At 49.0% G+C, this 541,981-nt stretch overlaps 7 protein-coding genes, 6 long non-coding RNA genes and 2 pseudogenes across 34 annotated transcripts; 4 read left to right on the top strand and 11 right to left on the bottom strand.

The window, feature by feature from the left end:
* Positions 1-7,721: 7,721 nt before the first annotated feature.
* LOC138417142 (coiled-coil domain-containing protein 167-like) lies at positions 7,722-8,217 on the bottom strand (annotated as a pseudogene).
* Positions 8,218-13,749: 5,532 nt separating this feature from the next.
* LOC138417143 (uncharacterized) lies at positions 13,750-15,628 on the bottom strand. The gene is made up of 3 exons (XR_011247999.1): positions 15,313-15,628; positions 15,049-15,103; positions 13,750-14,831 (listed from the first exon to the last, which is right to left on the bottom strand). It is a non-coding gene; the product is annotated as an uncharacterized lncRNA (long non-coding RNA).
* A 42,396-nt stretch (positions 15,629-58,024) lies between these two features.
* LOC138417140 (uncharacterized) lies at positions 58,025-69,320 on the top strand. Its single transcript, XR_011247998.1, has 4 exons — positions 58,025-58,351; positions 65,125-65,215; positions 66,272-66,508; positions 68,272-69,320. It is a non-coding gene; the product is annotated as an uncharacterized lncRNA (long non-coding RNA).
* A 12,166-nt stretch (positions 69,321-81,486) lies between these two features.
* Positions 81,487-82,893, bottom strand: LOC138417914 (uncharacterized). Its single transcript, XR_011248336.1, has 2 exons — positions 82,823-82,893; positions 81,487-82,290 (listed from the first exon to the last, which is right to left on the bottom strand). It is a non-coding gene; the product is annotated as an uncharacterized lncRNA (long non-coding RNA).
* Positions 82,894-94,308: 11,415 nt separating this feature from the next.
* Positions 94,309-223,326, top strand: NOL4L (nucleolar protein 4 like). Of its 5 annotated transcripts, none has more exons than XM_069548318.1 (11): positions 94,309-95,142; positions 146,624-146,779; positions 153,169-153,280; positions 162,434-162,543; positions 199,436-199,577; positions 215,311-215,588; positions 218,000-218,185; positions 218,260-218,451; positions 218,617-218,739; positions 219,173-219,371; positions 222,647-223,326. In XM_069548318.1, exons 1-11 carry the CDS (start codon positions 94,822-94,824, stop codon positions 222,865-222,867), a joined length of 2,040 nt encoding a protein of 679 aa, XP_069404419.1. In that variant the 5' UTR covers positions 94,309-94,821; the 3' UTR covers positions 222,868-223,326. The 5 variants fall into 5 exon arrangements, with proteins under 5 accessions (XP_069404419.1, XP_069404420.1, XP_069404422.1 ...); XM_069548319.1 differs by lacking the exon at positions 94,309-95,142 and adding an exon at positions 137,752-137,874; XM_069548321.1 differs by lacking the exons at positions 94,309-95,142; positions 146,624-146,779; positions 153,169-153,280; positions 162,434-162,543 and adding an exon at positions 190,919-191,141.
* LOC138417650 (uncharacterized) lies at positions 139,481-145,442 on the bottom strand. Its single transcript, XR_011248241.1, has 2 exons — positions 145,204-145,442; positions 139,481-143,084 (listed from the first exon to the last, which is right to left on the bottom strand). It is a non-coding gene; the product is annotated as an uncharacterized lncRNA (long non-coding RNA).
* LOC138417648 (uncharacterized) lies at positions 159,830-162,890 on the bottom strand. The gene is made up of 2 exons (XR_011248239.1): positions 162,502-162,890; positions 159,830-160,847 (listed from the first exon to the last, which is right to left on the bottom strand). It is a non-coding gene; the product is annotated as an uncharacterized lncRNA (long non-coding RNA).
* A 1,467-nt stretch (positions 223,327-224,793) lies between the features above and the next one.
* On the bottom strand, positions 224,794-229,646 carry LOC138417649 (uncharacterized). The gene is made up of 4 exons (XR_011248240.1): positions 228,630-229,646; positions 228,273-228,500; positions 227,618-227,840; positions 224,794-225,348 (listed from the first exon to the last, which is right to left on the bottom strand). It is a non-coding gene; the product is annotated as an uncharacterized lncRNA (long non-coding RNA).
* A 707-nt stretch (positions 229,647-230,353) lies between these two features.
* ASXL1 (ASXL transcriptional regulator 1) lies at positions 230,354-297,315 on the bottom strand. Of its 6 annotated transcripts, none has more exons than XM_069548315.1 (12): positions 296,665-297,213; positions 290,735-290,817; positions 288,309-288,417; positions 241,393-241,513; positions 241,217-241,314; positions 240,559-240,652; positions 239,943-240,095; positions 238,565-238,728; positions 238,351-238,447; positions 236,865-236,970; positions 235,949-236,579; positions 230,354-235,199 (listed from the first exon to the last, which is right to left on the bottom strand). In XM_069548315.1, exons 1-12 carry the CDS (start codon positions 296,719-296,721, stop codon positions 232,305-232,307), a joined length of 4,608 nt encoding a protein of 1,535 aa, XP_069404416.1. In that variant the 5' UTR covers positions 296,722-297,213; the 3' UTR covers positions 230,354-232,304. The 6 variants fall into 6 exon arrangements, 4 of the variants coding, with proteins under 4 accessions (XP_069404416.1, XP_069404415.1, XP_069404417.1 ...); XM_069548314.1 differs by having other exon boundaries at positions 240,559-240,655; positions 296,665-297,207; XM_069548316.1 differs by lacking the exon at positions 296,665-297,213 and adding an exon at positions 294,862-294,930 and having other exon boundaries at positions 240,559-240,655.
* Positions 242,551-242,889, top strand: LOC138929740 (transmembrane protein 256 pseudogene; annotated as a pseudogene).
* Positions 297,316-315,669: 18,354 nt separating the features above from the next.
* KIF3B (kinesin family member 3B) lies at positions 315,670-354,356 on the bottom strand. Of its 3 annotated transcripts, XR_011248236.1 has the most exons (11): positions 354,223-354,344; positions 352,864-352,987; positions 332,429-333,885; positions 328,118-328,219; positions 327,783-327,905; positions 327,559-327,677; positions 322,629-322,742; positions 321,868-321,973; positions 319,623-319,801; positions 318,734-319,059; positions 315,670-317,488 (listed from the first exon to the last, which is right to left on the bottom strand). XR_011248236.1 is itself a non-coding variant. In XM_069548312.1 (10 exons), exons 3-10 carry the CDS (start codon positions 333,818-333,820, stop codon positions 318,966-318,968), a joined length of 2,229 nt encoding a protein of 742 aa, XP_069404413.1. In that variant the 5' UTR covers positions 333,821-333,885; positions 352,864-352,987; positions 354,223-354,344; the 3' UTR covers positions 315,670-318,965. The 3 variants fall into 3 exon arrangements, 2 of the variants coding, with proteins under 2 accessions (XP_069404413.1, XP_069404414.1); XM_069548312.1 differs by having other exon boundaries at positions 315,670-319,059; XM_069548313.1 differs by lacking the exon at positions 352,864-352,987 and having other exon boundaries at positions 315,670-319,059; positions 354,223-354,356.
* Positions 354,357-365,349: 10,993 nt separating this feature from the next.
* Positions 365,350-405,301, bottom strand: POFUT1 (protein O-fucosyltransferase 1). 5 transcript variants are annotated; one of them, XM_069548307.1, is made up of 7 exons: positions 405,045-405,290; positions 403,134-403,255; positions 398,573-398,755; positions 397,315-397,427; positions 389,915-390,107; positions 388,275-388,517; positions 365,350-365,912 (listed from the first exon to the last, which is right to left on the bottom strand). In XM_069548307.1, the coding sequence occupies exons 1-7, from the start codon at positions 405,175-405,177 to the stop codon at positions 365,616-365,618; spliced, it is 1,284 nt and encodes a 427-aa protein (XP_069404408.1). In that variant the 5' UTR covers positions 405,178-405,290; the 3' UTR covers positions 365,350-365,615. The 5 variants fall into 5 exon arrangements, with proteins under 5 accessions (XP_069404408.1, XP_069404410.1, XP_069404409.1 ...); XM_069548308.1 differs by lacking the exon at positions 365,350-365,912 and adding an exon at positions 380,864-384,881 and having other exon boundaries at positions 405,045-405,301; XM_069548309.1 differs by lacking the exons at positions 403,134-403,255; positions 405,045-405,290 and adding an exon at positions 399,606-399,675.
* PLAGL2 (PLAG1 like zinc finger 2) lies at positions 405,172-419,591 on the top strand. Of its 4 annotated transcripts, XR_011248234.1 has the most exons (4): positions 405,172-405,478; positions 410,666-411,038; positions 414,379-416,525; positions 418,962-419,591. XR_011248234.1 is itself a non-coding variant. In XM_069548305.1 (3 exons), exons 2-3 carry the CDS (start codon positions 410,779-410,781, stop codon positions 415,607-415,609), a joined length of 1,491 nt encoding a protein of 496 aa, XP_069404406.1. In that variant the 5' UTR covers positions 405,187-405,478; positions 410,666-410,778; the 3' UTR covers positions 415,610-419,591. The 4 variants fall into 4 exon arrangements, 2 of the variants coding, with proteins under 2 accessions (XP_069404406.1, XP_069404407.1); XM_069548305.1 differs by having other exon boundaries at positions 405,187-405,478; positions 414,379-419,591; XR_011248235.1 differs by lacking the exon at positions 410,666-411,038 and having other exon boundaries at positions 405,378-405,478.
* Positions 419,592-424,178: 4,587 nt separating this feature from the next.
* On the bottom strand, positions 424,179-477,442 carry TM9SF4 (transmembrane 9 superfamily member 4). Of its 4 annotated transcripts, none has more exons than XM_069548300.1 (18): positions 477,182-477,442; positions 456,864-456,977; positions 451,780-451,879; positions 446,712-446,880; positions 446,483-446,612; positions 445,152-445,275; positions 443,752-443,870; positions 443,537-443,648; positions 442,242-442,312; positions 437,452-437,584; positions 436,773-436,854; positions 436,606-436,681; positions 433,751-433,834; positions 431,776-431,951; positions 431,241-431,304; positions 429,932-430,051; positions 429,092-429,181; positions 424,179-426,130 (listed from the first exon to the last, which is right to left on the bottom strand). In XM_069548300.1, exons 1-18 carry the CDS (start codon positions 477,194-477,196, stop codon positions 425,981-425,983), a joined length of 1,929 nt encoding a protein of 642 aa, XP_069404401.1. In that variant the 5' UTR covers positions 477,197-477,442; the 3' UTR covers positions 424,179-425,980. The 4 variants fall into 4 exon arrangements, with proteins under 4 accessions (XP_069404401.1, XP_069404403.1, XP_069404404.1 ...); XM_069548302.1 differs by having other exon boundaries at positions 446,712-446,836; positions 477,182-477,217; XM_069548303.1 differs by lacking the exon at positions 477,182-477,442 and adding an exon at positions 475,445-475,550 and having other exon boundaries at positions 446,712-446,836.
* A 14,863-nt stretch (positions 477,443-492,305) lies between these two features.
* HCK (HCK proto-oncogene, Src family tyrosine kinase) lies at positions 492,306-536,424 on the bottom strand. The gene is made up of 13 exons (XM_069548304.1): positions 535,958-536,424; positions 518,724-518,841; positions 515,742-515,784; positions 515,237-515,336; positions 514,382-514,480; positions 510,333-510,436; positions 506,674-506,823; positions 506,178-506,330; positions 504,487-504,666; positions 503,574-503,650; positions 498,126-498,279; positions 496,095-496,226; positions 492,306-492,799 (listed from the first exon to the last, which is right to left on the bottom strand). The coding sequence occupies exons 2-13, from the start codon at positions 518,838-518,840 to the stop codon at positions 492,597-492,599; spliced, it is 1,512 nt and encodes a 503-aa protein (XP_069404405.1). The 5' UTR covers position 518,841; positions 535,958-536,424; the 3' UTR covers positions 492,306-492,596.
* Between the last annotated feature and the right edge of the window lie 5,557 nt (positions 536,425-541,981).

The raw sequence follows: 541,981 nt of genomic DNA, 5'->3' as shown, positions 1-541,981 counted from the left end.
ATTCTGAATGGATAATATATGCCCATGATTGGAAAAATACAGTGTAAAGTAATTCCTTCTCCTGCCCACTCCCCACTTACCTAGTTCCGCTCCCTGTAGAGAAGCCCTGTCTTTAGTTTATTCTGTGATCATGCCTTTACAAATATATAGGCATAGAATTTGACTTTTCTTCCCACACAAATGGTAGCATCCTATACACACAGCATCCTGCATCTTGCTCTTTCCCACTTCATTTGGAAATCACATCAGAACAAAGAGAGCAGCCTCATTCTTTGTAACAAATGGATGATTTATTTAACCGCTTTCCTGCTGATGGGTATTTAGGTGCTTTCCATTCTTCTCTTATGAACGATGCTACAACTGAATTTTTCAAAAATATTTATTTTTGTTTTATTTGTTTGGCTGCGCTGGGTCTTAGTTGTGGCACTCAGGATCCTTTGCAGCATGTGAGATCTATTAATAGTTCCCTGAAACCAGGGGTCAAATCTGGGTCTCCTGCATTGGGATTGTGGATTCTCAGCCACTGGACCACCAAGGAAATCCCCTGGATGTTTTTTTCTAATATATATCATACCATGTTGCATGAGGAGAAGTGTATTTATAAGGTAAACATGAAAATGAAAGTGAAAGCCACTCAGTCTCCTCCAACTCTTTGCGACCCCATGGACTATATAGTGCATGGAATTCTCCAAGTCAATACCGGAGTGAGTAGTCTTTCCCTTCTCCAGGGAATCTTCCCAACCCAGTGATCGAACCCAGGTCTCCCACATTGCAGGCGGATTCTTTACCAACTGAGCCACCAACATATCAATGTAGAATTGCTGGGTCAAAGAATATGTTCATTTATCAAAGGATATAGAAAGAATAAAGCAAAAAGCCCCTCCGCCTGCTTTCCCATTTCTCGGTTACCCCACTGCCCTCCCCCAACAGGTAACCCTGCTGTTAGTTTCTTAGCTATCCTTCCAGAGTTCCCCACAACACACATGTAAGCAAGAGGAAGTTTAATATTTTTGTTGTTTGCACACTGTACACATTATTCTTCATATATCTTGGAGATCCTTCCATATCAGTACATAAATAGACTGCATCGTTTTCTGTGACTACAGCATATTCTGATATGTGGCTGGGTTATGACCGGCATTTGCAACTTTGATAAATAGTGCAGGTATTAGTCAGTGTTCTCCAGAGAGCAGAACCAGCTGTGTGTGTGTGTGAGAGAGAGAGAGAGAGAGAGGAAGAGAAGGAGAGGATTGATTTAAGAACTGGCTCACAGGATTATGGAGGTTTGGTAAGTCCAAAACCTGTAGGGTAGGCTGGCTGGCTCAAGACCCAGGGACAAGTTGCAGATCCAGTGCAGAGGCAGTCTGCTGACAGAATTCCTTCTTGCTGGGAGGAGGCATTGGAGTCAGTCTTTGGTCTAACAAGACCTTCAGCTGATTGGATGAGGCCCACCCACATTATGCAAGGGAATCTACTTTACTCTGATTTTAAGTCCACAAATTTAAATGTTAATCTCATCCCCAAAACACCTTAATAGAAACATCCAGAATAATGTTTGGCCAAGTACCTGGGCACAGAGGCTCAGCCAAGTTAACACACAAACCAAACCATCACAGTGCCAAACTCACCTCTTTAGTATGTGTGTGACTCGCTCAGTTGTGTCCAACTCTTTGCGACCCCATGGACTGTATGTATCCTGCCAGGCTCTTCTGTCCATGGAATTCTCCAGGCAAGAATGCTGGAGTGGCCTGCCATTCCCTTCTCCAGGGGATCTTCCTGACCCAGGGATTGAACCCAGGTCTCCTGTGATGTAGGCAGATTCTTTACAGCTGAATTACCAGGGAAACCCTGTTCCAGTTTATGGAAGATCACTGCCCACAGGTCCCAAAGAAGAGCAAGTCAGTGCCTTTGAACAGAACTTACAAATGTGTCCATGAGGTTTCATGTACCTGACACCATAGGAATCTAATGTAAAAAGAATTCACAGACTGTCAGAACAGGAAGTTACCTCAAGTGCAGTCTAATTAAATCCATTCATATTACTGAAGGGGAAACAGACTAGAGAGCGAAATTGGTTGCTGGCCAGTGGTCTAGGCTGCCCTGTGAACCATGGAGTCTGCCTGGTTCAGAAACAGCAGAATCCTGAGAGACCCAAGAGGATCAGCCCAGCGAACTACCCAGGGCTGGTTTGCATCAGATGCTCTGTGAGACCTGAACCTGGCTCCACTGGGTGGATTCTGACCAAGGAGATCCTGGCCCTGTCCAGTTCAGGCTCTCCTACCCACCTGCACCACCACAGTGGCTTCCTGTTGGCTCCACCCCAGTTCTCAGCTTTCCAGCTTCCATAGCCTGGCCTGTCCCTACGTGAGCATTCTCCTGGGCAAGACTCATGTCAACTGACAGATCCAAAGGCTCGTGGCTCTGCCGGGGTCCTGGATAAAGTGCGAAAGCCTGGCAGTCTGGCCCTGCTTGTGTCTCCCACAGCCCTACCTCCACTGCCTCTTGGCAAGGTCCTATACCGGAGGGTCTGGTCCTCCATGAGGCCATCAGCCTCTCCTGCCCTTGGGATCCAGTGCTTCCCCGCACCTCTAGATGTAGCATCCTTGGCAGGTCTGAGAGCCTCCTCTGACAGCTCCAGGCCTCGGCTCCCTATAGCTGGACTGCAGGGGCCAGGAGTGCGGTCCTGGAGCCACATCTCTCGGGTTCCTTTCCCAGCCCCTTTACTCACTGCCTGTGTGACCTCAGGCAAGCTCCTAACCTCTCAGAACCTTAGTTTCCTCTTTTTAAAATGGGCATATGGGACTTCCTTGGTGGTCAAGTGGCTAAGACTCTGAGCTCCTAATGCAGGGGGCCCAGGTTCGATCCCTGGTTGGGGAACTAGATCCCATATGCAGCAACGAAGACACAGTGCAGCCAAATAAAAAAAAAATAATAAAATGGGTACAGTTCTTGGACTTTCTGGGAGGTCCAGTGGTTAAGACTGTGCTTCCACAGCAAGGGGCATGGGTTCGATCCGTGGTCAGGGAGCTAAGACCTTGCAAGCCACCCAGCATGGCCAAAAATTTTTGAAAAATAAAATGGGTATGGTTCTTACCTCTCAGCGTTATTGGACAGGCCACTTAGCACAATGTCTGCTTGGCTAACGGTCAGCTCTAGATTATCAAATTAATATCATTGTTTCCAGAATTCTCTTCCCCACTAGTGTGTAAACTTCTTGATAAGAGGTTTGCTTTTCAGCTCAATCATGCCAACACCTGATATCAGTCAACTCTACTCCCTCCTACCCCTGTCTGATAATGGGGTAACAGGCCCTGTTGTCAGTTGTTTTTTTTTTACTTATATTAGAGTATCATTTTTATTTTTCTAATTTAGTTTTGGCTGCTCTGGGTCTTCATTGCTTTGCGCCAGCTTTCTCCAGTTGCACTGAGCAGGGCCAGTCTTTGTTGCCAGGTGCAGGCTTCTCATTGCTGTGGCCTCTCCTGCTGCAGAGCGCAGGCTCTAGGTTCTCGGGCTTCAGTAGTTGTGACACACAGGTTCAGCAGTCGTGGCTCAGAGGCCCCAGGGCTCGAGCTCAGTAGTGTGGTGTCTGGCCTTGGTGGCTCTTTGGTATGTGGAATCTTCCTGGACCAGGGATCAAACCTATGCCCCCTGCCTTGGCAGGTGGATTCCCATCCACTGTGCCACCAGGGAAGTCCCTGGAGTATAGTTGATTAACAATGGTGTCGTTAGCTTCAGGAGTACAGCAAAAATGATTCAGTTATACATATACATGTATCTATTCCTTTTTTCAAATTCTTTTCCCAGTTAGATTGTTACATAACAGTCTAACGGTTACATAGAATAGGAACTTATGTTATAAGGCACAGTTCCCTACCTTATACAGTAGGTCCTCCATTTTTTATCCATTTTAAATATAGCATTTTAAATATAGCAGTGTACATGTCAATCCCAAACTCCCTGTATCCCACCCCTCACCTGTTGTTAGTTCAAATGAGGCTGTGTAGACCCTCCACGGCAGACTGTTAACAAACCTGCATGGCTTTATTTTTTATTTTTTGGCTGTACTGCAGCATGTGGGACCTTGGTTCCCTGATCAGGGATCAAACCCACACCTGCTGCCGTGGGAGCATGGCATCTTAACCCCTGGACCACGCAGCAATTCCCTACATGGCTTTAGAATAAATCAGGGGAAACCGGTTTGATTGTCGATCATTTTTAACATGGATCGTAGATGAGTCTTTAGCGTGAAGCAGCTGGATTGAGCACCCTTCTTCCAGGGGCCATCTTCCGATGCCTTGTTCCCTGACTCCACAAACATTCTTGGAGCGCCTCCTATGGGCCAGAGTTCCGCTGGGCCCTGTGCATACAGAGAACTGACCCTTTGTTTTCAGCAACCTTATTTCTCTGAAAGAGATTATATCCTCACTTCCATTTGTAGTTCAGATTCCATCATGAACTCCAGGAACTACTTCAATCCCTTGGTTGTATTGGAATTTCATCACAAATACAAGCTATTGGATCAGGCTCATTGATCAGGGCCGCAGACTGCAGGGCAGGGGTTTCACCGAAGTACTGTGAGCAGATTCTTTTTTCACTGTCAGCACTTCATCTTTGCATTGATCCCCTCTTGTTCCTATTCTTACTAGAAATCTGCTACAGTGTTGTAAAGCAAAATAAAGTAAAAATAAAAACATAACACGAATTTTTTAAAAAAAGGAATCTGCTATCTGTTAGGGTGGTTTTTGGCTGCAGGTTATTCTTGTTTATATTTTATTTACTTTTGGAGCATGGTGTTCATTAAGATGGCAGTGGTCAGGCCAAGAGAAGATCAACCAGAAAGACCTGTATTCTCTCCCTGAAGGGGAAAGGCTGTCCTGGTTGGGGTGGAAGGAGGCGTTTCCTATTCTTTCAGTTCTGACACCCTTGTTTCTTTTTCCTCTAGTGATGTTAAAAAAAAAAAAAAAAAAAAAACAGGTGATGACAAGGAGAATCCCCAAATAGTCCAAATGGTCAGCTGTTCCCCAGTGAGACCAGCTGCCCAACCGTGAGCATTTGTTAGAATGTAGAAGCGAGCTTTCCAAAAGGCAACCCAGTAACACTTATTTTGCTGAGCATGTTTGGTCTTCTTGAGATTGTATTTCTTACATTTGCCATGTTTCACAAATATATTTCAGAGTTTTTATGAAAAGTACTATAGATAGTGCCTGATGGATAATACTTTATACTTGAGAAGCACTAGACTTTTTTTAAAATTTTTTTGGCCGCACTCCGTGACTTGTAGGATTTTAGTTACCTGACCAGGGATTGAACCCAGGCCCTCAGCAGTAAAGTGCAGACTCTTAACTGCTAGACTGCCAGGGAATTCCCTAAACAGTGTTTTTTGTTTTTTTGAGGGGAGTCAAAGTTACTAAGACATAATTTACATACAGTAAAATTCACCCTTTTTAAGGGTACAGTTCAATGAGTTTTGAAAACTGTAACCGCCACTGCAATCAACATGTAAAATACTTCCACCACCCCGGAAAGTCCCCTCATGGGCCTTTTCTTAAGATTTGTTTTTTCATTTTAATTTTGGCTGTGCTGGGTCTTCACTGCTGTGCAGGGGCTTTGTCTGATTGTGGCGCCTGGGCCTCTGATTGTTGTGGAGCACCAGCTCTAGGCACAGGGCCTCAGTAGTTGTGGCGCGTGGGCTTAGCTGCCCTGAAGCATGTGGGATCTTCCCCGAGCAGGGATCGCATGCATGTCCCCTGCATTGGCAGGTGGAAGCCCCCCTCAGGAGTTTTTACAGTCAGTCCCCTTCCCTCACTCCTAGCCCTGGTAACTACTGTCCCCTCAGTTTACCTTTTCCAGAATGTTGTATAAATGAAATAACTCAGTACATAGCCTTGTGTGACTCGCTTCTTCCACTTAGCATAATGTATTTCAGATTCCTCTATATTATTGACATGTCAGTAGTTTTTTCCTTTTTATCCCTGACTTAAGGCTACATCCCAGTTTTTAAAATCTGGAATAGCTTATTTCGTGCTTTAGTGATTATGAATAGAGAACAGCATTCATTCCTTCAGATACATCATCTTGTTTGAACCTCAGGACACTCTGAGAGTTGCATATTGTTACACCAGTGTCTGAGAAAAAGGACACACCAAGGGTTACACCACATGAGGTCACGTGGCAACAGTTGGAATTTTAGTCTTCTACCTCCCAACTAGAAAGGATTTTTTTTACCAAGATACAATTCACATTCTATAGAATTACTAGAAAGGTTTTAATTGAACTTAACGTAAATTAAGAAGTATTACAAAATCAAACCCACACTGAAACATCTCCATGAATATTTCATTTCTCACTCTGTTACCTCTTGATCCAATGGGGCTCTTTTAAACCATGGGTAACCCCAAAATGAATAAAGTGTACTAGTGCAAAATAAACTAAAATTGATATAACAAATAATGGAAACAATCTAATATCAGGCAATAGATTGGGTATATCCATTATGGTGTATGTATGTAATGGACGAGCATGCAGCCATTGAAATGGATATTGAAGAAGACAGTAAAAGGACCTTGGTCATGATATACAGCTAAAAAAAATCAGGTTACAAAACAGTAAGATCAAGGTGAACCTACTCTTGTAAAGTTTACATAGAAATAAATTAGTAAGTTGGTAAAGTGAATATAAAGGAAAATATTATCAGTGGTGATTTCTGGGCCATGGAATAACAGGTTTTGAATTTTTTCGTTTGGGTATCTGTAAAATCTAAATTTTTCAATATAAGCATCAATTTGTGATGTTTAGTCGCCAAGTCATGTCTGATTCTGTGAATCCACAGACTGTAGCCCACCAGGCTCCTCTGCCCATGAGATTTCCCAGGCAAGAATACTGGAGTGGGTTGTCATTTGCTTCTCCAGGGGATCTTCCTGACCCAGGGATTGAACCTGCATCTCCTGAGTTGGCAGGCAGATTCTTTACCATTGAGCCACCAGGGAAGCCCAGTTAGTGTGATCTATTTGTAGAGATAATACATGAAAGGTACACAGTGACAAATTCAAAGAGAACTTCCCTACCCCCTAGATTGCTAAAAAGAACATCTTTTTTTTTTTTTTTAAGTTTTTTCAACCAAAACAACTACACTTCCTCCACCCCACCTACCTGAATTATTTCTAGACGCCTCGCCTCTGATGAGGTCGGGTGACGCCCTGGGGCTGATCTGGGCCTTTAACCTGGGCCTTGTCTTCAGTCCTATGGCAGGTGATCCCACTTCTCCCCGATAGCCCTTCTGGGACCAGCTTCTCCCTACTGCTTTTCATTTCTGCTCCCCTGGGTCAGACCCTGAACCCTGACGGGAGACTCAGAGAAGCTTTAGTCAGATCACTACTTTCATAGAGAAAAGAAAGCCATAGAGAGAGGAAGAGGGGGGTGGGGGGGGCAGTGGAGGAAGGAGGGAGAGAAAAACTTCAGTCCTTCCCGCCCCAGACCTTCCATAACCTCCTTCAGCACTTCCTGCTAGTGTGGTGGAATGAGTCTGAGCTTTGGCATCAGACGTGGGTTCAAATAGCCATCTGTGTTCACAGATGCATTCACTCAGAGTATTTTGACTCTCTCGCCATGCACCCGCTCCTGGGTGAAGCAGTGTGCAACCTTGAGGAGGTTTGCTTCACCTCTCCTCTCTGGTTCATCGGTAAAATGGAGACAGTGTCAACCTCACAGGGTAATTGTGAGGGTCTTTTTATAATTAATTTTCCATTTTTATTTTTGGCTCTGCTCACGTGGGCTTTCCTCTAGTTTCAGTGAGCAGGGAAATAACGACTCTGGGACTCCGTTAAATATTGCTGCGCTGACTGGAGAAATCTCAGGCTCGCCAGGTCCAGGAGGCGTAGACGAGGGTCAGGAAGAGGAAGGTGGCCACAGACAGCAGCATGTTCTTGTGGTTTTTCTGCCGAACCAATTTCAGCTGCTTCTCATAGCTGGAGGCTTTGTTCATCAGGCTGCTTTTCTCCTTCTCCAGAGACCTCCTGGCCTCTGAGCTCAGCTCCGCCCCACAGAGCCTGGAGTTCACAGCCTCCAGGTCTCTCCAACATTCTTTCTAGCCCATGAATCTCTAGAGCGATGCCCCAGTTGTCTCGCGTCATTGTAGTCATGTTACTTGTCAGGTTCTTGGAGCCATCATTTCCCCGCTCTGGTTGCAGTGTGCAGGCTTCTCATTGCGGTGACTTCTCCTGTTGTGGGGCATAGCCTCCTGGGCATGCAGACTTCAGTAGCTGCAGCGTGTGGGCTCAGTGGTTGCAACTCCCAGGCTCTAGCACAGGCTCAATAGTTGTGGCATCCCGGCTCTTTTGTTCCACGGCATGTGGGATCTTCCTGGATCCAGGATCAAATCCATGTCTCCTGCATTGGTGCATTGGCGGTTTCTTTACCACCGAGCTACCAGGGAAGCCCAGTTGTGAGGATTGAATGAGGTGGTCTCCATGGGGCACGCAGCCTGCACCATCACTCCCTCACTTAGTACTGAGAAAACCAAAACAAAACACGTTCAGTGGCAGTAGGTGGCTGCTGCACCCCTGATAGTCTCACCCCAGGACTAAATGAGTGGCTAGACTAGTGGTTCTCAAAGTGTAGTCCCAGGACCCACAGTGTGAGCATCCCTTGGGAACTTTGGAGAAATACAAGTTCTTGGGCCCTGCTCTAGACCTACGGGTCAGAAACTCTAGGGCTGTGACCCAGTGCTCTGCGTGGTAACCAGCCCTCGGAGGTTAACTATGATGCACGCCTGCCTTTGAAGGCCACTGAGCTATACCACCCCCTGCATTTAAGAGACCACCAACTATGTCATTAATAAACACAGGGTATGACCAGCCCAGGGGAGACCTCCCTCTAAGATCAATACCATCTAACAGAGACACCTCTAGATTGGGCTGTGGAGCCTTGAAAGCACTCCAAAATTTAGGGACATCCCCTAAAACACCTAGGCTTCCCTTCAGGAGCATCTTGTGACTCAGCCTTGAGTTTAGTAAAGAGTTTTCATCCGTTCTCTTGAGTTAAGAGATTTCTAATTTTCATCCTGCTGAATGAAACAGAGAAGCTGTGAGACTTCGTGGGTGCTTTGGTCTGGGCGGCAGACAGAAGGGGAGACAGACTCTCCCTTCATATCCTGGGACTTTCAGTTCAATCAGCAGTTCTCTGAGCTGCTCATTAAATTCTTGGCAGCCCCAACTTCAAATATTCCGTCCCTTTGTGTCTTTGGGGACCCTTATACTCGTTAGATCTTTCCCATGGGTTTTTGATTTGGAAGTGACGGTCCCTGTAACTGTGCAAAGGGCACAGTGCTGGGGTGGTAGGGGCCATGTTGAATTAGGACACCTGCCACTCACCTTTGAGGAACTTGAAATTAAGAAATGCACAGGAAATTGTAAATCCATGTGGACAGGCAGTGGAGTGGAGGAGGACACTGGGTCAGAGCGCCCTGGGAGGAGAGGTGGCCAGGAGCTCCAGACTGGTCTGGAGTCAGGGCGTGGTCACTTTGTCCTGACAGGCCCGAAGAGAGGGATCTGAGGGCCACACTTCCAAGTCACGTGGCCTGTGCGTTGTGAGAGATGAAAAAGCTGCCTCTGGCCTCTTTGGAGAGCCCCGTTTACCTACTGTTGACTAAATAAAAGCTTAGAGAGGCTTATGGAATAAGGCTGCTTTCACATCAAAGGGCTCTTACAAAACAGCTTGGTGATGAGTTAAGTACAAATGAATCAGAAACAGATGGACTCAATTTCCTCGAAAATACCCCTGGGCTTCAACAAGAAGAGGGAAAGTGCTCAGCCAAAGGCATTGTGGGTTTTTGCTGATCCTAAAATATGCTCAGTGATTTGGCCTGGAACAGAGCCGAGATGTAGGGACTGTCAGACTCCAAGTCATTCCAGGGTCCAGCTGGCGTCTGGCCAACACATCAGCTGATCCCCAGCAGCCCCTCCCCACTCTCCTCGATGGCCCAGGAGGAGACCCCATTGGCTTGGTCCTGCTCTGGCTTTGCAAGCCTGGACAGAAAAGCCAGTGAGACCTTCCTTTTCCCTGGCTCTAAAATGCAAGAGTTAATTTAGATGATCTCTTAAGGCTTTTTCAGCATGGGTGTTCCATGAGCAATAATAACAGTAATAATTGCCAACATTTACTGAATGATTCCTTATGCCAGGCACTGCTGCATTAAAAGCTTTATATATATTGGCTTGTTTTACTTCTTTCAGCAGCCCTGGGCTAGCACTATAACTATCTCTGTTGTACAGATGAGGAAACCAAGACTCAAGAGAGTTAAATAGCTGGCCCAAAGGCCCACAGCTGGTACACGGCAGAGTCTGGATTCTGACCGAGTGATAAGGTATCTTGGTAATAGCTAGCCTGTCAAGTTCTGGATTTCCATTCTCATGGCAACTTTCTAGTCCTTGAGTTGGTATTGAGTAGTCTCCTGACTGCCCAGCTAGAGACTGTCCATTCTCTAAGAAGTCTTTAGAACTTTGGCCAAAGTAGACCAAAAACACAACTTGCCCTTGCTACCCTCCTCTCCCCCAGACCCTTAAGTGCCTGTGTTAGATGCTGGGGACACCCAGCCTTGCTTTCCGGGTGGTGGACAGCGACTTTGAGGCAGCATGACAGATGCCCACTAGAGGAAGTGTGCAGAACACGCCCTAGGGGCCCTGATGGAGCCTTCTGACCAACCGGGTGAAGCCCAGCAGGAGTGAGGAAGGCTGGCGAGGGGTGATTGAGGACCCAGCAGTGGGTAACGGCGGGAGCTCCCTTGGCAGGGAGGTGGGAAAAACTTGTGGTGCTTGTGGAAAAACTGGAGGTCATTTAAGATGAGGAAGGCCCTGGGGTATGTGTTGGGGAACCAGAACCGCAGGAGAGAAGGCCGGGAAGATAGTCAGGGACCAGATCCTGCCAGGTGAGCCTTAGAACTTGGTCTTAAAGGGAGTCACAGACAGGGGTTAAGCAGGAGAGGGGCAGGAGCATCACTGCCCGCCTGCCCCCGGCATGGTCCCCCTCCAGGCTGTCTCCCAGCCCCAGTGGGAGTGGAGGCTTTAAGGGCAAGGGCGTGTCCAGCACAGCTCACAGCAAGCACTCAATCAGTGTTCACCTAACATCCACCACCCGCAAGAAGAGCCAGGTCCCCTGACTTGGGTCAGCGAAAGCAGTCTAGAAATCAAGGACCTGGGCAGTGGTTCCTAACTGTGGCAGCACTGTAGAATCACCTGGGGAATGAAAACTCCCAGCCCCTGAGTCAGGATCGCTGTACAGAGGGGCTTGGTGTCAATGTTTTCCAGAGCTGCTCAGATCACTACAGTGTCCGGCCAGAGCTGGGCTCACTGACAGCCTTCAGTGTGCATCAGAACCTCCCTGGGTGCTCACCTTGCCCAAGCTCAGACAAACCTGTGCAATCATCATGGGCCCAAGCGGGCAGGGGTCAGGGCATCTGTGATCTTCTCAGGATCCCTGGGTGATTCCAATGGATGTATAATGTTGCGATCCCTTGATCCTCTGACTTGGGTATGTTTGCCTCAGCTTCTAAAGTAGGTCTGAGTCCTGGTGGGTCAGAGCTGATCAGCAGTTGATCAGAAGGGTGACCCAGATGTAGCTTGAAACCCTTCTCGTGAAGCAGTGAGTGTTTGATGACTGCCACTCCCGGGGCACAGAGAATAGAAATAAGGGCCGTTTCAGAGAACAGCCTCCTACAGCACCCACAAAACTGTCAGTGCACCTTCTTAGCTGGGCGGCGCCGAGGGGCTCTGTTCCTGGGCTCCCAGCTCCTGGCCTCACCCTCACCCTCCAGGGCTCTTCTGAGTCCCTCTGTCATGAACACCAAATAAGAATGATGAACGGGGAAGATGTGTTCTGATCATTTAACTGCTCAACTTAGTGGTGTGGTCAGAAGATAAAGGGACTTAAGTGCCAGCCTGAGGGGTTCTGATGGTACACAATGAGAAATCACTCATTTTTCATGCAACAAATATTTACCGAGGGCCTGTTTCATACCAAGCATTGTGCGAGGACATCATCGTGAGTAAAACCAACCTCACAGGCTTACTCTCCCCCAGGGAGACAGGCAGTTGACAGGTGAAGAAGTACAAGATTAACTTGTACTATGGATTAGAATGGAAGTAGTTTTCATGCGAAGCTAGGGAATAGTGTTGGGGGGTGTTTCTCGTGATGGTCAGGGAAAGTCTCTCCGAGGTGACGCGGAACCTAATCCTGCAGGATGCTAGGGAGCCAAACATGTAGTGAATGGAAGGGAGAAGGAGCAGGCATGTGCAAAGGCCCTGAGGCACCCTTGGTGTGCTTGAGAAACAAGTGGTTGCAGAAGGAGAGCCCATGGGAATGTGGTGAGGGTGGAGGGAAGCAGGGCCCAGGCACACAGGGCTGTGATAAAGAATCCAGTTCTTCAGCAGGAGAGTCACTTGCCTTTTATCTCCCCAGTGAGAGAGTGCATCGCGGTTTGAGTGGTGGGAAGTGAGAAGAACGTGGCATATCATTGGCAGCTCGAGGATGTGGGCTTCTACTGTGAACTCACATGTGACCTGGGGCAAGTTGCTGCCCCCCCTCAGGTCCCCCAGTTTTCCTCTGTTGGAGGACTGGCTGTGTGTGGTCCGTGTCTAGCTATGTCGAGTGAGGTGTCCTAGGAGCCTCCAGCTATTCATACAGAAACCAAAGATAAAGAAGTGCCCACGCCCCGAGTGGCCGTGACACGGAAAACCCTTCGGAAGCTGTGTCACCGACTTTTGCTCATAATTGAGTGAAGTAGTCGCTCTTCTTGACTCAGCTGTTGGGCTGTTGTCCCCAGGGCAGGCAACCCATACGTAAATACTGATTTATGGAGGCTGAACTGGCCTTATTTCTTGTAATCCCAGAAGAGTACAGAGTGGTTGTGGGGCTAGGGGCGGCGGGGACAGTGGCTGGGGTGAGGCTGGGCGCTGGCCGCTGGGAAGGTGTCATATTTTATGAATGATTTCCTGACAGGTAGAGCGGCTGACTCAGCTGGCAGCCTCCCATGGGTTGGTGTGTGGGGCCTGCTTTTCCGGAGTCGAATGCTAATCTACCAGGGGCAGCTGGCTCGGGGGAAGGAAGGGCCCCCAGCTCGGTGGGCTGGGGCGGGCAGCTGTGCATCTTTGGCGGTTGTTCTCCTCCCAGAGCTTTTCTTAGCTTGTCCGGGGTGGGCCATGGGGGGTGAGCAGGACCCCCTCCGTCTCTCCTCCTTCTCCTCCTCCTCGTGTCTTCCTTTACCGCCTCCCCCTCCTCCCCTCCACACTCCTCCTCAGAGGCCTGCTGTCAGCAGCTTTCAGCTCCGCTGCCGCCAGCAGACATGAGCCCGCATGGGAGGGGGTGAAGGCTGCTCCCCAGGAGCCCCTCCCTGCAGCAGGCCCCCCACCAAAGTCAGGAGACTCTTGAGGGATGGGGGAAGTGGGGGCTGAGCTCTCAGCAAACCAGGGTGGCAGAAGCGAGGCAGGATCCTCTGTCCGCTCCAGCCCCTGGGAGCACTCTCTTTCAGGAGACGTCCATCTCTCTCTGCATCCCCGCCCGGGTCAGAGAAGCCTTGCGGAGAGAAGCCCTGTGCTCGAGGCCAGCGGGGGAGGACGTTCAGGCCCGTGGGAAGGGCCGGGCAGAGAACGTGTGCTTCTGAGTTTGGGCGTATTTGCCATCACGGGGAGGCCAGCCAGGGGCCGGGGAGGCGCGGCCCATCCCATGGACACTTTATTCCACAAAATTCTCACCACAACATTAAGCAGCAGTTAGTCCTCTTTTTTTTTTTTTTTTTAAGATCACGGCATGTGGGATGCTACTACCCCCAACCAGGGATCGAACCTACACTTCCTACATTGGAAGCACAGAGTCTTAACCACTGAACCAACAGGAAAGTTCCTTTTTCCTTTAAGAAGTAGTTATTTTCCCCATTTTACAGATGAGGAAATCAACTCAGAGGAGGAAATGCATTTGCCCAAAGTCACACAGCAATTAAGTGGGGGAGTGAGGCTTCAAACCAGTCTGCGGAGGTCCAAAGCCATTCCTCACATGTCACTTCCTGCCTCTTGGAGAGAAAGCCCGTGAAGAAGGTGGATTGGGAGGAAGGGCCCCTCTTGTTGGGGAGAAGTAGGGGGTGGGGGAGTCAGGGACTTGCGTCTGAATTGCCGGGTGATCCTGGGTGGCCTGTGTCCTTTCTCTGCTCCTCTGTCACCCTATCTGGACCAGGGAAAATTTAAACTAGATGCTTCTAGATCCCTGCTCCTTGTCAGCATCCTCCTCCTCAAACCACCTCGCCAAGGCCCAGAGTTTTGGAAGAGCCTGGATGCTGGCTGGCCTGAGAGTCCTGGCCAGCTATGGCCATCAGGGGCGTCTCCCTGTGGGCCTCCTACTCTCCTTGTGAGGCTTGCTCAGCTCAGGGAAGGAGAGGTGCTGCTTGGCCTAGAAGGGTCCCGTGACCTTGGCCTGCCCAGGTCTCAGAGAACTAGGCCCAGGACCCCCGTTCTGCCTCCATCCTCAGGGCTCAGAAGGATGCCCAGTGAGAGAAGGATGCCCAGGGCTCTAGGACACCCACACCCACACCCAGGGCTCTAGGACACACACCACATCCTGCTTCCTCCCTCTCAGGTGTTGATTAGGTGATTGGGGGCCTCCAGTAATTATCAACATTTGGCAATTTGCAGGCGACTGACGCAGGCGGTGGGGGCAGAGGAGAGGAGGCAGCCTCTGGAGAGCAGAGGAAATCTAGTGACTGTGAAGCCCCTGGGTCACGGTCTCCTCCTTGCAGGCTCGTCTGTAGCCCGAGTCAGCCTTGCCCCCTGGTCCTGGTCTTTGTGTCACACCTGGGAAGAGACCCCACGCTGTTAGGCCGGGATGAGCAGAGTAGCAAGGGTGGCTAGTGATGCTGACAATAAGACGGGACCAGTTGGCAGGTTTAAACACACTGCCGCCCGGAAGCCCCGCCGCTATTACCTTGGGGGAGCATCTCTGGAGCAACGTGCCAGCTTCCTCCTTCCAGACCACCCTTACTGCCCGGGGGCCCGTGGGCAAGTCTCTCACCTCTTTGTGCCTCGGTTTCCTCATCTCTGATCTGGGAGCCATGGCTATTCTGGAACTGTGGGAGGAATTCATACGACAAGCCTGCATTCTTGGGGCGCACGGTGAGCCTGTCGGTGGCAGCCGTCACTGCTGGGGTGGCTGTCATTGTGGCAGGTGTGACACCTCGCCCAGCACCCCTCTTGCTGCTCCCGAGTGGAGAGAGCCATCTCCCTCATCCCCTCCACCTCACCACACAGTGTCTCGACGGGGCTTCCGTCCGATCACCTGAACTGTACTTGCTTCTTTCCACGTCTGGCTCCTAGACAGCACAGGCCTGGCATTCAAGGGCCCTGCACCCACAGCCGACACCCATTCTTGGTGGGTGGACACTTCGACCATCTCAGCAGGGGGAGGACAGGAGGCAGGGCACCTCCCCCGGGACTTCTCTGCGCTGCCCCTTCTCTGCCAGGGTTCCTCTAGGTGTGGCGGCCACTACAGAAACCCTGTCGCACCACCGGGAGAAGCCAAAGGTTGCCCAGACGACAGCCTTGGCCTCGGAAAGGAGCCCAGCTACAGCTCATGCACTTCCTCTTCCTTTCACACCTGCCACATCCTGAACCGAGGTTTCTGTTCCTCTATCAGAGCGGATAAACCCACCCCCGTCACACTTCCCCCAGCGGAGCTTTCTAGAAGGCCCCAAACCTCGGAGGTGCCCAGTATGGATTACTGGATACCTGCTCTCACGGGGTGGGGTTTTCTTCCCCAGGCACCAGCAAGGTAGAGGGGGGCTCCTAGACAGCCCCCTGCCTAAGCAAACAGCCCCCCAGTCACCGAAGACATCCTGAAGCGCGGCTTTGCTGGCTTCTGCCCTTGACTTGTGAACTAGTACTGGGTTTACTGGGATGCAGATTAGCGGTGAAGCCGGATGCAGTGCTGGCTTTGGAGCTCTTTGGGGACCCGCAATGCTCTCAGCCCCGCCAAGCCCCCACATCGTGATGACAGCTCTAATCAGCAGCAAGCAGTGAGGGCCAGGAGGGCCCCCCGGGCACAGATGCAGCCACTGCGTGGCTGACTGCCTATGGGCTGCAACTTGGACCAGGGCAGCCTCGGCGCAGCCTGCTCGCTCTCAGGGCCCCTGCTGTTTTGCAGGCATTGGGCGGCATCCTGGAGATGCAATGCCGAGATCCAACTCAACGAATGCTATGAGTGTCTACTACACACGGGGCACTGGGCCCCCGAGGCGGCCAATGCAGCCATGCCCTGGGAAGCCCCAAGTGGACACGTGACCCGCACCAGGCGACTCAGCTCTGTTTGAACAGAGAGTTCGTACCTCGAGTTGGGGGCAGTTAGGAAGGGAGCAGCTGCCTAGCCACAGGGCCGTGTGCAAGTCACCGGGACCTGCCTCGGTTTCCCCATCTGTCAGGCCATCCTGCACGATCCAGCCCCCGCTTCTCCTGTTTCGTCCCGTCCTGCCGGCCTCCCCATCACTGCCTCTGCAGTGCCAGCCTCCTGCGGCCTCCTGGGCTAACTCTTCCTCCTTAGTCAAGTCTCAGCTCGGGGGTCACCTCCTCCCGGGGGCCTGCCCTGACCACCCTGCCTCTGCCTCCTTCCCTCCCCCACTGTTCCTTATGGCACTTGCACCAAGTCCGACAGTCTGTTTACGTGCTGCCGCTTGTCTCTCTCTCCCAAGCCCAGAGCTTGGCACTGGATACATATTTGCTGAATGAATGAATGAATGAATGAATGTGCTAGATCCCATGGGGCCTTGCTCATCACACCACACGCTGCTCCTAGAGGGTGGGAAAAGCTTGAAGGATTTTAATGAAGCAGCAACAACAAGACCACAGTTACGTTGTTAAAAAGCCTTCCTGCTGCCCTGTGAGGGTGGGGGGGCGGCGGGAGACCAGCCTGGAGTCTGTCACTGCCTCTTTTCTGCCTCCTTCTCCTCCAGGCCCCACCTCTTCCAAAATGGATTTTTTTTTCAACTCAGAGCACAGTTCCTCATGAACTGTCATTGTAAATAAGCAGCCTGGAGGCCAGGAAAAAGATTCTTTTTTCATTCTTTTTTCCTCCTTGAAAGACTAGCTTCCTGAATGAGCCGGGAGCACCCCTGTGCCCCTCAGTGTGCCTGATGCATTGTGTGACTGAGAAGTGAGTGCTGGGTGTGTCCTGGCATCTGAGCAGCGACAGGAGTCGAGGCTGCAGGAGACACCCTGAGCCCTTGGGGCAGGGCCGGAGGAAGGCCCTTTGGACACCTGGGAACTCAGGAGCCGCTTGTGGGTGGCTGGGCTCCGTAAGGAGCCGTCCTCACTTCCTGTCATTGGGTGGCAGGGTGAGCAGTGGACGCTGTGGTTAGTTCATCTTAGACAAGCCTCTCCGCCTCTGAGCCCAGCATGCCAGCCACGCTGTAGAGGGGTCCCTAGGAGAGGGTGTCAGGTACGAAGAACCCTGGGATTGAAGTCTTTTTTTAAATATTTTTCTATTTGGCGGCATCAGGTCTCACTTGTGACGTGCAGCCTCTTCTAGCTGTGGCGTGCAAACCCATAGCTGTAGCTTGTGGGCTCCAGTACCCCAGCCAGGGAGCAAACCCAGGCCCCCTGCATTGGGAGTACAGAGTCTTAGCCACTGGACCACCAGGGAAACCTCTGATTATTTTAGCCACACAGACAAAGGGAGGAATCCTTGCCTGGATTCCCTGGGGTGTGGCAGGGGGAGGGGGGTGAACATGGCCCACAAGGAGGGCCCCAAACCTGTGGCAGAGATGATTGGCACACTCCCAGCAGATAGGAGAGATTGGGTCCAGGGACATGGAATCACGACAATGCAGAGAGAGGAGAGGTTAGCAGGCTGAGCAGGAGCTCAAAGCCTGGGCTCCCTGCTCGGGGTCAGGGCTGAGCTCATTGAGTTTGTCTGAGTTGATCTGGGTTCTCTCCTCTGGGCTGTTTTCTGTTTGCAGCATGGGCCTCGCCAGCCTCGGTTTCCCCACCTGTCCCCAGGAATAACAGGATCTGTAGCATCCATGTGTCATGAAGCCCGTGAAGGACATGGCACAGTCAAGTCCCAAATTCTAACCATCCGAATTCTGACTGAGGAGCTTTGAGAGAAGAGGGTGGCAGAGGATGAGATGGTTAGACAGCATCACTGACTCAATGGGCATGAATTTGAGCAAACTCTGGGAGACAGTGGAGGACAGAGGAGCCTGGCATGCTGCAGTCCATGGGGTTGCAAAGAGTCAGACACGACTTGGTAACTGAACCCCAACAGCAAGCTTTGAGAGATGAGATCTGGACAGAAATAAACCCAGCAGAACAATATAAGGATGAAAGAGTTAAAAATGCCTTCTTTTTTTTCTTTTGTTCTTTTTTTGGTGAGGGGCGTTTTTTGTGAGGAAGAGCAGACATAGATACCATCTGTAACAAAAGCTCTGAAGGTGGGATGGAGTAACCCTGGCACACCCTTTGAGGTGGGCTGGGTATTGTCGTTTTTGTCCTGTAAATTCAGGCACTTGGGACTTTCCCGGTGGTCCAGTGGCTAAGACTCTGCACTCCCAATGCAGGGGGACTGGGTCAGCTCCCTGGTCAGGGAACTAGATCCCACATGCTGCCACTAAGAACTGATGCCGCCAAATAAATATTTTTAAAACAAATAAATAAATCTAGGCATTCTGGGGACTTTCCTGGTGGTTCAGTGGTTAAAAGTCCACCCTCCCAATATAGGGATGCAGGGGGCTAGGGTTTGATCCCTGGTCAGGAAACTAAGATCCTACATCCTGCGGGGAGCAGCCAAAAAAATAAATAAATAAAAATCCAGGCGCACTCTAGGCTAACCTGATGGAACCCCTGACCCAAAGGCGCCCCCTGGTGGTCTATTCTAAAAACACTGAAGGTTCTCCCACTTGCTTTTTTTCTCCTTTATTAAGGATGCCCTCCTTTACTATTACGGGATTCCCTGGTGGCTCAGACGGTAAAGCATCTACCTGCAAGACAGGAGACCTGGCTTCAGTCGCTGGGTTGGGAAGATCCCCTGGAGAAGGAAATGGCAACCCACTCCAATACTCTTGCCTAGAAAATTCTGTGGATGGAGGAGTCTGATGGGCTACAGTCCATGGGGTTGCAAAGAGTCGGACAAGACTGATTGACCTCACTTTCACTTTTCCTTTACTATTGAGCTTCACTGGTGCCTCAGCTGGTAAAGAATCCACCTGCAATGCGGGAGAACTGAGTCCAGTCCCTGGGTTGGGAAGATCCCCTGGTGGAGGGCATAGCAACCCAAACCAGTATTCTTGCCTGGAGAATCCCCACGGAGAAAGGAGCCTGGTAGGCTACAGTCCATGGGATCCCAAAGAGTAGGACACGACTGAGCAGCTAAGCACAAAGCAAAGTATTGTCCTTTTTTTCTGAATACCAGACTAACACATCCAAAAACATATCTTCTGTAGGACAAGTTCCTAGAAGCACCAGGGCTGAGTTGGTAGATGCTAGCATTTTGCATGTAGGCAGGTGACAGATAAGTCTCTTTCCAAAACAGTTTGGTTCAGATTAACATAAACACCAAGATGAGGCCAGGTGAGTCACTTCCCCCGTGTGTCCTGGCCATAAAATGAAAGGGCTGGATTTTTTTTTTTTTTTAAAGAAACAAATTTAGGAAACTCGTCTTCTCTGAACAGCAGAGCCCCTGCTTTGTGCTCACAGGTGGGTGTGTTGAGACTCATCTACAGCTGAGCCAGCCAAGGCTGAAAGAGGCTGGCCAGGCAGCGCCCTGCCCAAGCTTGCACAGCTCACAGGTCTTCCCAAGCCTGCCTGATCACCAGACCCTCTGCTACTCCACGACCCCACGCTCCTCCCCAGCTTCTTCATTCATTCTATCAGCAAAACAGCGCTGCGTGGCCACCAGAGCCAGGCTCTCTGCACCACTGAGGGGACGCCACAGGAGCAAAAGCAGACATGTCCATGCACACTGGAAGAATCTCACAAATTAACACACATGTGCAAATGGAGCCAAATGGTGGGGCAAGAGGCACAGATGAGTGCAGGATCAGGGGAGCCTGGAGCTGGCCAGCCGGTCCTTATGCTGAGGGCACAGGGTCACTGTGAGGGATTTTAAGCAGGGGAGGGGGTGACCTAGTGAAAATAAAGCAGAAAGACCAGCGTGTGCTTCAAAAGCTGCCATCTGTCCATCACATGTCCCTTGGAGCCTCACCTGGGTCCCTGGGCCTGGGGGACCTGCGGTGGCTGCAATGTGAGGAGCCTGTGGCCGTTGAGCCCACCTCTGGCAGCCAGGTCTGAGGAGCCGGCCACTTCCACCCCCTGCTCTCCCTGTGGTTGGCTGCTGGGGCCGGGACACCTCGGCCAGCGCAGAGGGGAGGCAGCGGGACGGCCCCAGGAGGGGCCGGGGCCTCCTGCCTCCCAGCTGTCTGTGGTTCTCAGGGCCCGGCCAGCCTCTTCCTGCCATTTGTCCCAGCCCTGGGCCTTATCAGAAAGGACTCTTTCCACGGCTTGTCCCCACCCTGTCCCCTCTGCCTCTCCCTAGGGGACAGAGAGGTGCCTCCAAGCTGTGAGGGGGGCACAAAGAGGTGCTCAGCCCTCCTGACAGAGGGGTCTTGGTGCTAGGGGCAGGCTTCTTTTATGGACACTCCTTCCAAACGGTTTCCATTCTTCCCTTCCCAAGTCATTCTGGGTCTCCTGGCCCGATGCCAGCGTTGCCTCCCCAAGTCTAGTCAGACTCCCCTTTTCACCCAACAGTGTGCGATGGGCCCCACGTGATGCCAGGGCTAGTTAAACAGGTTGAGGGGAGACCAGGACAGAGGGTGGGCTGCACCCTGCCCTCCGGAGCTCACAGCCCAGTGGGAAGATACAGGGCCATCTCCAAGTAAGGGAGAGAAATATTCTTCTAGAACTGTGTGTGCAAAACACTGGGGGCTTGAAGGAAGAAGTGGAGGGTGGAGCGGTGATCAGAGAAGGCAGAGCCCATGACTTCCTCCCCTAGAGTTCCAGACATAAGGTCTGGTGTGATGAGAAATAGGGAGGGCATGGAAAGCAACACACGCACGCACACACGCACACACGCACACACGCACACAGACGCACATGCACACACACGCACACAGACGCGCGTGCACACACATATTCGTGCACGCACACACACGCATGTGCACGCGTGGCTCATTTCCCCCACAGAACTAGGCTACTTAATTTGCAGGACTATTCTTCAGTCTGAAATGATAGCCTTCCTAGTTTTTGGTGTTTTGATGTCCTTTCCAGGAGGTACTTGGTTGTTGTTTTTATTGTGGTTAAAGAGGACATAACATGAGTTCTGCTTGTGTAACAAAATGTTAAGTGTGTAGCCCAGAATTGCTAACTGGATGCCCAGTGCTATACAGCACATCCTTAGAACTTAGTCCTCTTGCTTGACTGAAAGTCCACCCTCGTTGACAGCAATTCCCCTCCCCTCAGCTCCTGCCAACCACCCTTCTCCTTTCTGTTTCTGAGTTTGACTGTTCTAGGTGCCTCATGTGCGTGGAATCTTACGATATTTGTCCTTCTGTAACTGGCTGATTTCATTTAGCATGTCCTCAAGTTTTCATCGGTGTTTAGCCTAAGATAGGATTTCCTTCTTTTCTGTGGCTGAATAGCATTTCATTGTACGTATCCACCACATTTTCTTCTCTTTTTTAATATGCAACTTTCAATTATTTATTTAACATTTTATTTATTTTATTTAAAATTTTTATTTCTTTATTTTTGGCTCAGTAGTTGTGGCACATGAGCCCAGTTACCCGGGTGGGATCCTCCTGGACCAGCTGAATTGGCTGGTGGACTCCCAGCCACTGGACCAGCAGGGAGGCCCCGCCACATTTTCTTCACTCTCACCCATCCATCAGTGAGCATGGAGGTTGTCTCCAATTCTGTTGCAGTGTTAGAGTCAACATGGGGATGCAAATGTGTTTTGGGGATCCTGATTTCACTTTTGGATATCGCTAGATGACATGGCATTTAATTTATTTTGAGGAACCGCTATACTGTCTTCCCTAACAGCTGCACCATGTTACATCCCCACCAACAGTGCACAAGGGTTCCCTTCTTTATATCCTCCAACATTTGTTTACTCTTGTCTTTTTGATAATAGCCATTCTAACACGTGTGAGCTGACATCTTCTTGTGGTTCTGATGTGCATTTACTTGATGATAAGGGGTGTTGTACACCTTTCACACGCTTGTTGGCCATCTGGGTCTCTTTGGAGAAAAGTCTGTTCCGGCCCTTTTAATTTTTTTTACCTGTGTTCATTGATTAATTTGTTTACTTCTTTATGGCTGCGCTGGGTCCTTGCTGCTGCCCGGGCTTTTCTCTGGCTGTGGCGAGCGGAGGCTACCCTCTAGCTGTGGTGCATGGGTTTCTCATTGCTGTGGCTTCTCTTGTTGCAGAACGTGGGCCTAGAGCGCCGTCATGTAGTTGTGACGCAAGGGTTTGGTTGTCCTGAGGCATGTGGGATCTGCACGGAGCAGGGATCGAACCCGTGTCCCCTGCAGTGGCAGGTGGATTCTTTACTACTGAGTCACCAGAGAAACCCCCCCCTTTGCCCATCTTTAAATTTGGTTCTTTGGGTTTTTGTTTTTGAGTTGTAGGCTTTTCTTATCTATTATAATATATGAGTGCCATGTGCTAAGTAGCTTCAGTCGTGTCTGACTCTTTGTGACCCCATGGACTGTAGCCCGCCAGGCTCCTCTGTCCATGGGATTCTCCAGGCAAGAATACTGGAGTGGGCTGCTGTGCCCTCCTCCAGGGGATCTTCCCGACCCAGGGGGCGAACCACATCTCTTACGTCTCCTTCGTTGGCAGGCGGGTTCTTTACCACTAGCTCCGCCTGGGAAGATAATCATATATATGGCTCACGAATTGTTTCCGTCAGATTGCCTTTTTGTTGATTGTTTCTTTTGCTGTGCGGCAGCTTTTTGGTCGGATATAGACCCACTTGTTCATTTTTGCTTTTGTTGACTGTGCTTTTGGTGTCATACCCAAGAAATCATTGCCAAGACCAGTGTTATGAAACTTTTCCCCTATGTTTTCTCCTAGCAGTCCTATAGTTTCAGCTCCTACGTTTAAGTCTTCAATCCATTTTGAGTTCACTGTATATGGTGGAAGATAAGGGTCTAGTTTTATCCTTTTGCCCATGGATATCCAGTTTTCCCAGCGCCGTTCGTTGTTTGGTTTTAAGGGCCTACTTTGGCAGAATAACAAATTTTCAGTCCTTTGAAGGTTCCCTAAGGTTTCCTTAGAAATGCTACTGGTCTGTGAAATCCTGAGAACCAGATTCTCATAACTTTATTATCGTGACTAATTATATTTTAAAAACTAGGATGTGTGGTCCAATATACACATGCCTGTTATGAAAAGAGTGGGTCAATCAGCAAGGTTCCAGAAAATCTGGGCTGTAGGTAGGGTCCAAGTCCTTGGCGGCCACATCCCAGTCTGACTGGCAGCTCATTCCTTCTCCCCAATCAGACTGTGAGCACTTTGGAGTTCACAGCTCTGCAGAGGAGGTGCTCATTAACATCTCTTCACTGCCTTGCAGCCAGGGGTGCCAAGATCAGAGAGGTGAAGCCCTCTGCCCACAGCACAGAGCGGCGCAGGCAGAGGCGGCCCGGCCTGGGGTCTCCAGTTCTTGGGTCAGCACTGTTCTGACTGCCCGGTTATCAGCAGGTGTCTCTGCCTGCACTGAACAAAACCTCCCTCCCCCTGTAGTCCAGGTTGGCTGACAAAGAGCTTTTTTCCTTCTGAACTGGAAAGCCTTGATATTGCAGCGATGGAGCTTGTGCCATCTCAGCGTGTCCCCCAGTGGCCGGCATGGCACCTGGCACATGAGGAGAGGCTGGTAACTGTCTGAACAAAGGGATGACCAGCATTTCCAACTGGGAGCCAAAATCAGAAAATTTAGATTCTATTTCCTGCCTGGCTGCAGGTTTGTTATGTGACACTGAGCAGGTCCCTTCCTGTCCCTTGGCCTTAGTCATCTCATCTGTTAGTAATAACAGCAACAGCCATAATCGAGCACGTGTAACGAGTGCCTCATATATGTCAGGCACTAAGCTAGCCACTTTTTTTCTTTTTCAAAAAAAAAATCACACACTTTACTTTTAAAAAATTTTATTTATTTTTTGGTTGCACTGGCTCTTCATTTCTGTGCTTGGGCTGTCTCTAATTGCAGCAAGCGAGGGGCTGCTCTTCGTGGTGGTATACAGACCTCTCTCTGCGGTAGCCTCTCTTGTGGAACACAGGCTCTAGGTTGTGTGGGCTTCAATAGTTGTGGGGCACGGGCTTAGTTGCCCTGCAGCATATGAAATCTCCCCAGACCAGGGATTGAACCTGTGTCCCCTGCACTGGCAGACAAATTCTCAGCCGCTGTGCCACCAGGGAAGTCAGCCAACTGGGTTTATAGGCATAAACCCATTTACTCCTCCCAGTCACCCCCAGAGGTAAGAGATTATGATACCTCTGGAATACAGATGAGGAAACACTAGCCCAAAAGGGTCAACTGTCTTGTCCAAGGTCGCACGGTTAGTTAGAAAGACAGCAGGGATTCAAGAGCAGGCAGGCTGATCCCAGAGATCACCTTATCACTAGATGATACTGAGCATTAGAAGATTTATCTTTTCTTGCTCAGAAATGCAGTGATTCTTTGAGATACAGAAAGTGGCAGCTGTTTCAATTCTGGGCCTTTGGCAAAATGTTTCTGGTTGAGTTCCTGTAGACTTTGTTAAATAGCAACTGTGCAGATCTCTTCCTGGGAGGAAGGCAACTGTTAAGACAGGGTTACATGTCTATCACAGGGTTATAACGATAATAATTTCTATATTGACTCTATGTTGAAATGATATTTGAGATATATTGGGTTAAATAAAATACATTATTAAAATGAAATTCACCTGTTTCTTTTTACTTTTTTTTTTCAACAACAATACTGGTATTTATTCTGAAAGGTAATTGTGTGTTCCAAGTAGCATAACAACTTCCAACATGATCTCTAAACCTCTAGGAATAATTAATGTTTCTGAACCGTGCTTTGGAAAAGCATTTCCAGCTGTCTGCGTGGGATTTATCTCTGTTCCACCATTGGTAATAGGTGCACTTGTTGCTGAAGGAACTTTAAATTCTTCTGCTGCAAACTTTAAGACTGTTGTGAAAGGTGTATTTTTGGGAACACTGAGTACTCTGTAAGGCAGCCTTGGGTCCAAGGTCAGTGTGATCTTAAAGGAAACTGTGGTGGAACCAGCCTGGACAAACACCCCATACCAACTCCCTCTTTTTCCTTTTCTTCCTGTGGCTACTAGAAAATTGTAAATTGCACGTGTGGCTGACATTCTGTTCCTTCTGGACTGTGCCTCTCTAGCCGCGCTGGCTTTCCTTCAGCTCCTGCAGGGCGCCAAGCTCTTCCCAGCCCCTGAGCCGTCTTCCCGAAGCTCTTCTCCACCCCGTCTCAGCTGCCCTGCCCCACCCCCACCCCCGCTGCCTGACCACATGCCTCCATTGCAGGACCACAGAGAACCCTTCTGTTTGCATGTTTTGTTTCAACATTTTTCTCTTTCTGGCTGTGCTGGGTCTTCATTGCTTTCTCTAGTTGCCACAAACAGTGGTGCATGGGATTCTCATTGCGGTGGCTTTTCTTGTTGCAGAGCATGGGCTCTGCCCTACCCGAGAGCAGGGCACTTGACTTTAATAGTTGTGGCGCACGGACTTAGTTGCCCCGGGGACATGTGGGATCTTCCCGGACCAGGGATCGAACCTGTGTCCCCTGCACTGGCAGACAGAGTCCTGACCACTGCACTACCAGGGAAGGCCTGTTGGCATGTGTCTTTCATCTTTCTCCCTCCAGATGGTGTGCAGGCTCCGGAGGCTCTTTTTTAGTCCAGGACCTGGGTCCTCGTTGGTTGGGGAAGGCCCATGGTCAGTCGGAGGCCTGAGTTCGGGGGAAGGATGAGAACTGGCCCAGACTCCTCCACCTGGAGGTGGGGGCGGGGTATTAGGTCAGAGGGCCCCTCCTGCTGTTGGCCAGGGTTTCCCTGAAGCAGGAGTAGGTAGTCAGTGGTTCTGACTCGGAACACACGGGCTGTAAAGGGGCTTTGGGCTTTTCATGGGGTGCTGGGAACCTGCTGCCTGGGTAGACCTCGGGCTGCAGAGCCTCCCAGGCTTCATGAGAACTCCTCTGGCAGCCGGCCCAGCTGCCACCGTCTGCGAGGCCCTCAGGAAACGCCAGGGCAGCCCCAGAGGACTTGGGCTTCGCTGGGGTTCCCCAGGGTCCGTCTCAGCTCTGCTGCTCACCAGCACGTGACCTCGACGGGTCACTCAGCTCCCCTCGAGATGAGTCTTGGCTTGCTGCCTGGGGCCGGTGAGGACACAGGGAGGGCTGTCCTCTCTCCAGCGCCGACGGGGCATCGTGTGGGAACAAACAGATGTGCAGGGCACCCCAGGGTCCTTGTGCCCAGCGCCCCCTCCCTGCCATCAGCCGCCCCTGCAGGGCGCTGGCCACCATGGGGGACAGAAGCAGTGCATGGCCTCCATTCCCGAGCAAGACCCCCACCTCCTGCTACGCGAGGACCACTAGGTCACCACCCCATTCTGAGCTCTCATCCCGGGGACGCCGACCACGGCAGGATCTGGAGGAGGAGGCGGCACCACCGTTTCTGTGAAGAGTCCTGTGGGTTTTAATTGGCCACAAGCTCAGAGGGAGCCCACGGGTGACCTGATTGCTAAAATAGCCGGGGAGGAGGACAGAAGCTTCCAGAACCGGGAGGCGGTGGCAGAAAGGAAGTGAGGGAGCTGTTCTTGGAACTGGTCCCCCTCTGGAGAGCAGGGAGACCCCCCGCCCCAGCCTCTGGAAACCTCTGTCAGCCCAGCCCCTGTGAGTGAGAACAGGGTGGGGCAAAAGCAGGTGCCTACCAGCTGCAGGGCTGGGCCACTGGGGACAGGGCGAATGGCCACTTTCTGAGTCTCCAGTCTTCTCCAAACACTGCTCTTGAATGAATCCGGATGGCTTTTCTAAGACAGGGCCAGTGCCCCTGGGCCTTTGCCACTCAGGTTAGAGGCAGCTGGGAGCGTTGGGGTTGGAAGGGCCCCAGTGGACCAGGTGGGCCAGGCGTTCCAGTCCCACACGGGGAAGCTGGGAGCCTGCCTGAAGACGACAAGGGCCAGCTCTCCTTCAGCCCTCCTGTTCTCTGAAAGAAACACAAGGAACAAAGAAGCCGGCTTCTCTCATAGTAGATAATGAACGTTCTGACTCTCAGCCCTGGGGAGGATCATCTCCCACAGTCCCCAGCCAGGAAATTTACAGACCCTTCCAGAGGACCTGCTGGGGGGAGCCTGGGCCCCAAGAGGACAGTGTCCCCTTGCTGGTTCCTCCATGGGCTGGGGTGGCTGGTGAATCCCCTGACCTCCAGCCAGGACAGAGCCCAGCAGCCCCCGGCTTGCTATGGGGGAAGGGGGCAGGTGGGGAGGGTGAGCTTGGACTAGAGTAAGCCCGACTCTGCTTTTTGTTTTATGTCTAATTATAAAAGCAATTCGTACTCATTATAAAATTTGGGAACTACAAGAAGGTAGAAAGGAGAAAATGAAAGTCATCCGTCATCCCCATGCTCAGAGATAACACTTGCAGTTTTCTTGTAGTTCTCTCCAGTCCTGTTTTTCTGCATGGGTCACACATATGTATATTAGCGTGTGTTTTAATTGTGGCCGTACTCTATAGCTGATTCCCCCGCCTCCCCCCGCCCCACGTTACATTATATTATGAACACTTTTTCAGAGCATTCAAATTTCCTTTAAAGTTATTTAATGACTGTATAATATTCTATTAATAATTTATTTAGCCATCCTCCTCCTTTTTAATTCTTCTCTTTTGACTCTCTCTTTTTTTTAACCAAGGGAATTGGGCGGTTTTAAAACTTCCACTTAAAAATATAAACCCAGTTTTTCAGTCACCAAGATGGAGCAACCCTGAGCCATGCTGTCTGCTAGTCACACGGAGAGAGACCCTTGGTTTCGAGCAACGGCAAAGGATGAGCATTTGGCTCCATGTCTCCCCTCCCTAGGCTGTAATGTGGAACTGACGCTGGCATGGCTGGAATCAAACCCCATGACGGCGCCTCTGACCCAGCACTGCCTCACGAGGGACCAAAGGAACCAGGGCTTGGTGGGGCTGGGTGGCCTCAGCAGGGAGCCTCTGCCCTGTAAGAGCCATGGACCCTTTCCCGGCTCTGATTCTCTGCTGTGTCCCGGCCCCAGGAACCTGTGGCTATCCTCCGAATGGCTGGCCCTTGGCGCTCCAGTTGTCCAGACCAGATGACTCCAGACCCCTTGGAGTACCTCAGGCCTCCTCAGGGCCCTGATGTAGTCCCTAGCAAGGCACTTATCAGGCTTCCCTGCCTTTTCCAGATCCCTGCTCGGCAGCCCAGAACCAGGCCTCGGTATGACCCACAGAGACCCCTGAGGTCTGCTGCCTCCCCCAGCCCTTCCCAAGAAATCTCCTGTTGTAGCTGGGGCTCAGGACTCACGCAAGCAGAGCTGTTTTTGGGATTCAAAGCCGGACATTCTAGACTGTATGCTTCAGGAGGGCAGGAGCCATGTGCCCTCAGAGCCCAGCACTGGGCCTGGCCTGCAGTATACCCTCAAAAACTACTAGTGGATCGAGGCCAGCAGGGGCCTCTGACTGCTTCACTTCCCCTTTCCATCCTGCCCTGCCAGGCCACGAGCTCTGGGAGGGCAGAGATCAGCCAGGTTTACCTGAGTCCTCAGTGCCCAGCAAAGACACTGGCACGTGAAGAGGGTCCACGGATATGCAGAGGAACCCAGACTGGATGGATGGATAAGTTATGTCCCAAGAGAGTCAGAGCTCACGATGCTGGCCCTGCCTTCTCCCTACCTCTTCCATATGGGTCCCTTCCTCTGTCCCTCCTTGGGTGAAACTGAAGCTTGCTGGCTGTGTGACTTTGGACAAGTCTCTCAACCTCTCTGAACCTCCATTGCCTTTTCTGTAAAATGGGGCTGATATTGAAAGCATGGGGAGGCTCCGGTGGCTGGCACAGTCAGTGCCCGGCTGGCGGCCGTCGCTCAGGGAGAAGCGGCTCCTCTCCTGGGTGGTGGTCTGGCCTCTCTAGTGATGTGAGTCCCATGACACCAGCTGGCTTGCTGCTGACCGATGAAGTGTACAAGATGCTCTCGGGCAGGGGTCGTGGAGGGTTCTGGATCCCATGAGACCTGGCAGCTGTCCCTGGCACTTCACCCTTGGGTGTCCTCTCTCCTGCTGGGAGCGTACGTGTTGGGGGGGCTCTTCCAGGAGGGGGCCCGCTCCTTTGGAGAGCAGCGGGACGCAGGCTGGCCGCACCCCTTCGCAGGACTTGGCACCGGTCACCCCCGGGACAGGCCAGGGACAGCAGCTGCGTGATGGAGGCTCCAGGTACTCTCGGCCCCCTCACTCAACTCTCTGGGCTTCCAGGCTTTAAAATGGGGGGAAATGCAGCCAGACTGAAGATTTATAAGCCTGTTGAAAGCAGCAAATGAGAGGGTGTCATGAAAGTGGCCGCTGTCGCGCATGCTCCCGAGATTATAATACAATCGCTAGCTCGACTAGGAGCTGGCCCACAGAGGCGGGCACATGCCCACCCCCTCAAGGCTGCAAGAGGCTGCCACCCTTCTCTCACAGGTGCTGTAGGGTGTGGGCAGCTGACTTCCTCCCTCAGCTTCTGCGTCCTCATCTGCAAAGTGAGGGCAGCCGCCCTCTAGGGATCCTGTGAGGAGTCACTGAAGCTATATACACAAGGGGCCTGGCTAAGTCCAGACTCAAGGATAGTGACTGCTCTGGGGGCCTCCCCGGCCACGCACTCGAAGGATCTTCCCCGACTGGGGATTGAACCCAGGCCACCACAGCAAAAACCCAGAATCCTAACCATTAGGACACAAGGGAAGTCCTCCCCAGCCTTCACTTTGGCCACCTGTAATATGAAGATGACGATCCCACCCACCCTTTAGGTCATCTGCTGATGGTGGTGGAGCTAAGTCGTTTTTGATTCTTGCAGCCCCATGGACTGTAGCCTCCCAGGCTCCTCTGTCCATGGGATTTCCAAGCAAGAATACTGGAGTGGGTTGCCGTTTCTTTCTCCAGGGGATCTTCCCAACCTAGGGATCAAACCCATGTCTCCTGCATTGTAGGCTGATTCTTTATCATCTGAGCCACGAGGGAAGCCCCAGGTCACTTGGAGTTCTCAGTAAAATGAACCGCAAGACCCCCTTCCCCCAGCTCCAACCAGCATGAGTGCCTAGCATGCAGAAAGTGCTCATTTATCTTTTTTCATGGGAATTTTGCTGGTGGTAGCAAAGCCAGGCAGGGTGAGAACCTGCCGCACACCTCCCCCGCCCCCGCCCTCTGCCTGCAGCTCTCCTCCTTGGCCCACGATAAGGAGACTTGGACAGATGGGAACGGTGTGACCTCCATCCAGCTCGCCAGGCCAAACTGCGTTCCCAGCATCTTTGGAGCAGGAGGCCAGCATGATGGCCCGGCAGCAGCTGCCACCTGCAACCCGAAGGTGGCTGAGTGTCCAGACTGGGCCCTGGGGTCGTGGCTAGGCCTGGTCTTCTCCTGCCCAGCCCCTGGGCCATCTCCCAGCAATCTCCCTTTCCACTCACACAGTGCCAGAGCTCCAGGGAAATATCCAAGACACAGCAAAAAGCTTTATTCTTTTTTTTTTTTTCCTGGCTGTAAAAGTAATTATGTTCATTGCAGGAAAAAAAAATAGAAAAAATATTTAAAAAGAGCACCCCAAATTCAAACTTCCGACTGTTTTTCTGCATATCCACATATAGTTTTAGAGGAATGGAATCCTATGATACTCAATTTTAAAAAATTGGAATGAGTATATTTTTAATTAAAAATAATTTGAACTGATACCCTTTTAGAAAGCATCTAATTATTTATTTAATTCTGGCTGTGCTGGGTCTTCACTGCCCCTTGGGCTTTTCTCTAGTTCCGGCGAGCGGGCGCTACGGTCTAGCTGCGATGCACACGCTTCTCATTATGGGGGCTTCTCTTGTTGCAGAGCATGAGCTGGAGGGCACACGGGCTTCAGTAGTTTTGACATACAAGCTCAGTAATCGTGGCGCACGGGCTTTGTTGCTCTGTGGCATGTGGGATCTTTCTGGACCAGGGATCAAAACTGTGTCTCCACTGAGACAGCAGAGAAGCCCTACTTTACTTTTTAAATCTTTTTTCAAAATTATTTATTTACTTGACCACATCAGATTTTAGTTACGGCATGCGGGATCTTTCCCTGTGGCTCTCCGACTTCTCTAGTTGTGGTGCTTGGGCTTGGTTGCCCTGCAGCCTGTGGGATCTGAGCTCTCCAATCAGGGATCAAACCCTCGTCCTCTGCACTGGAAGGCAGACCACCAGAAAAGTCCCTTTTTAAATCTTTTTATTGTAAAATATGACACATGTAGAAAGACTACATAAAATGCTTGCTCAGCTCGACATAGTAGAAGGCAAACACCCTTGGAACCTCTGCCTAGGTGAAGAACTCTGCCCTGCCCCGAGAGTCCTCAGGGTGCCCCATCTCAGTCATGCTCCCTGCCTCCCCCCCACAACAAAAAGTTTCCATTATCCAGATTTTTAAGATGATCACTTTCTTGCTTGTTATCACTCAAGTGTGCTTCCCTAGATGCTGTGCTGTGCTTAAGTCCCTCTTTGTGACCCCATGGACTGTAGCCCACCAGGCTCCTCTGTCTATTGAATTCTCCAGGCGAGAATATTAGAGTGGGTAGCGATTCCAGTGGGTAGCGGATCTTCCCGACCCAGGAATCGAACTGGGGTCTCCTGCAGTGCGGGTGGATTCTTTACCAGCTGAGCTACCAGGGAAACCCTAGATGCTATAATTTTACTTAAAAAAAAAAAATCTTGCATTTTAAATCCCTTTATTGTTTCTTATTCTCTGAAGCATCTGTTTATTCCTGGCAGCTCGAAGTCTCTGCCGCTGGGCCTGTGCGCTCTAGTTGTGGCAAGCAGGGGCTGCTCCCCAGTGGGCCGCGTGGGCTTCTCACCGCAGTGACTTCTCTAGTTGCAGAGCGCAGGCTCCAGGGCAGGTGGGCTTCAGTAGTTGTGGTACACGGGCTTAGTTGTTCTGAAGCATGTGGGATCTTCCTGGACCAGGGATCGAGCCCCCGTCCCCCACATTGGTAGGCGGATTCTTTATCACTGAGCTACCAGGAAGCCCCACGTCCCTTTAATCTACAGGTTTATTTTTGTAACTGGTTTTTTAAAAAATTGAAAAGTCTTGCAGTGTATCCTGGGCCTTGTCCTTGTGATTCTCATTTTTAATGAATCCATTGTTCCATCCCAGGGATGAACATAGCCGACTCATTTCCCTGCTGATGGACACAGGTTATTCTCACAATTTTGCCGTTACATGTAGTACTGTGATGGAAAGCTTTTTGCATGTTTTTGTGAATGAGTCCCTAGGAGTTTCTAGAAGTCTTACCTTGGGTCCAAAGCACAGGCTCTTTTTTCAGATATGAGGCTCATGCCATATGTGTGTGCGCGCGCTGTCGTGTCGGACCCTGTACAACCCCATGGACTGTAATCCACCAGGCTCCTCCATTCCTGGGATTCTCCAGGCCAGAACACTGTAGTGGGTTGCCATTTCCTTCTCCAACATACCATATAATTCACCCATTTAAGGCATCCGATTTAGTGTTTTCTAGCACATGCTGAGCTGTGAGACCATCACCACCATCAGCTTTAGAACATTTTCATCATCCCATGATGGACCCCCTCCCATTTCCCCCAGTCCTCTCCACTGGTCTTAGGCAGCCATTCCCATAAAACACAATCTTCTTGGGACTCCTCTGGCAGTCTAGTGTTTGAGACTCCATGCTTGCAATGCAGGAGGGCACAGATTTGATTGGGAAACTAGAATCCCACATGCCATGTGGCTCCCCTAAGAAGACAGTCTTCTTTGTACCTCTATGGATTTGCCTGTTCTGGACATTTCTTATAAATGAAATCATACGATGTGTGACCTTTATAACTGACTTTCAGTTAGCTTAATGTTTTCAAGGTTTATCCATGTCGTACATGCATCAGACTTAATTCCTTTTTATTGGTGAACAGTATTCCATTGCATGGTCATACCAGAGTTCATTTTATTCATTCATCAGTCTATGGACATTTGGGTTGTTTCTGCTTTTAGCTTTTATGGATGTAAACATTCATGTAAGTTTTTGTGTGAATGTATGTTTTCATTCCTCTTGGATGTATATCTCCTGGGTGTGGAATTGTTGGCTCATATGTTAATTCTTTGCGCCAGTACTTTGGCCACCTGATGCAAAGAACTGACTATTGGAAAAGACCCTGATGCTGGGAAAGATCGAAGGCAGGAGGAGAAAGGGACAACAGAGGGTGAGATGGTTGGATGGCATCACTGACTGGATGGACATGAGTTTTAGCAAGCTCCAGGAGTTGGTGATGGACAAGAAGGTCTGGCGTGCTGCAGCCCATGGGGTTGAAAAGAGCTGGACACAACTGAGCTACCGAACGGAACTGGTGCTAATTCTGTTTAACCTTTTGAAGAACTGCTAGATGATTTTCCAAAGTGGCTGCATCCTTTTAAATTCCTTCCAGTAGTATATGAGGGTTCTGATTTCTCCACATCCTTGCCAACACTTGTTATTATCTGTTTTTTTTAATAGGCAACCAAGTGGTCATGAAGTAGTGTCTTGTGGGTTTAATTTGCATTTCCCTGGTGGCTAATGATATTTAGCACCTTTCATGAACTTAAGGGGCATTTAAAATCTTCTTTGGATCAATGTCCAGTCATCATTTGTCCATTTTTAAATTAGCTTATTTGTCTTTTATTATTGAGCTGTAAGAGTTCTTTATATAGTCTGGTTGTGATTCCTTACCAAATACATGATTTGCAAATATTTTCTCCCATTCTATGGGTTGTCTTTTACTTTCTTAATGATATCCTTTGCAGCACAAAAGTTTTTTTAATTTGATGACGTCCAGTTTTTCTATTGTTTTTCCTTTTGTTGCTGTGCATTTGATGTCGTATTTAGGGAACTCTTGCCTAACACTAGGTCATGAAGATTTATGGCTATGTTTTCTTCAAAGAGTTTTACAGTTTTAAGTTTTCCATTTGGGTCTAGATTCATCTTGAGCAAATTTTTGTGTAGGGTGTGAGGAAGGGGGCTTCCCTGGTGGCTCAGTGGTAAAGAATCCGCCTATCAATGCAAGAGACACAAAAGATACAGGTTCAGTCCCTAGATCGGGAAGATCCCCTGGAGAAGGAAATGGCAATTCACCCCGGTATTATTGCCCAAGAAATCCCATGGGTAGAGGAGCCTGGGCGGCTACGTCCCTGGGGTTGCAGAAGAGTCTGACATGTCTTAGCAACCAAACAGCAACAAACAACCAGCTGCCCAGCACCATTTGCTGGAAAGACTGTGCTTTCCCCCATTGAATTGTCTTTGTGCTTCTGTTGAAAATCAATTAACTGAAAATGTGAGGCTTTATTTTTAAACTCTCAGTTCTATTCCATTCATCTTGCCTGTCTATCCTAATGCCAGTACCACTCTGTTTTGATTACTGTAGCTTTGTGGAAAGTTTTGAGATCAGAAGTGTGAGTCCTCCAACATTGTTCTTTCTTCAATATTGTTTTAGCTATTTGGGGGGGGTCACAAATTTTCATATGAGTTTTAAGATCAGCTTGTCAATTTCTGCAAAGGTGCAAATTGAAATTTTGATGGGGATTTGGGGAGTCTTGCCATCTTAATGATATTAGATCTTCAGATCCATGAACATGGGATGTTTTTCCATTTATTTAGGTCTTCTTTAACTTCTTTTAATAATATTCTATAGTTTTTATAGTATGAGTTTCATACTGCCTTTGTTTAGTCCTTTACATTTTATTCTCTTTGATGCTAGTGTAAATGGAATTATTTTCTTAATTACATTTTTGAAGTGTTCGTTGCAAATGTATAGAGATGTAATTGATTTTTGTATATTCCACTTCTATCCTTCAACCTTGCTGAAATTGTTTATTAATTCTAATCTTTTTGGGTGGATTCCTTAGGATTTTCTATATACATTAGTTACCTGAAAATAGAGATCGTCTTATTTCTTCCTTTGCAATCTTAATACCTTTCTTTTCTTTCCTGAGTGCCCTGGCTGAAACTTCCAGGACAGAAATGGTCCTGGACAGAAATGGTGAGAGTGGATATTCTTGTCTTGTTCTTGATCTCAGGGGGAAAGCACCCAGTCTTTCACGATTAAATGCAGTACTCGCTGTAGGAAGGGTCATTTTAAGACTTCCTGGGAAGTTGGCTGGATATAGTCTTACCACTAGTGTGTATGAGAAGGATCTCAGTCCCCTTGCCCCTTGACAACATGGTAGCCCCAGGTTTTATAGATGAGGACCTCAAGCCCAGGGAGGGGAAGTGTTGCATGCCCCATGACACAGCTGCTCAGCCGCCTTCCTTCCAGCTGTCCACAGTCACTGGAGAGTCAAGCCTGCTGGGCACTTAGCCTTCCTTCCCTGAGTAGTGATGCCTTGAGACCCACCAAGAGCAGCCACCAGTACAGAGGGAAGACTGGGTTCTGTTCTTGGCTTGACCACTAAATTTCTATATGATCTTGGGCAAGTCGCTGCATCCTCCCTTCCCTGGGTCTTGGTGTTTCCATCTGTGCAGTGGAAGAGGTGAGCCACTCAAGTCCTCCTGTTTCTGACTGCTGCAGCTGCTGCTAAGTCGCTTCAGTCGTGTCTGACTCTGTGCGACCCCATAGACGGCAGCCCACCAGGCCCCCCATCCCTGGGATTCTCCAGGTAAGAACACTCGAGTGGGTTGCCATTTCCTTCTCCAATGCATGGAAGTAAAAAGTGAAAGTGAAGTCACTCAGTCATGTCCGACTCCTAGCGACCCCATGGACTGCAGCCTACCAGGCTCCTCCATCCATGGTATTTTCCAGGCAAGAGTACTGGAGTGGGGTGCCATTGCCTTCTCCCCTGTTTCTGACTACACACCCCTAAACCCACTGCTGCTTCTGCCACTCCCCAGGAAGACCACCAGAGGGCGCCCCAGACCAGCATTTGGCCCAGCTTCGGTGCAGGTGGCCCCAGGGAGGCTAAGAGGCGGGACCTGTTTTCCTGGAGCCACTAGTGGTTATGCATCCCTCTGGCTTAGCACGGATCTCTGAGGAGGGAGGACGGAGACATTACCTCCAAAGCCAGCAACCTTGCCCTCATCTCTGTCTGCTTTGGGGGGCCCCGTAAGGCCACGTCCCAGTGTCAACGCCAACAGCCTTGAGTTTCTCAACCTCAAAAGGTTTCCACTGTCTCTAGGCCTCTTATGGGTAATGCACCCTTCCCCCACGGCATTACCCAGCAATAGGGAGCCCCTATTCTGGGGAGTGCCTGGCCAACTGGAAGGGACACCTCACAGACCGTTTTGCATATGGATGGATTCACAATGGGGGCCCTGGACAGTGTAATCTCAGAAACCACAATATCTGGCCCCCTGGATACCTCATATGGCAGACCCCAGAACTGCAGAAATCAGGACCATGGACCTTAGGGACCACCTGGCACTTCCCAGAGCAGAATGTCTGACCCTGTTTGTGAAGGATTCTCCTGAGAACACCAGAGGGGCTCCATCAGGCCCCTTCCAGACTCTCCTAATGCTGACCGGACCCTCAAACAGAAGCAGAACATTTGCTTTGCCACCAAGCTCCAGAGCAGCCTCTCTCAGCCCATGGCACGGAGGGACGCCGCAGCCCCTCGCCTGGATGCCGGCAGCTCGCCTTGGTTCCATTCCTTCTGTGTGTGCGTGTTTGTTTATTGCTGGGTCTTTGCTGCCACGCGTGGGTTTTCCTTTAGTTGCGGCCAGTGGGGGCGCTGCTCTCCGCTGCAGTGCATGGGCTTCTCATTGCAGTGGGTTCCCTTGCAGCAGAACACGGGCTGTAAGGCATGTGGGCTTCAGTAGTTGCGGCTTTGGGGCTCTAGGGCACAGACTCAGCAGCTGTGGCACCTGGGTTTAGTTCCCCGTGGTATGTGGGATCTTCCTGGACCAGGGATTGAACCCATGTCCCCTGCTTTGGCAGGCAGATTCTTTACCTCTGGACCGCCAGGGAAGCCCATTACTTGTGTTTTTCTCTCCCCTTGCAGACCTGCCCTCCGCTCCTCAGCCACAGGGCTCTGGGCCACTTGCTGAGGCTCCCTGAGCGTTCAGTTTTCTCCCAGAGCAGCGTCTTTGCTGCTCTGCTTCTCTCAGAAGGTTGTCGGCATTAGGGACGATGTGAGAGCCCCGGTGTGAAGAGCGACATGCTCTCCCCGTGTCGAGTGTGATGGTCCTCAGAGCACGGGGCTGCCCGCGGAGGTCACGGGGAGGCGAGGCAGGCGTCAGGCCACACCCGCCCGCCTGCCCCAGTTTCCCGATAACAATGGCCGGCACTTCCTGGGTCTGTTCCACGGACCGGACACCGTGCAGAGCGTCTCACCCAGACTCTCTCTCTCTCCCCTCTGGGAGCCTTCGTGTAGGCAGCATGACCTCCCCCAGCTGAGGACGGGGCCTCCGAGGCACATGGCTGTTAAGCTATGTTGCCTGAGGTCACACACTTGACCGATGGTGGGGCTGGAACCTGGACCCTGGCGTCTGGCCTCCAGAGCCCAGGCTCTTAGGTACTGAGCCTCCTGGTTAAGCCAACGCAGGGCAGAGAGAGGCAGCCCTGAGGTCCTCGTATCCACTCTCTAGGAACCTTCAGGGGTCAGAGAGCATTTGCTCTGATCAGCCTTTTTCGGCACTGAAGCACTGAGGCCCAAAGAAGAGCTTCCCTCGGTCTCTCTCACGCCCACCAGGCATCTGAGGCAAAGCAGGGGCCTGGCAACATCTGCCGGAAACCTGGGTGATGCCTAAGCCTGTGAGTCTCAGCGTCTACGACTCTGTCCTGGGGCCTCGTTTCCAGCAGCCGGCTGCTGTCAGGGTTGGATTCCTCTGCCCAGCTCTGGGGTCTTGGAGGGAGGGGGTGATAGGAGACTCAAGGGCTCAAACTGATGCCCACCCACCAGGCTCCTCCTCCCCAACGCCCAGGCCCTTATCAGGAAAGCAATTTGGGTTGGTGGGGAAGGGAAGTCCAAGGCCCCGGGCAAGGTGGGGAGGAGAGATAGGGAAGTGGGGAGGGGGTCACGGGGCTCCTGCTGGGAGGCCGAGAGCCAGCACCATCCTTGCTGGCCTGGCCCCACGACACGGTTCCACCCTTGCCAGGCAAGACGCCCGCACCTTTAATTAGCAAGCGGCAGCCTCTCCCCGATTCATCACAGTCACTGTTTAATTAGCCGCATGCAAGGCACCCCTGCCCCCGGCCCTGGGCTGACGGCCTGCCTGTCTCACGGTGCCCCTGTCAATCCCCCCACCCCGTCCTTATTCAGCCCCCAGAATGGGGGATGGGGTGGGCATGCCTGGCTGAAGCCTCAAGGGGATTCTGGGCATTGACACTTGTGTTGAAGGCATCCAGCAAACATTATTAGGGCCTCAGGTCTGTGCCGGGCTGGGCAGAACCCAGGCTGGACTGGGGCGACTGTCCTGGCTCTGTGTGACAGCTAGGGACAGCTTTTCCCTTTGTGTTGCTCCCACCCCACAGCCGGAAAGGGACGGTCACCGTTTTCCTGTTCTCGCTGCCCCAGAGCCCAGCAGGCTCCCCAGAGAAGGCTGACCCTCCAGGATGGAGGGGGTGTCCATCCTCCCACCTACCTCTCCTAGCCGCAGATCCCAGAGGCCCAGGGCAGAGGGGCGTGCTGGAGGGTCTCGCCCCACTCCACATCTGCAGGGCCCTGGGCGTTAGGGGCACAGGAGTGAGCCCACAGTGTGTGGCTGAAGCAGGCACTCTGTTGCCTGGGAGCGGGGCGGGGCTGGTGGCCCTGGCAGCGACACCCCACACCCTTCCTGAGGAGCCAGGGCAGCTGCCGCCAGGGGCACCAGCTGGAGCGAGAAGGCTCAGGTTCCAGCCCAGCCCTGCGCTCCGGTCCATCTGCAGCTTCAGGCAAATCAGCCATACTGGGGCCTCCGCATCCTGGGTGCCAACAGAAGGGTGCCAACCTCCAGCTCTGATGCGGATGGACTGAGGGCAGGGAGGATCCACGTTTATTCTGGTTCCGGGAGGAGGTGTCCGAGCCCGCCCGCCCTGGGCTGACCGTCTGTGCGGCCTCAGCCTCCACCGAGCTGTGGGGGCCTCAGTTTCCCCACAAGTAGCTGCTACCTTGTGCGTTGCCATGGGATGAAGGGATTTACAATGTTCAGTGCACTTGGAACAAGAGTGAGTCCTCAGGCATCGTGGCTGTGTTTCTTTTTTTTTTTTTTACCATTATTTCCCCTCCTTTTATCAATCAGTATTAATTGCCGGGTGAGGAGATGGCAAGCCACCCCATTATTCTTGCCTGGGGATCCTATGGACAGAGGAGCCTAGTGGGCTACGGTCCATGGGTCGCAGAGTCAGGACTGAGCGCCTGAGCACCGTGGTGAGGGTGTTGGTGGAGAGCGAGCGAGGCAGTCTCCCTGCTTTCAGTTTTCCTTCCAGTGGGGGAGGCAGCTGAAGGCAAGCAGTCAATAAAGGGAAAGTAGAATTTCATCTGAATTAAATCTGCAGTTTAGTTGATGGCAATACACTGGTGTTAATTTCTTCGTTTTGACAGAGGTACCACCATGAGGTAATGAGCTGACATTAGGAAAACTGGGTGAAGGATACTCAGGAACCCTGTGTCTTTACAACTCTTATGTGAATTTAAAACTTGTCCCTAAAAAGAACTTATTCAAAAATGCAATTTGGGGGCTTCCCTGGTGCCTCGGTGGTAAAGAATCCGCCTGCCAGTGCAGGAGACACGGGTTCAATGCCTGATCTGGGAAGATCCCACATGCCTTGGCGCAGCTAAGCCTGTATGCCGCAACTATTGAGCCTGTGTTCCAGAGCCCAGGAACTGCAGCTACTAGGCCTGTGTGCTTCAACCACTGAAGCCCACACCTCCAAGAGCCCAAGCTCCACCACGAGAGAAGCCGCTGCAACGAGAAGCCTGTGTACTGCAAGGAGAGAGCCGCCTCCTCTTGCAGCAACCAGGGGAAAGCCCAGGCAGCCACGAAGACCCAGCACGACCAAAATAGAAAAAAACACTTTGGGGCAATGGTAAGTACCATGAAGAAAATGAACAGGGCCAAGAGGTAGAGGGGCGGGGGGCCATTTCAGACATGGTGCTTCTCTCAGAGGAGGCCAGCAGGTGGGAGTAATTGCGTGATGAGAAGATCAGGGGAGGGCTGGCCAGGAGGGAAGAGCAGGGGCAAAGGCCTGGAGGCAGGAATTGGCCTGGGAGGCTTGAGGTCCGCCTGCAGGGTGGAAGGGGGCTTGGTGGCTAGAGATGAGCTCCAGGATCTTGGCGGCTTTCCTTCAGCATCATTTTTCCCTACCAGAGGACAAGAGGGAGGAGTGGGACTCTGGGCCGGGAACTGTATGTGACCCTTTTTCCACGAATTAGCACCTCATTAGAGCTTCCCTGGTGTCTCCGACGGTAAAGAATCTGCCTGCAGTGCAGGAGGCAGGGGTTCGATCCCTGGGCCAGGATGATCCCTTGGAGGAGGGCAGTGCAGTGGCACTCTGGCATTCTTGCCTGGAGAATGCTAGGGACAGAGGAGCCTGGCAGGCTACAGTCACGGGGCCGCAAAGAGTCCGACACGACTAAGCGATTAACACACACTGTGATAATTATTTAGGCTTTCCTGGTGGCTCAGATGGTAAAGAATCTGCCTGCGCTGCAGGAGACCCAGGTTCAATCCTTGGGTCAGGAAGATCCCCTGGAGGTGGGCATGGTAACCCACTCCAGTATCGTTGCCTAAAGAATCCCACGGTCAGAGGGCTACAGTCGTGGGGTCACACAGAGTCAGACACATCTGAGTGACTAACACTTTCACTTTCACGCTTTAGCTCTTACAGTTACCCCAGGAGATACCAGCATCTCTCTTACAGGTGAGATGGTAGAGAACAAAGGCTCAGCCTACATCCCATGGTAAAAGGGACAGGACTGTGCTTGGAAGGAGAGACCTTATGGTCCTTGAGGCTGTGCTGGGGACTTGCTGGGAGACTGCAGTGGGCTAAAAGGCGGGGCCTGGAAGAGGCCCGGGTGTGGCTACAGAGGGGGGCGCCAAGCAGGAAGGGGGCACCGGAAGGATGGGGTCTCTGGCCTGCCCAAGGCTGCGTGTCAGGGCGGGGAGCGTCTTTGTACAGTAGCTTTGTAATCAACTTTGGAAATAGTAATACTCCACAGTTGTACTGGCTTGGTCAAAAATTTTGTTCTGATTTTCTGTACCATCTTACAGAAAAACTGGAGCGAAGTTTAGGGCCAATCCAATAATACAAACTTCTAAAGGCACAAAACAACATATAGAGAAAGTTAAGATTCCTCCGCCCACTTTCCCTGCCCAGAGATGCCCTCTGAGATCTGTTTCTTGTGCTTCTTTGCAGAGCAGCACCTTGACCGCAACCCCAGCAAACAATCAGCAGGCCCCACGGATCTGCCTGGCACCACCTGCCAGAAAGCCGTAGATAGATGTACAGTTGCCACATTTAATCTTTATACCAACGACTGTTGTGTATCAATCGCTCTGTTTTAAATTGGAGGAAACCGAGGCACAGACAGGTAAAGTCACGCAGCTCACTCAGGCTTTGGACTCAGGCACTCTCTGACGGCATTGATGAAGAATCTGAGGTGCAGAGAGGTCGAGTAACCAGCCCCAGGTGACCCAGCAAGGAGGTGGAGGAGCCAGAACTCTAGCCCAGCAGTCTTGATCCCGAACCTGCATCCCTGAGCCCTGCACTATAGCAGGAGAAGGGACCCCCAACTCCAGAGTCAGCCACCCCTGGGAGAGATGCCTGGCACTGCCTGGCTGCATTGCCTGGCACAAGCCCCTGTCTTCTCCATGAACTGGCTCCCCACTCAGGACGGAGGTGAGGAAGCCTGCTGTCAGATGGCTTGAGGATGAGCTCGGGTGAAGGAGAGGCTTCTGGCACACAGTAGCACTTGGGAGGTTGCTCTCCCACAGTGTCCAGTGGGCATTTCCTGTAAAGGGCAGATGGAAAGGTGTGGCCAGGTGAGGGGGGGGGGGCGGGGAACTCCAGGTGGGATGCCCCTTCCCTGCAGCTGTGCAGACACAGCAGGTGAAGGCCCTCCTGGAGACGGATAGGTGGGAGCATCCACCCTCTCCCCAGCACACAGCCCCACTGCTGAAGGAATTCTGGGGAGTCAGGGAGGAGAGAGGGGTTTCCCAATGTCTGTGCAGAGGGCCTAACCCCCTAGGCTGTGTGCCAGGACCCTGAGAGGTGGGCGAGGCAGGAGGCAGGAAAGGAGGCTGCAGCCAAGAGCCGTAGGAATGGCAAAGAGAAAAGGGGCCCAGCCCTGGTGCCAGCTCTGGCTGGGTTCCCAGGGGGGTGGTCTTTGGGTTGGCAGGGTTACTTCAGGCTGGTGGGCTGGCCTTCAGCTTAGCAGATTCAGAAAGCTGATTTTTTTTTTCTACATCTTCCAGTCCGCGTACCAAGGATGATCAGGGAACTGGGGCCCAGACAGCCAGTTCTCCAGGACATGGGCTGTGAAGTGAAATGTTAATCTCACAGTTGTGTCCAACTCTTTGCTACCCCATGGACTATAGTCCGCCAGGCTCCTCTGTCCATGGGATTTTACAAGCAAGAATACTGGAGTGAATTGCCATTTCCTTCTCCAGGGCATCTTCCAGACCCAGGAATCGAACCCAGGTCTCCTGTATTGCACACAGATTCTTTACCATCTGAGCCACCAGGGAAGCCCAGGACAGGGATTAACAAACCCAAATGCCAGTTTCTTCATGGGCCAGAGCATTAGGGGCCAGACTGTTTTTCTCCCTGTGATTCCCATCCTCATGCCCCAGCCTGGGAAGCCTGGGTTAATAATGAGTGGGGCCTAGGGGGCGAGGTCAGAAACACATTACATAGCAGCTGTCAGTGGTCTCAGCCAGGCTGTCCAGTAACAGCACGAGGGAGTGCAGGGTTGGGGGTGGGCATGTGGGAATTGGGGAGTCTAAACCAGGTTTGGGTTTGAATCCAAGCTCCGCTTTGTCCCTGGTCATGTAAACTCACCACCGTGAGCCTCAGTTTCCCTGTCTGTAAAATGGGGCTATTATCAGAATTGAGATCTCATCATAATGGCAGAGCTTCTTACACAAAGCACCCAGAATGTGGTAGGTGCTCAATAAATGCTCTCCTCCACTGACTCACTGATTCAGCTGGAGATGAATTTTGGCACTTGTCCTGTGTTCACGCGGCTGGTGGGGAGATGTCTCTGGTTGCCAAATATTAGAACTGCTGAAACATTTACAGGGAGACAGGGGAGGCGACTGTATCAGGAAGTGGTGCTGACCCTCCCGATGGAGGCTGGCAGCCCCAGGGCCTCCTAAGGCATCTCCCCTGCCTGAGGCTGGGCTGGCTCAACCCACAGCAGCTCCTTTTTGGCAACTGCTTCTCTAGAAGGCTCCCAGAAGACACCGCCTACTGTCCTGACAGTGTTCTGGGTGTACAGTCTGGCCTGGAGCCGGAGGCGGCTGCAGGGGGTGGAAGGGAGCTGGGCCAGTCCTGGGGGCTTCCATGAGGGGGCCTTCTCCACCTGGTCCTCTCTGCCCCAAGGAGCAGGGCTGAGGGTGTATCGCAGGCGTGCAGTGCTTTTCTGTGGGCGAGTGTCAAAGTGCTGGAAAAACTGGCAGGGGCTTCTCCAATGCAGGGATGAAAAATCTTTAGAAAACCTTCTGTCTCTTCTGTGAGGCAGGAACTGCAAGCTAGAAATGACCTTGACCATCCGTGTTTTTCTAGGAGGATGTTAAAGTGGTATTGGGCAGAAAAGGGTGTTCGTGGTCTAATAAATTCGGGAAAACACTGACCTAACCATCCGACATGGTTTCTCCTCTGTGGGGTTTCTCAGAGCCTTTCATGTGCACTGGTGAAGTTCTAGAGGCAGCGGCTCTGTCTACACAGCAGCCAGGCCTCTCTGAGGGTCCTTTTCAATTATCCTGGACCATCTTGCAGGCTTAGCGGGCTCTGAAACCTACTTTGGGAGGTAACAGCATAGAAAAGGGGCTTCCCTTGTGGCTCAGCTGGTAAAGAATCTGCCTGCAATGCAGGAGGCCTGGCTTCCATCCCTGTGTTGGGAAGATCCTCTGGAGAAGGGAAAGGCTACCTACTCCAGTATTCTGGCCTGGAGAATCCCATGGACTACATAGTCCATGGGGTCAAAAAGAGTTGGACAAGACTGAGCCACTTTCACTTTCAACATAGTATAGAACTTTGCACCACTCCACGTTATCTTCTCTGGTGGCTCAGAGGTTAAAGCATCTGCCTCCAATGCGGGAGACCCGGGTTCGATTCCTGGATCGGGAAGATCCCCTGGAGAAGGAAATGGTAACCCACTCCAGTATTCTTGCCTGGAGAATCCCATGGACGGATAAGCCTGGTGGGCTACAATCCAAGGGGTCGCAAAGAGTCGGACACGACTGAGCAACTTCACTTACTTACTTATTTACATGTCAGAGCTGAAGGAATCTTAGGACTCTGGAAGAATCTTGAGGAGTGTGGGGTTCAGAGAAAAAAATTCAGAAGATGCTCTTCCCTTTAGTTATGTACTTATTTATTCATTTTATTTGGCCATGCTGGGTCTTTGCTACAGCACATGGGCTCTTCTTTGGGGCATGTGGACTTGCTCTAGCGTGGCCTGTGAGTCTGTTAGACGCCCAGCAGCACGTAGGGTCTTAGTTCCCTAAGCAGAGATCAGAGCTACAGACCCTGCGTTGGAAGGCAGATTCTCAACCGCTGAACTACCAGGGAAGTCCCACTCTAGCCTTTATTTTAAAGCTAAGACTTTATCCGTGTGTGTGTGTGTGCCCAGTCACTCAGTCGTGTCTGACTCTTTGCGACCCCATGGACTGCAGCCCTCCAAGCTCCTCCATCCACGGGAGTTCCCCGGCATGAATACTGCAGTGGGTTGCCATTTCCTTCCCCAGGGGATCTTCCCAACCCAGGGGCTGAACCGGCGTCTCCTGCATCCAGTGCACTGGCAGACAGATTCTTCACCACTGAGCCACCTGGGAAGACCTTATCCCTATCTTCCCTATTAACACACTTAATCTTCGTACCACTCTAGAAGGTAAGGACTGTTATCTTCAATGGCTTCCTCAAGGGTAAACCAAGGCACAGAGAGACAAGTCCTGGTCCAGGTTCACAGCTGGTAAGTGGCGGTGCTGGGATCTGAAGCCAGGCTGCCTGAGTGAGGGGCTGCACTCATAGCCACTGCATGGTCCACCTTCTGGGGTCCACAGGACCCCAAAAGCTGCCCAGCCCTTGCAGTCCTGCATTAAGCTCCTGTCTGAGGGAGCAGCTCCCTGCAAGTGGCTGGTCTCTAAAGTTCTCAGGAGAGTCTGTGGCTGCTGTTTCCCAGGGTGACCGTCTTCTGGCTCTGAGTGCAGGGGGTGGGGACACTGCACAGGTGAGCTGTGCCGTCCACAGCCTGGCTCCACCAGAGGCCGAGTTAAGGCCTCTCGATGCTCTCATTGCATTCTCACCCTGATGGGCTTCGTTCCAAGCTTCATTCCGCAGGAGAATCTCAGAGGGGATCCAGGGCTCACAGAGGGAAAGTATCGTGCCCAGTTACACAGCAAGGAGGCGGGGGGGTTGACGTTTGAACTCAGGCAGCTGGACTCCAGAGCTGGGTGTTCAAGATACGGGCGCCCTTGGTGACAAAGCAGTGGGTCCTTGCGGCCAGGGCAGAGGCACTGCTGTGGGGTCGTGCCCCCCTCAGGCTCTGCTCTCCCCTGTCTAGCTGCTGCCCCTGCACACCCACTACAGCCTGCTCTGGACAGATAGCATCTAGGGTTCCCTAATCTCCTGGGCCTCCCCTTGCCGGTCTCATGTGGGCCAACAGTCAGTAGCGTGAAAATTGGCAGAGAGGTCATCACCACCGAAGACACGAGGAGTTGTCATGGTGGCCTCTAGGCGCTCAGGGCTTTATCTCTGCCTCCTGGAGCAAGGCCTCAGGAGTGTCTTCCTTCTGGGGTGCAGACTTTTTGTCCTGAGTGATTTTTCTCTCCCTTCAGCTCACCAGTTCCTGGAGATAGAGTTGTTCTTCTCTTTGTCCACCCGTGGACCTGGGCATCTGCTGTGCACCGGGCCCCCTCCAGGTTGGGTGGCTGTGCTGGCCTTCACCTGTCCCAAGGGTGGGCAAGCCTCCAGCGTGCATCCAGAGCTCCTTGGAGGCAGAGGTGCACGCCTGCAAGTGCAGGAGCTATTGGTCCAGCGGTGTGTGTGCACAGTCGCTTCAGTCGTGTCCGACTCTTTGCGACCCCATGGGCTGTAGCCTCCCAGGCTCCTCTGTCCATGGGATTCTCCAGGCAAGATTATTGGAATGGGTTGCCATGCCCTCCTCCAGGGGACCTTCCCGACCCAGAGTTAGAACACACGTCTCTTACATCTCCTGCGTTGGCAGGCCAGTTCTTTACCACTAGCGCCACCTGGGAAGCCCTGGTACAGCAGGACCTGGCTCCAAATCCTACTTCCAATGTCTTAATAATAAAGATACAAATAACCCAATTTTTTAAATGAGTCAAGGATCCGAGTAGAGATTTCTCCAAGGAAGACATATAAAGAGCCCACAAATACATGAAAGACACTCAACACCATGAACCATCAGTTCAGTTCAGTTCAGTTCAGTTCAGTCACGTCCAACTCTTTGCAACCCCATGGACTACAGCACGCCAGGCTTCCCTGTCCTTCACCATCTCCTGGAGCTTGCTCAAACTCATGTCCATCGAACCGGTGAAGCCATCCAACCATCTCATCTGCTGTCGTCCCCTTCTCCTTCTGCCTTCAATCTTTCCCAGCATCAGTGTGTTTTCCAATGAGTCAGTTCTTCGCATCAGGTGGACAAAGATTGGAGCTCAGCTTTAGCATCAGTCCTTCCAATGAATATTTAGGACTGATTTCCTTTAGGATTGACTGGTTTGATCTTACTGTCCAAAGGACTCTTAAGAGTCTTCTCCAGCACCACAGTTCAAAAGCATCAATTCTTTGGTGCTCAGCCTTCTTAATGGTACAGTTCTCACATCCATACATGACTACTGGAAAACCATAGCTTTGACCAGACAGACCTTTGTTGGCAAAGTAATGTCTCTGTTTTTTAGTATGCTGTTTAGGTTGGTCATAACTTTTCTTCCAAGGAGCAAGCGTCTTTTAATTTCATGGCTGCAGTCACCATCTGCAGTGATTTTGGAGCCCAAAAGATAAAGTCTCTCACTGTTTCTACTGTTTCCCCATTTATTTGCCATGAAGTGATAGGACTGGATGCTATGATCTTAGTTTTCTGAATGTTGAGCTTTAAGCCAGCTTTTTCATTCTCCTCTTTCACTTTCATCAAGAGGCTCTTTAGTTCTTCTTCGCTTTCTGCATAAGGGTGGTGTCATCTGCGTATGTAAGATTATTGATATTTCTCCCAGCAATCTTGATTCCAACTTGTGCTTCATTCAGCCTGCCATTTTGCATGATGTACTCTGCTTATAAGTTAAATAAGCAGGGTGGCAATATACAGCCTTGACGTACTCCTTTCCCAATTTGGAACCAGTCCATTGTTCCATGTCCAGTTTTAACTGTTACTTCTTGACCTGCATACAGATTTCTCAGAAGGCAGGTCAGGTGTTCTGGTATTCCCATCTCTTGAAGAATCTTACACAGTTTGTTGTGATCCACACAGTGAAAGGCTTTGGACACAGTTTGTTGTGATCCACACAGCGAAAGGCTTTGGCGTAGTCAATAAAGCAGAAGTAGACGTTTTTCTGGAATTCTCTTGCTTTTTCTATGATCCAACGGATGTTGGCAATTCGATCTCTGGTTCCTCTGCCTTTTCTAAATCCAGCTTGAACATCAGAGACATGCAAATCCAAACCTCATGAGATACCACCTCACACCCGCTAGATGGCTAGAATCAGAAAGCTCGATAACAACATATGCTGGCAAGGATGTAGTGAAACGGTGCCCTTATCTGATGGGGATGTAAAATGGTGCAGTCTTATTGGAGAACAGTCTGAAAGTTCTTCAAAAGCTTGAACTTGGAGTTACCTATGACCCAGCAATTGTGCTCTGAGATATCTATCCAAGAGAATTAAAAACACCTGTCCACCCCCAAAAATGACACAAATGTTAATAGCAGCGTTATTCACAATAGCCAAAAGGTAGAAATAATTTAAATGCCTTTGCACTAATGAACTGATAAATATAATATGGAATAGTATTTGGCCATAAAAACAAATGACTTACTGATACACACTACAACATGGGTGAGACTTCAAGACGTTATACTGAGTGAAAGAAACCAGTCATGAAGACCACGTGCATTAATCCTTTTGTATGACTTGTCTAGAACGGGCAAATCTATAGGGGGCTTTGGGGAAGTGGGGAGTGGCTGCTAATGGGTAGGGGTTTTGAGGAGAGGGATGATGCTAATATTTGAAAACAGTATTGGGACTTCCCTGGTCCAGTGGCTAAGACTCTACGCTCAATACAGGGGGCCTGGGTTCAAACCCTGGTCAGGGAACCAGATCCCACAAGCTGCAACCGAGAGTTCACGTGGCGCAGCTAAACGTCCGGTGTACTGCAACCGAGATCACGAGTGCCCCGACTAAGACCCAGCACAGTCCAGTAAATGAACGAATGCGTAAAAAAGAGAAGCGTGGTGATGGTTGCACGACTCTGAATAAACCAAAAAGCCATTGAAATGGACACTGAATGGGTGAATTGTATGCTGTGTGAATTATAACTCCAGAAAGCTGCTATAAAAAATTAGGAAATACACATAAGCAGAAGAAAAAAGAAAAAAAATGGTAAGGTCAATAATCCTCTCACCTAGAGACAACCACTGTTAACATTTTAACGATGCTCTTTCAAATTATACTCTGTTGCCTTATATGCTGCTTTTTCATTTAATAATAGATTGTAAACATTTTTCCGTGTCAATAAATATACCTCTACATGAAAACAAATGCCACTTCCACCGCTCGCTGGCTGTGGGCTGTGGGAAGCAACCTCATGGCTCAGAGCCTTGGTCTTTCCACCTGTGAGGTGGGGTAAATGAAGGACACCCTGCGGAGGAAGCTGTGAGGAGGAAAGGAGACTCCTTTGGGGAGTCCCCCGCCCCTGGGACCTGGTGCAGCCCCCAGCCTGGGGAAGACACTGCGGAAGCAGAGGCCCTGTCGAGGTGATGGTTGTGGACTCATGGACACCGGCGGGGAGGAGAGGAGATGGTGAGACGGATGGAGAGAGTTGCATGGAAGCGTGGGAATTCACTGTATAACTCAGGGAGCTCAAACCTGGGTTCCGTAACGACCTAGAGGGGCAGGAAGGGGTGGGAGGTGGGAGGAAGGTTAAAGAGGGAAGGGACACGCGTATACCTGTGGCTGACTCATACGGATGTATGGCAGAGGCCATCACAATATTATGAAGCAATTTCCCTTCGATTAAAAATAAATAAGTTTGGGGGGAGGGGAAGACGAGAGTTGTGCCAGCCTGGAGTGCTCCAACCAGGGGCAGCTCATTTCTGTGTATTCTGTAAACTTCACATGTACCGTGACTCCAAACATCCATAGTCTGGGGACTTTCCTAGTGGTCCAGTGGCTAAGGCTCCAATACAAGGGGCCCAGATTCTATCCCTGGTCACGGAACTAGATCCCACGTGCCACAGCTAAAGATCCCACATGCTGTAACTTAAAAAAAAGAAAGATCCCCTGTGCCACAACTAAGACCTGGCGCAGCCAAATAAATGAATCTTTCTTTGATTAAAAAAAACAACAACTCAGTTTAAAAGTAGGCCCAGGGTCAGGTTCAGACCCTGGGAGAGCCCTGGGGGTTGTTGTGACCCTCAGTGGAAAACACCTCTTTTCGGAGCCCCTGCTGCACGCCCAGCCCTTTCTTGTGGTGTCTCCGTGAATCCTCACACTGACTGTTGTCCACCTCCTATGAGCGGAACAGGAAACCAAGGCTCGGGGAGGTGCAGTCATTGACCTTTTCAAACATGTGAGGGTGGACCTAGGGGTCATTTCCAGGTTTGCTGGTTGAAAGCCTGTGTTCTTGCTGCTTCTCTGCCCTCCAAAGAAGAAATTTTTAAAATTTTATTTATTTTTAATTGAAAGATAATTGCTTTACAATATTGCTTTCTGCCAATACAGCAGGCTTTCTGCTTTCTGCCAATACAGCAGGCTTTCCTGGTAGCCCAGCTGGTGAAGAATCCACTTGCAATGCAGGAGACCCCGGTTCGAGATTCCTGGGTCGGGAAGATCCCCTGGAGTTGGTACAATCTCCAGTATTCTTGCCTGGAGAATCCCATGGACAGAGGAGTCTGGCACGGCACAGTCTCTGGGATCGAAAAGAGTCGGACATGGCTGAGTAACCAAGCACAGCAGAGCATTGCCATACGTCAACATGAGTCAGCCATCGGCATACACATGTCCCCTCCCTCTTGAACCTCCCTCCTACCTCCCAGCCCTGATGGGATGATTTTGAAAAGGCCTGCATTCTGTCCGAATGAGGGAGTGTTACTTTTCCCCAGACCTGGAGCAGGGCATCCAAATGGGGAGGTGACTGCTGTATGATTTAATCACAGGCTGCGCTGGTGTGCGCCTTGTGCACTGAGTCCTCTGTGGGGTCACAATAGAGCCTTGAATGCAGTGTCTGCTGGGATGTGCATCCTGGCAGGGTGGGAGCCAGGGTGAGCTGGGGCCCCAAGTATGGGTACGTGTTAGGGACACAGACCCTGGAGCCAGACAGTTGAGGTTGGAAACCCCACTCTGCTGGTGTCTCGGGCAGTTTCTTCTCTGTGTAAACTGGGGTTCTCTGTCTGTATTAGGAGAGTGTAAGATATTAGATAGGGGTATCCCTGGTGGCTCCGTGGTAAAGAATCTGCCTGCAATGCAGGAGACATAGGAGATGCGGGTTTGATCCCTGGGTTGGGAAGAGCCCCTGGAGAAGGAAATGGCAATCCACTCCAGTATATTCTTGCCTGGAGAATCCCATGGATAGCAACCCTGGCGGGCTATAGTCCATGGGGTTGCAAAGTGTCGGACACGATTGAAGCGACTGAGCATGCACACACGCAAGAATTAGGTAACTTAGAGCGCCCTGAGGCACTCAGCCACCTCTGACAAGAATAAGCTTTGGTGCCACCAGGAATAAGTCTAGGTATGGTATCAACATGTGGGTCAGGTGGATGGATGCTGGGGGCCGAGGAGGAGTGGCAGGGAAAGGGGCCATTGCCCAACCCTGCCTTATCATACTGCTGTCCAGGCCCATGTGAGGGCTGGGAGACAGTCGCTCACGGCTTCCATACCCACTTCTGAGAGAGGAAGAGAGGGTACCTCCACTAAGAAGTCTGCCCCCGTCTCCCCAGCCAAGCCTGATCCCTCTAGTCCCCGCATCCTGGGCAGCTGCTCTGCACCTCGGGCACATGGGTCCCAGCCCTCCTGGCCCAGGGTCTCTGTCCTCCTCTCCTGCCTCCTCCCCTCCTCCCCTTGGTCACCCTTCACACCACCCCAGGCCGGCCACCTAGTGGGACTCTACCTCTCTGAGCCTCCTTCCTTCTCAAGGGCACCGGGGTCAGCAGTGGGCTCTAGAGTCTGATTCTGACTCCCCACTTACTTGCTGCGGCCCCCTGAGAAAGGTGCTCAGCTTCCCCAGCCTCAGTCTCCTCATCTGCAAATTAGGGGCAACAACACCTCTCGGAGATTTGAGAATCAAGTGAGAAAACAAAACACACATAAAGAGCCCAGAACTCTGCTTGAGCCATCACGAGTATTTAACATATGTCAGCCATGGTTTCTGTGATCCTGGCCTTTTAGGACTGTTGCAAAGTGCAGGGCGTCCTGCCCCAGAGACCCTATCGCCAAATTCTGGGTCTTCGGCTTCATGTACATCCGGGTGTGAGGGCTTTTGAGGCTCTTATCCTGGCCTCTGCCCCTCCTCCATCAGGCCATCAGATTGGGCACTCTCCTTCCGGCAACTCCCTCCCCACCCACTGACACCACACATGCTGATGTCTGTGGAGCAAGTTGCCCTAAAGAACAAATGTGTGAGAGGAAGGCCACGAGGCTCCACCTTTTGCAGGAAAATGCAGATTCATTCATTCATTCATTCCAGTAACACCTGCTGACCACCTACAGTTCTAGGCACTGGGGATATGATAGTAAACGAGGCTGACGAAACTCCTGTCCTGGTAGAGCTAACACTCTAGTGGGAGAGAGACCCCAGGGGAAATGAACAGTGACATATGGGGAATGTCGCCTGGTGGTCGACACCGAGGAAGCTGGAACAGCAGGAAGGGGGGTGGGGGTCCTGGGGAGAGGACTTGTCATGTGAGACAGTGTGACCAGGGAAGGCCCCACAGAGAAGGTGACATTTGAGCAAAGATTCCAAGGAGAGAATGTTATTGTTTGCTCATCCGTCCATCTATTCATTCATAGGCGTTCATTCATTGTTCCTTGAGGCAGTCAACCAGCATCGGCAAACCTTGCTTTGGGCCTGTTCGGTGGCTTTGGCGGGGCTTGGGGAAGTGGGTTCGCCCCGAGTGGCTCACAGACAGTTACCCCCGGCATCGGGGTCTGATCCACCCCGTAAGAGTCACTGAGGTCTGCCAGGGGCTAAGGGATTTTTAGGATGCATGACTTTCAGTGCTCAACAGTAAATTCCTGGGCAAACCAGCATGAGGGTTCCCCCTACAGAGGCCGAGGAAAGCCTCTGCTTCTCTGAGGATGTGGAAGGCGAGGCTGTGTGTCCACGCCAGGTGAGCTAGAAGGGCAGAGGCTCCAAGACCCAAATGCCACAGAGTGTGGGGAGCAGGCTGGTGTGGAGGCAAGGCTGCCTCCCAGGGTCAGTGATGAGGAGGCCAGAAGGGACAGAGGGGCCTTGGGTGTCCAAGAAGTGTCTGCATTGACTGTGGACAGCCGGCCTCCAGTCAGGTAAGTGACTCCACAGTGTCCGCCTTTTAGAAATAGCGGTGCCTTGCCGTGCAGGGCCCTTCGCTGGGGCAGAGGGCTGAGAGCGGAGCAACACTGTGTCCTTGTTCCTTCTTTACTTCCTTCCAGTGGGTGCCAAGCACCTTCCAAGCCCCAGCCCTGGCCTGAGATATCTGCCCTGGGTCAGCAAGACCAGGTGAGGGATGGAAGAAATGACTAGTGAAGAATCTAAGTGAAGGGCAAGTGGGTGTTTGTCTTACTGTGTCTCGGAGGCTTAGACATTTTCAAAATAAAGTGTTGGGCGGAATAAATACAATAAATCTGGTTCCCGATTGAAGTGTTTGGGGGAGAAAAGGCAGGTCCTTCTCTCCAGCAGCTTAGGGTCTGCTGCAGGAGGGGGGGTGGGTAAACCCAGCCTTCATGGCGTGGATGCTCACATATACCAGATCCTTGGAGGAAGGAGACAGAGGCAGTGGGAGGCCAGGGATGTTTCACCAGAGACGGAGGGAAAGGGAAGGGCTGGCAGAGAAACAGTAGAGGAAACGCACAGGGATGCTGGGGAATAGGTGGGTCTGTGTGGCTCAGTGGAGGGCTCTTTTGTAAAAATTGCTTTTTTATTTATTTGGGTGCTTTGGGTCTTAGTTGTAGCACCAGGGATCGTCCTTGCACTTTCTTTGTGGTTAATGAACTCTCTAGCGGCGGCCTGAGGGCTTAGTGGCTCCGTGGCATGTGGGATCTTAGTTCCCCAATCAGGGATGGAACCTGTTGTCCCCTGCATTGCCAGGGAAGTCCCAGTGGAGACTTCTTGGTGGGCCAGGAGGTAGGATTCAGAGGAGGCTGGAAAAGGAAGTTCTGGCCTCACAGAGCTTGTCTCCTAGAATCAGACTCCGAAAACAAAAGTGAGACTGGTTCACTGTTGCAAAATCAAAGAACACAGGAAATTATTTGTAAAAAGGAAATACAACCCCTAGGTTAGCCCATCACCAGAGATAACCACTGTGAAGCATTGGATACATTTCTTCCTGATACCCACGTGTATATAGATACATCCTGAGAATAATATAATAGTGTGTATCTTGCTATTTTTTTTCTTAAAATCACATCAGATGCATTTTCTGGTGGCACGAAATAATCTCTGAAAACCTGACTTCTAAGCCCTTCAGAGGACTCCAGCCGGCAGTGAACTCCTGGCTAGGAGAACATTTCTCAGTGCTCACCACTGAGGCTATTTCCATTTGTTTGCTTTAACAAAGAACACCGTGATAAACAGCCTCCACACATACATAATTCCATGTCCACATCGCTGATTATTGTGTTTTTTTCCTGATTAATTCTTAGACATGAGATTCTTGGAAGCCCTGCTGGGTGCCGAGCTGGCTGGGTAACCAGGAGAGGAGGTGGGTTTCCCAGAGCCACGTGTCCCCGCCCGAGGATAGCCTGGCCCCAGCTGGAAGGAACACCTTGCCCTTTCTGGATACTGCACACTCTCTGCTACGTCCCAGCTGCTTTGTCCGAGCTGTTCCAGGCCCCCGCCCCCAGCTCTCTCTCCCTGATTCCCTGTCTGGCTACCTCTTCCTCATCTTTGCAGTTGCCCGACAAAACCTTTAAAGGAAGCTTTCCCAGAGCCCCAGGGTTGGGAGCCCCCACGCCCACCCGCCTCTGCTGCTGGCCCAGGCTACCTCCTTCAGAGCTGCTATCTCACTGGGTTGCGAGCGCTGTGTCTTTGTCTGGTTTTCTTTGTCCCCTGAGGACAAGGCCCAGGCTAGCTTCATCTTTGAATTTCCAGCACCAGGGATTGAGCTGGCTCATTTCAGTTTCAGTAAATGTTTGTTGAGCAAAGGAATGAAGAGTCAGACGAATGAATGACCCAATGCAACCAAGTCCGTGGGGCAAGGCTGAAACTCAGACTCTGGGTTCCGGACGAGCCTCCAGTCCAGGGGCACAGAGGGCGGTGTGGACTGGGGAGCTGGAGGCAAGACTCCTGTGCAAAGGCTGGGACCAGGGGCCCGGGCAGTGCAGTGCCGTGAAAGGAAGGGGAAGTTAGTGGCAGTGATGGCCAGGGTGGGCGGACCAATCTGAGGAGTCGGGGGTGGGGGCACCAACAGGTAATGTGGGCAAGAACATTCCAGAAGAGGGCAAAGTTACATGGGTTCTGGAGCCTACTTGGGTTCAAATCCTGGCCCTGCTGCTTTGAGCTGTGTGACTTCAGGCCAGTGACTTAACTTCTCTGTGCCTCAGTTTTTCCACCTATAAAATGAGAATAATAAATGTTAGTGCTTCATTTATTCACTCGCCTTTTTTGTTCTGGGTCCAGGATTGGAGGCTGACAGGGAGCTGACCCTGCAGCTGGATGCAGACCTGGGTTTGCTGCCCACGGGTCCTGTGCAAAGTGCCCTGCTGTCTAGCTCTTGGGGCCGTTGTGAGGACCAGGTGACCGCTGGCACTGGGGAATCACTTACTCAGCAGGTGCTGCTATCATGGTCTTCCTGTGGTGTCATCGATGACAAGGGGACAGTTGCAATGTCAGGCCTGCACTGACCACTCACAAAATCCTTCCTCCCCTTCCCAGCCTCGCTTTCCTTTAGGGTGACTAACCACCCTAGTTTGCCTGGGAATGAGGGTTTTCCTGGGAGGCGGGACTCTCAGGACTAAAACCGGGACAGTCCCCAGGCAAACGAAGTGGTCACCCTTGTTTCTTCATCTCTAACACAGGGAACTCTATGCCTCCCAGGAGTGTTGTGCCGAACAGAAGTAGGTACAGGGCAGGCACAAAACCATGAGGCCAGAATTCCAGATCTGATTACAGGTGAAGGCTGGAGTGGTTGAGAATTCACCTTCCAGTGCAGGGGATGTGGGTTTGATCCTTAGTGGAGGAACTAAGATCCCACACACCATGGGACAACTAAGCCTGCTCGCCACAACCACTGAGCCTGGGCGCTCTGCAGGCCGTGTGCCACTAAAGAGGACCTCGCTCACCACAGCGAAAGATGCCACGTGCTGCAACTAAGCCAGACTAATGAATTAATTTTTTTTTATTCTGTATGTCATGGAAGTCCAGGCATGAAAAAGAACGAGTTGGCTCGAATGGACTGCTATGAAAAAGCTCTAAAACAATGCATATTTTTGGTGAAAAAGGAAAAGGACCAAACAGTTTTTGAGGTGTGCTGCTAGTGTGGGAAGGGCGGGTTCTGAACACACCCACCTGCTTCTGCATCCTCCTAGAAAGGAACTGGTGGGCTGGGAGCAAAGGTAGGGGCACGACTCGTCACTGTATAACCTTTTGCATTATTAGAATTATTTTAACCCTTTGTTTTCATTATCTGACCTAAAAAACTCCCCAACTCTGCCAAAAAACCCCGAAAACTTAAACCACCTCCCCTTGCTCCCAAACGAAATTACAAGGTCAAAGTTAGAGAGTAAGAAAAGTGCAGCCTTCTCCCCGTTCCCACCCAGGGACCGCATCCACCCTGGGGCCAGGTGCCTGGGGGCACAGGTGGGCCATTGGCTCCTCTGGTGCCGTGTTTGCCAGGTTCAGCTGCGAGCGCCATCTGGGAAGACACCCTCAGGGTCCACACAGCACCCTACATGCGTGTCTGGGGGCTGGTGGGGTCCCCCGTCCAGTGCTCTGCCCTCCTGTCTGAGGTCACCTCCTCTGCCAGGTTGTGGGGGCAGCCCAGCCTCACAGGGCAGAAGTAGGCCCATCTGGCAAAGAAAGTGGGCCGAGTTCCTCTACCTCCAGACCAGGGAGTCTGCCATGCTGCCGCTGCCAAATCCAGTTCTTTCTGCCTCTGGCCGGGGCGGTATGGGGAGAAGGAGCCACAGCTGGTTTAGGAAGAAGCTCCAGGTGCGGCCTTAGGAACCCAGCGGGCGGGCCTGACCCCTACAGACCTGCCCCCCACGAGCCCCCAGCCCAGCCCTCACTCAGGCTCCCAGTCACGTGGCCAGGCTCCTTCTAAAATTTAGCATCACACGCGTATTTTAGGAAAATATTCTCATTGTAATATCTCAAACATTAATAAAAATGTAGCCAATAAAAGCTCAAGTAAGAACTTCCCTGGCCATCCAGTGGCTAAGACTCTGTGCTCCCAATGCAGGGGGGCCGGGGTCAGGGGACTAGATCCCACGTGCTTAAGAATTCACACACCGCAGCTGAAAGATCCCTCATGTCGCAACTAAGAACCAGTGCAGCCAAGCCAATGAATATTCTTAAAAGGCCTGAATAATTTCCCTGCACTTCTCAAATTCCATTTCCCTGAAACATTTCTGTCAGTTGGCATCCTTTAGAAAGGTTTACTCTTTGTATATATCTATACCTCTATATCTATATCTCAATTTTTTTTAATTTTTATTTTTACTTTATTTTACTTTACAATGCTGTATTATATCTCAATTTTTATCTATACCTATATCTATGGGGCTTCCCTGGTGACTCAGTGGTAAAGAATCTGCCTGCCAATGCAGGAGACTTTCTGGAGACGGGGGTTCGATCCCTGGGTCGGGATGATCCCCTGGAGAAGGAAATGGTAACTCACTCCAGTATCCTTGTCCACGGGAAATCCCGTGGACCAGAGGAGCCTGGTGAGCTCCAGTCCATGGGGTTGCAAGAGCCAGACACGACTAAACGATTAAACAATAACGTGCCTGTGTCTATATCCATATCTGTGTCATCTGTAACTATGGATTTTGTTGTGTCTGTAGTGATGGTGTGCTTCTCACATAAATGGTAAATGGTAACAGTCTGTGCGTCGTCTTCTGAAGGATGCATTATTTTCACTGAACATGTGATGGACAGTTTCTGTGCCTGTACAGGTATAATCACCTCTGTCTTTTTAACAGGTACACACGCGGTATTCTGTGATGCGAGTTGGCCCATCAATTCTTTGCAGTCCCCTCTTGGTGGACATTGAAATTGTTTCTGTTGCTTTTCAAACAGCCCTGGCCTCATTGTGCACTCGAGCAATTTCTCAGGGAGCGGTACCTGGCTAGCCCCTGGCAGCGCTGAAGGGCTGGGGAGAACATGGACTAGCTACTCACGAACCTCGCTCCAGGAAGTCTTAGTCACGCTCCCGCCCAAGGGCGTAGACCACCCGCGTCTGTCCGTGCTCATCACCAGCACTGAGCTGTCTCGCGGGTCACACCTTTGCATCAGGCCTCCTTTCCTGGCATAATCCGTCCTCACTGAGCCTCCAATCACTCCCCTGGCTTGGCTTTGAAACCTGGGTCACGGGGAACTTCCCCACCATCATGGCTTGCCCTTCTGGTGAGTAGCCTGCTGCCTGTGGTGATTTCAGGGAGAAGGCTGAAATCCCACATCCCCAGATTTCTCCCCCTTCTAAAGGCCACCCCTCCTGAAATTCCTCCATGAAGGTGAGAAGTTTGGTGAAGGCCCTGCCCACTTCAGGAGCCCTTTTACCTGAGGCTTCCGGCTACATGGGCAGCGTGGGGCAAAGAAGGGTGGAAAGGTGGAACAGGCAGGGGCACCAAAGAAACAGAACCATCCTAAGGGCCTCTTCCTTATAAAGTGCCTCCTGCATGCCTGGTGCCACTCCAGCCGGAAGTGCTCACTCTGCAGTGGGTACTATAATCCTGCAAGTGAGGAGGCAGAGAACGGTGAAGGAGCCAGGGATTGAACTCAGGCCTCTGTAGCCGCGGAACCTGGGCCCTGCACGCATAAGAGCTCAGATGTGTGTAGGAGGTGGTGCTGGCTCTCCAGAGCACCTGAGACCAATGAACGATAGAAAAGTGTGTTTGTGCATGCGTGTATACGTGCATGTGTGTGTGTGTGTGTGTGCGCGTGCGCATGTGTTGTGAGGAGGGAGCATCGGGAGAGACGGGTAGGATTTGGGGAGAGAGGGAAGCGCCTTCCAGGTGAGTGGAAGGGCCTGAACAAAAGCCTGAGTTGGGAATGAACCTGGCGTGCTTTCTGTTTGTTTGCTTTTGTTTCTAGTTTCATTTTTTGATTTTTACTTTGACCACACCACGGGGCTTGCAGGATCTTAGTTCCCTAACCCGGGATCAAACCGGAGCCTCGGGCTGTGAGAGTGCTGAGTCCTAACCACTGAACCCCAAGAGAATCCCCTACCTGGCATGTTCATGGTGGACAAGCCTGGTCTGGGTCATGGTGCCAAGGGCAGAGCTGGAAGCTGTGGGAGACCAGGCCTGCCCTGTGGGCCATGGAGGCTAGGGATTGGCTGGCAGTTCATTACCACCCTCGTTTTCACCTGTAGCCAATGACACCTGCCTTACTAATACTGATGCCCATGCTCTGGCCTTCCATACTTGAGAACTCACTCTCCCAACAGCTCCAGGAGATGGACACCATAATGTCCATTTTACAGATTAGAAAATTGTCTAGACTGGAAGCCTCATGAGGGCAGGGTCAAAGCCGCTGACTCACCCCTGTGTGCCTGTACCCAGCGCTGGGTCTCTGCTACAGGAGGAACGGATTGGCCTGGATGGATGGACGGCTAATGGGTGGAGGGATGGAGGGATGGGTGCGTGGATGGATATCTTTGAGCCTCCATTTCGAGTCTCTAAAATGCAGATAACACTAGTGCCTCCCTTTACAGTCACACTGAGGATGAAGTGAGAAAAGCCAGGGCAGAGACCTGGTGAGGAGGGGCAGGGATAAGAATAACAATCGTGGCAAGCGCGTCCTGTAGCCTCATCGCTTGCCAGGTGCTCTTTCAAGGGCCCTACTTTCATTTTCTCACTCGTGGCATCAGAAGACATGCGCCATCACTGTCACTTGCGCTGTTGAGATTCCTGCAGATGGCTGGGGCTGGCCCCTCCTCAGCCTTCCTGCTCCAAGTCATTTTGACCCAGTGACCCATGAGTCCCCAGGGCTGACATGAGCTGCAGGGCTGGCCCGGACCCTCTTTCCTGAAGCCATATCTGGAGTTCTTTCTCCCATGTTCCAAGTGAAAACCCCACGTGTCACATGGACAGCTGGACCCAAGAGGACTCTGGGGATAATGGGCTACTCCAAGATCTGGAAAAGAGCAGGTTCTTTGGGTCTGGGCCTGGCAGAACCTCAGTTTCTCCATCTGTAAGATAGACATGGTCCTATGTGCTGTGCTTAGTCACTCAGTCACGTCCAACTCTTTGTGACCCCATGAACTGTAGCCCACCAGGCTCCTCAGTCCATGGGGATTCTCTAGGCAAGAATACTGGAGTGGGTTGCCATGCCCTTCTCCACGGGATCTTCCTAACCCAGGGGTCAAACCCAAGTCTCCCACATTGCAGGCAGATTCTTTACCATCTGAGCCACCGGGGAAGCCCAGACATGGCCATATTCAGATTGAACGATTTCTAAGGGCGTTTCTGTCTGTCTTGGACGCCTGCTTTTTGACTGCTAGTCTCAGGAAATGTGCTGCTGGAGCCTGGCCTGGCCTCTGGCTCCTGCCAGCCTGTCTCAGGAGGCGACTGAGGGGACCTCTGGACCAGGGCATCAGCTGTGAGTTCAGGTTCTGCTCCTAGCACCTTGTAGCTGCTGATTGACGTATGCTAGGTTCCCACCACCTAACAGGTGCCTGACGTCATGACCCCCTCTCCCTTTCCCTGGTATTTCTCTGAGTTTCAGTCTCCTTGTGTGTACGATGCTGTTCCTCATTGCAGCCAAGCACCAGGATTGTTAGAAGATTGTGTAAGAGGCTGGATGGGAAAGAACTTCCCATATGAAAAAGTTTGATCCATCGGGAAGATTTATTGACAATATTTATTGATGGCTCATGTGACAGTGTGAGGTCCAGAAGCCATCAGGACTGGATGGTCCTCACCCCAAAGGCTTTGAGGAAACCTGGGCTGCTCTCCTTCCATCAGCGATGGAAGAACAAACGGCCTTCTCCCCGGAGCTCTGATGTCTGGGGGCATGTCAGAGCTGGGATCTCTGTCAGCAAACATTTTCACTTTTATTTCTGCACATTCATCTCATGCAGAGCCCTGGTCAGCACCTAAATGACCAGGGTCTGGGGGGTGGGCCGAGGCGGCCGGAAGGGCAGGCCACGCCTTCCCTCCCTCTCAGCCCCGCATTCTATCGCTTCTTCCCTTTCCCCTCTAACCCATTATCCCAGGGAGCTTTGCCTCACCCATGGCCCTTGCCCCTGCCAGCTTCTCCTCCCTCCCTCCTGCCCCTGCCATTTCCACCTTGGCCCCCAGGGATCTTTGGAAAACAAGGACCTTAGCAGGGATCTTGGCTGAATGCCTTTCAGATGCCCTCAGTCAAGGCCTGTGCAGAGCCCCAAGGAGTGACAGGGGCCAAAGGAGGGGAAAGGGTGTCCCTGTGGCCTGTGGCCTGCTGACCCCTGGCCCGCAGCATCCCACTGCTCCTGGCCCCATGTCTGGCAGGGGGCAGGGGTGCAGCCCACACTCCTACCCACAGGAGGCTGTCCCGGGCCTGCTCCCTCTCCCCTCTGCTGGGCCCGCTTCTCCCCTCAGGCCCGCGATCTCCTCACCGACATCACCTACCCCTTCCCATGTCGCCCCATGGAGTGAGCGCCTTGTGTCACCGCTGTGCGTCTCTCGAAGGGGATCCTGAGCCCCAGAAGGTGGGGGTAGGCCTGCTTCATGGCTTCGGCTCTGGACCCTACGTGGTGCCCAGTGAAGGCCCCTGAGAATGCTTGTCAGATACCCGGACAAGTGGAAGCTACTTACCGGCCCCAGTGCGGCCACCCCAGCCAGTTGGGAGCATGTGTGACCTCGAGCTCAGCCAGGCTGAGCTATATTTAGACACTGGGGCCAGAATGAGCTCCTGGGGCTGAGGAGGTAGTGGGGCCCACAGAAGGGCCCCAGGGGGACCTCCTTGTCCCAGGCGACAGTCCCTGTGTGGCAGGCCCAAGCCCAGACCAGGCCCCTACTGTCCCACAGGGCTGAGGGAAGACTCTGAACAAAGGAGCTGCTCTGGCGGGGTGTTGTGTGTGTGTATGTATGTTGATAACTAGAAAAAATAAGTTCTGGCCTGGCTGGTCAGCTCCAAAAGTGAGCCGTGGTGGGGGGGAGGGTGGAAGTGGGGTTGGGGGGCCCGTAGGAGCCGCCTGCCCGCTGCCCGAGCTGCCTGAATGGTTCTCCTCCGCCCTGCACCTCGGGTGGGCACCGTGCCAGGCCAGGGTGCAGCCACCCGGCGGCAGGCGAGGAAGGGCTGCCCTGGCCCTGGCTGTTCGCTACCCTGCTCTCCAGGGCAGGCAGGAGGCAGGATGGATGTTCGCAATAATTACCCAGCTGCAGCTTCCCCAGAGCCGCCGCCATAGCAACGGTGCCGGGCGCCCCAGCCGAGAGGCCAAGTGGCAGGAGGGGGTGCGGGTGCTCTGGGCAGGTCGGGGAGGGGTGGCACGAGCCCCGGGCGCAGCCCCACCGGCTCCTTTTGTCAGCTCCCCAACTCGGCCGTCCCCTCCTGAGAGGCCAGAGGGAAAGGGGCTTTGTCTGGGCACCAGGAGGCTGGCATGGCCCAGGAGAGGCCCCAGCAGACACCCATTCCTGCTGCCTGGCCCGTGGGGTGAGGGGGAGCAGGTGGCAGGAGGGCTAGGGGTGCTCGGGGTCCCTGCGGCTCAGGGCTCAACTCGGGACTGGTGTCGCCACCTGGGTGCCCATGGCACACCCCAGGATCTCTAGGTCTCACCACCCACAATGGCATCTCTGGGCCTTCTCAGAAAGGGTGTTTATGACGCACTCACCCATCTGCCCTGCCCGGGTCCTGGTGAAGCCAGGGGGGGAGCAAGACTGGCTTTGTGGGGAATTGGCTGTGCGAGAGGCCCCGGGCCTGGAGCAGTGTTTGGGGACTCCCAGAATTCTGCCTTCTCAGCACCCATTCCCCTGGGGGCCTCCCTTCTGTGAACGGTCATCTTATGAAGGGGACTGTGCTTATTTCCATTTTACAGATGAGGAAACTGAGGCCAGAGAGGTTATGTGACCTTGCTAAGGTCACACAACTAAAAAGGTGTCGCCTCAACCCACTTCAGTCTTATCATTGCCCTGTCATTGCTGCGGTGGTCACTGTGGCTGTTCCCTGTCCCCTGTCATCTGGAAGTGTGGCCCAGGGGTTAGCTAAGAGTAAGTAGAGGCCCTGTGGCCAGAGTTGGGGATGTGAGTCCCCCTCTTTCAGCCTTGGTTTTCTCCTCTGTAAAATGGGGATATACTGGAAACGCCCCTGGTGGGCTGTTGTTCAGATTATAGGAAACAGTGAGTAGAAGAGAATAGAGCCTAGCACTGTGGGCAGTGTTAGCTGTTGTTATTGTTGGAAATATGATTATTTTTATTATTGTTGTTATAACATGAGGAGGCGGACTTACGTGCTACCAAGGCCCCCTTTGGCTCCAGCCTCCCCAGGCTCCCCAGGCAGCTCTCCAAAGGCACGGCCTTTCTGGAAGGCACCAGTCAGGATCATGAGCTGGGACGTGGGGTGTTCACAGCCTGACAAGGAGGCGGTGTTAATTGTTTAATCCCACAAGTGTGTCTGGGGTGTGGGCGGTGAGGGTGAGGAAGGAGACAGACCTGGGCTGAGAAGGAGCCGGTGCCAGACGGACTGAGCCTCCATTTACACAGAAGTGTTTGGGGAAGGCCTTTCCAGAGGGCTGGCCTGGAAAGGTCAGGAGAAGGACATTCTAGAATGTGGCTTTGCCTGAGGAACCAGAGGGAGCCAGTTATCTCAGGAGCACAGAGGGACAGGGAGACTGAGGTGGTCTGGGGTTGGATCTCAGGGCTTTGTGGGCCATGGAGGGGAGTTTGGGCTGTGCTTCTAAAGGCTGTGGAAAGTTAGCAAATGACTTTAGGTAGAAAAGGAGGGCAAAGACATTTGTTGGATGAATGAATGAATGATTGAAAGAACGGAAGTTTTGGCCAACAGAGCCCCGCCCCCCACCTTTCCCTCCTTCCTCTCTCGAAACCCCTCCCCCATCACTCTAGCCTTCCCTGGCTGGTTGGGTTCAGTCATTTGTCAGCTGCTGCCTTGGGAACCCACAGTCATATAGTGGAGGATCAAGTAAATAGAAAAATTCCATACCAGCCGTTTGTCCAGTACGGGGGAGTGTTCTGAGGAAAGAGAGCTGATACAGGTCAGGGCACTGCCTGAGAGGGGCATTGAAGGATCAATAGGAGTTCACCAGGCTGTCAAAGCTGAGGACGTAGCAAAGTCTCAGAGACAGGAAACAGCGCGCAATGGTGGGGAATTATCTTTTGTTTGTTTGTTTCTTAGGGCCAGTGGATAAATAAAGGTAGCTCCCTTTATTGAGCTCTGACTGTATGCCCAGCCCAGTGCTGCAGGCATGAGCTCACTGAAATCACACAACTTAAACTCTGCTCTCTTTGCAGCAAGGGCCTATTTCATTTTTATGAATGAGGAATTGAGATTCAGATAAAATAAGTCACTTGCCCAAGGTCACACAGCAACCACAGAGCTCATGCTCTCGAATACCCAGAGGTGGAACCAAACAGCAGTGCGACTTGGGCCACAAAAGCCCCTGAAGTCCAAGCTAAGGTGTCAGGACCTACTCCTGGGGTTTCTGGAAAACCGTAGTAGGGTTCTGAGTGGGAGAGGGGTGGGTCAGAGCTGCGTTTGAGACAGAAGTTTCCATGGCCTCTGTGGAGGGTAGACAGAGGGGCTGTGATCAGAGGCAAGGCTACTGCAACAGTCCGCGAGAGGGATGAGGAGGGACTGACTCCACGGGAGTGCCTGGGGAAGGAGAGGAAGTGGTGCCTTTGAGGGGGACCCAGAGAAGGATATGAGGCCGGAGGAGCAGAGAGAGGTCTCTGGTGTGAAGGCGTGGATCACAGTTTGAGTTCAAGTACGATGAGTCTAACAGAAATTCGCTGCTCTTTCCTCCTTGCAAGCTGGTTTTATTTTTAATTTTTCTTGACCACGCCGCACAACTTGTGGGATCTTCGTTCCCCAACCAGGGTTCGAATCTGGGCCCTTGGCAATGAAAGCACAGAATCTTAACCACTGGACCGTCACGGAATTCCCTATTTCACTGATTTGTTAAAGACTTATCATTGTCTCCCTCATGAGATTATAGGCACTTTCTTTCTTTCTTTCTTTTTAAGATATTTGATGTGGACCATTTTCTGCATTGGAGGGTGAAGTCTTAACCACTGGACCACCAGGAAAGTCCCTGTAGGCAAAAAATTTTTTAAGGTAAAAATTGGGAAAAAAAACAATTCTTAACCCAAAATGATGCTGGCTGATGGTGGATTTCAGGATGGCAGCACCTCTGTGAGTTTTCCCTGAAATCTCCAAAGCCCCTCACAAGCCAAGGGCAGAAAACATCATCCTTGGTGATAATGTGTGTGCATGTGGGAGCTGGCAGTTGTGAGAGGATCTGGGCCGGGGTCAGGCTGCCAGGGGTCCACTGGGGTCATTGGGTGTCCAACAAGAATTTGGGATCCGTTCCAGAAGTAGCTGCTGCTGCTGCTGCTGCTAAGTCGCCTCAGTCGTGTCCGACTCTGTGCGACCCCAGAGACGGCAGCCCACCAGGCTCCTCTGTCCCTAGGATTCTCCAGGCAAGAACACTGGAGTGGGTTGCCATTTCCTTCTCCAATGCATGAAAGGGAAAAGTGAAAGTGAAGTCGCTCAGTCGTGTTCCACTCTTAGCGACCCCATGGACTGCAGCCCACCAGGCTCCTCCGTCCATGGGATTTTCCAGGCAAGAGGGCTGCTGAAATTGGAGAAGCTTCTGGAAGCCTGGCAGCAGCATTCCTGACCTCCGTTTCTGGGTTTCCCCAGGCCAGGCCAGCAGACAGAGGCCTGCAGCCTGCCTGCCCACTGCCCTGGGGTATTGTAGCTGGCGGGCCAGGCAGGTGGTGACTCACATGCACCCGGGGCATGGCTGCCCCACAGGGAGGAGGGAGCTGTGTTCACACAGCCCACTGGCCAGCTCACCTCCTCACCGTTATGGAGGAACCATGGCCTTCCCTTGAACCTGGGAATGAAGATGTTGCACTGTCATCCCCGACCCCCACCCCACCCCACTTGCTGGCAGCAGGAACTGGGATTTGGTAGAAAGTGATGGTTTAAACCCTGGCTTGGTTTTTTAACACTTGGCTGCCATATTCTCTGAGCCTCAGTTTATTCAGCTGTATATGGTGGGGAGGTGGGGGGTGGGTCGTGGGTGGCGGTCAAGGCCCACAGGGCTCCTGCACGGAGGAGGAGACAGGCAGTGTGAGCTCTGTCTGCCCCTGCTTTCCCTATCAGCTCAACCAGGAGAGGAGGTGGGCCGAAAAACAAAACCGGATCCCTGGAAGCCTGATGAATCTGTGACTGATCGCTGGAGCCGGATGTGCTGTCAGCTTGGTGTCCAGATGGGCACCCCAGAGTCGCGCACGCCTGGCCAGCCGTGATGCACAGATGGTGGAAGCGCAGGAGGCCAGTCTCCAGAGCCAGAGCCCGGACTGCAATGGGACGGGCGATGGCGGGGGCCTCCAGGCCCAGGTCAGTCTCTATCAGGCACCGCTGAAATTCGCGCGTAGAGTGTGGCCAGCCTTGGGGAGCTCTCCTCCATCCGTGACCCTGTCCCCCTATGACAAAGCAGACAGCTGAGGCCTGGGAAAGGACATCAGCTTCTGTCTTACATGGCCAGACCCTCTTCAGCACACCCCAGGAGGCTCAAAGGATGGGGCAGTCCCTTCTGGCCTCCCCACTCTGGGGTTTTCTGCCTGGCTGCCTCCCCCTCCAGCACTCAGCTCCACCCTGTGTACTTACTGTTCCCTCTGCCTGCCATACTCTTCCCTCGGAGCCCTACAGGGCAAACTCCTGCACTTCCTCGAAGCCTCTGCTCTAATACCCCCTCCTCAGACCAGCCCTTGCTGATCATCTAAAGGCACGTCCCCTCTCGCTTGTTACCTCTCTGCTTTGCTTTTTCTTCCTGGTGCTGATATTAGACATATTTCAGGTCACATCCAATTGTCTGCAGCCCCACATCCTCCCCTGACCCCACCCTGGGAATGTGAGCTCCAGGAAGGTGGGAGCTTTGTCTGGTTCATGGTTGAATCCTGGGGCCTGGCCCAGAGAAGGCACCCAATACCACCACTGAATGAATGAATGGGTGAACAAATTCATCACTCAGCAAATATTTATGATCCCTTCCTGAGGGCAAGATCTGCTGTTGGTACAGGGCCTGGGAACCAAACCCCTCACACTGGGGCCTGGCGGAGGACACCTCCAGGATCCAAGGACACAGCAGAAAATGGAAAATGGAAGAACCTAACAGACCTGCCTTCCCCGCCAAGCCCATCCTCCACGTCCACGCTGTGTGGTTTGGAGTTCGGCACTTGCCCTCTCTGAGTCCCACAGTCCTCACCTGTAGAGTGGTGCTGAATATACCGACCAAGGGCCCCTAGCATTCCCCCCCATCTCCCTCCTTGCTGCCACCCTGGCACATCTATAATCCATTATCCACACGGTAGCCAGAGAGGCCTTTTTTCCCCCTTTCTTCCTTTTGCTTCCAAAAATGTATTTATTTATTTTTTGAATAGGTAACAAATTTGCATGACTCAACATTCAAAAGGTGCAAGAGAGAATAAAGAAAATATCCCTCCCACCCATTCCCAGCCCAGCAGAACTCCCCAGAGGCAAACACTGTTTCCTCCTATTTTCATCTATCATGCCAGAGATAATTTTATGCATATACAAATCAGTGCATACCTTTATCTTCTTTTTTTTTTTTTTAAAGCAGACAGTAGCATGCAAGCACGTGGTTCTGTCCCATGCTTTTTTCACTTGGCAATAAAGAATTTTGAGGGGCCGTTTTATTTTTTAATTTTTATTTATTGACTGATTTTTGGCTACATCGAGACATGAGAGATCTTAGATCTGAGATCCCTGATCAACGATCAACCCTGTGCCCCCTGCAGTGTAAGCTCAGAATCCTAACCACTGGACCACTGGAGAGAATTCCCCAGCGGCTCATTTTAAAACATACACTATAACTGGTCCTTCTCCTGCAAACCAGCCCTCTGGTGGGGCCCCAGAATTCTCAGAATGACACCCAAATTTCTGTGGGGTCCTCTGTGATCTGGGCCGACATCTCTGACCTCACCTCCCTCCTCTCTTCAACTGACTCCCTCCACTCCAGCTGCGAAGGCCCTCTCTCTGCTGCTCTAGTTCGGCCCCAAAGCCCCCACCCCAGGGCCTTTGCACTTGCTGTTCTCTCTGTCTTGTTCTTACAGAAATCCTCTCAATTCCCTCTTTTTCAGGTCTCTCTCCAACTATCATCTGATCTGAACTCAAGTATCCACCCTCCCACCCAGCCTGCCCCTTTACTCGCCTTTATTTTTCTTGAGAATATTGATTACCATTTGTAATGGGCTATATTTGTTCATCGCCTGACTCTTCCATCAGACTGAGCCTCATGGAAGCTAGCACTGGATCTGTCTTGCTCACACTCCATCCCAATACCTAGATTTTAACAACTACCCCATGAATACTTGTTGCTGAAGCAAATAAACAGATCTCCTGTTTACAGATGAGGAAACTAAAGCACAGAGGAGGGGAATCGATGGCTCAAAGTCAGGGTGAGGTTGTTGCAATTCAACCTCCGCAACCTGGTTTCTCATCCCAACCCGGACTCCGTTTCCTAGCTGTGTGGTCTGGAGCTGTGCTCCTGCCCTCCCTGAGTCCCACAGTCCTCACCTGCCATCCTGGGGACTGCGAGGAGAATGGCATGCGTGCCTGTGGTCCTTTTCTGGTCCTTCACTCACACACCACAGTGGGTCACTGTGTCGCTGCCCTTTGCCTTCCAGCAGAAGCCCACCCATGGCTGGCATTCCTGCCATCTGATGCAATGAGAAGGTGCCCCACCATTAACAGCACCCATGGCTGGCATTCCTGCCATCTGATGCTATGAGAAGGTGCCCCACCATTAACGTTATTTTTAAACAACAATCCCAAGGAAATATTTTTTAAATCCCACGTCGTGCTGGGGAATAGCTCTGAATTATTAACTATCCGGCAGCCCTGCTATATTTCTTGACAGAGTTTATTCCGACACATACAATTTTCCTCCCAGTAATTTATGAAAAGCGTATTCTCTTCTTCAGGAAATCATACCCCTTTCTCCTGAGCACCACCTCCCTTGACCCCAGCTGGAAGGTTTACTGGGTAAATTCACTGAACTTTTATCTTAAAGAGCGTCTGCTTGCTTGCCTGCTATCGAAGCACATTTCCTGGGGAGACACTGCAACCATGTTTTTGAAATGCCCAGCCCGAGTCTTTTAAAAATTCAATAAAACCTTGTTCATTAGGATGGGTTAATCATTGGGAGATTTTTGCTCACATCCCCCAGGGATACCCCCTCTCCCTCAGCCCCACACTGACCAGCACGTATCTGCTTCACATTCAGGTGCTCGTGGGTTTGAGCCCCAGTGGAATCCTGTTTCCTGGACTCTGGCTATTGTGCATTGCCCACCCCATCCCAGGCCTTGGCTGTTGAGGGCACAGATGGAGTTAACTGAACCCAGATGGATTGATTTATTTTTAAATATTTATTTTTATTTATTTATTTGGTCGCACTGGGTCCTAGTTGCGGCATGTGGAATCTTCGGTCTTGGTTGCGGCATGTGGGATCTTTCAGTAGGATCTAGTTCCTTGACCAGGGATGGAAGCCGGGCCCCCTGCATTGGGAGAGCAGAGTCTTAGCCACTGGACCACCAGGGAAGTCCCTATATGAACCCAGATTTAGAGTCAGAGGCCCTGGTTCTAGTCTTGCTGGTGTCATAGACTCAGCTGGGTGACCTTGGGTAAGTCACCAAACCTCTCTGATCTAGTTTTCTTCCTCTCCTGATCCAGTTTTCTCATCCATAAAACAGGGAGTGATGACCCAAAATCAGGCATCCACTCACCACACACACATCCCCTGTGCTGGGCACTGGGGATCCAAGCTGGCGCCCACCATCATGGAATTCATGGCAAGTGGGGAATCAGACCAGCTAAACACACAAAGAGATGTCAGATGCTGGTAAGATGTATGGTAGAAATTAAGCTGGGGCAGACTGGGCAGTGGCGGTGGGGGCTATTTTCAGCAGGAGGTCCAGGACAGAGGTGGGATGAGGGGACAGCACAAATCTGGTAGGGCAGTGGTTTTTATTCCCCCCAACCCCTCCCTGCCAGGGAAGATTTTGTCCCCAGAGACAGACATTTGGCAGTGTCCCCAGAGCTCTGTCTGTCACAGCTGAGGGGTGGGATGCTACTGGTATATAGCAGGTGGAGCCCAGGTTGGCTGCGGCCACCATCCTGCAGTGCTCGGGGCCGCCTGGGGAAGACCTGCTGAGGGGCCCGAAGACTAGCGCTTTTACTCCAAGTGATCTGGAAGCCACGAGAGGGTCCTCCTACTGGACGCACCAGAGAGAAGATGGCAGACGTCCCCTCGGATCCCTGTGCAAGGACCACTCAGATACCTCCCTGAAACCGTACTTACTACTGTGATTCAACGGGACAGAGCAGAGCCTGCCCTCGCTGAGTGAATATTCCACCCCCGGGGGCGAAAGGGACGCAGCTACTGCTCTTTTGTTCAGAGTCCTCAAAAGGTTCCCCGCGCCACCCCGCTCGCCACCACTGCCTCCCTTTGGACAAGCTCCAGGGTTCACAGGCCTGCCAGACGCCCTCTGGCTTCTCTGACTCCACTCTCTCCCGTGTCCTTGGGACATGCATGCTGGCCTCCTGGGGGCCTTTGCAGTGCTCTTTCCTCTGCCTAGATGCCCCCCACCTGCCCCCCACCATCTCCGTGACTCTTCCCAAAGGTCTCCTTTTACCGAGACTTCAGGTCCCCAACCACCCAGTCTAAACAGTCATCACCTTAACCTTTACCCTCTACTCTGCTTCCTTCTGTCTGCCCATTTCCTTTCCATCCATCCATCCTTCCATCTGTTCATTTGTTTAGTCATTCATTCAATAAATACTTGGTGAGTCCTGACTATGTGCCAGGCCCTGTCCTGGGTGCAGGGGACCCAGTGGGGAAGGACTCATGAAGGTCCACATTGCTAGGAAAATAGATGCTATTAGTCAGTGGCAAGAAGAGCTAGGAAAAAAAAGGTCTGGGAGTGGCTGGTACAAGCTGGGAGTCAAGGGGGCCTTCCTGGAGGAAGTGACCACTGAACTGAGATCTGAAGGGGAGGGAAGGTAAGTGGGTACAGGTGAGTGTACTGAGATGTGGGGGTGGTTGTTCCCAGCCTACGAGGCAGGCACAAGCAGGGCGCACCTGAGGAGACCAGTCAGTGTGAAGGAGCACAGAGAGATGGGATGGGGTGGGGCTGTGAGTGGCAGGAGATGAGGCCCAGTGGTAACTGGGGGTGCAGTTATGTGAGGGGCCTGTGGGCCAGGGTAAGGAGGGCGGGGGTGGGGCAGAGAGTCGAGGCAGGAGGAAGTCGGGGCTAATCTCCACTCTCACTCTTCCAGCTCTTAGAAAAGAGTCTGAAGCGGGGTGAGGGTGTCCAGTGAGAATGGTGCTACGGTGGTCCGGGCTTAAGAGGGCAGGGGCCTCAGCCAGAAGGTACCGGAATGGAGAGGAAACTGGAGGTTAAATCTTGGCCCTGACGGGGCTGTGGATGTGAGGCTAAGAGCTGGGAGGAATCCAGGACTCTTTCACCCACTGGTCGTCCCTTACCCAAGCAGAGCCAGGCAGTCCCCTCACTGGGCACTGAGGAGTCCACTGGCTCGAGGTCTTTCTCTCTCCAACCATCCATCCATCCATTCATCCACAGATCCATCCTCCCAACCAATCTCCTATCATCCAGCCAGCCAGCCATCTTTTTATTCTCTGTTCTCAGCACTGTGTATCAGGCTAAATGTTGCGACCTAGGGACACGAAGGCCAGGCAGGATTCAGCTGGTGTCACTGGAAATCTGGAAGTTTGGTTTCAGTTTGAGAATCTCAGGAAAACTGGATGGGGCCAGAGAGGTCACAGAGGTCAGATGCCATTGCTGAGGGATACTGAGGCCTGGGGAAGCTCAGGTGCCCACGCAAGTTTACACAGCCAGGAAGCAGGAGAGCCAGACTTGGTACCAGGGTCTCCCCCGCCTGGCCCCCGCGCCTCTCACTGCAGGCCCTCTTTGCAGGTCTCCTGGAAGCCCTGGCTGGGGCCTGTCAGACTCCAAGGAGGCCCTGCAGCTGGGAGGGGAGCAGCCTTCTGGGCCCACAAGCCCCTCCTAGCAGACCTCCTTGCCATCCCCTTCCCCGCCCCACCCCAATGGCTGCAAGAGGGGCCTGGCTGGGAAAGTGCTTCTGGTGTTGCCCAGAAGGCTGCTGATTCATGCCTCGCAGGAGTTGCCTGTTAAATAGGAGCTTGACTGTGGCCTGTGCCTGTCTCTTTAAGGCTGGCTTGGGCCTCCCTACTCAGCCTGTGTGCCCTGAGAAACAGGAACTAGGCAGGCCTGGTGTCTCCCAAGACAGAATTAGTGACTCTAACCTGTTAAAGTAGCCTGGGGCGGGGCCCACAGGTCAGAGCAGGGCAGGGAGGACCCCGCCCAAAAGGGCCCTCCCCTTTCCAGGATCACACCCTCAGGAAGAGAGGGAGCTTGGAGCTCAGACCAGGCAGCCTGACTCTGAATCTTGGGCCTGCTGCACCTGAGCTGGGGTCTGTGGAGGTCCCGAGCTAGGGTCACCGCCTGTCCAGGTTGCCTGGGTCTGGGGGATGCAAACCAGGACCTGCTGGTAGCTCTACTGTAAGCACTCCAAGACCAAGGCCACCCCACCCTGACAGCTCTCTGGGGTGCAACATTCTGGGTCCCAGGGGCTGCCTCACTTGGGACATAGCTGTGTTCCTTGGGCAGGGCACCTAGTCTCCGTGAACTTCTGTAACGGAGAAAGCCAGTGGCAGCATCCAGACTGCCAGAGTGACTCCGAGCCTTCATTTGAATCCACCTGTGTGCACTGGGGTCAGTTGTCTTCAGAGACCTCCAGATCCGCAGATCATTGCTCCATCCAGGCCAGGGCCTGGTGTGGTCCGCGCTTGATGAATTGAGCAGAAAGTTAACTGCGTGTCTGCTCCTCCTGTGTTCTCAGGACTGATGGCAAAGAGCTAGACCCTCCTCCTCTGACACCATAGAAGTCATCCTCAGAGGGAAGGGAGACAGAAGGGGAATCGGTGCCCAGAGTGGCCCCAGTTTTTTGTTTGTTTGGCCGAATCATGTGGCCTGTGGGATCTTAGTCCCCTCAACCAGGGATCAAACGTGCACCCCCTGCAACGGAAGGTGAAGACTTAACCATCGGACCACCAGGGAAGTCCCTGGGAGTGGGCTCTGCTCTAGCTTCGGGGTTATGCTACCTACCAGGGGAATTTAGGATGATCTCCTTACTGCTCTGTGCCTTGATATTCCTCATCTGAAAACAGCATTAGAAACATCTCAACCATAGGTTGTTGAGAGAAGTAAATAAGCTGATACTTAGGTACCTGCATGATATCAGTTATTATTATTGCAATTCTTATGTGAGGGAAGCAGATGGGGGGACAGAAGAGAAGTTGCCAGAGGAGGGGGTTGTGGTGTGGGGAGAACCAGGAACCTGTAAGGGTGGGCCTGGGCAGGGGGTGCCAGCCCTCATCTCCTGCCTTCTGCCCGCCATGCCAGAGGGAGCCTCAGGCCTTAAGGTCTGCCTGTGGGTCTGCTTGGGAGTCTGTACAGAGCTTTCTGGAAACTGAGGGGAGGGTGGGGTGGGGAATGACCCTCCCCAGTGCCCACAGCTCAGTGGGCAGTGGTTGGATCCAAAGACAAACCCTGTGATTGGCCGCAGCGCTGAGCCGCCTCCAGCCCTTCCAGGGGGCCTCACTTCACAGGTTAGAATTCATATCCATGGCCGCTTGAGTGAGGTTCACAAGTGGCCTGGTGAGCCAGAGTGGGGCAGCCACCTTTGCCCTGCCCCAGTCCTAGTCATTCAGCTCCGCCACCACCAGCAGATGAGGGCCCTGAGGCTCAGGGGGCTGGGGGGCCACCTGCGTTGCCCAGAGAGTGGGCAGAGCAGAGAGGCCTGGGCCGAGGCAGCCAGTCCCTGCCTGCCACCTCCTGGGCTCCATGGGACCTACAGAAAAGGGACAGATGACAGGCCATCTCCCCTGGGGGGAGGACACAGAGGCACTGGGACACGATCAGAGCCCACCCCCTGTTCCAGCCAGCCCACTGCCCTCAGGCTCCAGTGCCAAGGCTGCCAGTGTGTGTTCTGCTCCCGGCTTCCCAGGAGCCCTGTGGCCAGGCCCATTCATTGTGCAAAGGTCAAGATGGCTCTGGCTGACCCTCCTCCACCTGGCTTGGGAGCCAAAGGCTGCAGACAGGGCCTACAGTGAACAGGCCAGGCAAGGGGCTTGCGCCCTCCACTGCACTGGGCGGGCAGGGGTCCTGAGCTGCTTCTGGGCACCCGCTCACTTGCTCAGCAGCATTTGCCATAATTATCCAGCCATCCCCTTCAAGTGTACGGCAACCATAGCAACAGACAGATGTTCTGTCCCAGCCACGGTCCACAGCGAGCCAGGAGCCAAGCACAAAATTTAACCCCTTCCAGCTCAGAAAGCAAGGGCAAGACTGGATTGGGGCCCCGAAGCCCCAGGCCAGGTGCCCAATGTTGCTGGGCCCGGTCGGGTGGGACGAGGTGACTCCTGAAGACCCATCTGTCTGACACTCAGTCTCCCTTGTTCGCTATCTTCTGGGTTTTCTACCCACTGCTTCCTTCTTCCCAGAGCTAAGAGACAGTGGTGAGGGTAGAGGTCCTATAAGGGAGACTGGAGTGGGCCTGGCTGAGCCCTCAGCACCAGTTACGATGCAGGCGGAAGAGCACTGGAAACAGAGTCAGGAGAGCTGAGCTGGGCCCTTGTTTTGGATCTGCTTCTGGTTTGCTGTGTGACCTTGAGCAAGTGACTCACCTTCTCTGAGCCTCAATTACTGCCTCTGTACAACGAGGAGGGTAGGCTCTCATGCCCTCATTCCACAAATGTTTATCGCTCATCTAATGTGCGCCAGGCCCTGGGGTAGGCCCTAAGGAGACTCCTGAGAAAAGATCACATCCCAGGCTGGGAATGGGGACATTGACAGTAAACAACACATAGGATGACTGTCATTTTTTGTTGTGTCGTGAGAGACCTCGGGATGCCCTCTGATGGAGAGTAAGAGGGGGTGGGGGCTGACCTGCTTTGGACAGGTGGTCAGGGAAGGCCTCCGAGAAGGGGATGTTTGAACTGAGGCTGAGCAGGAACCAGCCAGGCAGCACTGGGTGAGAAGAGTCCCTGGCAGAGGGAAGGACCGGGGCAGAAGCATGGCCGCCACAGCTCGGGAGCAGCAGGGAAGCCCAGAGGCCATAGGGCAGGAGCCCAGGGGTGAGGAGAGGGAGTAGGTTCGAGTCCCAGGTGCAGGCAGTCCACGGCTCGTCTCAGATCCACCTGCGCCGGGAAGGTTCTGGGTGGGGGCCACCTGGCCTGACTTTCGTGCAGTCTCTGTGCGCTTGGCTGTGATGTCCCCTGCCCTAGCCAGTCAGCTTCAACTCCAGCAAATTGAGCCTCCCCTGAGCGGCGAAGGCTCGGCAGTGGGGCAGGGTGGGGCAGGGGATAACAGCTCCTCCCCAGCAGGCCCCTTGCTCACGCCCCGAGTTTTGCCCCAGAGGCCGCTGGGCGGAGCTAATACCTGGAGGCTGCTGAGCCAGTAGGGCCCCGGTTAGTTATTACTGAGCAGAGCCTGGGTGAGCCCCAGAGAGCCACGGGGAGGGGCCCCCACTGGGGAGGGGGGAGCCTGAGTCTCTGACCCCAGATCCCACCAGCAGGCCCACCTCTACCCCTTCCTTGTTTTGTGGCCTCGGACAAGTCACTTAGTTTCCTGGGCCTCACTGGACCCTCCTGGAAAAGAGCTTGGAAGCCTCCCCTGCCCCTCAGCCCCCCTGCCCCCCAGCTCCCCTCTGGTTCCCTCAACTCCAGCCTCCCTCGCTGCTCTGTAACACCTATCTCTGTGCTGTGCTTAGTCGCTCAGTCGGGTCTGACTTTGTGACCCCGTGATCCCAGGCTTCCCTGGTGTCCATGGGGATTCTTCAGGCAAGAATACTGGAGTGGATTGCCATGCCCTGCTCCAGAGGTTCTTCCCAATCCAAGGATCGAACCCAGGTCTCCCGCATTGCAGGCGGATTCTTTACCATCTGAGCCACCAGGAAAGCCTGTCTTGGGGCCCTGCAATTTACTGCTTCCTCAGGCTCAGGATTCAGGGCCTGGAATCTCTCTGCTCAGTGCCATCTCCTGGGAGAGGCCTCCTGGACCAATGTCAATCAGAACAGAGTCATCTCACGCCCCCATACCCCTGTCCTGGGCTTTACATGTTCGTGGACTTCCTAGACTGCGTTCCTTTACTCAGCACACGGCTCCCCTGTGCCTGGCACTGTCCTAGGTGCTGGGGATGAGCAGAGAACAGAGCAGACATCCCCTCCTGGCTTTTCCCGGGGGCACATTGTAGCCTTCGAGTCGCACTAAGACAAAGAACGCAGGAGAGGGCTGGGGGCTGCTCACCAGGATGGTCACAGTAGAGCAGGAGGCTCTGATGAAGCACAGGCAGAGCTCAGGGCTCTGCAGGGAAGGCGTCGCGGGCAGAGGCCCTGAGGGGGCACTTTTGCCCTCCTCTCTCAAATGTGTCTCTAGCAGGTGAGGACAAGGCGCATCTTCACTACTGCTACGTTCTCGGCACCCTGCATGTAGTAAGTGCTTAGTAAAAGCTGGCACAGCTGGCACGGTGGGTGTTTGGAGGGTTACGGGCTATGCGGGGCCTCTGGCCTAGGGCTGTGCACCGAGGCACTCAGGAAGCATGTCCACAGTCACCAGGGGCCCGTGGTGGGAGGCAGCCTGCTGGGGGATGCTTCGTGGAAGGAACCTTCCAAGGGCACAGCAGGGGAGGAGGGAGTGGCTCAGGGGGGCTGTGTTGACCCTTAGGGCCTTCCTATGTCATGTAGGGAATTGGGTCATTAGCTTTGGGGCCAAGGGCAGCCATCCAAGAGCTCGGGAAAGCAGATGACATGATTAGATCCAAGCTTTTAACAATCCTTCTGGTGTCCATTGTGGAGAAGGGAGTGGATCTCAGTGGGCCCGGGGATGGATGGGAGGCAGGGATGTAGTGGAAGATGGAAAGGCTCTGGGAGAGCAAGAACCTGATAGACCTGCGTGGCTGCGGGTGGGAGGGGCCGCATGCATTCCAGGCTCGGGGAGTACTCACCCAGCATCCCTACAGCGCCGCCCCCAGGAGTCCCCACCACCCACCAGACCCTGTTCTAGGCGGGGAGATGACAGGAACACAGGACGCAGGGCAGAAAATTCCCGCCCTCTTGGAAGAGCCCCATGCTAAACAAGATAAGTAAGTGAACCATATGGTGCGTGGTAAAGCTACCCCAGTAGCTCAGTGGTAAAAGAATCCGCCTGCAAGGCAGGAGCCACAGGAGGCATGGGTTCCATCCCTGGGTCAGGAAGATCCCCTGGAGGAGGGCATGGCAACTCACTCCAGTATTCTTGCCTGGAGAATCCCATGGTCAGAAGAGCCTGGCAGGCTACAGTTCATAGGGTCGCAAAGAGTGGGACACGACTGAAGCGACTCAGCACACATGATGTGTGAGATCCGTGCAAGCGCCACGGGGAAGGAAAGAAATGGGGAACAGGCCAAGGCGGTGGCAGTGGCAGGTTGATGTGGTGGAGAGGGCACCAGAAAGGCCATCCCAGGTGGAGCCTTCTGCCCACATGCTGCTGGTGGAACATTCCAGGCAGCCAGCACCCTGCGGCAGAAGCTGGGGTGGGGGTGGACCTGGGGAGGGGCGGGGGGGCCGAGGGAGCCGTGGGGTGTGGAGCAGGCAGGGCTCTGGGGGATTTCATAAGGACTGGGGCTTCTCCGAGTGAGGGGCCACTGGAGGGTGCAGCCCTGCAGGCTGCGTCTGACTCTGCCCGGAGTGGGGTCCCTCCGGCTGTCCTGTGGAGGACAAAGCAGAGGCTGCAGGGGTGCGGGAAGCAGGACAGGAGGCAGCTATGGCGAAGGTTCCAGAGCGAGATGATGGGGGCTGACCTGCGGAGGCTGAGGAGTGCTGGAAACCGAGATGGATTTAGAAGTTCGAGCAGTAGGACACACGGATGCATCTCATGTGGGATGTGAGAGACAGTCAGAGGGAGGAAGCTCAGGATGGCAGCTAGGGTGTTGGCCTGGACCATGGGGCGAATGGAGTTTCCCTCCACTGGAATGACAAAGGTTGTGGGTGAATCAGGTCGACGTGCAAGTATCAGGAGAGGAGACTGGAACAGGGTGAAGCGGGAAGGCAAGAGGTGGTGCAGAGGAGCAGGGTGGGTGCTGAGCTTGGAGCTCAGGGCAGAGTCCAGGTTGGCCACGTCTGGGTAGGGGACTCACAGAGAAACCGTCTTGAAAGTTGGCCAAGGAGGAAGGCAGATGGAGAGAACCAGAGAACAGGGACTGAGCCCGGGGTCCCCGACTTGGAGAGTTGGGGGTGAGATGGAGGAAGAAGCTGAAAAGGGGCTGAGAAGGGGCAGCCCGGAAGTTGGACGAAACCGGAGAATTCTGACAGCCAGCAAGGAAGGCATCAAAGAGGCAGGGAGGGAGGGTTGGTGTATCCATGCTGTGTGGGGCCAGAAGGACTAGGGCTAGTGAAGGTGCTGGTTTAGCTCCTCCATGGTCCTTGGTGTCCTGGGAGGAGGCGGATGGAAACCCGAGGGCAGAGGATTCCAGGCAGGAGTGGGGACAGTGACAACAGACTCCCCTTCAGGGAGCTCCCATGTGGGGCAGGGGAGAGGTGAGGCAGCAGGGGTGGGGTGTGGGCTCAGAGAAACGACGTTCCTCAGGTCGAGAGGAAAAGGCTGAGGACCTCTAAGCGAAGGGGATAGTTGCTGGAACAATGTCTCATGAGGATGGAGGGAAGGAGCCCCTGAATCATCCCTAAGACCCCAGGAGTAGGCCGTGTTATCATTTCCACTTCATGTATATGGAAGCTGAGGCTCAGAGAGGTTGGTCCTCCAGCCACAGGTCACCCGCTGGGCAGAGATGGCCCATCTCCACGACTCTGCCATGCCCTTCACAGGCCTGGACTGTTATCCTGCTTAACAGATAAGACCCAGAGAGCTTCAGCTCCTTGGCTCAGCTCCAGTGCCCAGCTAAGGAGGTTGGCTTGATGGGATGTTGCGGGGAGAGGCAGCGTGGGGATCAGCAGTGATGCCTGTTTTCAGCTCGGTTCCCTGGGGGCTTCAGGAGCCACTTCCTGGGCTGGGAACTGGGAGAGAACAGCTTTGCAGATGCTGAGTGCAGTCTGGGAGGTGCATGAGTTTTCCTCTGTGTAAAATGGGGTCAGTCGTGGAGTTGACCTCACCGAGTTCTTCTGAGACTCAAGCAAGTTATGCAGTAAAACCCTTAGAATGGGGCACCCAAAAAACGTCATGTGGGCCTCATTGCTCTGAGTCTGCCTGGTGGGATGCATAATGGTAACTCCCAAACGTGCACTGTACCTGACTCAGAGGTGAGCCTGGCAGGACAAGAGGGCTGATGGGAAACTCAGGGCCATACAGACCCTTTGAGGTCCTTCCTGATGGAGCCTCAGTTCTACATTCAGTCCCTGGGTTTCAAGATCCAGCCTTTAAGGGATCCCCAAGAGCTCTTTAGAAACTTTAAGAGTAGAGCCTCTGGGTGGTGATCCTGGGAAAGACCTTCCCCTCTCAAAGCCTGAGGTCTTCATCTGTAGAATGGGTGTCCTGAGCCTTACTCTGTGGAGAGGTGCCAAGTGAGCCCCAGGACTGAGTCTTAGGAGGGCTGGACACCCTACTTTCTCTGCCCTAATTTGCTGTTATCTTGAACAAGTAACCTGACCTCTTTGGGCTTTATCTGTAAAACCTGGGTGATGTAAGGGCCTCTACAGGCTGTTGACTCTATTGTTATTTAGAGCCTCCTGATTTCATTAGGTGGTGAGTCCTCAGTTATACCTGGGGTGTTGTTCAGCTTCAAAGTCCTGCTTCTCACGATAGTAGGGTGGAGGCAGGAGCAAGCAGAATGCAGGGTCCCCTGGGTCTGAACAGTCTTCCTTTCCCCGAGGGTAGCCCTGTCCCAGGCCCATCCTGAGGTGCCTGGGGTGGCATCTTGGGTGGCCCATGTTTCATTCTGATTCAGGACAAAGAAACCATGACTCCTCTTTTCCAACTGTCCCCATTTTACAAGATGAGCACACTGAGACTCAGAGGAATCCTAAATCACTTACTCACCTCCTGCCTCCACTCCAGGCCAGCCAGAGCTGGCTTTCAGGACGCAGACACCAGAGCCTTGAGGGCACACATCAGCATCTGCCCTTGGTTCCCCCATTCAGCCCCACTGTGTGGCATCTCCCATCGCTCCTATCCCGGGCACGGGAGACAATGAGAGGACTCAGATGAGGGCCTGGCCTCCTCTGGTGGAAAAGACACATGTGAACGGAAGCAAATAGAAGTTAGGAGGGGCTGGGACACCAGGGAGAAGAGATTCATTTATTGGTTTATTCCAGACCAAAGGACCTGGGGAGGCTTCCTGGAAGAGGCTGCACCAGAGACGGGTCTGGAATACCAGTAGTGACTGTTACCACCTCTTGAGCAACAGCCTCAGGTTTCAGGGCATGATCTCATCGCACTTTCCCAGTCCCCAGTGAGGTGGGTACTTTCCTTAGTCCCATTTTACAGATGAAAAAACTGAGGGTCAGAAAATGAGAATGACACTTCCAGGGTCACCTGGCTTGTGAGAGGGGCCTGAACCCATTCCCAAGACCCAACCCCCACAGGCAGAGGAGGGAGGGGAAGACCCCCGACCCCAGCCTGACAGCCTCAACCGAGGAGGCCTGGGTCTTCCTCTAGCCAAGTGTCCCCAGCACCGGTTTCACTTCCCAAAACACAGACCTATTTTGGATCCTGCTGACTTCCTTTCTCAGCCATGGCCGTTCAGGCTCTGAGGACTGGGCAACCGTAGAATGGACCGGGGCCTTTCCCAATGCCCCTCTTACACCACCGCCCTGGATCCTTCTCCCTGCTTGGCTGCTGGCTGCCTTGGCCCCCTTGGGGAGGGTGCTGACCGCAGGGGGCTGGCAGGAGCCACTGCCCTGTGGCCGCCTCCCCAAGAGCCAGCTCTGCGGCCCTGCTCCTGGCCCACACTCGGCCTGAACTGGCCCGGGTGGGGTGGAGGGAGGCTTGGCCAGGGTCCAGATCCCAGCCCCACTGTGTCCTGGCTTGGTGACCCCCAGCAAATGGTTTCCCTCCCTGGACCTCAGTTGCCTTGTCTGTGATCGGAGGCTAAGGTGGCCTCTCACCCTGAGTTGTTTGAACCATGCAAGAGTGAATCAAATGTAACAGCTGTGCACAGATGCCGTTCTTGGTACTGGTGAGCCAAATAGTCTTGCCCTCAGGAAGCAGAAATCCTACTATGGGGTGAGAGGGGTACCAAGGGAGCCAAGAAAAAACAATACAAACAGGTTGATTAAACAAGATGTTAGAAAATGATGGAGAAAATAAAGCTGACAAATGACGTATGTGTGTGTGTGACGGGATGAGGGGTCTGCCGTTTTAAGTTGGTGGTCACAGGAAGCCTCCTGGAAAAGTGACCTCTGATGACATGAAGGAGGTGAGAGAGCCCCAGTGCAGACATCGGGGAAAGACACTGCAGGCAGAGGGCACAGCAGGTGCAAATGCCTGGAGGTTAGGAGAGGAACACGGAGTTGCTGCCGCAGAGACTGGGGGTGAGGGACTGGGGAGAGAGGGCCAGACAGGGACAGGGAGGCTGGAGCCTGAGAGCTGAGAGGGCCAAGGTCAAGACTTCACTCTGAGAGAGGTGAGGCTCCACGGGAAGGTGAGACTCCACGGGACGCTTTGGAGCAGCGAAGGGACGTGATCCGACTTGTGTTGGAACCGAGGGATCTGGCAGCCTGATGGAAGGGGTACCGTGGGGCTGGGAGAGGCTGGCGCATTCATCCTGCTGATGAGCAGGGGCAGCAGCATGGTGGTGAGAAGTGGTCAGATTCTGGTCATATTGTGAAGGTGGAGCCAAAGGGATTTGCTGACAGATCAGGTGGAGGGGGTGAGAGAATGGCGGGGTGGGGCTGACTCCAGGGGTTTTGGCCTGAGCAACAGGAAGAACAGAGTTTGTGTTCACCGAGATGGGAAGGTGATAGAGCGGCTGATCTGGGATGGAACTCAGGAGCTCGGGCTTGGACAAGCGCTGCTAGGATGCCCTCAGTCCACTGAGTGTGAGGCCGAGTTGGCAGGCCCACGGGCAGGTCTAGAGGGGAAGGGAGAACAGCGGGCTGGGATCAGTGTCAGCTCGGTTCCGGGTCTCCTGTTCCCATCCCGCCCTCCTGCAGGCCCGTCAGTCCCCGGCCGCCAGCTGGGTCTCTTAAGCACCAAACCAGGTGGTGGACAGACCTTCCCAATTCAATGCCTTCCCACTGCTCTGCCCTGGAGTCCAGCTTCTTGCCTGGCCTGGTCCCAGCACACCTCAGCCTCACCTCTCTTCAGCCTGCCAGCCTTAGTTCTCACTTTGTGCCAACCTCAGGGCCTTTTGGAATTGCTCTGCTGGGTTCTGGGCAGTTCCTCAGCTGCTTGATGGCCCTGAATGTGGCTATTCCTTTTTTCTGGACCTTGGTTTCTCTATCTGTAAAAGGGGAAGTTAGGACTCCTTGAGCCCTAAAGACGGTCCTTACGTTTCCATGTTTTGGGGATTTGGGGAGGCATGGAAAAGCTGCCCTTCTCTATTCTCCAACCTCCTGAGACCTTGGAGAGATGCTTCATGCTCCCCACCCCTTCAGGATTACCTGCCTTCCAGGGTCTGTTGCAGGCTCTAACTGCTGGAGGCAGGGAGATGTGGTCCCTGGGCTCACGTCCCCTAGGAGAGTGAAGATTTTAGACAGACCTGTGTGACCCAGGGCATGTCCCTTCCCCACTCTGAGCTTGGTTTCCTCACCTGGATAATGGGGATGGTGATGGTCAAGAGGCTTGGCCTCAGTGGAGAGGGTGTCTGGTGCACCACTAACCTAACAAGCACTCATGATGTCTGGGCAGGGCTGGGCTGGGGGCCCTGATGGTGGGGATAAGAGGCTTAGCCCTGCCCTTACAGAGCTTGGCCAGGGTGGGGGCTCGACATGGTGTGATTCCTAAGCAGAGCTCACCCACAGTCCTGCCCCAGGGGAGACGGGGCTCTAGCTGCATCTTCTGTCAGTGCCACCACTGCCCAGGTGTCCTCAGCTTTCGAGGTCCAGTTCTCTGCTCCCCTGGCCAACACATCTCTCTTCCTCCTTTGTCCTCTGGACCCTTCATCCTTGGAACTGAGTCTTGTTTCTGCCCATCACCAACTGTGAGACTTGAGCAGGTGACGGGTCTGGGCCTTGGTTTTCACATCTGTAAAATGGGATAATGACAGATCCTGTTTCCCGGGGTGGCTTTGAGGATTCAGTGGATTGTAAAGTACCAGAGGGCTCAAGAAACTTTGCTGTGATCATTGAAGCCCTTCTTGTGTATTCTCTCCAGCGGACCTAGGGGCGAGAAGCAGGTGGCTGATACTTCTTGGCCCCAGTTCCCTGGTGCACAGAGAGTGAATCACTTCCTCTTGCTTCTGGCCAGGTCAGCTCTGCCGTTCACACGTGTTAGCAGTCGTCCCAGACCACTTCCTGCTCTCAGTGCTTCGTTTTGTTTACATGTTAAACCCAGGTCTCCTCCATTTTACAGATGAGGAAACTGAGGCACGGAGAGGTAGAGTGACCCAAACAAGGTCACATGGTTGTTGAGTGGCAGAGCTGGCATTCAAACCCAGGCAGCCTGGTTCTGTGCAGACACCCAAACCCTTAGGGTGCTTCTCCTCAGTGGTGTCCACTCCCAGAGGCCACAGCGTGGTGTTATCAGTTATCTAAAGCCTCCTGGTCATGCCGGGGTCAAGCCCATGGATCCTTCTCCTCAGCCCAGCAGGAGAAAGGTCTCTGAGTTCAAGAACCACAGATTCCTCTCCCCACCTTGCCATTGCCTGGCTAGGAAAACCTTGATGCCATCCCTTCCCCTTCTGTGCCTCAGTTTCCATCTCTGTCAAATGGAGGCTGGAAAACCCTTCCAGCTTCGTTACCCCTGGGATCCTACCCCAGCCCTGTCATGCGTTTGTTATGTGACCTTGCTCCAGCCAGCATGCCTTTGAGGCTGCTTTCCTTATCTGAGAAAATGGAGCCGATACTTCATATCTGCCTGTCCTGAGGTCTCAGGACCGCTGGGAGAGCTTCACAGGAAAGTCCAGGTGTGGGTGTGAGGGGCTTTCAATACACCCTCAGCCCATCTTCTGCAGGTAAGGCCTGTCAGCCGCTCAGCTTCCGACCAAGAATGGAGGAGGTCATCCATCCATTCATTCTTTGAGTATCTATTCTGTACCGATGCACCCAGACATGGTGGTGACTGAGACCCAGCCAGTTCCTGTCTTCATAGAATTCACAGTCTGGGGCGGGGGAACAAATAACAATAAAGAAACCACATAAACGTGAGATGTACAGGCGGTTAGGTGTTATAAAGAAGGGGTGCAGGGGAGTCCTCCAGGAGAGTGAGTCGTGGAGGAGGATGTTAGGGAGAGAGGGGTCGTCAGGAGGTGATGATTGAGCTGAGAGCTGTAAGGATGAGTTGGAGCAAATTAGGTGAATTTGTGGCAAGAGAGGAAGGGTTTGGGCAGAGACCCTTGGGTGACGCATCCAGGGTCACACAACTTTTGAGAGGGGCCTAAGGCCGTTCCCAAGGTCCTGACAAATTCAAGGAAGCAAAGGAAGGTCAGTGTATCTGAACCCCCAGTGATGGCTGGTGGGGGAGATGAGGGGGCAGGGGTCAGACCTCCCTGGGTCAGTCATGGGTTTCACGGTTTCAGGAGAGAAGGGGTCTTGGAAACCATCCGAAGTCCTCCTGGTACAGATGGGGAAATGGAGAGTCAGTTGGGTAAGGGACATGGCCAAGGTCAAAGCAACCAGGGTTAGAATTTGGGCTTCCTGACACCTCCCCAGGGCTCTTTCTGTATCTGGAGACTGGCCCAAGAGAAGTGAGAGAAAACCAAACGTTTACTTAGCACCTACTACATGATCAAGAGTCCTGTTCATGTGCGTGCGCACGTGCACACACACACACACACACACACACTTCACCACCTGGTCCCTGGGCCTAAGGCCAGGGCCGCAGCCTTGGGAATTCCTTCCCAAAAAGAGAGGGAAAGGAACCTATGGAGGTCATTTGATCCAACCCCTTGCCACTGCCCTCAAGGCCTCATTCCACTGTCTCATTTGAAGACAGGGAGGCAGGGTGAACAGAAATTCTAATCCCCATTCTATCGATGAGCAAACCAAGGGAAGGAGAAATTTAGGCACTGACACGGTAACAAAGCTGTCTTGCCTTCTAATTAAGTGCTCTTTCCAAGGTCGTGCATAGCTCAAGTTTGAGCCATCTGGCAGGGAGGAAGTCCTTCTTACTGTCTAACTGAAATCTCTCCTGCTTTACTGTGTCAATCACCCCTTGTTTGGTGGCTGAAGATATGCAGAAACACTGTGACTTGGAGAAACACTTGACTATCATCTCAGGAGAACTGATCTGGGGTAGGACACTTGGGGACAGCCCCTGGCTACCGTAAATCTGAATCCAGGCAGTACAGGCTGGCTGGAGGACACAGGGAGCCAGGTCCCTATGCCAGAGGAGCCTTTCCTCTAAGGGAAGTTTGTGGGAAACCTCTGGAAAGAATTCCCTGGGGAAGAAGTCCTTCTGGATCTCCCCCAAGGACACACACACCCTCCCCGGGATGCAGCTGCCCAGGGCCTGAGCTCGTGGCCAGCGAGCAGCCGAACTCAAGGCCTCGGATCCACCCCCGTGGCCAGAGGCGGCCTTGCATTTCCTCCGTTCACGTGCCTGGTCGACTTGCTTGTCAGAAACCACTCAACAAAATCCAATTTATAGAGCCAATATGAAATGGGTGGTGGTGGGGAGAGATTCCTCTAAATAAAAAACACCTCTTTTCAAATCAGGGAGGAGGAAGGCCTGACAGCTGGGCATCCAAATGGGCAGACCCCGTGCTGAGACCCAGATTCGAACCCTGTGGAGGTGAGCCCAGCCCAGAGCTAGCACTGTGCTGGCGTCTTTCTCTAGAGAGACCCACAGCTCCCCAAAGATGTCAGGGCTCAGTGTACCCAGCATTTCCTGAGGAAGCTGAAGCCACTGAGGTGCTGTCCACAATTTACAGAGGGCCTACTATGCGCTGTGCTGCGTTCCTGAGTGGACTTGAACCTTCACAGCAACCTCATGAGGTAGGCACTTTCTCACCTGATGGATGAGAAAACTGGAACTCAGAGAGGCTAAGTCATTTGGCCAAGGCCACCCGCCTGGCAAGAGGAGGCGCCCTTGCTCCTGACATTCTGCTACAGAGGCGACTTGTTTCTAGAAGGGGCCCAAGGTGTGGACGGGAGAACACTGGGTCAGGGTGGGGGCAGGGGCCGGGCCCCTGGGCTCGGTTCTGCTGTCAGCTGCCTGAATGAGTCCTTGTCCTTCTCTGGGTCTCAGTTTCCTCACTCCTGAAATGGAGCAAGCGGGTGCATAGGCTCACAGTGCCCAATAGCAAATAAAAGGGTCTGAGAAGTCTTGCATGCTCAGCTGCTCGATTGTGTCCAAATCTCTGCGATCCTATGGACTTGCCAGGATCCTCTGTTCATGGGATTCTCCATGCAAGAATACTGGAGTGGGTTGCCATTTCCGTCTTCAGGAGTCCTTTCCAACCCAGGGATTGAACCTGCATCTCCTGTGTCTCCTGCATTGCAGAAGGATTCTTTACCCACGGAGCCATCAGGGAAGCTCTGACAAGGATCTTTGGCTGGTTGCAATCCAGCCCAAAGAGACCTAAGTGAAAAATACAAAGGGCCTTCAGGCATGACTGAATCAAGCGGCTCAAATAAGATCAGAAACCTGGCCACCATCACAGTGGTCAAGGGAAGGGGATGTTTTTGATGGCCAGGGTCCAGGCCTGTCCTGCTCTAGCTACTGCTCTAAAGAAGGGGAAGAGGCAGTTTCTCAAAGGCATTTCAGATTACCAGGGGAAGAATGATGCTAGGCAGGTGAAGGCACCAGCCGACAACTATGGTTGGTGACTGCTTATGGCTTTTAGCAGAGGATGGGCCCTTGCCCAGCCCAAGTCTCTGAGGCTGAGGCATATCACCGAGGGCTGGTGTGGTCAGGGTAGGCTTCTTGGAGGAAGCAGACCTAGGTGTGAGGCCTGGGCAGTGGGTAGGATGTGGGAGTTGGGATCTGGGAGAACAGAGGTATGGAGGTGAGAGCCAATAAGATGTGTTCTGGAGTCGGTGAGTATGCCAGACCCAGAGGGCTGGTACAGGGAGGGAAGGCAGGTGAGGCTGAACCAGATGTTACAGGTCCTTGAATGCCAGGCCTCTTAGCACATACAGGTCAACAGGAAATGGTGGCTTTATCACTCTTCAACTCCCAGGTTCTACATGGCCTACCGCGGGAGGCCCAGAGGTGGCCAGGCATTCAAACCACTGAACATCCACTGCGCCTAATAGGCCCTCTGCTCTCATAGGTGGGCCTGCCCACCACACACACTCTAAACCCATCAGTCCCTTTTCCACCTTCAAACTTTTGCTCTGTCTCCCTACCCTAAGATATACACTCCTCTGGTATTTTCACTCATCTTCTAAAGGGCTTCCCTTGTGGCTCAGCTGGTAAAGAAACCACCTGCAGTGAGGGAGACCTGGGTTCAATCCCTGGTTTGGGAAGATCCCCTGGAGAAGGGAAAGGCTACCCACTCCAGCGTTCTGGCCTGGAGAATTCCATGGACTGTATGGTACATGAGGTTACAAAGAGTTGGGCTGGACTGAGTGACTTTCACTTTCACTTTTCACTTTCTGAAGGCCAGTTAAAAGAAGGGATCTCCAGGAAGCTTAGTGGGATGGACCTCTGCTCACCTTGACCTCCTAGAGCTCCTTATTTAGGGTTTTTGTTTATATGCCTCTTAGTCCAGCCAGCCCGAGGTGAGCAGGATGGTGGTAACATACGTGTGGGCTTTGAAGCCAATCATATCTGGGTTCAGACTGCCACTCATCATCCTACCCCCCCTTGGTGACATTTTCTGACCTATAGAATCTGATCAAGGTCTATTCATATGAAGCTTAAATGTGCTTATATGTATAAAGTTCCTGGCACATGGTAGGCCCTCATCATCTGTCACTATTTTTGTAGGTGTTCAAATTATGAATTGCGTCTCTCTTGCCCTCTATCAGGGTGAGGACCCTGATGCTGGGAAAGATTGAAGGGAAAAGAAGAGGGTGGCAGAGGATGGTATGGTTAGATAGCATCACCGACTCAACGGACATGAACTTGAGCAAACTCTGGGAGACAGTGGACAGGGAAGCCTGGCGTGCTGCCGTCCATGGGATCGCAAAGAGTCGGATACGACTTAGTCACTGAACAACAACACCACCCTCTATCAGCTCTGGTCAGGCAGGGAACACACTTGGGTTTTTTTCCTAGTCCCCCAGTGCCTAGCACATAGTAAGGGATTTATAAGGACTGAGCTATCAGTTTTCCTGGGCAGATGCACTCTTCCCACCCTGCCGTTCCTGGGTGAGGCTGAGTGTAGGTCCTGATGTCTCCACACCTGCTCCCTGAGGCTGACCCGGCAAGCTGCTAGGTGCCAGCATCCAGCATCAATAAATTACCGACGAGTTCAGGTGACGGGACAGATCCAGTGTCAGCTTCTTCTGCGTCCTATGGGAAGGCTCAGGCCTTGGGGATCCCCCTTCAGGAGCCTCCTCCACTAAGGGCTCCATCAGAATAACAGACGCCCTACAGGCACGTACTGTGTGCCTGGTCCCATCTGGGCACATGGCACCACATTGATTGACATCCCACAATGATGTTGTGTAATAGGTACTAGCTCCATTTCATGGATGAGGAGACTGAGGCTCAATGAAGGAAGGTAACTTGCAATAGACAAAATTAGCAACAGAAAGAAAAGCCTCCTTCCTTTTCAATCCAACATCACTCTTCCTGGTTCTCATTATGCATTTTATTTACGATACGTGTGCATGCAAACAGACGCACACACACATTTAGGGTTTCTTCATTCTCTCATTCATTCAGCAAACACGTGTTGAACACCTACTATGTGCCAGGCTGTTCTGAGAATTGGAGATACTACGGTCACAAGACAAAATTCCCACCTTTTTGATACATACATGGCAGTGTATGAGAAACAGGTAAACACAGGTTATAATAAATACACATTATAATAGAAGAAACAAATTAATACACATTATCATAGAAGATGGTGCCAAGGTTAGGAAGTTGAATAAAGCAGCGCAGGGGATAGAGAGACACTGGAAACTATTTTTGAAAGGGTGGTCAAGGAGGGCTCTACTGGGGCAGTGACATTTGAAAGAAATCCTTCTCTCTTTATGCTTTATTTTGCAGAATAGGAGATCCTGGGCTCAAGGGTTCCTTACCTCTGTGAGGTGGGTCAGGTGTGGTTCCACAGCCAAGGCCACTGTAGGTGTAGAGACATTTTTCTCCTTCCCCCTTCTTCACTCTGAGCGCCTCCATCCAAGGAACCCTTAGGCAGGGTTTCTCAGAAGATGCTCATCTGAGCCCCCTTCACGTGTTATGGCAGCTTTTTGTTCTCTAGTTCTCAACCCATTTGTCTTGATCTTTTCAAAGGCAGCTGGTCCCTGAACATCATGAGGGCTGGGGCCAGGTCCATCTTGTTTGTGGCTGTGATCCCTACGCCAGGCATGGCATCTGACACACAGAGGCCACTCAAACAAACATCTGAATGAATGACAGATGGACATGGTGATAAATGGAGCTAAACATTCACTGAGCGCGTTTTCTCACAACAGCCCCGTGAGTTAGGTATGATCATTATCCCCATTTTACTGGTTTTGCAAACCAAGGCTCAGAGAAATCATGGCACCTATGTCAGGTCACTCAACAGAAGAGCCTTCTAGGAGGAGCACACTAAATGCTAATAGGCTGATTGATTATGGGGGAGGCAGAGTAGAGTGGTGGGAAATGCTGTAGTTGTCCGTCTGAGACGCACATTTTGAGAACTAGCCCACTCATTCATTTCTTCAATCTCTCATTTATTTCATCATTATTAAACTTTGGCCCCCATTCTGGGCACTGGTGGGTCCAGGTACCCAGGCATTCATGCTCAAAGCCAGGATGGAGAAAGCCCTGGGGTCTATAAGCAGACATGGAAGCCCCTGAACAAAACTGAGGGGTCAGGATGCCTTTCTGGGTGGAGTGGACCTGAGGCAGCAGGTTACCGTGGCCAAGCAGACCACAGGGGGAGAAGCTTGGGAGTCGGGGTTTGAGTGGCGGCATAGTCCTTGATGCAAGTGGCATCAGAGCCTGACAGTGGAAGCCACCCACACCACATACCAAGGACCCAGGACCTCCTGCTCCTCCTAGCCTTTGGTGGTCAGGCCTCTGTGGGGGTCTGAGTCATTCTGCCCTACCCAGGCCTGGAACTCTGCCCTACCCCTGGCTGAGTGGGGGCCACCTCACCTCTGAGTTACAGGCATTCCCATTCATCTGGGCCCAGAGTCAGAGCTCAGTGAAAAGTAGGTGATCTGGGCCAAACCAGGCAAAGGCCAGATGCCCTGCTCTGCCGGTAGCCCTGAGCCTCTTCCCTTCTTCGGGACTCAGTTTACCCACCTGCAAAAGGCAGGGTTGAGACTGTATACTCTCTGCAGACTGTTTCTCACTTAACTTCCTGTGACCCAGTACATTGCTGTCAGTATTGGAAGTGGACATGAACCCTGGGGGTCTGGACTCCTTCAGTACTGCCATCCACTGGACATCTGGATTAAGGGTTAAAAAAAAAAAAATCCAGGGATCCAATAACCTACAAATAATGGGGCAGCCTACTTTGTCCTTTTGGCAGCTATCTAGAATGGGAAGAAAGGAGGAACAGTTTTCCCCCTAGGACCATGACTGCCTGTTCTTCCCCAAGAGAAACTTACTTTCTACCCAGCATGCTATGGGGCAGGATCCCTGCTAACAGATGCTACTGACATGAACAGGCCAGAGATCAGGGACCTGCTTCTGCACAAGTGGGGATGGGCTGCAGGAGGCCATTCTCATCCTTGGCTCAGCCATCTCCACTCTTTTCCCAGTACCCTTTGGGGCAAGAGGCTGAGAAGTGCTTGCTGTAAAGTGAGCTGACACATGGGAGGAGAAACCAAGGCCTGTGACCTCCAAGCTCCCAGACCACAGATCCCTGGGTGCCCAGAGTAGCCCTCTACTCCGCTCGAGTACTCCTCAGTCTCTCTCCTGTTTAAAACTCACCAATGACTTCCCATCACATCTAGCCTGCAATCCAATGTTTATTCCATGGTCTCCCGCCTTCCAGCCCCTCCTCACTCACTTCATGCTACCACACTGGCCTCCTCTCAACTTTTAGAAAATAGCAATCTCTGTCCCACCCCAGGCCCATCGCATATGCTGTTCCCTCTCCCTGGAGTGCTCTTCCCTCGGAACACAACATAGCTGGCTCCTTGCCATTTATGTCACTGCTCAAATCTACCTTCCTAGAGACTTTCCTGGCCCCCAAGAATAGCAGTCCCTCTTGTCTCTTATTTGCTATCACAACTTGCTATTTCAATCATAGCCCTTAGGCTACGTGTGTGCTAGGTTGCTTCAGCTGTGCCCGACTCTTTGCAACCCTATGGACTATAGCCCACCAGGGATTCTCCAGGGTAAGAATACTGGAGTGGGCCATGCCCTCCTCCAGGAGATCTTCCCAACCCAGGGATCAAACCTGCATCTCCTGTGACTCCTGCACTGTAGGCAGATTCTTTATCACTGAGCCACAGAGGAAGGCCCAGCCCTTACCCTAAGCTATAATAATTGATAGTTGTTCAGTGACCCTCTTTCCCACCCATCAGTAAGCTCTGAGAGGACAAGGACCTTGGGGATCCCTTGGCTCCATCCTCAGTACCTGGTTTATAGTGACTGCTCAAGAAAAGTTTGTTGACTGAATGAAACACAAAAAGTATTAACAAAGTTTGCCTTCCTTTTTGAATACTTCACAACCTCCATGGAGATGAAAATGGCATTTATTGGGCACCTGTTACATATGTCAGGCTCTCTCACATACTTTATTCTGCTGAACCTTTACAGTCTATTATACAGATGATGAACTTGGGGTTCAGTGACCTGCCAGAGGTCACCCAGCAAAGGGTCAACTGATGGGCTAATTCAGGTGGGAAGCAGTCAACTGGAATCTGTGGGCACGAAGAATGCCACAGCAAATGGCAGTCAGGATTCAAACTCAAGTCTGTTTGACTCTCCCTGAAACCTATATTCTTTACATCATACTACACTTTCTGCCATCCTAGAACTCAGCCCAAGATTAACAATCAGGTTTTCAGGTTCTGGAAGGCAGGCAGACCCAGGTTGCATAGAGAGGTGGTCTGGCTTACTGGTTATTGGTGTGCCTTGGAATAGACACAGACCAGGCACAAACAAGGAGCCCCACTACCTAGGCACCAGGGCACCATTGCTGAAAGTGAGCATTGGCATAGCTAGGCTAAAGCACCATTGTTCTCAGGAAGGGAGTCAACTGTGGGGGTATGTGCAAAAGAATGTATTGGAAAAGTCAGGGCATGGGCTTCCAAACCATGCAGAAGCCCCTCCTTGCTTCGGGGGAGGGAGCTGTGTGGCCTTTGCCTACTGTGTTGCCCTCTCTGAGCCCCAGTGGTCATCTCTGAAAAATGGGCATGCCAGTATGAAACCAAATAGAGTTCTTAGGAAGATAAAGAGGAAAAATGAGTGTGGAGTTGTTGGTATATATAAAGTAACACAGAAATGTAAATTATCTAAAAATACATCTATGTGAAATACTGACAGTGGTTGAGACTAGGAAGACCTCTTGGGTTCTTTCAGCAGTTATTGGCACCTACTGTGTGCCAGGGGCTGCGCTAAGGCCTGGGGTCTACCGATGAGACAGACATGAACCCTGAGCACCTGGAGCTCCCAGTCTACTGGGGAGCATGAGGCAGCCACATACAGTGTGGGGATCCCTCCCAGCGGGACGTCAGGAGGAGACTTCATGTGTGATGTGGCAGCAGGAGCCAGACAGACCTGAGTCAGAACCCTCCTCTCCTCCCTGCATGACCTTGACCAGGTCAGGCCACCTCTCCAAATCCCAGGCCTTCATCTGTGAAATGAGCCAGTTGCCTTTGCCTCTCAGAGTTGCCTGGACCTGGCAATCTGTAGATACTTGCGCAGGGAAACTTGGGATGAGGGTAGCCAGTAATTCCTAGGCAGAAAATGGTCCTGCACTGGGTAAAATTGGGGACTCAGGCTTGGAGGTGACTTGCCTGCAGGAGTGGCCTGGGGACACTGGGGGTGGACCCCAGGAAGAGCAAGGAAAGAAGCTCAGCAATTTCTCATACCTGTTAAGAAAGGAGGGCTGATAGCCCAGGGAGTTGACCTGTGCCTTTATTTATGTTATTATCTCGAGAAAGGGGAGGGGGCTGGCCCTACCCAAGGTCAGTCCTGCCCGGGGAGGAGGTGGCCGGCAGATCCACCTGAGTTTACTCAGCCAGTGATTCTAGGCCACTGTGCACCCAGGAAGGCCGGGTGCCTCGAGATGAATTTGTGGGTGTGTTGAGCGTTGCCCTGAGCCTTGGTGAGAGGCCAGCCTGAGTGAGGCCACTGGTCAATGTTGATGACTTCTCTGGGGCCTAAGGCAGTCCCAGAGCAGTGGGGTTAGCAGAAGCAAGGCCGGCCAAACTTCGGGGAATTCAGGTGAGGCGAGAGGGGAGGAAGTTTGGGGGCCCCCTGAAGGCCGGCGGTTTGGGGTTCCCCAGGGGAACACTGATCCTCTGGCGCCGAGCTCGCACCGGAGAGGTCAGGCCAGTTGCTGGGAGAAGGGGTAGGGGCCCTGCCCGGTCCCACCCGCGCCGGGCTAAAATCGGGCGGGGCCGACCGGAGAGGCAGGGACGCCGGTGGCCGGGCGGGGTCTGCGCCCTTCTCCCAGCCCAGCGGAGCGCGGCCTGCGAGGCTCGGGGCCAGGCCCGACAGGAGGGAACTCGGTCCCTGGGCTGGGCACTGTGCGCCTGCGGCTCCTGCCCTCCCGGCGGCTGCGGGCGCGCCGGCCCCCGCGCCCCCAGGGGCCCGGCCGGGGCGGGGGCTGGGCCCCGCGGGCGGGCGGGCGGGCGCGCGGGGGGTGGGGGGCGGCGGCGAAGGCTGCGCCGCTCTAACAGGTGGGATCCCGCGGCGTGGTGGAGGCGGGCGCGGGAGGAAGAGGAGGAGGAGGAAGAGCAGCGGCAGCGGGAGCCCGAGCAGGAGCAGGATGAGCCGCGCGAGCTGACAGCCGCCGCCGCCGCCGCCCGCGCCCGAGCTCGGTCTCGCTCCCCGCGCCCGGGGCCGCTCCCCGCCTCCCGCCTCCCCCGGCCGCCCGCGGGGCGGCCCGCCCCCTCTGCACCTCCGGGCCCGGAGCTGCCTCCATCGCTCCTGCATCCCGGCCGGGGGGGAGGAGGAGGCGGAGCAGGAGGCGAGCCGGAGCCGCCGCCGCCAACGCCGCCGCCGCCGCCGCCGCCCGAGCAGGACAGAGCGCGCCGCAGCCCCGCGCGTCCGGCCGCCGCCCGTGCCCATCAAGCCTCCGCGCCGGAGCCACACCGCGGGACAGCCGGGGCCGCGGCGCGCCCCGGCTCGGCTCGGCCCAGCCCAGCCCAGTCCCGGCACCGGGCGGCCCGGCGGCCGGCCCGCCCCCGAGGGCGCCGGGCGCGGCGGGAGGATGCCGAAGCCGACGCTGCTGCTGCGCGGGGGCTGGGAGCGCGAGCGCAGCCCCGGGGACTCGGAGCTGGGCCGCCAGTTCCGGGACTGGTGCCTGCGCACCTACGGCGACTCGGCCAAAACCAAGACGGTGACACGCAGTAAATACCAGCGGATCGCCGAGGTCCTGCAGGGCGGCGGCGGGACCGGCGCGGGTAGCGGCCCGGCAGCCGGCGAGAAAGGCAAGTTCCAGTTCTGGGTGCGCTCCAAGGGCTTCCGCCTGGGCAGCGGCCGGGAACCCAAGATGGGCCAAGTGGTGTATGTGCCGGTCAAGACGGGCTCGGTGAGTGCGCGCGAGGCGGCCGCGGGCCGGTCCCGCCGCGGGGCTCGGGGCAGGCGGGCGGGGGCGGGGTGGGGGTGTGGATGTGTGTCCGAACGTGTATTCCCGGGGTGGTCCGCGGGTCTGCCCCGCCCGGGGCGCCCGCGTCCCTGCTCGCCCGCTCGCCCCAGCCCGCCCGGGGCAGCGCTCCGGGTTCGGGGCGTCCCTGCCCCCTCTGCGCTGCTGCCCGGGCTGTGGCCGTGCCGAGCGGGCTGTCCCGGGCTGCTCACCCCAGCATGTTCCGTCCTCCCGTCCCCTCCCCCCGCCAGCAGGCGGCTGCTCCGAAGCCCGAGCCTCCCCCCGCCCGCCCCGGGGCTGCCTGTCCCGGGCGCCCCGCGCTCCCGCCCCCGGGCCGGCTGGGTGGTGTGGGGTGTGTGTGTCTGTGTGTGTGTGTGTGTGGAGGGTGGTGCCGCGGGAGAGGGGGGCAGGGGAGCCACGGGACGGGGAGTCCGCTCGGCTTCCCAGCGCCAGGGGAGGGGGCCCGCCCGGGCACCGTCTCCCCGACCCCACCCGGGGCTGGCCCGGGGAGGGGCAGCCCGAGCCGCAGCCTGGCGCAGCAGCCGCCTCCCGCGGGTGGGTGGGGCGCCCCCTCCGCCCCCCGGGCCCCTAGCTCCCCCCCTCCCTGGGACGGGGGCGGCCTGACCTATCCCTCCCCTCCCCTCCCCCGTCCCCGCGGCCGGCCCGGGTCCGGGCGGGGTGGCGTGGGGGAGGGGGCGGGGAACCGCAGCCGCCGAGAGGGAGGAGGCGGGCGGCCGGGCGGGGGCGTCCCCTCCGGCCCGGGGCGCCCTGGAGAGGGCGTGCGGCGCGGGCCCCGCGGCTCCCCCGCCGGGACCTCATTGTTCTGCAGCGGGTGGGGGCTGGGGGGGCCGGCTGCTGCCGGGGCGCTGCTGAGCTTTGAACTTTCCGTGGCGGAGACCCTCCGTTAGTGCGTTCAGCCCCCGGCCCGGCCGGGCCAGGCCGGCCTCCCTCCCTGCCCCCCTCGCTCCCTCCCCGGCCTCGCCCGGCCCGAGCGAGCGAGCGGGGCGGCCCCGCGCCGGCCTCCCTCCCTCCCTCCCTCGCTCCCCCGCTCCCCCGCTCCCCCCTCCGCGCTCCTCCCCCGTCCGGCCCGCCCGCCCCGCGCTCAGCCCCGTCCCCGGCCGGAGCGGGCTCTTCACACACAATTGATTCGGTCGTTACGAAAAGTGCACTTGTCCCCTCCCCCTCCCCCTCCGGCGGCCGCCCGGGCCGGGCCCGCGGGGTGAGGGGGCCGCGAGGGAGGGAGGCGGGGGCCGAGGAGCGGATCCAGAGGCGCCTCCCCGCCACCCGCCCCGCGCCCAGGGGACGGGGCTGCAGGCCGCGGGGAGTGGGGAGCCGCGAGCGCGGAGGGCGGGCGGCCCATCTGCGAGGAGCGCTGATAACCGCGCCGCCGCCACTGCGGCCGCCGGCCGCCCATCTGCGCCCGCTGCCGCCTCCGGCCGGACCCGAGCCGGGGGGCCGGGCCGAGGGGGGCGCGCCGGGGCCGGATTCCCGGAGGGGGAGGCTAGGTCAGGGTCCCACCCCGCCAGAGTCGGGACCTCCCCGCCTAAATCAGTGCTCTCTGCCAAACCCCGGGAGTCTGGGTCATTGTCTCCTCCCCGGTCGGGTCAGGGAGCCCAAACTGATGCCCACTTGTCCATACCAGGGAGTAGGGGTCCTTGCCTCTCCCCTGCCTAGGTCAGCTCTCCTCTCTGCCAGTTGCGTACCCCGCCTCGGTTCTCCTCCATCTTGGGCTAGTGTCCCCAGCCTAAGTGTGGTTTTTTCGAGGTCAGTGACCCACCAGATGGTTGGCTGGGTCTGCGCTCCCTACCCTGGGTCATTGCCCTGAGCCATCCAGGCTTCGCAGGTCAGTTGGTGCCCCTCACCCCCACCCCATCCCTGTTTTCCCTCCCCAGGGAGCTGGGCGTCTTGGCCCGACCTCCTTCTGTCTGAGGCAGGAGCCCCCACTCCACACACTCCTGGAGTTTGGGAGCAGGTGGCCCTCAGGCCTGGCAGCTAGCTCACTGGTTCTCTGAGCTGGTCGACCTCTCCCCTAGGGAATGAGCATACTGAAGCCGTCAGTCCCGCTGCCCCTATAGCCCCACAGCTGTCAAGGGGGAGCAAGTGGGACATACACCTACCCAGGCCACATTCAGAAATTGGGTGCTCAGCCTGGACCCCAGGTCCTGCCAGCCTTCGGATCCTTGGCAAGGCCTACCCTGACCTGCCTTGCCTGGCAGCAGGAGCCTGGAAAGACTCCACCCGGACTCCCAGACCAATAATAAGCCCTCCCGAGGGACCACCTGCCTGGGAGGCAGAGAAAGGGAACCCAGGCCTCCCTGCCCAGGCTACCAGGGGGACGACAAACACAACAGACGTGCCCTCAAGCTACCCACACCCACCTGCCTGGCCCACGGGTCCCCAGAGAGCCTGTTAGTTACCTGCCACTCACCCAGCCATCCAGAGCCAGCCACAGGAGATGCCCTTAGTCCTGCCACCCCCAGCTCCAAGCACCTTCCTGGGGCTCAGTTATTATTTTTACAGTTCCATTTTCCTTTTCATTGATCTAAGAGGGACAAGTCCTGCTGGGAATTCTGGGGCAGCCATGGCCTCTTCCTGGGAGGAACTGAATGGGCCCATCTTTGAAAGATGCAGAGGACATCCCCTACCTTCACTGGCTTACACACACCACACACACATATACACACATGCCCACACATGACACACACCGAGTTAAAGTTATCATTGCTTCTGATGTCAGTTGGAAGAGATCCTGTCATTTGTCCTGGGTGGGTTTTTGTGAAGGTCATTGGGCCACAAACCTTTGTGTGAGACGTTTGTTTAGCATCCACAGGCCTTGTGGGGGCCCTGGGGCATTGGAGCGGGTTGGACTCTGAGCCTGCTCCCTGGGCACCCAGCTGGTGGGGGAGGTGGGGATAGCCCAGGATCTGGTCAAGAAGCCCACAGAAGCACCAGGGGAGGGCTGGCAGGCAGGCAGAACAATTTTAGCAAAGAGAGGGTGTGGGAGTTGTGTCACTCAGCCGTGGAACAGGGTCCCCTGCGCTCCTGTGTGGGCTTGGATCCCCAGGGTGGCCGTGGTGTTTCATCTCGCGTCCTTGTTGCTCTCTGGCCGTACCCCGCGGGGGGCCCCCTTTCCTCTTCTCACAGCCATATGTGGTGCTGCGGTCAGGGCCCTTCCTAGTCCTGGCCGTGGAGGGTCGATGATCTGACACCGCTTGTCCCGTCCCATCTGGCCCTGAGCTTTTCTGGGTGTGTGTGACAAAGGCTTAATCTGTCCGGACGGGCCCAGGGTGGAGAGGCGGGTGCAGGGAATTACACTCGGCCGGGGCCTCTTGCAGCTGGGGCCTGCTTGCAGGGTGGGGTGGGGTGGGGTGGGGCGGGGCGGGGGTCGAGCAGAAGCCTGGGCGTGGAGGGTTGGGGGAGAGACAGACAAGTTGGACTTCAGTTTGCAGGTTGTCACAGGAAATAGGAGTGGAGGCGGAGGCTGAAGGCTGAGGGGAGGAGGGCGGAGTTCTCCACTGGGCAGCAGCACGGGGCGCTCCTGGGGACAAGATTTTTCTGTGACAAGAGCCAGCCGGGCCTCCTGACTGGGCAAAGCCTGGTTTGGATTTATGATTTCTTGCGTTTGGGCTGCTCTGGTCTCAGTGGGCTGCCAAGAGAGGGAAGCAAGCCTCTTGGAGCCGAGACCCCCGACTCCTCTCCAGCCTCAGCCTCAGAGTGAACCAACCCTTTTCCTCTGGTCTCTCGGAATGGGGCTGTTCCGGGGGCCTGCGAGGCCCACAGGTTATGTCTGGGGCGGGGCCCCAGGCCATCTGTCAGCTCCCAGGACTGGAGAACCCCCAGGTTCCTTACAGATAGAAGTTCTCTGCCCAGCTCTACCATCTTCCGGATGGGAAAACTGATACCCCGAACGAGGCAGTCTCCGTTGGTGGGGAGCCTGGAAGGCAGATCTCTGCATTGCCCTGAGGCTTCTCCGGGGGTCCATCACATGCCAGGAATCCCCCCATTAGAGCCCCCTCCCCCGAGGGAAACACCAGATTGCCAAACTCCACTCTCAGCACCCGGCTTCTGCGAGCCAGACCCCAGGTGTTCCGCGGGCCAAATTGACTAATGGTGGTCTTTTCCCAGTTTGCAGACAACGTTCATTTAGTGGAGAGCGTTTTCACAGTCTTCAGCCTTTCTCCCCAGAGCTTTCGTGTAAACCTTTGGCACCTGCGGCCACTGGTCTAGGCGGGAAATGGCCTCTGACTTAGCACAGCTTAACGTAGGCTGTGACCTTCTGTTGAACACCTCGGTATTTCCTACTTTTCTCTTAAGTGTCACCACAGTGACCCTTTCTGAGTCACCTACTGTGTGCCTGTCCCTGTGTCAGGCTCTCACAGCGGCCCAGAGGTAGATGCTGCTGCCACTGCCATCCCTCAGATGAGTAAACTGAGGTTTAGGGAGGTTCAGAACTTCCCTAAGGCCACACCACCGGCAGGGGAGGCAGAGTTAGGGTATCGCCGGTACACCCCTCCACTCTGAACCTCCGTGAGATGTCTTACAGCCTGATGTGCTTTGAAAGCATAGGACTTTTCGTGGCAAGCTTTCAGTCTGTTACACCTTAGTCTGAATTAGTGTAGAAGACTCATCAAGATGTCTGTAATAACAAGGCTGGCACTTCAGGCAGGGCTGGCTTGGTGTCTGCTGTCTGGGACTTTCCCTGGGGCACGACAGGATGGGTATAGGGTGAGGAGAAGAGGGGGAAGGCCTCTGTTGTCCTGGGTCCTGGGGGACTTTCAGGGAGAAGGTTGACAATGACACGGGCCCTATTTGGATTTCTCATGAATGGCAGAGTGGGCTATTTCGTTTATGAAGCCACGGTGATTCGGGCAAACGTGGTCTTGGGATCTCTGGGGGAGGGGCTTCAGTTTGGAGCCTGTTGGACCAGGCTCTGCCCTCCCTTGCCCTCTCTTCTGGAATTCTGGGTCACCTTCTGCTGGTGGGGGATGGGGCAGCACACCCCCACTCATGTCCTTGGGCGAGGCCTGGCATGAGCATCCTCTCTTTCATGGTCCCTACAGGCTGCCTTCCCGTCTCTGAGTGCCTGGGAGTCAGGAGGCCCAACTGGGACCCCAGAAATACTGCTGGGGAGGACTGGGAGGTGAGGGGGGAGCTGTGGCTGGGGCTGCCGAGGGACAAAGGTCAAGGGTCCAACCAAGCCTCAGGTAAACCTGGGCTTCTCCAAGCCAGCTCTTATCTGGGAGGTTGTGGACAGATTGAATACGGTGAGCACGCGTGAGCACTCCTGGGCTAGAGCATGTATGTACGTGTGGGTATGTGTGCAGGAGTGTGGCTGTGTGGATGTGAGTGTGCGTGTGCCTGTCCTGTGCAGGCTGGGGGTGCTTGTGTGCCTGGGGCAGTGTATGTGTGTGTGTGTGTGTGCACGCGCGCGTGCGTACAGGTGGAGGAAAGACTGCATGTGAGTGTGTGTGACTATGAGTGTCTGAGTCGGCAGATGTGCAAGCACCTGGGGTGTGGGCATTGGCAGACCACAAGTGTGACTGTGTGTGCATGCCACATGTTCAGGATCCTACTGAAAAACACCCTGTCCTTTGGCAGTGTGGAGCTGCCGGGGCGTCTTCATTATAACCAAGTCAGCCGGCGCTGCGTTCCTGGCCCCTGCTGCCCCCGGAGTGTCAGCAGTTGCTGAAGCCAAGTGTGAGGGATGGAGTGGACACAAGGGGTGGGGCCATGTCCCGGTCCCCACGACAGTGGCCAGAGCACTTCCTTGATTCCAGCGTCCTTCCTCCTCCTCCTCTTCCCCCACCTCCTGCCCCACAAGGGCGACAGGGAAAGCTTGTGACCTTGGCCATGGTGGCGCTTCCGGCACCCAAAGCCAAGCACCATGGGGGCAGGGTGGGAGAGAGAGGGTTCCGAACTTCAAGTGAGGGGGCCAGGACTGGTGGGAACCTAAAGCATCCACTTGCTTGGCATGTGATCTCAGGCAAATAGCCTGCTTGCCCTCTTTAAGACTCAGTTTACTTATCTGGAAAATGGGTTCCAAAGTCCCGCTTCCAGGAGACTTGGAAAACTGGAAATGGCTCTGTTTGTCATTTCAGGAGGTCACTCTGCTAACCTCAGTCAAAGCCAGGCCTGGGCCCTGAGTACCAAAGCCAGAGAGGGAGCTGAAGGAAGCTGGGAGAGAGCCCACCCAGGTGGGTGGCTTGTTAGAACAAGGGCTCCTGAGTCCACTTTCTGCCCCTGGCCCACCTTGACATAGAGGGGAAGTGAAGGGCTTTGGGTGTCAAGCCACAGGGTCCTGGATTCAAATCCTAGCTCTGCCCTTCCACCAATTTGGCCTTAGTTTTCTCATCTGTAAAATGGAGCTGATAATCCTATCTTCCTCATAGGACTGTTACAAAGATGAAGGCATTAATGTATACAGAGCTTAAAGAATATAGCAAGTCTTAGGAAATGTCAGCTGCTGTGTGATCTCCCTGAGCCTCAGTTTCCTCATCTGAAATATGGGAATGGTAATAAAATGTCACGGATATTGAACTAGATCGTGGAAATAACACACCCAGCCACATCCCTGGCATGTAGTTGGTGGGAAGCAGCTATTGGTTCCCTGGAGATTGTGTCTGGGTTATTTCTGTGTCTCCAGTGCCACTGGGGCCTGGTTAATGTTGTATTGAATTGCACAAAACACCAGCAATAGAGGGGTGGGATGGGGAGGGAGATGGGAGGGAGGTTCAAAAGGGAGGGGATATATGTATTCCTATGGCTGATTCATGTTGAGGTTTGACAGAAAAACAACAAAATTCTGTAAAGCAATTATCCTTCAATTAAAAATAAATAAATTTTAAAAAGTCAGCAAGGTCTTGGCAAGGGCCATAGGTGTGGCATGAGCCCCTAGGGCTGGGGATTTGAAGGCTTAGGGTCCTTCTCTGCCCTGACTGGCTCCTGCCCTGCTCTGAGCCTTGGTTTCCCTAGTTGTTGCACAGGGAAGCCTCCTGTGGTCCCTCCTGCGTTTGAATTCCTTCCTGGTGCTGCTGCTGCTGCTGCTGGGGGTGTCTAATCCCAGAGCTCATTTAGAGGTGCTAGAGAGGAGAGAGTGGGGGCTTTGCCCAGGCCTTGAGGAGCCTGCCAGGTAGAGAGGCAGAAGGATGTGCTTCCCATAGCCTTCTCGCTAACCGCCCCCAGCCACACACTCCCCCGAGCCCTGCTTAGTCCTTGGCTAGGAGCTTGAGCTCTGGGCTCTTACAGAGAAAACAGTGAGGCTGGTGTCGTGACTGTCCCCGTGGGGCAGTGGTCTGAGCACCTCTCTCGTGTTCTCAAGCCCCTGCCATGTGCTAGACACTCTATTTCATCTCCCCTGGATTCCATGAAGTGGACGAGACCTTGGCATCAGAGAGGCCCAGGAGCCTCCCTGAACCCTGCAGTGAGAAAGTGGCAGGGCCTGGGTTCTGTGGCTGTCTGACCCTCTCAGACCACAGGTGCCCTGGCTTTCCCCACCTCCTCACCCCAGGCTCACCATGGTCCCCATCTGAGGACACCCTGCAAAAGCTGCCCAGAGCTTGAGGCTGCCCTCCTCCCTATCTGGACCCTGGGAGACAGATGCCGCCCCGCCTTGTCACCCACACCTTCACCCTCTCACCTTTGGGTAGGGTGCCCTCAGATGAGGGGTCACTGTAGGGAGGGGAGAGCCAGGGCACCCGTGGGCTCAGAGGGTCAGACAGCTCTCCCCTGGCCCGTCCTGGGCAGGCTGCCGGGGGTGGAGAGAGAACAGTTGTCCTGTCCCCACAAGGTCAATGACTCCCTCAGCATCCAGACTCCGACTGGACTCAGGGCTCCTGAGCTGCTGGGAAGACTAAGGCGGAGGCGGGGAGCTCCAGTTCCCACAGAGAACCAGGCTGAGTGTGAGCCCATCGGGTTCCAAAGCAGGGGATCATTCATTCATTCACTCACTCATTCATTCACTCACTCAATCACTCGTTTGCTCCTTCCACCGCCCTCCCCATCACAGGGGCTCCACCCTTCCCAGGCTCAGGGCACACCCAGGCGTCATTTTTGACGCCTGAGTCTTTTCTCTTACCACCCCTCCCTCCCCATCCAAACTGCACATTCTGTTGGTTCTACCTTCAAAATACATCTCAAGTTTTACCCTCTCACCACCTCCATGGCTTCCAGCTTCGTCCAAGCCTGGCAATGCATCAGCCTTCCCACTGGGCTCCCTGAGTCCTCTTCAGCCCCCCTTGTATTCCCTCTGGCTCACCCAGCCAGCAAAATCAGTGAAAGCAAAATGCAAATCAGATGCTCTCCCTCCCCTGCTCTGAACCGTGTAAGATTCCCATCTTACTCAAAGCAAAAGCCAAAGTCTTTTCTGAAGCCTACGTGATCTGGCCCTGCTGCCTGACCCTTGCTCATTCAGTGTCAGCCACACTGACCTCCTTGCGATTCTAAAAACCACCAGCTGCAAACCTGCCCCAGGGCCCTTGCACTGGCTGTTTCCCCAGCCTGGAACACTCTTCCCCTAGTTCTCTGCATGGCTGCTCCCCCTCCTCTTTCAGATCTTTGCTCAAACGCCACCTCCTCAGAAAAGCCCTCCCTGATCACCCAGCCAGGGCCACCTTAGGTTCCTTGGACTCTCTTTCTACTTCGTTTTTCTCTCTAGCCCTTACTACCCTCTGACATTGCATATATATTTTACAAGTTTACATGTTGAATATCTTTCTTCCCATAAGGCTATGAGCTCTGACCAGTCAGCTTGGTTTACTGCCATATCCCCAGGGCCCCTGCCACTAAAGGGCTTCCCCACTGTGGGGGCAGCAGGTGCCTTAGAGCGGGCATCTGAGAACCACCCAGGCCTTCTGCACTCAGGGCCTCAGGAGCCCCAAGGCTTAGACCATTCGCCTTCTTGTGGGGGCATCCAAGGAGTCCTGGGGGAGGCGGCATTTAAGCTGGACCTCGAGGGCAAACTAAATTATTCAGCAAGAACAGAACATGGGAAGGCTCCCTCCAGGGGGTAAGAACACGAGCAAGGGCTGGAGTGGGACAGGTTTTGGGGGGTCAGCGCAGATTGGGTGTGAGGACCAGGGACACTCTCCCAGAGAAGCGTGGTGTTCTACAGAGCATTTCAGATGGGTGGAAGGAGGGCAGTGGAATGGTCAGATCCGCTGGAGAACCACTTGGGGATCCTGAGGGGGATTAGCTGGTGAAATCAATTAGGGTCACATGGAAGAGAAGGATCTGGAAAGCCACTCAGAGGAGCTAGTGTGTCACCATCAAGGAGACCTAGGGGTTTGCAGGATTTTCAAGCAGAGGGGAGATGAGGTCAGCTTCAGGTTTTAGAAGGAGCCTCAGGAAACTGTGGCAAGAGGGAGATGTGTTACAAAGAAGGTAAAACAGGAGGCTGGGATATAGTGAGACATGGAGAGAGAAGGCTGGCCTGGGGCAAAGAGGAGGGGCTGGTTCCCTTGGGACAAGAGGTTGAGTGTCTGGGACTGGGTGACATGGGGCTGTGGGGAGGGAAGCTTCATGGTTGATGGTCATGGTTGACACAATATTCTTGGGTAGAGAGAGAGGCGTTCAGGAAGCCAGGAATGTAGGCAGACCCACAGATCCAGGGTGATGACCCAGAGGCAGGGTCTAGTGGGCAGAACCCAAGAACTGTCCCAAAGGTTGGTAGCATATGGCAGTGGGAGGCTGCGGAGGAGACCTGGTGACTCAGGTCTCAGTGGGGACAGTTTGGGAGTAACCCTGTTCATGGGGCCCCTTCCCAGCTTGGAACCTTCCCCGCCCGGCTGGGACCCGAGGCCGGCTCCTGGGAGGCTGGTGCTTGGTGGATGACTCATCGTTTTCTCGGCATCCCCAGGCTCAGGAAATGTTCAAGGAGACACGCGGCCCTTCCTTTGGCAGGCCAGGCCCTCACTGGATGCTGGCTGGTCGAGAATAACACACTCCGGCCTCCAGCCTTGTCTAAGAGCATCCCGAGGGCATGTCTCCATGAGCCCCAGGCTTCCGCAATCTCACACATCCCCAGCTGTCTTAGGAAGCTGTCATGACCCCATTCTACAGGTCAGTGAACCAAGGCACAGCCTGTGCTGGGCACCCAGCTAAGTAACTGCCTGGTGGTGCTTCAGTTTCTTCATCTGAGAGGTGGGTCTGATGATTGTCCCTTCCCTATGGGTTGCTGGGAAAATGGAAGGAGGGAGTTATGAGAAATGCTTAGATAGTGGGATTGTCATTTGCATGAGGATGCGACGAGGGGTCCATCCAGGCAACAGGGGCTCTCCACTGGATAGAACTGCCCTCGGGAAGGCCAGAGGGTAAGGTGGCCAACAGACCTGCATTCAGGTCCCAGCTCTGCCACCAGCTTCTGGTTCAGGGCAAATGGCTTGCCTACTCTGATTCCTTCCCGCTTAGGCATCAGTGGGTGATGACCCACACCCTGGGGGGTGCTGGGAAGATGGCATAACCCCAGGCCTGACAAACAGACCAGTGAGTAGGGGCTGCAGCTCCTTCTCAGGGTCCCTTGGAGAACCACCCCCCTCCCCCAACTCCAGTGCAAAGATCTTCAAACCAGACAGCTGTTACCCTCCCAAGGGGAGGGGAGGCTGCTCAGAGAGTTCAGGCTGGGAAGCTCCCTGGGGTGCGGAGCCTCTTGGGGAGATCTAGGGGCTGGAATAGGAGCAGACTGAGGGGCAAAGGGTTTTGTGCTGAATGGGAGGCCCCTGCTGGTCAGCAGAGGAATGGAGAATGTGAAAGCAGAGGCTGGGTCCAGGCTCTGCCATACACTGCTGTGCAGGTTGGGCAGATCCCTTACCCTCTGTGAGCCTCAGTTTCCTCATCTGTAAAATGGGATGATGATAGCTGTGGCTTCACTTATATCCTTCTACACCGTGTTCTATACTATGTGTATACACTACATATACTGCATACTATATTCTATAATCTAGAAGCATCTGTACCAGGGGGTGGCCATAATCAAGCCCTCAATAAAAGGGAGCTATAATTAGGATTATGATTGTAAGCCAATCAATAACCCTCCAATCCGTGACAAGGCCACTCAAGCCATGCTGCTGAGCTGGGCTTGGAAGCTCAGGCTGGCCCCAGGTTTGCACTCACTAGCCAGATGACCTTGAAACAAGTCATTCTCTGAACCTCAGTTTCCTCCTCTCTGAGACTGACCCGTCTCACAGGGTCGCTGTGGGGAGGTGAAGAGAGACTCCATGTCAAGTGCTCAGCACAGGAAATGGGAGCGTTTGTGTGCTTGCACCTGTGGCGTGGCCAGGGGCTGGTGGAGTAGGGATTGGAGTCTGGGGTAGGGCCAGTGGCTGCTGGAAGCAGAGAGGAACAGAAGAGGCAGAGGACAGAGGCAGAAAGGAGTGTGTGTAGGGAAACCAGACGGGAGGACTTCTAGGACAAGGGCTGGTCTTCCGGGTTTGCCGTTGAGGGCTGGGGAACCCCCACCCCAGATCTGATGAGAGGGCAGAGGGAAAGCACTAGCCACAGCAGGTGGGAAGGAAAGGCCAGAAGTCTTGCTAGTCCAGTCAGCAGCTGGCTGTCAGGAAAGGTAGGTTAGAGGAGCAGTGGGCTTCCCTGAGTCCAGGTATGGTACTAAGAGTGCGCATGCTCCCCAGGGTCGAGAGCCCTGGGTTCAGATCCTGCCTCACCAACCAGCTGTGCAAACTTGGATGCATCTCAACTTCTCCGAGCCTCCATTTCCACATCTGTAAAATGGGGATAGTGATATCAACCACCTTTTAGGGTTGTTACAGGGATCACTTGAGATGCATAAAGTACTCAGTCAGCGCCTGCTGCTGAGCAGAGACAATGACAGTCAAGGCACAGCTAGTGCTTGTTTTGAAATACCAGGCGCTCTGCTGAATAGGTTATACCCGGCCTCCTGTGTGCTTGTTGGAACAGGGCTACTGTTAGGATCCCCATCTTCCTGATGCAGCTGTTGAAGCTCAGAGAGGTTGAGTCACATGCCTGAGGCCACACAGCTAGTGAAAGGCAGAGCAGGGGCTTGAGCCCACACAGTGCGGAAGTGTCATGGCCTCCGCTCCCTGAATCACCCATCCTGCTGACAGCAAAGCTCAAAGCCTAGGGTCCCCTTTGGTATTACCTGGGCTTGGATAATGGCTCTTCTCAGGTGGGGAGGCAGGGGGTGAGTCTGTGTGACAGAGTGCACCTGACTCTGGAACACACTCCCTGGGCGCAAATGGGATCTGGTCAGCTTGACCCTCAGGGAACACTGAAGGATGCTGTGATTCGGGGAGGGCCGGGTTGCAGCATGGAGCCCCACGGCCAGCCAGCCAGCCAGCGTGCTTCATCCAATTCAGGTCGGGGAGCCTTGTGCCCACCAGCATGAGACAAGGCATGGCTTTACCATCAGGCCACAGGCAGCTGCCAGTGGGCCCCAGAGGATATAGGTGGCCAGTGCGTGGTCTGGGCAGCACCCATGGAGGAGAGGGAGGAACTTGGGAGGGCTGTTAGAGGAGGTGTGAGTCATGAAATAGAAGAGGAAGGGACAGGGCCTCCCAGGACAAGGAAGGGGTGATATGGATGGAGGAGCACAAGAGATTCTTATTTTCAAGGTGATACAGACACTTGACAATGCAACCGCATCAATCAAACAGCGGCCCCCTAAGAGGGTGAGAAGTGCCCAGCACCCCACCTCCACCTCGTTCCCCTGCCCAGAGGAGGCCAGTCCCTTAGGTATCCTTCCTGATACGCTTGGCTCTGGAGCTGGGCTGCCTGGGTTTGAATCCCGAATCTGCTTTATACTTGCTGTGTGATTTGGGCAACTTACTCCACCTCTCTGTGCTTCTGTGTCTATATCTAAAAAGCAGAGGACAGTAACAGGACCTGCTTCTCTGGACTGTTACGAGGACCAGGGTTCCTAAAGCCTAGCAGAGGGTAGGGCTGGTGGCTGGGTGCCCCAGGAGCACTGGCTGCTGCTGCTGCTGCTGCTGCTGCTGCTGCCATGGTGATTGCTGTGCCTGTGCAGCTGTGCACACTGGGTGTGCAGTTTGAGTGCCCAGCTCTCCCAGCAGGTCCTGAAGCTCAGTTTTCATTGCTTCTGCCCACTGAGGAAGAAGCAGAGGTGAGAGGTCCACCCAGAGGTCATCCTGGTGTACCTGCATCTTGAGACAGGCCTGTGATGGGGAGGGGCCTAACATCACTGGCTGGGCCACCCACTCATTGGTTGGGCTTCCCTGGTGGCTCAGATGGTAAAGAATCTGCCCACAATGCAGGAGACCTGAGTTCGATCTCTGGGTCGGGAAGATCCCCTGGAGAAGGGAATGGCAACCCACTTCAGTATTCTTGTCTGGAGAATCCCATGGACAGAGGAGCCTGGCGGGCTATTGTCCATGAGATGTTGGAAAGAGTCGGACATGACTGAGCAACTAACACTACTTACTTCCTACCCATTCAGCGCTTGTGGTATGGGGACTCCATCTCCTGCCCCTGCGCTGGGGACATGAGGTGGGATGGGCACAGTAAGGATGAAGGGGCTGTGCAGAGAGCCCTTGGCCAGGCCCCAGAAAATGAGGTTTCTGCCACAATTCACCCCTGTGCTTCTTGAAAGAGTTCCCGGCTCTAGACCTTGGTTTCCTTATCAGGAAGGTGGTACCAGGCTGCAGTGAGTACCCGCAGTCCCTCAGATGTGATGGAGTCTTGAGCTGTTTATTAGGACCCCAGCTTCAGGTTTCTGCCCCCAGGGGATTTACAAGTGCGTTGATGGTGTTATTGATAAGATCCTAGTTTGGAAGGTATAAAAGTGCTGCTTAGAAGCTGAGTGACCTTGGGGAAATTTAAGAGGAAGGGGATTAATTAACTCTCTGGGTCTCAGTTTCCTCCTCTGTAAAATGGGCGTAGAAATAGAACCTACTCTGTGGGGTTGTTGGACACAGGTAAGAAAGAGAGCCAGGGGTCTGACTCAGAGTAAGGCTCTGTGATTGGCAGCAGCTGCAATTATTTTAAGGAATTGAAATGAATGAACTGGAGAAACCACCAGCAAACAATATAGGGCTGCAGGCAATCCATTCATTCCCGATTCATTCAGCAAATTTTGATTGGCACCTGCTGTGTACCAGTTCCTGTTCATTCATTCCACCAAGACTTACTGAGCACCTACTATGTGTCAGAAGTAGGACAGACTTGATCTCTGCCCTCCTAGATCTGAGAGTTCCAGGCACCTCCACTAGCTGGTGGTCAGGGGGCTCCTAGGGCCTGATGTGCCATCCAGCAGGTTGGCTCAGATGACTGGGCCCTTGTCCCCACTGAGATGGCCTTGCTGAGCTCAAGGGGCCACTTCTGCCTGGTGTCCCCAAGCTAGCCCTGCTGGTCCCTCTGACTCCCTCTTCCCAGAAGTAAAACTCAGGAGGGAATGGGGGGGTGCAATGCAAGACCTTTCTCATCAGCCCCTCCCGCTCCGGTCTAATCACCTCCTCCCCAGCAACAGCACTCATTGTCCTACCTATTTTCTCCTCTTCACACAGAGGCCAAAGTGTGGTGTTAAAATGTAAACCTGACCATGGTCGTTGTCTGCTCAAACCCTTCCATGGGTCCCCATCACCATCTGAGCAAAAGCCACCAGGCCCACATGGCCCAGCTCTGCCCCTCTTTCCACCTTCTGGGCTTCTGCTCACTGCCCTTCATCTCCCCTAGCCTCTAGCCTGTCCCCCAGCCCTCACTGGGCCCTGCTGACATATCACCTCCTCAGGGAGGCCCTCCCTGACTGCCTTTTCAAAACGCCCTATATTCCCCATCACTCTCAAGCCCTGTACTTCACTCCCAAGGCCTTATCGACATCAGACTAATGCTGCATTCTGTGTGCTCCCCTGGACTCCCAGAGGACAGGGATATTTTCTGTCTTCCTCACTGCTGTGTTCCCAGCACCGGGTGCATTCATTCACTGATTCACTCAGCAAACTTTGATTGGCACCTGCTGTGTACCAGGTCCTGTTCATTTCATTTCACAAAGATTTTCTGAGTCCCTACTATGTGCCTGGAGTGGAGAGTAGGATAGACTTGATCTCTGTCCACCCAGAGCTGTGAGCCCCAGAACCCCCTGCATGGTATGCCCTCAGGAAGTATTTGTTAAATGATGTCTCTAGCCTTTCCATTCTCCTCTTCATGCCTCAGTTTCCTCCTCTGCAGAATGATGGACCAGAGCTGTTACGGCCTACCTGAGGGTTGGTGTGCAGGCCAGGGTCCCATCAAAGGCCACCTGACCTGCCCAACAAGCAGATTCCTCCGGTCTCAGAGCTGAGAGAGCCAGAAGAGGGTGATAGGGTCAGCAGGTGATCAGGGAGGGCTCTAAGCCCCATGTGGAGGCATCTGGACTCATCCTGGTCACATTGGGAAGCCCAGGCAGGACAGGGACACAACTGTGGGAAGATGGGAGGGGAAACAGGCCTGAAGGGAGGTCTGGGACTGAGGACTGTAATGGGCCCCAGAAAGCCGGATCTCAGACAGTGGGAGATGCTGAGTATCACAGAGCAGGGGAACTTGGGGAGGGAGGGTTTTAGGGAGCTGAGTCTGGTCCAGTATGTGCGCAAAATTGGAGTCTGAGACCCAGGGAAGCTCTGGGTTCTTGGGCACAGCAGCCCAACTGGGAGCAGAAGCTACAGAAATGAAGTGGAGGAAGCTGGGGAGGGGCTAGAAGAATGGATCTAACAATGTCTTCCTTGTATTAGGTGCTTTTTTCTTCATAAAAGCCTCTTCATCATTCATTCATCCATTCACTCATGTACTCGTCAACAACTTGGAGAGAGCTCCCTGGGGTGCAGTGGTGAGCCTCACAGATGTGGCTCTTGCCCTGGCAGAGCTCAGGATGCATTGTGGGAAAGATGCCATGGGGCACGGTGATAGTAGTGGTGGTGGTGATGGTGATGGTGGTGGTGACGGCAATGATGGTGATCATGGTAGTGATGATGATGGTAATGATGATGGTGGTCATGGTGATGGTCATGGTAGTGGTGATGGTGATGGTGGTCATGGTAATAGTGATGATGGTAATGGTGATGGTGGTAATGGCAATGGTCATGGTAGTGGTGATGGTGATGGTCATGGTAGTGGTGATGGTGATGGTGGTCATGGTAATAGTGATGATGGTGATGGTGGTCATGGTAATAGTGATGATGGTAATGGTGATGGTGGTAATGGCAATGGTCATGGTAGTGGTGATGGTGATGGTGGTCATGGTGATGGTCATGGTAGTGGTGATGGTGATGGTGGTCATGGTGATGATCATGGTAGTGGTGATGGTGGTGGTGATGATCATGGTAGTAGTGATGGTGGTCATGGTGATGGTCATGGTAGTGGTGATGGTGATGTGGTCATGGTAATAGTGATGATGATGGTGATGGTAGTCATGGTAATAGTGATGATGACAGTAATGATGATGGTGGTAGTGGTGATGGTGATGGTGGTGATGGTGATGATCATGGTAGTGGTGATGGTGGTGGTGATCATGGTAGTGGTGATGGTGGTGGTGATGATCATGGTAGTAGTGATGGTGGTGATGGTGGTGATCATGGTAGTGGTAATGGTGATGGTGGTGGTGGTGATGATCATGGTAGTGATGGTGGTGATGTTGGTAATGGTGATGATCATGGTAGTGATGGTGGTGATGGTGGTCATGGTGATGATCATGGTAGTGATGGTGGTGATGGTGGTCATGGTGATGATCATGGTAGTGGTGATGGTGGTAATGGTATAGTGATGATGATGGTAATGATGATGGTGATAGTAGTGGTGGTGATGATCATGGTAGTGATGGTGGTGATGGTGGTCATGGTGATGATCATGGTAGTGATGGTGGTGATCATGGTAGTGGTGATGGTGATGGTGGTCATGGTGATGATCATGGTAGTGATGGTGGTGATGGTGGTCATGGTGATGATCATGGTAGTGGTGATGGTGGTAATGGTATAGTGATGATGACGGTAATGATGATGGTGATAGTAGTGGTGGTGATGATCATGGTAGTGATGGTGGTGATGGTGGTCATGGTGATGATCATGGTAGTGATGGTGGTGATCATGGTAGTGGTGATGGTGATGGTGGTCATGGTGATGATCATGGTAGTGATGGTGGTGATGGTGGTCATGGTGATGATCATGGTAGTGGTGATGGTGGTAATGGTATAGTGATGATGACGGTAATGATGATGGTGATAGTAGTGGTGGTGATGATCATGGTAGTGATGGTGGTGATGGTGGTCATGGTGATGATCATGGTAGTGATGGTGGTGATCATGGTAGTGGTGATGGTGATGGTGGTCATGGTGATGATCATGGTAGTGATGGTGGTGATGGTGGTCATGGTGATGATCATGGTAGTGGTGATGGTGGTAATGGTATAGTGATGATGACGGTAATGATGATGGTGATAGTAGTGGTGGTGATGATCATGGTAGTGATGGTGGTGATGGTGGTCATGGTGATGATCATGGTAGTGATGGTGGTGATCATGGTAGTGGTGATGGTGATGGTGGTCATGGTGATGATCATGGTAGTGATGGTGGTGATGGTGGTCATGGTGATGATCATGGTAGTGGTGATGGTGGTAATGGTATAGTGATGATGACGGTAATGATGATGGTGATAGTAGTGGTGGTGATGATCATGGTAGTGATGGTGGTGATGGTGGTCATGGTGATGATCATGGTAGTAGTGGTGGTGATGGTGGTGGTGATGGTGATGGTGGTAGTAGTGACGGTGATGGTGGTGATGGTGCTAGTGGTGGTGGCAGTGATGGTGATGGTGGTGATGGTCATGGTAGTGGTGACGGTGATGGTGTTAGCGCTGATGGTGGTAACGGTGATGACAATGGTGATGATAGTTAGAGTAATGGTGATAATGACGGTAATGGTGATGATGCTGATGCTGAGGTTGGTGGTGTGTTGGCTCCCACGTTACTGAGTGCTCACTGAATGCCGGCCTGCTCTAAGTGCTTCCTGTGTGTTTGCACTCTGGGCTCCTGCAACCACCCTGCAAGGCACTGAGATCTTACGCAACTTGCCTGAGGCCCCCTGTGAGTCAAGGGGTGGCACCCGGATGTAAACCCAGGCAAGGCGGGCTGACCAGCAAACTGCTCCTAGCCATGGCCACCTGCCACTTCCAGCAGGCAGCTCCCCCTCATTACCATGACTGTCAGGCCCCTTCCTTGCCTTCTGGACCCAGCACCTAGCACAGCGCCCAGTGCCGGGGAGAATGCACGAGTCTGACTTGCCTGAACAGGCTTTGAGGTCAGGCTTTGCCCCAGCAAGCATAAGCAAATGGCTCCTCTGCCCTTAGCACCTCATCTGTGAAAGAGGAGAACCATCCTCCAGGGAAGCCACCAGAAAGTCAAGGAAACACCACCCTCATGTAGCAATTGATGTTTTCAGGGAGAGAGCCCATTCCCTAATTAGGAGGCAACTGAGAAAGACTCAGTTCTGCCTGGGATGGAGAGGGGCACACAGGAACCAGGGGCTCCTGGATGGATGGACACACTGTGCACACCCCTGCTTGTTGCTTCCCCAACACAGGCCCCAGGGAAGGGACTGTTCTTCTTGTACTCACTGCTGACTGCTGTGCCTCTGGGACCCAGGCTCCAGCCATCCTCACCCAGTTCTAGCAAACCTAAGTGATCCCATGCCAATAAAAAGACAGGACCAGATTGGGGCTGGGAGCAGAAGGCCTGGACACAGATGCTGCCTCTGCTCTTCCTGTGTGGACAGGGTTCCCCCACTGTCCCTCTCTGGACCTCAGTTTTATCCTTTTGTTCAAATACATACAGAGCAGGTGCTCTGTGCCAGGCTCTGGAGACACAAATGAAGACTTCTGCCCTCAGAGAGCTGACGTTCTGGTGGAGACTGATACTATGTAGTAAACGAGGAAAGCTCCCAGCTTGTGACATGCTGGCAAAGCTGTGCAGAAAAACCAAGCAGAGCGAGGAGAATCCGAGGTGCTGGAGTGGGAGATATTGGAATTTTAACCAGAGTGTCACAGATGGCCTCTCTGAGAAGGTGACATTTTATGCAAAACCCTGAAGGAGGTGCAGGAGCAAGTTATGAGGGTGTCTGATGGAAAAGGGTTCCAGGTAGAGGGAACAGTAAGTGCAAAGGCCCCAAGGCAGGAGTGTGCATGGAGGATTTGAGAAACAATGAGGAGACCAGTGTCCCCAGCACCCCGCCCCCACCCCCAGCCTGTGTTTGGGAATCAAAACACCACATTTTACCTCTCAAGACCTCAGACCCCAGAACACAATGATTTCTGAGCCCACATAGCCCTGTCTGGGGGAGAGTGGGTGATGGTACCTCCTGGATGGGGCCAGGACAGAGGCCTTGCTGCCTGTTTCTTCAACCCAAAGGGTGAATTTTAAGACCTGTGCTGCGGCTTATAAAAGAGAACACCATGGTTCTCCTCGCTCCACATGACTGCTAGTCATGGCCCTGGGTTCAAACCCTGGGCCCACTGCTTTCTGAATATGTGGCCTTTGGTAAATCCTCCTCTGAGCCCCAGTGTCTTCATCTGCAGAATGAGGCTCCAATGCCTGTGTATCAGGGTTGATGGGATGGGATTTGGCGGGAAACACACCTGGAAACACGTGTCTAAGTGTCCAACCTTGGGTCTTCCTGGAGGAGGTGCTCAGTATATGTTAAAAGCCAGAACCTAACATTTATATGACCTCAAACTGTTTTCACAGCTGTTGGGAATTTGTCATATCTCTTGAGTCTTCTAAAAAGGAAGTGGGAGGGTGGGGAGGAAGTATCAGCCCCAACTCCCAGAGGGGTAAACTGAGGACCCAAAGTCACCTTGAGGCAGGGCCGATAGAGGGCAAAGAGGTGGGTCTCCTGGCTCAGGGAAGTAGGGGAGCGAGGGGAGTGGAGATTGTTCAGAGCCCGCCCCCACCCCCACCCCCTCACGAGTGTGTGTGCATGTCCATATGTGCACACATCGCCTGCACCAAGCAACAATAGCGACTTTCAGATTTGTGGTCCCTGAGCAGGTTTTGTAAGGCATGGCTTGGCTGGTCTGGAGGTCTGTTGTAAGGATGTTGAAAGGCCCAGAGCGTGGGGAAGCTCAGGCCGCAGGCAGGCAAAGGCGGGCAGGTCCCTGCGAAGAGGAAGAGGTCTGGGCTCATGTGATTGTCCACTGGGCCTGTCTGGCCATCCGGTGTCTGGCCTTTGTGGCCAGAGCCAGCTGGGTCTCCGGGTTGGTCTCTGAGCAGCCTGGCCCCCTGTGCCTTGTCGTCCAGATGCCCGACCTGATCAGCCCGTGAGCCTTGGCACAGCCTGGGGAAGGGGTGCATTACAAATGAGGAAGCCAAACTTCAGAGAAGGGTGTGCCCAGCTGGCCTGCGGGGAGCCAGGATTTGGACCCAGGACCACCTGGGCAAGCCCCAGCGCTGGCCCTTCCTGGTCATGGCTCAGCCAGGGGCCAGTAAGCAAGCTTTGTGCAGACGGCTCCCTTCCTCCCTTGGCCTGCCTTCTTGGCCACAGTCTGGCCTTGTCACCTTTGACAGAAGGCCCTGCAGACCAGTCTCTGCTCCTTAGTTGCCACACCTCGATCTTCACAGGATTCTAGCTCTACCCTGCATCAGATGCTTGTGGGCACTGGGCTCACCTTTGGCCCCTTTGAAGAAGACGTCAGGGACCTCATCCTTATTCAGTGCATTTAAGGCCCCAGACAGCTTTTGCCCCATCCCCACCCAATGCAGGGGTTTCTAGGCCCATTTTCTTTTTTTAACATCTATTTATTTGGCTGCGTTGGGTCTTAGTCACAGCATCCGGGGTCTTCCTTGCATCACGCGGGGTCTTTCGTTGCGCTGCGCAGCCCTAGTTGTGTCACACAGGCTTAGCTGCTCCGCACCACGTGGGATCTTAGTTTCCCAACCAGGGACTGAACTCGTGTCCCCTGCAGTGCAGGGAGGATTCTTAACCACTGGACCACCAAGGCGGTGTTCCCTTGGCCCATTTTCTAGATGAAGAAACTGAGGCTCAAAGAGAAAAGGTTACGTCCTAACATGAATGGGCCGTGAGAGCAGTGCTAGGACTCCAGAGCTTGTGCTTTTTCCATAATGTAGCCCTCCTGCCCTCAGCTTCTTTAGCAGCAAAATGGGAGACTGGAACTGGGTGATCTCACTTGAGAGCAGAAACTCTGGAGACAGACAAGCTGAATGTGAATCCCAGCCCCGTCATGTCCTAGCCGGGGAATGGGGCCTTAGGTAGTCACTTCCTCTCCCCATGCCTCAGTCTTCCTACCTGTAAATGGGGCTGAGAGGCATATCCCCCCTCGAGCTGCTGTGAGGTCCAGGGAGCAGCCACGCCGAGTGCCCTGGGAGTGAGGACGTGCACAGCGGTGGCAGGTTTTGAAACTTCTGAGCTTCCTGTCCAGCCCTCCCTGCGGTGCTTGAAAGGATGGCAGGGGCCATGTGAATGCTCACTTGTGCTCTTCCTGGGGCATGACCCGGTGACCCAGACTGGATCAGGACTGTGCATGGATGTGTCTGCTAACAGCAGATGTTCAGGGAGCCTGCTGTGAGGGTGACGAGCAGTGGGTAGTCCCAGACATAGCCATGAGGCCGGCTCAGGCTGCCCTGGGCAGCCAACGACACCATTGTCCCCATTTGTTCCCTTTGTCGCCTCTTGTGCAGATTACGAGTACCTTGCCTGCTCCTGCAAGCTCGACCTTTCCTGGGAGAATTGCTCTGAAGCAGCCACAGAGCACGCAGAAGCTATCTGGCTAATTAGCGGGTGGCTGCTGGGGACAAGCTTGGGACCTGGTGGCTGGAATTGGGACTCCGGGTGCCCGAGGCCAGTGCCAGCTCGGCTGGGAGGCCAGGCAGTGTCCTGGGCTCCAGGATGTCACGGCCTTTCCATCATGGGGTTCAGATCATGGCTCTGTGGCTTTTTGGCTGGGTGACCTGCGAAGGCGCTTTGCCTTTCTAGGTGGCAGTTTCCTCACCTTGGACTTTAGATTGTGTGGGTTGGGAGCCCAGCACCAAAATGGGGTCCATGATCAGCAAATAGTGTCACTGCTGCCATCCCCTTTGGCCTGTGCCAGCCCACGTGGAGAATATAAGAAGTGCAAGCCCAGTGACAACCCTTGGGGACCATGCAGCACCATCTCAGAGTCACAGGCAGCAGGGGAAGCCCAGCTAGGCCTCAGGCCCTTAGCAAGAGACAGGCTTAATCTCTCAGAGCCTGAGCCTCTTTTGTTCCCCCAAGCAATGGAATAATTGAGACACTGTGTGGTCAGGTGCCTAGAACAGGGCCTAACAAAGATGGAGCTCCTTCCCAGTCCCGCCTCCCTCCCCCTTCCACTCCTCCTCCCTCCCCCCTCCCACTTTCTCCCCCTCTCCCTTGTCCTCCCTCCCCAGGCCTCAGGAACACGCTGGAGGGAGGCAGCTGCAACTCCTGTGGGAAAATCAGGTCGAAGGACTGCCTGTGGCCTGGGGTGGTCAAAGGAGGGAGGGTCTCAACGGGACTCAGCAGGCAGCTCGGTGGGGGTTCTATGTGAGCAGAGAAGTGGAGCGCAAATGGGTAGATAGTCTGCTCAGGGGCCACGAGGCTCTCAGGCTAGTGGCCCAGGACTCAGGCTGCCGCCGGACCCTGGGGCAGGTCCAGGTTGGGGGTGTGCAGAGATTTGGAAGATAGATAGGGTCTGACTGTGCGGCCTTGGATGTCAGGCCAGGGGCCATTCTCCCCTCTGGCCTCAGATTCCAGGGAGGAGAGCTTCCAGGCCCACGGGGCAGAGGGGTGTTGGTGAACAGAGCATTGGCGCACGGGAAGAGGTGTCCCTGGCTTGGCCTGGGGAGTGCTGGGCTGGAAAGCCTTTCTGGGAGGGCCTGCCTTAGGGCCAGGACTCCTCAGCAAGGAGTCGAGTGGACAGTGGCCATCCCGGCAGAGGAGGCAGCCTCTCAGAGGCACGAAGCATGCTTCAAAGCCAGGGTGAGTAGGGCCACATCACAGAGCTCTCAACTGCCCAGCAGAGGAGCCTGGATTTTATCCGGGCTGGGAGCCATGGAAGGTTTGAGGCAGGCGGCCTTGAGATCTCATTTTCAAAGTCAAGGTGCAGCCCCATTCGTCAGGGAGGTTGAGACAGTGATTGTACGAACTACAAACCTGATGGGGTAGAAGTCAGCCTGGCCTCTTACCTTCCTGGGTGTCCAACCTGAGAAAATCCCATCCCTCCAGAAACTTCCCGGAACCTCAGCTTTTGCATGTGTCTAAGTACTGCCTGTGGCCTTTCTGCCTCGCTGAGTGCCTGGGGTGAGATTGAAATCGACCTTACGTTGTGCCTGCAGCCGGGCACCCTGACATTTCGGCGACAAGTTCCCTGGAATCTCTCATGGACTGCTCGCCATGTGTGAGGTTATTTTACAGAGGTTATCTCATTGCATTCTTGTGCTGTGCTCAATTGCTCAGTCGTGTCCCACTCTCTGCGACCCCATGGACTGCAGCCCGCCAGGCTCCTCTGTCCTTGGGAATTCTCCAGGCAAGAATACTGGAGTGGGTTGCCATGCCCTCCTCCACTGCCCTTTTAGGCAGCCCTTCCCCGATCACTGAGGAGGAAACTGAGGCACAGAGAAGAGAAATGATCTGTCCAACGAGCAGGGCTGGGATTGAGCCCAGGCTGGTCTGGCCCCAGAGTCCTTGCTTGCAGCTCCTCCACACCCCTGTCCCCAAGCGGGGCCCTGGCTGGGGCGTGGCCCGGTCCCCAGCCGGTTCCCCAGGGCGCAGTCAATCCCCTGTCAGGGCCCACCAGTACGGGAGCCAATTAGCAGCTGCCACACCTGTCCCCCTGCCCTGGGCCCCCCAGAGGCCCAGCCCTGCCTAGATCTTTCAGGCACCTCCCTCAGCTCTAGAAGCCAATGCTTCCAGCATTGCACCATTTAGAAGGACAGAGGCTCAATTTTGTCAGAGAAGCTGGGAGAAATCAAGCCAGTGAGAGAAGCGCCCCACCATCAGGATATTTCCACGCCTTGTCTGGGCCGCCGCAGAGCTCGGTTCCCCCCGCGCCGCACTCCACCCCCGCCGCCTGTGCCCCCCACCACAGGCTCCCCTGTCTCTCCTGCATCTGCCTCCTTCTCCCCAACCTGGGGCCGTTCCCCCGGCTCCGCTCCCCCCCACCCCCACCCCCGGGTCCCCTGTGACAGGGGCTGCTGGCGGCATCGGCTGCAGCTTCTCACCTGCGTGCCGGGTCTGGCTCCAGCGAGAAAGGAGGAGGAGGAAAAAAAGGTCCTTGAGATGGTGACAAAGGTCTGAGTGTGGGCCGCCAGAGCAGCCTGTTTCCAGGCAACTGCTCTACCCCAGGCTCCCCGCGGCGGCGGGCACATCCGTCAAGCCGCAGCTCTGCTCAGCGAGGGAGCTGGGGCGGCCCTAGCAGCCTGGGCACACGGCCACGGCCCCCAAGCTCCAGCCCTGCTGGGGACACGAAGCCCCTCTGGCAGGGGCTGCAGGGGAAAGTACAGTGTTGTCATGGCTACTGCTGGCCAAGCACCTACTGGGTGCCCAGCTGCAGGCTTGGTGCACACAGGGCAGAGCTCCTACTCATGAGTCAGTCCATCCCGTCATCTATCCACCCATCCTTCTGTCCCCATTCCGGATAGAACGCTGGTGTATTGTGCAGGCTCTGGATGGCTGGGTTGAAATCCTCCTTGCTGTTTGATCTTGGTCATGTTATTCTATTTTGCCGGGCCTCAGTTTTTTCATCTGTAAAATGGTCACAATAATAGTTCTTACTTCATAGCACTGCCATGAGGATTAAATGACTTAATACAGGCAATGCCTAAGCACAGAGCCTGGCACATATTAAATGCTCAGTAAGGACTAGTTGTTGTCTCTATGTTTATTAGTAATTAATTATGTGTAAAGAGACCATCAGGGCAGTGGGAAGCATGTGGCCTACAGCAATCAGATAGAATCTGGGTAGATAGGGTTCATATTTGTCCCACTTTCAACGGTACGACCTTAGGCAAGTCATTTTGCCTCTTGGAACCCCAGGTTCCTCTTGGCTGCATTGGAGAGATAATTAATAGCTGTCTCCATACCTGTTCTCTTCCGGGCAAGTTTGAAGCACTCTCTCTTGTTGGGAGGATCAGTGATGCGTGTGCCCAGGGCCCCACCCTGACAGCACTCAGTACGGAGAGTGGTCATTATTCAACAGACCTGGATTGGCGCCTGCTGGGTGCCAGTGTGGGGGCGGGGAGAGGAGTCAGACCTGCCTGGCTGTGCCCTCGCCATCCCCCCACCCACCTGATTTCTGGGCTGCTCTGCCCTGCAGGACGGCCCTGCTTCCTGCTCGACATTCTAATTGCTCCAGCTTCTGCCCTTGAGGTTGCTCAGCCCTGTTCCTTATCCTTCCTTCCACCTCCCTTTTTGAAAACAACCTCTGCCAGTGCCCCCAGCCCCAGCCCTGGAGGGAGAGGAGGAGGAGGCAGCCCAAGTGCCAGGGGAGCGGGCACGCTGCCGGCCTTTGTCTGAGCTGCCCGGCGGCCGAGGCTCCATCCCCTGGGGCAGGCCACGTTGCCCGCCTGCTGGCAGCTCAGGGAAGGCCGCGTGGGCGGCGGGGCCTAGGCAGGCCTGGGCTGGCCGCGGCCCCCTGGGATGGCCTGGCCTATTCAGGCGGGAGGGAGACCCAGGCTTGGGAGGAGAGTGGTATCAGGCTGATGCTCCTCACGGCAGCTGGGTTGGGGTGACTGTGTCCTTTGGGGGACCCATTGCAGACAGGTCTCAGCACCTCCTATGGATCAGGAACTGTGGTGGTAGCAGCTGGGCCCTCAGCACAAGGCCACACAGTCTGAGTTCAAATCCCTGTTTTGCTGTTTGACAGCTGGGTGGCCCGGGCAAACTCCCACACCTGTCTGGGCCTCCATTAACCGGTTTGCAAAATAAACATGACAGTAGTCTTACCTTAAGCTCTTAACATGGTCGAGAAGAGCACCCAGTGAGGGTTGCTGCAGTGGTGTTGGCTGTACTCGTGAGAAGTAGGGGCTGAACATTTGCCGAACTCGTACTGTGTGTTAGATCCACCGGAGAGATGGTCCATTGCAAGAAATAGCTCAGTTTTTCAATTCATTCGCTCAGTCGTGTCCGACTCCTTGCGACTCCACGCAGCACGCCAGGCTTCCCTGTCCATCACCAACTCACGGAGCTTGCTCAAACTCATGTCCATTGAGTCAGTGATGCCATCCAACCATCTCATCCTCTGTCGTCCCTTTCTCCTCCTGCCTTTGATCTTTCCCAGCTAAATTAGGGTCTTTTCCAATGAGTCAGTTTCTGTAATATGGCCAAACCTGAACAAACTATTTGGCCAGCCCAATATTTACTAAGCACCTACTCTGTACCAAAATCTGGGCTGGGCATTGGGAACACCCAGATGAAAGACCTAGGAGAAGCGGGTGTCGAGGAAAGAAGCATAAGGAAAGGAGGGGAAGTTATATATGAGGTCCTGCTGTGAGCCGGACTCTTTGCTGAGCACTAGGAGTCCAGGAGTCCAGATAAAGAATCTGCCTGCAATGCAGGAGAACCTTTGATCCCCAGGTCAGGAAGATCCCCTGGAGGAGGGAATGGCAACCCACTCCAGTATTCTTGCCTGGAGAATTCCATGGACAGAAGAGCCTGGCAGGCTGCAGTCTGTGGGGTTGCAAAGAGTCGGATATGACTGAGCAACCAATACTTTCACTTTCAGGAGTTCGGAGAGGAGCAAAGGGGCCCCTGCCCTTGTAATGGAAAAGGGCACAAAAATCTGGAAACTGATGATTATGATGCAGGGTAATCAGTGCTGTGATGTGAAGTGCCCTGGGGGGTGCCAACCCAGGCTTGGGAGTCAGGGAGGGCTTCCTGGAGGAGGTGACCTAGACACTTGGCCTTATGATCCACCTTATCAAGTCCTCTCAGTAACAGTTCTATCATGTTGTGGTCTAGGTTCGGTTTAAACATGTCCAGGGGTGGGGTACTCACTACCCAGGGAGGAATATACTTTTTCCATTTGCAGTCAGTTGGCCTTCCCTTGGACCCACTCACCGCTCTCCCGCCGCTCCCTCGTCAGTCTAGGCTGCAGCAGTTTCTGCGTCAGTCTCCGGCTTCCCCTCTCGGCCCTCCGGTCCATTCTCCACCCAGAGCTCCAGCCAGAGCAATCTTCTGAGACATAAATCAGACAACATCAGCTTCTGGCCTAAAACCCTTCAGTGGCTCCCCAGGGGCTCTTAGGACAAAGACCAGACTCCATACTGCAGCCTGAAAAAACGGTCCCAGCTGGACCGGTGCAGCTGACCCTCTGGCTTCCCCAGGCTGTGGATAGGGCCACGTCCAGGCCAAAGCCTCCACCTGCCCATGCAGCCTCTTAAGGGTGCAGGGGTGAAATTAATGCAAACGGAGCCCCCTGATTGTGGCAGTCAGGTGCAGGCCAGTGGGTAGTGATGTTATCCAGCCTGGTGATGCCAGCTTGGCACATAGTCCCTTTCCAGTTCCATACCTCAGTTTCCCCATGAGCAAAACACAGGGACTGTCTGGGTGGTGCCTGGAGAATCTCATGTGGAGTACAGGGCCCCTGGAGCTCTCACGAGCTCGCCCCCACCCCTCACCCAGTGGCTTCCATGATGGACTATTTCCTGCCCTCTCCATATCTAGTCCAAAGAGAAGACTAGCAAGTCAGGACTAGGTTAGGACGTAGATTTCAACAGCTCTCTTGATCCTGAGGAGACTCTGAGGCCCATAAGGTGAAATGATCTGCATTTAGCTGCCCCTGTAGTAGCCACGGGCTTCCCAGGTGGCTCAGTGGGTAAAGAACCCACCTGCCAATGCAGGAGATATAAGAGACGTGGGTTCCGATCCCTGGGTCAGGAAGATCCCCTGGAGGAGGGCATGGCAACCTACTCTAGTATTCTTGTCTGGAGAGTCCCCATGGACAGAGGAGCCTGGCAGGCTACAGTCCATAGTGTCACAAAGAGTCAGAGGTGACTGAAGCAACGTAGTACGCACGTAGTAGCCAAACCTCTCTGGCCAGTGTCAATTATCTGCCGTTATGGCAGAAGAGTCAGGCTAGCTCGGGAAACTGGGGGTTTTAATCTTTCCATCCAGAATCCTAGGTTCTGTTATCATTACTTTAATTTTGTTTAAAGACACAGTGCAGGGACTTCCGTGGCAGTCTAGTGGGTTAAGACCTCGCCTTCCAATGCCTGGGGTGTGAGTTCGATCCCTGCTTGGGGAGCTAAGATCCCATATGCCCCAGGCAAGGCAAAACAAAACAAAACAAAAAAATAAAGCAGAAACAACGATATTGTAACAAATTTAATAAACGACTTAAAAAAATAAATACACAGTGCATTTGCATGATTCAAAATTTGAAAGTTTAAAAAAGACATGGTAAATATCCTCCATTCTTTCCTCCTGCTGCTCAGCCCCCCTGCCCACCCCCTCCTTCGAAGGCACCACTTCGATCAGCATCTGTCTGTCCTTCCAGGGATACCTGAGGTACAGAACCTGTTTTCAGACCTCGAAGGAGCTGGTTAGTGTGAGTGTTTGCCCCCTGACCACTAAGGGATTAAAGGATTCCCAGAGGCTGCAGAGCTTGGTAGGAGATAAAGGCTCCAGGAGTCTCCCCCTGCCCAAGCACTGGGCATGTCCACGTGGGCAGATTTAGGAACCTGGCTCTGTTGTTCCTGACTCCCCTGCACAGAGGATCCTGCGTTCAGAGCATGACTCTGTACCCACAGTAAGTAGAGACCAAGGAAATGTTGAGAGCATCCCAAGTACCCTGTGCACCTTTGGCACCATCCACAATGCAAATGATGTGGGGGGAGGGTGCCGTGACTCAGCAGACAGGACCCCAGTGCAGTGTAGCGGCAAAGGGGCCCCTCCACGGGGGTGGGATGGGGAGGGTAGACCCCGATTTGTGGAATGGGCTGAGCAGATGGACCTGCTTTATGTTGTAGACAGCTCTGTGTTGATGGCTTCATCCCCTTAACATGAACATTAAAGAATAGACATTAACCTGTTTCACTGAACCTGCACCAATATCCCCACCAGGTGGACTCCATTACAGTGGAGGGAACAACCTTAGTCACTTGTCTGAGGTTACATGGTGATTTGACTTGAACTCAGGTCTGTCTGCTTTCATGCACTGGAGAAGGAAATGGCAACCCACTCCAGTGTTCTTGCCTGGAGAATCCCAGGGACAGAGGAGCCTGGCCGGCTACAGTCCATGGGGTCACAAAGAGTCAGACATGACTGAGCGACTGAGCACAGACACACGCGGGTCTGTCTGATTCCTGAGGTTCCCCACCCCGCAGTGCTCCATCAGTATCATATGACCCAGTTCCTGCAGCCCACATGTAAGGGCAGGGTGGTTGGGCTCCCGGACTTCCAGCTCTGGCTCCACTGTTTCCTGGCTGTGTGGCCTTGGGCAGGTCACACCCTCGCTGCGCCCCATGACCTCTGCTGCACTTGAGGTCAGAAAAGTATCGCATCCTCGGGGCTGATGGCATTATGTGGGCAGATGCCATAGCTGATGCCCCAAGGGATGGGATTGGGTCCAGAGCTGAGGTTCACAGATACACCAGCCTCTGCTTGGTTGTGTGACTTCCTTGCCCTTTCTGAGCCTCCATTCCATGTCTCTAGGGTCCCTCATCTCTGGGCTCCCTCATCTCTGGGATGAGCTTTTTGGGAGGGAGCCTTTTGGATGTAGCCCAGGGCAGTCGACAGGATTTGGGCAGAGCTGGAGCTGGGGAGCAGGGAGAACAGGGTTCAGGGAGGCAGGGCACAGGTAGTCAAGGAAGGGTGTGGCTCTTTTTTCTTTTGTTGACTCCAGGAATGGATTTTACATTTTTTAGCAAGGATCTGATTCAAAGTTGCTGGGCAAAACTGAGCCTAACTGACCTAAAGCCTACCCACACCCCTCGCCCCCACAATGAAATACTTGCTTCAGGAGAGGAATGAAGTTTAAGAGTTCCAGAAGCCTTAAAATTGCTGTTTTGTGGTCAGGGTCAGAGGTAGAAAGGGAGATAAGACCAAGTCCTTTACTCCATGGCATCATGTCGTGCCTGTTTATGGGGCACCTACTGTGCTAGGTCCTGGTGGAGACCATGGCAGACCCCTCTGTACCCTCACAATGCTCACCGTCTGCTGAGGGCAATAGCTATTAACCAAACGGACACACAAATAAACAGAATATCGTCGTTGTGAAAGGCCCTGTGAAGGAAGGGGGCTCCTAAGGTCATGCCCTGGGGATAGGGGTCAGGAAAGCGTCTCTGAGGCAGTCTATTCATTTGCTGGGGCCGCCAAAACCAAGTACCACAGACTGGGGGTCTTACGCAGCAGAAATCAATTTTCTCACGATTCCGGAGGCTTCAAGTCCGAGGTCAAGGCGCCGGGGCTTCGGCTCCTTCTGAGGCCGCTTCCTTGCCTTGCAGATGGCCGTCTTCCCCCGTGTCTCACACGGCCTCTCCTCTGTGTGTCTCGTGTCCTGATTTCCTCTTCTTCTAAGGACACCAGTCATATTGGATTAGGGCCCACCCTAATGACCTCATTTGACTTAATTACTTCTTTTAAGACCCTGTCTCCCAATACAGTCACAATCTGAGGTACAGAAGTTAAGACTTCAACACAGGAAACTGCAGTGAGAGGAGAGGGGATGGGGGGGGGGGGCGGTACACAGAACGGCCCATAACAGGCAGTAATACTGGAGCCGAGGCCTGAAGGTCAAGTAGAAGTTAGCTTAGTCACAGGGAAGAGGAGGTGTTTCAGGCAGAGGGTGCAGTGTGGGTGAAGGCCAGGTGGCAGATATGGTTCTGAGAGAAGCTGGTGTCGCTAGAAGGCAAGAAGGACATGGAGAGGAGATCAAGATGAAGCCCAAGAGAGCAAACCCCTCTGTGACTGCTTCATCGCCTCGTAGCTGCTTTCTTTTCCAGTCATCAGTTTCCTCATCAGTGAAACAGGAATGACCCGACCAGCCTTGTGGGTCTGGGAGCCTGGAATCAGGTCACATAGACCTAAAAGGCACACCTGGCTTCCCAGGTGGCATTAGTGGTAAAGAACCCACCTGCCAATGCAGGAGATATAAGAGATGTGGGTTCGATCCCTGGGTTAGGAAGATCCCTTGGAGGTGGTCACAGCAACACACTCCAATATTCTTGCCTGGAGAATCCCATGGACAGAGGAGTCTGGCGGGCTACAGCCCATAGGGTCTCAAAGAGTTGGACACGACAGAAGCGACTTAGCACGCACATACACCTAAAATGTCTTGGCCTGTATCAGCTCCTTGGAAGTGCTCAAGAAGACTTGTCCTTTCTCTCTTCCCTTCCTGGGCCACCCTTTGTCTCCCTCAGGCCCCCCACCTTGTCCCCTAACCTGATCTGTATGACCTGGCTTGAGATCTTGCGTTCCAGGGCCAAGAACTCTTGGCGAACAGTATTGTGACTGGAGAGGCCATTTGGGCTTCCTGGGAGCCAAGGAGAAAAGGACAGTCTCCCAGGCAGTTGCTGGGAGAGCGTGCCTGTCTTTGAGCTCCACAGGGCCAGACGTGGATTCTCACTAAAATGTCTCAGTCTCCTATGATGCTTGGAAAGAAAGCCTCCATCTCCCCCCAACACATTGCCTTTCACTGAAACATAAATGGGTCTCCAGTAACCGGGGCCTCCCTCTCTTGGGGAATGTTCACTGATCTCTGCCCACGAGCCACAGCTTCTCATTGGCTATGTAGCCTGTGGCAAATGCCTTCCCCTTAAAAAAATTTTTTTTAACTAATTTTGGCTGTGCTAGGTCTTCGTTGCAGCACTGTGCAGGGACTTTCTCTAGTTGTGACAAGTGGGGGCTATTCTCTTGTTGTAGAACATGGACTCTAGAGTGTGAGCTTCAGTAATTGTAGCACACGTGGGCTTAGTTGCCCTGAGGCATGTGGGATCTTCGTTCCCTGACCAGGGATCGAACCCGTGTCCCTTGCATTGGCAGGTGGATCCTTAACCACTGGACCAGCAGGGAAGTCCTTGCCTTCACCTTTAAGCCTCAGTTTGCACATGTATGCTTTCATTTAACACATTTTTAAAAATTTAAATAAATGGTTTGTTTTAGAACAATTTTAGACTTACAGAAAAGCGGCAAAGATAGTCCGGAAAAGTCCCACGTACCCTTCACCCAGGTTCCCCTATTGTCAACATTTGACACTATTATGGTATGTTTGTTACAGCTAAGGAGCCAACGTGGATACATCACTATTAACTAAGCGCACACTTTTTTTCTTTTTGGATTTCACTAGTTTTCCCCTAAGGTTTGTTTTCTGTTTCAGGATCCCAATCAAGAGACCACGTTACATTTAGTCTTCATATCTCCTTGGGCTCCTCTGGCCTGTGATGCTTTCTTAGGACCCAGTTTTATTTTGATAAATATTTTGGAACTCCTACAATGTGCGTGGTTCTTGGTGCTGGGGAAAGAAACAGAAGCCTGCCTTTCATGGAGCCTGCATTTGGAGGTGGGAGGGACAGATCACAGATAAGTAAATGTAAATATTAAATGTGTCAGCACTATACAGAAGAATAAAGCAGGGGAAGATGGAGAGGTCTGGGAAGGCTTCTTTATGAGGAAACACTGGACAGTGAACTGTTGGAGGTGAGGGAGCCTCCAGGTGGATATCTGGTGGGAAAGGACTCTAGGTAGCAAGCAGAGCAAGTGCAAAGGCCCTGAGGCAGGAAGTGCCTGTCAGTCTGAGGAACCATGGGGAGGCCAGCGGGCAGGAGCCCAGGCTGTAGAGGTGACTGGTGGGAGGAAAGGGAGCCCTGTGTGGAGTACAGACTGGAGAGAGTGGAAGCTGGGAGAAGGCTGGTGTCATGATCCAGGGCAGCCAGGTGGAAGGGGCTCGTGGCCTGAGCCACAGTGGTACCGGCGGAGGGTGAGAAGTGGGTGGATTCTAGCCCTTTTTTGAAGGAGGACCCACAGTATTTGCTGGTGGAAACAGAGCTTGTGCTGAAGCCCTCCGACAGGACTTGCATGAGGAAAAGAAGCAGTGATGGATGTTAGCAAGGCTTGGAAAACTGTGAAGGTGGGTTTCTCTGTCTTCTGTGTTTCAGAGCTGTCTTGCCTAACCCATCCTCTGGCTGAGGGCCAGTAATAAACCACTGGTTTGGTTTTTTTCAAGTATAACATTTTGAAATGGTAATAGAATCTCATTATTTTTTAAAAAAATTCATCAGGTACCAATGTGAAAAAAATTCTTCCTCCTAGCCACCCAGTTCCCCTCCCCAGGGGCAGCCACTATTATTTCTTGGGTTTCCTTCCAGAGATGTTTTATACATATGTATAAGCACATATGCACAGGCATTTCTGGGGTTTGTTTCTATTTTTACACAAAATATGTTGTACACTGTTCTGTAGGTTGCTTTTTGTTCTTATAATAGCTTTATTGAGATATAATTCACAAACCATAAAATTTACCCATTTAAAATACAACTTAATGGGGTTTTTTTTTTTTTGGTATATTCAGTATTGTGTGTTTCCACAATCAATTTTAGAAAATTTGTGGTGCCCGCGAAAGAAACCCCATATCCCAATGTCCTTCCCCAGCTCCAGGAAACTACTTCTTTCTCTGTAGATTTGCCTTCTTTCTCTGGACATTGTCTATGAATGGAATCATATGATATGTGGATTTTTGTGCCTGACTTCTTTCACTTACTACAGTTTTTTTCAAGGTTTGTCCATGCTGTAGCGTATACCTCTTTCCTTTTTTCTTCCTGAATAATATTCCACTGGATGGATGTGCCACATTTTATTTATCTGTTCAACAGTTGATGGGCATTTAGGCTGTCTCCAGATTTTAGCTATGATGAATAATGCTGCTGTGAACTGTCCTGCACAGTTTTTGTGTGGACATATGTTTTCAGTTTTTTTCTACCTAGGAGTGGAATTGCCGTGTCATAGGGTAATCCTACATTTAACCTTTTGAGTGACTGCTAGACTGTTTTCCAAAATCATTGCGGCATTTTACAGTCTTCTCCAGTGTAGGAGGCTTCCGGTTTTCCCATGTTCTCGTCAACACTTATTACTATCTGTCATTTTGATTAGAGCCGTCAGAGTGTGAGTGGAATTGTATCTGATTGTGGTTTTGATTTGCCTTTCCCTGATGGCTAATGATATTGAGCATCTTTTCATGTGCTTATTGGATATTTGGGTATCTTCTATGGAGAAATGTCTATTCAGATCTTTTGACTGTTTTTTAATTGCATTATTCATTTTATTATTGAGTTATGAGTTCTTTATATACTCTAGATACAAATTCCTTATCAGATATATGATTTGCAAATATTTGCTTCCAGCCTGTGGGCTGTCTTTTTACTTTCTTGGTGGTGTCCATTGAAAGACAAAAGTTTTTAGCTTTAATGAGGTCCAGTCTGTCTAACTTTTCTTCTGTTGCACTCACTCTCTCTTCCTTAGTGCCACTTGTGTCCCGCCAGGATGAAAGGGTAATGGGAGCCACATGGCCTACTGTACCCACACTTCCTTGGCCTCCCAGGTAGTGCTAGTAGTAAAGAACCTACCTGCCAGTGCAGGAGACATAAGAGATGTGGGTTCAAAACCTGGGTCGGGAAGAACTCCTGGTGGAGGGTATGGCAACTCACTCCAATATTCTTACCTGGAGAATCCCACAGACAGAGGAGCCTGAAGGGCTATAGTCCATGGGGTCCCCATAACTGAGGTGACTTAGCATGCACCCACTCTACAGATGAGGAGACTGAGACCCAGAGGACAGGGACCAAGAGCTTTCCAGTGCTAGCTCGTGCCTTTCCCCCAAACCCCACCAGTCCGAGGAGGGGAGGTCAGGGGCAGGGGAAATGGTGGAAAGCAGGTGGATTCTGGACTCAGTTTAAGGTGGAGTCAACAGGATTTGCTGATGGATGGGATGGGCATGGAGGGGGGGATGTAAGATAAAGAGGGAGGAATCAAGGATGACTCCCGGGTGCTTGGCTGAGAAAGTGAAGGTGGAGAAGGCTTCCTTCCGGTGGAGGAAGAGTTGGTGGTGGTGGCCAGGCAGTGTGGAGGGTGGCAGTGGTCCAGATGCTTATTGAATGAATAGATGGATGCCTTTTCCTGGCCCTCTACAGCAGCAGTCCACAACCTTTTTGATATCAGGGTGTCGTGGAAAACAATTTTTCCACGGGGGTCAGGGTGGGTGCAGGTGGTAGTGCGAGTGATGGGGAATAGCAGATGAAGTTTAGGAAACTTTGCTCTCTTGCCTGCTGCTCACATCCTGCCATGTAGCCCAGGGATTGGGGACTCCTGCTTTACAGGGGCCCTAAACACGCACTTGCTTTCAGATATGTCCAGTGGGCTGAATGGATGCAGAGGATAGGCCCAGGCTAGAGGTGTAAACCTGGGGCCACTAGATGGATGTGGTTCAAGGATTGGGTCTGGGAGCTGCCAACATCAGGAGGTTCTGTGCAAAGTTCAGGTTTTCTTCCTCCATGAAATTTCCCAGCCTTTAAGTGTATGTTAGTCACTCAGTCGTGTCTGACTCCTGGCGATCCCATGGACTGGAGCCTGCCAGGCTCCTCTGTCCGTGGGATTCTCCAGGCAAGAATACTGGAGTTGGGTATTCCCAACCCAGGGATCGAACCTGGGTCTCCTGCATTACAGATTGTTTACTAGAGGCACCAGGGATTAGCAATAAATTCAAAGGGCCTCCGCTGTGAAGGTCTGGAGTCAGACTGCCTGGGACTGACCCTGGATCTCTAGTCCCAGCTCTGTGTCCTTAGATGAGTGACTCAGCCTCTCGGGGCCTTGGTTTCCTCATCTGCAGAATGGGAATGATAATAATGCCCACCTCCCAGGTTTGTAGTAATGGTTCTACAGCTGACAGTTACCGTGAAACACTATTTATAATGGACTATATTAGCAATCACGGCAGATGACGCCGAAAGGGAACAGAGCACTGGCCATTGAGTTTGCTCTGGGGTCAGATCTCAACTCTGCCAGTGACCACTCTGTGACCCAGGACTGGATTTTAGATCTCACTGAAGAGGAAATTTGTTGCTCTTGGAGTTGGGGGATGGCTAGGATGCCTACTGAGGCCTCCGAGCCCCCAGCAGCCACTCTCCCTCCCCACCTCCTTCCCTCCAGCCTCGCCCACCTGCCACCTCCCACCCACCCACCCTACAGCAGAATGATCTTTCCAAGCACAAGTCCCAGCATGGTCTTTCTCTGCCTGGAGAAAAAAGGAAAAAACTGGATTGGTTCCCCTGCTGCCTTCAGGAAAAAGCCCCAGAGCCTTAGCCTGATGAGGGGAGGTGGGAGGCAGCCCTCATCTCTCTTCTCGTCTCTTCACCAACTGCGCTTTGTGCCAGCTGCACCCAGCCCCGCATCGTGCTCTACTTGCCCATCCTCCAGACAACAGTTACTGAGCGCCTGCTGTTTCTCGGATCCAACCACTTCCCTCCCCTCAGTGACCCAACCGCTTCTCCAGGGTCTCCCTCTTACCCCTTCCACTCTGTAGCCCATTGCCCACAAGCAGCCAGAGGGATCCTTTAAAAATATAGCGTGCATGGTGTCACTCACTTGCTTAAAATCCCTCTGAGGCCGCCTACTTCACTGTGAGTAAAAACCACGGCCCCTGTCCACTCCTTCTAGCCATGTTTTACAGTTTCCCCTGCTGTCCACTCACCAGGGCCCATGATCCCTTCCCACTGCAGGCCTTTGCACAGGCTGTTTCCTTTCCTAGATGCTCTCAGCCTCGCTTCTTCACGACAGCCTCCCTGAAGGCTTGCCCTCATCCCCCGTCCCACCTCTACTCTTCCCACAGGTAGGAAGCAGTTCAGGAGGGTCTGCATGTGACGCTATAGCCACAGTGCCTGGCACTGAGATCCGCCCTATGCTGGCAGAAGCCTGTCACTCATCCTTCAAGGCCCAGCCCAAATGTCACCTCCTCTGTGAAGCCTTACTTCCTTAACACAGCCCACAGCCCTGCCCTGATCCCAAGGCCCCTCCAGATCATTCCCTCCCCCTGAATCCCCTGCCAGGACCAACAGCTCTGTCCTGGCTTCCTGTGAGCTTTTCTCTTCTTCCCTTGCTGTCTCCCAACACTCAACTGTATAATTATCACTGAATGGCAAGCTCCTCAAGGCCAAAAAGCGTCCTGTAAGTGAGAGCTAGTGTTTACTGAGCCCAGCACTTTCTGCATCCTCTCCTTAAATCCCCACCACCCCGTGGGGTAGGCTCTCCTAAAAGCCCCACCTTAAAGAGAAACTTAGAATTCTCCAAGCATGAATACTGGAGTGGCTTGCCATTCCCTTCTCCAGGGATCTTCCCAACCCAGGTCTCCTGCATTACAAGTGGATTCTTTACCATCTGAACCACCAGGGTATCCCCAAAGAGAGGCCAGTGGAGGTTTAAAGAGGTTAAGTCACAAGCACAAGCACACGGTCACCGCTAGCAAGTCTGACACCAGAGCTGGGGTTTTAACAAACAATGGCAGTAACTTACCGACAGCACCACAGCACCGTCCGCATGCCAGGCCCTATGCTGAGCCCTAGTCAGGGGTTTCGTCCTCACAGTAACTTTGACTGCAGCTGTTTTGTGGCTGGCCAGCCAGAGGCACAAAGTTTAGTAACTTGCTGAAGCCCAGAAAGCTAGTAAGGAGCTTGGTAGAATCTGAACCCGGCCATCTGGCTCTGGGTCATGCTGTCTGTCCTTGCCACTGTTCCCTCCCACCTCTGACCTGCCTGGGAGGGTTCTCTGACTCTTGGCACCCCCAACAGCTGGAATAGCAGCCAGCCCACAGGCAGCACTGATTGGTGGTTTTATGGTGAATGATGGAGCAGGTAAGCCGGGGGACATGGGGCCCTGCCCTGGCCGCCCCAGAGCCCTTAGGTCTGGAATGGCCCCTCTCCTGGGCTCAGTGCCTCCCACCCCTCTGGTTGCCCAGACTGCCCAAGGGAAGGACCAGATCCATAAACATGAGGCTCCACTTGGGCCCAGGAGGGGCTCTGGGTACTGTACAAGTCCTCAATATTATTGCTTTATTGTCATTTAAATGGAGCCTGCCTCAAACAGGCCACCCAGTTCTAGCCACCAGCACTGGACAAAACCCCCATTGAAAAGCCAATTACAATCACTCCATCTAAATTGTCATGGATTTGTATAGAAAATTACATCTCCATTTAGTCCTGAAGCGACATCATGGGCCCGGACAGAGGGGAGGCTGGCCCATTTACCCCGCCGGCTCAGCGCGGGTGCCGCAGGCAGAGAGAAAGCCCAGGCTCCTGGGTCTTGGCTGGCCTGGGGAACAAAGGCCAGTTTGTGGGGGCCTGGAGAGAAGCTGGGCCTCTCAGGGCGGCTCAGATTCCAGGCCTGGGCCGATGGACCCTGTACCGCCAGCTGGTCTCCCCTGCTGGCGGCTGTGGCCAGACGAGCTCCTGACAGCCGGCTTCAGGCGGCCCGTCGGCCCCGCCACCATCCAAGGTGGCTGGAGCTTGGCTCCTGTCCACGCTGCCAGGAAGTGAAGGAGGTTTAGCCCAGAGAGCCCTGGACTGGGATCCCAAAATCCTGACTTCATTCATTCATTCATTCATTCACACGCAGTGCCTGTTGGAGGTGTGAGAAGCAGGCTAGCCTAGGAGTTGGGCTCCAGCTTAGGGGTGTCCTGGTGTGGTTCCAGACTCTGGCCTCAGTAGCTAGGTGTGAGGAGCAGGCTGTTTATTCATTTAGTTCCGAAGTTGTTGAACCCCTATTATGTGCCGGCGGACAGGACAGAATGATCCAGTGGGGGGTCTGGTGCTCCACGGGTGATGAGTGTCCTGAGGAAAGTGAACAGGGCTCTGGGGAGGAGCCAGGGCAGTGGACAGCTCAGAAGGAGCTGGTCACGCTAAGAGCAAGTGGCCGGGGCACTCCAGACAGAGGCCACCGTGTGTGTGTGTGTGTGTGTGTGTGTGTGTGTGTGTGTGTGTGTGTGTGTGTGTGTGTGTGTGTGTGTGTGTGTGTGTGTGTGTGTGTGTGTGTGTGTGTGTGTGTGTGTGTGTGTGTGTGTGTGTGTGTCTGTGGTGGGGTGGGTCGTGAGGCAGCCGGGGGCGGCAGAGTAGGAGGAGGGGAGAGAGGAGTCGTGGCGGTACCCTAAAGACCTGTGGGCCTCCTCCCTGAGCTTCGGTCTCCTCATCTGTGGAAATAGGAGTGTGGACCTGAGCTGCCAGGGGCTTGGGTCAGGACTCAGGGCGATAAGTATGTAAGGTCTCAGCGGAGCTGGGCATAGGATGCCCCTGGCTAACTAAGATAGCCTAACTTAGCACTGTCTACGGGCCAGCCGGGGACAGGGGCCTTGCATGCATTAGGTCATTAATCCTCCCAACAGCCCTGTGGGGCAGGGCTGTTATCCCCATTTCACAGATAAGGAAACTGAGGGTACAGCACAGGTCAGCTAGTTACTATTCCAATAGTTTTTACTATGGGTTAGACCAAGACCTGGCACAGAGCGGGCCCTTCAGAGAGTGTTGCATTAGTGAAACACCTGGAAGGGGGATGGACGCCGGGCAAGTGTGAGGGAGCCCTGTGGGCATGTGCGTGAGTGACTCTGAGATTGGGTGTCCCCATCACCGTGTGTGTGACTGTTGCCCGACGGGGTCTCACACGTGTCTCCCGGAGTCCTCGCCTGGTGGCTCTGGGGTCTGTCAGGCTGGCTGGTTGGTGTGCAGCCGTGACAGACTGTGTATCACTGCCTACACGCGTCTGTCTGGGCCCAAAGGGGACACTTGGCACCCTTCCTGGGCAGGCTGGCAGGCCCAGAGGCTTTGGTAGGGCAGGATGGGCAGGTTCAGAGGTGAAGAGAGCAGAGTCCCCATCCTCCCCCGCCCAGCCCCACCAGGCAGACCAGCAAATGGAAAAAAATGTTCACACCCGGGGCAGGCCGGTGGCCGCCCGGCGGCGGGACTTCTCTGTGCACAAAAAACAAGTTCTTCTGGTATCAGCTCGAGTTTGGCAGGAAGTGGCTTTTGGGTGGCAGGAAGTTGGATTCAGCACATATCAGCCCCGGCCGAGGGGCAGGAGAGCAGTTATCTGGGGTTAAACAGAGTTACCGAGAAGAGGGGCCCCAACACCCCATACCTGATAGAGCTGGAGGGCACAGCCCACCCCTCCTGATCATTTGGGATATAAATGGGCCTTGTAAAGGGCTGCCACCCATCAAATGCCTCCTGGGCCCTAGACTCCAGACGGCATCCATCTCCCATTACCCCCATGGAGCAGATAGACGTGCAGACTAAGGCTCAGAGAGGCAGTGACCTCCCTGAGATCACCATGACGAGTGGAGGGAACGAGAGGAGGGAGAAACCCAAGGGAGAGGGGAGATGGGACTGGGACAGAGAATGTAATTGGATGAAGGCAGACAGCAGTGAGACCACACTGGTGGGAAGAATTCTGGACTGTCCACTGAGTGCCAGGCCCCCACATGGACATCATAGTAGAACTTGAGATACTGAACCCATTTCCCAGAGGAGGGGCGTGAGACCCTCAGAGCCTCACTGGCTACGCCAGACCTGGAATCCACGTCTGATTCCAAAACCAGTGTTCTTTTGGGCCATGCCCCTGTGCCCACCTTCTAGGGAAGGGAAGTCCTAAAAGGGATGCCAATCACATGAGTTGTTTGCCCGGGTATACCGTTGAGGAATTCACCAAGTTGGCCAGTGGAGACCCAGGGTTCAAACCTGGACAGGATAACTACAACCTCATGTGCTTAATCATGGAGCGGTGTGCCAAGCACTATGCCAGAGAAGGCAGAGAAGGCCATGGCCCTGCCCTCAGGCTGGGAGGCAGAGAGTCCAGCCGCTGATTTAAAGCCCCCAAACTCCACCTGGCGAGAAACGGAGGCTCCCAACTCCCAGCCCTGGCCACCCTGCATCCACCCCCAGCTCCCACTGGAGCCCCGGGGAGTGGGCCACTGGTTCTTCTGTTCTTATCCCAAAAGCAGCACCCAAGCTGTTCCCTGGCTGAGATGCTGATTTGAAGCTTGGTTTGCATGTAGTTTGCACATTACTCAGTGCATGTCAGAAGGTACGAACATCTCCCTTTCCTGGAGAGGGCTGGTGGGCCCCCCTGCCCTCCTCCAGACAGCAAAAATGCCAGCCGGCTAGACAGGGAGCTGCGCCCTGGCCTCTGACAGCACCCGCCTGCTGCCACCTCCCCCATTCCCTCCTGGAGCCAAATTTAGGCAGCTCTGCTACTGAGAGATGGGGAGAGCGGAGGCAGGAAATGGTGAGGTTGGAGACAGCCCGGCCTTGGCCCAAGCTGGGTGGGGCAGCCCCAGGGGTGCCCCTGTCCCTAAAGCCCTTGGCCCAACTCCCCCCCACCACCCCACCGACCCCTCCTCCCACAGGAATGTGGGCCGGGTCGGGAACGCTGGGTTCTCAGCTGCAGTCCAGGGTGCTGGCTACCCTGGCCAGGAGGGAGGGAGAGATGGAGGGAGGGAGGGAGAGAGGAGGTCATGGCCGGGGCAGTGGGGAAGGGATCAGATAGCCTCCTCCTGCCCCAGACACCCGCCGCCACTGGGGACAGGAGCCCGCTCTGCTTCTCAGCACTTCCTGCCCCTCCTTGGTGTGCCCACCCACAGGTCCAACTGTGGGGTGGGGGGCAGGAGACATAGCTGGGCCTGCAGGGACTGGACTCCCTACGAAAAGCTCCATAACGCCATCTCCTCCTTGGTCTAGCCTTTCACCTTGAGGGTCTTGGTTCCTCTACCTGGGAAACAGGGAGTCTTCCAATGATTTCCAAGTGGCTATCCTCACTGAGGGAGGGCTTCCCCAGTAGCTCAGTGGTAAAGAATCCGCCTTCAGTGTGGGAACAGCAGTAGATGTGAGTTCGATCCCTGGGTCAGGAAGATCCCCTGGTGGAGGGCACAGCAACCCACGCCAGTATTCTTGCCTGGAGAATTGCATGGACAGAGGAGCCTGGTGGGCTACAGTCCATAGGGTCACACTGAAGCAACTGAGCACAGGACAGCATCCTCACTAAGAGCCAGGGTCGGGGAGATCTGCAGAAATCAGGGACGTGGCAGTGGCTCTAGGCCTAGGAACTTCTTCGATTTCTTAGGTATGGCTAAGAGAGGCAGCTCCTCACTGATGCTGGGACAGGATGTGGGTGGGCTGAATGGTGAAAGGAGAAGGCCTGGGCTGGATTACAGCCACCAGGAACCTGGGGGTGGAGTTAATAGTGCCGGTGGCTGAGAGCATGGATACTAGGGTCTAGCTGTCTGGGTTTGAATCCCAGTTCTTCCTCTATTCTCCATGCCTGTGGGCAAGTCCCTTCAGCTTTCTGTCCCTCAGTTTCCTCACCTGTAAGATGGGGGTAGCAATCCTCCCACGGCTGCTGGGAAACTGAAATGAGGCAGCAAATGCTTGGCACACAGTAAGAGCACCACGATGCCAGCCACCAGTGTTGATTGTCTCCCTGGGCGGTTGGGAGGCCCTTGGAGCTATAACGGATGTGGACGCGATAGGGAGGCGCTGTAGTTTGGTGGTTCAATGGGCATCGGGATGGGGGTTCAAGTCTGAGTGACCCTGGGCAAATGGCCACACCCCGCTGCGCCCTGGGCGGGGAACAGCAGAGGCGCCTACCGCAGAGGGTCTGGGAGGATTACACAGATCAGGCTTGGCACGGCGCCTGGCACATAGCGGGCGCTCCCTGAAGGAGAGCTGGCCAGATCGAATGGTACCGCCCCGCACAAAGGACAGGTGGGCAGCGTCCCAGGAGGGCGGGGAGCGGAGCAGGTGCGCGGAGCGGGGAGGCGGGGCCTGGAGAGGGGGAGCGCTCGGGCCGGCGGGCGGGCGCGCGCGCGCGCGCAGCAGGTGCGTGTCCAGGGGGCGGGGTCCCGCGCGGGCGGGGTCTCCAGGTGAGCGGGCGCGCGCCTAGAGGCCCGAGACGGAGCTGAGGCGCGCCGCCCCGGCCCACCCGCCGGAAAGCGTCCCTGTGTCTTTAATGCCCTTCTCCTCGCGTTCCCCCCCTGCCCCCTTTGTGCGCCCCCCCCCCCAGCCGGGCTGCAGCCGCGGAGCCGTCCCCCCTGCACTGACAGCTGGTATCTAATTACTGTGTGAGAATGGAAAGTCAGGCTGTCCCAGCTCCGGGGAGAGGGGATTAACGTCTCCTGCAGAATACACTTCCTCTGGTGGGTTGCCATGGTTACTCTCATTACCTGCCTGCCCGCGAGGAGCCCGCGCGAACCGCTCCAGCAGGCCCTCCGAACCCGTGCCCGGCGCGCGCGCGCCTCCCGGCCCCTCCCCGCCGAGGCGCACGCGCGTGCGCCGTGGGGGGAGCGCGAGCCGCCTCGCCCGCGTCCCCCGCCCCCCGCCCCAGCAGCTGTCAGTGGCGCGCGCGGCCCGGCCGGCCCCAGCGCGCGCTGTCAACAGTCATTAGCGCGGGCCTCTCCCCTCCCCCTCCAGCCCCTCCTCTTCCCCCGCCCCCCAGCCCGGGGTGGGGCCCGCACCTGGGGCCCGCTCGTTAGCGCGCCGGGGCGGCCCGCTGCAGCCCCGAAGGGACCCGCCCGCGGGGCCCGCTTGGCGCAGGACCGCCCCCTTCCGCCTAGAAACCCCCGCTCAGGGACCCCATTCCCTGCCCTTGGCCGCAATGCCCGAGGGAGGAGGGTCCCCAGAATCCTGGAGCTCGCCTCTTCATGGTAGTGGTGACCGGGTCATTTATGGATGTTCCGCCCAGGGCAGGGGCTGTTTGTGCATCCTTTGGGTTCCCATAAGCTTCCTGTGAGGTGGCGAAAGGCATTGTACATACCGTATCCCCTCTACACAGGAGGAAACTGAGGCCCAGGGTCCCGGCTGGATTGTCCTCAGACCTCTGACTTATAGAGCCTCTGCACCCTCCTGGCATCCCCCAGGCCAGAATCTCTGTCCCTCAGGCCCTACCCTATCTGGCCTGCAAGTGCCCCAGCCACCTCCTCCCTCCATCCCTTAAACCGGGGTCATTGCCCCTCTGTGGCCAAGAGGGGAGCACTTTGGACCACTGCTCCCCCCTTTCTCTCTCCCCCGCCCCTCACTTTCCAGACATCCCAAGAGTTAACAAAAGGAAAAAAAAGAAATATTCAGAGCTGAAGGATATGGCTGTTCTTTGGGGCCCCATCCTAGGCACCTTGCCCTGTGGCCTGGGGTGTGCCTTTTGGTCCCTGGCGTGATTTGATAGAAGATGGAGGTTCAGCGAAGCAGAAAGGAGGTCTTGGAATATATGAGGGCTGCTCCAGATGGCAGGTGCACCGCGGTGGCCACTCCGCACTAGCAGTTGGGGATTGTGCACGGGGTGGAGAAGAGGCAGGTGCTACAATGAGTCTTCCACGCCTTGTTTTTGTGTTTATTTATTTATGGGGGGGGGTGGTCTCATCCCTCAGTCTTGTCCAAGCCTAGTGCAACCATGGGTCCAATGCAACCATGGGTCCAGTGCAACCATAGGTCTAGAAATTCTGGCTACAGTATAACCATGGGTCCAGAAATTTCTGGCGTGAATCTTTATCTTGAGTTTTTTTGGTTTGGGTTTCCAATCTGAAGGTAGATAGTATTCATACAGGAGAGAAATTCAAATACTGTCCTTGTCCCATTAAAACATTAGCCCCCATTAGTCATCTGATCGTTTTTATAAACTATGACTGGCTTCTCTTGGAGGTTCTGAGGAGAGAATTTCTGGATATTGGGGTGAGGGCCTTCATTCTGCTTTCCTGTTGTTTTCATTCTTTTAGTTCAGTTTGCTTTTTAAATTTTGTCTCCCATCCATTTCTCTCTGAGGACCCTTTGCAGGAAGCTGACTCCTTCCCCTTGGTCTTCTTTCAGCCCTACCAGGAGTTGAAAGAACTCTTTTTTTGTAGAAAGGAGAACTTTTGTGGGAACTCCCCAAAACTGTTACCCCTGTCTCCAAAACCTTGGTCCTGCCTGAACTTATTAAAATGTGGTTTGGGGCACGAGAGGGACAGTTCCAGAAGTCGGGAGGTTGTTGCTATTCAGTCACTCAGTCGTGTCCGACTTTTTGCAACCCCATGGACAGCAGCACACCAGGCTTCCCTGTCCTTTACCATCTCCCGGAGCTTGCTCAAACTCCTGTCCATTGAATCAGTGATGGCATCCAACCATCTCATCCTCTGTTACCCACTTCTAAGTTGGGAGGAGCAGGAAGCTAATATTTGCTGTAGCTTTTGCCTGTCATCCTGGCTGGCCTACGTGGGATGGAGCAGTATCCTGACACTTGCCCATACAATCTACCCCTTGAAGTCCTGGGTTCCCAAACAATCGGTGGCCGAAGATGTGTTTCCCCAGGGGTGGATTCTCCTCGTGGACTTTTTCCTGTAACGGCAATCTCGTTGATTTTTGCTCTTTGTTGAGAGCTGCACAGAAAGGGCTCATCCTACGGACTTTCTGTGGTTTCTTCCTCTTGAAGAAGGAACCCAATTGAGAAATGTCCCCACTGTTTAGCCACATTCTCTTAATCGTAGACACTTGGTTGCTGGAAGGCACCTGCCTCTAATATGGTGGTGGTGGTGCGCTAGATGGCACCCTGGTGGCCTGAAAGGGTGCACCCACCTGGATAAGTGTGTAACTTATTACCAGCCAGTGACTTTGAAGTTCCAGTGGAGATGACAGAACTGCAATCCGTTTGCAACTGAACCTCCCCTGCCATCAAGGTCAGGAGTCCATTTAATTGGCTTAGTGAGGAGACAGGCAAGATTCAATCAGACTCAGGAGCTCACCTGAGGATGACTCCTCACAACAGCCCATAAGGCTGCCCGGGCAGGGGCCTGGGAGGATACACTCATCTTCCCTGTAGGTCTGCAGCCCTGGACGCAGCAGTCCTCCTTATATTGAGCATTTAGATTGTTTGAGGAAACTGAGGAAGCCAGAAAAGACTTGTCAAGGGATGACCTGCTTAAGAATTAATTTCACCAGGAAGGACTTTAAAACTCCAATGTCAGGATGCTGGGCACTCCTTCTCTTTCTACCCATAATCCCCAGCAAGTCTCTGGGTAGGTGTTTCAGATTCATACTCATGTTGCCCAATAAGAATCTTTTGTCCCCACCGTTAGGAAAATGGTCACTCACTAGAGAAGAAAGTATTAATATATTAGGCCCAGCAGCGCAGAAAATATTTATATTCATTATCCAGTGCCAGTTGCCTTACTAGCCACCTCCCTGTCTCAATCACAGAGACATTCTAATCAGCAGTTCTCAAACTCTGTCCTGCCTTAGAATCATCTGGGGGCCTATTAAAACCCTCAACGTGTCAAATTTGGTAGGTCTGAGGCAGGACCTGAGAATCACATTTCTAACAAGTTCTCAGGTGATGCCTAGGGACCACACTTTGCAAACCATTGTTGTGTGTGCATGCGTGCATGCATGCTAAGTTGTTGCAGTCTGTCCGACTCTTTGCAACCCCAAGGACTGTAACCCGCCGGGCTCCTCTGTCCATAGGGATTCTCCAGACAAGAATACTGGAGTGGGTTGCCATGTCCTCCTCTTCTGAGTCTCTTAAAGTCTCCAGACTTAAGAGGCTCAAACCCGAGTCTCTTAAGTCTCCTGTCCTGGCAGGTGGGTTCTTTACCACTAGCACCACCTGGGAAGCCCAACCATTGTTATAAATATTCTGAAATACCAGCCTTACTTAAGTAGACATTTGGTGATTTCTTCAGTGACTCGTAATCTGGCCTTTAGAACTCAAATAGGCTGGTTTTAAGGAAGATGGTAATATCCAAGAAAGTTTGCAGCTCTATGTATTTGGGGGGTGGGGCTGTGCTGTATGTCATGCAGGATCTTAGCTCCCCAGTCAGGGATCGAATCCTGGCCCCCTGCTTTGGGAGCACAGAGTCTTAGCCACTGGACCAACAGAGAAGCCCCTCCCTGAATTTTTAAGAGTTACTTATTTATGTATGGCTGTGCTGGGTCTTTGGTGCCTGCAGGCTTTTCCCCAGTTGTGGGGCGCGGGCTCCTCACTGCTGCGGCTTCGCTTGTTGTGTAGCACAGGCTCTAGGGCACATGGGCTTCAGTAGTTGCAGCCCCTAAGCTCTGGGCACTGGCTCCATGGTTGTGAGACCCGGGCTTCGTTGCTCTGAGGCATGTGGGATCTTCTTGGATCAGGGATTGAACCCTTGTCTCCTGCACTGACATGCAGATTCTTTACCACCGAGCTACCAGGCAACCCCCTTCCTTGAATTTTTGAAAGTTATTGCCATGTCTGGTTTTGTTGGCCCAAGTCTGATGGGCTGTTTTGGAATTAGCTGTTTCAAAAAGATGTAGTATGTTACCATGGCAATATTCTCCCCCACGCAGGAAGGCCCCAGAGGTTGGTCCTGCACAACTGACCGTGTGTGTTTCATGGCTTTTCCGGGGGGGTGCTGCAGGGCTCCATGCCATCACTCCTGGTTGGCATTCCCAGGAAGTGGGGAATAGTCAAGAAGCTCCATCCAGTCCCACTCTTTATCCAGCCTGTAAATGAAGTGAGCTTCCTTTGTCAACCCAGGGCCCAGGTTGCTTAGGGCTATGGATCAGACTAAGCTAACTCGAGTACTAAGCAGAGGTGGTTGGCAGGGGCATCCCAAGGCTAAGGAGAAGGTGCTGTCCGATCCCTTAATTAGCAGCTTTTGCCTTGTAGTACTGCGTCTGGATTCTCAGCTAGGAAAAGCATGCCTCTCCTGCAGCATTTAGCATGAAGGTTATTACCTCTGTGAACGCAGGGCATGGCAGAGTTGCCTGCAGCACGTGACTGCCGTGGGATCCCTTTGTTCTCTTCCCAGGGTTCTCCTTGAAGGCCACACAGATATCCTGATGTTCCTCCCTCAGGGTGCAGTACACATGGTGTCCAGGTGGCCGCAGCTCACCAGAGGACAGTTCAAGGTGTGGCTCTGCAGACCTTGTGTGGTTTGAATTCTGGTTGCTAAGGGCCTTCTTCTTTCCTGTGTACATCTCTGCAGTTAAGATAGACCGATTATAGGACTCAGGGTTGAACAGCAGGGAAGAGCAGAGTCCTTGTGTTGTTTTGTTTTTTATAAGCTATGCTGGGTCTTCGTTGCAGCCTGCTTACTTTCTCTCCTTGCTGCTTGAGGGCTTAGTTGCCTCACAGCAGGTAGGATCTTAGTTCCCTGACCAGGGATCGAACCCACATCCCCTGCATGGGAACTGCTGGGAAGTGGTCCTCATAATCCATTTTTAAAGAGGGAGCAACCCTGAAGAGTTTCTCCAAGATAATTTTGTGGTCACGTTGGGCCAGGTTGATTACCCACGTCTGTCTATGAATGGAGGTGGAGGATTGAGACAGAGGCAGACCAGGCTCTGGGCGTGTGTTTTGCTTTTAATCTGGGTTAGTTAATTATACTTGGACTTTAGGAAAGCTTATTCCAAGTTTGTGTGACATTCTTAGCAGGTTATTTTGCATAAGACTTTGTATCTCTTCTGCTGGTGTGTATTACCTTGGGGGACCCCTTCTGTAACCTGAATGGATTAGAGGGACAGGAGATGAGAATGGATCCCTAAATACAGAATGCCCACACTCGGCGGGTCTGAAGGGGAGAGATGAATGTTTACAAGCCTGTATGTGGCAGATGCCTAACATGTTCTTACTTAGCCTTGGAACCCCATCCAGCTAGGATTTTGTAGGCTCATTTTACAGGTGTGAGGAAAATGAGTTTTTAGAGGTCAAAAAGTGACCTGCCCAAGGTCACCAAGCTGGTTAGGGGACACTTTTCCATCCCACCTATCTAAAATATTATCTTTCATCAGATTGTTTTCTTCCTCCACTCCTTCTCATCTAATTTTGTAAACTTTTTCCATGAGTGTCTATGTTCTGGCCTTAAGCAGTTTAATGACCAGAGAGGTCTATTCACTTGTAGGCATCTCTAAACCCATCATTATGCCTCTGGATTCAAATTATCAAAATTTGGAACTACCTACCCCATTATACTTTTTTTTTAAAAAAATCACTTTTAAAATTAGCAGACACTTTTGGTGTTAAGAAAAAAAAAAAAAAAGCAAAATGCAAATTAACAGGCACACAGTGAAGTGAAAGTCGCTCAGTCATGTCTGAGTCTTTGTGACCCCATGGACTATACAGTCCATGGAATTCTCCAGGCCAGAAAACTGGAGTGGGTGGCCTTTCCCTTCTCCAGGGGATCTTCCCAACCCAGGAATCAAACACAGGTCTCCCGCACTGCAGGCGGATTCTTTACTAGCTGAGCCTCAAGGGAAGCCCAACAAGACACACAGAAAAGTATACAAATTGTAAGTGTTCGGATCAGCTTTTTATAAACTGAACCCATCCTGATCAAGAAATAGAAACCCAGTTATACCTTCATTCTTAGAGGTTCTTTTGTTTGTTTTTGCCAACATAAACCTCTGGTTAGAAGTGTATTATAACTGACCTGTCATAATATTTGTCCCATTCAGCTCCACCATAGCAGTATTTGAAGATCTTTAAAATGCTGGTAGTTACCCATCAGCTAATAAATGAGTTAGTCACTGATGAGCCCAGGAATTCAGAGGGGGACTTCAGATACCCTCAAGAAAGAGAGAACAGTAACTTCTGAGGGGTTTAAGAAGAGAAGACTATGGAGTTTTATACCTCATAAGTGAAGCTCAGGGAGATTGAAGAGTTTGCCTACAATCTCACAGCAGGTGAGCAGGACCAGCAGGCAACTCTTTCTACACAGGTGGGCATACATACACCCCCCCAGATACTTGCTGAGAAGTCCCCATCGCCATGGATGCTAACTTGGGAGAAAGCCATCGGCTCGAAGGCCTGTGCAAGGCCAGTGAGGGCACCAGCCAGCACCATCACTCATGGGCACTGCCCACTAGGCCCGAGGTTTGGTCCCTCCACCCCAGAGGCCTTTCCTCTCCCATCTGCTCTCAAGTGGGCTCCTGGCAAAGAGACAGCCCCGCTATCCTACCAGGGCAGGTTGAGAAAGTTGCAGGATAAAAGCAAACCCTGACTTTGGCTGAAATGTGCTGTGAGTGAGCATCGCATTCAGTGTGGCCTCGATTCCCCTCTGACGACAAAGACCGACGTCCTGGGCCAGCCCTTCCACTTACCAGCCACCGTCCCACAGGCAGGTCCTGACCCTCACAGTCTCCCAGGCTGGTTGCGATGTTCAGCCCCGTCCTGGCTAAGGGAAACTTGGCAGTCGGCAAAGCACTTCTTAATGACAATATTTATCCAGGAGTTCCTGTGTTCGAGCTTGATGCTAAGAGTTGGACGCATATTTCATTTACTCCTCTCCATAGCTTGTGGGAAGGGGCCTTCTGTTATCCCCATTTTCTCGATAAAGGACCTGAGGCTCAGAGAAGCAAGATACCTGCTCAGAGTCACACAGCCACTTAAACGATGGGGCCCACCTGACACTGAAGAAGCGTGTGGCCAAACTACCCCTCCTGGCGGCTACCTGTAACCAGGCCATCATTTGGCAGTTATTTATTGAGCCTACTATGTGTCGGGCATCGTTCTCGGTGCTAGGGAGACAGCTGCGAGCCAACAGAAGAACCCCCGCCCCACACACTTCCACTCCCTCCTCTAAAGAGCCGACATTCTTAAGCGAGGGTCCTTTGGGGAAGAATCCTCTGGGAGATTTGTGTTCCAAGCACTTTTACAGAAAAGCCCGCCTCCTTTTCCCTAAATCCCCACCCCCACCCCTCTGCTTGCTCTTCCTCTCTGACGCCCCCAGAGCCCTCCAGGTCTGCCTTTACAGAGAGGGTGGCAGAGAGCCCAGTGCCCCTGAGATCCTGGCACACCTTTCCGGGGCCAGCTGACAACACTCGTGCCAGCCCAGTAAGAGGCTCAGGGGGGCCCCACGGCCACCCCACTCACACGGCCTGCCACCTCCACATGGCCTTGTGTGTGTTATTTCTGTGTCTCCACACACAGAGAGCCCGGGTGCTGTTGCTGGCGCTCAGCTGCTGGAGTAGGGAGGTGGGCAGCGGTGAAAAGCTTTTCTGAAAGGCCAGGGCGAGGCAGGAGTCACCCAGGTGATGTGAGCCGTTCCCCTGGGCCCCCAGCCCGGGACCACAGTAAAAGGTTACTGCTAATTGGCGAGCTCCTGATGGGGACGCATCTATTTAGCACCCCCCTCCCCACCTCCCCAGAGACTTCCAGGATGGTCTTGGCACAGCGTGCAACTCGAAAGCTCCCCGCCTGAGTCTGGCACAATCTGTCTGAAATTGTGAACATGGAGGCTCTTGGGTTTTTAATTTGTATTTTTCCTTGTTGTTTCTCTCTGCCCATTGTTTCTGGTAGATTTCATAGCAGCAGCCACCCTTGACTCTGGTTGCCCCCTCCCTGTGGCCCTCTGAGCAGGCTCCTGTCCCCCCCAGGTCCCCCCAGACCTACCCTCAGGAGGCCTGGCGGGGGTCAGCGAGCAGCAGCGAGCCTGCCCCCGCCCCACTGCCCGGCCGCAGGGCCCAGCTCTCACCCCACCGTCATCCCTGACACTAACACAGCTTGTCCACCCTGTCGCAGGGGGCAGATGGCCTGTCGGAGCCGGAGGGCATCTCTCTGAAGCGGGTCGCTGTGGTGGAAGATTTCTTTGACATCATCTACTCGATGCATGTGGAGAGCTCAGCGGAGCCCGGCAAAGCCCCCAAGCACGCTGGGCAGAAGAAAACCTACCGAGCGGTGAGATTTCTGTCTCTTGGCCTCTGCTGGCAGCCCCAGGCCTTGGCAGGAGGCCATGGGCTCCGCACATGTTGGGCAGGGGGCGGGGCAGGGAGCTGAGGCGTGATGAAACGGCCTTTGGGGATCCAGGGGGGCACGGGGCAAGGGCATGGCAGCCAGAGATGGCTCACAGGGCGAGGGGGCGGGCTCTGTGGTCGGAGCACAAAGGAGAAGCAGGTTGAAGGGGGTGAGAGGGAGGGAAGGAGAGGGACAAGGAGGGCAGGAGGAAAGCTCTCCTCTTCCTGGTTTCTGCTTCGCTCCATTCCCCCCGCCACCCCCCAGGCTTGGGGCCCATGGTTGGGGGAGGGGGAGGCCAGATAATAGTAATCAGCAGAGCAAATGCTTCCATGGCCTTCGCTCTGTGCCAAACCTGTCCTAATACTCCCCGTGTGTGAGTGCGTTCAGTCCCCTACAATGTGAAGTCAGTGCCAGAAGTTCCCCAGGGGACTTCTGAGGACCTGGGCCCCGCCCTCAAGGACAGCACAGCTTGATTGGGGTTGGGGATGCTGAGAGAAACAGAAATGTCTCCAAGACTAGCTTCAGGGGAATAAGAACCCAGCCACCTGGGCGCTCAGCCGAGGTCCCTCCAGACACCAGCGTTCAGTGCTAAGGCAAGGGGCCTTCATGGAGAGGGTGGCGGGTCAGCTAGCAGTCTAAGCTTTGGGTAGGCAGAAGGGAGCAGAGGCGGCCACCTAGGATGGGAAACGTCACACGGAAGACTGTCGAGGGGACGGTGGCCACAGCCTGCCTGGGTTCTGGTCGCGTCCCCGCATGGGCCCCCATTGCCACGGCTCATGCCCGGCTCTGAACCACTTGTCCGGCACTCACCACTAAACCAGGAAGCCAAGCACTTCGTGTTCACTCAGGCCTCACAGCAGTCCTGTGATGGAGGCGTCGTGGCCCGTTTTACAGTTAAGGAAACTGCGGCCCAGGGAGTTCAGCTACCACTCTAAGGTCACACAGCGCTGAGGCAGCTCAGCCACGGTCTCACTCCCTGCTCTGGGTTGACTTTCTCTCTGGCTTCCTAGAGACCTGCCCCTCTGTGATGGGCCTTCCTTACCCAAAGTAGATGCCAACCCTTCCAGGTTATTTTCTAAATAGCCTTGGAGTATGGCAGAGGTGGCCTGTATAAGTCTATAATTTCCCCATATGACCTGATTAAAAAAAAAAAATCCAACCATCTGGTTTGTCCTTGATCTCAGAAGATGACCTTTGTTAAATGTGTCTTAAGGATGGACCCACATGCCAAACACCTCAGAGAGAGGAGGGGTCGGGCTGAGGGAAGCAGGAGATGACTGTACCACCTGCCCCGCCCTGCAGCTCAGTACTTGTGTGTTGGGGAGTGACTTGTGGGAAGGGAGTTCTGAGGGTATTTCCACTGGAGGATCATAAATGGAGGGAAGGATTCCTGAGCTGGGGCCCGTGTGGGCCCCTTGGTGCTGACGATACCCCTTGCACTTTCTCAGCAGTGAGGTTGCCATGCTGGGAGCCGGCTCATGCCTGGCTGTGCGCTCAGCACGTCCCCTGCGCCGGCTCTCAGAGCCATCACGCAGATGAAGGGTATAAGGATGAAGCAGGCGCTACCATTACAGAGGAGGAAAGCGAGGCTCAGAAAGATGATTAAGCCTGCCTTGAGGTCACCCAGCTGATGTTCAGAGTCAGGCATCTGGCTCAGAGCCTGTGCCCTGACCGCTAGACATGCTGCCTCTCTGCAAACATCTTGTGGCCAGTTCACAAGCCTCCTGACTTGCTTGTCAAAGTAGATAGGCTTAGGCCGACTGGACTGTGTGATTTCCCTGGTCCCATGGGTACCCAGCCCCAAACCTTACCCTCAGGCACTTCCTGGGTATTCATTAAGGCTGGGGTTGGCGACCTCCAGGCTGCAGAGAGGGCGAGGCTGGCTGCGCCCACCAGGCTCTGTGTCTCTGGGCCAAGCGGACGTCCAGCCCTTGGCTCTGCACTTCCTGGCTTCTCGTCCATATGCCCGCCGCGTGCCCCACTTCCCGCTGCCCAGCCTGGAGCTGGCACATGACTGGCAACGAGCCAGCTGGGCTGCTCTCAGAGCTGGGATTTCAGCAGCAGGGCCAAGGCAGAGGAGCAGGCCAGGCCCTCCTGCTGTGGGTGTGCAGCCAAGGGGACCACCGCACCCCCTCCTCCCCCGTGCACCTCCTCTCCCTTCTCCCACTTCCCCATCTGTCACCCTTTTCCTTTTGGGGGGGCAGGGTGATGGGGACGCTTTTGTCCTCCTCTTTTCACCTGCTCCCGTTTGCCTCAACCCAAGCCTAGCTCTTCAGCCCCATCCATGCCTGCTAGGAGACTCGGTGCTGATGGCTGCAGAGGGGTACAGCCTGGCACCTCAGTGTTTGCATTAGGCCTTTTGGAGGGGTTTTTGGATCTATCTGTGTATGTTTTGCCAAACCTGAATTCTGGGACTGCCTTGCTGTCTCTGGGGGCACCTGGGACTTTATGGAGTCTTACAGGCCTGGGGTGCCCAAGGGAGCAGGGGACTGCAGGGGAGATGGACAATCTTGTTCAAAGCATTAAAGGAGGCACACTCTTCAATAGGAAAAGAACTTTTTAGCACCTACCGCTGTCCAGCAGTGGATCGGGGAGGGCAGGTAAGGAGCTTTCTGAACCTGCTAGGTCTGTGAGCCGGGGTTGATGACCATTGACAACAGATACTACAGGGAGTCCCCGTCTTGGGCAGGAAGCCCTGCCTTAACTTTGCCTCTGATGCCACATGGCCTAAGGTCCAGAGGATCCCAGGGAGTCTTGCCAAGGCAGAGCTGTGTGTTCTACAAAGTTCTCTGAGCCCACATAGAGGACTGGTTCTTTTTCAAGGAGTGTTTCTGATGTCTGTGCTTAGTCGCTCAGCCGTATCTGACTCTTTGAGACCCCATGGATTGTAGCCCACCAGGCTCCTCTGTCCATGGGGATTCTCCAGGCAAGAATACTGGAGTGGGTTGCCATGCCCTCCTCCAGGGGATCTTCCCAACCCAGGGATCTATCCCAGGTCTCCCACATTGCGGGTGGATTCTTTTCCACCAGGAAAGCTGAAGAATACTGAAGTGGGTAGTCTATCCCGTCTCCAGGGGATCTTCTCGACCCAGGACTTGAACCGGGGTCTCCTGCATTGCAGGTGGATTCTTTACCAGGGAAGCTTGTTTCTGATGTCTCATGAAAGTGAAAGTCGCTCCGTTGTGTCCAACTGTTTGAACCCAGGCCAGAATTCTCCAAACCAGAATACTGGAGTGGGTAGCTGTTCTCTTCTCTAGGGGATCTTCCCAACCCAGAGGTTGACCCAGGTCTCCCACATTGCAGGTAGATTCCTTACCAGCTGAGCCCTGATGTCTGCACCCACCTGAATCAGAGAGAGCCTTGTTGCTTCCTTCCTCTCTCCCGGGGTGCTGGAAGGCGAGGTCAGGCTTTGGAGCCCTGATCTGACTGCCCAGACCACTTTGGAGTTGGGGCCAGATGTGGTCAGCAGCTGCTCCAGGCCCACCACGTGCTAATCCGCCCGCAGGGCAGAAGGAGGATCTTGTAAAGTGGTGCAAATCCCCCCAATTGGCCTCATCTGTCTTTGTCGGCCTCTGAGTTGGGGAGTGAAAATGGGGCCTTGCAAGTCAGCGACTCTGCAAATAGCTTCTGCACTCCCTCCCAGTGAAATCTCACTCAGCTTTTCCCAGTAAGAAAAATGTAAAAGGCAGATTCAGGTACTGGTCTCAGTGTTCAGGCTGGGGGCCTGAGAGCAAGGCAACAGTCCAGGGCCGCCGAGAGCTGCTGGGCGGGGATGGGCCCCTTCTTAAATGCAGCAGCTCCGTCTTTATCTGTGTCACGTTTTGGGCTTCAGGATAAGAGTCTATTTCCAGAACAGTGTCTGTAGCTCTAAAACTATCAGAAAACCACCATCCTGCTGACTAGGGCATCAGCTGGGATGATCCTCTGTGTCTCAGCTCACCCTGTGGTCCTGTGGCCTCGGGCATCTGTGCAGCCAAACAGAAACAGAGGTCCCATTTCTCACGTGGATGAAGCGGGAGCGTGAACCAAAAGATGCCCATAGCAGGTTGAAGGCCTTGGTGGGGGAAGGCATCCTCCTCCATTCAGGTCCCTACAGCAGCGCAGAGCTGGACATTTTACTGACGCCCCACGGGAGCTCTTAGCGAGGCTGCAGACCATCCAGCTGCATAGGGCCCTCTGACAGCTCCAAGGGCTTCTCACCCACCTGCCTTGGGTTCGCCCATCTGCCCTCCACGGGATCCAGAGCCAGAAGTTGTGCAGCCAGTGCATCAGCTCCCTGTGGCACTCCAGCCAGCCTTGGCGTCTGCTGGGTCTCTGCTAAGGCCCAGGCCCCTGGGCACTTTCTGGTAACTGCCCCTGTATCCTCAGTGGCCAGGCGGCAAGCAGGGCCTCTGGCCACGCCATGGGCAGCCCTAAGCAGAGCAGCTCGGCCAGGCAGGCCCTCCCTGAGCCTTGTAGAATCTGTTTCTGCCCAGCGGTCAAAGAGCTCCATGCGTTGAAGTCGGGCTTTCCCCATGGTATCAACCCTTCTTCCTCTCCCAGCAGACTGCAACCCTCCTCCTCCGCGTGCTCAGCTCAGCTCTTCTGAGGCCTGACCTGGGATGCCCCAGCTCAGTTCCTTAGGAGATCATCTGTTGGCCCAACTCAGCCTCAGCCCTCTGCCTGACCCAGAGGGCGTCCTTCCCTCTTCCCTTTACTCCCATAGCTGTCAGCCCCTCAAGAGGACCTGTCCCTCCCAACCCCGTGGGCCCGAGAGGGGACTGCTGCCCTGAGACTTCCAGGTGGCCCCAGGCTAGGGATAAAGATGTCCCCGTATGTGGCAGGAGAGCCCAGCCCCGTGTCTTCGCCCTCACACCTTCCCATCCACTGGCTCTAATCGGAGAGCAGGGGTTTACCCTTGTTCCTGACCTCCAGAGGAAGGCAATCAGACAAAGAATTTGGAAGGGAGATAACTCATCAAGGAGCCTGCCTGCTCCGCAGAGCATCAAATCAGCTGAGAAATAACAATTGTGTCACCAAAATTAACTCTGCATTTGCAGCCAGCCGCCAGGCAGGACTGGCCCATGGAGCTCCACAGGCAGCAGAGCCCAAGCCTGTCCTCTGAGGGCCAGGCCGCAGGGCGGGGGCCGCGGGGAAGGAGAGCCTGGCAACCCTCTTGAGTCCCCTCCTCTCTTCCCCACCCTGCCCCCCTTCCTGGCTACTACAGAGATGGAGCAGGGCACGTGTGCATCCCGAAGGAACAGACCAGGTGTGTCCTGGAGAGCAGCGCACCCCCCCCCCCCCCCCCCCCCCGCCAATCCCCTGCTGTGGGCTGACCAGCGCCCTTGGCCAACTTTCCCGGCCGGGCTGCGGCGAGGACGGAGGAACGCTGGGGTGATGCTGCCCCTTAGTGGAGAGGAGCGAGACGGCCCGGGCTCTGGGAAATGTGTGAAACCCGCAACCGGGCAGCGGCCGGCTTCAGCCAGAGAACCTGGGCCCAAGAGGTCCCTCCGGTCCCCTCAGGCCGCCAAACCAGGACCAACCTGGTTTTCCCCAAAACCCAGAGCAAGAGGAGAGGACTGAGCTGCTGGGACTACACCCCACCTCTTCCCCACTCCCCGATCCAGCTGTTTTCTTGTGCTCCCTGGCATCGCTTTCACCTTCCCTCCCACGCTGCTGACTCTTTCTCCATAGCTAGGGGAGGCCCTCTGGAGGTAGCTCTGGGGGCAACCTGGAGCTTCGGCTCTAGTCTGGCACTATTATAAAGAGCTGTGTAACCTTAAGTGAATTGGTTCACTTCTCTGGGCCTTGTGACCTTGCCTGGAACACGGGGCTTCCTGAGAGCCTGTCCAGTTTGAGGCATTTCACAGCTCTCTTGGGTCTGTGACTAGATCAAGGAACAGCCTGTAGAGTGTTGGGCTCTGTTTGTAGGCCCGCAGCCGGTAGATTTATAAGTGGGGCTCAGTTTATCCTTCTCTGAGAGTGGGAGTTGTTTCCTCCTACCCTAGAGCAGTGTTTCTCAACTCATTCTTCAGTAGCAGTGATGAAATGACCTGAGAGGAATATTCCCAATTTATGAGAACACAGGTTATAGACTAGACGATGTTTCAGTGTTTTGCTTTTATAATTTTTAAGCTTCTTTCATTTAAAATTTTAAAACTACTGGTATTCTGCGAAAGTACTGACTCATTTCTATGGCTGAGACTTTTAAGACATCTGCCTCTTGCTCCTCAAATCCCTGCCCTTCCTGGCAAGGGCCAAGTGCCTGCCACCAAAGCAGATCCCTTGGTGACCCAGTGAGCAAGCTGCCTCCGCACGGATCCACATAACAGCCAGCCTCCTCTCTCCCCCAGATCGCAGAGACCTACGCCTTCCTTCCACGGGAAGCCGTGACCCGGTTCCTGATGAGCTGCACGGAGTGTCAGAAGAGGATGCACTTTAATTCCAATGGCCTGGAGCCCAAAGGTAGGGGAGCAGGTGGACGTGCTGGAGACCTGGGGGGGCGCTGTGCAGGGCAGGGGCTCTCCCCCAGAAGGGCCTGCCCTTTGCTGGCAGGAACAGGAAAGTGCACGACCAGCAGCTGTCATAATGCCCAGGGGCCAGCATGGGTCCATGGAGCTGCCCAGAGAGCCTCATTTTAGGTTTGGTTTGTTGTTGTTGTTTTTAACTTTTTTTAAATGTCAAGTTTCACTTAAAAACCAACAGTACATTCCTACTGCCCTTCAACACTCTCTTTTCCCACCAAGGTTGCAGATGGAAATGGCCACCTCGCCCCATTTCCTAAACTCTGCAGTCCTCACCACCCAGGTCTCCCCCCGCACCCCTGGCAGTGTCCACGTGGATCTGGTCTCACTGTGCCCTCCCTAGGGAGAGGAGCACAGCCCTCATTGGATGTGGCTTTCTCCCCTACAGCCACCCTCCTGCCGTTAGTAGCAGGCCTCCCTAAGTGTTTGTCCCCTGCCCTCTACCCCCAGTGCACACCCAGGAGATCTGTGGGGATTGGTTAGAATTGAAAATGCCCAGAGGGACTTTCTTGGTGGTCCTGTGGTAAGACACGACACTTGTGCTGCACGGGGCGCAAGTTCGATCCCTAGTCAGGGAACTAAGATCCTGCATGGCACACAGTAAAGCCAAAAAATAGGGAAAACAGAGAAAATGCCCAGAGCATGTGTGATCAGTCCAAGCTGGTCCCTTAGACAGACATCCACGCTCTCCAGCTCTTCCCTGCAAGGACCCCCACCTCAGTCCCCCCAAAGTTTCAACCTGAACGTCCCAGAGGCCTCCTTCCAATAAGTCTGAGCCACCTGTTTGAAGGTGGCTTTGGCACAGCAAGAAGGGCCATTACGTTTGGCTGGTGTGACCATGACTCAAGCCTGAGGAATGGTGCCCTAATGGGCGATTTATAAGGGCTCCTAGGCATCAGGCCTGCAAAGGGTGCTGAGGTCGGTGGGTATTGGGGTGTTTGCCTGAGGATGAGATCAGAAGGGTGAGCCACTTCCTCAGGTGGTGCCCCAGTGGCGTCCATCAAATGTGGTGAAAACCAACAGCACCACCCAGCGACAGCAGGGCATTGGAACGTAGATGCCAGGGGGGTTTTCCTCCTGGCTGGTAGTTCAGCCGCTCAGTCATGTCTGAGTCTTTGGAACCCCATGGACTGCAGCACACCAGGCTTCCCTGTCCTTCACTGTCTCCTAGAATTTGCTCAAACTCATCCCATTGAGTCAATGATGCCATCCAACCATCTCATCCTCTGTCGTCCCTCTTCTCCTCTTGCCTTCGATCTTTCCCAGCATCAGAGTCTTTTTCCTGGCTGGTAGTTGGTCCCTGATGCGACTTTGGACAGCAGCCACTTCACAAACCCAGAGGCTTTCCTGTCCTTGGGGGCCATTAGGCCACGGCCACTTCACTGAGTTCATCGGATAGCCGCTGATGTATGAGGGACACGAGTTAATGTAGTTCATCCCTCATAAGTGCTGGGTTCCTGGATTAAGAGCCAGGCGCGCCAGGGCCGCACTGAGTGCATTTAAATCTGAGCTCTGCCGCGCAGTAACCGTGTGTCCTGAACAAGTGACTTCACCTCTCTGAGCCTAAGTTTCCTCATGTGTGAAGTGGAGTTAATAATGGCATCTACCTGGTAGCAGGAGAGAGGGGCAGGGTCCTGATGAAATTTGAGAGTTAAACCCTGTGCCTAGGGCAGGGCTGCCGCACAGGACGAGGGAACCGAGGCTGTGGCAGTTATTGTGATAACGCCTGAGGCCTGAGGGAGGCCCCCTGCCCCATATGGCCTGGCCCCGGCTCAGCAGCTGCAACCCCTGTGCTAAGACAGCCCCCTTAGCACCTGCCGCTGGGCTAGGAGGCTTTCCCTGCCGTCCTCCCCACCCTGCCCGGGTCCACGTCCCAGGGGCACAGGCCCTGGTAGTAGCTGCATCGTCTCTGCCCACCCATCCGCCTGTCCCCTCCTGTGCTGCCCTTATCGTTTCCATAGCAACTGGCGAAGTCAAACACAGAACCTGGGGGAACAGAGGCAGGCCAGGAGGGGCTGTGTGTGTGGACTGCTCTGGGGTGTCTGCAGGCTCCGTCTGTTCTGCTGCCTTCTCCCCGTTGGTGTGGAGGACGGCCTTCGTGTCCAGCTTCGTGGGTTCTGTGCTGGAGCCTCTGTGTCCAGGGGCTCCAGCAGGAAGAAGGCAGGCAGAGTAAGTCTGCGCCCTGCCCATCCTCGCCTGTCCTCAGGCTGAATGCCGCTTCCCTGTCCCCAGGAGTGGAGCTGCCCACAGGCAGGGAGAGGAGGAGATCTCAAGGGAGCCAGAGGCAGCATGGCCTCAGTATCTCAGAAGGTGGGCTTGGGGTCGGGCAGGCCTGGGTGTGCTGCCCTGCTCCCTGCTGTGTGTCCCTCGGCAGGTTAGAGAACCTCTCTGGACATCAGCTGCTCGTGACAGCTGCTGATCCTGGGAGGTGTCTGACCTGGTTCACAGCTGAGGAGAGGAGGCTGAGAGAGGTGATGCAGTGATGTCACTTGCCCAAGGTCCCCCAGAAAGCAGGAGAACTTACCTTCCCATCAGCAAATGGGAGCAACACTTCTCTCTTGGGGTTTTCAGGAGGATGAAGTTGAATTAAACGAGCCCGTTCTGTAGGGCACTTGGTGCAACGGGTGCCTGGGAAACACCAGCTTGTCCCCCACTCCACCCAGTATTGTTGTCCCAGCCAAACGCAAGGCTGCCAGCTTCCAGGTGTCCCACGAAGAGACACACAGTCACCCTCCCAAGCAAGCACCTACAGCCTGGCCGCTGGGCCAAAGGGTTTCTGGAGGCTGCTAGTGGAGAGCCTTAGAGGCTAAAAGGCTCTGCTGTCTGCTCAATGGTCAGAGGCATTCGTGCCTGGACCCCTGTCGTCAGCTGGCAGGTCCTCCCGTCTCCTGCCCCAGCTGAGAGCGTGGAGATGCTGTCTCCGCCCACCAGGCTGGCCTCTCTGGATGTGGTCAGCTGCACCGACTGCTCTTCCACAGGCACCCCTGTTCTGCTCTGCTCTGCCAGCCTTCCCTCCTCCTTCAGAGCCTGCGCCTGGCCCCAGAGGCAGGCCCCAGGTTCCTGTCCCAGGAAGGTGGGGCGGGAGGGGCCACAGAGCAGGATGGAGAGTTCTCGAGGGGCGGCTGGGAGGGCGCCTTGCTTCCTGGCCTCGTGTTAGAAAGAAAGAAAGGAAGCAGAGCAGCCTCCCCTGCTGCTCTGCTGGTTTGTCCCGGGCAGGGGAGAGAAGGCGGAGGTGGTGGTGGGAGGGTGTGCTGGACAGTCCCATGCCCTCCCCCAGCGCCAGGAGCACAAACAAAGGAGGCTGCGAGGATCAGGAAGTCCGAGGATGGGAAATTCCAGGGCCTCCCAGCTCCACCGGCCCCTGAGCGAGTCTGGGCGGAGAGGAGGCAAAGATGAGAGCCGGGTGTGCCCTGGTCCCAGCCCTAGGCCGCTGTGGAGAAGGACTTCGGGAGAGGGCACGTCTCACTTTTCTTTGACGTGACAAAATGCTGTTTGCGTGGCTGCAGACGAGGAGTTAGCAGCGGGCAGCGCCGGTTACCCCCCAAAGGGTCCCTCCTCAGCCAGAGCCGTCCACACAGGTGGTGGCGCCCCTGCAGTGGTTTTCAACCCCCTCCCTGCCTGGCCGCTCCAGAGCCCCCCACTTCCTGTCCTGCCCCACGTGACCCCATTCCGGTACGTTCCTCTGCTCCTGCAGCCTCTCCTGCGCTGGCCTGCCCTCTTTCGCTTCTCACGCTCACCCCTTGTGTAATCTGGGGAGGTTGCCTCATCTGTAAACTGGGGAGTTCTTGGGAGCCTCACGCAGGAGGGTCTGCATGAAGCCCTGGCAGGGCTCAGTAGCTGTCGTCCGAGTGACTGAACAGAAGTCCTGTTGAAATACCACCTCCACAAAGCTGCCTGGACCTACGCCAGCGGCCCTGGAGCTCTTCCTCCTTGGAGCGCTAATGGACTGGCCGTCAGTCCCACCCTGCTGGGCCCAGGGGCCGGCCCTGTGCCCTTCCCCCCACCATCCCCACCGTGAATGCACACCCTTCGGTGCTCCTTGAAGACTTGCTGACCTATTGATCGCTTCCCTGGAAGAGAGGGGATTTTTTTTCATCACCTTCTAAGCCAACCCCAGGTCGGGGATCTCTAGTTCCAAATCTGAACCCCATGGCCGGTTGGCCGGTTCCACATTTCCTCTGCGCCAGGCCCTTATTGCACACACATCCTTCACCCACCCAGCCCTGACCCTGGGAGCTCTTGACCTGGCACCCAGAAACTACAGTGTCTCTGGATTGAGGAGTTCTTCCATTCCTGTGGGTGGAAACTCAAGAGAATTTGCCACGCTGTGCTCCACCTGGAGGATCCGGGCCATCTCCTCAGCTGGAGTTTGCGTTGATTGGCCCGGTCACTGAGGCCCAGCTCTGGTCAGCGCTCGGCTTGGCCTGGGGAGAGCCTCTGCGTCATCGGCTCTTTTCAACAGCCTGTAAAGCTAGGTCTGGTGCTGGGGTTGGTTTCAGGTTTCTTGGCAAAAAGGTGTCGAAACATTTCTTCAGGTGATTCCTCTGCCTCTCACCAGCCACCTAAGGGTTATTTCGGCTCCATGACCCTTACTAGCTCTGAACTCACTGGTGGTCTCAGGTTCCTTGCGGTGGCTCAGGCGTGGCCCCTGTGTTTATTGACCACGGCAGGGACCTGGCCCGTCCGGCAGAACCCGGGGAAGCTGCTGCTTCCTCATTCGTGGGTTCACCTTCTCTCATCCCCTACCTCCCTACGTGAGCACGTGACTCCAGGGAGCCCCCACTGGCCCTGTTCCTTAGCTCCTTCCTATGAGTCTGTGTGTGTGGTGCTTATCTCTCCCAGAACCATGCGGCTCCCTTGCTGCCAAAAACCTGCCTGCCTGTCTCTTGGCTGCGGTGTGGCCCGAGCCCTGACCTCCCACAGCCAGCTCCCTGGCGCGTTCCCTCCCCAGGAATGTCTCCTGCCTGCCAAGGTCCTGCCTCCCCGACAGAGCCCTCACTTCTGGAACTGCGGACGCAAGCATTTCACGGCACACGGATCTCTGATGGATTCGTCTGTGTGCCCAGGGTGTCCTGCTCCACTCCACCCCCACCCCCCACCCGCCCCCCGCCGACGAGGGCATCCACCCTCCTCTTCCTGAGCTCTCCTGGCTCACCTCTGGGCACCAGAAGCAGTTTCTGAACTGTGGACATGATGCGGAGGGAACAGGCCAAGGAAGACCCCTTCTCCCACTTCCCAAGAGCACCTTCCCAGCCTTTGTGGGTTTTTCCCTGCCCTACACTAAGCTGAACCTTGGCTTTAAATTTTTTCTATTTATTTATTTTTATATTTTTGATATTACTTTTTTGTTGTTGACCGTGCCGCCAGGCGCAAAGGATCATAATTCCCAGACCAGGAATGGAACCCTCACCCGCTGCAGTGGAAGTGCCGAGTCGTAACCACTGGACTGCCAGGGAAGGCCCTGTTTGTTTTTTTTTTCCTTAAGTTACCTCTTTGTAAGGATTCACGGCATTTCAGGCAGGACACGGGTGACCATTGGTAAAGGAACACAGTGTCCGGCCTCCCAGGACTACGAAACACAGAGGACGTTGCTACGTCACTTAATGAAGTCTTCATCTGAGGCTCTGACCGGGGACCCTTAGGGTGGGAGGCCCTTCTCACGTACCACATTGTCCAGCAGCTTCTCAGCAGACAGCCTTGTCTCTGAGGAAACAAAATGCAAACGGCCGCATTCTCCATCTGAAGACGCTCACTCCAAAACAGGAACCACGGCTCTTTCGAATGACATGTCTCAGTGTGGCTGCGGGGTCTGCCTCACACAGCACGTCTGGCCTCGTGGAGTTGCGGGGCTTGGGAGGTGAGGGGGTGAGCAGATCCCAGCGTGCCCCCCCACCCCCCGCCGCCTCGGTTGAAGAGGTCAGGTCTGGGTAGATGGTGGGGCGGCAAGAAGAAGAGAACCCACAATCACAAAAACGAATTCTAGTTTCCCCACAGCACTGGGCGTCTGTGCTGGTGGGGCCAGAAAAGCCCTCTGCCACAGAACCAGGAGGGGCTCCCTTAATAGAAGGAAAGGTTTGGCCCATTTTTCAAGCCAGTTCTTGAGACTCCCTGTTAGTGAGTCCTGGAAGAATGAACATTTCTGCATATGACAACATGGCTTTCAAAAACTCAACAAGGGATTCCTTTGGTGGTCCATCGGTTAGGACTCAGCACTTCCACTTCAGGGGACTGGGTTCGATCCCTGGTCTGGGAACGAAACTCCTTCCACAAGCTGCACAGCGCGGGCACATTTTTTTTTTCCCTAAAAAAAAGGGGGGGCGGGGAACGAAGCTCTGCGTTTTTATGAAACTTAATAGAAAATGTTATTCAAGCAGTACAGTCACCAGAGGGGCACCACCTCAAGATGCATGGACCCTGTTCTCTGCGGGGCTATTCTATCCTCACCAAGTAGGAACTGCCCTGGTGCCCCCTGGCTAGTTTTGCTCTCTTGTTTGCAGGAGCCATTTTTCTTTATTGTGATAAAACATAATGCAAAACTTGCCATTTTAATACATTTTAAGTGTACAACTCAATGGCATTATAGTTATACTCACTGCCCAGCAGTCATCACTATCATCTATTTTCCAAAACTCTTCATCCTGCCAAACAGAACCTGCAGCCCCGTGAAGCAGTAACTTCCCGTCCCCAGATGCCCTGGCAGCCCCTCCTCTACTTTCTGTCTGTGTGAACATGCCTGTTCCAGCTGTCGCATCCACATGGAATCACCCAGTGTTTGTCCCGTGGCGTCTGGCTTCTTTCACTCAGCAGTGTTTTCAAGGTTGTGGGGGCCTGCTGTGGGCTCTGGCTCTGAGTGGCAGCTTCAGCAGATCCCTGCCTTCCTCCAACCCACCGGTCACCGGCTTCCCTCCAGCCTGTCCTCCTGGGCGTGGTGCCAGTGGCGGCAGGCAGGCTTCAGCTCATTGGAAAGTCGCCCCTACATCTCAGCCACTCCAACCCCAGCCCACAGATAGAACTAGGGGCCAAGGAGGTCTTAGGTCAAAGGCCCGGCACGCTTGGAGGCTGGGGGAGGAGGCAGCCAGAAAACAGGTAACCACGATGACTCCCCAGACAGAGGGTGAAGCCAGGTCAAGTGACTAAATGACGAAATGAGGCCCTGCTTTGTGTGACAGGTCCTAGCAGGTGGCTTCAGGCTTTCCAGCTTGGTCACAGCGGGAGACATCTGAAGGGGAGGCTGGACTGGAAAGAGTGGCAATGGGCTTCCCTTGAATCATGTTTCCCATCTTGTTGACTTTCTCCTGCGCCGTTGCTGTCGCTCCTAAACGGCACCCACAGTGGCACCTAAGATGCACAGCACAGTGGCAGGCTGGGCCCACTGCAGGGGCCTTTGCAGAAATGACCAGACGTTTTCAAGAGTCACTGAGTAGGGACTTGCCAGCGGTTAAGACTCCGCGATTCCAGTGCAGGAGACGTGGGTTTGATCCTTGTTCTAACTAAGATCCCAGATGCCTCTGGGGGAGGTCAAGGGAAAACAAAAAAAAGTTGTTAAATATTCCTACCCTTTGACCCATGCTATGCTATGCTATGCTAAGTCACTTCAGTCATGTCTGACTCTGTGCGACCCCATAGACAGCAGCCCACCAGGCTCCACCGTCCCTGGGATTCTCCAGGCAAGAACGCTGGAGTGGGTTGCCATTTCCTTCTCCAATGCATGAAAGTGAAAAGTGAAAGTGAAGTCGCTCTGTCGTATCCGACTCTTAGCGACCCCATGGACTGCAGCCTACCAGGCTCCTCTGTCCATAGGATTTTCCAGGCAAGAGTACTGGAGTGGGGTGCCATTGCCTTCTCCGTTTGACCCATGAATTCCATGTTTTAGAATCTGGTCTAAAAAGGAAACGATCCCAAATACAGACCAGTGTTCACATACAGAGATGTTCCCAGCAGTGTTTATAAGTACCCCCTGATAGCAAATAGCCTAAGTAGCCAACCGTAAGGGAGTAACTTACAGAACATATGATAAAACAATACAGGGATATAAAAATTATATTTGCAAAGCAAAACAAGATTTTTGATGGTAGGGGAAATGCCTATGACAAAATGTTAAGCAAAAAAAAAAAAAGGTTTCAAAGCAGACTGTTATTCTCAGTACGCATTATGATATCAAATATGTAAAAAAGAAATCACAGAGGAAAAAATAAACAGAAGCATATGCCAAGCTGCTTGGTGCAATTATGGACTTTTTTTTTTCTTTACATCTTTCCACACTTTGCAAATGCTCTACAAAAGGAAATGCGTTACTTTGATCTTCAGGACAAGAAAGTAATAAAAGGGAGGAACAATGCTCCTCTCCATGTGATTAAAGAGGAACTAGAATTTGGGTGGCGGAGAAGGCAATGGCAACCCACCCCAGTACTCTTTCCTGGAGAATCCCAGGGACGGGGGAGCCAGTGGGCTACCGTCTATGGGGTCGCACAGAGTCGGACACGACTGAAGTGACTTGGCGGCAGCAGCAGCAGCAGCAGCAGAATTTGGGTGGACTGGAGGCCTGGCCCAGACCCGTGAGCCAGGTGGTCCCTGGTGGCTTTAGGGAGGATGCTGTGGAGGGTGAGGGTCAGCGTGGGGCAGTGTGGCATGTGAGTGAGCTTAGACCAGTGTAGGAAACTTACACATTTGACTTCAAGGGCCTGGCAAGCATCATCGTTGAGTGCAAGTGTGCAGGGCAACAGGAACGGGTGGACACTGCGGCAGGACAGAGCCCTCGAGCCCTGTCTAAAAGGAGAGGCTCAGCTGCAGTGGGTGTTTGCCATGTGAGTGAGGGCCCTGTGTGGCTAGACCTTCCATTTTTCAAAGAAGCCAGAAATCCCCGATTTTCAGCTGTGACCTCTCTTACTAAACACGGTCACTTAGTTGAGAAACACTCTCAGCACCGTGCAGTCCACATCCACGGGCCAGATACGGTGGGCGCTCCATGAGTCAGAGACCACCTGCCCACCTGGCCTCCTGCCCGGGCCCCGTGGTGGGTTCCCCCCGTGGGTGCCAAGCTGCTGGCGGCACACTGCACAGGCTGAAAGGGGCTTCCTTTTCTTCTCTCCACCAGAAAACGAGCCTCCATCTCCTCTGGTCTCCGGGATCATCGATTACAACATGCCCCTCACCTCCACGTACCTGAAACAGATGAAGTTGCGCGTGATGAATTCCCAGGAGCAGGTAAGGCATCCGTCCCCCTCACCCCACCGGAGGCGTCCTAACTTGCCTGGATGTGGTTGAGCCTTTCCGAGATGTGGGGCCACAGCCTGTGTAAACACCCTGGAAACCAAAGAGGCCCTTATCTGGTTATCTGGGCCGGGCAGTCTGGGCTGAGAGGAGGGAAGGAACGCGTTCTTAGTGACAAGGTCTGCTGGGCAGACCGCCCTGCCAGGTCTTCGGGGAAGCCTTCCTGAAGGGCAGGGGCAAGGAGGTGGAAGTGGGGGCGGGGAGAGCTGCTGGCCTTGGCTCTCGGCTCGCCCTTGCCCTGCTCTGCCCTTTGCTGTGCCACTCGTCTCCTTGCCCTGGGGAGGTGAGAGGGAGGCCACGCCTGCCTGTAGCCTCTGTCACTCTTGGGGACCTGGCGGGCCTGGAGGGTGAGCCGGGGAGCGTGGCCCAGGGTGAGATAAGGGCCCCCCCGCCCCGCCCCGGGCTGTCCAGGACTCCCCAGCTGTGGATTGCCCAGGGCTGTCAGGCACCACAGAAACAGGCTGTGAAAAGAAAACCTCTCCTGCCCACCTCCCTCCACAGCCCACCTTCTAGCCCTTTGCAAGGCGAGTAGCCTGACTGTCTTTCAGAGAAGGACTGGGTGAGTGCCACCCCCCTCCCCGAGCACTGCTCCAACCCAGAGTCAGAGTGTCTCACCTCCTGCTTCAAGCTTTCTCGTCAGCTGTGACATTTGAACCTGCCGTATCTTTGAGGCCTGACTAGGGGAATGGGTTGTTTTCTCCTCCGTTGGAAGTCTGACTTCCAGCCCCGGGTGCATGCTATCCGGGATGTGGCTGGTCTCCTTGACAACCTGGGTGTGTGTGTGCCGAGGAGGGTGACAGCTCCGCTGTCAGCTCTGAGGGGATGTAGCTAGAGGTGCTCAAGTAGTATCTGGGCCTGGGGTCTGAGGATCTGAGCCGTTTGGCTTGAGCTCTGCATTGCCCTGAGGAGGAGGTGTGGTGGCTCTCCCATCCCCACAGCCTCAAAAGGGCGGATGAAGTAAGCTGGGCTCTGGGTGGTGGAGTTGTTTGCATCTCTCCCGTCTTTTCATCTGAGATGTTCTCTTTTCTATGACGGTCGCATCCCTAAGAAACTTCAAAAACAGTGGGGATAATGGTGTCAGGTTTTCCACTCGAAACCGCAAAGCTGTTTTGTGCAGAAAATGCCAGTTATAAGGGTGTTGCTCTAACAGAAGCAACAGTTATAAAATCTAAGCACCGCTACACGGGGTGAAGCACAAAGGCACTCAAACAGCCAAACAGCAGGAGTTCAGCCCCACGGCTTTTCTTTTCCCCACAAAATGGCGCTTGAGCCTAGTTCACTGCCAGAACTGGTAGTGGCCAGTGCACCACACTGGGATCCCTCGTTAACGGATCTTGGCATGTTTCATTCGGTTATACAAATTCCTGCTGTCTCTGGGGCTCTAAGGGGTTTCCCAGGTGGTGCTAGTGGTACTGAACCTGCCTACCAGTGCTGGAGAGGTAGGGGGCGCGGGTTCCATCCCTGGGCCGGGAAGATCCCCGGGAGGAGGGCATGGCAGCCCACTCCAGTATTCTTGCCTGGAGAATCCCATGGACAGAGGAGCCTGGCAGGTTACAGTCCACAGGGATGCAAAGAGCTGGACATGACTGAAGTGACTTAGCATGCACGAACCCAAGGGGCGTTAAGACTGTGTGTGTGTGTGTGTGTGTGTTAGTTGCTCAGTCGTGTCCAGCTCTTTGTGACCCCATGGACCCTAGGTTCCTCCGTCCATGGGATTCTCCAGGCAAGAATACTGGAGTGGGTTGACATTTCCTTCTCCAGGGGATCTTCCCAACCCAGGGATCGAACCTGGGTCTACTGTGTTGCAGGCAGATTCATTACTGTCTGAGCCACCAGGGAAGCTGGTTAGGTGCATTAACGAGGATTTAGTCATTTAACAAATATTTATGGAGCCCTACTCCAAGAGCCTGGCTCTAGGGATGACCAAAGATAGCACCATTCCCAGCTCTTCTTATGATCTGGGGGGAGAGAGACACTAATGAAAAAATCACACACAAGTGCTAAGCTCATAGCAGGCAGCAGAGTTGGGCGAGAGATTAACCAGCCATCATGGGTATAGCTGTGACAAGTGCCAGGCAGGAGACACGTGGTGCCATGGGTAGTTAGATGGGCATGATGGGGGGGACCAACACAGAGGTCAGGAAGGTTTGCCTTAGAAGAGGATGCTTGAGCTGAGTTAGATCTTCAGGGAAGAGAGCGCCAGTCTGAGGAAACAGCTTGTGCAAAGGCCCTGTGGCTTGAGAGGCTGGTATGGCTGGTGCAGAGAGTGTGAGCAGTTCTGAAGCTAAAGAAAAGTGGGAGAAGCACACCATTGGGCATGGCAGCGCTTTTAGCCCTTTTTGTCTCTCTATTTATGGCTGCTCTGGGTCTTCGGTGCTGCACATGGGCTTTCTCTAGTTGTGGCGTGTGGGCTTCCTATTGTGGTGGCTTCTCTTGTTGCAGAGCACGGGCTCAGTAGTTGGGGCACATGGGCTTGTGGAATCTTCCCCGACCAGGGGTGGAACCTGTGTCCCTTACATTGGCAGGCAGATCTTTTCTTTTTTTTTTTAATTATTATTTTTTAACACTAAGAACATTTTTGTATTGGGGTATAGCTATACCCTTGGGGTATAGCTGACAGTTTCAGGCGAACAGCAGAGGGGCTCAGCCATACGTATGTATCCATTCGCTCCCAAGCCCCACTCCCATCCAGGCTGGCACATAACACTGAGCAGGATTCCCTGTGCTCTGCTGTAGGTCTTTGTTGTTATCCATTTTAAATATAGCAAGCAGTGTGTACAGGACATTCCCAACATTCCCAACCATCCCTTCCCGCCCCCACCCCCAGCAGCCATGAGTTCGCTTCCTAAGTCTGTGAGTCTCTTTCTGTTTTGTAAGTAAGTTTATTCATATCATTTCTTTTTAGATTCCACGTATAAGGGACGTCACATGATACTTCTCCTTCGCCGTCTGGCTCACTTCACTCATTTTGACATTCTCTAGGTGCATTAATGCTGCTGCAGATGGCCTTGTCGCTTTCTTTTTAATGGCCGAGTAATATTCCACTGCGCACATGCGCCACACCTTTATCCGTTCCTCTGTTGGTGGGCATTCCGGTTGCTTCCCTGTCTTGGCTGTTGTAAGCGGCGCTGCAGTGAGCGCTGGGGTGCTTGGACCTTTTCGGGCCATGCTTTTCTCTGAATATATGACAGGTGGATTCTTCACCCCTGGACCACCAAGGAAGTCCAGCATGTAAGCCCATGATGGGAATGAACGGAAGTTCATGGATCAGTCACCCTGGTGAGGTTCAGGCTACTCTGATAGAGAGGGAGTGTGGGAGGTGTTTGTCCCCAGGGGGTTGGGGCTGAAGCTGAGATTGAGGTGGCCTGAGTTGACAGTGGAGTTGACTGTGTCTTCACCTCCATCCCTGGTTTCCCAAATTGGGGCCCTCTGAATGTCCCCGACCTTCTCCAGTGTGTGGTAGAAGACTGAAATGCAGACCCTCCTTGCACACCCCTGGCAGGAGATGCAGTGTGTGTGAGGAGGCCCTTCCACCTGGGGCCCTCCAGCTGTCAGCCTTCTGCCCTGCACATACCGCAGTGAGCGCTCAAGGCCTCAGCCTTTCAACCAGCACCATGATCCCGGTTCAATAGCCAGGCACGTGGTGAAACAAGAAGTCACACTGCTCACCAGGTTATATATCTGCAGCAGCAAGGAAGGGCCAAGGACCCAGGTGTCTTTGCTTTTTCAGCTTGAGTTGAAAACTAAAAATACACTTACTTGAATTGGTAGCTTCTTTCCTGTAGCGAAAATGTAGCTCCCCTAGTGGTTTAGACGACTCAGACCGTAAGGAATCTGCCTGCAATGCAGGAGACCCAGGTTTGATCCCTGAGTCGGGAAGATCCCCTGGAGAAGGGAATGGCAACCCACTCCAGTATTCTTGCATGGAGAATCCCATGGACAGAGGAGCCTAGCAGGCTACAGCCCGTGGGTTTGCAAAGAGTCAGACATGACTAGGCGGCTAACACTTCCTGTAGTGATGTCAGAGCAGGGCTCCCCTCTGAGTGGGCGAGTGGCTCCCTGTCCCAGTGCAGCACGGGTCTGGCTCTGCTGCTGTCAAACACCATGTCCCAAGACAAGGCTTTGGGAGTAGTTTCATTTGCTGCAGCATCCCTCTGACCCCGAATGGCCTGCCAACAGAAGACACCTGTAGTGTCTGCACATCATTCGTGAAGGCTGGAATGGAAGATAAACCCAGTTGTAAATAACAGCAGCTGGGATGAATGATATTTTGTGAATGCTGAACAAAGCTCTGCCTCTAAAATCTCTGAGTGAGAAGAACCTAAGAATTCAGTTTTTCCCAGCATTAGGTATCCAGGAGACACTACAACAGTAAGGCAAGTAGGGCGTTTTCCCCTCCCTCGGCTTTGAGCAGGCAATGAACAGGTGGTGGGGTTTGTTTGTGAACTGGACAGAATCATGTTACCTTTGTCCAGTTGTGTTGGATTAATGTGCTGAGAAATGGGTCTTTCTCTGCGGAGGATATTAGGTAATGTGAAAACCTAATAATAATGTCCATGCGTACGTGCTGAAGTCACTTCAGTCGTGTCCAGCTCTTTGCCACCCCATGGACTGTAGCCTGCTAGGCTCCTCTGTCCATAGGATTCTCCAAGCAAGAATAATAGAGCGGGTTGCCATTCCCTCCTCCAGGGGATCTTCCCAACCTAGAGATCGAACCCGTGTCTCTTACGTCTCCTGCACTGGCAGGGGGGTTCTTTACCACTAGTGTCACCTGGGAATTCCAATAATAATGTTCACAGGAACAAAACAGAATATTGACATCTGATCCAATGCAGTGAATATTTATTATGGTGTCTCAACATGCAAGACATTTAGGTCTACCCTCCCAGGACCTCCATCCTAAGACACAAGATCCCCCACAAGCTGTCATTTTGGTGGCCACATAGAGCTGAAAATAGGTGAGGGGCACCCGATAAAGTCAGGTTTTTTTTTTCCCCTTATTTGGGAAAGCATCATGAAGATATACAACTGAAATCACATTTAGTTTTACCGATGACGAATGTGTTTTCTTGTAGGGGGCTGGGTGTGAGGATCTCATGAGATGTGGACTGTCATGAAGAATGTTCCAAAGCATTCTTCTGATAAGATGGGGTCCCAGGGAGGGGTGCAGCCCACATTCATAAGGCCAGAGGTGGCCAGCAAGTGCACCCCCAGCTGCTGATCTTTCAAATTCCCTTTCAGCGCTGTGTGCAAGATGTACCAAGGGGAGTGTTAGGATCTCTTCATGCAGACACTGGTTTTGTTTTCTGTCTCATTTTATTCTATTTTTCATGCTGAAAAAAAATTACACAAATACATCTGGCCTCCGTCACCAAAAAACAAAAGCATGGTGATAAAACTCACCATCCTCCCACCACCTGGATCACTGAATATTTTGGTGCAACCTTCCAGACTACTGAATAGAAAACGGAATTATCCTGTACGTACCATTTTACAACCCGCTTTGCTTTCCTGTATTATTCAGTCTCTTTACTCTCCAAGCCTTGATGTTTCCACCTACCAGATAAGCTGATCTTATAATTCTCTTGTCACTCACTCATTCCTCACCCATATCCCCCATCCATCTATCCATCCATCCATCATGCACCTGAGCTGGCAGGTGCTAAGGAGACAGTGGTGAACAGTCTCTCTGCCCTGCTGCCTCTCACAGTCCAGTGAAAGAGACAAGGAAAATCAAAATCAACATTCTGGGGTCTGTAGGAAGCACTTAGAGGTGGAGCAGAGGAGGGACAGGGAAGCAGAGTGGATGCCGTTTCAGGCACCTGTTCTGTGTCCAGCCCTTTGCAAATATCACCCCTCGCCCTCCCAGCTCAACAGGGTCACATTATCATCCTCATCTTGCTGGTTTCGTAGCTGAGAATCAAGAAGTTTCCATATTTGCTCAAGGTCACACAACCGCTGACATGAACTGCAACTCAGATCTTTTCCATCCAAACCTGTGCCCCTGCTATAGCCACAGGCCCTATTTCTCCATGGACTTCCTGGGTGAGGGTGTTCTCCTTAGAATCCGAGGCGGTGGGTCACCTGGGTCCTGAGCAGCGGGTCGCTGGCAGGGCTAGAGGAGAGAAAAAACGTCCTTGGCAGAGACGCTGGCAGAGCAGGCAGAAAGCTTTGTTTGGCTTGGGAACTGGGAGCCGCCTGAAGTAGATGAAGCTTAAGGAAATGTGGGAAGGAGGGATTTGGTAGGGGGCCTGGGTGGGGTGGGGGTCTCCCCCTGCCTTGTGAATGCCCAGTTACCTGCTGGGGTACATGTAGAATTTGATATCCATGTTATAGAGGATATGAACCTGATTTTTCCTGAGATCACAGTGTTTGAACCAAGACCCCATTGTAGAAATCAGATCCAGATCCCAAGGAGAAAGACAAATCCTGTGTTCCTTCCCCGACACACACTTTCATTTTATAGAAGCAGCGACTGGGACCCCGGGAGGCTTAGCAACTTCCCCAGGGCAACCCCTGGCCACCCTCCCTCCCCAACTCCTTGCTCCTTTCAGAGTGGGAAGCCTGTCAGCACCTTCCTTCGCCTCCCGCCTCCCTCTCTTCAATTCTTGGAGCAGCACTAATGTCCCGCTAATGGTTTTAATGGTTCTCCCAGCAGCGTGTGAAGCGGTGCCGCGCTCCATTGTTTAAACCCGCGTGATGGAGGCTCTTATTTGTCTCCATTAACCTCTGCCTCCCTCTCCTCTGCAGCTCTCCCCTGGCCCAGAGTTTTCCCTGGGTCTTGGAGGTTGGGGGAGGAAGGGCAGACTGCCCTCCTCCTCCGCCCAGATGTGGGGCCTGCAGGGTAGTCCCTGCCCAGAGAGCCGGGGGTCCCCCAGAGTACTGGCCCTCCTGCTCCTTTCAGGAGGCGGTGTGGAGCAGCACTGCTCTCAGCCAAGATTCCAGCCCACCCACTAAAGACGCTGGAGTGACAGTTCCAGTTCTGCCTACCAGCTGGGTAACCTGGAGCTAATCATTTCACTTCTCCGGGCTCCTTTTTCCTCCTCCTGTTGTTTAGTTGCTCAAGGACTGTAGCCCGCTGGATCCTCTGTCCTTGGGATTTCCCAGGCAAGAATATTGGAGTAGGTTGCATTTCCTTCTCCAGGGGATCTTCCCGACCCAGGGATCGAACTCGAGTCTCCTGCTTGGCGGATTCTTTACCATCTGAGCAACCAGGGAAGCCCTTTTCTCCTGTTACTTGAGAGTAATAACAGTATAATATCAGTACACCTCATAGATTTAGCCCAAGAGTTAAATGACACAAAGCAGGCGCAGTGCTCAGCACAGCACTGGGGCACCTTAGAAGCACAGAGGAAGCCTCAGTGACCTCTGCTGCTGTTGATGGTAATCTTATTATGCAACCTTGGTTCAATAGACACAGTGAAGGACCTTGTCCAAGATCGTTCTTGGGCCACGAAGGTGAATAAGACAGCATAGCTGGTCTCCAGGAGCTCTTCTTAGTAGAGAGGACGAGACAGTGGCCGTGGAACTATAATCCAGAATAAGAAAATAGAAACAGGAAGGGACCAGGAACCTGCCAGGCGGTTCAGGGGACACTCGCTTATTTTAAAATGAGATTTGGACCAGCCCAGAAGGTCCAGGTGAGGGACCCTGAGGGATAACAGCTCTAGGAGGACCTGGGCTGGGAAAGGCCACAGCCAATTTGGGAAAAGGGGGAGAAGGAAGGAGAAAGAGGAGGCGAAGTGACTCAGCACATGTGCCTCTTGAAGGGAGGTCACGAGAGAGCCCTTTCCCCAGTCAGCACCGGGGAGCCAGGCGAGGATTGGGGGCAGGAAATGAGCACATTCCATGTGTGAAACTTTCTCAGGTTCCCATCTTCCTTAGTGGAGAGGGAAACAAGCCCACTCTGAAAAGCTCTCGACATTCACTTTCTTAATTGTAGCAAAATGTGAAATTTGCCACTTTAATCATTTTTAAGTGTATAGTTCAGTGGCATCAAGTACATTCATGATGTTATGCAATCATTACCCCTATTTCCAAAATTTTTCATCACCCCAAACAGAAACTCTGTAACTGTTAAGCAATAATTCCCCATTCCTCCCACCCCCAGCCCCTGGTAACCACTGTTTCACTTTCTAAATTTGACTGTCCAAGTACCTCTTTTAAGTGGAATCACGTTATTTGTCCTTCTGTGTCTGGCTTATTTCATTTAGCGGGTTGTTTCCAAGGCTCATCCATGTGGCAGCATGTGTCAAAACCTCATTCCTTTTTATGGCTGCATGCTATTCCATTGTATAAACAGACCACATTGTTGATTTCCATTCATCCATTGGTGGCCATTTGGGTGGTTTCCACTTAGGGGCTAGCCACATTTACTGTTTTAATCTTTTAGACCAGGCTGTGGGACAGGGAGGGATTAAAACAGTGATCTGCTCATTCTCTCTCTGCGTTCTCACCCGTCTTTATGGCTTGCTTTTCTCATGGACATACTCAGGCTTCTTCCTGCTCAGCAGGGGCCCCCCAAATGGGCAGACCCAAAGAAGAAGCACAGTTGATGGGTCACAGTGAGATCCTGTCACTTACTTAAACAGTGTTTGGCTCGTAGGACTTCCACCTGCAGAGAACCTGCAAATGCTGACGCTGCACCCAGATTTAATAGCTTGATGACAGCCTCCCCTAGTGGCTCAGTGGTAAAGGATGTGCCTGCCAGTGCAGGAGATGTGGGTTCAATCCCTGGTCCTCGAAAATCCCACATGTCGAGGAGCAACTAAGCCCGTGTGCCACAACTACTGAGCCTAGCCCATGCACCGAAACTAGAGTAGCCCCAACTCTCTACAGCTAGAGAAAAGCCTGTGCAGCGTGAAGACCCAGCACAGCCAAAAATAAATAAATAAAATTATATATAGACTTGATGGCAACAATGATCTCCTTCTTCCCCATCCTCAGGCTGCCCCAAAGCCCAGGCAAGGTGTGAGCTCAAGAGAGAAATAGCAGAATGGAAACTTTGCCATGTCCAAGGATTTAATAGTCTTTTTAGGAAGCAGCCAGAGAAGGCAATGGCACCCCACTCCAGCACTCTTGCCTGGAAAAATCCCATGGATGGAGGAGCCTGGTGGGCTGCAGTCCATGGGGTCACTAAGAGTCGGACACGACTGAGCGACTTCCCTTTCACTTTTCACTTTCATGCATTGGAGAAGGAAATGGCAACCCACTCTGGTGTTCTTGCCTGGAGAATCCCAGGGACGGGGGAGCCTGGCGGGCTGCCGTCTCTGGGGTTGCACAGAGTCGGACACGACTGAAGCGACTTAGCAGTAGCAGTAGGAAGCAGCGGTTCTAACGTCTTTCTTTTGTTCTTCTTTTTTAAATAGTAAAAACAGACTCAGTTTAGGTGATCCCCAGTTTGTTGGCAACATCCAAACCTTCATAGTCAGGGGCCAGCTGTACAGAAGCCTTCTTCCCTCCACTGGGCCTGATCAGGGTGTTGATCTTGGCCATGCCAGCGTCGTAGCGCTTCTTCACGGCCTGGTGCCCGTTTTTTGCCTTGGCATCCGCAGTGAAGCCAGTGTGTTGTTATCCTCTGTCTTATTCATGGCTGACTTAGTGTGAGGGGAAACTTGATGATGGCGTAGTGCTCAAGCTTGTTTCTCCTAGGGGTACTCTTCGGAGGGTATTTGGGCTGCCTTCCGAGCTGCAGTGTTTTGGGCTGTCAGAAGTTGGGTGATGTCCAGATCTGTGGACACCGTTCATTACTACTTTCTTGGCCTTTAAAGTCTTTCCTTTGGCTTCAGCTTCAGGAGGGGCAGGGGCTTCCTTTACCTTCGACACCATCTTCTTGATAAAGCTGATGTATTTCTTGAAAAGTAAGCAATAATCTTCACAAAATAAAAACAGAATGTAGAACTCCTAAATGGCTAGAAAAAAATAACAGAACCAAAGAAAGTAATTAAAGCAACCAAAGCAAGAGTAATTAAATGAAGGAATAAAAGAAGAAGCAATCAAAAAGTTATAATAAATGGAAAACATAGATAAACTAACAGGAACAAGATCAAACACTAGTAAATCACAATAAATGTAAATGGGTTAAGTTCCACTAGAAAGAGTCAAACATGCTCAAATGAGGTTTTTTAATGGTAGAATCCTCTTGGTGTTTATAAAAGACTTTTTTTAATGACAAAAAAAGATGAAAACATAGGAAAGAGAGGGAAGTACTATTAATGTCAAACAAGTTCAAGGCAAAAAAAAAAAAATTAAATAGGGCAAAGTGAGATATTTTATGCTGATTGAAAGCACAGTTTCCCAGTAAAATTTCAGAGCCTCTTAACTTTGGAGGTCTGCCCTTGGGGAGTTTGAGACCTCTTAACCTCAAAGGCCTGCCTTGTGCGGAGGTGAAGGAAGACAATAGGTCCGATGAGTAACTTGGGCTTCACTGTGAGAGGCTGCCTGTTTCTTTCCCAGCCATCAGCATCTTCTCATCATCAGGCTCTTCACTTCACCTTTGCATTTTTAATTTTTAAATCTATTTTTTATTTGAAGGATAATTGCCTTATAGCACCTTTGCATTTTTTTGCTGCTATCTTGCTATAGCCATTTCTCTAGACCAGTATTTTCATACTTTGAGCATCAGTGTCTACTCTCTAAACCTACATAGAGTAATATGAGGGGTGGACTCTGTGGGGCTTGAGAATGCTGAATCTGCTGCCTTCACTGCCTGAATTTAGTCCCTCTCCTCCTCTTCTTACTGAGCTCACCCGCTGAGATATGCTGGGGCCACTCTCTCAGTTCCCATCCTTTGTCTTCTTCCCAACTCCAGGCCTTCCTGGTCCACAGCTGACTTCCTTCTCAACTAGAGTTCCATTTCTTGCTTTTCTCCTCTCAGGCACTCCCCTCAGGCCTCCAAGACCAGCCCCCACTGTTACTTTTATGGAGCTGAGTCAAGGGGGCTGGGCTTGCCCCCATGAAAACCCAAGAAAGGCTTGGAATGCCACTGGCACCATTTTCAAAATCTGAGAAGCTGCAGCACAAACCTTTTCCCTTCTCCAAAAGTCCCTGGCACTGCAGAAGGTTTGTACTGCGGCGAGAAAAACAAAAAGCCACTGAAATACTGACCTTGACCAAGGCTGCTGTTTGGATTTCTGCGGGCAAAGAATGATCCTTGGCACATTGCTGCTGTGAGAAGATGTGCGAGGGTAGTTGCTGTCCTCAGGTTCTGCCCTGCGCCCCTTGGTCCCTCTTGTGTAACCCCAGGGCAGCTAACCCTCAGAAACAGCTTAGCAAGTGTTCATCTTTTTTATTTACTTGTAATCACTTTTATGTGTATCAATAAAATATATATCTTAAAAATCATATAGAGAAATGGCAGATCCTGTCCCAGCCTCCCCACTTCAATTTCTACCCATCAGAGACAGCTTCTTTTCTTCCTTGGTTTTTAGCTATCTCTTCTAGTATTCATCTCCTATTTCTAAAAAATTGTGTTCACACTGCTAGTTCTTGATTTTTCAGTTTGGACTATTTTGGTTACTGTTGTTTAATTTCTCGCTGGAGGAGATAAATATGTACACAATCACACCCTCTCATAAACACATGTATTATTTCTCCTTTTTCCATCCCTCAATATTATCCATACTTCCCTATTTAGATAAATTATTATATTTATATTATTATGACTGTGTAAGTTTTTCAAAAATGAGTTGATTAGCACACTGTGATTACATTTCCTTTCCTTTTCTATTTTTATTATTTTTAAAAATTATTTGGCCATGCTGGGTCTTAGTCGCAGCATGTGGGATCCAGCCCTCTGGTCAGGGATTGAACCCAGGCACTCTGCATTGGGAGCTCGGAGTCTCAGCCACTAGACCACCAGGGAAGTCCCTCTTTTTTAAAATAATTTAATTAACTAATTAATGTTTGGCTGTGCTGGGTCTTCATTGCTTGCCCAGGCTTTCTCTAGTTGCACTGAGCAGGGGCTACTCTTCATTGCGGTGTGCCTGCTTCTCATTGTGGTGGCTCCTTGGTGCCGAGGGTGGACTCCAGGCATGTGGGCTTCGGAGCACAGGCTCTGTAGTTGTGGTGCGTGGGCTAGGCTGACCCTTGGCATGTGGAATCCTCCTGAACCAGAGTTTGAACCTGTGTCCCCTGCATTGGCAGGCAGACTCTGAACCACTGGGTCATTAAGAAGGTCCACATTTTTCTTTGATTCCGCAGAGTTAGCCATTGCCTCTTTTTTCCCCAACCTCAGCCCTCTGTCTTTTGATCTTGCTTATGCTGTCTGTGCATGTTCTGACATGTTTGTTTTTATCTACTCAGACTTTTCAGTTTTTTCTCTAGTATCTTCTGCGTTTGAGTATTAAAAAGGCTAACTCCACTCTGCCTCTGTGTCCTCTTTTAGTATTTTTGTTTTTTAATTTTTTAGAACAGCTTTAGATTTAGAGAAAAACTGAGAGGATAGAGCAGAACTTCCACATTATCCCCACCAGTTTCCCCTTATTAATACCTTACATTAGTATGATACCTTTGTTACAATTAGTAAACCAATTGTTGCTGTTCAGTTGCTCAGTTGTGTCAGACCCTTTGCGACCCCATGGACTGCAGCATGCCAGGCTTTCCTGTCCTTCACCATCTCCTGAAGTTTGCTCAAACTCATGTCCATTGAGTCGATGATACCATCCAACCATCTTATCCTCTGTTGTCCCCTTCTCCTGCCTTCAATCTTTCCCAGCATCAGGGTCTTTTCCAATGATGTGGCTGTTTGAATCAGGTGGCCAAAGTATTGGAGCTCCAACTTTAGTGTCAGTCCTTCCAATGAATATTCAGGACTGATTTCCTTTAAGATTGACTAGTTTGATCTCCTTGCTGTCCAAGGGACCCTCAGAGTCTTCTCCAGCACCACAGTTGAAGGCATCAATTCTTTGGCGCCTTGTCAGCTAAAGTTTATAGTTTATTTCCTTAGTTTTTACCTCCTGTCCTCTTTTTGTTCCACAGTCCTTCTTGGGATACAGTATTACATTCACCTGTCACATCTCCTTAGGCTCCTCTCATCTGTAACAGTTTCTCAACCTTTCCTTGATTTTGGTGACCTTGACAGTTTTAAAGCATACCGGTCAAATATTTTGTAGAATTTTGGAATTTGTCTGATGTTTTTCTCAATGTAAAACTGTGGTTGTGGGTTACTAGGAGAAAGACCACAGACAGAGTGTCGTTTTTTAAAAGAAATTATTGAAGGATGGTTGATTCACAATGTTGTGTTTAATTTCAACAAAGTGACTCAGTTACACACACACACACACGTATTCTTCTTTTCATATCCTTTTCCACTATGGTTCATCACAGGATAATGACTATCGTTCCCTGTACTATACAGTAGGACCTTTTTGTTTATCCACTCTATATATAATAGTTTGTCTTTGCTAATCCCAAACTCAGAGTGCTGTTTTTACCACATGTTTCTTTTCTGTCTCATCAGATCTTAGTCAGGGCACCCAGACACTTTGTTGCCGAACTCAGGCTTCTCTCTAGTTGTGGGGCATGGGCTCCAGAAGGCTCAGGCTCAGGGGTTATGGAGTGCAGGCTTAGTCGTCCTGAGGCATGTGGGATCTTAGCTTCCCAGAGATCAAACTTGCGTCCCCTGCATTGGAAGGCGGGTTCTTAGCCACTGGACTACCAGGGAAGTCCCATACCACATCATATTAAGCGTACATACTGTCACTGTGATTCATGACTATTGGTGTTGCCTTGATCGCACCTGGCTGACCTAATGTTTGTCTGGTCTGATCAATGTAAGGTTATTCTTTTACCCCCTTCCAAACTGTACTCTTTGGAAGGAAGTCAACCATGTACAGCCCACACCTAAGGAATGGGCTTTATAATTTCCCTCCTTGAGAGTGAAGTATCTACATACATTATCTCAAATTCTTTGGCATGGGAGGTTTGTCTCTCCTTCCTCATTTATAAATATATTCAATCATTTATTTATATGGCTGTTTATTCTTGACTTTGTGTTATAATCCAGTACTACTGTATCTGTTTTGATGCTCAAACTGTTCCAGCTTTGCCACTGGGAACTCTTTCAGTTGGTTCTTGTGCTCTTTTGATACACCCCCATCAATGGTTTTTGTTGGTTTGTTTTTCGTAGGATTTTTTTTTTTTTAGTGTTTTTTTACCTTCCAGTACTACAAGATGCTCCAGGCTCCTCTTCTACCCCAATCCTAGCATCAGTTGTATCTTCCTTTTATTATAGAATCATATTTAAAAAACCAAGATCTGGGTGCCAAGTGTGCTTATTGCTACTGGGGCGTCCTGTCTTTTAGAGCTTCTCTGCTGACACAGCAAAAAAAATACACATGTTTTCATATTTGATCTTTGATCCATTTGGAGCTTATATGTATTGAGTACATATCCTCCTTTACCCTTTTGTGTCAACATCATTTATTAAAGAATCTATTTGCTTCCCACTGATTTGAAATGCCGCCTTTATAATTTACTGAATTTCCATCTGAAACAGAATCTACTTCTATCCAGTCCGTCGGTTTCTTTGTCTATTCATGTGCCAGCTCCACACTGCTTTAAATGTCGAGACTAATATGTCTTAATATCCGACACATCTCATGACTAATACGTCTTACTATGTAGCAGGAATGGTTCCCTTCCTTGTTGTCTTTCTTTTTAGACGTTTTCTTGGCTTGAAAAAGAGTTAGTTGAAAAAAAAAAAGTCTAATGCCTAAAAAACTTCATACACCATTCTTGATGAGGGAAAGATGCTGTAGAGGCACCGTTGATGCGGCCACATAAACGTGAAGCTGGGACGCTGACCACAGGCCTTTCTGTTCACCCAGCAAATAAGCTGGGTTGGGGGCCAGGAGGATCATGGTTCCTTGAAGGAAACTGGAAGCTAAAAACATCAGCAGCCCAGCGTTCCCAGCCGCCTGAAGATGGTGACAGGGAGAACAGGACACGTTTATTATTTATTTCTTTATTATTTTTGGTTGTACTGGGCTTCCTTGCTGCGAGAGGGCTTTCTCTGGTTGTGACAAGCGGGGGCTACTCTCTAGTTGCCGTGTGAGGGCGTCTCACTGGAGTGGCTTCTCTCGTTGTGGAGCATGGGCTCTAAGGCACGTGGGCCTAGTAGCTGCGGCACCCGGGCTAACTTGCTCTGTAGCACGTGGGGTCTTCCCAGACCAGGGGTCGAACCCATATCCTCTGCATTGCAAGGTGGATTCTCAACCACTGGGCCACCAAGAAAGCCCCCAGTGAGCATTGTTTTAGTGAACATTAAGTCACTGTTTCACTGACAGTCCTTGAGTGCTTTCAAGAAACTTGCTGCAGTTTCCACATACTCTAAGCAAATGAGCACTATGGCTGTTGTGCCAGGGCAGCCTGGGTTCAGAGACATTTGTGTCTGTCTTCTTTCCTCCTGCTTCCCTGAAGGACTGTGGGAAAGCAGCAGAAATGAGCCAGCACCCTGTCTCGAAAGCCAGTTAGTTGCCTGGTGCAGTTAGTACCCCAAACCCCAACAGCTCATTGTCCCCATCTGCTCCTAAAGTCTCAGTCCCCTTCCAGGCTACTGAATCCAGCCCCATGCACACGAGGATGCCGACGCAGCCTTTCAACCTCATTATCTGGGGGGAAAATGCATGCAGTGGCCATAATTTACTGGTGTAGGCAGGAGAGCTGCCTGGTGCCTGGAGCAGAGTCCTGCATGCCGGGCCGGCCCTGGGATGCTTTTATCTTTGTCAAGGGAAAAGGTGGGGGCAAGGTAGAGGCATCTCTCCCCGGCTGGGCCAGGAAGGAGTGAATCAAAACATCCATGTGGTCACTGAACCAGCTGCCCACCTTGACTACCCCCCTCCATTCTGGATCTGGCCTGCCTGAGACCCAGAGGGGCCTTGTCTCGTGACTGAGTCTCGTTATTGTCGTTGTTGTGTTTAACAACAGCACTCGTGACTGCAGTTCTTAGAGATCATCTAGGATAAGGGAGATATCTTGGGCAGGGCGCTTTCTCCAGTTCTATTTTTTAGTCACATGTTTTTGAGAGCGAGACCCCTGGTGGCTTTTGGAGCCTTCTGCTTAAGGCACTGCAATGCAGGCTGCTCGGGTCAGGTGGGTTGTGGCTTTTACCCAGCATCTTGACCTCCTTGACCCTGCCAGCCTGATGGCTTCTTCTCAGGTGGGGCCCAGACAGGTCCCAGCCCCTAGCAAAGAGCTGCTGCAGGAGACCTGACCCCCTCCACCCCTTGGTGGGTGCGTGGGTGGATGGTCTGGGCTTTGTAACCAGACCTAGAAAATGCAGGAGGGTTCCCGACGCTTCAGCAGCTGATGTCTGGAGATCAATTAGAGATAATGGCTCTGGGTAGACTCAAAGAAGCATGGGCAAGATTTTTCCAGGTTGTGATTATGTTTACCTCATTACCGGGTGGCACAGCAGTGTCGCTCTGTGAGTTTGTGCCGCTGCCTCGTTTTTGCTCATAGGGTGACCAGCCGCTGACCCCTGCTGGGCTGGGAGCTCCCCCTCCTCCACCTAGACAGAGAAGGCAAGGGCCCACAGCTTCTGCTCACGGCCCTCCAGACCCTTGCCCTCCCTGTAACCCTGTGTTTGTATAGTTTTTTTTTGTTGTTGTTGTTAGAAAAGCTTTTAAATGACATTTATTTTTATATATCAGTAATGTTAAAAAGTATATATGTGCTTATATACTAGTAATAAAAATTGGAGCTATAATTTTTAAAAATCTCTCTATAAAATGTATTTTAAAATTAAATAGTATATTCAACAAATTGCACTATGACACTATGATCAAATGTAGTCCTGAAACTATATGTCACTAAGTTTAACTTCTACATACTGTCTCTTTGAAATGAAGGAATTAGATAAGCAAATTAACTTTCTTTGGTATGTTTTTAAAAAATCTTCTCCTTCATTCATTCAGATATCGTTCAAATTCCTTCAACATCTCAGACACTGTCCTGAGCACCGAGGCTACAGCAGTGAATGAGGTAGACGAGGAGCCCACTCTCAGGGAGTTCACAGGCCGTAGAGATGATAAGTCAAGAAGAAAGAAAAAAAAGATATGCAAAAGTGAGAGATTTGAGGCAGAGAATTAAAACTGAGACCACTGATAGTCTGCCCCTCTGTGTGAGAAGACCTCTCTGAAAAGATGGCATCCAAGCCCGGACACAAATGGGAGGAGGTGGCCGGTCCCGTGGAGGAAAGGCTTTCCAGGTGGAGCAGACAGCGAGTACAAAGGCCCTGGGGAGGGAACAGCAAGGGGGCCAGGACAGGGGAGCAAGGGGCCTGTGTGCCTGGGAGAAGCCCCAGCAGCCTACAGAGGACAGCACCCTCTGGCCCACCTGTCACATGCGTGGAGAGCCTTAGTGTGAAGGGCAGAGAGAGGTGACAGCCAGCAGGGATGAGTAGCTAGGAGAGCCCCGCCACTCTGACCCTAGGTGTGGCTCTGCCCCACGCCAGCCGTCTGACTTTCACTTCTCCCTGCTGCAGCTTCCCTGTTTCTGGAACAGCAGGTTAGGCCAGACTTCAGTGGTTTTCAAAGTTTGCTCTGTGACAGAGGAACTCCTTTCTTCAAGGAAACTCTTCTAGGAAGGAAGTTAACATGTCAAGGGTCAGCAGCAAGCAGGCGTGCTGCTGGCAAAGATGGGAAAGGGCCCCCGGAGTGCTGCCCGACTTGCCCTCCTGCTCCCCGCCAGCCCGCCTTCAGCAGTCAGTCACAGGGCCTGAGCAGCCCTGAGCTGTGGGCTGGGGCGCTGCACACAGGCAGGAGAGAGGCCTGGCTCAGCACGACCACAGGCAGCCCAGCCCCAGGCTAGCCACTCCCATCTCTCCAGCAGCTTCCTTCTCAGTAGCCATGAGTGACGGAGCCCATGCCGTGCCAGCCCCATGGTCCTTTCAAGGCTTAGATGTTTGGAATGGCTCCAAGTGCCGCGAGAAAAAGCAGAAACAGAAGACCTGCTTTAACTGGAACACTGCTGCGGCTTGGGGAGTGCCCGGGCACACCTGTGCAAAGCCTGGCACCTTTCCCTCTGCTGAGTCCCCCCTGCCACACCGCAGTAGTCACAGCAGTTGCCTCAACACAGCCCTGGTCATCTGTCTCTTTGAGTTTACGCTAGAGGAAAGGCCACCTGGGAGCGAGGCCTTGCTGTCAAGTCCAGCTACAAACAGGAGCCCTATGAATCAGACAGTGATGCTTTTGACTACAGGTCCAAAAGCTCAGCTGGCTGTGAAGCAAAACATGAAGGTTTTTTTACACCTGAAACAGAAAGAGTGCGGGAGCAGCTGTTGGCAGTAACGTCAGTCTCGTTTGGTTGGTGTCTGTGATGCTGTTGACCTTCTTTCTCCTCGTGCTTGCAAGTTGGTGGCTATTGCTCCAGCCATCTTGTCCACATTCAGGGCGAGAGGAAGGTGTGAAGGGGTGGCATAAGCTTAGCCCAGCAAAGCAAAAGCACTGCCAGAGAGTTGCCAACAGACTTTGGTTAACATCTCATTGGCCAGGGTCACATGGCCACCTTCAGCTGCATGGGGTGCTGGGAAAGAAAGAATCTCACTTCCTCCCCGCTCTGTAGTTGAGACCAGAAGGGAGAAATGCTGAGTCTGGGTGTCAAGTAAGTTAGTCCCCAGAACCTGCCGTGGCCTTGGCGCCATCAGCTGAGCTTGACAGTGCCTTTGGGTGTTAAGTTCCCAAAGGTTCGGACAAGGAGAAGAACAGTAAGAGAAGGAAACAGAGGGGAAGCAGGGAGGAAGGAGAGGAGGAGCGGGTAGCGAGGAGGGGAGCAGGAACCGTTGTCTGAGGCCGTCTCTGTACCAGGGCCCACACAAACAACATGGGGGAACTGAGGCTCGGTGTCAGGGAGCTCAGGGAGCTCAGGAACCTCGTTGGAAGTCACAGAGTGAGTGGGAGGGAGAGCTTCGTTCCCTCCCAGGTTAACGCTCTTACTTCCCAAGGGATGGGCGGGGAGGTAGTGGGGAGAAGGGAAGGGAGAAAGGAAGCGATGGTGAGGGCAGGGCCAGGCTGAGGGCGCTGCAGCAGCAGCCTCACGAGTGCTCGCCCAGGTCTGCTTATCTCACTGCCACAGTCCTTCACCAGGGTTAGGCCCTGGCACACAGTAGGGTCTCAATAAATGTTTGCTGACCAATGTCTGTGTCATTAATTACTTACCTTTCATATCAACATCACTGTTAACAATAGCTAGGCTTTGGGCAGGTGTTCTACACCAGGCATCAGTCCACACCCTGCAGGCTTCCCTGCGGTTAAGCCGCACAGCAGGCAGCCTTCAGAAACAAGCTTCTGTTACTGTGCCCCCATTTCAGAGATGAAAAAACTGAGGCGTGGAGAAGTCGCCGGCCTGAAATCACACTGAGGAAGGGCCCAAATGCAAAAAGAGCCCATCCCCTACTCTCCTGCTCCACCCCTACCCTAGAAGCTGACTCAGCCACCAGAAAGGCCTCTGTGCACCAGCTCTGGCCCCAAAGCCTTGGCTGCCACATACCACCCCTGCCCCCCAACACACACACCCACAGCTCCATCATGGAGGGATTCAGGGCTGAAATGGGAAGTGCCACCTGTGCCAGTTTCAGAGGGACCCCACTGCCCCTCCGGTCACCTGCTGAGGAGCAGCCAGAGCTGCAACCCAGTAGGCCCCCAGGCTCAGCTGCCTTTGGGGGCTGCACGGAGAAGCCCACTGTGGAGCAGCCCCAGCCCATTCCCAGCTCCCAGCCCAGGGAAGCCTCCACTCACCCAGCCCCAGAGCCTCCTCTCTCTGCTCTGCTGGAGGTGGGTGAAGCACAGCATCCCGCAGTCCAGCTCAGGCGTCCCACCTGGGGTCTACCACGTGCTCTGGAGATCAGTGTACCCTGCTTCAAACCCCAGCAAGGCCACTAACTTTTGTTCTGTGACTGTGAGCATGTCCCCTGGTCTCTGAGCTGTTGGTGACTGGATGTGTCATTTAATCTTCCTCCCGGAGTCCCTACTCTTCATGTGCAGAGTGGCAATTAATATCACCCTTGTTGTCTGGGTGGTGAAATAAGGTCACATAGCCTAGCACCCAGCACAGTGCCCCGTGTTGTGTGGGTCGTGGTAATTCATTACATTGACCTCGGCCATAGTAACTGGCCTTAGCTTCTTTCCCCCTTTTTCAAATTTAATAGAAGTTTAACACACATACAGAAAAGAGCACATATCATTAAGTGGATGGCTTAGAAAATTTTTACAAACAGAATCCACCTGTTGTGACCAGTACTCACATCAAGAAACAGAACTTGGTCAGCACCCCAAAGGCTCTTTATGTCCCCCTCTGGTCACTAGCCCCCAGCAAGGGTGACCACTCTCCTGACCTCTAATAGCGCAGATTGCTTTTCTTTTCTTTTTTTATTTATTTGGCTGCTTCAAGTCTCAGCTGTGGCATGTGGGATTTTCATTATGTCATGCGGGATCTTTCATTGTGGTGCATGGACTCTCTAGCTGCAATGTGCAGGCTTAGTTGCTCTGCGGCATGTGGGATCTTAGTTCCCCAACCAGGGACTGGACCCAAGTCCCCTGCGTAGCAAGGTGGATTTTTAACTACTGGACCACCAATGTAGTCCCTAGCACAGATGGCTTTTACCTCTTCTAAAACTTGATATAAATAGAATCCTACGGTGTATGCTCTTTCCCCCACAGCATGAGTTTGAGAGGGTCCTCGTGTTGCCCTGTGCCGCTCGTTTGTTCCTTCCCATTGCTGAGCAGTACTCCACAGCACATGAACCGCCCTCATCCGTTCTCCACGGACGCTTGGGAGTTCCCGGGCCAGAGCTGCCGTGCATAGTGCTGCCATGACCGTTCCAGGGTGTGTTCTTTAAGGACCGTCTGAACTCGTTTTTGTCCCGTGCACATTTAGGAGCAGTGGTGCCGCTGGGGCTGGTCTTGGCTTTTTGACCAAGCCTCTCCAGAGGTGCTACGACAGAAAGGAGAGGAGGTAGGTTGCCCCTCTCTGGGGAGCTGTGAAGTGTGGTCTGTGTTAGGGGGGAGTGCGCTTAACTTGGAGCTCTGTTGCAGACCTCAGGGCTGTGCTGGACAGAAGATAGGACGGAGTCCTGAGCAATGCATTGGTGAGTCCCTACAGGGCCCGATGCTGCCTGGGACTCTGCCATCTAAAAGCCTGTCCCAACCCCTGAGAGCTCACGGTCCAGTTGGGGAAGATGTATAATGCAGGAAATGGGAAGGACCACAGTGCGTTGTGACATCAGACTGACAGAGACCTGCCACCAGAGCCAGCTGGGTTGTCTGTGAGACTGCCACTCTGAGTTCAGAGGGGCCTACATCGGCAGGGGTGGAGGATGTCTTTGTTGATGGCCCAAAGTATTTTTCTACCTAGTGAACACCCACACATCCTTCAGTGCCCAACTTAAACGTCACCTCCTCAGTGGAGCCCTCCAGGATCCACTATGTCCTTCACCTACTAGGTACTTCCTTCCTAGCGGGCCCTGCCCCTGTCATGTGCAAACTGAACACATATCCTGTGACTAGAAACTTTGCGGTCGTTTAATTTCTCTCTCCTCCTGGCCCGCAGGCTCCGAGCAGGCCGACCTGTCATGTCCATTGTTGTCTCACCCATACTTATCATATGGTGCCTGGCATGTGGAGGGGCACTATACATGTTTGTGGGGGGAAAAACATGTCTGGAAGCATGCTTGATCAAAGGCTTGGGGGGGATCACACATGGGTGATTGAGGGACAGAAGAGGTGAGTCTGTTGGACATGTAGAGTTCACAGTTTGAAACAAAAGGCTCTCAGGCCAGCTGGGCCGTGGAAGCCCTTAAAACACGAGGCCAGAGAGCTCTGACCTGAGTCTGCCAGCAACGGGCAGCCACTGAAGTGTGGCATAGGAGAGCGTCACGAACAGAGATTAACTGATGGCGTTTTAAAGCAACATGTTTCTGAAAACGCAGTTGATGAAACTGTCGTTTTTACCTTTGTCGTGGTTGTTAGGAAACTGCATTTTGACAAGTCAGGCTCTCAGTTCTGTGCATCATGGGAAATTTATCTGAATAGGGAAGGTGTGCGGGAACAGTGTGGGACAGCTTCTCCTGGATTTCCACAAAGGTGTCAAACCGACTGTGAGCTGGCAGCCAGCTGGGCAAAAATCAGCGCATGTGAGGAAAAAACGGACAAGCTGAGTTACTGCCCAGCCTGAAGACCAGGTATTCTGAATCCAGGCATGGGTAAAGCCTGGAGCTTCTAGCCGCGCTCCTCTTCTTGCTGGGAAGCCCTCTCCGTTGGCCATCTGTCATATTCCTCCAGCCTTCTTTGGTTCAGAGTAGATGTTACCTCTTCCAGGTGTTAGTCACTCAGTTGTATCCGATTCCTTTGCAACCCCCTGGACTAGAGCCCATCAGGTTCCTCTGTCTATGGGATTCTCCAGGCAAGAATACTGGAGTGGGTTGCCATGCTCTTCTCCAGGGGATCTTCCTGACCCAGGGATTGAATCCAGGTCTCCCACACTGCAGGCAGATTCTTTACTGCTTGAGCGACCCAGGAACCGCCCGCTAACAGCCCCTTAATCAGAAACACCTCCCCCATGGCAGAACTGTGCTGTATCTAGACCACTGTCTGCTGTGGGAAGGGATTGACTGTCTCTATTATGCCGAGGCAGGGACAGTTCATGGTGGGCATAGAGGTGAGTGCTGGTTCTACCAGACATTAAAATATATCCCAGAGCTATACTGTCGAGACAGGAATAGACAGATCAATAGAACAGGCAATTCCCCAAATAATGGAAAAGTAGTACTCTATAAACATGGTGCTTCCAGTCAGTGGGTGAAGATGAGTTATTTAAAAGATGATATTGGGACAATTTGGATAGCCATTAAAAAACAGAATAAGCTAGAGCTTCACCACACTTCTTTATTTTTAAATTGGAGTATAATTGCTCTACAAGGTTGTGTTAGTTTCTGCTGTACAACAACCAACACCAACATCAGCTATATGTATACTCATATTCCCTCCCCACTAAGCCTCCCCCCTCCCCCACCCACTCCTCTAGGTCAGCAGAGAGCCCTGAGCTGAGCTCCCTGTGCCGCGCAGCGGCTTCCCACTAGCTGTCCAGTTTATACACGGTAGTGCACGCATGTCAGTACTACTCTCTCAATCCACCTCGCCCTCCTCTTCCCCTGCTGTGTCCACAGGTCCATTCCCCACGCTTGGGTCTCTACTTCCGCCCCGCAAGCAGGCTCGCCTGCACCACTGTTCTAGACTGCATGCATATGCATGAATATATGATATTTTTCTCTTTCTGACTTGCTTCACTCTGTGTGACAGGCTCTAGGTTCGTCCACGTCATGACCTACTACTTAGCTTTGTTCCTTTCTATGGCTGAGTAATATTCTGTCGTGTATATGTACTATATCTTCTTTATCCACTCATCTGTCAGTGGACATCGAGGTTTCTTTCATGCCCTGGCTCCTGTAAATAGTGCTGCAGTGACCACTGGGGTAGATGTGCCTTTTCGAATTATGATTCTCTCAGTTTCCCTCACTTCTTATGTGGAGATAAATTACAGAATAAAGATTTAACTCTAATGAAGCTATAAATGCTCTAGAAGAAAATATGGGTGAATTACATTTATAATCTTAGAGTGGAAAAAAAAAAAAAACCCTTTGTTTTGACCTGAAATCCTAAAGCCCTAAGGGAAAAAAACTAACAAGATGATATAAAAATGTAAAATTTTCATATGGCAAACAATTGCATTGTAAACAAAATAACAAAAAGAAAACATATTTGCAAATTTTATAACAAAAGACTAATATCCTCCCTTTCTAAATAATTCTTACAAAAAATAAAAGACCACAAACCCAGTAGAGAAAATGGCAAAGAATATGAATAGGTTTTTTTTTTTTAAAAAGAATTACATGTGACCAGTAAACACATGATATGCATAAATATAGGCTCCCATTCCCAAATGAAGAGGGCAAAGAGAGACACCATTTTTCACTTCTCAGATTGGCGAAGATGAAAGAGGTTGCTGATACCAAGCGCTGACAAGCGTGTAGTGAAATGGGAACTGCCAGGCGCCACTGGCCGCTGAGCAAACTGGTGCAGCAGCATCTGTGGAGAGGCTGCTGACCAGCACTGTGAGAAGCAGCCTCCTGATGCTGCCAACAAAAGCTGCTGCGGAACCAGTACTCCCTCTGGGGGAAGGAGCAAGCTTGTGTTTTAACCTAACCTCAGAAGTCACAGACCCTCAATTCCACTGCCCTATCCATTGTGCCAGGGGACCCAGGGCATGATACTTGGAGGCAAGGCTCATCTGGGGACAGCTGGGAGGCTGGCAGTTTCTAATGTCAAAGGGGAAATTTTGGTGTCAAACACATTAAAGACACTATTTTATTATCCACTTTGTAGATGAGGAAACCGGTACCCCAGGACACTTGTTTGGTGTCACAGCCAGCACTGGAACCAGTCCCATTTGGCTAAACTCTTTCTAGTCCACCTCCTTCATGGTCACCCCCAAACCACTCCTGATATATAATAAGATATAATCTAATCTCCTCTGATCTCATAATTTAGACTGCATGACTTCCTCGATCTTAGAATAAAAGCCCCACACCTCGCGGTAGTGTCCAGGGCTCTGAGTGCTGGGCCCTACATGCCCTCTCCCCCCCTCCTCCCAACCTCCCCCTTGCTCTTTCCAAGTCTCTTCCCGCCTCAGGGCCTATGCACTAGCTGTTTTCCTCTACCTGCAAGACTGTGCCCCCAAGTCTTCACCCAGGGGTCAACTTCCACCATCCCAGGGGCAGGGCCCATGTGGGCTTTCTCACACTGAGGGGCTTCCTTGACTACTCAGCCCAGAGTCCACCTTGTCTCCCCTGTGTGCCCTCCACCCCTCACCCCCTCATCTCCGCTTCTCCTTCACCCCATCACCACTGCATCCCATGTCTCCAGGATCAGACCAGGAGTCAAACTTCGCATTCCGTTGTCATTTCTCTTTAGTCTCGTGATGGGGAACTCTCAGGCTGATGACAATGAATCTTTGAGGAACCCGAGACACTTGTGGAGAGTCTGTCTTTCAGTATTTCTTGTCTGGTTGTCTCTTCATGATCAGATTCAGGTTAAGCATTTTGCGCGGGAGGACTTGACATGGGGAGAACTCAACACAGGTGATGCTGTGAGTTCTCACTGCATCCCTTCAGGAGGTGAGCACATCGTTTCAGGTGGGCTCCACTTCAGGGTCTGCTGATTTGATCACTTAGTTGGGGAGTGTCTGCCAGCCTTGCCTTGGGGCAGGTACATGTGTCTTTTATAAGTAATTTGCAGGGAAAAGCATTTTTGAATGCATTGAGATGCTTGAATAGTATCTATTCTGGTCACGATAAGATCCTGTTATTCCTAATCACGAACTACTGGTTCCCATGGTCAGGTCCCTGCTCCTGGAGCATGCTCGTTTCATATGGGAATCTGCCTGGAGTGGTTTGCTGCTTAAGAAGCTCCACAGAGCAAATGCCGCCATTTACAAAGGCACCCACTGTATGTAGAGCCTGGAGGGGATATGAAGGCAGTACTGCACCCTTAAGCAGACAAGAGTAGCCTTTCTCTGTTGTGGTCTCTCACCAGACTGGGGCTGGAAGAAGAGACACATCACTGGGAGAATTAGTGGTCAAGAAACTAGGTCATGCCATTCCTTGTTGGGACCCATGCTGTGGCCACTTTAAGGAGATGCGCAAAGACGCTGAAAACAACCTACACAAGGTTACTCAAGGAGTAGGCAGCTCCTGCAGGAATTAAAGAGCCAGGAGGTTTCTGCAGGCTTCAGCACACAGGAAAACTCTCCTAATTCGCAGTGCTGCTAAACAGCCAGGCTTCTCCAGGGCCCCCAGCCACTTCCTGTGGGTCGAGTGGGGCTGGAGCTGTTTTATCTCAGCGATGGTAAATGAGTTCACATTTCATGCCTAGAGAAAATCACTGCTCTGCCCTTTTGGGCGGCACTAGCTCTCTTATTTGTCAGAGAAGAGGTGGGTTATCTGGGTTCAATTCCGCCTTTGAACACCAGTTGGATCTGGGTTTATATTTCAAGCCCAGATGTCCACCATTGCTGTGAAATCGTGACTCAGGCCAGGAGAAGTCAAAGGTCTCCAGAAATGTTGGGGGAAGAGATGGGAAATCCTGGGCTTGAATTATGTCATTTGCAGAGTGAGGAAGGGCAGTTCCCGTGTTGGAAACAGCCACATTTCCCTGTATGAATTCAAGAATCATGGCCACTAGTTAATTCTAAAAATCATTATGTGTGTGTGGACAGATAAGGCAGTGAAGTTTCCAAACTGTCTCCTACCACAGAGGAGGGGACGTAAAGATCTCATGGAGAGAAGAGGGAAGAGAACTGGTTTGAAAACACATTTGGTTTTAGGGATGAAAGGTGCTAATGAGTAACATGCTTAGAGCCTCTTTTAAAAATAAAGTGCGGGGCTTATATCGACAGTGAAATCTTTAGCGTGTGCAGAAGGAAGTCTGTGCGCTGTTAATTCGATATGTTGTCATCTTTTTTTTTTTCTAATGGGTGAATACTGAGCCCTGAACCTGTGATATTGTATTTCTAACTCGTACCTGTAGAGGGAGCCTTGTTTACCTCGGATTGTTCACAATGCAAAGCTTTCAGTGGAAGAAAGAAAAAGGCTTTTTACGGAAAAAAAAAAAAAAGTTGGAGGGTTAAAGGCAGTCTGTTTCAAAATTGCAAACAATCCCGCTGGCTGTCTCGTTTTCTCTTCTTCGCTGGTTTCCCTGTGAATGAATTGTAGCGTAAAGCCAGTAGAAATTGCCCTTCCTCTCTGGATGCTACCAGAGGAATCAGGAGATGGGATCGTTTCTGGTGGTTCTTTTTTTTTTGCTATTTCCTCACAGAATTCTACGAGGGCAGCTCTCCAACCCCGTTAAAACAGAGTTTTTCTGAAGGCTGACCTGTTGGAGGGTGTGGATTTGGGGAGGGGGAGTCTGCCCCTGACCCGTCTTCTCTGTAGGGATCTAATCCTGCTTTCGGGGAGGTCTAATTCTGCTGTTGGGATACTAGCGCGCTATGTTCCAGGCTGAGTCTGAGGCTGCTCAGAGGTCCGGGGTCCCACACCCCAGCGACGACCGGTGCGGTCTTCTCCTGCACCCAAGGTGCACGAGGACAGTCTGCGCGCGGCACCGCATCTCTGATCCGCGCGGGTCTTCCCCCTACTGCGATGCTGTGTCTGGACCGCGCGCTCCCGGGTCTGGGATGGAGCAGCATTCTTGATGTTATCCTGTTACTTTACAACTGTATCCTGCGCGTCTTCAGGAGCCCGCGCAGTGTGGTTTAGGGGAGCACAATGACCGGCGGGAGCGGGAGCGGGGACGGACCCGGGAGCAGGCTGGCGGCGGGCGCTGGAGATGGTGGAAATGTTTGGGTCGCACAGGTGAGCGCACCCGGACTCCGAGGCGCCCGTCAGTAGGGAACGGGAGCAGGGGAGGGTGGAAACTAAGTGGTGGGAAAGAGACAAAGGAAGAGTGAAGAAGCGAGATGGTGCGGAATAGAGGAGGGGGATGGGAGGGGGCAGCGAGTGGGCAGCAACGCCGAGGAGCCCGAGCTTGAACTTGATCGAGAAAAGGTGGGGGCCCAGAGGCTGGGGGGCGGGCAGCACAGAGCCGACCACGTGCCTGTCTTTCCCAGACCCGGGGCTCGCTCTGAACGCCGGGGGACCCAGGCCTCCGGCCCAGCAGCCCCGCCCAGCGAGGACCCGCGTCCCCTGGAAACCCGGGGACGCGTAGGGGTCGAGGGCTGCCGAAGGCCCAGGGTGCCGAGAGTTCCTAAAGGTGCCTGAGTCACTTTCTTTGGGTCAAGTCTCTCTTCTGGCCTGAACGCGGATAGCCGACCGCGCGCTGCCCGCCAACCCTCACCCCGGACTCGAAGACTGGGTCCTCCGGGAGCAAGGGGCGGGCACAGACCCCAGCGCCTTCTTTCCCGGGCTCCGTCCCCCGCAAGAATCTTCCTCCTAGCGCTTCCCCCTTAAGGGCGCTCACCCCCGGGAGCGCTCGGCGGCGCGTCCAGCGCGCCCTCATCCCTCCCCCTACCTGGCCCAGCACCCTCTCCTTCCTTCTCCCCACTCCCCCTCCCTCCTTTCTCCTCTCTCCCCCTCCCCCCGCCCGGGCCCACTCCTCCCGCCTGCCCGCCCGCCCCTCCACCTCCTCGGGCTGCTCCTCCTACTCCCCCAGCGTAAGCCCTCCCTGCGTTCCCCTCCCCCCGGCCCCCGCCCCGTGCCGGGTCCCGCCCCCCTCCCCCGCCTCCCCGTGCCCGGTGCCCCCCTCCCCCTTCCTCCCTCCCGGCCGCGGCGCCGCCGCCGCCGCCGCTGCTCGCCTGGGCCCTCCCCCCGGCCACCCCCGCCCCCGGGCCGGGCAGTGACGCGCCGCGGCGGTGCCAGCCCCTCTCCCCGGGCGGCCGCGGCGGCAGCAGCAGCAGCAGCAGCTGGAGCTGGAGGGCTGTCACCGCCGCCCGCCCCGCTCACTCGCCGAGCCCGACCGCCCGTCTCCGCCTCGCCTCCCGCCCAGGTACGGAGTCCGGCCCGGATCCCCGCGATCGGGCCGTTTCCGGGCCCCTGGGCCGCCGCCCCCCTTCTCCCGCCGCTGCCGCCGGCCGTTGAGCTGCGGTTAGGGGGGCGGGAGACTGGGGGGGTTCCGGGGAGGGGGACGCGGGGGAGCTTCCTGCGCCGCGGCTGAGGCGGGGGGCGCGCGGAAGCGGCTGCGCCCTGGGCGGAGTGGGCTGGGGCGCGGGGGGGGGGGGGGCGGGTAAGTGGGACCGAGCGTGGTGGGGGCGGTGAAGCCTGCACTCGGGGGCCGCGGGGCTCTCTAGAGGGGCGCCCGGCCCCGAGTGCGGGGGGCTGCCGGGCGCACCCCACTCCCGCGCCGTGCGCGCCGCCGGTCCTGGGGGGCGGTGATTGTGTGCGCCGCGCCGCGGTATTGTGCGGCGGCCGCACGGTTTGCGGCGGGCTCGGCACCGCGTCCCGGGGAGGCAGGCGTTCGCAGGCGGCGGGGTGGGGGCCGGGCTCGAGTGGCAGCCGCCGAGGCTGTAGCGAGAAGGGAAGTGGACTGTTTGGAGATGTGAGGACGGGAAGCGTTGAGTGGCAGGGAGGGGCTCCCTGCCTCGGCGCGGGGAGTTGAGACGGGGTTTGCAGAGTTGAGCCCACTTCAGCAGACCCCCGCCCCTCCCTGGACCAGACCTGGTGCCCCTGTCAAGTGAAGGATCGGAGCAGAAGCTTGGGGTTTCGGCGGCCCCTATCTTAGGGGCATTCCTTACGGACCGGGGCGCATGGGTCGGGGGCAGCTGGCCAGAGCCTGGGCGCGCGCCCGGGTTAAGTTGGATTTACGCCTCCGTCCGCCGCTCTCGCTTCTCCGAGGCTGGACACTTTTTCGGGCGGCGGGGGTTGGGGGAGTGCACTTCTCGTTTTTATTCCAGCCGCTCGGGTTCAGAAGTGACCCCCCCCCCCAACTCTAGTCCCACCTGGAGCCGCGTTTGCCCTAGTCCAGTCGCCCCTAGCGGGCCGCGCTTCCTGGGGGAAGTTCTCATTAAGCCTCGCTAATTAGCATTATTCCTGGAGAAAGGTTAAGGTTAGACCGTCCTTTTCCTTATCGGGAGGCCCACCCCCTTCCTCCCCATTCCCTTCTTCCTCCCTCCTCCCCAAGAGCACAAAAGCACAAAAAGAAAGTGTGAAGAGGCGCAGATCAATGGAGAAGCCACAAACCCATTAATTCAAATGGAACCTTTTTCCCCCCTCTAAAACATTGATTTTTCTTTCTGTCTGCTCTGAGGGGAGATTAATAACCTCCTGATTTCACCTGAAATGGTGTTTGGACTCTGTGATTTCCTCCGCTTTCTGAGAAGGATTGTGGCTTGAAATAGATTCTCCCTTGAGATAAAGCCCTACTTATCCCAGAATGAGCTGGAAACCCCAGCCTGGGCCCCTGTCCTACCAGGTTGGGGGTGTGGGGAGAGGGTTGTGGGGCTCTCATAATTGCTCCAGAGAGAGTCATGACCAGGGGCCCCTTCCTGCCTGCCCCTTGCTTCTGGGCTTCGGGTTGTTCTGAGGGAAGGACCCATAAAGGGTGATGGTTTAGCCAGGAGGTAGTGAATTACCCCTACATTGGAAACCCATTACAGCCTGAATTCTTAGGTGAATACTATCAAGCTTAATTTAATCCTATCTCAAGGTGGGCTTCTTTTGGAGAGTGGGGGTTGGAGACAGCACCACCCCTCTCCCGCATCCACTGCACCATGGCTGGGTGCCAACACCCCATTCAGCACAGTCCTGAGGAACAGCAGGAAACCAAGCACCCGGGGCCTTCCTCCCAGCTGGAAAGGCTGATTTGGGAGAACTTATGTGGCCTGAGTCACCCTGGGGCCATGTGGAGCCGCACTGGCCCTGAGTTGCTCAAGAACTTTTTTTTTTGTCTTGTCTGGGTCCTTTTCTTGGAAGGAAACTCCTGCAGGGGATTAGGGCAGAGTGGTTTCTCTCGAGCCCACTTTTCTGCTGGAAGAACCTTGTCTGCTGAAGCTCATCTCTCCAGCCTCCCTTTTTTAAAGAGACCCCTGTTCGTGGCAGGGTCTGGGGTATCAATGAGGCCCTCGTGGTGAGGAGTGCTGGGAAAACAGCCAGTTGCCTTTGCTTGGGAAACAAAAGCCCGTTTTACACTCAATACACTAGTAGGAAGGTGCTGAAAATGCTCACCCCAGCATCCAGGCACCCGTGACAGCCGAGACAACAGAGCATCCCTGTGTTGATGCAGACGTCTCTGACAGACCCTGTGCATGTGTGTGTGTGAGAGAGAGAACCTAAAATGTGGTAGGTGATTGGCTATGTCAGCTCTCCCCACTTCATATTTCCCAGAAGAGCTTGTATGGCTAGGAAACAGAGGAGGTATGCTGGCAGGAAGGAGTAGAATTGAGCGGAGTGTCCCAAGGAGCCTGGCATCTGCCCCTGGTGGCCAGGTGAGCTTGGGATGAGGGCATGAGCTGCAGCCTTGGGACTCCCTAGCCCCCAGGAGCTGTGGCTCAGACCACCCTAAGATGTCATTTGTGCTGTTCCTTCCCAACCAGGATTTTGAACCCTTGTTGCTTTGGATCCTGGGGGAGGAGGGGGGGTTCGTCTTCCATTAATAAGCCATCTGATGAGCTGAAGTGGTTAAGTTGGGGTCAAATGCGGTTCAGTACCTCCTTGGCATGCTCAGAAGGCTGTGTGTGTAATGCTCGCTGACATGGAGACAGGCAGGGGAATTGCCTCGTGCTGAAGAATTTCCAGGGCCTGGGAGGGGCCTACAGGTGTTCCAGAAGGAGGTGCTCACTTTGTCCACTCTGGTGTCCGCCGGTTTGGGGTAGAGCAGTGCCAGGGCAGCTGCCTTGAGCCTGGTGGTCTTCCTAGCAGGAGCTTCAGCCTCTCATCAAACCCACCCCAAGAGGCTGGACAGAGAAGGGGTCTGTTTCCCGCCTGGCCCATGCCTGCCTCCCACCCCTCCTCTGAAACACACACCCAAGGCTCCTGATCAGGGCTTACTGCTCACAACGGCACTAAATTTGCAGCAAATCCTTCTCCCTTTCTCTCTCAAAGCAAGCAGTAGAGATAGAGTTACAGCTCTGAGGAGAGGCCTGGAAAATGTTGTGTGAGGCACACCCCAGGATCCCTGTCCTGGAGGATGCAAATGGCTCAACTTCAGAGGCACCAGGAACCCAGTTCCCAAGAAATTGACCCCAGTTGTAAAATAATCAGGTTACTGATAGCACCTGCCCCTGGTTACACGCCATGGATACAGGCGCGTTTCCACCATTTCCCCTCTGGTCTCCCATTTTCTCCTCCTCCTGGGCTGGGCAGCGGTTGGTGCTAGTTTGCCTGCAGAGGAGGAAGGGCCTCAGAACCTGGGTGGAGAGAAACTGAACCTGCCCGTGAATTCTGGACTGCAGATAAGAGCAGGGAGGGTCTGGTCGGCTCCTCTCCTCCTGCCCAGAGTCAGGGCTCCCAGACTGGGGTGTGTCCCAGGAGCAGCCTTGGGTGCTGTCTTCCTGCCGCCCCCCCCACCCCCGCCCCGGCTCTTGAGTTCCCTTTCCAGAAGGGCAGTCGACCCAATCGCCCTGTGACCTCGCAAGTGGCTCAGGTCCTTTGGCGCCAAATAAATGATGACCTTTTGTCAACAGGTGGGCAAGGCTGCAGCCTGCAGGGTGTCTGAAGCCAGAGCCAGGAGTCACGTGGGGTCTAGGAAGAGGGGCCCCAGAAGTAATGGATTGTACACACTCTATTTTTTAATGAAAGTTTCAATGAAGTTTGTTTACAGAAAGAGAAATTAGTAGACCAGGTTTCCTTGAGATTCCAGAATGCCCGACTTATGACCTCTGGGCCTGCTCTCGGTAACCCTCACCATCACCTCCTGCAGGTCCCTCAGGCCCAGGTATGTCCCACTCTGCTCATCGCTGACAGGCTCTGAATTGTGTGCTGGTAATTGCCTGTGTCACTGGCCTGCTCCTGGAGCCTGGGCCCGGTGTGAGCCAGTGAGGTGACAGTCTGCAGGGGGCTCTGCTGTAGCAGATGGATGGCAAAGGGGGCTTGGGCAGCCTTCTCTTGGCAGGTCCGCCCGGAAGTGAGGATGTAGGAGTTGATTTTGATTAGAACTTATAGTTTGGTGTATTTTCTTTAGTTAGGCATCATAAATTTGATTTCTTGCTTAAAAATTTACTGTATCAGGGACTTCCCTGGTGGCCCAGTGGCTAAGACACTGCGTTCCCAGTGCAGGGGGCCAGGGTTTGATTCCTGGTGGAGGAACTACATCCCACATGGCACAGCTAAAGATCCAGCATGCCACAACTAAGACCACAGCTAAGGCCAAATAAAAATAAATTTTTAAAAATTTCTGCATCAGTGGTGTCAAAAGCTTAAATAGAACCATCACCCACAGAACAGGGATTCATGTGGCAAAACACTGGGGGCTGTGGGCACACTCACTGGGGAAAGCTTGGTAGTCAGTGAATAAGTGGAGAGGGGGTTCTCCAGCCCCCTTCTCCTTCAGTGCTTACACGTGGGTCAAAAGTTGTCTCTGTCCTTCCCTGAATAACAGAGCCCTGGAGGGAAGGAGTCCTGCTGTGGTCTCAGAGCTCCTAACACAGCACCAGCACATAGTAGGTGGTCCATCAGTGCGCATCTATTCATTGATAAGAGTGGTCCAGGTGTGGGTGTAAATATAGCTTCACCTCCCATGAATTTCCTTTGGGTCTCATCCTGAGACGCTTTGTTGTTAAGGCATCTGGTTCTTTGGACTGAAGGGAGGAAGTGTGGTGAGGCGGCCCCTCGGAGTGGTGGACTGTGATGTGGGCGCTGAGCAGACTGCTTGGGTTCAGATCTCACGAGCCCTGGGGCAGCTAAGGCAGGTCCAAGGCGGGGAGGGCGGGTACCAGATCTGGAGAGAGGCCTGACACGGGTGCCTGCTGTTCTATTGGACAAGGAAAGCTCAGACAACCCTCGTCTCAGAGCCCCTCATGGATGAGCACTGGGTGCTCTTCCTTATTGGGTGATCGCAATTCAGTGTAAAATGTAGCCCACCTCTGCCCAGTTTGGCCTGTCCAGGCAGGGAGATGTGAAGGAGGGCCATTTGGGGAACAGTTAAGTGATCTGAGCCAGAGAAACCCGAGGCTCTGCATGGGGGCGCCTGGCAGCTGCAGGCAGGGAATGCCGCACGGCAGCACGCTGCCACCCGCCTGCCAGCCAGGGTCCAGGTTTCATATGGTCTCCATTCAGGAACCGTGTGTAACAGGACCAAGCCCCTGCTTGTCAGACTGATGCCGCATCCTCGTTAAACCCCAGTGTCATGCCAGGCAACTCAGCCAATTTGACTGGTCTCACTGGCTTTGTCCAGAGAACATAGAGCCCACTCCCCACTCTTGGAAGGACTTAAGGCTGTCTGGGGGAGAGAGGGCAGAGAGCCACTGTGCTGGCCACTGCAGCTGAGTTCTCTGCTGCCCAACTGCCGGGCTGATGGTACAGACAGGCAGGCCGTGTGAGGAGAGGTGGGATGGAGCCTGAGCTGGACTTGATGGAGAAGGGGGACGTGCGTTTGGAGTTTGGGTTCTGAGGTGCACCATGGGCATTCCAGGTGAGGGGCTAGGAAGGAGGCTAGCGTCTGGGCCTTCAGGGCTGTACGCTTCTGGCTCTGCTCATGACCTTGGGTGAGTGCCTTCACCCCTTGGAGCTTCGCTTCCTCATCTGTAGAATGGGGCTGATAACTGCATGCACCCAGTGGGCCTGTGATGCACTTGGCAACTGATAAACCATGGCTTCCATCGTTGTTTTAAACTGTGGCTGAGTGGGGCTAGAGTGAGGTTTAGCACTGCACCCAGCAGTTCTGAATTTTCCTTGCTCCTTGATGAAGAAAACCTGTGTGTTTGGTGGAACTCCTTTCTCTGAGTGGAAGATGCCCACCGGGATTATGTGCCCCTTAGGAGGAGACACCCCCGAATGGCTTCACTGCCCACGTAGCTCACCCATCCGCTAGTCACAGTGGCCTCCTGACTGCCTGCTGGAACTTACCAGCGTGTGGCAGCATGTGTTCCAGCGTGTGCTGGAACCCACCAGCTCCCCACACGGACCGCCTGTCACAACTTCCCTCACTTCCGCAAGCCTCTGCTCTCATTGTCTGACTGGCAAGGCCCTTCTTGGCCACTCTGGGACACAGTCCTGCAGGTTCCTCGCCCCTCTTGGCCTGCTTTACTCTATTGTGTTGCCCTCACACTCCCGATGTTATGAGTTTTTCTGCTGATGGTCCCTCTCCCCCGCTGTCCCTCTCCACAGTGAGCACCAGGAAGGCCATGACTTGTCCACAGGTAAATTTTCCAGCGTCTAAATGCAGTAGACGTGGGTTCAATCCCTGAGTTGAGAAGATCCTTGGAGAAGGAAATGGCGTGGACTGTATAGTCCATGGGGTCACAAAGAGATGGACACAACTGAGCGAGTTTCACATAGATGTTCATTAAATAACTTGTTGAATGGATGGAGAATTTTGAGTGGGTGGTGCTTCCAGATGTTTGATAGACTACTTGTCCTTTAAGTCACAAGTGTTTCCACAAGAGCCAGGAGAAGGCCTTCCTGCTTCAGCTGGGACTTCAGGGTCCAGTGACCCCAGGACAGCCAGGAAGGAGCCAAAAGCCCACTCGAGGATGGCCCAGTTCCTGGCTCCCAGAACCCAGATACCCCTCTGAGGGTCCTTCTCCCCACCTGCTCACCGCCCCTCACCCACCTGTCCCTGCCCAGTTAGCGCAGGGACAGTCATGTTGCCCTTTTTGCAGAGAGAACCCTTTGAACGTGTGTGTGTCCCTCCAGGTGTGAGAATGCAGTCTGAGTGAGCGGGCTTTCACCCAGGGACAGCTGTGGAGGCGCATTCTTGTGTATGAGGAGCAGGGAGCCTGTGGGAGGGAGGCAGGGCTGTGTGTGTGTGTGGGGTGGGCCCCTAGGCACACGTGGTCCCTGTGTCCCAAGGCTCTGTGCGAGCAGCATGGGGACCCCTGAGCTGGGCAGAGCTGTCGTCCTCCTGATTCAGCCACAGAAGATGCCCACTCTTCTGTGCTGCCCAGAAGCTGTAAATCCCAGGAAACTCCCTGCCAGCCGGGCTGGTGGGGGAGGGCGTGGAGGAGCACCCGCTGGTTCCCTGGCACTTGCGGAGCAGATGTGTCTGCCTCGGACAGCAGCCGAAGAAGAAAGTTCGAACCGGAGTGTGTTTGCTTGCTGTAAAAGAGACCTCTGTGAGGGGCCCCTGGAGGGAGGCTTTGGGGGGGATGGTGCTCTGCCAGAGGTCCTTACTGGGGGCCCACAGAGGCCATTGTATCTTGCCGGATGGGGGAGGGGAGGGGGCAAAACCAGAGCTCCAGGGTGTGGGAGCTGCTGGGTCATCTTTCTTGTGTTTTACAGCCAGCTCCCAAACACAGTTGCTAGCTGCTGCTCCTGAAAGAGGCTGGGCCTGAAGGAGGTGGGGTCCCTTCCCACTGGAGAGCTGGGTGGAAGGGGCCCCGCCCTGGGGGTTCCCGGATGCCTGGCCCAGGGCTCGCTGAAGCCAGCAAGAGGAGAGGAGGCAGGCGTGGTCCTCGCCTGCAGGCCCTCCGGCTGTTTGGAAGGCCCTGGCGGCCCCCCAGGCCCTTGAGCCGAACCCCCTTTGCGGTCTGATCCAAACCCTCGCCTGCCCCACCCCCTTCCTTCGCTATACTTCTGGGGCTGGCCTTTTCAGCTCTGGAAGCCGCCCAAGAGCATATCTTTGAAGCACAGCAAAGGTTAGGAAGGAGGAAGACAGAAATGTCCTCTGGGCTGGGGGAGTGGGAGAAAGGAATTCCATGCATGCTCCACAGGAGTTGGGCGGCCGGCGTGGTGGGGGCCGTCAGCCTGGCCTCGGCAGTGCCCGACGTGTCCTGCTGCCCACGTCTGCCCGCCTGGCCCTATGTGGAGTGAATCCTTCTCCCAAGGCTGTTGGCAGGGAGTAGGGAGCAGTGGCCCTTGTTTACGGCGCCTGCTTCAACCTTGGCTCACAGGGGTAAGAGCCAGGCCCTGCCACCCGCTCCTACAGGATGCGAGACCTCGTAATTGTCTTCAATTACAGCCAGCGCCGGCCCTCAGCCCCAGCTTCCGACAGGAACCAGAGCCCCAGCCACTTCCATGGGTGGGAGGCCAGGGGGAGAAACCCGTCCCCACCTCAAGGTTTGGGGGTGCGCTATGGCCTATGGGGGCACTCTCAAACACCCTCGGGCCCTTGGGTTCACCCTGTATGCTGCCGAGGGGCTGCAGAGAGCCCGTCCCTGTTCAATGCCCACCTTCTTTGTCCCTGATCAGGATGAAACTTCTGTGAGCAGTGAAGATTTTGATATGAATGACTCCACATGGATGTCAGCTGACCCACACCTGGCCTCCAGCCTGAGTCCCAGCCAGGACGAGAGGATGCGGAGCCCACAAAACCTCCACAGTCAAGAGGATGGTGAGTGTTCCTTCGTGGCCAGCAGGGGAAGGATTGTGTCCATGCCAGGAGCCTAGGACTCTGGGCTGGAGCCTCCAGGGGTGGCCGAGGCTCAGGCTGACAGCGGCCCCCAGCGTTCTCAGTATCTCCATGGGCCCCGCTGCCCCAGCCCTTAGTTCCAGGAAGAGCAGTTGTTCCGCTCAAAGGTGAATGGCTCAGGGCCCTTTCGGGGATTGGCAGCCTAGCCACATCCTGCCAGTTTGTCTGCTCTGATGCTCACATGCTGGTAGGATGTGGATTTCAAAGTTATCATGATTCAGGTCTGGGAAGGTTAACAGTGTGCCTGACCCAGAACAGTCCAGCCTCCCAATCGTGAAAACAGGAGCTGGGCTTTGTGGCCCGGATGTGAGGCTCTGAGACAGGGTCCCTGCCTGTCCCTGGTGAGCGAGCAGACACTGTGCTTGTCTGTCGTGTGCCCCCGGCCCCTCAGGATAGGAGGTGGGCTGGCTGAGGAGCTGTCCAGATCTGCCCTGGCCCTGGCCACCCCCATACCCCCCCGCCCCCGCCTCCAAGGCAAGCCCGGCAGCCTCCTCCAGCCTCCGTCGGAACAGAAGCATCTTCTTGGGGTGGGAGAGTTGGGGTCAGGGTCAGACCCCAGAGGTCTACTCCGGCACTCTTGTGTTGAGCCCCCCAAACTGGGCCTACCTCAGTTAGACTTGGTTGTGGGTGTGCAGTGGCACCTGTGGACAGAATGTCCTGGGCTGGGCTCTGATTTTCCGGGCGGACACGAGGTGGGTGGGGGAAGAGCTGGAGAGAACGGGGGTGTAGAGCTGCAATTAGGAGAGGTCGAAGGTCTGGGCCTGGAATGTGGGAGGGAAGGTGCAGGGTTAAAAAGGGGTGTAATGTTAACTCTGCGAAATAGGTTAGCCTTACAGAGTAAATAAGGAGTAGGAGCCTTGCAGTTTGGGTCAAAGTTCGTCTCCATGGCGGAACCCGCGTGCCTGCCTCCCTACAGCCTTCAGAGGCCTGAAATCTGGCTTTGTCTGGGAGGAGGCCCAGCACAGAGACAGCCGGGGTGGCCGATCCACAGGCTGGGGAGCCCCGGGTGTGGTTCTGTGAGGAACGGGGTGCGAGGTTGCTGGGAAAGAAAAGGCTTTTGTCCCTTGACTCCTCAGGAGGTCAGCACGACCCCCTCGTGCTGCCTCCCAGACCAGCACCGCCTTCCAGCGTTCCCATGGGTAGGGGCCAGGTGGGGGCACCACGTGCTGGCGTGGGGGAGCCCTGGGGTGAGATGTGCCCAGCAGCTGGCCTCCCGCCTCATCTGAGCTGATTGAGGGCCACACCCAAGGGCCACACCAGCAAAGCTCAGCCCAAGGCTGTGGACAATACCTTCCCAAGAAGGATCCGGAGCATTTATTTATAACCCCGCCCTCCTCCCCCCCCCCCACCCCGAGAAGTAGGACTGAATGGGGGCCATGGTCCCCAGCTCATCCTCAACAATTCTTACGCTGTTATTGCTTACAGCCACCTTTTGGGGGCTCAGGTCTGGCAGAGACACTTTCCAGGGAGATCTGGTGATCTGGGGCCTCCAGTATCAGGTCCGGGGCAGGGGGGGAAGGGTCACGGGGCTTCCTCAGCTACAGGGCTAATGGGATCAGTGCATCCCCGCAGCTGGTCCCGGAGGAGCCAGGTGGGAGAGCCAAGCCAGGTGTCTTCACACATGTCTTCCCCTGACCCCCCCCAACCCAGCTGCCCAGGTCCCTCCTGGCTGTGGGTGCTGGGCCTAGGTCGGCTGACGGCACGAGGGTGTTCATCAGGGCGGGCAGCCAGAGCTGGAGACAGGGAGGATGGTGTTGACCATGATACCATCAATTTAATTATGCCATCACAGCCTGTGTCTGGAGGCTGTGGGTTGATGTGCCGGCCAGAGGCCGACCCATACCCAGTGCAGAGGATCGCAGGCCCAGAGAGACCAGTTGACCTGGTCATCTCTACTGCCCTTCTGGTCCTAGTTCTGGTGGTGACCACCATGTCTGTCCAGACCGATGGGCTCCCAAGGGGTTTGGGCTGGGCACAGACCCGGCCTGGAGTCCTTGGTCAGCCCCCCCAGCCCCCTCTTTGAAGGTGCCTGCAGTGCAGACATGAACTGGGAACCCGTTCTCATCAGTGAGAGTTGGAAGGGTCCTCAGGGTGTTCTCCTGTCCCCTGTTGTTAAGGAAGGACTGGGCAGGGGCAGGCCAGGCGGGGGCTCTGTCTGAATCCAGCCACAACCCTCCATGGTCTCCACGTCTCCACTCCCTGCTCCTGTGCCTTGATCCAGAGGCTTCTCCAGCACACACCAACCCCCAGGGCGGCTTGGTGCTCAGCCTCTGGCCCTTGGCCCTCCATGCCTGAGGCCCCCATTGTGAGCTCTGCAAGGGGTGGACCACGTGGATCCTGCTCTCTGCTCTGTCCCTGGTGACTCTGGTTGCACGCCTGGCACATTATAGGGGCTGCTGAATATCTGTTGCCCAGATGAGTAAAGGAACCAGCATTTATTGAGTCCCTCCCTCCCCACCCCCGCCCCCGAGCACACCAGCCAGAGGGGATAGAGGTCGGCTCCTTGCTGGGGCCAAGTTGGGTTCTTTGTTCCTGGGATTTCGGCCCTCCTCCCCAGCCTGAGCACCTGGGTCTTTTTCTTTTAGCCAGAAAATGTGGGGGCTCCCAGGGCTGTGTCAGGGAGCATCTCACCTCTGCTGGCCAGGAGTGCAGCCCAGAGCATTTCAAAAAACCAGGCAGTTTGCACAGGTTCACACCTGTTGGTGGATGTGTTGGGGCCCTTCTCTTCCACCACCTCCTCTACCTCTTCCTCTTTCAAATTTTAACTGAGGCAGATAGAGGCTGGGCCTTGGGGGGGCAGATCCTGTGGCCCGGGCCAGGAATGAATCAGGCCGGTTCTCACTCCCGGGAGCTTGTCTGCGGTTCACCAGGAGTGGGAGAGTGCTTGGTGGTGCTTTCATCCCCAAGCCTGCCACCACCCGCGAGGCCTCACATCAGAGAGCTCTTTTATGGACCCTATTCCCAGCTTTTTGACATCACAGCAGGGGTGCTTGGCTGGGGAGCCCCAAAGTGCTTCCTCATCAGGGCAGAGCTGCTGTGGGTGAGCACATGGCTCTCACCCCAGCTCAGGAGGGAACTGCTGATCAGTGAGAGAACTGGGGCCATCTGGCCAGAGTTGGGGGATGCCAAGGCTGCTCCCGTCCTCTTTCCTCTTTGGCAGGCATTGAGGCCATGTGTGAGGTTCCCCAGAAAAGATGGGCATGGGAGTCTGGGGACTAGAGGAGGCTGCCCCCTGGAAAATCAGAGCACTGCCTTCTTGGGCTGAGTGATCCAGGCTGTTCCCACCACTGCTTCCAGTCCACATATAGCCAGGTCCCCCCAGACCAGCACTAAGCACCAGCTGAGGGTTTGGACTTTCTTCGGAGTCCGAACAGAACCCTGGTCTCATCATAGGTGCCTGGGAAAACACTCTGGCCCAGGGGCTGCACTTTAGGAAGTAGAGAGGAGGACAGTTGGAAAAAGCCAACTGTTGAGACCGTGTCCAGAGACGCTGTGGTCGGGTGTTACTTAGGACTGAACAGCACACCTGTGTGTAGTTACGCCCCGTCAGTGGGATGATGTGTTTGATGGCCATCTCTTCCTCAGATCCTGAGTAAGCACTCTGAGAGCCAGTTCTCTGGTGCCCAGCACAAAGCAGGTGGAGGAGTGTCTGTTAAATGAGTAAGTGAACAGGGGCGCAGGCTGGGCAGGTGAGCCAGCGTCCTTGGACATCAGAGGCGTGGCTAGGCCAGGGCCCTCTCCTTCTTCCATTTCCCCTTGATGTGCTTCATCAGGCCTCTTGCTCTGCCCCTTCCTGAGCGGAAAATGTGAAGCCTGGCCCCCAGAAGGGATGCGGGGGGTGGGGAGCGGACATTACTCACCTCCGGGGCAGACAGGAAGTTAGCGCCAGGGCAGAACCCAGGGTCCTGCTTCTTTCTTCCTGCAGGGTCATGGTGGGGGTGGGGGTGAGGGGTGGTGGTGCTGGGTAGGATCTGGGGGGCCGCTGGGGGCCTCTTGTTAGTGCCTGTCAGATTAGAGGCCCCCTCCAGTCTCAGGCCTCCGGGACCCACTGAACCTCAGCTTGCCTCCTCCTGGGGACATGGTGCCAAAACTTCCTGCCTGGACGCCTGGAGCCTCCCCTCCAGGGCCCGTCAGGACTGAGGCACTGAGGGTCCTGGCTTAAGCCCTTGGTTCTTTCAGGACTCTCCACCGGGTCTGTCACGTGAATACTGAGCCCTGTCGCCCGGGAGGCTGATAACCCCTTCCTGGCTTTGTCCCTTCCAAGAGCCTGCAGGAGAGGGGCAGGCGCTCAGAACCAGGGACCCCTGCCAGGTTGTAAGCTGTCTGAGGGCAGGAGATGTGTCTCTGAAAAAACATGTCTTTTTACATCTATTACATTCATTGTAGATAATAGAAAAAAAGTGGAGTAAAAAAAGGCAATCAAAATTATCAGTGGTTGGGGCATGTTTTTCTTTGTCTTTTCTGTGTATGTAATCAGTCTTGTTTTCTTTATTTAAAAAAAAACAAAGGAGGAGGGATCACGTAGTGTTGGAGTCACCTTTTTTTCCTAGAAGTTGTCTCGCCTCTCCCCTGCACTGATACCGCATTTTTAAAGGTGGTCCAATTATCCCGATGATTGGAAGCCCCATTGCTGAGCCCACTTTTAGCTCAACTCTGTGCTGATGGCAGTTGGCTGTGAGCTCAGAGCTGTGACTAGGCCTTTCCTACAGAGGGGGAGGTGACTTGGCCAGACCCCATGTGACCACAAGGGTGTCTCTGACCCCAGAGCCTGAGTCTGGACCACTCATGGGGAAGGGTGTTCCAGCCCCTCTTTCTCGTTATCACAAACCGTGCAGCATGGAGTAGCCTCAGGGCCAAGCGTCCTCTTCTGGGCTTTATCCCCAGCCCTCGACTCAGAGCAGGTGCCCAGCGAACAGCTGTTAAGAAGCCCGTGGCAGAGCTGGGGGACCAGCAGAGGCGCCTTGGGGAAGGCCACAGTGTGATGTTCAGGCAAGTGTATAGCAGCCTAGGAAGCTTGGGCAGTATGTCAGGAGGAGGCTGGGAGGAGAGGAAGATGCTGAATGCCAGGATAGGGGGTTTCTTGGGTCACGTGTCTCCAGAAGCTCCTGGTAACCCCAAGCTTCAGCCAGGAGAGATGGCCCCAGCCAGCTGAGGGGCTGGCATTTGAGGGTTCCAGGAGGAACAAGAGAGATGAGGCTGCCTCTGGGGCCTGGGGTCTCAGCTGGACACGACTCCCTGCTGGTGGCCCCTGGCACCCTGCCAGGGCTCCCCTGAGCAGGTCCTGGCCTGCGCTGGTCCTGCAGTGCGGTCTGAAGCAAGTTGCTCACCTCTGATCCCTGGCTTCTGTCTGTAGTGTGCCCTGGGTGACTGCAGCCATTAATCCTGGTGTGTCTCAGGAGCCCTTTGTGAGAGGCCCAAGGCTTCCTGCCTCCTGCTCTTGCCACCCTTGGATGGGGCCCTCCGTTAGCCAGAAATGCAAACTGGACAGCAGGGGCAATCACTGGGAGGACAGGTGTGTGACTTGCTTGCCCAGGGCTCCATATTTACGGCAATGCTGCCTCTCCTGTCCTTGCCTCTCTCCCCGCCGTGGGCTCCTCCCTGGTGTCCACAGGGCAGGTCTGAGCGTGGAGTGTGCCCCAACCCCAGACACACTCCCATCTTGCTGTGTGGCCAGTCACTCCCCCTCACTGGATGGCTGGTGAGAACCGGACGATGTGTGGATGGGGAAGGCCAGGTTGGATGGGAATGGGATCATTTCTCTCAGGTGGCCAGGCTGGTGTAGGGGGTCCTGATGAAGAGCTGGAGGCGGGAGGCCATGGTTAGCTGGCACTCTCACAGGCTGAAGGGCTGGAGGTGGGTCAGGGGCCTCCTTTGAAAGACTGAGCGGTCCTCCTCACTTCCCCATTCTCTGGACCCTTCGCTGCCTCACCTGGTCCAATCCTGTCTCCTCATCCTTCCAGGTCTTTCTCGATCTCAACTGCCCACTGAGCCCTATGGGGTTCTGACCACAGCTCTCTTTACAAGCTCACTACCTGTGTGCTCACAGCTTGCTCTAGCATCTCCCGAATTCCCATCCCACTCCCCACCCACATGTGCCAGGAATTGTGGGGGCGCCTTATGTCTCCGAGGACCTTGCAGATCTCCCAGACCCATCCCAAGCTCCCACACTGGTGGCTGCAAGCTAGCACTGCTGTCCAAGGAGAAGGCACCTGGGCAGCAGCTCACCCACTGGATGCTGGCCCCTGTGGGCACTCAGGCTGCTCAGGAGTGTTCCCAGCCAGGGGTGGGAGCTGCTCGTTTGAGGGAACAGGCAAGAGGCCGTCCTGCCAGTGGGGTCGGGGCCAGGCCAGGCAGGCTCAGAGGCAGTCACCCACATTTGCCCCTGAGCTTCATCCACTTCACATGTCATCTGCCCATGGTGCCCACCCCAGTAGGGGCCCCAGGCTTCATGGCCTGCTGCAGCCTGCTGCCAGTGGTCCTGACAGTCGTGGTTGGGCATCCTCCCTGGTCACTGTTGACGTGTAGGGAAGACTGACTGCTTCGCTCCGGCCTCCCTGGGATGGCCTCCTGCGGTGGGCTTTTAAACTGAGCCTCCCCTCCCCCATGCCTGCTGGTCTTGGTCCTGACCCCGCCTGTCTCAGGTGAGGCTGGAAGCTATGTCTGGGCCTCATTCTCTGGCTACTGGTCACTTTTTCACTCCTTCCAGATTAGTAGCTCTTAGCTCCTATTCAAGGCTCCAAAAATCCACGCCGGATGGAGAGGTGGTGGCGGTGGCCTCCTGCCGTTTATCCTCCCCCACCAGGAGCAGAGAACTAGGACCTGAGTCCTTCTGGGGATTGGCTGTGGGCTGCCCCCCCAGTCCCAGGTCACAGGAAAGTGTCCATCATCATCTGGGCTGCAGGCAGCTCAGACAATGCTGAGCTGTTCTGGTCTCTGGCCGCCACGGGGTAAGGGAGGCTAGGAGACAGCACCAAGAGATCCCTTTATCCCTGGAGCAGGCCGGCCCCACACAGCCCTGGCCTTGTGCAGCCTGCCGGGGTCTTAGGCCCTCACAGGCCTCCAGATGCCTGGTGAGGGCAGGACACGGTCCAGGCCCATAGAGGTGAAGTTCACCTGCTAAGAAAGAGAAAAGGAGATCCCTTGCACACCCGGAAGTTTCGCCTAGGCCTGCTCAGCCATTGGGGTGTCAGAGCCCTGCCTCCCTCCCCAGCCCAGGACCCATGGAGACCCAGCTGCCCACTGACCCTCTATGGAGGCAGGCCGGCCGTACGGGAGAGGAGGCCAGGGAAGGGGTGTGCCCCAGAGGCATCACCATCTAAGCCTGTCCAAGGGTGACGTTCCCGGGAACCAGGAAGTAACCAGGGCCACCGGCGTCATCACTGTGACCTAAGGACTGGGATGCACCAAACCCAGACCAGCTTCTGGGCAGGCTGGCGGAAGGCCTGTACACAAGCATACAGGCTCCGGGGCCAGGGCCCTGCCCTGTGACTCCTTCACACACGGTTGTCCGAAGTCATTCTGTTTGCTCTGAACACATCATTTGTTGTGGGATTGGGGCAGGGGAATGCAGGGGAGCTGCTCTCTCAGCTGGAGCTTAGCACACTGAATCAGCATTGAGTTCTCACTGCGCGTGCTTGTCCTTGAGGGTGGTGCCAGGGAAGCTTGGCCCTGGGAAGACATAGACCTCGGTCCATACAGAGAGTGTTCCCCTCGGGGTGCATTTGGCCAGTATTACTGGGGAGGGGGCTGCAAAGAGTGGGACAGTGGCAGGGTGGAGGGCTGTCTTGTAGTACAGTTGGGCAAGCCAAGGCCAGAGAAGAAAGAGCACTGGGTTTCGGGGTGCTTCGGGACCTCAGGCCACACTGGGGCCTGTCTGTGTCCTGCTCACACTGTGTGATGATGAGCACCTCCCCCTGGGGGCCTTTGGTTCCTTCCTGCTGTCTGTTCTAGGGGAAGCGGGGTGTAAAGCAGGCACAGTGAGACTGCCTGGCACCTGCCACATACTTGGTGCCCACCCCCACTGAAGGCAGCCCCCAACCCCGTCCCCACTGCCAGCCCTGCTCAGGCCACCTGCCCCAAGACCCCAGCTCTCGTCTGCAACTTGGGACCGAGACTCCAGGGTCCCTGCACTGAGAGAAGTGATTTCAGGTTAGGGGGAACATCACAAAAATCTGGGTGTGCCCTAATGTGGGAGCCACAGACTGCTATTGAAAAGGGCTCATGAAACTCAGGCGTACCACGTGTGTAAAATACACGCAGTTTCAAAGACTTTCTTTGAAAAAGTATGTAAAACAGCTCAAGTTTAACATAGTATTACATGTTGAAAAGATAATATTTTGGCTATATTGGGTTAAATAAAATAGATTATTAAAATTTACTCCACCTGTTTTATTTTCTTTTTACATTTTTTTAATATGGCTGCTAGAAAATTAACAATTCCTTATGTGGCTCACATTAAGTGTCTGTTGGACAGCGCCACTCTGGACTCTGAGGGCCTCAGGTGTTGACACCAGCTCAAGGAATGAGTCAAAAAAGGTTGATCAGGAAGATGGATGCTGTGGAATAGAGGTGCTGGGGGTGGTTAGGGGGCAGGAATGGAGGCCAGATGGAGAGCAGGACTGGGCCAGGCCTTTGGAACCACAGGGATGGAGCAGGATGGCACTCATGAGGGGCAGCTAGGGGCAGTGGGGGTCTGAAGGCCAAGCTGTGGGGTAGGTGCCCAGTGTGTCCCCACCACCCAGGATGGGGGAGTCCTAGTGATACCACCTCACCCAGCTCCTCAGTGTCCCCCATTTGACCCCGGGGCCCTCCCCCTTCCTTCCGGGAGGAAGAGCAGGGTAGCCTGCCAGGAGCCTGGCGCTCCAGGGAACTATGCATCATGTAAACACAGCCCAGCCACTGGCCTTTGTCAGAGCAGGAGGATGCCTGGCCTGGCCTGGCCTGGCGCACCCCAAATTCAGAGCAGAGTCGGTGCCCCCAGCCTGTAGCCCGAAGCCACGTGGGTGGGGGTGCAGGGACTGGCTCTTCCAGATCCAGCCCCAGCCCCCGCCACTGCTGGCTGGCTCCAGCACTCTTGCTTCCCCACCTCCTCCCCAGCTCGTCTCTGGTGTGTGTGAATTATTGATGCTCTCTTCTCTCCCCTGCCTGGAAGCTGGCAGAGAAGGGAGGCTCTGCCTGCCTCGCCACACCTCTGGCCATAGCAGGCCGCCAGCACCCAGAACCCGTGGGGCCATATGGATGTACACCCTGGGACCATGGGCCAGCAGACCTTTGCGCCCTTGCCCAGCCCTCCTTGGGAGCCAGCGAGGGTCGCCCCTGGGAGAGGGTGCCACTGGCTGTGGCCCCAGGGCCCGGTGTGGCAATTGGCGGCTTGCACAGAGCCGGGCTTGTGCAGGCTGCGGGGCGCTGGCGCCCACATAAGGGCATTGTTTGCCGAGGTAAAAGGGGTTTTTGTCTCCTTCTGGAGACTGGACAGAAGGAGGAACAATTTCCCCCATTCATCACTAATTCCCCCATTTGAATAGCAGCACATTGCCCCACGTTACATAGATGGGCACGCAGTCCTTCCCTGCCCGGAGGCATTCCGGGCCCAGGTGGTGGGCCCTGTGTCCTGCCCAGAATGGGGAGCTGCCCTTCGCCGGCACCCGGGAGGCCTGGTTTTGTGGGAATGCTTAGAAGGGGTGCCTTCCCTCTGCTTCCCTGTGGTTCCACACTGCACTTGTCCCTGTCACTGAAGCCACAGGTTGGGGGCTATCTTGTCCTGCTGGCATGACTTTTGGGCTCCGGCAGGCTGGCTGTGGGTGGGGTGCCCACCCTGGAGGGGCTGCCTGCACAGCCATGCAGGTCAGGACCAGGGGAGACAAGAGGGTCACTTCCAGCTCCGCGTCACATGCCTGGAGGCTTGCACCCCAGAAGGCCCGACTCCAGCACTCCAAGTGCCCATGGGGCCAGCTGGGTTCTTTCACAGGGTCATAAAGTGTTGGAGCCCAAGAGGGCGTCAGCGGCAACTCCCTAGACTGCAGATAAGAGGAGCCAGGGAGGCAGGCTGTGCCCAAGGTCAGGAGGCAGCAAGGCCCTGCACCTGTTCCCCCGGCACTGCTCCTTTGGGCATGGGTTTGGGTCCATGACCGTGTCTCCCTTAAATCACATTGTCTTTGGAGAGGGCGGTGGGCAAGACAAGAGTTGTGAGTGGATTGCAACCCCGCCTGCCCTGGCCTGCGATGCTGATGTTTCTCCCTGTTCCTTCTTTCCCCAGACAGTGACAGACAGGTCTCTGGGCCGGCGCTGTGCTAGGGTGCTGGCGGTGGGCCCTGCCACTGGCTTCTCCTGGGGTTAGGGAGGGCCACGATGAGGAGAGAGCCCGGGGTGGGGTGGGGGAGCAGGGGGAGGCTCCATTCCCTTGGGCCCTCCCAGGGGCAGAACCGTGGATTACTCAGAGTCCAGACCAGGCCCACATGATGCCACCTGCCTCCAGCCAGCTTTCGCAGTTAAGGAAATCATTGGGTCCTGTAACGAGAAGTCTAGGGCTTTCTTTGGATTTAGGCACGGATGGATTTTGGGGGGATTGGTCTGTCCTGGCCTGTCAGCCCTGCTGGGGCTCCCTGATGAGTGAGCTCTACAACTCCTGGGCTGATGGGAGAGTATTTCTTCGTTTCTGCAGACGCCCCTGGACTGACTTCCGTGGGCCCGTCGTGGATTGCTATGATGGACTGTGCTGACCGGCTGGGCTTGGGGCATAGGCTCACCCTTGGGAGACATGGGGTGCCCTCACCAGAGGGAGAGGGCTGTGGTTTCTGGAGAGACAGGAACCACCTGGGGCAGCTGACAAGGGGGGCTGGGCACAGACCACAGACAGAACATGTGAGAAGGTGATAAACACTCTGGAAAACTGGGTAAAGGAGTCAGTGTGTCAGAGTGGGGGCAGGGAGGTCGTACTGAGAAGGTGACCTTTCAGCAAAGCCCTGGAGTGGGAGGGAACACGGAGTGTCCCGAGAAGAGGGGACAGTAAGTGCCAAGGCCAGGGCACAGCTGATGGGGCAACATCTGGGGATGGGGTGGGGGTGGGGCACTGCCAGGAGGGCCCAGCAGGAGGCCTTGGGAGGGTTTGGCTTCAGTTTGGGGGTTTGAACTCAGTCCAAGGGCTGCAGCTGGATCATAGCCACTGCTGGGGTTGGTAGGGGGGCATTGACAGATAACACTTCACCCCCAGCAGCTCCTGTGCCCTGCTGGCCTTGGAGGGCTTCTGCATTTGCCCCCTGACCTTCTCAGTGTTGTTCTTGGAGGCTTCTTCCATGGGCTACTTCCTCCAGAAACCCTACCCTGCCTCCCTCCTGCACAGTGCCCACTCTAGACTCCCCCTCCCCCGGGGGAGCTCCACTGAGGGTGGTCCAGAACTGGGGCCTTGAGCTTGTGCAGTCAGAGAGGACTTCCCAGAGGAGGAGGGGTTGCAGGGATAGGGATCAAGGATACAAGCACACAAGGCTCTCCCCAGAGCCCAGAGTCCTCTGGGCCTTCTGTTTGGTTTCTTGCTCCTTAGAGCATGAGCCCCCAGGACAGCAGCCGCCCCCGTCTTTCTGCTGCTGTGTCTCCAGTGCCTCACACAGGCCCGACACCCAGCAGGTGTTCGAGGAAGGGAGGGAAGAGGGCAGGGGCAGTGTCGTCGTGGCCCTGTCCCTCTCCCACCTCCCCTCACCTGCCCACCTCAGATTTGGCACCAAGCTGGTCTCTGAGGGGCCCCCGGAAACCCACAGTCCAGTCTGGGAGAGTATGTGTTACAAAGTGAGAAAGCCTGGGGTCAGGGAACCAGTTCTGTTTGTTTTTTTTTCTTCAACACCTATTTGCTGTGATGGATATTGTCTACACCTTATAAATCCTATTTTACTGACATGGCACCATTTTGAAAGGAGGCGAAGGGGCGTCTTCAGGGACACACAGCCCCTCTGCCTTCTGCCTAAAGCCCATGGCCTCCCTGGTCAGCAGAGTTGCAGGCAGTCTGTGAGCAGGTTGAGGGCGGCGTGATGGGTTGGGGGGGTTGGTGCTTGTGACTCACCTGTGCCCCCTGAGGTGGGCTCTGTGTGTGTGGCTGGCTTTCCCGGCCCCCAGGTGCAGAGTGAAGGTGGGAGAGGCTTGGCCTGTGGGTCTATGGGATGGCAGCAGATGGAGCTTGTAAACTGGGGCCCACTGGCCTCCTCCAGGATTTTTGTTTTTTGTTTTGCTTTGGGGAAATTTTTTGTGGTGGTAAATTTTGTAAAACAGAATTTGCCACTTTGTAACCATTTTTAAGTGTACAGTTCAGAAGCATTAAGTACACCGACCATGTTGTGTAACCAGCGCACATTATTTCCAAGATAGAGTTCTCATTACTGTAAACAGAAACTCTGTAACCATTAAGCAATAACTCTCAATTCCACCCAAACCCCGCCCCTGGAGACCCCTCAGATATTCTCATTTGTGGATGTGACGATTCTCGCTATTGATATTGCACGTGTGTCCTCTTTCAATATCTGTCCGGCTGTGTCTGACTCATTTCACTTACTGCTAACATTTCCAGAGTTCATCCATGTCGTAGCATGTAACAGAATTTCATTCCTTTTTATGACCGAATATCTCATTGCATAGATAGGCCACATTTGGTTTGTCTGTTTGTCCAGCAAGTTTCTTCAAAATGTAAACAATGTGAGTCAGTCACCAGTATTTAAAAACCTGGATATTTACACATGGGTGCCTATTTCCAGTTTTATTCTAAAAACTTGGAATACATAGCTACACAAGGTCCAGACTCCTGGCCTCGTGGGTCTCATCTGCCCAGCCATTTCCCTGCCAGACTGGGGTGGCATCTACCTCGGAGGAGGGGCTGTGCCGCCACTGGAGCCACTGCCTGTGACTCCCTGGGTGGGCAGGTGAGGCGCACAGCCCTGGGGGAAGGGAGTTGGGAGCTCAAGAGTCTAGGCCAACACCCGGGGCTCCTGAGCTGGAGGGCCGGGCAAACATACACTCACAGATACACATGCACACGCGTGCATCCTCGTAGCATCCCAGCCTCCTTCGTGCTCATGCCTGGAGAGGCACAGGGCAAGAGGGTCCTTCCTCCCTGGAGACAATCTGGTTGGGTGCCACCTCTTGGGCCCATGCCCACTGTGATGTGTCAGGAGGCCTTGGGCCTGATGCCCAAGCTGAGCATTGTGACATTGGCTCTCTTTGTGCCTGGTGTGGTACCTCCAAGCATCCCCTCCTTCCAGAGGAGGAAGACAAGGCCCTCTGAGGTCAAGCAAGTGGCTGGTTATGGAGTAGTGCAGGGTGTGAAGTCACGCCTGCCAGGTGGGCCAAGAATAGGCACTGGCCAGAGCTCAGGGGTGCTCAGACGGTCAGCCAGGATGGACATGATCCTTGCCCTCCATCTCCTGGGCCCTGGCAGAGACTCCCGAAATCCCAGGTGTTGGGGCTTCTCCGGCAGCTAGGCTGAGCCCTGATGGGGAGGTGGGCAACTCTCAGGCCTGCACCTGAGCTGGTTGAGGAGGCATGACATATCCCTCGGAGGGATGGGCACAGGCTGGGGTTGGGTCTGTGAGTACCTCCTTCCCAGGGACTGTGGAGGGAGGAGGCCTGCTCTGAGAAGGCAGCGTTGGGCCAGCCAGTAAGGGTGGACTCACATTTACTGAGCTGGACACAACAGGCAGGCAGATTAACGGAGGCCTGGAGCTGTGAGGTTCAGCAGTGGCCAGTACAGTGGGACCTGGGCTGGGGGAGGCTGCAGAGGTTAGGACTAAGAACATACCAGCAAGAGTGCAAACTCTCCTCGGGCAGGCTGTGGGCAACAGGAAGGTGGGGACTAGGGGAGTGATAATTGGGCTGGTGCTGGGAAAGGGAAGGGTGGAGACAGGTGCAAGGGTGTGACCAAGGGAAACTGGAGCGCTGAAGAGGGAACTCAGCCAAGAAGACTAGATGGAAGGTGGGGGTGGGTGTGGCTTGGCAGTTTGGCAGCCCATTCACTTCCCGTGTGTTTCAGCAGTGAGCATCTTGTGCCCTCAGGAGGACTGGCCTCTTGGTCATAGTCACTACTTTGCTTCTCAGCTTGGGACCGGGCCAGCATGCAGTAGGTGCTCAATAAATACTGCTGGCGAGTTTGTTTATCCCACAAATGTCTAGATTGGTCACTGGAGACACTGTCAGAAGAAAACCAGACCCATCTGTGATTGAGGAGGAGGGGATGGGCTGTGAGCTTCCAGAGGTAGCAGGGCGGCTGGCCTGGGGACTCGGGGATGTAGCTGAGCAAGGGGGGGTGTGTGGGGCGGCTCTGAGTAGAGCCTGGAGCGGCCTGCAGAAGCACTGACTGCCCAGAGGAAGAGGAGGAGAAGGAGGGGCAGCCTGGCCCAGGGGACCTGCGGCAGCTGAGGGGGAGGGGTGCCGCTACGCGGAGGCCTTCCCATCCCCCTCTGCCCTGGGCCTTGGCTGCTTGATGGGCAGCCTGGCCCCGCCCCTGGGCAACCGGCAGGCCAGTGATTGGTTGGCGCGCTAGAGCCGCTCGGTCGCCATGGGGACGCTCGGGAGGTGCGCGTGCCCAGTGCCCAGCACCAAGGACTAAATCTTCATAATCTGCTGGCTGGGAGGGGTGGGGGTGGGGTCGTGCGCGACCCTGGCGGAGGTGGGGGGGAAGGGGTGTCCTGGGATGCGGTCAGGGCTCCCTGCGGCCGCCCCTCCCCCTCCCACCCTGGTGGCAGGTGCAGAGCCGCTTGGGCACCTGGGCGCCACCAGGAACCACGCGGTACTCACCTGACAGTAACCCCGGGAGCTAGACTGTAGCTTGGGCCTCTGCCTTCTCAGCTGACCAAGCAGGAGGCAGGGGGCAGGGTCGGGGAAAGGAGCCTGAAATTCATCGGAAAGGTCTAGCCCCGGAGTTAAGTTTGTCGTCTTGGATTCCCCGGCAATGCTGTGCTCTCTGCAGCAGGGGGCGCCCTCCACAGGGCTTTGTAGGGCTGTCGCCGCAGGAAAGGCGGGATGGCCCACTGAGGTGCCGCGGACAGAGCCCCTGCAGCCCTGGCTCTGGGTGTCCAGTGTCGTGTGGCCATGCGGAGAGGCAGGTCTGTGTCTACACAGGCTGGCCAGGGTTGGGCCCAGGCCTGCTTCCTGGGAGCAGGGGTGTCACAGTGGAGCCATCCTTAAGTCAGGGGGTGGAGAAATTCCAGGGTCTGCGGTGGGGAGGGGTCCTGTGGGGAAGAGGGTGTGAAGGGGTGAGGCAGTGGTGAGCCAAAGGAAAAGCCCCGTGCAACCTCCAGGGGTGTCAGAGGAGCGCTGGGCCAGTGCCGGGTGGGTTAGACTGGAGGCTGCAGCCGCTCATCCCAGGCCCTGGAAGCTGAATGTGGCATTTGTACGGGTGGACGGCAGAAGGCCCCCACGCCCTGCACACTCCATAGCTGCTCTGCTCCTGGTGGCCCCGGTTTCTGGCAGCGGGACCCTGCCCCCGAGCTCGAGGCTGGGGTAAGGCTTGGAGCCTCTTGGAGCCTCCAGTAGGGACAGCAACGCTCTCCTGCCCAGGGATGCCTGTGAGGACTACACGGGGCAAGTATCACTTCCCTGAGCTGCCCTGCCACATACCTGGGGGTGTCTCGGGGCCGGTGAGTGCTGGGGTGGGGCCTCACACCCAGGCCTCTCGTTCCAGACGACTCCTCCTCTGAGAGCGGCAGCGGTAATGGCTCCTCCACCCTGAACCCGTCGACCTCCAGCAGCACGCAGGGAGACCCGGCCTTCCCCGAGATGAACGGCAACGGCGCCGTGGCCCCCATGGACTTCACCGCCAGCGCCGAGGATCAGCCCATCAACCTGTGTGACAAGCTCCCGCAGGGCTCTACTCTGGGCACGCCCTCCTACCCCTCCGATGGCTGCAGCGCCGATGGACTGCGGAGCCGCGTCAAGTACGGGGTGAAGACCACCCCCGAGGTGTGTGGGGCTGCGGGCTCCCCACAGTTGTGAGCTTCAGCCACTCCTGCATACACGGCAGGGTTGTGCGAGGCTGACGTGAAGTTGCGTGTGGCCATCACCAGCGGAGGCAGGGTGGTGGCCGTGGCCACTGTACCACCGTTTGCTTGGGGAGGTCGTGAAGCGGGAGCAGGCCCCTCACTTCTCCGCCTGTGTCCCCATCTGTGAAGTGAGGCTGGTGGCCTGGGCCCTAGTGGAGGTGGGGAGGGACGTGTGGCCTGGCCCCTCTGCCTCCATAACAGGGTCCGCTGTGAAGAGCAGCAGCAAGCGGGCTTCGCTCAGCAGAGGCCCCAGGCTTCCCATTTGCTGACTGGTCTGCACGCTTGTCCCCATTTTACAGATGGTGCAGATTGAGGCCTTGGTGGCCTCAGGGACATGGAGGTATAAAATCCACTAGAGCAGTCTGAGGTGGGCAGATAGATGCCCCCCATTTGGCCTCCCCGACCTTCTCCTGTTACTTCTGCTGGTCACCTCCAGACCACGAAGATCTGCAGCGTGGCCTTGGGTGCGGGAGCTACCCCGGGGAGAGGGCATTTTCTCCTGCCAGGGCTGGAGGGCCAGAGGTGCTTTCTCAGACCCCTACTCTCCTGGGCTCCAGCCGAGGCCCCTGTTCAGGTTCCTTCTCCTCCTGGGGCCTGTTTCCTCTTCTGCAGGGGGTGTAGGGTGGGTACCAGTACCCTGCAGTGGTATCTCTCGTGGGATGTTTCTGTACAAGAGTCTCTATACAGTCGTCATACGGTCAGCGTACCCGAGCCCAGGCCACGGAGCCAGGACTGGCGGTGCATCATCCTCCCCCTCCACTTTTATTTTTCCAATTTATTTTCTGGCCGAGCCCTGTGGCATGTAGGATCTTAGTTCCCCGGCCAGAGATTGAACCTGTGCCCCCTGCATTGGAAGCATGGAGTCCTAACCACTAGACCACCAGGGAAGTCCCCATCCTCCCCTTTGACTGAGTCCCAGTGGCAGGCACAGCCTCTGTACGGCAGGCAGAGAGCCGGCACGCATGAGGTGGCCGCTGTGGCCTCAGGCCACTCGTGTGGACCACGGAAGTGAGATGGGAGCGTGAGTGTCTCCTACAGTCTGTCTCCTCTCACCCTGGCTGAGGATCCGTCAAGGAGCGCCTGGGAATGTGACTGACCCATGGCCACTTTGACCCTCCTGTGCGAGTCTGACACAGCCTGGCAGGAGGCCAGAGGACCCGGCTGTCCCTAGCCCTTCAGAGACTAGGTGTGGTGGGCACTGGGTGTGATTGAGAGGTGGGCACAAGGCCAGGGACCCTGGGAGGGCTGACCTGCTGGGTGTGGTCACATGGAGGCTGGTGGTGGCAGCTACTGCCGGACAGGGCAGCAGTCAGTGTGTCTTTATCCTTTTGTTCATCAGCAAGAGCTGGGTACCACCTGGGCCACTGTATAGCCATGTGGCAGGGTCTGATCTGTTTCCTGGGGTTGACCACCTACTAGAAGCTATCCTCTGTGAGGGCAGAGGATCCCATTTCAGGACCTCCCCGTGTTTCCAGGACACTGCCGGTCAGGACTCGCCAAAGCCACAAACTTTCTAAAAGGCAAACGACAGTGGTCTCTGGCCTTACCAGAGCATGTGTGGCAGGGGGCAGGAGACAGGATGGGAACTGAGCTGTAAAGGATGAAAAAGAGGGAAAAAGCAGGGAGGAGAGTGGGGAAGTGTATTCCCGGGAGAGCTAGGGAAGGGCTCCTTATTCTGGAGGGCAGAGGAGGGGTCCCATCTCTGCTCCTGCTGCAGGACAGGGCGGTTGCCCCGTGGGCTGGGCCTGGTTCCCTCTCCTCTTTCTACACACGGGCTCTGCATCAGGTTGCCGGTGACTTCCGGGGGTGGCGGCAGACGGGAGAAGCCCAGCCCGGGAGCTGCGGGGATGCTCTGCCTGATGGCCGTCTCCTTGGCTGGTTCTCTCCCAGCCCATCTGTTCCCTATCCCCGACAGACAGCACAGTCGCTGCTTTTGTGACAGCTCGGTTGTCAGCTCGGGGTTGCAGCCCCTTGGGGACGAGGGAGGAAAACCCTGAAGCCAGAATGGATCTTGGCACAAGCAGAAGAGGCTGGCTGGTGGCAGGAACCCTTTCTGTGTCTGCCTTTCCCTCGCACGAGGAGGCAGGTCATGGTGTGGGTGCTGCGACCCCCTCCAGTGAGCTTCTCCAGGGCATCAGCTGTGGGGGTCCTTCCTGCAGCCACCCTGAGAGGTGCGGCCGTGTCGCTGTCCCCACTTAAGAGATAAAGGGAGCAGGAAGGAAAGTGACTTGCTCAGGACCTCAGAGCGTGGCTCACCGGGCAGCTGGGTGTGCCCAAACCCCCCAGTCCCCACGTTCATCGTGACCTGACCCCCTGCCCCGGCCTCTTCAGTCCCCCCCTTACAGCTCGGGGAGCTACGACTCCATCAAAACCGAGGTCAGTGGCTGTCCCGAGGACCTGACCGTGGGCCGGGCCCCCACGGCAGATGACGACGACGACGACCACGACGACCACGAGGACAATGACAAGATGAACGACTCGGAGGGCATGGACCCGGAGCGCCTCAAGGCCTTCAACGTGAGTGCCCGCCTGGGGCGGCCGGGGCGGGGGCGCAGCGGGCCAGTCCCGCCCACCGCCCGTGTCCTCCGCAGATGTTCGTGCGCCTCTTTGTGGACGAGAACCTGGACCGCATGGTGCCCATCTCCAAGCAGCCCAAGGAGAAGATCCAGGCCATCATCGAGTCGTGCAGCCGGCAGTTCCCCGAGTTCCAGGAACGGGCCCGCAAGCGCATCCGCACGTACCTCAAGTCCTGCCGGCGCATGAAGAAGAATGGCATGGAGATGGTGAGCCCCCAGCATCCCCCCGCCCAGCCCCCTCCAGTACCTCTGGAAGCAGACACTGTGGCCTCTGGTTCACAGAGGAGCTCAAACCCCAGCCCTGCCCCGCCCACCTCTTTGCCAGGGGTCTCTGCACCCCAACTCTGGCTCCATCCCCGCTTCTGTCTGCAGACCAGACCCACACCTCCCCACCTGACCTCGGCCATGGCAGAAAACATCCTGGCAGCTGCCTGCGAGAGCGAGACGAGAAAAGCAGCCAAAAGGATGCGCCTGGAGATGTACCAGACCTCTCAGGTGCCTGCTTGCTGCCAGCTGCCTGCTTGCTGCCAGCTGCTGGGGGGCGCCCTCGGCCGCCCCGCAGGTCCCAGGGCCCCGGTGCAGAGGGAGTAGGGAAGGCGTCCTCAGGCAGGGGAGGTGCTAGGGCGGGCGGGGAGCCGAGGAGCCGACACAAAGGCCTTGCAGACTTCGGAAAGGCCTCTGGACTTCGTCTCGAGACCCAAGATGGTCTTCAGCCAGGCAGGAATAGATCAAATCTGCATGGAACATAGACAAGAGATGGGGGTCTGGGGGAGGCCCTGGGCAAGGCAGCCAGGGAGAGAGGGAGAGCTCTGCAGGTCCCCACACTGAGTCCCAGCATATCTGGGGCCACCATCTACCCACCGTCCAGGAACCTTGGTCAGGGCTGGCTGCCTCTGAGGTTCCCCAGCACCTCCCTCCCGCCCCGCAGGACGAGCCCATAGCCCTGGACAAGCAGCACTCCCGGGACCCCACAGCCATCGCCCACTCCACCTACTCACTGCCAGCCTCCTACTCCCAGGACCCCGTGTACGCCAATGGTGGCCTCAACTACAGTTACCGTGGTTACGGGGCCTTGGGCAGCAACCTGCAGCCTCCTGCCTCCCTCCAAACGGGAAATCACAGTAATGGTGAGTGTGGGACACCAGCAGCCTGGTGGGGGTGGCGGGGAGGGTGGGGACAGAGGCTGCCGGGAAAGTGACTCCTGTGTTACAGGGACCCTCCCCATCTTGTCATTTTAGCCGTCCTCAGAAGGGAAGGCAAGGTTAAAATAAACCACTACCTACTACTCCTTTCTTGGCTCCCAGGAGGCTTGCTGGGCCTCTCCCTGGTTCCCTGCCCCCACCCGCCACTGCAAGCAGAGTCCCAGCGCTTTACCTGGCACTCGTCTTACTGAAAATGACCAGGTCTTGTGCCCAGGTCTCCCAACGTTGATGGCAGAGCCAGGATTCAGCCCCAGGCAGGTCACCTCCCCCGCCAGGCCACAGGTCATGACCTCAGGTGTGAGATGAAGGTTCAAGGGAGCACGGTGGGGCCCCACCTAGGTCACCTGGGGGCAGCGAGTGGGTCGCCATCTGTCCCCTCTCCACCCCCAGGTGCTCTCTGTAACTCTTCCCAGGTGACTGATGCAGACAGGACACAGATCAGTGTTGGAGAGAAACAGCCCCCCAAAGATACAAACCTCCCCATGGAGCCAGGTGCTACCCTGAGTGGGGGCCTTGGGCCCTTTCATACGGAGGCCTGGGGGGTGGGAGCAATTGGGGAAGAACAGTGCCCCCGTGGAGAGCAGGCTGGGGGCGATCCTGGGGCTTCCTGGGTCAGGCATTTGGGTTTTGTTCTGTGTGTGGTGGGAGCCACGGATAGGCTCTAAGCAAAGGAGGCTGTGAGTTGTGCTGTCCACCCTTGTGTGATTTTAACGTGGAGGCCAGGAGGCCGAAGCAGCGTGCTTTGGGGGCATTCAGAGGTGAGGAAGAGCCGATGGTGACAGCAAGCTGCTGCTTGAGGAGTAGGTTAGAGGAAGGTGCCACCTGCAGGCCAGGGAACTCTGGTTCTAGCTCTTGGCCGAATGTGCCTGAGATTTCCTCTCAAGCCCTTGTCCTTGGCCGCAGGAGGGAGACCCCTCGCGGGTCCCTTCCCATGGCAGAGAGCTCAGGCACCTGCCACTCCCCTTGCTCCCCACCACTGGGAAATATGTGAGGGTCCCTGAAGGATTCCTGCCTGGGCTTAACTTCTCATCCTTCCTAATGCCTCTTAACCTAAAATAAGAGGCTGCCTGGCCCTAATCCCTGAGGCTGAGGCCAGAGTGGCCGGCTGCAGGCAGGCTGGGGAGGGCTGTCCCAGGCGAGCTGCTTTCCTTCCAGGAAGAAGCACCATCGGACAGCCCTGCTGCTTGGGGACCTGGTTAGAGTGGGTCTGGAGAAGGAGCGGCGGCAGGGAGGTTAGAGTCCCCTGTCGTGCCTGGGGAGAGCCCTTCCCAGGCGGCGGGCGATGGTGGTAAGCCCCCGCCTGGGGCCACGCAGCAGGGCCCGTCTCACGGCACAGCCGCCAGGGCTCTCCACCTCTCTACCTGTTTGTTCACTCTTGCCGGAGAGGCTTCAAGGCAGGCCACTAGCTCAGTCTCCCCTGGTTCCTTAGGCGTGGGCAGTGAGGTCACAGAAGCCAAGTTCTGCTCGCTGACCTCCTGCCTGGGGCAGCCACATCCTGTTTGGGTCCAGCACTTGGAAGAAGACCGCACGCAGCCCCAGTTCCACTGCCCTCCCAGCGACAGCCCTTAATGTGGGGTCAGTCGGTCTGGTGTCTTGGCTGGGTCGTCCTGCCAGTGGGTTAGAGCCCCTCACTTAGCTCATGAGTGGGTCAGGGAACCCAGATCAGCCCAGATAAGCCTTAGGCTCGCCTGTCTTCCCTGGGGTGCTGGGCAAGTTGCCCTCTAGCAACACCCTGAGTAACCAGAGCCCCCGGGGAAAGACAGAAGGACTGCTCTGAGCCCAGCAGTAAACAGGACCCTGCTTGGGGGTGGAGGGAGGAAAGAGAGGAAGCCCAGGGCCAGCTCACACCGATGTGGCAGGCGCCTCTGGCCTTCCACTGCCATCCCCAGGCAGTGTCCTGAGGGCACCTAACCCTGCCACAGCCAGGACCCACTGCAGAGTCCCCGCCTGCTTCCAGCCTGTCCCGGCAGCCACCGCTGTAGGCGGCAGCCACCTGCTTGGCTGCTCTTCCCAGCAGTTCACGCCTCCAGTCCTTCTTCCTGCGCTTCAATAGACTTCCCTTGACCCTCAATCCCAAGGATGTTCCTTAGCAAGCCGGTTCCTAGGACCTCCTACTTGGCATGCTGTTCTCTGGTTAGAGAGGAAATAGCCCCATGTGACAAACCATCCCACCCTAGACTCCAGCTCCCTTCCCCATCTGGGGGCTGAAGCAGGTTCCCACTACCAACAGTCGTTTCCAGAATTGCTCCCAAGACGTTACTTCCAGTCTGTGTCTCCAGTGCCAAGCTTATCCATCTCTATAGCAACATAAAAACTGGCACTGTAGGGAGCTCCCTGGTGGTCTAGTGGTTAGGATTCCAGGCTCTCCTTGCCATGGCGTGGATTCAGCCTCTGGTCATGAACTGAGATCTCACAAGACTTGTGACACAGCAAAAACAAAACAAAACAAAACAAAACCTGCCACTGTAGATGCAATGATGAGTGAAACCAGCTGTCAGAACCAATGGGGTAGAGAGGAGCTGGCTTATCGGGGAGAACAGCCTTAAACACCCATGTGCACCTCAGCGCAGGACAGGGCACAGGGACCTAGCTGGGTGAGAAAAGGCCTCCCAGGGAAGCTCCAACTCCTACACTGAGCTCCAGACCCTCTTCTTTGGCTTTCTTCTTGCTGAATGCCTGGAAAGAATGCTCTTCAAATTTCAGGCATTTTTGTCTTTCTTGGAAGCCCTTTCCCAGTGGCCCTTCCATAGACTGAGAAGCCCCGGCCTCACTGAGGGGTTCACCAGCATGGCTCAGCCCCACAACAGCCTCTTGGTGCTGCAGCTGAGAGCCGGGGGCCCAGGGCAGTTAGGAGTTGCCTAGAGTGGCCAAACAGGCCGCCAGTCCGGGTTTCTGACTCCAAACCCACAGCCCACCCCGTAGAGGTATTTGGGAAAGATGGAGAGGAACTCCCACCCGCCCCCCACCCGCACACCTCCCCTGTGTTTCAGTTAGATTGCAGACTCCCTCTTGCCTGCCACTGTTCACAAGCAAAGGGGAGGTGATTTCTCTGGAGGGTACCTCTGGGTCCCATCTTACCTTTTGACCCTCACACGCCCACCCTTTCTAAGCACTAGGGGCACAACCATGGAGACAGATGAGGGTCTCGGGTCCCCCGAAGGAGGAAAGGATGCCCCTCACCCTGGCTCCCCTCTCTGCAGGGCCCACGGACCTCAGCATGAAAGGCGGGGCCTCTACCACCTCCACCACGCCCACGCCCACCCCCTCCAGCAACAGCACCAGCCGGACCATGCCCACCGCCCAGCTCAGCCCCACCGAGATCAGCGCCGTGCGGCAGCTCATCGCTGGCTACCGAGAGTCCGCCGCCTTCCTGCTGCGCTCGGCAGATGAACTGGAGAACCTCATTCTGCAGCAGAACTGACCCTGCGGCTGGTGGAGTGCACTACCCTAGGGAAGGAGGCTCTCCCGGCCCTGGACCGGCTTCCCGCCTCACCAGTTTGGTACCTTTTGTTTTTTGAAAGAGGTGGATCCAAAAGAGCTGTTTCTAAGCCACACTCCAAGCGCCTGAGACTCTGGGCACAAGGACACTTTTTTTTTTTTTTTGGAATCTCACCACACGGGTGCTCTGACCTGCTTGGAAGAGGCCAACGGGGCAGCTTCGGAAGGGCTGGGCTCCTCCTCCCCGACGAGGCGCTGGGGCCACAGCTCTGTGTAGAATCATCTTCGTGGGCCCTGATGTTAGACCCCCCACCCCCAGATAATTACCTTTCAAGTCTTAGGTGAGCAGAATCGCATATTTATTGAGAAAAACAAAGTGGACCCTTTCTTCCTCTCCCCTTAGTAATTTATTTTTCTGAAAATGGATTCTTTTGTGTTTGTACAGATTGCCAGTCTGTGTGTGTCTGATCAGAAGGCTGTGTCCCTGTGACCTAACGTTCCATATCACTACACTGGCACGGGCTGGGGGCCAGCAGGGCGGGGCGGCGGGGGCACCGGGCCGGTCGGCTCTCGAGTGCCCGGCACTGCCAAGCAGGAGGGCCTCACCCACACCCACTGCAGAGCAAAGACAGGAAAAAATGGCTCCCCACCCCCTACCCCCACAGACGCTCCAGGCACACGGTCACCCGTATTCTACCTCACACTCCAGCATGGGCTTTTCCAGGGTGTGCCCCGAGCCTGTTCCGAACGGCTGTCTCCCACCTGCCCCCCAAGGGTGTCTGCCCGGGAGCTAAGTCCAGAGGGGGAGGCCAGAAGCTGGAGCCCTGGGAGGACCTCGGCCCACGAAAGCCGCCACTGGCTGTCCCCTGGCCTCGGCGCTTGACGGGACAGAGAGCTGGGAGATGACAGCTGGTCAGCAGGGCCCTTGCCCTCAGCCTGCCCCAGGGGCCAGGTCTGCACACGTCTCTGCACAGGCTCTGGCCCCTTGGACACCTGCAGCCTTGAAGGGCCCCGTTTCTTCAGGGACCCTGGCTGTCAGAAAAGGCAGCTGTGAGCTACCAGGCGGACTGCAGCTCCCTCCCCCATGCCCCCGTGGTTGGACTAAAAGGGACCATCAGAGAAATGGAGAAGCCACTGGGGTTCTCCAAGGACCAGCCCTTCTGAAGGGGCCAGTCCTAGAAGAAACCCATAATCCCTGGAGTGTGAGAAAGGGCAAACAAAAGGCTGGCCTGGTTTCCTTCCTCCCCAGTAGGCACTTCCTCTTGCTCAGTGCAATACCTACCAGTGCTGCTAAAACCAGGGATTTGCCCAGACCTCACAAGGCCCGCAGGGCCTCTCCGTGCACCACTCCGTAGCCATGACAGCAGCTCTCTGCTGCCCGCCCCTGCCCAGATGGCAGAAGCCCTCTGTTGCCTTTCCTCCCTCAGAGCAAAGAGGTCCCAGGGGAGCCCGGGCCAAGGGGACCCTAGGATCGAGAGCCACTCGACCCCAAAGCAGGCACCCCCTCCCAAACCAGCTTTTCTGCAGCCAGCTGCCTGCCGGCACTGTGGCAGACCGCCCTCAGGAGGGGTAGGGAGAGGGTTCCAGCGAGGACGCCTCCCCCTCTTCAGATCCAGGACTTGAGCTGTGGGCCCCGGATTCCAGAAAGTCGGAAGGGCAGGGGGGTCTTGCCCCCCTCTGCTTGCTTCCAGCCCCTGGAGGTTGAGGGTGGCCTTTTCTCTCTCAAGTGGCCTCCAGCACCCCACCTGGCCACACCACCTCTGCCTTCCATCTGACCAGTCCCCAGGCTCCGGTCAGGACACCGAGACCTGCCGCCCTCAGCACAGCACAAGCTACGGTGCCCGAGGTCGCCCCCACGCCCCAGCGTCCACACGTCCAGCCCCCACCTGCTCAGTACTACTCCCGGACGTTTGAATTTATGTAAATATTTATTTTTGTGTGTGAACGATACTACAAATCAGTAGATCTTTTGCAAAATGTTACCCCAGGCAATTTGTGAAAATCTTAATGTTGAAAACTGGCAGAGACAATCGCCGCCTTACTTAGAATTCTTGATATCAACTGCTTAACATGTCGTTTCTCCTCCCGGAGGCAGTACCCGGGCCAGGCACGAATGGTTCGCTTCTCTTGAGAGATAGGAGTGAGAAAGATTGGGGAAGGGGCTCCCGCCACCCCCAACACAAGGGATTCGACGTGAAGATCAGTATAGGCTACAGTGTGAAGCCGTGGTTTTGAGTCAAGCTTGTCCTAATTGACCACCTTCAGCAGCCTGAGCACTGCTGTAAACAGTGGAGGTTCAGTGTGTGTCAGAGAGGAAACGAGTGCTCGTGGTCAGGGCCTACTGGGGCTTCCAGAGCCCCTGCAGGACAGTGGGTCCCGTCACGATGACCCCGCCTCTTGGTGGGCTCCTTCCTGGTGAAGCTCCACGTGAAGCTCTCGTGATGGCAGGATCAGGAGCAAGTTGCTGTGTGGAAATAGCATATTCCATTAGCTAGTCCAGTCAGGGAACTTGTTCGGTTTCGTTTTTGTTTTAAAAGACACAGCGTCAACCCCGTCCCTTTCCTCCTGAATTGGGAGAGCACCAAAGAGCTGGCTCTGCGGAACCTCGCTCGCTGCTGTTCCCCCGCCCCGGGGACTGCCTTCTCCCTGAGGGAGCGCCCACAGCCAGTTCTTACGGAGGGCCTCAGGGCACAGATTGATGAGTTGGGATCCTAAGTTTAAAAGGAAATGCTAGAGTAGTACACCAGTTCCAGAGTCTTCGCAGGGGGCTAATCCCACGAGGTTGGAATCAGAGGAGAAGTGGGGATTTGGTCTTGGTGGTGGATCATCTTAGTAGACCAGTAAGAGTATAACCCATCTACAGTTCATTTCATCGTCGCCACTCAGTTTATACCCGAGGACAGTGTTGAGGGGGAGGGGGACCAGCAGCGGGGTTAGAAAGGTTTTAGAGGATTTCACACAGGAGGAACCCAGCCATCCCAATCCCCAAGGGCCACTTTCCACTCCAGGGGTGGTTACAGGATTAACTACCAGTTCATTTTCAAAATGCTGCTTTGAACTCAGAGGGTTGATACTTTTAATTTGTAATTTTTTGTAAAACTTTTTACAAGATAGTAAAGTATTTCACCAGAATACCAGTTTCAATCCGTCCATGGTCTGATTTTTATATAATTTAGTGGTGCTTTAGAAACTTTGTTTTTGTTGTTTCTGAGCTAAACAGCTCAGCCCTTTTTCGCCTGTATCTACCTAAGACCAATGTGAACCTTTGTATTTTTGCTCCTAATTTTGGACTCAGTGAAAGTGTACTGTTTACATGTACAGATGCCCCGGTCCCTGTGTGTCCTGCAAGACTCGCTCCCGAGGAGGAAGGTGCACCTCACTAGGCTCATCTGCTTAGCAAAGCCACAAGACAAAAACCTCTCACGTTTGACCTACGTTTCCACCTAAAAACAAAAACAAAAAAACCCTACACCACACGGAACTCAGATTTGCTGAAAAATACTTTTCTAAGCTCAGAAAAATCTCTGTGCGGCAGATGGCCATGTGCCTGTCATGTGGTCCGCTTAAGAGCAGGCTAAGGAGGGAGGCTTCTTGGCGGCGGCGGGTGGGTAACCGCGTGCACTCATGAGATGGGGCGCAGGGCTTGGCCGCAGAGCTGCGGTGGAAAGAGCTCCTCTCCCGGCAGCCTGGGAATGGGGAGGCCATGCTAACTCATACGACCTTTAGGATCAAGCCACCCAAGGTTCAGGGACAACCCAAGAGGGTTGCCAATCCCTTCAGACATATTTGGGAAGAGGCCAAGTTCTCTACCTGAGATGAGTTTTAAGACTTTCCAATGCAGATGGTAGAAGCATTTCTTCAGGGTCCCCTAGAGGCAGCTGGTTCATGAGGCATGACCTCTGGGGAGGGGCAGGGGGCTCCAGACAGTAAGCATATGGCACTTAAGGCAAACAGCAGATGGCACCAACTTTTTAAAGGTGACTCTATTACTTCGTCAATGGCTTCACCTCTAAATTATATTTTTACAGATATGCACCTATGCAACTTAATGTGGCTCTTCTAAGCAGGTGAGGACTTCCTCCTCAAATGCTCTATAAAAATGATTTGTGTTCTCTATAGTGAGTTTTTCCAGTAAATGTGGCTTAATATTTTAATTCTTAGAATGTGTCTTCTCTATGTGATGCAACTCAATTCTGTTTTGTTTGTGGAATGACTAGCACAGGCCAACTCCCTCTCCCCTCACTTAACAAAAGACCAATGAGCTGTTAATCGAGCTGTTATCTCCATGGTATTACTTGCTAAATGCACTGATTTCATAAGTATGTGGAATCCTTTTCCTTTTGAATCTGTATATCATATATAAGACTGAATCTACTTAATAAACACTGAATAACAAACCGAATGCTTTATTTCCACGGTGTCCTGTCCACAAGAGCATGGCTGGCCAGTTCTGTTCCCTCCAGCTTGTTTGGCTCCGAAACAACCCTTCAACCAGTAGCCAATAAACTAGCACACAGAAGATCCTTGCTAGATTCTGAACAAATGAACTGGTCACTTTTTTTGGCGCCTCACCCATCAGAAAGGGAAAGAAATGGACCTTTCCTGGTCCTCATCACGTGCTCAGCACAGGCACACACCAAATTGAAATCTCATGTCTCGTGGCCACCTGCCCAGGGAGGTGCTCTAGCCCTAGTTGCAGGTGAGGAAGAGGGCACGCCAAGTGTACGCCTCACCTGAATGTGGCCAGTGCTCAAGCAATGTCTTAGATGCAGCCGTTTCCTGGCAAACCATCCTTTCCCCGCTCCCATTCCCCGTAAGGACGCAGTTCTTCAGTGGGCTGAAACCAGACTCAGGCGGCAGTCTCTAAGCGCAGGCTGGGGAAACCGAGGAAACACTGTCCCTGGTCCTGAACCATCAGGACTTCACACTCCATTTGACCAAAACCTGGGATCCCATCTTAAAGGAAGCAAAAAGAGCTGCTTTTTCTTTCAAAGACATTGATTTGTGTGCAGCCTTTGTTTTTCATCCCACATATAATTGAGGTTAAACTTTAAGGAAAACTTGCAGCAACTGACTGGGGCCAAACCTGACTGTCACAAGTTTAAAATCAATTCTCCAGGAGTTAAAAGCATAAATACAACTGTTACTATTCCATGTATGCACACACACTGTATGGCAGTTTTTCTGAAAACATTTTTTTGTTAATGACGAATCTTTCTTTAAAAAAGTGAAACTCTATGCAGTAGCCAAATGTATCAAATAGATACAAGGAGAGGGGTCCACAGTTTTTAGTCTAGACCCTGGGACCACAAATCCCACACCCCCTCCTGGGACAACACAGCAGGCCACACGCACGCAGTCTGCGCTGGCCCAGCGGGAAGCACTTACCTCCAGGTGCAGTCACAGCAGTACAGGCCCTGGGATCCAAGGAGACACTTGTGGACAGAAGAGGGCTGGCTCCAGTCTGGCTCCTTGAAATGCGGCCCCCGAGCACTGGCACAGCGTGGAGAGCGCAGCATCAAGCAGGTGCCCCTGTCGTCAGCAACGAGCTCGAGGCCACTCAGTGACTGAGCAGTCGAGGCTCAGCGGACTCGACCGGGGGGTGGGAGGCTGTGCCTGTAACGCAGTTTTAAGGTAATTGAAATCCATTGAGGAAGCTCAGTAGTTACAGGACACTGAAGGAGAATCCCTTGCAGAGGGATGCAAAGTCATCTCTCCCCTTTTCTGTATAAACCCAGCTCTTACTAGGTTTAGTATCAGTCAGCGGGATTCTTCCTTCTTCAGTGAGGAGCTCCAGCTGCCAGGGCAGGGTGCAGGGTGCTCGTAACCCACCTGGAATAATACAGACCACTTTGTGCGTGCGTGCGCACACGTGCACTCTGGGGGAAGAAGGTCCAGAGCTCCCACTCGGCTCTCAAAGGAGTCTGTGTTCCCAAGAAAGTGAAGAACCACTGCACCGACAGCTGTCACTGTTTTCCTCACAGAACTTCCATCTACATCTTCTGGTTCTCAAGAGATGTTCATTCCAGGCTTTCAAAATGATGCGCAAAGACTTGAGGATGCACAGATCACTGGCACTGTTTGGTTTCAAATATTAACCTCCAATTTAAATGGCACCCACCCACATATACAGCCTGGGCCACCTCCTCTCAGGGCCCAGGGCAGGCAGATGCTTCAGTCCCTGAGGCCCAAGGGACTGAGTGCGCACACACACACACACACATACGTACATGCAAGCACCCCTCTCAAGCAGGGTCTGACACACACACACATGTACATGCAAGCACCGCTCTCAAGCAGGGTCTGATTTTCACATGAGCAGACTGAACAGGAAACCAGCAGACAAGCCTGTGCCGGGCCAGTAAGACCATGAGTTAAGCAAGCCTCTCCTTCCAAGGACCCATTTCTAAACCCAGGACTACACACTCAACCATAGAGAGATGTCCGCTCTGCCTGCCCCAGCACTCAGCACGCCACATGGGTCCCCTCTCCATAGCTCCTCTCTGGGGTGAGGGTCAGACAGGCACCAGGAGCTATACTGTGCGCTCCCGTGCGTTCACAGAGATAGGGTCTTGGCCTTGGGCAAGTGAACAGGCTGGAGCACCCACTAGGCATCGCACACTAGTTTTATGAAGCGGCAACTAGCAACCCAAATCAGAGATGAGAGAGGTACCAGAGGCTGAGTGACTTGCCCCTACCACGGTACTGGCAGGCAGCCAGGCCCTCTCGAAACCATTCCACCCTCCTGTTGAGATGCAAGGCTTTGACTGTGTTTTAAGCAGCTGCAGAAGTGAGCAAATTCCGAGACGTGAAGGCACAAGCACGGCACCACCGCCAGTCACCTGTCACCACAAAGCCCCCAACCTTGACTTCTCCACCCACACCTTGATCAGACAGCAGCACCAAAGAATCACAGCTCGTTACTGCCCCACACGCGAGGTCTACTTTCTCCAATTCACAGGAAACAAATGGCTATGAACTTCAGTTAACCTTTAAAGTCAAAGGTCTTCTATCCACTCGGGCTCATCCACCAACACCAGACCCCGTATCTCAGGCCAGCCCCACCGTCACCGCTGCTTGTCACCCTCCCCGCTGCTTGTCACCCTCCCCACAGATACCCAGGAATTGCAGGCAACCTCAGGTTCAGCGAGGCAGTCAGGATGAAGAGCTGTGGAGGGATGTCATAGCTCACGACTGGATTCTCAAGAGGAAAGGAACCTCACTGCTGAAATGGGATTTCTGCTTTCCAGTCCACACAGTGGAGAATGGGTGTGTTCACCACCTCACGCACAGGGTGTGAAGATCCACAGCACTGACAAGTCACGCCTTCGGAACCCATGTCACAAAAGAACTCCGCACAAAAGACATCAGCTCCAACGCCGAGGTGAGGCGAGCCAGTTTCTTCCCCCTCAGCCTGACCTTCCTCCCAGCCCAGCGAGACGGCCGCAGAAGACGACAGAGACCACAAGTGCACGTTGTACAGGTTTATTTTTCCAAGACCACAGAGACATACAAGAGCAGTGCTTTCCCTGGCGGACCAGTCTCCAACTGTCCCCTCGAGTGGCCCCAAAGGTCACAGCAGAAGGAAGAAGAGGATCAAACACGCTTGGGCCTCTGCTCCCTGTCTTTGGTAAACCAGACTCTGGAAGCTGACAACCGGGACTTGGCCAATACTGCACTTAAATCACCATGTCTTTGCCAACTTCCCACTCGTGCTGCAGATGACACAAATGCCACACTGGAGGGAAAGTGGGGGAAAGACAAGACCTTCCAGATGAAACGAGGCTTGCTGAAGTCACACCAACTTCACAGCTCACACAGACGCACTCGCACAGTGAGACCTAAGTTCAACAAGGAGGAGGCTCGACTCACAACTCGAGGTACAAGATAAGGCAGGAAGCAGGAGGTGAGACAGCTCTGGACACATCTACTTGCTGGGAACATGTTGGGAGAGAGGCCGGAGGCTGGCACAGCTGCTTCTTCCTTAACCTGCTGTCACAGGTGTGTCCAGTGGAGCCCTGCGGCCCCAGGAGAGTGTGGTCCCCGGTTACTGCAGACAGGTGGTGAGCCTGGAGCTGGGAACGGAAGGCCCACCTGGGGGCTGCCCAGGGCGCTCACCCGAGAATCCAGAAGCACTTAACACTGGTGGTGGTGATCTGTCACACACGGCAGGGCGCTGCCAGTGGAGGCTGGGGAAGAGATGAGGAGCAAGACAAGTTTGCCCAGCAACGAGTGGCCAGGCTGCCAGTGGCTCTGCAGCTGCAGCAGGTCCAGCGGCTGACCGGTGACCAAACACCGGGACAACCGGCAGGTCGTTAAGTCAATCGCTCCACCCCTCGTGTTGGGCGGCACAGCACGCAGTGGCTCTGACACGGGTGGAGAGAAGTCAATTACACCACTTTAATGCAACGATGCTGAAGACGCGAAATAAGGGAGAGTCGTTCGTGTTCTCTGTACAATACATCCATTTACAGAATCGGCCAGTACTGTGTACAACATATAAATATATGGTAAAACATCAGAGGTGCATAGAGCATACTTACAGAAGCCAAAAGTTCACTTTATACATCCAAGGATAAAGAGTTAAAAATATAAAAATAAGAAAAACACACTGCTTTGAAATGTAAAATGAGTTTCACATACACAGGTGTGTTGGAGATGCCCACTCCCACAGAGTCCAAAGTGATGCCCAAGCTGTTGCGCAGATGAATTCACCTGCCAAACGTCTGGACACCTGACTTACAAGGAGGAAAGACAATCCTAGCCCTGACCTGTTGTCCAAGAAGGTCTGTTCGAGGTTCCGAAAGCTCCTGCAGGCAAGTGGGTTATTCGGAGACAGGGCAAACTGGCCTCAGCAACAGAACCGAAGATCACACTGGCTCCATCAACTGGCAAATGACTGGCTGTGACCCTGAGGTCAGCAGGTGCTTAAGCCCCCTGGTGGGCACTGCTGGGAGCTGCTTTAACCCTGTGCTGGCTTCTTCCCCATCAACTCCCCAGAGGAGCAGCCGCAGGAAAGATGGAGGGGGCAGTGGAAGACTGACATTTCTACTCAGTTCGGGTAGGTTAGTCCCCTGGGTGGAGAACACAACCTTCTCGCTTCAGTTTCAAGACCCTCCAAGTCTCAGGGAGGCTCCCCCACATCGCACCAGGCTCTGTCTCTGTGACGAGAGCTCGGGCTAGCTGGCCGGCCTTAGGCAGCCCAGCGAGCTGCCCTGCAGGAAACCCTTCCAGCAAGACCCAAAGGGCCGACAAGTGGCCAAGGGGCTTTAGCACTGTAGATTTCAGGGAGCAGCAAGAGAACTCTTGCCTAGAGAGACAGAGTCTGTTTTATCAATGATATTCTGTATACAGATTTAAGATCCATCATTATCAAAATACACACACTAAATATACAACTTTTCCCATGGCCATAATTTATTATCTCACCACAAGGCACAATACACAGAGCTTTGAGGGTCCAATACAGTCATCGTGACAGAACGCGCCGCAGCCCTGGCACATGATCATGGCTTTCAGGCTGCACGCACACTGGAGCGAGATGCTTTCCACTGTGCTGCTGTCGGTGAACATTTGCAAGGAGAGGGACGCACTGTGGCTTGCACCAAAGTTTGCTTTGTGGCTCAGCTGCACCACACTTCCGGCCAGGCCTTTGGGAAAGGGGGGGGAGCCGGAGGAATAATTAAAGCTGGTGGAACTCAGCTGGAGTTTGGAAAGCTTCCCATAAAATGCCTGCTTGATGTTGAGTTGGGAGGGGATGGAAGAAGGCTCCAGAGGCTGACTGAGCCCTTTCCCGGGCTCCCGGGGTAATTTCCAGAAAGGCAAATCAAGGACAAAGGGCATCCCTTGCAAGTGATCCACCAGATCCCGGGGACCAGGCCCCACTGCCTTTCTGTTCTCTGCATCCGCCTTGAGAGGCCCTCCACCAAGAGTCTTCTCGCTCTTGATGCTGCCAACAGAGGCAGGTGGTGGCTTTGGGACCCAGTCTTCCCTGGCAGTCTGTACCCCACCAGACAGAGAGGTTTTGCCTGGCCCTGACTTCCTATTGGGAAAAGCGTGAGGGGCATCCGCAGGCAGTGGCGTCGGCTCCACCAGCCGGGGGCACTGAAGGGCTGCAGCTGTGTTCTTAGAGCCAAAGAGCTTCTTCCCTTGGCCTCCTGCACTGTTCTGATCCCCCAGGGCCCGACCTGCCTGATCAGGACCCGAGGAGACCGCATTTGGAGATGAGAAAAGAGGGGCTCTCGAGGTAGTGAGATTTCCCAGACTCACACCTGGGGCAGCAGTTGAAATACTGCACTGGGACAGGTCACGGGCTTCCTTCTGATCTTCAAAGCTGAAGGGAGGTAACTGCTCTTTGAAATCCACTTCTGCTTTTCCAGAGGCAGCCACTGGATTGGTCACTGGATATAGAGAGTCTAAACTTGGGGCGTTCTTGGACATCTTTAGAGGTGCCCCAGGACCTGGCCTGGCCTCCAGCCGGGCAAAGCCGGTACTTGCTTCACAGCTCTCAGGTAGCAGAGACTCTGGACTGCTCTTGCCAACTCCGCACCTGTTCTCCCCAGGATCCTGCAATGATCCCACCCCCAGGGAGCCACCAGGGCTCTGCTCTGCTGTAAGTGGGAGTCGTGGGGGCTCGGGTTTGCTGCCGCCGTGGGCTGGAGGGAGAACCTTCTTGAGGGGCAAGTGGCCCTGCAGCAACTGCATCACAAGGGGGTTAGCAGCCTCCACAGAGGACGTGGGCCTGCCCAGGGACACGGGTCTCGGCTGGTACTCGGGACTGGCCAGCAGCAGGGAGTCCGGGATCTTTGGGGGAACTGCACATACTCGAGACACCCAGCTCTGAGGAGCAACCATCCCATCTGTCCTGGGGACCAGACTCAGGTTGCCATTCACCTTGGAGAGCGAGGCACAGCGGTTCCGGTTGTGTTTCTCACCCTGCTCTGCCACCAAGGACCTCTTCAGCCCCAAGGCTGCACTAGGCTCGGCCTCACTGCTGTCCTCGGAGAGGTGGCCCTCACAGTCAGAGGCGGTGTCTGTGGACTCGCTGTGAGGACTCAGGGCTTCCAAGTCTCCATTGACTCTGGGCTTGTCACCGTCCAGCTGTTTGCAGTCGCTGCCGCCACTGTCAACACAGCCAGAGGGCACTGTCCAGAGTGAAGCCAAGCAGACGGGCGGATCCAGACCCTCCTCCGCTGTCAAGCCCACAGGCGATGCCGGGATGAGGGGGGCCACTTTCTCCCACTTCTCTCTGACCTGGGACTTAGCGGATGGGACCTCTTCTTTGGAGTCGGGCTCAGGTTGTCCTGCTGCCTCGTCATTTGACAGGCCAGGCCTCCAAGGAGCAGCACCAGGGGAGACAGGAGCCTCAGTTTTCAAGTTTTCCTGTCTAGAAGCACTTTCTCTTGTGGGTGGGCCAGAGTCATCAAGTTCTGATTCATCATCAAATAGTCTGTCTTGCAGGCAACTGGCCAAGGATGATTCGGGGATGGAACTGGGGGTCACGTTCACAAGATCCTTCATGGTGGGATTACTGCTGCTGTCTGGAGCCTGGCCAGTTCCTTCTTCTAATCCAATAGGCCTCTCCAGAGCCCGAACAGGACTGTTCTCTGAGGGGATCGTAGGTGCTGGCTCCTCATCACCCCTTTCCCAGGCAGTGGTACCAGACCCGCATTCAGTTCTACCTTCTGGATGCAACACAAGCTGCTCAACTAACCTCTCAGGTTCTGGGATTCTAGAGGGCAGTGGGGGCAAAGCCTGGCATGGCGGGTCCCGAGTGGGTGCAACGGGGAGTTGGAAGGCATCTTCCAGCCCGCTGTTGGGGCCATCTAGGACCTTCTGCAGTGGGCAGCTCTTCCCCTTTCCGAGAGAAGCCAGGTCCTCTCTCCTGGCTCTGGACACGGCAGTTTCGGCCTGGGCATGATCCCCACTTAGAGGACAAGGCGGCAGTAGTTGTGTTCGCTGTAGATCTGACGCACGCTCTCCAGGGGCACTCGGGGCTCCCCGGGGCTCAGGGTGGCCACAGGCCTCACCACCATCACCACTGCCGCCGCCTCTGCCACCTCCCTCATCGGTGGCCCCGCCGCCACCTCCACCCGGGCCACCCCCACCTCCGATGGCAGTGGTGGCCGCCTCTCGATGGCAGTGGTGGCCTCTCGCCCCTCGGACCTGCAGAGCACGGGCTTTAATGTCTGCAAGGGTCCTGGCACCAGCCCAGCCCCGGCAGGAGGACTCCGTGATGGGGACGATGCGGGGACATATCTGGTAAGTGGGCTGACCTTTAACCACCCAGGGTGGTTTGATACGTGAAAGTTGAATCTGCAAGAGAAGAACAGAACAGTTTTAACTGACTGAGTGCTCTGACCTAGAAACTGTTAAGCTAAACTGGGACCCTGCTGCTACTGCTAAGTCACTTCAGTCGTGTCCGACTCTGTGTGACCCCATAGACAGCAGCCCATGAGGCTCCCTCGTCCCTGGGATTCTCCAGGCAAGAACACTGGAGTGGGTTGCCATTTCCTTCTCCAATGCATGAAAGTGAAAAGTGAAAGTGAAGTCTCTCAGTTGTGTCCAACCTTCACCGACCCCATGGACTGCAGCTTTCCAGGCAAGAGTACTGGAGTGGGGTGCCACTGCCTTCTCCGAACTGGGACCCTAGTAGCTTAAAAGTCATGGCCTAGAGAATCAAATCATTTCATAGCTGTACAAGACATCACACCATTCTGAAGAGACCCTGCTCAAGGGCTGTTAAGTTCCCTATTCCTAAATTTAATTTCTGGTGGGACAGTGCGAGTCACTACACAAAGAATCTACCACCACCTAGTAAAAGATTTTAAAACCCCTCAGGGTTCTGACCCGTAGAGATAATGGTGAACAACCAAGTGAGGAAGAGAAGAACCTTAGCCCTGGGCTATTGGCGTTAGTCTCAAGAACAGCTCTCTAGAGAGAGCTCTACACTCACAGAATTAGCACAAGGGCCCAGGGCCTTCTGTCCCTATAAAGGAGCCCCACGAATCTCCTGTCTCTCAAAGGCCCAGGCGCAGGGCAGCCAGGATCACATAGCCACCTACCCGGATGGGCGGGACTTTGGGCTCCTCTTTGGTGGGCTGTGGCTTTTCGGGGTGAACACTTTCAATTGTGTTACGAAAGGACTGACGATCTTCAAGCCGGGGCTTCTTTTCGGGAAAGGAGGCAGAGGTAGCCTGCTCAAAGGATTTCCTCTTCTGATCCTTGGGTTCCTGATCCACGGTCTCCTGCAGCAAGCTGGGAATTCTGTCTGGAGACGCAGAGACACGTGCTGGGTCATTGGGACTGGGCTGGAGCCGGGAGGACACAGTTTCCGCTGGGAATTCGGGACTCTCTAGGTTGGATGCTGCGGAGGACGTGCCAGGTGGGTGGGGGCTGCCCACCCCTGTTGCGTCGGTCTTAGCCTCCCCGTCCTTGTGGAGGGGGATGTCTAGTGCCACGGACTGTGTGTCTTTAGCGATCTCTGCTTGTTCTGGCTCCTGTCTTTTGTACAGATTCCTTCGGGCTCTGGTTCGAAGATCTGGCCGAGAGCGTTTCTTGAAATGCCCATCTCGCTGCCGGGTGGCTGGGCCACGCTGTGGTCGTGTTGATTCTGAGACACGCAGGTCACTCTTGATTTCAGCCTCCTCCTGGCCCACATTCTGCTGCAATGACTCTTCTTTGGTTAAACCCAACCTGCAAATCAAAGTCAGACTGTCAGCTACAGGGCGGAGAGAGCACATCTACTACGTATGACATACACTCAGCTACCAGAATTCTCAGAACAAAACCAACCTGCACGGTGACTATGTGAAATCCTATGTCAGCTTTCTCACAAATGGCATCAAGTCAAATGAGAGTCCCTGCCATCTCCAGCTCTCGGGAAACATAGCAACACGCACAGCTTTGAAAACACCTGCTCTGCCCACCCCCACCCACCATCCACAGAAGCCACACAACTCATAGCACCCAGGGCCTTACTTCTGTCCATAGTAGTCTTCGAAAAACTTTTCTTTCCATTGTTCCACTTTCTTTTCCTTCTCCATTTCTTGTCGTATCCTGACCTGCATCTCATGAGTGAATTCACCTAGAGAGAAACAAAACTTTTTGAGTAGCACATTAAGGAGATTAATATGCCTCAGGAAAAGCCAAATCCTGCTGTTCCACCATGTCAGGAGTTTACAAAACAACACTTGGCTTTGGGGAGCTTGGAAATCATTCCCTACCCTTCACTATCTTCATGCTGGCTCCTGGCTCCCTCCTAGGCCCTCTCACGTCCTGCCCTTACTCAGGACAGAACTAACACGTCTATTATAACGGAAACTGACTCCTCGCTAGGGTCATCAGTCCTTGGAAAGCAAGCAACATACTGATCAAAAATGCAAAACAAAACCAATCAACAAGAGAACCGTTCTTACTCCACACATAGGGAGAAGTTAACAGAGGAGGCTGAGGCAGGCCTGCTGACAAGGTGGGCCCTTGGCTGACATCTGGGAAATTGGATTTCAGGAGGGTTTCCACCCCTTGACTGACAGGAATGGCTCACTGTGCCTAAACAGTTTATGCAAACCAGATGGCTTAATGGTGAGCACCTGCTTTCCTTCAGGGAATCTCAAATTCAGGTATGCACCAAGCAGAGGCTTCCTACATGATCACCTCCCAATAAAAACATGAGGCACCAAGTTCTGGACGAGATTCCCGGTAGACTACCCTTCACTTATATGTTCACAACTCCTTGCTAAGGGAGCTGAGCATATCCGGTGGGACTTTGCTGGGAGAGGACCTGGGAAATGTGTGCCTGGTTTCCCTCATTTCCCTTTGCTGATTTTGGTCTCTATTCTTTCCTGAAGTAAATTACAGCTGTGAGAACAACTATGGGCTGAGTCCTCCAAGCAAATCATCAAGCCGGGAGAGAGGTCCTGGGGACCTCCCAGCTCAGTTTCCACATAGCCTCCCCACAAAACTGAATTAAGAGAAGCTAACAACCACGACTTCCCAGGAGGCCCTGTGGTTAGGACTCTGTGTTTCCACTACAGGGGGAATGGGTTCAATCCTTGGTCAGGAAACTAAGATCCCATATACTGTGCAGCCAAAAATTACAGAGAAGCTAATACTCACTCCAAGTGACAATGTCTAAAAGGACAAGAGTACCTGGTGGAACTTAAAAAGCAGGTCAATGCCATGGTTACTGGAAAGAATAGGAGTTTACAGTTTTAATGATGAAGAGGCAACATAGATGAATATATATACACACAAAACAGTGAAAGCTAAACACTCTTGTAGCTTCTTCAGAGCCATGGGGTACTATATCCACCATATCAATTAGAGAAAAGCCTGCTTTTTACTCAATACTCCTTGAAAAAAAGATCACTGAAAAACAAGCGTTTGGATTTTAAACACCAGGAGACAAGTGACACCACACATGGCAGGCACCTCTCAAGCCACTGGGATGAGAATGTCTACTCACCATCAGCCAGGCGTTCCCGCCAGCTCTGAGCTGCGTGGGTGAAAAACTCATTGTTCAGCGCACTACTGCTGAGACGTAACAGGCCATCAGTCCCCACCTAGAAGGAAAGAGGCCGAAAAAAAAAAGGCACACGAATGAAACAAACAATAAAGCATCTTAGAAAGAGAACAGAAGCTGGTGCAGAGAGCGCACAGAGGAAGCCTCCCATCCATACCTGTCTGTCTACTTCGGGCAAGAGGAACAGGAGCTGCTGCTGGAAGTGGGACGGCAGGGCATGGAAGGTCCGCGAGTTGATCAGGGCCCGGAGGTTGGTGTTGACAAGAATGGACCCAGGCGTCTCAAAATCTATCTCTTCCCCTCTGTTGCGCTTCATTTGACCTGTAATTTTTCAAGCCATAAGAAACAAAATGTAGATTTTCAGCTTCTTAAAGCAAAAAAGCCAATGCCAACTGATGGAAAACTTTGGTGGCAGCACCCAAGCTTCCCAGAACTTATCTGCACACATTCGGTTCAATCGTCCAGTCTAGTCTAACCTGTTGGCTACCATTGAACTTAAGAGAACACTTGGGCTGGCATCACCTCAGGCAAGACTCTTGTAGCAGATTGTATCACAGCCTGAAGGGACAATCTTCCCAGAGAAACTCAGACCAGGGGCAGACTCTGAACTTCCCTCCCAAAGCTGGAGAACAGGCTCCACAAAGTCAATGGGAGAAAGTACGAAGTTGTCTAAAAGCAAACCTAGTGAGTGTCCTACAGAAAAATCTGCAGAAGTCTTCAGTGAAGGGACTGGAGAGGTCTGACCTCCAGGCAGAAAGGCAGTAAGAGTTGCTTAAAGCCCACTGAAATGTCAGTGCCTCTCACAAAGGCCTCGGCCAATGGGATACAGACCTGGGAGACTGAAATGGAGCACTGCTGAGGAGCTGGGGAAGCTACAGGACAGCAAGCCTTGCTGCCACTGGGGCAATGGCTCATTCTCATCCTCAGAAACCAAGGTTAGTCTTCCTAACAGTTTCATGGGACCCTTCTACAAAAACCCAGCATGTGGGCTTTGAGACATAGAGCCAGAAGTAGCAAATGGCATACTAGCCTTGCTAAGTAAGCCCCACTGGGGGTAGGGGGTGCATGCTACTGAATTTATTTGCATGCCCCAAATGGATGGCTCCCACCCCACATACTGACTAGGTTATAAAAAAAGGGCGTCTGATGTGGAGAACAAACTTGGCAGGATGCTACCAAAGAAAGAAAACAAATGCTGGAATGCTCCACTGAGAAGTTCAGAAGCCATTTTCACTCACTTGAGCACTTTCTGAGCCATATCAAGGCAGGCAGAGGCTAGGCCCTTACAGGGACATACAAGCAGCACTGGGGTACCATCTGCGCCCACAGGGAGTCCTCTCAGTCTAGCAGAGAAAACTCTCTGTGTAATAACCAAACTACAAGCTGAAAGCCAAAGGAAATAAAAAAAACAGAGGGCCACCCAAGAAGTAAAAACAAACCACAGAAACTATAAAGGAAGTGGAGCAGAAGACATCATCATCTCTAGGCCTGCAGGGGCCCCTTACAGGTAGGGAAATGAGCGCCATGCCACTCACCTGTGGCCGGCTTCCGGAAGCCTCTTAGGAGCGGGGCAGGGTCCCGGGCGAGCTCGGCCTGGCCACGGATAGCAGCGCTGCCCAGGGCCGGAGAGCCGCCGCTGCTGCTGGACGGGCTGCCGCTCTCGCCATCGGCGTGGCGGCCCGAGAACCCTGAAGGCACAGCATTCCACGGGTCAAGAGCATCACGCGCCGCGCCCACGGCTCTCAGACAAGCTTACTTCTCCCAGCTCTCCCTGAGATGCTGCCAGCAATACCGGTGCTTCCACGGCCCAGCCTGGGGCTGTCAGAGATCACCACCTCCTGGTCTGGCTTTAAAATATCATGTAAGAATGCCAAACCGCTGTCTTTAGTTTGCACAGCACTGCACCTTTTACCAAGCACCTGCACACGCCTTCACCGGACCCTCACGACCGCCCCGTGAGGCCAAGGGGAGGGCGCCCAGCGGAGCCCGCGCCAGAACCTAGGTCGGGTCTCACCACCGTGGTGCGCCGCCCGTCAGAGGAGGGCTCCTGACTGTACTGGCTCGGCACTACCTGGGCCAGAAACTGCTGCTGGAGGGAGGCAGGCCCCAGGACCTGAGGAAGGAGCATCACAACCACAAGGTGGCACGTACCTGATGCTGATTCCACGTGGGCCCCGTTTACCTTCAGAGGAGTCAGGACAACTCGAGGCAGCATCACCCCTGTCTTTTTCTTCTGCTTGTTTGCCTGCTTCCCCAGAGAGAATACAAAAGGAGAGCCCATATCACCTGCAGGTCACACCAGCCATCCCTCTCGGACCACTGTCTCCCCCACTGTCTTGTAAAAGAGAATTAGTGTTCAACCAGTAGGGGCAGGTGATGCCGACTGCAGCAACGACTCAGGCTATGGAGCCACCGTGCCAAACATCATCCCATACTGAAAGGAATGCACTGTTATCCCCAATTTCCAGATGAAGAATCTACCCAAAGCTAGTGAGTGGTGGGCCACAATTCAAACTACTGACTCCCAAGCTCATGTTCTTTCTCCCCACTGTTCTACTTCTCCCTGCATGTTCCCAGGTTTTTCATAAATACAAACGAAATCATCCATCCACAGTAAAAAGAAAAAACAAACCGCTCTGTTCTCAGATCTACTGCCCACTTTCCCTAAGGCCCACTGTCAAATGATGCTAACAGGTGGAGACCACAGGGATTTTCTCCACACTTCAGCATGCTAACTGAACACAGCAGGAGGAGTTCTATCTTGTGCCTGCCTCTTCATCTACCCAACCCAGTCACGAAGCACTCCCACCTGTGAGGAAGCTCTGTAGCTGTCCCTGGGGTTGGAAAGAGGCCGACTCTGAGATTCCGTAGAACAGGAAGCATTCGAAGATGTTTCATCGAGAGAAACTGGAAGAGAGGGAAGTAAAGGCTAGTCCCCAGCTCGACTGTTTGTGGCTCTTCGCCCATCTTGTCAAAGGCACTTACCATCGTTTTCACCACTCACAGTGCTGGCTTCATTAGACCCACAGCTCTCCACATCAGCTGTGTCCTCTGGCTCCTCTCCCTCCACCACAGCTGGACTGCGAGACCACTGCAGGGCATCCTTCTGTGACAACAAGGCATGACTCAGGTGAGCAAAACCCTACAAATCCTACAAGCACAGCAGTCATTCCTAAATGTGTACTGCTTACGGAGAAGCGGGATTTAGAATACTGATTAAATTCCCATCCCTTTCTAACTGACCTCTTTCTTCGAAAATTCTTTTCATATATACATCAAGAAATTCAGATATAACTTTGCATCTAATCATTCATTAAACATTTATGAGGTGCCTCCTATAAACTACACCATGCTAGTTTTGTGGTGGGGGGTGGGGTGGGACTAAGGAGAGGAATCAGAGCCCTGCCCCTAAATGAGTAGAGGAGAAAGCCCAAGCTGTAACAATACAAAGCACAGGGATAGAAGAGAGCAGGGGCAGCCCAGAACAGGGAGCATCTAACTGAGCTGGAGCAGAGAGGGTCTGGAGGTACAGAAACAGGATTAGGACCAGGGAGGTTAAGTTTTCCCAGGAGATGGGCTGCTTGGGCTGAGTTTTAAATAGCGGGCATGTGAGAAATTGGATGTGCGCGCAGGACAGACACAGCAAGAGGGTTGATGACTGTCATGACACTGTGCTGAGGGATTAAGACTGATTTATTTTACAGTCTCTGAAGGATATTAATCAGGAGAATGATCTGAGTTTCAGGAATTTCATTCCATTAACCACAGGAAGCCTGGAGGCAGGAAGAAGAGTTAAGACTTTGACAGAAAGCCCTTGAAAAGGATAAAGATCTAAAGTAAGACAGCAGGAAAAAGGTTAGCGTGTAGAGGAGAGTGCCACTCCAAATTTCATCTCCTAACAAACATTTCTTCCAACAGTGTCTGTTGAAGAGTCTCAAATCAATATCCATTTCCAAGGAAAACTTAGGAGCTATCTTGAAACCAGGAAGGAGTATGAATGAATACTGGGGGATGGGGAGGAGGGGGAGCAGAAACAGACTGGGGTGGGGATGCCTTCTCTGAATAAAAGTATGTGAAAAAGAATAGGCAGGGCTTCTTGGGGGGGCCAGGCGGTGTTCATTCGGCGCGGGACTGTCGACAGCCATGGCCGGTCCCAGGGCTGCTTTCCGCTGCCTGGGGGTGCCTTGTTCAGAGCTGGGGCCTTAGGCTTGGCCTCCTATGGGGCACATGGAGCCCAGTTTCCAAATGCCTATGGGAAGAAGCTCTTTGACAAGTCCAACAAACATCATTTCTTACACGGCCTGACCCTGTTAGTGGTGTCCCTGTGCAGAAAGCCCCTTTGGGCTGGGTTACCACTAGTTTCTGGAACTACCTTATTCTGCACCATACTACCAGACTCTGAGTGGAGACCCCAGCTTCCAGAATTTGGCTCCTGTGGGAGGGAGCCTGCTACTCTTGAGCAGACTTGCCTTGGCTCTTTGAGCTTTCTTGTGTTTAACTTCTGGGTACTTTTTTTAAAGAATTGGAGCAGGGAAGGAATTAAAAGAGAAAGGAAAAAAAAAAGAATAGGCAAAATCATGATTATATCACTTAAAAACATGTTAAAAATTTACAAGGGAAAGCCACAAAATTCTAACTCATTAATTCCATGGGTCCTTTGATCTACTATATAGTAGCCCTTACTTATCTTCAGGTTTCTTTAACCTTCCATGATCAACCATGGTTTAGAAACATTAAATGGACAGTAACAGAAATAAAACAATCCATCAGTTTCAAACCGCCCGCTGTTCCGAGTAGTGGGGTGCAATCTCATGCTGTCCAGGTCTGACCCCCACCTGGAAAGTGGACTGTCTCTTTGTCTAGCATACCCTGCCCGTGAGTCGCTGAGTGGCCACTGCGGTTATCCGATCGACAGTCATGGTTACTGCAGCGCTTGTGTTCAAGCAACTCTTATTTTACTTAGTAATGGCCCCAAAGGCAAACACGGTGCTGCTGGCACTCCTTACTCTGTCTGATTTATACTTTTTACTGTACCTAATATAAAAATTAAACTTTCTCATAGGCAAGTATGTATAGGTATATACAGAGCTAGGTACTATCCACAGTTTGAGGCCTCCCCTTGGGGAGTCTTGGAACGTACTCCCCACCAGACAATGGGGGACTACTGTAGTAAGTCTTCATCAATTTGTTTTCATGAATTTAAGCCAATATCATTCTGACCTAATTAATAAAAACAAAATGGCTTTTTATATCTTTATTTCTTTTCCCTACCAACCATAAATGTGCCTCAAGGATCAAAAGCTAAAGAGTACTTTTAGTATTAATCTTGCAATTATGCTTATTGGCTGCCATGTTCTTAGAATGATGCAATAAATTTATTCCCTCAATCATACAGGCAGACTAACATAAAATACTCAATTTAATGAAAAAAGAGGTTTATTAATTGTCAAAAAGGACCCCAAAACTCCAGTTCTGGCAAAAGTGTGGGGAAATCACAAATACTGTTGGTGAGAGTGAAAATGGTATTTAAAAGTTTATATACAGATAGTGAGTTAAGAAATTTGTGAGCAAAAATCTAAAAATGATATACTTTTTAACCCAACATCTCTAAGATTCACACAGGACATTATTTTAAAAAGGAAAAAATCAATCAATTGAACATTAAAATTAATATTCTCTGTTCAGCAAATAATTCCATTAATAGAGTAAAAAGGGCAGGCTACTCTACAGAGCTGAGGAAGAGAGCTCCAACTCATATAACCAATGAAGAACTTGTATCTAAACTCCCTAAGTCAGAAAAAAAAAAAAAAGCAACCCAGGGACTTCCCTGGCAGTCTAGTAGTTAGCACTCTGCACTTTCACTAAGGGGGCTCAGGCTTGATCCCTGGTTGGGGAACTAAGATCCCACATGCCATGAAGTGCAGTCAAAAAGAAAGAAGGAAAAGAAAGAAAGAAAAAGACAATCAGGAAGAAAAACAGGCAGACATGAATTAGGTACTATACCAAAGAGGATATCTAAATGGCCAATGTTCACATGAAAAGATACTGAACCTCACTAAGTAAGGAAGACACACCAAAAAAAAGCAAATTAAAACCACAATGAGATGATGTCACATCCACAAGAATGGCTAAAATTAAAGTTTAACGATACCAAGTAGTGCTAATGAGGATGTGAACAAGGACACTGAAAATGGATTCAAGCATTTGAGAATGTAGTTTGGCATTATCTGACAGAGTTGAAGATATAAACGTCCTATAACCCAGCAAGTCAGTCCTAGGTTTCAATTCCCTGGAGAAAGACATGCATGTCCACATCAGGAAACATACCCAGATGCTCATGACACCATCATCTGTAACTTCGGCTGTAAACAAAGTGCCCATCAGCAGAATCACTACATGGACTGATCAACGACTGTACTGACCAATACACAATAAATGGATATCACACAATAATAAAAAAACCAGTGAGCTACAGGTACTTACAACATGGATGAACTGTATTCTGCTTATGTAGGAGAACGTCCTTGAATCAATGTACACCCCTTGTGTTCTTTCCCTTTTTAAAGAAAACTGAGGGATAATTTACAAAGAGTGAAATGTATACCACCTGATTAGTCCTGACAAATGCCTATCAAGACACAGGCCATACCCAGAACCCCTAGAAGTTTCCTTTGTGCCCTTCCTAGTCAGTCTGCACAAACACTGCCCCTCTCACCCAAGAGATAATGGTTGTTTCAATGTCTACCACTGGAAACTAGTTTTGCCTGTTGTTGTTGTCTGTGTAAACGGCGTGCGGGATCTTAGACTCCTGACCAGAGATCGAACCGTGCCCACCGCAGTGGAAGCACAGAGCGGTTCACCGCTGGGCCGCCAAGGAGGTCCCTCAGTCTCCTGTTCGTGAGTCGTCTGTGCTGCTGCATACATCAGCAGTTCATTACAACTTCACTCTTAAAGAAAAGCTGTACGACGAAAAGCAGTACAAAGACCACCTGCCATATAATTTTTACCCATGTTCACCTGGTAACACAAACAAATGTTTTTAAAATACAAATCTATTCGTTTGGAAGGCAACTGGCAAAGACACTAGTGATGAGGGTGAGGGGAACAATCAGTATTAAGAAATAAAACCAGATAAAATACTTTCCCATAAGTCAAATGTTTAAAAAAAAAATCTATACTGTCTCTTAGGGAAGGCTGATTGATTGATCGAAGGGTTGTTTAACGTGTATTATTAAAAGCTAAGAACAGACCAACCGTTCAAGAGTATATTAGAATTCCTGACCAATGCATAGCAAGAAGAAACAAGAAGAAATTAGAAGAAATCAGACTATCATAATTTCTAAGTATAATTAGCTACATCGAAGATCCAAGAGACTCCAAACTAGTATTCAGCAAGGATGTAAGATTCAAAATCACATCAAAAGAAAAAAAAAAGCCAGTGATCCTAACATCAGCAATAATACCAATGATTAGAAAATGTAATTTATAACAACGAATGTAAGTTACTCTGAGATAAAGCTCACAACAGAAACATAACCATTTTATGAAGAAAACAAAACTACTGACACAGGTTTAAAACTGAAATAAATGGAGAGCTACATCATGTTCTTGAAGGTAAGACTCAACACTGTAAAGAAGTCAATTCTCTTCAAACTGACTAGCAGATTCAATGAAATCCAATAAAACTCTCAGCTGAATGGTTTTTTTTTTTAGTAGTACTTGACTGTACAGGGACAAGCAATGGGCCACAAATAAGCAAAAGATATTTTCAAAAAGGAACAAGATGAGAGGCTCTGCTTTTTTAAAAAAATAAAGCTCTAGTAAATTAAAGGAGTGGGCTTCCCTGGTGGCTCAGACAGTAAAGAATCTGCCTACAAAGCGGGAGACCCAAATTTGATCCCTGGGTCTGGAAGATCACCTGGAGAAGAGCATGGCAACCCCCTCCAGTATTCCTGCCTGGAGAATTCCACGGACAGAGGAGCCTGGCAGGCTACAGTCCATGAGGTTCCAAGAGTCAGACACAACTTAATGATTAACTACACACACAAATTAAAGGAGAAGATTAGCAGTGCTAGGGGGTGGGGAAGGGGAGAACAGGAAATGATTGCTAAAGGGTGTGGGGTTTCTTTACAGGGAATGAAAATGTTTTGGAATTAGATAATGGTGATGGTTGCACACAGTTACAAATATACTAAAAGCCACTGAATTGTACACTTTAAATGGGTAAACTATATGGTCTGTGAGTTATATCCCAATAAACTTGGGATAAAAAATTGCTTACTAAATTCAATACCTTTGAAAACATGAACGAATCTAATAAAAATTTGTAAAAACCAAATAAAGAACATTAAAGTATATAAAAAGCTTATAGATCCAAAGTAAAACATCATTAGACAATGGTCTATTACTGTTTTAACTTTCTTATGTGAACCCTAAAGGAAAATTAAAACTAGTAAAAAGCAACCTCTGTGTATGCTTGAGAAAAGGCTTTATCCTTTTTTAAAATACCTAATGTAAAATAAGTTCTTTGAATTTGAAATCCATTTGCATTATCACAAGCAATTTCAATATTACAGCTGTCAAAGAGAAAAGAAAGAGCTATTCTTTTGAAAATGAACACACTCTTTCAATTTAAAGAGAAGAAATTGTCTGAGATCTCACTAATGACAAAAAAGTAGTTTTCATCAACCAGAAATAAATTCTATCAACCAAAATAAATTGGTTGATGTGCCACTGATGGCTGCAAACAAACTTTCTAGTTGACAGGCCCGTGATCCTTCCTTTGAAACCCCTGGGTCTAGATGTACTTTAGAAGTTAAGATTTCCTGAATTTCAGAATGGCAATATATCATATTAACACGACCAGTAATTCACAATCACAGACGTTAATGTTTTTTGAATTAACATATATGTATATACCAAGTGAAATAAATAGGTTTAAAGTGTCCCTGTCAGTCTAGAGCAGAGATTTGCCACCAAATGAGTTTAGACAAGCCAGGTTTTTACTACCAAATGAGTTAGGAATAAGTTTTTTCAATTCTCAAAGTGTTTCGTGTTTTAGTACTGTTAATAAGGGATTTATTCAGTCGGTGAGTCGTGTCAGTCTCTTTTGCTACTCCATGGACTATTACATAGCCCACCAACATCCTCTGTCCATGGGATTTCCCAGACAAGAACACCAGAATGAGTTGCCATTTTCTTCTCCAGGGGATCTTCCCGACCCAGGGATTGAACCCAAGTCTCCTACATTGGCAGGATTCTTTACCACTGAGCCAGCTGGGAAGACCAAACAAGGGATTACTAGACCATGGGGAATTTCTGCATAGCTCAGTGGGTAAAGCATCTGCCTGCAATGCTGGAGACCTGGATTCAATTCCTGAGTTGGGAAGATCCCCTGGAGAAGGAAATGGCAACCCACTCCAATATTCTTGCCTGGGAAATCCCATGGACAGAGGAGCCTAGCGGGCTTCAGTTCATGGGATCGCAAGACTTAGCAATAAATTCTTTCTTCTTTCTAGACCATTAAAAAAGCACTTTTCTCAATAAAAATTTTTAAACATGTAGAAGTTTTGTAATTCTACTTTTCTCACCAATAGATATAAAGAAAATGTAATGAAAGATTTTTGAGCCCCCCCTCAATGACCACCTCCATTTTACCCATTAAAAGATAGGGAAGTTATCTCCTAGAAAAATGTCACACATTTGCATATGAAGAGTACAAAAGTAAAAGGATGATCATTACAGCAGTTTTACTATTACAGTTTATAATTGGGCAAAACTGGGGAAAAGTGTGAAAAACCTAAATGTCTATAACTGGGTACTGGATAGATAATACTGATATGATATACTACTAAACAGAAGGTAAGAGGAATAAAAAAATACATCTACAAAAACAAAGCACACATTTTTCATGGATACATATGAATAAGAAGGATGCACTTTAAACTGATGATAATCTTTGGTTGCTACTGGGAAGGAACAAGGGCCACAGGCCTGGATGGCATGAATAAGGGTAGGGTTTGGTGTGGAAGTCAAAGGCACTTCCCACTTTCTCTGCACAAAAGCTGCAGCTCCCATTTAAACAGGGTGAAATGAACACACACACAGCTCTCTGCAAACTCCTGCAGCCTCATTTGGAATGGCTGTATTTTAAACGGTATAAACACAAAGAGAAAAAAGGAAGAAAAGGAAGCACATGAGAACTATCAACAGAATTACAGAAGATGAATGGTAGGAAGACAAGAAGTGACTGAATACTCAGCAAGGAAAGACAACTGAAGTCTAAGACAGCAGAAGGAAAAGTCACAATGAGCAGGCCAGCCATACTGTAAAATCCCTACAGGGACAGGGATTAAGAGGCACCAGGAACCACTGCCGACAGAGGTGAGGCATGGGAATGAAAACAAGAGAACTGGTTGGAATTCTAAGAAGTTAGACCTCTCACATCTCCTCTCTGTCCCCAGTCAGACAATATTCTCCTCCGGGTCCAGAAGAAAACAGGAGATTTATATTCTGAATGGACTAAATCAGAGAGGTTCTGGAATAGAGGGCTTCCCACATGGTGCAGTGGTAAAGAACTTGCCTGCAATGGAGGAGACCAGGGTTCGATCCCTGGGTTGGGAAGGTCTGTTGCAGGAGGGAATGGCTACCCACTCCAGTATTCTCGCCTGGAGAATTCCATGGACAGAGGAGCCTGGCGGGCTACAGTCTCTGGGGTCCCAGAGTCAGACACAACTGAGCTAATGCTTTTCTGGAATAGAAGACGGAGTACGTGCTCAAGGAGTACGGAGAGAGTGAGGTGCCACACTCCGTAAGCCAAAGTATTAAGTCAAAGACCTGTACAAAATGGTGATACCACTAGCTCTCTCCTTCAACTTGACTCCCAAAGCTCTCCCAACAGTGGCAGCCCTACAACTCCAACCCCAGCCTGCTCTCTGCTACCTGGCAAACAGTGACCAGCTAAAGGAAAAACACCTTCAAGGTACAGACAATTGGAGGAATTTAAAAAACACAACATCCAGGTCCCCACTCGACGAGAGTCGGCAAGTAGCGTCCGCAACACAGAATGTGCCAGTTCTCACCGTGAATGATCTATCAAGGCCCACCAGATAAGTAAGCACTACTGCTACATGAAGGCCAGCAACCAAAATAAACAACAGGAGGAACTGAAAGAAAACAGAGATAATGAAGCTCCCACAGCAAATACTCTCAGAGAGACAAAGACAAGCACAAAATGCTATTTTTAAAAAAACAAAAAGAAGAAACATCTGAGACCATGAGCAATGTGCTAGTAATTTAAAATAATACCCCCCCCCCAAAATCAGCAACAACCAATAGGCTATTCCCCAGAGAAGTGACTCAAAAGAAAAAGAGAATGGACTGCATCAAGAAAAGTCCCACATACAACAAACAGAAGTTCCAAACAGAGAAAACAGAATAGAGGATAGTAAGTTTTCCCAAAATTAAAAGACCCGAGTCTTCAGGTTTATTTAATAAGGCAAAATGCCCTGCACAATGAATGAAAAAATACCCACTCCACAGCATGACCCCACACTTCCAATGCAGCGGCACAGGTTCGATCTCTGGTCGAGGAACTAAGATGCAGCGATGCACCCCAAAACAAAAACAAACACAACAAAAAAACCACAGCGTATCCTGGAAATCACTCTTTCATTTTACAGACATTCCTTCTCATTCTCTTCTCAGCTGTATAATGCTCCATGATGCAAACATACCGAAGTTTGTTTATGGAACTACTTCCCTACATGAAGGCATTTAGACGGCTTTTAAATATTTTACAAACAGAAACACCACTGCCTTGAATAACCTTGTGAATCTATGCTTTTGTATTATTGAAGGTATATCTTCAGGGTAAATTCTTGAAGTAGAAACGATGAATCAGAAGGTAGATGTAGAAGTAATTTTGTTAACAGCCAAGTTGCCCTCAAAAACAGTTGTACAGATTCACATTCCCAAAGCAAAGTATGACAATGATTGTTTTCCCACAGCCTTAAAAGGAGAAAACATTGTGATACTTTAAATTTTGTTGCTTTATGTGTTTCAAGTAACACAACCACACTGAAGGAGGGCAAGGGTGGATCTAAAGCAAGCAGCAACTCCTGAAGATAATATTTTCACTATATACACACACGGCCAGTTCTGGAAGCATTAAATGTTTATTCTAGAACTTAGCAAATAAGTAGATACAAAGTAGATAAAGTAGGGAGCCAAACCTAAATTTAACAGCCAAAAAATACAAGGCTTCCATAGAAGAAACTGGTAAAGTAAATATTCACTGGCCAAGAAAGATTTCTAAAAAACACCAACTTTATCCTTTAAAAATGTTGATAACATGATAAAATTTGCAATTTCTCAAAATTGCAGATTTCTAATCAAAGACGGCTTAATAAAAATGAAAAGGCAGGGACTTCCCTGGTGGTTCAGAGGTTGGACACGGTGTTTTCACTGCCACGGCCCTAGGTTTGATCCCAGATCAGGGAACTAAAACCCCACATACTGCGAGGGGAAGGGGGGCAGATCTTAAAAAAAAAAAAGAAAAGGCAGCCAGCAGACTGGGAAAAATATCTGCAATACGTATATCTGACAAAGGATTTGTATCCATAGCGTATTGTTTTTTTAAATCTACAAATGAAAACCAAAATGACTATACTTCGACTTAGAAATAAAAAGGAAAGTGCTGCTATTTTCTTCCTTCCATTACATGTGTGTGTATGAGAAACGTGGAGAGACGAGCCCCAGTGGCCAAGAGTAGGATGTCAGAGTCCGAGTGGGGGACAGAAGGTATTCACATCTGAGGGTAGCATTCATGGTGTGGGAGTGAGAGCTCAAGAAGGGTCAAACTCCCAAACAAGGAATGACAAGAGGCAGTGTATCAAAGCTCAAATTGGGTGAGGAGGGTGTTTATATAAGAAGGCAGCCGTGTGTGTGTGTGTGTGTGGTGTGCGTGTGTGCACATGCGCACGCAGGGTGGGGAGGTCAGAGTTTGTGTGTGTGTGTGTGCAGGGTGGGGAGGTCAGAGTTTGTGCAGGTGGGTCCATCATCCATGGGGGCCAAGGGGTTGGAGTCTAAGATGGGTCAAGAGGTCATGTTCATGAGGGAAGGGCAACAACAGTGGTAGAGATTAATTATCTAAGAGACTGGGAAGATTAAACAAGTAAATATATTAAGAGAGATATGTATGTAAATATATGCAAATATTCCTTAGCCTCTTCTCACTGAGAGGAACCGGGATCAACAACACCCCAATAACAGCAAGCATATCTAGAACCTAGATCTTGGCTTCTAAATACCACTACACAATAAAAGAACCAGTGTCAAGGTAGGCAAAGTACACAGTGAGCCTAAATCATCTTTCGCCAGAAAGATGACATCGCTCCAAGAATGATGGGACTATGTCAAAGGGACACACAAACCAGACTGACAAAACTCCCACCAGCCAAGTCAGGGACATGAACATCTGCAGCTAGAGCAGCCCCTGCTCACTGCAACTAGAGAAAGCCCATGCACAGCAACGAAGACCCAGTGCGGTCATAAATAAATTAGTAAGCTGTAACACACCAAATGAAACAGAAAACCAGGATATCATATCGATATAAACAACCCAAAATTTAGAATGGTATATCACAGTTTCAAAGCCCCTCCCACAAAATAGTTATTCAAAGGTGGCGGGGGCAGAGAGGAGCTTTACAGCTATGAAATCTGGCAGATGCTCCTTAACCAAGTGGCATCCTTAGTAATAGGACACGTTGAAATAATGAGCAAACTGAGAAGATGCATTAAGAAGCGTCACTCCTCTGACGTGCCTGATACAGATGCATAACTGGACTCATGAGTAAACCTAAGAAAACCCCAAATGGACACATTTTATGAAGTAAGTATGACATAATCTTCGAAAGAGTCAGGGCCATGAAAGTCGAGGAAAGAGGAAGGAACTTCTCTAGACTGAAGGAGACGAAAGGTTTATAGCAACTGCATACGACATGTAAACTCTGAATCAGACTCTTCATGCATAAAGGACACTACAGGGACAATTGAGCGAAACTTAAATGGAATCCAAAGAATAGATGGCAAAAATGCCACAATGTAATTTTTTGAATTTGATACATGTATTAAGAACATGTAATATATGTCCTTAATTGTAAAGTTATACATTTAAGTATTATAACAAGGCTCTAAAATGGTTCCAGAAAAGCGATAAATTTTGCACTGTACTTAAAATTTTTTTGAAAGCTTATCATTGTTAAAAAATAAATTCTTTTTTAAATGGGAAAAACTTTAATAGACAACTTATATGACATGAATGATCAGTAAGAACATGAAGAAAAGGTACTCAACAACATTTATCATGAAAAATATCAATTAAAATGAGGTATGTGTAAAAAAAAATCATATATTTCACCAACACAGTATAATTTTTCACAAAATTCAATACACATTCATGAGAAAAACTTTCCGCAAACTAGGAACAGAAGAGAACCTTCTCAACTAGGTAAAGAGCACCTACTGGTATCTATAGGCTAACAAACACTAATGATAAAAGACTGAGTGTGCTCAGTCACTCAGTGGTGCCCAGTTTTTTGCCATATGGACTGCAGTCTGCCAGGCTCATCTGTCCATTAGACTTTCCAGGCAAGAATACTGGAGTGGGTTGCCATTTCCTTCTCCAGGATATCTTCCCAACCCTGGAGTCAAACCAGCATCTCCTCCATTGCTTTCCCACTAAGACTGAGAAGAAGGCAAGGATGTCCACACACACCACTCCTATTTAATGTATCACCTGAAATCCTAGCCAGTGAAATCAGACAAGAAAAGGAAATAAAAGACACACACATCAAAAAGGATATATACATAAGTGGCCCTATTCACAGATAACATGACAATCTACATAGAAAATCCCAAAGAATCTAAAGGAAAAACTCCTAGACTAGGTGAATTTATCACATTCACAGGATATAGGCCAACATTTTAAAAAAAAATCAATCCTGTCTATATGCTAGCAATCAACAATTAGAAACCAAAATTAAAAGCACCATACTATTTACAAATTAAGGTATGTATCTAACAAGTCATGTACAGACTCTGGATGCTAAAACCCAAAACTGTTGATGAAAATACCAAAAACAATTTTAAGTAAATGAAAAGTCATACCATCCATAAAATGAAAGAGTCAACATAGTTGCCATTTCTCCCCAAAGTGATCTATTGGTTTAATATATTTACTACTAAAATCTCAAAATATTTTATAGATATAGTTAAGACAGTTCTATATGGAAAAGCAAAGATACCATAATAGGTAAAACAGTTCTGAAGAAGAATAAAATTGGAGGAATCACATCACCTAATTGAAAAACTTATCAGATGGCTATACAACAGCAATCAAGACAACACGGTACTGACAGAGGAAAAGGCATATAGGCATGAATGGTCAGAGACCAAAAGCGGAACCATATGCAACACAGCCAACTGATTTTTTACAGAGTATCAGACAACTTAAGGGTCTGCAAGGCGGCTCAGTGGTAAAGAATCCACATGCCAACGCAGAAGACCCAGGTTCAGCCTCCGGGTCAGAAGATCCCCTGGAGAAGACGATGGTGAGCCACTCCAATATTCTTGCCTGGGAAATCCCACGGACAGAGGGGCCTGGCAGGCTACAGTCCATGGAGTCGCAAACAGCCAGACTCGACTTAGCAACTGAACAACAACAAACATTATCAGAGTTGTATTTCATAATCATTCTGACAGGAATCTGAACACTGCATTACAGACGGCGAAGAGTCTGAAAACCAGAGAGCGCTAATTAAGAGACTAATGCAATTGTTAGGCCAGGGGTAATTACTGCCTGAGTAAGAATGTTAGAACTGTAAGGAAAAAGACTTATGAGCATTAAGAATGAATGAAAGGAACACATACAGGCCATTTCTGTAAAAGAAAGAAAAGGAAATAAGAAAACATTTATCTGTGTATCTTTATAAAAATAAACACAGGAACGATAACTCCACCTCCAAATCACTGCAGATGGCGACTGCAGCCATGAAATTAAAAGTCTCTTGCTCCCTGGAAGAAAAGCTATGACCAACCTAGACAGCACATTAAAAAGCAGAGACATTACTTTGCCAACAAAGGTCCGTCTAGTCAAAGCTGTGGTTTTTCCAGTAGTCATGTTTGAATGTAAGAGTTGGACTATAAAGAAAGCTGAGCACCGAAGAATTGATGATTTTGAACTGTGGTGTTGGAGAAGACTCTTGAGAGTCCCTTGGACTGCAAGGAGATCCAACCAGTCCATCCTAAAGGAAATCAGTCCTGAATATTTATTGGAAGGACTGATGCTGAAGCTGAAACTCCAATACTTTGGCCACCTGATACAAAGAACTGACTCACTGGAAAAGACCCTGATGCTGGGAAAGATTAAAGGCAGGAGGAGAAGGGGACAACAGGGGATGAGATGTTTGGATAGTATCACCAACACAATGGACATGAGTTTGAGTAGCCTCCAGGAGTTGGTGATGGACAGGGAAGCCTGGCATGCTGCAGTCCATGGGGTTGCAAAGAGTCGGACATGACTGAGCAACTGAACTGAACTTAAAAGCAAGACTCAAAAGGATACATTTCTAATTAACTTCATCTGCATTTCAGAACAAAGTTCAAAAATATTAATATGAATACAAAAATATCCAGAATCCAAGGTTTAACTTAGAATGTCTGTCATCCAATAAGAAATTATTAGAAATGCAAACCAGAGGAATTTAACCTATAATGACAAAAATAAATAGAAACAGACCCCAAAATGACACATGGCTGGACTACTGAAGAGTCTACAGAAAGTTATTAAAAGCAAACCTTGAAGACACTGTGAGTGTGGCTTCAGTTCCAGCCCACTGCAATACAGTGATTATTGCAATAAAGCAAGTCACACCAGCTTTTTGGTCGGCACCGAAATCAGACTGATTATATTCTTTGCAGCCAAAGATGGAGAAGCTCTATACAGTCAACAAAAACAAGACCAGGAGCTGACTGTGGCTCAGATCATGAACTCCTTATTACTAAATTCAGACTCAAATTGAAGAAAATAGGGAAAACCACTAGACCATTCAGGTATGACCTAAATCAAATCCCTTATGATTATACAGTGGAACTGAGAAATAGATTTAAGGGCCTACATCTGATAGATAGAATGCCTGATGAACTATGGAATGAGGTTCGTGACATTGTACAGGAGACAGGGATCAAGACCATCCCCATGGAAAAGAAATGCAAAAAAGAAAAATGGCTGTTTGGGGAGGGCTTACAAATAGCTGTGAAAAGAAGAGAGGCAAAAAACAAAGGAGAAAAGGAAAAATACAAGCATCTGAATGCAGAGTTCCAAAGAATAGCAAGAAGAGATAAGAAAGCCTTCTTCAGTAATCAATGCAAGGAAATAGAGGAAAAGAAGACAATGGGAAAGACTAGAGATCTCTTCAAGAAAATTAGAGATACCAAGGAAATATTTCATGCAAAGATGGGCTCGATAAAGGACAGAAATGGTATGGACCTAACAGAAGCAGAAGATATTAAGAAGAGGTGGCATGAATACACAGAAGAACTGTACAAAAAAGATCTTCACGACCAAGACAATCACCACATCTAGATGATGTGGTCATTCATCTAGAGCCAGACATCCTGGAATGTGTAATCAAGTGGGCCTTAGAAAGCATCACTATGAACAAAGCTAGTGGAGGTGATCGAATTCCAGTGGAGCTATTTCAAATCCTGAAAGATGATGCTGTGAAAGTGTTGCACTCAATATGCCAGCAAATTTGGAAAACTCAGCAGTGGCCACAGGACTGGAAAAAAGTCAGTTTTCATTCCAACACCAAAGAAAGGCAATGCCAAAGAATGCTCAAACTACTGCACAACTGCACTCATCGCACATGCTAGTAAAGTAATGCTCAAAATTCTCCAAGCCATGCTTCAGCAATACGTGAACCGTGAACTTTCTGATGTTCAAGCTGGTTTTAGAAAAGGCAGAGGAACAAGAGATCAAATTGCCAACATCCGCTGGATCATCAAAAAAGCAAGAGAGTTCTAGAAAAACATCTATTTCTGCTTTATTGACTATGCCAACGCCTTTGACTGTGTGGATCACAATAAACTGTGGAAAATTCTGAACGAGATGGGAATACCAGACCACCTGACCTGCCTCTTGAGAAATCTGTATGCAGGTCAGGAAGCAACAGTTAGAACTGGACATGGAACAACAGACTGGTTCCAAATAGGAAAAGGAGTACGTCAAGGCTGTATATTGTCACCCTGCTTACTTAACTTCTATGCAGAGTACATCATGAGAAACGCTGGACTGGAAGAAACACAAGCTGGAATCAAGATTGCCAGGAGAAATATCAATAACCTCAGATATGCAGATGACATCACTCATGGCAGAAAGTGAAGAGGAACTAAAAAGCCTCTTGATAAAAGTGCAAGTGGAGAGTGAAAAAGTTGGCTTAAATCTCAACATTCAGAAAATGAAGATCATGGCATCCGGTCCGATCACTTCATGGGAAATAGACAGGGAAATGGTGTCAGACTTTATTTTTTGGGGTTCCAAAATCACTGCAAATGGTGACTGCAGCCATGATTATGACCAACCTAGATAGCATATTCAAAAGCAGAGACATTACTTTGCCGACTAAGGTCCATCTAGTCAAGGCTATGATTTTTCCTGTGGTCATGTATGGATGTGAGAGTTGGACTGTGAAGAAGGCTGAGTGCCGAAGAATTGATGCTTTTGAACTGTGGTTTTGGAGAAGACTCTTGAGAGTCCCTTGGACTGCAAGGAGATCTAACCAGTCCATTCTGAAGGAGATCAGCCCTGGGATTTCTTTGGAAGGAATGATGCTAAAGCTGAAACTCCAGTACTTTGGCCACCTCATGTGAAAGAGTTGACTCATTGGAAAAGACTCTGATCCTAGGAGGGATTGGGGGCAGGAGGAGAAGGGGACGACATAGAGGATGAGATGGCTGGATGGCTTCACTGACTCAATGGACGTGAGTCTGAGTGAACTCTGGGAGTTGGTGATGGACAGGGAGGCCTGGCATGCTGCGATTCATGGGGTCGCAAAGAGTCGGACACGACTTAGCAACTGAACTGAACTGTAGTCTATTAACTGTCTGATAGCATTACGTTTAAAAAAATAATGTACATATCTTAATTTTAAAAAACTTTACTGTTTAAAAAATGCTAACCATTACCTAAGACTTCATCAAGTCAATATCTTTTTTGCTGGTGGAGGGTCTCACCTTGATGTTTATAGCTAGACTGGTCAGGATGGTGGTTAAAGCCTAGAGTGGCCACTGCAATTTCTTAAAATAAGACAATAAAATATGCCAAATCAAAAGATTCTTTCATGAAAGATTTATCCATAGCAGGTAATGCTATTGGATAGCATTTTACCCACAGCGGAACTTCTTTCAAAACTGGAGTCAATCCTCTCAAACCCTGCCACTGCTTTACCAACTAAGTTTATGTAATATTCTAAATCCTTTGCTGTCATTTCAACAATCTTCACAGCATCTTTTCCAGGAAAAGAAACCATCTCAAGAAATCACTTTCTCTGCTCATCCATAAGAATCAACTCTTCATTTGTTCAAGTTTTATCATGAGATTACAGCAATTCAGTTCCATCTTCAAGCTGCACTTCTAATTCTAGCTCTCTTGCTCTTTCCATCGCATATGCATTTATTTCCTCCACTAATGTCTTGAACCTTTCAAAGTCAGTCATTCGTGAGTGTTGGAATCAACTTCTTCTTTCAAACTCCTGCTTATTTAATGTCAGTATTTTGACCTCTTCCCACGAATCATGAATGTTCTGAATGGCATCTAGAATGGTTAATCCTTTCCAGTTTACTTTGCTAATCCTTTAAAATTTACTTTGCCAGGACCCATCAGAGTAGTAACTATCTATGGCAGCTTTATCCTTACAAAATCTATGTCTTAAATAATAAGATTTGAAAGTTGAAATAACTGCTTCATCCATGGCTATAGAACAGATGTTGTGTTAATGAGCATGAAAACATTAATCATGTTGTACATCTCCACCAAAGCTCTTGGGTGACCAGGCGCATTGTCAATAAGCTGTAATATTCTGAGTTTTCTTTTCCTGAGGATAGTGGATTTAAAGTGTTCAGCAAACTGTGTTATAAACAGATCTACTTTCACCCAGGCTTTGTTGTTCTATTTCTAGAACACAAATAGATTTACCATTAATTCTTCAGGGCCCCATGATTTTCAGAATGGTAAATGAGCACTGACTTCAACTTAAAGTCACTAGCTGCATTAGCTCCTAATAAGAGTCAGCCTATCCTTTTAAAGCTGAGCTTCGACTTCTCCTCTCTAGCTATGAAAGTCCTAGATGGCATCTTCCTCCAACAGAAGGCCACAGTGTATAGCCATCTTCGTTACTTACCTTAGTGAAGTCTTCTGGATAACTTGCTGCAGCTTCTCTATCACCACTTGTGGCTTCACCTTGCATTTTTGTTACAGAGATGGGCTTCTCTTCTCAAACTTAATAAACCAACCTCTGCTGGCTTCAGACTTCTCTTCTGCAGTTTCCTCACCTCTCTCAGTCTTCAGAGAACTAAAGAGAGCTGGGCCACATTCTGGATGAGGCTTTGACTTAAGGGAATGTTGTGGCTGGTGTGTTCTTCTATCCAGAACACTTAAGACTTTCTCCACATCAGCAATAAGGCTGCTTTGCTTTCTAATCATTCCTGTGTTCACTGGAGTAGCACTTTTAATTCCTTCAAGAACTATTCTTTTGCATTCATAACCTGGCTAATTATTTGGCACAAGAGGTCTAGTTTTTAGCCTGTCTTGGGTTTTAACATGCCTTCTTCACTAAGCTTAATCATTTCAAATTTTTGACTTAAAGTGAGAAACACAGAATTCTTTCTTTCACATGAACACTTAAGAGGCCATTGTAGGATTATTAATTGGCCTAATTTCAATACTGTTATGTCTCAGGAACAGGGAGTCCCAAGGAGGAGAGAGATGGGGGAACAGCTAGTCAGTGGAGCAGTCAGAACACACGGAAAACTTACTAAGTTTGCAGTTTTATCTGGGCACAGTTCATGGCACCCCACAACAATTATAACAGTAATATCAAAGATCACTGATCACCAAAACAAATAATAGTAATGAGAAAGTTTAAAATATTGCTAAAATTAGCAAAATGTGACACAGAGATATGATGGCAGCAAACACTGTCAGAAAACGATGCCAACAGACTTGCTCAAGGAAGAGCTGCCATAAACTTTCAAGTAAAACAAAACAAAACACATTCCATGCAAAGCACAAGGTATATCTATATATTTCATGTGATGAAAATTAAGCACATTAAGCAGAGACACATAAAATATAAACAACACCCAAACAGATCTAACACTACGGAAAAAAAGGCCGGTGACAATGAGGATGTAGCAGAGAAGCTAACCAAAACAAAACCAGAAGAAACAGAAACAGCACATCAGTAAGTTCTGAAACAATCTCAAGTGGTCAAACTATAAATTATAGGCCCCAGAGGGGGAGGGTAGGAGTCAGAGAAAAATATTTGAAGAAATGATGGCTGAATATTTACCAAATTTGACCCAAGAACTATAACAAAACCCAGGCAACAGGAAACATGAATCAAATCATGTCAAGGCACGTTGTAATGAAACTGCTGAAAAGCAGAAATGAAAAGAAAATCTTAGGAAACTGCTGACAATCTAGGACTCCACACTTTGACTGCTGTGGGTCCGGTTCAATCTCTGCTCAGGACACTCTAAAGATCCCAAGTGACATGCCTAAAAGATCCTGCCTGCTACAAAGAAGACCTAGCACAGCAATAAATAATAAGATAAATTATAAATAATAAGATAATTTATAAATTTTACAAACAATAAATAAGAACAAATTTTTAAGAAAAATCTTAAAAAGGAGAAGAAAAAGATACTTAGGAATGAAGATTAAAATAAGAGTACACATCTCATCAGAAATAATGGAAGCCAGAAGCAGAGGAGTAAATCCTCAAAGTACAGAAAGAAAAAAATTATCAACAAAGAATTCTGTAACAAGTGAAAAATATCCTTCAAGAAAGAAGGAGAAATAATTTTTCAGACACACAAATGCTTTAAAATACCATCACCAGCAGACTTGCACTACAAGAAACATTAAAGAAAGTCCTTCTAGCAGAATGAAAATTTCAGACAGGCAATAAAGAACACCAGACATTTCTTAAATCTCTCAAAAAGACTCTTAAAAGAGCTGTTTAAATGAAAAATAATATCAACGTACTGTGGCGTTTATCACATCTGTGCAAGTAGAGTGTATGACAACAGCAGTACAAAAACTTGGGGTGCGGGGAGTGAAGTATATTGCTATAAGGGTCCTAAATACAGGGAAAGTGGCACAGCATTACTTGAAGGCAAACTGTGATGTTAAATATCTATACAATAAATACTAAAGTAACCACTAAGAGAAGAAGAAAAATTATATTTTTTTCAAATCCATAATGCAAAAGAAGGCAGAATAAGAAAAAAGGAACAAAGAATAGAGGACACAAATAGAAAACAACTAACAAGACAGTAGCTTTAAACTCTATAACATCAGTAATCATACTAAATGTAAACAGTCTACACAGGCAACAAAAAGGTAGACATTAGCAAGCTGCATAAAAGCAAGATCCAACTATAAACAAACCTACCAAAACACTCCTATGAAATACAAAGACACAGGCTAAAAAAAAAAGGAAAAAATACATACCATGCAAACAGTAAATCAAAAGAAAGGAGTGGTTATATAACTATGAGATAAAGCAGATTCTGGAGCAAAGAATATTACCTTTGCTCCAGAAATGGTGAAGATGATCAGTTCAAAATGACAGAGGAATCAGTTTACCAAGAGGAATCTAAATGTTCTTGTGCTTTTTAAAGTGAATTTTAAAATACCTGAAGTAAAAACTGGTAAAACTAAGAGAAATACATAAACCCACAGTTAGAGATTCCAATATCCCCTCCCTATATACAGTTATAATGCTAGCATAAGTGGATAGAAAATCAGTCAGATGAGTAAGAAAATACATAGCTCTGAAAAGCACTATCCACCAACAAGCTAATCAACATTTACAGAACACATCACTCCACAGCAGAATACACATTGTTTTCAAGTACACGTGGAACATTTATCCAGACCGATTGTATTCTGGGCCATAATACAAGCCTCAATAAAGTTAAAAAGATTCAAATCATACAAGGTGTGTTCTCTTACCACAACAATAATTACATTAAAAATCAGTAGCAAAAAGATCTCTGGATATTTCCCAAATATATTGAAACTAAATATCAACCTCCAAATAACCAGTAATTTAAAGAAATAGAAAAATTATAAAGGCATTTTGAACAGAATAAAAATACATCAAATTGTGCTGTACACATTAAATGCTTATTTTAGGAAAGAGGGACGTCTCAAATAAATACCTCAGCTTCCATCATGAGAAAAATGGGGAGAAGGGAGCAAATTAAACCAAAATCGAGCGTAAGAAAGAAAATAATAAAAACAAGCAGAGATCAACAAAACAGAAAACAGGTAAACCATAGAGAAGAGCTAAAGAAACTAAAAGCTGATTTTTCAGGTAATTACTAAAACTGATGAACCACTGCTGCTGCTGCTAAGTCACTTCAGTCGTGTCTGACTCTGTGTGACCCCATAGATGGCAGCCCACCAGGCTCCCCTGTCCCTGGGATTCTCCAGGCAAGAACACTGGAGTGGGCTGCCATTTCCTTCTCCAATGCATGAAAGTGAAAAGTGAAAGTGAAGCTGCTCACTCGTGTCCGACTCTTAGCAACCCCATGGACTGCAGCCCACCAGGCTCCTCCGTCCATGGGATCTTCCAGGCAAGAGTACTGGAGTGGACTGCCATTGCCGTCTCCAATCCAGGCTCCTAGCTTTACTAACTCTAGCCACCCTGCTATACATCACCATTGCATTCACTTTATAATTGGAAATTTGGACCTTTTAACCCCCTTCCCCTACTTCACCTACTTCAGATGAACCACTGGGCAGATTAATAAAGACAGACACAAATTACCAGTATCAGGAAGACAGCAATGACATTATTACAGATCCTACAAATGTTAAAAAGATAAGGAAATAAACACTATAAACAGCCTTATGACAATAATTTTGACAATCTGGATGAAAAGGATACAAACTACTAAAACTCACCCAGGAAGAAAGAGATAACCTAAACAACTCTATATCAATAAAAGAAATTGAATTTATAATTAAAAATCTCTAACTTCATATGGCCCCTTAGGTGAACTCTATTTAAGGAAGAAATAATAGCAATTCTATAAAAACTCTTCCAGAAAATCTAAAAGGAAAAGATAGTTTCCAACTGCTATAATCTGAATGCGTCCCCCACATCCTCTTTCAAATTCAAACACTGGAATCCTTATGTCCAATGTGACAGTATTCAAAGGTGGGACCTTCGAGCTGTGATTAAGGCATGAGGTGGATTATTTAGTGACCTCATGAATGGAATCAGCACTCTCATAACCATGCGATGGTATAATAAGAAGTCCGCAACTTCGAGGACTTCTCTGGCAGTACAGTGGTTAAGACTCTGTACTTCCAGTGCAGGGGACACAAGCTCAATCTCTGGTTGGAGAACTAAGATCCCACATGCTATGCGGCAAAGCCAAGGGGAAAAAAAAGTCTGCAACTCAGAAGAGGACCCTCATCCCACCATGAAGGACCCTTGGATCTTCTAGCTTCCAAAATGGTGAGAAATAAATTTCTGCTGTTTATAAGCTACACCATCTGCAGTATTTTGCTACAGCAATCCAAAGACACTAATTCATTCTGTAAGAACAGCATTATTCTCATATGAAAAGAAAACTGCAGTCCAATACACGTCATAAACATAAATGCATATATTTTCATTGCTAACAAATGTTAACAATAGTTGAATCTGGGTAAATGATATAAGGGTAGTTTTGTAGTATTTATTTTCTCCTTGCAACTTTTCTGAGTTGAGAATTATTTCCTAATAAAAAGTTTTGTTTTGTTTTGTTTTACAAATAACAATACATGAAAATACTGTTAGCCCAGTTCCTGGAACAAATTAAGAGCTCAATAAATGCTAACTATAATATAATCACCTAATTCAACTCCTCATATTATAGATGATGAAACTGAGGCTCAGAGAATAAGTAATTTATCCAAAGTCATTCTATTAGTTAATGACTAAAAGTCCAGTCTCTAGGTTCAGCCTTTCCCCTACTCCCTGACCACCACAGACAGAATTTCATAATGACTCACTAACTTGTTTAAAACAGAACAAAAATGGGAAATACATTTCTGGTTCTTTTTCTAGTTATGTTGTAATGTGCCCAAAGGAAAAATATCTCCACCATACAAACAAGCCATTTTGGGGAACTTCACCAAAAGTTTAGGATAAGAAAGGAGAATAAGAAGGTGAGACCTTGGTCTGAGTTAAATGGATAAGATAAAGAGACTGATCAGAGAGGAAAATTAGGAGAGATAATGAGAGACTGTGAACTAGAATATGTACCCTGATTCTGTCAGGGTAAGAGACAGGATAGGATTACTATGAAAAAGGGGTAACGTGATCTAGCAGCTGACTGCATGTAAAAGAAGAAAAAGAAGTCAGGAGTAACTCAGCTTCTGACTCTGGGTTACTGAGAAGACAGTGAGGGCACAGACAGAAGCAGGAAGCCTAAGAGGAAGGTTGATCTGTGGTGCCAGAAAGAGGACTCGAGATAAAGACAAGGTGAAGCTGTGGTAACAGTGGAATCTTCATATGGAAATGTCCTTTTGGGCATGCGGATCTGGAGTTCTTGAATTACAGACAAAACTTTGGGCATCTGCCCACTTGGCTGTGATAGCTGAAGATAGGATCACTAGGGACTTCGCTGGCAGTCCAGTGTTAAGACTGTGCTTTGAATCAGGGGGCGTGGGTTCAATCCCTGGTCCCCAGGCATGTGGGAACTAAGATCCCACGTGCAAAGGGGCACAGATTAGATCACTTTAAAAAAAAAAAAAAAAAGAAGAAAATCTTGGGAATTCCCCGGAGGTCCAGTGGTCAAGACTTGGCTCTTTCACTGCCCAGGTGCAATCACTGGTTGGGGAACAAAGACCCTCATAAGCCATGTGGTGTGGCAGAATTAAAAAGAAAAAAAAAAAGATGAGGAATCTTTTCTCTATTTAAAGACATATTTAAACTCAAAAAACAACACTGGGCCACTGCAGTGATTCTTTCCCATAAGAACAAGTGATGAGGAAGAACTGTGCTAGAGCACAAGGCAATCAAAACACCCTGATCAATCAAAGTGCAAAGGGCCACTGATGATGTCAACTGATATATCCTTGACACATATCTGACACAGTGCTTTGCGAGTAAGGTGAAAAATCCCAACGACACCACAGCTGCATCATCAGTAGTATGATTCTGACAGAACTTCTATGTTTTAGTGAGTTACACTTGTTTTACAGGATGTAACAAGTGAGCAAATGTGTCATGGATCTTCCAGTGAACATGGCAGACAGGCCTGACACAGCAGCACTTATCTCCCAATCCAAGTATGTAGAAAAACTGTGCAAAAGACAACACATACAAATTGGCAAGTCCAAAAGCAAGATAGGAAATTCCTTGAGGCCAGATACAAGCTACCAGGCCAAATGACTCACAGGGCTACTAAAACCAGATATAGGACTTAGGGTTTGGAGCTGGTGTTCCTGAAAGAAACTAAGAGATAAGAAATTGAAAATGAATCATATACATAATATACCAAAGCCACCAAAAAACTACACAGGAATAACATGAACTCTCATTTCCAGTCCCTGAAATAGAAGTCTCCCATTTGCCAGAAGTCAAGAGGTGAAAAAATAACCTCTGAGAAAATGAAACCCCATCATCACAAGCATGAGTTCCAAAATTCACAGTACCCAAACAGTCCAGGAACCCCAAACCAAGAAATTAGCCTAACCACAGGAATCATGCTACAGAAACTTGCCAGGTTCAGGAGAAGCTCAAAACTTCCTTACAGGGACACCTCCACACACACATACCACAAATGATAAGCTTATAAGTCAAACTTTAAAACTATATAAAGAAATGAGCCATCCAAGACAGGAAGGATTTTCAGTAGACACAACAAATAGGCAATTTCAGGCCTCCAGATCAAAGTACAGAAAGTTAAAAAGAACAGGACAGAATGAGCATTACACAAATTTCAAAAAGAATCAGAAAATCTAGAAATGAAAATGTGATTATAAAGCGGAATGCTCAGTCAAAACTAAATTAGTAAACTTTATCTGAAATTAGTATTCTTAATCTGAAACAACCTCATACAATGTAGTACGAAAAAACAGAGACGGAAAATATGAAAGCATTGAAGGCAGTATAAGAAGTTTTAACACTGAAATATCAGTAAGTATCGATCTCAGAAGAGGAAGAAAGACAATATTCAAAGATGTACTGGGGACTTCCTAGTGGTCCAGCAGTTAAGAATGAACCTTCCAGGGCAGGGTTCGTGGGTTCAACTCCTGGTTGCCACATGCCATGGGGCAACTAAACTGGTGAGCTGCAACTATTAAGCCTGCGCTCCCATGAGCGACAAGAGCCCACACCCAGCAATGAAGACCCCATGGGCGTGCCGCAACTAAGACCCGCAACTAAGACCCCCAACACAGACAAAAACAGATAAATAAAATTAAATAGAGAAAGAAAAAAGAAAGGACGCTGAACAAAATTGAACACATAAGTTTTCAGATTGCCAGGATAATTTACTCATATTATACATGATAGCAAGACTGCAAAATAAAGGCAAGCAAAAAGTAGTAAGATGCAACCAAAAGGATAGAACTATTATAAAGCAGCAACAGATCCCAGACTTCTCAAATGCAACAACAGATGCCAGAAAACAAGCAAGAATTACCTCTTCCTACAAGGAAAAATAACAGTCAACTACAAAATTACACAGGTAAAATGCCATCTAAGCGTAAGGACAAAAGTGGCCTTAAGATATACAAAGGTAGTTTATTACTTACAGATCCAAACTGAAAGTGCTATATAAACAGTGTACATTAATACAGAAGAAATGAAACACAGAACTGAAGGAACAGGATGCCAGAAGCCATGGTAAGCTAATAAATTTGTAATAGCTCAACATAAACATTAACTTTTAAACATTTTTTAAATGCCTGTCTTCAAGAGAGCTAAAAGTAAGGTAGAATTAGAGAAGAGCATGGGAGAGATGAAATATTCAGAATTAAAACACTGTAAAATGCAACTATTGTTCATGAGGAGGGACACATACTCAGTTTAGGCTGTTAAGTATTCATGTTGAAAAACGCAAAAGTAATCTATATGATAGAAAAATAACTTACAAGTCAACAAGAGTAAAAAAAAGAGGAACTTTAAAAGTGAGTCCATGCTACAACATGGATGAGCCCTGAAGATAATATTACACTAAATGAAATAAGGCAGTCACAAACAGATAAATACTGTATGATTCCACTTACATAACCACTACCGTAATCAAATTCACAGAGACAGAAAGTAGGATTCGGAGGAGGACGAAACAGAGAGCTAGCAGTTAACGGGCAGAGTTTTAGCTGGGGAGGGTCTGGAGGTGGACAGCGGCGACACGCCACAGCACATGCATAGCGCGTGTGTCCTCACCAACGCCACAAAACTGTACATTTCCAAATGGGCAAAATGGTAAACTTTGTTATGGATATTTCACCACAGTAAGAGAGGGGGAAAAAAGACAGTAACTTTTTAAATCAGTTGAATAAAAGCCAGAAAAGGAGCAACAACACAAGAAAAAGCATGCTAAAGGTGTTTTTAAAAACAGATCAAAAGCATATTAGTAATCACAATAAATGTAAATAGATTTAATTCACTTATTAAAATGTAGAAACTTTAAATATTAAAAACAATCCAGCTATAAACTATTCATAAGCAACAGCAGAACACTCACAGAAAGGTTCAAAGGGAAGCCCTGAAGAGAATAAAGCAACCGTATCCCACCCAAAGACAAAAGAATCCAAAGCAAAAAGCATTTATACAGATAAAAAGGGACACGAAAGAGGCCATCTAAGCAATCTGAAGGTTCTAACAATCAGAAACCTGACCGCACTGTGGTAACCAGCCAGTCTCTACAACTGGCCCAAATGAGTGAAGCCACCAGGTATCCTGTCCTCGTACAGTTCCCGCCCACTGAATCTGGCCTCATCTCTTGACTTGCTTTGCACAACACAGTGCGGAAGAGGTGGCCCTGTGCCAGTCCTGAGCCTTAAGAATGCCTGGCAATTCCTACGTTTGCACTTTTGAGAGCCCTGAGCTGGATAACCTTGCCAGAGAAACAGCATAGGAAGGACTGTGAAAAAGGGAAAACCCCAAGACCACATGAAAAGAAAGCTAGTCATTCCAGCACCATCCAAGCTAAGCCCTGCCTTTCAGCCATCCCTGCCACACTGCCAAAACTGTCATCAGTCTTGGACCTTTCAGTCTAACAGAGGCCCCACATGTCTGCAACCTCAGCTCAAGTGGAGCTGAAGAACCACTCTACTAAGCCCAGTCAACCCAGAGATTCATGAGACGTGATTGAAATGGTTGCTGTTTTAAAACACTAAGCTTTGCAGTGCTTTCTTACACCATAGTATGTAATTAAAAACACAAATACCATAGAATCAAACTACATAAAGGAAGAACTGTCTGATCTCAAGGAAAACTGGAGAAACCTACAGTTAAATGAGAGTATTTCTCAAACTGATCAAGTTTGACTTAAAAATTAAAGATGTACCTTTTAAAACTTAATTTAAAATTTGACAGGTAATATATAAACACTAAATAGTAAACATAAACAGACTAGTAAAAAATATACAGTCAAAGCACACCTTAAACATTTTAAAAAACTGACCATAATATTAAACCAGAAAAGAAGTCTCAACAGGATCCAAAATACACATCATCACTTCTTTGACACTGATTTAATACAACAAATAAAACGGAAGGAGTGGAACACAATACATACATTTGGAAACTTTAAAAAAAAATACACATTTCAATTCATTAATTAAATAAAATTTCATAACAGAATTCCCAAAATATTTAGAACTAAAGAAATAATTTAAAAGTATACATGTCAAAAAAAAAAGTATACATGTCAAAACTTGTGAGGCCATGTATACCAAAAGGGTACACAAATTAAAATACTCTATCTGGGTTAAAGAACCAGTTTCGTTGTTTTTCCCTCAACCCATCCAAGGCCAGTATGTGGTCCTACTGCACGCAACTAGTACACGTTACTCACTGGGCAAGCCTGAAAACACGCAAGCTGACCTACACTCCGCTCTAGAGCAGGGATGAGTCCACCAGTCATGCTCAGATGTTGTGGCAATGTCAAGCTGCAGTAAGTTTCCAAACATTCCTAACTTCTGTACTTATCACAGATAAGAATAACAGTTCACAAACTGACAACAATCTGTGGATCACACTTTGATTAGTACCGACAATGGTAAATCCACAAAATACAGTACTTAACAGCTGTAAAGAGGAACAATCTTCATAATATAGCTACAAGATCTCATGGCCATATTGCTAAGTAAAAAAAAAATAAAGTGGGGAAGAGTATGGTGCCATTCTAAAAAAGGAGGAAGACATAAATCTAAATATGTTATTTGTTTATATTTTTGAGAAGAAAGGAAAATAACAAAAATAAAATAAAATGCTTACCCATAGGGAAAAGAAGGAACAGGTAAACGATATCAGAAAGGAGATAGAATTCACTAAATACTGTGCTGTATATTTAACCATATTTATTTTATATTAATATGAAAATGAAAGTAAAGTTGCTCAGTCGTGTCCGACTCTTTGCAACTCCATGGACTGTAGCCTACCAGGCTTCTCCATCCATGGGATTTTCCAGACAAGAGTACCAGAGTGGGTTGCCATTTCCTTTTTCAGGGCATCTTCCCAAACCAGGGATCAAACCCGGGTCTCCTACATCGCAGGCAGATGCTTTACCCTCTGAGCCACCAGAGAAGCCCTCATATTATTTTAAAGCAAAGTTAAAATTTACACATGCAATCTATTTTTAAAATGTGAATAAAATTAATACACCGAATTGTGTATCAAGTAAATGGAACGACCACAAACAAATTATTTCAAGTGATTTTTAAACTGCAATGATGTGTTAAATCCCTAGTAAGATACACCCTAAGGCCAACAACAACAACAAAATCCCTTTAGAGGGCTTTCCTGGTGGCTCAGCTGGTAGACTCCACCTGCAATGTGGGAGACCTGGGTTTGATCCCTGGGTTGGGAAGATCCCCTGGAGAAAGGAAAAGGTTACCCACTCCAGTATTCTGGCCTGGAGAATTCCATGGACTGTATAGTCCATGGGATCACAAAGAGTTGGACATGACTGAGCGACTTTCACTTTACTTTTACTTTATTGGCAATGGTGCAGTTGCTATTGTTATTCTGAGAAGACTATTAATGGGAGTCAAAATTTCCACAAAGAAGGCATACATGCAAAATTAGAAAAGATCAGGCCAAAACCCTGAAGTCTTTAAAATGAATTACCAAAAAGAACTCAGGAAATAGTTTATCTTTAAAAAAACACATACACACACACAGGGCATCCCAAGCAGTTTCCTGAGCTGAGACAGAGATCAAAGTTCTGGTTGGCAGAGATGGCTGGAGGTTGCACAACGGAATTCCAAAAAGAAGGAAGCTTTGCAGAAAAATCTGCATGGGGTCTCTGCTCATGTATGGGGTGAAACTCCATTAGGCTGGGCAATGAATGGCTGAGTAATTCCCAGAGGAAACTCCCCCAAACATAAGGACTGAAGACTTAGGAGTTACAACCAGCCAGAGAGGAGGGACAGAGTTAATCATTTGAGGCATTTGGTAGAGACCTCAGAAGGGAAGTAACTTAGTAGGAGAATAAAATTCATTCTTAGAGAAAAGGCTACTCTGACCTGCCCTAACAAAGCTTAAAAACTAGCCACAAAGGGAGTAAACTAATCCAAAGGGAGTAACCCAATGACTTGCCAAAATAAAGCCCAACACTCTCGAAAGAAAGATAAACTGTAGCACCCAACAACGTGAAATTCACATTGTCAGCATCCAAACAGAACTACTAGATAGGCCAAGAAGCAGGAAAATGTGACTCATAAGCAGAAGAGTCAACAGCAAAAGACCCAGAAATGACAGAGATGGAATTAGTAGATAAAGACTTAAAACAGCTACTTTTAATGCATGCACTATGATCAAGGGTTAAAAGCATGAACACAATAAGAAAAAATGAAGATATAAAATAGAGGAATTTCTAAAGATGAAAAGTACATTATTTGCAATGAAAAATTAACTTGATCAGATTAAAAACAGATTAGATAGTGCAGGAAAAAAGACCAGTGATAACAGAATATATTCAAAATGAAGCCCAGGGGAAAAAAAAAAAGGACTAGCAAAAATTAACATAGCATCAGTTGTCTGTAGTATAATATAAAGCGACCAGATACCTATGTCACCCCAGAAAAAATAGGATAACGAGAAAAAAATTAAACAATGGCTGAAAATATTTCAAATTTGACCCACAGACTTGAGAAGTTCACCACTGCAGCCCATAAGCAAACTGTCAAAACCTATACTACAGAGAAAAATCTCCAAACCTGCAACATTAAAAAAAAAAGAGGAACACATGTAAGAATTACCACAAACTTTTCATCAGAAACTGTGGAAACCAGAAAACAAAGGATGGACATCTTTAAAATGCTGAGGGGGTGGGGAAAAAAAAAAAAAACACCTTTCAATGTGTCTCAATAAACTAGTCTTTAAGGCAAAATGAAGACCGTGAGCTGAGAGAATCTGTAACAGCAGATCTGCACGGCAGAACTGTTAAAAGTCCTTCAGAAGGAAGGAGAATAGTAACAAACGGAGACCTGGACTTCCACAAAGAAACGAAGAACACTAAAAACAGCAAATGTGTGGGTAAAATAAGACTTCCCCTCATGTTAAACGTTCTCTAAAAGAATTGTTTAATGCAAAAGTAACAATGCTCTGTGAAGTGTATAACCTATGGAGAAGCAGAATGTATGAAAAGAATAGCATAGGGCTTCCCTGGTGGCTCAGCAGTAAAGAAGGTGCCTGCCATTGGAGGAGACAGCGATCTATCTGATCCCTGGTCCAGAAAGATCTCATATGCCAGGGAACAACTAAACTTGTGCCCTAGAGCCAGGGAGCCACAACTACTGTGTCCAGTACCGCAACTCCTGAAGCCTGCACACTTAGAGCGCACACTCTGCAAGCAGAGAAGCCACTGCATTGAAAAGCCTGCACACAACTAGAGAAAAGGCCTGCACAGCAAGGAGGACCCAGCACAGCCAAAAATAAATAAAATCCTACACATACACACACACACATATACAAAAAGAATAAACTTAGGGCTGTTTCATGCTGGTGTTTGGCAGAAACCAATGTGACACTATAAACCAATTATGCTTCAATTAAACAGCACAAAGGCTAGGAGGAAGTAAATGGAAGCATCATGAGGATCCTTCATTTTATGTGAAACGTGTAATACTATTCAAAGGTAGTCAATGTAAAATTAAAGGTGCATTTTGTTAACAATAAAGCAACATCTGAAGAAAAAAAAACAGATAACAGTTAATAAGCTGTGATGATAAAAGGAATATTAAAAACACTCAACCCAGGGTTAAGCAGGGGGGGATAAATTAGGAACCTGGAGTTAACAAACACACACTGCTATATATAAAATGAACAAGGATCTATTGTATAGCACAGGGAACTATATTCAATATCTTGTAATAACCTATAATGGAAAAGAATCTGAAAAAGAATAGATAGATATATACGTATATGTATACCTGAATCATTTACTATAAACCTGAAACACTGTAAATCAACTATTCTTCAATAAAAAAATTTTAATAAATAAATGTCTCAAAGAAACATGAAACTAAAAATACTCGTTCAAAAGGCAGGAAAAGAAAAATAGAAATTCAACAGAAAAAGAGAAAATGAACAACTAGATGGAAGACTTAATCCAACCTTATCAGTAATTACACTAAACGTACATGGTTCAAGCATCCTAATTAAAATGTAGGAATTATTAGACTGGTTAAAAATAAATAAGAGCCCAACTAGAAATATGAAGAAACTTAAAAGATATAGATAGGTTAACAGCAAAAGAATGGAAAAAATATGCCATGCAAAAACTAATGATAAGAGAGCTGGATGCGCTGTATCCAGTAACAAAATAATTTCAGGGAAAAAATAATATTGCTGGGACATAGGGAAGAAAAAGTTTTACTAAGCAACGATAAACTTGAATGTAAGGTTATATAGTCACTTTGGAAAACAGGTTGGCTGTTTCTTAGTAAACAGGAATTATAACTCAGCAACTCTGCTGCTGCTAAGTCATTTCAGTCGTGTCCGACTCTGTGCGACCCCATAGATGGCAGCTCACCAGGCTCCCCCGTCCCTGGGATTCTCCAGGCAAGAACACTGGAGCGGGTTGCCATTTCCTTCTCCAATGCATGAAAGTGAAAAGTGGAAGCGAAGTCGCTCAGTCGTGTCCGACTCAGCGACCCCATGGATAGCAGCCCACCAGGCTTCTCCATGGGATTTTCCAGGCAAGAGTACTGGAGTGGCGTGCCGTATCTACCCAAGAGGAATTAAAACGTTTATCCACAAAGACTTGTATACAAATATTCATAGTACTACTCTTAACAGTCCAGACAAGAAAATAATCCAAATGTCCCGGGGGAGTGGGGGAGAGGGAGACTCAAGGAGGGGAGATATATATATATATATATATTGGCATTGATGTACGGCAGAGACCACCACAACACTGAAAAGCAATTATCCTCCAATTTAAAAAACAGTACAAACTACTGAGTTGGCCAAAAAATTCATTCAGGTTTTTCAAATGATATTAGAGGAACCTGAACAAACTTTTTGGCCAATTCAGTATCATGTGTAAAATAAGCTACAAGGATATATTGCGCAACACAGGGAATGCAGCCAGGATTTTGTAACATCTACAAATGGAATAGATTTCAAAAACTGTGAATTACTATACTGTACACCTTCAACATATAACATTGTACAGCAACTATGTGTCAATAAAAAATCTTAAATTGTTTAAATAAAAACAAAATATTGGTTCTTAAAATAATCCAAATGTCTATCAGCGAAGGCATGGATAAGTAAAACATGGTAGATCCATACAACAGGATATTATTCAGCAATAAAAAGGAACAAACTATTGCTACAGTGTCAAACTCTATGTATACTATGTTTTCTCTTGCACATACATACCAATGATAATTAAGTGTGTTTAATTTACTAATCAGGCACAGTGATTAACAACAACAATAATAAAGAGAACTGTAATAAAAGTTATGTAGATGTAGTCTCTATCTCAAAATTACCTTATCAGACTGCACTCACCCTGCTTGTGACAACGTGAGATGAAGGCAGGTGAACGGTGCAGGCACTGTGACGGAGTGGTAGGCTACAAGAGGAAGACCGTCTGCTTCGGGCAACCCTACATTACTGAGCCGTGACGGCATCAATGGTTGGATGCCAGGAGCACACAGTGTCGGTGGCTGGGGATCCCGGGTGGGAGGGCACAGGACGGCTCAAGATTTCACACTATTCAGACCAGTGTGCAATTTAACATTTATGAATTGTTGACTTCTGGAATTTTTCATTTAATATTTCAGACTGCAGTTGACCACCAGTTACTGAAACCACAGAAAGTGAAACCCTGGATAAGGGGGGACTATACTATACATTAACCCACTCCAGTGTTCTTGCCTGGAGAATCCCAGGGACGGGGGAGCCTGGTGGGCTGCCGACTATGGGGTCACACAGAGTCGGACACAACTGGAGCAACTTAGCAGCAGCAGCAGCATACTATACATTACAAGATGGCTAAGTCTCAAACACCTCACACTAAGCGAAGGAAGCCAGACTTGAAGGGCCTCATAATGTATAAGCCCATTTATATGACATTCCAGAAAAGGCAGAACTTCAAGGATAAAAAACAAATCAATGGCTGGGCAGGAGCTGAGGTGGGAAGAAGTGACTACCAAAAAGCATGTGGGGAAAAAAAGCATGGGAGAATTCTAGGGTGATGAAATTGCTCTGTATCTTAATGATGGTGGCAAATACACATATCTATGTGTCTGCCAAAACTCAAAGGACTATAACCTGAAAAGGGTGAATTTTACTGTCCATAAATGTAAAAGTGAATTTTCAGAGGAGGGAGAAGCACGTTAGCACCAACATTTACTGGAGCAACCACATTCAAACCACGTAAGGCTTACCTTTAAATAGCACTATTAAAATGCCAAAGAAAATGTCAAAACAAATGTGAACTAAAAAAAAATTTCAAATCAATTTTTTCTGAAACTCACAGAACTGTACAGTAGTACATCAAAATGAGTGAATTCTACTGTATGTAAGTGATGTCATAATTTAAAAACAGGGGAAAATAAACTGTTTTACCTCTACAAGGCGTAGGGCAACAGGAATTCTCATATACTATGAAAGGAATGCAAATTCATACAATTACTTTGAAAAACCGCTGTACTACCTAGTAATGATGATCAGGTGTAAGACCGACTAGTCAGCCCCATTCCCAGCAATGCACACACCCTGCAGAAGCCACCACACACAGATGCCAAGAGATGTACAGGTATAATCAGTGCTGCGGTGTCTGTTACAGCGAGAACCAACAACAACCCAACTACACATCAAAAGCAGAATGGACAAAGAAATCATGGAGTATTCAAACCCTAAGACAGCACACAGCAGAAAATATGACGTATTTCAACTAAATGCACCAACACAGATCAAGCTCAAAATGGTAAGTGCAGAAACAGCAGGTCTGAGAAAGACACATACAGTTTGATTCCATTCACATAAAGGTATTTTTAAAAGGCATGTTCTACAATACATACACATGTGGATAAACCTGGAAATAAAGGAAGGCAGTGATCAATAGGAAAATGAGAACCGTGGTTATCTTACAGGGATAGAGACGCATCTGAGCAGAGGCTTCAAAGAGTACAGAGGACGTTCTGTTCCTGAGCTGGCTAGTGGATACAGGAGTGTGCAGTTTATTTCTTAGTTATTGTTATTTAAAATAACACTCAACTTGCATATATTCTCTTTTGCATAATTTATACATTTCACAATCTTAAAAAGTAAAAACATGTTCTCAAAGTAAGATACATCATGTCCAGTAGGTTTCATAGGCAAATTTTACAAAAAAGAAAACTGTCTTAAAGACACTACTGCAAAGAATCAAGACAGGGAAAACAGCACAGCTTGTTTTGATGCCAAAACAGGGCAAGGTTTATACCAAAATATCAAACGTAGATAGGTCACTCGTGAACACAGATGTAAATCCTAAATAAACTATTCATACTCTAAACCAACAATGTGGTATTTAAAAGAAAACCATGTCAAAACGACATTTATCCTAAGAATACAAGGATGCTTGAATACTGGAAAAAAAATATACTGACATAATTCACTGTATTACCAAATTAAAAGAAATAAACTATGATTCATTTACTCACACAAATACTTATTGAGTACCTACCTTTTTCCTAGGGGCTGAAGAAACAACATTAACTAAAATTAAAATTCTTCCCTAGTGGACTGGTTCCAGTCAAAGGGGACAGGAAAGAACAACAAACAACGTGGATATAATGTAGTATATCAGGCAGTGATAAATACCAAGAGAAGAAAATCTAAGGCAACAGGGAGACTGGGAGAGCTACGTGGTGTGAGGAGGTCAGGGTACAATTTGAGCAGACTGGAAGGAGGTGTGGAAGCCAGCCATGAGGGTGTCTGGGGAGAGAAGCATTTCAGACAGCTGAAGCGAAGGGGCAAAATCCCCGAGATGGACACTGGCAGCATGTTTACGGATCACCAAGGAAGCCCCCGTGTTTATCAACCAGAATGAGTGAAAGGGGACAGAGCAAGAGTAAGAGAGATGGGAGTGAGGGAGGCAGATGGTGAAAGGGCACTGCAAGCAACTCAAAGGATTTCGGCCTTTACCCCGAGTGAAGGGGGGCTGGGGGGCCGAGCACTGGAGGAATGACACAATCTGACATGACCTTTTGAATAAAATTCCTGGCTCCAGTGCTGAGGAGGGTGGGAAGAGTGAGGTATGGAGACCAGTTAGGAAGCTACTACAACAATCTAGGAGAAAGATGATGGTGACTTAAACCAGAATGGTGGTGGGGGAATGGTAAGATGGGGTATATCCTGAAACTTAAGCCAATAGGATTTATTGATGATTACATGTGCCATGGAGAAAAAAGAAAGTTCAAAGAGAACTCCAAAGTTTCTACCTAAGCAACTAAAAAGATGGAATTCTCACTAACTGACGTATTCAAGGTAAGGGTGAAACGGGTGTGAAGTGGGAAAATCATGACTATTCAGTCCGCATCAGGAGATAAGACACCCTTCCTCCAACACCAAGCATCTAAGTGACCACCACTACCCCTGCGGAAGACAAGTGAAGCCGCAAAACCACAACGCCCTGAAATCTGCCACCAGCATTTAAAACCCTGACTCTCAAGAAGAGGTGGAGAAGGCAATGGTACCCTACTCCAGTACTCTTGCCTGGAAAATCCCATGGATGGAGAAGCCTGGTAGGCTGCAGTCCATGGGGTCGCTGAGGGTCAGACACAACTAAACGACTTCACTTTGACTTTTCACTTTCGTGCATTGGAGAAGGAAATGGCAGGCATTTCCTTCCTTCATTCTCTTCTTGCCCGGAGAATCCCAGGGACGGGGGAGCCTGGTGGGCTGCCGTCTATGGGGTCGCACAGAGTCGGACACGACTGAAGTGACTTAGCAGCAGCAAGAAGAGGGGCTCCGCGAAAAATCACCAGACATCCGAATAACACATGTGGAGCGAAAGAAAAGACCCACACTACAGTATATAATCATGGAAATCAGAGAAAGGCAGCAGACAAAAAGAAGGGGGGCGCATACACAGTGTTAGGGATCAATATGTCACTAGATCTCAAGAGTAACACTGGACGCTATTACTTTTTTTCTTTTCTGAGAAAACAAAGCTTACACTTCGGAGGTTTTCAAACACTCCATTCCATGAAAAAAAGATCCTGATAAACATTCTGTACCACATATTTCAGTTTTAATACTGACAATTACTATTCTCAATCAATTTAACTGTTTGGCAAAGAGAACTGCTACCAATCAAATCAGAACAACCTCTATGTGTTTTTCCACTGCATTTGTCTAACAACCCTACTATGATAGGTACTGAGGATATAACCCAGAACAAAATAAAACAGATTCTCTGCCCCTAGGGCCTAGTCAGGAGAAACACATTGAACAATCACCCAAATAATTATAATTATAAGCTTACAAGTGAAAAGTTCAGGGCACAACAGGAAAACCCAATTTAGAGAAGGCTCCTCTGAGGACCTGACAATTAAGTTAAGACCCACTTAGTTGAGCCAGGCAACAGTGGAGAGAAGAGACTTCCAAATAGAAGACCATAAAACTGAAAACAGCTTACGGAATCACAAGAACTGAAAGAAGGGCAGTGTGGCTGAGCAAAGTTTGAATTTTTTGGTAAACACCATGGGAAACTATTCATTTCAGTTGCTCAGTAATGTCTGAAACTCTTTGCGACTCCATGGACTGCAGCACACCAGGCTTCCCCGTCCATCACCAACTCCCGGAACTTGCTCAAACTCATGTCCATTGAGTTGGTGATGTCATCCAACCATCTCATCCTCTGGCGTCCCCTTCTCCTGCCTTCAATCCTTCCCAGCAACAGGGTCTTTTCCAGTGAGTCTATTCTTCCCATCAGGTAGCCAAAGTATTAAGAGTTTCAGCTTCAACATGAGTCCTTCCAATGAGTATTCAGGACTGATTTCCTTTAGGATGGACTGGTTGGATCTCCTTGTAGTCCAAGGGACTCAAGAGTCTTCTCCAACAGCACAGTTCGAAAGCATCAATTCTTTGGTGCTCAGCTTTCTTTATAGTCCAACTCTCACTTTCATACATGACTACTGGAAAAACCATAGCTTTGACTAGATGGACCTTTGTTGGCAAAGTAACATCTCTGCTTTTTAATATGCTGTCTAGGTTGGTCATAGCTTTTCTTCCAAGAAGCAAGCAGATCACATTGACTACAACCTAATCAAACAGATCACATGGACCACAGCCTTGTCTAACTCAGTGAAACTATGAGCCATGCCGTGTAGGGCCACCCAAGATGGATGGGCCATAGTGGAGAGTTCTGACAAAACATGGTCCACTGGAGAAGGGAATGGCAAACCACTTCAGTATTTTTGCCTTGAGAACCCCCTGAACAGTATAAAAAGGGAAACTATTGCCAGGAGTCAAACAGAAATGTGTCGTGATCAAATGATTTTTTTAAAATAATCTCTTTAGCTGCTTTATGGATTACAAAAGAGGAAACCGGATTCTAAGGAAGCAGGGGAGAGCAAGTAGACAAGGCAGGAGCTATTTCAGTAGCTGGCACACAAGGACAACCTAAAGGTGGCAGTGGAAATGCAGACCAAAAAAAAAACCCCAATTCTAAAAGAAATGTCAGCAGCTAATTTCCTCAAGAAAAGCTGGCATAAAGAGAAGACTAAAATAAAAGGATTACCTGACTGAAAAGGCACACATTTCAAAGCCCATCTACTACACGTGAATCAAAGACGACAGCATCTTCCAGAAGAAAATGGACACCTTTTAGACTCCCTATTCTTCTCCCGCCTCATGTTGCACAAAGAATTTGAAGTTATTCTTCCAGAACTCTGAGAATACATTGCAAACATTTGAGAATCAACTCATTTGGCAGAATATTCTAACCTGTCCTCCATGTGTTAAATACCAGTCTCTCAAATAACCAAAAATGTGACTTCATATCATTTATATCAAGTCCCCTACATACGAGCAAGTTCTGTTCTGAGAGCGCATTTCTATATCCAATTTGTACGTAAGTCCAACAAAGTTAGCCTAGGTACAACTAACACTAGTACAATTTAATACTGTACTGTAACAGATTTAAAATACTTTTCACACAACATAAAAAACAAAAACAATTTTAACTTCACAGTGCCTTGAAAATTATAGTAGCACTGTACAACAGCTGGCACACAGGGGCTGGCATCGAGTGAACAGGCAAAATGAGTTATTGACTGGAAGAGAGAAGGTGGGAGGTGGTAGAGATGAAAGACTCAGCAGTAGGAGATGGAGGGCAAGCTGCAGTTTCATTCATTCATGCCTGATGTTGATGGGATGCACATCGCATCTCTGAAAGTTCACAACTTGAAGATTCATACCAAGGAGACTTCAGTTCAGTTCAGTCACTCTGCAACCCCATGAACCGCAGCACGCCAAGCCTCCCTGTCCATCACCAACTCCTGGAGTTTACCCAAACTCGTGTCCATTGAGTCAGTGATGCCATCCAACCATCTAATCCTCTGTCGGCCCCTTCTCCTCCTGCCCTCAATCCCTCCCAGCATCAGGGTCTTTTCAAATGAATCAGCTCTTCACATGAGGTAGCCAAAGTACTGGAGTTTCAGCTTCAACATCAGTCCTTCCAATGAACACCCAGGACTGATCTCCTTTAGGATGGACTGGTTGGATCTCCTTGCAGTCCATGGGATTCTCATGAGTCTTCTCCAACACCACAGTTTAAAAGCATCAATTCTTCGGTGCTCAGCTTTCTTCACAGTCCAACTCTCACATCTATACATGACCACTGGAAAAACCATAGCCTTGACTAGATGGACCTTTGTGGACAAAGTAATGTCTCTGCTTTTTAATATGCTGTCTAGGTTGGTCATAACTTTTCTTCCAAGGAGTAAGCCTCTTTTAATTTCATGGCTGCAGTCACCATCTGCAGTGATTTTGGAGACCCCAAAAATAAAGTCTGACTCTGTTTCCACTGTTTCCCCATCTATTTCCCATGAAGTGATGGGACCGGATGCCATGATCTTCGTTTTCTGAATGTTAAGCTTTAAGCCAACTTTTTCACTCTCCTCTTTCACTTTCATCAAGAGGCTTTTTAGTTCCTCTTCACTTTCTGCCATAAGGGTGGTGTCATCTGCATATCTGAGGTTATTGATATTTCTCCCGGCAATCTTGATTCCAGCTTGTGCTTCTTCCAGCCCAGAGTTTTTCATGATGTACTCTGTATATAAGTTAAATAAGCAGGGTGACAATATACAGCCTTGACATACTGTACTTAAACTCTCTCAGGCTGTTTCGCCCATTAGTACAGGAATAGGAAAACATATTTGTTTTCAAAAGACCAATGTGTGCAGTATGATGTCTGTCTGGAATATATATGCTCTCAAGCATCAGTTTCCATCTTTTCTACCAGATTTAACTAAACTAGAAGAAGAAGAAACTTCCTTAGACTAAACAAGTTCCTCAAACAATCCCAAATAGTCTGATGTGTAGGACTGAGAAGAGATCAAATGTAGTTTACATACTGGCTGACCAAAAAAGTTTAAGCATTTTTTCACACAGTCCTAAGGAAGGTTAAAGCCTGGACAAGGTCTTCATTTTCCTACAACGCTGGTGCTTTAAAAATCACACTTAAAAAAGTTATCATCCTGCCCACCCCTCTGACCTGCACAAAATCATTCCAGTGGTGGTGCTTTCCAAACCTCTGTTCCCTGGTCTTTACCATTTACCACTTCATTCTTACAGGGCTTGGAACTTCAGGAGGTAGCAGGACAAAGGGCCACTCATCATCTTTTAGGCATCAAACCAGAGTTAGACCAGGGCTCCACTGACAAGCAAGTTCTCTTTTCTCCCTGAGCAAGCTGAATATCTGTCAGACAATAGAATACCCCAGTTTTCAAAGGTGGATCCAGGCAGCCCTTGAGAATTACTCCAATAAGAAAACTTGAGGTGTCAAAACCTCCATCAAAACCAAACTATTACTACCATTAACCACAGCAAATGGTACCACTCTACCAAGAGAGCTATGCAGTACAGAGTGGAAAAGGTTTACAATAAAACAGTCAGCCTCTAGTAAATTCCAAATGCACCACAAAAGAAAAATATCCGGAGCTGACTTAACTGTTCACATAACATAGTCTAGATGCTAGAATGTGAGCACAGAAAGGATCTTCACTGAATTCTGACTCCAGGAGGCTTTCAACAGAGCTTCAGGGTCTGGAAAAGATGTCCTGGGTGCTTGGAGCATAGGATGGGGATAGCAGAGTCCACCAGAGATGCCTGTTTCTACCAGAGCAGTTTCACAATCATCTATACCATGAAGCTCCATTTCATGAGAAAAAAGGTTTTACACCTGAAGTTTTTTAAACAACCAACCTACTTCAACTTCTCAGTGTCGGAGACAAAGCAGTATGAATGGAGATATTCCATAGGGCCTGAGGCACTGTGTTGAAACCCAGACCTCCACTCTAGTCCAGAGCTCTCACTACCACCATATACCACTCATTCCGGTACAGCAAAGAACCACCGCCATCAGAAATGCTGAGATAATTAGTGCAGAGTGCAGAAAAGGAAACCAACTGTCCATAACTAAAGACTACACCTCTAAGGATGTGAAAAGTTACTTGTCCTTAACAATTATAAGAACTTTCAATAAAGAGAATAAAACTAACATTTTGAGAAATATCAAGGAACTCACAAGACGCTTCAAAAAGATGAAGTAACCAAAGGTCTTAAAACCTGAAGAAAAATTATTCTAAAATGGCATAATGAAAAGAAAGTGAGAATCGCTCAGTCATGTCTAACTCTTTGTGACTCCATGGATTAAACAGTCCATGGAATTTTCCAGGCCAGAATATTGGAGCAGATAGCCTTTCCCTTCTCCAGGGGACTGTCCCAACCCAAGGGATCAAACCCAGGTCTCTCACATCACAGGCAGATTCTTTACCAGCTGAGCCACAAGGGAAGCCCAAGAATACTGGAGTGGGTGGCCTACCCCTTCTCCAGAGGATCTTCCCGACGCAGTAATCGAACTGGGGTCTCCTGCATTGCAGGCGGATTCTTTACCAACTGAGCTATAAGAACTCAAACTCAAAACGTGGATTCTTGTGTCAACTAGGCCATATGCATTTGTCACAAGGATACATGGTCATGAAGGATACGTGGTCACTTAAACTGTTAGAAGTTCGGTTTTCTGTTTGCAAAATATAAATAAACTAGATGGTCTCAGAGGCTCTTCCACACTGAAATTCTAGGCTTCTACACATTAAAAAATCATATATTTGATAAAGCTAACACAAATTATAAAAGATACCTAAAAACATCATTACCATTTTATATAAAAGAAGTTTTAAGAAAGATGATCAAAGTTTAAAACTCTAAAAAGATCAACATGATATCTAAAACATACCTAAAATATTTAAACTATAATGGCAGTTTCTGCCTTCAGCAATTGGAGGAAGCAGATTATGGCCATAGCCTGGGAAAGACTTATTTCCAGTGTCAGCAGATTCTTTCACAGATTAATGCAGAACTAACTGCTCTAAAGAGGGCAAGAAAAAAATAGGATTCTAAGAAGTCAACTTGCTGAGAAGGAAAAATAACCCAGAATATGCGTATTCTAGAATAAAACGTAAAACAAAACTAGATTACCAGGAGGACTATCTGGCTTAAGATTTTGATGATGCTATCCTCTATTTTTTATTCAGCCAATACTTATTACATATGTATTATTTGCCAGACAGAGGAGATACCGTGAAAACAAGCCCCTGCACTGATATTCTAGTGGAGGGAGGCTAGAGATAACCAAGTAACCAAACAAACAAGGCAGGACTTTGAAACCACCAAAACGCTGTCAACGCTGTGTAACTAGAATTGGTATTTAGAGAAAGCCTCACTGGGAAGATACTCTTGGACTAACAACCAAATGACAAGAAGTTACTCCAGAGTTTTCTGGACAGAGCGGCTAGCAAGTCTAAGAGCCCTAAGGTGGACACAAGTTTGGGCCTTTTGAGAAACTGAGTGAAGGCCAAGGTGGCTGAAGTATAATAACCAAGGAGAAGGTATCAGGAGAGCAAATCAGAGAAGTAGGCAAGGACCAGGCAGGACAGTGGTTTATGATATGATTTGTGTTTTTAAAAGACCACTTTGCTTGATATGCACCTATCAAAAATCAAAATGGATTCTGGGGCTGCCTTTCGAATGACTCTATAATTTACTGTATCAAAGCCTCCCTGATATTTAATGGTAATGTAAATAGCTCTAGAATTGATGTAATTGTGGAGGTGTACAAGAAAAAATTATTGTAGTTCTATAAATAACACTGTGAAACTGCAAAACTTACCTCCCTCTCTTCCTCCATTTGCTTTTATTTGCAAACTATGAATTTTAATGGATGAATATTTCAAGTGCAGACATCTATTTCTTTTACCAGGAAAATTTTTTTAGTACTTTAAATTTATATATTCTACATATTTGAAAGATTCAGCTAGACTTGTTATTTGAATTAAAGGACCCCTAAGGCTGAGCCCTGCATCACCACGTGAGGTATACTAAGGTCCAAAAAGCCATGACATCTTCACTCGAGCATCATTTCACAATAAAACTTTACAATGTTCAAATGACTGCAGTCATGCCTGACAGTGAGTGCTGGAACGGCCACTCATCAAACCAGATTAACCTCACCAATGACACAGAAGCACCTTGTCACAGAAGGAAAGTTGTTCAGCATGAAACTCCTAAAAACACGGAACACTACAAAGGTGCTCTCACTGGTTTACAAGGATGGGAAATCCCAAGCATAAAAGACAATATAAATCCCATCTCTAACCAGGCAATGATGGACACTGATAGCCAACTTCAGAGAAAGCTTAAGGAAAGCAACTCAAATCAAGAATTCAAAGCATGGACAGATTTCATCTGCCCCATCCATCCCTGAGGACTAGCTCTAAGGCCTATGTATGAAGTGTCAAATGTACCATCACATTACCTAGAACAAATTTTATCAGAGAAGAAATCCTGTGGCAAGCCCCAGAAGACTCTGGCTTATCAGTAAAGCTTTGGTAATCATAGATAAAGCTACACAAACTTTAGAACTGAAAAAAACTCCTATTTTCAACTAAGTAGCAAAATCCCATGCTTTCTGACCTTTATGGTCCTCTAGAAGAGAGTTTCAAGCAGGAGGGAGAAAGAAACCAAACCTTTCTGCACATGCTTGTCCTCAACAATATGGAAAACACTTAGGCAGAAAAAATACCACAGGAGTTCACAGGTGTCACTACAACCTCAAAATGAAAAACAAGAGTATGAGTTAAATAACTTGTGCCTTCCTGTCCCTTATTACAAGCAAGACTCGGAGCAAACTACCTTTAGACAGACACCATACAAAACATCCCATCACTTCCATCTTTCACCGTCGAGTGGCTCTGGGTGACAACCTGGAACAGGGGACATGATGTGGCAGTACCAACGTGAAGGCGTCTGGAAATAACCAAGATTTCCACATGCTTATTAGTCCCTGAAAAATGTACTTAATTCTATAGGGCAACCTACCTGGAGTGTTCAAAAATACCAACGCCATGAAAAACAAAGCAAGGTAAAGGAACTGTCGCACACTAAAGGAGACCGCAGAGACACGGCAACCAAATGGAGTGTATGATTCTCGACTGAATGACTGACTTAAAAAATAAGCCGTGAAGAATATTTTTAAAACCAGAAGAGATGAGAATATAGACTTATATCACATACTACTATGTCGTTAATTTTCTTGACTATAATAATGATACTATGGTTACGCAATATGATGTCCTTGTTCTTAAGACATACATTCTGCGATGTGTAGGGGTGAAATACCAGTACTAGTTTAACACTTTTAAATGGTTCTGGGGAAAAACGCATACGTATGGATAGAGGGATAAAGCAAATGAAGCAAACTTATAGCAATCAGGAAGAAAGCAAGCTGGCTACAGTACTCCAATTTTTCTGTAGGTCTGAAATTTAAAAAAAAAAATATATATATATATATATATATATTTTGAGACAAGAAAGGAAAAAACTGAGCCACCGTGGACTTCAGTCAGCAGACCTCGGTCCTCAGGTGACTGGATGGTAGTCAGCTGGTTCAGATTTTTGGTATCCTTTCTTACCCATTCCCAAATAACAATAAAGTAAATCTCTGCACAATTTCTAGAAGACAGCATGGTGATAATGAGGCAACTAATAAGACTAATCAATGATTCACTCTCAAGAAGCCCAAGGGGGTAGAGGTCGGGGGGAGAATAAGGTGTGTACCTATGTACCAAGACAGCAAACATAATAACTAAACAAATAAGCACCAAAGCCATAAAGAAATTACAATCCAATTTTTTCAAACATTATTTACATAAATTATTATCAGGTTACAAGTAGCAGAATTTACAGGCTACCTTCACTTTCTCTGTTGTATTTTACTTTCTGTTACATTTCCATGTATCACTTTATAATAGGTCAAAATGTTAAGAGACAGCATAGATAATCAGCCAAGCTAAAAATCTACCAAAGCCACAGGAATAAGCATCTTTCATTTTGGCTGTGAGTGAGATGCCAGAGGCAGGTCTATAGATAGTTTCATCAAGATTGTAAGTAGTATCTACTACCAAATGTCAAAAGCAAAGGATAATAATGAAGTACCAGAATGCAGCCATTATTCACTAATTCATTCATTAAATATACACTTATTGACAGTCACTTTGTACATTATCCAAGTGGATAATGAAATGAATAAGATCCACTCTCCACCCTCAAGTATACAGTCTCACTGGGGGAACCAGACATGAACTCAAAAATATTAGGGAGGTGATATACAACTCCAATGAGCAAGCTGCTAGGAAGACTGGGCAACGTAAGGGCAATGCAGGTAAGAGAACGTGCTGAGCACAACGGTCAATGCATCTCAGACATGGGCTGCAGACTAACAGAACACCCCCAAGCTTACGGCAAATTCAAACAACAGAGTTCACTCAGAAAATTAAGATACTGAACTCAGTTCAAATATTTATTAAGCAGAGAATTCTGCAGAGTCAAATTACAAAGACAAATGAAACTCAATTCCTTTCCTTTAGGTGTCCACAGAAATAGGTATTTCTCCTTCCTCTTAAAAGAGAAACATTCCATTAACAAGCACATCTGTAATACATATAATTATAACTATACAAAATTACATATAATTATAATACATAATATATAACAGAAAAATGCCGTTAACAAGCAATTAAGATTAAGGAACCTAAAGGACTATCCTAAAGGCTACCACTTATTAAGGACTGACCGTGTCAGGTGTGCATACATGACCATAAAGAAGGGTTATACATGTCCCAGGTTACAGAGCTAGGCATTGAACTCAGGGCTACCTCTTTCAAGGCTCAGTTTCTGACATTACATTATGCTGCCTTTTGAAGTCTGAAATATTATAAATAAAAATATAGAAAATAGCACAGACGGGGGAACATAAGATACACATGTGTATCTACAGATCAAGATTTATGACCACAGGTTATACAGCTGCTGCTTGTTCAAATCTTCATTTTTAATAAACAAGTCTATCAAAACAAAACTAAAACAACATTTTATGGACTACTGCAATTTATAACTACATTATGGATGATTAGAAGGATTAGCATCAGATTTTCAGCTTCATCCTTCACCATCACAGGTCTGCCGCTGCTGCTGCTAAGTCGCTTTAGTCGTGTCCGACTCTGTGCGACCCCATAGACGGCAGCCCACCAGGCTCCCACATCCCTGGGATTCTCCAGGCAAGAACACTGGAGTGGATTACCAACAGGTCAACTATGTCTAAATTAGGAGTCAGCAAACACCACCACCAAGCCAAATCTAGCACAGTTTGTTTTCATAAATAAAAGTTTTATTGGAACACACCTATGCCCATTCATTTGTGCATTACCTGTGGCTGCTTTCCCACTTCAACAGTAAAGTTGAATAGTTATGATAGAGACAGTGTGGCCCACAAAACCTAAAATATTATCTGGTCCTTCACAGAAAAAAATTTGCCTACTCCTTCACTCTGCTGCTGCTGCTAAGCCGCTTCAGCCGTGTCCGACTCTGTGCGACCCCATAGATGGCAGCCCACCAGGCTCCGCCACCCCTGGGATTCTCCAGGCAAGAACACTGGAGTGGGTTGCCATTTCCTTCTCCAATGCATGAAAAGTGAAAGTGAAGTCACTGAGTCGTGTCCAACTCTCAGCAACCCCATGAACTGCAGACCACCAGGCTCCTCCATCCATGGGATTTTCTAGGCAAGAGTACTGGAGTGCGGTGCCACTGCCTTCTCCATCAGTTCGCTCTACTTAAGCTTTATTGTGAATTCTACCTGATTTCTCTCCAATAGTAATTAGTGTCACTTGTTAAATGCTAACGAGTTTTTTAATTTCCACAAGTATTTTCAAATTTCAGTTATTTTCCATAGAGTAGGTCTTACTCAGCTGTCCAGCAATTTATCCTTCACAACATTATTATAAACAAATTCATAATTAAGCACATTTGCAATTACCCACACACATACTTATCCCTCTATTGCATATAATCTGCAAAGATATAGACAAGGAAAAACATTACAGACACAATAGCTGATATGACTAAATATTTAATAATTCCTAATACCCTGTTCACACTAGATCGTCTCTCAATGTGCCATTTCAGAACAACGGCAGCATCCCTCACCTGCCTATTATAAATGCAAATTTGTGGGCTTCATTCCAGACCTACCAGGTAATCCTTATGAACACTAAAATTTCAAGAACCACTGCACTAAAGGAGAATTTACATGCTTACCTTGAGTGTAAAAAGGCTGATTCGGCCAGGTAGTTTATAAAATAACCCCTCTCCTCCTCTGGAATTGGAATGTAGCATGGCATTAAGACATGCGAGAGGGGATGTCCCACTGTAAAAACATACAAGGATGGAAAAAGGTCATACAAACCAAGATATCTACTTACTCAAAGATCTCTTACACTTCAACTCATTATTAAATCAAGAAGAACAGGAAGAAATATAAAACATCCCATGACAAGAATTCTGTTCTGAAAGTGGCAAAGGAGTAGCACATGAAATTCACATAAATCACACCTAGAGAGCTCTGGGATAACAGGTTATGTGGTATCTCTACTCCACATCTGATGATTCTTGAGTGCCTTTTGCCAATATGAACCAAACTCTCAAGAAATTTAGAAACACTGCACAGATTTTTCAGGAACACTCAGGAGTTTTGGAAAAAAAAAATTACCCAATATTTTTATTTACTCAAAATTTTTTAAATTAAATTTTAATGCTAATTAGAAACAAAACCAGGGTTCCCTAGCCTCTATCTTTCAACCTGCACATCATGCTCAGAAACTGCCACATAACATTTTTAACACAAAGACCAGGCATCAGTGATGCTGTCCTGAGAAAATAAACATACTTTTTTTTTCCAGTTAAATTATTTTTCAATACACACACAAAAGGAATAGCATTTCATTTGCTTTTTCTCAGTTGGGAAGGGGGAAAGATGCATTTTATTTTGTATCTACCCAGGAACAATTCTTTAAATTTGAATTAAAAAAGTCAAACAGACTTAGTATGCAATAATATAATGTTCAACCATTAAACCAAAAACAAAGAGATAGCATCTTAAGTTGTTTCACGGTTCCTGCTACAACAGAAGGTTGCAAAACAATGACAACTCGAGTGAGTTAGAGACTACTTACTCAGTCTCAAAAAGAGACACTGTCAAAAATACAGACAAATGCCCATTATTAACTGAGTTTGGCACTAGCATGTTAGTACTAGGGTTTACCTGTGCACCTTCTTGTCCCTCTCTCCAGCAAGATATATAAATATCAATATCTTAAGTAATGCCTCTCAGCATTTTTCAAAATTAGAGGCCCTAATTTTTGTCACGTTAAAAATAAATTTTGAGTCTAAAAAAGTCATCAAAAAAAAACTATTACTTATTCGGCTTTGGAACACCCTACACGCCTAAGAAAAAAAAAATTTCACCAAGGACCAATCTCTATAAGAAACCTTGTGCAGAATCTGGAGTGTCAAGTGGGTGTGCTAACATCTCTGCTACAGGGGAAAGCATGCTGGCAGAGTCTTTCTTCCAACAGCGTGACTCCTACACACTATCCCTCTGTCTACAAATTATAGAGCTGCTCACTCATCACGAGCCACCATGACCACTTCATAATTCCTGTAAGAGCCAGAAGCAGAAACAAGTTAGGTTCTCAATTCCATCTGTCCTAAAAGGACTAATTTACCTTCTATAGGCATAGTGGTCCACCAGCAGTGCAGACAGCGGCGCGATGGGAAATAGCCCATAAAAACAAAATAAAACAAAAGACGCAATTACACCACCACACCGTACATAGGTAGTATTTACATGAAGCACCAGAACATGATCCAGACAATCCCGACCTTCCCTCCCCACAAATGTCAGTTTGAGAATGTGTGAACTGACAACTGGAAAGTGAGGATCTTTTGATCCTAAAAGATCAATTTAAGTAGCTAAAGCTTAACCAGCAAAATATATGCTGATTGTTCTGAATCCCAAGAAGGAACTGTGTTGTGCTCTCCTCTCCCACTTAAATTTTGAAAAAAAGGTTGGGGTGAGCAGAGAAAGGATTCAGGACAGTCCCTGGTTTTTATTTGTGCCTGCAATTCTTTTTGTGTTTCCAATTTGTTGCTTCTCTAGGAAAAATATAGGATAAGAAAATCAAGGTCATCACCAAATTTAGCATGCTCATAGCAGGATAGGCTAGAATCAATAGGGGAAAAAAATCAGTAAGTTTTATGATTGGATCACCCTTCTCTGAGCCTAAAAACAAAGAACTTCAGAGATATGGTACAGAGAGAAGGATAGTTTTAGACATGATGGAGCAGATCAGTCTATTCCTTCTCTTCTACTGACATGCAAAACGGAATACAAGAGAAAACACGCTGACTCCTTATGCAAAAAACAAGCTCCACGGTGAAAGGTATAGTAGAGCAAGGACGGGGAACCTGCTGCACCTCTGACGAAAACCAACAGAATTGCAGCCACTCCCGCCCTCCAGCCAGAGGACCAAAGACACCGAGACAGCTCCACACTACCATCAAACACGTGTGTGTGTATGTGCGCACATATATATGCATTTGTGGACTTTCTCACTCACTACCTAACTGCAGGAAGACACATGTTCTCTAAAACCCTCACATTAAGCAACAAGAGCCATACAAACCTCATTTCCTTTAGTCCTTCTGCCTCTATGACCTGCAGAATCTGTTTGGGTGTCATTGGAGCATCCGAATAGTTTTCCAGTACCTGAAGAAATATAAATGTTCTGATTTCAGTGTGCAGTTCCCATTTATATCCATTACTATACAACATGGGCTACAATTCTGCTATGAGGTACCACTGCTGACATCTTAGTTTTTCCACAGTCAAAATTACTTCTGAAACCAAATTACACATATATCTAACTAGCTGCTGAAAGTGACTGCAATTAGAAGAAATACTCTAATTTTTAATTCTGAAAATACACATCCTCTCAGCATCCATGTTCTGGTATGTGGGGCCTTCCCAACTTTAATTGCCACTTAACCTGATGCTGTTAATACAGCTAAACTAGAGAATACATAGCACTATAAACTGTAAGACAGAACTGCATTCAGGCTTTCCTTCCCAAGTAAGTTTGATTAGTTACAATATTTTTATCTTTTTTTGTGTGGGGGGAGGGGGGAGGGGGGAGGGGGCGGCGGCTTGGCTTGCAGGATTAGTTCCCCAACTAGGGATTGAACTGGACACTCAGCAGTGAAAGGATGTAGCCCTAACCACCAGACGGGCAGGGAATTCCAGGTACCTGTATTTTTTCAATGATGACTTTCGCCACTGGGTTGTGGCATTCTGGTGTTAATTAGTACAGGACAATTTGCCTTTCAGCAATACAATGCTACGATTCTATATGACTGGTGCAAGCAAAACAAGGAGAAATGGAACATCCCATTTATATTAGTGACATCTATAATTAAGCCCCAGCAACAATGTCTTAGTGAGCAACCAGCGCTCTCTCACTTGAACAAGCTGAGTTGTTTTAGAAATGTTATCCTTTTCAGAAAGGAAAAAAGACAGGCTGTCAGTATCTCTGTACCATCTCTAGCAGTACAGCTGCTGAGGTTACGCCAAACCACACCAACATCTTACAGTCATTTAACAGCCCTAACAAAGTACTGCATGGCTGTGTCACGGATAAAATGCAAAGCAAGAAGCCTAACAGGACTGCTGTGAAGGTTCTCTCCGTGGAAGAACAAGAGTTCTAAGTGATAAAGAAGTCAAGTTTTGGAGAAGCAGGTGCTGAAATAAAACCCCTATTTCCTATGGTCCCATTCTTAATCTCTCTGTTCAGTGTTTACATTCTCCTTGGGTATCATTATCATCTCTCACAGTTTCAACGCTACCAAAATATTGAATTAACTCCCAAATCTCAACCTTTTGCCTGGATTTCTCCCTAAGCTTCAGGCCGCAGATATTCAGTTCGGTACTGGACATCCCTCATGATCATCTTCTCTCTTCTGATATTCCTCTCCTTGGTTGGCAGTCTGTCTCATCACCTAATTTAAAACCAAGGCATCATCCTTCACTCTCACCTGTCCCCCAGTTCTCTCAGCCAGTTTCTTTCCTTTAAAAGAAAATTTTTTTTATTTAATTTATTTGGCTGCACCAAGTCTTAGTAGCAGCACTCTAGATCTTGAGTTGCAGCACGCAAACTCTTAACTGCACCATGTGTGATCAAGTTCCCTAACCAGGAGCCGAAACTGGGCCGCCTACACTGCGAGTACGAGGTCTTGGAGCCACTGGTCACCAGGGAAGTTCCCCCACAGCCAGTGTCTGACCCAACTTGACACAACAGCCTCTTCTCTAACATCCCTGCTTTCCTCAAATTCATTCTTACTCCGCTGCCATCCTTCATTCAACAAATACATGAAATACTCTGTGCTAGGAATAATTTTAGACATTCATCAGTAAAAAAGACCAAAGCTCAGCAGAGCTTAACCTGCTATAGCCTGAGGTCAGTCCAACAAAATAAACCTGCCCTCACCACTTTCTGCATTAAAGTCCTTCGACAGCAACCTACTTCCATACAGCGAAAGCTGAAGCTCCAGAGAGGCCACTGGCCCACTAGAAAAGCACAGGTTTTAAAAGCAAACAGACGTGGTTTTAAACATTCAAATTCTGGTCTTCTAAACCTGGGCAAAGAGTTGTGTTGCAAAGAGTTGGACACAACTTGGCGACTGAACAACACAAAAACCTGGGCAAGTTACCTACCCGCCCTGAGTCTAGGTTTCCTCACTTGTGAAGGAAGGATACTGAGGCCTTCTTCTCAGAGTTGTTGCAGAGATAATGGAGTAAGTGCCTATGGTGCCAGACACAAGGTGTGTGCTGGCCAGGCATGCCAGACCCTCACAATCTGGTCTCTGCCTGGCTCTCTGATACTCCACAAACTTTATGTTCCAATAACTACGTGCAGGTCTACCCAATTCCCACACTCTCCACCCTGCAGATAAATACACACATACACACACTCTCCTATTTTTTGTTGCCAGCTCCTGCTTATGTCCTCTGTGAGGAGTCTAACTCCTACTCACCCTTCAAGATTCAGTTCGGAAAGCACCTTCCTCCAGGAAGCCTTCTCTACTCTCTGCCAGATAGTTAAGTGTCTTTTTTCAGTGCCCCATAGTTGCACAACACATATAATTCATCTTCCAAAGCAGGACACTTGAGAATAAAATGAGGAACTACTCATAATTATGCCTAGACAGTAAGCAGAAATCAGGATGTCTATTACCATTTATACATCTATGCTGGCACTTACCATGCTTGTAATGAAATTCTACTCACCTGTTAGAGAAGGACTCTAACCCCAGAAAAACCATAAGCTCCTCAAGGGCAGACCATATCCATTTCTGTAATTCCAAGAACCTAACTGCCAAGTTAAGCAGCACTGATGAACAAACCCACAATACAAACTACTAATGTTCACTGCCACAGATAGGACTTCTTTGATACTAATTGTGAGCTGAGCTAGTGAATTTTTTCACAGTAATTTTTTGTTTTTTAAGAAAGCAAGACTCAAAAATTAGTTACCAATTATTTAAACAGCAGTCAGGAAGAGCCTGAGAATCTTAAGACAGAGCAAACAGAATCTCTATAGGGAAGTTACATCAAAAGATACAAGGTATTCACTTTTATTAAAACTGTATATGCCTTCAGCTTTTAGTGTAAGAACAATTCAGCAGTGTTCTCTCCCCACCCTGTCTTTCTAGAGCATACAAAAAGTATCTCTTCTCCAACTTCAAAGGGGGAAAAAATGTTTGATGTAAGAATGGTCAGTCATGAATCAAAGTGAAAGATAAAGCATGCAATGAAGAGTTTCTCAAAGCCAGGGAGAATCCATTTAAGGGCATTCAATTTAAAGGGAAATCCACTCAGCTATTTCTCCCAAACTGTTTCTAACAAGCAGGAGGATTTAGACCCACCCAACCACCTAAAGTCTACTTTCTACATCTAGGAAAAACAATACCAGCAGGTGTTATAAAGAAGAATATCTACTTCTCAACAACATAATTAACAGCTGCAAAAATCAATCTCCTGGGATTTACTACATTACTGAAATAGTCCATAAGTCTCTTCTTTCCTATCAGAATAGCTTAAAAACGGTTCCTGGTATCATTTTAACCACCAAACTGAGCAAGGTCGGGAGCAATATGAAACTGCCCCCAAGCAAGTGCATCTTGATTGCCACAGCAAGCACTCCAAATTCACCTGTCCAAAGAGTACTTAGAACTAACCTACTCTCCTACCATTACAACTCACTCTTCTCTCTATCCAGTGTAAGCACTCACAAACTCTCCAGCACTTGGTTTGTTAAAGCAATTTTTTTTTTCCATATGAGCAGAGAATTCTTAAGAGCTCCCCCTCACCCACCAACTGGTCCATCCAAAGGGACAGAAAATCCTAAACAAAAAACAATAGAAGATATACAAAACTATACACTATATTCCCACAAGTCATCTTGCAAGAGTTTAAGAGCATAAAGTAATTCCCAGTAGGAAATACTATTTTTTAATGAAGAATCATAAAAGAAAAAGAATTTACTGGGGACAAACTGAGCCATGATAAAACAGAAATAGCAACCTGGAACTGGATTGTAGATCACAGTAAACTCAAGACTATAAAGAGACATAATAGTGGACCCCTGAATTCCCAGAGTCTTCCAACTAGGAAGAGCCAATGGAGCTTTAAGACAGGCAGACTTTAGAATTCTGTCAGGACATAAATAAGAAAGGATTTAAAGGTACTTTCACCTACCTCTAACAAGTAAAAACTCTGGCAAGCAAATTTCCTTTTGGTGCCCAGAGTCATAAACACCTGCAGAACAGAAACTCAGAGGAGAATTTCAATGAACAGCCTCAACCTGCAGGAGAAAGCAAGCACATCCTTCTGGCTCTCACTACTCTCCTCTAGGCCTAAATCTGTTTCCAGGTGAAGCAATCCTGGAGAAATCTGAAACTTCCAAGAGATTCTGAAAGCTAACCAAAGGTTCTAAATTTGACTGCATCCAAAAAACATACTTAAGTACTTCAAAATCTTCAAATTTCATATGCCAAACCAAAACAAAGTAACTGAAGCACAAAACTTCAACATACAAACTAATTGCTACTTGCCTTTCTTGGGCAAAAAACGTATGAGAAAGATAATCAGGTACACCAGTGAACTTTCTCCTACACACCAAACAGCATTCCCTCTTTTAAGTCAATAACTGAGTTTTAAGGCTCCAAGAAAGAAGAGTGTACCACAGATTTGTAAAAACCTCCAACACATATTCATCTTTTTTGCTCAACACCTCTGAGGCAGGAACCTCACTTCCCAATAAAATTAAAGATTAGAAGGCTGAGCTTCATTCATCATTAAAAGTAAATTACAGCAATTTCATATAAACTATAGGGTGTCAAGACACAAGGATGCTATCTGCACTATAACCCTGCTTTGTGACAGTTCTAAGAAGTGATATCTCTGAGACAAGTGTAACCCGCTACTATTGTCATCAGCGAGATTTTATAAGAACATGTCTCGAAGTGTCTTCACTTTCTGGGTGCAAATCCAGAGGAATATATTTCACTTGCAAGTCCTCTGACATTTTGGGACAACAGAAGATTCACAAAAACCGCATTACCAGGCAGCTTCAAATACTCAAATTACTCTCTCCTTTGCTAAATCCTCAGTGAGCAGTGTCTTCAAACAGAGACACCTGGTCTTTGTTCAACACTTCATGTTTACATGCAAGAGGACACTAAAAAATAGAGAACACAAGCAAACATTCTTTACAAAGTGTAGTTAGCTGTCTGCAGACTGCCTATCTTCGGGCTAGCTTGTGGACTCGGCTCAGCAGATCTCAAAGTGTGGTCCGTGGGTCACCTGCATTACAGCCAACCTGAGAAGCTGGTCAAAATGAAGATACTCAGGTTCTACTCCAGAATCTCAGACTCATTAGGTCTTAAGTAGGGCCCTAGGATGAACATTCTTAACAACCTCCCCAGGTGCCCCCACAGGACACTAAAGTTTGAAAACCAAGGCTCAGGGTTCAGGTTGGGAGTGAGCCTTTGCTTCCCTCCACACACCGGTTTAGATTGCGAAAGCTCAAAATGCCACTCGCGTCCTTCAGACTGGGGGGGCTCTTTCCCATCCCTAGCCAAAAGCACCACCCCACTGCCCACCAGGAAGCGAGGGAGGAGCTTCCGACCCTTCCCGGAAACCTAACTCCCCCGAGTGCACAAACGAAGCTTCCCCAGACCCCCTAGACGCTGCCAAATAGTGGGGGAAGGGAGGCTGGGGCCCCGCCGCCCAGAGGAGGAGGAGCTGGCCCGCCAGCTCGACCCTCCGCAGGAATTTGGGGGGGTGGGGGGGGGGCGTGCAGAAAAAGGCGCCACATCCGACCCGGCGGGGGACCTCTCCCCACCCAACGCCTTAGGGGGTTGTCCCGTTCCGGGAGGAAGGTGGCCCGCCCCCTCCTGCAGTGGGCAGGGCTTCGCCCCTCCCCCTCCCCGTGGGGGGGTGCTCGGCGAGCCCACCCCTCACAACCCCCACCGAGGCCCCCTCGGCTGCTAGCCTCACCAGGCGCGCGGCCTCGGCCCACGTGCGCTCCTTCTTCCTCTTCTGTTTGTCCTTCATCCTCCTCCTCCCCGGCGGCGGCGGCAGCTCCACGCGGGACCTCCGGGCGGGGCGAGCGGCGGCGCGGGGCTGGGGCGGCGGCGGCGGCGGCGGCGGCGGCGGCGGCGGGGGGCGCGTGGCGGCGGCGACGCGCGAGGACTCGGGTGCGGCCGGGGAGAGGGGGCGGGCGCGCGGGGACCGGCTGGCGCGAGACCCGGCGCGAGGGCGGCGGTGGGGGAGGGGTGGCGGCTCCACGCGCCCGCGCTGCGTCAGTCGCCCGCGGCGGCGGCGGCGGCGGCGGCGAAGAAGGCAGTAGCCCCGCGATCGCTAAGGAATGCGGCGTCTCCGCATAACCACGGGGTCAGAGGTCACGGCTCCGGCCTCTGCTTTCCCGCTCTGCTAAGAGGCCAAGACCCGACTGGCGGCGGGGCGGGAAGGCGAGAATCGGCTTTCCCCTCGGCGCCCGGGTGTATGCGTGTCTGCCGTGGGTGTGTGTGAGTGTGTGTGAAGAGTGAGGAGGGGGAGTGTGGGGTTTTTTTTTTTTTTGAACAAAAACAAACCGAAAGGGCGGCTGGGAGTCGTAGTCCCGGCTGCCTCTCTGGCCTCCCCCGCTCCGGAAGAATATGGCTGCATGAAACTCTTGGACCACACTTCCCGACGTGCCCTGCGTCCCGTCTTTTCCGCCCTCCCCTCCCTTCCTTTTCCCCGCGCAGAGCTCGGTAGGGAATGGGGGACGGGCAGTCGTTCGGGGAAGGGGCTGGGCGAGTCTCGCGAGGTGCGGGAACTGGTTGGGGGCCCGAGGCATTGTGGGAGGTGGTGCTGGGAAGGGGCGGTGGCCCGCTGCCCTCCTACCCCGAGCTACGTTTAACCCCTTCGGCGCGTCTCGTCTTCGGGCCGACGCGCGGCTAAGGGTGGGAATAGAGAACTGGTAGCTCGACTCCCAGCACCCACTTTTCCCCGTCTCCGCCTAAGCTGTTCTCGCTGACACTTCTTGTAGGTGACTAGAGACAGGACTTTCCCTTTTGGTCCTCCCCTAAATGACTCACCGCCGCATAATAATGAGACAGAAAGACACTTATACCAGTAAAACGGTTATTGCGCGATTGATGGACCTAAACAATTAGTTCCCCATTTCCTCCTGTGCTTTCATGCCGGTGTACGTTTGCAGAAGCTGCACCCGCAGCCTACAGCGTTCTTACCACCTGGTGAACTTGATAAGATTACGGGTTGTGTCAAGAACTTGGACTTTGGAGCCATACTTACCAGAATGCACCTGAGACCTTTTTAGAAGCACTACCCCAGAGGAAACACAGAAATGGAGTCAAAAGAACCTAGAGCCGAATCCTGGCTAAACCATTCCGTGGCTATCACAGTATTTTTGAGATGAATAGCAGCGTAAAACACCTGGCAGGTTGGAAGAGGGTGTGCAGGGGGAACCCTGACATTAGGTCCGTATAATTTGGCTCCTGGCATAGAGTAAGTGTTTAATCATTGGTACAGCCTAAGAGACAATGAGCAACGTACTTACCCTCTCCAAGCTTTGGTTGCAGAAGCATGAAACGAAATGAGGTTCAGAGTACCCAACACATAGGTTTTCTGTGCCTATTTATTGAATCAGCCAACTGCCCAGAAGCATCGCAAGAATCAGTCCTAAACTGGATAATGGCCAATTCTTTAAAATTAGACAGGAGGTGTCACTGGTCACATTTGAAAGGATTCCCGCAGTGAGGAAGCACACCTTCCACTCCCTGGTGTTAGCACATGGGAGAGCCAGTGATGAGGGAAGATAAACAGGGTGCTGCCCACGTGGAACACCATGGAGTTCAGTGCTCCCCCTTCAAATTCTCATCACACAGGAGGCTTTCAGGTCCAGTAAACAAAATCCTGCAAGGTGAATAGACTGTGCAAGGTAAAATAAGGCATGGTTTTGTTGGGGGTTTTTTTGGCATGTGGGATGTTAGTTTCCTGACCAAGGATGGAACCTGTGCACCTTTAAGTGGAAGCACAGAGTGGGAATCACTAGACTGCCAGGGAATCCCTAAGCGTGTTTTCTAATCTTCTGTCCCCTTCTAACTTCACCCCAATGCGGGGAAAGAAGAACCCCATTTCCATGATGAAAAAAAGTGTTTGACCTGACTTTTCACAAAAGGGTGATGGTGGTGGTACTGGTTTAATGTATAACCTTTGACAGGTCATTTGGCCTGTTTAAAATCTTTTCTTGAGTAGCTTCATCCCACTACCACCCCTGCCCCACTGACCTCCAGAGAGTCACCAGAGAAGATTTATTCTAAAATGTACACGTTTAGTATAGGCACTGTGGTTGGCAGAATAATGTTCTTATTGCCCGGCTGCCAAAAAAAAGAAAAACTATGCTCTAGTCCCTGGAATCTGTGAATATGTTATATTCCATGGTAAATAGGACATTGCAGATGGAATTAAGGACCATAAAATAGGGAGATTATCCTGGATTATATGGGTGAACCCAGTGTAATCACATGGACCCTTGAAGGCAAAAGAGATGCCTTGGAGAGAAATGGCAGAAAAGAATCAGATTGGAAGCTTGAGAAGTCAACCCACTGTTGCTGAAGGGGTCATGAGCCAGGGAATGTCAGAAGCCTTTAGAAGCAGCGAACCTGTCCACAAGTAATGGGACCTCAGTTCAACAGTCACGGGGGACTGAGATTTCATAACCTGAATGAGCCTGGAAGCACGTTCTCCCCGTCTCTCATCCTGCAGAGAGAAGTCCAGTCCTGCTAACAGGCTGATTTTAGCCAGATCAGAGAACCAGCTGACCCACGCAGTCCAGACTTGTGACCCGTAGAAAGTGTAAGACAGAATGTTGTTTTAAACTACTAAACCTAGTAACTTTTTATAATAGCAAAAGAAAGCTAATGCAGGGACTGTGGAGATACCTAATTTTTTTCCTGGCTCTCAGTTGAGTCAAGCCACAGGGGAATCCAGATGTGAATGTTTCAAAGTCTCTGCCCTTGCAGAATCAAACAGAAACCAATGACAACATCATAGTTAAGTGTGAAAAGAGTATGTTCAGAGGACTCTGCAAGATGTGTGTTAGAGAATTGGCTTTAGTCATTAAACCTTAAGTAGTTGTCATTTTTTTTAAAGTTAATGAGACTCATGAGTGTATTCTGTTGTCAGAAACACCAAAAACAAGCCTATATATATATATTTGGGGGGGGTGTTTTTCTGTTTTATCACAGTGTTTTTATTACAAAGTTTCTTTGAAGTCAACACAGGTGCCACAGCGCAGTATAAGATAAACAGGTCTAATATTCAGCCCTGCCCTGTTTGGGGATGAGTCAGTGTTTTCAAGCTGCACAGTTATGAGCAAAGCACACAGGAATCTGAATAGCAAGCATACCACCAGCAAACCTAAGCATTCTCAAGAGGACACATATACCCTAGGAACCTCACTAAGAGATAATGCATTGCCACGGACTTTGGATTTTGGCAGGCCTGGGTTTGAATCTTCTTGTAGTCATTTTCCATGGCTGTGTGGTCTTGGTCAAGCTGTGAAACCTCTCATTGACTCAGAGTCATCATTTGGATAATGGGGTACATAAACTCAAATGGGTGGAATTGGGATTAAGTGGGATCTTTGTAGAGAGATCACAACGGACTCACTGGAACACAGCAGACTCACTAAAGGCCATCAAGAAGATTTGAGTCAGAAGTGTAAAAAGTGCCTCATTTTTATACTTCAGTGAACCAAGCCCTGGAACAGAGTTTGCCACACTGACACATGTTCTCTCCCAGTGATTCTGTCCCCATTTTCAAATGAGGTTCAGAGAGGTCAGATTATCTCCTTCAAGTCCCAGGGAGATAACATTGGCTAAACTTCCAACACAGCAGATGATTCGCAAATGTGCACCTCTCCTGGTCTCCCTCCACCGTTCATTTCTTTGTATGATTTTTGGTTTAGTGTCTCTGCTCTTGTTAGCATCTTCTTGGGTTCATCATCACACTTTCAACACCTGGCACAGTCTTGGCATGTGGTAGGCACTTAATCTGTGGAATTAATTACCTTACTCAATAATTACTGTATTGGACAAAATCCCTAAGTACTACTTATGAGCCCTGTACAGTATTTGGAATCTGCCCAGGCAGAATTGGTAAACAGGCAAGATTCACCCAAACATATCTATGCAAGCTGTAAAGATGCTTAGAGATGGGGACTTCATCACCACACTAATTCAGCTTATCTGCCTTTCACCATCATTTAAATCCATTCCTGTTTTTCAGTCTCCCATGAGGCTGAAAAAGGTGTTTAAATCCTAACTTAATATTGGTTACTCCTGGTTTGTAAGACTACATTCAACTGGGGGGAGAATGGGTTTTACAAAGCATTACATTTTTTTTAGTTGAAAAAAAAAATTTTTTTTTAATGTATTTGGCTGCGTTGAGTCTTAGTTTCGGCAGCTGGGATCTTTATTGCTGCTGGCAGGCTCTCTATTTGGGCTCCAGAGTGCCTGGGCTCAGTTGCCCTGAGGCATCTGGGATCTTAGTTCCCCATCTAGGGGCTGAACCTGCGCCCTGCATTGGAAGGCAGAGTCTTAATCACTAGACCACCAGGGGAGTTCCAAAAAAATTATTTCTCATCTAAACCACAAAACAAAGCATTTAGATTAAGGTGGCAGATCTAATGTTTTTCACTTCTTTACAGTTGTCTGTAGTTTCCAAATCTTCTAGAATGAGTATGTGCTACTCATACTCATTTGAGTATGATGAAAAAGTAAAGTTTTTCATGCTTAACAATGTAAGAACACTTTTTTTTTGTTTTTTGTTTTTTTGGCTGAGCTGTGCAACTTGTAGGATTTGGGATCTCGGTTTCCTGACCAGGGATTGGACCCAGTCCCCTGGAGTGCAAACCCAGAGTCCTAACCAGTGAACTGACAGGGAACTCCCAATAATACATCTTTCCATTTTACTTTAGGGACTTTCCTGGTGGCTCAGTTGGTAAAGAATTCACCTGCAATGCAAGAGACCTGGGTTCGATCCCTGGGTCGGGAAGATCCCCTGAAGAAGGAAATGGCAACCCACTCCACCATCCTTGCCTGGGAAATCCCGTGGACAGAGGAGCCTGGCGGGTTACAGTACGCGTGGTCATAAAAGTCTGACACAACTGAGCAACTAAACCACCACCACTATTTTACTTTAAAAGATCTGTGGGATCCCCTCCTAAAATGGCTTCAAAGGATGACCCGAGTGATTTTTTACCAAAATTGTAGATAAGAACAGGATACTGCCTAATTCTTTTAAATTCTCAGGTAGAGATTTCAGGACCCCATGAAGGTACCCATCCCAGTTTTCAGTCTTTTTAATGCCAGAGAGTTGTACCCATATCTACCATAAATCTTTCTAATCTTAATTTAAGCCATTTCCCCCATTCTTTCTCTGTGAAAAAGGAAAAGAAACTTTAAAGTGCATTTTGACACCAAAATTGTAAGAGTGGTGCTAATTTGTTGAGACTGGTAGATGAGCTGGTTAGTTCTTCATTTGCTATTTTTTTGTACTGAAAACATTAACTTACACATTGCACCAAATGGCTTTTCTTCCTCCTCCTCTTTATTGATTGCTAATAATCGAATGTGAAGTCCAGGGCTTGGATAAATGGCTTTCACAGGCCTTAACTCTTGAGTAGCACAATTACCATGTGAGCTGAGTGAGAAAACTGGCAGGGTCAGGAAAGCGAAGGCACTTTCCCAAGCACAGTTGTCAGTGGAGTCAAGATTTAAACTGAAAGCTCCTCATTCCAAATTCCTTGTAAGGCACTATGGTAGCCAGCCTCCAAAATGGCCCCCAGTGATTCAAAGCCCTGACATTCACACCTGTTTTAGTCCCTCCCGTTCTGAATAGGGCTGAACTGTGAAACCAACTGGGTGCTTTGGAAACAGCCATGTGTGGCTTCTGGGGTTCGGTCATAAAAGACACTGCAGCTTCTGCCTTGTTCCCTCAGATCATAAGCTCTAGGGGAGGCCAGGCACCGTGTCATGAGGACACTGAGGCAGCCATATGGAGAGGTGACGTCTACACCACAGGTAGCCTCAGACAAGCTTTCAGATGACTTCAGCCCTGGCTAACATCTTGAGAGATCAATCTCATAAAAGATCCACAGCCAGGATCACCCAAACAAGCTTCTCCTGGACTCCTGACCCACAGGAACGGTCAGATAATGTTCATTGTTTTAACTCCCTAAATTCTAGGGTCATCTGCTACACAGCAATACACAGCAATGCATAGCAATAGACAACAAAGAAAATGCCTTCCACCTGCTTAGCTTGTACATTTTTGTGAAATTTAAAAGTCAAAGAACCATCCTTCCAGAAAAACTTATACCTATTTAAACAAAATTCTTTTTTTTTTTCAAACAAAATTCTTTACAGAATTTTAACATGTGCCCAGACCCTCTGAAGCCAACATGGTAAGACTAATCATAGTCTTCCCCTTTTCTTGAATACTCAGAGAAATAAAACCACTTGTCCCACCTCATGGAGCTACTAACATGCCAGAGCCAGGATTGAAACCCAAGTAACCCAGCTTTCCCTGGAGAAGGAAATGGCAACCCACTCCATTATTCTTGCCTGGAAAGTTCCATGGGCAGAGGAGCCTGGCGGGCTACAGTTCATGGGGTCGCAAAGAGTCCGACATGACTGAGCGACAGAGCGCAGCCCAGCTTTGCACATGGCTCACACTCTGCCAGCTTGCTCCTCTGCTCTCAGAGCCCTAGGTTCAGAACCGCTGCTCTAAGCTAACTAACCCCACCCTGTCTCTTCTTTCTGTACTCTACCCCTTTACTTATAGAAGTTTCTCTGACCCCATTTTAATTGCAGTTCCTAAGTGATCCACTGTGTATTAATTCCCACCAGAGAGACAGAGTCAAGGTCACTGACTCTGAGGGGCCCCTGGTCTGATGGGATCATACACATGGAAGCATAACTGTACACGACCATCAGTATTGGACAAGGATTCAGTAACAAACTCTGGGAGGGCAGACTTCACAGAGGTGGTGATACTCTGGTTCTTGAATGCCGAGAGAAAAAAGGAGAGGCTCAAGGGAATTCTTTGTAGAAGTGACAGTGAATATGATGGGCGCAAGGGATGGCAGCCTCCCCATGTGTGAAAGTGCAAGTATGTTTAGTTGGCGAGGAGACTAGCAGTTCAGTGGGGCAGGAAAAGACGAGGTCAAAGAGGTGGGCTGGGGCCTAGTAGGGGGCATGAGGGAGAGACAGGAGATAGATCCCTGTGCTGAGGAGTTCTGATTGTCTCCTGTAACTCCCAAGAATCAGCAGAGCTCTGATTAGAGCTCAGATACTGGCTCTTACCCAACCCTGTGGCCCCAGACCCAGCAGCATAGGACCTGACACAGAGCAGATGCTCTTTGCTGAATGGATTTATTCAAGGAGGCCTGGTGCTAACACTAGTCTGCCCTGGAGAGGGAACGCGTTGGGTGCAGAGTTGTCCTGGGCTCCTCCTGGAATATTTCTTCAGCAAGGCTTTTCCTGCTGCTCTGTACTCAACTAAGTCCTTTATACTCCCATAGCACCCAAAACTCCCTTCAAAATGTAATGAGGAAAAATATTTAATGTAATTCACTCTTGACCCTAATGATGACTTCCTCAATGTCTGCTCCCAAATTAGACTGTCTGCCAGATGAGGTCAGGGACTGCCAGCCTATTTGCTGTCCTGCCCTTTGTCCTAGAAGAGAGGCTCTTCTATTCCAGAAAAGAGTAATACAGCATGGGGCACCTTCTTTAATTGGCACTGGTAAGTCTGTACTGATACAAGCCCTATGCTGAGCCCTAGGGACTAACAGCCCAATTAGACATGGTTTCTGCATCAGAGAGAGGGATTTCAAGTGACAGAAAACCAAGGGATGGAAACCTGGGGTGCTCCCAGAGCTGAGAGAAGGGAATGTCTCAAAGCTGATACTGTGCAGGGAGAAATTATTCCCCATATCAACAATTATAGCTACTTTGGGTGCAACATATACATTTAAAAATGAATGACTAGATATAGAAAACCGACTGGTGGTTGCCAGAGGCAGGGTGGACAAAATGGGTAAAAGTGATCAAAAGGTACAAAGTTCCAATAAAATAAGTCCCGGGGATATAAGGCACAGCATGGTGACGACAGTTAATAATACTGTATTGTATATTTAGAAGTTGCTAAAAAAAAATAGGTCTTAAAAGTTCTCATCACGAGAAAAAAGATGTATCCTATGGTGAGAGATGTTAACTAGACTTATTGTGGTGATCATTTTGCAGTATATACAAATACAGAATCATTATGTTATATACCTGAAACTAATATTATGTCAATTACCTCTCAATTTAAAAAGTGAATAACTTTCTTATGTACTAAAGAATTCACGTTCACCAAAATGACAACAAAACTTATATCACCTGGAAATAAAATTAACATAAAATTGCACCTCTTATATGAAGAAAACTATAAACTCTTCCAAGGAGCATAAAGTCTTGTACCCATAAAGAGCACAATTTGCCTCGGACTGGAAAATGCTATAACATGTGGACATTCATTATCTGAAAATTAGCATATCAAGTAAATGTCATCCCAGTCAAGATCCCAGGAAGATTTTATTGTTAAAGTGATCCTAAAATTCAACTGGAAAAATAGATGCATCTTTTTCATAACAGAAAGACTGAACATTTACTGACCATTTACCATGTGCCAGACTTGCTATGCATCATTTCATCTCATCCTCACAAAAACATAGTAAGGTAGATACTGTTACAATTAACTTCAGACAGTTGAAGAAGCAGAGTTTCAGAGAGAGAAAAAAAAAATTGCCTGAGATTACACAGTTTGTGGGTGATTGACCTGGGATTAAAGCTCTGGCTGGGTTGTCCCTGGTGGCTCAGTGGTAAAGAATCCAGCTGCCAATGCAGGAGACACAGCTTCAATCCCTGGTTCAATCCCGGTTCCCTAGAAGCACATGGGTGCTCGTGCGCCACAACTACTGAGCCTGGGAGCCTCAATTACCGAGCCCACATGCTGACACTACTGCAGCCGGAGCACCCTAGAGCCTGTGCTCAGCAACAAACGAGCCACTGCAATGAGAAGCCCGCATACTGCGACTGGCGAGTAGCCCCTGCTCGCCACCACTAGAGAAGAGCACGTGCAGCCGCAAAGACCCAGCTCAGCCATGAATAAATAAATGAGAAAACTATAAAGCTCAGGCTGGCTGAAAGTTCACAAACTCCATCAGCTGAACCACTCCATTCCACTGCCCTACTGCCAAGAAAAGTTTGAGGATGAGTTGGGATTTGTTCTACCAAATATTAAAATGTACCTATACCAACTAGAGAAGGAAAATGGCAACCCACTCCAGTATTCTTGCCTGGAGAATCCCATGGACAGAGGAACCTTGTGGGCTACAGTCCATGGAGGTCACAAGAGTCGGACACGACTGAGTGACTTTCACTACCACTACACCAACTAAAACAGTGCCATTTTGAAAAATGAACTGACAGACCTATTAAACTGAACAGAGCATAGGAATAGAGCCAAATGTATAAGGAATTGCAGCACACAGTAAAAGTAACATGTTATATTGGTGGAGAAAAGATGGAAGTCAATACACAGAACAGGACGTTTGGGTAGCCATTTGGAGAAAAATTAAGTTGGAGCTCCATCTCCCTCCTTAAATCTAAATTTCACTTCTTATATCAAAGAGGTGTATGTAAACAATGAAATTTGTTTCTTTTTTGGGAAGAAATAAACAAGTGACTATTTTTATAATCTGGAAATGGAAGTATTTCTAAACATGTTTAAAACTTTTTTTTTAATCCATCAAGTAAAATCAAGTCAAGATTTGACTTCAGAAAAAAACAAAAAGACTTGACTTCATAAAATTAAAAATTCGTATTCGGCAATAAAACACCACAGACAAGGTTAAAGACAGCCAATGCAATGGAGGAAAATATCTGTCACATTCATGACAAAAAGTTCTTAAAATGTCAATAAGAAACACCTGAATAGAAAAATCATCAAATAACAATGGCCTAGACAGGCAATTAACAAAAGGAGAATCACAAATGGAAATAAATACTTGAAAATATTTTCCACTTCATTAGTAACCACAGATAGAAACAAATTTGAGACACCATTTTTCAACAGGTCAGACTGGCAAAGATCAAAAAGATTGGGAGAACCTAGTGTTAACAAGGCTGTATGGAAGTGGGCACAATTTATGCACAATTTATGCTGGTGGAAGCACAAATTCATATAGTCTACTTTGGGAGGCAGTTTACCAAAATGGAACAAAATTATAATGGGAAAATTCTTGGCTAGTCATTCATTTACAGTGATTTATCCCAGGAAGGACGTTAAACAGTAAACAACGACCTACGTATGAGGCTGCTTAACACACTATTGTATAGGGACTTCCCTGGCAGTCCAGTGGTTCAGACTCCTTGCTTCTACTGTAGGGTTTGATCCCTGGTTGGAGAACTAAGATCCCACGTGCTGCGTGGTGCAGCCAAAAAAAAAAAAATACAGTGTTATATAAAACAGAAAATAATCTGGAAATTACTTCAATGATCATCATGTATTAAATAAACTCTGGTGATTCACACAACAGATTACTAGGAAGCGATTAAAAATGAAAATGTAAATCTATATTTATTAACTGAACATATGTGTATAACATATTATTGAGTGGAAACAGGACAGGTGTGTACTGTGGATCCATGCATATTATGAAGGTCAGACCAAGAGTTTACATAAAGAGATACCTAAAAAATTCACCATCAGCTATAGGAAATGGAATTTCCAGTGATACGTTAAGTACTTCCTTAAATGTTTTTGTATTGTTTCAATGTTTTATCATCAGAATATATGATTTTTATAATCAGAATATTCAATAAAGCTTTCTGTATTTTGATTTTAAAATGGCACTTAGCACTTATTATACAACCTAGGAACTTATTATTATCACATTTATCATGTCAGTCCTACAAGGAAGGTATTATTCATTCATTTTACAGAAAAGGGAGACAATCCAGTGCTCAGAAAGTTTAAGCAACTTGAAATGGGAATGTCAGGATCTGAACACAAGTCTCTTGTGTTGACACAAGAGCTTGGCTGACACAAGAGCGCTTTCCATAATGCTACACTGTTACTAATAATTAAGTTATTACTATTTTAATTTATATGCCTCTTGAATCTGCCTGCAATGCAGGAGACCACGGTTTGGTTCCTGGGTCAGAAACATGCCCTGCAAAAGGAAATGGCAATCCACTTCAATATTCTTGCCTGGGAAATCCTATGGACAGAGGAGCATGGTGGGCGTAGTCATGACTTACTGACTAAACCACCATTGTGTGTCTATTAAGTGCCGGGTGCTTGATGGATGTTTTCTTTAACCTTCCAGCAAACTCTGAGAGCAGCAGGGTAGGTATTAACCCTCCTACCAAAGTGCAGTAACTTGCTTCAGGTAGAAAGTGCTAACCCAGGTTTGCTGCTGCTGCTGTGCTGTGCTCAGTCACTCAGTCGTATCTGACGCTTTCCAACCCCATGGACTGTGGCCCACCAGGCTCCTCTGTCCATGAAATTTTCCAGGCAAGAATATTGGAGTGGGTTGCCATTTCCTGCTCCAGGGGATCTTCCTGTCACAGGGTTCAAACCCACGTCTCTTGCATTTCCTACATTGGCCAGTGGATTCTTTATCCCTGCGCTGCCTGGGAAGCCCAGCTCCAAAACCTCTGTTCCAATTTGCCACATTTCCTGCTTATCTGGTAGAATACTGTCTACACCTTGAGAGATTTTTTGCCCTGAAGTCTTTGCTCCTCCACAGGTCCTTACAACTCTATCTTGTAGCTCTTTGGTTAGATCATAGTGCCTAAATGGGGCTTCACTGGTGGCTCAGATGGTAAAGAATCTGTCTGCAATGCAGGAGACCCTTCGATCCTCACATCAGGAAGATCCCCTGCAGAAGGGAATAGCTACCCACTCCAGTATTCTCGCCTGGAGAATTCCATGGACAGAAGAACCTAGTGGGTTACAGGGGTCACAAAGACTTGGACACGATTTAGCAACTAACACTTTCACACTTAGTGCTTAAATAGACATTATGCATTTGACTATAATGCAGCTGTCTACTTAAACAAGAATGTTGAGAAGTCTTAATTTATCTGCTAATTTGATCACTGAGTTCAAAAGCCTTGGGCTCTCCCCTGGCAGACTAAAACCAAGGTGCCAGGCTTCAACACAGTGTAGCACAGACTGCTGTGGGCCTTTCCATTCATGCTGCTGACCATACCTCTCCCAGGTTTTTCATCGCAAACGCCTGAGCGTTGGGACTGGCCCAAAGTGGCATTCAGTTAATGCCAGCTGAACAGAGGAAAAAAGAACGCTCTGCCATGAGAGAGATTTCAACCAGGCAACTTGAAAGGGGCCTTGGAGGCTGAGTGAAATTTAACTGAGCAGACATGAGGGTAAGCTTGGATGAAGGCAACATGCTTGCAGTCACCTGGAGAAACACTTCTGTACACTGCTGTCCACGGTTTCAAAGTGCTTTCCTATAATAATCACAACAGCTTCCGTTGACAGAAGGCTTGCCTCATGCCAGGCGCCAGGTGCGTTACATCTCTGCTTTCTTATTCATGTATTTTTAATGTATTACGATTACTATTGTCTTTATGATTAATATTTACTTGCTGTCTCTACTAGCTCCACACAAGCTCTAGGGAAGCATGTTTTTTTCCCTGTTGTGTTCAAAACAGTGCTTAGTACTGAACAGGTTACTGAATCCTCCACAGAGCCCCACGAGGTAAGATCTTTTGCCCCCATTTTACAGATGGGCAACCTGAGGCTCAGAGGGGACTTTTCCAAAAGTAGAGATCCCACAAAAGGACAAGACTAAAAATAAATCCATGATTTCTCTCTCCATTACCACTGAAACTGCCTGAAATGTCCCATTGGCCTCAATGTTGGGAGCTGCCACCTGCCCGCTCCTCACTTAATGATAACAGCCTTGCAACACTGACCCCTCCCTGAGCACTTGCTACTACACACCAGGCACTCTTCCCAGTGCTTCGCATGGTTTGACTCCAAGCAACTTAGGAAGTACTTGCTATGATGCCTTTATGGCAGTTGAGGAATCTGAAGCCCCAGGGAGGTTAAAAAGCTTTGCAATAATCATACAACCGGTCAGTGGTGGGTTCAGAATTCAGAATCCAGCAATCTGGGCCCAGCGCCCGTGCTTTTCACCCCTGGCCACGATGCCTCAGCAAGATGGCGAGCAGTGGGGGGGAGCTGGGATTTCCAGAGCACTTATGAAGGCCAAGGCCATTCTGCCTGGCAACCATTAGGCATGCTGTCCTGTTTCTCTTCATGCTCTCTTTTCAGCCTCACAATCACCCTGTGAAGTTACAGAGGAGGAAACTGGAGCTCTGAGCACCGGACAGATGAGACAGAATCGATTAGTGGTTGCCTATGGCTTGTGTGGTGGGGAGGAAACGGGGAGTGGCAGTTAATGGGTATTTGGGGGGTGATGAAAATGTTTTAAAATTGATAGGGGTTGATGATTACACAACTGTGAATATACTAAAAACCAGTTAATTATATGTACTTTAATGGGTAAAACGCATGGTAGGGGGATTATATGTTAATAACGCCTTTTATCTTAAAGTGGGGGGGGCATGGAAGGAAGTGGCAGGGGTGGAATTTCCACAGGCTTCAGATCAAAACCTTTAGAAAACTTTGGAACTGCTGTTGCCTCTTCTTTGTCTCTCACTTCTCACATACAATTATCAGCAATCAGTGTATATCCTAAGGCGTGTTCCCACTTCTCCTCACTGGCTCCCACTGCCTGGTCCAAGCCACCACCTCTTCTCCAAACCACCACACCCCTTCTAATCAGTCTCCTTCCTCTCCCCTTGCTCTCGCTCCTCCGTTCTCCACAGACCAGCCAGAGGGATCCTATTAAAGCACTCCTGTCAGATTTCCCTCTTTTGCTTAAAAGCCTCCAGTGGTCTAAAAATAAAATTCATTTACAATTCAGCATTGGTCCCCCGCCACCTGTCCCTGCCTGCCGGCCACACTTGTCCTCAAACACACCGCAGCCTCCAGGCCTCTACACCTTGGATCCTCTTCCCCGGAATACTCTTGGTCCTGGTGTAGGAAACCCATGCTTATTCCCCAGTTTCACTCAGGGCTCTGTTCAAATGGAAAACATGCTGCACAGAAGCCCTGGCTGGCCTCCCAGCCTGAGCCAGCCACCAACCCCTGCTCGTCTCTCTCTCACCCCTGCCCTGCCTTGTCCTGCAGGGCACCTTTGTGGTGAACCACCTGTCTCCCCCACTAGAACGTGCCATCCCTGGGAGCAGGAGCTTCATCCTGGGTCCCTGCGACTAGAACAATGCCCCCACATATGAGAAAGGATCTGACACCAAAGTGCTGGCTCCTCTCACTGCCCCAGATCAAGCAAAGAAGACTCATCACCATGTTTAACAGACTGCACCCTGGAAAGTCTACAACCCGCCCACTGCACTCCGTGAGTGCTGTATCTGAACCACTGAGCACTTTGAAATGTATGCATTTGTGCGGGATGATAATTCCCTACCAGGCGGGGAGCTCCGAAGGGCAGGGCCCTGAGTCATATGTAGCCCTTTCTGGCATAGAGTGTTGAACAGCATTTGGTAAATCTTTTGGTCACTGGCCAAAGAAGATAAATTTCAAAACCAATGGCAGAAGTTTAATTTCTCTGTTCCTAAACATAGCAAAGGCACCACCTTCCATCCTACTGCTTTGAAAAATGCCTCAGCCCCATTTCCAAGGGAACTGAGTCACAGTCAACCCTTGGAATTCCTTGGGTTCTGAGCTGTGCCAGGGAAAGCTCCTTGCAGAATGGAGTTTGCCAACTGAGCCCAGAAAACCTGTGTGAACAGCAGGCACACTTAAAGCAGCACTTGGTGAAACTGCTTCCTGTTATCTCGGGGAGAAACAGGAGCAGGAGAGGCTGGCTTAAGGAGAAAATGCCTGGAGTATAAGTAGGACCGGGCGTCACTCCCTCACACACACATCCACCAAAAAAGCCTGCAAGGGCCGGCCCTCTATCTTCAGGCTGTGCCGTGGAGTTGAGCCCCTTCTCACAGTCTGCTCCCTCACTCCAGCACACCCTCCCTGTGCTTGTCCATGCTGTTGTCTTTGTTTGCCATGCCCTTCCCTCCTCCTCGGAGGGGGCTGCTACCCTGCTCGTTCTGCAGGAGCACGCCTCCTCTGTGAAGTCTTTTTCTACCCCTCCTGTCCCACCACCCTTTGCTCTGACAGAAAACACTCTGTTCTGAGCTGCGGGTGTCAGCACTGACCCTACCACTTGATCCATCAGAGCGCCAAGCTGGAGAAGACAACACAACACGCCCTCAGGGAACTTAACGGTCCAGCGTGGGGAGACCGAGGCAAACAAATACACTGCAATTGGGGAAAGGGCTTAGAAGGAAACGCGGTTCAGTGAGAGACACTGCACAGCCAGGTAGAGACGAGGGGAAACCAGAATGGGTGGTTGGGGAAGGCTTCTTAGAAGAGATGGCATTAAATGAGTGTCTGAAAGATGAGTATGAGTGAACCAAGCAGGAGTGGGGAGAAATTACCAGAAACAGGGCACAGCACATGCAAAGGCGTCATGGCCTGTAAGCGGCTGGAATTACCAAGCACCAAGAGGAGGCCTGGGAGAGCGGCACGAGGGCAGGAGACTGGCCGTCTAGAAGGTCCTAACCACTCTGAATCACCGTTCTGAGACTTGTTTCTCTCATCCTGTTTCTCTCTCTCCCGGCTTCAGAAGGGCTGGAGTACATGTTACTCCTCTGTCTCCAGGGCAGAGCAAGACACCTGGCGCTTGTAAGCATTCAACAAGTTCCTGTGGGTGGCACCGTCCCTAGCCATGAGGGTGAGCCACCTCTCTTTCTGCCCGTTCCCCACCCTCAAAGCCATCCCCAGTCAGCTCGCCTAACTGAAGCACTGGGGGATGGTTAACCACAGACTGCTGACAGAAACAGAGGATGAAACAGGAGCAGCTGTGAGAGCTACGGTTACATCCTTGATAAACGCCATTGACAACCCTGTTGGCAGATGTGACCACCGCATGGTCCTCGGAGACCAGATTCTCAGGGTAAACTTCAGTCCGATGGCAACTCTAGTGCAAGAGGGCCTGCCAAAATCACGCGCCCTGAGACAGACTGTCAGCGTGAAGTTCAAAACAGTTTCCAAGGTCAACTGTTCTTAGTCACAGTACTTCTGACAATGAAATGCATGGGTTTTTTTCTTCCCTCCACCCAATAAGTATCTGATTCTCCAGACACCAAATGGGTGTCCTGCAAATCCATTTTCAATACTGTCACTAACTCCCAGTATCTAAGGACTTGGTCCCACAAGACTGCCCCCCCCCACCCCGTTTCAGAGGCTAGTCCAGTGTTCCAGGTTGCCACTTGGACCTCTGACCAACCAGCTGTAACTGCCCAGGGTTTCCACAATCCTTTCCTCAGGTTAAATAATTACTAGAATGAATGGCTCACAGAAACTCAGGAACGCACTTTATACTATTACCATTTTACTGATGCGACTCAGGAACATCCAAATGGAAGAATTGCATAGTGCCAGGTCAGGGGAGGGCCATGGAGCCTCCTGGCCCTCTTTAGGCACGCCGTCCTTCCAGCACTTTCGTGAGTTCACCAGCCTGGAAGTGCTCCAAACCCTCATCGTTCAGGTGCTTTTATGGATGGGTTCCATTAGGCCAGCAGGAATGACTGAATCATTGACTATCGGTGATTAACTCAATCTCCAGTTCCTCTCCCCTACCCGGAGGTCAGGAAGGGTGCTGAAAGTTCCAACGCTAATCACATGATCGGTTCCTCTGGCAACCAGCCTCCACCCCTAAGCTATCCATAGGTCACTTTGTTAGCCTAAGCTCTGGTGTGGCTGAAAGGGGCTTCTGAGAAACACCAGAAGTTACTCTTGTAATTACGGAAATTTCAGGGGTTGCAGAAGTTTTGGGGGGACAAAGACCAACTACATACTTCTCACTCTGTCACACGAGGTTTGAGTAGTTTCTTGATTTTTTTTTTTTTTCCTTAAAACAATCCAGAAGATGAGAAGACAACCTGGTGAGTCAGCAGGAATTTCCAAGTTGCCCAGCAACCCTGCCCTGGACCTCCCCTGATAGGTTAGCCCCTGACCACCCAGAGCTCTGTCACTTTCAAGAACACACTCATAATTCTTCAGATCACACTTTGAACCCTTGCTTTCCGGCTAATGAGTTTTGATTTTATTCTAAAATAGTTAACCATGTAGGCTAGGCTAACCTATGATTTTTAACTCTTTTGGGAAAGAAAGGGGACCATAGGGACGTTACATGTAGTTTGAGGGCATCTTCTGAAGAGTTAAGGATCATCTGCCCAATCACATAAGCCACTGTCCTCTCTGTTCTTTCCATTTCTCGCTGGTGTACCTATTTCTAAAGCCCTATACTATAATCTTTTTTACAGAATCTCTGCATGCTTCCCCCTAGTGAGGGTAGAAAAGGACTGCAGATACCTTCCCATGAAATCCTAGTTCTCTGTTACATGAGGCTTTCACAGGTGCTGTTCCCTCTCTGAACAAATTTCTTTCTTTATTCCTGTCCCGGTAACTCTTTGTCCTCTGGATCTCACTTTATGCCATTTCTTCAGAAAGCCCTTCCCTTCTTTACTCACCCAATCCAAATCAGGCTGCTATTACTCTCTTATAATAGCATGTCATGACATTTGTCATGACTGGGTATTACACATTCAGGTGCTTTTGGTTAGCATTTACATGCAAGCACAAGCTGTGTGTGGGCAGGGGCTATGTTGCTCACATCTCTGTATCCAGTTCCTGGAACAGCATGGCACAGAGGAGATACTCAACATGTGTTTGTTAAGTGATTAGCCGCTTTTCTATAGAGGCCTAGGGGTTTCTGAACATAATACACCCAGTACTAGCTTCTAGTTTCTTAGGATACAAATTGCTCATGGTGTCTTCTGAACCCAGGGCCAGTCATAGCAATAACCAAATAATTTTATTATTGAGTGGTGGCGGGGGTGGGGTGGGGGCTTTGGGGGTACGAGGGAGTCGCACCACACAGTTTGTATGATCTTACTTCCCCAACTAGGGATTGAACTCAGGCCCTCAGCAGTGAAAGTGCAGAGTCCTAACCACTGGACCACAGGGAACGCCCAATAACCACATTTGAAAATGTCTGCTTTCATCCATATACTTGTGTACTTGTTGCTTTAAATGCAATGCTAATCCCTACAGTGGCCCTTCCAGGTGTGACTAGGACCCTGTTTTACAGACAAGCCCCACCCCTCCACACACACACACACACACCAAGGTTTAGAGAGAAAAACTAAAATTCTCATAGTTGCACAGCTAGTAAGCATAGGCACAAGCAGGATTCAAGCCGAGCTCAGAGTCCAGGGTCCGAGCTCCTTCTATTGAGTCTCCACTCCTCACACAAGGTACATGACCCTTCCTCCATCCTAGGGGCTGGGACACTCCAGCAGGCCTGAGCACATAAGAAACCATAAGACCAACAATGAGTCGCTCATTTCTGGTAATTTTTTCTTGATAGTAAATAACATGAAATATTTTTGTGTTAAAAAATGTATATTCTAAAGTATATAATAAATGTAAGGAAACATTAAAAAACAAAACACAAGAAATTAAAAGTAATTTCATGTCTGACTTAGGAACTTCCATGGAAAACCACAAAGAGCATTCGTTTGTCACTCTTTCATTTCATGTCCCTTCACCTTGCTGCTATATTTTTTAAATGCCAACATTCCAACTCAGTCTTCATGTTCCACTCCCACCCCCCTTCCACTGGAAAGATTCAAATGTTTAAAAGAAATTGGCAGTGTGTCAGCCACCAGCATGTCATTCTCAGAAGCATCAGTCATTTATGAGGACACCTTTTTGGAGGTACAATAAATCTGATTTTTATTACACATCTTAGTTTAGAGTCACTTTTACATTCCTAGACAAAGAGATGATACAAATAAATATTGACTATAAAACTCAGAGCCCCAAGTATTGGCATATTCTTTGTCTAAAGGTAGCCAAAGAGAAGGTCAAGATCAATAGTAACTCCAAGGAGCCATAAAGCCCACTGCCTCCTGCCTGCCCCAGGATCACTCCTTTCATAAATAACCTCAGAAGCATTTCATTCAAGAAGCGAGGGCAGGGAGGAGGGGGGTCAGATTTCCAAACAGTACAAGACACAGCCTTGCACGATAGACAATAGCCAGGCCTGCTGTTCTTACCCAGGTCCTTCTGAGCATTCTGATTATGGCTTTTAGAGTGTATTAACAGCCCCATTTTTGTCCACTGATGGTGCTGAGATGGCCCAAGGTGGTGTTCGCACCGAGCCTTGACCTCCAGTGGGAAATGTGAGGCTGGACTGATATCCCACGTTGGCAGGGAATGGACACTTCTCACAAACTTGGCAATGATTCTACATTCAGCGAAGGGGCACTTACAAGAGTCACACAGGAGAAGTAGAGTGAGGCCCATGCCGGAGCTGAGCAACTCTCTTGACGCCCGTGGTAGTGGAGATGTGGGTGGTGCCATTCAAGCAGCATGCAGGCATTCAACGGGGAGCCATCCAGCATTAGGGTGGAGTCTTAAGAAAGTGCTTCATGCCTATGATTTGTGGCCATGAGTTCTGAATCCAGGGGCCTGGGAGACATGGGATTTGAAATCTGAAACCAGATACATTCCTGCAGGCAGTTGCACGTTTGTCTCAAACTCCTTCTCTCAGATGAGCTTATTAGATCCTGGGACCTTGCTGCCAGATTTCATTAGGTGCTGCTGACATGAAGGTGCTCAGAGGGCTTGAAACATTCTAGCATGACAACAGACAATAAAAACCTGGTCCCTCAGAGCCCAAAGCAGCAGCTTCCTGGTGGCAGCAGGACACTCTACTCTATTCGAATATTCATCGGATCCATTTGAAAGAAGAAAAGCACCGGAGACTCAACCTCCAGCCAGGAGTTCTTCGACTTCATTTCACAGACCACCAGATGAACACAGCTGAGTACAAGGCAGGCCTGTTTTCATGACCCTGCCTGTCAACTTGGCTTCTTCTGCCTTCTTAGAAAAGTTCCATGGTCATTCAACCACCCATGGTCAGAATAGTCACCTTGAGACATCAGTATTCAGCTACAGGGTTATCTGCAATTTTTAATTCTCAGACTTCCTAGATGGAAATGTTCAGCCTACAGAATTCAGATCAGCTTCAAGGAAATGCAGTGCCAAAAGACAGGTGTAACCAGCAGGTCACCATCTTAGGCTACCCACCCCATCATTTGGTTCCTGTTCAAACAGGGACATTCTTAGTAAATAATAAAGAACAGAGTTTGATCCCGAGAAAGATGAGGGATGCTTCCATTATGCTCCACGAATTGCTGAAAAGGGCCCTGGGTTCAGAAAGAATGGTTACTAAACAGGAGATAAGCTGGTAGACGACAGATCTCCATTTGCAGGATGCTAAGACATTGCACTCGGTACCTCCTCTTTCCCATGGGTTCTGATCCAGAAATGTGCCCTGGGAACTGAGCAGCTGAGTTAAAACATAACTCAAGGCCCACTGAGTCGCCACCTTCCCGAGGCACGGTGCCAGCAAAGTGCGCCGGTGTGGCCGACTAGGGACACATATTGTCCCCTCAGGCTTGGCTCGTGGACTCAGACCCCCACGTGGGAGCTTCCAGCCTGGATTAGTCATTCAGCGGGCCTTTAATACAGACAAAGGCAACAACTGCACGTTAGTGTATTTCTAAAGTCGGGCAAGTTCTTGGTCTCTCTCTCTCTTACAGACACACACGACACATTCAAAGAACACAGGCACCACTGTGCTTGCACACCCACACACACTTATGAGCTTCTCATGGGGGGAAATGAGTAACATCCACCTAGTGACCAACATAAAGCCAAATTCTGAGTTTCAATAATACAGAGAACTAAAACTTACAAACCAAACCAGTACATGTAAACGGGAACTCCTAACTCCTCTGAACTATTCCATCGCACGGCCATGCCTTGCTACTGCCCCGGGCTCTGCCTGGGGGGAGCCCCAGTTCTAGGATTAGGTGAGTTTTCTGCTGGAGGCAGGCAGGATTCCTCTGCCGCACCAGCTGTGACGTCTTCCTTTGCCACTGCACCAAGCCTCACGACTCCATCTTGGCACCCACCTCGTCACCCCAGAGCTCTCTATGCAAGGATGGAACAAAACAGGAGATGCAGAAGTGCTTCTCTGTGTCTCGTGCCCCCAGCTCTGGTCCCATCAGAGAAGGCAGAGACAGCCTCCCTTTTCCCAAAATACAGGCCCACTGTAGAGCATGCTCCGGAGGCAGAGGATGGCCCCAGGCAGGTTCGCTCAGGGAATGTGCATGGGAATAGATGGTGACCAATAAAGGACAAAGTGACACGGCGTATGGACGTGGCATCAGCATACAGATTCGCGTCTTGGATAAGATGGTCATGGTTTTGAGGTTCTAAAGAAGCTGTTTCCCTAAACTCTCCAAGGAGGCAGAGGAAGTGTTATTTCTATTGCTTCTGACATAGAATCCTTCTGGAGCAGAAGTTGGCAGCTTCCTTAGAAAATATCTGCTCCTTCAGCAGATCCCCAAAGCAGATCCACTTCTTACTGAGGTGCATGGACCGTGCCCCTCAGAGGCTTAGCTCCAAATGAGATTTCTCATTTTCTACCTATAAGAACGAGCACCTGCTCAAGTTCTATGACTTTCGCTTTTCAGACCCTTTGCCACTTTATCCTGAGGCTCCAAAGAGCTGGTCTGCTGAGGTGACTCCTGATTTTGCCCTATTGTTCAACAAGAAGGGAGCCCAGTATAAAGAACAGGCTAGAAAAGTAGAGGGGAGAGGATGGGACAGCAAGAAAAAGGAGAGGAGGTGGCAAGGGAGAAGGGAAGCAAGGTCACCGGTCACTCTCTTGCTTTCCACTCTGGCTATCACACTTTACCTTATCCAGGCAGTTCTGAGATGCTAATTAAAGGACAAGTCCCAGAGGAGCTGAGTGCCGTCTTACGACCAGCCTGTTCAACCAGATTAAGTTGGTTCATCGGCAAAGAGGCCATTGCTTCTCCCCAGGGGAATGGTTCTGAGTTTGGGGTCAAGTCCTCTCTGCAGGTTTTTGCTTGTCTCTTCTCCCAGAAGGCAAGGCTGTTTGTAACCTGGGAGAGGGGGAAGTGGCTTTACTTTGGAACTAGCCCCCGAGGCTGTGGATAAAGCTGAGATGCGGGGGTTCCTGAGGAAGAGGAGGAGCCCGACTTCCTTCCACTTTTAGGCCTGCAAGAGTCAAGCACATACGTCCATTACACATCCCATTGCTCTCTCTGATGCAGATAAGCCTCCCTTCCCATCAGTGCCATTATGTCTCAGAGTGGCCTTGCCTCATGGACTTTCAATTGTAAAACCACCAGAGACTGGCACAGCGTGACCCTCTCGGATAGTCGACATGACCCGACAATGGACGGATGACACCTCAGGGAGGGACTCTTGATTCTCAGCAATTGTTCTTCCATTAAAATTATATCTTGACTGTCTTCTCCAAATTGGTAAGAAGGAAAAAAAAAAAACTAAGTATGCAGGTAAAATTCCTACCATTTTTGGCTTTGTACTCAGTCATTTTCCTTAAACTTCTAATCCAGAATGTAATAAGACAGGATTTCTAATTGAGCACCAAATTAAGTGGCTGGTTATTTAAATTGAGGCTCAGAGCCTGGGCTGTGGATGCAGACAGACCGAGGTTAACTCGGGCTTTGCCACTTAGTTCTATGATAAACAAGCACATTTGCTACCCTCTCCCCTCATCTGTCCTTGTTCAAACATAGGTCCCCAAAGCCACTCACCTGGCCTTGGTTTTCTTATGTGCAGTGCTTTCAAAGGATGATGCATCCACCTGTATCTCATCTTCATCCTGTAGAGCTGCATCCAATGCGGCCTGGACCTTGGGGGCGATGGCGGGGCCCTCGTAGTCTCTGGTGGTCCGACTGGGCATGTCCAGCTCCAGCAGCATGATGTTTTCTGCCTACAGAAACAGAGCCAAGACAGCTAGGATGGCGTCCAATCAGACAAAAGGAGTTCTAACAATCTAAACCCAAGAACAGAACCTCAGATTGCTTGCTACTCAAAGCCTACCAACGGTCTGTCTAGAAAAAGTGATGTAGTTTTATAACTTTTTTCCTGGTGCCATTTCAGGTGACTTTTATTTACTTTCTATGCTTTTCTCTATTTTCCTTAAAAAAAAAAAAGAATGTGTATTGCATCCTAAGGGGAATAATCAAGAGAAAATAATAAAGTACAACCCATTTATTGTAGACAGTATAAAAATATAAAAAAGATATGCAGAAGAAAATTGTAGTCATCAAAAATCTCCATACCTACAGCAGCTCTGATGAATTTTCTGGCTGTAGAGGGAAGGAGGCAGGTATGGTGCATATATGTGGAGTGTGTGCAGGGGGCAGTGTACGTGCTTATTATCAGATTTTGAAAATCAGAGCAGGCTCTGCCTCATAACTGGCCTTGTAGAGAGATTCCCTCATTCGATCTCTGTGGTGGGCCTCTTCCTAGCCCCCAAACACCAAGCCGAGGGTGATGAGGGAAGAACACCCATGGCTCCACATCTTCCCCTCTAGCTCCTCCCAGTCGGTGGAGTTCAAGCCCCAAGGCCCTGGCCGGGGCATGAGGGAAACCAGCTGGGAGGAGGTTACGGGAGAGAATGGAGTGGCTCCGCTGATCAATTTTATATATTGAGATACTGCAATACATGTCTCTCAATGGAGCAGGTCTGTTGCTAAAAATCATCTGAGCGCCACTGCTTGAAATTCTATCTCTGGATCAAGGTAAGCCCCCTGGAAACCCATGTATTTGATTTGTTGGCTTTAAAATCATGTTTTTAGGCTGAAGACATGAAATAAACTGGCAAGATATGCATCCTCTGAAACTGCTAGAAAAATGCTTCTGAGAACTCTGACACATCCCTCATCTTCCACGACATAAAGCCACATCTGATAATCTCTTTTTTGCTTTTGTTTTCCTTATTCAGAATAACTCAGTGCCAGGAAGAACGGTGCTTGAAGAGTTAACTAGTCCTAATCTGCCTTGCTCTGGCTGCCAAGGGAGACTCAAAAACATCTTAAAATTTTAAGTGACAAGCTTTCATCTTAAAAGTAATTCAGAGAACTCCCTGGTAGTTCAGTGGTTAGGACTTGGTGCTTTCACTGCTGTGGTCCAGGTGCAAACCCTGGTTGGGAAAACTAAGATCCCATAAGCCATGCAGTGCAGTCTAAATAAATAAATATATTAGAGGTTCCCCATGGATAGTTATAAAAAAATACAGATAAGCAAAATGAAGAAAATTTTAAATGAATGTGCTTTCATTAACCAGCAATTACCAGTTCATATTTTGATCTACTTTGCACCCAACTTTTAAATTCATATATACACTTTCAGGACCAATTGTTCTATAGCTGAATAATACCTGCATCTCCTGGCTCATCCACTTACCAGCTACCTGAACTTTTAAGCCACAGGACTGACCACACAGAGTGAGTGGGAGGGCTCAGTCACATAGAGCAGCAAAGCGCTGAGTACAGGGCCTGCTGCATGATCAGTGCTTATAAACAGAAGCCTGTATGGTGTTTCTACTGTAAAATATACTTGGGTCATTAACTAGTTATCAATTATGTCACTTCAATTAACTACATGGCTCACACATATTCTGTTAAATGGAAGGACCACAAGTTCTTTCACGAACCTCCATCTCCCGTCATTAGATGTCTTTCTTTCCCGTCACCCCACAAGGCCATTCTGAAACTCACTATTAATGTGTACTGGCCACATGGACTATAGTATGTTTGTACTCTTTCCTTCCCTAGCCCTAATTTGCTAAATCTCATTCTCTTTTACCTTGTTATTTATGATTCATTAATCATACGTATTATTTGTTATAACTGTTATTAATGTAGCTGTCCTCAGGTCCCTTTTAAAAGTGTCAGGATACAAATTATGACTGTGCAGACGGGTCAAAGGGTTTACATAAATTTAAACTCCTCCAGGACAGAGAGGAGAGAAACACGAGTACAATCTTCTCACCCTGTATCGAACGTCTGGACGAACCATCATGGACATTCTTGCGTGCTGGCTCAATGGTCTCCTGTATCCCACAGCTGAGACTGGCCTTTTCATCATCTGCTGGTTCCTGGAAATGGACTGTGCGCTCAAGACCCAGGCCAGAGTGTGTCCCACAGTCCCAGGATTGGGACTGTGGAACTAGCACTCAGAAAATTCTGAGCCTCCTTTAGGTAGAACCCGAAATGGGAAACTCCCTGGACTGAGGGCTGACATGTAAATGGGGCGGGAGCTGCTGATATTTTCTGCTTGAATTGCTTTCTGATTCACATGTGAGCATCATGCATCTTTCAAGCTGGAGGGGCTCTGAGTCATCATCCAGTTCTTAGATAGCAGGCGTGAAGCTGAGCAGCACCTCCCCGCTCCCACATCCTTGGCAGACTTCTCTCATCTTTCCAGCAGGACCCAGACAGAGACTGAGAATCCTCCACACAGTCAGACTGACAGATAAGATAACACCTGTGTACTGCCCCTCCCTTGGCCTGGCACACTTCACTGGACAGGGGAAGCTGAAGAGCAGGAACTTGGGAAAGGCCATTAGTTCACTATGATAATGTTTCCCAATTCGTTTACCTCATGAACTTACAGCAGCCACAAAGTCACAGCTGCAATTGGTTCCAAGTTCAAAGGAATCAGACTGCATTTTACCATTCTCCTCTGGGCAAGTCCAGCTTATCAACATTCTACCCCACCCCATTCCCACATTACAATCAATAGTGACTTACTCTAGTCTGGTTATAGGATGTAATTTCCAATGATCTTCCTCTTCATCAAAGAAGGATCTATTCATAATTTTACTTTTTTCTTCCAGGGGAATGAAGTTTTCTATAATAAGATGCCTGTAAGAGCACAAATACACAGGCGAATAGATGGACAAAGAACAAGAATGGGGTGCTGGCTATCTGGTCCCACATGAAGCAAGTAATAGGTAAGGGCCAAGTCACTCAACCAACATCTACTGAGCAGGTACAATGGGACTACCATCATACTAGGAGCTGGGGTACAGACAGGAACGACACTGGCCCCTGCCTGAGACAGAGGAATACTCGTAGGTATGCTGACAGGTCTATCGTAGGAATGGAGAAGACAACGGCACCCGACTCCAGTACTCTTGCCTGGAAAATCCCACGGAGGGAGGAGCCTGGTAGGCTACAGTCCATAGGGTTGCTAACAGTTGAACACGACTAAGCGGCTTCACTTTCACTTTTCACTTTCATGCATTGGAGAAGGACATGGCAACCCACTCCACTGTTCTTGCCTGGAGAATCCCACGGATGGGGAAGCCTGGTGGGCTGCCATCTATGGGGTTGCACAGAGTCAAATAAGACTAAAGCAATTTAGCAGCAGCTACTGTAGGAATATGGAAAGGTCACTTATCCCCAAGCAGTAGCAGCTTGAGGAGGTGGAAGGATTAAAGAGGAAGGGAGGGACTTCCCTGGTGGTCCAATGGCTAAGACTCCACACTTCCAATGCGAGGGGCCTGGATTTGATGTCGGGGAACTAAGATCCCACAGTTTTTGAAGCAAATAAACAAATAATTTTTAAAAATAAAGAGGAAGGCAATGCCTGGGCTATGCTGCAGTGAACTTGTGCTAAGTACTTGAGGGAGGGCCACTGGTACTGCTAAACCTGCTCCTTAATTTCCAAAATGCAGAAAACAGATTACAATTTCAAATGCCTTCCTCCAGTCCTATGGACTGTTGCCCAAGGTGGAAAACTCCACATTCTAATCACCAGAACAAAGAGGAGAACAAGATGCATTTCAGTCCCTTAGATCCCTGCAAATGAAGACCATTCCTGAGAAGAGTCTCTGCCTCAGAAGCACCTAGGGAACGCGGCAGACAATGAAACTGGAACCCGCTGAGCTGTGTCTCTCCATGGTGATGACTATTTCCTGCCCCTCTCTGAGTACACTCCTTCCAGACCTCAGGACAGAACAATGCCAACAGGGTGTGAACGACAGAGACACACAAAACAAACACCACAGAGGTCGAGGGGACTATGAGAAACAGGCTGGCTTGCTGTTTATTCAGTAGATATGAAGAAGAGACAGAACAATGCAAATTACTTCCTTAAAAAAACAATTTGAAGAGATGACATTTTCTCTTTATTTGACTATTTAAGAAATGATTTTTCATATATTTGGGGTCCTTTTTTTGGTGATTTTAAAGATCTTATTTATACATTAGAAAATGTGAGACTTCCCTGGTGGTGAAGTGGTTAACGCTCTGACCTCCCAAGGCAGGAGGTACAGGTTCGATCACTGGTCAGGGAAGTAAGAACCTACATTCTATGCAGGGTGAAAAAAAATTTTTTTTAAAGAAAAGAAAATGTGAGAAATACAATTTCAATACTCAGAAATAGATATTCTGACATATTTTGTTCTGACTTTTTTTCTAGGTGTACATGCCTAGCAAGAGGACTAACACACGTATTTAACTTTAAGGACTCCGTCCCAAATTTACAACTTAATCATTGAAAGAATCTCTTTGAAAGTTCTTTTTCAAAAAAAATGTATTTATTTTTGGCTGCACTGAGTCTTTGTTGCTGCAGTTGTGTTTAGTTGCGAAGTTGTATCTGACTCTTTGCTACCCCATAGACTGTAGCCCACCAGGCTCCTCTGTCCACAGGATTTCCCAGGCAAGAATACTGGAGTGGACTGCCATTTCCTTCTCAAAGAAAAGTTCCTCTTTAAAGAAAACTTTGAGCAAATGAAGTGGAAGAACTGATATTAAAAAAATTTTTTTAATTTGCAAAACCCCTAATGAAATAATGGTTACACAAAGATCATTGTTGGCTGAAACCATTAGCTCAATGGTTCTCAAGCCAGGCTGCACGTCAATATCACTTACAATATCTTAGTCAGACCTCGTGAGAGATCAGTGATTCTCAAAGTGTGCTCAAAAACCAGCAGAAACAACAGCTGGTACTTGTGAATGCAAATGCTCAGGCCCCACCCCAGATGTGCTGAATCAGATTCTCTGGATGTGGGGCCCAGCAATCCACGTTTAACAAGCCCTTCAGGTGAACTGGTACCTGCTGAAAGTTTAAGGACCACTGCCTACATGAGTGAAATCAGAACCTCTTGGGTAGGACTCAAGTGTCACTATTTTTAAAAACTCCTCCGATGATTTAGGTGTGTAATCAAGGTTGAGAACCAGTCCTTCAGAGTTCACCTTCAGTTAAAGGAAAGTAAAGAAGATAGAGACGCAAGCTAAATGACACCATGAAGAAGAAGCAGACTGACAAATCCAGAATGTGGTATATTTCTCTAGGCTAACTGCCCCAGCCTTTTCAACAATACAACTATGAAAAAAAGTTTCTAAAAAGGAAAGGGGTTGCTCCAGATTAAAATAAGCATAATAGACATAATAACTAAATGCAATATATAGTCCTTATGTAGATCTTAATACAAATAAACCAAGAAAGTCCAAATATGGGTAGGGTATGGGAGAATACTAAGAAACAATGTTAATTTTGTTAAGTGAAAATATATCATTACATCCACAAAAATCAATTTTAATTCTGACACAGTAGCTTCAGAATAAACATTCTGAAAATAAAATTAAGAAAACAATTCCTCATATGATAGCATCAAAAAAATAAAATACTTAGGTATAAATTTAACAAAAGAAGTACAAAGACTATGCAATGAAAAATACAAACATTTATGACAGAAATTAAACAAGATTCAAATAAATGGAAAAACATCCCATGTTCATGGATCAGCATACTTAATACTGTTAAGATAACAATACTCTCCAAATTGATCTATACAGTCAACACAATTCCGATCAAAATCTCAACTGTTTTTCTTTTTCAGAAATTGAGAAGCTGATCTTAAAGTTTTTATATGGAAATGCACGAGACCCTGAATAGCCAAAAGAATCTTGAAAAAGAACAAAACATTGGAGCACTCACATTTTCTCATTTCAAAACTTACTACAAAGCTACAGTAAATAAGACAGTTGATACTGGCATAATGACAGACATATAGTTCAACAGAATAGTACCGAAGGTAGAGAAATAAACTTTACAATTACGGTCAACTGACTTTCAACAAGGATGCAAAGACAAAAAGGGAAGACACTTTCAACAAAAGGTGCTGGGGCAACTGAATATCCACATGCAAAAGAATGCATTTGGAACCATACTTCAGACCATGTAAGAAATTAAATGGATCATAGACTAAATGTAAGACCTAAATCTGTAAGACTCTTGGATAACCTAAGAGAACTAAAAATGTTAAGTCCACAATTAAACTTGGACACAAATGTTCATAGCAGCATTATTAACTATAGCTGAAAAGCAGAAACAACCCAAATGTCCATTAACTGATGAATGGATAAATAAAATGTGGAATATTCATATAATATGGGTCAGCTCTACAAAAAGAAGTGCTAACATCCTGCAACATGGATAACTCCTGAAGACATGTTAATTGAAAGAAACCAGTCACAAAGACCACATCCTATATAATTCCATGTATACGAAAGGCCCAGAATAGGTTAATTTACAGAGTCAGAAAGTAGATCAGTTACTTATAAGGCTGGGGGAGGAGATAATAAGGAGTGACTGACAACCGGCACACGTTTTCTTTGGGTGAGGGCACCCACAAATGTTCTAAAATTAGACTGTAGTGTTGACTTTACAGCCAAGTAAACATATGCATATATATTTAAATGACTTGTGGGGGAGTTCCCTGGTCACCTAATGGTTAGGATTCCTGGCTTTCATTGCTGTGGCCCAGGTTCAATCCTTGGTGAGGGAACAGATTCCCCAAGCTGTGCAGCCACAGTAAAAAAACTGACTTGTATCTTGCATACTTTAAGTGAATTGTACGGTATGTGAATTATATCTCAATAAAGATTTTCTTAAAAAAAAAACAACACTGTGGTATATATGTAAGTATGTAGGAATGAGGTAACATGATGTAAGATTTGCTTTCAAGTATTTTTATGAGGATAAAGATCTGTGCTTTCACTGAAGGGGGCATGGGTTCAATCCCTGGTGGGAGAGATAAGATTCTGCAGGCTACATGGTAGAGCCCACCCCCCTAAAAAACCAAAAGCAACCAAACTATGAAAGATGGAGGACAAAAGACTGTTCATCAGAGCATCTTGGGCTTTCCTGGTAGCTCAGCAGTAAAAAATCCACCTGCAATGCAGGAGACTTGGGTTCGATCCCTGGGTCAGGAAGATCCCCTGGAGAAAAAAATGGCAACCCACTCCAGTATTCCTGCCTTCCTGCCTGGGAAATCCCACGGACAGAGGAGCCTGGCAGGCTATAGTCCATGGGATCACAACAGTCAGACATGACTTAGCGATTAAACCACCATCACTGCTGGGCAATGGATATTTGGGTGTTCCTTATACCATTCAGAAAATTCTAATTAATAAAAGATTCCCTTTCATCAATAGATAATGGCTTCAGTAAGGCAGAATGAGAGGAACTTGGAGATCATACGGTGAAGATACTCAGTTAACAGATGGGATGCAGAGACAGAAAATAACTTTCTTAGGAATAAACAGAAGACAGACAAGGCGGCGAGAGATGGAGAGAAGTAAGCAGGGGCCCTGTCTTCTGAGGGGTTTGCTACTTAACAAACAACAACACAGCAAGCGGCTGGGGTGCCCCGGAAGGCCCAGGACTTACTTGAGTTTCAGCTCCCTGGTGAGCTCATTCTGGGTCTGCTCCAGCTCCTGCCGCTCCTTGATGTGCTCTTCTTGGAGGTCATGGATCTCTGCCTTGACTGCCTGAAGCTTAGAGAAGAGCTGGAAACAACAGGAGAGGCGGCTGAGCCGGGCAGCCCTCTGGACAACAGAGTTCACTCTGCCCCACACCTCAAGGAGCCTCTGCCTGCCTCATTCCTTTCCTACCTTTTTGAGTTTCTTGGTCTTGATGTCCACCTCTTGCTGCAATGAGCTGTATGTCTCCTTCAGTTCCAAGGTCTCCTCGTCTCGGCTTTCCATCTGCTGCTGGATTTCTCTTTCTCGACGTTTCTGAGCAATGTCACAAAACTGATCAGTGTGCCTACAGACAACATCTATTCAAGAATATGGGGCTGGGTGCTCTAGATCAGTCTCCCACCAGGAAGGGGCTGACACATGTCCTTCTCATCACCTTTGAAGAGTCTAACAGAAAAGATATTGGCTCTGTAGCACTGACGCACCCCGCCCAACTCCATTCTCTCCCAAAGGGAGTGACAAGTTACCTGTTCTGCAATTTCCTGCCGTTTCTGCTCCAGGATTTTCTGCTGTTCATTTGTATGATCTACTATATTTTTTCCTCCAACAAGCAGCTTACTCTCCATAGCCTTTGTGAGAAAAGAGCAGAATCCAGGTCGTGAGTGGTCTCGCTCGGAACATAGCTCCTCACAGGGAAGCCTGTGAAAGACAAAGAGCTCCGGACCAAGCCAAAGCAGGTAAATTCTTAGGGAAAATATACTGTGCTCAGCTGGGCCTGTCTCATCACTGGGGTGGAGCTTTGGCGGCTTCACTAGGGCTTTATAATGGAAATACTGAAGACACAGCTTCCCTAGACATACATGAATTTCAGCTTTATATTTTAAAGAAAATTTTTGGTTTGTTTGTATGAAGTATTGACCTCAGTTAGAACCTATTAAGCACCTTCTACATGCTAGGTACTGAGGATGCCACTGTGAATATGAGTCAAAAGCTGAGAGTCCACAGAGGGCCACAAGCAGCAGGTTCTTATCAGATGGAACCAGATCTTATCATGAGGAAAGGACAGAGTAATACAGGCAGAGGCACACGGGAAGGAGGGAATTCAGGCTCTTCCCAAAGGCAGTCAGAGAAAAAGCTTCCTGTCTCAAGGGACAGCTACAAAAGTGCTAAAGTAAAAATAGGAAACAGCTAAGGAAAAAAAAAAATTGTTTTCAGAGGGTAGGGTAGAGAGTGGTGATACATGAAGTTGGCAAAGCAATCGGGGGTAGTTCAAAAACCTCCAAGCCTTGTTTGGGAGACTAGGCTTGACCCTGAGAACTGCAGGAACCACTGACGTGTCCTTTGAGCACTAGGATACATAACCAGATCTGTGTTTTAGAAACAAAACTCCCCTGCACAGGAAGAAAAACTGGAAAAGGGCGGGCTGGGTGGAGTGAGAGCAGACAGGAGGCTGTTTTAAGGTTTCAGGCCTGAGCTGGGGCAGGAGAGGTTGGGAGAGCAAAGTGGATGGGTCCGAGAGAGGCAGGATTCAGAGACCGCGGGAGAGAGAGTGGCAGCTGGCAATGATAACTCCTAGGAAGGAGTCTGGCTAGACTGAGGAAAGGCAGGCCGAAGCAGGCTCTGCGTGGCCCTGGGCATCTCCGTGGAAATACCCAGCAGGCAGAGGCTATCAGCTGGGATGTTAGGAGACAGCTTTGGGCTAACCATGCAGACTGAAAACCTTCAGCATTTAGATGAGGGCTGAAGCCAGGGGAATGATTTGCACCTGAGAAGCACGGGCTCCAGAAACTCCACAACCTTGCTTTAAAGAAACTTCTACCCCTGCTGCCATGCTTCTGCCCCTGCGACTTTCCTCTTTTTTCAAAACGAAAAGGCTGGACTGATTAGTAATCACCACCCTCAACACACTCCCTTCCAGCTCTAAAATTCTTTCGTCTTATGACTGTGTATCATCCAGGGATTGAGAAAGACAGATGTCATGTCATTCTCCCACAGATGAAACATGTAAGAGGTCCAGGGACCTTGAGCTGATGCTGAGTCTGGCCATACTCAGCTTCTGAGAGTTGCCCGACTACCCCAGGTTGTTTAGAGTCTAGGTGCTCCCGGGCTTGAATAAAAGCCGTGATCTTTAAAAACACCACATGCAGATCAAACACAAGCATACCCAGTTACACAGTGCAGGAGTCAGGAAGGGTCAAGCGACATAACAGAACCCCAGAGTAAGCCCCTCCCCAGAACACAGTTACTTCCTAAGTGTGTTGTATGTGACTCCATTTTCACACCAGGTCTTGAGAGTCCTACAAAGGATCCCTACCTCTGAAGTCAAACAGGACCCAGCTCTGTGAAAGGGCTACAGATATGATGCCACAGATAAAGTACAGCTTCACGTGGTGGGGGAAGGGGAGGCAGGAAAGAGATCACTTTGGCATTTTTTTTTTAATTAATAAACATAGACACGTTTTAGAGTAGAAATCAAAGTCTGCATAAACACAAGACAGAACCCAATGCTTCAAAGGAATTCTGACGGGTTGTCAAGCAGTGGTCATCCTCCGTTTTCCACAGCCAGTGCTGTGTTCTCCTCTGCCAGGAAAGCCCTTTGGCGGCCCAGAGTCCAGGCACCCGAGGGAATTGGTGCCAGAAAGAACAGGCAACACACAGGCGCCTCCACACTCTAGAATTCTACTCAGCCACTGGTACACAGGGCCTGGCTGCAAGGGAGCACCCAGGGGGTGATCTTGCCTAATCAGGCACCCTGCACAGAAAAACCACAAGCAGACACCATTGTTTATCTACCAGACAGACAAAAATTCAAGCCTGCTAATCACAAGTGTTGGTAAGGATGGGGAACAACCAGGACTCACACCCCGCTGGTAGAAGCATCAACACACATGACCACGTGAGAAAGCTACATGTTGTTGTCTGGTGAAGTTGAAGCTATACACACCCGAAGACCTGATGGTGTCAAGCAAGAAACTCACCCACACAAGTTCTCCTCGAGTCAAGGACAGGAAATCAGGGCAAGAAAACTAAAACAACCCACTCTATCAGGAGAATGGAATGCCATGGAAATCTCAGAGCAGTATGAATGAATCCCAGTTCCAGGCATCAAAATGGGTAAATTTCATCAACATGACATTTAGCAAATAAAAGTAGATCACAGCAGTGGGATTCAATTGATACGAAAGTTAAAAATTATGTGAAACTAAAAAGATCTTTATGCAGAGTACATCATGAGAAACGCTGGGCTGGAAGAAGCACAAGCTGGAATCAAGATTGCTGGGAGAAATATCAATAACCTCAGATATGCAGATGACACAACCCTTATGGCAGAAAGTGAAGAGGAACTAAAAAGCCTCTTGATGAAAGTAAAAGAGGAGAGTGAAAAAGTTGGCTTAAAGCTCAACATTCAGAAAACGAAGATCATGGCATCTGGTCCCATCACTTTATGGCAAAGAGATGGGGAAACAGTGGAAACAGTGTCAGACTTTATTTTGGGGGGGGGCTCCAAAATCACTGCAGATGACTGCAGCCATGAAATTAAAAGACGCTTACTCCTTGGAAGGAAAGTTATGACCAACCTAGACAGCATATTCAAAAGCAGAAACATTACTTTCCCAACAAAGGTCTGTCTAGTCAAGGCTCTGGTTTTTCTAGTAGTCAAGTATAGATGTGAGAGTTGGACTGTGAAGAAAGCTGAGCGCTGAAGAATTGATGCTTCTGAACTGTGGTTCTGGAGAAGACTCTTGAGAGTCCCTTGGACTGCAAGGAGATCCAACCAGTCCATCCTAAAGGAGATCAGCCCTGGGATTTCTTTGGAAGGACTGATGCTGAAGCTGAAACTCCAATACTTTGGCCACCTCATGCAAAGAGTTGACTCACTGGAAAAGACTCTGATGCTGGGAAGGATTGGGGGCAGGAGGAGAAGGGGACGATAGAGGATGAGATGGCTGGATGGCATCACTGACTCAATGGACGTGAGTTTGAGTGAACTCCAGGAGTTGGTGATGGACAGGGAGGCCTGGCATGCTGCAATTCATGGGGTCACAAAGAGTCAGATACAACTGAGCGACTGAACTGAACTGAATTGAACAGGTGGCTTAGTGGGTAAAGAATCTGCCTGCAATTCAGGAGATGTGGGTTCAGTCTCTGGGTCAGGAAGATCCCCTGTAGGAAGGCACAGCAACCCACTCCAGTATTCTTGCCTGGAGAATCCCATGGACAGAGGAGCCGGGTGGGCTACAGTCCATAGGGTAACACAGAGTCGGACATGACTGAAGCGACTGAGCATGCACAAAATGATCCCTTATGTAGAGACATATATACACATTTGGGTAAACTATAAAGAAAAGCAAAGAAAGAATAAACACCAAATCCAAGGTAACGGTCACCTCTGGGGAGGTAGGGGCACAAAGAGCTTGTAAAGATACAGATGCTACTCTGTTTCTTATACTGGGGGAGGAAGAGGGATACATGGATATTACTGTTAAAGATTCTCCAGGCAAGAATACTGGAATGGGTTGCCATGCCCTCCTCCAGGGGATCTTCCCAACCCAGGGATTGAACCCAAGTCTCCTGCTTTGCAGGTGGATTCTTTACCGTCTGAGCCACCAGGTAAACCCATGAATACTAGAGTGGGTAGCCTATTCCTTCTCTAGGGGATCTACCTGACTCAGGAATCAAACGGGGGTCTCCTATATTGCAGGCGGATTCTTCACCAGCTGAGCTACTAGGGAAGCCCTTGGGCACTGAATATCAACATCATTCCTCATATCATTTTTTTTTGATAAAACAAAAAAATTAGAACAAAAACAGCACGGCCCTAAGGCAGGGAACAGTACCTTGATTTTGGCCCCGAGCACCTCAGCAGCATCCTTCTCCCGCCGCAGATCCTCCATCTTTTTCTCCTTCTCCTTCAGCAGCCTCTTCTTTTCCTCTGCAACCAAGCTGTGGTCCTCAACAATGGCCCGCTTCTCGATCTCCAGTTTCTCTTGCTGTTCCCGCCAATAATCATCCTTGTCATCCCCTTCCTCCTCCCCCTCTTCTCCCTCCTCCTCCTCCTCTTCCCCACCCCCAACCCCCCTCCGCTTCTCTCGCCTCTTCCTTCTGCCAATGGACCGTTTCTCTAACTGGGCCTTGAGCCGAGCGATCTCTTCCTGGAATTCTCGGAGAAGGGCGTCCTTGGGGTCCTCGTTGACCCTCGGCTTGTTCTTGATGTTTTTGGCTCGGTTGGCATACCTGAGAGTGGTTAGGGTCTCCTCTACGTTGTACGAGGCGGGCCCCACGTTGGCCACCATCACAGTCTTAGCATTGCCACCAAGAGAATCCTGCAGGAGCCTGGTAAGCTTGGAGTCCCGGTAGGGAATATGAGTGCTTTTCCCATCTACCAGGGCAGAAATGACATTACCCAAGGCCGAAAGGGACAGGTTGATCTTGGTTGCCTCCTTCAATCTTTCCCCTTGCGCACCAGTCTTGGCCTGCCGTTCACTGCCAGCAAGATCTACAAGGTTCAGTTTCCCTACCCGGATGTGGTTTTCACCGTCGAGGCCCACCTCACTGCATTCGATGGTGATGACGAAAATTGCATGTGAACGGGAACTGTGCTCATTCATGTTGGTGGCCCCAACAGAACGGTTCTGGTTCCCCACGTTCATCACATGCTCTATTTCCTTCACACTCTTGGTAACGAAGGAAGACAAGTCTTTCACGTACACCCCGGTGTCAGGCCTCTCTTTGAGCTCGAGCCTTTTGGTCTGATCCTTGGAGAGGAGGTCTCGGATCTCCTCCTGGTAGATCTCCAAGTAAGAAGCCCTGACCAAGTACTGTTGATTCTGGGATCGAGAGATATGGGTGAAGATGTGATCAAACGAGTTAGGGATGACCCCTCTTTTTTCAGGGTCGCCCCGGACACCTTCCATCGTGTAGGTTTTCCCAGTACCCGTCTGTCCATAGGCAAAAATTGTCCCATTGAAACCCTGAAGGACAGAGTCCACTAGCGGTCTGAAGGTCTCATCATAGAGTTCAAACTGTTTCGCATTCCAGTCGTAGACAGCATCAAAAGTGAAGGTCTTGGGCATTTCATGGGCCACTCCCTTGGGGTTCTTGACAGACACCTGCCCTAGCTTCACATCCACATCCACCACCTTGTCATATGAAGCAGCCTTTTCCTTGCCATTCATGGGCCTACAGCGAACCACCACCCGGACTGATTCTGAGCTTTTCAGCTTTGACATGATGACCTCTGACCACGTCACTCTTAAGGGCTATGAATCCAAAAATATCTTAGGATGCTAGGGTCCTATGGGAGGGGAAAAAAAAAAAAAAGTAAGCACAGACAGTACAGTTGTCACTGGGGGCTGATTACACACCCAGGTCACCTCCATCTAGCCAACCTTCTGACAGCCATACTTAATAACTACTACAAATGGCTATTTCCTCATGGGATCTTAACCAGTTGCAGAGAGAAAAATAAAAACCCTACTCGACCAACTAGCTTGTCCACTCTTCAATGTATATTTTATCCTATACTACAGGTTGAGGTGGCTGGAAGCTTTATAAAAGCCCAAATAACCTTATATGCTATGGAACTACCACAACCTCTGCATAGAGCCATTTGGAGCTATCTATCTAAATTTAAAATGCAAAGCCCCTTTGATCTAGCAGTGGTATTTCGAAGAATTTATCCTACAGATAGAAGGATATCTGTTGTGGCATCATCTGCGGTAGCAATAGATTGCGGACAACCCCAATTCCCATCAAGAGGGGGCTGATGAAATAAATTTAATATATGCAGTGGAATCTTGTGCAGTTGCTAAAAAGAATGTGCTAATTTAAACATAATCCTAAACCAAGATATGCTGCTAAGTGAAAAACCCTGGACGAGGAACAGTGTCTATAGCACAGTTTACATATGCATGCTATAATATTAGAAGCATACACGTAAAAGCGGTAATGGTGGCAACCTTGGGAGGGGAACTATGGGCCAGAGGACACTCAGAGATCTAGAGAAAGAAAAAAGCACTTTCACTATACACTCATTAGTACTGTTTGAATTTCCCATCTTGTACTAATAACACTTTTCCATTCTAAAATCAACTATGGCTTGTGCAAAATGTGTTCTAATAAATAAGGATGTGGGGTAATGCATCACATAGAAAGCACTTATCCAGTCAATAAATCTAAATTTGAATACAAATAAGAAAATAGATGTTAAGAAATTTTTAAGTAAAAACAAAAAAGAACTTCATTTGGTGCTAAAAACTCATGGAGCAGAAGAACGGATGATTAAATGGGTTCTTTGGGAAGGGGTAGGGAGCAAGCAAATTAGAGCAAAGAGATACATATGATGTTAAATTCCCCAAAACCTCAAACCAAGGGTTTTTAAAAAAACAGATAATTCTGACTTCCCTGGTGGCGCAATGGGTAAGAATCTGCCTGCCAATGCAGGGGACACGGGTTTGATCTCTGGTCTGGGAAGATTCCACATGCCACAGAGCAACAAAGCCCATATGCCCCAACTACTGAGCCCACACCCTAGGGCCCAAGAGCCGCAACTGCTGAGCCCTGCGCGCTGCAGCTACCGAAATCCCTGTGCCTAGAGCCTGTGCTCCCCAACAAGAGATGCCACCATCACGAGAAGCCTGCGCTCGCAGCAAGTGGAGAAGGCCCTCGCAGCAACAAAGACCCAGCACAGCCAAAAATAAGCAAACAAATAAAATAATTTTTAAAACAAAAATTATTTTTAAATATATATTTTTTAAATTAAAAACAAACAGGTAATTCACATGATTCTTGATTCAAAAGGTCCTTTGCTGACAGGTCCCTCTCCCTTACCTGTTCTCCAGCCAAGTATTATTAGATTTTTTTAATCTTCCTGAATAAGTTTATGCATAGCAAGCTCTATGTATTAATGCACACTACCCTCTCCTTTTTTACACAAGCATAGTATGTAATACACAATCCGCAGTGTCCTGCAGCTTGATTTTTTTTACTTAACAATCTATCTTGGAGTTTGTTCGCCTCAGTAAATGCAGAGCTGCCCTGTTCTTTACGACAGCAGTAAAACATCCCTCTGTATGAAGGCATCGTAATTTATTTAACCACTACCCTAGCACTTAAGCTGTTTCTGATATTTTACTATAAAAACCTAGGACCACATCCTTTCATGTATGGGAAAAAAAAATCTATCTGGATCACAGGATATATGCATTTATAATTTTGATAGATACGTAGAACACAAATTACAGTACTCATTGAGTTGTGAGACTGACCTATTCCTTGCCAACAAAAGGCAGAAAAATGTGAAGCCATAATGAGTCACTCTAGGAATATATGCTGCCAATTAATAAATAGAGTTGTTATGTTCCTTCATTGATCTTTCATAAAAAATTGTTCTGTTGGTAAGTAAGCACGTGGAAACATGAGAAGTTACTTTTCATAATTCTTCTAATTGTTACATGTAATAAAATAATGTTCTCTAAGAATGAAGAACCACAAGACCTCTTAGCCTCCCTGCATCAGTGTTTTTGTAAGATCTGTAAAACACGGGTAATTCTCCTTCATTATGGATGATTGTCAGACAAACAGTTACTTATAAAGGTGGAAATACTTTCTGAACTAAAATAGTCAGATTAAAACTAACTAATACAGGGACTTCCCTGGCAGTCCCGAGCATAAGACTCAGCACTTCCATTGCAGGGAGTACAGGTTCAATCCTTGGTGGGGAACTTTTGCTCACATGCCACAGAATGGCCGAAAAAGAAAAAAAAAAAAAAGCAACAACAGTTGCATCCAAAACCCTTGTCAGAGGGGCATTCTGAAGATTACTGGTGGTGACGGTGGTGGTTTAGTCATTAAGTCGTGTCTGACTCTGTGACCCCATGGACTGTGGCCCACCAGGCTCTTCTGTCCATGAGATTTTCCAGGCAAGAAAACTGCCATTTCCTTCTTCTGGGGATCCTCCCAACCCAGGGATTGAACCCATGTCTCCAGCATTGCAGGCAGTCTCCAACATTGCAGGTGGCTTCCTTATTGCTGAGCCACCAGGGAAGCCTAATTTTATGCATTAAATATCACTAGACTAATATTTTCTCTTGTTCAATTTGTAGTCATCATCCTTAAAAAAAAAATAAATCAGTTCAAATTTAGATCCAAATACCTAATCAATGTTCAACTGTAGTGGTTTGCAGTTTAGTCGCTAAGTTGTGTCCGACTCTTGCGACCCCATAGACAGTAGCCTGCCGTGCTCTTCTGTCCATGGGATTCTCCAGGCAAGAATACTGCAGTGGGCTGCCATTTCCTTCTCCAGGGAATGTTCAGTTAAAAGTAAATATCAAGTCATTTAAAGAAAACTATGTAAAAGGCAGCCTTTCATTCATCACCTTCTAGAAGCTACTAGAATTTCACCGGATGCTTTGAATCAGATATCAGAATGGCCAGGTTGCTACGTCTCCTTTTCTTTTCCAGGGGAATGGCCCCCAAGCTACAGCCATGGCTGATCCCTTGACTGTCTCTCCCTCCACTTCAACAGAGGCCTAAAAGCTCTCTAGGTGCCAAGCCCAAACCCCAGGCCCCAGAGCCTCCTTTGGGGAGGCCTCTGCTGTAGCACATGGGATGGTTAGACAAGAGCTGAGACTCCAAGGAATAAGAAACAGAAGAGGGGGATGGGGAACAGGTCACTGGAGAAAACCGATTCTTCTGCATTTCATACCTGGGGAGAGGTTTTACCTATGAAAACGTGACCCCAAGCCTCTCTAATAAAACTAAAAAGCCTGCAGCAGGCTTTCATGCAGAGATGTTGATGTTCAGCTGCTTCTGTTACAGCCCTGTATATTTTTGAGTTCTCTAAAACAATAAAAACAAAGGAATGATAATGACCCACAGTAACCTTAAAAAGCTTTTAAAAAGAAGGAATTTCCAAAGTCTGAGTCCACTTAATTAAATCTCCCTGACTTGGAATACAGAACATCATTTCTTTTCTGAACTCACTGAGCTTGGCTGAACTAGTCATGTACTACTGACATATTACTTCAGGAAGATGGACTAATTTAATTTCCTGCCACCAGGGCTTAAAATCTTGCTGTGGGTCCTCCTCAAAGGAGAGGGTTTTCTTGGAAGGATGCCCTGATAGTCTTTATTACCTTCCTCCTCCTTCTTCTGGTCTGTCTAATTACAGTGATAAATCTTTAAAGGAACTCACAGCATTGCCAGGAAAGGAGAAACCACAGGTCAGCAGCTCAGCGTCTTCACCCCGAACACCTCCTCTGCTTGAACCTGTCATCCCATTGTTAACAGCCACCATCAGAATGGCTACTACACTCGAAAAACTGAGTCTTTGTCCAGCTTCATCTCTTTTGTCCACTGAGGAAATCAGTCGCACATTTCTCAGGGCAACCACTCTCTCCCAGAATCTTTCGTGTTTGGATTCACGCCCTCTCACCTGTGCTGTCAAGGAGTCCACAACAAATTCTAGAACTAGGGGTAGATTTGGATGATCATAACTATTGGCTTCCTATAGAGATTCTAGAACACAGGTCACAAACTGGTCACATTCTACCTGAAGCCATTTTTACTTGGCCCAACCATTGTTTAAAAAAAAATAACAAAACCACCCCCCCCAGCAATTCTACCTCTATATCTGTATATGCCTTGGTGAAAAACCTTTGCACATACGCACAAGGAAACACAGAAAAGGATGCTTCCTGCAGCACTGCTACAAAAGTAGAAAACTGGAAACAACCTAATCATCCATTTATAGAGGAACTGAAAAATAAAAGATCGTACATTCATGCTACAGATATTATACTATTCAGTATTTAAAAGGAATAAATTGGAGCAGGAGTCAGCAAACGACAGCCCACAGGCCAAATCCAGCCCACAGCCAGTTTTTGTAAATAAAGTTTTATTGGAACACAGCCATATCCCTTTGCTTACATACTATCTATGGCTGCATTAGCTACAAAATAGGAGAGCTGAGTAGCTGTAGCAGAGACAGTGTGGCCCACAAAACCTAAAATCCTGATCTGTCATAGAAAAAGTCTGTCAATTCTGAATTAGTTACATATATCTACATTAATAAATAAACAGGTTGAGACTTTCCTCATGGTCCAGTAACTAAAACTCTGTGCTCCCAACACTGGGGACCCAGGTTTGACCCCTAGTCAGGAAACTAGATCCTACATGTTGTAACTATAAAGATTTCACATGCCAACTAAGACCTGGTGCAGCCAAATAAATATTTAAAAAAAAAAAAAGAAAGAAAACAAACAAACAGGCTGAGTGAAAAAGCAAGCTGCAGAATGACAATTATGACTAAAAAATTAGAAAACAATAGGTTCATGGATTTGCATTTATATATATGTAAGTATCCCCAAAAATGGAATAGAAGGATATACAATAATTTATGACAGTGCCTGCTAAAACTGGACAGAGTGAAATGTAGAGAATGGAACAAAAAAATGTAAAGGATTTTTTAATTTATCTGTAATACTTTATCATTTCTCTTAAAAACAAATAGAAGCAGGTTATGAGGCTTGAAGCAAATAAGAGAAAACATTAACAATTGTCACTTCTGCTTCCTACATTATTCTCTGACGGTTTAAGATTTCTGAAAAAAAAAAAAAAAAAAAAAACCTAAAACAAACAAAAAACCAATAGCAACTTCACATTAAAATAGTCAGGATTTCTGCTTCTCTGGAAGAATGGGAATATCCTGATGGCCCCTGGCCCAGGCCCCAAGCACCAGCAATAGGAGCTGAATGACAGCTCAGCCACCCAATGATGGGCCCAGCCACCCAATCCTCCCCAACCCACACTTCCTACTGTCTCACTCCCAGCATGCTTTGCTCATTTACACTTCCTGCCTGGCTCCTGTAGGCATCTCTGTCTATGACTAAATTTATGTATGCACGCTCAGTCATGTCCGACTCTTTGTGACCCAGTGGACTGTAGCCCACCAGGCTCCTCTGTCCATGGAATTTTCCAGGCAAGAATACTTGAGCAGGTTGCCATTTCCTACTTCAGGGCATCTTCCTGAACCAGGAATCAAACCCGTGTCCTTTGTATTTCCTGTGCCTCCTGCAGTGGTAGGTGGATTCTTTACCACTGTGACACCTGGGAAGCCCTTGTCATGCTGGTCCATCTTTTTAAATGACACTTACCAAGGCTCTGTAATGACATGGAATATGCTTAGCATAAATGAAAAAGCAGTTTACAAAATTACATACAAGCGATCACAATTGTGTAAAAATAAGACACACATCAAAACAGCAGTAGTGGTCCACCCTGTGAGATGGGACTGCATATAGGAGATTTTCCCTGCTCCCTCAACCTTTCTATATTTTCCAAATTTTCTCTAACAAGCATGTGGTATCTTTAAGTGGGAAAAAAATAAAGGTCTGGCAATTCACTGGGCAATTCACTGTTCCTTGCAGGAACAGCCCTGCAAGGAGGGGTACCCAGTGGGTACATAGTGCATACCAATACACCTTTAATGGATGCATTTCAACGCAGTGTTCTCTAAGCTCAGATCAGGTAAACACCTGCCAACTGCCTGGCCTGGAGTTCAAGGACTCAGAGTGCCTGAAAGGCAACCCAAGCCACAGATCACAGAGCCCAGCAGAAAAGCACCACAACACTCAGACAAGAAGATAAAAGTGACGCCCTATTAACCAGCCCAAACCAAGTCCATGTGCAGCTTTCTCTCAGGGGAAGCAGCTGTTTCTACTCTGTATCCACCTCATCACCATCAACACGACTCTTTCGCAACTGCTGTTAATTGTTCTGAAGGATCAGGACTCCTTGTTTGCCAATCCCTGAACCAACATCAAGAGAGCAAGCTCAACTCTGGGTCTCTGGTTCCCATGACAGCCAGTTAACAAAATGGGAATTACACAATTTTCAAAACAAGATTATTCATCTCCAATTGAAAAAATAACATCCCTGCCTGGAGAACTTTTAAAAGGACATGGAATCTGTTTTGAGAGAATAGTTCTATATCTGCTTCTATGTACATAAAATACATCTGGAGGAATATGCAAGAGCCAAATAACAACACTGGTTGCCTGTAAAGAGCTGGGTAGCTAAAAGCCAAGAGCCGAAGGGAGGCTTTACAGTGTATATCCTTTTATACCTCTTGAATCATGTAAATATATTACCCAGTCTTAAAATCAAATTAGGGGAGGAAAAAAGATTGAAAATTTTTGTGAAATTAACTAAACTATATCCAGATATTAAAACTCATTTTCCTTTCATCTATCCACTTTCACTGACCACCACGAATATAACGGAATAGAATGTTTTAACTAATGAACAAGGGCCCTACGACTAAAGCTACTTGTTCCCACTTCACGGGGAAGTGTCATAAAAGAGCTTCTATGAGGTCTACAGCCATGGAGTCTTTAACATTCTAATGTCAATGTTACGTGTCATGTAGCCTCAGCCATAAAAGGCATTCAGAACAAAGACATCAAAATAACAGACTAATAATATATATTCTGTTATTACAGGCACTGTTCATAAACATAAGGGAATCTTTTTTTGTAAGCCAGTTGAGTGCTCTGTCTAAACACTTTCAAACTATCTCTTATAGTAATATAAGAGGCACAGCATTTCAAACCGGCACAAATTATTTAAGGGCATTTGAGCAATCAATATCAAAAAACTGAAGGGATTTCCATGACAGTCCAATGGTTAAGATCCCACACATCCACTGCAGGGGGCATGGATTCAAACCCTGGTTGGGGAACTAAGATCCTGCATGTCACACATGCTAAAAAAAAAAAAAAATATATATATATATATATATATATAAACATTGAAATGCAATACTTGAAATGTAATACTCCCTTAAAACAGCAACTCCATTTCTTGCTACTATTTTAAGGCCATCAGTGAATAACTGAATAAATGTGCAAGATGTACATACACCTTTATGTTTATCTCAACTGCATCTCTGACCACTTAAACACTCATTGATAAGGAACTGGTTAGATTATGACATATCTCTACAATGGGAAATTATGCAATCATTAAGAATGGTAATAAACCTCTAGCTACTGACACAAGGGAAGATGTTCATGACATCTTGTTGGGAGGGAAAAAGCAGGCTACCCAACAGGACAGTTACTATGATGCAATTTATGTCTACATGTGTGTGCACAAGTGCAGAGACAGATGTGAAGGAAACTGCAAAGACAAGACACACCATTCAAGCATAAACTTGAACGTTCAGGTCAGGATTTGAAATTCTGCTCTGCCACTCAGCTATAACATCTTGAGAAAGTTACACTGTCATAGTTTCTTCTATAAAATGGAATTAAGTAACAACACCTACCATAAAGAACTGTTATAAGGACTAAGTAAGCTAATAAATGTTAAATGCTCAGTCTAGTCCAAGATGCATAATAAACCCTCAAGAAAGGCAAATAATATTGATCTCTGGAAGTGAGCTTGCAATTTACTGTTTTTGCTTTCTTTGGCCTTTGTGATAAGTATGTATATTTTGTTTCTTACAATCAAGCAGGGAGATGGCAATAAAAATATTTTTTCTTTGGGGGAAAAAGGTCTAGTACCTTGGTTTCAGCTTATGTGTCTTAAGATGACAGACTACTTATCTGGAAAGAAACCTGGAAAGGTCACAGACAAGAAACATGATTACATAAATGCCTGCCCCGAATTCAAATTGCCGCCATGAGCTCCATCATTTGATGACCCCAACAGGCAAACAAAGAAAGCACTTATCTAGCAGGGAAAAGAGGCAAAGAAACCGAAACATTCATAAAAAATATATTCAAGTCTAGGGGACACTAATTCAGAATCAATGTGGGTCTGGGGCTTCCTTGTATTCAATAGTTACGACTCATAAGCACTTAATGTATATACCTCTTCTAATCCTCAGAATCACCTTTTGAGGAATAGGTATTAGCCTTATTTTAAAAACAAGGATGGGAGACTCAGAGAAATTTATTGGCTCAAGGTCACAGCAATTAAATGGTACAATCAGGATTTAAAACCAGGTTTGTCTTACTGAAAAACTCTAAACTTACTAAACATATACACATGCGTATACATGTGTATCAATATATGCAGAGATTAAAACAATTCAAGCTGTATATACAGTGAACAAATAAATCTTCCTCCTACCCTTGGGGAGATACTTGAAGCACATGCAAACATTAATATATGATATATTCATGCTTAATATATCTTAACTAATATAAACACTGCTTCCCCACTTTTAAAATTGAGGTGTAAGTAGGTATATATCATTCTTTATCTTATAGATCTTGGAGAAACCTCCCATTCTTCCAACCCTCACCCCTGTCCCTACCTTTTAAGTAGCTGCTTAGATACCACAGTACAGTTGCCTGATAATGTATTTGATCAGTTCCCCACTGAGGGAAACTCCAAGAGTTTTGGTCTTTGCAAAAGGTTTTGGTTAGTGCAAACAATGCTGCAGTGAATGTCCTGAACACTGGGCTTCCCAGGTGGCTCAATGGTAAAGAATCTGCCTGCCAGTGAAGGAGATGCAAGAGATCTAAAAGATCCCCTGAAGGAGGAAAAGAATACTCCAGTATTCTTGCCTGGAAAATTCCATGGACAGAGGAGACCTGTGGGCTACATTCCATAGCGTTGCAGAGTCAGACATGACTGAGCATACAACGCGAATGAATATACCTTTAACTATATGTGGAGGTTCTTAGTAGAAGTTACTGCTAGAGGTTTAAAGGCTATGCATGTCCTTCTGACAGAGGGCACGGTCTTACCCACTCTCCTGGCTACACCATTTATCCTCTCACCCACAGGGCACCCACCGTCCACACGACCCTGACATTCAGGGCTAATGCTCTGAACTACCACTAAGCTATGAAGCTGGAAGAGCCTGCCTGCCAGGAACTTCTTGTTCCAAGTACTGATCCAGCAAAGAAATGAAACAGTCTCTCTGCTTAAAATTTATACTGTGATGTCAGATACTTAATCAACCAAATACAACATTTGGTCCTTGAGTAGGACCCTTTTCTGGATCTTGATTTGAACAAGCTGATTATTAAAAATATATGAGACCATCAAGAAACTTCGAACCCTGATGTTAAGGAACTATCGTTACTTTTTAGGTATAAAAACGGTATTTTTTAAAGAAGGTTCTTACTCTTAAGAGATACACACAAAAGCATTTTCAGATAAAAGTGACATGCTATCTGGAATCAAAATAATCAGGGGTGAGGTCAGTGGGGTGGATAAAAGGTCACAGGTGAACCAGAACTACCATGTGCTGATAACTGCTGGAGCTGGGTAATGGGTTCATGGTTCATTCCACTATTCGATTTTTATGTATGCTTCAGAGTTTCCAAAATGGAAGAAAAAACAGATTGCCTTCTGACCAATGGCACTTTTTTTTTAACTTTTAAGAAAATTTTAATTGTGGTTAAAAAAAAAAAACCCACCTTATTATAAAATGTACCCTCGCAACCAGTCTTAAGTGTACAGTTCAGTAATGACATTCACAGTGTTGTGTAACAGATCTCTAGAACTTTTTCATCCTGCCAAACTGAAACTCTATACTATCAAATAGCAACTCCCCACCTCCCTGTCTCCCCAGCCCCTGGAAACCACCATTCAGCCTCATGGTTCATCTGTATTGTAGCATGTGACAAGATCTCTGTCTTTTATAAGGCTAAATACATCCCATTGTAGCATATACCATATTTCCTTTATCCACTGATATGGCCATGGACATGCGGGCTACTTGCACCTCTTGGCTATTGTCAATAATGTTGTAGTGATGATAAGTGTACACAATGACTTGTCCTTTTAATCAGCCAGCCAGGCAGCTGGGCAGAGAGTCACAACAAATTCTGTATTTGAAGGAGGGAGGTGGCCTGGAATAACAAAAAAGAGGTTCAGACACACCAGGGATTGAAACCCAGTTCAACCATTCCCAGCTCTGGGACTCCATGCAAGTTCCCTCACCCCTCTGAGCCTATTTCCTCCTCTGCAAAATGGGACTATCATGAATGCCCGGCTACTTGGGGTTGTGTGAGGATCAGAGAAGGACAAGCATGACGATGCCTGGCCTACAGGAGGTGCCTCTGCCCTGACCCAATTTATGGGAGTGAAAAACCTTGGAGATTGGAGAGAGAAGCAACATGGCAGACTGAGATAAGCAGCAGCAAAGTAAGCAAAAACCAGGGCGACCTGGCTCCAAAGTTCATGGCCTTTTTTCCGCACCAGCATGTCCTAAATGTCAGTCATCTGACTTCACAGTTTTTGCCATATCCATACACTACCTGTACTATTACTGAGTTAAGGTTTTGCATTAAATCTACTTTTTTTTTTTTAATTCAGTCTTTTTTTTAATTTTAAAATCTTTAATTCTTACATGCATTCCCAAACATGAACCCCCCTCCCATAAATCTACTTTTAACACACATTTCTTTTTATAAGAAACTTTCTATCACTACCATAAATGGAAAACCAGTATCACTTGTAAATGGAAGGTAACTGAAAATAAATATAAGGGCACACAATAGTGTTACTAAATTCAAACTAAATAACTATAGCTTATCTAAGGCCCCAGAACTGATCTCCCTTGGTTAGAAAGGGAACTCAGCACATGTTAAGGAAGACTGGAACCAAATACTCTTCTTGACATAGTCAGAAGAGCCAAAAGAGTTTCAGAAGGAATAACTCTCACAGTGTCAACTCAACAGAATTGAGGATGTTGTATCGGAGTGTCACCTAAAATCCTCCCCTATCCCACCTCGTTTAACCTCTAGAATCTAATGCCATCTAAATCCTCAAAATCAGAGTCCCATTACCAACATCTCTAGTGATTCTCGTGTGTACATTCATGTTAGAGAAGCTGCACACACACGCTACCTTTAGAGTAAACAGTTTCCAAAGCTGATCAAACAGAATATCCCATAAATCACAGGGTGTTTCAGTAATATAATGAATTGGCTACATTTTAAAAATTCCTCTCTGGAAGTCCATCACAAATATCATGGTTCACTGCCTGATTCCATAAAGACATGCTTGCTCTCACAGCTCATCCACTGCACAAAACTGGTAACGTACATACAGTATTTCTGGTTAATGTCACCAGCCAATAGTCTATTCAGAGAATGAAGGGTTTAAATGTTAAAGTCTCATGTTCTGAGTCCTATTCACAAGGAATACTGTATCAAAAAGAAAAACAGGGACTTCACTATAGTCCAGTGGCTAAGACTCCATGCTCTCAATGCAGGGGGCCCAGGTTCAATCTCTGGTCAGGAAACTAGATCCCACATGCCACAACTAAGAATTCCGCATCCTACAACGAAGATCGGAGATCTGTGAACTGCAACTAAGACCTGGTACAGTCAAATAATTAAATAAAAGAAGAAAGAAAAACAGATTAAGGAGACAGCAAAGAAGGCTGACAAAAGTTATTAAAAGATATCTTATGGTATGTGAATTATATCTCATGACGCTTTTTTTTTAAAGATATTTTTAGAGGGTCCTAATAAAATTTTAAGAAGGAAAAGGTACAGTTTTCCTTTTGAACTACATAAAGTTCTAACTTTCCCTAAACTAATTTATTTAGAATTGTTCTCTTATGAGGCTGGCAGAGAAGCAAAGATGCTCACCACAGCACTGTATGTGATTATTAAAAGCCAGAAACATCATCAGTGCCCACTGCTAGGGAAAGTTTACTAGTTCATAATTACTAAACATGAAAATACGGAAAAATGGTTATGAAATGTTAAATGAACATCTCCAAATGCAAAACTGGAAATACACTTTGAGAGCAACTATCTGAAAAGACATCTGCAAGTGGACCAGTAAGCTGAAACTGAATCAGAATACCTTTTTTAAAGGTAATCTCTCCCCACTAAACTATTAATGGCTGCCTTTTCAACTTTGTTTAGACACTATCTTGTTGAAAACATTATTTAGGAGGCTGCCTTTACAATTACATTTTTTTTTTTTTCAACAAGGAAAGGATCCAGTTTAAAGAAATCACGAGGGGACTTCCCTGGGGGTCCAGTGGTTAATTAAGACTTTGCCTTCCACTGCAGGGGGTACGGGTTCAATCCCTGGTCCGGGAAATAAGTTCCCATATGCCTCCAGGTCAAAGAACCAAAACATAAAATTCAGAAACAATACTGTAACAAGTTCAATAAAAACTTAAAAAAAAAATTATCCTCGTTAAAAAAAAAAAACAACTTGGCCTTCCCTGGTGGTACAGTGGATGAGAATTCGCCTGCCAATGCAGAGGACATGGGTTCGATCCCCGGTCCGGGAAGATTCCACGTGACATACAGCAACTATGAAAGCCCGCTGCCTAGAGCCTGTGCTCTGCAACAAGAGACGCCAGCACCGTGAGAAGCCTGAGCGCCGCAGCTAGAGAGGAGCCTCCGCTCTCAACGAGAGGAAGCTTGTGAGCAGCACAGAAAACCCGCCGCAACCAAAACATTGTTTTAGTTTTAAAAACATCATCAGAAACATAAATACAAGTTTATGCAAAGATAATCTTTAAGATGTCCACTGTAGCATTACTCATAGGATTAAGTACTGAAACCAGCCTAAATGACAATGATTAGGGAAATAGGTAAGAACTGCATATCCATGAGATAAAACACATTTAGGAATGCATTTTCCTTTGGACAGTAAGATGATTTAACAGTAGTCATTTCTGGGTGAATCTTAGTTAATCTTTTTAGGATTTTCCTCACTTTTCCTCAGTGGAAATTATTTTTATAGTCAGGGGGGAGAAATATTTTTTTAAAATGCTGACAAAATTGAAGAAATAAGGAGGGAAAAGCACCATGTATTTCTTGGGCTAGAATCTGTCCTGCTATTGCAGACCTTGCAAAACCAGTAACTATTTCCACCAAGAACTATCTTCTTGCGGTTATCTTAAGTAACTCAAGCTGACGTTTTATCTTATCTGCATGGAATCTTTTATGATTTACTAGCTAGACTTTTTTGCTTAGGTTATTGAAATGTGTTATAAAGTAATGCTTACTACAGTCCCCTATGCAGCTGGAGACAGTACTATGAGATTTAGCCTCTGTTTAATTTATATCACACACGAAAGCCTCAAAGCAAGTCCTTCCAGAAACCAGTGCTGAAGGGGATGTTAAGGACCCCACGGTGGGTAACAGCATGTCCAGTCTCAGCTCCGAAGAATCTATTACAATTTCTATTTCACTTGGACCCACTTCCATTTATATACTATGTTCAAATATGACAAAATGCAACTGCTGCAAATATCTTGCCAAAAATTATAAAAATAAAACCACACCCACCACAATTATCACTGATGCTCTCTAATGCAAACTATGACTTAAATAAACCAGCATGCTAAAGATAGATGTGCCTGTGTGTGAAGAGCTCTCCGTCTGCTATCAGTGCGACAAAGTGAGGAGACACAGTGTGCCACCAAGATTAACTGAGCCTTAACCAAGAACATCCCAAGCAGCAATGCAGATGTCTGTGCTGATAAGATGAGCTGATGGTAAGGATCTCTGACTGCCAAGACAGAGCTCTCAAAGCCCCACCCTGGAAGGCCTGGGAGAAAGCATTGCATCAAGTCACCAAGGAAAAGGAAAAGATTACCCAACTCAAAGCTGTCTTTCAGGCAGCGCTGGAAGAGCCTTGAAAGACGATCCCATGTCCATTTTGACTATACAGATCCTGAGGGCCAAAGACGCTGAGTTACTTGCCTTGGGTAACACAGCAAATGGCAGAACTGTGCTGATAATTCGTCTCCACCCAGATCCCACTGCCTTTTCACACCAGAATTTCCTGTGATGGTACAGGCTTTGATCAAGAACTCTTTCTAAGATTGCGGAGATAAGGGCATATTGGAAGGAAAATCCCACCCAGCAGACAGGGAGAGCTGAGGCTCAACAAAGGGAATCTTTTGCAATTAGTCCTCGCTGGTGGCACAGGACTTTAGCCAGCTTCTCCTCATTGGTACTGATGTTATCACCAGAATCAAGAAGCAGTTCAGGCCTGAATGACTCAAAATACAAGCTCACAGTGCCTACCCGCTTCATGTTTCAGGCCTGAGTTAGAGCTAAGAAGAGGGAGAGGTGGCCTATCTCACTAATCAGGTTATCTGTCTGATGCCTGTCAGTCAAGTAATTGACACCCAGAATTATATTCAAACACCAAGGGTTTTTCCCCTGATTTCTTCAGTCATTCTATGAAGTCACTTTTCCTTCATCAGCACTTGAAGTTAGTCACCCGGGTACAAAAGGGAAAGAAAGGCCTTTGACGAGACGTCAGGGAGGTGCTGCCCATCTGAAAAACAGATGAACAAGGAGGGGCTGGAAGGGCAGTGGACCTGGAGTCAGCAGGCCTGAGTAAGTTATCTGACTTTCTGTGCCTCTACTTTCCTCTTCTGGGAAATGGGATTCATCACAGTACTCAGTTACCAGGCTGCTGTGAGGACTAAACGAGACAAGGCGTGTAAAGAAAGGACAGCATTTGGATCAATAAATGTGAGCTATTCCTGTTACAGGCATACCTTGGAGATGCTGCAGATTTGGCTCTGGACAACTATAATAAAGCAAATCTTGGAATAAAGCAGGTCACACAAAGTTTTTGGTACCCCAGAGTATATAAAAGTTATGTTTACACTATACTGTTGTCTATTAAGTGTGCAAGAGTATTATGTCTACCAAAACAATGTAATTGTTTAATTAAAATGCAATTGTTAATTTAAAAATACTTTATTGCCCTAAAAAATGTTAACTATCACCTGACAACGCAGGGTTGCCACAAACCTTCAAATTGTAAAAAATGCAGTATCTGTGAAGCACAATAAAACAAGGGAAGCCTGTACTTTTATCATCATTATGTTTGGTTAAGTCCTAGTTTTGTGACTTATTACTGAAGAGATGCATCACCAGCTTTAATGTACCCAGAAAACACCCTGGGGGCACATCTTGGTAAAATGCAGACAGGTTGACTATATCTAGACATAAACTCTACATTTCTAATAAGCTCTCAGGGCACATGGGTGCCTTGATCATACAGAACAGCCTTGGACCAACAAGGACCTACCTAGCCCTGCACCTATCAAGTATCTAATATTATTGACCAAAATGAATGCCCTCTCAATGCTTCGTCTGTAAACTAGGTAAAATACATGTGCCACACGGTCTCAACTAACTAAACATCAGTACACAAGAATGTGGAGGAAAGAGCATTCTAAACTGAAAACAAAGCTAGACAAGCGGAGGTGGTAAATTATTAGTCTTACTATTCACAGTGCTGAATCTACAACATTGTGAAGTCTAAATTTACCAAGGCAGTTATTAGCATAAATGAAAAGAAGGCTCAAATTCCCTTGCTCAGAAGAGATACTCCATTCAAGGATGCTCTAGGAATTCTAGCAGAACACAACAGCTTCTCAAGGGATTCCCAAATCAAAAGCTCTGAAACTTTAGAAATGTCATTCGATGGCCAAGAAAGAACCACTTTGGCAGGCAGACTGTGGCCATTTGAGGCACTGAACTTCACAAGTGATTCCATTCTGTCTCCCAGAGTTGGCCAGCCTTCCCCCAGGAACCTTCATCAGCAAAGATCTTGAGTTAGGACAGCAAAGCCAACAGCAATGAAACAGATGGGCACTGCTCTGGCACAGCCCGCACCTGCCACTCCACAAGCTGGCAAAGAGCCAGACTTCAAGAAAAGTAGGGCTTCTGATGTCCTGGAGGAGGCTTCAAACAGACACACCTGGCTGTCTATCCTGTAGGATCTCCTCCCCAGAGGCTCTAAGTGGGATGTTTATACCTTGTGCCTCTCCTCCAAGGGTTCACAGGAACCAGAGCTAATTCTTCCACACAGGGCACCTTACCAAAAAGCTGTCTTATCATTTTCAAGGCAGATGGCACCACCAACATCTACCTAATTGATCAGGCCAAAAACCCAGGAATCATCTATGATTCCTTGCCCTCAACCACCATCCCGCTGGTTTCACCTCCACGACACATCCCCAATCCATCCTCTTATACCATGTCTACTGCCAACACCCTAGAAAGCCACCATCACCTCTCACTTGGCCTCTGAACGACTGTGCAGGCTGCCATTCTTATACCTCTTAAAATTCACTGGCCACAGAGGCCAAAGTGAGTTTTAAGATACACAAAACAGATCATATCACTTCCTTCTTAAAGCCTTCAATGCTTTCCCACTGCTTCTGGAATAAAAGCCTACCTCCGTGCTCTGGGCTACAGGCCCTGCATGACCTGAAGCCTCACCCCCACCCATCCCCGACATGTCTACTTGCTCCGGCCACTCTGAGTCTTCTTTTGGTTCCCAGAATTTACCAACCTTATTCCCACCTCAGAGGCTTTACCCCTGCTCTTCTGCCATTTTCAAATGGCTGGCCACAAATCTCAGCAAAAATGTCATCATCTTAGAGTAACCTTCTTGGACCACCCAGTTTAAGTGGCAGCACCCCCATGGAGAAGTTACTCTCTACGACACACTGTTTTACTGTTTTCAGAGTACCTATTTCCATTCATTTACCGGTTTCTTCTGCTGCTGCTGCCATTAGAATGGAAGCTGCATGAGAGCAAGGACCTCACCTACCTCTCTACCGTAATCACAGCTCCAGGCTAGAACTGCACTGGACACACACCACGTGTTCAGCAAGTGAATGAAACTAAGCCAGTAGGGCGAGAGCACTGAACTTGGAGTCAGAAGGCCTGGAGGTCAACGTGAAATGGGCCACCTACTAGCAGCCTGGCTTCTTACCTCAAGTCCCTCGACTGTAAAATGGGAATCTCAATCTGCACCCTCCTGTCCTCACAGGGCTACTGAAAGACCAAATGAGTGGAGACACGTTTAGGCATTCTTATAAACCATTAGGCACCATAAAGAGGGCACTGTATTATAAACCAGCACAACAGAAGGTTCTTTCTCAGAGACCCATAAATCAGTGGATAAAGGGCTTAGAGGGCAAGCCAAGACTTCTAGCCCAGGCACCCAACAGAAACCTAAGGACACAAGAGATGTGAATCCACACCTTTACACCAAGGAGGGGAAGACACAAGACACGAACTCACTTAAAGACATCAAATTCAATTCAAATGCTAGCGATATGCTAATTAAGCTCCGAGGTCCTTGAAGAATGTGGAGTTGGGGCTGTTCTCCACATGCCCCACATGCTTGGCAAATAGGGATTTGGTAAACAGTTACTGAACTGGGAGTTGGACAACCAGACCTGGCATCTGACCATCAGCTTTCGTTTTTCTTTGCAATCCATTCTGACATGGGATTACAGGTTCCTGGGGTAACCCTGTAACAGTGACATTTATACCATACTATGACAGCTACTGTTTCATGAATTCAGTGACCTTGTGAAGTTGACAAGACCTAGTATCATCAGCATATGCTTTAATTTATTCATTCACTAACCATCATTAGAATATAAAGCATCAGTTCAGTTCAGTTTTAATTCAGGTTATTTAGGCAGCTGCTGCTGCTGCTGTTGCTAAGTCACTTCAGTCATGTCCGACTCTGTGCAACCCCATAGATGGCAGCCCACCAGGCTCCCCCATCCCTGGGATTCTCCAGGCAAGAATACTGGAGTGGGTTGCCATTTCCTTCTCCAATGCATGAAAGTGAAAAGTGAAAGTGAAGTCACTCAGTCGTGTCTGACTCTTAGTGACCCCATGGACTGCAGCCTACCAGGCTCCTCCATCCATGGGATTTTCCAGGCAAGAGTACTGGAGTGGGGTGCCATTGCCTTCTCCTTAACATAGCCTAAATAACGATAGCTAATGTTTACCAAAATTGCCAGGCACTTCACATGTATTAGGCATAATAAATCTTCACAACAGCCATGGGTGGTAGATACTATTATTACCCTACTTTTCCAGATGCTGAAACTGTAGCACAAAGAGGTAAAGCAAATTACTCAGTGGTACACAACTTAGAAGCAGCAGAGCCAAGATTTGAAGCCAGGCAGCTTCATTCCATGCTTTTAAACCACTAGCATGCCATCAGAATTGCACAATAGCACTAAAAGGACCCATTAGCTTACTCCTCTCATTTTACAGAGGAGGGGTCAGGAGGACAGAGAAACCCCTTTAAACATTTCAACTCTGTTCTGAAGTTCATGCTTTGGATGGTATCTATTTAACTGAAGCTTTATGTAAGATCTTGTTTCCTTGTCAGTGGAAGAAAAGCCTCTAGCCACAGCAGTCAGAAGGAACAAAAGAACCACTGAAATATCAGAGATATCAGGGTACGGAGAAGAAAATACAGGATTTACCTGGAAGTGTGTCCAGCTCCATCACTTAATAGGTATAAAATTCTTAGGCAAGTCATTCACTTTTCTTAGCCTCAGTTTCCTCATCTTCGAAATGGAGATGACATCACCACCTACCTGGCAAAGTCTATGTGAAGATTAAATGAGATAATATACCTGAAAAGTGCTTCTTAATCATATATAGCTGACCCCCAGTATTTGTGGGGAATTGGTTGCAGGAGCCCCGGTGGAAACCAAAATCCATGGATGCTCAAGTTCTTTATACATAAAGGTGAAGTACATAACTTTGTTTAAAAAAAATCGCATCCACACAGTTCAAATCTGTGTTGTTTAAGGGTCAGTCACACTTGGAAATAGCTATTACTGTTTCAAGAACTTCTCAAAAGACAGAAACATAACTCTTTGTCTTCTGGAAGAGTCAACAAGACCTAAGTAAAAAAATAAAACCATAACCTTAACTATCAACAAGGACTTGACCCTAGGGTTTCCCCCACCAGGACTATTTTGCAGAAATCCACACCACCTCCCTTGCTCTTAGCAGAATGAAGAAGTAAAACTGAGGAGGGATGTCAACAAGGGAGGAACATCACTGGTGCACTACACACCTAAACCCTACCTGTCTCAAAGTCAGCCCCTCCAGGAAGCCTTAGCCAAACCACCCCACATGCCTCCTAACAGCTTGTTGAGCACTTACTACGTGCCAAGCTACTTGACATACCCATCTTACTGGATTCTCACTGCAGTTCATTAATGCATTGTAAAATAAGAAAAGATAAGTAAGATAAGAAAAGAAGGCTCAGAGATTAATTTGCCCAAACCAACACCATTACTAAGTGGAGATGCAGAGTCTCAAATCCAGACACTCGGACTTCAAGTTGGACTCTTGGCCCTTCTCCTCCCCACTGAGGGAACTTCCAGCATACACGGCTCAATATCTTAAACACTCCGAGCAGCAAGTGTTAGGACCCCACTGGGCAAACAGGTCAACTGAGGCCAAGAGGGAAAGGGACATGCCCAAGGTCACACAGTGAGCCAGGGGCAGCGCCAAGATTTGGACCCCAAGCTTTCGCTTCCCCACCTCCCTTACCGCTTCCCCTCTCCCTCCCGCTTCTCCCCAGAGCTCCGTCTCTGACTTCCACCCCTCGCGGCCGGGTCTGGGGTCGGGCCGCACTCCCGCTTGGGGGAGAAGGGGACGAGGCCGTCCGGACTGCCTGAAGATGCCCAGGAGGCAGGGCAGAAGATGCTCCCGCTGCCGGAGCTGCAAAGCCTGTCGGTGGTGCCGCCGCAGGCCTCCAGGGGAAGATACCATGCGGCGGAAAGACCGGCCCTGCCCAGCGGCCCTGCGGCTCCACCCCGACTCACCTGCAGCCCAAGCTGAAAGCGGGCGGCTGCGGGGGCGGCGGCGAGCGGTGGGCTTGGCCGTTGGCTCAGCCGTTCCCCGCTGCCCCGGATGGGGAGAGAACGAGGCCGCTCACTTCCTTAGCAACCGGCTCGGCGACCTACTTCCTTAGCAACCAGTGTCAATTTCAATAACTTTATTGAGACACGAATGACGGTCATTGACAGTCAGGCACGGCAGGGAGAGGCCGGGCCCGGCCAGGTACTGGCCCTTAGTAGGTACCCAAGACCCTTCGGTCCTTTCACCCATCTAAGGGGGTGTGAGACGAGCGATACACGGTCTGACTCCGCCTGCTAGTATCTCGTGCCTCAGTTTCTCCATCTGTAAAATGTAACGCACTGGCTTTGTTGTGTCCTTTGGCTTTTTCTAAAGTGCTTTCATGTCTCAAACTCCCATTTAGAGTCCAACAGACCACTCAACCGAAAATTCAGCAATCATTGCTGTCCCTTCTTTCTCCTTCACATGCCCCTCCCACCCCATTAAGTCAGTCACCATGTCTCTTATTTAGAGTGTGTATGTGCGTGCGTTAGGCGCTCAGTCGTGTCCGACTCTGCGACCCTGTGGACTTGTAGCCAGCCAGGCTCCTCTGCCCGTGGAATTCTCCAGGCAGTTCTCCAGGCAAACTCTGGAGTGGGGTTGCCATTCCCTTCTCCAGGGGATCTTCCTGACCCAGGGATCAAATCTGGGTCTCCTGCATTGCATGCAGATTCTTTACCGTCTGAACCAGTACCTCTCAAATATTTCTCCTATCCATCACATCAAGCCAGGCGTTGTCCTCATCTCTAGCCTGCCTGACATAGTTAAGCTCTACTTCTACTCCTGTGTCCAGCCCTGACCTCCCAATCTATTTTCCACAAGGTGGCCAAAGTGATCATTTTAAAACATAAAGCAGATTGGGTCACATTATGCTCAATACCATTTAATGGACTTCCATTTCTTTCAAAATCAAGGCCAAAGCGTTTACTACTTTCTACAGAATCAGTAAAACTCCCTTCTAGTCACATTCACCTCTAAGGCCAGGTTCCATACCCCCTCCCCCAGGAACTCGACCTGCTGTTACCCACTGCCACATGCGGTTATATCTGCCATGCTTAGTAGGTGCTCAACAAGTATGTGAGGTCCATACATGCTTAGTCATGTCCAACTCTTTGCCACCCCATGGACTGTGGTCTTCCAGGCCCCTCTGCTCATGGAATTTTCCAGACAAGAATACTGGAGAAGGTTGCCATTGCCTACTCCAGGGTATCTTTCCTGACCCAGGGATCAAACCCTTGTCTCAAATGTCTCCTGCATTGGCAAATGGATTCTTTACCACTAGTGCCACTGGGAAGCTCTCAATACCTGGAATGTTCTTCCCCACCCTACAGCATACCTTTGTCTAACATGGCAAATATTGCTACTTGCTCCTCTCACATTATTTTCTGGCTCCTAAACACACAATTAAACAACATTTCCCAGCCTTCCCTGTGGTTCAGACCAAGTTCTGGCCAAATGAATATGATGTGTGCCATTCTCAGGCCTAACCCGTAAAAACCTCTCATATAATTGTTCATACTTCCTCAGCTTTAAGGTGAAGGGCTTTAAAGGACTTGAAAGTGAAGGACTTCAAGGCTCTAGGAGATGGCTGAGTTGCAGAATAGGAAGAATCTGGATCAATGAGACACTTCTTAGTAGACAGCTGTCCAAACTAGACAAAAAAAAAAAAAAAAAAACTTATGCTAGATTCTGCTACTGAGGCAAGGAGAATTTTTGTTACAGCAGTTAGCTGGCCCCAACTAAGATACCTGACTCTGAATCATCCTTTGGGTCCTTACTTACTTCCCTTCACATGTTAACCTACTCTCCGTGCCTACCCAGCATTATTCAATATAGTTAAGTCCATGAACCATGTTTACCCTATAATAACTACAAACACTGTTTCTACTGAACCCAATAATGTGGGTTTATGTTTTATTTCTTCCACACGTTTTCATTTGTTTCCTTTGCAGCTATTGCTATTTTTTCTATATGTCTTAAACTTCTTTAGAAATTGTGTCTTGACCTTCTATTAGAAATTGTGTTTAATGGACTGAGCTAATTTTCTCATTGTTTTTCTCTTTCATTCCTCTTTTTTGGCTTTTTTTGTTTTACTCTCTGGGAAATTTCCTCAACTTTAGCATCCATTTCTTCTAAGAAAGGATTCTGGGCTCACCTTTCAGTTATCAATATTCCTATCTGCAGACGTTAGATCGTAACTTCCTCCTTCCGTTAAAGTCAGTACTTCTCCTCTGTCTCTGTCTGCCGTAAGTCTGCCAAAATTTCTGGACCACTGATGTCTGCCTCCTCTTCTATTCACATTGTGGGCTGATACATTTTTTATTTCTTACTGTCATATAAGCAGGAGTCAAGGAGAAAAAAAATCAATCAATACTAGATGTCTATATTTATAATTTTTAAAAAAACAGGTACATAAGGAGTATAAATAGCTAGTTCAGAGAAAGGGTATAGAAAACATGGCTTTCAACCCTAAAAAGATGCTCTGCTCACTCATATTAAAGGAAATGAAAATTGAAATAACATTGAGATTGTTTTTCACTTATCAGAAAGAAAGAAAACTTTGATAAGGGCCTGTTGATGACAGCCTGATCTTGCTCCTGTCCTTAGCAAGCTATACAAAACTGTGTAGAAAAACAGGATTAATAATAATAGTACTAAAGTGTAGGGTGATCATCTCATCCTTGTTTACACAGAACTTTTCCTGTTTGCTATCAGTCAAAAGTCCCATCTCCCAGGGAATTCCCTGGCAGTCCAATGGTTAGGATTCTGAGCTTTCGCTGCCAAGGACGTTGGTTCAATTCCTGGTCAGTGAACTTAGATCCCATAAACCACACAGCATGGGGGAAAAAGTCCCATCTCCCAAGAAAGCTCTCAGCTGGGCAAACCAGGGTGGTTATTCACCCTAGTATGGTGGGGTACTATTTTGATATATTACTTAGTATGTTTCCATTTGCTTTCACACTGTGACCCCCTTTCCACCCAACTCAGACTTTGAGACAATTATTGCTCAAAAAAGAGTTGCTTCAGGAGAAAAATAGGGAAAGGATGTTCTGAATTCTAAAGTCCTGGAGAGAGGACTCACAGCATGGAAGAAAGTCAGAGCAGGGCTCCCAAGCTCCCAGTTCTGGAGACTTGCTAAGTTTGAGGAAGAAAAAAAAAGGTGATAATGCAACAGCAAGGAAAGAGGCCAATGGGGCCGGGATGAGTGGGTCTTGATACGGAGATAGCATGTGGACCAAAGCAGAGAGCCCTCCGCTCCAGCTCCCCTGCAGAGCAAACTCCAGCCTAGAAACGATCTAGTCTAATTTCAGTGAATGCCACCGTGTCAGTTCATTTTAAGCAATAGTAATCAACTCTGGCTGATGATAAGCAGAAACACAATTCATTAAATAAGAAGTTCAAGGACTTCCCTCATAGTCCAGTAGCCAACACCTTGTGCTCCCCAATCAGGAGGCACAGGTTCAATCCCTGGTCAGGGAACTAGATCCCACATGCCGCAGCTATGAGTTCACATGTCACAACTAAAACCCAGAACAAACAAATAAATAAAAATAATTTAAAAAAAAAAAAAAACAAGAGAAGTTCAAAACTCATCAGGAAACTTCTAGAAGTGAACAGGAATGACAAGACCAGGTCATGTGACACCTTATACTATGGAGTCATCTGGTGAGGACATTGGGTACCAACTTTCACCACAGATATCTGGCCATGGGCACTATCTCAATATCATTCTCACCTACCCTCCACATGAGGTTTGCTGGCAGTCTCAGCTTCTTTGTAACCCAAGCTCTGATTGGTTGAGTCTGACTCACATGCCCATCTCATACTTGTAGTGGAAACTATAAAGGCAAATACCTGGCTTTTGGCTTCTATGGTGGGAGAAGACTGCCTTCATTTACAAAATGAGAATTCCTTGAATATAAGAAAGGGATTCTGTTGTTGTTCAGTTTCTCAGTTGTGTCTGACTCTTTGCAACCCCGTGGGACTGCCGCACACCAGGCTTCCCTGTCCTTCACCATCTCCCAGAGTTTGCTCAAACTCATGTCCATTGAGTCAGTGATGCCATCCAACCATCTCATCCTCTGTTGCCCCCTTCTCCTTCCATTCTTAAGCAAGAAAAAATCCAATTATAATCAGACATCTCCTTACCAAAGATCTCCATCAGTCCTCCTCCTCACTGTCACTCAGTGAAGACACCTCTCCCCAGCAGCCTCCATGCACCCAGTGGCCACCTAGCTGGAACGAAGCTCAGTGTGTCGTGAAACTGCTCAGTCCTCATCTGACTTGTCTTGTGAAGACATCTCATTTTAATGGTCAGGAGCATCATGAATCCCCTGTGCCAGAGGAGGGCACTGGGTAGCTAGGGGTTGGGGGCAGAAGGGGTATGAGGACACGGATCCATGGGCACCTGTCCAGGGTGGAAATGAGTGTAGTCAGCTTGCAGTCTCCTCCTAAACCAGGAGAAAGACAAAACACAGCCCAGAAACCCATGGATAATTTTATTTTGCTCTCACCCAGGGAAGATAACTTCTGATAGACTCCATACAAGGTTGACAAATGGCAGATGGCTGGCTCGCCTTGCAAGAGTAAAAATCACCAAAGTTCCTTTCTTTTCTTGACATTCTACAGCAGTGCTATCCAACAGATCTTTCCACAGGGGTGGAAAAATTCTATATTTGATGGTGTCCAATACAGCCACCAGCCATGTATGGCTATTGAGTGAGATGTGGCCGGTACTACTGAGGAATTGAATTTTATTTATTCAACTTGAATTAAATTAAGTTTATATGGCCAGGAGTGGGTAGTGGCTACCGTATTGGATAGCACAACTCTGGGATATGGAAAATGACAAGCATGACTGTGGGGTCCAAATGGCCTTGGGTTTGAATCCCAGTTCTACCTCCACCAGATAGCCGAGTGTCCCAGTATGTCACATTATCTCTCTGGCACTCAGTTTCCTCATCTGAAAAATGGGGCTATTAATGCCACTGCTCAGCTTTATTGTGAGGATAATGGACATACAGAACGGAACAGTGCTTGACACTTAGTAGGTGCTCCAAAAGATGGTGACTCTCTTTCCCTCCTTTATTGAGTGAGGGTCATGGCTTCCTCCCGGAGAAGGCAATGGCACCCCACTCCAGTACTCTTGCCTGGAAAGTCCCATGGACGGAGGAGCCTGGTTGGCTACAGTCCACGGGGTCGCTAAGAGTCAGACACGACTGAGTGACTTCACTTTCACTTTTCACTTTCATGCACTGGAGAAGGAAATGGCAACCCACTCCAGTATTCTTGCCTGGAGAATCCCAGGGACGGGGGAGCCTGGCGGGCTGCCGTCTATGGGGTCACAAAGAGTCGGACACGACTGAAGTGACTTAGCAGCAGCAGCAGCAGCAGCAGCAGCATGGCTTCCTCCAGGCAAACAATAGTTGCAGTGTAAGGAGTCCTACCAGTTACAGAGTTTAGTCTTCTTGGAAATTTCATACCAATTGGGGAAGAGGGTTAGAAAGGGATTGTGTAAAAAGAAGGAGAAGGTAAGTGAAATAAGTCAGGCAGAAAAAGATAAATACCATATAACCTTACTTCTGTGTGGATTCTACAACCAATAAGCAACAAAACAAAAACCAAGCTCATGGATATAGGAAACAGATTGGTGGTTGCCTGAGGCAGGGGGTGAGGGTTGGTGAAGTAGGGGAAGGGGGTTAAAAGGTCCAAATTTCCAATTATAAAGTGAATGCAATGGTGATGTATAGCACGGTGGCTAGAGTTAGTAGTTCTGTATCGCACATTTGAAAGAAGCTAGGAGCCTGGATCAGAGAAGGCAATGGCAGCCCACTCCAGTACTCTTGCCTGGAAGATCCCATGGATGGAGGAGCCTGGTGGGCTGCAGTCCATGGGGTTGCTAAGAGTCGGACACGACTGAGTGACTTCACTTTCACTTTTCACTTTCATGCATTGGAGAAGGAAACGGCAACCCACTCCAGTGTTCTTGCCTGGAGAATCCCAGGGATGGGGGAGCCTGGTGGGCTGCTGTCTATGGGGTCACAAAGAGTCGGACACGACTGAAGTGACTTAGCAGTAGCAGCAGCAGGAGACTGGATCTGGAAAGTTCTCATCACAAGAAAAAAATTGTTGTGACTGTGTGTGGTGACAGATGTTAACTGGGCTTACCGTGGTGATCATTTTGCAATACATATATATAAATATGGAATCGTCACACCGCACACTTGAAATTAACATAATGTTATGTCAATGGGAAAAAAAGAGTACAAAGGGAATGGTCTATGAGAATGAGAAGAGATGGCATCCCAGCGCCCCTTTCAGGAAGAAACAAGATGCTGGGTTTGGACGGAGGCCAAGCGCCTGAGACATACTTGATGGTCCTCGCTTGGCTGAGCGCCCAGGCTCAGTATGGATGAGATGCTGGGATCTGAAAGAGGCTCTAAGGGCTGGGAATCAAGCTAATGTCTTCTAAATTCACATCTTGATGTTTTCTGAAGAAAGCCAGACAGAAGTTTGCCAGTAATGCTTCCTCCTCAGGCACTTAACTGGCTGTACGACCTTGGGCAAGTTTGTTCACCTTCTGGACCTTCTTTCTCTACACGCCTCCTGCAAGGTTGCTGTGAGAATTCACCCAGAGCATGGGAGGGAAACTGCTTTTCCAACTATCAGTCACCATAAACGGTAGAAGATGCAGAAAAACTGATGATGTTTAAAATCTCAGAGCCAGAAGGTCGTTGTGGAAGCCTGATGACAGAATCAGAACTAGAATCGATGTCCCAGGACAGGGTCTTGTCTTGTTTCTCATCCTCTGGCACAACACAGGCATTTAAAAGCAAATATTATCTCCACTCACCTTTAAATGAGCAGATTTTAACGCATAATACTCGGCGTTGGCAGGAATGAAGAGAACTTTCACCCCACTGCAGACGGGATGAAATTGGCACAAATTGTAAGGCAAATTAACAAGATGACTAAGAACCATTTGAGTCAGCCCATACCACTTCTAGGAATCAATTACAAGAAAATAACGAAAGATGCTCCTAAAGATTTAGACACAAGCATGTTAATCCCAGCTTCATTTACACTTATTATGTCCAATGTTCACTTCACTTCACTCACTTATTATGCCAACATTAGGGGAATGGATAGATAAACTAAGTTATTGATATGTCAGTAACAGGGAATGTAAAGTTGCCATTGAAAATATTTTTTGAAGAGCATCAAATGATACGTAGGAATGCTCCAGAAAATATAATGAGGGGGAGAGTAGGATATGTATATCCATCAGGAAAACTTTTAATGTCCCATGGTGGTCATCAAGAAACAGTCTCTTAGGCAATCAACAGAATGAAAAAGAAAACCTCCAGAAAATAGTTGCAAGTCATATAACTGATAAGGGGTTAATGTTCAGAACATGTAAAGAATCCCTACAACTCGACAATAAAAAACAAATGAGTCAATTAAAAACTAGGCAAAGGCTTGACATTTCCTCAAAAAAGGTATACAAATGATCACCAGACACGTGAAAAGATGCTCAAAAGATGCTCAAAATCAATCATTCAGTTCAGTTCAGTTCTGTTCAGTTCAGTTGCTCAGTCGTGTCCGATTCTTTGCAACCCCATGAATCGCAGCACGCCAGGCCTCCCTGTCCATCACCAACTCCTGGAGTTCACTCAGACTCACGTCCATCGAGTCAGTGATGCCATCCAGCCATCTCATCCTCTGTCGTCCCCTTCTCCTCCTGCCCCCAATCCCTCCCAGTATCAGGGTCTTTTCCAATGAGTCAGCTCTTTGCATGAGGTGGCCAAAGTATTGGAGTTTCAGCTTCAACATCAGTCCTTCCAAAGAAATCCCAGGACTGATCTCCTTTAGGATGGACTGGTTGGATCTCCTTGCAGTCCAAGGGACTCTCAAGAGTCTTCTCCAACACCACAGTTCAAAAGCATTAATTCTTCGGCGCTCAGCCTTCTTCACATCCATACATGACCACTGGAAAAACCATAGTCTTGACTAGACGGACCTTAGTCGGCAAAGTAATGTCTCTGCTTTTGAATATGCTATCTAGGTTGGTCATAACTTTTCTTCTAAGGAGTAAGCGTCTTTTAATTTCATGACTGCAATCACCATCTGCAGTGATTTTGGAGCCCCCCAAAATAAAGTCTGACACTGTTTCCACTGTTTCCCCACCTATTTCCCATGAAGTGATGGGGCCAGATGCCATGATCTTCGTTTTCTGAATGTTGAGCTTTAAGCCAACTTTTTCACTCTCCTCTTTCACTTTCATCAAGAGGCTTTTTAGATCCTCTTCACTTTCTGCCATAAGGGTGGTGTCATCTGCATATCTGAGGTTATTGATATTTCTCCCAGCAATCTTGATTCCAGCTTGTGCTTTTTCTAGTGAAATACAAATCAAATCGTAAATTAAGAGCTATAACAAGTGTCGGAGAAGACGTAGAGAAATTGGATCCTTATGCTGTGTTGGTGGAAATGTAAAATGGTGCAGCTGCTGTGGAACTCAGCATTGATTTCCTCAAAAAACTAAAAATAGAATTAACATACACTCCAGCAATTTCACTTCTAGATATTCACCCAAAAGAACTGAAAGCAGGATCCCAAAGAAGTATTTGTACACTCCATGTTCTTGGCAGCATTGTTCATGATAGTTAAAAGGTAGAAGCAACCCAGGTGTCTATGGATGGATGAATGGATAAATAAAATGGAGTATAAACGTACAATGGAATACTATTCAGAATTTAGGAAGAATTTAGGAAGGAAATTCGGATACGTGCTATAACATGGATGAAGCTTGAGGACATTATGCTAAGTGAAGTAAGTCAGTCACAAAAAGATAAGTACTATATGATTTCACTTACATGAGGTACATGCTGCTGCTGCTGCTAAGTCGCTTCAGTCGTGTCCGACTCTGTGGGACCCCATAGACAGCAGCCCACCAGGCTCCTCTCTCCCTGGGATTCTCCAGGCAAGAATACTGGAATGGGTTGCCATTTCGTTCTCCAATGCATGCACACATGCTAAGTCACCTCAGTAGTGTCCAACTCTGTGCGACCCCATGGACAGCAGCCCACCAGGATCCTCTGTCCATGGAATTCTCCAGGCAAGAATACTGGAGTAGGTTGCCATTTCCTTCTCCCACATGAGGTACATAAAGTAGTCTAAAACCACAGAATGGTGGTTGTCAGGGGCTGGTGAGGGGATGGGGGTTGTTGTTTAATGGGCACAGAGTTTCATTTTCCAAAGATGAAGCATCCTGGAGACTGGCTGCGCAGTGACCAGAATGTACTTAACACTGAACTGGATACTTAAAATGGCTAAGACGGTACATGTGTGTGTTAATCGCTCAATCGTGTCGGACTTTGTGACCCGATGGACTGTAGCTTGCCAGGCTTCTCCATCCATAGAATTCTCCAGACAAGAGTACTGGAATGGATTGCCATTTCCTTCTCCAGGGGATCTTCCCAACCCAGGGATCGAACCCAGGTCTTCCACACTGCAGGCAGATTCTTTACTGTCTGAGCTAGCAGGAAATAATAATAAGAGGGCAAATATTATGTACATTTAAACCACAAGTTTTTTTAAAAAAGAAAAGTGGCTTTTAGCTCTTTTCATCCTATTCTACCTCCATACCACACAGGTTGTTTTCTTGTCCTTGGACTTGTCACTTTGTGGCAAGGTGGCAGCTCCAGGCATCAGATGCTCACAGCAGCATCTTAGGTGGGAAGACGCAGGGACAGAGGCTTCATCCCAATGATGCTGTCTTTCCATCCATGCAAAGTGAGGCAGCGAACTCACCACTCATGTTTCCTGGCCAGAAGTGGGCCATATGCACACCTCCAGCGACGTTCGGTGTCCATGCTGTCCAATACTGAAGCCACAGTTATATATGTTAAATATTATTTCATTTTAATTAGTTGAATTTTAAAAGCCACATGTGGGCAATGGTAACCAAATTGGACAGTGCAGCAATACAATCTATTTAATAGAGAGAGGATAAGATGAACATGAGTGGCCCACATCGGTCATGAGTCCTTTCCCTGGACAGGCTGAATTCTCTAAAATTAAGGCAACTCCATTACCACCTAAAAACAAAATTGAGGAACTTCCCTGGTTGTCCAGTGGCTTAGACTCTGTGCTTGTAATGCAGGGTGTCCAGGTTCAATCCCTGGTCAGGGAACTAGATCCCTCATGCTGCAACTAAGATCTGGTGTAGTCAAAATAAAAATAAACAAATAAATATTAAAATTTCTGAAGTTCTGTGAACAAGAAAGAAGGGTGTGTGTGTTGAGTAGATTACCAACAATCTCTGCTACAGGTAAGCTACTGTATGTGATCACACATTTGGTTTAAGAAGAAAGATGTGCATGTCTCTGTGTGTGTGTGCACACACGCATGCGTGCAGGAAAAACTGGAGGTATATGCATCAAATATTTACAATGGTCATTACCTTTGGGTATTGGCATTATAGTTTATTCTTATTTTCTTCTTAATACTTTTTGTATTTTCTAAACTTTATGTAGTAAGCAGAACTATATTTATTGTGAATAATAAGTAGCTACCATTACACACTTATTAGAATGGCCAACATCCAGAAAAGTGACAACACCAAATGCTGGTGAAAACATGAAGCAGTGGGAGCTTTCATTCACTGCTGGTGGGAAAGCAGAATGGGGCTTCCTGGGTGGTCAATGTTAAAGAATCTGCTTGCCAGTGCAGGAGAGGCAGGTTCAATCCCTGGATCAGGAAGGTCGCCTGGAGGAGGAATTGGCAACTCACTCCAGTATTCTTGCCTGGAAAATCTTAGGAGACTAGCGGGCAACAGTCCATAGGGTCGCAGAGAGTCTGACACGACTGAGTATGCACGCTTATGTTTACAGGAATGTAAAATGAATGGTACAGCCACTTTAGAAGACAGTTAGGCAGTTTTGGTTGTTTTTTTTTTTACAAAACTAAACATACTTTTAACATACAATCCAGCAAGTATGCTCCTTGGTATTTATCCAAAGGAGGCAAAAAAACTGTCAACACAAAAACCCGCATACAGATATTTATAGCATCTTTATTAATAATTACCAAACTCGGAAGCCACACTGAAGATGTCATGCAGTAGGTGAATGGATAAATAAACTGGAATATCTAGATAATAGAATATTATTATTCATTGCTAAAAGAAATGAGCTATCAAGCCATGAAAAGCCATGAAAAAACTTAAATGTGTACTACTAGGGGAAAGAAGTCAATCTGCAAAGGCTACACAATGTATGATTGCAACTATGTGACATTCTGAAAAAGTGTTCAGTTCAGTTCAGTTCAGTGGCTCAGTTGTGTCTGACTCTGCGACCCCATGAATCGCAGCACGCCAGGCCTCCCTGTCCATCACCAACTCCTGGAGTTCACGCAGACTCACGTCCATTGAGTCGGTGATGCCATCCAGCCATCTCATCCTCTGTCGTCCCCTTCTCCTCCTGCCCTCAATCCTTTCCAGCATCAGAGTCTTTTCCAATGAGTCAACTCTTTGCATGAGGTGGCCAAAGTATTGCAGTTTCAGCTTTAGCACCATTCCTTCCAAAGAACACCCAGGGATGATCTCCTTTAGAACTGTCTGGTTGAAAAAGTGTGGAGACAGTTAAAAGATCAATGGCTGCCAGGGGTTAGTGGAGAGGGATGAAAATGGAGTATTTTTAAAGCAGTGAAAATAACTCTACATGATACTATAATGCTGGATATATGTCATTATGGACTTGCCAGGTGGCACTAGTGGTAAAGAACCCACTTGTCAATGCAGGAGATGTAAGAGACTCGGGTCCGATCCCTGGATCAGGAGGATCCCCTGAAGAAGGGAAATCCCAAGGATAGAGGAGCCTGGCTGGCTACCATCCGTAGGCTCGCAAAGAGTTGGACACAACTGAAGTTATTTAGCATGCAAACACACATATGTCATTATAGATTGTTCAAAACCATAGAATGTACAAAAGCGAATACTATCATAAACTATGGACTTTCAGTGATAATGATGGGTCAAAGTAGGTTCATCAGTTGTAACAAATGCACCACTCTGGTGAAGGATGGTGATAATGGGGGCAGTTCAGTTATGCATGTGGGGGACAGGAGACAACTTTGCTGTGAACCTAGAATCCGGCTCTAAAAAAAAACACTTAAAAAATGAACAAACTAAGTATCAGCTGCGGTTTTGATGAAGGATATCACTGGCAAACCACCATTCTGATTCTGGTGATTACAATTCCTGGGGTGACCACTACCTATAGAGTGATGAAGGTCCATCACTTCCCTTTCCTGTCCCTGAACAGCAAGGACATCTCTGATGCCTTGGAAACAGCAAAACTCAGGCTCTGCACAAAGATAGCATCCAACATAGCAATGGCCAACCCATCAGAAAACACTTACTGAAGCGACCGTGGGCAGGGCATCACTTTAGGAACAACAGGACACCTAAGGATGACTAAGACATAGCATTTGCACTAAGCTGGGACTGTAGAAGCATGGGGAATCTTGGCTCTACCAATTCTGTGTGACCTTGAATAAGTTGCTTTCCTTCTCTGAGCTTCAGTTTCTTCTCCTACAACCTGGGTGTGACTCCTGCTGGATGACCTCACAGAATTCCTATGGGAGAGTTACTAATGAAATGCTATAGTATGGGACTTTCCTTGTGGTCCAGTGGCTAAGACTCTGACTCCCAATGCAGGGACCTGGGTTCAATCCCTGGTCAGGGAAGTAGATCCTGCATGCCACACCTAAAGATCCCGCATGCCACAACAAAGATCGCAGATCCTGCGTGCTGCAGCTAAGACCTGGTGCAGCCAAATAAATTAATTATTTTTATTTTAAAACAGAAACACTGAAGTGAGATGCTCCATTACTTAATGGCTTACAGGAGATGCAGGTAAGGGGGAGTCTCCAGGTTTGGAGGCAGACAGATCTGGGTTTGGGTCTCAGCCCTGCCACTGACGGCTGTGAGGCCTTGGACAAGATGCTTGATTGCTCAAAGCCACTGAGTGAGGAACACAGGTGCAAGGAGCATGGTGTGATATCAAAGCCCATGAACTGAGAATTCAGACCCGGATGCAAGACCCAACTCTGGCATTTATCAGCTACATGTGTTCTTCTGGCTATTTCCAAGGAGAATCAGAAGTAAAGAAATTCAAAGGCACACTCCTGACCAGTAGGAAAGTGGGATCGGGGGTAAAAAGATAGGAAGCACTTGGGTTAAGAACGGAGACAGATAATCCACAGGTACAAGGGTACAAGGCTGAGGGTAAGAAGACCAAGGGGAAGCCCACGGGAGAGCGGAAAGGATATTTATGGAGCATTTACAGTAAGTCAAGTATTCAATCCTTACAATCACCTATTCTGAAGGCACTTTTATCATCCTCACCTTATAGGTGGGAAAACTGGCCAAGGTTATGTTTTTGTCCCATGAACCCAGAGCCCACACTCTTTCCTCTCCCTACAGTCAGGTGGCCCTAGCTCATCATCCCTGTACTTCTCTCAAGTTTTCTGCAAATACTGGATGTGTCTCCAGACTAAAAAATAGCCTATTTTTCCCCTCCCCTGAGGCTTCCAGACTTGTGGAGAACAGACACAAACTCATAGTGATTTGAGATGAAGCCTGGGGAGGCCCATTCAGCCCATTACTGCCTGCAAAGTGATGAGGCTCGGTTACTCAGTCCCTACCCCTGCAGATCTGCCTGGCCTGTCTCTGACTCTCCAGAGGCTCCCCTTCTCTCAGGGACAGAGCTTGGGGGCTCTGACAACCTCACTGTTGGCCATATTTCCCACATTTCTCTGGCCTGTCCCCATGAGCCCACAGGCCTCTCTGTGCCTTTTTTGCAGAGGTCCTTCCCCCCTGGAATTCCCTCTCCCCTGGATCCCTCTTTCTTCGCATACATGACAGACCTCTGTTCATCACCCCTCACCCACCCCCATTCCACTCCAAAATAGGATCCTGCAAGCTTCCTCTTTCAGCTCAGTTTTGTCTCAGTCTTGCACAAAGGGAAACGTTATATGTGCTGGCACCTAAGAGGAGAATGTGAACTGTACTTCTAACAATTAAAACCAAGTAAGTAAGTAAGTGCTAGTCATTCAGTTGTGTCCAATTCTTTGAGACCCATGGACTGTAGCCCACCGGGCTCTTCTGTCCATTGACTTCTCTAGGCAAGAATACTGGAGTGGGTAGCCACTGTCTTCTGCGGGGGATCTTCCCAATCCAGGAATCGAACCTGGGTCTCCTGTATTGCAGGCAGATTCTTTACCATACGTGCTGACACTTAAGAAGAGGAAAAGGTGAACTGCACTTCTAACAATTAAAACCAAAGTCCCCCTTTAAAGGGCCTCCTAGGTGGCGCTAGTGGTAAAGAACCCGCCTACCAATGCAGGAGGCATAAGAGATAGCAGGTTTGATTCCTGGGTCAGGAAGATCCTCTGGAGGAGGGAATGGCAGCCAACTCCAATATTCCTGCCTGGAGGATCCCATGAAAGAGGAAACTGGTGGGCTACAGTCCACAGTGTAGCAAAGAGTCAGACACAACTGAAGCAACTTAGCATGCACACACACCTCCTTTAAAACCTTGGAACATACCTTAACCATCCTTATCAAAAATTACCTTCACAGGCAGAGCTAGGAACAGTTTATAGAAGCCCAAGAGAGGCCTTCATAACAATTTATTTATTTATTGCATTTATTTAGCTCTGCGTATTCATTTTAAAATATTTGTTTCTATTTTTTGTTTATCCCTAGGTTGGGAAGATCCCCTGGAGAGAAGGGAAAGGTTACCCACTCCAGTGTTCTGGCCTGGAGAATTCCATGGACTGTATAGTCCATGGGCTTGCAAAGAGTCGGACACCACTGAGTGACTTTCACTTACTTACTATAAATTATTTATTTATTTATTTGGTGTTTCCTTATGCCGGGCACTGTTGTAAATACTTTACAGCCTATCTTTTCCCATATCTACATCTTTAGGAGGTGGAAACTATTATGATCTCCATTTCACAGATGAGAACTGAGATTTCAAATCGTTACCCAGTAAGAGGCAGAGTCAGAGTGAGTCTGTTCTAATCCAGTTTCAAAGCCCATGACTTTGGTGTCTCTGGGCCCACAAACTGGTGGACTGGGGAAGCACCTGACTACAGTTGTGTTTTATCTGGTCTGCTACATATTTTAAAAACAGAGAGGGCTTCCCTGGTGGCTCAGTGGCAAACAGTCCGCCTGGCAATACAGGCGACATGGATTGGATCCTTGATCTGGGAAGATCCCACGTGCTGTGGAGCCACTAAGGTCGTGCGCCTCAGTTACTGAACCTGTGCTCTAGAGCCGTGAAGCCACAGCTGCTGAGCCCATGTGCCGCCACTACTGAAGCCCACATGCCCTCTGCCCACATGCAGAGTCCATGCTCTGCAACAAGGGAGGCCACTGCAACGAGAAGCCCGCACACCACATCTAGGGAGTGGCCCTGCTTTCCGCAACTACAAAGTCTTCACAGCAGTGAAGACTTTTATTTTATTTGTACAAATAAAAATTTAGAAAACTAGAGAATCAATTGCTAACATTTAAAAACTAGCAGATTTCTCCTATCAATTGGAATTTTCAGCTTCTCTTGAAATATCCAAGGAATTCCCTGGTGGTCCAGTGGTTAGGACTCTCTCTCACGGCCAAGGCCCTGGGTTCCATCCCTGGTCCGGGAACTAACATCCCACAAGTCATGAGGCTTGTGGCCAAAAAAAAAAAAAGATTCCTAAGACTCGGCCACACTGTCTGGGTTCCCACATGGCAATAATAGGCTGGGGGCAGTAGCAACAGCCCCTGTTAAACAGAATGTGTGCATTCCACTTTGCCATTGGTTCCCTGGTCCCTTGCAGACCTACCTCATTTTTAGAAAACTTTCTTTGGCTGTGCCGCATGACATGTGGGATCTTAGTTCCCCGACCAGGGATCGAACCTGTACCCTCTGAACTGGAAGCACAGAGTCTTACCCACTGTATTGCCAGGGAAATCCCATTCATTTTCTTCGACTTCCTGGCCTTTGGAAGCATGTGAGTTTGTGGCTCCTGAGTCTACAGTTTCTGATAGTTGTAGTTTCCTTGCAATGTAGTGAGTTCCCCATCACTGGAGACGTGCACACTAACGTTTAGTGCAGGTGCTGGAAAGAGATTGCAAGAGCTGACTGGGATCAGATAGCATATATAATCGTTTCCAGCCCTGCAATGCCAAATATTTACTTAAGACTACAGCATGTATTGTCAAGAACTAACTTCCCCTCTGATCTCAACTTACTGTTTCAACCTTTCCTTCCCTTTACCTTGGTTTCTTGATCTATTTATATATTTTAATCATATGATTATGTTGTATGAATTCTGGTAAGCTTCCTCAAATCCTTTTTGGAAGAAGGCATGGGGAACAAATAAATCCAGACATAAATATTTGCATAAAGGGCTTGGTTCCAGATACTGAAAAGGAAAAAAAGAACTATAAGTTGTAACAGCCAAGGTATCTTAGTTTCCCTGAGATGCCTGGGCTCGAAAAGATATAGGACCTAAGAGTCTGGGATGTAGCAGCTGAATGAGCATGAGGCTAGGTGGTCTCAATTGATTGTCTCAGGAAATGAAGACTCAATGCTTTATACCCATTCTTTATTTAAAATAGATTTTAAAATTATAGAACTAATTATGGCAGTTTTTTTTTAAATCGCTTCAGATTCCTTAACATTTCTCCCATGGAGAGGGAGAATCTATGTTTTCTTTCCTTGAATCTGAGTGGGCTCGTGGCTGATTTAACAAATATGCTGTGCTTAGTCGCTCAGTCACGTCTGACTCTTTGCAATCCCATGGACTGTAGCCCACCAGGCCCCTCTGTCCATGGGATTATCCAGGAAAGAATACTGGACTGGGTTGCCATTCCCTTCTCCAGGGGATCTTCCCCACCCAGAGATCGAACCCAGGTTTCCCATGTTGCAGGCGGATTCTTTACCATCTGAGCTACCAGGGAAGAAAGATGGTACAGATGATCTTATTTGAAAAGCAGAAATAGAGACACAGACACAGAGAACACAGTATGGACACCAAGAGGGGAAAGTGGGGAGGGATGTATTGGGAAATCGGGACTGACATATGTTCACTACTATGCATAAAATGGTAACTAACGAGAACCTACTGTACAGCTCAGGGAACTCTACTCAGTACTCTGTAGTGACTATACGGGAAGGGAATCTGAAAAAGAGGGGATATACGTATATGGATGGCTGATTCACTTTGCTGTATAGTAGAAACTAACGCAACATTGTAAAGCAACTATACTCCAATAGAAATTGATTAAAAAAAAAAAAAAGTAGCCTCATGGAAATACCTACATGGGGAATAACTAAAGCCTCCTGCCACCAGTCAGTGAGGAACTGATGCCTCCTTTCTGCAGCCATGTGAATGCCCCATCTTGAAAGGAGACTCTCCAGCCTTGATCAGGCCTTCAGACAACTACAGCTAAGGATGATTTCTTGACTATAACTTCATGAGCCAGAACCACTCAGTTAAGCTGATGCCAGATTCTTGTCTCTTAGAAATTGGGTGAGGCGATAAATGCTTATTGTTTTCACCTGCTGAGTTTCAGGGTTCATTCATTCACACAAACAGATAACTAGTACCCAAGGTTCAAAATTTTTAAACATACGAAAGAAGATATAGCAAAAGCTCTTTGTCACTCCTATCTCTAAACACCTGGTCCCCCATCCTCTCACACCTCCCCCAGCTAACTTACAGAAAGCCTTGGGAAATGTTAGGTTTATTATCTGGGATACAGAAGCAGATACCCTTGGCTCCTCTTATAGATTATCTGACTGAAGATAGACTGCAGCAATATGGCATTCCCCTTCCAAGCTATAAAGCCATGCCCTTCTTTCTGCACAGGAACTGAGCCTTTTCAGCCCTGATGCCACCTTTCCCTGCCATAGCCTCGATCTCCCACGAGCATCCCCACATCCTGTCCAAGTGTGAGGGTGGGGGATTCCCCTCCTTGCACACCAGTGGAAAACATTGGTATGAAAGACATACGTCTTTTTCTTTGACCCACAGAAATCAGAAATCAAACCACACACCTCCCAACACACAGTCCCAGCCTGGTCCCCAGCCTTCTCTCCAAGGTGTCCAATCTTTATCCTGCCCCAGCCTTATATCCTCACCCCAGACTTCCCAGTCTGCTCTTCTGACCTCCCAAGACACTGCTCGTGCCAATCCTTCTTCCCCAAATGCTCTGCTCCCAACCTACCCTTTTGAAAACAGCCACCTCTCTCTCTCTGTGAAGCTTCCCCAGATATCCTCACATGCCTCCTTGCTTCCAATCTGGCCCCCATCCGTCCATTGTCCATTTGACAGCCGGGAGACTGATGCAAAACCTGAAGTGGTCCTTCCACTTCTGGCAAGATGGAGAAACAGTCTCCACCCTGCCTCTGCTGCTGAATGCAGCTCCACACGTTGGACAGGGACAACAAGCAGCTCTTGAGAGTTTAGAGAAGTCAGCAGTAGAAGGCAGATCGGGGAAGAGAGCAATTCAAGGATCACCAATCCGGCAGTGAGTTTACATGTTTTTTTTCAACTGAAGTGTATGTACTTTTTAAAAATTTATTTTTATTTATTTGGCTGTGCCAGGTCTTAGTTATGACATGTAAGATCTAGTTCCCTGACCAGGGTTTGAACCCAGGTCCCCTGCATTGGGAGCTCCAAGAGTCAGCAACTGGACCACCAGGGAAGCCCCCACGTGTTTTGTTTTTTCCCTCTGGTATTCCTTGTGCTGTCTCAATGCACTCAGAAGGACCAGGATGAGGGCTCAGGGAGATCCTTATTTTTATCCTTTCCGCCGTTCTTGTGTGTCCTCCTCCCCAGGCCATCCGTGGTGGCACAGGTGGTGGCAGGTGCCTCCGGGAGCCTCAAACAATGAGGAAGGAAAACTTCCTCTCTAACTGGAGGAGCTGTGGTCCAGAGTGGGGTGAACCACTACTGATTTGTCCCCTACTTGAGCGCAGTCATGGGAAATGAGTGTCAGAGTCGGGTAAATAAAGCCCCAGGGAGCCAGAAAGTCCCAGGGGGAGAGCAGGGAGGTGGGAGTTTGGAATAGTGACCCCATAAAGTTAACTGTAAACTTCTGGTCTCACCCACTAGCTGTACATGAGTGGATCTCACTTAAACAGCTCCACACAGACTTTGAGAACTGAATCACGAGCGAGGCTGCTCGAGACCCAAGTTCTGAAAGCCCATAAGTGGCCCACACATAGAGCAGATGCACACGGCACCAAAGAGAGTTTGAAAACAGGACTGACATCGGAACCAAAACCCACAGAAGGCAGGAGCTGAACCCACTTTGCCAGGTGCCTGCTAAGACATAACTATCGATATTCTCCATGCGATTTAAGTGAGATTAAAGGCTATTAACATAGGACAGGGAGGCCTGGTGTGCTGCGATTCATGAGGTCGCAAAGAGTCAGACATGACTGAGCAACTGAACTGAACTGAACATAATAATCAAAACGTCCAGGACAAACTACCTGCAATACAAAGAAGTAGAAAATGTCTACTAGCATGGGAAAGTCGATGAAAAGATGCCGACAGCAAGACGCTGGAATGATCTAAAGACCTTTAAGCAGCTGTTACAAAAATACCCCAAGGAGAAAATGGGGAGTTAATGTTTAATGGGTATGGAGTTTTAATTCAGAAAGAAGAAAAAGTTCTGGTGATGGGCGAGTGGTGACAGTTATACAACAATGCAAGTATACATAATGCCCTGAACTGTATAGTTAAACTTGGTTAAAGTGGTAAATCTAATGTATGCTTTACCACAATTTTAAAAAAATATTCCATGGAGTAAGGATAAAGATTTTAGCTTTCTTTAACTTTTCATAATAGAATATCTCAAATGGAAATTTTAGAAGTGGAACATATAATAACTGATATTAAAAACTCAATGGAGGGCTTACCTGTTGGTCCAGTGGTTAAGAATCCACCTGCCAATGCAGGGAACATGGGTTTGATCCCTAGTCTGGGAGGATCCCACATGCTGCGGAGCAACTAAGTTTGTGAGCCACAGTTTTTGAGCCTGTGCTCTAAAGCTGCTGTTGCTGCTGCTAAGTTGCTTCAGTCATGTCCGACTCTGTGTGACCCCATAGATGGCAGCCCACCAGGCTCCCCTGTCCCTGGGATTCTCCAGGCAAGAACACTGGAGTGAGTTGCCATTTCCTTCTCCAATGCGTGAAAGTGAAAAGTGAAAGTAAAAGTGAATTCGCTCAGTCGTGTTCACCTCAGCGACCCCACGGCTCTAAAGCTAGGGAGCTGCAACTACTGAGCCCTTAAGCTGCAACTACTGAGGCCTGCCAGCCTAGAGCCTGAGCTCCACAGCAAGAGAAGTCAGAGTAGCCAACACTCTATGCAACTATAGAAAGCCCACATGCAGAAATAAAGACCAACCACAGCCAAAAATAAAATTAGTTAATTAAATCAATCTTTTTTTAAAAAAAGCTCAGTGGATAGGCTAAACAGTAGAATGGAGATAGCACAATCTGTGAACTTGAGGACAGATCAATAGAAATTACGCAATCTGAACAACAGAAAAAAATAAGCATGGTCCATGAGACCTATGGTGCAGTATCAAAAGGTCAGCATAGCGGAAGGATGGGAGAAGGAGTACGGCGCAGGAATGTTTACAGCACTTCATTTATAATCCACTCCCCAACTGGAAATCACCCTTCCTCGGATAAATCAGTAAAGAAACTGTGGTATATCCTCACAAAGCTCAGCAATGCAAAGCAACGAGCTATTTGATGCAAATAGGCTTCCCGGCTGGTTCAGTGATAAAGAATCTGCCTGCTAACGCAGGAGACACAGGTTCAGTCCTTGGGATGGGAAGAGCCCCAAGAGAAGGAAATGGCAACCCACTCCAATATTTTTGCCTGGGAAATTCCACAGACAGAGGACCCTAGCTGACCATGGTCTACAGGGTTGCAAGAGAGTTGGACATGGCTTATTAACTAAACAACAACCTGTAATCCTAGATGACTCTCAGGGACATTATTGTGGGCGAAAGAAGCCAGTTTCAGAGGTTGTACTGCATGACGGCATTTGTGACATTCTCAAAGTCAAAACAATGGCGATAGATCAGTGGTTACCGCAGGTTAAGAGTGGGGAGAGTATCTCACTACAAACGGAAACTGGAGGGCTTTTTGAGAGGTGATGGAACTGTTCTGTATCCTGTTTGTGGTGGTGGTTACGCAAATGTGCACGTGTTAAAATTCATAGAACTATAAACCAAAAAAAAAAAATTTTACCATATGTTAATTAAAACAAAACCAAAACCTTGTGGTAGTCAGTCTCAAGGTGGCCTACGGAGATCCTCACCTCCTTGTATTTATGGCCTGTGCAGTCTTATGGAATAGGGTTGGCCCATGGACCAATAAAAATGGTAGAGGGGACAGTGAATGAGTTCTGAAGCTAAGTCATAAAAGATGCTGCAGCTTCTGTCTAGGCCTCTTGAATCATTCTCTCTGAGGAAAGCAAGCCACAACGCTGTGAAGACAGCCAAGCCAGCCTGTGGAGAGGAGCTGAGCCACCAACAGCCAACCCCAACTTGCCAGTCATGGGAGTGGGTCATATAAGAGATGGACCCTCCGACCACAGGCAAGCCTTCAGGCGAATGCAGCCCTGACCAATATCTTCTTGCAACCTTACAAGAGATCAGAATTGAACTGCTCAGCCAGGTTGCTCCCAAATTGTTGACCCACAAAGAAACTGAGAGAGAATATATGATTACTGATGCTTGAAAAGACTATATTTTGGGTTACTTGTTACGTTGTTGTTCAGTAGCTCAGTTGTGTCTGACTCTTTGCAATTCCATGGACTGTAGCACGCCAAGCTTCCCTGTTCTTTACCATCTCCTGGAGCTTGCTTAAACTCATGACCATTGAATTGGTGATGCCATCCAACCATCTCATCCTCTGGCGTCCCCTTCTCCTCCTGCCCTCAGTCTTTCCTAGCATCAGGGTCTTTTCCAGTGAGTCAGCTCTTCACATCAGGTGGCCAAACAATTCAAGTTTCAGCATCAGTCCTTCCAATGAATATTCAGGATTGATTTTGTAGGATTGACTGGTTTGATCTCCTTGTAGTACAAGGGACTCTCAAGAGTCTTCTCTAACACCACAGTTCAAATGCAGCAATTCTTTGATGCTGAGCCTTCTTTATGGTCCAACTCTCACATTCGTACACGACTCCTGGAAAAACCACAGCTTTGATGAGACGGACTTTTGCTGGCAAAGTGATGTCTCTGCTTTTTAATATGCTGTCTAGGTTTGTCATAGTTTTTCTTCCAAGGAGCACGCGTCTTTTAATTTCATGGCTGCAGTCACCATCCACAATAGGTAATGACAGTCCTGAGATATAGGTCAGATCATGTCTCTCCCCTGCTCAAGACCTCCCAGTGGCTTCTCACATCACTGATGTAAAAGCCAGAGATGAGGCCCACTCAGGTCTGGCCTGTGCCCTCCTCATACCTCACCTACTTCTCCTTCCTGTCCCTCAAACATGCCGGGCTAGCTTCCACTCCAGGACTTCTGTACTTGCTATTCTTTCTACCCGAAATGCCCTTCCCAAGTATGCATACACTCACTCACCCCCTGCAGGTCTCACTCAAATGTCACCTGGACACAAAGGTCTTCTCTGACCACCCCAGCCACCTTCCTTCCCTCTACCCTAGTTCATTCTCCTTCATGGTTTTCACGACCTCCTCACACTTTATGTATGCATTTTTTTTCTTATCTGTTTCTCCCCCATTACAAAGCAAGCTCCGTGAGAGGAAGGACTCAATTTATAATGGTTCAGTGGTTTAATTTGTATTCCCATTTTACAGATGAGAACACTGAGTCCCAGTGATTACACACTAGATTAATATTAAAGACAGTCTGTGCACCCAAGCCTTGGGACACCAAACCTAGTGCCTTTTCTAAAGAATCAACCAATCCAAAGTCCTCATTTTCTAGTTCAATAGGAGACAAGAGTTCAGAAAGGGCTGGGAGGACTTCCCTGGTAGTCCAGTGGCTAAGATTCCATGCTTCCAATGCAGGGGGCCTGAGTTCCTCATGCAAGGAACTAGATCCCACATGCTGCAACTAAGAGTTTACATGCTGCATCTCAAGATTCCATGTGCCTCAACTAAGACCTGGCATGGCCAAATATATATATATATATATTTTTTTTTTTTTTTTTAAGAGAGAGGGCCAGGGATTTTCCTGTCACTAAGAGACAGTTCACTGTACCCTCCCCTTGTATACCACTGACCTAATATGGGCAGGAGTGGGGTCTCTCCCATTGGCCCATCTCCCCAGTTGGCTGAGAGCTCAGCTCTTGTTCATTCACCAGCAATGGTTGGGAGAAGATGGTCTCCCAGTGAGCTAACACAGCACTGAAACACAAAGGACAGAAGTCAAGAAATTTTCCAGCAGGAGGTGCCTGGTGAGGCTTCTGGAGCCCCAGTAAAGTTTAACCCCCATATCTGGAGCCCTTGCAATAGTTCCAAAACATATTCGTGCCCTTTAGCATCTCTCTGGCAGCCACATGTCAGCTGCTGGTTCAGAAACCAAGCCTTAGAAAGATAGTTTTGCAATCTTGTGAAATAATACTATTATCATCAAGCATCGACGATGTGCCAGGTTCTCTGGTAACAGCCGTTCTTTACATTCTCACAATGACCCTATAAGTTAGGATGAAATTATATCGCGTATGGGCTCAACAAATTAGGGCAGAAATAATAAATTTTGCCTTTATACTTTGGGACTTGACTTTAAAGGAAGCTGAGACTCAACTGAAGACATTATTTCCATTTGACAGATGTAAACACTGAGTCTCAGATAGGCCAATAACTTGAATGAGTCACACAGCAGTTAGTGGCTGATTTGGGGTTCAAACCCAAATCTCCTGGACTGTGTAGAGTCATCGTAATATACCACCAGGACAGAAATCAAAGTGTCTGGACCCAAGATAAGTGGCTTCTCCCTAAGCCACATCAAAAACCAATGAAGCCAGACAGTGTAGGGAACAGGCACCATGCCAGGGAGGATGAATTGGCACAAGCTCTTTGGAGGGCAATGTGGTCATGCCAATCAAAATGACAAATGTGCACTCTCTTTTGACCTGTCAATGCCACTCTAGAAACACATGTGGGAAATGGCACCTGTTCCATGGTTTACATTGCGGCCTCGTTTGTGATGCCTCAAAAAGGTTAAATGCCTCTTCCCCTGAGAGCTCCATTGGTCCTATGCTGAGGGTCTTCAGGGCTTCGTATAAAGATAAGGCTGAGGGACTTCCCAGGTGGTCCAGTGGCTAAGACTCCTTGCTCCCAGCGCAGGGGGCCTGGGTTCAATCCCAGGTCAGGCAACCAGATTCCACATGCCACAACTAGGAGCCCACGTCACAGCTAAAGATCCTGAATGCCTCAGCTAAGACCCGACACAGCCAAATGAATAAAGAGAGAAAGAATTTTTTTTTTTTTAAATGAAGCTGGCTGTTCATGTACCATTAGCTACAATGGCGCTATTAGATTTTTTTTTAAAGGTAAAGTGAGTGAGGGTTTCCTAACCTTGATCTTCATAATTCACAACACATCATTTACTTAATATTTTTCTCTAAATCAAATCATTTTTTGTAACCTAAGTAAGTTACTTATAAGGAAACGTTAAATCACATCTGTAATTGAAAACATGCAAATGCAAAGTATCCCCAAAATAAATATACTCAAAGCAAAACAGGGTTACTAAATTCTGGCTAGCTAATGTCTGACTCCCAGTCTGCCCTGTTAGCAGGATGGATTAGCAGGTGGTAGAGTAGTTAACAACTGCCACTAAACTGAGACTTTCTCTTTGACATTGTTAACAGGACTGAGAAATTGCTGAAAAGAATCCTTTCCTTCTGCTAGTGCCCTGGACCTCCTAAACGATCTTATATTCTGTTAACAGAGGGGAAATAGCCCCACTCTGCAGAGGATGAATGTGCGACGTTTTTTTTTTTAGAGGTGGATCTTCAAAGAGGGATGGGGTGTCCTCCTAGGCTTCCCTCTTCCCACTGGGGTGGGCTGAGTCACCGCGTGCAGGGAAGGAGGGAGTTTATAGGAAATGCCTTTTGTTCCTTCCCTTCCTGCTCTTTACCTGGTTGGGCTTGGCGTCCTGGGCTGATGATCCATAAAGGATTAGCTGTAAAAACAAAACAAACCTGCTTTTCCTTAAATAATGTTATTTCAAGGCAAAGGTCCCAACCTTGAAATAAACAGGGTTTCAAGTAAGAATCTGAATTAATTCTGACAACATAATCCAGACAGCAAGATTTGCCTTCAGGTTTTTTTCTGTTAACCCCACGAAGGACAAAGAGAAAACTGAGGAAAAGGATCTTTACTTCCGAGCCAGGGAAGGATTATTGTTTATTATCATCATTAAGCTTCTTTGAAGTGAACAGAACATGGAAATGAAAGCTCAGCTTTCTTTTACCCTCTATCCCATTTCTCCTTCCTGTCCATTCTCCTCCATGCTTTTGGAGGGTCTGTGATGTATCAGGACAGCATTTCCCAGCTTTGGTTCCTTTGAACACAAGTTTCTCCATTTCTGCCTAATCCACAACCCTCTCTACCGGTAGTTACTTAATTTTCAAAAAGTGTAACTCTCATTGTTTTGCTTACGTAAGTTTGGCTCCATCCTAAAACAATGAACCTAAAACAATGAACTCCGTTAAATCAAGGACTGTATATAATATTTCCCCCAGTGCAAAATAAAGAGAAAAAAGTCAATGTTACAACACAAACTGAGCATGACGGGGTCCTCTCAGAGCCACACCACTGACTATGCTTGGTGGAATTTTCAAGGCATGCCAAGCCTCAGGGAAGGCCCTCCGTAAGTGCTTGCTGGCTGGCTGACCACAGTGAATCACCCCCACGACCTTCTGACCAGTGGTGTTCGTTTTAGCTCCTAGAGAGCTTGTTAAAAAATCCCTGGGCTGCATCTACAGAGATTCTGATTCAGCAGGTCCAGAGCGGGGCCTAGGCGTCTATAGTTCAAACAAGTTGCCCCAGGGGATGTCGACACCAGACGTCCAAGGAATACAATTTAAGTAAGTCTTGGGTTACTGGGCATCAAAATCACTTGAAGGTGCATCTTAAGATGCAGATTCCTGGGCACTACACACCAGACATTCTGATTCCTCAGGCCTAGGTGGGTCCCTGGAATCTGCCATATTAACCAGCTCTCTCCAAGGATCCTCCGGAGACCACCATTAGCATCTGGAACTCAGAGGTGAGTGACCCACATCAGGTCACTCTGCAAGTCAGGGAGAACTTCTTCTCCTTGTTGCTTGGGCCACAGACCTCAGAGCATTCTAGACTTCCTCTTCCCTCCTAATTCCACTGCAGTGTGTCAACAAACCCTGCTGGCTCTTCCTTCAAAACATATTTCAGATTTTCTTCAAAAGTCTCCAGTATGTGGACTTGGGAATGAGACAGTAAATGAAACAAAACTGGTGAAATGCTGAGGGTTGTTGAAACTGAAAGTTCACTTTATTACAATTTTTATGTATATTTGAATTTTTTCCAAAAGGCAGCTTTATTTTCTTAATTTTATTTTTTGGCCACATCATGTAGCTTACAGGATTTTAGTTCCCCAATCAGAGATTGAACCCCAGGTCTTCAGCAGTGAGACAGTAAAGTCTTAACTAATGGACTGCCAGGGAATTCCCAAAAAGTAGCTTTTAAGTCTTGATCTAACAAATCCACTTCTAGGAATTTATCTTAATAAAAACGTGAGATAACAGAAAAAAAAAAAACAACTTACAAATAAAAATATTTTCCAAATAATAATAGTAAAAAACTGGTACTAAGTTCTCATAATAAAACAACAATAAACTATGAGACATAATAAACTATGGGATACCCAGTGGAATTTTCTATTGTTAAAAACACTTATTCAGACCATGTACCAATATGGAAAACATGATATACTATTAAGTAAAAAAAAAAAAAACAAGACATTAAATTGTATATACTGCATGATTAAAACTACGTAAAGATTTACATTTTTTAAAAAACGTTGACACTTTAAAATCATTTTATACATCCAGAGTCTGACCAGTTTCCACCACAATCAATGCCATGACCTCTGCCTGAGCCCAGTTGCTTCTCTTGCGGGCATCCCTGTGACACCTCTATCTCGGTCTCCCTGCTTCTACTCTTCCTCCTTCCCATCTCCTCTCCACATGGCAGCCTACGAAAAGGTAAATCAGACCATGACTCTCCTTAGTTCAGACCCCACAAGGCTTCCCACGTGTGTCCAAATAAAAGCCAAGGCTTGATCTTAACTAGGCTGTAGGACGGGTCATGTCACCTGTTCTCATCTACTCTGCTCCCTGCCTCACGTCTGCCACTCCAGTCACATTGACCTTGCTAGTTTTCATTCCAGCTTCAGGACCTTTGCACTTGCTGTTGCGCTGCCTCCAAAACGCTGAACGAGCATGGCCCCCTCCACAGCAGCTCTTTAGAGAGGCCTTCCCCGAGCTCATCTAAACCAGCACTGCTCCCCCTCTGCACCCACCATGCCTTTTTAGTTTTCTTATAGCACTTCACACCTCCCACAATACTTCTGCTTATTATGCCTTCTATTTATTAGAATGCAAATTCCTTGAGAATAAAGAATTTATGTCTGATCCTCTGAAATCCCTAGTACCCAGCACAGAGCCTGGCAACTGGTCAATAAACACCTGTTGAATGAAAGCATGTTGAATTAAGTAACCACCCAAGAAAACTCTAAGTTTCATGCAGGCTTTCTCTTTCCTGGGGGATCCTCCCTCTCTGAAAGCTCCTGGCAGTGGCAGACGCATGGCTGGAGCCCACTGGGGACAAAAGGAGGCTGACCATTTCTCCATTCAAGGTCTCCACGGTGCACACACAGAGTAAATCAGGTCTTGTGAACTGGAGGAGCAGAGCAGGCTGGCTAACAGCATTGGCCTTTGGAGATCAAATCTGGGCTGACCACTACCGGTTGTGTGGCCCTGAGGAAACTGAGAATTTTCCAAGTGTTAATCCTGCCTTGTGCAGAGAGTAAGTTTCTACTTCCCAGGGCTAAGGTAGAGGTTAAACCAGGGAACATCCATAAAACACTTAGCAAGCAGTGGCCGGTAGAGAGGAGGCATGTGACCAGAGGCAGTCACACTAACCAACAGTCACGTATGGGCCTTTGTCTCCTTCAAGTTTACAATGGGCCCTTATACTCCCTTTATCTGACTGGGGCCATTCAACAACCCCATCGTCGGTTTTATCACCATTTTATAGGTGGGGAAACTGGGTCAAAGGAATAAAGTGCTTGCCTACAAAACACACCGAATCGGACTACAGCTCCAGCGCCCTCACCTCCAGAAACACGAGCTATTATGACTGCCGGTGCTCATCAAGAGGATTTGGGCAGCTTATTTGAACCCCAGACTCTCAAGTGTGTGCAGCAAATGACATCAGTCAGAGAGCCACACCTTACCAACCGCCCAATGGAGGCAGGGGCTCGCTCCCATGTCCCTCAGTGAGGCTCATGAACAAGTTTGAGCAGATAAACTATCTCTGAATCCACCCCAGGATTTAAAATATTTTCCCCAGAGGGGAAATACAAATGCCCTTTCTGTATTAAGAGTTTGATGGCAGCTCTAAGCAGCAAATGCCATCTTTGCTGTTTGAGATCCTTGTCGCCCTTCAGCCTCTGATCCAGTATGCCCTGAAAAAAAGGCGTCTCTTCCCAAAGGCTACCCACAGGACACAGCTGTGGAGTTCTGGGACTGGCTTTCATCAGAGTCTCCCCCACTTTCCCAGGATTGAAGGCCAAGGGAGGTCACATGGTGGGGAAGTAATCGGCAGGTAACAGACATGAATTTTAGAACCAGCCAAGAGAACTGTAAGCTTCAGGTGGGTTTTCTGTTTCTTGCGGGATTCTCCCTCCCTGAAGGGTCCTGGCAGTGGCAAACCCATGAGTAGAGCCCAGTGGGGACAAAAGGTGGCTGACCATTTCTCCATCTGAGGCCTCCATGGCACATACAAAGAGTAAACCAGGTCTTGTGAACTGGAGGAGTAGAGCAGGCTGGCTATCAGCACTGGCCCTTTGGAGGTCAAATCTGGATTGACCACTGCTGGCTGTGTGACCCTGAGGAAACTGAGAATTTCCTCAAGACCAAAAAATCACAGAGTCTCGGGGGGTCATGGATTTTTACCACTACAGCATTTGAGAGACAAAGAAACTCACAACCGTAACACCTTAGGTCTCATGGGCTTGACTGAGACTTCATTGGATGGGATGGAGCAGACAACCCCAGGAATGCAATGCGATGGCTCCTGGGTACTGAGGATCTTCCATCTGGTCAGGGGCTTAGTGACCACTCCCCTGTGAGGATACAGTCAGAAGGCTCCTGCTACAGGAGGAAGGCTGAGAGGACAGGCCTGGAACCACTTTAATGACAAAGTTCTACAACCAGGCCCTTTGGAACAGGAGATAATAGAGACCTCAAAAGGATCCTACCAGGCCAGCAAGCCCAGGCCCTGGTGATGTGTTATGAGACCCTGATGGTGCCATGTTTGGGGCAAGCCATCAACCGCCAAGAGACTCTGAGAGCAATACCACGACAGCCTGGCTTGATGGAGGGTGCTCCCTGCTGGGAACGAGCTGTGTGAGCAGCACTTGGCCGTCTGCAGCGAACTGACAGCACTGTGGTCGATAACTTCTTTGTGCATAGTGTTTATGACGGAGAAGACTGTGCCCCAAACCCTGGAAATGGCCTAGGAAGTGGGGGCTGACAGTGGCTCAGGCCACGCAGTGGGGATAAGCCTGAGGGCCACTTTGGGGGGTCATGTGGAAAAGCAGTCAATACACCCACCCACCCCTAGCCTTATCCACATTCTGTTAAGGTCACTTTAGGTACCTACGTTAATGAACTTCACTGATTTTTTTTTAAGATAAGGGATAATTCTAGGGGAGTCATGATCTTGTATCAAAAGTATAAAAATCTCTTTTTCTATATATAAAATCTCTCTGAAGAGAATTGAGCATCTCAGCCTCCTCAGAGCAGGGCAGACCAAAAGACAGAGCTTGGATTACTTTGCTGGTGTGAGAAATTCCCAGGAGAAGCAATAGGGAGCATATGAGAAAGGGAGATGTCTGGCCACTAGGAGCTTGGAAGTCCTGTGTCCTGGGAGATTGACTGTCTTCCTCTTCCAGGAAGTTCCTGGTACTTTTCTCTGGTCTCTGATCCTTGGGGAATCAACCGTGGGAGCACCTCTGGCTGCCAGGCCTGGCTGGAGGGAACAGCTCAGACTGGTGGTGTGCTCCAGCTAGGATCAGAACTCATCCCGCAGCTGAGGGGGCCTGTCCATGCCAAAGAAGGAGGATGGTCTCCCATGGAGGTCCCGCTCCCGCTTTACGAAGGCAGTGAATGAGGAGACACAGTTGCCAATAAAGTGGTCAGCTTGGCCGAGGATGTACAGGTCGATCTGGGCCACCTCAGGCTTCAGACTCACCACCTTCACCTGCAGGAGGAAGGGCAGGGCGTTTTAGCCAGGGTTCAGGACAAAGTGGCCGGATCCGCCAAGGCCTGCAGCCACCCCTCACCTTCTTTCTCCGTGCTGAAGTCACAGACATAGAAGGAGGCACACAAAGCGTTAACACGCAGGGTTGGGGTGCCTGAGAGAAGTGCTGCCTAGCAGATGGTGACCCTAACCCTCAGCTCCACACACACACCACTCATTCACACTCTGTCTTTGCTCATTGGTGTCTTCTGCCAGGAATGCCTATCCCCATCCAGCGCAGTCCTGACCATACTCTCAAGGCTCAGTTCAAGGTCTGACTTTTGCATAAAGCCCTCGCCTCAGGGTCTTGGCTTCTCCAACCAAACCACAATCTGACCAAAGAGCACCCCACCCAACTGGTTCTGCTGCCTGGATGCCTCTGAGACTAAAGTCCTGTCCAATCTATCCCTGAGATATTCCTCAAAGGTGAACCTTTCTCCTGATGGACTACCACTCCCCGGCTGGTCACCATAATCTTCCTTTCTACTGGTCTGCTTACCAAAGGAAAAGTGAAAGTGAAAGCTGCTCGGTCATGTCCAACTCTTCGGGATCTCATGAACTATACAGTCCACAGAATTCTCCAGGCCACAATACTAGAGTGGGTAGCCTTTCCCTTCTCTTGGGGATCTTCCCAACCCAGGAATCAAACCCAGGTCTCCTGCATTGCAGGCGGATTCTTTACCAGCTGAGCCACAAGGGAAGGCCCTGGAGTGGGTAGCCTATCCCTTCTCCAGCGAATCTTCCTGACACAGGAATCGAACCAGGGTCTCATGCATTGCAGGTAGATTCTTTACCAAGTGAGCTTTCAGGGAAGCCCAGATATCATAGGAAAGCAGCCAAAAAAACACTTTCACAGATTTCCCTACTCCCTTATTCCTCCCTCCCTCTATCCCCAGCTGAGCACCCTTAACTCAGGACTGCGATGGATGGGGATAGGCATTCCTGGCAGAAGACACCAATGAGCAAAGACAGAGTGTGAATGAGTGGTGTGTGTGCGCCCTACTGCTCTGCAGATAAAGACTACAGATCTTGAATGTGGCCAAAGGCCTGCTCAGCTGCCTTTCCACCTTGAGCTCCAGCCACTTCACACCAGGCTCCCTTCTACCTCAGGATCTTTACACATGCTCCTCCCCCTGTTGGGGGTGCTTGTCTCTTTGTCTGATTAACTCCTATTTAACTCTCATTCTGCAGCTCAAGTCTCATCTCCTTAGGGAAGCCCTCCTTGGCCCCCTCAGTCTAGTCCAGGCTCCTCTGCCCTGCACTTGCACAGAACCACGTTCCTTCACTTTGTGGCACACATCTCCTTCATGTGTAGCTTTCACTCAGCGATTCTCTGGTTAACGCCCATTTCCTGTACCTGGCTGGGGCTGTGTTGGTTTGCTGGTCACTTCTGACAGGGGTCTGTCTCAATATGCATCTGGGGACTGGACAAGTGAGTGAATGAGCCCCCATACCCAAGCCTGGCCCTCTCCTGTGGGATACCTTATAATTCTCTGCAAGTCTCTTTTCCTGAGTTTAGACTGTGAGCCCTGGAGGGCAGCACCACATCTTATTTATCAGTATCCTCGGCTCAGCACTGCCCCAGCTTAACGGATGAGCAAGGATTAGTTCAGGAGAGAGGGTAGGCCGAGTCCGTGAAAGGAGGTGAGGAGTGGAGAAGGGCAAGAACAGTGGCACAGGAACAGGAAATAGAAATGGCAAGAGGCTCAAGGTGTAGCAAGTATACCAACTCTAAAAACTCAGAAAAAACTCCCTGGGACTCTCCGAGTCCTTCCATTTAGTACAGAGGTAGGGGGTGTGGGCAGAGCTGGGGCTGAAAGTGCTTTGCTGTCACACAGAGATTTCTGATGTAACAAAAATCATCATCTTGCTATTCAGATGGTAGCAGAAAAATAATACCAGCTTAATCATGGCCAAAATCCCCTGAACAATTCCACCCACGCCCTGAAACTTAACCGCTCTGTGTCATGCCCACTAAAATTAGCCCTGAGACCTCCTGGGTAAATTCCATCCTTTTTTGGGACTTTGGTTTCCTCAGTTTTAAAATGCAGAGGTTGGGTCGGAGGTGCTCCAAGGTCTCCGGCTCTGATATTCTTCTATAAAGTGGGTGGGTGGGGACCAGAATGCTGTGACTTGGCACTTCCTCTACAAGGCATTTCCTCAACAAGCCCGTAAAAGAGGGAAAGGGAGCCCCTCGACATACAGCCAAGGGCGCCCGCTGTTAGAAAGCGGGTGTCTGTCTTTCAAGGTCTGCACAAGCATTCAGGGGCTTTACGCACTCCAAAGTCTTACTGAATGTTCACTATTAACTCCACCGTTTTACCAATACATAACTACTCATTACCTGTTCTTCACTTACACAGTACCAAGCGCATTCTACTATTTACTCATATGTCAAACCCCTACTATTCACCCCTTCCTTAAGCATTTATGAAACACAAAGAGCCTTTCCTGTATTCATCAACCACCTACTTCTACTATCGATGACAGCTAACTTTATCGACAACTTATTTTGTACCGGACCAGTTTTAGCTTCTTCTTATTTGATCTTCAAAATTACCCCACGGGATAGAACTACTCTCAGTCCCATTTTACTGATGAGGAAACAGAAGCACAGAGAGATGAAGTAACTTGTGCAAGGCTGCACAGGGAGGAGAGCCCAAGACCCTACGCTCCACAGTCCATGCTCTTCATCCCTCTGTGGCATTGGACCGCCCCCACCCGCTCTGTCCCCCAGGGCCCACTCAATATCCTTAATCACCAAACATTTACCAAGAGCCTACCATGTGTCAGGCACTGTCCTAGCCACTGGTGAGGGCAAGGCGGGGTCTCAGCCCTGCTGCTACTGCTAAGTCGCTTCAGTCATGTCCAACTCTGTGTGACCCCATAGATGGCAGCCCACCAGGCTCCCCCATCCCTGGGATTCTCTAGGCAAGAATACTGGAGTGGGTTGCCGTTTCCTTCTCCTTCTCCTGGAGGAGGTCAAAGTATCAGGCTAGACCCCGAAGAACCCTGGATCCTGCCTTCAAGGAGCCACAGCTTCTGGGAAGAAAAAAGACATGTTTCTTCATGAGTCTCACAGTCTAGGTGTCTCGGGAGGAGATGTGATCAAGTGCTGTGAAAGCTCCCCGTAGGGATCCAGCAGCATCAGGAGTGGAGGGAAGCCTGCAGAGCCCCGGCGGAGGCGTCTGAGCTGGGGTTTAAAGAAGGGCAGGAACTAGAGAACAGGATGTTCAAGCAAAAGCCTGGCGGTGGGAGAACATGAAGCGTGAGGTGGGAGTGGAGGGAGCACCTTGGCATTGCCTTTGATTCCCTTCCAGCTGCTCTCCCTCCAGGCCCACACCCCATGTGTACCTTCCCTTTGAAGAGCTGCTGGATCTCGGGCAGGTAACTCTCAGAGTCGGTGGCGATGTAGACCGATTGGGCGTTCAGCGCTGTCACCCAGAGCTTCAGAGCGCGCCTGATTTCCTTCAGGTCAGGGAGGCACATGGTCATGGTGAGCGGGGCGGCGGTGTGGCGGCTGTAGCCCACACATTGTGGGGAGGCCATGAAGTGGGCACCAGCAGTTCCATCTTTCAGCATGGCACACGCGTTTTTCTGTGGGGCAGGTGGGGACAGAGCTATAGACAGCCACTGCCCACAACCCCAGAAGAGCGAGCCCAGGAAAGGGAAAAAGGCAGGTGATACACGAGTGCAACTTTTTCTTTTTTCTAAACCACTGAGGAAAAGGGAAATGCATCAGCAGTTAACAGTGCTAAGGGGATATTGGCTTTTCACAATTTTTTTTTCTTGGTCTTACTGCATTATCTGGGACTTCCAGCAGAATTCTGAACTGTGCTGGTGATAATGGGCAACCTCATCTGATTTCTGACTTCAGTGGGAACACTTCTGATAACCCCAAGAAGTGCACGTTTGCTGTGGGTTTCGGAGAGATAGCCTTTATCAAGCTAAGGTGGGCCCCTTGTATTCCCTGTTGGTTAAGAGTTGTTTTTCTTCTTTTTTTAAAATCATAAATGAATGCTGACTTTTTATCAAGCACTTTCTTGGCATCCACTGAGATGACTATATGATTTTTCTTCTTTGGGCGTTAATATAATAAATTTCACTGCATCACTGGGATAAATTTTACTTGTTTCTGTTCTTGTTCTTTAATATGCTACCGGATTTTACTTGGTAATATTTCACTTAGGATCTGGGCATATACATTCACTAGTGAGAATGGACTCTATTTTCCTGAGTTGAGCTTTTAATGAGTTTGGTATTGGCATTATGCTAGATTGAAAAAAAAAAAAAAAGCAGCTTATATTTTCTTATGTCCTAGGGGAGTACAGGTCCTGGCTCCTTTACTTCGTGGAGGGGCAGGAAGAGGGTCGTGTGGATGTGACTGCTTCCTCAAATGACACTGAATGAATTTTGATCTAATTTCCACACTTTTGAGTATTTTTCAAGTTTCCGTTAATGAGTATTTCTCACACACAGATATATACATATCTTCTTACGTAAACTAAGGAGATCGTCTGTAGTGCTCCTGTTATTTTCACAGGGAGGATAACCTGATGAGGTTTCTGCACATTTAAGCAGCTGCTGAATTTGGAAGATGATATCTTCTTTTCTTGGGAGCCCCACCCAACCTCCAGAGCTTGTTTTTCAACAAGGAGTCTACTGGCTAACCACTGAGCTGGGGCAGAAGACTGTGGGCTCTCTCTGGCTTGCTGCCTGACTCAGAGTCTAGCTTGATACCTCAGTTTATCCATTTGTGAAATGAGGAAAAAAGGGCAACTGTTAAAAATGAGAACTACCAAGCAAGCACTCTGAAGCCACATTTCGGACGTGTCCATGGTGGGACTGTGGGGCTCAGCCCCATCAGCTTGGCCGAGTGAGGTCTCTTTGCCCTGGCTGGGACTTGGTGCAATGAGTTTAGCGTTCAGTGTCACAGACATGGGTCCTGCTCATGGATACGTCCAACCCAGCCATGAAAGGAAGGGGGAAGTTACCCAGTCGGAGCCAATGCGCAGGTGAATGCCCACGTAGGGCCGGATGAGGTGGGCGCGGATCTGGGCCTCCCCTGTCCTCACCATCTCGTCTGACCACACCATGTACTTCTGGAGTGGCCTGTGCTCCTCCAGGACAGGGAACTGGGCAGGGGCACCAGGCAGGGCAAGCACTGGATGTTCCTCTGGAGAAAATCTAGGCAGGAGACAAAATGAGAAGTCAGACAGACGATGCACAGAGAGTCTGGCTGCCACCCCCACGGGAAAAAGGATGGCATTGCACCATGTCCCAGAGACCCTGCGGAGGGGCCCCTGTAACATGCAAGAAGCACGAGAGGTTGTGAAACACCAACGGGCTGATAAGAGACCTTGGCAGCGGCAACAGCCACAATATGCAATACTGTCCCGCCACGAGGAATTTACAACCTTCTTTGCTTGTTTAACAATTAAAAATTTACAGTAGAGCATTCCAGCCCTTTGTATGTCATGCTGGCTTCCAATCTGTGGTGCGGTAATTCACTCCAGGGTGGGGTGTCTAGACTGAGTCTCTGCCCTTTTACTCACATGGTGGGATTAGGAAGTGCAGCTGCTAACAGGTCACACTCCCAGGGAGCATGTACAGTGGATGAGATCATTCACTCAACACTTAACGCATATCTACTGATTGCCTACTACATGCTGAGGCCCAGAGGAGAGTAACACAGGCGTGATCCCTGCTTTCATGAGAGCACCAGAGGCATGAAGACGCCTCCATCATTCCCTGCCAAAGGCTCTCCTTTCCCCTTGTTCACAGTGTACCTTGTAATTATTTCACCCATCTTTTCTGCTGGACTCAGGCTTCTGAAGGCAGTATCTCTGTGTGCCCAGAACAGTGTCTAGATACACAGAAGAGCTCAGTAAAGATTTGTTGATTGAATGAGTGAAGAGCAAACCTGTGTTCTCTCATTAGCTAAGGCCAGACTATATTCCAGCAACACAAGATGCCCCACTGTTCCATAAACTTTCAAAGTACTTTCCAACTCCAGATCTCTGCAGACTTTTTCCCTTCCACCTGGTATGCCTTCCCTCTGCCAGTCAAAATCCTTTCCCTAAAATTATGAAATAGGTACAGGCACTCTGGAAAACAGTCTGGCAGTTTAAAAAAAAAAACCAAACAAACTAGACAAGCAATTACCATATGACCTATGTTTGGGCATTTATCCCAGAGACATGGAAGCCTCTACTGACACATGAACTAGTTTGTGAATGTTCACAGCAGCTTTACTCATAATAGTCAAAAACTGGAGACAACTCAGACGTCGTCAACAAGTGACTTGCTGAACAAACTGCAGAACAAACCCACACCCCAGAACACACTGCTGCAATAAGAAGGAGCCAGCTACTGACAGAGGGGACAGCTTGGATGGGTCTCAAGGGAATCCCGAGTGGAAAAAAGTCAATCTTAAAAGGTCACACACTGAATCATTCTATTATATAATATCTGTGAAATGACAAAGTAGAGAAAAAAGAAATGGACATGGGATCAGTGGTCATCAGGGACTAGGCTGTTTGTGCATGTATGTGTGTGTGCGTGCGCACGTGTGTGTGTGTGTGTGTGTGTGTGTGTGTGTAGGTGGTTTATAAACTGGCCACACAAGGACCTCTGTGATGTTAGAACTGTTTGGTATCTTGACTGCGGTAATGGATATATGAACATACACACGTGATAAAATTGAATAAAACTAAATATACACACACAGAGAAGTGAGTTCAAGTAAAACTGGGGAAATCTGAATAAAATGGATGGATTGTACCAATGTCAACATCCTGGTTGTGATACTGTGCTATAGTTTCGCAAAATGTTACCACTGGGGAGAACCGGGTAAACAGCAATTGGGATTTCTCTGTATTATTAATATTTCTTACAAGTGCACGTGAACCTACAATTACCTGAGTAAAAATTTTAGTGAAAAACTACTAAATATTTCAGAGCATGCAGGAAAAGAGAAAATAATTTAACGGTCCACATACCTGTGACCCAAATTAGCAAATATTAATACTTCACTTTGTTTCAGATTTTTAAAAATACACACCTAAATAAAAGCTCTATCCTGTGGTCTCTTTCCCTCTTCCTCCTCTTTCCAGATACTGCGGCTTTATGAATGGTTGCACTTTCACTATTTGTATAAAAAGGTATCATCCTGTGTGCTCTTTACACAGTGCAACGGTGAAAGTGTGCACTATAGAGCCAGACGACCTTGTTCTAATGTTGGCTATGTCACTAACTTGGGCAGGTGACTAAAACCATTCTGTGCCTCAGTTTTCTTATCTGTATAACAGAGCTGATAACAGTTCCCACTTCAGAGGGCTGTTGAGAAGATCAAACAGATTAATACAAGCAAAGCGTTTAGAACAGTGCTTGGCATGTAGAAAGCTCTCACAAAATTCTGACTCTCACCATATCCATCACTGTCATCATACAGCATGTAATCTATTACAACTTTTAAAAAATTTAACTCTCTGTTTTAGAGATTTGGCCATGTTGATGGTGTGGATCATGGGATTACGTTAATGTCTCCTAAAGTTTTCCATCTGCATGAAGAAATCAGTTTATCTATCCAGTCCCCTCCTGCTGGTCAGTGAGGCCGTTTCCATCTTTCCCCATGCAAAAGAGCTGCGACGGACAGGCCGCTCTTTATTCACACCTGACCAAGCCCCACAGATACCTCTAAACTTCTGAGACCAGCTGCCACACCCAGGCCTCAGCTCCTAGGAGTGGGCTCCAGCCCACTTCTCCTTTGCTGCTTCCTACACAATGATGTGCTCAGTAACCACATTCCCTGTCCCCTGACATGAGGCTAGACCCCGAGCACTTTTGTTCACGGTGAAGGCCACACACACGAGTGCAAGCCCTGTGCCAAGGAAGCAATGAGCAAGTGTTCATCAACAGCCTGGCTCTAACACTTGTCTTGTCAGAGTTTAATTTTATATGTACATACATGGGACAGGCAGTGTTCCAGGTACTTTGTGTACATTAACTCATTTGAGTCTCTTAAGAGCCCCCATGAGGCAAGTACTGCCATTATTCTCACTTCACAGATAAGGAAACTGAGACACAGAACGGTTAAGCAGCATGCCCATGGTCACACAGCTACGAAGTGGCAGAACAGGGATTTGAATCCAGGCAGAATCCTCCAGAACCTTTGTTTTTAACTATTGTACCTCACTCCCAGCTCCCCCATCCAGTCAATAAGTTCCTCAAAAGGTGAATCTGTGGCTTATTCTTCTGATTCCCAGTCTCAGTGCAGGCCTTAACACATAGTAGGTACAATGAATATACTTAGAATGAATTAATGAGCCAGGGATCTCACCAGATAGACCAGATCAGGTAGTCAGGGGTTAAAAGAAGTGAACAGTAACTGAGTACCTACTATGGGCCAGGCCCTTAAGTGACTTTCAGAAGCCACCTTAAAGGACTTCATATGAAAAAGTTGTGACTTCCTAGGGGGCTGGAACGTTAGGATAAAACCAGGACCTCTGCCCTCCTTGACCTCCTGGAAAGAATCTGCTGCTGACCCTTGGTGAATTCCAAGTCTGGAATATGTGCCCCCGTTACCTGGATCTGGATCAGCTCACACAGCCGTCCTGGTTGGATCTGGATGCGACATCCTTACTGATATAAGCACCGAGAAGCCAAACTGATGCACTCCTTTGCTCCCAATGAGGAGACTGGTGTTTGGAGTGAAAGTGGGGAGTGAGGGTCCTGTTTGGAAAGAAAGCTTGACTAGCTCCATCTGTTCACATCCCTGGCTGGTGACCCTAAGTCAGGCCCTGAGCCTGGTAGCTGTCCAGCTGAATAAGGCACACTTTCCTACTACGGGGAGCAGTGAGACTGTGGGGTGTTTTACCATTACATTGACTCTACTGAGACCCCCCCTACCAAGCTGGGGTTTCTCCATGCACAGCACCCACGTGTGTGCCCAACAGATACCAGTGAATGGACATTATGCAGGGTACAGAGGATGAGGGCACATGAACGAGGCAGAGTCTAGCTCTTGGTTGTGGCATGAAAAACTGCCTTTCTCTGCAGCTCTTCATGACTGGCTTCTCATCCTTAAGGCTTCAGCCCTGCCAACTGTATGTCACCTGTTTATATCCACTCAGGGAAGGCTGCTGCCAGGGAGAACGATAAGCCACATGCTCAAATACCTGTTGCCTTCATGCCAAGAGAATGGTTCAGCCTGATGAGTCACAGCCTTCCAACAATGAAAGTACAATAAATAAATGTCTGTTGAATTAAACCTCCATCAGGGTATTCATAGATTCAGAACCAGCAGAGATGGAAAGATCCTCAGTGGGGAAGAAATAACCCTTATTCTCTTCTTCTAGAACCCAACTTTCAAGCTGGACACACAGAAGCCCAAAATACATTTCTCAGTACTTCTTGGGGCTAGGTATGGGTTGCACATCTAAGTACTGGCCAATGAGCTGGTGTAAGCAAGCTGTAAGGAAGGCTCCTTAGAAAAGTAAGGAGGGGCCCTTCTTCTGCCCCTTTTGTACCTCCAGCTGCCTGGGGTTTCATCAGTTATCTTGACCCATGAGGTGACACTAAGGATAAAAGCTGGTAATGGGACAGCTAAGCAGAGATGGGAGCCTAATTTCTAGACCCAAGGGAGCCTCCATGCAGCCCTGCGTTGCAGTCCTTTTTTACATAAGAAAATAATAAACTTTTGTCTTGCTAGTCTGCTGTTATTTGGGGGTTTCTCTTACAGGTACCTAATTTAAACCTGGTACACCCAGACCCGTGACCACCAAAACTTTTAGCTGATATACAAGAGGGTTACTGATTGGTAGTGGGAGAGGGGAACTGAACAGCTCTAACTTGCCGCCCCCCCTCCCCTGCCATGGCACTACAAGCACTTCTCCACAACTCTAAAATTCAAAGAACAGTTTGAAAACGACTCATCTTAGAACTTTTCTGGTGGTGGAGCGGCTAGGACTGTGCTTCCAATGCAAGGGGCCCAGGTTCAATCCCTGGTCAGGGAACTAGATCCCTCATGCTGCAACTAAAGATCCCACATATGCATGCACACATGCTCAGTCATGTCTGACTCTGTGTGACCCCACGGACTGCAGTCCACCAGGTTCCTCCATCCATGGGGATTCTCCAGGCAAGAATACTGGAGTGGGTGCCACTTTCTCCAGGGGATCTTCCCAACCCAGGGATCGAACCCGAGTCTCCTGCAGTACACGTGGATTCTTTACCACTGAGCCTCCAGGGAAGCCCATAAAGATCCTGCATGCTGCAACTAAAACCCAGTGCAGCCAAATACATGAATATATTTTAAAAAACTAAAAACAAACAAAAAAACAAATGTCATCTTATTGTTTTAAAAAGAAAGAAAATGATCCATCTTGCTCAATCCCTTCATTTTATAGATTGAGCACTGTGGCCTAAGAAGGGAAGCAACCTGCAGTTATCCAGTGAACAGGGAAGCATCTGACTCTTGCCAGTGCTGTTCCCCCGACACCCACACTCCTGCAATGAAAGGACAACTTCCGACAGCAAGAAAGTACACCTAAAAAGTTGGCTCAAAGGCAAAAGCTTACCCAAGCCCTTACATAATTCCTACAACTCAACGAACTCAAACAAGACCATGGGGCGGCCAGGAACAAGTGTTTCAGCAATTCTGTCCTACCGATGCATCCATGTAGCACTGTCCCTTCTCCAACCAGGATTGTGTGCTTTTTTTTGGCTTTTTGGAATTTGTTTTTAGAACTGGTGTCCTTTTCCCCCCTACCCGCCCACCCCCAGCATTTTAGAAGCAAATCTCCATCCTCTGAGGATAGTGTGCCTTCTGGCAATAGCTCTGAGTTCATTCAGAGCTGAATGGGGAGGATCAAGCAGGTAATTAAATGGAAATCAACAATTTCCTATGCAGGATCAACTATGAAGGGCGTAAGACTCTGCCATGATTGTCTCCTTAGTAGCTCATGAATTAGCTCTTAACACAAGTCCCAAATAGGAACTGGGAGCTGTTTAAGGCACAGCTCGTCTCTCCACAGTGATGAAGAATGCGTGCTCTGGAGTCAGGCGGCCTGGGTTCAAATCACAGCTCTGTCACTTCAAGCTCAGGCAAGTGATTTCACTTTTCTCTGCCTCAGTTTCCTTACCTGTGCAGCAGAGATGACAATAACACTGTGTCACAGACCTGTGAATGTATTAAATGAGCTATTATCTTGGAAGACTCAGGTAGAGAAGACTTAGTACAGCAACTGGCACACAGTAGGTACTAGATAAATATTAGTTTTTATTAACTATGAAAGCCTTACACATAGACCCCAGCTGCCCACTCAACAGCTGCATTACTTTGGGCAAGTTGTTTAAATAACCTCACCGATCTCAGTTTCCTCACCAGTCAAATGGAAATTGATCATAATACCCACTTCATGAAATTTCTCAAAGGCTTAATTAAAATAAAGCATGTGAATAACCGTAACAGGTAACACGGACTGGTCCTCTACTACGTGTCATGTGATTTATACACTAGGAGGCAGATACCATAGTACTCCTTCCATTACACCAAGGAGGAAGCTCAGGTCAGACAGTCTGACCGGCTCACTCAGGGTTATCTGAGAAAGAAAGGGCTGCCTGAGAGCTCAGGGCTGTTTAAGGGTAAATCAGTCTTCCTTTGCCTTGCTGGGACCACGCAAGAATTCATAAGCCCCTCATGGCTCCTAACCCAGGTCTGATGTCCAAGCCCCTGCTCTTTCTGGCCCTGCTATAGCATCAGTGGCAAGAGTACTATGTCAGTGTCATCATTTTATCTAGACTGCAGGCAGCTGAAGGCTGAGACTGGGTCTTCCTCATTTTTATGTATCACCTCTGGCCTTTGAGCACTAAGTCTCATACGTGACAGACGCTCTATAAATATTTCACAGACTGTGCCTATGCCCTGCTAACCTATTTTTTTTTAAATAGGGTTTACTGGAATGCAATTAATAAAGCACATCCAATTATTATCAGGATGACATCATTTCTCAGTCTGCACCTGAAGCTGTTCTTCTCTAGAAGAGGCTTCCAATTTTCACCTTGTGAAGAGGAAGGTAACAGGGGAGTGATTCTCACGCCTCAAGGAGGAAATTGAGATGCATGTGACTGCACAATATTCTTTTTATGACATCCTTTATCGGCTGATAAACTCTTGCTCAACCTCGTGGCAGGTCAACGTCCCACCGTGTCAGGCGTTGAGATGGGAACAGATCACATAGGATCCCAAGTTCAAGAGACAGAACAGCCGCACCTTTGGTCTCATACATCAGGGTGCAGGGTGTGGCAGAGGGAAGAGGACCAGGAAAGTGCTGAATGCCCATGGGCCCCCCACTCCTCCCCTAACCCCAGCAACAATGCCCCCTCCATGTACCTCTGGATCCACTGGTCTTTGTAGGAGGCGCTGAAGGAAATGCCTGCAAAAAGCTCGGACTTGTTGAAACTCACATGAAACTGATCCCAAAATGGGCCAAAGGGGTTTCCTTCCTGGAGAAAGAGAGTGGCCAAACACTTACTAGGCAGGAAAGAAAGCCAGGTGGGACTGGGGCCAAGGAACTGTGGATGGGGAAACCCTGCACTATCTGACTCGGTCTGAAATACTCTCACAGGATGGGCAAGTAGGAATGTCACTTCATAATTCCTGGGCTGGGGGCTGAGGAGGGTGGCTTGGCCTCCAGGCTGGTTTTCAGCAGGAAATGTTCACCACAGTATCTGAAGGAGTCTTTCCTGCTCACATGCCATATCCTGCCAATCCTGCAGCACTGGTGGAGATCTGGGGAGGGAGCTACCTTGGATTTGGGACCACGGACTAAGAGCTCCAAGAGACTTTCAAGATCAGCTCTTATTTTCAAGATGGAAACCAGGGTCCAGACAAGGTAAGACATTGGCTCAAGCTCACAGAGCAAGTGAGGGCAATATTGGGACTGAAAGCAAGATATCCTTTCTCAAATTTCACGACTTCTTCACCTACCCTCCCCAGACTTTAGCACAAACACTGAAAGACATACTGGGGGTTGTCTTACTCCCAAAGTGCCAGAAATTTCAAACTTCTGATAAATATGAGAGCCTCGCATTTATCTGCTGAGAGGCAAGAAAGTATACAAGTTAGGAGGGTGGAAAATGGAGTCATATTACCACAACTTATTTGCTATATGATTTTGGGCAAAATATTGAACCTCTCTTTGCTGTACTCAGTGTCCTCTCTATAAAATGAGGATAATAATAGTACTTTCCTCATGAAACAGTTGAAGGACTAAGTGGGATAATATGTGAAAAGCTCTTAACATGGTACCTAGCATGTTATAAGTGCTATGTGAGTACTAGTTATCATTACTGATGTGGTACTTTTCAGTTTACAAGCATTCTTACTCCTGGCCCTCATGATACTTTGTGAGCAAGACACAACAGGGACTGGCGTCTTTATTTTGTAGGTAGAAATAAAGGCTCAGAGGAAGCAAACTCCTCTGCCCAAAGTGACACTGTTGACAAATGCGAGAAATGGGGCTTAAATCTCCATCTTTCCACGCCAGGCTCCTCTGGTGCCTTCCCCCACATATTGCTACCTTGCAGTGTCTCAGGGCCTAGAGGACCTGGAACAGGCAGAAAGGGCCCCCCTGACCCACAGGACCCACCTTCATGGGGCATGTCTTCTTATCAGGACTTCGCTGGGCTGCCACCTCAAAGCAGTATGCCACCCGCTTCTCAGGGGGCCAGTGGGTGGGTGCCAGCTTCCCCATGAAGTCCTCCAGGCTGATGACGCGATGGTAGGCCTGGAGGGGTTCCAGCTTGAAGTACTTCTGGTAGGGCACATGGACCTACAGGAAAAGTGGGGGAAAGCAGGGGTTGGAGAGTCCTCCCTCAGTATCCTAGTGGCTGCTTCAGAGACATCCATTAAAACCATATACTCTAGGACTTCCCTGGTGGTGCAGTGGATAAGAACCCGCCTGCCAGTGCAGGGGATATGGGTTCAATCCCTGGTCCAGGAAGATTCCACAGGCCACAGAGCAACTAAGCCCTGTGCACCACTACTGAGCCCACACTCTAGAGCCCGTGAGCCTCAACTACTGAACCATGTGCACTCCAGGGCCCAAGAACCGCAACTACTGAGCTATGCGCCACAACTAATGAAGCCCTCACACCCTAGAGCTGCACGCCACAGCTACTGAGCCTGTGTACTGCAATTATGGAGGCCGTGCTCCGCATCAAGAGAAGCACCACAATGAGTAGCCCTGCGCACCGTAACTAAGAGTAGCCCATGCTCACCACAACTAGAGAAAGCCCACACACAGCGACAAAGACCCAGTGAACCAAAAAATGAATACGGAAATGTTTAATTAAAAAAACCAACAAATCCATGCACTCTATGACCCAGAGATCTTAGACTGCACGTCAGTGACAAACTTTTGACAAAAGACACCAAGCTTAGAACAGAAGCTGGGAGAAAACATCTGTAAATTAAAGGACAAATAGTAATGGACCTCATGTTCAAAAATGCCTGCTGATTTGTAAGAAAGAAGATAAATGACACAAAAGAAAACATGGGCAGGAAAGGATAGGAGTGAGCAGCTCACAGCAAAGAGAACCCAAATAGCCAATACACTCAAAAGATGTGCAGGCTCACCAGAATTAGGAAAAAGAAAATGACAACAAGACACCATTTCTTACCCAAGAGACCAACAAAAGTTTAAAAGCTTAACTCTGGGCTTCTCTGGTGGTCCAATGGTTAAGAGTCCACCTGTCAATGCAAGGGACATGGGTTTGATCCCTGTTCCAGGAAGATCCGACATGCTGCGAACCAACTAAGCCTGTGTGCCACAACTACTGAGCCGGTGCTCTAGAGCCTGGGAGCCACAGCTAATGGGCCCGCGTGGTGCAAATACTGAAGCTCTCACACCCTAGAGCCATGCTCTGCAACAAGAGAAGCCACTGCGATGAGATGCCTGCGCACCACATCCAAGAGTAGCCCCTACTTGCTGCACGCAGCAATGAAGACACAGCACAGCCAAAAATACATAAAATAAATATTTTTTAAAAGCTTAACTCTATTGGAAAATATATAGCTGACAGTAGAGGCATACATTTTAGAGCCACTACTTTGGAGTATAACCTCTTACAGCATCTATTAAAAATAGAATTTTAAATGCACCCTCTATCTCTAGGTATTTGCCTTAGACAAATTCTTGCCCTTTGTAGCAGGAGAGGGATAAAGGATGCTCAGTTTCATAATGGAAGCAGTACTGGAAAGAACTTGGAAGAAGTTCTACCAAAAGACACTAAGAAAAAAATAATAAGAAAAAGGAAAAAAAAGATACTTAAGTCCATGATAGTGGTTGCCTTGGAGCGTGGGGGAGGGACTAGGAGTAGCCTAGAACCAAGACAGACTTTATCTTTTAACAACTTTATCTGTAACCTTTTGTTTCTTTTCTTAACAACAAAAAAAGATGAAGCAAATACAAGAAAATGTTAATGATTATCACTGCTAATGGTGAGTACATGGCTGGTGATTATATTAATCTCTGCATTTTTCGAGACTTAAGAAAATTTCTTGGAACACTATGAAATACAATTTAGACTTTATCCCATAGGTCAGAGTTTCCAAGCATGTTCCACTAGTTCAGGTGGGTAAAGGGTTCTGCAATAAAAAGGCTCCAGAAATAAACAGGCCTGAGAAATGCTAGGTTAAGCAGGTTTCTTTATGACAGGACTTCTCAGGGCCTTTAATATGCTAACGTGCATTTTGAATCTCCAAATCTGGGGGGAATGAAGAACTGAGAACATAATTTCCCAAACTGACTTAACCACTGCACTGGTTCTACATAAGCCATTGGTGTCCCAATAAGCAGACTCTGAGAACCTTACTTATTAGCAATGAGGTTGCGCAAAGGATTTTAAGCAGAAATAATATGAGATCTGCTTTCCTGAAAGATCTCTCTGGTGACAGAAGAGAGAATGTCCTGATGGTAAGATTAGAGGAGGGACGGAAAGATTAGGAGGCTACTGCAATGGTCCTTTTATTTGTTCAAGTATTCATTCAACATGAGTTGGAGAAGGGGGCAACAGAGGATGAAATGGTCGGATAGCATCACTGACTCAATGGGCATGAGTTTGAGCAAACTCTGGGAGATAGTGAAGGACAGGGAAGCTTGGTGTGCTGCAGTCCAGGGGGTCGCAAAGAGTCGCACACAACTTGGCGACAAAACAATAACAACAACAATTCATTCAACATGTATTTTTGTTGTTTTGTTTCAACATATATGCCTGAGCATCTCTCGTACCTCTGAGAGATGGGGAAGCATGGACAGGTCAGAAAATGTAAAGAAAGGTGAAGTGCACAGTAAAGGGAAGCATTTAGGATGATGTCTAGGTTCCTGGCTTGGTATCCAGGTGAGTGGAGGTGACATAAACTAAGGCTGGAAATACAGGCAGGAACACAGGTTTGAGGGGAAGGTGCTGGCTCTGTGGGTCATCCAAGCAGACTCAAGGGCTGAGGAGTTTGAAACACTGGGTCTGTGGTCAGAGAGTCAGGGCCACAGATAAATTTGGAAGGAACATGGAGAATAATGAAAGCTGCAAGAGTCAACAGAATCTTAGAACAAAGCAAATAATGGTAATAAAAGCAACTAATATTTATTGAGTGCTGGATTAGCGCCAGGTGCTATACTCATCATGTTTCATGGACTTGACCACCTAACTGTGAATGGTAGGAATACAGCCATCCCTAGTTTACTTATGAAGAAACCCAGGCGGACAGAATCTAGATAACTCATCTGAGGTCACACAGCTAACAAGCAAACAGAAACAGGAGACACAGCAACATTTAAACAGTGGGTGGGGAAAAAGGAGCCCTTGCTGGAGCACAAAGAGGAAAATGCAGACAGGTCGGGCTAGAGCAGGAACAGGCTGTGTCTTGGAAGCTAGGGGAGTAAGGAAGTTCAAGGAGACAGGCTCATGGGGCCAGGTGCCACCGGGAGGTCAGATGAGATAGAGATCGAGAAATGACCCTGGGTTTGGCAATTCTGAGGTCTCTAGTGACCTTCTGTGAGAACAGTCCCATTGGGGAAGGAAAGTCTAACTAGAGTAGGTTGAGTAACCTGCAGAAAGCAAGAAGAGACTCTGAAAGACTCCTAGCTGAGAAGAGAAGGCAAGTGAACCAGAAGATGAATGGGCCATGTCTGAGCTGTAACAGTAAGTGCAAAAAGCCAGAGCATCAGCTGTGCCCAGTCACTGAGGACTCTCTATGTCATAAGCACTTTACATTGATCGGCTCAGCTGATTCTAAGAGGGACGGATACCACCATCGCTAACTCACTGAGGGAAGGAGCAAGAATTATTTCCAGCCTATTTTAAAGATGAGAAAACTGAGGCACAAGGAAGTCAAGTACCCTGACCAGGCACACAGCTAGTACATGGCCAACTCAGGCTGTGACCTCATTACTCTGGCTTTTATCCTGTTAAAAATCTCTCTAAAAATGGCATGCACAAGAAAAAATAAAAACTATGCAGAGAAAAGGCTGTAAGAAAGAAATATGGGTGTTTTGCATATAACCTTTTGAAGTTTATTAAGAACTTTCAAAGTCAATTCACTAAATATTAACTCAGTTCTCACTACCAGACCCCTGGAGTTAAAATGTGAACAAAAACAGACATCAGGCCAGTGGAAGTCATAAAGAATATGCAAGAAATTAAGACAATGCTGGACTTCTCATTCTAAGGGACCCGGTGATGAGGTGGGAGCCAGATTCCTCTAGTTTGTGACCTTGGACATGTTATTAACTAACTTGTGCCTCGTTTCTCCCTCATAACTGATAATAGCACCCATCACCTGTGACCAATGGGTGGGACCAGACAAGGCTGGAAATGGAGTCTGGAGCGTCTAGTCACAGGCTCTGGAGTCACACAGACATGGGCTTGAATTCCAGTTCTTGTGTGAATGTGGTAAGATACCTAGCCTCTCTAAACCTGTTTCTTAATCGAAATGTGATGAGAGGAAAAGAACTAATCCTCATGCAGTGCTCGGAAAGCAGGTGCTGAACAAATATTAGTGAGTTAGCCAGGGAGGACAGTTGTGGATGGTGGATAGGGCAAACTCAGGGGGATGGGAGATAAACCCTATAGAAGGACTTGGGGTCAAGCAGAAGTGAGCATGACTAGGGAAAGGTAGACATGGGCAAACAGCAGGCAGGAGGTACTCACATTGGTGAAAGGAGGCTTGTGATGCTGGTACTCAATCCAAGGAGGTACTGCCAGGGTGCGGTTCAACAGCTTTGCAAATGCCAGGGAGCCCAAGAAATGATCAGCCTGGTTCCCAAAGCGCCCTGGATGGTATATTGCAGGTGAAGTGAGGACTGGGACGTTGAGGGCTTAGGGTATGCAAGATTCAGAAAGGGAGCCAGGGATGGGGAGGACCAGGATACCAAGGAGAGCCAGGGGAGCTAGCAGCATGGGACCAACTCTAGACTCCTGGGTCTGATGGTCAAGGCCCTTCAGGCCCTGCCTCTTCTGCCTCAGTCATTCCAGGTTGGTGCTGTTTCCCAAACATGCTCTGCACTTCCCATCCCCACCCCCGCATCTTCGCTCTTGCTGTTCCATCAGCCAGGGGTGCCCTTCTATTTCCTCCCCTCTGTACACAAAGCGGTAACTCCAATGCCTCACTCACTGGGATCCTTTCACGACCCCTCTGCCATATTAAGTCCCCATCCTCCGTCTTCCACCTTGGATAAGCTACTTGTGGTTCTTCGACTCTTCCTAGAATGTCCTTTCCCATTTCCTGGCCTTTGGCCCTTTCCTCAGCCTGTAAGTGCCTCAGGGACAAGGGCCCTATCTGATTGTTTCTGTCTTCCCCAGCATGGCATCCATTCATTCATTCCACAAAGAATGTTGAGAGGTCACAGTGTGTCAGTATCTCTGCTAGGTGCTGAGACACAGGAGTGAGCAAGAAGGTCAAGGTCTCTGCCTTCAAGGCATTCACAGTCTAGGTAGGGTGACAGTGAAGTTGCTCAGTCGTGTCTGACTCTTTGGGACCCCATGGACTGCAGCCTACCAGGCTCCTCCGTCCATGGAATTTTCCAGGCAAGAGTACTGGAGTGGGTTGCCATTTCCTTCTCCAGGGGATCTTCCGGACCCAGGGAACGAACCTGGGTCTTCCGCATTGAGGGCAGACGCTTTACCGTCTGAGCCGCCAGGGAAGGCAGGGTGACAGCAAAGATAAATATGTGTGGTGATGGAGGAAATGATGAGATTATTTGGGTTGAGGTCACTGAAGTCCTTTCTGGCGACACTTACAAGCTGTGGCCTGAGGATGGGAAGATGTTGATCTGGCACAGAGGCAAGAGGAGGGTGATCCCAGCTAGGGAATTGTGCAGGCTGCAGGATTGAGCTTGTGTAAGGAACAGAAAGGGATAACTGTGCCTGCAACTGGAACGTCTCCGGAGAAGGGTGTGGTGGAGATGATGCACAGAGGGACAGACCATCATGGTTAGGAGACTGGAGGGTTTTAGGAATGAGTGACTTTAAAATGACACTCCACTACCCCCATTTAAACTGCACCCCTCTGACAGATTTTAGATTCTCTCTTACTCTGCTCTATTTTAATTTTCCCATAGCACTTACTCTCCTTTAAGATATGCGATTACTTACTCTTTATGCCTATCTTTTATGGTCTGTTTTTCTCAACTAAATAAAGGCTCTACAAGAGCATAGAGCTTTCCGACTTATCACTGTATCCCTAGAGCAGAGAACAGGGCTGGGCACCCAGTAGATGCCTTATAAACATGTGGTGAATGAATCGCCCAGAGCCAGCATTGGGTCAGTGACATCAAGTCCTACCCCACTAACTCCATTTACTGGACTCGGAGCTGGCTCAGGCTTTGTGCATGACACGTCGTAACCTCTCCCGGCCTCGGTTTTCTCATCTGCCAAAGGGAAGGCTGGTCAGAGAAGCCCCTGTGTCTTTGCCACAGGGGCAGAAAGTCGAGGAGCAGGCCCTGTCCGGCGCTGGAGTCCATTCCCGGGCCTGTCAAGGCGTCTCTGGGAGCCTCAGAGGAGTGGCTTCTCCTTTCCGGGCCTCGGTTTCCCCACTTGGACAGAAGGCTCGGGAGGCCTTACCCATGCATGGGCAGTAGAGCAGGTAACCGGCCGGATCCCAGGAGCCCACGGGCAGCCCCAGGAGCGGCAGAAGCAGCAGCAGGAGAGACACACGCGGCGGCAAGAGCGACCGTGCCCACGCGGCGGCGCCCATAGCGGCTCCAGAGCCAGAGCGCGCCGCGGCGCGGAGGCTGGGAGAGAAGGAAGAGCGCGAGCGTCCGCCCCGCTCCCGGCGATCCCCGCGTGCCGCCCGCGCGCCGCCCCGGCCGCTCTAGCCTGCGGGCGGGCGGGACCATAGAGATTCCGCGGCACCGCCCCCTCCACGGCCCCAGTACCCGCTCGCGCGGCTCCCACAATGCACCGCACAATGGCCCGACCGCCGCCACTACCGGGGCCTGAGCGGGCCTGGCGGAGCCCGAGCGCGGCCCGGCCCGCAGCGCGGGGCTCGGAGCGCGGTGAGTCCCGGCGATGACCCCGGGGGACAGCGGGGAGCGGGGCGGGAGGCCGTCTCGCTACGCCCGCGCGCCGGGCACCCGGAGCGGCAGCGCCCCTCATCGTGGGCCCGTCAGCGCGGTCGCCCACACCCCCGACCCGAGGCCCCCTCTACGCCAGCCCGGCCCAGATAGGCCCCGGGGTGACCAAAACTCTCCTCGGACCCGTTACCTGGGTCTTGGGGACTCGAAGAAACCCTCTGGCCCAATCCCTACCGAGACCGGAGACTCAGCCCTGGAGGTCCCCTACTCCCGACCCCCGCCCCACCCCCCTCCCGCCCAGGCTCCCTGGAGACCCAGATAACGCGCAGCTGACCTTACCAGGGACCCGGGTCTGGGGGACGCAGATAAGCTGCACCTGCTCCCTCCCCTCAGACACGCCTACCCGGACCCACATAACCCCCTTTACTGCTCTTCCCCCTCTATTTCCCAGAACCACATAACCCCTTTTGAGGCTTTCCTCAAATATTTGGTTCTGGGGAACCCGATGAGCTCTACCCATAGTTTCCTCCTCGGCGATCCTATTCCCAACCTCCAGACAGCTTCCACTCGGTACCATTTTGAGACTCTTGAAATTCAGGGAATTCGCCTTTTATCTTAGCCCCTTTAACCCTCCAGCCGCTGTACACCATCCCCAGCCCGTCTCTCTTTCTTTGCGGTGGGTGTGGTGGGGGTCTCTTTGGGATTCAGATAAGTCGCCCCTCCCTCCCTCCCATTCCTGAGACCTCCTCCAGTCTTCTCCCTGAATTTCTGTCCCTTGTCTGGCAGCCGTCCACCCGCAGCCCTTCCAGCCCCTGGGCGTTTCACACCCCCTCCTCCCCGCCACGAAGTATGGTGGTCCAGAAACTGCTCAGGAGCCAAGCTGTCCCCTGCAAATCCTGTCCCAGGCTATGGCCCCGTCTCGGTGGGGAAAATGGACCTGCAAGGTGCAAGATAAGGGGATATTGGATGTGGGGAGTTGGTACTTTAACCTATAAGTTCCTATCTCCTGGCTTGTGTGTTTTCCCACCTGTCTGCCTGGGACTCGGAAAGAGCCTAGCCTGGGGTTTCTAACCCAGCCTCCCAAGGTAAGGATTGGGGTGGGGTTTCCTCTTGGTGAAAACAGGGCTGTTGTGAGTTGCAGCCATTTGCTCAAGACCTCCTTAGGAGTGAGAGTCATGGGGAATCAGACGGAATCGGGAATCAAAAGGACTCCAAAGAGGGTCCATGTACACTGATAGAAGTAGCAGCCCGGGAGTAAATCCAACCCCTGTTAATCCTGTTTGATGTCTCTTGGAATGATGCAAGCCATTGAGACTCTCCAGCCTCCCTGTAATTTAATTCTCTCACCACTGGGGAGTGTGTGTGTGTGTGTGTGTGTGTGTGTGTGTGGCGGGGAGGGGGGGTTGCGAGGCAGCTATACCCATTCCCCCCTTTCCTTCTCACCCTTCTCCAGCCAGTCAGTATATCTTTCCTTGCCCAGGTCAGGACTTTTTTTTTTTTTTTTTAATCTCTATTTATAATTTCCCAGTTGCTATTTTGGGTTCTGCTTAGGGGAAGATTCTGTCCACCCCAAGGAAAGTTCCTGGGTGTGTTTCCTCCTCGGCAGGTGTTGAATTGAGTTCTTCAGATCCCCAAGTAGCTCTTGGGCAGGAGGGATAAAAGCTATTTTAGGGTAGTCACTGAAGTGGAGCTGTTAATCCTCTGTGGGTCTCTAGTTAAGAACACTTAGAGATTAACCCTTTCCTTGCTGCAGGGGGGCTATTTCTTAACAGTTTGGGGGAAGATTTGGGAGATTTCAACTCTGGTGAAGGTGGGAACAGGCAACTCAATACAAAAGCAAAGATAATCTCTGCCTTTTGTTGAGTACTTAGTGGAAGCCAAGCCGAATGCTGAGCCCTTTGCATACCTGACTAAAATAATCCTTAAAACAAGCCTGTGAGGTAAGTATTTTTAGTTTTATAGATGAGGAAACAGGCTAATAATGGAGAAAGAACGCAGTTTCTATAGAGATGATGTAACACCATAAAAACTATAGTTTCATCAGAAGGGCAGCAGACATCATGGCACACAGCAGAGGACAGATAGATGAGGGAGTAATCTGCCTCCTTTAAAGGCTTCCAAGAGGGCCATAGAGAATTTTTAACTACAGAGCCTTAATAATAGAGATTCCTAAACTGAAGGAACTCAGGCCCAGGATATGGTGCTGGAGAAAGATAAAGTAAAGGGGGATTGGCTCCGGGGGATGTGCTGAGAGTCAATTGTAGGGGAAAAGAGGAAGGCTGCATTCTGAGGAGGTGTTGGGAAGGGAAGGAAACTCGCTCTGAGGCCTGAGAAGTCACATTAAGGGAGGAAAAGAACGTACTACTCAGGCCCTGTGCCGAAAAGGAGACACAATTTAGATCTCAGAGACTGCATTGTTTGTATTCACACGTATTATGTCAAATGTTTCAAGAGTGTTGTTTCACTGAATCTTCCATGAGAATATTGGTAGGTAAGGAGAACTAATCTCTCTTTCAGAAATTGAGGAAACTGAGGTTCAGAGAAACTAACCTACCCGTGGTTTCACAGTCAGTAAGTGGCAGCTCTTCTGATAGTAAGTCCAAGGTTCTTTCCACAATACCTCCCTCTTGATATCAGGCGCCAGAGGAATCTTAGGATGAAAATATACCGAGTTATACCAGTAACTGGGAGGGATTGATTGTGTTTGTTTTATGGGAACAGGTTCTGTCAGCTTCTACAGTTGTTAAGGTTAGAGTGTGAGACCAGAAGAACAGCTTTGAAAGAGAAGCGGGATTTTTTTTTCCCACAGTTTTGTGGAGAAGAAATCCGAAGAAATAGGCCTTCAAATAATGTGGGAGAGGCCCAGGAATCTTCCTGGATGAGAGGAGTTTGCAGACAAAGGACAGAGGGAGAAAAACTAGATTTCCTAAAGGATTCCTAAGGTAACACTAAAGCCAAAGCCCCAGTACGTGCAGATCAGGGCAAGCACATGGCTGCTGCCTGCCGCCTTTGCTTCTATCAATGCAACCTCGTGAGCTCTTCTTAGCCACCACCAGCCTCTTTCCTAGAAGCCCATTACTCACTCTTTCAGTAGCAGCATACTACACTGCTGTGTCTTGTTTGTGCTTGTTCAGGAGAACAGATGAGGTGGATGTGTGGGAGGTGGGGGACGTACTGTTCTCTTTCTGAGTTTGTGCGGAATTTCCAGGGCTAGGCTTCCCTCTCACGTCAGCCAAGTGATGCGACTTGCTTCCTTCCCTCTGGCTGCCATTCCCAGCTTTCCAGAGGCGGAGGTGCGTGATTTCACGTGGGGGGGTGGGGGCCAGAATTTGACTTTGAAGATGGGGGAAGTTCCTTCCAAACTAGATATTCAAATTCATGCTCGCTCTCTACCCAATTCCAAGCTGCCTAGTAATCACTGGTATTATAAACAGGTAATTCCACCCTTTGGAAGAAGGGAGGACTTAAACAATAAAAGCCAGACGTCAGAGGCCTTTGAGGTTTATCGTGAAGTAGGCAAATATGCCATGATTCGAAGGCTCAAGTGGGACTAGTTCTTAGTGTTAGCATGTGAGTCATGCAAAATGCAGCCACCTTTGTGCAGATCTTTCTAGCACATCTCCACTCGTGATGGGGAAATTGTTTATCATATTACATTGCAGTGTTTCTTCAATAAGAGGAATGGTTCCTGAACAGGACATAGCTCATGTTAATGATGAGCAAAGCTCTCTCGGGCATGAACCCGCTGATCCCATCATCTCGTTCACGGCCAGCCTGTTGGTTGAATGGTCACTGTAAGCAGCAGGTGCTAATGAGCTGAGCAAGCATTCTTTGGCCCACAGCTAGTTTGTGCAGTTGGAGCCCTCCCCAGATTCTCGTGGACAATCCCCACATACCCGCTTTGCTCCCTTTACATGGAAAAGCCTCATGACCAAATTTTGGCATGAGCTCTTCAAAGGAAATTCCCCTGTTGTAGCAAGTTACATTGAGGTTGGTAACCTGTTTGTGTGATGAGCTTGTGAGTGTGAATGTGGGTCTGCTGTGCCCCCTTTGAGAATTAATGCCCTTTCTCTCTTCCTCTGAGTTGATGTCAGTAAAGAACTTGTGTCACCTTACCTATGCTCACCTGCTCCCCCACAACCCAGTAGAAAGACTTCAAGATATTGGCTCCCCCTTTGGAACTCAGTTTAAACCAGAACTGCCTGAGCATGTTAGCCTGTAAGAATCCACTTGCATTCAGTGACTTATGTACTCATCTAAAAGAAAGTTAAAAGTCCTTTTCTAGATGCTAGGTTTATGGAGATGAAAAAGATGATCTGAGCTCTCAAAGTATCTGAGTTTGGTGGTGGAGTCTGAGTTCTAATGCAAGTATGTTACCTGTTCACAATGGAGACATGCATGTGTTCTGTGAGGGTCTGTAGGAGGGGCAGCTCAGCACCTTGATTATTGGATGGGCTTTGCTAAAGAAGTGTGGTTTGGGCGCTGAGGCCAAGAGACCCAGAGTAGTGGTTGGGATGGGAGGATGGCAGGATGGGACCAGCACTGGTTTAGTGGAAATGCTGAGTCTGCTGTTGCCTCTTCAGATGAACCTCTTGATGTTGATGCACTGCTGAGAAACACATCTGGCACAGAGGCTGACTCTCCAGGGTGTAAATTTCCTAAGTAAAGGCTTCTTTCTTTTCTGATGCCTTTTGGGCATTTTATTGCTCCTTAGCACCTCCACGAGGAGGAGAATTATAGAAAGTGAGGAGGAGGCAGGGTGAGGAGGAGGAGGAGGCGCTGCTGTCTAAATTTAGTGGAAAGGATGTAAAAGCGAAGTGGGAAGGGAAAGCGAGTTTAGGGCTTTTACTTCCTCTGATTATCCTGTTTTCTATTAGCCTAGGTGGTACTAGTAATAATAGTTACCATGTAGCACTTACTAGGTGCCCAGCCTTCTGCTGAATGCTTTATATTTATTATCTCATTTAACCCTCAAAAGGTCCTTATGATGTGGGAGATTAGTAAGCCCATGTTGTAAATGAGGAAACAGCTCAGAAAAGTAAGTCATTGGCTGAAAGTCACATGGCTTCAAAGTGGAAGGGCTGGGATGGAACTGGGGCTCTGCCTGCCTCCAGAGCCCGTGTTTTCATGGTATCGGGCTCCCTAACACCAGGTGTTCTGATGTTTCAGGTGAAGAGATTGTTTTCTGAAGGCTGCGTTGGAGGCTGTGACAGAGCACAGAGCCCTGTGGAGCTGATGGGGAGGCTTTCTCAATAACATGGCCCTTCGCCATTAGCCTTGCCATGACCACATTTTTCACCAGCGTCCCCCCCTGGATTCAAGATGCAAAGCAGGAGGAGGAAGTGGGCTGGAAACTAGTGCCCAGGCCTCGGGGCCGGGAGGCGGAGAATCAAGTGAAGTGCCAATGTGAAATCTCGGGGACACCCTTCTCAAATGGGGAGAAGCTGAGGCCTCACAGCCTCCCCCATCCAGAGCAGAGACCGTATAGCTGCCCTCAGCTGCACTGTGGCAAGGCTTTTGCCTCCAAGTACAAGCTGTATAGGTAGGTGACACTCCCATACTTCTTCCTGCCCTGAGGTTCCCAGGGAGAAAGCCAGAGAGACTCCACTGAGTGTGGGACTTTATCTGTGGCAGAAGAGTAGAGGTTAATTTGTCCCATAAGTGTATCCTATATGTCAACCATTTGAGGTCACTCACTGAAAAATAATGGTGGTATTTTTTATTCAGACACTAGACTCTGATGGGTACAATATCAGATAGCGATGAACAGACTAGATTGAGTTTTGTTTTGTTTTTTTCTTTCAATACAGGTTTACCTCATTTTATTGCACTTCACAGATACTGCTTTTTTTTTTTTTTTTTTTTACAAATTGAAGTTTTGTGGCAACTTTCAGTCAAGAAAGTTGGCCCAGTTTTCCAACTTTCCAAAAGCATTTGCTCACTTCATGTCTCTGTGAAGAATTTTGATAATTCTCACAGTATTTCAAATCTTCCACCATCAAAAAGATTACAGCTTGCTGAAGGCTCAGGTGATGACTAGCACTTTTTAGCAATAAGGTATTTTTTTTCTTTTTTTTTTTTAATAATTGTTTTAAAAGGTGATATGGACTGTTGTTTTAAAGTCTTTATTGAATTTATTACAACATTGCCTCTGCTCTTTTATGGTTTGGTTTTTTGGCTGAGAGGCTCACGGATTCCTAGCTCAATCAAGTCTGCACCCTCTGCATTCGAAGGCGAAGCCCTAACCACTGGACCACCAGGGAAGTCCCCAGAAAAGTATTTTTAATTAAATATATACATTTTTTTTTAGACATGATGCTATTGCACACTTAATAGGCCACAGTATAGCATAAACATAACTTTTATATGCACTAGGAAACCAAAAAATTCATGTGACTCCTATTACTGTGACTTTTGCTTTATTGCAATGGGCTGGCACCAAACCTGCGATATCTCCAAGGTGTGCCTGTGCTTCTTTCCCTACCTGTGTCAGGTAGTGGTGAGAATATTAGCCCTAAATTAGGCATCAGCCTTAGAAGTTTAGAGAGAAAAGGAGACCCTCTGGTCCAATCTGTAAATTGTAAAGTGCAGGCTCAGAGTGGAGAAGGTAACTTACCCAAGGTCGTATTGCTCACATGATCACTTATGACTCTGTAGAGTCCTCTGGGTTAGAAGATTTCCTGAAACTTGTAAGCACAAGAACCCCTATCTAAAGTGAAATGGAATGTGAAAGCCCTGGTGTAAAGCAGATATGACAGAGCAGCTTTGAGGGGAGCAGGGCCTACTCAGAAGTAGTTTTGATTTTATCCTTGCATTTCCATCAGAGGACCGTGAGCGTGCCCTTTGCCAGTGATGCAGACTGCCTGCTGCACAGCCATTCATCCCTCGACCATGAGCTCTTGTCACATACCAGGCACAGTGTTCAGTGACAGGGACAGACACTTCCTATCAGTGAGCCAGACAGATATAGGGGGAGGGGTTGCTGACCCTCCTCGAGTTTACTGTCTTAATAGCAGGGACAGACAGCACGCGAGTAAATACGTGAACGAGATGACCACAGAACGCCTCTAGTTCCTTGTCTGGAAAACAGTTGATAGGAAGGAACTAAAACAGGTAACAGGGTTGTGTGTGACCAGGATTGCCCTCATGACAGTTCTGTGGTCCTCAGCTGTGTGCTCCTGTGTCTTAGGTGGATATCAGTTGGGGGTATCCTTGTAGACTTTCCTAGTGGCGGTCTGAGTGTCAGTGGGAGGCTCTAGGAAAGGTCCTGGGCCAGGAGACAGGAGCCTTGACTCCACCCGGAGTCGTCATACAATTTTAGGCAAATTACTAAACCTCATTGGGCCTTTGTTTTCTCACCTTCAAAATGAGGGAAATAGACTGTGGATCACTCACCATCTTCCTCTCATGTTACCATGCCACTTATGTCACAGGAGATTAATAGTAACCTTTATAGGTGTCAGCACTCAAAACAACATGAGGATAATGGGTATGATTGATACCTTCCAGGTAGAAAGAATCACTGGGCGCTGTGCTAGAGACAGCAGTGGCATATCTAAGTGAATCCAGGTCTCGAGAAGGTCTGGGTTTAAGTGCATTTTAAACCCAGAAAATTGTCTGCCACTTACTGACTGGTGGGTGGGGCTGTCCTGTGCATCAGCTTCTTATGTAGAACACAGGGTTAATGACACAGCTCACATGGGGCTTGTAAAACGATGGGACCTCAAAGTCTTGCTGAGCTGATTCCAAATACCATGGAGCTCTGGATTGTAGTTCCTGGATCAGCTCTGGTTTCCAGCCAGATAGGAGCAGAAGCAGGTAAACCAAGGGGCACTGAGGTCCCATATCACAAACACATCTTCTGAAACATTTAAATGCTTTATGTGGCAAACAATTTAAATGGTACAAATGGACATGCAGTGAAAAGTAAATTGTCACACTTGAAGCCACTGTTCTCCTCAGAGGCAACCATTGGGTCAGTTCTTTGTGTATCCCTCTTGAGACATTCAAACATGTATTCCCTTCCTTTTTTATTTTCACAGGGGATTGTGTTAGGTACACCATACTGAACTTCCTTTTTTGACTTGGCTCGCTGTTTCTTGGGAGATTGTTCCAGATCAGGAAGTTTAGATATATTTCATTTTCCCTTTATTGTGTCATTTAAATTTTTATAAATACACTTTTTGTTGCAAAGGAAATACATTCACATAATTCAAAATTCAAAAGGTATACAATGAAAATTCTTCATCACACCCAGAAAAGCTGCCCTTTCTTCTCCCCATGGGTAGCCAATGTTAGTTTCTTGTGTATCCTTTCAGAAATATTTTAAGCTCATATGAGCAAACGTGCATAAATTTTCTCTCTTTTCCAATGCATGGTACCATTCCATAGGCACTGTTCTGTCTCATAGCTTTTTCCCACTTTATCTAGGAGCTTGTTACCTGTTGTATATATAAAGCCGTCATTATATTTAAAAGTTAAGGTGGGAATTCGCTGTTGTTCCAGTGGTTAGGACTTCACGCTTTCACTGCTGTGGGGCTGGGTTCCATCCCTGGTCAGGGAACTAAGATCCCACAAGCTGCACAGCCAAAAAAAAGTTGAGTCATTTTTATGGACTTGATTACTTATTTAGCCAGTTCCCTACTGATGGACATTTAGATTGTTCCTGATATTTTTGCTACTGAATTCAGTGCTGCAGAGAATAGCAGCACATGTGGTTTTGCAGGTGGTAGAGGATAGAAGCTAGTTGGCATGGCATCCATTCCATCGCATGCGTCTACCACAGTTTTTGTGTCTAGTTGCCTGTTAGTGCACAACTCCGTTGTCTAGCCAGCCATTATGATCTCCTTTCTTTCTCCTCTGTCTTTCATCCCTGTCTGCAGGCACATGGCCACCCACTCAGCCCAGAAACCCCACCAGTGCATGTACTGCGATAAGATGTTTCACCGCAAGGATCATCTGCGGAACCACCTGCAGACCCATGACCCCAACAAGGAGGCCCTCCACTGTTCTGAGTGTGGTAAGAATTACAATACGAAGCTGGGCTACCGGCGCCACCTGGCCATGCATGCCGCCAGCAGTGGTGACCTTAGCTGCAAGGTGTGCCTGCAGACCTTCGAGAGTACCCAGGCCCTGCTGGAGCACCTGAAGGCCCACTCACGCCGGGTAGCAGGTGGTGCCAAGGAAAAGAAGCACCCCTGTGACCACTGTGACCGGCGGTTCTATACTCGTAAGGATGTGCGGCGGCACCTGGTGGTCCACACAGGCCGGAAGGACTTCCTGTGCCAGTACTGTGCCCAGCGATTCGGCCGCAAAGACCACCTGACACGTCATGTCAAGAAGAGCCACTCACAAGAGCTGCTCAAGATCAAGACAGAGCCAGTGGATGTGTTAGGCCTAATCAGCTGCAGCTCCACAGTCAATGTGAAGGAAGAGCTGAGTCCTGTGCTGTGCATGGCCTCTCGGGACGTGATGGGGGCCAAGGCCTTCCCTGGCATGTTGCCCATGGGCATGTATGGTGCCCACATCCCTACCATGCCCAGTGCGGGCATGCCACACTCCCTGGTGCACAACACGCTGCCCATGGGCATGAGCTACCCTCTGGAATCCTCACCTATCTCTTCCCCAGCTCAGCTTCCTCCAAAATACCAGCTTGGATCTACCTCATACTTGCCCGACAAATTGCCCAAAGTGGAGGTGGATAGTTTTCTGGGGGAGGTTCCTGGAAGCCTGTCTCTCTCATCCGCTGAACCCCAGCCCACCTCACCTCAGCCGGCAGCAGCTGCGGCCCTCCTAGATGAAGCACTGCTCACCAAGAGCCCCGCCAACCTCTCTGAGGCTCTCTGCGCTGCTAATGTGGACTTCTCCCACTTACTGGGCTTTCTTCCTCTCAACCTGCCCCCATGTAACCCACCTGGGGCCACAGGAGGCCTGGTCATGGGCTACTCCCAGGCTGAGGCTCAGCCCTTGCTCACCACTTTGCAAGCTCAGCCTCAAGATTCCCCAGGAGCTGGGGGACCGCTGAACTTTGGGCCACTGCACTCTTTGCCACCTGTCTTCACCTCTGGCCTGAGCACCACAACCCTGCCTCGTTTCCACCAGGCATTCCAGTAGCCACAAGGAGGCCCTCAGCTCAGTCCTGGCTCTGTCAGGGAGCCTCAGTACCTATCCCATCTGCATCCCCCATGAAGGCAGCTGAGCTTTCAGAGCTGGGTTCAAAAAAACAATTCCAGTATCTGTATGGAGCACTTGGTTTGGGGGCTTAAGCTCCAGGATTAGTTCCAGGAGGAATCTTGAGCCTCAACCCCATGAAAAGATATCATACAATAGGACTTCAGGTATTTTTACTTTTTTTTTTTTTTTAATCTGAATCGGGAGCCACACCTAGCCTTCTCCCTCTCCAAAGCATCGGAACCTCTTTCTCTCTGAAGAAGGGAGAGGTCTCTTGAAGACACAGAGGGTTTTACTTCGGATGACCTCGAGAGAAGTAGTCCAAGAAGCCCGTCTTCTGGTCCCAGCCTGCAGACCCCACAGCAGTTGGTCAGGCACTCCTGCAGAGGGTCCATCGCCTGCTTCCAGTCAATAGGCAGGAGGGAAGGCCTCTGCCTGTTGTTCCCCATTACCTCCATCCCTCCTGTCCTAACACCTCCATTTTCAGTCAGTGTTTTCCAGGAACGGTACTGTTTACACAGTCGCTTCAGACACACCATTTCACCTCCCTTGCTGAGCTGTTAGCCTTAGAATGATTGCAGTGAACATTGTTTACACACCGTGAATCCATTCCCACCAGTCCATTCCAGTTGGCACCAGCCAGAACCACTTGGTACCTGGTGTTAACTGGAGCCCTGTTTACAAGGCGGAGTCGGGTCCCGACTTCTCTTCATTTGAGGTCACATTTTTCCCCTGTGGGGAAATAAACTGACTTTGGACTGCTTCAGTCTCTGCCACCTTCCATGACTGTGTCTGTTCTTGCCTTCCTTGGGAGAGTCCACAGGAGACAGGCAAGAAGATTGGAGCAGCTTTCTCACAGGTCTGCAATTCTGTTTTTCTTCAAGTACATCGTGACCCCCTCATCCTCCTTTTGAACTGGAGAGAGGGGAAGAAATGAAAGGCATGCCCACTTCCACTCCCCCTGCCCCCACCCCGTTCCTTAATCCCTACCCTGAATATCATGAGTTTTTATTGGTCTTGGAAGGAGGGATTCGGGTTCTAGGCTGGTGTGGATAGCAAAGGAGAGGGTGTGAGCCCCTCATATGTCTCTCCTACCTGTCCCGTTTTCAGGAAGTTGTGGAATTGTTGGAAGAAGAGTTTTCAGAAAGTTGGCAGACAATTAAGTCCTAATCATCATCGTATCATGTATGGGGGTATACACCACGTATGGGACGTATCATGGGAGGTATACATCATTGCCTCCCATACCAAACTTTTTTCTTCTCCACAGTGTTCCTCCTCTCTCTTCCACTTTGCAGGCCCTCTGGACTCAAGGCCACTGTGCATAGGCTTCTCTGCTCTCCATCAAAGAACTTCCACCTTCCTCTTGTGGCCCCTCACTTTTGCCCTCAGTACTCAGCAAGTTTTCTTGCAATAAATGATTAATTCTCTTGACTTGTGGGGCTCCCTTGTTGCAGACAGCACAGCTCTTGCCCAACTGAACCTCACCCCTGCTTCATCTCAGTTCTGCATGGGCTTTGCTCTTCCCGCTCGTGGAAGGGAGGCCTCTCAGGGACCACCAGTATGGGGCCCTCTTGAGACACTTCCACTCTGATTCAGAAACACACTTCTACCTCTTTACTGTTAACTCCTACAGATGGCAGCCAGCAGTTTCTGGGCACTTCTCTCAGCAGGTGCCTCATACTGGCTTCTGGCTTCTTCACTAGGGTTTCAGGACAGACTACCAAGGAACTGCCTCAGCCTCTTCCCAGTTCTCCCTGTCCCCATTCTGTCTAGAAATCACTTTGGTTTATGAGCAGGTAGGTCCAAGACCCACGCTTCTGCTTCAGTGCAGGCCAGTACTCTTTCTTTGAGGTGAAAGCCTTAAAATGTAGCTTCCTGGCCCTTGATTGGAAGCAATGTGGAATGAATAAACATGTTTTCGTTTAGGCAGGCTAGCTTGGGATACCTTTTTTTTAAAAAAAGACAAAACCAGATATAAAGATGTCTGGCAAGATTAGAATCAGACTAGGTGATTTACTTCTAAAAATTAGCTTCAGTGAGTCCCAGGGACTAATTAATTAAGGTTTACTTTTAAAAGCGTCCACCTTGGTACGCAGCCCCCTTCTGCATGCTATGCATGTTATTGGGACTCGTATATAGGAAATGGTAAGTGAGGACCCAGTTGGGACTCAGTGCCGCCATTGTCCTTGTCGTCTCTGACCTTCATCGCTAGACCCAGCGACCCTTGCCCCTCCTTGCCACCTTTTCTGCATCTTTTGTTTACAGAGGTAAAGGGGCCTCTGGCTATGGAATATGAAGTCTCGGACTGTTAGAGGAGTCCCTTCTCTTTGCCTGCTCTTTCCTGTCCCTTCCTTGAATTCTCTCCCCCAATAGTGATGCTGGGAAACTCATAGGACAGGCAAAGCAACTTTAAAACCTTGTAACTTGGGGCCTTGCCCCTCCTCCCCTCCTCTTTCTTCCAGTCCTGTTCCTCTCGTTCTTCCTTCAATGCCCTTCCCACCCACAAATAATTTTCCTATCACTGTGAACTTTGCTGGTGCAGAGGAACATCTGCCTTCACTTTTTTTTTTTTGGACTGTAGATAGCCAGCAATTTCTTAAACCTCCCTTTCCAAAAGAAAAAGAAAAAAAAAAGTCCTTGACCTGTTGTGCAAAGGATAAGAAGAGCTTTATCCTGCTCAGTACCAAACCCACTTCAGTACCCTTACTGAGGCCATGAGAGCCTAGGGGTTTCTGTCCAGGACAGGAGCCATGGCATGTTGGCAGAGACCAAACAGGGACCAGGAAAAGGGGTGATGTCCCCTTCCCCACCGCCTCCAACCTCTGTCAGCGATGAGCTGCCCTGAATAGTGGCAGGCACCTCCCCCTCTGCACGGAAGCTAGTCAGGGTTGAGTGCAGTCTTGGGGAGCCAGGGGGTAGTAGCATGCCAGCTGGGTCAGCTCAGAGGATCTGCACATCTTGGGAGAGGGGAGAGGAACAATGAGTTTTTTTTCCCATAACCTTTTACAAATGGCATTTTGTGCATGGAAATCCGGGAAGCAGGTGTGATTCCTTTTTTGCTCGTAGATATTGTCTTAAGTTGAACTTCTACTGCCCTAAACTTTTCCCCTAGTAGCCCTTTAAGCCCCTATGCCCCCTTCTTTTTGGTAGCTGTTTTCTCCAGCCCCCCTCCATCTCCCCTCTTTTCTAGGAGCTATTTTTAAGCACGACTTTTTTAACAGTTTATATTGTACAGGATCAATATTTTGCTTTTTAACAAGGATATTTATGTAATAAGAAACTTTTGCCTTAGGCAGGTGTTGGCCAGAAAAGTCCAGATTCCTCTGGGACCCCACCCTGGCCTCTCCTGGAGCTCTGAACCTGCTGTGGAAGGAACTGGCTGTGACCTCACCACTGGAAAGCAGGGTCTGTGGCAAGGGAAACGGGTGTACTGGTTCTGACAGGAGGAGGATCCACCATGGTAATCAAGTGCCTCTGTGGAGGGGATTGAAAAGAAATGTTCTAGTTCAGTTTCTTCAGATGTTCGCCTACTTCCTTAGTGGGTTCTCCCCATATTGCGCCTCTCCAGCTCCCACCGTTTGGCACTGGACTCCTGAAACGCCGCTTCTCATACACCCCCCTCCCTCTCTCCCAGTGGTCAAGGCTTTGGAGCCACTCTTTCGTAATACCAGATTATTTAAAGAGAGAAAAATACAAGACAGAACCTTTTAGCACTTTGTAAACACAGTGAATAACCTCTTGGAGTATTTTTGGCTTTATATAAAACAAGGTTTTTAATTGTAAAATATAAGTGCCATTAGAAAATGCACAGGGCCTATCTTTGTTAAAGTAGATTTTTCAATGTTTTACAGAATTACATTTTCAAAAAAAAGTTTTTATAATGAAGTTGTTTATTAAAAACTTCTGAATGATGTGTTTGGAAGTTGTGAGCCTGTCTCATTGGGAAGGGGCTGGAGAGAACCTGAGGAAGAACGAGTCTAGACGTTGTGAGCATCCAAGGGGATGGTGGGTACGATGGAACACACAGTGAGAACCCTTCACGTTAGCACCCACAAGCCCTGTACTCTGAAATGAAAGGTCTTTGAGGTAAGTGGCATCATGCTACTTAATAGTCTTGGATGCAGGAATCAGAAAAAATCAAATGGACTCAATGAAATTTCATATCACTGCAAATGCCAGATGGAACGCAGTCTTGAGGTTAGTATTGGTTCAGCATCTCAGACATGGTAGGCTTTAGCATTCCTGTTTCTACCATATCTTGTGCAATTGTGACCATCCTCAGGCCCTTCCATGTGGCTTGTCCCTTTATCAAAGCATGCTGCCACGATTCCAGTCATCCTCACACAGTGCTGACCAGAAATGGAAAGGGACCCTTTCCAGGCCCCCTGAGTAGAGAGGAGTCCTTTTATTCACAGGAGCCCTGTAAGCATCTTCTGTCTCATTGGCCTTGATGGTGTTCTGTGCCATCCCCAAGCCAGTCACTGTAGACCAGTGGTGACAAGACTGAGCCAAGGGGAGGAGTGTGTTCTCAAAGGAACTCTGGCGTACTGTTAGAATGAGGAATGGATGCTGGTTGTCCAAGAAAAAAATGTCATCCATGGCTCAAGGTGCACAGCTGGTCGGTGACAGAGCTAGGACTTGACCTTGCCCACACTTGTGTGTAGGCACCCATCTGGTTCAGACAGATTCTTGAAAGGAGGCATGGCTTCACCTGATGTTGCTTGGCCAGTCCAGCGAAGGCGGTCATCACTGTTCTGAGCCCCATCCCTTGTACTGAGTGAGATCCTCTCATCCGAGGTTCAGACTGAGCTTGCTTTTCTGTGGTCTGGAGCCACTGTCCATAGCGAAGCAGTGCAAATCACTGAGTCCAGCCCAAGACTTTATGGGACATCCCATGTTAATGTGTGTTAAGAGGTGTTTTGTGTTCAAAGGCAGTGGGCTGGCCCTTCATCGCTTTGGCTTGTTGACTTGCGTAACTCCACCCCAATGGCTAGGGCCCCAAGGACATCCACTTTGCCCTCCAGGAGCTGCATTCCTGGGAGTGGGTCTGGCGGCTCAAAGCAGTCTTTTCCATTGGATAGGAAGAAGATGAAGGCTTTCCGGAGGAGGTGGCAAAGACTTCCAGGTGAGGAGGTGGAGTGTCAGGCGTACTGACCACCATGGGCCACAGGTTGGGGAGCTGAGATAACAGGACTGCAGGCATGTGCAGGATTAGGGTTGCAGGGGTTGGTCCACCCAGGCTCTTACTCTCCAGGCATAGGCCCTACACTTCAGACTACAGTTCATGTTTGTAAAATGGAACAGAACAAGGGGTAGCCCCGAGGCCCAGGAGGAGTAAAGCAATGTTCAGCCCACCAGGCCATGAGGATCCAGCTCTTGGAGGGAAACCGGGCAGAGACCCACTTGCTCCCTGGTTGGCTGCATCTGAGAATTTCCCTTGTCCCTGATTCTTCCACTTCAACCTCTTTTCTTCCTTTTACCACAAATATTTTGAGCACCTCTGTGTGCCCAGCGACTACTATACAAGTTTCAGTCTGGTCAGAGACCAAAGGATACCTCTTGAGTCCTTTGCATTTGCCTGAGTAATTTATCCTCTGCAAAACTACCCCAAGGCCACAGTAGAGTGGGCACCGAGCAACTCCCACCTGTCCACCGCAGGTGGGAAAATTACTGTTTGACATGGTGGCTCTGATGGGAGGTTCTATCTGTCTGTGATCTGGGTCCCTGTTCAGAGCTGTTTCTTGCTTGCTACACTCCTGCACATCACTCCCTTTCCACCCCCGACTCCTAGTTCTGTCTGGGTGCCTGCAGTCACAGCCCCTTGCCCCTCCATCGGGTACCGCGCTCCTTATTAGCTAGGGAGCCCTGGTGAATCACACCCGAAAAGGTGTGGGGACGAAAGGGGGCGGGGCGAGCCCCGTAGGAGAAGACCGCGCTTCTCGGCCTCCTGCAGGCGGTCCGCTGGGTCGCTGCCAGCGTTGCCATTCCCTCTCGCGGAATCCGCAGCGTCGCCCCAAGCCCCAAGCCCCCCTCCAGGCTCGGGGCTCCAGCAGGTTATGGCGGACGAGGGTTCGGGTCGGGGCGGGGGGGGGGGGGGGGGGGGGGGGGGGGGGGCAGGCGCCTGGAAACCGCTGCGCGCCCGGTGCCTGCGTCTGGGGCCCGAGAGGCTGGGGGACGAGGGTACCCAAGACCCCACAGCTCGCCCTGCAGCTGCCCCGCCTGTCCGGGAGCGCCAGGAGGAGGCCTCTGCGGCCACTGACCTGAGCCCGGAAAACCGGCCTTGTCGGGGACGGCGCCCCAGCAACCTGTCGCACAGAAGTGTGGGGGGCTCGAGCTGGAGCCGGCGGGAAGGTCGAGGAAATGACGACTGAGAAGGGCGCCATCTTCATGGAGGAGGCGGAGGTGGGGGGCGTGGGGAAGCAGCCGGTGGGAGATGGGGTGAAGCTGGTGGGGGAGGAGAAGCTAGAGGTGGGAGCGGAGGCGCACGAAGGCCTGGGGCCCCTGAACTTGGTGGCCCAGGTGTGGACCCGCTGGAAGCCGTCAAGTGGGGAGGAGGCCGTGAGTGCCCAGGCAGACAGGGCCTACCTACGCCGGGAGCGCAGCTCTGGGCGCACGCGCCAGCTGTACCTGGTCCCAAAGAGCTACATCATCCAGAATATTTCTGGTTTCTGGGTCACTGCCTTCCTGAGAGGCTAGAGGCCACTATTACAAAGGACATAAGGAAACTGTTGACTGTCTTGATTGTAATAATGGTTTCATGGCATGTGTATATATGTCAAAACATGGGACTTCCCTGGTGACCCAGTGGTTAAGACTCTGTGCTTCCACTGCAAGGGGCTGTAAGTTTGATCCCTAGTTGGGGAACTACAATCTCATATGCCACACAGCATGACCAAATATATATGTATTTCAACAACATATCAAGTTGTGTAGTTTGCCAATTATAATTTAAAATATAAACAAAGTCTTTTAAAAAGGCAGCTATAGTAATGGTTAGAAGAACGGGTTTTGGAAGCTGGCTTCTTCAGTTGAGTACTACAGCTCTCACCTGCCATGGAATGGCTCAGCAGCCTACCTGTACCACTGGGGCTTGTAACCTCCTCTGTTCAGTTGCTCAGTCATGTCCGACTCTTTGCGACCCCATGAATCATAGCACGCCAGGCCTCCCTGTCCATCACCAACTCCCAGAGTTCACTCAAACTCATGTCCATCGAGTCAGTGATGCCATCCAGCCATCTCATCCTCTGTTGTCCCCTTCTCCTCCTGCCCCCAATCCCTCCCAGCATCAGAGTCAAGGAGGCTAATAACAAAACATGCCTCAGAGGATCATATTCAAGATTAAGTGAGCTAACACATGAAAAGTATCCACAGTGTCTAGAACACAGGAAGTATCCCATGAATGGCAACTGCATCTAAAAACTGGTCCAGCATTAAGACTGGGTGGACCTAACAGACAACTACCGTTTTTGTTGCTGTGCATCCCTTACTATGGTGAATCGTTGTTTCCTAATCACCCATTCCACGTGACTTTGGTGGGCAGAAATTCACAATATCCAACATCCTTGGAGTATGCAGCCTGTTAATAGTGCTCAGTCCCCCTAGATGTAGTGATTGGTCCAAGATGTACGAACAGTAATCCCAGCTGGGCCCCTTAGAGACCTTTCCTGGGATTTATCTATGTTGAATATACTAACATAAAGGGAAGTCTTTTTCTTCTGGGCTTTCTTAACTGGCTAATGTAGGCCTTGGACTTCCCTGGTGGCTCAGATGGTAAAGAATCTGCCTGCAATGCAGGAGACCTGGGTTTGATCCCTGGGTTGGGAAGATCCCCTGGAGGAGCACATGGCAACCCACTCCAGTATTCCTGCCTGGAGAATCCCCATGGACAGAGGAGCCTGGTGGGCTATGATCCATGGGGTCACAAAGAGTCAGACACGACTGAGTGAGCACAGCACAATGTAGGCCTAGACTGATCTATGCCATGCTCTGCTGGCCTCCCACAGAGGAAGACTGTTGACAATGGGATAAAATGGTACAGAGAAAAGCAGAGTGACGACAGGGAGAATCTTAAGGCTATCCTTTGTGCCCCTGCATCTATCCAGACCTGAAGCCAAACCACTCTTGTCCTTGATGACTTATGAGCTAATCAGTCCTTGGGGCTTTGGGCAGTGTGACCTGTCCCTACTGCCTGACACTGAAGGAGTCTTACATGACAGGTGACGTGAGTGAGCAGCAAACCATTACAGCTGGGAGTCCTTTAAAAACCAGGCTCACTGCTGCCAACGCTCACACTCACTTGCCATTTCCTACCTGGGGGCCAGAGAGGCGTGCTGAGTGACTCAGTATGGAGGGGCTGGGCAGGTGGGAGAGGCTCTGAACATGCACCAGGCAGAGCGGCAGAAAGCCTGATGGGAGACTGAGCTTTAGGGGAAACCACTCAGCTCAATCCCCTGGGGGAAATCTATGTCACCTCAGACCTGTAACCCTTGCGAGAGTCAAGAGACATGACAACAGGACAATGACATATTTATTTACAATTGGACCAAAAAAAGGCATACAGGCATCTTTTAATTAAAAAAAAATGATGATGATTAAAAAAGTCAGAAAAATTGATGTCTGAACCATTTATGAGGAGTCTGTTTACCCACTCCCCCCACAAAGAGAATCTCTTAGGGAAAAAAATTCAAGATGTGAATGAACAAGACTCCATTATCATACTCTACTGCTTGGGTTCCCTTTCCTCCAACCTGATGCTTGGTGGACGCCGCTTGGTACTGCGGAGTCACTGTGAGGCAAGGTTGAGAAGATCACTGGTTTGACTGGTTGGAGCTGGTGAGGGCTGCCGGGAGAATCTGGGGGTGGGCGTGAGGTGGGTATGTTCCTAGCTTAGCCAGCATCCTGAGCTTTGTCTTGTGGTGGGGGTCCTAATGGGGCTGGAGCAAGGGTGAGTGGCTGTTACTTAAACCCTGACCCCAGGGTGTGTTTGGTCTCTTGCAACTTGAGAGCAAAGGTCTGTGACAGGCAGGGGGGAGGGCAGAGGTTAGGAAGAGGGGGCGCTGATGAAGAAGCCAGGCATCCGTGTCAGCTCCTCTTTCTAACTTAGGCTCCTTGCTTCTTCCTGGGACTCGGGGAAGGAATGACACAACTTACTTTCCACTTTCCTTCTTGCAGGTAGTGTTCTGGGTGTTCCCCAAAGGAGGCAAGAGCTCAGGAAGTGGAGGGGCAGGGTCTGGCTGAAAGAGCTGTGTGGGCACAGGCTGGGGGATGTCAGGGAGAGAATGCCTCTTCTCAGCCACCTGAAGAGGAGACCTGAGGTCTCCAGGCCTTGTCCTGCCCTGGAAGCGGGGGAGGAGAGGGTGTCCCACCAGCACACACCGCAAAGAGCAGCACCCCCCGCCCCCCAACCCAGGAAGGGGCTGAGGAGCAATCTGAGGGGTGAAGACTCTCATCCGGACAGACGCGTGAATGCTTGGTTTGGCTCTTGAAATACTTGGCCCCAGATCCAGGGTTTCTTGGCACGAAAGACAGTTCATTGCAAGTCTCTCCTCTGGTCCAGCAAACTCCGGCTGCTCTGAGCAGGGGCGATTCCTGCTGTCCTGGGGCACTTGGCGCCCAGTACTTCTGGGGGATTTCCTCGGCTCAACCAAGATCTGGGCTTGCTCCCAGTGACAAGATGATCAGAGGCCTGGTGGGGAGCCCTGCTTTGAGTAGCCCTGGGAGGAGGCTAGGGAGGAAGGAAAGGGAGGGGAAGGGGCTGGAAGAGGCTGGTTGGCACTGAGGATGCGAGTCCGGGCTGAGCTGTGCTTTGTCGCGGCATCAATGGCGAGGACGGGCAATGAGAGGCTCAGAAACCTCCCTGAGGCCCCGGTGTTTCCTCTTCCAGTTAGTCGTGGGGTAGCCAACAGCCCTGAGGAACTGAGGTGGAGACAGTGACCAGAACCCAGTGTCTCGGTGGATTTATCCATCCTGGATCCATTTGTTAAAAAAAACTAAGGGAGAAAAACCCCAAACCAAAAATACACCTGAATAAACAGGTCCGAGAGTTCCTGCTGGAGGGAACTTCCCTAGCACTGAAGAAAAACAACCCACAAAAAACTCATCCCCCATAGAACTGCAATAAGATGATGAAGAAAAATGCAAGATTTATCTACAGGCCTTCCCGCCCCCCACGCAGCCCCGGGATCCAGAACAGTGTGCCAGGAGTTACATTCCAAACGAGCAGGAGTTGTTTTATTCTACGTGCCTGCAGTTCCCTGTGCGGGGCGGCTTCCTGTCCGTGGATGGAGTGGGCCAGACCATGGTCCACCCCCATCAGTCTATCTTCACAGCAGCGTAGATCTTGCGGACAAACATGTAGGCTGCATAGAAGCCGATGGTGCCCGTGAGGAGCCAGAAGGACAGGACCATGAGGGCCGTGTAGCCAAAGTAGAGGAGAGAGGGAATGAACTCGACGATGTCCAGCTGGGGCGCGAGTGGGGAGAGAAGGAGAACACTCAGTGCCAGCCTGCTGTGGCCACCCAGGTGCCCCCCGACCTTCGCCCAGACCTCGTGGGCAGGCAGTGAGGGGCAAGTGGGGCACACGGCCAGGGTGAACCTTCGTAAGCACCAGGGCCTGTGCTCCGCCCTGTGTGCTCACGACTACTGTGGTGGGTTAGTAACCCATTTTACAGAGGAGCAGGGATTTGAACCTGGAGTCAGAGGCCCAAAGCCACTGACTAGGCCATTCCATGTTGGAGTAGGAGTATTCCTGGGGAAGGGCCTGGGAGCTCACTGGGAGATGGGGCTGACCTCAGGGCCCACTGCCAGAATGACGAAGGCAGGAAAGGCCACAGATGTTGCTTCCCCACCCTCCACAGTCCCCAGAACAGTGCAGTGAGACTCGCGGATGGCTGGAACACAGAAGTCGGGGGAGGAGAGAGGCGTTCTCTGACTTTAGGACCAGAGAGTCACCATGAACCTGTCTCAGCCTACGATGCTCTCCGCCTGAAGGCACTCTGTCACTTTTTTTACCATCTCACGGGGAGTCACGGGGAGTTGATCCTGGAGCATCTCAACTCCTTAGCTAAGTTCTCAGACCTGGGCAGCGATGCCAGGGAACCTGTCATGTGGTGGGCTTTACTGTGCCAAGTGGAGCTAATCTGGGACCCTGGTATCAGGACCTGCCTGCCCACCAGGGCCCGAGTGGGGCCTGTTCCAGGGCTCTTGGGCAGACCCATGGTCACAAAATGCCAGGAGTCCACAAGAAAACAATAAGGGTCACTGTTTGAGACCATCTCCCTGAAGTCAAATAGGCACAAATTGGGGGATGAAGGCCATGTCTTCTAGCTCAACCACTCATCTCTCTTTTTATGGGCTTTCTTATGGCTGAAGGTGGGGTGAAGGTGATGGGGGGGACAGAGTAGTGCTAAATCCAGTGGTAAAGCCAGAAAAGGAGTGAGGCAAAAAGGCAGTGCTGGAAAGTTCCTTAGAGTTCAGACAGGCCAAGGCCATCATGTTTCAGACAAGGCTCTCGGGCTGGCTTTAGAGCAGAGAAGAAAGCCTCGGACAGAGGCAGGAAGGGCAGGATGCTGAGCTGTGACCTTTGTGTAGGCGGCTATGGAAGCAGGCTTCACCTGCCCAACACTGGCTTTTATCTCCCTTTTTTCCGGGGTCTTGGATACCCACTCCCTACTCTGTGGTCCTGTTGGGGCTGTCAGTCCAGTACAAAGCCTAAGCTAGTCAATCAGAGTACACCATCCTACTGGACATGAAGAACAGTGAAGGGTGACGTATAACCTGGGCCAATGAGCATCTTCCCTGGGACTGATAACATGAGGACAGAGGAAACACTTTCTTTTATTGGTAGGGCTGCAAAGCTAAAAAGAGACTCTACGGCGGCTACTGGCCATCCTTCTACTTTGTGAAAAGATCTACCTGCAGACTGAAGCCAAGAAAACACACACAGAGCTGAGGTATAAACACAGAGCTCTGATACCATTTAAACTGCTGGATCTAACCAAGCCTGAAGCTGTATTTCAACTTCTTATTAAACTCACATAAGCCAAAACATTCTCTTTTTTTGCTTAAGCCAGCTGGAACTGGGTTTTGGTCACTTTCCATTCAGAAGTTTCTGATAAATAGGGGCTGCAGAGAAGGGAAATTAGATTTGTTTTGCAGGATTCCAGCAATAAGATTGATTTCCAGGTGGAGTTCACAGCGAGGCAGATTTCAGTGTGAATCAAGGAAGACCTTAATAATGATAGGAGCTATCTGAAGAGAATGGGAGCATCAGGAGGGAATGCCCTCAGTCACTGATGTGCTAGAGCAGGGGTCAGCAAGCTTCTTCTTAAAGGGACAGGTTATATTGGGTTGGCCAAAAAGTTCATTCAGATTTTTCTGGAAGACAGTATGGAAAAACCCGATCGAACTTTTTGCCCAAGCCAACAGCTGAGGCCAGTGGTCTCTTGTCAAAACTACAATACTCTGCCGCTGCAGTGTAAAAACAGCCTGGACAACACTGAATGAACAGCCGCCAATAAAACTGTTTACCGCAACAGGGCTGCTGGCCCACAGGCCACCACTGACTGACTCCTTAGCGAGGTGATCTTTTGTTGGGATCGTTGGAGAAGGAGCCAGTCAGGGGATCGGAAGCAGGGCTGAAACGCTACACTCACATATCTGGACAGTCCTTTCCAACCTGATGTTTTTGGGAAAGGGAATTCCAAGCTTCACTTGCTTAGCCTATGGCTCTACTTTGGTTTCAGAATACAGCTTCGTTATAAGCAGAGGACTTCTTGCTTTGGAAACCCAAAATACAGTGGCTAAGTCCTAGAGGTGACACAGGGTCCAACCAAAGCGACTCCCAGACTCCCCTCAGCAGCCCATCTGATTTCTGTGTTATGCGCACATCCACCAAACCTGTTGTGGGGATCTATTTGGACTCTTAAGCCACCCTCTGGGGACAGTGAGCTCTGTGAGTACAGCTGAGCTCCTCAATCTGAGTGCTAAAGGCTACTTTAGCAGTTTCTGTTCTCATCTCTTTAACTCTTCTCATTTGCATTTATTCTTTCATGTTATCGTTCTTTTTTCCCGTCTTCGTTTCTTTTTCCTCCCTGTCTTCTTGAGCTGAACACTGTGTCACCTTACGCCCTCTTAAAAGCACTGTGAGGTGATACACTTCCTTTTAGCTCCGCTTTGGTTGTTGTCTCACAGGTTCTCCATACAACACTCTCATTGTCGTCTATCCTGAAGGCTTCTGTCACCCAACATATTCTCTTTCCAAAAAGATTCTGTTCTATGAGCAGGAACAGTTCTAGAATGACCTTGGTCCTCCCCAATCTTGGTAGAAAAGTAAGATTTAGACACTAGAGGTTTTTCCCCAGCACCCCCTCCCTACAGTCCTGCCCTGAAAGGGCAAAGGGGCTCCCTCATGCAGGGTGGTACCTTGTTAACAAAGTAAAAGATGGCATAGACCAGGACATAGAATGCAGATCCCCCGGAGACTAGGAAATTCCTCCACCACCAGCGGTAATCCTGAGAAGGAAACAGAAGGGTCACTGCTGTCTCCAGGCCGAATCTCTTCCCCAAGTTTCACAGCTGCCTGAGGAGCTTAAAGACCCTGTCTAAGGATGGTAATATCTGGGGTCATGTGAAGGTTTTATGCCTTGACTGTGATGGTGGTTACACAACCACATGCATTTCTAAAAACTTACACAACTACAGACTAAACAGGGTGAACATTACTGTCAATAAATTACATCTCAATTTAAAAAATCAACAACAAAAGAACAGTATTAACATTAGCATTTCGTGAGCAAACGTTCACCACATGCCACGTCCTGTTCTAGGTGCTTATTGTGAATCAGCTCAGAGTTCATGAAGCAGCCCTCTGAGTTAGGTCTGGAAGGCACACAGAGGTTAAATGATTGCCAAGAGCTATGGGAGGAGCCAGGGTTTCAGCTCAGGCTGTCCCAGAGACCTGGCTTTGCTCACTCTGCCAAGAGCTAGTCCCCAGATGGAGGGCAGGTTACCCAAACGGCGCTAGCTGTTGAAGAAATCCCTACTGGAGTGGACTCAGTACTCACAAGTACTGTCATGAGGTCGTGGTGACCTCCACCCACAACGAGTCTACAGCTGAACAAGTGGAAGCTTGGCAAGGGGAAGTGACGCACTTGCCCATGGCCTCAGAAGACATGGAACCACGTGGGAAACCCAGTTTCCCTGACCCATTTGATGCTGGCCCCAGCTCCCCCGACCCCCAAGTGCTGGCCACATTCCCCTCACCTCTGCACACAGCTGGAAGTACACCATGACAATGCTGATCTGTGAACAGGACACCACCAGGATGATGAAGACAAGGAACAGGAAGCCAAAAAGGTAATAGAACTGATTCTCCCAGATTGCCTGCGGATACATCAGAGCCGGCCTTCAGTGAGCCCGCCCCCTGCCCCGCAGCCCTTGCCTGTGCTCGGGAACTCCATCCCTCGGTCGGGACTGGCAGGAATGGAGAACCATCATGACACCACTGGGGCCTGTGGTCCTGGCTTGTGCCTGGCCTGGTCTCTCCTCTCTGGAGCAAAGGGTGAGCCAGGCTGTCCCTAGGGAGGGGCTGGGGCATGGCTGATCCTACCATGGGTGGGCCCTAGCCTGAACTCAGCAGCTTGTGGAAAATAACAAATCCCACCCCAATCAAAATTACACAGCAGCCACCACTACCTGGGGTGGCTCACCACGTGCCAGGCACAATGCTGCATGCTTTATGCACAACTCCGCATGTCAGCCTGTGAAAGGGTGGCCTTTTGCAGTGAAGGAGTCAAGGTTCAGAGAGGTCAGTGACTGGCCTGGGGTCACACAAACAGAATAGAGGTGGCCCCCTTGGGCAGGCAGCCAACCCATCCCAGGCAGGGCTGGGTGGGCGAGGGCGTATCAGCTGGGCAAGCTGGGCCACTCCAGAGGTGTGGTTGCTTGTCCAGCATTGACTTAGGGCAAAGTCCTCTCTCTGTGCTGGACACCGAGCTGGGTCAGCTGGCCTTAGATGGCTCTGAAGAACCCTTCTGCTAGCTTTCATCTGGGCAGGCCTGAGAGAGGAGCAGTAATCATTAAAATAGCAGCTCTGAGTTAAGAAGCATTTCCTGAATGTCAAGCACTGTGCCTTCTGCAGACATTATCATGTTCCAGCCTCATGATGATCCTGAGAATTAAGCATCGTTTCCCACATTTTCCTAGCAGTTCTGAGTAACTGAGACAGGTAAAGACACGTGCAGACCCAGAAATCACAACAGATGCAACAATGCTATTAATAAAGGTGGTGACTAATGGCAATATTGCTAACACAGCCAAAGCAGCTTCTAGAAATTTCACTGAGCCCCTCCCACATCAGACCCCGTACACATGGCACATCTCACTTAACCTTCCAAGCTGTCATGAGAGGCAGGACCGTTACTGTATTTTAGGGTGAAGAATGGGGGCTAAGAGAAGTTAAAATTTCTGTCTGAAATTTCACAGGCAGTAGGTGGCAGAGCACCGAGCAGAGGGGTGGGGACAAGGCTGGTGCGGGTGAAGGTGAGGGGTGGGAGCAGGCAGCAGTACTCACACTGAAGATGAAGAAAAGCTCGATGAACATGGCACCAAAGGGCAGGATCCCAGCCATTAGAATACTGCAGAGAACGGGAGGGTTAACACTGCTGGGAGACCTGGGCCACTGGAAGCTCCGGGCTCCCTCCTGAGCCAGTGAGAACGAGAGTGCTGACACTCGGGGTAGGTCTAGTGCTTCCAGCTGCTTTTGTGTCACTACAGTCACTCAAGAGGCGTGCCTCGTTCTCCCCGTTTAGAGATGGGGAGCTGCAGTGCAGAAGGGGCGTGGCCTGCCCGAGGTCCCAGGCAGTCGCAACCTGTCACCCTGCACCTTTCCACCCCACCCCTCACCCCTGGCCAACACCTAGTCTGGCTACAACTTGGTCCTCTCTATCTTGGAGTGAAGCTGAGCTCTTACGCAGTCTAGAGCCAGCCACAGTGCAGCCCCTGCCGGGAAGGATGCCCTCGTCCACGTCTTCCCGAGGAGACGGCTCTGGGAAGTGTCAGCCTTGCGGACCCCAGAAGCCCCCACCTGGCCCCTGCTGGAGACTCACCCCACGAATCGGTTCATGTACCACCGCTGCTCGGGGATCTGCCGGGGAATCTGGTTGGTGCGCACGGGGTTGTCATATGGCTGCTTACGGAAGCCGAAGTAGTAACCCAGGTAGACGAGAGGCAGGGAGATCCCAAACCACATACAGAGCAGGGCCACCATGGTGGGAAAGGGCACCTGTGGGCACAGCGCTGTGAGGCTCCACGAGCCCTGACGCCCAGGCCAGGGCCGTGCAGTGGGGATGGGGACCGTTTGGGTCCCAGGGCAGGAAGGGCTCAGCAGGACACCACGAGGGGGAAGCTTCTACAGACACACCCCACACAGGGCTCCTGGCCAGACCACCCTGGGGTGGACCCCAGCCCTGGGAAAACTGGAGGGCAGACGGAGGGCCAGCTGAGCCACGAAGTGAAGAAGGAACCACGGCATCCCAGAGGAGCTTGTCACCAGGGAGGATGTGGGGAGAGAACAAGGGAGGGCCTGAGAACCGGAAGGGGAGATGAAGGGCCAGAATAAAGGGAAATTACATGTGCTACGTTGAGTGGAAAAAAAACCAGAAGTACACAAATAGTGTGTTTCCAATTTTGTTCAATGAAAACACCACACTATACCACTAAGTGAAAAGCTGGATCTCAAACTATATGTACAGGACTCCATTTTAATGAAAATACCCCAATAATTAAATATGCATATACGCCCAGAGACGCCTATGACAAAAAGTTAACAGCACTTCCTCAGATGGGGTAGGGGGCATTGCAATTGATTTTTCATTTTCTTTTTGAATCCCCATTTGCAGTCTTACATTTTTCATGCAAAATGAAAGAAATAAATTAATATCTGAAAAGTATTTAGAACAAAACTTATTCCAAAATAAGCACTATATGTTTGTTATTATTTTATAATTTTACAATTACATTATTCCATTTTAAATACATCTAAAAAGAGGTTGAGATGAGACAGAGGATGAGATGGTTGGATGGCATCACTGACTCAATGGACATGAGTTTGAGCAAACTCTGGGAGATAGTGGAAAACAGGGAAGCCTGGCATGCTGCAGTTTACGGGGTCGCAAAGAGTCGGATGTGACTTAGTGACTGAACAACAAAAAGAGGTTAGAAGACTGCAAAAATAGGAAATTCCCTGGCTAGGACTCTGCGCTTCCACTGCAGAGGGCATAGGTTTGATCCCTGGTTAGAGAACTAAGATCCTGCAAGCCACACAATGCAATCAAAGAAAAAGAAAAAAAAAGACTGAAAAAGCATATTAAAGATCTACATTAACTTTTCTGTACTTTCCAAAATTTCTACAATGAGGGTTTATGGCGAGCAGCTGGTAATTGGGAGGAAAATGTTAAGAGAGAGAAGGGAGACAGGTATAAAAAAGAGGAAGTGAGAGGAAGAGCAGGACCCGGTCTTTCCTGAGGGCAGCTCCCTGGACCGCTGGGAAGAACCCAATACTCCACAGCCTGGACTGTGGGCCCCACCCAAGGCCCTTCAATGGGTACCTCAGTGAGAGGGAAGGAGTTCCCTCCACTGAGGCTGGGATGGCAAATGCCTACCCCACCTCTCCTGCAGCTCATCAATTAATAAGACCATCTCCCCATCTCCAACTGAGTCTGCAGTCCTCATATGGGGGCTGGCAGGGACATGATGAGGAGAGCCTTGTTTTGGGATCCTGACCTCGCCAAGTCACACCAGGCAGCTTTCCCTTGGTTGAGACAAGGGAAATTCCCCAGTTGGCCCCTGGACTATGGAAAGCTCCTTTTAGAGAAGTGAGCTTTAGGCAGCTGTCTGAAAAGAGTCCATGGGAGGGTCAGGGCAGATGGATGCACAGGGCTGGGGAAACCCTGGCCAGCCCTCAGCCCCCAGGGCTGGGAACAGACCTCTGGGGACTCAGAAAAGGGAAGGAAATAGCAGGAAGTCACCTGCGGGTATGGGTCTGAGCACAGCTGGCCCTCCCTGGCTGGGGAGGGCACTTACCGCTCCTGACGAGTGCTTTCCCCAGATGAAGCAATTCAATACGAAGCAGATGCCAAAAACCACGCCAGGATACAGTGTTGCTGTCTGGAAGGGAGAGACACCAGGCTGGGGAGCTGCGTCTAGGGGGGCTCTCAACTGCTCCCTAGTTGGGGCACCCAGACTAGAGGTTCCCAAGCCCTCCTGTCCTGGAGGACTCAGCACCAAGATAATCCCTTCCAGAAAGCACTCCCTGACCTCTAGACTACGCGGGCCTCCCACTCTGTCCTTTTAGATCCCTGGACTGCTCCTCCCTTGCCCTCATTCAAGTTTGTGGTCTCATGCTGTTGTGACCCTCACAGACGTGAGGTCTTGGGAGGACCGTGTCCTGTTCAGTGATGTGCTCCCAGCACTCAGAGCACAGTGTGCTCAGTAAGCATTTGTTGAATAGGAATGACCAGATAAAGCTTTCACTAAACACGGTGGTCTGTACCTCAACCCAAACCGTCTAGAGTGGTGGGGAAGCTTTAATTGTCTTAAGGGTGGCAGGTGCTGGCCTCCAAGTGCATGATCTCACCTAACCCTCACTACAGGCCTAGATGGGAAGTACCACCACTATCTCCTTTTAAGAAGAGGACACTGAGGCCCAGCGATGTTAGATAACCTCCATGCCGACTTCACACAGTCAGCTAAGGGTGCAACAGAGGTTCAGACTGTCGGCTGTCTGACTGCAGAGGTCCCACTTCTGACACCCTGTGGGGCAGTCTATCCCGTCGGGATCTCCGGGGCTGGGGCTCAGGCCCAGTGGACCAAAGCTCTAGACTCACAGTGGAGCCTCCTTCACTACTGTGGCTGTCCGAGCACCCAAGAGAGGCGCCCGCCACGATGCCTGAGGCACCCTGCAATCTGGTGCTCAGCCTCATGGCCAGTTTTATTTGTCTCTGGCCCGTAGCCTCCCACACTCACTGACGGGCCCCTGCCCCTCCACGTCTCTGACTCTGGCCCTTTATCAAAGGCACAGTTAATAGCATCTCAGGTGTCCGCTTCCTGAACGTCAGTGCTGCACTGGTGACCTGCCATGTGCGTCTCCTTGCATCCACACAACAACCTGGAGACACCAGCCCCCCGTGGACAGATGAGGAAACCAAGGCTCAGAGAGCTGGCCAAGGTTACCAACCAAGGAGACAACTGGGCCAGGACTGGGATCCAGGAGATTCCAGAACTTGAGGCTGCCCTGCTGGCTGCTTCCATCCAGTGGAAACTCTCCTCTCCAAGGCCCAGCTCAAATGTCACTTCCTCCTTCCTGTCTGTCCTGGTTTATTCTGCTGTGTAGCAAGGAATTCCTTGTCTGTCCTCCTGGCTGAAATTTATGGACTGGCCACTGTGCTAGATATGAGGAAGAACAGGGAAGAAGTTCAGATCCACAAATGGAGAACACCACATGTGGCACTCATAGGCACAAGGCTTTGCCCCGGCCCCTCTGGGGTGCCAAGGAGGACACTGAGGTCAGAATCGGGGGAGGAGGAGGGAGCTAAGACTTAACCACCCACACAGGTGCCAGAGGAGAGGTATGGTCGTACACCTGCATGACTGCAGCAGAGGCCCGCCTGGGAAGGGAGGCAGCGCTCCACACCAGAGACGGGTCACAAGCTTGCAGAGAAACTGGGGAGGTCTAGCATAGCCAAGGTCCGTGATAAAGGCAAAGACACCTGAATGTGGCCAAGAGTCCTGGGGATGGAGGTGGGAAGGAATTCATGCACTAGTTGGCAGGAGAACCATCCACACTTGGTGGATGAGGGGAGGCGGGGGGTCATAGGATAGGAGGAGGAAAGGGAGCCACCCCGGTGTCTGCCTTGGGGCCTGGGTGGATGCTAGCAGACAGGGTTTGTGCTGGGACCCACCCAGGGAGACTTGGAGGCTATCTGGTGGGAGACTTCATCAGGGAAGTCTCACCAGGGGAGAAGAGGGCTGGGTTTTACAGTTCTAAAGACCCCTGACTCTCAGTACACAGCGGCCCAAGGAAGACATCTGATGCATCGGGCATTCATAGTAGCCCGAGAAAAACACACGATGCATGACGAACTCAGGAAACTTTTTTGATCTTTCCAGAACAACTGAAGGCTCTTCCATACTGAGGGCTTACCAAGTGCCAGGGTATTAGCCAGAGTTGGGCTAGCCTGAGTTCCCCTGAGTTTTTGAAAGTTGTGAGAATGGTTTCAGAAGGCTGGGTCTAGAGGCTTTTCCCAGTTTGGCACCAGGGGTTTCCCTGGTCCTCTAAGGGCTCACTTGCTCTAGGAGAAGGGGCTTAGGACTCCTAGGTGTCCTCCTATCTCCCAGGTGTTCTCCTCTTTTCTGCTGCCAAGAATTCTCCTCACCACCAGGACAGCGATCGTCAGGAGCTGACCTTACTCCAGAGGAACGGCGGCACCAAGTCTGGCAAGCAGGCTGACGGTGACGTGGGGCCCGGCCTCTCCCGCCTGTGGCAGGTAATTCTCTCTTTACTCTGCTGGGCAAGGTGTTCTCCCAGCAGCCCTGCTGATCAGGTTTTGACCTTAAACTTTTGACACCTGGGCTTGGTGCCTAACTCCTATTATTCTGAATCCCCTATTCCTATTTGTTCTTGAGCCATGGGACAACGCAGGCTAAAAGTCACCTTATTTCAATTCCCTCTTTTCATCGATGTGGCAACTAAGGCCTTCAGAGGTAAGCACCCATGGGTGAAGTGAGAGCCCAGGGCTCCTCCTTGGGTGCACCCCTCCCATCCCTCATGCTGCTGCCCAGCCTCTGGCCTTGAACACCCCCCAGGACTGCTCCCAAGGAGCCCAGCAGGAAGCACCTCAGCTCCCCACCAGCACAGGGAGGTGGTTTGGGACACTTACACAGAAGGCCCCTTTCTTCCACCGATGGCCCTTCAGAGTGCGGTACAGACGGCCGGCTGAAAATCCACCAAACACCCTGTGGGAAATGGCAGGGGTCCACAGCAAGGAGACCTGTTAGCTGAAGCGGGGGCCACCCGAGTCAGCCCCGAGCCCCCCAGCACACCTACCCCATGAACATGAAGAGGAAGCAGGCGGTGGTCATGAGTGCTCCCCGGCTGGAGGGTGACAGCATCCCCAGCATGGCCACAACTGAGGAGGGGGCGGGAGAGGGAGCGTCAGGGCCTCCGGCCCGAGCACCCCGTCCCGCTGGCTGACAGGGCCCCGGCGCAGGGGAGGCGGGACGAGGCTCCCTTCTCCCTCCGCCCTCCTCTCTACAGGAGAAGACTGGGTCTGAGCTGGGGTTCAGCGGGGTGCAGCAGTTATCATACACCAGCAAAAAAAGAAAAGTAGGCAGACTGACTTCAGCACTGCCTATAGCCACTATATAATCATTTTGGGGGGTGTTTTCTGAGAAAAGAGACCTGATTCCAGTCTAATCCTGGCGTGGAAAGATGTAGGTCATATAATGCCTAGCTGCAAAAGGAGGCCAACCTCCCCGTGCTGATCTGTGGCTTCACTGGCAGTGTGGCTGTGCGGGGGCCTATGGATGGTGCTGGCAAGATCTGAGGAGCAAAGCACTGGGGCCTGTGGCTGAGAGGAGCAGCCCTTCTGCTGGGACAGATGCTTCTGTCTTGCCCAGAGATGCTGACAAGTCCCTCTGCCCCAGGAAGGGAAGCCCACTCCTCTCTCGGACTCAGGCCTGTGCTGTTCCCCCCGCCCGACCCCAGCCCGGCAAGGCCCACTCACAGATGACGATGAGGATCATACAGAAGAGCTGAATGCCCGAGCCCAGCAGGGAGCTGAGGATCATGGGGTACTGGGGGGGCCTGAAGACGTCACCGTGCACCAGCTTCCAGCCAGACTCTTCCATGGTGTCTTCCTGCAGCAAAGCGCCAGAGAGTAAGGTTCTTCCTGGGCTCCAAGGAGGCAGCTCCTGCAGGGACCACCCCTAGGACCCACATCCTCTGATCGGGGTTGAGGGTGCCTCAGATGTGTCAACCAGCTCCACTCTTACACAGGAGTGTGAGTGAGAAAGTACTTCTCAGAGAACTGTCACATGGGGAAAGGAGGCCACTAACGTGAGCAGACAGCCATATGAAAGGAAAATTTCCTCCCCACATGCCACAAACCTACTGCATGAAAAAATAATGTAAACCAACACACTAAAACACTGTGATAGTTTTGAGTGGTATATTTACAAGTTTTTTTTTTTTTACTGATTATAAAAATGATATAAACACATCTTATTTTACTGTGCTTCATTTTACAGCACTTCACAGATACTGTAATTTTTACAAATCGAAGGTCTGTAGCAACTTGCATCAAGCCAAGTCTACCGGCACTATTTTTCCAAAAGCATTTCCTCCCTTCATGTCTCTGCATCACACTTTAGTAACTCTTGCAATATTTCAAAACTTTTCATTATTATTATATTTGCTATAGTGATCTATTCTCAATAATCTTTTTTTTTTTTCTAATTATTAGTTAGCAGCACCAAGTCTTAGCTGTGGCACACAGGTTGCAGCACACAGGATCTTTAGTTGCAGCATGTGGGATCTAGTTCCCTGACCAGGGATGGAACCTGGGCTCCCTGCATTGGGAGCATGGAGTCCCAGCCACTAGACCACTGAGGATCAGTGATCTTTGATATTACTACTGCAATGGTTTGAGGCTGCCATAAACTGTACCCATAAAGATGGCAAACAAACAATAAACGTATGGTCTGAATGCTCCATCTCTCTCCCTCTTCTTCAGCTTCCCTATTCCCCAAGGCATAATATTGACATTAGGCCAATTAATAACCCTACAATGGCCTCTAAATGTGTAAGTAAGAGGAAGCGTTACATGTCTCTCACTTTAAATCAAAAGCTAGAAATGATTAAGCTTAGAGAGGAAAGTCTGTCAAAGGCTCAGACAGGCCAAAAACTAGACCTCTTGCACAAAATATTCAGCCAAGTTGTGAAAGCAAAAGAAAAGTTCTTCAAGGAAATTAAAAGTGCAACTCTGGCAAATATAGGAATAAGAAAGCAAAGCAGTCTTATAGCTATTATGGAGAAAGTCTGAGTGGTCTGGAGAGATCAACCCAGCCATAAGATCCCATTAAGCCAAAGCCTCATCCAGAGCAAGGCCCAACCCTCTTTAATTGTGTGAAGGGTGAGACAGGTGACGAAGCTGCAGAAGAAAAGTCTGAAGTTAGCAGAGGTTCGTTCATGAGGTTTAAGGAGAGAAGCCCATCTCTATAACACAGAAGTGCAAAGTGAAGCAGCAAGTGATGATGGAGAAGCTGCAGCGAGTTATCCAGAAGATCTAGCTACATTAACAGTGGCTGCACTGAACAGACTTTCAATATAGACAAAACAGCCTCTGACTGGAAGAAGATGCCACCTCTGACTTTCATAGCTAGAGAGAAGTCAAGCCTGGCTTCAAAGGACAGCCTGACTCTCTGTTACAGGTTCATGTAGCTGGTGACTTTAAGTTGAAGCCAGTGCTCATTTACCATTCCGAAAATCCTGAGGCCTTGAAGAAGTACGTTAAATCCACTCTGTCTAGATGACAGCACATCTATTTACAACGTGGTTTACTGAATACTTTAAGCCCACTGTAGAGACCTACTGCTCAGAAAAAAAAAAAAAAAGACTCCTTTCAAAGTATTACTGCTCATTGACAAAGTACTTGATCACCCAGGAGCTCTGCTGGAGAGGTACAGTGAGATTAATGTTATCTTCATGCCCGCTAACACCCATTCTGCAGCCCATGGGTGAAGGCATTGTTTTGACTTTGCAGTCTTATTTAAGAAACATATTTCATTACGCTGCTATAAGACAGTGTGATTCCTCTGATGGATCTGGGCAAAGTAAATTGAAAACCTTCTGGAAAGGATTCACCATTCTAATGCTGTTGGTTTTTTGTTTTTGTTTTGCTAAACTGCACCGTGTGGAATCTTAGTTCCCCAACAAGAGATTGAACCTGCGCACCCTGCACTGGAAGCACGGAGTCTTAACCCCTGGACCACCAGGGAAGTCCCAGGATTCATCATTCTAGATGCCATTAAGTGATTCATAGGAAGAGGTCAAAATATGAACATTAACAGAAGTATTGATGAAGTTGATTCCAAGCTTCATGGATGAAATTGTGAGGTTCAAGGTTTCAGAAGTGACTGCAGATGCAGTGGAAGCAGCAAGAGAACTAGAATTACGAGTGGAGCCTAAAGACTGGACTGAACTGCTGCCATCTCATGGTAAAATCCTAACAGGTAAGGGGCTCTTTCTTATGGAGGAGCAAAGAAAATGATTTCTTTTTTTTTTTTTTTTGAAAATGATTTCTTGAGGTGGAATCTACTCCTGGTGAAGAGGCTGTGAGAATTTAGCAAATTTCACTGCTGTCTTATTTTAAGAAACTGCCACAACCACCCCAAGCTTCAGCAGCCAACACTCTGATCAGTCAGTAGCCATTAACATTGAGGCCAGATAAAGATAATGATTAGATAAAGGCTCAGATGTTGGTTAGCATTTTTTAGCCCTTAAGTATTTTTAAATTAAGGTACTTCTTTAGACATACTGCTACTGCACACTTAATAGACAACAGTATAGTATAAACATAACTTTCATATGCACTGGGAAACCAAAAATTTGTCTCACTTGCTTTATTGTAATAATCACTTTATTGTGATGGCCTAGGACTGAGTCCACAATCTCTCTGTGTATGTCTGTATGTACTCTTACATGCGTAATAAAGTTAAAAAAAATTCTTTAGTATGATACTCGAATGAACAAAAAGTAGTAAATGTGTATCACAGACAATTTTTTAAAAATCCAGAAAGATTGAACAAAAAATATAAAACTCGTAAACGCTTAAGGATTAAAAACTAAAACCAGAAAAATACAAAAATGATTTATATACTTAATAATACTGTGTTTTGATCTATTTCCTTAGCCCTTTAGATATATACATGTGTGTATGTGTATATAGCTTTTAACAGTAAAACTGGGATCATACTGTATTTACTTGGTTACTTTCAGCTGAGGGATGGTCGTGAGCATTACCTCATGTCAGTACACACTCTCTACAATTACTATTTAATAGCTGTACAATTTTTCACTGTACAGCTATATTATACTATAACCAAGTTATTATTATGGGATATCAGTCTATATTCAGTTTATTTAAATTATGAACAAGTCTGCTGTAAATATTTCTAGATCAAATTTTTGTGGTTTTGATGCTCAGGGAACTAAGATCCTACATGCCGTATGGTGATGCCAAAAAAAAAAAAAAAGTTAACTTTTTGACAGTTTATGAAACTTACTGTCAATTGACTACTTTTCAGAAAATTACCAGTTTACACTTGTATAGGTGGCATGAAAGGTGCTTATTTCACATTAACCTTGCCAACAATTAATACTATATATACAGAGCTGTGCTGATTTGAAGGTCCAGAACTGTCTTCTGATGACTGAACCTGCATGTGGGGGGCCTGATGTTGTGGTTTAGTTGCTAAGTTGTGTCCAACTCTTTTGAAACCCCATGGACTGTAGCCTGCCAGGTTCCTCTAGCCATGGGATTTCCCAGGCAAGAATACTGGAATGCATTGCCATTTCCTTCTACAGGGGCTCCTCCCGACCCAGGGATTGATCCTGTGTCTCCTGCACTGGGAGGTGGATTCTTTACCACTGAGCCACCAGAGAAGCCCATGTTGGGGACTTATGCCTAAGATAAAAACACTTTTTCACATGTTTCTTAGCCATGTATCCTTGTCTGTATTTTTTTGTTCATCAGCACCTTAGAGAATTTTAGTGTTTTTTAATACCAGTTCTTTTAACCATCATCTTCCTTTTTAAAAACATTTATTTTTAATTGGAGGATAATTACTTCACAATATTGTGTAACTATCATCTTCTAAAATATTTGTTGCATATATTGTTTGCCATTTTACTTTTCTGTTTTATTTTGACATAAAGGATTATGTATGTCAAATCAATATCAATCAAATATCATATAGTATTTGTATGTCATCAAATCAATCCAGTTTTCTTCCATTATGAAAGCTTGGAAATTAGAAAGCTGGGCTTCCCTGGTGGTCCAGTGGGTAAGAATTTGCCTGCCAATGCAGGAAACAAAGGTTCAATCCCTGGCCTGGGAACATGCCACATGCTGCAGGGCAACTAAGCCCGTGTGCCCTAGAGTCTGTGCTCTGCAAAAAGAGAAGCCACCACAATGAGAAGCCCTCACGCTGCAATGGAGAGCGGCCCTCGATCGCCACAACTAGTCAAAGTCTGTGTGGAGCAATGAAGACCCAGCACAGACAAACACAAACATAAAATAAAATAAAAAAGCAAAATAAAATGAGAAAATCTATCCCAGTCACTTTGAGTCATTAAACGTTTTGTTTTCCTTTTCAATACTTTCAAGGTTTGTGCTATGAATGATCACACAGCCCTCCCCCCCGCACGCCCAGTCCTGGTCTGGGGGGCCTGGAGCTCTGCTGCTAGGCCACCCTCCCTCTGCAAGTCCATCCCTCCCCAGCCAAGACCTCGTACAATGTCATCCTCCTTATTATAGTTGGCGATGTCCTTCCGCAGGGTCCGAATGATAATCATGCTCAGGATGCCTGAAACAAATGGGGGGCGGGGAGGAAGAGAAGCCGTCAGCACTGCCAGCTGAGTCTTCTGCGCTGCTGGTCCCCCCTGCATGTGTGGCTTTCTTCAGTGGGAACTGGCTATGCAGTGGCCTCAGGTCCTCTCCTGGGCAGGGCTCCAGCTCAGCAACCAGGGGCGGAGCAAACAGAGGGTCACCCCTCAAGTGTGGGGGGAGGAATGAGCTGCTGGGATTGATGGAGGCTGTCACAGGACACTGCTTCCACTCTAGGGAGAACAGCATCCCTGTTCCTCCAGTGGTTGGTCTTTCTAACTTCCCCAGGCTCACCTCTCTGGTCATTTATTGCTGTTGGTTATCAGGTCATGGCCCATCTCCCTCTCACCTGTGTGCCTATAACCCAGGCTACTCCTTTTGCCTTAACTCCTACTCATACTTCAAGACATCTCCTCTTGACACACCCCAAACAGTTCAGAGGCCCCCATCGGCACTGGCACGGGCTGTTTCTCTCTAGGCAGCGGTATAGCGGCTAAGACAACAGATTATCGGACCCTGAGCTAACTTACTGCTTTTAGGCTTGGCTGGAAGGAGGAGGGAGGCTTGTGAAGTGTTTATTTGCACCACAGCTGGTCCCAGGGTAAATGTTTAATGAAGACAACATTATCTTTACTTCCTCTCTGATACTGAATAGATCAGTTATATCCACTGCCCTCCCGCCCTCATGTCATCTGGCTTCTCACCAAGTTTGTCCCACAGCAGGGCTGTGTGACCCTGGCTAGAAGAGTCCTTCCCTGGGTCTCTGAATGCGGCTCCTTGTTCAGGGAGGTCTTCTCTAAGGCAGCCTTCACCCTCTCCTCACTTAGCACTACCTGGAACTCCATCACTCTGGGGCTTTTCTGTCTCTCTCCTACCACCTGAGCATAGACTGAGGGGAGAGGCTGGGTTAGTTTTGCTCAACACCATATCCAGCATGTGGCTGGGGCCCCAAAAGGGTGAGCAATGACGAACCCTCGTTGAATGAACCAGCGGAGGTGTGTGTGAGGAGAGGCGCGGTCTTCCCCAAGGAGCCCTCCAGAGTAGAGGCTGAGTCTTGTTCACCTCTGTGTACCTGACGCCCCCACAGAGCCCTGATGTCCGTTTCTGACCCACACTGGGCTCCAAGAACACCCTAGAAGTCCCCCGTGAGCAATGTGACACCTCAGCCCCTTGTTCTTTCCACCCTCCAGCCCACAGCTCTCACCTGACAGGAAGAAGACCACCACGACGGAGTTAATGATAGAAAACCAGTGGATCTGCACATCACTCATGGTGAGGTAAGTGTCCCAGCGAGAGGCCCACTTGATGTCACTTTCCTGGCGGTGGGGAGGAAGTGCTTGAGAGCCAAGCCTCCTGCTTGACCTCTCCCGCTCAGCCGAGCCCTCCTCCCCTACAGCTGTGGCTGCAGCCCCTTCTCACCTCCCAGTGCACAGAGTACGTGAAGTACAGCTGATTCTCCTTGGTGGGGTCAATTTCTTGGGGCGAGGAGTTGGTACCCTCAGGCAGGGTGCATGAGCTCTTCTCGTCTGCTTTGAGGTCTGCGAGAGACAGAGACTCAGTCTGTTCCTGGGAGGGCAGGTGCCACTACCCAGGGACTGTTCTGGGGGCGTACATGGGGGTGGCGTGCTGCTGAGAAGAGGCTGGGAGAAGAGCTGGCAACGACAGCTTTAAAACTGTGCTCCCTGGAGCCCTGACTTTTCAAAGAGCCTCAGGGGTTGCAGAGAGGTGCGTGCAGGGAGTGCGTGTGAGTCCCTGTTTCGTCAAACAGATTCTTCCTTCACTCGTAGCAAATATCCACCTGCTTGTTCAGTTGGTCCCATTCAACACACAGACCCCGCCAGCCCACTGTCTCACACGCTTCCTCGCTCATTCAGTCCCCAGAGTCCCGGCGCTCCAGCAATCAGTCCTCAGTCACTTTCTCCCTCCACTTACTCATCCATTCATCCTGCCATCGTCCATTCATTCAGTAACAAACATACAATAAGCAGGCGCCTACTGCCTGCCTGGTACTGGGCTAAAAACAGTGAGAAAACAAGACAGGGTCTCTAACCTCGAAGAACCACGGGGGCAGCAGCTGCTGTCAAACACTCACACAGTGAACGTCAGGCTGCGCCCACAACACTGACGGGAGGAGAGGCAGTCTGCGCCCCGAAAGCACAGGGTCTACATTTTACAAGAGACTTCTGAGTATTATTTTGTTTGTCTGAATACCAGGTTCCACACCTTAAAAAAAAAGTCCCGAAACCCACCACCACGGTGGACAGAAGACCAGGCCTACTAAGTGGAAGTGCGCTCTGTGGTGAGCCAGGGCTGCCAGGCGAGGTGAAGCCGGACTAGGTTCAGTCAGGCCCAGAGGGCTGGGCCTGGGCTCTCAAATTCCCACAGGACAGCTGACCCTGGGCCAACTTTAGTCTACGCCACTCACTCACCCGCAGAAGCACAAACACTGAGACTGGCTGCCCAACAGCTCTGTCTGTACCTCTGGCCCTTGTTCTTGAGCTGGCTGGTTCTTATGATGGGCCCAGCCAAGCCCAATTGCTGTTTGGTCATGGCCAAGTCGCCGAGCTCTCTGAGCCTCTGGTTCCCATCATAATCAGAACACACCTCCCCGGTGGCTGGGAGGGGGTCAACCGGCAGGTGCCAGGCCAGGGCTCAGCGTGTCAGCTCTCCCCTTGTCCCTGCTTTCTCTAACGGGAATGCAGCGACCCTAGCTTGGCTGGGCCCCTATCAGCCACGTCAGGAGTCAAGGGCGCAGAGGCCCCGGGCATGGAAGCCCAGGCCCGCCCAGCCCTGCCCCCTGGCCACACCTACCCACTCACCCTCCAGCCTGATGCTCTGGGGAATCACCTCGAAGCGGACGACGCGGTACGTGTGCTCCCGGTCCTCTTCCAGGTCCTCCCGGTGGTAGTAGAGGATGAACGAGAGGTGGTTGTGCAGGTAGATCTGAGCAGGGCAACACAGGCGACGAAGGAGCTGGAGCCAGGGAACCACCAGCAAACCCACACAGGCAGGCCGGCCAGGTATTCGGTCCCTTCCCGCATTTAACAGACCCAGCCGCACCAACCTTCCAAATACACTGCTCTCACAGCAGTCCGTTACTCATGAACCCTCCAGGGCTCAATGGGGCTTACTAAAGTCCAGACCCACAGGCTGGGATTCAAGGCCCTCTGTCCTGTAACCCTGACATACATTCTCAGACAGGTTAGTTCAACTGTTCCCCTGGATGTCTCCCTGCCTCGTGAACGGTCCCCACCCTGAACTCCGTTCACAGCGTTCACTTCAACTAGAATGCCATCCCGACTTCATGCAGCTCAAGCCTCTCTAGTTTTCAAGGCCCACCTCCTCCGTGACACCCTGGATGCACGGACCCTCCCTCTGAACTCCTCTGGCACTGCCCGTGGGACTGGAATTGGGGCTCAAGCCCCAGGGCCTCTCACTGTCAGTTCTCGCCCCAGTTATGACAGAAGCCCTTGGAGGACAGTGACTGTGCCTCGGAAGAAGTGTGCTTGTTCTTTACTCCCTAAGTAATGTGTGTTCAGTTTGGAAAACGACGAAGATAAGAGAATCCCCATTACAATCAGCACCACTAGCGTATTTCTCAGTGGCTGTGCTGCAGAGTGCTTACACAGATTGTCTGATATACTCTGCACGACCCCCCAAAGGGCAGGTATGGCTATCACATACATTTTATAGAAAAGGAACACAAAGCTTAGAGAGGTGAAAGAAGTAGGATTAGGGTCACTCATCAACTAGTAAGGCAGGATTCAAAACCCAGAGAACCTGTATGCTCTTGACCACCACTTAGCTCACTCTCTAACACACTGACGAAATTCCAGATTTTTTTTGGAGGTGGGGGTGGGGTGGGCAGAGTTACTCTTATAATCCATATGATCATATAGTTATACAGAATCTGAGGTTTCAGGCACTGCACTTTCCACTTCCTCTGTAGCATCTGCTAGCGCCCTGCCCACCAGCACCCAAACTTCCGACAGACCACACCTGGGGGCACCAGCAGGAACTTGCCATGGCCATCCCTGTATTTTCTGTTCTAAGCCTAGAGCTGTAGGTTTCCCCCTGCTCTGTGGCCCCAAGTGCTCATGACTGGGGCGTGGCTCCCCAGCCCTCTCAGCACACTAGGGCATTCCAATACCTTGTTGACGTCTGTGAAGCCGAGCCGGTAGCCGTGTTCAAACTGCACATCTTTCTCCTTCTTCTTGTCGTCGCCATCGCGGTTGGAGTAGAGCTCCAGCCGGGTGGCCACGGGCAGGTTGTCCGCAATGCTGGAAACCCAAGGCCCCGCTCAGTCCCTCAGACTGCCACTCCCTCAGGGCCCTCCCCTCTGGGAACCCAAGGCTGGCGGGAAGCAGAGGACAACTCACAGGTGGACGTAGTAGTCCTCTGAGATCCGCTCAGCCACGAGCCGGCTCTGCTCCACGGTCAGGGTCACTGGCTTGTTGGACTGGCCGCACAGAACCTCACACTTCTTCTCACTGTTCATGAGAACCTGGAAAGGGGTGTTGACAATCCGGTCCCCTCTCAGCACCTCTCCTGCCATAAGAGAGACAGATGGAGCTCAGAGCTTCAGCCCCGAGGTTGCTGAGGTCAGCAGACCCACGGAGACACAGGGCCCACCTGGAAGGCTTCCAGCAGTCCTGCAGCCTGGCACACTCAATGTGATACCCCGCCTGTTCAGGCCAAGCTTGCCCACCTGACCCCACCTGTTGCCCCCGCCTCCCTTTTGTGCTCTAGCACCTCTAGACTCTTCAGGGCACATCAAACATGCCCCGTCACCCCATGCCTCTGAGCCGCATTATCATTTCCTTTGCCAATCCCTGCCCCACATTCCTGGGAAACTTTCTCAACCTGCAGGCTCAGCTTTTATTCCACTCTCTGGAAGCCCTTCCTGACCTCCTTGAGGCTCAGCTCGTCTCTCTCCTTGGACTGCCCTCAGCACAGAGGGAGCATCGTATGATGGTAAAGCGAGGATTACTGAACCGTGGCTCTGCAGCTTACTAGCTCAGCAGTCCTGGAAAGTAATTTAACCTCAACGAGGCTCAATTTCCTCATCTGCAAAATGGGAATAACAGTACCCATCTCATAGGACTACAGTGAGAAACACAGAGTAGGAAGGCAACAAATACTACTTCTGTCACCAGCATCACCTCTGCACCTTTTCATACGTCAGTGCTGTGATTCTGCACAGTGTACTGATGGTCCAAGTTTCTGCCCTGCTACCTGATTATGAGCTCTTCAAGGGCACATGATTTATTTCCATGTCTTCAGATCCCGGTTTAGGCAGGGAGGGAGGCAGCGTAAAATCCAGCACTGGAGATTTTTAGCCAAAACATCTTACTTAAGGAACTGGCACACCCTTGCACACCTATGACCTCAGAAAAATCTGTTGCCAGGTGTCCTGTGAGCAGGCACCAAGCAGTCAGGGACTAAACCCAACAGCGCTTTCATGTGGAGCCATTCTGACAATTCTACTGGGATGAGGAGGAACTGGGGTGAGCTGAAGGAGACGAACCAAAGCCCATAGGCTTTGCACTAATGCCTGAACCCACACCTGGTCTAACGGCCTGTCAGAGTGGACCTGCCTGATGTGGGACTCCTGGCCTAGTCATTTGTTTGTTTGCTCATTTGTTCCTTCTAAACTGGGTACTGGTTATATGCTGGGCTCTGAAGACACACTGTTGTACAGACATATTCATGGAGCTTACGGTCTAGTAGGAACACACTGACTAAGCAATCAGGACAATGAGAAGACATGGTGCAATAAGAGGAACTGGCTCGAGACGTGGGAAGCAGGCCTAGGACAGCTTCTTGGAAGCAGTGATACTTGAAGTGAGCTCTAAAGGAAGAGGATTAGAGAGACAGAAAGACAGGGAAAGGCTAGTCTAGACAGAAGGAACAGTATGTGCAAAGGGTCCTTTCTCGGGGGAAGAGTTGGGGGAAGAGGAGACGACAGGGTAAACTTGAGAGGCCTGTATGGCTGCAGTGCAGACAGCAAGGGTGACCTGAGGTGAGTCAGAGAGACTGGCCAGAGCTGGACCTTAGGGGGCCTGTGGGCCACACAGAAGTTTGATCTTCATCCAGAGAGCAACAAAAATCAATAAAGGGTTTCTAATGGGGCAGCAGAAGCCATTATCTGATTCTGGTAACAGATCAGTCTGGCTATTTTGTCAAGAAAACATCAGAGATGCAAGGAACTGTCTGGGGTGATGGCAGGCACTGTGCAAGCGAACAGTGATGGTGGCTGCATTCCAGGGTGTGGGGAGGGTGGAAACAAGTACACGATCAGGAGCTACCAAGAGGTGAAATCTAGGGGGCTTGGTACTGATTGATACAAAGGATGAGTGAGGAAGACGGGTGCATATCAGAAAGACTCTGAGGCTTCTACAACCAAGTTCTAGCTCAAGTCCCCAGGCTCCTTCCTCTACCACATGCCCTACCGCCCACTTGTCTTCAGTGAGGTCAACAGGGGACTCACTTGAGGAAAGGAAGAACATACAGAGAGAGGAACAGGGCTGCAGATCTAGTAAGACAGGTATCACTTCTCAATATTTAGAAATTAGATTTAAACCAAGAAGGAGGACACAGTGGTCTACAACAGCTCATTTCTAATAGAGAAGTATTCCTTTTAACTTTTAAAGCTGGGAGCAGTCAGCAAGCCACACTAAACGAACAGCAGGCTAAGTGGCCACTCGAAGAGAGAATGACACTGTCCTCTAGCACATCCGCTGCAGATGTCCCCTCACAAGCCCCCTACCATATGAATCTTTATCGGTAAACTCATCTGAGAATCAGGAGCACAGCCCTCAGACAGCCCAAATGAACCTTTCTGGAAAAGGCAGTCTGGACAACAGAAAAGTGAAAGTCCAAGTGTTACTTGCTCAGTCTTGTCCAACTCTTTGTGACTCCATGCACTGTAGCCCACAAGTCTCCTCTGCCCCTGGAATTCTCCAAGCAAGAATACTGGAGTGGGTTGCCATGCCCTCCTCCAGGGGATCTTCCCAACCCAGGGATAGGACCCAGGTCTCCTACATTGCAGGCGGATTCTTTACCAGGTGAGCCGCCAACAGAAAGAACTGTTTTAGAGTTAAAAAACTTGGGTTAAGGGAACTTCCTGGTGGTCCAGTGGCTAAGACTCTGTGTTCCCCATGCAGGGGGCCCAGGCTCTATCCCTGCTCAGGGAACTAGATCCCAGATGCTGCAATTCAAGATCCTGCACGCTGCAAGTAAGACCTGGCGCAGCCAAATCAGTAAGTAAAAATAAATAGTAAAAAGAGAAACAAAACAAACCTGGGTTAAAATCACCACCCCCTGACCATGAGCAACTTTTTCAAACCTCTGAAGCTGCTGTGCCCTCTACTCTGGCATGGAGGCCAGCGTACCTGGCTGTGCAGTCACAGTGGGAACCAACTGAGGCGGTACACAGACTGTGCTGCCTGAGGCTCTGGACCCTGAAGCCACAGTTCTTGGGCTCTGCCAGCAACTCGGTGAGTAACCTGAGGCAAGTGACTTCACCTCCTGTGGCTCACTTCCCTTGTCCATGACAAGTGGATTTTAAGAGTAGCTACCTCAGAGGGCTGTTGTGAAAATTAACTAAGTTAAAGCACAGACAGGCTCAGAACCCTGGCTCATTGTGAGAGCCATGTAAGGACTAACGGTGATGATAATGATGACGAAGAGAACAAGGCCTGCAACCCAACAGGCATTCGCTCAAGGCTGTTTCTGCTCCACTCAGGGAGGACAGTTAACTTTAACTGAATGATGACGATGTGTGAGAGGCTGGGTCAGAAGTGGCAGAGAAAGACAGAGAAATGTAGGACATGATCCCATTGCTCAAAGAGCCTCTGGGCCACAGAGGGAGGCACTACACAAAGATGGAATAAGATACAGTGTGGCAGGATAACTTCTGTACACTCCAGTTTCCATTTCCATGAGGCAGGAACATTCCCTAGCTTCACGGAGGTTCAGATCACCTAGTATCACACTGAGGTGTGCCCAACTGTTGAGTTTTGGGCTGTGGACAAATCCACACCAGCTCACGGGAAGGGAGGAGCTGCTGTGAGGGGTCTGGAGGACAAAGCAGGTCAGGATTCCTGGTAGCAGCAGGGTGCTGGGAACATGGCGTGATGTAGAGAGAAAAAAGGTTAAGCGGGACTTGCTTAGTGGTCCAATGGTTAAGAATCCACCTGCCAACGCAGAGAACGTGGGTTTGAGCTCTGGTCTGGGAAGATTCCATGTGCTGCAGTGCAACTAAGCCCATGCACAACTACTGAGCCCACACTGTAGCATCCACGAGCTGCATGCAACTGCTGAGCCCACGTGCCACACTGCTGAGCCCGGGCGCTGCAACCAGACAGCCGTCCCCACTTGCCGCAACTAGAGGAAGCCTGCGTACAGCAACAGAGACCCAGCACGGCCAAAAGTGAATAACAAGGGAATGATTCTAAAAAACAGGAAAAGAAGGGTATGCAGCAGGTGAGCAGGAACAGCCTGGGCCCTAAGATCAACCTCCGTTCAACAGCATCAGGGGAGACTTGGGGACTGGTGGTGTTGCCTGCTTTAGGTCAAAGTCTGCCCCAGCTGGCCTGGGATGCCCGATACCCAACAGGAGGTACAGACACTGGCTAGAGGTTCTGGAAACATCAGAACCATGTTCAGCCCCGACAGAGAAGGCGGCCCTTTTAGGGGCTTGCTCAATAACCAGTTCTCTCCTTCCCGCTCCCTAAGCTGTAAGAGAAGAAGAAAGTCTCTTCATTTTCTCAAAGTCGGTGGGGTGGAGGGACATCCTTCCAATTTTTTATCTCCAGGACTTAAAGTGAGACAGGCACAAAGTACTAATAATCATGTCCTCAACAGAGTCCTCCAAACATTTTTTCTTTTAAGCCTGAAATTCTACCAAATGAAGAATTATTTGAATTAAAGTAAAACGGCTGCTATTTATGAACACATATGCCAGACACTCTGGTGGCTGCTTCACACATTATTTGAGGCGAGGCCTGAACAGCTTAGCAAGAACTATAGTGATGTCTGCTTCCATCAAGGCCAGAGATAATCACTCACTCTTAATTAAAAGGAGAGCACGTTACAGAAGCCATGAGAGACAGAAGGGGATATCTGGAAATCAAGAAGAGCCAGTCTGAACAGTAGCCAAGGGCTCCAACTCTGAAGCCTGACTACAGAGATTCCAAGTCCAGCTTAGCTATTAATTTACAGTATAACCAGTGACAAGTTACTTAATCTGTAAAAACAGGAATAAATACAACTACCTCCTTCAGGATGTTGTGAAGATTAAACGAGCTAATATATAAACAAACTATGTAGAATGGCGTCCAGCACACAGTATGTGCTATCTAAGGGTTAACTGCTATTATCATTATGAAAAGATCTGAGTTCCTCTTTGCGACAGGGTAACAGCAGTGCCAGAGAAGAACTTACCCAGATTCTCTGCCTTGTAGGTTATTTTGTTGGGCTGGCAGAAGGGCAGCGAGTAGTATTCGTAAGGTAGCTGGGTGCGAGAGCTGGTGAGCTTCACAGCCTGGTGGGAGAAGAGAGGCCATTATTCCTCAACCCAGAAAACAAGGGGACCTTCTACAATCCTCCCTGGTACCCACTCATCTTCAGTATACTCAGTATTATTATCTAAAAAGCAAACTAACTGCAGCAGACACAACTTTGGTATACTATAAATATACTCTACAATTCTGAATTATTTCACAGCTCACTAGTTTCAGACTGCATTATAGATTTTGTTTAAAATTACAACCAAATCCAATATATACTCAGAGTCCTTAACATGTTGATATTCTTTGACCCTATAATTTCACTTCTGGGTATCTTTCCTAAGGAAGTAACTCCAAATGAGGGAAAACACGTCAGGAACAAAGAGCTCACTCCTCATTCCTAACCACAGTGGACTTCTGCCTCTATTTCCTTGAGCCTGACCCGTCCCCTCCGCCTCCAGCTTGGAACCCTGCTCCTCTTGGCTTGATTCTGGCTCCTCCTCACATTTGCACGCTCAGTCTCTTCAGTCATGTCCGACTCTTTGCAACCCCATGGACTGTATGTAGCCCACCAGGCTCCTCTGTCCATGGGATTCTGCAGACAAGAGTATTGGAGTGGGTTGCCATTCCCTCCTCCGGGGGATTTTCCTGACCCAGGGATCGAACCCCTGTCTCCTCCTGCACTGTAGGCAGATTCTTTACTGCTGAGCCACTGGGGTTTCAGCTGAAATTCTTCACCTTTGAGTCCTTTCCTAATCATCTTACCAAAGGAATTCCCTCACTTCCTCTACTTCAACACTCCTAGTTATCTTTGTAGCATGTCTGGTAAAATATAATTATTTGATTTTTTTTTTTCCCAAAAGAAATCAGCCTCCCCTACTGGAATTTAAGATTTAAGGTTCATGAGGGCAAGGACCGTATGTATCTTGCTCACCTATGTAGCCACTGTGCCTACAGATCTAGGCATATAGGAGGTGCTCACCAAATGTCTGCACAATGGAAAACGAGAGGAAAATAGCAGAAAAACAGCTAAAAGCTCCATTATGGGAAACTGGCCAATAAATCATAAATTAGTCATTCAATTAAATATTATGCAACCATTAAAGATGAAGTTTAAGAAGACCATGAAGGAGAACATTTAGGAACTGATGCAAGAATGTAGCTCTGGAAACAGTGACAGCCACAGACTACTCCCCAAATCACGGATAAAATAGAACCAATCAAAATGCTGCAAAAAATAAATTTTAAATGCAACTAAAATTATCTTTGCTGTTTAGACTCTATTGACCATTCCTTATACACCATCTCAAAGTATAAATAATTTTAAAAATCCAGGTCCAATCCTTACTTAAAACTCTTGTTTTGGAATTAGGAATTTTTCTAATTTTAAGAGAGCAATGTGGTTTTATAACACCTCCCAGCTGGATATGGAGTAGTACCCCACATTCAATGACTGTTTGTACAAAGAAATGTAAAAATAATTATACTAAATGGGACAAATAAAGTCAATAAAAAAATTCAGGTCAGGTCTTGCCTACAATGAATTTAGAAAAACCCTGGTTTCAGAGCTTTTTTAGATGTTGGATTGAGAACTGGGGGCCTCTATGAAGCATTTCATAAATTGCTTGAAGCAAAATAATCAAAAAGTTATTATCTGTTGTAACTGCCTATTATTTTGTGTCTCGTAATATTCTCTCCTCTTGGACAATCAAAAAAGAATCCACATTACAAAGAGACAGTCTCACCTTTATGTCCCCTCCCGCCCTCTCTCTTCCCACCCACACGTATGTTCTCACACACCCAGCTTGGCAGGACTGAAGCCAGAACCACCCAGCCTTCCCCACACCACAAGCTTTGCTCTGGAGGGGGCTTCTGGCTGAGGCACTGGGAGGAAGGTCCTGCAGTGGTGAAGAGCTAGGCTCTGAAACTAACCCTATGTCTCTATCACAATGTATCCTTGGGCAAGATGGTTCACTTCCTTGGGCCTCAGTTTTCATAACTGTAAAATGTTCAGTAAATCTCTAAAATATACAGTAATCTGCCTCAGAGGGCTCTTGACAGGGGCATCTTGAGCTAAGCCACGCATAATGCCTGGCATGTTACTTTGATTATTGCTCCCCAAAATTACAAACGGACTTGCAAGGAAGAGGGATGCTCACAGCAATGCAACACATGGAATGGAGCCTTTGCTTGTTACACTACATAGCTCCAAATGCACTTTCTAACAGTAATTCATCATGTGTATTTACCCACCCTGCCAGGCTACGTACTAGGAGCTGGTGACACAGCAGTAACCAAAAAAGATAAAATTCCAGCCCTTCTAGAACTTGATTTGTGATAGTTTTCGATTTTCCACAAATGCATCATATTTTTAACCTCTAAATCAGTTAACTCCCCCTAGATAATGCAAAGTTGCCTGAATCTAATGCCCCAAGTAAGCATGACATGTAGCAATTTATAATTTTGCAAATACCCAAAATGTGGTGGCAAACAAAGGCATGTGTAGTACACGACAGCGCGTCCCAGCCCTTCAGGACCCTCTGGTCTTCTGCTCTCCCTTTTGAACACCGGATGCTTAGGATGAAAACTGTATTTTCTTACAAGCTCTCTGCTTTGCTTTTGCACAGATCAGTAGAGATGTGGTTTCCCAAGAACACAATAATGAAGTAAGAAATGTACATTTTAGGAGCAGAATTTATTTTCATAACTTTATAAATTTTGCTAGCCCTTTTTACAGAATTGCTAAGGATTTGAAGGACTACTAAAAATTTCAACTATTTTGCCTATGGGGGACTGATATAGTCAAGAAGCTGGGGGTTTATGGAAGTGCGAGAATGCCAAGTATACTAGGCTGTAAACACTGCACAGAGAAAAAGACTAAGAAAAATATCCAGAAGCATTAGGAGCAGTTGTATTTGGGTGATGGCTTACTCCTTGGAAGGAAAGTTATGACCAACCTAGACAGCATATTAAAAAGCAGCGACATTACTTTGCCAACAATGGTCTGTCTAGTCAAGGCTATGGTTTTTCCAGTGGTCAAGTATGGATGTGAGAGTTGGACTATAAAGAAAGCTGAGTGCCGAAGAATTGATGCTTTTGAATTGTGGTGTCAGAGAAGACTCTTGAGAGTCCCTTGGACTGCAAGGAAATCCAACCAGTTCATCCTAAAGGAGATCAGTCCTGAGTGTTCATTGGAAGGACTGATGTTGAGGCTGAAACTCCAATACTTTGGCCACCTGATGCAAAGAGCTGACTCATTTGAAAAGACCCTGATGCTGAGAAAGACCGAGGGCAGGAGAAGGGGACAACAGAGGATGAGATGGTTGGATGGCATCATCGACTCAATGGACATGGATTTGGGTAGACTCCAGGAGCTGGTGATGGACAGGGAGGCCTGGCGTGCTGTGGTTCAGGGGTCGCAAAGAGTCAGACATGATTGAGCGACTGAACTGAGAGAGGAGTTCCTTTAGCTGGGAGCTCTGGTACAAGGCGGCAGCCCTCCCTGGTGGCTGGTCCTCGCGCCTTAATATAAGACAGCTTTGCAGGGCCAGCCACTGCAGTGCCAGAGTTTTCCAAGGGACTCTGCTGTATCATAGTTCAAGGTCTCCCTCTGCTCAGTCCTGCTTCGCTCATTCCCTCTCAAGTGCCGACCCTGAGTGCCTAGACAATAAATCTCATGTAGCAAAGCTCCACCTCAGAGTTTAATTCTGGGGAAAACTAAATACAAAAAGGTCCACCATCAACCCCCTGCCCTATTTGGGGCTTTGAGAATGCCACTCAGAGTCTGTTGTTATAGGAGACATTACCCAAGGTGTCAGACTGTCCACTGCCCCTGATCAATCATATTTTAAAATGACTCTCCCATAATCTCTGTCACAAGTGACTGACACGGAAGTGGGCACCTAAGCTGAAGAAGTGAGGTGGCCTGGACTCTGATTTAGGACAATGCTTTCCAAACCCTAATCATTCATGTACTGACTTGCCCTATCTACCTAACATTTATTCTACTATTTGCTTGGGTATGATTCATTTTTAGATAAATACACTCATTTAAGAAACAAACATTTTATCTCGATTAAAAATGGAAAACCAACGATAGTCATGAAATCATGAGCTGAAGTAATCGCTATATTTTATAGTATAATTAAAAGAAAACAGTTATTAAAATATATTTGTTAGCAACTTAAAATTATCTCATATACCACCACTCAGATATGCAGTGCATAGTTAAGAAATACTAAACCACAGAATCCTGGCAGAAGCTAAAACTGAAAAAACAGAATCCATAATAGGCTGCGTGCACACATCTGATATGAATTATGCAGAGAAAGCTGGCGACAGAGAGGAGGATGTGCGTGCACGTGTGCCACAGTCGCATCTGACTCCTTGTGACCGCGGGGACTGTAGCCCGCCAGGCTCCTCTGTCCATGGGATTTCCCAGGCAAGAATACTGGAGTGGGTGGCCACTGCCTTCTCCAGGGGATCTTCCTGACCCAAGGATTGAACTCGAGTCTCCTGCTTGGCCGGCAGATTCTTTACCACTGCACCACCTGGGAAGCCCAGAGGATGGAACAGCCCCAAAAGGGAGGCAGAAACATCACTGAGGAGGAGGCAGGTAGAGAGACAGAGACACAGAAAGAGAGACAGAAAGACACAGAAGTAAGTATAGGAGAAAGACATGGAGACACCTGTGAAAGTCAAAGTAGAGAAACAAAGACACTGAAAGAACCAGAAATAGAGCCAGAGCCAGAAAGAGAAAGAGAGAGAGGAACACAGAGAGAGAACGCACAGAATCCCAGAGGGAGACGGAGAGCAGGAGATCCTGGAACTGCGGGGCCCTGGGGGTGGGCGGGGGGGGCGGCGCGGACTCCTTCCAGCTCTGAGCCGGGACCCTCTTGCTCTCAGGCTGACTGGTCTGTGATCTCTGCAACCACAGGAGGGACGTGACCGCTCACTGTGCTCCTGCAGCCAGGTCCCTGGCCCAGCACAGAGGCTTCCATAGACCCGGAACACACTTACCTTGATCTCAACAGGATCGTTCTGGTGGAAGTTGATTGGTGCGACCCCAGGAACGTAGAAGGCCCCTGTGCCACACGTGAGCGAGAAAAGCAGTAGGGACCACGGCAACCAATCCTGCTTGGAAGAAGAGAGGCAGCAGTCAGACCAGAGGAAAGAAGTGAACAACCCTCTGCGGCACCCTCATGTCTGCTGCAAGTGACCCCATCTTACCTCCACTCTGAGAAGCCTGAGCACCTCCCTAAGAACTGCCATCCAAATGCCCCCCAAAGTGATACAAGGCAGATTCTGCACTTCCAGAAATGAGCCACAGACTGAGCACGGTAATTAACATCAGGGCAAACTAACACAGGAGCCAGGGCTCCCCACTCCTGTAGCCATGTTCCTGTCACTGTTCCACGTGTTATCACTGTCCCACAGGCCAGTGGGAGACAAAGCTCACAGCGCCCTGTTAATTCTGCTTCTCTACACAGCAATGGGCTCCTGGTGTCAGGAAGCTTGTATTTACCAATGTATTTTTCTACAAGCCATCTCCTGACCCCACCACCTCCCATATTCCATCTCGACTCCAGCTACACTGGCCTTCTTACTGTTTCTTGAGGGTGAGCCCTTCTGCACCCTCCGGGCCATCACCTTCACCGTTCCCTCCTCCAGAATGTCCTTCCCACAGATGCCTGCCTGGCTCATGTCCAGTCCCTTATTTCATTCAGGCCCCTCTCAAGTCCTCAGAGAAGCCCCCACTGACTAGCTGTCTAAATGGCCTCCTCACTCAGTCTCCTCTAACGTTAACACATTGCATAACCATGGGTAAGAGTTTTTAAAAAAATAACTAGATTTTAATACATTTTGAAAAAGTAAAACATACACAGTAAATGACTCAAACAGCAAAAATGGGTACAACAATGAAAAACAAATCTTCCTCCTTCTTCAGCTCCCCATAGACAACTGCTAGCACCAGTTCCTTGAAAATCCCTCTGGAGATATTCTATGCACGTACAAAGGGAAGCATTCAGAAGTATGGGCCTGCCTTGATACAACAACAACAACAAACAGACTTTTATTCTTTCTTTCTGTGACAGAAAGCCTACTGACTGTGGGCTACTTACCAGCATCCAACCTCCTCTCCATCAAGTGGAGGACTTCCTCCGCTTGAACAGTCATCAGAAGATTCCGGCTCTCTCTCTTTGCTAGGCCTTATGGGGCAGTCCTTAGATTGTGTGTGCTTTTGTGCGAGAGAAATAAATCCTGTCCTTTCTTTTCCTCTAATTCCTCTCTGAACCTGAATTCCAGGTAATAAAATGCAAGAAAGACAAATCCTGTACTACTGGCATATAAACTGTCATCCAAAAGTCAATTAAAAATAATAAGCTAACTCTAAATTTTTGAAAATGATGCAGAAAACAGGTAATCCAGATACCATCAACAAACCACAGAACAATTTATCTTAGAGGAAGAATCAACAGATGAAACATGGCAAAGGATGATTTCCGTAATATGCCAGATTCTTAATATTTTTGCAACCAAAAGCAATTCAGAAATTTGGTTTAGAATTAACGACCATACCAAGATGATACTGTTAGTTTTAGCTATTAAAATGCCACTGCTTTGATATTCTCATATGGCTGGAGGGATTATAAACTGAAACATTTTTGGGGGGGCAGTCTGATACTCTGTAACAAAAGCCCCCCAGAACTGGACACTCTTTGACCCTGCTAGGACAGGAAACGCGAATTAACTTCTTGGACAACCCAATACTAGATATGTTCAGAAAAATATACCAAAAATGCCAAGATGTACATAAAAGAATGTTCACCCCAGGATTATTTAAAATAGTGAAATAGTTCATAACTTACAACAGTAAAATATCCAATATTAGTGGAATGGGTCAAATTATGGGGTATCCTTTTATGTAGTTATTAAATAGGATGATGTATTTTTTCAGTAGGAATATCTGAGCTTTAGATTTAAGTAGAAAAATTAGGGAATAGAACCTTGCTCAGCAAGATCTGCTCCGCTTTTTAAAGTTATGTTTGAGAAAATGAGGCAATGTCTTCCTTTTCTGTATATCTGTAATTGGGCTTCCCTGATGGCTCAGATGGTAAAGAGTCTGCCTGCCATGTGGAAGACCTAAGTTTGATCCCTAGGTTGGGAAGATGCCCTGCAGGAGGGCATGGCAACCCATTCCAGTATTTTTGACAGGAGAATCCCCATGGACAGAGGAGCCTGGCAAGCCACAGTCCATGGGGTAGCAAATAGTTGGACATGACTGAGCGACTAAGCACAACAGATCTGTATTTTCCAGTTCTTCTTAGGGGATTATACAAATTTATACCAATTAAGAAAAATAATGAAATAAATCAGGCAAAAGAAAACATCACTGTTCCAAATGCCTAGGTTAGGGCCAATTCTAGCTTGGTATGGAAGGAACTCCACCTGCTGGCTCCAAGATGTTTTTCCATCAGCAGCTCCCACTGTTTCTTTCTAAGCCTTCAGGAAGGCCCTAAGGTTGTCCCTGTCTTTGGTGAGCAGACTTGCCCAAGTGAGGCTGCCTTCAAGGGCTTTGCTCAGGGTGTTTCCGACACTTGCTCTCACCTTATTCAGGTCCTACCTACACTCGGAGGTCCCGTGTAGGTAATGCTTCTTCCTTCAAGAACTCCTCAGATCTCCACAGGAGGAATTATTCTCTTTTTTCGTTATTTTTTAAGGCTCTTTATGAATATTTCTATCACAACACTAAAGGCAAGAAATCGGAAACTACCCAATACCCAAATGAACTTTCACATCTATATATGTTCAAAGACGGCTACTTAAGTTACTTGACAAATATTTAAATCTGTACTTGTTTAACACACCACTATTAGCACTTCTCATGCTGTATTATGGTTTAAGTATCTGCTCTCTCTCCACCTACATGAATCACTTGTCTGGCTTTCTTGGTAGGACTACTCGATAAACTCTTATCAAACAAGCTAATAATAAGCATCAAGCAACCTCTGATCTATAAAAACATAAAATCGTTCATTCACATAGAGGTTGAACACTATGGTTCTTAACTTAGCTATACCCCCTTGGTAACTGATTTTCAAATCTTCAAATTTAAGGAGTTTGTGGTACCTCCCACCCATCCAAGGACCTACACTGAGACTCTTTGAGACATCTATTATGTCCATAGCCTATCTGTATATCTAAGATAGTGGTTCTCAACCATGATGCACATTAGACTAACCTGGAGAGTAAATGGATTAAATTCGGAATCAAAAGGCACAGAGTGGCTGAATGGATTAAAAAACAAACCAGCTTTACACCTCAAGGAACCAGGAAAAGAACAAACTAAGCCCAAGCTAGAAGAAGTAAGGAAACAAGATTAGAGTAGAAATAAATTAAAAAGAGACTTTTAAAAATAGAGAAAAAATAACAGAACTGTGTTGGTTTTTTGAAAAAGCTAATACTGACAAACCCTAGCAACACTGAGGAGAAAAAAACTCAAAATCAGAAATGAAAGAAGAGACATTACAACAGAAGCCTAAGAAATAACAAGGATAAGGTTCTACGGGGAACGTTTATAGGTCAACAAATTGAATGAAACAGAGACTGAATCAGTAATCAAAAATCTCCCAGCAAAGAAAAGTACAGGACTAGATGGCTTCAAAGGTAAAGTCTAACAAACATTGAAAGAAGAGTTAATACTAATCCTTAAACTCTTCCAAAAATACAAGAGGGAACACTTCCAAACTCATAAGATGAGTAGCTCCCTCATACCCAAAGCAGACACAGACACCACAAGAAAACCAGCTACAGGCTATAGGTTAGTACCCTGGATGAACACGGATGCAAAAATCCTCAACCACATGCCAGCAAATTGGACCTCACACCTCACTAAAAGTAGCGGACACCAAGATCGAGTGGGACTTAATCCCACCATATAAGGATGGTTCAACAAATGTAAGTCAATCAATGTGATAAACTACATTAACAAAATGAGAGGGAAAAAACCAAACTTTTCAACAGACTCAGAAAAAGCATTTAATAAATTTCAACATCCATTCATGCAACCACATGGAACATAGATTCTCCAGGCAGGAATACTGGAGTGGGTTGCCATGCCCTCCTCCAGAGGATCTTCCCAACCCAAGGATCCAACCCAGGTCTCCCACAGTGCAAGCGGATTCTTTACTGTCTGAACCACCACGGAAGCCCATAAAAGGAATTTACCTCAATACAATAAAGGCCACATATGAAAAGCCCACAGTTAGCATCGTTATTTCTTGCTAATCAAAAATATATGTGTTCTACCTCCTACAGTGCTGGTGGCGGTGGGAATGAAAACTGGTGCACTCACTATAGGAAACAGCATGAAGGTTTCTCAAAAAACTAAAAATCGTTTCCTTATGATCCAGCGATCCCACTCCTAGATACATATCCAGAAAAAGACTATAATTCAAAAAGATCCATTCACCCCTATATTGACAGCAGCACCATTTACAATGGTCAAGACATGGAGGACACCTAGGTGTCTACTGACAGATGAATGGATAAAGAAGATGTGGTGTATGCACACGCACATGCACACACACGCATGCGTGCGCGCACACACACACAGACAATGGAATACTACTCAGCCATAAAAAGGATGGAATAATGCCATTTGCAGCAACATGGATGGGCCTAGAGATTATCACACTAAGTCAGAAAGAGAAAGACAAATACCATAAGATATCACTCACAAGTGGAATCTAAAATATGACACAAGCGAACATACCTACAAAACAGAAACAGACTCGCAGATACCGAGAATAGACTTGTAGCTGCCAATGGGGAAGAGGGAAGAAAGGATTGGGAGTTTCCCACTGTACCACACAGGAAACTATATTCAATAACCTGTGATAAACCATAATGAAAAAGAATATATATGTATAACTGAATCACCCTGCTGTATAGCAGAAATTAATACAACACTGTAAATCAACTATACTTCAATAAAATTTAAATATATATATATTGGAGAAGACTCTTGACAGTCCCTTGGACTGCAAGGAGATCCAACCAGTCCATTCTAGAGGAGGTCAGTCCTGGGTGTTCTTTGGAACGAATGATGCTAAAACTGAAATTCCAGTACTTCGGCCACCTCATGTGAAGAGTTTACTCACTGGGAAAGACTCTGATGCTGGGAGGGATTGGGGGCAGGAGGAGAAGGGGACGATAGAGGATGAGATGGCTGGATGGCATCACCGACTCAATGGACGTGAGTTTGAGTGAACTCCGGGAGTTGGTGATGGACAGGGAGGCCTGGCGTGCTGCAACTCATGGGGGTGCAAAGAGTTGGACGCGACTGAACTGAACTGAACTCAAGTGTGTGTGTGTGCGTGTGCGTGCGTGCATGCGTGTCTGTGTGTGTTCTAAATTTCCCTTCCTAGGAAGCTCAACACCAGACTTGCCTTATCTGATAACTGTCAATTGAGGCCAGGGCAGATGATTATAATCTCTTATGGCTATCAAGCCAATTAAATCTAAGAAGTTACTCCAGTTCTTTTGTAACAGAGTCCTCTAATCTTAGCAGAGAGACACTGCCCATAGGAACTGAAGGGCTCCATGAGACCTCAGGTTGCAGAAGAATGAAAAGCAAATCCCGAAAGACTTCAATATACTTTTATTCCAAAGTCTCAAACCAATGGAGCAAGTACACACAAAAAAACCAAACAAACAAAAAGATGAAAAATACTCACCTTGGCGAAAAACAACATTAAAAAGTAACAGGAAGTCACAGAGTCACTAAGCAGCTAAAAGTAAGTACAAGGCACTGTGGTACAGCCTCTTCCACGTGCCAAGTCCCCACTTTGTGCTCAGCACTTTACAAACACTGACTCACACCATTCTCACAACTACCACTACCTGGGGATTTCTATCACCATTTCCCAGATGACTGCCGGTTAACCTGAGACCCAGAGATTATATAACTTGTTCAAGATCAGAATGTAGAGAAACAGTATGCTCTTTTCAGGAAGGTGAGCTGCATTATACGATGATGCACATGTAATGATGACAGTGATAACAATGTCAGCTAACATTTGCTGGACACTGACCATGTGCCAGGCACAGTTCTAGGTTCTTTTCAAGCAGCAACACAATTAATCTTTACAACCACCGTATGAGGCAGAGACTCTTATTGTTCTCATTTCAGAGATGAAAGCAGTCTCTCTCCAAGGTCCATGCTCTAACCAGAACAGAAAGGAGTTCGCTACACAGAGCACCTACTATTTGTCAGGCACTGTGCCAGCCTCACAGAATGCACCCCCACGAGCCAGTTGTGGGACAGATAAGTCATCAGCCAATTGCAATGCTAGGTCCCAGTTGCTATGGAGGGCCTAGTCTTTTAATCCTAGCAGCCAAGAGGCTACGGAGTACACAAGAGCAGCAACAAGCCCGCCCAGTCTTGGAGGGGTGTGGTGTCAATCTAAGCATTCAAGTCTCCTCCAAAGGAAAGGAGAGAGAAGGAGGGAGTGCTGCATAAAGAGTGAAACGCAGGGACAAAGGCCTGGGGGCAACCATAAGGAGTTTTTGGCAGATGAGGTGTAGGTTGGTGCTACTGGAACTCTGATGTACATATAGATCACCTGGAGGCGTTGTTAAAAGGCAGAGTCTGATTCCGCAGGCCTAGAGGTAGGGGTGGAGAGTGTATTTCTTACAAGCTCACAGGTGATGACAACACTTGTAGTTCATGGATCATTCTGTGAGTCGAAAGCATGAATAGGTCTGTGCAGACAGGAGGCTGGAAGGTACGTAAGGGATACATCACACAAAGCCACACTGAGGAGTCTGGGCTTTGTCCTTTGTGCACTGGAGAGACTCTGAAGAACTTTAAGGAGGAAAGGAGTATCTGCAGTTGTAAAGATTACTCTGGTAACTGAGTACGTGTATGTGTTTGGGGGAAGGGTGTATATGTGTCCAGCACACTTCTGCTCCAGAGACACTGTAATGTTCAGCCCTAGATTTGACAACTAACAAGGATAAGTGAAGTCACCTATAAATTCTTGGTCAAATGTGAACAGAAGCAGCAGCCAGGTTGGGGAATAGAAATGGTAGGCAGTGGTTCTGAAACTTAAGCAGGCAAGGATATCACCAGGAGGGATTATTAAAGCTGATTCCTGGGCCTAACCTCCCAGAATGTCTTCTTTGGTAGTTCTGGAGCAGGGCCTCAGAATCTACTCTTCTAGTAAGTTCCCAAGAGATGCTGGAACTTGTCTTGGGATCACACGTTGAGAACCATGGGTGCAGTGGAAAAAGCACAGGCTCTGGGGGTCATACAGATATGAATTCAAGCCCTGACCCATCACCTCCTAGCTGTGTGCCTTTGGGCAAGCTTTTTAAACTCTGAGTCTCAGGTTTCTGATTTGTGAGAAGAAACTAGGAAACTAATACTCAACTCGTGGCAGGGTGCTACACTGACGACGGCAGTAAGGACTAAGGATGGTACACATTCAGTGTGCTTGATAAGGCAGAGTGGCTTTGCTCTGGGTTGCACTGGAAGGCAGGACCAATGAGGACACTGCAAGGAGGAAGATGTAGGCTCATTCTAAGGAAACTTCCAATAAGAGAGTTACCTAGCTAAGGAAAAGGCCACTGTGACTGTGAAGTGATTGTGAAGTCACTCAGTCGTGTCCAACTCTTTGTGACCCCATGGACCGTAGCCTACCAGGCTCCTCCGTCCATGGGATTTTCCAGGCAACAGTACTGGAGTGGGTTGCCATTTCCTTCTCCAGGGGATCTTCCCAACCCAGGGATCGAACCTGGGTCTCCCGCATTGCAGACAGATGCTTTACCCTGAGCCATCAGGGAAGTAAGGAAAAGTCCATAAGCAGAGCTAAACAGAGAGAAGCAGGTGACAAGGAAGGAAGAGGACGGTGATATTCCTACCCTAGTGAGGAAAGTGAATCAGAAGCCTCATGACCTCCCAGGAAACTCAAGAAATTCATGATTCCTTTGAAACTACGGGATGTTCCACCAAGCCAAGCAGCCTAAAGGTAGAACAAAACAAGGCAAAGTTCCAACCCGAGTTGGGTTCCTTAAAGATATCTCTTGAAGAACCTGAAAGTGAAAGTGTAGTCGTGTCCAACTGTTTGTGACCCCATGGACTGCAGCCCGCCAGGCTCCTCTGTCCATGGAATTCTCTAGGCGAATACTGGAGTGGGTGGCCATTTCCTTCTCCAAGGGGTCTTCCCAACCTAGGGATCAAATCTGGGTCTCCTGCATTGTGGGCAGACTCTTTACCATCTGAGCCCCAAGGGAAGCCGTAGGGGGTCACATAATCCATGAGGCCAGAGAGGGAAAGTGACATGGTCACACAGCAAGTTGTCTGCAGAGTAAAGAAGGTCCAGCTCTACCAAACCTGGCAGAGCTGGGTAATCAGAAGTGTGTCCCCACTGTGGGAGCCATGCTCAGAGATAATTTTAGGTCATGATTAGAGGTGTCCAAAGAAGAACTTGATGCCACAGATTAATTGCTTTTTATCTCCCTCCTCTAATTCTTTTCTTCTCCAATACTACGCCTTCCTTGTCCCTCCCCCAATTCAATGGTTTTCTACTAATAACCAAAGCACTGTAGTCAGTTTCACAATTATCTTTTACTTTAGGATTATTTTGGAAAAAAAAAAAAATGAAGGCAGACTAATTTTACTAAATATTAAATATAGAGCTACACAACCTGTTTGGCACTGAAGAAGACAGGAAAGAAATGTACAAGTTGAAACAGGAGAAATATTAGAAGAAAATATACTTTAACACAATCTTGATATGAAAAGTTTTCTAAGAAGAAAACAAAATCCAGAAGCTACTGAGAAAGAGAATATACAGAAAGGAAGAAAATGAAAAAAAAAAATTCATTGTAAAAAAAGACAATTTGAATGAAAATATTTCGCACACACCTGACAAAGGACTAATTTCTTCAATACACCAAGAACTCTTACAAACCAATAAAGGACAAACAACCCCAAAGAATAAGAACGGGCAGTTAAAGAAAAAAAGGTTCATATGGTCAGACACAAGAAGATGCTCAACATCATTCAGAATCTAAAAACTGCAAATGAAAATAATGACATCTTTTTTACCTATCAGAGTCAAAAAGTTAAAAAAAAATCTGAATACACTAGATATAGATAAATTTGGGGAGGGCAATTTAGCACAATATACACTTAAGTGGGAGGCAGGGTTATTACTGAAAGACTGCCAACATAAATTATTAAGTAGAAAATAAAGATGCACATCAATGTATACTATAATCTCATTTGTCTAAATAAATTTTTAAAAAGAATGTACCAAAGCCAAAGATATCACAAGAAAAGGAAACTACAGACAGATATTCCTCAGGAACACAAATGGAAAAATCCTTAACAAAACATTAGCAAACTGAGTCTAGCAACACAGAAAAAGGTTTACATATCATGGCCAAGCGGGTTCTAGCCCAGGAATGCAATGTTGGCTTCATATCTGAAAATCAAATAACGCAATACATCGTACAAATAAAAAACAAAAACTATACAATCATCACAATTAATGCAGAAAATGCACTTGATGAAGTCAAACACATATTCATGATAAAAACTCTAAACAAACAGGAATAAAAAAGAACTTCCTCAATCAGATAAATGGTAGCTTTGAAAAACCCACAGCCAACATCATACTTGATGATGAAAGACTGAACGCTTCCTCCCACGATGAGGAACAAGGCACGGATGTCCACTTGTGTCATTTCTAGTCAGCACTGCTCTATAAATGCAAATAATACACTCGATGCTAAAGATAAAGTCATCCAGATTAAAAAGAAAAAAGTCCTTTTATTCGCAGATCACATATCTTGTATCAAGAAAATCCTAAGGAATCCACAAAACTACAACTAATAAACAAGTTAGATGAGGTCACAGACTACAATATCAATTAAAAACTACTTGTATTTTACATACTAGCAACAAACAACCCAGAAATAAAATTAAGAAAACAGTTTCATCTACAGTAGCTTCAAAAAGAATAAAGTATTTAGGAATACGCTTTTAAAAAGGACTTGTATCCTGACAACTATAAAACATTGCTAAGAAAAGTGAAAAATATCTAAATAATTGGAGAGACATTCCATACTGAAATGGAAGACTCAGTACTGTTAGGATAGCAATTCTGCCCAAACTAACCTATGGATTCAGTGCAATCCCTATCAAAATCCCAGCAGGCTTTTTCATTGAAACTGACAAGCTGATCCTTAAATTTACCTGGAAACACAAAAGACCCAAAATATCCAAAATAACTTTAAAAAAGAACAAAACTAAAGGATTTATTCTACCAATTTCTAAGCAATTATAAAGCTACAGTAATGAAGACACTGTGATAAGGATAAGCACAAGAGGCCAATGGAACAAAATTAAAAGTCTGGAGATAAATCTTTGTATTAACAGTAAACTGACTTTTAACAAAGTTGCCAAGGCAATTCAATAGGGAAAGGGCAGTCTTTTCAACAAATGGCGCTTGCACAATTTGGCAGCCATATCCAAAAGGAACCTGACATCATGTACAAAAATTCACAAAATGGATCATAGACGTAGACAGAAAAGCTAGCAAAAAAACATTTTTATGTCCATAAAACATCTACTTTTAAAAAAGCAGATTATTTTTTTAAGTAGATTTTTTTAAAAGTAGACGTTTTATGGACATAAAAATGTTCTGGAGAAATATTAAAAAAAATCAGTACACCTGATGAATGGATAGGGGATAGCTGAGTGACTTTCTTTTCATTTGTAACATTTATGCCTTTTTCCATGTACATGGATAACCTATATTCAAAATAAATACACTGACATTTTAGGAAGGGGAAGGTTTCCTCTGAAAGCATTTGGGCAAGTTCCCCTGAAGATGGGCAGAAGATGGCAGCTATAAGGTAAGAATGATGCCGTGGAGATTCTGGAGCCAGGTGTGTGATCTGAACCAGACCAGATCAGTCATTCTTAAACTTGGGAAAGTGTTGCAAATCCCTCTGAGAATCTTAAAAAAGTTACAGAAGCTGCTCCCAGGAAAAAACACTCCAAAATGCAGAATATGACGTATGAGTCCAAGGAGATCAAAGACCTAGAAGTTGACAGGCCCTTGATTAAAGAACTCTGTACTGGATCCCATTTCAACTTTTTGTGATTATTTGACTTAATTCCCTTTGTAGCCCTTGACCGCCTGATAGAGGATGTTTGACGTGTATTTCATTTCTGTAAGGAAATTAGGAAGAATCAAAGTACCTGCTTCTTGCGAAATCCCTTTATATCTTCCTTTAATTTTTAACTGATCCCCAGAAACTCTCACATGAGACTGTCTGAAAAGTCAGTTAAGTATTTAGCAAACATCTGTTGCATGTTCAGACCCATCAACAGAGTGGGAGTCACAGAAGAGGTGAACCAGTCCATTCAATGCTATTTGCTTTACTTGGTTTCCAAGTCACAAAACTGCAGAGGTAGGATGTCAAGGAACAAGGTGATGGTAATCTAGAAGCCCTCGTACTGTAATCTAACTCTCCATCTCAGGCAAAGATATGGGTGACTAGGAAAGTTATAAAGCTCAGGAGACCTAAGAATCAAGGTCTTGCCCTCTCTATTTTATTCTTGGGGGTTGGGCACACAGAAAAACTTCTCCCAAACAATAGCCAAATGAAGAACTATTAGGACCCAAAAGTACCCTTCACCCCTCCCAGCCAACTCTGCACCACCCAGTTTGAAAGGTATGAACAATTAACCTCTTCCAAAGAAAATAGGAAGTTTCCCCTGAGAATTGAAAATTTTTCATTTACTCATATTCTCTGTGGCCAGAAGTTAACCTTTTGTTTTCTGGAGCTCTCTGCCTTGCTGTCTTCTTTCCCATAAACAGCATCTGCGTATAGAGCGTGGCCAATCTGAACAGCCTTCCAGATTCCTATTCCATGCCCTTCCTGCTGCAAAAGCTGCACTTCCTTAAGAGTAAGCTAGATTCTTCTTTTTCCTTTTCAAAGATACAATCATTATTTCAAGATCATTCAGTAACTGCTCCCCAGATTTGCAGGGGTGGGGGAGAAGAAAGAAAAAGACTTTGGGGCAGTTTGCCAACAGCTGACTGAAATCAATTACCTAATCAGTGAAGCTCCCTAAGAATTCAACCATACTTGAACGAAAGCTAATGACAGCCAAAGACCACTTACCAAGCAGCATCCATGGAGCTAAAGACCTCAGGAAGAAAAACAAACAAACCCAGAACCAAAATTAGCCACAGGAGACTGAAAATGTAGCCTTTATTTCAGAGCCCATAGACACTGAGTGACTACTGGGGTGCTGCTGCTGCTAAGTCCCTTCAGTGCAACCCCATAGACGGCAGCCCACCAGGCCCCCCCATCCCTGGGATTCTCAGGGCAAGAACGCTGGAGTGGGTTGCCATTTCCTTCTCCAATGCATGAAAGTGAAAAGTGAAAGTGAAGTCGCTCAGTTGTGTCCAACTCTCTGCGACCCCATGGACTGTAGCCTACCAGGCTCCTCCATCCATGGGATTTTCCAGGCAAGAGTACTGGAGTGGGGTGCCATTGCCTTCTCCTTCTTCAGGAATAAAATGGAGCTAATTCTGAGAGAGATGGGAATACCAGACCACCTAACCTGCCTCTTGAGAAATCTGTATGCAGGTCAGGAAGCAACAGTTAGAACTGGACATGGAACAATAGACTGGTTCCAAATAGGAAAAGGAGTACGTCAAGGCTGTATATTGTCACCCTGCTTATTTAACTTACATCATGAGAAACGCTGGGCTGGAAGAAATACAAGCTGGAATTAAGATTGCCGGAAGAAATATCAATAACCTCAGATATGCAGATGACACCACCCTTATGGCAGAAAGTGAAGAGGAACTAAAAAACCTCTTGAGGAAAGTGAAAGAAGAGAGTGAAAAAGCTGGCTTAAAGCTCAACATTCAGAAAACGAAGATCATAGCATCTGGTCCCATCACTTCATGGGAAATAGGTGGGGAAACAGTGGAAACAGTGTCAGACTATTTTTTTGGGCTCCAAAATCACTGCAGATGGTGACTGCAGCCATGAAATTAAAAGACGTTTAGTCCTTGGAAGAAAAGTTATGACCAACCTAGATAGTATATTCAAAAGCAGAGACATTACTTTGCCGACTAAGGTCCATCTAGTCAAGGCTATGGTTTTTCCTGTGGTCATGTATGGATGTGAGAGTTGGACTGTGAAGAAGGCTGAGAGCCGAAGAATTGATGCTTTTGAACTGTGGTGTTGGAGAAGACTCTTGAGAATCCCTTGGACTGCAAGGAGATCCAAGCAGTCCATTCTGAAGGAGATCAGCCCTGGGACTTCTCTGGAAGGAATGATGCTAAAGCTGAAACTCCAGGACTTTGGCCACCTCATGCAAAGAGTTGATTCATTGGAAAAGACTTTGATGCTGGGAAGGATTGGGGGCAGGAGGAGAAGGGGACGACAGAGGATGAGATGGCTGGATGGCATCACGGACTTGATGGATGTGAGTCTGAGTGAACGCCGGGAGTTGGTGATGGACAGGGAGGCCTGGCGTGCTGTGATTCATGGGGTTGCAGAGTCGAACAGGACTGAGCGACTGGACTGAACTGAATACTAGTAGCTGATACATTGTTACAAGAGTGGAGAAACATGGCGACCCAGTGGTTAAACTTGGCACTTTCAGGGCAGGGGTCCCGTTCAGACTGTGGTCAGGGAACTAAGATCCCACCCAGCCTAGCCAAAAAAGTTAACATAATTTATTGGGCAGAGACACACACAAAGACTCAAAAGTGTTCTCTGGGGGTAGGGAACAACCAACTGTGTGAAAGTCCAGGTGAAACTAATAACTACCCTCACCAAGCAGAAGACATCCAGACCCAGACCTTGAGGCCAGAAAGTACAGAAATAAAACATTAAAAATGCACGGAACTTCCCTCCCCGCTTGGGTATTTATTAAATACTCTGTTAGCCCAAGCAATAGGCTTAGATAGTTCATCTCCCAAAGATTTCAAACCCTGGAGTAGGAAAGTTACGGCATGTTCATCTTTCATTTCATTTAATCATCACAATTCTTGCAGAGTCTCATCCTCATTTTAAAAATAAGAAAACTGATCCAGACAAAAAAGTTCTGGAGATGGATGGTGGTGATGGTTGCACAATAATGTGAATGTATTTAATGCCACTGTACACACAATGTCTCTGTACATGCAATGCCAGTGTACACGCAATGCCACTGTACATGCAAAGCCAGTGTACACATAAAATAGTTTAAATGATACATTTTATGTCTATTTTACCACAGTAAAAAAAATTTTTGTTTTAAGTAACAGGTTTAAAGAACCAAATGGTTGGCCGGAAGTCATAAAACCAATCAGTGTCAGATTCTAGTCCATGAGCTTAGACCCAGCCTTAGTTTCTTCATTTGTAAAATGGGTTTTTGTAAAGATTAGATGGAACAGTGGATGGACATATGGTTTATCAACTGACATGTATCTTGTGAACAGAAAATTTCCCCTCAAAATTAGGTAACCTAGGGGATTACCACAAACTTTAAATATTGCTTTTGAATCCGCATGTCAAAATAGGAAGATTTTTATAGAGAGACCACCTCATTCAGGAGTTGCTAATTCAAGCCCCTAGAAAGGCCATGCAAATTACCTACTGGGTGACGCTGCTAAGGAATAAGCCAAACGGTATGGAAGACTGGGTCCTGCACGGGGAATGTTCTTTATGGGAAATTTGGGCCCAAATTTTCAAGAGAAAAATGAAAACCCAGAACTTTTGTAATGTGGAATCTCCCAATTATTAAATATTGGCAACTAACTGGAAAAAAATGTAAAGTCCTGTGCCTGCCAACCTCTCTTCCTTGCCCCCCAACCCCAATCAAAGCCACGTGAAGATGTGCTCCATAACCGTCACTTCATAGCATGAGATCTGCTTCACTAGAAACTGAGGCCCAAAGATACTAAGTGACTGGCCAGGGCACCCAGACTCCCTTCTAAACTGGCTTATGAATTCAGCTCCAATTTGTGATTTGATTTTGTTTTTTAAGAACTGCCAGTACCATTTAGTATACCCTCTGAACACAAAACCTTGAGATTTCAAACCCTGGGAGATCTGTCAGTTTTAATGCTTGGGGATAGGTGAGAAGTCATGGTACAGAGCAGAGAAGGAAGCAATGAAGAGGAATGGGACAGAACCGAGAAAGAAGTCCCAGCGTCCAAAACCATGTTCCACTTGGGAACTATCAGTGTCAGCAAATGGTTCAAGGATCAAAGCAGGTCTGGGGCGGTAGGTGGCTCCTACCATTCGCCTATGGCCAGATGGCCCTGTTCATCCTGAGTCCTTCCCACCTTCCTGCCAGTGCCCAGAGATCAAAACTCAACCTTCAACATTCTGTGACCTGCTTCTTTTTCACTGAGATCAAAGGGAAACTTTTGTCCAAGTTGTAAAAGAGAAACCAAGAGGCAACTTAATGCCACCTCTGCCTTCCTTGGACTTCCTGGGGGGATTAAGGGCACTCCTTTAAAGGGATTTCTCAGAGAAACACATCTGTGCCAAGGACTGGTGTTGGTGCCTCGGCTTCTAAGGACACAGCGGCTCCCGCAGAATACATGTGCCAGGTGGAGCAAGCGGAGAGAATAGACAATACAACCAACAGAGAGCAGCCCAGAAAGGCCACAGGGACTAAGATCACGGGAAAAAAATATCTGATTTTATAGGCATATCAGCAAAAATCACCTTGAATGCAAGTATTCTAAGCCACAAAATTTTCAACCTCAAGTTGAAATTTTCAATATCATTGAAGATTTTACAAATTTCATTGAAGAATTTAGAAATCCTCAAGTCTAAATCTTCATTTCACATATGACCTGTGCTGAAACAGACAAACAACACCAAAGTTATTTGCTCCAGGCCACCTGATAGATCAGTGGCAGTGCTGGGACTAAGCCCCAGCTGCCTCTTCCTCAATGAGCCGCTGGCCATTCCCAGGTGAGGCCCCGGGGAGACAGCAAGTTGCCACACACAGGACTGCTGGCAGAGTCCAGGCCTCCTGCCTTCTGTCCCAGGCCTCTATCAGCCAGACTTCATCACAAAACACGATTCCTGTGCTTCTGACTGGCCCGGAAACAGTCAGAAACAGGGGCCGAGGGGGATACTGGGAGGAAGGAACAGCTAGCACTGCTTTCATTTGATCAAAGGAACCTAGAGGTCATTCAGACCATTCCCCTGCCTCTGGACTGGATCAAACTCAACCTCAGAACAGTGAGAACTGACCCAGCAATTCTACTCCTAGGTATACACCCAAGAAAACAGAACCAATGTTTACCCAAGAGCTTGCACACAAAATGTTCACAGCAACATTATTCATAACATCTTGAAAGTAGAAACAATCCCCAAATCCATGAATAGATGAAAAGGTAAACCAAATGAGGTCTATCCACACAATGGAACATTATTTGATCATAAAAAGGAATGAAATATTGACACCTGCTGCTGCTGCTAAGTCGCTTCAGTCGTGTCTGACTCTGTGCGACCCCACAGATGGCAGCCCACCAGACTCCCCCGTCCCTGGGATTCTCCAGGCAAGAACACTGGAGTGGGTTGCCATTTCCTTCTCCAATGCAGGAAAGTGAAAAGTGAAAGGGAAGTCGCTCGGTCATGTCTGACCCTCAGCGACCCCATGGACTGCAGCCTACCAGGCTCCTCCATCCAAGGGATTTTCCAGGCAAGAGGACTGGAGTGGGGTGCCACTGCCTTCTCCATGACACATGCTATGGCATGGATGAACTCTGAAAACATTATGCCTTGTTTAAAAAAAAAAAAGTCAGATAACAAAACACCACATATTGTTTGATCCCATTTATATGAAATGTCCCGAACAGAAGAATCTACACAGACAGAAAGTATATTAGTGGTTGCCAGGGACTGGAGGGAAGAGGGAGTGGGGAGTGGCTGCTAGTGGATTTTTTTAATGGGGTGATGAAAATATTCTGGAGGTGGGCAGTGGTGAAGGTCGCACAACTGTGACTATACTGAAAAGCACGGGACTGTGAACTTTCAAAGGGCGGATTTTATGTTATATGAATTACGATCCAATAAAACGGAAAAAAAACATGACACCCCAAACAGCATGAACAATGTGTGAGAGAAATACACAGTTTTATTTTCCAAACAGAGGTTTCTAGACTCCTGAGATGTCTACAAACGTCAATGGACACTTCCCAAGTTCCACCAAAACAATATTCCTCAGAGCATACTCCATATGCTCAACAGTTCTATAAAGGATGCGATATGGGCCTGCTCCTCACCTCAGACCCAGCTAGAGCAACTAGGTATCACATAACTTTATAGTCATCTAAAGCCAGGCAGGGGGAACGCAGGAAAACTACAGAGAACTTCTGTTTACATCAGCCATCTACTCCTAGCTGGGGAAGTTCAGGAAACACCCACTGTGCTAACACAGATCTGGGAGGTGGCAGCCGACCCCTGGGGAAGAAGAACCAATCACTAAGGAAAGGGAGGGAGGTAAAAACCCATAAATATCACTTGAAACTTGCACCCACAACCCTAACTTTCAAAATAAAAGAAAAAACCAAAAGCCAGCAAGTTCCCACGGTCACTGAATCTATTAGTTAGGTTCCTCTTTGGTTGTATGACTTGCCTCAGAAACCCAGACACCCCAAAGCAGAGCCACACACTTCCATCCCCAGCAGTTGTGAAACAACCTATTGTACGAGGGTGCGGGGACTGTTCTGACTTCTGTATAATAAAGGGCTTCACACAGACCAAGCTCAAGTTTATCTGCCCACCCAGCCCGTCACACATAGTATGACAGACACGTAGTATTCCCCGGTAATAAATGTGCTTCTGTGACTTTCCACTATTGCATCGAACATGAAGCTGCTCATGTGCCCTCTTTAGAGTGGCCTCTGTGGGTCCCTGTACACACTACACTCTTAATTTCTGGAAATCAGTTTATAGTATTCATTATGAAAGCAGAGGATGATACTCCCAGGTGACACAACAAACATAAAATCACTTTGCTGTCCACTGTGCTTAGAATAAAATCCAAATGCCTTTCCATGGTTTCTCTGCAGGCTGAGAACAAGTCAGCTCCCTTAATGTAACATTCTGAAAAGTGTGGGAAGGGTAAGCACTGTAACAGAACAGTCTTTCAAAATGCAATCCACAGATTACAAACTGTAGACTACAACCCACAATTACAGGCATGCTTCTAGAAACACAGCTCTTTCTGCCTCTCTTTGATTCCATCTTGTATTATTCTTTGCTCTCCCCTACCCCCGACTCCTCACCGTGTTTCAGCCCCTCCAGCCTTCTGTGTTCCTCAGACATACTCTTTCCCATCTTGGTCCTTTATACTTGCCATCTCCTTTGCCTGGAACACCCTCTGCATTGCTGGTTCCTTCTTGTCAATCAGGTCTCAACTCACGTCACTTTCTCTGAGAAGACTTCTCTGACCACGTAATCCAAAGCAGTTGCACCAGCCTGTCACCCCCCAATTACTACCACGTCATCTTGCCCTCTTCACACTTACCACTATCTGACATTACCTTGTTCATGTATTTTCCTACTGACTGTCTTCTCAGGCTAGAAAAACTCTACAAGCACAGGGACCTTGACCCTCTAACTTACCAGTACTTCCCTAACTCTTGGCACAGAGCAGGCACTCAAATATTTGTTGATTAAATAAATGTGTACCAGAAATATGTTAACTTATTACCTCTTAAAACCTCAGAACAGAGCAAGAATTTCCCAGTGCAATGCTATAAATGCAACTTTACTGAACTCCTTCCCTATGGCAAAAGAGGGTGTGACTTTTCCTGTTCATGTTAAGTTCTTATGCCATTCTTGTTCTGAAAGTGGTCCGAAAAAAAAAAAATTGGTTTCAACATACCACGTTTGGGATTTTTTTCTGTGGTCTAAGACCACAGATATCAAGCAAGGCTGTGAAGTCTTTTACCTGACCTCTGAGGTTCTAAATAAGGAATCCCTTATTAAATAAAAAGGATAATTTATCAGTTGGTTAATAGGAGGAGGGGAATTTGTTATCAGCCAGTAACCTATCCTTGCTTGGCAAAAATCAATACCAAAGAATTTAAACAAGAATCTTCCTTTACTAAAGTCAAATATCTTTTGTGTCCCATCCTGTGTCCCAGGATGAAATTATCTGCTGAGGAAGCAACATATAGGAACAGTACAAAATCACTCTGGCCTAAGTGACTTCAATTTTGGTTCTGGTCTCTTGACAAGCAGAATGTGAGCCGACCTTCTGGAAGAAGAAAGGGCCAGTTTTTCACAGATCTACTTCCAGCATTCTAGACCAGAAGCCAGCCAGTTCTGACCCACTTTCCGGGTACAGCTTATCCACATACCCTTATCCACACAAACGCTTCATCCTAAAGAGCTGTGTGGCCTTGTAGGGGCACGTGAAGGGGAGGGGGCCAGGTGGCACTGGCATAGTGCTTTTCACAACTGACTACCTCCATCATAATCACTAGAGTGCTTATAAAAGTGTAGATTCCTAGGCATCTCCTAGGCCAACAGAATTAGAATCTTTGGAAACTGCATTTTTAACAAGCTTCCCCCCACACACCACAACTCTTATGCACAGGAAAGTCTGACAACCAGTGGGATAAAAGATCCCTAGGAGAGAGGCAGGAAATTGGAATTGAGAGAAGACGAGATGTGATTAGAGAAGGATCTGGGGATTGACAATGGGGGCTGGGGGGGTAGGGGTAAAGGCATGCTTCCGGGTATTGGCAGTCAAGACCGGCAGTGGGGACAACTGAGGGTAGAGGTGAGGACAGGGCTCTAGAAAGGATATGACACAGGGTTCGGGGTGGGAGAGGTGAGCACGCATCCGCGGACTGGTCAAGATAGTGGGGAGGCGGGGAGGCGGAGAAAGCAGGGTACAGACGTGAGAGGGAGGAGCAAAACTGGGAGTAACGGGGGCTCTTTGAAGGGGTGAGGACTGCAAAGTGAAAATTGGGAAATGGGGGTCACAGGAGGCAAAGACCAAGACTGGAATAGGAACCGCCTACGGTGGTAGCTGAGACCCTTCCTCTGACCCAGAGCCTCCCCCAAAACTTCGGGCCTTGACAAGCCTGAGTGCGGGGCAAAGGCCGGAGACGGGGAGTTTGGGGGAGACAAGCCCAATCAGGGATGTCTCTCAGGCCTGAGCTAGGGGTCTCTGAAGTGGATCGGGCCAAGCATGGGACGCCAGGAAGTCCTAGGATCCCCCAGAGCGGCCCGCTCCATCTCCGGCTCCCGGAGTCTCCTTCACTCACCATCGCCGCCGCCATCTTGGATCCACGTGTCGCCGTAATGACGTCAGCGGAAGTAGGGTTTCCTTGGTTACGGAGTTTACCTCCGCGAGGTGCTGCCCTGTTTCAGTCGCTCTTGTGGTCGCGGTGAGTGGAGGCGCAAAGAAGACTTAGCTCCTGATCGCTAGCCTGGTCTGGGCAGTTAGGTCGCTGATTAAGTAAAAAGACAGGGTGGTGTAACTACGGAAGCCATGTTAACTCCTGGCAGACCCACGCTCCTTCCCCGGCTGACACTGCATTGTGGGTAATAGCGGAGTGCGTAAAGGTGCTTGTTCTGTGGGTTCCATCTTTACTATTGGCAGGAAGGTTCGTTGCCAGGGTTACCTGAGCCCCTTGATTTGGTTGAGTGGGATCCGTACCAGGGCTCCATTAGCAGAATGATTTGTAATTAATGTATTTAATTATTTGCTTGGCTATCCAGTATTCTCTCCAATAGACTCTAATCCCTATGTGGGTAAGATCCTTTTTTTTAACCTTGCTTTGCCTCACTCTCATCTGTGAAATGAGGAGGAGACTATTTTAACACCTTCATTATAGGTTTATGATGAGAATCCAATTAACTAATGTTGAATAATATTATTAAATAAATGTCATTATACTCTTATGTCTACTCCTTCAGTCGTGTGGTAGGTGCCCAATACACTACTTACTAAATGGAAGAAGAAAACGCAGCGTCTTTAGTTGGGGGGGGTGGGGCGGGGGAGACAGCTTTGGATGTGGACTTCACCTTGTTACCTAAGAGTGTAACTCGAGGCAAGTCACTCCACCTTCCTAAACCTTAGTTTCCAGTAGCTAGAAAAGGGGACTCAAGAAGCTGTGGTGTTAAAATTGGCAGGAATCTGAAAGTTCAGTTGGTCCATGTATCACTGTAAAGTTGGTACAGTACCAGTGCTATCTGCAACTGTTAGGGAAAGTTGTGAAAGATTAATAATGGTCAATATCACGTGCTGAACATTTGTGTACTGCAGCATTTAGCATCACGCTAAAACTACTCATAAGGCTCTCTTGTCTAGTCCTCTAGTGCCCCTCTTGGCAGGGGGTGGTTGAACTCTGATCCCCACCTAGGAGCAGGGCTATGGTTGATTGCCAGGCAAAGAAGGCTGCCAACAGATCTTTCCATCAACATACTATTTCTCCCACCAAGAGGTTGACTCTATTTCTCCTCCTTTTGAATCTGGCTGGTCACATCACTTGCTTTAACCAACAGAATATGATACAAATGACTGCCGGTTCTGGGTCTAAGCCTCAAGAGACTTGGCAGTTTCTGCTTCCATCATTTTGGTTCTGAAGACATCTGGCGACCAAGCTTGATAGCCACATGGAGAGGGAGGGAGGCCCGGCCAACATCTCCAGGTACTCTAGAAATTCCAGCTGACTCCCAGGCATGTGGATGGAGTCATCATGGACATGCTAACCCAAGCTGAACTGCCAACTGAATACAGCTACATGCATAACCTTATCTGACACCATACGGAATAACAACAAAAAAAACTGCCCAGCTGAGCCCAGTTGTGTTAGGTTTTGGAGTGGTTTCTCATGAAGCAATAGGCAATTAAAACACAGACCTATTAACTCTTGTGATTCATACAACCGTCCTGAAGAGGAGCACAACAGATAAATCCCCAAGGGAGAAGAAACTTGAGCGAGCAAGAGGAGCATTTCCCTGGAGTTTCATAGCTAGTAAGCCACAGGTTCTAAACTTGCAACCAGTTCTGGAGCTTGAATCTTGGCTGTTTCCTATCATTTCTGGAGCCAAAAGAGGGTTGAATGATAAGGAACGAAGCTCCATGAATGGTATATTGTTCCTTGGTTATTTCCATTTTCCCCTTCATATCTTCTGTTTTTCCCAAAAGGCTTTCATGACCCAGTCTCCTTTAATAACATACATACATCAGAATCTTTGGGCAAGACTGCCTGGGTTTAGATTGCATTTCCATCACCCACTGGCTCCATGATAGAGGCAAATTTCTTTTTTCCCTTAACAATTTTTTAAAATTGTGGTAAAATACACATTGCTTCCCTGGTGTCTTGGTGGTAAAGAATCTGCCTAGCAGTGCAGGAAATATGGGTTCTATCCCTGGGTCAGGAAGATCCCCTGGGGAAGGAAATGGCCACCCACTCCAGTTTTCTTGCCTGGGGAATCCCATAGACAGAGGAGCCTGGCGGGTTACAGTCTATGGAGTTGGAAAGAGTCAGACGTGACTTAGCAACTAAACAATAGCAACACAATGTATATCGCATAAAATTTACCATTTTAATCACCTGCAAGTGCAATTCATTGGTGTCAAATGCATTCACCATCTGTGCAGTCACCACCACCTCTGGGAACTTTTTATCACCCTAGACTGAACCCTGTGCCCATTAAAGTGAAAGTCACTCACTTGTGTCTGACTCTGCGACCCCATGGACTATACAGTCCATGGAATTCTCCAGGCCAGAATACTGGTGTGGGTAACCATTTGCTTCTCCAGAGGATCTTCCCAACCCAGGGATCGGCCTGGGGTCTCCTGCATTGCAGGTGGCTTCTTTACCAGCTGAGCCACCAGGGAAGCCTAAACAAAGATATAACCAGTTGCAAAGTGAAAGTCACTCAGTCCTGTCCAACTCTTTGTGACCCCATCGACTATACAGTCCATGGAATTCTCCAGGCCAGAATATTGGAGTGGGTCAATTCAGTTCAGTCACTCAGTCGTGTCTGACTCTTTGCAGCCCCATGGACTGCAGCATGCCAGGCTTCCCTGTCCATCACCAGCTCCCAGAGCTTGCTTGAACTCATGTCCATGGAGTCAGTGATGCCATCTAGCTATCTCATCCTCTGTTGTCCCCTTCCCCTCATGCCTTCAATCTTTCCCAGCATCAGGGTCTTTTCCAGTGAGTCAGTTCTTCACATCAGGTGGCCAAAATATTGAAGTTTCAGTGTCAGCATCAGTCCTTCCAATGAATATTCAGGACTGATTTCCTTTAGGATTGACTGGTTTGATCTCTCTGCAGTCCAAGGGACTCTCAAGAGTCTTCTCCAATACCACAGTTCAAAAGCATCAATTCTTCAGTGCTCAGCTTTTTTTATAGTCCAACTCTCAAATCTGTACATGACTACTGGAAAAACCATCTCTTTGACTATATGGACCTTTGTTGACAAAGTAATGTCTCTGTTTTTTTAATATGCTGTCTAGGTTGGTTATAGCTTTTCTTTCAAGGACCAAGTGTCTTTTAATTTCATGGCTGCAGTTACCATCTGCAGTGATTTTGGAGCCCCCAAAATAAAGTCTCTCACTGTTTCCATAGTTTCCGCATCTATTTGCCATGAAGTGATGGGACCAAATGCCATGATCTTAGTTTTCTGAATGTTGAGTTTTAAGCCAACCTTTTCACTCTCCTCTTTCACTTTCATCAAGAGGCTCTTTAGTTCTTCTTCGCTTTCTGCCATAAGGGCAGTGTCATCTGCATATCTGAAGTTATTGATATTTCTCCTGGCAGTCTTGATTCCAGCTTGTGCTTCATCCAGCCCGTCATTTCACATGATGTGAGACATTCAGAAAATTAACACTAGGAAGCATTAGTACAAACAATGTTAGTGGAGGTGATGGGATTCCAGCTGAGCTATTTCAAATCCTAAAAGATGATGCTGTTAGTGTGCTGCACTCAATATGCCAGCAAATTTGGAAAACTCAGCAGTGGCCTCAGGACTGGAAAAAGTCAGTTTTCATCCCAATCCCAAAGAAAGAATATTCAAAGTACCGCAAAATTGTACTCATTTCACATGCTAGCAAAGTAATGCTCAGAATCCTTCAAGCTAGGCTTCAACAGTATGTGAACGAAGAACTTACAGATGTACAATCTGGATTTAGAAAAGGCAGAGAAACCAGAAATCAAATTATCAACATTAGTTGGATCATAGAAAAAACAAAGAAATTCCAAAAAATAAAAAATCCATCTACTTCTACTTCATTGACTACATGAAAGCGTTTGACTGTGTGGATCACAACAAACTGTGGAAATTTCTTAAAGAGATAGGAATACCAGACCATCTTGCCTGTCTCCTAAGAAACCTGTATGTAGGACAAGAAGCAACAGTTAGAACCAGACTTGGAAAAATGGACTGGTTCAAAATTGGGAAGGGAGTATGTGAAGGCTGTATATTGTCACCTTGCTTATTCAACTTATGTGCAGAGTACATCATGCAAAATGCCCACTGGATGAGTCACAGGCTGGAGTCAAGATTGCCAGAAGAAATATCAACAACCTCAAATATGCAGATATGACTGTAATGGCAGAAAGTAAAGAGGAACTAAAGAGCCTCTTGATGAGGGTGAAAGAGGAGAGTGGAAAAGCTAGCTTAAAACTCAACATTTAGAAAACTAAGATCATGGCATCCGGTCTCATCACTTCATGGCAAATAGATGTGGAAAAAGTAGAAACTGACAGATTTTATTTCCTTGGCTCCAGAATCACTGCAGATAGTGACTGTAGCCATGAAATTAAAAGATGCTTGCTCCTTGGAAGAAAAGCTGTGACAAACCCAGACAGCCTATTAAAAAGCAGAGATATCACTTTGCCAACAAGTCCATATAGTCAAAGCTATGGTTTCCCCAGTAGTCACACACGGATGTGTGAGTTGGACCATAAAGAAGGCTGAGCACCAAAAAGCTGATGCTTTCAAATTGTAGTGCTAGAGAAGACTCTTGAGAGTCCCTTGGACAGCAAGGAAATCAAACCAGTCAATCTATTGGTAAAATGAGTTACGAGATCAATCCAGAGTCAGAGTGGGAGAGAACCACACAAAGGCATGAATTCAAGGAGGCATGATTCATTGGCGGTCATTTTGTCACAATCCGTGACACCATCATTGCCTAGGCCACCTTCCCCTCTCTCACCTGGGCCTCCAGAATGGCCTCCTACCTGGTGTTCCTACAGACTTTTTTGTCACCTCTCGTCTCTCTTCTCCATTTAACCATCAAAGTCATCTTTTAAAAAAACAAGAATCAACTGTGTTTCTCCCCTGTTTAAAACTTTACCCAGTTAAAATCTCAAGCCCTCACCATGACCTGCAAGGGCCTGAATAGTCAGGCCTTGACTCCCACAATGTCCCCTTCATTCAGAAGCCTCCAGCCACACAGACCTCCCAGGAAACTTGCCAAGCTCATGGCTAACGGCAGGGCCTTTGTACTTGCAGGCCTTTCTCTCTGGAATACTCTTCACATTTTGTGTGATTAGCTGCTTCTCATGATTAGGTCTCAGCTCAACTGGCAACTCAGAGAGTTGTTACCTGCCACACTCACACATACACACACAGGGTTGGGTTGGCGGTGGGGAGAGATACTTTGGTTACTTCTTATTGTTTTTCTTCCAGTAAGAAAGCCTACAGTGGGTCTGTGGTGTACCCAACTGTGTCTGTATTAAGTATGTGCCAAAAACATATTGGTTGAATGCTTGCATTACGATTTCATCTCAGGCCTCTATCAGTTGGGAACAGCTGTGGCTGTAAGGAAGGACCCCACCCCAAACAACAGTGGCTTAACAAAATAAATGCTTACTCTTCTGTCTTAGTTTGGTTTCTTCCAGAAGCTGACTCTGACACAAGGATTCAAGCAAGAGTAACTTTTAAAAATGTATTTATTTTAATTGGAGGCTAGTTACTTTACGATGTTGTGGTGGTTTTGCCATACATTGACATGAATCAGCCACGAGTGTACATGTCCCCCTGTCCCTAAGACCTCTCCCACCTCCCTCCCCATCCCATCCCTCCGGGTTGTCCCAGTGCACCAGCTTTGAGTGCCCTGTTTCATGCATAGAACTTGGACTGGTCATCTATTTCACATATGGTAATAGACATGTTTCAATACTATTCTCTCAAATCATCCCATCCTCACCTTCTCCCTCAGAGTCCAAAAGTCTGTTCTTTATATCTGTGTCTCTTTTGCTGTCTAAGCAAGAGTAGTTTATTTTTAATTGTTTTTAATTAATTTATTTTAATTGGAGGCTAATTACTTTACAATATTGTATTGGTTTTGCCATACATTGACATGAATCCGCCACGGGTGTACATGTGTTCCCCATCCTGAACCCCATATCCCTCTGGGTCATCCCAGTGCACCAGCCTGAGCACCCTGTCTCATGCATTGAACCTGGACTGGCGATCTGTTTCACATATGATAATAGACATGTTTCAATGCTATTCTCTCAAATCATCCCACCCTTGCCTTCTCCTACAGAGTCCAAAAGACTGTTCTATACATCTGTGTCTCTTTTGCTATCTCGAATATAGGGTTATCTTTACCATCTTTCTAAATTCCATATATATGCATTAGTATACTATATTGGTGTTTTTCTTTCTGACTTACTTCACTCTGTATAATAGGCTCCAGTTTCATCCACCTCATTAGAACTGATTCAAATGTATTCTTTTTAATGGCCAAGTAATACTCCATTACGTATATGTATCACAGCTTTCTTATCCTTTCATCTGCTGATGGACATCTAGGTTGCTTCCATGTCCTGGCTATTATAAACAGTGCTGTGATGAACATTGGGATACACGTGTCTCTTTCAATTCTGGTTTCCTCAGTGTGTACGCCCAGCAGTGGGATTGCTGGGTCATATGACAGTTCTATCTCCAGTTTTTTAAGGAATCTCCACACTGTTCTCCAGAGTGGCTGTACTAGTTTACATTCCCACCAACAGTGTAAGAGGGTTCCCTTTTCTCCACACCCTCTCCAGCATTTATTGCTTGTAGACTTTTGGATTGCAGCCATTCTGACTGGCGTGAGATGGTACCTCATTGTGGTTTTGATTTGCATTTCTCTGATAATGAGTGATGTTGAGCATCTTTTCATGTGTTTGTTAGCCATCTGTATGTCTTCTTTGGAGAAATGTCTGTTTAGTTCTTTGGCCCATTTTTTGATTGAGTCGTTTATTTTTCTGGAATTGAGATGCAGGAGTTTAAGCAAAAGTAGTTTAAAGGGAGTAATTTAAAATAATTAAAAGGAGGGAAAGGGATACCAGAGGGCAGTCATATGGAGGAGCCAGCTCCTGTTTGCAAGAGCTGATGGTTAAATTCTTAGGAATTTTGTGAACCAGTTGTTGAACATGGGCATTTTTGAAAATGAAATTAATTTAAAATTAAATAAATGGTATTAAAAACAAAAGTATGAATCATTCAAAGGGCTTCCCAGATAGTGCAGTGGTAAAGAATCCTCCTGGAGACACGAGAGATGTGAGTTTGATCTCTGGGTTGGGCAGATTCTCTGGAGTAGGAAATGTCAGTCCACTCCAGTAGTCTTGCCTGGAGAATCCAATGGACAGAAGAGCCTTATGGACTACAGCCCATGGAGTCACAAAGAGTCGGACACAAATGAGTAACTGAGTACACACACACACACATGAAACATTCAAAACTCATCATTTCCTAATAATTTTGCTATTCCCTAAGCTCCTGATTCTATTTACATCTGTTTTGTTTACAACAGAATACTTCTAATTCCTGCTACTACACATCTCCTCCCAACTCTGTGCTCAGTGGCTTTGGATTGTAGCAGAGCCAGTTTATGCATTAACACAGTAGGTACAGTGCCCAAGGCCCACCAGACTTTTAGGGGCCATGAAAATGTTTAAAAGAAATAATTTCTTTTAAATTCAGGAGGTAAAAGTAAACATTGGGGTTGAAGTGAAAGCTTTCGTATATAATATTAGCACTCCATTGTTTTAAAACCAGAGCTTATTTATTTATTTATTGGCCATGCTGCACAGCTCATGGGATCTGAGTTCCCTGACCAGGGATTGGACACAGGCCCCAGCAGTGAGAGCACTGAGTTCTAACCACTGGACCGCCAGGAAATTCCGAGTATATTCATTTTTATATCAGTGCAGCTGTTGACTGCAATTTGTATTTATAAATGAAAGTATTTACATCGATATTTATAAAATGTATGTTTTATGGAGGAAGAGTCCTACAAAGACAAGGTCGCTTAAAGTCCATGAAAGTGACAGTGCAGCTCTGGGTGGTAGCCTGAAATTGGCCGTGGTGGGGATATTTACACCACAGATATGAGCAAAGGCTACAAATCAGGGCTTGAATTTTTGCTTTGTTAGCAAACATTTTCTGTAAAGGGCTAGATGATAAATATTTAAGGCTTTACAGACCATGTGACTGTGTTACAACTACTCAGCTGGGCCTTGTAGCACAAAAGCTGCTACAGATGATAAATAGTGAGCTGTGTTCCAATAAAATCTAGTTTGCCAAACCCCAGCTTAGACTTAAAGTGATGAAGTGTCAATGATGCAGATTAAACTTTAACAGCTACGTGTTTGTAGCTGTGAAACGTTGTAGTCAGCACAAAAATGTGACACGTTTTATTCAGCAGAGAAGTTGCTCATCCACGTCTCTGCAAATGGCGCATTTCATTGCTTTTTATGGCTGAGTAATATCCCGTTGTATGTACGTGCCACATCTTTACCCATGCCTCTGTTGATGGACATTTACATTGCTTCCATGTCCTATCTATTAGAAATAGCGCTGCTGTGAAGATCGGGGTACCTGTATCCTAGAATAACAGTTTTCTAACTACTCGATCCTCTGTGGTGACCTAAATGGACAGAAAATTTAAAAAAAAAAGAGGTAAAATATGTGTGAATGCATGTCTGATTCACTTTGCTATACAGTAAAATAAAAACAACAACATTGTAAAGCAACTGTACTCCAACAAAAAAGAAAAAGAAGTTGCTTGTATCATTGACTAACAAGTGAAATTCTGACACATGAATGCCTTCATTATTCCAGATTCATCTGATTCATGAATATACATGACATTGTCAACCCACATTCATTGCAATGAATACTTGGAACTGTACTTAAAGAGCATATGTTGTCAAGCAGGTTACCATCGTGGTTAACAAGCTTAACCTTGTGGGGAAACTCTGGATAACCATGCAAAACACACACCTTAGAGTTATCCTACCCAGAGGGCAAGGGAACAGTTCCGACTGATCCCACAGGGTGTCAATTCTTTGGTACTTTTGGCCTTCTGGGAACACTGGAAGCTGAGGCTTTTTGCAGTTTTAGGAAAAGAGTTCTCAGGCACAGTGATGCAGATAACTACAGCTAGACGTTCAGTCCACTGTAAGGATACAAACAATGCATGTCACACCCTCCAAGGTGAAAAGTCTAGGGAAGACTGTCTTAGCTGATATGGTGGCTGTGCCTAAAATATCTTCAGGGATTCAGGCTTCACCCAGCTTTGCCATCGCTAGAATTAATTCATTTTCATCAGAGTCCATGGTGGCAGCTAGAGCTCCAGCCTTCACATGTACATTCTAGGCAGAAAGAGGAAGAGATGAAAAATAAGAGGTGAAGAGCCCATGTTAGTTGTCCTCTAAGAAAGGATTTTGGAAGATGCTACACCATGCTTCCACTTACAACCCATTGATCATAACTTAATCACACTACCATACTTTGTTGCACAAGTAGGAAATGTAATCTTCATTCCAGGGAATTGTGTCCCTGATAAAATTCTATTTCTCTAGCAGTAGGGGGAACATGGATCAGATATGGGGACAACCAGCAGTCATTGCCAACCTCAGAAAGGGAAAGGATGCAAACAGTATGAAAACTGATAGAGCCTTATAGTAGAGCCTATTGTGATGAGGACAGATCCATGACAAAATTGAGGGCCCAGGTAAGGGAATGAGGAGATGGAGTTTTACAAATCACAAGGGGAAACAAGTGCTTTTTCTGTATTTAACCTCAAAGCTACAACTAGAGAAAATATAACCAAGTTAATAATGTCTTAGAAAGAGCATCTTACCTATGCCTTCTTTGACATCTTCCAGGGAGGAGTCCATGCAGTTTTCCCATAAAATTGATGTCCCCAAATCTATCCCCATATTTATTTAATTAAAAGAATTTCGTTTTAGAGCAGTTTTATGTTTACAGAAAATTGAGTATAGAGTTCATGTATACTCCCTTATCCAGCCCTCACCCCGCCCCCCCATTTCATCTCTGTTACTAACATGTTGCCTCAGTGGGGTACATGTTACCCTTGATGACCCAATAGTGATACATTATTATTAACCAAAGTCAATAGTTCACATGAGGTTTCACTCTTTGTGTTGTACTTTCTATGAGTTTTGAAATGTTTATCAGTTCAGTTCAGTTCAGTTGCTCAGTTATGTCTGACTCCTTGTGACCCCATGAACCAGAGCACGCCAGGCCTCCCTGTCCATGACCAACTCCCAGAGTTTACCCAAACTCATGTCCATTGAGTCGGTGATACCATCCAACCGTCTCATCCTCTGTCATCCCCCTCTCCTGCCCTCAGTCTGTCCCAGCATCAGGGTCTTTGAAATGAGTCAGCCCTTTGCATCAGGTGGCCAAAGTATTGAAGTTTCAGCTTCAACATCAGTCCTTCCAATGAACACTCAGGACTGACCTCCTTTAGGATGGACTGGTTGGATCTCCTTGCAGTCCAAGGGACTCTCAAGAGTATTCTCCAACACCACAGTTCAAAAGCATCAATTCTTCAGTATGTAGCTTTCTTTATAGTCCAACTCTCACATCCATACATGACTACTGGAAAAACCATAGCCTTGACTAGATGGACCTTTGTTGACAAAGTAATGTCTCTGCTTTTTAATATGCTGTCTAGGTTGGTCATAACTTTCCTTCCAGGGAGTAAATGTCTTTTAATTTCATGGCTGCAGTCACCGTCTGCAGTGATTTTGGAGCCCCCCAAAATAAAGTCAGCACTGTTTCCACTGTTTCCCCATCTATTTCCCATGAAATTATGGGACTGGATGCCATGATCTTAGTTTTCTGAATGTTGAGTTTTAAGCCAACCTTTTCACTCTCCTCTTTCACTTTCATCAAGAGTTTATAGTGGTATGTATTCACCATTAACAGTATCATACAGAATAGTTTCTTTCACTGCCCTAAATCCCACTATGCTCCACCTCTTCATCCCTCCCTCGTTTTCCACCAAACCCCTGACCTCTTTACTGTCTCTATAGTTTTACCATTTCTACAATGTCACATAGTTGGGATACAGTATGTAGCCTTTTTAGATCAACTTCTTTAATTTAGCAGTATGCGTTTAAGTTTCTACCATGTCTTGATAGCTCATTTCTTTTTATCACTGAACAATATTCCATTATACGGATGGGAGGATGGGACCTGTCGAAGGATGTCTTGGTGGCTGCCAAATTTCGGCAATTATAAATAAAGCGGCTACAGACCTCTGTGCAGATTTTTGTTTGGACATAAGTTTGCAACTCATTTGAGTAAGTACCAAGGAGTGCAGTTGCCGGATGGTATGGTAAGATTATGCTTGTTTTGTAAGAAACAGACAAGTGTCATCTAAAGTGGCTGTACTATTTTGCATTCCCACCAGCAATGAGTCAGAGTTCCTGTGCTCTGCAGCCTTGCCAGCATTTGGTGGTGTCAGTGTTCTGGATTTTAACCATTCTGATAGGAGTGTAGTAGTTCTGCACTCAGTTATTTTCATTTGCATTTCTCTAATGACATCTATTTCTGCTTTAGTGACTATGCCAAAGCCTTTGACTGTGTGGATCACAATAAACTGTGGAAAATTCTGAAAGAGATGGGAATACCAGACCACCTGACCTGCCTCTTGAGAAATCTGTATGCAGGTCAGGAAGCAACAGTTAGAACTGGACATGGAACAACAGACTGGTTCCAAACAGGAAAAGGAGTACGTCAAGGCTGTATATTGTCACCCTGCTTATTTAACTTCTATGCAGAGTACATCATGAGAAATGCTGGACTGGAAGAAACATAAGCTGGAATCAAGATTGCTGGGAGAAATATCAATAACCTCAGATATGCAGATGACACCACCCTTATGGCAGAAGGGGAAGAGGAACTAAAAAGCCTCTTGATGAAAGTGAAAGTGGAGAGTGAAAAAGTTGGCTTAAATCTCAACATTCAGAAAACGAAGATCATAGCATCTGGTCCCATCACTTCATGGGAAATAGATGGGGAAACAGTGGAAAGAGCGTCAAACTTTATTTTTTTGGTTTCCAAAATCACTGCAGATGGTGACTGCAGCCATGAAATTAAAAGACACTTACTCCTTGGAAGAAAAGTTATGAGCAACCTAGATAGTATATTCAAAAGCAGAGACCTTACTTTGCCGACTAAGGTCCATCTAGTCAAGGCTATGGTTTTTCCAGTAGTCATGTATGGATGTGAGAGTTGGACTGTGAAGAAGGCTGAGCGCCGAAGAATTGATGCTTTTGAACTGTGGTGTTGGAGAAGACTCTTGAGAGTCTCTTGGACTGCAAGGAGATCCAAGCAGTCCATTCTGAAGGAGATCAGACCTGGGACTTCTCTGGAAAGAATGATGCTAAAGCTGAAGTTCCAGTACTCTGGCCACCTCATGCGAAGAGTTGACTCATTGGAAAAGACCCTGATGCTGGGAGGGATTGAGGGCAGGAGGAGAAGGGGATGACAGAGGATGAGATGGCTGGATGGCATCACTGACTCGATGGACGTGAATCTGAGTGAAGTTGGTGATGGACAGGGAGGCCTGGCGTGCTGTGATTCATGGGGTCGCAAAGAGTCGGACACGACTGAGCGACTGAACTGAACTGAACTGAATGACATATGATGTTGAGCATCTTTCATATGCTTATTTTCCATCTGTTTATCTTCTTCTTGAGGTGCCTGTTTAGGTCTTTTGCCCACTTTTTAAATTGGGTTGTTTGTTTCCTTATTGTTGAATTTTTAAAGAGTTCTCTCTATATTTTGGCTATCAGTCCTTTATCAGATACATGTTTTGCAAATATTTTCTCCCAGACTGGAGCCTTTCATTTACTTTAAATATTTTAGAGCAGAGTTTTAATTTTAATAAATTCCAGTTTATCAGTTTTTTTCTTTCATGGAGAATACTTTTGGTGCTGTGCCTATTCCTATGTTTTCATCAGGCTTTCCCGTGACCAAAGGGATAAATCAGAGTGTAGGCTAGTGGGGTTCAGAGGGCAGTGTAAACAGAAAGAGCAGGTGGGCAGGAATTGATCCCTTGATCTTGTCCATTTAGATTTTGCCTTTTGAGATCATGTCTCAATCATATATTTCTATAATAAGGCCATATAACAAAACAACCCCAGAACTCAAAGGCTTATAGTAATAAGCATTTCCTTCTCTTTCACATGTCCCTAGGACAGCTGGGTTTCAGTTGATCAAGGCTGTTCTCACCTGGGTTTAAATCCAAGCTGCAGGTTGGGTCCAGATCTTTTCCACATGTAGCTCATCTTCACGGGACTTTGTTTCAGGTCAAAAGGCTGGAGGGCAAGCCTACCCACACAAGCACATTTCTAGCCTTTGCTTAATCATATCTGCTAACATCCCATTGGCTAAAACAAGTCCATGGCCAAACTCAACATCAGTGGGGTAGAGAGGGATGTAAGCTCCTCTTATGGATTACCGAATAGCAATCTAATATGCCACCAATCATATTTGCAAATTCCTATCACAGGACCCTGGGCTTTGCTTTCAGAGACCCAAAGACACATTCCCAAACCAGGAAGCAAGAGAGAAATTCAGTTATGAACTACGTAAGTTAAAACATTTTATTTTCCACTGTTCCCACACCCAGTGCCTAAGGTTAGACTCTGAGCTACTCAGGGGTACAGAATCGAGTCGGTATAGGGTTCCATGGGACTCTGGTGGGTGCATCACAAAAAGATATGGATTCTTCAGGAGATACAAGAATGCAGATGGGTGTCACTTGCTCCCCACCCCGTGGCCTAACTCTTCCTATCACTCCCTCTAAAGGCTGACCCCTGGGGACTTTCAGCTAAGACGACATGCAGGAAGGCCCCACTGCCTCCTTGTCTTCTCTGCCTCCTTCGTGCCTCTCCCCCCACCCCTCCCCTCCTCTGAGAGCTTCCCACTCAGGGTGGCTGATACGTCTCAGCAGCCACGTTTCCACTGTAGGAACGTAGGATTCCATCACAACCATGATGGCTGCTGGGCCATGGGAAATGCAGGGGCTATAGGCAGCCCCCAGCCCTGGGGGAGATCCAGACCAACCAACTTGTATAAAAATATGGCTTAGCAGGAGAGCCATTGTCCCAGATCATGAAAAGTCATTCCTGTCATCCTGGCACATGCAGCTCCTTGGAGACAAAAACCCATCCAGTGTGACAGGTGAATAATAGTCTGTCCCCCTCCAAAAGAAAAAAAAAAAAGACGTCCACCTCCTAATTCCTGGAACTTGTGAAGATGTTATCTGGTGTGGCAAAAGGGACTTCACAAATGTGATTAAGAAACTGAAAATGGGAAGATTAGTCTGGATTATCCAGGTGAAAGTGAAAGTTGCTCAGTCGTGTCGGACTCTTTGTGACCCCATGGACTATACAGTCCATGGAATTCTCCAGGCCAGAATACTGGAATGGGTAGCCATTCCCTTCTCCAGGGATCAAACCCAGGTCTCCCGAATTGCAGGCGGATTCTTTACCAGCTGAGCCACCAGGGAAGCCCAAGAATACTGGTGTGGTTAGCCTATCCTTTCTCCAGCGGATCTTCCCAACCCAGGAATCGAACTGGGGCCTCCTTCACACTGCAGGCAGATTTTTTACCAACTGAGCTATCAGCGAAGCTTATCCAGGTGAGTCTAGTGTAATTACAGGGGTCCTGACAAGTAACAGAGGGAGGCCTCAGAGTCAGAGAAGGAGATGTGATGACAGAAACAGAATTTGGAATGATGAGCAGAGGAAATCAGGAACGTGGGCAGCTTCTGGAAGCTGGAAAAGGCACGGGAATGATTCACCCCTGGAGCCTCTGGAAAGCACGCAGCCCTGCCAACCTATCTCATACTCTGACCTCTGAAACTGTAAGATAATACATTTGTTTTGTTTCAAGCCACCAAGTTTGTGCTAATTTGTTACAGAAGCCATAGGAAACTAATACAGCCAGCAAGTATTCAGGGGGCAGTTAGGAAACTGGGAGCATTGGACCCCACTTCTCTTTGCCAGTCTTTCCCCCTTTGACTTGTCATCCACCAAAAGGCAAATGTTCCAAAACCGGCAAGACAAGAAAAGCTAACCTATTAGTAAAACCTTTAGCTGTCAGATCTTTTCTTTAAATATTTATTTCATCAGTTTAAAAGTTTTCTATCCAAACCGAAGCGGTAACTAGAATCCAGCTGTCCCAGGCAATAGAAATGTCAACTGGAAGTGTCCTGAGAATCTCAGACTGTGGATCGCCAGAGTCAAAAAGAGAGTGTCCAGTCCGTCCCACCCACTTGGCAGATGAGGAATTGTGGCTGGAGGGAGGGTGGGTGTCTGAGAATAGGAAGGGTGAGCCGGGTGCCGGGAGCCACCGCGCAGGCATGGCCTCAGTGCCTGGCCCCACCTGGCCGCCCCATCACGGCTGCTGTTGGTACTGGCTCTCGGTGGCCGTGTAGAAGTCATCCAGCACACTCTGGATGTATTCAAAGGTGGGCCGTTCCTCAGGTCGGTTCTTCCAGCAGCGAGTCATGATGTTGTAGAGCTCTTCGGGGCAGTTGTCTGGTCGAGGCATCCGGTACCCACGCTCCAGTGCACGGATCACCTCGGGGTTTGACATCCCTGAGAAGGAGCCACGAAATTATAAAGGGAGGGATTGGGGTCGGCGGGGCAGACAGTCACTGCCTCCCCAGCAACCATCCCTCCCCACCTCCTCATGGGAGCCGAGCTCCTCCCACGATGCAAGCTAGGCATCCCTTCCCCCATTTCCCCTGCAGTGAGGGCAGGGGCCGGGTGCCCAGTTTTGGCCACACCCTTCCTCCTTTCTTTGGACACGGTGACACAGTGGTCTGTGGAGCTGCAGCAGCCATCTGACCACATGGGGAAGACAATCACAGAGGAACCAACCCAGAGACCTGAGAGTCATTGAGCAGCTGAACTGACCTGTCTCCAGGGTCAGACTCCTTAGTCTGGGTTGAAACAATTTACCTATTGTTTCTGCCACTCAGTCTGTTAATTTGTTACTTGCCGCCTGCAGGGCTCCATAACCCCCTGCCTGGTTTTTATTGGTGAAGCCTCAAGATAAAACAAGTCAGGGAGCCAACTCAGTTGTCACCCTCTGAGTAGGAACATTTCTTTGTTCAATTAAAAGGTTTATGTTAGTTATCCTCAAGAACAACCATTTAAACATCTATGATCCCCAATTTTATATTACTAGAAGGCAATAGGACCCCACTCCAGTACTCTTGCCTGGAAAATCCCATAGACGGAGGAGCCTGGAAGGCTGCAGTCCATGGGGTAACTGAGGGTCGGACACGACTGAGTGACTTCACTTTCGCTTTTCACTTTCATGCATTGGAGAAGGAAATGGCAACCCACTCCAGTGTTCTTGCCCGGAGAATCCCAGGGACAGGGGAGCCTGGCGGGCTTCCGTCTATGGGGTCGCACAGAGTCGGACACGACTGAAGCGACTTAGCAGCAGCAGCAGCAGTTTTTCTTAAAAAAATACTTGGCCATGCTGTATGGCATGGAACCTTAGTTCTCTAGCCAGGGATTGAATCCTTGTCCCCTGTATTGGAAGTGGTATTCTTAATCACTGGACCACCAGGGAAGTCCTATATTACCAGTCTTGAACTCCAAACGTATTCATATATTCAAGTGCTTCCTTGAACATCTTGGATAAGCCACCTCAAATTTAACAGGGCTAAAACAGAACTCTTAAATTTTTATCCCTAGACCATCAGGCATCCAGTTGCTCAATCAAAACCAGGAGACTCATCCTTCATTCTTCTCTCTCCCTCGCTTTCCACATCAGCAAGTCACAGCCTTTCTTCTTTTAAAGCACAGCACCAGCTCATCAGCTTATCAGTTACCATCACCGCTGTCTGTGCAACAGCTGCAGCTGCCACCATCTCCCCAGCCCTGATCCACTCTCCACGCTAAACCAAAGCATCACTTGCACGTGGAAATCAGACGATGCCACTTCCCTGCCCATAATGCTCCAGTAGCTTCTTTACACTTAGACTAACACCCACAGTCTTCACCATGACCAGGGATCCCGCCTGACTGGGCCCCTGCCAAGCCCTGCTTCACGTACCATCTGCTCTCATTTCTTGTCTCCATCTACCTTGCTTGTTTGATATTCTTCAGATACAACTCAGGCCCTGAGAGCTGGCAGTGCCTTCTATCTGGAATCCTTCCCTAATCCTCACTCTGCTCACTTTCAGCTCAGATATGACCTGCTCTGACAGTGCTCCATGCCCACAGGAGCCCTAGGTTACTCTCCTACGCCCCTGCTTCATTTTCTGTTCCAAGTGATCTCCACTGAGAAGTGCATCTATTTAGTGTCTGTTCCTTCAGGCAATAATGTGAGCTCCTGCCAAGCAAGGGCTTTGTCTCCTACTGTATACTCCATGCCTAACACACAGTAGGAATTTGATACATACTGATGAGTGAACCAAGTGTCTGCACCTTTTATTTCTAATTTTCAGAACCACTTCTGCAAGGTGGTTGACTTCATTACCTATATTTTTCACAGATGAAGAACTGGGGTAGAAGTCAAGTGAATTTCTCAAAGTGTTGATGGGAACAGGATTAAAGTTCACGACTATTTACTTATAAAGTCAGAATTCTCTTTATATCCACCTTGCCTCCTGCCCCAGGGTTCTGGCTACAGATACCCTAGGAAGCATCCCAACTGAAAAGGAACAGAGGAAAACTTTATCTGCTGAGTCCCAGGCACTCTACATGCCAGATATATCTTTGTAAACCCCATGGTCTACTCAGTGTAGAGTGACGCCCACAGGCATGGAGATAAATTCATCCATTTGACAAATAGTTACTAGGCACCCACTACAGGCCAAGCAGAAAGGTAGCGGTCCAGATGCACCAGTAAGGAATACAGACATGATTTCTGGCCTCACAGACCTCAGAGTGTGATGGAGAAAATATCAAATAAATATAGTTATCAATGGTGATAAATGCTGTGAATGAAATGGCATAGGGTATTGCAAACGAGAAGCACAGGGACGTGCATAGTACTTTAGATGACTGGGTGGTGAGGTATAGCATGACATGAAGGGAGAGGGAAGAAGCAGGCAGGGGCTGGATCATGCCGGACCTGCAGCCCACAATTAGGAGTTTGTGATTTTGTCCCAATTATGCTGGGAGGCCTTTAAAAAGTTAGAGGTGGAGAAGGGAAAAGTTCTGACCCACAATTTTAGAAAAATCCCTCTGGCCCAGGGAGAGATGGCCTTTAGGAGAGAGGGCAGACTGCTTAGGAGGCCACTCTACCAGTGAGATGACGGAGGACATTGGTCTGGTGTGGGTGGAGGCTGTGGAGTTAGAAGTGGACGGACTTGGGATGCTTTGGAGTCCAATGGCTGGAACCCTGTGACTCCTTGAATGTGGAAAGTGATGAGAGAAGAGGAAGGGCCAAGCAAGCTTCCAGATTTCAGGCTTAAGAAATTGGACAGATAATAGTGTTATTAACTGAGAGGCTGGGGGTGAGGGTCAAGAACTCAGTGAGGGTCAACCAACTCAGGCTGGTGGTTGCCAAGGGGAAGGCAGTAGGGGGAGGGATGGAGTGGAGCAGACATAAACTTTCATGTAGAGAATGGATAAACAATAAGGTCCTACTTTATGGTACAGAGAGCTATCTTCAATATCCTATGATAAACTGTAATGGAAAAGAACTTATATTAATATGTATATATATATATGTATATATAACTGAATCACTTTGCCATACAGCAGAAATTGACACAACATTGTAAATCAATGGTACTTCATTAAAAATATTGATAAAAAACAAACACAATAACAAACAAACAAAAACTCAGTCTGAATGGACACAATGACTAGAGAAGGGAGCCAGGCTGCCCTGGAAGCAGCCCCAGGCTGATGCCTTCTCTCCTACCTGGGTAAGGGATCCGGCCATAGGTGACGATCTCCATCAGCAGGATACCGAAGGACCAGACATCTGACTTGATGGTGAAGGAGCCGAAGTTGATGGCTTCAGGAGCTGTCCACTTGATGGGGAACTTAGCCCCTGTGGTTTGAACAGAGCAGAGTCAAGGAGAGTCTGGAGAGCAATCAGAGCTAGGTCTCTGCCAGGGGGAGGGAACAGGACAGCAGTACAGCTGCCAACATCTGCCCCCTGCAGGACTGCGACTTCCCTCAATCTGGCCCCCGTGGAAGCAAGGAGCATCCATTCTGAGGACCAGTGGCTGAAGTAGGGAGGAGTGAGCCAAGGTGCCTGGGGTGTGGCAGGGGACTTGCCCTCTTGGGGCCACCTCATTGATTCAGCTGATGTCCTGATGAACTACAACTCCTGAAGAGTAGAGTCCTAGGACCTTTGGGGACAGCAGAAATTCAAGGGACTTTGAGTCCAGGTCATACCTGCTACCTCGACCTCCTAACCACTGTCGGCAAAGGGAAGATTTTGGTTTCCCCCAGTCACTGGGTGTCTCTCCTTCTAGTCCTCCTCTCCTTCCATCTGGTCTGGGATAGGTTGACTTAACCTTTAGTGAGTAATTTTTATTGCAATTCCACTGTAGTTGGGAATGCAGTGTAAAAGATACCTGTTTTTTGGAATTTGTTGAGACCTGCGTTATCATCTAGTACATAGTCAAGTTTTGAAAATTCTCTATGTGTTTCCTGCTCCCCCCATCCCTTCCTCCCTTGGGACTGAGAGAGTTTTCTTTATTCCTGCTTATCCTCTCCTGGTTTAGAAGTTATACATTCTATTCTTATTCTTTTAGTGGTTGTACTTTTACTGTGTCATACAAACATGAAATAAAATATACAAATCTTTCCTATACAACTAGATGCCTTTTATATATGTATCCCCCACTTGTAATCACTGTTCAGATTAAGATATAGAAAATTTCAGCATCTCAGAAGGCTCCCTCCTGCCTCATCTCAGTCAATACCCCTGCAATCCAGGTTAAGTATTATTCTGACCTTTAGCACAATAAATGAGTTTTGTCTGTTTTTTTTTAAAGTTTTATTGAGATGCATGCATAGACCATATAATTCAGCCACTCAAAGTATTCAGTTCAATGGTTTTCTTAATATATTCACAAAGCTATGAATTTTAAAATATTTTCACCCCACCCTTCCCTAGACCGTAACAGTCACCACCCATTTCTTTCTAGCGCCCCACTCCAGCCTTGGTTGGAGTTAATCTACTCTCTGTCTCTATAGATTTGCCTAGAATTTCATATAAATAGAATCATACAATACATGGCCTTTGTGTCTGGCTTCTTTCACTGAACATGATGTTTGCAAAGTTTGTCCATGTTTAGGGTATATTAGTACTTCATCCCTTTTTATGGTCAAATAACATCCCACCACATGCCTAAATTTCATTTTGTGTATTTGTTTATCAGTTGATGGACTTTTGGGTTACTTCCACTTTTTGGCTGTTAAGAATAATGCTGCTGTCAACCTTCGCATACATGTTTGCCTGTTTCTGAATTTTATATAAGTGAAACTATCCAGCATCTACTTTTTCGGTCTGAGTTCCCTTATTTTGATATTATGCCTGTGAAAATCATCCATTTTCTTTTGCGTTTGCGTGAGTCATTGGTTTATAACTTCTCATTGCTACATAATAATATTCTGTGAAAAAACCACAATTTAAATATCATTGTACCCTTTATGGACATTTAGATACTTCCCTGTTTTTGTCTATCACACCTAAAGTCACTCTTGCCCTTACTCTTAATTTTAACATGACTTGACTGACCCAATCTACAATTGATCCCACTTACTGGGGGAGACTGGAGGCCAGAACTCAAGATGGAGCCCCTCCAGCTTAATAACACACAGCTGATACTGGGACAAACCTTTGCATTTTGATTAATACCACTTTCACAGGTCCTAACGCTCAGTACACACGACCCTCTCCAGTGGGCCCCACGGGGCCCTCGACACCATCCCCTACCTTCCCGCGCTGTGTACTCGTTGTCCTCGATGACCCGTGCCAAACCAAAGTCGGCGATCTTGCACACCAGGGATGCAGACACCAAGATGTTGGCAGCTCGAAGGTCTCGGTGAATGTAGTTCCTCCGCTCGATGAAGGCCATGCCTTCTGCAATCTCCACCCAAAACAGAGACACCTTTACCCTCAGATTTGGCCCAGCCCAAGGTGGGTCTCACCCAAAAGCAGAAGATGACTGTCCAAGTGTGAGAAACTGGAAAATATATGTGCTGGCCTGGGGCCTGGTCTCAGATTGGCATTTCTCTGTCTACCTAATCAGGTTGGGGGGATTCTCATAGCCTGGGCCAGTCTGGAGCTTCTCTAGGGTTCCAAGACTTCCAGAAAACACTTTAAGGAAAAAGCATTATTTCTCCAAGGAGAAATACACACACACACCCCAGGATACTTTGAAGGGTTTTCATCTCCTTTCCCCTTACTGGGAACAACCTAGGCTCACATCACATTTTGTTGTATCTATTATGCCTGCTTCACTCCCAAGCCGGGGTAGGGAAAATTCCTTTACTCACTCAATAAACATCTACTGAATGTCTTGTGGGCCCCAGACATGTTACTTGGACAGGTCGGGAGCCAGGCAAAGCCCCCACAGATGGTGATAAGCACCATAAAGAAAGGGGAAAGCAGGTGCTAGGACATGAAGTGTAGAGGGCTGTTTTGGATTGGATGGTCAGGAGGTGAAACTTCAGCAAATGCTCTCTCAGAGAAGAGCATTCCTGGCAGAGAAGATCATGTGCAAAGGCCCAGAGGTAGGAAGCAGCTTGGCTATTCATGGAACAGGAGGCTGAGCAGAAGTTGCCCAAGGGAAAGTGGGGAGGAGAGAGGAGGTTGTGGGAAAGGCTGCTGATGGGGAAGAAACTTGTAGGTTAGGAGAGGGGGTTGGGTTATATTCTGAGCACGAAGGGAAGTGGGAAGTCTTAGAGTAGGAGGGTGACATGGTCTGATGTACATTTTAATGTCATCAGGGCTTCTGAGTGCATAGTGGACTGTGTGAAGAGTTCTTATTCACAGTGGTACCTGGGAAGCCCGACAGAAAGATGGGGGATTTTTCTGTGAAGACGTTTTCCTCTTTCAATAGTTTGTTTATTACCTCTCATAAAGAGGTTTATGATTAACCCTCAGAAACTCAGAAAATAGCATTTATAGTTCATAAACTGGTCTTTGACGTCCTTGAGCCAGGTGTTAGCACCGTCTCTGTTGTACAGAGACCTTTGTCAGATCACACCCCCAGGATTTGAATATCCACCCCCAGGGCCTCCATGCTGCCTTTAAGCACCCAGAACTCCAACACTGCAGGTGGCTGCAATCTGGTGAGATTATTTGGGGAGGTAGGGTTTCTGCCCAGACTAAACCAAGGTCTGTTGAAGGTCTGAGGCAAGTGGATGGTACGCTTGCGGAAAGTGGCCAGCAGGGGGCACCCATGGCAGTTGGAACTGAGATCTGAGTCTCCAGCCTTTTCTAACAAAACCAGGAGACTTTCTGATTTTGCTTGTCATCGCCCGCCAGGAGTGGGTGAGGCAGTCTTGGCCTCATGGGTGTGGAAAATTTATAAGGAGTTCAGACGAACAGTTAACAACAGCCATAACATTAACTGTGGATGTTGTAGCTTATTCTTTAATCATAATATGATATTTAATACTTAAATAGCATTTGCTCTCTGCTTTGGGGTAGGTACTATTGCTTCAGCACTATTATTTCACAGGTGATAAAACTGAATCCCAGAGAAGTAACCACCAGGTCCAGGTGGAGACCAGGACTGGAAATCTGACAGCCCTGCTTAGGGTCTGTGTCCATTACCCTACCTGAATTTTCAGCACAGAGCAGGCACTAACGCTGGTAGTCAGCATTTTTCAGTACTCAGGCGCAGATACTCATGTTATGGATTTGCACAGGAGCACATGAGCTCAAGGGGGCAAGTGGGACTAACCCCACTTAGAAGACAGCAGATGAGAAAGCCTAGGTTATTCCCGGGTTGGGCCAGCTCAACCTGAGCCCTACATCTCTGTGATCTCCAAGCAAACTACTTTACCCACTGCACCTCACTTTTCTTCTCTGTAGAATGGGACAAGAGAATCTTCTTCCGAGGGTTTATATGAGGATTAATACTCTAAATCCACATCAAGTGTTTAGAACAGAGTCTGGCATATAAGTATTCACTTCAACAGTCCCTGTTGAGGAAAGCAGCCCTCAGAAAGGTTAAGCTATTTGCTCAAGACTACACAGGCAGTCCCGGTGGCTCAGAGGTTAAAGCCTCTGCCTGCAATGTGGGAGACCTGGGTTCAATCCCTGGGTCAGGAAGATCCCCTGGAGAAGGAAATGGCAACCCACTCCAGTGTTCTTGCCTGGAGAATCCCATGGACGGAGGAGCCTGGTGGGCTATAGTCCCCTGGGTTGCAAAGAGTCAGACACGACTGAGCGACTTCACTCTCACTCACACAAGCAGCCCTGGGCTCAACAGCAAAACTCATATGATTCCTAAGTCCATGTGTATACAGTGTTGCTTCTCAAGAGTTTGTCAACTGAACGAATAGTGGGTAGGTTGGCTGGGTTCAGGATTGGTCTATAAATTGGGAGTTGATGAGGTGGTGAGATTTCATGAGCACCAGATGGTCTGCCGTGATGTCAGTCATTGGCACATGGGTTTGCTTCTGAGAGAGTACCAGGGAATCACAGAATCAGCTGGAAGGGCCTGTAGGGATATTCCAGCTCAGGGCTCTTCACATTGAATCTAATTGAGGGACAAAAGAAAGGTCACCCCTTCAATCAGAGCAGCTCTGTTTTAATCTATTTTAAAATCATCAGCTGCTCCGTAAGACTCATTTGACCAACATAGTTGTAGCTAAAAAAAAAAAAAGAAAGAAAAAAGGCTTTCAAACTTGAAAAGTACAAAGATGGCCCAGTTTCTTCATTTGACAAATGGAGGGACCGAGAGACCCAGAGTGGATCTGATGTTACACAGCCAGGTGGTGACAGTGCAGTCTCTGCTGCGCCCACCTACCTCTCTAGGACCGGAGGTGAAGACCAGGCCCCAGGGTGACTCCTTTCTGTCCCTGGGCTCTGAGTCCACCTCTGCTCCTGGATGCACAAGGGCCTGGCACCTCTTTCCCTCCTGTGGTTTCTGTCTTTACCGTTTGTACCAAGGGGAGAATTGTTCTTGCCCTGGTCTATGACCCTCCTCCCAGCAAGGTTTCTGCCAGTGCGATGGTTACAATTTAGCAACAGGCCAGACTCCTGTTTCCCCAGGAGGTAGGGCTCATTGAAGAGAAAATGCCTCTTCTGGATTTCCATATGCCTCTGGTATTGGAAGACTCTGAAAGGCAAAGCCTTTTATTATACTCTTCCCTTATTATACCCTTCCCAGGATTTGCATAGTCAAATGAACTCTGCCTTAGGCACCTCCTGAAGGCCCTGCCCTGGGCCCAGGTGCCCCTCTCCCTTAACACCTTCCAGGCTGCAAGCCACATCCCCTTCATTTTTGCCAGGCTCAGGCTCCAACAGATCAGGTTGAGCTCTGGTTTTGCCCTTTGGACTTTGGCATAGACTGTTTCTTCTGCCTGGAATACCCTTCCCTCTCATCTTCACCTGCCCAACTTCTATTCAGGCCTCAGCCTAGTGACCGCTTCCTCTGGGAAGCCTTCTCTGATTGCTCTTGGACTGGGAGAAGTGCTCTAGCCGTGGGTTCCCACCAGTACCCGTTTCCTCCCCTGTTTTCCCACAGACAGGAGAGAATGAATGAGAGAGGACAGAAGTGAAAAGCACTCAGGCTGGGGGTGAAAAGAGCTCCATAAAGTGAAGGGAAGATGAGAAAGAAAATGGAGTTTTAAGAAGCGTTGTGATTTCTGGACATTATTAATTTTGCTGGATACTGCATTCTTTTGACACTGAGCCAGGACTACTTGGGTCGTAGCTCTCTAAGATATTTAGTTGTTTAATAAGTGTAAGCCCTAGGGGGATAGCAGTACTTTCCATTTTGTTCACTGCCATATCCCCCCAAAGTAACACAGTCACGTAGGCAAGCTACTTCACCTCCCTGGGCCTCAGTTGCCTCATCTCCTCTTTACTTCCTCTATAAGCCTTAACTTCCTGTTCTGTAAAACGGGATGACAATTACCCATCTGTGGCCAGACTGTCACATCATGGTTCCCTGTGAACCACACCTCCTGGGACTCACGCCTTTTTGCGGTCCCTCCTACACTGGCTCTGGGCTAGGTCATGTGACTTGCTTTGACCAACAGGACATTAGCCTGCATGATGCGAAAAGGAGCTTGCTCAAGATCGCTTAGTCCCTTGCAAGACTCCCTCTGCCTTTCTGCCATGATGTGAAGGAGCTCAGGTTAGGCTACTGAAGGAGTGATGTGGAGTCACTGGAGACAGACCCAGAGGATGAGCCACCATCCCAGATATTCTAGCCCCCGGGAAGCTCTCAGCAGAATGCATCCTCAAGAGGGGGCTGGGTTTCACCGTGTGGAGCAGAAAAATCACCCAACCAACCCCAGTCCACCCCACAGAATCATGGGAAATGATACATTGTTGTTTCAAGCGACTAAACTTTGGAGCAATTGGTTACAAAGGAATAGATAACAAAAATCTCACCCTAGGAGGCTGATGTGAATGAAGACTATATGAGTTGGGACTTGTGTGCATGCTTAGTCGTTCAGTGCTGTTTTGCAGCCCCAGGGACTGCAGCCCCCCAGGCTCTTCGGACCATGGGGATTCTCCAGGCAAGAATACTGGAGTGGGTTGCCATGCCCTCCTCAAGGAGATATTCCCAACTCAGGGATTGAACCCAGGTCTACCCACTTTGCTGGTGGATTCTTTACCTTCTGAGCCACCAAGGAAGCCCAAGAATACTGGAGTAGGTAGCCTATCCCTTCTCCAGGGGATCTTCCCAACCCAGGAATTGAACTGGCGTCTCCTGCATTGCTGCTGCTGCTGCTAAGTCACTTCAGTCGTGTCCAGCTCTGTGTGACCCCATAGATGGCAGCCCACCAGGCTCCCCTATCCCTGAGATTTTTCCAGGCAAGAACACTGGAGTGGGTTGCCATTTCCTTCTCCAATGCATGAAAGTGAAAAGTGAAAGGGAAGTCACCCAGTCGTGTCTGACTCTTCACGACCCCATGGACCGCAGCCTACCAGGCTCCTCTGTCCATGGGATTTTCCAGGCAAGAGTACTGGAGTGGGGTGCCATCACCTTCTCTGCAGGTGGATTCTTTACCAGCTGAGCTATCAGGAAAGCCCCAAGTTAGATCATAGAAGGCACAGTTAAAAAGAATACTTTTATCCTGAGCACTCAATACGTGTTAGCTATTATTGTTATTATGATAGCACGCAATCAATAAACACGTGTTGAATAAATAATTGACTTCCCCTTCCCCGACTTCCCCATTAGACTCTCACCTGGGCTGAGAAGTCGATGAGTTTGGGCAGTGGCTGCCTGCTGCCTTCTTCACTTTTCAGGAAGTCCAGCAGGCTGCCTGTGTGGGGGAAGGGGGAACAGCATTTACTACTCTCATGACTTTAACAAGTGGTTAACATGGTTCATCATAATGAATTTAAATAAAAGTATTTATTTACTGTTCCTAGCATATGAGAAATAGAATCTGAGCATTTGAGAATGACTTTGTGCTTGCCAGGCTTGTTGTTTGATTGAGACAGCTTTCTGAGCCTGGGGGACTGGGGCCATGGTTTAATAAGGCTGGCATAATTGTGTGTTTAGAAAATGATGAAAGCTTTGAGACGTCAAATCCTTCTAAATGGATGTCACGTGGGACATTTCTATATGTTGAGAAATGGGCAGGAATTGAACATTATTGAGAAATGATGGCCTAAAAAAATATCCCTGAGACATTCTGGACTGTGTGCAGGCAGGATGGGAACATTCTGGAAAATATGCTTAGCCAATGCATAAGGAATGCTTTGCTGAGTCTCCTGGAGCATTGGTCCACCCAGGGAAGATGGCTGGTGGTCAGGGGGTCAGGGGTGGTTGAGGGAGTCTCCCCAGCCTCAAGGGCTCATGGTGAACCCATAGAAGGCTCTTCTCCTATCCCCGAGAGGGGTTCTGGCCCCACCCCCTCTCCCAGAGGTCCATGTGCTCCCCTTTCCCTGGCATCCCCCTAACATGATTTCACTCCCCTTAATCAAGAGAGTGGGGCAGTCAGATACGAAGGTGCTCAGTGAGTTTTTGTCAAAAGAGTTCCTGGCCAGACTGGGGGCATCTTGAAGGCCAAAGAACCACGTCAGAGTCACCTCTGACTCTGCAGGTGACCAGGAGGAGGCATAGTTGGTACCCCCAGCTCCCAGCGCGCGGCACCTTTGGCCATGAACTCCGTGATGATGTAGATGGGTTCTGTTGTGACCACAGCGTGCAGCTTCACCAGCTTGTCATGCTGCAGAGTCTTCATCAGGTTGGCCTCTGCCAGGAAGGCCTCCACAGACATGCTCCCGGGCTTCATCGTCTTCACGGCCACCTTGGTGTGCTTGTTGTAGGTGGCTGCAGCAGGACAGGAAGCAGAAAAGGTGGTCAGGGCCCACTGCTCTTCCTCACAGGCCCCAAAGACCTGGCTGCCGACCTGCCTCCTCCAGCGAGCCTTTCCTGCCCATCTCAGCCCTTAGAGAAGGAAGGGGAGACATGTGCTTTGCCCTCAGGTAGATGTGGGTTGGAAGGCTGGTCCACCACTTCCTAGCTGTGTGCCCTTGGGCAGGTCACTTAACCTCTCTGAACTATGGTTTCCTCTTATGCAAAGGTTCATGCAGGGGTTAAGGGGTTAAAACATCACTCTGATTGTGCCACTCACTCACACACCTACCTTTGTTCTGTCACACGTTCACATACACACCATCTTTGCTTTAAATGTTTATTTAATCTTAACACTGCTCTCTAAATAAATATGCCTCATCATGGTCCACAAGGCCCTGCATATGCTGGCCTTGCTCACTTAGCCTTGTCATCCACCAACACCTCTACCCCTTGCCTTTTGTGCACCAACCTGCCTGCATATCATTCAGTCCCTCGAGCAGCCGTCTCCCCCTCCCACCACAGGGACTTTGCTCATGCTGTTCTCTCACTTCACCCCACCCCTTCCCTGCTTCATCTTGTTGATCTTGTAAATCTCAGTGTTGCTTGTGTTTCCATTTTGCCTTAGCTGCCAGGAAGCTCTAATGCAGAGTTGAGGTCTTCCCACAGTAAGAGCCTAAGGCCTTATATAATGTGTGTGTGTGTGTGTGTGTGTGTGTGTGTGTTTTCTAACCCCGTCAGTCTGATTTGTCTTGCCTTCCTCACCATGCTTTCTCTGCCTTTTCTTCTTCAGTGCCTGACATATAGCAGGCTCTCAATACATATCGTTGAAGTGAGTGGATTTTAAACTTGTTTTTTTCTGGCTGAATTGTTGGCATCTCTGTAAGCTGTCTTCACTCCCATTTGGAACGTGGTGGAGTATAAACACGGTGTTGGGGGGGGCCCAGGCACTGGGGCGCGTCTACCCCCGCAGCTCTGCAGGGCAGGCTTTGCTATTCTTAAGTCATTAGAGGCAGCCCAGAAGGGGTGGAATATGTCTTTTTGAAGCCCTACAATGCCCTAGCGTGACACTGGGCACACGGCAGGGGCTTAGAACAGCGTGTTCATCAGCTGCCAACATTGAACTCACCTGGAAATCTACACGCTACACTTTCCCATTCTTAATTCTCATCATTCTAAGAGATGCTCTGGTTCTCTCAATCCCAGACTGTCAAAGCTCCACGTGAGGAAGCAGATTCCTCATCGAGGACTTCCGCTTCTTAGAAGAAAGTTTTTGACCCCAACAGGCCTGACCTCAAAGATTTGCATGGCAGTGTTTGCATGGCAGGACTATTTGCTTTGCTATCAGAGGAATCACTCCTTTACAGTTATTATTCAAATCTCCCCTCTGCCCTGGGTGGCATTCCCACTTGGCCTCGGGCTGTTCTTGGAAGCAAGGACCTCCCTCTCCCCTCTCTCCCCTCCTGGCTTTGGCGCTGGGTCCTTACCCATCCAGACTTCCCCAAACTGCCCAGCTCCAAGTTTCTTCTCCATCTTGAGGGACTCCCTGGGGATCTCCCAGGCGTCTTTCTCCCAAGGTTTCTGGGGCTTGGAGGACATGCAGGGCACTGTCAGCTTCTGGCAGAGTCCATCGCTCCCCTCTGGAACAGAGCCCCCTGGTCAGCCAAGGGCAGGCAGCCCCAAGCCAGCCTCAGGCTTTCCCTCCAGGCCTCCCTTCCTGGTCCACTGTGTCTGGCCCCTGTTCCAAAGGGCCACTCCATCGAAGACATTCCCAAGAGAACAGAGCATGGTGAGATGGCATCTCTGCCCTCCCGTTCAACAGACCAAAGACTTCAGGAGAATCCAAAGCAACTGTTTGTCTGGGGGGAGGGTCAGGAAAACCTTAGCAGGCCTCAAAGGCAGCAGTGCCCGTTGACTAGGATTCCCAGGAGAGAGGCCCACCCAGCTGGGCCCCCAGAAGGGAGGCAGCCCTGCAGGACTCACTCGAATAGTGGGCCACCAGTTCCTGCAGGCTGCTGAAGGTGCTCCGGGGCGAGATGTAGAAACCCCCATTGTCCAGCGTGCGGATCTTGTAATGTTTCACCGTGTCCCTGTGCTGGGGGTCGTAGTCTCGCACGGACAAAGAGTAGCTCCCTGTGCAGGCCAGAGAGAAACCACCCAGCGTGAACACCCTGACAGCCTCTAAGGCCACTGCTGGTACCGTCTTGACATCCGCGCAGTGGAGCAGAGAGTAGGAGTGGGCTGTGGAGTCCGGCTGCCGGGTGCTTGTCAGGCTGTTCCATGTTCCCCTGTGAGACCTTGGACATGTGACCAAATCACCTCTCTCTGCCTCAGTCCCCTTATCTGTAGAATGGGACTGGTCATCATATCTCCTCCCCTCAGCACACTGCCTGGTGGCAAAAGAAGTAATGCTTGCACGCAGGATGTAAAAGCTCAGTAATATTGGCTATCATTGAGTTCATTATTATTTCTTTTTCTTCCTATTATCTATCTATTTTTCACAAAAACCAAGATACCACACCCAGTTTGGTAAAAAGCAAGGCTGTTTAGTACTATTTACAATAGATAGGACATGGAAGCAACCTAGATGTCCATCAGCAGATGAATGGACAAGGAAGTTGTGGTACATATATGCAATAGAATATTACTCAGCTATAAAAAGGAACGCATTTGCGTCAGTTCTAATGAGGTGGATCTGGAGCCTATTACACAGACTGAAGTAAGTCAGAAAGAGAAAGACGAATACTGTATATTAACACATATATATGGAATTTAGAGAAACGGTCTGATGATGCTAGATGCGGGGCAGCAAAGGAGACACAGATGTAAAGAACAGACTTTAGGACTCAGTGGGAGAAGGTGAGGGTGGGGTGATTTGAGAGAATAGCACTGAAACATGTACATTACCATATGTAAAAGAGAGGACCGGTGCAAGTTCAATGCATGAAGCAGGGCACTCAAATCCAGCGCTTTGGGACAACTCAGAGGAATAGGGTGGGGAGAAAGGTGGGAGGGGGGTTCAGGATTGGGGGGACACATGTATACCTGTGACCAATTCATGTTGATGTATGGCAAAAAACCATCACAATATTGTAAAGTAATTATCCTCCAATCAAAATAAATTAGTTCATTTAAAAAATAAAAATAGATGATTTTATAGTGAAAGCAGTATGGGTATATCCATAGGTTATTTAAATACAAATAAACATTAATTCTGAAAATAAAAGTTTAGGCTGTTTAGAAGCAAACAAGCAAAAAGATAAACAAACAAACCAATCCAGTTCAACTATTACAATATAAACATTGAAATGTAAGTGTCCATATTAAATGTCGTGGCAGGCTGAGTCACGGCCCCCCACAATGCCACGTCCTAATCCCTGACACCTGTGTGTGCATCACCTCATGTGGTAAAGGGATTCTGCACATGTGATTCAGTTAAGGAGCTGGCGATGGGGAACTATCCTGGATTCACATAGACCAGGAACACACATGTCTTTCAGTCCCTGGCCACGGTTCTGGTTTGTGAGCTGTGTGTCCTTGGGCAAGTTATTAGCTTCTCTCTCTCTCAGCTTTCTCTACCACAATAGCACCATGTCATAGGATATGGGGGAGGTTTAAATTGTTGCATGAATTACAGTTGACCATACATGCTGGGGCTTCCCTGGTGCCTCAGATGGTAAAGAATCTGCCTGCAATGGAGGAGACCCAAGTTTGATCCCTGGGTTGGGAAGATCTCCTGGAGAAGGGAATAGCTACCCACTCCCTTATTCCTGCCTGGAGAATTCCATGGACAGAGGAGCCTGGAGGGGTACAGTCCATGGGTCAGAAAGAGTTGGACACGACTGACCGATTTTCATGCATGCTAGGCTGCTGTGCTTAGTCGCTCAGTCATGTCTGACTCTGTGAACCCATGGGACTGTAGCCCGCCAGGCTCCTCTGTCTATGGGATTCTTCAGGCAAGAATACTGGAGTGGGTGCCATGCCCTCCTCCAGGGGACCTTCCCGACCCAGAGATCGAATCCAGGTCTCCGGCACTGCAGGCGGATTCTTTAATGCCTGTTATTTGGTTGCTCAGTCATGTCCATCTCTTTGTAACCCCATGGACTGCAGCCTGCCAGGCTTCCCTGTCCTTCACTATCTCCTGGAGTTTGCTCAAACTCATGTCCATTGAGTTGATGATGCCAACCAACTATCTCATCCTCTGTCACCCCCTTCACCTCCTGCCCTCAATCTTTCCCAGCATCAGGATCTTTTCAAATGAGTCAGCTCTTGACAATGAATGAATAGGAATAATAAATAATAACAATGAATGGATAGGAATAATATTCATTATAATGGACTATAGTTATATGCATTATAATAAGCTATATTGTTCATTACAGTGAATGATTAACCCCACAGGTAGAGGTTTTATATCACCACAATGTTGTACGTAAGGAGACTGAGGTCCAGGGAGATGAAGTACCTAACCTGAAGTCACACAGCCTGTAAGTAGCAGAGCTGGGCTTCAAACCCAGGTAGCTGGGACCACACTGTTAATCACTCTGCCCAGTCAAGGGGAGGCTGACTTGGCTGATGCTGAATGGGGAAGGGCAGAACCCAGGAAGCAGCAGGATGGGACTCAGGGCACTTGTACTACAAGTTTATTAACTCCATGAACCCACCTATGCCCACTCTGAGGGCTGTGGGAGTGGCCAGGCTCACCTTCCTGCCCTTGTGTGCAGGATGGCCCAGAGGGAGAAGAGAAGCCGAGGGCTGTGTACGGCTCTATCTTTTTGTACCATTTCTTTTCCTCTGGGGGCTGGTAGGGAGTTTGTTGGGTGGGAGGAAATAAAGCCAAAACATTCCCTGACCCGAAACACAGATTGTGAGTGCTGCTTTTAGCCACATTCAGGCTTCCCCAGGTCAGAAATCAGGGGGCAAGTAGAAGGCCCCTGAACTGATTGTCCAGGGTACTGTGAGATCATACCTTATACAATTTACTGATTTCTCTGAACCAAGGAGTTTTGAATCTAAACACAGCAGTAAAGGCACACACTGTGTGTGAAATCTGAAATCAAAGGACTCCTACTTACAATCATCCCTTTGGCAAAACTGGCCTTAGTTGATGCCAGTTTGAGTTATTTGTTGTTTTGGGGCACTACTCTTGCCTCCTATGCAATGACCAGGCACAAAGCCACCCTCACAGCACAGAAGTTTCAGGAAGCAGGTCACCAACATCAAAATATCCAAATACCTCAAAGGAGTTATTTGAAACAGGTCCCAGACAAGATTGCTTGAGGTCTCTTCCTACAGCCTGAGCCCATCTCATTTCCTTATGGAAGGAGAGAGGAGTCAGGCTTGTGGACAAGATATATTTTGATGGGTATATAAAAGAATCCAAGCTAATGAAGATCAAGTTCAGCAGGTTGTTGTTCTTCAGGGCAGTAACCACTGCATCTTACTTTCACTGACCTAAGTTGGCAGGTCTGGGGGCTGAGAAGGTTTGAACAAAGAGCAGAAGGAAGCCTGGCAAGCCGGGGACGGGGGCTGGGTGAGTTGCTAAGACAATGGCATACCCCAGGGAAGGATGGTGTCCAGTCATGTCTGGGGCTCCCCTGTGTGGTGGGGTGGAAACACAGGGCTAGGAGGACTGGCCTCACCTTTGGTGGTCTCGCTGTCCCGGATCATGAAGGAGCCCAGCACGTTGCCAGGGGCCAGGAGTTGGCGCTCTGCATCTTTTCGGCTGATGCCCTTGAAGAACCACCTGGAGGGAAGGGAGGGGGCAGTAAGCCCGCAGTGGGCAGTCCTGTCTGACTATCAGCATTCTCGCCTGGCATCAGGATTCCAAGGGCCTGGATTCCTCTGGTGTCAGTTTTACTCAAAGATTCTTTGGGGGGAAAGCAGTCATTCCTTTGATATTGACATTTTACCACAAGTGAATCCAGTTCGCTGGGGCTGAAACTTGCAATTTGGGGAGATTTCTCTAAGAAAAATAATACAGCATTATAAATACTAATATAAAATGTTGCTGGTTATTCCAGTACCACCCAACATGAAGGATAAGGTGATGAGCAAAAAGACTGGGTGGGAAAATACAGCAGTCTTAACCAACTGTGGTCAAAAATCTTCCTTTTGCAGACTTCTCTAGTTTGATCAACCTCTCAGGATCTTAGAGGCCCATGTGAGTGAGGGCTGAGCTTTGTTACCATCACAGTTCATCTTCCTCTGTAGATACAGAGTTGAATATGACATCAGCATGAATTTCTAAGCTCAAATGTGAGATTTCAAATAACTTTATACTTGGCACCACATCCCTGGACCTTTCTTCATCCTCCTTGACTATTTGGGATCTTTAGATCCCCCTCAAAAATCTAAGGATAACTTTAAGCAGCAAAAACCAAACTTATTCCCTGAGGAGTAGTTCATGCACTGTGATGGAAAAAGCCCCAGGCCAGAGGTCAACTGGCCTTGACCCTGCCACAAATCTATGTGTGACTTAGAGCACATTGCTTTCCCTCTCTGGACTTCTGTTTCCTCTGCTATCAACTGGGGAAACAGGCAGCTACCATTTATCAAGCTCTTATTATCCACCCAACAACTCTATGGAATCATTGCCTTTATTACCCCCATTTTACAGATGAGGAAATCAAGAAACAGAAAGAGCAAGTAACTTGCCTGGCATCACATAGCTAGTAAGTGGTGTAGGCAGGATTCAAAGTCAGGCAGTCTAACTCCAGAGCCAAAGGTCCTAATCACCCTGCCACACCCCTGCCTTCCTTGCTTTCATTTGGTAAAGTGAGTCAAGCCATGGTAAAATGTTCAAGCAATGTTAAGGGTACACAGTAAGAGCTGTCCTCCTGGCAATCCCACCCCCAGGAAGTTATCCCATGGATTCTGCACAGGAAGAAATGGCATATACCCAAGGAGACTCAAGGCAGCATGAGACTGGGGACAGCTTAAGTGACCACTGACGAGGGATGGTGGGGCGCCTACATGGCAGACACTGCAGCTGTGAAACGGAGGCACTGTGGCACTGCACGGAAGATCTGAACAAGAGAGGTGGGAGAGGATAGTGTAGAATAAAACGGAGAGAGACAATGTTCTTTGCAGCATTGTTCGCAATAGCCAAGACACAGAAACAACCTCAATGTCCATCAAGAGATGAATGGATCAAGAAGTTGCAGGACTTACGTACAATGAAATATTGTTGTTGCTGTTTAGTCATTAAGTCGTGTCTGACTCTTTTGCGACCCCATGGACTGTAGCCCACCAGGCTCCTCTGCCCATCGGATTTCTCAGGCACGAATACTGGAGTGGGAAGTTATTTCCTTCTCCAGGGGATTTTCCCAACCCAGGGATCAAACCTGTGTCTCCTGCATTACAGGTGGATCCTTTACCGCTGAGCCACCACAGACATGATAGTGGAATATTAGCCATGAAGTAGAATAAAACAATGCCATTTGCAGCAACATGGATGAACCCAGAGATTATCATACTGAGTGAAGAGAGTCAGGAAGGGAAAGACAAGTACCAAATGATATCGCTTACATGTGGAATCTACAAAAATGGTCAAGTGAGCTTACAAAACAGATAGTGTCACAGATGTAGAAAACAAACTTACGGTTACCAGTGGGGAAAGGGAAGAAGAGGGATAAACTGGGAGACTGAGATTGACATATACATACTACTTATACATAAAATAGATAACTAATAGGGACCTATGGCACAAGGAACTATATTTAATATTTATAATGGCCTCTATGGGAAAAGAATCTAAAAAAGAGTGGATATATCTATATGTATAACAGATTCACTTTGCTGTACAGTTGAAACTAACACAACATTCTAAATCAGCTATACTCCAATTTTTCAACAAATTGGAGGAAGATATATGTAGTTTCTTAATCAAGTACAAAGCATTTGGGAGGACTTACAAGAAACTGGTTGCTTCTGGAAGGGAAGTAGCTGGCTGGGGATAGGGTGGGGGGAAGACTTTTCACTCTTTAGTATATGTCCTTCGGCACCATTTGCATTTTGAAACATTTGAAAATGCTGCTTATTTCAAGGCAAATGAGGAAGTAAGATTCCATCCCACGCTGATTTCCAGGCCCCAGCTGCTCTCTTTAGAGGCAGTCTTTGCAAGCAGTCTCTTGATGTGGACACAAGAGCCTGGGAGTGCAAGACTCATAGGCGTATTCAGGTCAGTGGTTCTCAAGGTGGATCCCTGGATCAGCAGCATCCACCTCACCTGAGAACTTGTTAGAAATGCCAATTATGAATTAGACAGTTGAGGAGTGGGGCCCAGAAACCAGCATTTTAACTAACCCTCTAGGTGATGCTGATGCACTCAAGATCGAGAACCAGCCATTAAGTTATCACCCAAATGATAACCCACCACATCTGTCCTCTGCACCTTGCCTTTTCCACTCAGCAGTTATATTGCTTTAAGGAGTAATACCAGCCATGCCTTCTTCAAGGCTGCTGCAGGGTGAGGTATGGTGTAGGAATTCTCTAAGTGTTCAGAGCCTGGAGCAGGGGAGCAGAGCACAGATGCCCCAGGAGGAAGCCTGGAAGGACAGAGAAGCAGCCAACGCCCCCCCGCTTCCCACAGCTGCAGCATGTACGGCATGTGCTGGGGGCATTCCAGGACAGACGGGTCAGGGCTGGGAGTGAGGGCTTCCTCACGGCCATAGAGGGGAGACTTCACAGGGCAAAGAGGTTTTTTGTGTGCTAAGAAAGGGGTGACTTTAAAATAGGAAAAGCCCGTTTTAACAAGTAAGTATCCCAAACCCTCAACACCATCTAGCCAGAGGGAGGAGGCAAAGGAGATAAAACTGTGGTGACCGTCAGGTTTCAGCTTTTTGACTGGCTGATTCTGAATTGAATCTATTGCCACCCTATAGTGTGGCCACCTTCTCACTTGTCAGTGTCACCCCCCATACTGTGAACATCTCCAGGGAGGAAGCCTGCCTGAGTCATCTAGTATTCCTGGAAGAAGGACTGGGAGTTCAGTGGATGCTCAAGGGTCTGTGGAATGATTGAGCGGATGGATGGATGGATAAAGTACAACTGTCTGTTTTCTGAGTCAAGGTAGACACAAAGAGCCCGCAGTAAAGAATGAGGGGTTACAGTGATCTCCTTGAGGGTGGGGGATGTCTCATTGGCTCTGTGGCCCCTAGTTGGCACAGGGCTCAGGGAGGCACAGGCACAGGCAGGCTGAATGAGTCATGTGAGGAGTGACCAGCCAGGCATGGGCTGGCTTTCCTCTCAGAGGACCCTCCTTGGCACAACTGTTATACTTCATCCAACAAATATGCATTGAGCACCTACTGCATGCCAGCCTGTGTGGAGGGTGCAGGATACAGCAGAGGACAGACCGTGTCCCTACCCTCATGTGCTCCCATTCTAGTGGGGGAAGGCAGACAGCGAACTGGGGACAACCAAAGCAACAAGATTGTTTTTGCTAGTGAGAAGTGTTCAGAAGAAGTAAAGCAGGGAGTCACACAGAGTCACAGTGGGGACCTGCTTGAGACTAGTGGCCAGGGAAGGCCTCTCTGAGACCCAAAGGATGAAAAGGAACCAGCCAGGCAAACAGCTCTAGGAAGAGTGTGCCAGGCAGGGGAGACAGTGAGCACAAAGGCCCTGAGGCAAAAGCAAGGCTGGCTCAGCTCATCCTTGCTTCTGGAGGGCAGGGAGATGGAATACTCACTCCTCCGTCTCCAGAGAGTTGACGCGGGCAACGTAGTTGCTTGGGATGTAGCCCTCTTTCCGGGTGGCCAGAGATCGCGCTCTCCACCACTCCCCAGACCTGGGGGACAGAAGGGGGCAAAGGGGTCAACCCTGCAGCCGTGGCCTAGAATACCCCCAACAGCAGGAAGCTGGTAGGGTGAAGGGCAGGGCCACTACCGTCCCAGCCCCTAGCCTGCACTCCATGATGAAGGTTAATATCTTTACAACAACCCCGGGGCTAGAATCAAGCTCTGTCCCTACATTCACAGTCCACAGTCCTAGGTCTTTGGCCTCACTCTCATTCCCTGGACTTGTGGCCTTGACCTTACCAACCATATATAAGGCAGGCCCTGTGCCCATGGCAGGCTCACAGTGGCTTGCTGGCCAGAGGGACTGGGCTCAGGAGTCTGACCAAGCATAAGCAGTCCCAGTACATATTAGATACTCCATCTAGTGTTGGTGAGGATTATAGGAGATTGGAGGTAGCAAACTCAGAGATCCACTGATCTAAGTGCAAAGTCACCTCAACAGGGTCTGTTCCATAGGTAAGCCTGCCACTTAATCATAGGAGTCCAAGGAAGGCTTTCCTAGGAAAGCACTGTCAGCTGTCTATCCTTGCCTGGATGTGCACCATTAGCCAGCACACAAGGCCCTTTACTATGGCTAAAACCCAGGTTAACAGCAAACCCTTCTTCCTCTATTATGATCACATTCTCATCAGTCATTTACACTCTAGTATAATCTAGCCTATCAGGTTCTTTATTGAAACACAAAAGAGAGCAAAGTTGAGTATTAGAGATAGCTATGTCTTAGGGGAAGTGGGATGGGGACTCACTCCTCCAGGACCACCATCTGGTCCCCCTTTTGGAAACTGAGGTCTTCATGGTGAATGGCATCATAATCATATAGGGCAACCACAATGATATCCTCAGAACCTGTTGGGAAGGGAGACACATGGGATGGTGAGGCTTTATCTGAGCACACCCACGGCCCTGGGTGTTTCTCACCCCAAAACCTGGCACCCAGCCCTGGACCCCTTGATATGTGTGTTCATGCTATACAAGCAAGCATCTTGCCAAAGGTCATTCTTGAGTTCAAAGCTAATGGAGTTATGTTCATGCTGTGAAATAGTGCTATAGAAACACAATGGCCTATACTAAGTACTTTGGGGGCAAATTAGGGGATTTTCAAGGGCGGTTTTGACTGTTTTGGATTTTTACCTCAAGCTCTCACCAAGCACCTAACCTAATCCTCTACAATCACCAGACTCCACTGCACGTGCCTTCCAGATACTCACCCCAATCACCAGACTCCACTGCACGTGCCTGCCAGTTACTTACCCTCTGTGGACCCTGGTGGGTTGCCGTTGCTACTGTCAGGCCACTGTGGGGAAGAAACGGGAGAAGAGAATGAATCCAACAGTGTGTGTGGAGCCATGGAAGGTTTGTGTCAAAAAAGGATATCCCAACCCCATGTGTCATGGGGGGAGGCCCAGAGGCAACACAGCACCTTAGGGGCACAGCTAGTACAAGGATGCAGACCTCTAGGGTTATGGGCTCTGCCTTAGACATACTGGGGGACACTGACTTGTCTCTTCCCCTCAACATACAGTGAGGGGAGTTGGTCCAGATCAGTGTTTTCCAAGCTATGTTTGAAGAGATCCTAGGTCTACCAGCAAGCCCATGAACAAAGGCTCCATTACATAAAACAACCTAAGTGTCCATCCAAAGGGGAATCGGCACCAAATTAAGGGAGCTGCTCTAAGCAGCTCTAATAGGAAGGAGGCCACTTCATTCCTGACACAGCAAGACCTCAAAGGGACGTTGTCGAGTAAACAAAGCTAGTTCTTCAGAATGGTAAAAATGATACGCTGGTATAAAACACATACTCACACATCCTAAACAATTTCTTTGGACACATACTGTACAGGTGTGAGTAAATTCATGGAAAGAGGTTTGCAAGGTTCCCTGCTAAACTGACAACAGCTGTTATCTCTGGGCTAGGGTGTGGTATTTCTAGGGAGGAGGGCATTGGTCAGCAGACACTACAGTTTTAAATGTAATTTGTGATTTTTATTTTAAAAGAGAATGAATTTGTGTGTCACACACATAAGTAAATGCTAATTTAAATAAATAGCTTTGGAAAATACTAAGTATATCCTTTTTGGGGAGACACGTAAAGCCCATTACAAAGACTCATAAAGGCTCTGGGAAGTCCTATGGAAAGGAGTGTGTGGCCCGGTGCTTTGCAAGCTGATTTGGCCTGGGAATCCTTTCTCAGTTACTACATTACTGCTAAATCAAAGTTCTGCATGAGCAGAGCAATGAATGGCTGATAATAATGTCCCTTAAACTTGATGTTCAGAGAGAACAGGCAAAAACTGATGGGAGAAAACCTCTACTTCCCCCTAGGAACAAGTCAGGGGGCCTCAGAGAACCTGAGACTTGGGAACCCTAGCCACAGAAAGGGCCCCGGGCCAAGCAAGTTAGGAGAGAAGCTGACCTGGGAGTGACTTAGGGTTTAGGATGTCACCTCAGGACATCACCAGTGTGGGAAGTAAAACTCAGGCTGTATTAATGGAGGTCAAGTGTCAGAAGACGGGAGGTGCCTATTCCATTCTTCTCCTGTTTCTAGAACTAGTCCTGTTCTAGGCATCATGCCTGGAGAAGGGCAAGCAGGTAAAGAGAGGCCAGGAACCCATGTTGTGTGAAAGATGATTTGGAAGGAAAGGGTGGGTTGGGATAAGATCTTTGCCTTCCATTTCTACAAGCTCTCACAGGGCAAAGGTAGTAGATGTGTTTGGGGCGGGACTGAAGGGGGAGGTATAGGATCCAGGAGTAAGGGTTATGGGGTAATAGGCCTCCCTTCAACATGAGGAAGAACTTTCTAAGGAGCACCAGGAAGAAGTGCACCCCTGCCTCCGGAGGCTGTGCTTGCTGGGATAGCTTCAGATAAGGGGATGGACGAAAGGACCCCAGAGGAGAGAGAACCCCAGCGTTGAGTTTAGAATGACCCAGCTCTGCTGCCTCCCAGCACTACGAGCCCAGGGAGCCTTTTAACTTTGAGCCTCTGTCACCCTGGCTATAAGAAGCATTAACTCCAGCCTCATGGATTTTGGTGAGAATTAATGGCCACCTCATACGAAGAGTTGACTCATTGGAAAAGACTCTGATGCTGGGAGGGATTGGGGGCAGGAAGAGAAGGGGACGACAGAGGATGAGATGGCTGGATGGCATCACTGACTCGATGGACATGAGTCTGAGTGAACTCCAGGAGTTGGTGATAGACAGGGAGGCCTGGCGTGCTGTGATTCATGGTGTCGCAAAGAGTCAGACACAACTGAGCGACTGAACTGAACTGAACTGAATGGTATAGAAACAGCTCAGTCCAGTGCCCAGATCATAGAAGATTTCCAAAGAACAATAATGCTTATTACAACTGCTGCTACTGCTCTTAACAGCAGCAACAGCACTGTCAGCCCTGTTACTAGGACTATTACTGTAACCACCACTATTACTATTGTTATTGCTCTTCGAACCATTGCAACTACCATGACTAGTCGGGGGACTTCTGTGGCAACTGCTGCCCCCAGGCCACACGAATGCCACCATGACACGGCTCCCGTCACTAGCGGCTGGCTCTGCCTCTCTTTGTTCCTGCCACTGGGACACTGGAACATGCACTGAGTTTGAATCCCTACTAGCCCTGCAGGTGCAGCAAGTCATTTAGCGTCTGCGTCTCATCTCTGAAACAGGTATAAAACAACTTGTGGCCCACAAGAGCACTATTGTGAGGATTAAAGGTGTTAATATCCATCATGCCCTCAGGACGGTGCTTGGTTCATCGTAAGCTCTGTGTAAGTGTAACAGAAGTGAGCAGATACCTCTGCGAGTATTACCACTCCTCTCATAGACTCTGTGCTGTGGTTCCTACCTCCGTTGCTATTATATTCCCACGAGGATTGTTGTTACTATTATTACTACCATTGTTACTACAGCTGTCGCCATGATACCGATGCTGTCATCATTACTGTCATTTCTTCAACTGCTGTTGTGACTTAGCTGCTCATTCATTATCCTCAGCACTGATTATGGTGCTGGCCGGGTGGGACGGCCGGCTATGCCCTGGGACCTGGTCACCCAGGCTGAGGGGCTAAGGCGTGTATCCTGCGGAGTCAGGGCACTGCTGGTGACTGGTCAGCTGCATTTCACCCCAGACTCACGCTGCTCACTCTTGGGATAACAGAGAACGGTGAGAGCAGTTTGGGGCAGCGTGGGGCAGCCCCGGACAGCGGCCAGCATCCCGTTTCTTCCCCCACTCACCCGCTTGCTCGAGGACGTGGGATCCGGCACATACACGGGGCTGTGTGGGTTGGTGTTGGGCTCGGTTTTTGAGACCTTGCCTCCATTCCGGAGGAACTTGGACTTCACGCATCCCATCCTGCGGTAGAGAGAAGGGAGATGAGCCCAGCTTGCTCTGATCCCCGCAAGGGGGAGTCTTTGGTGCTGGGCTTGAGACCCCCTGTTACGAGGCTGGCTCCCCTCCCCGTGTCAGCCCTGCTACCTCACCCTCACCTTACAGAGCTCACTCTGCCCTTGTCATCTCTGGGCTTCCCCATATCCACATCTGCCACGCACCCACACAGAGCTGACAAGTTGTCAAAGTCACGCTACCAAGGACTCTGGCGATGGGAAGTTTATTGAGAGAATAAATCGTGATGATTATTGAAATTCAACACACTCTGGGATCAGAAAGCCTGAGCTGATACTTGGTCCTTCCCCCCTGTCCCCACACTAACTGCTCACTTATCACTGCCCCTGCTCCCTAGTCTCGGTTCCTCATCAGCGAAATGGGGATACTAATACAGCCTACTCTCAGGGTGTTGGGAGGATGAGAAAGTACGTGGGTGGGGAAATAGTCTAGAGTCAGGCTATGAGCCAACAGTAAGACTATAAACTTTTGTTATATAATAAGTTAATATTTTATATTAAATAATAGAGATCAGGTCACATAATGTGGCTCAAACAGTCAAGCCACCAGACCCCTCATATCACTTTATAATTGCCTTCTAACAGCATCCTTCCTTTTTCCCTCCCTCCCTCTTTTTCTTCCTTCCCTTCTTTCCCTCGTGGACTTATTTGGTCATTCATTCGTTCATTCATTTATTGGGCAAACATTTACTGAGCACTTTTCTTCCTTTACATTTCTTCCTTTAAATTTTCAGTTATGTATTTATTTTGGCCGCACCACATGGCATGGGGGATCTTAGTTTCCCAGTCTGGGATTGACCCCATACCCCCTGCAGTGGAGGCATGGGATCAAACCACCAGGGAATTCCCTACTGAGCACTTTGCTAAATCATGACTAAGACAACCAAGTTCACGCCCCTGTTGGAGCTCACCCTGGAGGTGGATGGGAGACACAGGTAAGGATCAGGTAACAAATAATTAACGGGATAAATTTAGTTAGTGAAATGCGTGAGGATGCTCAAAGAGGATGTTGATAGGGAACAACAGTGCGGGGCCTCTGTAGTCAGGGTGGCTGGGGAAGGCCTCTCTCAGGAGGTGATGCTGGACCTGGGGCCCAGCTGACACAAAGGAGTCGGTTATGTAACACTCTGAGGGAACAGTGCTCCCAGCGAGTGAATACAAAGGTGAGTATAAACAGTGAGTGCACAGGCCCTGAGGCTGGAATGTGCTTGAAGAGAATCAGGTGCTGAAAGGAGGCCAGTGTGACTGGAGGTCACAGGCAGGTGGGAGCAGATATACGACGAGGCTGCCCCATCTTTACCATGGTGAGGAATTTGGATTGCATTCTAAGGCTGATGGGAAACCAGGGCAAGTTTCCCAAGGATGACAGGATTCAATCTGCACTTTAAATAACCCTGTCAGCTGTTCAGCTGCTCGGTGGAACATGGCCTTTAGAGAATAGGTCTGGCTCGAGATGCTTGATGGTGGCCTGGCCTGGGGTGGTGGTTACTGAGGGGGTAAGCAGCAGAAAGGGTCAGGGGACATTTTGGTATCCCTTGCATTATCAGCTTACATATTTTGGAGGTAGAGCTGACAGACTTTGCTGATGGATTAATAAAATTTAAAGAAAACACATTGATCCATCAGAGTCAAAACTTCGTTAAAGTGGTAGAAGCGTTTTATTCTTTTCTCAAAATGTGCACATGTTTGCTGGGAAGTCACATAAGGAAGTAATTGTTTTCCTCAGCTCTGCACAATTGCAATTTTCTTCTAAAGCAGTTATACTTATCTTGTTAAAATGAACATGTGTTTGTGGCTTAAGAAAAAAAACCCAAACTCCTAGGTTTATGGGAGTTATTTACTTACTTTTTTAAAAAGATTCTTTCCATTTACAAGGATGTTTTTGTCTGTCCTGGTGGGAATTGGGAACAGTTTACCACCTTAAGATAAGTGGTTTCTGCTTCATTCTCCTTTTGCAAATAAAGTAAGGAACTGATCCAGACTCCTGGAGCGCTGGATCATTAATTTGAAAAAGTATTGCAATTAATCACTGTTTTATAATGTACTCATATGAACTGAAAATGAAAACCAACACCTTTCTGGCTTGTGATAAATATGTATTACAGTTGTGGGAAATAAAACAGGTTATTGTGAGGTTCTATATGACAGAAAATCATATTCCGATGTATTTTGATTAAGTTAAGGGTGATCTGGGAAGAGGATGGCTGTGGGAGGTAGGGCAGCTCCCTCCACCTCTCTGAGCATGTATTTGGTATTCATCATCAACTGACATATTCAACGTGGCCACAGGGTCTTGAGGGGTAGGTCTCCTAACACATAAACACATGATTCAGGGTGGTGGTGAGCACAGAGTGAGTTGAGAAGTCTGAAGGCATCCGCCACACAGTTAAGTTCTACAGAAGAGCTAATCATATCATTGCCATTTACTGGCAGATAGCCCTGCCCTGGAGGAACACTGTTTGCCAGTCCTTTGGGCCTCAAGTTTAGAGATATCATAATACTTGAGAAGTTAACTTCTTAAAATAGGGAATTCCTGTTAGTTCCGTTTTTGCACAATGAAGTATTTTTTTTAAGTGGTATATGGGCAAGAGTCAAATTAGCATACAACATGATTTCCCCCTAAACCAAGAGAACCACACCACTGCTTGGCCTAGAGTGGCCTCTGAAATGCTCATTTTCATGACCACTAGACACAGCAATGTAATGTGAGCCACGTATATAATTTAAAATTTTCCATAACCGTGTTTTCTCAAGGTAAAAAGAAACAAGGGAATTAATTTTCAGATGTATTTACTTTTCCCAATATGTCAAAATTATTATTAATGTGATCAACATAAAATGATCAATGAGATGCTTTATATTCTTTTTTTTTTTAATGTTGAGTCTTTATATCTCAGTGTGTGTTTTACATGTACAGTACATCTCAGCTAGGACTTGCCATGTTTCATGTGCTCAAGAGCTGTCTGTGAGGACTTCCCTTGTGGTCCAGGTCCACAGTGGCTAAGACACTGTGCTCCCAATGCACGGGGCCCTGGGTTGGAATCCTGGCCAGGGAACTAGATCCCACATGCCACAATTGAAGATCCCCACATGCTACCACTAAGATCCTGCATGCTGCAACTAAGGCCTGACCAAAGAAATAAATAAATATTAAAAAGAGAGAGAAAGAGCTGTCTGTGGCTGAAGCTACTCTACTCAGCAGTGCAGATACAGAATATTGCCATCACAGCAGCACCCCAGAGACTGGTCCTGCTCATTTCTGTGTTCCTTGGTGGTCAGCTCAGCACCTTGCTGGCACACAGGAGGAGTGTAACACATGGTCAGTGAGTAAATGTGTGCCCAAAGCCCATGCTTTCTGTAGTCAGTCCAAGGTAAAGGCATCTGGACCTGGCTCCTGCTCCAGCTGGGATGCAAAGACTGGACACACAGAATTACATTCCCAAGGAGCTGTTAGGTATTGGCAAAGACAGTCAGAGCCATGCAAAGACTTCTAAAATGCTTGTTGAGTAAGAAAAACAACATGTAAGACACATATAATATCAAGCCATTTTGTGAATAATATCTATCCAGGTTCTTCCACTAACATATATATGTTACTTTATTCATAGTAAAAACAACCTGTGTATAATAATTGAGCAGCAGGATAATAAATTGGATTTTGAAGAGGAGAGATTTCAATGAAGATTTGGGGAAATTCAGGAATATTTCATAGAAGCACTGTCTTTCAAAGAGAATTTGAGGGAGTTTATGATAGTAAACCATATACAGAGCACTTCAAGACTCAAAAAGGATTCTGTTGTACCATTTGAAAGGAAGGATGATCAAATCAGAAGCCTGGGTCCCCTGCATAGGAGGCAGATTCTTTACCACCTGAACCACAAGGGAAACCCCTATATGTTGACAAGTGGTTCCCAAATGGGCTTCCCAAATGGGCTCCCCTGATAGCTCAGTTAGTAAAGAATCTGCCTGCAATGCAGGAGTCCCCAGTTCAATTCCTGGGTCAGGAGGATCTGCGGGAGAAGGGATAGGCTACCCACTCCAGTATTCTTGGGCTTCCTTGGTGGCTCAGCTGGTAAAGAATCTGCCTGGGATGACAGACCTGGGTTTGACCCCTGGTCTGGTCTATGGGGTCTCACAGAGTCGGACACCACTGAAGTGACTTAGCAGCAGTATAGTCCATGGGGCCACAAAGAGTCGGACAGGACTGAGCGACTTTCACTTTTTCCCAAATAGATGATGCTGGTGTTTGGCTGGGTTTCGGAACCATGGGATGGGGTAGGGAGAGGGCAAGAGAAGAAGTTTGTGTAACCCAGGGCCTCTCTGCAGGGTGGGGACCACAGAGCGGCTGGAAGTGAGTTAGAAATGTGACAGGGTGCCTGGCTGCTTGGAGCACGGCCAGCATGGAAACCAGCAGCATCATCGTATTTGAGCTGTTAGAAATGAGGACCCTCAGGCCCCACCTCCCAAATCAGAATGTACGTTTTTACAAGGCCCAGGTGATTCATGTGATCATTCTAGTTGAGAACTGGGCATGGTGAATATTTTTTGCTCTTGCTTCTTCAGCTGCTGCTGCTCCTGCCAAGTCGCTTCAGTCGTGTCCGACTCTGTGCAACCCCATAGATGGCAGATCACCAGGCTTCCCCGTCCCTGGGATTCTCCAGGCAAGAACACTGGAGTGGATCGCCATTTCCTTCTCCAATGCATGAAAGTGAAAAGTGAAAGTGAAGCCACTCAGTCATGTCCAACTCTTAGCGACCCCATGGACCACAGCCTACGAGGCTCCTCCATCCATGGGATTTTCCAGGCAAGAGTACTGGAGTGGGGTGCCATTGCCTTCTCCATGCTTCATCAGCATCCATCCCTTTTCTGATAACCATGCCTGGATATTCCTTAGGAACCCAGCCTTCAGTGGGGCTTCTGGGGGTCTAACCCCTCCCTTGTCTTCAGGGACTGACAACTTGATACAGGACCAGCCCACTAGAGAATTCCATGTCTTCCTGACAACCAACGGTGGTTGGTTCAGTCATAGGTATGTATGTGATTCTATCTGAGGCAGTCTGCCTCGGGGTTTTGCTGGGAAAATTAGGGGAAAAGTATTCTCTTTCTATAAGCATTGTTGTAGATGTGGGTGTGAATGTGGATGTAGCTGTGGATGTGGACACAGGTATAGATGTAGGTATAGATGTGGATGTATGTGGCCGTGGATATGGAAATGGATGTAGGTGTAGGTATAGATTTGAGTATAGATGTAGGTGTGAATGTAGAAAACTGGAGCTCTTGGGAGCCATTCTGACATCATGAAGGGAGGGACTGCTTTAGAGGGAAGCCATCAGAGGCCAACAGAGCTGAGCAATGGGGACAAAGTGATTCCTGAAGACATGTTTGAACACCTGGATCCAGCTATGCCTAAAACTTTTCAACCTCAGAATTCTTCTAACTCACGAGCAAATAAATTCTCAATTTTGCCTAAGCCAGTTTGAATTGGATTTCTGCCACTTGTACCCAAAGAGTCCTCACTGACTCTCAACTATTCCAGGCAACACGCTGAATTGAAAGAACTAGGGTTTCTGGGGATGAAGGCAGAGAATCTGCATTTCAAACAATTCTTTAGGAGGGTCTTAGCGCACTGAAATTTGAGACCCACCAACGTAGTGGAAGGAAGGCCAAGCCTGGGGTCTGAATACTTGGCTTTGGATCCCAGTTCTTCCACTGACTGCTGTGTGACCTTGAGTAAGGCTCTTGCCCTCTCTGAGCCTCATTCTGCCCTCTCCCCACCCCTTTATAATAGGAGGCACTTGCTTCTCAGGCTTGGCCTGAGGTCCTGTGGGATAGGGATTTGAAAGGCTCTTTGAAATTTCTGAAAACACATGTTTCTTGTCTAACCTGACTCAAAACCAGGCTCTGAGAGCAGAAGTGGCTTGCCTGGCCCCACATTAACTTAGAACAGCTGATCCCCAGCAAAGACACTTCCTCAACTCACTACTGAAACCCCTGGAACCTGAAACCGGCTCCCTGTCCCCTCGGTTTCTGCAGGCCCTACGTGGAAGGGAAGCAAGAAAGTTCAGCTTGCTTGGCCTGACTGCTTCCCATGGTCACCGTGCTGGCCACAGAGGCCTCAGAGACTCCTCCTCAGAGCCCTGCCTGAACAGCCTGTGGAGTGGGCGGCTGGTGGTTTCCTAGGAGCTTTTAGGCTCAAGCAGTGGCTTTTGAGGGCTGGGAGCAAGGAGCCCTGGAGTTTAGTCTCACCTCTGCCGCAAACTCACTGTGTGACCTTAGGCAAGTCCCAGCCTTTCTCTGGGCCTCAGTTTCCCCAAACATGAGATGAGATGTCGGGTGATTAGTTCTCCGAAGGGCACAGCTATAGCTCTTTCTTGTGTAGCAGCTACTCCTCCTCCTTCTGACAATAGCTCCTCAATTTTCTTTGGGAACCACCCCTCTCCCATTATCAGTTCCTGGACTATGTATGGCAGAGCTGATGGGTCTGTGATGAAGTCTGGCCAATCAGACTTGCAGTAATAGGAGCAGAGATGGGCATGTGACTCAGTTCTGGCCAATGAGAGTCACCCATTTGGCTGGAAAATGGGTGTTGCAAAGCAGAGCCTAGTAATGAAGAAATACAGATTCTTCAACTCTGCATAAAGCAGATATGCTCATGGACTTTCCAATATCCTTCTTTTTCTGCTTGAGCCAGTTTGAATTGGATTTCTGTGCCTTTGAACCTCAAAGAGGCCTGCTGAGTGCAAAGGAAATTCTTACAAAGGATTGCAATTCATACTCAGGTGTAAATGGCTTACGGCAAAGATTGCTGTAACTTCCTATTAAAGGAAGTTTTGATAGAAGAAAGTAAAGAGGGCACTAGACCCATTAGAGTGGGTGAGGGGTGTGTGGAGTATGAAGCTGGTGGCACTGAAGCCATGCCTAGAAAGGGCCTGACGTGGATTAGGCTGGCCATATACATGAACCCATCTGTCAGATGGGGAAATGGAGGCCCACAGAAGAGAGGATTCCTAGGTAGTCAGTGGCAGGTAGAGCAAGAACCCAGCTCTCCTCCTCCCATTCTCCCCAGGGCTCAAGACTGTCCATTTAGAGGAACTTTTCCTTCTCAGAATAGCTCAGCCATGGGGGCAGGGGAACAAACCTTCCGCTGTCGGGGACCAAGTCCCTGAAGAGTTTTCAGGAACACATAGCTCCCTCTCCTCGGGTTCCTTGACTCTTCTGAATGAACCAGGCAAACCTCCAAGTGACTGCTCTCCATGATGGACATTTGGGGTCACCTCTGACTCTCCATCTCTTCCCTTTTCCAACTGTCAGCTTCTTTCTGATCAAGAGCTCAAAACTTTGATTTTGCAAATACCCAGAGAGGGTGGGTGGCATGCCTTGGTTTACACAACAGCAAGTGACCGAGCAACATAGGAAAGAGGAAGTCGGGTCTTTGGTCATTTGCCTGACTCAGTCAGAAGGTTGACTCTGAGATGTATATGTTCCAACCACTTGCTGCAACCAAGTAGTACATTTTTGTCATGTTCCATGTTACCTCTGGGTCACCTGATCAACTCCAGAACTCAAGGGCACTTGTAAGCCTCCTTAGAATATTTCTATCTTTAAGGTAGGCAGAGGGCAGGCAAGTTTGGAAAAATATAGGGTCCAGAGGATCCTCTGGAGAAGAGCATGGAAACCCACTCTAGTACTTTTGCCTGGAGAATTCCATGGACAGAGGAGCATGGTGGGCTACAGTTTGTGGGATCACAAAGAGTTGGACATGAATGGGCAACTAACACTTGAAGCCAGAAAGAGCTGGGTTTGAATGCCTTTTCTGCTTCTTACAGATAAGTGAGCTTTTTAAAATATAAGTCAGATCACGTCCCTCCTTTGCTCAAAATATCCCGGGGCTGCCATCTCACTTGGAGTAAGAGTCCAAGTCCCCTCTGGTCAGGCTGGCAAGGCTCCATGGCCTGGGGTCCCCTCAACCTCACAGTCCTGTCTCCTCCAGCCCCCCCTTGATTTTTTCATTTCAGCCACACTAGCCTCTTGCTATTCCTCAACTCACCAACCATGTTTCTACCTCAGGGCCATCGCACAGGCTGCTTTCTGGAACATTCATCACCCAGAAAGCCTCTTTCTCTTCACCCAGCTCTTCTTGCAGATCTCACTTTCTCAGCAGGGTCTTTTCTTATCATCCTGGCTAAGATAGGAGCACTGTCCCCAACTCCTATCACTTTCTGGCCCCTTCCCAGCTACATTCTTCATGGCTTTAGCCACCATCTAATATGGTAGCCACAAGGATGAGCCTCTCAGATCTCCAAATGCAGAGAGCAGAACTGACCAGTGGCCCAGCTGTCATGCTGTGAAGAACATCACTGTTGCCTTGGGCTGCTCTCACCCAGTGGCTGAGAGTGCCAGGGGTACCAAGGCAGGACCATGCCAGGGGGACCTCTGATGGAACCTCCTTGACAGCCTTGCCAATGTTCCTTAGAACTGCCTTGTAGTTTAAGACATTTCTACCTTCCTTTCCTTGCTTCTTCCCTTCCTTCCTCTCTCCTTCTTTCATTTGGAGTCAGACATGCCTTGCTAGTATTCATGTATGGGTGTGAGAGCTGGACCATAAAGAAGGCAAGCCCCGAAGAATTTATGCTTTTGAACTGTGGTGTTGGAGAAGACTCTTGAGAATCCCTTGGACAGCAAGGAGATCAAACCAGTCAATGCTAAAGAAGATCAACACTGAATATTCATTGGAAAGACTGATGCTGAAGCTGAAGCTCCAATACTTTGGCCACCTGATGAGGACTGACTCATTGGAAAAGACCCTGATGCTGGGAAAGATTGAAGGCAAAAGGAGAAGGGGACAACAGAGGATGAGATGATTGGATGGCATCACCAACTCAATGGACATGAGTTTGAGCAAACTCCAGGTGATAGTGAAGGACAGGGAAGCCTGGTGTGCTACAGTCCATGGGGTCACAAAGAGTCAGACACGACCGAGTGAATGAACAACAGTGCCTTGCTGTCTTATCTGATGCCTCTCCTAACCTCTCCTAGCTCCTTCTACAGGCATTCCCTCTAATCAGTTCTGAGAGTCGCCTTCTCCAAGGACCTGACTAACTGAATGAAATGCCCTTAGCTGCCAGGGTGCCCTAGATTTCTCCTTTTAAACAGTAGTCACAAACGTGTGTTTAAACTGAGAAGGACTGTTCATGTGTGTTTATCTTTGCTTGGAGAGGAACAAAGTCTTTCCTTGATTGGAGCTGAGTGAAGGTGACCCCCTTCCAAAAGGAAGTGGTGGCCAGTTCGCCCAAGGGACAATTTTTCACTTCAACCTCCCACCGTGCTCCAAGGTCTGCTGCCCCCAAATCTGACCCCCTCAAATAGAAACTTCAAAGTTTTCATCGCGTGCTCTGACCCTTTTACACTTTCTTTTTTATTGTTGACAGAGCCAGTTCTTTTCTGTTTTGGAGGGTATGCATTTTTGTTTTTAAAATTACCTTTCATCACCTAGGAAAACACTACATTGTCCTTGTTAAAAATGAAAACAATAAAGCTAAATCTAAGGCACCTTTGGAATAAGGCCTGTAAGTTACCCTTTCCAGGCCCTCCACGGCCACCCCTCCATTCACCATCCCCTCCCAGGTAGCCTCTTCTTGTACATTTGCATATTATACTAAAGCAGATATATCAGTGCCCCTCCTCCTTGCTCAGCTGTTTACCCTTCTGAACACTCGCTGGATGTCCAACTGCCAGGACCTGCGTCTCTTCGTCTAGATTTCTCTGTGGTCTTTGGCACCTGCTCTGCCCATGAGCCTGGTAAGTGGAAGTGCTAGAGGATTGTCAGCCCGCGGGAGCTGATCTCATCCCCATCAGCTGTGACTGACAGGATCAGGCAGATAAGCATCCCAGTTCCTCGGGCTCAGTGGCTTCCAGCACTCCCAGTAGAACTGAGCTCCAGGTGCCGACAATGGGACTGACTTGATCACATTTTTATTGTCTGCTGACCTGGGTTCGATCCCTGGGTTGGGAAGATCCCCTGGAGAAGGGAAAGGCTACCCACTCTAGTATTCTGGCCTGGAGAATTCCATGAACTGTGTAGTCCATGGGGTTGCAAAGAGTCAGACAGGACTGAGCAACTTTCACTTTCACTTCTCTTCTCTGTCTTGCTTCCCACTCTCCTATAGGGTTTTCTGGGATCAAATCCCAAATAAACTAAACAGTGAATGCATTTGACATGTCTTCTAGGGTCTGCTTCTGGGGAAACTCAGGCTGACACATATACACTCATAGAAAATATGGAGTATCACTTTTTATGTGTGTGTTAACATAAAAGGAATACCGTTTTGCATGAATGGTGAGGCAGTAGTCATCTTATCCTCATTTTTCAGATGAGGAAATTGAGACTCAGGGAGTGAAAGAATTTGGCTGGTGCCACACACAACTTGTGTGACGCACTGTTGGCACTCAAACTCAGGCCTCCTGCGCTCTGTCTGCACACACGCATGCTAAGTAGCTTCGGTCATGACCAACTCCCTGCAACGCTATAGGCCTGTAGCCCACCAGGCTCCTCTGTCCATAGGCTTCTCCAGGCAAGAATACTGGAGTGGATGGCCACTTCCTTCTCCAGCGCTCTATGGTTCTTCATTTCTCTGGCAGAGTTGAGGGAGAGTCTTCTATTCTCTTGGCTGCACCTAAGTCTCCTGGACCAAAGGATTTCATGGTGATGGTGGGAGCTCAGGTAGGTGTCGTAGGTCAGGATGAGGACTGTCACAAGGCCCAGTGCAGGGCAGGGCCACCCAGACGGTGCAGCCTGTGTGGCCACAGCCACTGGCCAAGAACAGGACACATTTTACATTCAAGCAAGGATTTCCTCTCTGTCGTTACCCATGCCTCTGGAATTATATACTAAAACTCCCAGTCCTGGGGTGGAGGAAACTGGAGAAATGGCATGGGGTATCAAAGCGCTGTGGGGGCAGGGGTGGCTTAGAAAGGCAGGCTAAGAGATTGTACCATTAACTTACTCTGTAACTTTGGGAAAGTTACTTACCCTCTCTGGGCCTGACATTTCTTTTCTATAAAAAGGGAGGCCTTGTCATGATTTTACGACTGGCTTTGAAAACTCAACTGAGCTATAGGGGCCCACAGGGCTTTCCACATGGGGCAGGTAGTCCAGACAAGGGTGCTGCAAACTGGATGTTTCGGGGGCAGTCTACAGGGCAGCCCCGCTCAGCAGCACCCACACTACGATGAGTGAGTAGCAGCAGAGCACAGGAGACCAAGGCTCTAGTCCCAGCTCTTTCAGTTGCTCAAGAGAAGACAGAAGCTCAGATTTCCATGAGCTCTCTTGACTTTAAATATTAGTGCATGTTTAAGAAGAATCATTGTGTGAGGCCAGAGAAGGCAATGGCACCCCACTCCAGTATTTTCGCCTGGAAAATCCCATGGACGAAGGAGCCTGGTAGGCTGCAGTCCATGGGGTTGTTACAAGTCACACACGTCTGAGCGACTTCACTTTCACTTTTCACTTTCATGCATTGGAGGAGGAAATGGCAACCCACTCCAGTGTTCTTGCCTGGAGAATCCCAGGGACAGGGGAGCCTGGTGGCTGCCGTCTATGGGGTCGCACAGAGTCGGACACGACTGAAGCAACTTGGCAGCAGCAGCAGCATTGTGTGAGGCCAACTAAAACACACATATTTGCTGAAATATCTCAGGCAAAGGAGGGGAGGGAGTGTTCAACACCCCTCAATTCTGTATTTTTGAGGCCCTACTATCTCTCATTCCTACTGGAATGCAAAAGTAGGAAGTCAAGAAACACCTGGAGTAACAGGCAAATTTGGCTTTGGAATACGGAATGAAGCAGGGCAAAGGCTAATAGAGTTTTGCAAAGAGAACGCACTGGTCATAGCAAACACCCTCTTCCAACAACACAAGAGAAGACTCTACACGTGGACATTACAAGATGGTCAACACTGAAATCAGATTGATTATATTCTTTGCAGCCAAAGATGGAGAAGCTCTATACAGTCAGCAAAAACAAGATCGGGAGCTGACTGTGGCTCAGATCAAGAACTCCTTATTTCCAAATTCAAACTTAAATTGAAGAAAGTAGGGAAAAACCACTAGACCATTCAGGTATGACCTAAATCAAATCCCTTATGATTATACAGTGGAAGTGAGAAATAGATTTAAGGGACTAGATCTGATAGACAGAGTGCCTGATGAACTATGGATGGAGGTTCATAACATTGTACAGGAGACAGGCATCAGGACCATCCCCATGGAAAAGAAATGCAAAAAAGAAAAATGGCTGTCTGAGGAGGCCTTACAAATAGCTGTGAAAAGAAGGGAAGTGAAAAGCAAAGGAGAAATGGAAAGATATTCCCATTTGAATGCAGAGTTCCAAAGAATAGCAAGGAGAGATAAGAAAGCCTTCCTCAGTGATCAATGAAAGAAATAGAGGAAAAGAACAGAATGGGAAAGACTACAGATCTCTTCAAGGAAATTAGAGATACCAAGGGAACATTTCATGCAAAGATGGGCTCAGTAAAGGACAGAAATGGTATGGACCTAACAGAAGCAGAAGATATTAAGAAGAGATGGCAAGAATACACAGAAGAACTGTACAAAAAAGATCTTCACGACCCAGATAATCACAATGGTGTGGTCACTCACCTAGAGCCAGACATCCTGGAATGTGAAGTCAAGTGGGCCTTAGAAAGCATCACTACAAACAAGGCTAGTGGAGGAGAGACCACCTGACCTGCCTCTTGAGAGATCTATATGCAGGTCAGGAAGCAACAGTTAGACCTGGACATGGAACAATGGACTTTTTGGGGGCAGGAGGAGGAGGGGACAATAGGATGAGATGGCTGGTTGGCATCACCGCCTCGATGGACATGAGTCTGGGTGAACTCCGGGAGGTGGTGATGGACAGGGAGGCCTGGTGTACTGCGATTCATGAGGTTGCAAAGAGTCGGACACGACTGAGTGACTGAACTGAACTGAACTATGTCTTAGGTGCCAGGGGTTAGATATGCAGTAGTTTTGGAGACAGACATGTCTGTGCCCTCATGGGACTTACTTTCTAAAAGAGTTTAAAGTCTAAGCCCTGACCAGTCCTCTGAACTCAGACAACTCTCTCCTCACCCTCTGGGGTAAGAGGCCCCCAGAGAGCAGCCTGGTAGAGGTGAGATTGAGACTCATGCTTAATGAATGATGGTTTTAATAATAATTTTTGAAAAGGAAAATACCAACTGTTGACCACAGGGTGGAGAAACTGGAACTCTAGTACGTTGCTGGTGGGAATGTAAAGTAGTGGAATATAATTTGGTGATTCTTCAAAGGTTAAACATGGAGTTACTATATAACCCAGAAATTCTACTCCTAAGTATATACCCGAGGGACCTGAAAACAGGTGCTCAAATACATGCACATGCATGCTCATAGCATCACCATTCACAGTAGTCAAAGGTGGAAACAGCCTGAATTTCCATCTACAGATGAGTGGATAAGCAAATCATAGAATATACATACAATGAAATACTATTCAGCCATAAAAGGAATTACATGTGTCAGTATTTAATGTGGATGAACCTTGAAAGAATCCAGTCACAAAAGGTCACATATTATGTAATTCCATTTACATGAAACATCTAGAATAAATCAATCCATTGATACAAAATGCAGGTTGGTGGCTGCCAAGGGCTGAGGAGTGGGAGGAAGGGGAATAACTGACTATGGCGTTTCCTTCTGAGATGATAAAAATGTTTTAGAACTACACAGAGGTGCTGATCACACAACCCTGAATGCCCCACTGCATTGCTCACTTAAAATGGTTCATTTTATAATGTTATATGAGTTTCACCTTAAAAAGTTTTAAAAATTGAAGACTATGGACTTCCTCGGCAGCCCAGCGGTTAAAACTTCACTTTCCAATGCAGGGGGTGTGGGTTTGGGAAACTAAGATCCGCATGCCTCGCTGCCAAAAAACCAAAACACAAAACAGAAGCAATGGTGTAATGTTTAATAAAGACTTTAAAAATGGCCCACATCCAAATATTTTTTAAAAATTGCAAGCTATCTAAAAGTGCTTTGCTAGGATGGTTAAAACAAATTATAGTCCCTCCAAACAGTGGACTATTACTCAGTCATTAAAAATTTGAGGATGTTTTAATGACATGGAAAAATGCTTGCAATGTAATACTAAGCAAATAAGTGGGATAAAAATTGTATATGCAGCATTTTACTAATTATGTTAAATAAAACGTGCACAAAAAAGAAGGCTATAAAAATAAAACATTTGCTACCCAAACATTTTTTTTAAAAGATTCATGCTTCTGGGAATTTTGTGGCTATCCGTTGGTTAGGACTCCGTGCTTTCACTATTGAGGGCCCAGGTTCAATACCTGGTTGGGGGACCAAGATTGCTCAAGCTGTGAGGGGAGGCAAAAAGAAAACCAAAAAAACTGAAAAGCAAAACAAAAAAAGATGCATGCTCCTATTGCTGGAGCATATACTAAGTGTCAGGCATAGTGAAGAGGGCGGAGGAAAGAATCTTTGCCCTCCTGCAGCTGAGAACAGGTGTCTGTGGCCCTGGATCTAGAGGGAGCTGGAAGGTCAGCAGAGCCAATCCTTTCTTCTCTCTTCTCTGCCCCAGACCCCCTGGGTGACATTTCCACGCCTCGGTCCTCCTCATACACAAAAGCTGCCCCTTGGGAGAGCCACTCAGCCTCTCGGTGTTTCCCCCTAGAAACACCTGTACGTGAGCCCAAGACCACACATCCAGGCTGGCCCCAGCAGTGTTGTTTGTTGTCCTGAAGCCCTGGATCAACCTGACTGTTCAACATCGGGGGGAATGAGAAGTAGGGCAGGACGGTACCCTCCTGGAATCCTCCACTTAGAAGGAATAAACTAGAGCTCTGTATCTTATTCTGGCTAGATTGTGACAACTTAATGATAACAAGGCAGGGAAAATGAAACTGCTGCAGAATCTCACAGTTAGACAGCATTTATGTAGATCTTTAAAACACGAAAGACAATTTTATGTATTGTTTATGCACCCACATATATATGTAACACATTTTTAAAGGCACAGACAGGAAGAGCTATAATTCATGACAGAGATTGTCTCTGGGGAGGGAGAGAAACAGAACTAAGATGGATACTGGGTGGGGAGGCTTCAATGTTATCTGTTACTTTTAGTAATTTTATTTTTCAAAAAAACTGAAACAAACGTGACAAAATGCGAACATTTGTTAACTCTGGGTGGTGGGTTCCTGGGATATTTAGTATATTGCTCTCTTCACTTTTCTGTATTTAACACCACCCCCCCCCCCAAAAAAAATGGATAGTGCAGAGAAAGCAGTGATGAGAACTGATATCTTTTGAGGCCTTTCTCTGTGCTGGCCAAAGTGGTTCTCAAAGTGTGGGCCTTGAACCAGCATCATCCGGGAATAAAAATACTTTAGGTCCTGTGCCAGACCTATTGAATCACAAACTCTGGGGTCAAGACCCAAAAAATCTGTGTTTCAACAAGCTTTCCAGGTGATTCTTATGTACTGTTTAAGTTTGAGAACCACCAGGCTAGACTGTAATAGCTATAGTGAAAGTGAAGTCACTCAGTCGTGTCTGACCCTCAGCGACCCCATGGACTGCAGCCTTCCAGGCTCCTCCATCCATGGGATTTTCCAGGCAAAAGTACTGGAGTGGGGTGCCATTGCCTTCTCCGTGTAATAGCTATGACTGTTGTTAATGGATATTAAGCAGTTAGACCTGTTAGGCAATAAGCAGTTAGACCTGTCAGTAACTCAATCTAATCTTCGAAACAACCCTATGGGGACTTCCCTGGTGGTCCAATGGCTAAGACTCTGAGCTCCTGATGCACGGGGCATGGGTTTGATCCTTGGTCAGGGAACTAGATCCCACATGCTGCAACTAAGACCCAGTGCGGTCAAATAAATAAATAAATGCATTTTTAAAAAGATCCTCTGAGGTAGCCATTATTTCAAATATCCCCATTCTACAGCTGTGGAAACGGAGGCACAGAATGGCCATATCCTCTGCTCAAGGTCCAACAGGCAGGTTGCCCACCCAAAACCCCTTGCTTAGCCACTGCATTAAACTGTCCTTGAGTGCACGCTCAGTTGCTTCAGTCGTGTCCGGCTCTGTGCGACCCAGTGGACTGCAGCCTGCCAGGCTCCTCTGTCCATGTGATTCTCCAGGCAGAAATACTGGAGTAGGTTTCCATGCCCTCCTCCACCCTCCTCCAGGGATCTTCCTGATCCAGGGAGCAAACCCAGGTCTCATGTCTCCAGCAGTGGCAGGCAGTTCTTTACCACTAGCGCCACCTGGGAGGCCCAAACTCACTTACATGACCTCTAATATACTCTATCTCATCGCAGTCTTGGAAGACAGACCTAATAGCCCTCTTTGACAGATGAGGAAATTGGAATTTAAAGAGGGAGAGTGAGTGACTTGTCCAAAGTCTCACAGGAGGAAAATGAGGGGCCAGGCATCCTCCTGTAGTCTGTCCAGGAAGTTTCAGGGTCCGACCTAGACCGCCTGGGGATCAGCGCGCAGCTGGGAGGAAGAGGGAGCTCAGCTAGCGAACCGACCCAGCTGCAGCCCTGCCTGGGTGTGGCTCGCGCTGTCACGTCGACGGCCAGCTGTCCCCTTCCCCACCATGGCTGCCAAGCCGCCGTGACCGTGACCGTGACCGTCACCCAGCCCCAGCAGGAACAGTAAGGGCTTTTCCCCTCACAGGCTCCTTGAAGCCCTTTTTTTTTGGTCTCTTGCTGAAGAGGAACCTGGACGGCCTAGGGAAGTGGCGGCTCAGGCAGAAAGTCACCCTCCTGCGTTCCCAGGTTTGCAGCCGGGCCATTCGGCTGTTCATTTGGACATCCTCCCCCGCGGGTCGGTCCCCGCATCCTGCCGCCTGTCCGCCGCTCCGCCGACGGTTCCTTTCCGCTGCGCCCCAGCCTACGCAACTCACCACCCTGGGTGCCCTCAGCAGCCCGAAGACCCGACCGTCAGGCCAAGTTCGTGGGCCGGTGTCCCCTGACCCCCGAGTCCGAGGCACTCACCTGGGCGCCCGCTCCTCCTCCGGCGGGCAGCCCGGATCCTCGCAGCTCGAGCGCCCCCCCAGCTCGGCAGTCCCCGGGGTCCCGGGGCGCTTGAGAGCTAGGGGAAGATGAATTGACTTTCAAGAAGAGGCTGGGGCTCTTCTGTGCCGTGCGTCTTTGGGGGAGGGGCCCTCTGGCGCTGAACTGTCCCCTTCCACTCGCCCCTACGCCTCGGCGGTGCGTCCCGACCGGAACCAGGGACTCGGTGGCGCCCCACAGACCATCTGGGCGCCTTAGCCGCGCCCGGGGCGATGCTAACCCCGCCCCCAAACGTCCTAAACCCGCCCCGAAGACTCTGACCCCACCCCAGGGACTCCAATCTCTGTCCCCACCTCTCAAGATCCTAATCCCGCTGCCTTAAGGATTTTTTTAAACACCGCCCATCCAAGGCTTCTAACCCTGCCTCCAAGAATCCTTACCTCATCCCCGAAGGGCAATAACCCCGCCCCCAAGAATTTTAACTGGTGCTTCCAAGGTCCTAATCCCCAAATAAACTAACACCTCCTCCAATGTATTCTAATCCTGCCTTCCAGTGCCCTAACCCTGTCCCAAATGATTCTAAACCCCACCCTCTCGAGAACCCCAGCACCCCATCTTCTCCTCCTGAGATCTTAATTCTGCCCCAAAGGATTTTGAATCTCACCTATGAAGGAATTTTAACCTCGTCTACCAGAGGTTTCTAATTCTGCCCCAAGGATTTTAATCCGGCAAGTGAAGGATCCTAGTCTCTTTCATAAATAGATTCTAACCCAGCCCTCAAGATTTGTTACCCTAATCCTAGGGATTCTATTCTAATCTCGCTCCTGGGTAATCCCAACCTGTTCACATAGGATTTTAATCCTCCTCTCCCCTCAGGATTCTAATCCAGCCCATTCCAAGATTCAACCCCTGCTTTCCAGGTTTCTGATCCCACATATCAAAGGATTCTAAACCGGTTTGGGAGGATCCTAACCCTACCTTCCTCATTCTCACAGGACTGTACCCCCCCCTCCCCCAAGCATTCCGATTCATTTCCCCACCATTCCAATCGCCTCCTTCTAGCCCAGTCCCCTCCCCAACGCTGTGTCCCAAGCCTTCCCAGCTCTTCTGTGGTCTGCGGTTTCCATTCCTCAGGCCCTGGCCATTCAAACTCCATGCAAAGTTTTTGCCCGCAGGAACCAGCCTGACTCACTCCTGGCCAGTTTCCCGATAGCTCAGAGGAGCTTGAAAATTGAGGGGGCAGTAAGTGGTGCTGGAGGGTACAGTTTGAGGCTGCAGATGAATGAGAGGTGCGCAGGGCCAGACAAGGGCAGAGCCCATCTCCTCCTGGAAGTGGACTGTCACCCTAAATCCTGCTGAACACACCTCCAAAAATGTATAGAAACACTACCGCATCTCTGTAGTCCCACCCACTACCAGTCAGTTCAGGCCCCCACCATCTCTCATTCACTCGTTCATTCACTATGCTGGGGCTGAGCTACATAGGACTTTTCAACCTCAGCACTATTGATTGACATTTGCGTGCCGGCTCAGTTGCTCATTCTTGTTCGACTCTTTGTGATCCCATAGACTGTAAGCCTGCCAGACTCCTCTGTCCATGGGATTATCCAGGCAAGAATCCTGGGGTGGGTTGCCATTTCCTCCTCCAGGAGATCTTCCCCACCCAGGGGTGGAACCTGCAGATGGATTTTTTTTACCATGGAGCCACTTGGGCAGCCCCACTATTGACATTTAGGTCCTGAAATTGTTTGTTGTGGGGAGCTGTTCTGTGCATAGCAGGAGGTTGAACAGAATTCCCAGATGTCATCCACTTGATGCCAGTAGCAGCCCCATTCCTCAGTTGTGATAGCCAAAAATGTTTCCGGACATGACCAAAGGTCCCCTGTGGTGGGGGGTGGGGGGGATGGCAGATGGTGATGGAGGGGGACAGAACCATGAATAAGAAAGATAATGACCCTGCTTTTATGTGTTTGGTTTATGTACTTAAATACATGTATGGCCTTTTAAAAGGCAGGTATTGTTTTAATTGTGTGTTTAATTTTCTTGGATAGTACCTAAATTTTTAACTCTTTTTTCCCCACTCCATCACTAGATACTATTCATATCTAGCCATGTTACTGAAGGTCATTGTCTATATTCCCCATAGTCTATTTATCCATTCCTCTAGTCACAGACACCCAGATGGCACACAGCTTCACCCTACCATAAACAGTGCCACTGTAAACATCCTGATATGAGTCCCCTTATGAACCTATGTGAGCATTTTATTAAGACTTGGCTTTGCCAAGAATGACAGAAACTTACCAAATGACTGCTGCTTGGATTCTTCTCCACCATTTCCCCATATCTTGACTGTACCTTAGGTATTGTCTGCTGGTCTTAATTTGAGTCCCACAGGAGTAGACCCTAGACACAGATTAAAGTGAAAATTGGTTACTTAGAAGATGCAGAAAACTCAGGTGAAGGAGTGGGTGAATGAGAAGGGAAGAAAGCCACTTAAGAAAGCAGTACCAAGCAAGCTCCAACTGGGGGCTCCTGGAGCTCAATCATTCCTGGGGAGTGAACCCACAGAGTTATCCCACCTGAGACATGAGGTAGTCTGGGCATTTATACACCAGCTCCTGTCAGACATTGGATGAGGGCTGCTCCTGCTGCTATTTAGTCACTATATAGTGTCTGACACTTTGCAACCCCTTGGCTGCTCCGGGTGGGGCCGGACATTAATGCTCCAACATTTCTGGCCTGCCCCATGCATGCTCTAGTCACCAGAGAGAGCCTCAAAGAAGACAGATGCAGGTTCTGGGGATGTTAGAGTGTCGTTGCCAGCATCAGCTACATCTTCTGAGTTTGCCATTCTGATGGCAAAGGACCAATGATAGCAGAAACATTCTCCTTTTAATAGCCAATTTCTCCAATTTCTTTTTTTGCTATTAAAGTAATGCTGCAATGAAAATCGTGTATGTGTTCCCAAAGCCCCTATCAACTTTACTGCAGCATAATATAAATAAAATGCGCCATTTAAAATACTCAGCTTGATGAGTTTTGGCAACTGTAGACATCCATGTAACTACCACACTAATCAAGATAGAAAGTTTTTTTTATTACTCCAAGAAGTTCCTTTATACCCTGATACATTCAACTTCCCCACTCATTTCCAAAGGTAAAAATTGTTTGGCTTGTTGTCACTATAGACTAACTTTGTCTTTTCTAGAATTTCACATAAATGCAATCATACAATATGTTTCTTTTTGTGAGTAAAATGGGCCTTCATTTTACTCACATATTGCTTTTAAGAGTTTCCACGTTTTTTCATATTCGAGTATGTTTTCCTTTTACTGTGCTGAGTAGTATTCCATAGTACAAATGTATCACTATTTGTTCATTCATTTACTTGCTGGTGAATATTTGGGTTGTTTCTGTTACATGAATAAAGCTGCTGTGAACATTCATGTACAAGTCTTGGCATGAATACATATTCATGTCTCTTGGTTAAATGGTTTGGACTGGAATTGCTGGATCATATAGTAAGTACATGTTTAACTAAGCTTCCCACTAGGTGGCTCAGACAGTAAAGAATCCACCTGCAATGCAGGAGCCCGGGATTTGATCCCTGGGTCGGTAACTTTATAATACAAACCTAAAGTGGTTTTCAAGGTAATTATACCACCTTGCATTCCCACCAGTGATGGGAATCACCATGGTTTCCAGTTTTACCATGTCCTTGTCAATTTTGTATTGTTGTTCTTTGTGATTAAAAAAATATTTCCCCTCTAAGTCATATTAGCATGAAAGAACATTGATACAATTACAAATTTTACCCCCAAACACTGCCTTACTAGTATTTGGGATAGCAAACATTTTGTCTACTCAGGCATTCATTCATTCATTGTCATAGGGAATATAGCTGACCACACGAAATGGTGCTAAATACTGCATCTTTGGAGTCAGACTAGAGTTCAAACCCCGACACTGCCATTTATCAGCTCAGTGATCTTGCACATACTGAGTTACCTCTCGGAGCCCATCTCCTCATCTGTCAAGTGGGAATAATAATAGTATTTACATCAGTGAATCATTGTGAGAGTCAACTGATATCTTATGTCTGAGGATGGTAAGGATTATAAGAAAAATAAAGCAAAGCAAGCGGCAAGGTGGCAGGGGTGGGGAAGGAGTGATGGTGTGACCCAAGACGGAGTGGCAGGGAAGCCCTCTCTGAAGAGGGAGCATGTATGCAGATACCTGCTGAATTGGGGGAGTGAGTAACGGAATAGTCTGGGGAAATGTGTTCCAGGCAGAAGGAATGGTAACGGCTAACGTCCTGAGGTGTGACTTCACTTGATGTGTTTAAGGAACACAAGGAAGTCAGTGTAGCTGGAATAGAATGGCCACAGAAGAGAATGATGGAGAGGATGTTGGAGAGGGTGTGAGGTCAGACTGTAAGGCCATGAATATCCTGATATTAAACTTTAATTGACACAGGTTGGGAGCAATTGGAGGGTTCTGACTTCATGGGAAATAGATGGGGAAACAGTGGAAACAGTGTCAGACTTTATTTTTTGGGGCTCCAAAATCACTGCAGATGGTGACTGCAGCCATTAAATTAAAAGACGCTTACTCCTTGGAAGAAAAGTTATGACCAACCTAGATAGCATATTCAAAAGCAGAGACATTACTTTGCCAACTAAGGTCCGTCTAGTCAAGGCTATGGCTTTTCCTGTGGTCATGTATGGATGTGAGAGTTGGACTGTGAAGAAGGCTGAGCGTCAAAGAATTGATGCTTTTGAACTGTGGTGTTGGAGAAGACTCTTGAGAGTCCCTTGTACTGCAAGGAGATCCAACCAGTCCATTCTGAAGGAGATCAGCCCTGGGATTCCTTTGGAGGGAATGATGCTAAAGCTGAAACTCCAGTACTTTGGCCATCTCATGTGAAGAGTTGACTCATTGGAAAAGACTCTGATGCTGGGAGGGATTGGGGGCAGGAGGAGAAAGGGGTCGACAGAGGATGAGATGGCTGGATGGCATCACTGACTCGATGGATGTGAGTTTGAGTGAACTCCGGGAGATGGTGATGGACAGGGAGGCCTGGCGTGCTGCGATTCATGGGGTTGCAAAGAGTTGGACACGACTGAGCGACTGAACTGAACTGAACTGAACTGAGCAGAGGAATAAGCCACAACTGGCTTGTATTTTAATGGGATCTCTCTGGCTGCTTGGAGGAGAATGAATTAGAGGGACCAAGGGGAAGCAGGGAAGCCAATCAGCAGGCTGAGGCTATGCTCCAAAGGCGAGATGATGGTGGCACGGGCCAGGGTAGTGGCAATCAACAGTTGTAGGTCTTTTCTCAATCATTTTCAGATGCCTTAAACTTCATGGATATGCACAGGAAAAGTCATTGCAGCACCACTTTTTACCAGGAAAGAATTGGAAATAAGCTAAATGCCTGTCATTTGAGGACTGGGAAAAAATGATAATACAATAATGGAGTGCCCAGCAGTTGTCAAAGGAATAATGATGTTTAAAAACCAATTGTCTTTCTACACACTCGCAATCAACAAACTGAAAATAAAGCTAAGAAAACAATTTCACTTACAATATTAATGAAAAGAATAAAATACTTGGGAATCAATTTAACAAAAGAAGTGCAAGATACTTGAAAAACCAAGAAGCATTTTTGAAAGAAGCTTAAGAAGACCTAAATAAAGTCATCTCATGGGATGGAAAAGACATCCCCTTTGTGGACTAGAAGACTTAATATTAAGATGGTGACACTCCCCAAAATGGTCAACCAAATCCCTATCAAAACCCCAGGTATCTTTTTTAAACAATAAAAATAGACAAGTTCACCCTAAAATTTGCATAGAAATGCAAGGAACCCAGAACAGCCAAAACAATCTTGAAAAAGTAAACACTGAAGGACTCACTCTTTTTAATTGAAAACTTAACTACAGTAATCAAGATAGTGTGGTTACTGGCATAAATGTAGAACTATAGATCAATGGAACAGAA

The sequence above is a fragment of the Ovis canadensis genome, chromosome 13 (genome assembly GCF_042477335.2).
Source record: "Ovis canadensis isolate MfBH-ARS-UI-01 breed Bighorn chromosome 13, ARS-UI_OviCan_v2, whole genome shotgun sequence".
Taxonomy (NCBI): Eukaryota; Metazoa; Chordata; class Mammalia; order Artiodactyla; family Bovidae; genus Ovis; species Ovis canadensis.
This window is presented reverse-complemented; position numbering and strand designations above follow the sequence as displayed.

What these genes read in the sequence shown, in the direction of transcription:
- POFUT1 (XM_069548307.1), bottom strand. Translation starts at nt 405,177, where the DNA reads ATGGGCGCCGCCGCGTGGGCACGGTCGCTCTTGCCGCCGCGTGTGTCT. An exon ending in ACAAGCCTCCTTTCACCAAT is followed by an intron (nt 398,756 to 403,133) that starts GTGAGTACCTCC and finishes CTTTTCCTGTAG; the next exon opens with GTCCATGTGCCCTACCAGAA. An exon ending in AGCAGCTCTTCAAAGGGAAG is followed by an intron (nt 365,913 to 388,274) that starts GTACACATGGGG and finishes TTTTTCAACCAG; the next exon opens with ACAGTTCTAAAGGAGATCAT.
- TM9SF4 (XM_069548300.1), bottom strand. An exon ending in GAGGACTACTACGTCCACCT is followed by an intron (nt 446,613 to 446,711) that starts GTGAGTTGTCCT and finishes TTGGGTTTCCAG; the next exon opens with CATTGCGGACAACCTGCCCG. An exon ending in AGCTTTTCTTCATCTTCAGT is followed by an intron (nt 430,052 to 431,240) that starts GTGAGTACTGCT and finishes ATGTATCCGCAG; the next exon opens with GCAATCTGGGAGAATCAGTT.
- KIF3B (XM_069548313.1), bottom strand. Translation starts at nt 333,820, where the DNA reads ATGTCAAAGCTGAAAAGCTCAGAATCAGTCCGGGTGGTGGTTCGCTGT. An exon ending in GGCAGGAAATTGCAGAACAG is followed by an intron (nt 327,906 to 328,117) that starts GTAACTTGTCAC and finishes GACATTGCTCAG; the next exon opens with AAACGTCGAGAAAGAGAAAT. An exon ending in CATCCTATAACCAGACTAGA is followed by an intron (nt 321,974 to 322,628) that starts GTAAGTCACTAT and finishes GTCCATTTCCAG; the next exon opens with GAACCAGCAGATGATGAAAA.
- NOL4L (XM_069548318.1), top strand. Translation starts at nt 94,822, where the DNA reads ATGCCGAAGCCGACGCTGCTGCTGCGCGGGGGCTGGGAGCGCGAGCGC. An exon ending in CCTCCACAGTCAAGAGGATG is followed by an intron (nt 199,578 to 215,310) that starts GTGAGTGTTCCT and finishes CTCTCGTTCCAG; the next exon opens with ACGACTCCTCCTCTGAGAGC. An exon ending in GGGTGAAGACCACCCCCGAG is followed by an intron (nt 215,589 to 217,999) that starts GTGTGTGGGGCT and finishes CGGCCTCTTCAG; the next exon opens with TCCCCCCCTTACAGCTCGGG.
- PLAGL2 (XM_069548305.1), top strand. Translation starts at nt 410,779, where the DNA reads ATGACCACATTTTTCACCAGCGTCCCCCCCTGGATTCAAGATGCAAAG. An exon ending in TCCAAGTACAAGCTGTATAG is followed by an intron (nt 411,039 to 414,378) that starts GTAGGTGACACT and finishes CCCTGTCTGCAG; the next exon opens with GCACATGGCCACCCACTCAG.
- ASXL1 (XM_069548314.1), bottom strand. Translation starts at nt 296,721, where the DNA reads ATGAAGGACAAACAGAAGAGGAAGAAGGAGCGCACGTGGGCCGAGGCC. An exon ending in GCGGGAACGCCTGGCTGATG is followed by an intron (nt 236,971 to 238,350) that starts GTGAGTAGACAT and finishes GTTTCTCTCTAG; the next exon opens with GTGAATTCACTCATGAGATG. An exon ending in CCAAAGTCCCGCCCATCCGG is followed by an intron (nt 235,200 to 235,948) that starts GTAGGTGGCTAT and finishes CTTCTCTTGCAG; the next exon opens with ATTCAACTTTCACGTATCAA.
- HCK (XM_069548304.1), bottom strand. Translation starts at nt 518,840, where the DNA reads ATGGGATGCGTGAAGTCCAAGTTCCTCCGGAATGGAGGCAAGGTCTCA. An exon ending in CAGATGGTGGTCCTGGAGGA is followed by an intron (nt 514,481 to 515,236) that starts GTGAGTCCCCAT and finishes TCTGTCCCCCAG; the next exon opens with GTCTGGGGAGTGGTGGAGAG. An exon ending in GTTTGGGGAAGTCTGGATGG is followed by an intron (nt 504,667 to 506,177) that starts GTAAGGACCCAG and finishes GTCCTGCTGCAG; the next exon opens with CCACCTACAACAAGCACACC.